At 33.0% G+C, this 527,035-nt stretch overlaps 39 protein-coding genes and 11 long non-coding RNA genes across 70 annotated transcripts; 22 read left to right on the forward strand and 28 right to left on the reverse strand.

The window, feature by feature from the left end:
* Positions 1 to 38,452: 38,452 nt before the first annotated feature.
* LOC139429217 (uncharacterized) lies at positions 38,453 to 40,170 on the forward strand. The gene is made up of 2 exons (XR_011639878.1): positions 38,453 to 39,080; positions 39,201 to 40,170. It is a non-coding gene; the product is annotated as an uncharacterized lncRNA (long non-coding RNA).
* A 16,918-nt stretch (positions 40,171 to 57,088) lies between these two features.
* LOC111424054 (uncharacterized) lies at positions 57,089 to 98,160 on the reverse strand. Of its 3 annotated transcripts, none has more exons than XM_071194717.1 (15): positions 97,670 to 98,160; positions 70,424 to 71,390; positions 69,618 to 70,373; positions 65,431 to 66,193; positions 65,215 to 65,379; positions 64,757 to 65,156; positions 64,539 to 64,706; positions 58,960 to 59,067; positions 58,785 to 58,893; positions 58,560 to 58,734; positions 58,299 to 58,514; positions 58,127 to 58,244; positions 57,757 to 58,077; positions 57,482 to 57,706; positions 57,089 to 57,392 (listed from the first exon to the last, which is right to left on the reverse strand). In XM_071194717.1, the coding sequence occupies exons 2-15, from the start codon at positions 71,334 to 71,336 to the stop codon at positions 57,147 to 57,149; spliced, it is 4,683 nt and encodes a 1,560-aa protein (XP_071050818.1). In that variant the 5' UTR covers positions 71,337 to 71,390; positions 97,670 to 98,160; the 3' UTR covers positions 57,089 to 57,146. The 3 variants fall into 3 exon arrangements, with proteins under 3 accessions (XP_071050818.1, XP_071050815.1, XP_071050817.1); XM_071194714.1 differs by lacking the exon at positions 97,670 to 98,160 and adding an exon at positions 76,771 to 78,243; XM_071194716.1 differs by lacking the exon at positions 97,670 to 98,160 and adding an exon at positions 76,771 to 78,243 and having other exon boundaries at positions 57,342 to 57,413.
* Positions 98,161 to 109,063: 10,903 nt separating this feature from the next.
* LOC139429218 (uncharacterized) lies at positions 109,064 to 110,496 on the reverse strand. Of its 2 annotated transcripts, XR_011639881.1 has the most exons (5): positions 110,389 to 110,496; positions 110,256 to 110,327; positions 109,766 to 109,913; positions 109,595 to 109,706; positions 109,064 to 109,533 (listed from the first exon to the last, which is right to left on the reverse strand). It is a non-coding gene; the product is annotated as an uncharacterized lncRNA (long non-coding RNA). The 2 variants fall into 2 exon arrangements; XR_011639880.1 differs by having other exon boundaries at positions 109,766 to 110,327.
* Positions 109,181 to 138,192, forward strand: LOC111424028 (pre-mRNA processing factor 18). 2 transcript variants are annotated; one of them, XM_071194718.1, is made up of 6 exons: positions 109,181 to 109,228; positions 109,322 to 109,354; positions 110,116 to 110,148; positions 127,224 to 127,375; positions 127,431 to 127,928; positions 133,221 to 138,192. In XM_071194718.1, the coding sequence occupies exons 4-6, from the start codon at positions 127,256 to 127,258 to the stop codon at positions 133,698 to 133,700; spliced, it is 1,098 nt and encodes a 365-aa protein (XP_071050819.1). In that variant the 5' UTR covers positions 109,181 to 109,228; positions 109,322 to 109,354; positions 110,116 to 110,148; positions 127,224 to 127,255; the 3' UTR covers positions 133,701 to 138,192. The 2 variants fall into 2 exon arrangements, with proteins under 2 accessions (XP_071050819.1, XP_022913192.2); XM_023057424.2 differs by lacking the exons at positions 109,181 to 109,228; positions 109,322 to 109,354 and adding an exon at positions 109,946 to 110,022.
* Positions 120,518 to 127,029, reverse strand: LOC111424031 (uncharacterized). The gene is made up of 4 exons (XR_011639879.1): positions 126,680 to 127,029; positions 124,215 to 126,609; positions 121,742 to 121,923; positions 120,518 to 121,687 (listed from the first exon to the last, which is right to left on the reverse strand). It is a non-coding gene; the product is annotated as an uncharacterized lncRNA (long non-coding RNA).
* Positions 131,476 to 132,208, reverse strand: LOC139428857 (uncharacterized). The gene is made up of 2 exons (XM_071194719.1): positions 131,944 to 132,208; positions 131,476 to 131,893 (listed from the first exon to the last, which is right to left on the reverse strand). Exons 1-2 carry the CDS (start codon positions 132,146 to 132,148, stop codon positions 131,691 to 131,693), a joined length of 408 nt encoding a protein of 135 aa, XP_071050820.1. The 5' UTR covers positions 132,149 to 132,208; the 3' UTR covers positions 131,476 to 131,690.
* LOC111424037 (uncharacterized) lies at positions 133,324 to 138,024 on the reverse strand. 2 transcript variants are annotated; one of them, XM_023057439.2, is made up of 4 exons: positions 137,932 to 138,024; positions 137,453 to 137,846; positions 136,724 to 136,942; positions 133,324 to 136,668 (listed from the first exon to the last, which is right to left on the reverse strand). In XM_023057439.2, the coding sequence occupies exons 1-4, from the start codon at positions 137,973 to 137,975 to the stop codon at positions 136,348 to 136,350; spliced, it is 978 nt and encodes a 325-aa protein (XP_022913207.2). In that variant the 5' UTR covers positions 137,976 to 138,024; the 3' UTR covers positions 133,324 to 136,347. The 2 variants fall into 2 exon arrangements, with proteins under 2 accessions (XP_022913207.2, XP_022913208.1); XM_023057440.2 differs by lacking the exon at positions 137,932 to 138,024 and having other exon boundaries at positions 133,324 to 136,400; positions 136,457 to 136,668; positions 137,453 to 137,896.
* Positions 138,193 to 138,640: 448 nt separating the features above from the next.
* On the reverse strand, positions 138,641 to 139,395 carry LOC111424043 (superoxide dismutase [Cu-Zn]-like). The gene is made up of 2 exons (XM_023057447.2): positions 139,233 to 139,395; positions 138,641 to 139,164 (listed from the first exon to the last, which is right to left on the reverse strand). The coding sequence occupies exons 1-2, from the start codon at positions 139,299 to 139,301 to the stop codon at positions 138,769 to 138,771; spliced, it is 465 nt and encodes a 154-aa protein (XP_022913215.1). The 5' UTR covers positions 139,302 to 139,395; the 3' UTR covers positions 138,641 to 138,768.
* Positions 139,396 to 139,754: 359 nt separating this feature from the next.
* Positions 139,755 to 148,776, forward strand: LOC111424021 (exportin-4-like). The gene is made up of 5 exons (XM_023057413.2): positions 139,755 to 139,904; positions 139,979 to 141,085; positions 141,139 to 141,449; positions 146,646 to 147,290; positions 147,343 to 148,776. Exons 1-5 carry the CDS (start codon positions 139,854 to 139,856, stop codon positions 148,622 to 148,624), a joined length of 3,396 nt encoding a protein of 1,131 aa, XP_022913181.1. The 5' UTR covers positions 139,755 to 139,853; the 3' UTR covers positions 148,625 to 148,776.
* A 3,640-nt stretch (positions 148,777 to 152,416) lies between these two features.
* On the reverse strand, positions 152,417 to 153,852 carry LOC111424033 (NADH-cytochrome b5 reductase 2). Of its 3 annotated transcripts, none has more exons than XM_023057429.2 (3): positions 153,716 to 153,852; positions 153,548 to 153,609; positions 152,417 to 153,419 (listed from the first exon to the last, which is right to left on the reverse strand). In XM_023057429.2, the coding sequence occupies exons 2-3, from the start codon at positions 153,572 to 153,574 to the stop codon at positions 152,490 to 152,492; spliced, it is 957 nt and encodes a 318-aa protein (XP_022913197.1). In that variant the 5' UTR covers positions 153,575 to 153,609; positions 153,716 to 153,852; the 3' UTR covers positions 152,417 to 152,489. The 3 variants fall into 3 exon arrangements, with proteins under 3 accessions (XP_022913197.1, XP_022913196.1, XP_022913199.1); XM_023057428.2 differs by having other exon boundaries at positions 153,548 to 153,647; XM_023057431.2 differs by lacking the exon at positions 153,548 to 153,609.
* Positions 153,853 to 157,319: 3,467 nt separating this feature from the next.
* On the reverse strand, positions 157,320 to 160,177 carry LOC111424020 (Strabismus domain-containing protein Vang). The gene has a single exon (XM_023057412.2). The coding sequence runs from the start codon at positions 159,644 to 159,646 to the stop codon at positions 157,973 to 157,975; it is 1,674 nt and encodes a 557-aa protein (XP_022913180.1). The 5' UTR covers positions 159,647 to 160,177; the 3' UTR covers positions 157,320 to 157,972.
* Positions 160,178 to 162,114: 1,937 nt separating this feature from the next.
* On the reverse strand, positions 162,115 to 163,445 carry LOC111424011 (transaldolase). The gene is made up of 2 exons (XM_023057397.2): positions 163,210 to 163,445; positions 162,115 to 163,150 (listed from the first exon to the last, which is right to left on the reverse strand). The coding sequence occupies exons 1-2, from the start codon at positions 163,322 to 163,324 to the stop codon at positions 162,249 to 162,251; spliced, it is 1,017 nt and encodes a 338-aa protein (XP_022913165.1). The 5' UTR covers positions 163,325 to 163,445; the 3' UTR covers positions 162,115 to 162,248.
* A 104-nt stretch (positions 163,446 to 163,549) lies between these two features.
* LOC111424010 (heterogeneous nuclear ribonucleoprotein glorund) lies at positions 163,550 to 172,338 on the forward strand. 2 transcript variants are annotated; one of them, XM_023057396.2, is made up of 7 exons: positions 163,550 to 163,727; positions 163,921 to 164,173; positions 170,125 to 170,265; positions 170,517 to 170,655; positions 171,352 to 171,551; positions 171,621 to 171,760; positions 171,816 to 172,338. In XM_023057396.2, exons 2-7 carry the CDS (start codon positions 163,921 to 163,923, stop codon positions 172,032 to 172,034), a joined length of 1,092 nt encoding a protein of 363 aa, XP_022913164.1. In that variant the 5' UTR covers positions 163,550 to 163,727; the 3' UTR covers positions 172,035 to 172,338. The 2 variants fall into 2 exon arrangements, with proteins under 2 accessions (XP_022913164.1, XP_022913163.1); XM_023057395.2 differs by having other exon boundaries at positions 163,553 to 163,727; positions 171,352 to 171,572.
* A 1,515-nt stretch (positions 172,339 to 173,853) lies between these two features.
* On the forward strand, positions 173,854 to 176,564 carry LOC111424049 (pyrroline-5-carboxylate reductase 3-like). Its single transcript, XM_023057452.2, has 3 exons — positions 173,854 to 174,522; positions 174,584 to 174,802; positions 176,203 to 176,564. The coding sequence occupies exons 1-3, from the start codon at positions 174,157 to 174,159 to the stop codon at positions 176,476 to 176,478; spliced, it is 861 nt and encodes a 286-aa protein (XP_022913220.1). The 5' UTR covers positions 173,854 to 174,156; the 3' UTR covers positions 176,479 to 176,564.
* On the reverse strand, positions 176,509 to 184,316 carry LOC111424048 (cysteine--tRNA ligase, cytoplasmic). Its single transcript, XM_023057451.2, has 5 exons — positions 184,221 to 184,316; positions 183,710 to 184,017; positions 183,477 to 183,663; positions 182,095 to 183,426; positions 176,509 to 177,031 (listed from the first exon to the last, which is right to left on the reverse strand). The coding sequence occupies exons 2-5, from the start codon at positions 183,886 to 183,888 to the stop codon at positions 176,534 to 176,536; spliced, it is 2,196 nt and encodes a 731-aa protein (XP_022913219.1). The 5' UTR covers positions 183,889 to 184,017; positions 184,221 to 184,316; the 3' UTR covers positions 176,509 to 176,533.
* Positions 184,317 to 184,827: 511 nt separating this feature from the next.
* LOC111424046 (probable ATP-dependent RNA helicase DDX10) lies at positions 184,828 to 187,189 on the forward strand. Its single transcript, XM_023057450.2, has one exon. It carries the CDS (start codon positions 184,886 to 184,888, stop codon positions 187,172 to 187,174), a length of 2,289 nt encoding a protein of 762 aa, XP_022913218.2. The 5' UTR covers positions 184,828 to 184,885; the 3' UTR covers positions 187,175 to 187,189.
* A 2,081-nt stretch (positions 187,190 to 189,270) lies between these two features.
* Positions 189,271 to 190,018, forward strand: LOC111424050 (prefoldin 2). The gene is made up of 2 exons (XM_023057453.2): positions 189,271 to 189,478; positions 189,544 to 190,018. The coding sequence occupies exons 1-2, from the start codon at positions 189,345 to 189,347 to the stop codon at positions 189,842 to 189,844; spliced, it is 435 nt and encodes a 144-aa protein (XP_022913221.1). The 5' UTR covers positions 189,271 to 189,344; the 3' UTR covers positions 189,845 to 190,018.
* A 1,231-nt stretch (positions 190,019 to 191,249) lies between these two features.
* LOC111424039 (tsukushi-A-like) lies at positions 191,250 to 192,887 on the reverse strand. Its single transcript, XM_023057442.2, has 2 exons — positions 191,600 to 192,887; positions 191,250 to 191,549 (listed from the first exon to the last, which is right to left on the reverse strand). Exons 1-2 carry the CDS (start codon positions 192,718 to 192,720, stop codon positions 191,297 to 191,299), a joined length of 1,374 nt encoding a protein of 457 aa, XP_022913210.2. The 5' UTR covers positions 192,721 to 192,887; the 3' UTR covers positions 191,250 to 191,296.
* A 62-nt stretch (positions 192,888 to 192,949) lies between these two features.
* Positions 192,950 to 293,891, reverse strand: LOC111424056 (uncharacterized). Of its 2 annotated transcripts, XR_011639882.1 has the most exons (6): positions 293,835 to 293,891; positions 278,082 to 279,445; positions 274,826 to 275,067; positions 255,643 to 256,397; positions 221,869 to 222,017; positions 192,950 to 193,115 (listed from the first exon to the last, which is right to left on the reverse strand). It is a non-coding gene; the product is annotated as an uncharacterized lncRNA (long non-coding RNA). The 2 variants fall into 2 exon arrangements; XR_002707569.2 differs by lacking the exon at positions 293,835 to 293,891 and having other exon boundaries at positions 278,082 to 280,638.
* On the forward strand, positions 210,116 to 430,030 carry LOC139429220 (uncharacterized). The gene is made up of 2 exons (XR_011639885.1): positions 210,116 to 210,307; positions 427,468 to 430,030. It is a non-coding gene; the product is annotated as an uncharacterized lncRNA (long non-coding RNA).
* LOC111424041 (homeobox protein SIX3) lies at positions 212,954 to 244,648 on the forward strand. The gene is made up of 2 exons (XM_023057445.2): positions 212,954 to 213,766; positions 237,296 to 244,648. Exons 1-2 carry the CDS (start codon positions 213,078 to 213,080, stop codon positions 238,059 to 238,061), a joined length of 1,455 nt encoding a protein of 484 aa, XP_022913213.1. The 5' UTR covers positions 212,954 to 213,077; the 3' UTR covers positions 238,062 to 244,648.
* On the reverse strand, positions 244,801 to 248,423 carry LOC139429219 (uncharacterized). 2 transcript variants are annotated; one of them, XR_011639884.1, is made up of 4 exons: positions 248,097 to 248,423; positions 246,960 to 248,037; positions 245,347 to 245,609; positions 244,801 to 245,287 (listed from the first exon to the last, which is right to left on the reverse strand). It is a non-coding gene; the product is annotated as an uncharacterized lncRNA (long non-coding RNA). The 2 variants fall into 2 exon arrangements; XR_011639883.1 differs by having other exon boundaries at positions 248,090 to 248,423.
* On the reverse strand, positions 248,846 to 249,849 carry LOC139429221 (uncharacterized). Its single transcript, XR_011639886.1, has 2 exons — positions 249,539 to 249,849; positions 248,846 to 249,486 (listed from the first exon to the last, which is right to left on the reverse strand). It is a non-coding gene; the product is annotated as an uncharacterized lncRNA (long non-coding RNA).
* LOC111424042 (sorcin-like) lies at positions 250,908 to 252,019 on the reverse strand. Its single transcript, XM_023057446.2, has one exon. It carries the CDS (start codon positions 251,842 to 251,844, stop codon positions 251,104 to 251,106), a length of 741 nt encoding a protein of 246 aa, XP_022913214.1. The 5' UTR covers positions 251,845 to 252,019; the 3' UTR covers positions 250,908 to 251,103.
* Positions 302,276 to 303,797, forward strand: LOC111424034 (epoxide hydrolase 4-like). The gene is made up of 2 exons (XM_023057432.2): positions 302,276 to 302,570; positions 302,620 to 303,797. Exons 1-2 carry the CDS (start codon positions 302,367 to 302,369, stop codon positions 303,613 to 303,615), a joined length of 1,200 nt encoding a protein of 399 aa, XP_022913200.1. The 5' UTR covers positions 302,276 to 302,366; the 3' UTR covers positions 303,616 to 303,797.
* Positions 307,902 to 352,143, reverse strand: LOC111424057 (Lost PHDs of trr). Of its 2 annotated transcripts, none has more exons than XM_071194720.1 (30): positions 352,044 to 352,143; positions 349,978 to 350,333; positions 349,806 to 349,926; positions 349,378 to 349,754; positions 340,105 to 340,326; positions 339,924 to 340,046; positions 339,658 to 339,824; positions 339,405 to 339,595; positions 335,638 to 335,780; positions 333,469 to 335,579; positions 333,182 to 333,414; positions 332,790 to 333,126; positions 328,846 to 328,989; positions 327,485 to 327,614; positions 323,712 to 324,475; positions 323,284 to 323,653; positions 323,081 to 323,228; positions 322,766 to 323,024; positions 322,554 to 322,713; positions 322,318 to 322,505; positions 321,756 to 321,965; positions 321,027 to 321,240; positions 320,627 to 320,937; positions 320,410 to 320,568; positions 319,786 to 320,215; positions 312,291 to 319,730; positions 311,944 to 312,241; positions 311,763 to 311,892; positions 309,021 to 309,203; positions 307,902 to 308,958 (listed from the first exon to the last, which is right to left on the reverse strand). In XM_071194720.1, the coding sequence occupies exons 2-30, from the start codon at positions 350,315 to 350,317 to the stop codon at positions 308,866 to 308,868; spliced, it is 15,996 nt and encodes a 5,331-aa protein (XP_071050821.1). In that variant the 5' UTR covers positions 350,318 to 350,333; positions 352,044 to 352,143; the 3' UTR covers positions 307,902 to 308,865. The 2 variants fall into 2 exon arrangements, with proteins under 2 accessions (XP_071050821.1, XP_071050822.1); XM_071194721.1 differs by having other exon boundaries at positions 351,687 to 352,124.
* On the reverse strand, positions 352,257 to 374,754 carry LOC111424012 (uncharacterized). Of its 4 annotated transcripts, XM_023057402.2 has the most exons (7): positions 374,506 to 374,754; positions 374,322 to 374,430; positions 364,511 to 364,701; positions 362,779 to 363,027; positions 358,643 to 358,832; positions 353,688 to 353,822; positions 352,257 to 353,632 (listed from the first exon to the last, which is right to left on the reverse strand). In XM_023057402.2, coding segments are annotated over exons 2-7 (900 nt in total). In that variant the 5' UTR covers positions 374,324 to 374,430; positions 374,506 to 374,754; the 3' UTR covers positions 352,257 to 353,499. The 4 variants fall into 4 exon arrangements, with proteins under 4 accessions (XP_022913170.1, XP_022913171.1, XP_022913168.1 ...); XM_023057403.2 differs by lacking the exons at positions 374,322 to 374,430; positions 374,506 to 374,754 and adding an exon at positions 368,767 to 368,903; XM_023057400.2 differs by lacking the exons at positions 374,322 to 374,430; positions 374,506 to 374,754 and adding an exon at positions 368,175 to 368,469.
* On the reverse strand, positions 371,280 to 373,382 carry LOC111424013 (uncharacterized). The gene is made up of 2 exons (XR_002707563.2): positions 371,734 to 373,382; positions 371,280 to 371,417 (listed from the first exon to the last, which is right to left on the reverse strand). It is a non-coding gene; the product is annotated as an uncharacterized lncRNA (long non-coding RNA).
* LOC111424044 (Ribosome production factor 2-like protein Non3) lies at positions 376,930 to 378,228 on the reverse strand. The gene is made up of 3 exons (XM_023057448.2): positions 378,099 to 378,228; positions 377,411 to 378,039; positions 376,930 to 377,362 (listed from the first exon to the last, which is right to left on the reverse strand). Exons 1-3 carry the CDS (start codon positions 378,119 to 378,121, stop codon positions 377,103 to 377,105), a joined length of 912 nt encoding a protein of 303 aa, XP_022913216.2. The 5' UTR covers positions 378,122 to 378,228; the 3' UTR covers positions 376,930 to 377,102.
* On the reverse strand, positions 381,734 to 393,926 carry LOC111424007 (Adenosine deaminase acting on RNA). Of its 3 annotated transcripts, none has more exons than XM_023057392.2 (6): positions 393,809 to 393,926; positions 392,428 to 392,940; positions 392,221 to 392,377; positions 382,845 to 383,430; positions 382,355 to 382,774; positions 381,734 to 382,296 (listed from the first exon to the last, which is right to left on the reverse strand). In XM_023057392.2, exons 1-6 carry the CDS (start codon positions 393,924 to 393,926, stop codon positions 382,138 to 382,140), a joined length of 1,953 nt encoding a protein of 650 aa, XP_022913160.1. In that variant the 3' UTR covers positions 381,734 to 382,137. The 3 variants fall into 3 exon arrangements, with proteins under 3 accessions (XP_022913160.1, XP_071050823.1, XP_022913161.1); XM_071194722.1 differs by lacking the exon at positions 393,809 to 393,926 and adding an exon at positions 393,053 to 393,356; XM_023057393.2 differs by lacking the exon at positions 393,809 to 393,926 and adding an exon at positions 393,168 to 393,348.
* LOC111424008 (pseudouridine-5'-phosphatase-like) lies at positions 393,938 to 399,254 on the forward strand. Its single transcript, XM_023057394.2, has 4 exons — positions 393,938 to 394,248; positions 398,378 to 398,457; positions 398,510 to 398,961; positions 399,019 to 399,254. The coding sequence occupies exons 1-4, from the start codon at positions 393,938 to 393,940 to the stop codon at positions 399,202 to 399,204; spliced, it is 1,029 nt and encodes a 342-aa protein (XP_022913162.2). The 3' UTR covers positions 399,205 to 399,254.
* LOC111424032 (Rac family small GTPase Mtl) lies at positions 400,609 to 402,688 on the forward strand. Its single transcript, XM_023057427.2, has 3 exons — positions 400,609 to 401,141; positions 401,203 to 401,435; positions 401,507 to 402,688. Exons 1-3 carry the CDS (start codon positions 401,026 to 401,028, stop codon positions 401,743 to 401,745), a joined length of 588 nt encoding a protein of 195 aa, XP_022913195.1. The 5' UTR covers positions 400,609 to 401,025; the 3' UTR covers positions 401,746 to 402,688.
* On the forward strand, positions 402,868 to 407,125 carry LOC111424027 (Biogenesis of lysosome-related organelles complex 1, subunit 3). The gene is made up of 4 exons (XM_023057420.2): positions 402,868 to 404,668; positions 404,719 to 406,572; positions 406,623 to 406,686; positions 406,736 to 407,125. The coding sequence occupies exons 2-4, from the start codon at positions 406,492 to 406,494 to the stop codon at positions 407,038 to 407,040; spliced, it is 450 nt and encodes a 149-aa protein (XP_022913188.2). The 5' UTR covers positions 402,868 to 404,668; positions 404,719 to 406,491; the 3' UTR covers positions 407,041 to 407,125.
* LOC111424024 (putative leucine-rich repeat-containing protein DDB_G0290503) lies at positions 407,048 to 410,302 on the reverse strand. Of its 2 annotated transcripts, XM_023057417.2 has the most exons (4): positions 407,484 to 410,302; positions 407,283 to 407,356; positions 407,154 to 407,228; positions 407,048 to 407,099 (listed from the first exon to the last, which is right to left on the reverse strand). In XM_023057417.2, exons 1-4 carry the CDS (start codon positions 410,297 to 410,299, stop codon positions 407,095 to 407,097), a joined length of 2,970 nt encoding a protein of 989 aa, XP_022913185.2. In that variant the 5' UTR covers positions 410,300 to 410,302; the 3' UTR covers positions 407,048 to 407,094. The 2 variants fall into 2 exon arrangements, with proteins under 2 accessions (XP_022913185.2, XP_022913184.2); XM_023057416.2 differs by having other exon boundaries at positions 407,048 to 407,228.
* Positions 410,362 to 416,814, forward strand: LOC111424025 (uncharacterized). Of its 2 annotated transcripts, none has more exons than XM_023057419.2 (3): positions 410,362 to 410,632; positions 415,729 to 415,890; positions 415,955 to 416,814. In XM_023057419.2, the coding sequence occupies exons 1-3, from the start codon at positions 410,474 to 410,476 to the stop codon at positions 416,762 to 416,764; spliced, it is 1,131 nt and encodes a 376-aa protein (XP_022913187.2). In that variant the 5' UTR covers positions 410,362 to 410,473; the 3' UTR covers positions 416,765 to 416,814. The 2 variants fall into 2 exon arrangements, with proteins under 2 accessions (XP_022913187.2, XP_022913186.2); XM_023057418.2 differs by lacking the exon at positions 410,362 to 410,632 and adding an exon at positions 415,353 to 415,670.
* Positions 418,155 to 419,488, forward strand: LOC111424053 (uncharacterized). Its single transcript, XM_023057457.2, has 2 exons — positions 418,155 to 418,416; positions 418,465 to 419,488. The coding sequence occupies exons 1-2, from the start codon at positions 418,288 to 418,290 to the stop codon at positions 419,437 to 419,439; spliced, it is 1,104 nt and encodes a 367-aa protein (XP_022913225.2). The 5' UTR covers positions 418,155 to 418,287; the 3' UTR covers positions 419,440 to 419,488.
* LOC139429222 (uncharacterized) lies at positions 419,696 to 424,726 on the forward strand. Its single transcript, XR_011639887.1, has 2 exons — positions 419,696 to 422,425; positions 422,524 to 424,726. It is a non-coding gene; the product is annotated as an uncharacterized lncRNA (long non-coding RNA).
* Positions 425,357 to 431,954, reverse strand: LOC111424022 (UFM1 specific ligase 1). Its single transcript, XM_023057414.2, has 3 exons — positions 431,766 to 431,954; positions 431,042 to 431,711; positions 425,357 to 426,951 (listed from the first exon to the last, which is right to left on the reverse strand). Exons 1-3 carry the CDS (start codon positions 431,837 to 431,839, stop codon positions 425,398 to 425,400), a joined length of 2,298 nt encoding a protein of 765 aa, XP_022913182.2. The 5' UTR covers positions 431,840 to 431,954; the 3' UTR covers positions 425,357 to 425,397.
* Positions 431,955 to 436,878: 4,924 nt separating this feature from the next.
* LOC111424019 (CHORD-like protein) lies at positions 436,879 to 438,200 on the reverse strand. Its single transcript, XM_023057410.2, has 3 exons — positions 438,034 to 438,200; positions 437,229 to 437,968; positions 436,879 to 437,177 (listed from the first exon to the last, which is right to left on the reverse strand). The coding sequence occupies exons 1-3, from the start codon at positions 438,104 to 438,106 to the stop codon at positions 436,992 to 436,994; spliced, it is 999 nt and encodes a 332-aa protein (XP_022913178.2). The 5' UTR covers positions 438,107 to 438,200; the 3' UTR covers positions 436,879 to 436,991.
* Positions 438,201 to 442,015: 3,815 nt separating this feature from the next.
* On the forward strand, positions 442,016 to 443,435 carry LOC111424052 (prion-like-(Q/N-rich) domain-bearing protein 25). Its single transcript, XM_023057456.2, has 5 exons — positions 442,016 to 442,319; positions 442,369 to 442,512; positions 442,566 to 442,712; positions 442,764 to 443,018; positions 443,083 to 443,435. The coding sequence occupies exons 1-5, from the start codon at positions 442,217 to 442,219 to the stop codon at positions 443,427 to 443,429; spliced, it is 996 nt and encodes a 331-aa protein (XP_022913224.2). The 5' UTR covers positions 442,016 to 442,216; the 3' UTR covers positions 443,430 to 443,435.
* Positions 443,436 to 443,464: 29 nt separating this feature from the next.
* LOC139429223 (uncharacterized) lies at positions 443,465 to 449,782 on the forward strand. The gene is made up of 4 exons (XM_071194728.1): positions 443,465 to 443,712; positions 443,775 to 443,903; positions 443,954 to 444,076; positions 449,657 to 449,782. Exons 1-4 carry the CDS (start codon positions 443,616 to 443,618, stop codon positions 449,725 to 449,727), a joined length of 420 nt encoding a protein of 139 aa, XP_071050829.1. The 5' UTR covers positions 443,465 to 443,615; the 3' UTR covers positions 449,728 to 449,782.
* Positions 448,484 to 451,531, reverse strand: LOC111424051 (uncharacterized). The gene is made up of 3 exons (XM_023057455.2): positions 450,875 to 451,531; positions 450,601 to 450,813; positions 448,484 to 450,544 (listed from the first exon to the last, which is right to left on the reverse strand). The coding sequence occupies exons 1-3, from the start codon at positions 450,957 to 450,959 to the stop codon at positions 449,808 to 449,810; spliced, it is 1,035 nt and encodes a 344-aa protein (XP_022913223.2). The 5' UTR covers positions 450,960 to 451,531; the 3' UTR covers positions 448,484 to 449,807.
* Positions 451,532 to 462,358: 10,827 nt separating this feature from the next.
* On the reverse strand, positions 462,359 to 464,421 carry LOC111424018 (lymphocyte cytosolic protein 2-like). 2 transcript variants are annotated; one of them, XM_071194730.1, is made up of 4 exons: positions 464,269 to 464,421; positions 463,863 to 463,925; positions 462,910 to 463,810; positions 462,359 to 462,857 (listed from the first exon to the last, which is right to left on the reverse strand). In XM_071194730.1, the coding sequence occupies exons 3-4, from the start codon at positions 463,790 to 463,792 to the stop codon at positions 462,535 to 462,537; spliced, it is 1,206 nt and encodes a 401-aa protein (XP_071050831.1). In that variant the 5' UTR covers positions 463,793 to 463,810; positions 463,863 to 463,925; positions 464,269 to 464,421; the 3' UTR covers positions 462,359 to 462,534. The 2 variants fall into 2 exon arrangements, with proteins under 2 accessions (XP_071050831.1, XP_022913176.2); XM_023057408.2 differs by having other exon boundaries at positions 463,988 to 464,272.
* A 34-nt stretch (positions 464,422 to 464,455) lies between these two features.
* On the forward strand, positions 464,456 to 502,254 carry LOC111424014 (rabconnectin-3 alpha). Of its 2 annotated transcripts, XM_071194729.1 has the most exons (21): positions 464,456 to 464,653; positions 464,712 to 465,135; positions 469,432 to 469,569; positions 469,624 to 469,741; positions 469,796 to 469,978; positions 470,029 to 470,159; positions 470,257 to 470,434; positions 470,488 to 470,511; positions 476,037 to 480,895; positions 480,953 to 481,189; positions 484,943 to 485,199; positions 485,260 to 485,397; positions 485,452 to 485,726; positions 486,930 to 487,344; positions 487,393 to 488,067; positions 488,158 to 488,241; positions 493,377 to 493,437; positions 493,500 to 493,708; positions 501,359 to 501,428; positions 501,479 to 501,771; positions 501,825 to 502,254. In XM_071194729.1, the coding sequence occupies exons 1-21, from the start codon at positions 464,567 to 464,569 to the stop codon at positions 502,023 to 502,025; spliced, it is 9,057 nt and encodes a 3,018-aa protein (XP_071050830.1). In that variant the 5' UTR covers positions 464,456 to 464,566; the 3' UTR covers positions 502,026 to 502,254. The 2 variants fall into 2 exon arrangements, with proteins under 2 accessions (XP_071050830.1, XP_022913173.2); XM_023057405.2 differs by lacking the exon at positions 470,488 to 470,511.
* Positions 474,891 to 476,041, reverse strand: LOC139429225 (uncharacterized). Its single transcript, XR_011639888.1, has 3 exons — positions 475,448 to 476,041; positions 475,205 to 475,389; positions 474,891 to 475,141 (listed from the first exon to the last, which is right to left on the reverse strand). It is a non-coding gene; the product is annotated as an uncharacterized lncRNA (long non-coding RNA).
* A 429-nt stretch (positions 502,255 to 502,683) lies between the features above and the next one.
* Positions 502,684 to 509,901, forward strand: LOC111424015 (Sorbitol dehydrogenase 1). The gene is made up of 6 exons (XM_023057406.2): positions 502,684 to 502,768; positions 503,052 to 503,085; positions 503,139 to 503,243; positions 508,845 to 509,064; positions 509,115 to 509,600; positions 509,649 to 509,901. The coding sequence occupies exons 1-6, from the start codon at positions 502,706 to 502,708 to the stop codon at positions 509,815 to 509,817; spliced, it is 1,077 nt and encodes a 358-aa protein (XP_022913174.1). The 5' UTR covers positions 502,684 to 502,705; the 3' UTR covers positions 509,818 to 509,901.
* LOC111424016 (luciferin sulfotransferase-like) lies at positions 509,820 to 511,931 on the reverse strand. The gene is made up of 5 exons (XM_023057407.2): positions 510,834 to 511,931; positions 510,687 to 510,783; positions 510,448 to 510,640; positions 510,272 to 510,395; positions 509,820 to 510,223 (listed from the first exon to the last, which is right to left on the reverse strand). Exons 1-5 carry the CDS (start codon positions 510,970 to 510,972, stop codon positions 509,853 to 509,855), a joined length of 924 nt encoding a protein of 307 aa, XP_022913175.1. The 5' UTR covers positions 510,973 to 511,931; the 3' UTR covers positions 509,820 to 509,852.
* Positions 511,932 to 512,351: 420 nt separating this feature from the next.
* On the forward strand, positions 512,352 to 515,922 carry LOC139429226 (uncharacterized). The gene is made up of 2 exons (XR_011639889.1): positions 512,352 to 515,152; positions 515,704 to 515,922. It is a non-coding gene; the product is annotated as an uncharacterized lncRNA (long non-coding RNA).
* Positions 515,923 to 516,120: 198 nt separating this feature from the next.
* On the reverse strand, positions 516,121 to 517,402 carry LOC139429224 (dim gamma-tubulin 6). Its single transcript, XM_071194731.1, has one exon. It carries the CDS (start codon positions 517,315 to 517,317, stop codon positions 516,178 to 516,180), a length of 1,140 nt encoding a protein of 379 aa, XP_071050832.1. The 5' UTR covers positions 517,318 to 517,402; the 3' UTR covers positions 516,121 to 516,177.
* A 5,097-nt stretch (positions 517,403 to 522,499) lies between these two features.
* Positions 522,500 to 523,760, forward strand: LOC111423493 (luciferin sulfotransferase-like). Its single transcript, XM_023056737.2, has 3 exons — positions 522,500 to 522,735; positions 522,794 to 522,890; positions 522,942 to 523,760. Exons 1-3 carry the CDS (start codon positions 522,600 to 522,602, stop codon positions 523,627 to 523,629), a joined length of 921 nt encoding a protein of 306 aa, XP_022912505.2. The 5' UTR covers positions 522,500 to 522,599; the 3' UTR covers positions 523,630 to 523,760.
* Positions 523,761 to 527,035: the final 3,275 nt, after the last annotated feature.

Here is a 527,035-nt window from a genome sequence, read left to right on the forward strand (position 1 = left end):
GGAACTTCAACGATAAACAACGAAAAGTGTGAACTTGTCCTCGCTTGCTCAATGCGGGAACGTAAAATAACGCCGACAGCTGATGCGAAATTCGTGCCGGACCGGTTTAAATTTTGACGAGGAAACCTAGTTTAACTACTTAACTACTAAAAATTCTAAATCAACTTTCATAATCAACTGTAATACAGTACAAAATATTTTTAAGTCGTAAAATTTATATTATCTGTTTAATCTTTTTAGTTTTAGTTGTTATTTAGTGTTAGATTGTTGTAAGTGATGGAAAAGATAATTGATCAATATGATTGATCAATGCTCTCTCCATGCTTTGACAAGCATTTTACCCTATGTGCTTTCATAGACATAGAGGGTGCTTTTAATAACACCTCCTACGAATCCATAAAGAAAGCTCTAAACATAAAAGACATACATCCGTCGACGACCAAATGGTGTATGATGAAGGCGAGTCGTTGACTATTAAGGATGCCACAAGGGAGAGTACTTTCATTTTTCCTATTGTGTCCTATGAATTGATGAACACCTTAACAAAAAATGAATTCATTATTCAGGGATATGCTGAAGAGCTGGTAATCACAATCCGAAGTAATCATAACCCAACTAATGCAGAAAGCCCTACTACTTACTAGCACTTGGTGCAGAAGCAATGGGTTCAGCATTAATCCAAACAAAGTCGAAATTGTCACTTTCACTCGGAGAAGGAAGCTACAATTGAGAGCACTTTTCATTAAAGGCAGAACTATTAACCTCAAAACAGAAGTCAAATATTTAGACAGTAAATCAAACTGGAATTCCCACATAGTCAAGTTAGGGTAAAAGGCCATCGTGGCTAATCAGATCTGCCGCAGGTTCCTTGCAAGTAAGTGGGGTCTTAAACCATGCAAGGGTCACTGGGCCTACGTAGCAATAATCAGATCCATGGTCGCCTATGCCTCACTAGTTTGGTGGCCAAAAACAAATCACAAAACAACCCTATGTGCTTTCATAGACATAGAGGGTGCTTTTGATAACACCTCCTACAAATCCACAGAGAAAGCTCCTATTAAGGATGCCCCCAAGAGGGAGTACTTTCATTTTTCCTATGGTGTCCTATGACACCTTAACAAAAAATGGATTCACTACTCAGGGATATCCTGATGACCTGATAATCACAATCAGAAGTAAATATGACACAATCATAACAGAACTAATGCAGAAAGCCCTACTACTTGCTACCACTTGGTGCAGAAGAAAGCATTAATCCAAACAATGTCGAAATAGTCCTTTTCACTCAGAGAAGAAAGCTACAAATCACAAAACAACACAACAACAGCAGTCACAAATCCAACGGTTAGCATGTCTTAAGATAATGGGTTGGGTTGGGTAAGATCTTGTGGGATCTTAGGTCTAACACCACTTCATTAATATATACAAAAGGAGGCAGCTTTTAGTGCCTAATCACTGAAAACATGTTCTTCACTCAAGTTGATACTGGGTAACCTCAGACAACACCTCGAAGTCTTCAAGGACCCATGTCTAAACCACTTATTTGGAATAAAAACGAACCTTATACCGACAGAATATAATTTCGACCAGTCATGTAAGGTCATATTTAGAAACAGGGATGATTGGGCGAAGTGTGAACCTAAACTCAAAAGAGGAGCCTTTCTCTAGTACACCGATGCTTCATCCTATGAATTGATGAACACCTAAACAAAAAATGACCGGTAATCACAATCCGAAGTAAATATGACACAATCATAACCCAACTAATGCAGAAAGCCCTACTACTTACTAGCACTTGGTGCAGAAGCAATGGGTTCAGCATTAATCCAAACAAAGTCGAAATTGTCACTTTCACTCGGAAAAGGAAGCTACAATTGAGAGCACCTTCCATTAAAGGCAGAACTATTAACCTCAAAACAGACAGTAAATCAAACTGGAATTCCCACATAGTCAAGTTGAGGAAAAAGACCATCGTGGCTAATCAGATCTGCCGCAGGTTCCTTGCAAGTAAGTGGGGTCTTAAACCATGCAAGGGTCACTGGGCCTACGTAGCAATAATCAGACCCATGGTCGCCTAGATGGTGCTTTTGATAGCACCTCCTACAAATCTAGAGAGAAAGCTCCTATTAAGGATGCCCCCAAGAGGGAGTACTTTTATTTTTCCTATGGTGTCCTATGACACCTTAACAAAAAATGGATTCACTATTCAGGGATATGCTGATGACCTGGTAATCACAATCCGAAGTAAATATGACACAATCATAACAGAACTAATGCAGAAAACCTTACTACTTACTACCACTTGGTGCAGAAGAAAGCATTAATCCAAACAAAGTCGAAATAGTCCTTTTCACTCAGAGAAGAAAGCTACAAATCACAAAACAACACAACAACAGCAGTCACAAATCCAACGGTTAGCATGTCTTAAGATAATGGGTTGGGTTGGGTAAGATCTTGTGGGATCTTAGGTCTAACACCACTTCATTAATATATACAAAAGGAGGCAACTTTTAGTGCCTAATCACTGAAAACATGTTCTTCACTCAAGTTGATACTGGGTAACCTCAGACAACACCTCGAAGTCTTCAAGAACCCATGTCTAAACCACTTATTTGGAATAAAAACGAACCTTATACCGATAGAATATAATTTCGACAACCCCGTGTAAGGTCATATATAGAAGCAGGGATAATTGTGCGAAGTGTGAACCTAAACTCAAAAGAGGAGCCCTTCTCTAGTACACCGATGCTTCAAATAAGATCTGGAATAGGTATAGATATTAGTGGACCAAATAGCTGCATTAAATTGCCCCTCAGCTCGGACATAACCATTTTCAAGCTGAAGTTCTTGCTATAAACTTCTGCACCGTTTCGAACCTAGAAAAAGGACTGAAATATGCATCGTTAAACATTCATGGACGGCCGGGATGCCCTAAAGGCAATTCAGGCCTACACGTGTGAATCCGATCAGAGAATACCAGCAACCTGAGAGAACTCGCTAGGAGCAATGATGTTATTGTATGGTGGGTTCCAGGTCACAAAGACGTTGAGGGAAATGAAAATGAGGACGCCCTTTATTAAACCCCAACCCGGCTGTAGACTAGAGCACTGCACTAGGTACTATTCAAAGGTAGCCTTACGCTGGAAAGAACTTCCAAGTCAGAGATAGGCGAAGAGTATGATAACTCTCGCAATACAAAACCAACGAGGTTTTATGCTTCAGCAAAGGGGATCTAAGGTCGTTCTAAGGCTTTCTGGTCGGCCATAAAATACCACTTCTTTCACATTGGACAACCTAAGAATCAAACTTGTGGACTTTGCAACGATGAGTCAGAGACTGCTGAATATATACTGTGTGAATGGGTCGCCTAAGAAACAAAACTGAAAGTTTTTGTCACTAGACCGAGAACTAGAAACATTCGGATTTAGTCTCACGTCTCTCAAGATGGCTAAACCCGAAACTTTCTAGTTCTAGGTCTAGTGTTAGTTCTAGTTTTAATGCAATAAAAATGCAACATAGTGATATCTTATGCTAACTAGCACTACCTACCGCTGTCGTTTGTAAAATGGATAAAATGAGAGATGTTAATCTATTTGTAAAGTCTCTGAAGATGGCCAAGGGTAGAAACTAGTTAAACTTAAATTCTATATAACATAAAAGACAAACATTTAATTTTATACTAACATGTAGAAAACGACACTGACCCGAAATTGTAGGTTCATCTATTTTTTCTATTGTAGAATTTCTTGGTGTATCTAAGACTCGTATGATGCAAAACGGACTTGAAATCGTATATCGTGATTGGCGCTTAGCTTTATCCTTTAAAACAAATGGTATTTTAGATCTTTCGGTATTCTGCATTTTTTCTAAGATAAGTTACACCTTATCTACCAGACAACATGTAAATCTCTAAAAACGATAAAATGTCGTCAAGTGATGTATAACGCGGTTCATTTTACCTACAGAAAAAATAAAGACGCGACGTCCTGTCTATATAGAACACACACCAGCACCATCTTTTGAGCAGAATCTTCCTCTCCCCACATAGCTTTGAACTTTGAAAATTGATAATGGATTTCGACATCTACACATTCAAAAGTAGTGTATTTATATGAAATTTTTGACTGATTTAAAACGAAATGAAAAATTTTATAAGAATAAAACGTTCGTTAAACGGAGTAAATTTGGTGTGTGAAATCATAGGAAAACTTTACGATCCAAAGGGTTTCATAACTTTATAACTGCAGGGGTGCTAAACTGTTTACTTCTCTCTTCCGGTTTGTAACAGAGAGAGAATCCCGCCGGGCGTACACCTACAGTTGGTGGAACTCGCCGAAAAATTTAATTAAAATTAATACGCCTAAGCAAACTTAATAAAACCCTGGTCTCATTTTTGGTGTAATACGAACAATAAAAGGTGCAAAAAAAAATAAATAAAAAATATGGTGAATGTTCCGAGAGAAGGTCTATTTTTAGGCCAATTATAAAGGTTTTGTAACCATCGGACCAAACATGAAAACCGAACAAACACGACCTATTTTTAACCTTTCCCATCAGGTGAAATTTCCAACGAATTTATCGGGTCATATTTGTTTTGGACGACTGCGATCTCGACCCCGTCCCTAATTGCTTTTGGTTGCCAGAATGAGTTGTACACTATATAAAAATTGACTTGTATGTTTGACAGATTTTTTCAATCAGTTTTTCATCTTTTTTTCTTCGGAATTTATTTAATTTACACAACACAATGCGAAATACGATTGATACAGAGTTGACAACGTTGTAACCGCTTTTGAACCAATCCTTTTAATCTCAAAATTCGAACTCGTCCTGTATTTCGCTCCCGATAATACTCTTTCTCGTTTCGATTCATTAGCAAATGTATACGAAAATGTAATACGATAAAGTGCTGATATCGAAACACGGGGAGTAAATCTGGAAATCCTGTGGATTTCTTTTCGTTTCAGTGAATGTTTTACATATTGACATGAATGGTACTTTGTTTTTAGCATCCAACCTTTAGATTTTTGTTTTTGGATTAAATCGTTAAACAACAATTTAACGCTTAATAACAATTGAGTAACAATGCTAGTGCAAAACTAGAATTAACCTAGAACTAGAATCATTATGAGTTTAGCCGTCTTTAGTGACGTGCGGCTAAACTCATAATGATTCTAGTTCTAGGTGTAGTGTTAGTTCTAGTTTTAATTGTTGTTCAGCGTTAAATTGTTGTATATTTTTATTGAACTAAATGTGGATCTAGTGTTAGTTCTAGTTTTACTTCAATGAATAATATATGTACAACAATCTAATGCTGCATAACAACTAAAACTAGAACTAACACTAGCATTTGATCTAGAACTACGAAACATTCTAGATGCATTATAGGTTTAGTGTTATCCCAAAATTTTAGGGCAAATGTAGGTTCTTGATGAAGCTTAGTATTGCTCCTAGGTCTTGTTCCTTTATGTCGGTAGGTGTCAGAAAATAATAACCAAAACAAAACACATTAATTTTTTATTGATAAATAATTATTAATTATATGTATAATATTTTAAAAGAAATTAATAATTTTTAACTATAACCCGTATAATTAACATAAACTAAGAAGAAAATATTTAAAACAATTCTGATTGTTCACGTTAACCTTTTGCTTATAAATAATTGTTAGTTTATTTTAAAAGAACTGAACATTCCCTAATAATAAACTTTACTTGAACTTTCTTTCATTCTTAGCATCCTTAGTTATTACCAGTAGAAGAACTTTCATTCTTCTACTGGTACGGTTTTGGAGTTCGAAGATTGTGAGGTTATAATTGTAGGTACAATAGAGACTTGAAACTCCCCCCACCACCACATACGCACTCTACGTTTGTTTCTGTGCTTGTGTTAGCTGTCATCAGTGTTCTGTGATAAAAATAGACAGGCACCAAACAATTTTCATTAGTTTAAGCCTGTCTATTCTGAGAAGTCTTATATTTTTAGAGAGATGAAAACGAAAATCTCGTTTCTCTCAACTTTGTTCATTTGTCGCTTAGTCAAGTGATGCATAACGCGATCCAAATAATTTAATTTCCGCATTAAAAATTACTCGACTTTCTCAGGTAACATTGTAGATCTTTTGATTTATTAAAATAAAAAGATGGTAAGTTGCGCAATTAATTACTTTGTTATTTCTGATTGTTTTTATAAATCTATTTAGCTGATTAGCAGAGTGGACATGGTTCCAATCAGGAGGTAAGCCATCCCAGATCACGTTAAACGCGTTCCGTGGAAAGCATCTTTGACATTGGTCGGAATTAGAAGGCAACGGGGTCTTGTATCCTAACCGCAACGTCTTTATCCCGTGAGCCCTTGGTTCCCTCATTCGCTTCCAACCCCCGAAAACCCGCCGTTCACATCCCGAACAGCCGTCAGAGTAGCCCGAAATTAATGATTATTGAAAGCCGTTTCAATTATAATTCTCGATCCCCTCGAGGATGGCGACGTGGTCGCCGTCGCGACGATATGAGTTATGGCAGGACGAAGGTAAAATGTACAAGGACCTCGCCGTCCAATTATCGCCCTCGTAAATCTCCACCGGGAGAATAATTCGTATGAAGGGGAAAAAGGAAATGAGCCAACAATAAAAATTTTTTTTAAACGATTCTATTTTTTGCAGATAGATTATTAAAGAAGTGGTGGTTTTCTTGAGATGTAACTGAGATGGTGCGTGTTTATCAATAGAAAGAGGAACGAACAAATTTATTCGGGCACGTGCTCGAAATGCACTATCGGGTTACAGGATGTTAGAGAAATTTATACGAGCGAGATAAAGACGATGTCGGCGGAAGAGGAATATTGTCCGCGCGTGGGGGCGCATGTAGAACGGGGGCCCTTCTTAAAACGGGCTTAAGGCTCGTCGCCCCGCGTATTATGCCAACGTTGCCGCAATTACGCTTCTACGATATGTTACTGTCTCCGCGTAGCTTAACCTTAATCTTACAAGACGTTACCACAACAAGCTTTCGTGTTATTTCAAGATACATAGCTTACTTGTTATATCTAGTAATTATAAAAAAATTTATGTATTTGAAAAAAAAAGTGTAATAATAACAGCATCGTGAAGATGAACCGTTTTACGATGCGAAGCGTAAAATTTAGTACGGTTTCCGTAGCCGGTTCTCTTTTCCCCAGACACACACGTATAATGCAGAAACCAATAAGAACGCCGCGACTGCGATGCACCCCATTTTCTAGCCAGCATGGAAAAAAACGCATCGTACAGAAAAGGAGTTCGGAATAAGGGTGGATATAAAACATCTTCGTGACTACATGGCCGCGAATAAAACTTTTACGTTTGAACGTCGCGTGCGCGCCCCCTTCTTCTCTATGCAAACGTTTTGCATAAATTTCGGAAGAAGAAGCCGCCCTCTCCACCAACTCTTTCCAGCTAGCTCCCTCGTTGTCGCATTAAGAGATTTATCTTGTCTCGTTCCAACGCGATTAACTTTTCTATCCATCTTCCAACTATTAATTACACTTATCTATCCTTTTCGCTATCTGTCCTCGCATTTGCGTTCATTTTTAAGTTAATACAGTTTAAAAAGTTTTTTAAGAAACTTTCTAGTTTTAGTTCATTAAAAATATACAACAATAGTAGAACTAAACGAAACGGAAAATAGAAAGGAGTAAGATTGATAATTGAAGGAATAGACTAAAAAGAGGTAGTGAAAGAGTTCAAAAAGAGAGCAAAAATATTGGGCAAAAGGTGAGAATCTGGAACGATGTTGGGAAGGTAAGAAGGGAAATAAAAGAGCAGGCAGAAGATTGAAAAGAGACTATTAATTAAGAGAGACTTATTAAGATGAAAGGGAATGAACAGGGCAAGAAAAGTGATCAAAATTGCTGGACGAAAGGAGAGAAACTAGGAGGTGGTTGGGAAGGCAAGTAGGAAATTAGCAATTTGGAAAGAGACTATTATTTACCATTTATTGACACAGATAAAAATACAAAATTACATAAGATACACTTAACTTAAACAGTAACCAGTATTAGCAAATGGATCATTTTATCGCACAAGCGATCTCTGCCAAATGACCCAACAGAACAAATAAAAATAATATTTACTGAATATGGCAAGCAGTGATAATTAGATATCATTAACATCACCAAATACGATTAAGCAAGAAAAAGAAAAACAAAGAGAAAAATAAAGAAAAGAGAGATAGAGAGCGGCTAAAAGAAACCAAAAGAATCTGCCGGATATCAGTTGCCAACAAGTGAGAGCAGTTGAAGAGAGGAGAAAAGAGAAAGACAAAGAACAAAGAATCAGGAAACAGCCAGTTGAAGGGCAAGCAAGTGGCTTTTTAAAACATGTCTAAAATTAGTAATTCTAGAAATATTACGAATTTCAGAAGGCAGTCCATTCCATAGCGCAATCGACTGTACAGGGTGTCCAAATTTCGATGGGTTTGCAGCGTATCTCAGTTATTATGAAAGATAGAAAGTTGTGGCTTTCGCGAACCTGAGCTACTTTTTTGTCAAACTTACAATGGCGCAATCCAAATTTTCATAGCCCTCTTCGTTTTTGATATACAGGGTGTGTTTCAGAATTTACGATTTTCAGACACCTCCTATATCTCGGCTATTCGGAAATGTAAAAACGGGTTCTAATAGATTTTTTCACGTAGAATCCAATGCTGCACGTAGAATTTTTCTAGTCATCACGGTTTTTGAGTTATAAAGAGTTAAGTATTTTAAAAGTTGAGTATTTAGTATTTGAGTTGTGTTTATAACTCAAAAACCGCGATGACTAGAAAAATTCTACGTGCACCATTGGATTCCACGTGAAAAAATCTATTAGAACCCGTTTTTACTTTTGTACTAAGTTTCCGGATAGCCGAGATACAGGAGGTGTCTGAAAATCGTAAATTTCAAACACTCCCTGATATATCAAAAACGAAAAGGGCTATGAAAATTTGGTTTGCGCCATTGTAAGTTTCACAAAAAAGTAGCTCAGGTTCGCGAAAGCCGCAACTTTCTATCTTTCATAATAACTGAGATACCCTGCAAACCCATCGAAATTTGGACACCCTGTACTGTAAATGATCTATGATAAATTTCAGTGCTATGAACGGGAAATGTAAGAATAGTATCAGAACGTGAACGAGTAGCAAGCTCATGAGTTGATAATTGCTGGAACCTATCTGATAAGTACTTTGGGGTGCAGTTATGAAGGATTTTAAATAAAATGGTTAATAAACGAAAGGATCTACGTCTCTCACAGGTTAACATCTGAATGTAATTGCGATTACATGCTCAAATCTATTTAGGTCAAATATGAACCGGATACAATGATTTTGTAGCCGTTGCAATTTGCTCAGAAGAGTCATCGAGAGATCGGGATAAATAAGGAAATATAAGTGAGTAACAAAGATTACGACGCACCACAGGAGGAAGAGAGCAGCGAAGTCTTTTTAAAGAGTGGAAGCAAGCATAGAGTTTTCTGCAAACATGTTGAATTTGCGGTTTCCAAGACAGTGCAGAATCCATAAGGATTTTTAACTGTGTTAGAAAATCGTATGACATTACCATCCAGCATCAGATCACTGCAGGTAGATGGATTAATCTTACCAAGTAATTGACAAGTTCCAAACACAATACCTTGCGTTTTAACTGAGTTCAACTTAAGTCCGTATCTCCGAGACCAGTTCAAGACGTTAGATAGATCGTTATTAAGTCGCACAATAGCTGCCGGAAATTCAGCAACAGTTGTAGTAGTATATATCTGGAGGTCGACAGCATACAAATGACAATTACACGAGATATAATTAGTAACACTATTAACGAACAAAGAAAAAAGTAATGGACCCAATACACTGCTCTGAGGAACACCACATTTGATTGCACAAGCAGAAGGTAGGATTGAAACCAAGAAACACTAATAAACATTAACTATTAATAGATGAAAGAGACTGAATAGGAGCAGAAAAGAGAACAAAGATACGAAATGAAAGAAAAGAAACTAGGAGGTGACTGAGAAGGTAAGTAAGGTACCTCGGAGAAAAAATTGTCTCGACAATCTATTTGTTTAATTAAAGGCAGCGAGGAAGATTATGTTTGAAGGTCTGGTTAGCATTGTGATGATGTATGGAGCAGAGGTATGGGGATGGAGAGAGCAGGCAATGCTGGAGGACGTGCAAGCTAGATACTGGAGATGGGTGCTTGGAGTGACGAGAGAAACACCGGGGTGTATAGTGAGGGAAGAGATAAAGGTGGATAAAGTCAGAGTGGAGGGGAGTGAAATATGAAGAAAGAATAGAAGGGAGGCCAAACTGCGGGATCTTGGGGGAGTGTTGGAGGGAAATTAGAGAGGGAAAGATCAGATATGGGAAAGGAGACAGAGACAACTATTATAGACGAGCGGGCTACTCGGTAACTGAGATAAATAGTAGATGAAGGGTGGGTAGGGAGATGTGGAGGGAGTTGAGAGATAGGGACCGAGATGTGCAGAGACAGGAAAGAAGGACACAAATAAAAGAGGGGAGGTATAACGAAAGGTACAGGGACATAATTACGGAGGGACTACCTAACTCTAGATACTTGTTATTGGAAGGAGATGAGGAAGGGAAGAAATTGGTGGCTAGGTTCCGTTGTGGAAACGAGGGGGGAGCTAACAGATACTGGATGGCCGATGGAGCCAAGGGTATGGAAATGGAGGAAGAGGGTAGAGGGTGAAAATAATATACTAATGATATATATTAGAATATATTAAGGGGAAAATTGTAATTATCAAAAACAATAAAATGCTTATTAATTATTTGTTAAATTAGAACAAGACGTAGATGTGTCTGGAGTCATCATAAATAATATCTCTGACCATCATAGTCAATTTGTGTCAGCAGTATTCCAGTCAAAAACTCCGGTTAGATACAGTACTAGCAGTGATAGGCCAATCAGTCTTCAGGGCAATATTGTTTTTTTTAACTCTTTCAACAATACTCCTGGGAACGCCTATCTGATGGCAGTTTTAGCGCTAATGCTAAATTTAATTACTTTTTTTGATAGATTTTTATCTACATTTTATAGAGCATATCGCATAGTCAGTGATGGAGGAATAAAGTGGTTTGACAGTACAAGTTCATCGCTAAGAGAAAACTATGACCTGGCTTCAAATCTTTTTAACCGTTTTAAATCAGATAATTTTAGAGAAATGAAAGATAAGGCCAGATTGTCATAACATGCACGGTTAGCTGAAGCTAAACGTAAAGCTGCAAACTACATTATCGAACAGTCAAGAAATAAATCTTGAGCAACTTGGTCGGTTATAAATTTTAATTGATCAAATGCAAACAAACAAAATCCGGTGGATATAAACCCTGATATCCTTAACAATTTCAACATTTTTGTGAATGAGGCCAATAACATTGTTTCTCGGATTGGTCCTCTGGCTGTTTCTTCTTCGGATGTGTGCCTTACAGACTTTAAAGATTTTCCTGCGTTTTCGATTTCGTCTCCTCCAGAGTTTAAAGTCTAGTGGGACTTGAGACGTTTACGCTGTTCCAACAAAGGCGATTAAATGCAATATAAGCCTATTTGTGAAACTTTTAACTACATTGGTCAAAAATACATTATTTTCTTGCATTCCTTCGACAGCGTATCTCATGATTTAATATTGTACAAACTTGAGCATGTCTTCCGATTTGCTCGAAATAGCGTTAATAAGATCATACTTTTCGGGTAGATCCCAACAAGTTAAATGCGGAGACTGCCTCTATGAGCGTCTTCCTATTACAAGGGGCGTCCCTTAGGGATCAATTTTGGGACCCCTTTTGTTTATTCTCTTTTTTAATGATAATTGATTTTTCCTGGCGAGGCGCTAGAATCTTCCAGAATAAACGATTTCGTGTTGCTATATTGATATAAAAATCATCAAATCCAGCGCCTCGCCCGCAAGCGACCTCGGCGAAGTGAAAGTAAAAGTCTTTTTATAGGAGACTACGCATCTTTACCAAGATATTAAGGAACGATTTCGCCTCAAATCGTCGAGGTCGCTTGCGGGCGAAGCGCTGGATTTGATATGGTAATACGAAATCGTTTGTTCTAGAAGATTCTAGCGCCTCGCCCGCAAGCGATCTCGACGAAGTGAGATCAAAAGTCTTCTTATAGGAAAATTTGCATATTTTGTAAGATATATAAGGAACGATTTCATTTCAAAACTAAAATTAGCAAAGCGGGTAGAAGATTGGAAAGAGACTGAATAGGGCCAGGAAAGAGAACAAAGATACTGGACAGAAAGGAGAGAATCTGGGAAGGCAAGTAAGAAATTAGAACAGCATACGGAGCAGCAAATGGAGATATAGAACTTGGTGTATACCGAAAGAAGACCCATACCAACAGGTATTTACAGGCATGTTCATATCATCATCCCCAACAGAAGAGGTCCGTGATCCGTACATTATTTCAGCGAGCAGCGAGACTATGTGAAGGAGAGAACTTAAAGAAGGAGCAACACTTTCTACGAGGCGTGCTGCAGAAGAATGGATACACTTCGAGGGACATCAACCAGGCCATCAAGCAGCGAAAGCAGAAAGAGGACACGGTAAGTACAAAACCACTTGGATTTATCTGTCTTCCCTATCGACTATCGTGTAGTTGTGGGAAGGTTTATGTTGGCCAAACTGGACGCAACGTCGAGTGCCGCATCAAGGAGCATGAGAGGGATGTAAGGCTGAAGAAGATCCAGCAATCGGCGGTTGCGGAACATTGCCGTGCAGAGGGGCACCGAATAGACTTCGAACAAACAAAGGTGCTGGCTAGGGACAACAGATACTACCAAAGACTGACAAGAGTAGCCATAGAGATCCACCGACATAAAAATAGCGTCAACAGAGAGGATGGCTGGGAGCTTAGCAGAAAATGGAAGATGGTGGTGAACACGAAGACCTCTTCCGCCTCACACCGGACGCGACGCAATTAGTTAATAATTAGCTTGTAATTAGTGTTAACTGATTATTAATTAGTATTTCCGACTTATATATAGTTACCGATTTTTGATCTCGTCACTTCGAACCAGTTTCTGAAGAAGGTTGCAACATGGCATCCAAAACGTCAAACCTTTTATTAAAAGACGCACGGCAAAACCCGAAAGTTTCTAGTTTTAGTTCTAATTTTAGTTTAAAGCATACAGAAAATTGGAAAGAGAGTGTTAATAGATGCAAGAGACTGAATAGGGCCAATAAGGAGAACAAAGATATTGGATAGAAAGCAAAGAAACTGGAAGGTAAACAAATAGGCACCAGATTGAAAGAGAACTTGTTATTCGGTGCTAGATTGTTATACAGGGTGAGTCAGAAAGAATGGGAAATCCGAATTGCTATAGTTACTTAATTATTAACTTTCAGAAAAAATCACTGAAACAATTAAAAGCAGATAACTTGGAAACCAGTAGATTTAGACAATTTAAGCAAGACTACCTTTTTTGTGCAAAATTGAAAGCTCTTTCAGATTTGTGGTTCTAATTCCTCATATCTTAACTGACAAAATAGTATCAAAATTTTAACTTATTAAAACTACCAAATTTTATGTTAATAATACAAAAGCCTCGAAAACCACCGACATCTAAGAGATTACATCATCATATTTTAGTGTCTCTGGTATTCGGATTTTCCATTCTTTCTGATTCACCCTGTATATTTTTGATTGAACTTAAACAAATACTAGATCTTTTGGCTATAACGGCCACCCCCTTCCTTGTATTTATGGAGATTTTTAATTTTATTTGGGGAATTTAAAAAAGTGATTAAGATTTTCTATCTCGTAGTGGCAACAAAACAAGAAATAAAATTCAAAAATAATATTTAATAAACGTAAAATTGTTGGTGAACTTGGAAGAGAGAGGCAGTGGAACGCGCAATTCCGTGCAACTTTCCGAATTAAAACTTGGCTCGTTAATTTCCATTTATTCCGGCGACGACGACGACGACGACGACGGTGGTCGCCCGGTTATTGGAGGGTCGCCGAAATAACCGGCTTAATGAAGTGTTCCTCGCGACCTTTGATTTACTTCTTGCGCTTCACGCTGAATTACGACCGGTAAATATACGAATTATAGATCGTTCATTGAGAAACACCGCCGACGCCGACGGTTACCCACCGTAACGAGGCAATTTTGCGATTTACGGTTGACTTTATGACAACGTTTTTTTTTGCTTTCGTTTTAAAACCTCACCTTGTTATGATACGAACTTTACTCACGAAGGTTTATTGAAAAATAATAAGTCGACGAAAATTATAGTTTGGTTTCAATTTGAAACATCATGATGATGGTGATGGTGGAGAGGGGGTGAATTAGAAATGGTACGGGGTGCAATTGACCGTGTCATGTGGAGCGGTGATTAAAACTAGATTTAATTAATTCCCCCGGTCAATAACTAATTGGGTTGTTTGGCGATTAATTACCGCGCTTAGAACAATCGTTCTGTTCTGTCATTCGCATGCGGCATGAACACGTCCAACATGAAAATATGGTGTTGTATTGTTGATGCTAGTTCATAAAATTAGAGTTGGCTATAAAAATTATCTTTATTAAGTTAGTTGTTTCAATTATTTTGCATTATTTTTTAATAAAAAGAATTTTGTACTATAACAATTGAAATAAAATCGAATAAAATAAAAACAGCAACATATAAATAAAAATATGTTTCCAACATTTTTAAATAAACAGAAATGGATTTAATTTAGTTTATACACTTTCAGTTATTTTAGTTATCGAAATTCATTCAATGGCACAAAATGTTCTGTATAATTCTATATATTAAAATGAAATTGACAGCTATAATGCAGAAAAACGTTGGTATGTACTACAGATATTATATCAGCCTTAGATTGAGAATTAGAAAAATTCTTAGGAAATTAGAAAAACTTAAAATTATAATTATATGTATATTAAAAATTAGTAAAGTAGCAAGATAGTGAATAGAAAGGTGAAAAACTGGATGGAGATTGAGAAAGCAATAGGGAATTAGTAAAAACAGACAGAAGATTAGAAAGAGAGTATTAATAGATGAAAGAGACTGAATAGAGCCAGGAAAGAGAACAAAGATACTAGCCAGAAAGGAGAGAATCTGGGAAGGCAAGTAGAGAATTACAAAAACAGGCAGAAGATTAGAAAGAGACTATTAATAGATGAAAGAGACTGAATAGGGCCAGAAAAGAGATCGAAGATACTGAACGAAAGGAGAAAAACTTGGAGGTAGCTGGGAAGGCAAGTAGAGAATTAGCAAAGCAGGCAGAAGATTGGAAAAAGACTATTAATAGATGAAAGAGACTGGATAGATCCAGGGAAGAAAACAAAGATACTAGACAGAAAGGAGAGAATCTGGGAAGGCAAATAGAGAATTACAAAAACGGGCAGAAGATTAGAAAGAGACTATTAATAGATGAAAGAGACTGAATAGGACCAGAAAAGAGATCAAAGATACTGAACGAAAGGAGAGAAACTTGGATGTGGCTGGGAAAATAGGTAGGGAATTATCAAAGCAGGCAGAAGATTGGAAAGAGACTATTAATAGATGAAAGAGACTGAATAGTAGGGTCAGGAAAGAGAACAAAGATAGTGGATAGAAAGGTGAAAGACTGGATGGAGATTGAGAAAGCAACAGGGAATTAGGAAAAATAGATAGAAGATTGGAAAGAGACTATTAATAGATGAAAGAGACTGAATACAGCCAGGAAAGAGAACAAAAATACTGAACGAAAGGAAAGAAACTTCCGAAAGCAGCCGATGCGATTATCGACTCCAAAAAAGTCGGCAGAAACGTTGTAATCTGTACTGATAGCAGACAGGCTATGCTGGCGGTTGGCAGGCATCATACTGCATCATCGTTGGTGAAGTCCTGTCGGCAATCACTCGAAGAGGCAAACGTATACAACAACGTCACGATAAAATGGCGAAAAGGACACATCGGAATTAAAGGACATGATCATGCGGACAGGTTGGTGAAACGGGCGGCTAACAAGTCACCGATCTCCCCTGAACCGTTTGTACCACTAGCTGTTAATACAGCATCAAAACTGATAAACTCCATCTCCCACCGAGCTTTTTGCGATAGATGGGATGGGACAGCAGTAGGTGCCTTTGCTAAGAAAACTCTGCTCTACCCTGACCGGAAGACATCCACTCAGTTTCTGGGAAAATCGAAAAGTGACTTGAGGCTTCTCACCCACTTCCTGACCGGACACTGCAGGTTACGTAAGCACATGTTTTACATGAAACTGGCGAATACACCCCTCTGTAGAGGGTGTGAAATGGAAGACGAGACGGTAAGTAATATTGTTTGTGACTGTCCAAACCTCGTGTACTTAAGGGAATCTATTTTCGGAGTACCATGGCTCCAAATTTCGGATATGAGGAACATACCTTTCTGTTCTATATTAACGTTCATGAAAAGATTGGGCTGGTTTTCTGACCCTTGAATGAACAGTAAATTGTGGGGACGTACAAAGGGTCCGCTGGGGCCTAAGTGCTGTGAGTAACTCACCCCCACGTGAAACTACATACATACATATCAAAACAGGCTGAAGATTGAAAAATGTTAAATTGTTATGATGAAAATATTTATTGATAGATTTCAGTGCTACAATATTGTTTCGAATCGAACGAACGAGTCGTCTTCGGGCACGACGTCGTAAATTTAGTGGCAAAACTTGCATAAGATGTACGTACATGGGAATGTTAACAAAAAACTTCAGTAAAAAAGCAAAATGTAGATAGAAAAAGAAGAAAAAATTCAAAAAATATAAGTGTTTCTAACAAAAATGAAAAAATTACAAGTTGAATATTAAAGGGTTAAATGTTACAATGAATTAAAATGAAAATGATATTGAAAATTTAAACGATATAATAAAAATTTGAGAAGTATTATTGAAAAATTTACAAAAAATTAAAATTAAATCAGAATGATAATTAACAAGAAAAGTTTAACTTTAAATGAAAAAGAACAAAACAACTGAACTAAAGATCTACTCAGTTTTAGTTCAGTTATTTTGTTCTTTTTCATTTAAAGTTCTATCTATCAATAAATATTTTCATCATAACAATTTAACATTTTTCAATTTTTAATATAATGATGAACCTGGAGAAATCATTGGCTATTTTAGGCTGAAGATTGGTCAGGAAAGAGAATAAATAGGGGAGAGTGGGGCAAGTGAATCTTGTTATGGTAAAACAGGCTACAATAAGGTCGTTAAGGTCAATCGATTAATAAGACCGTCTTTCTAAAAATCGATAATCTAAATTAAATTAGACGGATTGCTAACGTTTTCACGTTCGAAAATTGTTTAATTTTTGCAATAATTAATGTAAAAGTTTAAAATTCCCCACCTCCGACTCCAGATGACGTTTTCCAGGAATTTTATTGATTTTTATACGCTCCAATCGTACTCTCAAATCTAAGTGACGTACTTTGGAGTTCGCGCCCTGTAGTTTCACAGAATAGCCACAGAATCAAAAATTAATTCAGGGTCAATCAATTTTAAAAAACTTTTGAATAAGCCAATAAAAAAAAATACTTAACGGCCCTATTTGTAAGGATTTAATCATAAAACAAAATTATATCAAACAAGTTTAAATATAATTATTAACGAACGTATGTACACAAAAGTAGAAATAAAACAGGGCTTTTTTTGTAACAAAATGTTAAATTAGAAAACATTATTACCGACTTATTATAAAGGATTTAAATTGCTTGTATAATTTAGCAACAATTGTCGCAAATATAATTTTCTGATCCTACTTTGTTGTCGGAGTAGTTTTCATGGACTCAGAAATTACGCTTCATGCACTTTAATATATACAGGGTGTTTCATGACGAATGGTACGTTAATATGTTATAGATTTGTTCATTTTAAGCAGAAAAGTTCCGAAAAACGTGCTCAATTCTCAAAGGTAACTGAGATATAGCCAGTTAATGCATAAACTGATTTATTTAAATGTGTACAGGCGTCCAAATTTCGATGGGTTTGCAGGGTATCTCAGTTATTATGAAAGATAGAAAGTTGCGGCTTTCGCGAACCTGAGCTACTTTTTTGTGAAACTTACAATGGCGCAAACCAAATTTTCATAGCCCTTTTCGTTTTTGATATACAGGGAGTTTTTGAAATTTACGATTTTCAGACACCTGCTGTATCTCGGCTATCCGGAAACTTAGCTAAAAGTAAAAACGGGTTCTAATAGATTTTTTCACGTGGAATCCAATGGTGCACGTAGGATTTTTCTAGTCATCACGGTTTTTGAGTTATAAACACAACTCAAATACTAAATACTCAACTTCTAAAATACTTAACTCTTTATAACTCAAAAACCGTGATGACTAGAAAAATTCTACGTGCAGCATTGGATTCTACGTGAAAAAATCTATTAGAACCCGTTTTTACATTTCCGGATAGCCCAGATACAGTATACCCTGTATATCAAAAACGAAGAGGGCTATGAAAATTTGGTTTGCGCCATTGTAAGTTTCACAAAAAAGTAGCTCAGGTTCGCGAAAGCCGCAACTTTCTATGTTTCATAATAACTGAGATACCCTGCAAACCCATCGAAATTTGGACACCTGTACTTAAAATATAGAAATTCGGACTTTGCTAATATGGTGTTTTGATACGGTTTTTGCAATGGAAATGCAATCAATGCTAGCTACAAATGCTATCAAATTCAAGAGCATTTACTCGAACATTCAACAGATTCAAACCGGTTCTGTTCTAAGTACAAGTATTCATCTTCAACGTGCAGGTGTGCAAACTCTGAATGAAGTTGAACAAATTCTTCAGTCCATTTACCAGTACAAGAAGACTTTCTGGTCGTCTAGGTGTTCCTCATGTAAAAGTATGCAGAACATTGCGTACTCATGGCTTGTATCCATTCCATGTTCAACCGGTACAACATCTTGAACCAACAGACTTTGCCAGGAAATTGGAATTTTGTGGATGGGTAATATCGCACGTGATGAGCTAATCGTTCGTATTATGGCCATTGCAGCACAGTGCGTGATATCTTCAAGAGATCAGCCAAGTGCATCGAGTTAGGTGGTGGGATATTCGAAACAATTCTTTAAACTCCAGTTATCTTTGAGAAGGCAAGTAGAGAATTAGCAAAGCAGGCAGAAGTTTGGAAAGAGACTATTAATAGATGAAAGAGACCGAATAGTAGAGTCAGGAAAGAGAACAAAGATAGTGGATAGAAAGGTGAAAGACTGGAAGGAGATTGAGAAAGCAACAGGGAACTAGAAAAAATAGGCAGAAGTTTGGAAGAGACTATTAATAGATGAAAGAGACTGAATAGATCCAGGGAAGAAAACAAAGATACTAGACAGAAAGGAGGGAATCTGGGAAGGCAAGTAGAAAATTATAAAAACAGGCAGAAGATTAGGAAGAGACTATTAATAGATGAAAAAAACTGAATAGGGCCAGAAAATAGATCAAAGATACTGAACGAAAGGAGAGAAACTTGGAGGTGGCTGGGAAAGTAAGTAGGGAATTATCAAAGCAGGCAGAAGATTGGAAAGAGACTATTAATAGATGAAACAGACTGAATAGGGTTAGGAAAGAGAACAAAGATAGTGAATAGAAAGGTAAAAAACTAGCTAATAACCCGAAGGCATACATTCGTCAGTATAAATGGACTCAGAAATTACGCTTTATGCACTTTAACATATACAGGGTGTTTCTTGACGAATGGTACGTTAATATGTTATAGATTTGTTGATTTTAAGCAGAAAAGTTCCGATAAACGTGCTGAATTCTCAAAGGTAACTGAGATATAGCCAGTTAATGCATAAACTGATTTATTTAAATGTGTACATAAAATATAGAAATTCGGACTTTGCTGATATGGTGTTTTGATACGGTTTCTGCAATGGAAAAGCACGTCGTGACTATAGGACACGGTTTCCTAAGCATTTACTCGAACATTCACAGATTGCATCAAACCGGTTTTGTTTTAAGTATAAGTATCCATTCTCAACGTGCAGGTGTGCAAACTCTGAATTAAGTTGAACAAATTCTTCAGTACAAAAAAACTTTCTACTCGTCTAGGTGTTCCTCATGTAAAAGTATGGAGAACATTGCGTACTCATGGCTTGTATCCATTCCATGTTCAACAGACTTTGCCAGGAGATTGGAATTTTGTGGATGGGTAATATCGCACGTGATGAGCTAATCGCTCGTATTATGGCCATTGCAGCACAGTGCGTGATATCTTCAAGAGATCAGCCAAGCGCATCAAGTTAGGTGGTGGGATATTCGAACCCATTCTTTAAACTCCTGTTATCTTTGAGAATTGAGCACATGTTTTTAGGAACTTTTCTGCTTAAAATGAACAAATCTATAACATACTAACGTATGTACCATTCCTCATGAAACAACCTGGATAAGTTTCATTGCACAATATGCAGTAAACATTTTTGCTGTCTTCTACCAACCTTCCTTAGTCTTTTTATGTGGTGTACAGGATGCACTTTTTTTCCTTCCTTCTTTTCTGCACCTTTTCTTTTCAGAATTTTCTTCAATTTTATTATTTTTTCTCAGATTTTGCTTTGAGAATTATTTGGGATTCTTCTACATGTCGTTTCTTCCTTTGTCTTGTTCCACATGTCTTCGTGATTAATTGATGAGTCATTTATTGGAGATTCGTTTTTCTCCTGTAATATTTTAGTATCTGGGTCACCAGAAATTGTAGCACGTTGTATGTCTGGTGTTGGAAGGGGTTTAAATTTTGTTTATTTAAGAGACTTAAGGTTGATCCATTATCCGAATTATCATCAAGTCTAGGGCTACATGGTACAAGGTACTATGACAGGAAGAGCCCCAGCAGCTTCAATATATGATGACAATATATATGATGTATACTGAGATGTATAATTCCTAATGGATTAAAGTATGAAATGCACAGGATGATACAATATACCTTATTATCAGTTATTTCTAAACTTAATTAATTTAACCTAACTTATATCACTTCTAAATAAATGTATCTAAATAAAAACTTGTTTTGAAAGATGCACTTGCCCCGCAATATATATAGTGGATAGAAAGGAGAAAAACTGGAAGGAGATTAAGAAAGCAACAAAGAATTAAAACCAGGAAAAAGATTGGAAAGAGAGTATTAATAGATGAAAGAGACTTTTAATAAAAAAGATATTTGCACCATAAAAATTGAAATAAAATCGAATAAAATAAAAAAAAGCAACATATAAATAAAAATACATGTTTCCAATTTTTTTAAAAACATTTTTAAATAAATAGAAACGAATTTAATTTAGTTTATACACTTTCAGTTATTTTAGTTATCGAAATTCATTCAATGGCGGTGTGCATTTAGCAATTTCAAAGTTTATATTAAAACTAATTCCGTGTATTAAAATGAAATTGACAGGTATAATGCAGAGAAACGTTGGTATATACTTCTGTATACGTGCGGAAATGTTATTAATTTCATTTAATCTACAAATTTTATATCAGCCTTTGTCGTTTGAAACCACACAGAATGGTTTAATAAAACGTTAAATGTGATATGCATCGATTTTGTTTTTTTAATTTATTTATTTACTTTTTTTTTGTGATAAATTAAAATCTATTCTTGACGATACATGAAAGGTTGATGTCCCATAACTGAACCCAACCTGTTTTTCCGACCGTGAAAATTTCAACCCCCAACGAAATTTATCGCGAAATGGATATTTTACATCCAATTTTAGGCAAACTTTATTTCCTTTTTTTTGCAAATCGATAATTCCTAATTTATCCCTCGCAGGTTTAATTATTTGGCATCGATTAAAAAATTACTACCCCACCCATCGATTAAACATTCACGCATTTCCGTTCATCATTTATCACTCATCGCTGTGCAAACTTTTCTTTCCACCCCAACGCTCATAAAACCCTCCATAACGAGGTAGCTATTTTTTTTTGATGCCATCAGGTCATTAATATAATATTATTGACTGGCAGAATTTCCTTGGTACAATGACCTTATTCAATATTAACGTTATAATTATGCCTCATTAATCCAAAACAATGCTACTAAATACTCGATCCTATTGGTTATTATTATTAAAGGTAATCAATACTTCATGGTGATGAACCGCTCTCTATGGATACAGAGTTCACACCTACATAATAATAAAATGTTATAATGTTCGTTCAATAAAAATATCCCAATTTCATGTTGTCTGGAAATAATGAATACCGAAAGACCTATTTGTTTAAATCACATTGCATATTTTTATTGCATTAAAACTAGAACTAACACTAGAACTAGAGATATTCGGGTTTAGCCTTGACAAAAAGTTTCAGTTGTCAATGTCAACTTTAATTTTATTATTGTATTCGTAATCTTCATGAAATAACCTTTAAAGTGAGTCCAAACTTGACGCATTTATCCCAAAAAACCGAAAAGTTCGAACTTTCAACTTTTAATTTTGACATATTTGTCAACTTCATAAAAAATCCTTTAAAATGAGTCCAAACTCGACATATATAACGTTAATATTAGTGGAAATACAATCACTTCCGGTTTGAAACGTCAACGTCAATTTTGACATATTTGTCATCTTCATTAAAAAACCTTTAAAATGAGTCCAAACAAGACGCACTTATCTCAAAAAACAAAAAAGTTAGAATAAAAAACATTAAACCCGAAGTTAGCAACAATGAAGATAGCAATTTAATTTTTAAATATTAATACCAACCTTAATTTTTTATTTTTTTTTGTATTATATCTTTGTTTTTGTAACAAATATTAAGACATTTTATAAAAACTAAGAATATGTCAAAATGACATTGACACTTCAAATCGGAAGTTTTTATATCTCGAGTAATATTGGAATTAAACGTATCTTGTTTGGACTCATTTTAAAGGATTTTTCAAGTCGATTACAAATATGTCAAAATTGACGTTGACATTCTTAACCGGAAGTTGACCATAACTTCATTAATATTGAAGATAAATATGTCGTGTTTGTACTCATTTTAAAGGATTTTTAATGAAGATTACAAATATGTCAAAATTGAGGTTGACATTTTAAACCTAAAGTTAGTTATCATATAATAGACAAATGGACAACTTCATGGTGTTCTTTCATGACGTATTCTTTATTAAAAAACCTTTAAAATGAGTCCAAAGATGACGCACTTATCTCAAAAAACAAAAAAGTTAGAATAAAAAACATTAAACCTGAAGTTAGCAACAATGAAGATAGCAATTTAATTTTTAAATATTAATACCAACCTAATTTTTTTATTTTTTTTTATGATATTTTTGTTTTTGGACAAATATTAAAACATTTTATAAAAATTATGAATATGTCAAAATGACATTGACATTTCAAACCGGAAGCTCTTATATCTTGAGTAATATTGGAATTAAACGGATCTTGTTTGGACTTATTTTAAAGGATTTTTCAAGTCGATTACAAATATGTCAAAATTAACGTTGACATTCTTAACCGGAAGTTGACCATAACTTCATTTATATTGAAGATATATATGTCGTGTTTGTACTCATTTTAAAGGATTTTTAATGAAGATTACAAATAAGTCAAAATTGAGGTTGACATTTTAAACCAAAGTTAGTTACCATATAATAGACAAATGGACAACTTCATGGTGTTCTTTCATGACGTATTCTTTATTGAAAAAACCTTTAAAATGAGTCCAAAGATGACGCACTTATCTCAAAAAGCAAAAAAGTTAGAATAAAAAACATTAAACCTGAAGTTAGCAACAATGAAGATAGCAATTTAATTTTTAAATATTAATACCAACCTTAATTTTTTATTATATTTTTGTTTTTGTGATAAATATTACATTTTATAAAAATTAAGAATATGTCAAAATGACATTGACATTTCAAATCGGAAGCTCTTATATCTTGAGTAATATTGGAATTAAACGTATCATGTTTGGACTCATTTTAAAGGATTTTTCACGACGATTACAAATATGTTAAAATTGACATTGACATTATTAACCGGAAGTTGACCATAACTTCATTAATATTGAAGATAAATATGTCGTGTTTGTACTCATTTTAAAGGATTTTTAATGAAGATTACAAATATGTCAAAATTGAGGTTGACATTTTAAACCTAAAGTTAGTTACCATATAATAGACAAATGGACAACTTCATGGTGTTCTTTCATGACGTATTCTTTATTAAAAAAAACTTTAAAATGAGCCAAAGATGACGCACTTATCTCAAAAAGCAAAAAAGTTAGAATAAAAAACATTAAACCTGAAGTTAGCAACAATGAAGATAGCAATTTAATTTTTAAATATTAATACCAACCTTAATTTTTTATTTTTTTTTATTATATCTTTGTTTTTGTAACAAATATTAAGACATTTTATAAAAACTAAGAATATGTCAAAATGACATTAACATTTCAAATCGGAAGTTCTTATATCTTGAGTAATATTGGAATTAAACGTATCTTGTTTGGACTCATTTTAAAGGATTTTTCACGACGATTACAAATATGTCAAAATTGACATTGACATTCTTAACCGGAAGTTGACTATAACTTCATTAATATAGAAGATAAATATGTCGTGTTTGTACTCATTTTAAAGGATTTTTAATGAAGATTACAAATATGTCAAAATTGAGGTTGACATTTTAAACCTAAAGTTAGTTACCATATAATAGACAAATGGACAACTTCATGGTGTTCTTTCATGACGTATTCTTTATTAAAAAAACCTTTAAAATGAGTCCAAAGATGACGCACTTATCTCAAAAAAAAAAAAGTTTGAATAAAAAACATTAAACCCGAAGTTAGTAACAATGAAGATAGCAATTTAATTTTTAAATATTAATACCAACCTTAATTTCTGATTTTTTTTTATTATATTTGTGTTTTTGTGACAAATATTAAGAAATGTTATAAAAATTAAAAATATGTCAAAATGACATTGACATTTCAAATCGGAAGTTCTTATATCTTGAGTAATATTGGAATTAAACGTATCTTGTTTGGACTCATTTTAAAGGATTTTTCACGACGATTACAAATATGTCAAAATTGACATTGACATTCTTAACCGGAAGTTGACCATAACTTCATTAATATTGAAGATAAATATGTCGTGTTTGTACTCATTTTAAAGGATTTTTAATGAAGATTACAAATATGTCAAAATTGAGGTTGACATTTTAAACCTAAAGTTAGTTCCATATAATAGACAAATAGACAACTTCATGGTATTCTTTCATGACGTATTCTTTATTAAAAAACCTTTAAAATGAGTCCAAAGATGACGCACTTATCTCAAAAAACAAAAAAGTTAGAATAAAAAACATTAAACCTGAAGTTAGCAACAATGAAGATAGCAATTTAATTTTTAAATATTAATACCAACCTTAATTTTTTATTTTTTTTTGTATTATATCTTTGTTTTTGTAACAAATATTAAGACGTTTTATAAAAATTAAGAATATGTCAAAATGACATTGACATTTCAAATCGGAAGTTCTTATATCTCGAGTAATATTGGAATTAAACGTATCTTGTTTGGACTCATTTTAAAGGATTTTTCACGACGATTACAAATATGTCAAAATTGACATTGACATTCTTAACCGGAAGTTGACCATAACTTCATTAATATTGAAGATAAATATGTCGTGTTTGTACTCATTTTAAAGGATTTTTAATGAAGATTACAAATATGTCAAAATTGAGGTTGACATTTTAAACCTGAAGTTAGTTAATCTAGTGTTAGTCACTTTTCCGCACTTTCTTTTTATTTTAAACGTGTTTTTTGGGTCATTGATTAAAAAAAATCATCGGTTTTTAAGCCACGTTTCTTAATATTTCTTTTGTTAAAAAAGAGCGTTCTTAAATTTTAACCTGTAAACTTGTAACACTTCGTCCTTAATTTCATTTTACAACTTTTTAAACTTTAATTTTGTAAATTAGTAACTAATAATTTGATTTCGACTTTGATATGTGATCTTTTTTGACATATTAAGAAATTTGTTTGTAAAGTGGATAGGATGAGGGATCTTAATCTATTTGTAGAGTCTCTGAAGATGGCCAAGGGCCGAAACTAGTTAGACTTAAATTCTATATAAAATAAAAACCAGTTCAAAAGCATAAAATCAAACGCTAGATTATTTTATGGTGCATTGTCTAGAAGTAATAGAACTTTAAATTATAAACATTTTGCATTTATGTAGCGTTTAACTTCTGGGATGAAGTATTTCTGGAACCATTCTGTAAAGATTCCACTGGTAATTCAGTCCTTTTTGTTTGCTGTTCACTGAATTGGAAATTTATTGAAATCTACACCTTTCATCGAGCGGGGTCTTAAAGCACAATTTACTAGCAGTGGTTTTAACACACGTTCTCCTGAAGTATTCGAACAAAACAACAATGTTACACGGTCCTTTTCCACTTTAAAATCATCCAAAAAAGCCACTGTTCCAATCTCCTGATAAGCTATGTAGGAGTTATCTATCGGATACATTTATCAAGAGGTGGTAAAAGTGGGCCTTTGATAGATTTTTGTGACGATATTTCAGTTTTGGACAGTTAAAATGTCCGAATCCGGTGCTGGAAAATTGGTGGCGCACTCTCGTGAGTAACGCCGCGGTTTTCCAGGAATTTCGCTGCATACGCTCGTTCGGATTAATTCTAAATCTGAGTGAAGAGTGGAAGTACTCCTCTTTTCGAGTAACCTAAAAAATCATAATCTCATTTGATATACAGTCAGAAAATATAATTCTCCCAGTTTATTTTGCAGGAAAAAATCTATTTTAGTTTGGAGTATAATAAGTTAATTGTTGTGGAAAGTCGTTTAAAACGCTTTTATCTGTTTAGTTGTATTTACTCGACGTGAAAAAGGAATATTTTAAAAAAGTAATAAAAGAATAATAAAAATAAATAAAAGTAATAAAACTATGTCATTTAAATTTTAACCACGTGTAGTTTTTATTGATTCCAAACGACATTGCACGAAAGCTTTGGTATAAAATGCGCTTACGATACGTAAACATTTATAGGGGAACGGTCGTTTCTTGTACAATTAAGAGTTGCAGGGTCCGTGTTGTAGATAATCAATACCGCGTAATGCGGTATTATACACGACAGCTCAACCCTTCTTTGTCTATCTTCTTTTTTATTTATCTTTTCCACGAAGAAAAACATGGGTGAAAACCCTACGTTTAGTTTGTTAAGGATCGAGTGATTAAAGACTAGTGTTTAGAGCTTTGGGAGCTTTCTTCTAAAGTTTTTGTTTTCTTTTTTATCTCTTTTTTTTTTGGTAGGGGGCAAACAACAGTAGAATTGAAACACGATCGATCAGGTCACGTGCCACCGACAGTCAAGCGGAAATCGGTTAAGTGGATAGTTTAATATAGAGAGGATTCCGCGGAATCGTCGGTACGAATAAAAGTTCTCCAAGTAATCGATAGGGGGGAAAAGAGAAAAAGTTTCTATACTCGCCGTTGTCTTATCGTTGCAGTGTATCGAGAATCCGAGTTTGCAGATTTACAGAAAAGAACATTTTTACTTGCATATCTTTGTTTCAACTCGGTACATCCAATTTAAAATTTTTCAAGAAAAATAAATTCCCAACTTAATATAACTAACTTAGAAAAGGAACGAAATTAAAAAAAAATACTTAAATATATTTAATTTTTAATAATTAATAACATATTGTTCAAAATTATCAATTCTATTGATTAAAAACGCAAAATATATTTTATTGATCAATTAATTATTTAACGTGGCAATAAAACTAAACATGTCTGCAAATTATAACTTATTTTCGTTTGTTACGAGTAAAATTATTAGTTTTGTTAAACGAAATATTGATTTTATGATGTTATTTATATCATAAAATCAACTTTTTGAATTGATTTTGAAACATTTTTTTCTAACAATAATAATTGATTCCGAATGTTATGGAAAAGTTATTATCCTTATTTATTGCTGGAAAGAAGAAAAATGTATCTCGAATAACAACAAATAAAGAGCTAGAACCAAGAAGCCAAAATAATAAATAAAAAGGAAGAGAAAATAAAGAAACTTTTCATCCCTGATAAAAGTAGAGAGTTCTCAGGCAAGGCTAGCAATCTCCCAGAGACAAAAATGATCCAAATGCAATGTAAAATCACTAAGATTGGGGAGTACAAAGTTAAAAAGGGAGTCACTCCGTTGCAAAAAACAGGATGCAATAAGTCTATAGAAAAAGTGATGAGTTTTAAATGTTTTGTCATCAATATTATGAGCAGCAGGAAAATCCAAGAAGTTATAGAAGCACTTTCTTTTCTGAATTTTCCCAACTTTCTGACTAACTTCTTTGTTTCCTATACAGACTCTATTCAGTTTCTTTTTTCTATCCACTATCTTTATGCTCTTTCCTGAGCCTATTCAGTCTCATTCATCTATTAATAGTCTCTCTCCAATCTTCCGCTTGTTTTTCTAGATCCCTATTGCTTTCTCAAACTCCTTCCAGTTTTTTTTCCTTTCTATCCACTATCTTTGTTCTCTTTCCTGATCATACTCAGTCGTTTTCATCTATTAGTATTCTCTTTCCAATCTTCTGCATGCTTTTCTAATTCCTTATTCTCCTTCAAAACCACCTCAAAGTTTCTCTCCTTTCTATCTTTGATCACTTTTACGGTTCTATTCAGTCTCTTTCATCTATTAATAGCCTCTTTCCAATCTTCTGCATGCTCTTTTCATTTCTTTCTTACCTTCTCAACCTCGTTCCAAATTCTCTCCTTTTGTCCAATATTCTCTTTCTGGACTCTTTCACTACCTCTTTTTAGTGTATTTCTTCAATTATCAGTCCTTTCTTTATTTTTTCGATTCTATTCCAATTTTCTTCCTTGAATCTCTTCATTTTCCAGTCTCTTGTCAATCTCTTTCTTCTATTTTCTTAACGCTATCAAGTCCCTTTCTTGTTTTAGAACCTCACTTATTGCCTTTTCAGTTTTATTACTCTTCTGGTCAATCTCCTCCTCTTTATGCAGTTCCCATCTTGCCTTTTCAGTCTCCTACAAGTTTTTTTTTCTTTCTGTCCCATCTCTTTGTTTCATAATAATAAGCATTTTATTGTTTTTGATAATTACAATTTTCCCCTTAATACATCCTAATATATATCATTAGTATATCATTTTCACCCTCTACCCTCTTCCTCCATTTCCATACCCTCGGCTCCTCGGCCCAATCCTCCCCTCATCCATCCCTTTGTCTCCTCACCCCCACAACCATTCTCATCCATCGTTTCCCCTCTCTCCTAAGATCTGCCCTCGATCCAACCCCTCCTCCCTCAACTCACTGCACCCATTCAACATATGTTCCAACGTTTCCCATTCCTCCCTGCATAGCCTACACCACCTCTCCTCATCGGCCATCCAGTATCTGTTAGCTCTCTCCTCGTTTCCACAACGGAACCTAGCCACCAACTTCTTCCCTTCCTCATCTCCTTCCAATAACAAGTATCTAGGCAGCCCCTCCGTAATTATGTCCCTGTACCGTTCGTTATACCTCCCCTCTTTTATTTGTGTCCTTCTTTCCTGTCTCTGCACATCTCGGTCCCTATCTCTCAACTCCCTCCACATCTCCCTACCCATCCTCCGTCTACTATTTATCTCAGTTACCGAGTAGCCCGCTCGTCTATAATAGTTGTCTCTGTCTCCTTTCCTGCCCCCCTCCACTCTGACTTTATCCACCTTTACCTCTTCCCTCACTACATACCCCGGTGTTTCTCTCGCCACCTCAAGCACCCATCTGCAGTATCTAGCTTGCACGTCCTCCAGCATTGTCTGCTCTCTCCATCCCCATACCTCTGCTCCATCATCACACTGCTAACCAGACCTTCAAACACAATCTTCCTCGCTGCCACATTCCTTCCAAAGACTCTCTTCCCCCAACCCCATACTTGTTCCATCACCTTATTCGCCTTTTTTGCCATAGCTATCACATGCGACCCCTCCCTGTTGTCCTCCCTGAACACATACCCCAAGTAGGTATACTCCCTAACCTCCTCGATCTCTTTTCCCTCCCATCTCCAGTTTTCTGTTCTTTTTCTCCCCCCCTTACAAAACTTCATCATGCTTGTCTTCCCCACATTCACTCTCCAATATCTTTATCATATCTTTCATCTCCGCCGCTTCTCTCGCCATGACCACGATGTCATCCGCGTATGCTAACATATGCACCTTTCTACCTCCCACCACCAACCCTCCCATTTGCCCCTTCCCCAATCTATCCTCCAGGTCCGCCGTATATAGTGCAAATAGACTTGGGCTCAGCGGACATCCCTGCCTCAGTCCCTTCGCCGTCCAAAACACGTCGCTCAGCTTATCTTCCACGTTTATCCTAGCGATAGTCTCCATGTATATTTCCTTCACTCTCGCAATTAGGTGTTCCGTGATCCCCCTCCTCCCACAACTTTCCCCTATCCACCTTATCAAAAGCCGCCTTCAAATCTATAAACAGGGCGTACCATTTCCCTCCCTTCTTATCCAGCTCTCTATCTACCAGATGCTTCAACACGTACACGTTGTCGATTGCTCCCCTTCCCTTCTGAAAGCCTGCCTGCCCATCCGGCCAAATTCCCCCCAACTCCATCTCCTCCTCCAGTCTTCCCAGCAGTATCTTCGTGTATACCTTGTATGCCGAGTCTAGTAGGTTAATTCCTCTGTAGCTCTCTACCCTTCCCTTATTACCCTTTTTATATACTGGGCAAATTACCCCCACTTTCCATCCCTCCAGAATTCCACCCCCTCTCCATACGCTATTCATCCCCTCCAACAACTTCACTCTCACCACCCTTGATGCTTCCAACCATGCCTCGTTCTGGATGCCATCTTCCCCTAAGCACTGCTTCCATCTCCTCTTCTGCTATCTCTTCTCCGCCATCTCCCTCATAGCCTCCCAAACCCGTTAGCCTCGTTTCAACCTCTCCCAATAATCCCATAAAGTAACTCTTCCATTCTGTCATGTGTATTTCGGTGGTTATCCTCTCCCTACCCTTCTTTCTCTTTTTCAGATACCTCCAGACCTCCCCTTCCCTTGTTATCCCTCTAATCTCTGCCGCTTCCTTCTCCCTCTGTTTTCTTTCTACTGCATAACTCTCTGTATCCTCTCCTGGCCTCCCTATATCTATCCACCCCTATCTTCCCCCGTCTCCACTGCCTCAACCTCCTTCTAGCCTCCCTCTTCGCCTTCTTGCACTCGCCATCATACCAGTCGTTCCTCCCTACTCTGCCCCCCCCTACGTACACCCTCCCTTTTCAGTGTTGCCTCCCGCACTACCTGGATAAGTTCTTCCAAACCATTGATCTCTTGTATCTTCTGTAGCCATTCTTCCGACCAGTCTGTCCTGATGAACGTGCTCCCCATTTCCGCTCGCCTTCTGCCGTCCACCCTTTGTTTCATATTAAGTTCCTATTCAATCTCTTCTGTCTTTTAAGAGACACTGTTTAGTCTGCCGCCTCATCACCTAGTTTTTCCTTCTTTCCAGTCATTTACCTCCTTGTCTTGTGTCATCTTCCAGTCTCTGTCTTTTCTGCTCACACTCAAAATCGTGAGAGACACATTTTAGAGAAACTCTTCCCAACCTTATTCCATTCTGTTTTGGTGTTCTTCCTCTTTACTGTGTATAATACTTCAAAATGAGCAGGATACAATTAATGTTATTTTAAATCTATTTGTGGCAATAAATGAAGAGGATGTTTGTAAGTTGATATGGAAAATATGGAAAATCGATTGAAAATCAATGAATAATTTGTACTTTTCAATACATATGAGTGCCACCTCTCCTGGTTTATTTTACGTGGATAGAAAAACCAAACTGAATTCGCAAAATTATAAAAACATTGAAACAATTTTTTTAACCCGCTTTATTTTTGTATAAAATATAAATAGACAAAAATGTAGAAACGATGAATTGAATCTCGTGAACCTTTAATCTGGGTTATTTTGATTGTTTAATAAGCCTTTTATTTGAAATGAATGTTGGTCAACGTTTGAGTTGAACAAATTAACGACACAAAAGAAAACGAGTATTTTCGTTTTAAACGGTAGTCGAAACGTTCAGCAAACCCTCGGGGTTTGTGTCCCGGACCTTTTAAAAACGGAAACCAGGGAAAATACCTATGGGAAATTTAAATCTAGATCTCTCAGAAATTTCCACTAACCACTACACTAATAATTAAACCAATAATTATTCATAATTACAGTTTTTAATTAACTCAATCCAGTTTTAAATCTAGATCGAGGTTACGATGAATAATTAATATTTTATAAAGTTTAGATTTAGATGAATCTTAGTAGATTTGGAATGCACCATTTCTAGTGTACGCGAAATGGAGGTTAGGGTTGAGAGGTACCTAAGCCCTCGGATCGGCACTCCGTTAATCCCAGGACTCTCTCTCCTTCCGTGTCGTCTTCCCCCCACGTTTCATCCCCCACATTTCCCCCCAAACTCGTGAAGAGGTAATTATCAAATCATGTTGCGTATAATCTCAGCGTAATCTGCCCGGTTATGCGATATTGTAACTGTCGCGCCACCGTGAGAGGTCGGCACTACTACCATTTTCCCCCCTTTGGGGATCCCTCAACAACGACGTTGCCCTTCAATCTCGTGTGCGTCTTCCATAATTGAACGAACAGCACCAGGATCTGCATTGAGCAGTTTTCTTGATTCCCAGTAAACCAGACGGTGTGGGGAAGTCCCCTCGATCCCCCATCCATTAGCCCTCGCGACGCTAATGCCGTAAACTAAAATCCGTGCGCCTGCAGGATCGTCGACTCCACGAACTTTAAACAAACGTCTCACCTATACGGACGGGCGTTTGCGTTACGGATAATTTAAGCTCGCACTAATTCCCCTCCCCATCTCCGATGATAAACTGGGGTACTACCCTCGGAAGTAGATGGAAACGGGACTCCATTAATATTATTAATTAGTAAATTAGATTAATTAAATTATGTTTACGTTTTATTAACAACAAAAAAATTAACTTCCTAAATATTTAATTAGATTAACCTTCATGACAATCTTTGTTTTTGTAATATATCTCCTGATATTATGCATTTGAAAGGACTTAAAAGTATTAAACGCTAAAGTATTTATGTAACTATGTATTTTGAATATGATGAAAAAGAAATGCAAAAAAGTATTATAAAGGTGATTCAAAAAACCGCTGACAGACTTCTAGGGCAGGTAATACATCAAAAATTAAAATGAAAAGTCTTAATATACATGGGGTCCCAAATACCTCTTTAACGAGATATAGCGGGTCAAAGTTTCTTTAAAATTAAACATTATCTGTAATAAAAAGCTCTTTTTTAAAAATATATTCAACTCCTGGGCAGTATTTTCTCTTACAAAACTTTGATTAAAGCAACTTGTTTGTGCGTCTTTAGACGCACGGCTAAACCCGAATGTTTCTAGTTCTAGGTCTAGTGTTAGTTCTAGTTTTAATTGTTATTCACTCCTAGATTGTTATACAGGGTGTCTCAGCTAGACCGGTCATTAAACGTTTCTGGGGTTCTAGCGAAAATAAAAATTTGAGAATTCAAACTTAAGTATTATCAATTACGTCTCTTCGACTAAAATATTTTCAGATTTCTTGCACTTCCGGTTACACCGGAAGTCGCCACCTACTTTATTTTTTTAAATGGAACATCCTGTATATTTTTACATATTTGGATTTGTCTGTTTTCAGGGTTTATAAATAACTTTACTTTTTGCAATTTGATTCGGCGAGTTATTCGAATTTTTTTAGAAAAATCTGCTCCAGCAGACATCTGTTCAAAAAAATCAGAGAACACTCGATTTTTGGGATATCAATTTAGGATTCAGAATATGCTTAAACAACATGATGGAGTATGTTTTGGTGCCGAGAACGGCTATCTAGAACGTTTGGTCACTTTACTATGGCACGTTAACTTTTCAAAATTTGGAAGTACCATAACTTCATTTTTTTAAATGGCACCCCCCATATTTTATTACTTACAAGGGAAGTATCAGAACTGTCCCTCACCGATTTTGTTGAAATTTGGTACAGCAATAGTATGGCCAAAAATAAGGTTTACGTATTTTTTTATACGTGCTAATAAAGCCCCTGGGGCGAGTTATAAGGGTTGGAAATCGGGGCGAAATATATATATTTACACACATATATCTGAGGGCTTCAGGGGGTAAACTACCCCTAATTTTTTGGAATATTTTAAAAACTACCCTGTCGATTTTAGTGATATTATGTGTCCTTATAGTACGTTTAAAAATATTAATGACGTGTTTTTTCTTATTTGCCTCTGACCATCCCCTACAAAATTACCGGGTATGATAGATAACCCCTTTCCTTAAGAATAATGTGATAAACTGTTACACTTTTGTACAATATTTTGAAGAAAACCATAAATTAGTTGTAAATTAAGATTTACGCGGTAAAATAAACCCTATACGACATTAAGGGGTGGCTGGGGTTGGTACCCCTAACCACCCCAAAAATTAAATTATTTGCGAAAATTGTTTGTCGATTTTGGTGCAATTTACCACGATGATTTTTTTATACGTTAGGTAGTACTATTGTAAGAACTTACAAGGGTTAGAAGTTTGGGGTAGAAAATATACTTTCGCTAATAACTTTCATACTCCTACAGAAAAAGCTTTTTTATCCTTATTCTATTTAAATAACACAAAAGTTATATAATATTTATTAATAATGAGTTAAAAAGCAACTGAAAAAAATGCTTAAGTATCACAAATTGTATTCTACATTGTTAATTTAGTTTTTTTTTTAATTTATTTTTATTTAATTTATTTTAATCATTGTTTCTATCAGTTGTGTTAAATCTGAGGGTAATAAATACAATGTTCAAAGCAGATAACATATTCGTTTTGGTATCAAAGTCTGGTAAACTGACTTCTGCTCATATGAAAAATTGGCTACAAAATGTCTATTTCCCAAACACCGGACCCAAATCATTACTATTACTGGATTCTTGGAGTGACCACTGCCCTGAAATTATTAGTGAAGTAACTCCATCGGATGTTAAGTTTAAATATTTGTCTATACCTGCAGGGACATCAGGTCAAAGTCAACCCCTGGATGTATTTGGCTTTAGAATATGGAAAAATTTTATTAGAAGATTTTCTGATCAAGTTTTTCTCTACCAGTACGATGTCAATTTGCATCAGCGAGATAATATTTTAAAATTGCAATCCTTAACGCATAACCAGTTGTCTTCTCCACGATTTATTAATGTTTTTAAACACGCTTGGTTTGCATCTGGATATATAGAGGAGAGGAGAGACCAGAACAGTTTGAAAATCCCGTGGTGATTTGCTTTTCCAATGAAAAACCTACGTGCGATATCTGTGAAGATATAATTGTTATAACTTGTGCTACACCATGCACAAGTTATAACAATCGGTGTGTTTAAAACATTTTTTCCATGATTTCCATTATTGGCAACAATATATTGAATAAAAAAAGTAAAAAAAAAAGAAATTAAATTAATAACGTAGAATACAATTTGTGATAGTCAACCATTCTTTTGTCAGTTACTTTTTAACTCATTATTAATAAATATTTATATAATTATCCTAACTTTTGTGTTATTTAAATAGAATGGGGATAAAAAACATTTTTCTGTAAGAGTATGAAAGTTATTAGCGAAAATATATTTTCTACGCCAAACTTCTAACCCTTGTAAGTTCTTACAGTAGTACTACCTAACGTATAAAAAAATCATAGTAGGAAATTGAACCAAAATCGACAAACAATTTTCGCAAAAAAAATTAATTTTTGGGGTGGTTAGGGGTACCAACCCCAGCAGCTCTTAATGTCGTATAGGGTTTATTTTACTGCGTAAATCTTAATTTACAACTAGTTTATGGTTTTCTTCAAAATATTGTTCAAAAGTGTAACAGTTTATCACAGTTTATTCTTAAGGAAAGGGGTTATCTATCATACCCCGTAATTTTGCAGGGGATGGTCAGAGGCAAATAAGAAAAAACACGTCATTGGTATTTTTAAACGTACTATAAGGACACATAATATCGACAAAATCGACAGGGTAGTTTTTAAAATATTCCAAAAAACTAGGGGTAGTTTACCCCCTGAAGCCCTCAGATATATGTGTGATATATCAATGGAAAGCTCTTTGAAAATGAATATCAGTTTACATTTACTACATTTCGATAACTATTTTCGTTTTCAACCTATAAGCGAATATATATATTTCGCCCCGATTTCCAACCCTTATAACTCGCCCCAGGGGCTTTTTTAGGACGTATAAAAAAATACGTAAACCTTATTTTTGGCCATACTATCGCTGTACCAAATTTCAACAAAATCGGTGAGGGACAGTTCTGATACTTCCCTTGTTAGTCGTCTTCGGCGTCTTAATTTACATCTTTTATATCCGATATGTCCCATACCTAACATTAATAGTTTAGGAGATAATTAGGGTTTTTTTAAAAATGCACACATATCTGAGACACCTGTATATTTCTATTAAACTAATAGTAGATCTAACACTAGACCTAGAAACATTCTGGTTTAGCCGTCTTAAGAGACGTGAGGCTAAACCTGAATGTTTCTAGTTCTAGGTCTAATGCTAGATCAAATGCTAGTGGTAGTCCTAGTTTTAATTGTTATTCAGTGGTAGATCGTTGTATATTTTTATTAAACTAATAGTAGATTTAACACTAGACATAGAAATAGAAATATTCGGGTTAGGCGCACATCTCTTAAGAGGCCTACCTAGCTGGCGAAAAATTCGAAACGAGATTCCCTCGTGAACACGCTTAATGCGGCAACACCGCTCCATGTGTACTCGATCGGGCTGGCGTGCCAGGCCGATGGCGACTAGGACTGTCCGGTTGTCGGGTAATTTCTCGACAATCAGCGACGTTGATTTTATTCTTAGTTGAATGCATTTGAATACGAGTCGGGGCCGCTTTTTGGAACATAGCTGTTATTGCTAGTATTTCATTATTATCAATTGTTAGTTAAAATTATATATTTTCACGAAAAGGGATGTTGGTGGATGCCGATCTTATCAGATTCCTCATTATAAAATTACACAGTATACCAAATTTTATCTGTATATGACAAATCATTAAAATTATTACAGATAATCTATACCTTAGCCATTTATTGATTTATACAGGGTGATTTATCAGCTCACCATCAAACTTTGACATATGATAGCTAATCCAATTACAAAAAAAAATGTTAATGAACATATGTCCTATTTTAATTAATTACGAAATTATAACACTTTAAAGTTTTCACTTTTATATCATAATTAACTGCTACATTATTTTTAAAACACATAAATATTACAAATATTGTTCAAAATAGACTCCTTCTGAAGAAGGAGTTAGCCGAATTAAAATGTCTGGTTGATTTCTTGTTCCAGTAGCAGCCATTTGTATTCTGTTTAATGACTGTTTTCGTGTGTTAATTTCCACTTGATACACAATTTGTATCATATGACCCAATAAGTAGAAATCCAATGGATTAAGGTCGGGGGATCTAGGTGGCCAAGCAAATGGACCATTACCAATCCACTTGTTTGGAAAATATTGATTTAACCACTGAGGGGGGCATCATCGTGCTGGTACCACATATTTTGAATTACATACATTAAGAGGTATATCTTCAAGTAAATCGAAAAGTGTGTTGTTCAAAAAAATCTGTAGTTTACAGCGTTCAAACGTCCATCAAGTACATGCAAACCTAGTAAATTGTTGTTAAATAATCCACCCCAAACGTTGATGCTGAAACGTTGTTGAAATTTCCTTGGTCTAATCGCATGCAGATTTTGTAATGCCCAGATATGTTCATTATGGTAATTATTTATACCATCTCGTGTAAAACATGATTCATCTGTCCAGCGATCATTTGAAATGAAGTCATTATTTTGGGCATGTTACTACAATAACCATTCACAAAATGCTAACCGTTGCTGATTATCTCCTGGCTGTAGAGCTTGAACGTTCTGTTTACGATACGGATGAAGGACTTGTCGATTCAATACGCGCCATGCAAAATGTTGACTTACATGTATGTTGTGTGCTATTCTTCGAGTGCTGATGGAAGGATTATATTATCAATGACAGCATTAATTACAGCTTCTTCATCCGCTACATTAACTACATGCGGTCGAATAGGATTACCTGTTTCTCAAAATCTTCTGAAAGAATCGCTAAAAACTGAATAATATGGCAAATGACGCTGTGGAAATCTTTCTTGATATTCTGATACTGATTGTCGACCGTTTCAATTGCAAAAAAAATACACGAAAATTATATCAGCATACTCTTCAGTGCTATAAGCGTACATTTTGAGTTTCTTCTTGTATGTAATAATTAAACCTTACAGCAAACTGATATATTACAATGACAACTTTGTTTTTGTTGAATGTTTAATTTTACTGACTATTAATAAATTCGCTGCAGAAACCTTTAAAGTGTTATAATTTCGTAAATAATTGAAATAGGATATATGTTCATTAACATTTTTTTTTTGGTAATTGGATTAGCTATCATATGTCAAAGTTTGATGGTGAGCTAATAAATCAACCTGTATTTAAAGATTAAAAATGTTTAGACTAACTGTCATAATTTTTGCTCCTAGCAGTATATGTGGTTGAAATTATGCCACCACTTACAGAAACACCATATATTTTTATATAGGGTGCCCATTATTTATGGAATATAGTATACCGGGTGTCCCTCAAAAGTGGGTAGACAGTATAATTTCACATAACTTTTACTTGAAAAAATTTTCACGATCGCTTATAATTTTTGAAAAAAAAAATTATTTTCGTTATTTTTTAACATTTTAGTACCTTCGGAAAATGTATTGCAACTTTTGACGCATAGTAGCTAGGTTAATAGTACAAACTACGTTATGTCCCTCTTGATTTGCTATTCCTCGAGCAGTGATCACTGCTATGCTTTAGTTAGTGGTTTTTTTTTAATAATGGTGTAAATTAACAGTTGTATTAAATTAGTTTTAAAAGAAAAACGCTATCCAACAATTAAATTTAATTCAATTGTAAGTTCAAAAAAACTAATTTTCTAAAGTTTCAAAATGCTCCCGCCTCGATTTTGACATAATTGTATCTTGCGTATTGTCGATCTAACGACTCGACGTTATTCCTGCGGAGATATTTAGGTAATACAATTTCTAACTCGATTTATTTTCTAATACCTCACGAGACCTTACTGGTGTATTATACAGCTCATTTTTGATTTTGCCCCATACAAAGAATCTAAAGGTGTGAGTGAGGTCAGGTGATTTGAGAGGTTTTAACCAAAATAAAGTAAACAATCCAAATTATAATGTATAATGGACATTGTAAGTTACTATCAGCTACAGAACATTTAGTGTAAAAGAACAAAAAATAAAAAATCAAATATAATTGAATTAAACTTAATTGTTTGATCGCGTTTTTCTTTTAAAACTAATTTAATACAACCGTTAATTTACACCATTATTAAAAAAGAACCACTGACTAAAGCATAGCAGTGATCACTGCTCGAGAAATAGCAAGTCAAGAGGGACATAACGTAGTTTATACTATTAACCTAGCTACTATTTTTTCAAGTAAAAGTTATGTGAAATTATACTATCAACCCAACTGAAGAAAAAAAAATTGGATTTAAAAAAATAGCGAAATTAGTACTCACATCCGGTATAACCGGAAGTACAAAAAGAATGATTTCATGTCGTAATAATCCGTTTTAGCACCCTAACTATGCATTCCAAATGGTTTTCTTATATCACCAATAATAAAGAAAAATATGGGGGTGAGCCACTTTTGAGGGACACCCGGTATATCTCGGTAAATGTTGACTTTATAAAAAAACATTTTATACAAAAGTTGTTTAATATTTTATTTGCCATAATAAGATAGCATTCAATTGTTTATATTTCAGAAAACAAATGAGCAATGAATAACACTTGAATTTTTTTAAATGGCAATGTACCCTTTCATTAGGCTCATTTGATAGAGATTGTTTTTCTCTTTACGATGATGTAAAATTTTAGTACCCTTATATCAGAAAATATTTGAAAAAATTTAAAAATTGTTATTAAGAAAATTTTTAGTTTTTTATGAGTTAATATATTTTTTTATTATTTATATTGTATTATTTATTTTAAAATATACCTTTGGTGCTTCTTTATATTTTTATTTTGTATTTATTTTAATAATTAATCTAATAGTAGATGATCAGATAATTGTGCAAATATTCTCATTATTAAAAATGTATTGCCACATTTAGACATTGTTTTATATTCTACGTAAATTAAATATTTAAATTTAAATTAATGATATACAAATTTTTTGATCTATCCGAAAATATTAATCGCTTCAGGTTTGTTTTTCTTGGGAGACACTACGTCTACATAGTCTCTACACTATGTCTCGGGCAATGTTTCGGACGGAGCAATATTTGCGATGTTGCCGTATTTATACTCCACAAGCAATCAAATCGGACTACACGTTTTAAACCCATTTTATTTAAATTTGCTGCATTTAATAAAAAAATTGAACTCTTTAAATATGATTTACTTTACATTCCACTACCTCGTGATGCATTCCGTTTTTAAAAATTTTTTAAAACGTGATTTTAGAAACGTTACGCGACATTTTTTGAAAAAACTAAATGCATCACTAAAAACTATATAAAAAAAATAGAAATTTTGATGTAACAAACATACAAAAATTTTAAACGATGGCTGAATAAAATGGTATTCGTTGTTTTTGCTAATAGGTTATCCTCTTAAGCGGAATGTTTTTAGTTCTATGTCTAGTGTTAGTTCTAGTTTTTATTCAGCGTTAGATTATGACACTCCCTTTTCTTATGAATTCATTATATCGAGCTTTTACTCTATTCTATTTTAGAGATAAAATATATTTTATATTTAATGGTATATAATGGGAGTAGGTCGTTTTGAGTTAAAAAAAAACGGATAAGTGAATCGTTCGATTTGAATATTTAATGGTTACGAAGGCGTCGTCGTCGTCGTCGTCGTCGTCGCGGCGTCGATTGGCATTCTCTTTAGTATTCCAGACCGCGCGTCCCTCGCATTTGAATACATATTGCGCGACTCCATACTGCACCTATCATGTCGATACGCGAATGGCCGTTGAATGTAAATTTGGTATGCCGCGGAGCCGGCCCTGAATATCAAGTTGATCGAGAGGCGACCGATTGTTTCGTTTTCACTAATGCATTCATTAAATCTTAAATGTATTAAAAAAAGAAAAAAACAGTTCGCTCTAAATAATAAATAAGCAAAAAGAAATTTATTGATTGAGTTGGGTAAAATCTATCACCTTACTTTTGAGAGTATTTCTTTTGAAACACGAGCACGACCTCGCTTGGTAAAAGATAAATACGAGGGGTTTTCCCTCTGAAGTACATTATTTTTTAGGGGTGGTTTTATTTATTCAATTCTCCCTAAGGCAGAAAAGAACCATTTTTTCCCTTTACGATGTATCACCTAAGCATTAAATTTTGACTTTAACTCTAACGAAAAAAAAAAATAAATTATTACCATAAAATCTATTAATGTTCACGTAGATTCATTGCACACCGAATCCAAATTTTTTACCTCAACACAAATAGTGCAGTTTCAAGGATCGCACAAGAAACCGCTAATTGCTCGAGGATTAAATGCACCGTAGACCCAGTTCGTTGGGGTATTTATGGTCCAGGGATCGTTCGAGTGAACCGATCCCCGTAACTCGGCCGCTATCGTCCCTTAGAATATACACCGTGGGGCCGAAAATTCGGCACACAATTAGCTCTAAGCGGTCTGAAGATATGATCGCGCATAAATTGAGACCGATTCGAGCAGAATTATCGCGGATAATACGACGTGTCTTCGCTTACGAAACGTACGAACTCGTTTCGCGGTGAATCCTATTTATGCGCGGGAGTTCCGGTTTTCGTTGTTCCCGTGGGAGTGATGGCAGGATTTGCTAGTAAGAAATCGATCGGGAAGTTTTGTTTAAGTACTTTATAATGATGGATTTTCTCACAAGAATATATTTCGTTGGAAAAGATATTTTATAAAAATCTTTTTGCCTTCAAGTATTCTTAAAATTATATTCCAATTAATGTTTTGAATGCTTCACGTTCTTTTTAGTGATTGAGCACTATGTTATGGATTTAGGCAGAATTGGTTATTAAGTCTTAGCTAGGTTGCCTTATATACAGGTTGGTTGCATAATATTAGGCATTGGTCAATCACTGATTACCAAAATGATTCCATTAAATCATTGTTTCCCAATCACTCCAAAGTTAATACAGAAAAAGAAGAAGAAGAATTGCAGAAGAAGTTAGGAAAGAGTTTCCGAATGTTAATAAATTGATTTCATCGACAAAGAAAGTGTTTTTAAAAGCACCATTGCGTATACAAGCTTACAAAGAGCAACTGCCCAATCTAGCACTACCTCCCGAACCTGTAATAACGCGATGGGGTACTTGGTTGAAGGCTGTATTGTTTTATGCAGAGCATTTTGAGGCTATAAAAGAGGTAGTTGGTCAATTTGCTTGTTTAGAGTCCACAGAAATTTATTCAAGTCAGTTAGCATTTGAAGACGCTTCCATCAAACAAATTTAGCTCTAATTACAATTCATTTCAGCAACATACCCGACGCCATAGAAAAATTGGAAACTCGAAGTCTTCCTCTGTTCAAGTCTATAGAATTATTAGACAAAATTGTCAAACAGATAAATGCCACTATCGGAAAATGTGCGTGGTAAATTAAATGTTGTACCACATAAAAACCCAGACATCGAAGAAACCAAGAAAATTAATGCATTTATAAACGACACGGGTTAAAGTCTGCCGCAAGAGATAACTCCAGAGATGACGCCATATTTTAAATTCTGTCCAATGACTTCAGTAGATGTAGAAAGGTCATTTTCGGGTTACAAATTAATATTAGGGGACAAACGTCACAAGTTTGCTCTAGAGAACTTACAAAAATACGTGGTAGTGTATTGTAGCGAAAATTACACATTGTAGCATTACTCTAACTTTAATTGGTACTGATTTCTTGAAATAAATTCAAACAAGAAAAGTAATAATAATTTAGTAATAATTTATAAAAATCCTTATACAATTATTATAACTTATCATTATTATTCTTTTAACCAGCCATTCCCTGTGTCCCTCCATCTCCTCGCTGCTCTTTCTAAACCCTCTAAGTCACAAAAAAATGTAAAAGTTGGCATTTTTATAGTGCATATTTCGTGCATATTTGACCCTTTTTTAAAACATAATTGCCTGCATATTTTGTCATATTATTAGTGCATATAATGGGAGATGTCAGTTATGATTCTGAAAAATATCAGTTATAAGAGGATATGATAGGATGTTTGGATCTATGTTGACGATTTTGAAGCCAAACACGATATCGAAAGTCCAAAAATGATATTCGAGATATATATATTGCAGTTCTTTGTCCATAATTCTCAGTTTCTTTCGCATTTCTGTTCCATTCTTGTGTTATTTACTTTCTATGGTGAGCATCTCGTCTTTAAATGTTGTAATTGCCATTCTACAATAGATCAAGCAATATATACAGGAACATGATAAGGCTTCGTTAAGTACTTGGATAAAAAATATGCCTAAGTAAATTAAAACTAGAACTAACGGTAGAAAAGTGTTTGATGTTTCGGATTCCATATTGCAACCTTCTTCAGAAACAAGTTCGAAGTGACGAAGTCGGTAAAAATTTTGACAATAAATACATAAAAATGTCAAATCAGTATGGAAAAGGTTTCGTTGAGTTTACTAGCATCTTTATTCATGGTACTCCCATGGTATGAAGCCTGCAAGTACCTATTCGTATGCGTCTTCTTTCGATATATTCCCAGTACCATGCCCCCATCTGTCTTCCTAGTGACCAACACATCCAAGAATGGTAACTGTTTTGCAAGTTTCGTTTCGATGAGTAGTATAGTAATGAGAGTTTTATCGCTCATCAGGTAAACCACCCCTTTTTTAGTTTTCCCGCGCTATGACGTTCACCAGATTTAGTTACTTTTGCTACCAACCAAACTTTCCCCCCAAACTTTGGTTGGCAACCCTTCCTATACTTATAACATTGGCGCGTGACGTAGTTGGCGCCACCATCGCCGATCCTGCTATCCTTAAGGATCACTTCCGCTCCAGAACTCTCATTACTATACTACTTCCATGGTAAATTTTATCATGGGGTGTTGTGAGTTTGGGTGGTCTAGAAATATTTTTCCGTGTTTGCCAGATCATGAATGCGTCATCGACGTAACAAAGACATGTAAAAAGATGCAACTTTTGAAACATGTACAGGGTGTCCATATTTCGATGGGTTTGCAGGGTATCTCAGTTATTATGAAAGATAGAAAGTTGCGGCTTTCGCGAACCTGAGCTACTTTTTTGTGAAACTTACAATGACGCAAACCAAATTTTCATAGCCCTCTTCATTTTTGATATAGAGGGAGTGTTTGAAATTTACGATTTTCAGACACCTGCTTGAAACTTAGTAAAAAAGTAAAAACGGGTTCTAATAGATTTTTTCACGTGGAATCCAAGGGTGCGCGTAGGATTTTTCTAGTCATCACGGTTTTTGAGTTATAAACACAACTCAAATACTGAATATTCAACTTTTAAAATAGTTAACTCTTTATAACTCAAAAACCGTGATGACTAGAAAAATTCTACGTGCACCATTGGATTCTACGTGAAAAAATCTATTAGAACCCGTTTTTACGTTTCCGGATAGCCGAGATACGGGAGGTGTCTGAAAATCGTAAATTTTGAAACACTCCCTGTATATCAAAAACGAAGAGGGCTATGAAAATTTGGTTTGCGCCATTGTAAGTTTCACAAAAAAGTAGCTCAGGTTCGCGAAAGCCGCAACTTTCTATCTTTCATAATAACTGAGATACCCTGCAAACCCATCGAAATTTGGACACCCTGTACATGTAAAAATTGGCGATCACAGGCGACAGAGTGACTGTCCATTCGCATTGTTCGCAGAATTCTTGTTTCCAGCTAAAATATGTCGATGGTAGGCAGTACTCCACTAGTCCTGGCACATACTTCGACAAACCTTCCGGAATAAGTTTCCGGCGAAGGCATCTTTGACTGGTACTCTGGTGATTAAAAATTCCACGACGAAATTTACCAAGATATCCTAGGGGTCTAACTTCATACTCCTGCTTGATTCTACAAAATGTGTGGAATCTCTGGCATATGATTCTGTTTCACCTATAAAAAGAGATAGAATCTTGGCAAGGTGTTTTGCTAGTTGATAGGTGAGAGAATTTGTGGCACTAATAATAGGGCGTACTGGGACACCTCGTTTATGGATTTTGGGTAATCCATAATCCTGGGATTCCTGGAATATGTCTAAGTATTCTTAAAATACGCTGTAATTCTTAATATCGTTGAAATAATTTAAATCGTATGAATAAAACATTTCGTATCATTATCCTTTATTTTCCTGTAGTAATAAAATCGTTAATACAGTATAATTAAACTGTCTTTTAAACAGATAATGAGGTTCTCACGAAAGCCCACTGAAAGCTAAAGTGAAATAGTAAAGATGTTCAAGTTAGATACGCCGTGAACACAAAGAGATATCTTTATAAGAAAGCGCCCTCTCCAAAGTAAGCAGGTGGTCACGCGAGCCGATCGCGAACATGCCACGTTCCTCGCCATTTATTTATCTTCCTACGTATAGATTAGAACCCTTCACGTGACTGTTAATTGCTAAAAAGAGAGGGGTTTGAATTTCCTACACGACCCGACGTATTAAATAATGCAGCAATTGTCCTCACTTCATTCGACTAGGTTCAATTAAACGTTGCTATAGCGATCCGAAAAACCCCTTGGCCAATTTAAGTCGAAACGGGGAATTTTTGTCACGTTCTCCATTCGGATGGGAAGGGGATGGAATGATATCGTCGTTTTTCGCCACTTGGTTAGTATTTACTTTCGATGGACGAAAAAAAAGGAGTCGGAAATAAACATAACCGAGAACGGCGTCGATTCCTCTCTCAATTCGGTTTGTTTGTTCGCGGAAACGCAGTCGTTCTGTTTACGATACTTCTTTTCTAAGCGAGGGGAGAAGCTATCGAATGTCTTACAGTTCAAATATTTGATGTCCACTTCTTTCATATCAAACCCACTCAAATTTTTTAAAAATTCCCTTCAAGTATAAATATCAATACGATTTTTTTTTTGTTACGGCATAATTCTTGTTTAATGTTTTTTTTGAAGATAAAGGAAACTTTTTGTCGTTCCACGAAAAGTTTTATACCATTCGTGAGAGATAAGAGCCGATGATAATTTTTCGCCCTGGAAAGGATATAAATCAGAGACACATAGCGGGGCGCTTTGTTTACGTCGAGTTCGTTCCGGGGGTGGCACTAAACGGCGGTGACGGTGATGACGTCGCCAAACGTACCTCACCGAACGCGTTTTAATGGAAACGGATCGGCGTAATCAGTCGCCAACGATGGATTTGTATTCGGGGCGGCTTTCGCGGCACCGTATCTGCATACATATTGAATTCCGTTTATAAATTTGCATGCAACCGGCCGCTCGGACTAACCCAGAAAGGAGAAATCAACCCCAACCACCCATCACATAAAAGAAAAATCGTAAAAAAAATAGAGATAACGATTAATGTCTTTCGTTCCCTTTCCTTTCCTTATCAATGATGACTTTGAGTTTTTAGCCATCTTGAATTTCAAGATCAGCCCGTGTATATGCTTATTACTTGATGAGGAGAGCACGTGAGGTTCGAAAAGGGTCGTTCGAGGTTGCCTCTTGCTTGAATGGAACGGGGGGCTTTGATGGGGGGGTCATAGTAATCGACGTGCCGCGAACTGAAGGGCAATTAAGGGTCGGGGGGCGAGAAAACGGCCTGCGGGTGCGTGTGCCCCGACCTCGGCACGTCCGTCGTTAATCCGCCCCCCGCTCTACCAGACACAAAGGAGGCCCCCTCTCGTTATCCCCTTGTGCGTCGACGGCGCCGAGATTGTCGGAAACGGATGCCCGCTCGTGCGTAGACGGAATGTTTCCGGCCCCGAGCACCAATAACGCCCGCCACGAAGAATTCCTCAGATGGATCTTCGTACTCGAGTTCATAATCGAATTACGGGAAATGGGGAACAACCTTCTCTGATTACCACTCCAAGAGAAATCTTTCGATGAGATTTTTATTCGTTAATAATATAATACGTATTACAGTATTGTACAGTGTGTTAATTAATTATCGTACCCGACGTCTCATTGCAAGTATGCAACACAATACGCGATTTGCGTATTGCAATACCAATACTGTCATATTGGTTGCATACTTCCACATGACATCGGGTACGATAATTAATTAACACAGTGTATATTTATGTATTACGATATAATGGACTAATACGAGAAAGGGAGTGGTTGTTATAGTTAAAAGTCGAAAGTTTAGCCGTACGTCTGAAGAATTCTAGGTCTAGTGTTAGTTCTAGTTTAGTCTAGCACTATCTAGTGAAAGTGAATTCCTTGTCGGACATAGATAAACGTCATTCTGTTGCCTCTTAAGCGGCCCATACACGACATATACTCTAGCTTATTTGTTTTAAACCAAGCGGGCTTACTGAAAATATCTTTTAAAAGAGCATGAAATGCCCTTTCAAACAAGACCAAAAATATTCAAATCGGTTGAATAGATATTAAAATGTAAACATTTGAAAACGCATTGGCCTCCCTGTATATCCTACAACCGTATAATACTCTGATGCGAAAGATACGGGACATCCTGTAGATAGATCGTTGTTTTGTTTGAATTTGGTTATATATGTTGGGAAAGCTGGAGGGCTTTTACGAGGATGCACCGGAAATGGCGTCGTAAAGGCGATCGTCCTCGAAACGTTTCGGGTTCAAATATCGCAAATAGTCACGGACGCATTCTTGATCTGTATTTTTCGACGTTCTCCGATCGGATATAAATCCTCGGAACGGTCGATCCCGATGCCTTTAGTTGGCCGTAACGATAAATCACGACCGGGAAGAAGGGAAAATACTTTGATAAATCTATTGCCTTATAAACCGGAACATGACAATGCGGCCGTAGCGCACGTTCTCGTGAAATGTGGTCGCGGATTGCGGACTGCTGCTTTTAAATTTCGATTGAAATTTATCTTTGGCCGCGCGGGATCCGCCCGAATCCAGCTCTGTTCCATGCTCCCGAATGCATTTTTCACGGGATAATGCATCGACTGGTAAATATTTCACGTATTGTGTATTGAATTATTGGGCTGCCGGCATAAAACCTTATAAGACCAACGCCTCCACTACCGCGCCACCCGGCAGTATATTTTTATGATTTACACTTCCAGTTTTTCCCGAAAAATAAATTCGGATGGATTTATTGTCCTTTCATTGTGACAGAAAAGATTATTTGTTGAAACCTCGATGAATATATCCGAACGCGGTTTGTAGTTTCCGGTAATTAAACTGGCATCGTCATCACTGTTTTTTAAACTCCCGATTAATGGAAAACCCAGCATTTTTATGTCAAAATTTCGTTGGAAAATAATAGTTCAAAGCTGCAATTACCCTTTGCCAGCTTCCTACGGCCGGGGGCTGATTGATTTGCGATTGTTAATTGAAAATACCCCAATGACCCCGACTCTCCAATTTCCAATTTTTATTCTTCATTCGCGTTATGCAATGTTGTTGCTGTGACAATTTCATTTCACAAATAAAAATTGTCACATATTTAATCTCGGACTTTTATAACCAAATACTCCTATCAATTTGTGGCAAAAAGACATAATAACTCAGAGGGAAGGAATTGCAAAAAGAACTTGGCATAGAAGAAGAAGACGGTGTGGGGGTTGCTATTAATATGACGAAATTGAATAGAGAATTTGAACACTTGGAATACAGGAAAAATGCTGAAAATGCAAGTATGTTTGGTAATAGCAGGAAAAGGATGAACAGAGACTTAATAAGGAAGAACGAGACTGGGCAGAAAGATGCAAGGCTGGAAAGCGATATGTAATAGACAAAGAAACTGAATAGAGACTGGCAGTTACATAAGAGATTCAACAGAATAAGATTTGGAGGGGGAAAGAACTCATCAAAAATTGGAAAGACAAGGAACGATTGGGCAGAGAGAAGGGAAACTGTAAAAAGGCTGTACAGACAAAAAAAAGACTAGATATAAAAGTTAGAGAGTTGAAAAGTAGGTACAAAAGTAAGCAAAGACTACAGAGAATAGAATGAGTATGGCAGAAAGGGTTTAGAGTAGAATGTGACGTATAACTGATGAAGGAGAGTTTGAAAAGAGAAGAAAGAGACTGGACAGAAAGATGAGAGACTGGTAATAGAAAAAAAATGACAGAAATTACAATGAGAAGAAAAAACCAGGAAACCTTGTTTGTACAAGCACCATGGATCCTACACATCAGCCTTATTGTCACCCTTTACAGAAAACACGACCTCACACGTTAAGGATTTAACACATTTAGAATAAATTGGCAATATTTGGCGGTGTTAATCACTTAGGTTGGGTGAAGAACTTCTGAAATAACACAAATGGATAAGAAATAATAAGCGCAACAAGTAGGGAGGAAGCAGATGGGAGGGGTGGTGAAGAAACGAAGGAGCACGCGTTGGCGAATGCGGATGATTTAGTGGTCGTGGCAAGAGAGGCGGTGGAGATGAAGGAGATGATAAGGTTGTTACTGTTTTATTAAGATTTACTTTTGTTTACATATTTCTGGGGTTGGGTTGGGTTGATTATACGTTGGGTTGTTTGTTAGTTTTTCATATCAATTCATCCTTTCGATGGTAAGAAGACGTTGTTGCGCGAATAATCAGTAATTTTTATTCGATTTGATATGAGTTGGTATGAATAACTTGTGTTTGTATAAAAACATGTTTCTCCTTCGTCTCTGTCTCTATTATTGTTGTAACCTTGGTAGTGTAAATTGCGGATAAAAATTTTGGGGATTATCGAAAGCGTGCTATTTTGGGAGGTGAACGACGTGAAGATCGAAAACGCAATCATATATAAATTGAGAAGAAAATTATGAAGTCCTGCAAAGGGGGGAGAAGAAAGAGAATGAAAATGGCAGGGAAGAGAGATAGAGGAAGTGAAAGAGTATACGTACCTGGGATATGGGTTTTCGGAGAGTATTAAGGTCAGGTCGCACGTGAGGGCGATGTCAAAGAAAGCAAACGGGGTGATGGGACAGGTGTGGGGATGTGGGAAAAAGAAAGGTTATGTTTGAAGCCTTGGTAAGGAGTTCAATGATGTACGGCGCAGAAGTATGGGGATAGAGAGAACAAGGATTACTGGAAGATCTACAAACAGAGAGGAGATGGGTACTAGGATTGGCGAGGGAGATTCCAGGGTATATTGTGAGGGAAGAGGTTAAGGTAGACGCAGGAAAGATTGAGATCAGTAAAGTACGAGGAAAGGATAAAAAAAAGACCGAATTGCAGGATCCTGAGAAAGTGCTTCAGGTGAAATCAAGGAGAGAAGCTTGATATATAGGCAGGGAGCTAGGTTAGGATATTATAGGAGAGTGGGATATTCACTAAGTGAGATCGACAACAGAGGAGTGGATAGAACTGAGTGATAGGGACATACAGAGGCAGGAGAGAAGGTTACAGATACGGTAAGGGAGGTATAATGTAAGGTATGGGACGATAGTGATAGAGGAATTACCAAAGTATCTGTCGATGGAAAGGAATGAGGCCAAATTCCGCTGTGGCAATGAGGAGAAAGGGAACAAGTACTGGGCGGAAGATGCAGAGAGGTAGCGTAGGCTGTGTGGAGACATTGGACCACTTGCTGAGAGGATGTAGTGAGCGGAGGGAGGAGGCGATGGACAGGAGGTAGATTTTGGGAGAGGGAAGTAAGGGCAAGAGATGGACGAGGGAAGTGATTGAGGCGAGGAGCCGATGATGTGGAGATGGGGAAGGAGGATAGAGAGTATCAAAAATTGGAAAGACAAGGAAGGATTAAGCAGAGAGAAAGGAGACTGTAAAAAGGCTATACAGACAAAAAAAACTAGGTATTAATGATAGAGACTTTGAAAAGGTCTAATAATTGTCGTACAAAAGTAAGCAAAGACTACAGAGAAAAGAATGAGTATGGCAGAAAGGGTTTAAAGTAGAAAGTGACGTATAATTGATGAAGGAGAGTTTGAAAAGAGAAGAAAGAGAACTTTTGAGAGGGATGTTTGGGAGAGAACAAGGATTGCTGGAGGATGTACAAACAAGGTATTGGAGATGGGTACTAGGATTGGCGAGGGAGGCTCCAGGGTATATTATGAGGGAAGAGCTTAAGGTGGATGCAGTAACGGTGGAAGCTGGGTGAAGAGTAGTGAAGTACAAGGAAAGGATAGAAAGAAGACCGCATTGTAGGATCCTGGGAGAGTGCGGGAGTGAAATCAAGGTTGATATATGGGTAGGGAGATAGGGAAGGATATTATAGGAGAGTGGGATATTCACTAAGTGAGATCGACAATAGAAGAGTGGAGAGAGGTGAAATGTGAAGAGAACTCAAGGATAAGAATAGCGACATACAGAGGCAGGAGAGAAGGACACAGATACAGGAAGATAGATATAATGTAATGTATGGGTAGATAGTGACAGAGGAAGGCTGTGGCAATGAGGAGAAGTCGTATAGGATGTGTGGAGAGGATTGGGAGACACTGGAGTACTTGCTGAGAGGGTGTAGTGAGCTGAGGGAAGAGGCGATAGACAAGAGGCAGATTTTGACAGAGGGAAGATTGAGGCGAGGAGTCGAGTATAGACTGGATAGAATATTATAATGAAATTATAGACAATAAAACGCTTATTAATAAGCACAACGAGTGTAATAAAAAGATCCAGAAATTATATTAAAACCATAAAAAAGAGGAACAGCAAAAACGATGAATTGAACCCAACTACACAAAAGCACAGAAAACAATGGTAATACAAAGCTAACACAGAATATTAGTTAGGTAGTTAATTTTTTGATTTGGGGACTTTTTACATTTCGATTAGAATACCAAATGGAAGTGGAAATAACTAAATCAAAATATTCTCATTGCTTAGAGGTAATTTTCCATATTTTGTGTTTAATAAATCGTATTGAAAGAGGACATTTTTGGGATACGATCGCTACAGGATCCAGAATGGAAAATGCAAACACGTCGACGTACCAAAACTCGTAGAGAGAGAGTTATTGACATTGTCGGGGTTGGTGTCGTTCCAGGAGAGAGAGACGTGGACCCTTACTCACCGTCCGATTGGATCGACAGCACGCATTATTCATCCGTTGACGTCCGCCGCAATAGTTCCCTATAGTACCTGTCTTTGTCAATATACGAGTTCACCAAACTGCCGCTGCGCCATATTTAATTAATTCTTTTACCCTCTAAACTACCATATTCGGAGTACGTCGCTGCTACGAAAATATCAAATTCGCAATTTTGAAGCTACTCGAACAAAGAACAGATTTAAAGACAAAAAAAATAAAAAATACGAGTTGTACACAACGGGGAGGATTCAATCCTCTTTCACTTCCTTTCAATTTTTAGGTGCTCGTGTCATCTAATCCTGCTGTGGGTTCGCCTTCACCGCTAAGATGCTTGCTGCATCCTACATCTTTTCCGAGACGCTCTGGGTCAATAATGATAAAGCGAGTGCCGATATCTAATGCATTTTTATGGGATATCTCACATACCGAAAATGGTTTATTTGTAAATTATCCTTCTTTTCATAGATAAATTGCATCCAACGACAAAATCATATTTTAATTAAAAATTTGGACGTGAATTCAAAAGGAATTGATTTGTAAAAGACACATCCGATAAGATACGCGTCCTAATTAACGTTAATTATGATCCCGGGGATGAAAAGCCGAGAGTCTGTGGAGCGGTGAAGACGGGATTGGATATTAACTCCCGTTCGGCGGCAGCGAGAATTAAACGAACCGATTGCGAGATCGCTACCGAACCCGCGAACGACGTCAAACTTTGTGAAATTTATAAGCGGTTTAAATTCGACGATAACCGCTGTTCGAGCACGGGGATAATTCGGTTACTTTACACTATTCCGTATTCAAATTGTTCAGTTAACAAGCTTAATTCCAAAATCTCAAAATAAATTTTAACGAAAAGTTTTTAAAAAATGAAACAAATTTAAATTTAGTATCGCGCTGTGCTTGCCGGTCGATTTCGTTGGTGCGGTGTAATTTGTTCTTGTTAAATATATTATCAAAAGAAGCAACGCGAGTCTTGTTAAATGTGGTAAAGGTAATAAATAAAAATTTGCGAGGGATGCTGAAATACATAATTTCGTAATTAAGGCGCCACCCCCCAAGCTTTATTAACCTCCATTCGACGTAATTTTACGGACGGCAATTGCGTTCGGCGCGCGCCACATTAAATTGATAAAACGGCCACCGACGCGCTCGCGCATAAATAATTTATTACCCAAGCGGTCCTCCCCTAACACGATCCTACAAAATCCCATACAGTATATTCATTGAAACTCATACAATTTAAATTTTAATTCCAAAAAAATTTGTTTTATATTACAAATAGCCACTCTCAGTTCTTTGGTCTATATTCAGTCGAGTCCTATATTTTGTCTTTAAAGCAGCCACCGCAGAAAATCCGGCTTCACAATACTCTTGTTTTCAGTGGAGAAAATGCATCATCCACTCCCGCCCAAAATTCAAAGACAGTTTTATTACTAAATTCTCTCTATTACTAAATTTCGCCCCTTGCAGTAAAGTGTATGAAGATTTCTTCTTCTGCAGTTGAGAGACCTTCGTGAGTAGTTCGAACCCACTCGTAACTTGCTACCAATTTGTCGTCAGCAAGAAAATACTTTTCAAAATTCTGTGCCAACATGGCTAAATGACTTTCTATTGTTACAAAAACAACTTTCACATACTGTTCTTCTTCCTTGTATGTTTTGACACACTCATTCACATTTGCAAACATTTCTAGTTTTTTTTGTTTTACATTTCTGCTCCACAGCTCCAAATTTCTACAGAAAGTACTAACTTTATCACTGCTATCCAATATATGTGTCTTTGCTCGTTGGAGTTGTAGATTGCGGGTATTTAATTTCTCGAATATGTGACCAATTTCATCACAAATAAAGCATCTCGAAACTTTTTGGCTTCCAGGCGGTTTTCCTCTTCTAGAAAAGTGGCAATTTCCTCTTTTAACTCATAAACACGTTGTAGAAATTTCCCACGCGATGGCCTCACAATAAAATAGCAACGTCGAATGTTCTGCACCCATATCTTTGCAAAGTGCATTAAAGATTCTTGATTTTACGGGTCTCATTTTTATATAAGTTACTACAGTTACAACCGTCGTTAGTACAATGTTGAGACCAGGACTCATATCTTTGGAAACCAGAGCCTTTCTATTGATGGTCGGTGTCCAGACACATTGCGGAAATTTTTGTTTCACAAGTGCTTGTACGCTTTGGAATCTTCCAGATATTGTACAAGCACCATCGGTGCATATTCCAACGCATTTCTTCCACTCTATGTTTGCCTCATTAATAAAATCAATTAAAATATCAAACAAAGCAGTACTTGTGAAGTCAAGTACTTGGGCTTAATAATAGACAGTAAGCTAACGTGGAAATCCCACCTAGACAATAGAGTTAATAAAGCTTGTGTCGCCTTCGGCCAGTGAGGGCTGTCGGGAGGACTTGGGGCTGTCTCCCAAGATAGCCCTGTGGATCTACACCGCCGTTGTTCGACCAATGCTAACTTACGGTGCGGTGGTATGGTGGTCCACCACTGCGCTTAATAGAATACAGAGACTCGCGTGTCTGTATGTTACAGGTGCGCTGCGATCAACCCCCACAGCGGCCATGGAAATCATGTTAAATTTACCACCACTCAACCTACATATCCAGGAAGTGGCGTTGGTAACCATGAAACGACTACAATCAGTAGGAACTATGAAGGATGAGCAGCAGTTCAACACTCTGGAGGGAAGCAGTGCTAGACACACCCCTACTCGAGTGTAAGACTGATCACAGACCAGCAAAATATGTTTTCTCAAGGAAGTACCTCACCCACGTCAGTCCCACAGTTGTAGATGTACATAGAACTTTAAAGATCTACACTGACGGTTCAAAAGGACAAAATGGTGCAGGCGCGGGGGTATTCTCTCACGATCCCCTGATTCGCCTCTCAGAACCTTTAGGGTCCAGCACCACCGTCATACAAGCGGAACTAACTGCTATTAAACTTGCTGCTGACTGCATTGTTGAATCCAACAAGCGGGGTAAGTGTTTTCTATTTTTACAGACAGTAAACAATCTCTTTTAGCTTTAAGCAGAGTTATTATAACGTCTGCAGTAGTTATGGATTGTCACAAAGCACTGGTGGAGGCCGCGAAATACAATTCTGTCAGAATCCAGTGGATTAAAGGGCATTCCGGCTCCAAGGGTAACAACCACGCGGACAGGCTAGCCAAACGTGCTGCCGGTAGAGCACCCGAGCCGATAATTACCCCCTCCTTAGCCACTCATATCGAGTTAATAAAGCACATTACCCACAAAAAATTTTTAAACGGGTGGGACCGTACCCCGGGAATTGTTAAAATATCCTTCAGCCGCAATAGCCCAGTTTTTCGTAGGGCTCGGTAAAAGTGCCCTTCGCACTGCCACAGGTCTCCTCACGGGACACTGTAAAGTAAATAAGCACCTTCAAAACATGAAGCTTGCTGACTCTCCTCTCTGTCGAGCCTGTGAACAGGATGACGAGACGGTTAAACACATCTTGTGTGATTGCCAATCTCTGACCGACCTCAGAATGAGGACCTTCGGGGAGGAATGGCCAACCACAGATGACATCAGGAATGCACCTCTAGGAGCTGTCCTAGCCTTTGGTAAATCCTTAGGCTGGTTGATGTGACCAGAGCGTGTAATGGGAGGATGCACAAGGGGCCCAATGGGGCCTAAGTGTGGCGTGCGGTTTTGCACGCACTCCCCAATCCATACATACACATACATCAAACAAAGCGAGTGCTGTTGCTTTGAGTTCTATAGGTTTGCAGAAAAGTAATTCTTCTAGTGCCGATATGCGATCACAAAACCAGACATCGGCAATTAAATGAGCGTCTTCATTCCTATCTGTTGCGTCGTCAAGCTGAATCGAAAACAATTTGTCATAAAACTTTTCCATACATCTTCGGCTATATCACCAATTCGGCGGGCAACAGTATCATTTGAAAGACGTATGGATTGTAATTGTTTGGCAAAATTATCTCCAAACATAGTTTCTACAATCTCCATCGCAACTGGCAGAATAAGGTCTTCACCAATGGTGTGAGCCTTTTTATATCTGGCTATTTTATATGATACTTTGTAAGAGGCAAGTAAAACTTTTTCGTTCACAAACAAGTTTTCTCTTCATATGACTAATTTTAATTCAAAGAATTCTCGAGGCTTGTTAACGTACTCACTATGAAGTGTTTCCAAATGGTGTCTAAGTTTATTAGGTTTTATGCTGCCTGCTGCCAAAATTTGTAAACAAATGACGCAAAAGAAAGGTAGGGGGGCGCCATAAAAATACTGAAACGTTGAGAAACGCTGCTTTAAATAGTTTCCGTGCGGTTATTATAAACATTTCTGGTCTTATACAGGTGTCCCGTACCCTGTAACCTTACAAAACATACAAAATTATCTTTGATGGAATTAAGTATTGATAAAAAGTTTTGTGGATCATGTTTTCATCATAATAACATTATTTTCTTTCTTTCCACAAGGGCAAAATGCATACAAATATAAATTTCCGATGACCCGTGGGGGTGGCGAAGGTGCGAAAATATTGAGGTAAGCGCCATAAATCACAACCGCAGGAAGTGACGGTGGGGGTCCAAAACAATTTATCAATGCTATTATCGATCACGCCCCATCGTGGGTTGGCACACGTGCCGCGTACTCGACCCCCCTCTCACGTGATATATTATCGTCGATTAACTATCAATTTTTACAGCTTTTTAAAAATACAAAAATCAACCACAATTTCAATTAGTAATAATTTGACGAAATAAAGTACAAAAGTGAAATAAACTAAATTGTATAATAAATTTCTTCGACCCGCTGATAAATCACATCCTTACTTTTCGGAAAAAAATCTAAAAGGTACTCCCAATCTCCAAGTCGTAACACCGCAAGATCAACAACGGTTAAAGCACGGAATGAGAAATGATGCGGGATTTCTTTGAACAGGCCTTGGACGATTCCGAACACTTCGGACCTATGCAGCACTTCGTGAACAGTTTCACGCGAGTTTGAGTTTACAGTCAGGATTTCCACCTGGAAAGACAAACACTAGTACTAGTAGTACGACGTGGAAACGAGACTCTGTTTTAGCTCTTAAAAAGAAGATGTTGTGTGTCGCTTACGTCGCCGCGATGGATGAAATACATCGTGTTGTCGACATCGCCGTCTCGTACCACATAGTTTCCAGGGAAGAAGGTTCTATGGCTCAGGTGGAGGGACATTTGCCGTATAAAATCCCGTTCAGTTTGCGAGAAAATGTACGAATCCTTCAGAAGCGATCCGTATATCGATTCGGTCAGTTCCATTTGTATTGAACGTGGTAAGACGCTTATTATGTTGTGATAATCCTTAAAAGAAATGAATCAAGATCAAATTAATTTCGTTAGAAACATTTTACCTGCAATCCGTGATTTTTCTTCCATAACAATTTTAAATAATCAGTTATGTAGTTGATTTTCTTCGGCTTTATGCTTGTGTGAACGTAATAATTATGTATTTCTCTTACCATGAGTTCGAAATTAACTAACGATAAATTTTTGCTTTGGAAAACATTAATTAATTGCCCTATTAACATTCCTATAAGAATCTTCGAGATAATCATAAAGATTATTGCAATTATTAATTGTTTATAAGACTGAGATAAAATACTTCCAGTTCCAGTACTTGATAATACATCAACAGTAAGATAAAGAGCAGCGGCGTATAAATCTTGGGAGTTCTAAAATTATTTTTAATTATTTTTCAAAAATTTAAAACTGGGGGATTACATTTTTATTGATTGAAGGCATGAAATCGTCATCGTTGCATTTTTTAAACGGGCAAACCATCATGTACCATACACAAGTCAAAAGATGAATTATTAAAGTTGATAAAACCACCAAATTGCTTGATAAAAAAATAAAGATTAATCCAACACAATATTTTCAAGCGCAATCTTACCACAGCTCCAACAAAAATCGGTTGTACATCAATTTATGTCTGTAGTATTTAAAAAATTGAAAAATATACATCATCCTGAGTAAAGTAATCAATCTTAATGCGGAGAAATAGAAATGTGAGCTTGTATTGGAAACGAATGGCACAAATAATATTGAATAACTAAATGGGAGATTTGTAATAAAATCTAGGATTTTAGTCCATTTTGTGAAGAAACATCTACAAATTAAGTGTCAAAAATGTAATTAAAAAATAATTTTTAACCTATTTGCGTTCCCATCCGGTGAATAAGGATAATTTATCTCCAAACAAAATTTGAGTAAAAATATGATATCGATAAAAACGGTTGTTATTAATAAATGAGTTGAAAAATGTTGGAAACTAAATTGGTACGTTGTAATAATACAGTTGTAATAAGCCGTAGCCAAGACGAAAACGGCTAAAATAATAATATTTAGAATTAAATTGTTTTTGGTAAATAATACTTACTAAAAAAATTAAACAGTAAAGATCGATAACTGATTGATTGTTTACAAAATGTTAACAAAGTGTTTTTGCTGTTAACGCTAGTGGATGTTTTAGCAGTCCAAAACAAATTCTACAACAAGAAAAATAGTTTAAAAAGCATCTGTGTTTTGAATAATATAATCCGCGTTTTGTTTACCGGATTAACATACGTGCTTCCCTCGTCGACGAAACTACTCGGGATTGCGTAGTGCCTTTGTTCGGCTTGAGCGAAAACACCGATTTTCTTTTGAATAACGGGGTAATCCTGTAGGAAAAATGTTGCTATATATATTACACGAAAAGAAAAATTAACGATTATCTTGCATAAATATCTCATTTTCATATGAAATATACCACCCATTAAGATTTAGTAAAATAATGCTTTATTATCAACTAAGAAACGATGAAAGTTTAGTTGAAAAAAACAAAACAAAAATTAACATTTTTCGAGAAAAAGCTAATAGTGAGTTGCATCCCCACGCGCAGCTTTGCATGCATTAACTCTTCTACCCCATGCTCTCTATTAAGTGGTCGATGTCCTCCTGGGGTACCTCGTCCCATGCAACCTCTAGATGGTGTCGAAGTTTATCCAGATTAACAGGAGGCCTGGGTACTTGTCTTAGTCGTGCAGGCCGTGCAGGCCAGGGTAAAATCTGCAATCCAACCTGCTCCAGAAACCTTCTTGTAACCACAGCAGTATGGGGACTTACATTATCCTGTTGGAAAGTGGCATTCTGCAACATCTGCATGAAAGGTACTAACACCGGTTCCAGAACGTTGTCGAAAGCACATATCGCCCCCCAAACCCTTCTTCCCCTCGATGTCGCCGCACCCTTCTACGACCATCATTCACCCACTGAAGACGATGTCATTCCATTGATGAACCCACCCTTGCCGTTCTTGACACCATGCAAGTCTGGCTACTTTATGGGGAGGTGTTAATGGAAGCCGAAAGTAAGGACGGTATGAATGAAGCCCAAAGGAAGAAATTCTTCTGTAAACAGTTGCCATCGACAAGTGTCGGGTTTAAAGCTCTCGTTCAATCCACAGCAATCGACCTTGTTGTTTGAAATCGATCCCTGGTAGCCATCAGCCTAAGAAGTCGGTCTTCGCGTGCGTTGCTTCTTCGGGCGGGTCTTCCAGCAGGATGACGCCTCTGAATATCTTCTTCAGACCATAAAGACCATATCTGAGCAACTGTAGTGTGGTCCCGATTCAGTTTTCTCCCAATCTCTCGGAATAAGAGATCCGCCTGTTTCATACTGATTTGACTATCAAATAAACTGACATTTTATGGGCAGAAATTCATTAATTGCTAGGAAGGAAATATTGAAAGTTGGAGATAACAATGGTACAGAAAACATAACAGTTGAGTTTCTTCGGCGGAAACGTTTATAGTTTCTTAGTAATAATAATAAAGTATTATTTTGCCGAAGTTTCAAAATTGTAGTTTGAAATTTAGTGAGTGGTAGATTTCATATGAAAATGAGCATATGTAAGTTAATACATTATAGAGAATGGGGCGAAAATCGCTTTGGACATTCGTATTATGCTAGTATTGTTTAGACATGGATAGAAAATAAAGTTGAAGAAAAACACCATTCCAACTCCATGTCAACAGAAAAATGGCATCAAGCAATGTAGCGCCTGGCTAAATAGGCTGAAATACACGATGTCAACCAATTAAGCTGCAGTCGCTTATCAATTAATAGCACATCCACACAAAATACATTGTAGCGCCTCAGTAGCAAGCCAAGGTCACTTGCGGCCGAGGTATTACAGTTAAATCATAAAAGTGGCAAGCGACCTCGGCTTCATTGTCTGATTTAGTTTGTTTAGTCGAGGTCGCTTGCGGCCGAAGCGCTACAATGAATTTGTGTTGATAATAATAATCATAATAAGCAGTCTCTTAAGACTGCTAAACCCGAATGTTTCTAGTCTAGATCTTAGTTCTAGTTTTAGTTGTTATTCAATAATCTACTAGTTGTAGTATTGAACTACAACTAGAGCTAATACTAGACCTAGAACTTCGGGTCTAGTCGTCTTTAGAGACGTGCGGCTAAACCCAAATGATTCTAGTTCTGGGTATAGTGTTAGTTCTACATAGTAATAGTGCTAGTGTATGTAGCAAGTGACCTCGGCTAAATAGACTGAAACACACGATAGCATCCAATCAAACCGAGGTCGCCTGCAACCGAGGCATTTCAATTAAGGCTCCGTGTTCCTATAGCCTGTTCGTATTTTATCAACATTTTTATTATTTGTTAATGTATTAGGCTATTTTTTTTTGACGGTGCTATAAGACTACCACATCCGGCAAGTTTGAAAACAAAATTTAGAAGAATGTCACTTTATTCCGAATTTCTCAACATTTTCCCAAATTTTTTTAGCTTGACGCAGTTTACAATAAAAAATAGAAATATTATTGAAATAACTTTTTTACAAAATTTTAATAATAAAGCTTTGATTAGTAAAATACGTATTACGAAAAATTGTGAATATTTTAGAAGAACCCTCCCATCATATTTCCCACAAAAGGTGATTAGTCGGAAGATCGTCGATACCAGAAAGGACACTGACGTCGATTCGTTTGATATTGGCTACATTTAGTTTTATGACCCCGATTTAAAATCCGCCATTTTATTGCGAGGAACCGCGCGATGAACGCACAATGAATGAAAGAGACAACTTAATTTACCACCAATAGCAGCTATACCGTGCTTCCTCGCAACAATATGGCGTCAGATTTGGCGGGATACCGTCAGTGTCACTTCTGGTTATTCTGTGACACTACTGTGGAGGCGATCGAACCTCACTCAAAGGCGAAACCTAAGTGGAAGTACAAGTTTTGAGGTTGCTTGCGGCTAAGGCCTGCTATTTTTGGAATATTGTCTTGGTCAAGGAAGGATTGAACTAAAAGTAGAATTACCACTAGACCTAGAACTAGAAGCATTCGGATTTAACAACAATTTAGCGCTGAATAACAATTAAAATTAGAACTAACACTAGACCTAGAACTAGAAAGTTTTGGGTTTAGCCGTGCATCTTCAGACGCACGGCTAAACCCAAATGTTTCTCGTTTTAGGTCTAGTGTTAGTTCTAGTTTTACACTAGCAGTATTAGTATGTAGAACTAACACTATACCCAGAACTAGAATCATTTGGGTTTAGCCGCACGTCTCTAAAGACGGCTAAACCCGAATGATTCTAGTTCTGGGTATAGTGTTAGTTCTTGTTTTACACTAGCAGTTACTATGTAGAACTAACACTATAACTAGAAGTAGAATTATTTGGGTTTAGCCGCACGTCTCTAAAACCGGCGAAACCCGAATGATTCTAGTTCTAGGTATATTGCAGAGCTGGGACGGATACAGGAAAAAAGTATTCGAGTACCGGATACCGGATACTTACAATGTATCCGGATACTTTTTTAAAAAAGTTAAGATACTTTCTCCATAAAAGTATCCGGATACATGTATACTGCAGTTTTCGGATACTTTTAAAATGACCTAAATTATTGTTAAACTAATATATTGTCATCCATATTTTACTTATAGTGACTCCTAATCTTTTCTCCTATATTTTTTCCGAGTGGTCTCTCGGTGGGGAAATTTAGTACACACTTGCTAGGGAATGAGTTCTTTGAATTTTTTCTAAATTTAGAAAATGAATTTAGAAAGAATTTCGAATTTAGCATTCAAATTTTAGTCGGAGAGAAAGCCCTCGATTTTCCTACAATAATAAAAGAGGAGAACAACTAACTTCCAACATGTAACGCCACAATTATTGATGTAGTCACAAAAGATGTATAATAGTAGGAGAAACTGAAAAAATATGGGGCTTCAAACACGCTAGTGTGTATGTATGTGTGTAATAATAGAATATTAAATAAAAAAACTCAATTAAAAAGTATCCGAACACCGAAAAAAGTATCCGGATACCGGATACATTCAGATTTAGTCACGGATACCGGATACAAAATTTGAAAAGTATCCGGATACAGAGTATCGGATACTACCCAACTCTGGTATAGTGTTAGTTTCAATTTTACACTAACACTGTTACTATATAGAACTAACACTATACCTAGAACTAGAATCATTTGGGTTTAGCCGCACGTCTCTAAAGACGGCTAAACCCGAATGATTCTAGTTCTGAGTATAGTGTTAGTTCTTGTTTTACACTAGCAGTTACTATGTAGAACTAACACTATAACTAGAACTAGAATCATTTGGGTTTAGCCGCACGTCTCTAAAGACGGCTAAACCCAAATGATTCTAGTTCTGGGTATAGTGTTAGTTCTTGTTTTACACTAGCAGTTACTATGTAGATCTAACACTATAACTAGAACTAGAATCATTTGGGTTTAGCCGCACGTCTCTAAAGACGGCTAAACCCGAATGATTCTAGTTCTAGGTATAGTGTTAGTTTTAATTTTACACTAGCACTGTTACTATATAGAACTAACACTATACCTAGAACTAGAATCATTTGGGTTTAGCCGCACGTCTCTAAAGACGGCTAAACCCGAATGATTCTAGTTCTGAGTATAGTGTCAGTTCTTGTTTTACACTAGCAGTTACTATGTAGAACTAACACTATAACTAGAACTAGAATCATTTGGGTTTAGCCGCACGTCTCTAAAGACGGCTAAACCCGAATGATTCTAGTTCTAGGTATAGTGTTAGTTCTAGTTTTACACTAGCACTATTACTATATAGAACTAACACTGTACCCAGAACTAGCACCATTTGGGTTTAGCCGCACATCTCGAAAGACGGCTAAACTCGAATGTTTCCAGTTCTAGGTCTAGTGTTAGTTCTAGTTTTAGTTCAATGAAAATGTACAGCAATCTAGCGCTGAATAAACTAGAACTAACACCTAGAACTAGAAACATTCGGGTTTAGCAGTCTTAAGACATGTACAATCGGTCGATGACAAGGACAAGTTATTTTTTTTTCTCTTCATTTCTTTATTATTTGGTTACTGTTCAAGTATGTGCAAGTTTCTTGTGTTGAGTTTTTGAGCGCTGCTGTTTTCGTTTTGTTGTTGTTTTTTGCTTTTCATTTTCTTTTTTTGGCGTAATTGAAAAGCGGTTTTCTGCCGAATTGCGCCATTTTTCCAGAAAGAATGTTTTGTGATGGAAATTAAGTTTAGTTTTAAGTAAATTAGTTTAAATTGGTTTTTTAGTAAATTAAGATAAGTTTTGTGAATGTATTGATTTAATTTTTTTTTTTTTAATTCTTTCTGGAAAATAAATGCATTATTATTATTATTACTATTAAGAGACTGCTTATTATTATTATCAACACAAAATACATTGTAGCGCCTCGTCCGCAAGCGACCTCGGCTAAATAAACTAAATCAGCCAATTGAATTGTATTACAGAGGAACTTAACAAGTACCTCTCATAACGAGTATTTCGCATAACGAATAAAATAAATTGTCTCACTTAACGCGTGACACGCATAGGGGAAGTCCCTTATTTATATGTATAGGAAACATTATTTCGCTTAACGAGTATTTCTCATTACGTGTAAGATTCTAGAACGAATTATGCTCGTTATGCGAGGTTCCACTGTATTGTTATATGCAAAATAAATTCCTTTATTATTATTATTATTAATAAAGCCGAGGTTGTTTGCGGCCGATGCATTACAGTTAATATCATAAACCTGGTGTCAAACAATGTAGACCCTCGGCCGCAAGCGACCTCGGCTAAAAAAAAACTTTTAACCTTTAAAATTCTTCGAAAATGTTCCACATTTAAACACAAAGTATCCAAATTTTTTAACGCCCTCACCACAACCCCCGACAACGAAATATTTTTATCAAAAACGTTTCCAAAAATACCACCAATCCCCATAATAACCGGCACCATATTATGATGACCCGATATTTCAACCTAAAAAATTATAAATATAATAATAAAAATGATTTTATATGATTTCGCACCGCTCCTTTATGAATGATATGAATATCCTGTACAATATCGTTACTTCCAAGTACAATATCGCCCTCCATAAAATATTTCTCTTTTAATTCCTTCCCAAAAACCCTAAAAAAAGCGTGATCTAGATTTTCGAAAAGTGGAACGTGCCTTAATGTGCTTTCGTATAAACATAACATGGTGTCTTCGCGTAAACTGCTGTTTAATGGTGAAACTAAGTCGTAAATTTCATAGCCGTTCGTTCGTCTCCAATAATATTGGAGATGTTCAATTACATTAAAAGTAACGGCGCTATTTACTTTCTCGTTTTTTAGGTGATTAATTAGTCGTAAAAATTTCGATTCGTATAAAAGTAATCTTGTGTAATGTTTCACTTTTTTACCGACGATATCAATCAAAACGTAACTGAAAAAATTTTACAAATGAAAGAAAAATCGGTTTAAAATAACATCCAATATTTTACGTATAAAATACGATTCCTGTTGCAATTATAAAAATAACAAAGAGAGATTCACGTTTGGTTTTAGTTTGAATATCACCAAATCCGATTAAAGTCATTAATTGCGCCGTCCAGTACGCGGAGCTTATATAAACTTGCCAAACATCGGTGTAGTCTTTATAAAAAGAACTAAATAAAAAAATTTATTTTAATAAATTTAATTAGTTATGTAAAACTTACTTGTTTATGAAAGAGTTTTCGTTACAAAAATAATTATAATCTTGGATTTCCAAATGGATTTTTCCACGAAATTTAGTAACATTTTCATCAATTTCAGAAATATGCTTATATTCGCATGTATTCACCATTAAAATAACACTCCAAACATGAATAATTAATAGGGAATAAAAAAAATATTTGCAACAATGAAAAATGTTGCATTTTTGATATCGCTCACTTAAATATTTTATACCCCATACAACTTTATAAAAATCAAACATTTTTATTAAGTGAACCGAGCAGTGTAAAAAATGTGGACTCAACGAATGAGAAAATACACTGTGATCTTCGTTATGACTTCGAGCAACTCCTTGAATTATCCCTGAATAAGGAAACCAAATAAGAACATCAAGAATAAATGATCCCTTAATGTAATGTTCGGCTGTTGTCCAAGGATGAATAACGAGTTGATTTAATTGGTCGTAATAACTCAAATGCATCCTTATATAAGTATCGATGTAAGCAATTATATCGGTCGTTAGTAAAAAATAATATAAGTTCGGTTGATGTGGAGCGAGGGCGAATTCAATGGGGATGCAAATAAAAGTTACCAAACTGTTTATTGACCGTATTATTTGCCAAGTTATTATAAATAATCCGTTTGGAAGGATTGCGATTGGCATTAAAAGGTATTTTAAAAAACATATTTTTCCTGGTCCGTTTGAAAGTTTTACATAACTTTCTTTGTTATAGATACAATACTTATATGTATTTATAAAAGATTCTAAAACAATTAATAAATCATTATTAAATAATATTGAATAAATTAAAAAAGGTGTTGCTACTAAAAAAAGCTTAAGCAAAAATATGCATTCCTCAAACATATATTGTAGCGTATCGATCCCACGTGACCTTGAATTAGCCAGAATGGAGAAGCTGGTTGGCTTAATCATAAAAAAGTATATATTTTCGTTAATAAAAAACTTTGCTTTTCAGAAGGGTGGAATTTTTTTATTTTCGGCTCAACCGGTTTCGATTATTTTTTAGTCATCTTCGGGAACAATAGCCACGTCAGTTTCACTCTTAATTTTCATAATCTGAATTCATCTCTTCTTTTATATACGCTTTCTTGAATTCTTTGTTATTAAATGATGTTAAAATTGTTTCTAATTTTATGTTTTTTCGTATTTTCTAGATCACGTTAATCTTGTTAATCTTTACAATGGTTGTTTTATTATTATTTTGAAAATAAAAATAAAACAAACTGAAACTGACGTGGCTATTGTTCCTGAAGATGACCAAAAAATAGTCGAAACCGGTTGAGCCGAAAATAAAAAAATTCCACCCTTCTGACAAGCAAAGTTTTTTATTCACATAAATATTATATACTTTCGGTTTAAACCTAAGTCGAAGTCGATTGCGACCGAGGCTTCGACTTAATTATGCAAAAATATACTTTACTCGTTCAAATTTAAGTCGAGCTAGATTATATCACGACATTACAATATTAACAATGATATATTGCAGCATATCGATCCGACATGACCTTGGGTCAACACGAATGGAGAAGCTATGATCGGCTTAATCATACAAAAGCATATATTCTTGGTTTAAACTTAAGCCGAGGTCGCTTGCGGCCGAGGCATTATAGTTTATATCAAAACATTACAATATTAACAATGCTATATTGCGGCGTATCGATCCCACATGACCTTGGGTTAACTAGAATGGAGAAGCTATGGTCGGCTTAATCATACAAATGCATATACATATACATGGTCAAAATCTAAGCCGAGGTCGCTTGCGGCCGAGGCATTATCGTTTATATCAAAACATTACAATATTAACAATGCTATATTGCAGCGTATCGATCCCACATGACCTTGGGTTCGCTAGAATGGAGAAGCTATAGTCGGCTTAATCAAAGAAAAGCATATATTCTTGGTTCAAACCTAAGCCGAGGTCGCTTGCGGCCGAGGCATTATAGTTTATATCAAAACATTACAACATTAACAATGCTATATTGCAGCCTATCGATCCCACGTGACCTTGGGTTCGCTAGCATGGAGAAGCTATGGTCGGCTTAATCATAGAAAAGCATATATTCTTGGTTCAAACGTAAGCCGAGGTCGCTTGCGGCCGAGGCATTATAGTTTATATCAAAAAATTACAATATTAACAATGCTGTATTGCAGCGTATCGATTCCACATGATCTTGGATTAGCCAGAATAGGGAAGCTGGTTGGTTTAATCATAAAAAAGCATATATTCTCGGTTTAAACCTAAGTCGAGGTCGATTGCGACCGAGGCGCTACAATTGATAGAATAATACTAGCATATTCGACAAGATATATTGCAACGCTTCCGCTTAATTATGCAAAAATATCCTTTACTCGTTCAATTTTAAACCGAGCTTGATTATATCACAATATTAACAATGATATATTGCAGCGTATCGATCCCACGTGACCTTGGATCAACACGAATGGAGAAGCTATGGTCAGTTTTATCACATAAAAGCATATATTCTTGGTTTAAACCTAAGCCGAGATCGCTTGCGGCCGAGGCATTATAGTTTATATCACAACATTACAATATTAACAATGCTATATTGCAGCGTATCGATCCCACATGACCTTGGATTTGCTAGAATGGAAAAGCTATAGTCGGCTTAATCAAAGAAAAGCATATATTCTTGGTTTAAACCTAAGCCGAGGTCGCTTGCGGCCGAGGCATTATAGTTTATATCAAAACATTACAATATTAACAATGCTATATTGCAGCGTATCGATCCCACATGACCTTGGATTTGTTAGAATGGAGAAGCTATGGTCGGCTTAATCATACAAAAGCATATATTCTTGGTTCAAACGTAAGCCGAGGTCGCTTGCGACCGAGGCATTATAGTTTATATCAAAAAATTACAATATTAACAATGCTATATTGCAGCGTATCGATCCCACATGACCTTGGGTTCGCTAGAATGGAGAAGCTATAGTCGGCTTAATCAAAGAAAAGCATATATTTTTGGTTCAAACCTAAGCCGAGGTCGCTTGCGGCCGAGGCATTATAGTTTATATCACAACATTACAATATTAACAATGCTATATTGCAGCGTATCGATCCCACATGACTTTGGATTATCTAGAATGGAGAAGCTATGGTTGGCTTAATCAAAGAAAAGCATATATTCTTGATTCAAACTTAAGTCGAGGTTGCTTGCGGCCGAGGCATAATAGTTTATATCAAAACATTACAATATTAACAATGCTATATTGCAGCGCATCGATCCCACATGACCTTGGATTTGTTAGAATGGAGAAGCTATGGTCGGCTTAATCATACAAAAGCATATATTCTTGATTCAAACGTAAGCCGAGGTCGCTTGCGACCGAGGCATTATAGTTTATATCAAAACATTACAATATTAACAATGCTATATTGCAGCGTATCGATCACACATGACCTTGGATTTGCTAGAATGGAGAAGCTATGGTCGGCTTAATCATACAAATGCATACACATACACATGGTTAAAATCTAAGCCGAGATCGCATGCGACCGAGGCATTATAGTTTATATCAAAACATTACACTATTAACAATGCTATATTGCAGCGTATCGATCTCACATGACCTTGGATTTGCTAGAATGGAGTAGCTATGGTCGGCTTAATCATACAAATGCATATACATGGTTCAAACTACAAAATTGATACAACAATACTACAATATTAGCCAAGACATATTGCAACGCTTCGGCTTAATTATGCAAAAATATACTTTACCCGTTCAAATCTAAGCCGAGGTCGCTTGCGGCCGAGGCATTACAGTTTATACCACAACATTACATTAGTAATCCTGCTAATATTGTATTTATTATCGCTGTTGTATTAACTATAATGCCTCGACCGCAAGCGACTCGGTTTAAATTGGAACGAAAAATGTATGTTTTTACATAATCAATCCGAAGTCCATTTTAATTTAACCAAGGTCACGTGAGATCGATACGCTACAATTTATATTTGCTAATATTTATTTAGATTGCGACCTCAGATAAAGTTTACTCGAAGTCTAACAAGACGATGATTTTGCATAATAAAGTCGAGGCGTTGCAATTTAACTTGATTAACATTATATCATTGTTGTAGCACCTCGGCCGTGAGCGACCTTTATAAGCAATAGATGTGAGACATTATTATACTTAACTATTTGTAATAAATTTTTCATTAATTTTCTTATTTTTCATCTTAAAATCTCCCCTCATCTTAGTATAATGAGGATTTTCAATCATTCTAACTTCATAATTAGCGTTGTATTTCGCTAAAACTCTTTGCCTCGCTTTATAAACGATTTTGTACAAACCCACGGTGTGTCGTAAGGCGTTATTAAAAGTGGTAACGTCGATATAAATCAGCACACAATGCGTTGAGGTGTACGTATTATTCATTGAGGGTAATCCGAAAAGTAATGAAGAAAAGCCGATTGCCGTTCCGGGACTTAAATTTTTGTAAGTGTTACTTTCGGTTTGTTGTAGACAATAACCTTTACAAATAATATACATTTCTCGGTTAATGCTTCCGAAGTAAGTGACGATTTCGCTTGGTCCGAGTGTTATAATTCGAGCATTTTCCATTAAGTAGGTGATAAAATCGTCTCCTAAGTCGTTGAAAATTATAAAACGATTCATGTTTTGTCGGCATTCTTTTGATTTAATTTCTCTTTGTAATGTTGATGATACATCTATTGTTATGGGTTGATTTGTTAAATAAAAGTGGGCTTCATCTCTTTCCCATTGAACATCAAAAAAATTCCTGATCCTTTTTTCCAATTTTTTAGGAACATTTCGTTTTTTGCTGTGAAAGTTCAATGCTGAGAGGTGTTCTTGAAATTTCATTGATGAATTTGTTTTTAAGGTGATTAACGAAATTAATTCGGCGATATAATAACCCAAAACAAGCTTTCCTACAAATAAAATTAAAATTTATAAAATATAAATGTTGATAATTAATTACCTGAAATAATTCCAAACATAACAACAATTAAATCGGTTTGATTTTTCGGTAAAATATCACCAATACCGATGAAAAGAGACACTGATAAACTATAAATAAAGGAAATTAATAATTGGCCGTTTGTTGTTGATGACATAATCCTCGTTTCAATGCTGCTTTTTAATTTTTCAATGTACCATCCATTATGTGAACAAGATTGAAAGAAACAAGTTGTTGCGTATAAAAAATGAGCATTTAAATAAACAAATAAAAAAATCGTAACCATAAATTTAATACAACAAACTTTGACGGGATTTAAAATTTGTTTCCTTTCGAATTTATCGAAAAGATTAAAAAATCTGTATATTTTTAAAAGTCGATTTAGTTTAAAAATAGTTTCATATCTTGATTTGTTATTAGTTAGAGGTGCGTAAACTTCCAAATAAAACGCACTAACAACATCTAAAGTAAACCCAACTCGATCTAATTGATATGACAAGATCCCAGTTAAAGTTTTTATCTTTTTGTTGTCGATATAAACAACCGTTGTTAAAATAACCACTAAATCCAATATGAAAATAATGTGAATGGCTGTTGATATATTGTTGTACCAATCAGGATAAAATCGAGTAAAAATAGCAAAATACGGATGAAAAATAGTGGCTACTAATGCACAAATAACAACAAAGCAATCCCAAATAATCACAATATATGAATCATCATTTGTTATCCATGCTGAATTTAATTTCCGAATACCAAATTTCCTTTGTTTCACTTTTTGTATATTATACAAAGCTAAAAATTTCATTATCATCTCCGTACATTGTATCTGCTCATTTAAAACCCCCTTTAATGTTTTTAAAACGTTACTTCTCGTTTCGTCGACAGTTAATGATTTCACAAGGCGTTTTTGTATCGAGTTTCGTACCTCCATAAAAAAATCGGGGTGAGTTAAAGAACATTTAATAAAATCACGGGTGTAGATCGCCTAAAATAAAAAATAATCGAAATTAAAACTTTTGAATTTGAAGCTTGTATAGCAGACGTAGAGAGGTAAATATTGGCTTGGCAAAAGTACGACTTCGACCACGTTATTTGCGCAATTACATCAGATATTTACACGGGTCGTGCACTTTTATTGCGCACGATATTTCGCTTTTGTTCTTTTTTTTGTTTCACGTCGATTCTCGCCGTTTTGTTTTACAATCCTGCATACGGAAATATTGTTACCGCACGTGAATAAAAATTTTTTATAAATGCCCAATCGGGCCAATTCATTCGTAACCTCGCTTTCGAAATCAAATTTAATGTACCGGAAAAAATTGAAAATGTACATATGTCGACTTTTTTTTTTAACTATTATTTTTCCTCTATAATTTTAAATATATTTTCAAAATAAAAATTGTATGGTGTTGTTTTATATCCGCTGCACATCCACCGTTAATATTGTTTGGGTAGATTAAATAGAAACATAAAGCTATAAAAATAGTTAAAATTTCAATATTATCTAATCTAGTCTTCCATTAGCAGTGTTCGCTGTATTTACCTACTATTATTGGTGCCAAAAGTCAAGTACTCGATTTTTTAAATAAAAAATTTCAATTTTAAACAGGTGGTAGCCTGATGTGTTCTCAATGAGAGGCATATTTTATTTTGTCGATGTTCCATACATTTAGTTTCGCAGAAAATCGTGGTTTTTTCTAGTGTGTGTTCCAATGACAGGACGTCGCGCCTTAATTTCTTCATGTAAGTAAAATAAAGACGCGACGCACTGTCTAGAACGCACCATCTTTTCTGATAGGATGGAACCCCCCTCTCCCCGCAGAGCTTTCAGGACAGCTTTTCAGTACTTCTTCAAAAACAAATAACGCGTGTACAAGAACTTTTTCCAAATATATCTAGTCATTTGCAAGCAGTATCTAGTTTTAGAAAACAGTAAGTAGTCTTCTCCAAATGAAGCAATTAGTTAACAGTATCTAATGCCAGCAATATTTAGTCTTCTCACTGTAGTGCCTCATCTTGTGCAAGCAGTAAGTAGTCATTTGCAAAATAATAAGCTGTCTTCGCCAAGCAGAATTTAATCTTCCACTAGTAGTATTCAGTCCTCTAGCAAAGCTAGTCTTCTATATTTAGTCTTCTCCAAATAATAAGTACTCTTCTACAAGCAATGTTAAGTCTTCCACAAGCAATTCCATGTCTTCCACTAGCAACATCATTTGTAAGCAGTATCTAGTTTTAGAAAACAGTAAGTACTCTTCTGCAAGCAATATCTAGTCTCTCATTAATAGTATTCAGTCCTGTCGCAATATCCAATCTTCTAGAAACGGTGCCTAGTCGTTTGCAATTGGTATCAAGACTTCTATTAACATCAACATGGAACATGGACATTTATTAACAGTATCTAGTCTTCTGGAAGCAATATCTAGTCGTTTGCTGTTAGTATCAACGTTCCTGTAAGCACTATCTAATTAATCTCAGCAATATTTAGTCTTCTGGCAGTAAGCCTTATCTTTTGCAAACAGTCAGTAGTCGGAATACAAATTAGTGTATACAGGGTGATTCTCAACCTAAACGCATAAACTTGGGATTTATTCCTCATGACAAATAATGACTAATAGGTGAAAACATTGTAGTAATTGTGTTTTAAGATGGTATTAATAGTAGCTCGTCGGTCGCAAGCGACCTCTGGTTAATAATATGACAATACTTTCAGTTCCAGTTAAGGCGAGGTCGCTTGCGGCCGAGGCATTACAGTATATATTATTCAATACAGCATCAATTGTAGCGCCTCGGCCGTAAAAAACCTCGCCTTAATAAAATGACATCGTATTTTACGTCCGAACTAAACCGAGGTTGCTTGCGATCGAGGCATTAGAGTATATTATATCGTCCAAGATGGTATCAATTGTAGCGCCTCGGCTTAATAATATGACATAATCCTTTCAGGTTCTGTTAAGCTGAGGTTGCTTCCTTATAACAAATAATGACTAATAGGTGAAAAAAATGTAGTAAACGTTTTTCAGTCTCTTAGATATGCGATATAATCTGCGATATCTAGATAATGTATTTCCTAGAAGATGGTAATCGTCCAACCTCAATCCTCCTGATTTTTTGTTCAATATAGTATCAATTGTAGAGCCTCGGCCATGGGCAACCTCGGTTTAATAAAATGACATCGAATTATCTCCTATTAGTAGTATTCAGTTCTGTAGCAAAGCTAGTCTTCTACAAGCAATATCTAGTTTTCTCCAAATAATAAGTACTCTTCTACAAGCAATGTCAAGTCTTCCATTAACAATATCTAGTCTTCTAAAAACAGTTTTTAGTCATTTATTCTTAATTTTTCGCAACCGGTATTAATACTGTGTTTGATGTTGTCACCTTCTTCAAGAACAAATAACGCGTGTACAAAAACATTTGCTAATTGTATCTAGTCATTTGCAAGCAGTATCTAGATTTAGAAAACAGTAAGTAATCTTCTGCAAGCAATATTTAGTCTCCCATTAATAGTGTTCAGTCCTGTTGCAATATCTGGTTTTCTAGAAACGATGCCTAGTCGTTTGCAATTGGTATCAACGCTTCTATTAACAGTATCTATTCTTTTGGAAGCAATATCTAGTCGTTTACTGTTAGTATCAACGTTCCTGTAAGCAGTATCTTAATGTCAGCAGTATTTAATCTTCTGGCATCTTTTTCAAGCAATCTTTTAAAAACAATAAACAGTTTTTTTCAAATTCATGTCGTATAGATTGTTCAATACAGTATCAATTGTAGCGCCTCAGCCGCAACCGACCTCGGCTTAATAATATGACATAATCCTTTCAGTTCATGTTAAGCTGAGGTTGCTTCTTCATGATAAATAAAGACTAATAGATGAAAAAAATTGTAGTAGACGGTTTTGAATTTCCTAGATATCCGATATAATGGGCAACATCTAGATAATGTGTTTCCTGGAGGATGGTAATCGTCCAACCTCAATCCTCCTGATTTTTTGTTCAATATAGTATCAATTGTAGCGCCTCGGCCATGGGTAACCTCGGTTTAATAAAATGATATCGCATTATCTCCTATTAGTAGTACTCAATTCTGTAGCAAAGCTAGCCTTCTACAAGCAATGTCAAGTCTTCCACAAGTAATTCCAAGTCTTCCATTAACAATATCTAGTCTTCTAAAAACAGTTTTTAGTCATTTATTCTTAATTTTTCACAACCGGTATTAATATGGTGTTTGATGTTGTCACCTTCTTCAAGAACAAATAACGCGTGTACAAAAATATTTGCTAATTGTATCTAGTCATTTGCAAGCAGTATCTAGATTTAGAAAATAGTAAGTAATCTTCTGCAAACAATATTTAGTCTCCCATTAATAGTGTTCAGTCCTATTGCAATATCTGGTCTTCTAGAAACGATGCCTAGTCGTTTGCAATTGGCATCAACGCTTCTATTAACAGTATCTATTCTTTTGGAAGCAATATTTAGTCGTTTACTGTTAGTATCAACGTTCCTGTAAGCAGTATCTTAATGTCAGCAGTATTTAATCTTCTGGCATCTTTTTCAAGCAATCTTTTAAAAACAATAAACAGTTTTTTGCAAATTCATGTCGTATAGATTGTTCAATACAGTATCAATTGTAGCGCCTCAGCCGCAACCGACCTCGGCTTAATAATATGACATAATCCTTTCAGTTCATGTTAAGCTGAGGTTGCTTCTTCATGATAAATAATGACTAATAGGTGAAAAAAATTGTAGTAGACGGTTTTGAATTCCCTAGATATCCGATATAATGGGCAACATCTAGATAATGTGTTTCCTGGAGGATGGTAATCGTCCAACCTCAATCCTCCTGATTTTTTGTTCAATATAGTATCAATTGTAGCGCCTCGGCCATGGGTAACCTCGGTTTAATAAAATGACATCGCATTATCTCCTATTAGTAGTACTCAATTCTGTAGCAAAGGTAGCCTTCTACAAGCAATGTCAAGTCTTCCACAAGCAATTCCAAGTCTTCCATTAACAATATCTAGTCTTCTAAAAACAGTTTTTAGTCATTTATTCTTAATTTTTCGCAACCGATATTAATACGGTGTTTGATGTTGTCACCTTCTTCAAGAACAAATAACGCGTGTACAAAAATGTTTGCTAATTGTATCTAGTCATTTGCAAGCAGTATCTAGATTTAGAAAACAGTAAGTAATCTTCTGCAAGCAATATTTAGTCTCCCATTAATAGTGTTCAGTCCTATTGCAATATCTGGTCTTCTAGAAACGATGCTTAGTCGTTTGCAATTGGTATCAACGCTTCTATTAACAGTATCTATTCTTTTGGAAGCAATATCTAGTCGATTACTGTTAGTATCAACGTTCCTGTAAGCAGTATCTTAATGTCAGCAGTATTTAATCTTCTGGCAGTAATGCCTTATCTTTTTCAAGCAGCCAGTAATCTTTTGAAAACAATAAACAGTTTTTTGCAAATTCATGGAGTATAATATTGTTCAATACAGTATCAATTGTAGCGCCTCAGTCTCAACCAACCTCGGCTTAATAATATGACATAATCCTTTCAGTTCCTGTTAAGCTGAGGTTGCTTCCTCATAACAAATAATAACTAATAGGTAAAACCTAGGCTTAATAAAATGACATCGAATTATCTCCCATTAGTAGTATTCAGTCCATTCGCAAAGGTGGTCTTCTACAAGCAATATCTAGTCTTCCACAATTGGTAGTCTTATGTAGGCGGCATCTAGTCTTCCATCAACAACATCTAAAAAAGTATCCAGTTCTTTCAAAGCAGTATGCAGCTATTTAGCTTCGTAACGATTTTCGAACATAAACTTCTTAGGGTTCTTGGTTGGCGCAGTCGGCGACTAAATTGGTTGCAGTAGTTTTTTACAGTATATAATGTAATTTGTGTTGTATGTCTTCTTCTCAATTTAAGACATCATTACATCGTTTAATGCTTCATGGTGTACTTGATATACATTTTTTCTAAGGAAATGTGTTAGTCTTTTGCCAGCAGTATATAATCTTCTACAAACAGTACTTAGTGTTTTTCCAGAAATACCTAGTCTTTTGCAAGCAATAAGTAATCTTTGATCAACAGTATCTAATATTCTGCTAACAGTACCAAGCCTTCCATTAGCAGTATTTAGTCCTTTGGCAACAAGATTTAGTTCTCTGCAAGCAGTACATAGTCTTGGGTTGTGTTTGGGTTTAGTTGGGTTGGGTTGGGTTGGTTTAGATTAAGTTGGGTTTGGGTTGGATTGGATTTAGAATTTTCTAATATCACAAACGCGCGATAACAAACATCTTATTACATTTTACGCTTGTAGCTGAGTATACATAAAATATAAAAAAGTAATAATTGACTTACTTGAATTTCAACAAAACTAGCAGCTCTAACGGTAACATTTGAAGTTAGGCATAAAATGAGGGCACATTCACCTAAACAAGTACCCGGTCCGAACGATAAAACAGGACTTTCATGATCTTCTTCCGATAAAATGTTAACATTACCAGATTGGATGATAACCATTTTTTCTTTAACAATTTGCTCAGTGTAGATATCCTGCTCCGGCATATAAAATTCGTGCTTAACCATTCCGGAAACGTGCCTCAAGAATTGTTCCGGTTTCGTTTTAAAAACGACCGAGTTTCTAAGCAAAGAAACGCTCGCGAAATGATTTGTGGTCGTAACCAAATCTCCCGGAATATTTAAAAGACTTTCACAACAATTAATCCCCGATTTTTTATTAATCAAAATGTTGAAATACTCTTTAATTTTAAGGATTAATTCCGAAGACGCGTTTATAAACTTTAAATGTTTATTTACCAATTGATATTTTTTAAAGAGCTCGAAATTTCTTCTTTTATTTCGTAATTTTAGAACAGCCACATTGCTTATGTAATAAACCCAAAAAAACATACCCAAAAACATTATTATCGATGATATAATATTTTCTGATGCTGTTGTGGGGAAGATATCTCCAAATCCGCAATTAAAAAATGTTATTGTTGAATAATACAAAGAGATAAAATACCATTTTTCAATATTTTTCGGGTAATAAGTTTGATTTAGAATCGTATTTCTCCAACTTGGCCTATTTGAGTACTCAGAAGATAATAAATACCAGATATTCGCGCAAAAATGTAAACTTATTATCAAATAAATGATGAGTTTTACGCTGAAAATAATCCAGCGTACGTCACAAACGACGTTTTCGATTCTTTTAAAGAAATATAATAATTTATATAATCTTATCAATGTTATAAATCGAAAAATGAGGTACCACATAGTGATTTCTCGTGTTATAACAAGCGTAGCTACCGGTAAAGGTAATGATAAACTCAAATCAAATAAAATCCATTTTATGTTTCGTTCTTCTCCTATTGTATACACTAGAATTGCTGGATTGTATTTCAAAATAAATCCCAAAATAACATCGAAAATGTATATAATATCCATCACGAGTATTCCATAAAAATATCCGTTAAAAATCGTCGATGGTTTAACAAATATATAAGTTAAACTAACCAAAATACTATTTATAATAATCGATAAAATTACAATAATTTCCCACATCATTAGTTGTAGATTTACGTATGTTGTGACCGAACGGATATTTATCAAACTTTTCGGGTTTTGAACCACAACGTAATTCACTTTATTGTGAGTGTTTTGCGTCGGGAGAGAATCACAGTCTTCTTGTTTTATTGATACCCAACTTGTTGGGCTTTTTGATAAATTAAATGCTAAAGGATAAAGTTGCATTTCACTAATTTTACGAAACGCACTTCGTTTACTCATTTTGTATTAAATTTTTCTCGTTAATTTATGCTGAAATGTTCTATTTTGACGTTTTGTCAAAAAATTAACAAGATAACGAATAATTTTTGAATTAATGTACAGTGATACAATAAAGTCTACATACACCCCAGAAAATGATAATATCTCAGCTCATGAAATGTAATTCAATGAATTTTTTAAACGAAGGATATTAGAAGTCTATATTATTTTAATACAAAGTCGAAACAGTTCGACTTGTGCTATGAAGTGAAAGCTACAGCAGTAGATTTAGTCGCTTTTAGTCTCTCAAAACGGCTAAACCCGAATTATTCTAGGTCTTGTGTTAGTTCTAGTGATAGTGCAAAACTAGAACTAACATTAGATTTAGAACTAAAAACATTCGGATTTAGCAGCACGTCTCTCAAGACGGCTAAACCCGAATTATTCTAGTTCTAGGTTTAGTGTTAGTTCTAATTTTAGTTCAATAAAAATATACAACATAATGATATCTTATGCTAACTAGCAGCGCTACTTACCACTGTCTCTAGAACTAACATTAGACCTAGAACTAGAAACATTCGGGCTTAGCCGCACGTCTCTAAAGACGGCTAAACCCGAATTATTATTAGTTCTTGGTATAGTGTTAGTTCTACTTTTAGATTAATAAAAATATACAACAATATAGCGCTGAATTACAGTTAAAACTAGAACTAACACTAGACCTAGAACTAGAAACATTCGCTAAACCCGAAACTTTCTAGTTCTAGGTCTAGTGTTAGTTCTAGTTTTACACTAGCACTATTACTATATAGAAGTAACACTATACCAGAACTAGAATCATTTGGGTTTAGCCACACGTCTCTAAAGACGGCTAAACCCAAATTATTCTAGTTCTAGGTATAGTGTTAGTTCTAGTTTTACACTAGCACTGTTATCTATGTAGAACGTAGAACTAACACTATACCTAGAACTAGAATCATTTGGGTTTAGCTGCACGTCTCTAAAGACGGCTAAACCCGAATGATTCTAGTTCTAGGTATAGTGTTAGTTCTAGTTTTACACTAGCACTGTTATCTATGTAGAACGTAGAACTAACACTATACCTAGAACTAGAATCATTTGGGTTTAGCCGCGTGTCTGTAAAGACGGCTAAACCCGAATGATTCTAGTTCTAGGTCTAATGTTAGTTCTAGTTTTACACTAGCACTATTACTATGTAGAACTAACACTATACCAGAACTAGAATCATTTGGGTTAAGCCACACGTCTCTAAAGACGGCTAAAGCCAAATGATTCTAGTTCTAGGTATAGTGTTAGTTCTAGTTTTACGCTAGCACTGTTATTATGTAGAACTAACACTATACCTAGAACTAGAATCATTTGGGTTTAGCCGCACGTCTCTAAAGACGGCTAAACCTGAATGATTCTAGTTCTAGGTATAGTGTTAGTTCTAGTTTTACACTAGCACTGTTATCTATGTAGAACGTAGAACTAACACTATACCTAGAACTAGAATCATTTGGGTTTAGCCACACGTCTCTAAAGACGGCTAAACCCAAATGATTCTAGTTCTGGTATAGTGTTAGTTCTACATAGTAATAGTGCTAGTGTAAAACTAGAACTAACACTAGACCTAGAAGTAGTTCTAGTTTTACACTAGCACTATTACTATGTAGAACTAACACTATACCAGAACAAGAATCATTTGGGTTTAGCCACACGTCTCTAAAGGCGGCTAAACCCAAATGATTCTAGTTCTAGGTATGGTGTTAGTTCTAGTTTTACACTAGCACTGTTATCTATGTAGAACGTAAAACTAACACTATACCTAGAACTAGAATCATTTGGGTTTAGCCACACGTCTCTAAAGACGGCTAAACCCGAATCATTCTAGTTCTAGGTATAGTGTTAGTTCTAGTTTCACACTAGCACTGTTATCTATATAGAACTAACACTAGACTAAGAACTAGAATCATTTGGGTTTAGCCGCGCGTCTGTAAAGACGACTAAACCCGAATGATTCTAGTTCTAGGTCTAGTGTTAGTTCTAGTTTTACACTAGCACTGTTATCTATGTAGAACGTAGAACTAACACTATACCTAGAACTAGAATCATTTGGGTTAAGCCGCGTGTCTGTAAAGACGGCTAAACCCGAATGATTCTAGTTCTAGGTCTAATGTTAGTTCTAGTTTTACACTAGCACTATTACTATGTAGAACTAACACTATACCAGAACTAGAATCATTAGTAATTTGTGAATCTTTGGATAGGGGCGGTCAGGTAGATGTGGTATACACTGATTTTTCTAAAGCATTCGACATGATTCATCATGACGTCCTCTTGTATAAACTTAGTGCTTTTGGCTTATCTCCTAAGTTTATGAAACTATTTGCCTCTTACCTATCGGGTCGTATAAATTATGTGTACTACAACGGTTATGCGTCTATGGAGTTTACGGCTAGGTCTGGTGTTCCTCAAGGCTCAAATCTAGGCCCCCTACTATTTGTTATCTTCTTGAATGACCTTCTAGACAAATTTTCATCAAGCGTACTAGCTTATGCGGATGATCTGAAACTATTCCGACCTATTTTTGCGGACCGTGATGTTGTCAGTCTTCAGTCGGATTTGGACGTCTTGGTGGAATGGTGTAACCGTTATCAGCTAAAGATTAATGCCAATAAGTGCGGTGCAGTTAGTTTTACACGCAAGCTGTCTCCTCTTCCATCTTCTTATTATATAGAAGGTGTTCGTCTTGAGAAATTATCTACAATCAAGGATCTGAGAGTAACTTTTGACCGCAAATTGTCTTTTGTACCTCACATCGAAAATATTGCATCTTCTGCAGCGAGGATGCTTGGTTTCGTTTTGCGCACCTCGCGTGCTTTTTCTGATATCGGTGTGTACAAGACCCTATTTTCGACCTTTGTATTGTCCAAATTGGAATATGGCTCTGTAATTTGGTCGCCACATTATGTGTGTCATAGACTTATATTGGAGAGAATTCAGAGGAGATTTCTCAAATATTTGTCTCTACGCCTGGACGGATCATACCCGGATCGTGGAATGGATTACGCATCCCTGCTGCGGCGTCACAGTTTTTCTGCACTAGACGTAAGAAGAGATGACCAGTGCATCAAGTTTTTGCAGAAGTTAGTGCAAGGTGAATTGGATTGTGGTTGGTTGTTGTCGCGGATCATTTTCGCGGTGCCTACGCGTGCAACACGTAGTACAAATCAGTTTTATTTGAGGAATTGCAGATCCAATGTTTTAGCCAACTCCCCGGTGCAGAGGATGTGTAAACTAACTAACAATCAATAATAGTGTAAGAGTGTTTATGTGAATTATATTTGTTTTATGGCATGTGTTATTTCTTATTTTCTTTTTCTTGTAATATTGTCCTGTAATTGATCTTTGTTGGGCAATAAAGTGAATTATTATTATTATTATTATTACTAGCACTGTTATCCCATTATTCTACTTCTAGGTCTTGTGTTTGTTCTAGTGATAGTGCTAGTGTAAAACTAGAACTAACACTAGACCTAGAACTAGATACTTTCTAGTTCGAGGTCCAATGTTAATTGTAGTTTTAGTTCAATAAAAATATGCAACATAATGATATCTTATGCTACTTTCCACTGTCTCTAGAACTAACATTACACCTAAAAGTATGTAAGTATGTAAACGGAATATTTTTAGTTCTAGGTCTAGTGCTACAACAGTTTTTGATTGGATTAACAAATGTTCTAGAAACGTGTTTTTCTTAAAAACTATTGCTTTGATCAAAGTTTTGTAAGAGACCAATTGATAGATATTGATCACTTTACACGAAAATACTGCCCGTTTGACAAAATTAGCAATGGTGTAGACAATATTTTTAAAAAAGGACTTTTTATTGCAGATAATGTTTAATTTTAAAAAAACTTTGATCCGCTATATCTCGTTAAGGAGGATTTGTGACCCCATGTATATTAAGACTATTCATGTTAATGTTTCATGTATTATCTACTCTAGAAGTTTGTCAGCGGTTTTTTGAAGCACCCTGTATAGTTTTTTATATAAAATATGGAAATAATATGGGCTGCTTACATGTTTTGTTAAAAAATTTGATTGAATTACATTTTGGGAGCTGAAATATTATCATTTATTTTAAATATTATATTATTGTACTACTGTAACTAATTTGATTGAAATATGATTTTAGATTTTAATTTCAAGATTGCGGTTCTTTTCAGTATTCGTTTATAAATAAAAATCTATTTAATGTAGATTCGTAGAACGTTACTTTACAAGTTACCGTAGTGGAAATTGTGTAATAGTAACAAAAATGTTGAAGGTAAACCTCGACGAGGTCACATCCTCTGAACCCGAGAGAAAAATAGGATTTGCGCTCGGTTCAGTGCGCAAATTAAATGCACTCTCTATATAATTCACAATTTCTAGAGGGCGACCCATTGTGTGGCGGTCTTCCGCTACAGGGACGTAATTATTATCTGTTGTGCCGGGGATTGAATCGACGCGGATCCCGCAGCAATTAAGCGCGCCCCTCGCATTGTTGCCGGGAAAACTATTGAAAAGCGGTTGTATTTTCGACGGCATCTACGTTTTCAATGGGGGCCTCGGTATTCTACTCCGTAGTACCCCTTCTGTTCCATGTAAAGCACGTGCTAATTGTGTGCTCCACAGTTTGGCAAGTTTCGGTACGGAATTAATTAAAGGAGCGGTGTATGGAAGGGGACGTCGCGTTTTACCGAGGGTGGTGTTAACTTGATGGTGTAACAAAATGGTAAATAATCGATGTCATTAAAAAGATTAACCCTGCATTTGAAAATATTTACGGGAAAAGGGGGTGAATTCAATAAGCTAATGCACGGAGACCCACGGTTTCGTGCCCCCTTCATTCGCGGTGTGGTCGGTTTGGAATTTTTATGGTCGATTTGGCCATCGAGAAGCACGCGCCTGCTAATTCTAACGGCAAGGGGTGCCGGGTTTCTTTACGACGTCGTATTTTGACGTCGACGAAAACGGCAAAAGAGGGTTGGTTTACTTAAATTAAGACTAACAAAGAAATATCAAATTCTAAAAAATTTCAAATTTGTTAATTTCACTAAACACGAAACTTTCTAGTTCTAGGTTTAATCTTACTTCTAGTTTTAATTGCTATTCAGTGTTAGATTGTTGTATATTTTTCAATAACTTTTGAACGTATTGCTCGATTTGAATAAAGTTTTTTTTTATTTGAGAGGTCTACTCTGTGCCAATATTTCTGTACTTCCTCATTTTGGTATATCTTCAATTTCAGCAATGGTGAATAACGTTAATGCGTGTTTTCCTCCTACACCTTGAAGCTTGCTGTGACAAACAAAAGATATTAATTTTAAACATAAGGAGCTTGTAGTCTTCTTTGTTCTGATCACTTCTGTTTATTGTTCAAGTTTCTATTGTTGTTAACACCAAAGTTACAAGCTCTAAAACATAACGCAGCTTTTTCGGCAGCGACATCAGAAATTAAAGCAAGTCATAGATGTCGATGAAATGTACTGTAGTGTATTAAATTGTGACAAGTAAATCAATACAAATCAGGGATTAAATCAGGGCTACGTGCAGGCCACTCCATTCTGCTGATATCCAAATCATCCAGGTATTGGGACACTATGCGGGCTGTATGGGAGCGTGCATTATCGTGCATGAACAAGCAGTTGTCACCAATATGTGGGCCGAAGGAAACCACGTGTTCAGCCAAAATTTCATCAATATTCCGAGCCGCGTTTAGATTGCCTTTGATAAAACAAAGCTTCGTACCTGCTTCGAAGTAGATTCATCCTCAAACCATTACAGATCCTCCCTGGTATTGTACTCTTTCAAAGAAGTTGCACTGAGCATTGCGCTCTCCTGCTCTTCTCCAAACTCTTTCCCTACCATCTTGAGAGTACAAGCCGAACCTTGCCTCGTCTGAGAACAGTACGTTTTGCCACTTTGCATTGGTCCACTGAACAGGATCTCGTTCAAATTGTAATCGAGCAACACGATGTTCTCAACCCCGCTTCTCCAAATCTCCTTCTTACTGTGTTCGCGTTTACTCAGTTCGCCCGACGCACTTGCTCTAGACGAGTTCTTATCTCACCTGCTGTGGTATGTCGATTTCGTAACACGGTCTTTACAATATATCGATCATCACGGGGTTGTGTGGTGCGCCTTCTTCCTGACCCAGATCGCATGATTTACCAATTTATTAAATACATTTACATTGTTTTCCTTGATTTTCCATTTATTTTATTTCTCGTCTGCTTGTGCTATTAAATGTGGTGTACCCCAGGGTAGTGTGTTGGGTCCGTATTAATGCCGTCACCCACTGTATTTCTTGTAATTATCATGTGTATGCTGATGATCTCCAAATTTACACTACGACAACTATTGATGATTTTCCGGAAGCAATTGCACGTCTTAATCATGACCTTTCTAATATTTTGGATTGATCCAAACGTTATGGCCTTAAATTAAATACTGCTAAAACTCAAGCAATTGCGTTTGGCAGTCGACCTTTACTGGCAAAGCTGAATGATTTTTCATCCATTCACTTAATGCTTGACGGAGACATTATTCAGCTGTCAGACACGGTTAGAAACCTTGGGGTGGTTATGGATTCTACAATGTCCTGGAAACCTCAAATTCAATCCGTCTGCAGAAAGGTCTATCATTGTTTCCACTCACTGAAGAGTCTCCGTTGCTTCCTTCCTCCCATGATCCGTCGTAATCTTTGTTTTTCCCTGATTTTCCCCCATATTGATTATGCTGACACGGCATATCCTGATCTTTCGGTAACACTACGAAACAAACTGCAAAGACTTCAAAACAACTGCATACGGTATATCTTTGATCTCGAGAGATCTCAACACATAACCCCATACCGTAATTATTTGCAGATATTAAGCTGTCAGAACCGTAGATCCTTTCGTATATTAACTATGTTATATACTGTTCTTCACAATCAAACCCCAAGGTATCTGTATTGCATATTTCAACGCTTGTCGTCGCATGGTTTACCCACTAGATCTCAGTTAGATTCTGTGCTTATGTTCCCGATCCATAGTACCGAGATTTACCATAAATCGTTTGCTGTGCAGGCAGTAACCCTTTGGAATAGTCTGCCTGCTGAGATCCGTAATATTCCTCACCTTGTAACATTTAAAAACCACCTAAAACGTCATTTATTGGCTCTCCAAGTATCTTCCTGAGAACTTTCTTTCTCCCTTTTCTTCTCTTCTTCTACTTTTCTTCTCTTCTCTTCTTTTTTTATTCCAGCAACTATCATTATGCACCGTTTTTAGTGACCATAAGTTTAGCATAGCAGCTTGCCGTTTATTTTTTTCTTATATAACTTAGTATACTGCTGATTGATTGGGTTGTTTGGAAGATATCGCCTACGCGATAAATCGACCCTTTTGCCCGTATTTATGCATTAAGTTAAATGTATACATTTTCTTTAATTTGTATTTTTTTGTTTCTTATTATGGCAATAAATTTATTTATTATTATTTGCAGGTTTTTTCTATAGTTTACATTGCTTTGTGTAATTCATATTAAAAAAATGTAATATTTTGTAAATTTACTAATTTCCTGTAATTTTACTTGGTATTAACTGGATTTCGAAAATTACGTTGTTAATTCATGTATTATTTCATAAGTCAATCTTGTAGTTTAATGTAGTATAATGTATTTTTACATCCATTTTTTACCGTGTAATAGTGATAGTGTAAAATTAAAACTAACACTATACCTAGAACTAGAATCATTCGGGTTTAGCCGTCTTTAGAGATGTGCGGCTAAACCCGAAGGTTTCTAGGTCTAGTGTTAATTCTACTTTTAGTTCAATCTTTCCTTGAGCAAGACAAATTTCCAACGATAGCAGGGCCTTGGCCGCAAGCAACCACTGTGATGACTGCGAATGAGGTTCGGTCGCCTCCACAGTAGTGTTCTGTGTGATTATTAATTAAGAGGCAACAGAATGACGTTTGTCTATGTCCGATATACAATTAACTTTCACTTCGTCTTCAGATAGTGCTAGGTTGTGTATTATTATTGAACTAAACCTAGAACTAACACTAAACGTAGAACTAGAAACATTCGGGTTTAGCCGTACGTCTCTAAACGCGAATGTTTCTAGTTCTAAATCTAGTATTAGTTCTAGTTTTAGACTTTTCGTTATAACAAACACTCCTTTCCTCCTGTTAATCCGTTATATCGAGGTTTTACTGTATTCCAATACCTGATTCTATAACTAGAAGATCTTTTTCTTAGCGAACTTTTTTCACTTTCGTCACTGTTTAGATCTTAATAAAGACGCAAACAAGTATAGTCTCCGATATTTCTGGTGGTTTTTATGACCCTCAGAAACAGTAGTGGCAGTAATTATCACCCGGAAAAAGTACCTGGACATGATTTATGATAGGTCCTCCTAGGGAACTAGGTCCAGGGACGCACTTCTTTTTTATTTTATTTTAAATTCAACAAAATAAAACAGAAATGTAGTAAAGAATATAAATTTACTTATACTTAAATGATTTTACAAAAAAAAGCAAGTATTAATTTATAATATAAAAATTAAAACATATTTTTTATAATTATCTTAGAATTAGTGTGAAAAGATAATAAATTTTATAATAATAATCATAAATTATTTAAGCAAATGTACTTTTTAGATAGATTTAAATAATTGTAGTATTTTCACACAAAGTAATAAAAGTAAGTTTAAATACCCAGCAAGTACGAAATAATCAAAATAACAGAAACCAAAGAGCAATTTTAAACCTTTTTGATAATGACAGCACATTAAGCAGTCGCATAGCTGCTAGACTACTTCAAGCTCAAAATTTACGAGTCTCAAGAAGTACAATTTTACGAACTCTGAAGAAGGACCACAGGAAACCCTATCGTTTTCAACCTGTACAAAATTTAAGACCTGAAGATGGTCCTAAAAGAGTAACTTTCTGTAGGTGGTTTGTACAGTCTGTTGAACGTGACCAAAATTTTTGTAAGAAGATTTTGTGGACAGATGAAGCCACGTTTACAAGAAGGGGTGTCGTAAATTACCATAACTTACATAGTTGGGAGCATGAAAATCCCCATGCAATACGTCCAAAAACCTACCAAACAGAGTTTAGTTTTAATGTGTGGATGGGTGTCATTAATAATAACCTCTGTGGGCCTTATTTTTTGCCACCTCGTTTGAACGCAACGATGTTTTTAAATTTTTTGCAAAACGATTTGGCGGAATGTTTATCGGACGTTCCTCTAGGTGATCTGGAGCAACATTGGCTTCAGATGGATGGGGCACCATCGCATTACAGCGCTAACGTACGTGCATGGTGTAACGCACGTTATGGACATAGACGGATAGGACGACTAGGTCCTGTCAATTATCAAGAGGCAAACCGAGGTCCCGTTGCCTGGTCACCAAGGTCTCCTGATCTTAACGTTTTAGATTTTTTTGTGTGGGGCTATATGAAAAATCTATTTTACGCCGCTCCAATAAACACTCGGGAAGAACTGTTGGGAAAAATAAAAGACGCTGCTAACACTTTAAGGAACAATCCGTTTCAAATATTAGCAGCAGTTAATTCTGTTGTTACAAGATGCCAAAAATGCATTGATAACAATGGCATGCATTTTGAACAATTTTTAAATTAATTGTGTTTATTTTTGTAATGAGTTTTTTTGATAAATTTGTTTCATTTTGATTCTTAATTAGTTTTCTGTTTGTTTTTTAACATTTTTCTCTTGTAATTTCCATTTTTTTAGTATACTATTTAATTTATTATTAAATGTTACTTATCTTTTGAATGATTATTTTAACTTAAATTTAATTAAATTTTTTATTACTTTAATGAGAAAACAAGTCAAGAGATGAAATCGTAAATAATTTGTGTTATTGTGTTAGCCCAAAATCCTGGTAAGTTTACATCTTCCATAGCCAACTTAAAATTTTGTTTTTTATTTGTAGGTAGCGCTTTGCCGCGCAATGTAACATATTTTATTTTTTTACGCAAAAACTATCAATTTTAAGAGAAAAACTAAAGAGACAAAAAAGAACCACTAAAGAATGAGCTGTACAACCCATATTTTTCTATGTTAATATTGCATTGCGTTAAAAAGTTCTTCTAAAAAGAACCAAGGGGGTGGTGAATTTCATCCCCTTAGAGGGCGCTAGGGAAGCTTAAGGTATGCTAGAAAACAAGATGTTAACCAGTAGTAAATACATACCAAATTTCAAATTCTTCGGTTTACTTATAGCCGAAATAAATAATAAAATGTAAATTTTTAGCTCAACTTTGATCGCTCATAGCTCGAAAACAAAAGAGTTGCGACCCTATGTTTATATAAAAAACTTGTGTTATTTTGGCAAGTACTACGTCCTAGTAAAGTTTCCCGATTAAAAACTGAACCACCCTGTATATCTTGGTAGGTATCAACTTTATAAAAAAACATTTTATACAAAAGTTGTTTAATATTTTATTTGCCATAATAAGACAGCATTCAATTGTTCTTATTTCAGAAAACAAATGAGCAACGAATACACTTGAAGTTTTTTAAATGGCAATGTACCCTTTTGTTAGGCTCATTTGACAGAGATTTTTTTTCTCTTTACGATGACGTAAAATTTTAATATCCTTATATCAGAAAATTTTTGAAAAATTGTTTATTGAGAAAATTTAACTAATAACATTAATCTAGATATTTATCTAGATATCCGAGATAGTCAAGTACCTCGAAGAACCTCGAATTATTGGAGATGTACACTAATTTTTCGTTTATTTTGTATGTAAATTTATTTTACAGTAATAATTCGAAGTACTGGACGATCTCGGATATCTAGATTAACATTATTGATTATTTTTATTAATAAACAATTTTTCCATTTTTCTCAAAAATTTTCTGATGTAAGGATACAAAAATTTTACGCCATCGTAAAGAGAAAAGTAATCTCTATCAAATGAGCCTAAAGAAAGAATACATTGCCATTTAAAAAAATTTAATTATTATTCGTTACTCATTTGTTTTCTGAATTAAAAACAATTAAATGCAGTCTTATTATGGCAAATAAAATATTAAACAAGTTTTGTATAAAATGTTTTTTTATAAAGTTGATACCTACCAAGATATATACTATATTCCATACATAATGGGCACTCTGTATATACAAATATAAATGTTTAAATGTAATTACATAAGCGCCATCTAACGAATTCTATTAAAACTAAAATTTCTGTTTGTTTCGTGACAGCTGAATTTAAATGATAAACGAACTTGTGATGTTTTAAATAAAATGATTTTGCTTTTGACCGAAATCATAAATATGTCGTTTCGGGAAGTGGTAAAGGTCTTTTGTTCCCCTCCTCAGTGACTAGTAAACGCGATGGCAGGTAATAAAACATGGGTTCTAGGGTGACCGCTACATGACCGGCTCAGCTGATAAGTGGCCCCGATAAGAGGCCGCCGATAAGCATGCAAAGGGCCCTCGAACCGCGCCCATCGATCCTACCCAAGGACCTTTCTTTTGTATGGGGGGCGAATTCGTATAACCCTTTTGCAATTTGCTTACGAGAGCTACCCGCGACACTATCAGATGAGGATTTTGAAAAAAAAAAATTAATGGCTTTATTCCGTTCACATTTTTTTTTTTATTTAAATTTTTTTTTAGGTGAAAAATCAGAATTTATCACATTGAGATGAAGAAGCAGGGTGAGGGAAAAAAACGGTGTTGGGGGCACTTTGTTTATATAAAAGTCGGCTTGAACTTGTTCCGAGTCTCGTAACATAATTCATAAAGCCTGGGCCGGAAGTTTTTAAATAAAGAAGCGGAAACAAGACATTTGTTTCCCCCGCGCTCGTTTAAGGAGTTATCTATTCAACCGAATTTATGGATTACAACTTGTTACTCTCGCGTTTCTCCTTATCATCATTTTTTTTTCTTTTCTTTACGATTTTTTTTATAAATAAGCGCGATTACAATTTGACGCCTAACGTTTTTTGAAAAGCTGCCGAATCTAATCTGTTTCCGATAATGTTATCAAGTTCTTTCGACGCCCCGAGCTAAATCTTCGGGGATTTACTCTCAACAGAAGGTAAATTTCCTTTAGTCATCATTCTGTTTAGAGCGGTCGTGAGAATTTACCCCCAGAGGCTTTTTATCCCATCGTACTCTTTATTCGTTTCTTTTTTCTTTTTTTTTGGTTCGCTTTAATTGAGATTTCGTTAACAAGAAGTTAACGATCATCAATTTCATTATAAAAAATAAAAATAAGAGTCTAAATCGATCTTTGTAATCTTATCGGTTTTTTTTCTTTTTGTTAGAACCAGTGTAAAATGCTTTGGGATCTTTTGTCACGATCCCAAGGCGCTTACCCTAAAACGTCGTAAATTAATTAGATCTACGACACGAACGTAGGTCCAACAAAAGTCTATTACCGAACCTTCCGCCAAAATAGAATTGGATATACACGAGTTACTCACGCACCAAGTTACTCACACAGTTTGGTTTCATTAGGAATAGGAGGTTAATTTTCGCGGGTGAATTGGTATTATAGTTAATAAAGTTAAATGTATACAGTGGATATTAGAGAATTATAGGAATTTATGATGAAATTTATATTAATTAGAAATGATTGTAGTCATATTACTAAAGATATTAGACCTTTAAAAGGAAAATATTTAAAAAAGAAACCTGTTTGGCAACTAGAATTGCTGGTACATAAAAGCACAGGAGAGAAACCACTGATTGTAGACTAAAACAAAAATATATAAGGCATGCGTGAAGCTGATGACGGCATATACGGGAGAAACAAGGGCACAGATGACAGAAACAAAGCAGTATTATTCAAAATGAGTGTGATATCATCGATGTAGTGAGATGAGTGAGAGAGGATGGATCACAACAAAGTGATCAAGACCGCTAGAAATGGAAAATCACTATCAAGGCGACCACCAAGACGCTACTTATGCTAAGATGAGCTTATGAATTATACAATCGCAGTTCAAGCAGTTTTGAACACAGCTACTGCCTAGCAACATGTTTGGTATGGATAGACTCTTTTTTGAAACTTAGGCATTCCCGCCGAGTTAGCCAATGAATTCTGCCCTCAAAAAGTATAACTGAAATTATCTTATATACAGGGTGTCTCAGCTAGACCGGTCATTAGACGTTGCCATGGCACACTAGGTTAATATCGATATGATATGTGAGCATTTTTCAAAAAACCCTAATTATTTCTCAAACTATTAATGTTAGGCATAGGACATATAGAGTATAAAAGATGTAAAATGAGACGCCGAAGACGACTAACAAGGGAAGTATCAGAACTGTCCCTCACCGATTTTGTTGAAATTTGGTACAGCGATAGTATGGGCAAAAATAAGGTTTACGTATTTTTTTATACGTGCTAATAAAGCCCCTGGGGCGAGTTATAAGGGTTGGAAATCGGGGCGAAATATATATATTCACTTATAGGCTGAAAACGAAAATAGCTATCGAAATGTGGTAAATGTAAACTGATATTCATTTTCAAAGAGCTTTCCATTGATATATCTGAGGGCCAGATATCTGAGGGCCTGAAAGGCCATATCTGGCCTTTTCATGTTACTCCTCGTCAGTTACTGTACGACTTCCTTTTTTATATGCCCACTCGACGAACAAACGCATATCGTAACTCACCTATTCTGAGGATGGAAAGAACCACGGATCGGGTGAGTTGCGATCATTTTTCGAGTAACCCAGGAAATATTAAGTTTGCGGTCCGCGAGGCTGTGAAGACTGCGCACATCATGTGTAATTTAAATATTTAATAATGCTAATTTAAGATAATAACTTATTTGTAATCACATTAAATATTACTTTAAGGTTTTCGTATATAATAATTATGTGGAGCAACTTTATTGGGTTTGTCCTGTTGTTGCTCCCCGATATCAATAAATAAATAATATGATTTTCGATCGAGAACTGGGGAGCGTCCAGACTGAAGATCTTTGTCTTTTGAAAATTCATCATTACACCCACTTCTGCTGATATTTTATGGAGCTGCTCCAGGATATCCTTTAACGCCGCTGGGTCGCTGCTTATCAGTATGATGATGTCCGCGAATAACAAATGATTTAGGTAGGTGTAGTCGATGTTGATCCCTTTCTTCTCCTAAGATAGATTTCTTGAATGCCAAGGTGAATAGTTTGGGTGAACACCTGTCTCAACCGGGATCTTCTTTGTCAGCATGTCCTCAAGCAATTTAACACGTAGTGTTGACTTGGTGTAAATATGTTGGACAAGGTTAGAGCATGGTGAATCGATTCTCAGAACTTGATTGCACCTTCGTCTGGATGGTTGTCTAATATTCGCGTTGCCTTTGCTCTAGTTTTGCAGAAGTTGGATATGTATAACTCTTTACCAGTTTGCTAACTCTTTAGGTTAGTGTTGATACTGATTTTTCTCTTGCCAGCCTGTGGTCGCCAGTATTAAATCGCACGAAGATATTGACATTCATGCAAATCACTTTGCTATTAGCGAGGATGTAGTCGATGTCATATTTCACCTTCGCATTTCGCATTTACAGTTCCTTTCGAGTGATTTCTTGAAGTGAGTGTTCATTTAGAATATACATTTTATGCCGTACTTGTTCCGTTGGAATCTCGGAAACATGGTGGGATTTCATCGATTGTATGTTCTTACACTATATCCGTTTTGACAATTTTCCAGAACTTTTTCAAACACGTCCCGAATAGGAGCGACACGAGAAACCAAGTTCTCTATTTATGATCTTAAGAACGCAACCAACATCAAAATCATTGGCTAGGTATTAATGGATCACGATTACATAAGGCAACACTGATATTTTAAAACATCGAAAATAACTTACTTGGAAAATCAAAACGATTAAACTAATATCAAGCTAGGTACATCATAATATTGAAGAGAAATTAACGTTGGCACAAAAATTGCGGTTGAAATACCGTAACATAAAAGGAAGCGTAGCTGGTTGGTTGCATAACTATTACATTTAATCATATTTCTTATATATTTAAATCTGTTTTGAAATTTATCATTTCATTGTAATTGACTTTTTCTTACAATATTCGTATTCCTTCAAGTTCTGGCACATAATTTATCGAAACCAGTCGAGTTTGATTTTGAAAAGAATTGAGAAAAAATAAAATGACTTAAAACGTCCCCTGTTGCTTCATATTTTGTTGGAAAATCTGGTTTACATATATCTGAGGGCTTCAGGGGGTAAACTACCCCTAGTTTTTTGGAATATTTTAAAAACTACCCTGTCGATTTTGTCGATATTATGTGTCCTTATAGTACGTTTAAAAATATTAATGACGTGTTTTTTCTTATTTGCCTCTGACCATCCTCTGCAAAATTACGGGGTATGATAGATAACCCATTTCCTTAAGAATAATGTGATAAACTTTTACAGTTTTGAACAATATTTTGAAGAAAACCATAAATTAGTTGTAAATTAAGATTTACGCAGTAAAATAAACCCTATACGACATTAAGGGGTGCTGGGGTTGGTACCCCTAACCACCCCAAAAATTAATTTTTTTTGCGAAAATTGTTTGTCGATTTTGGTTCAATTTCCTACTATGATTTTTTTATACGTTAGGTAGTACTACTGTAAGAACTTACAAGGGTTAGAAGTTTGGGGTAGAAAATATATTTTCGCTAATAACTTTCATACTCCTACAGAAAAAGCTTCTTTTTTATCCTTATTCTATTTAAATAACACAAAAGTTAGGATAATTATATAAATATTTATTAATAATGAGTTAAAAAGTAACTGACAAAAGAATGGTTGACTATCACAAATTGTATTCTACGTTATTAATTTAATTTCTTTTTTTTTTTACTTTTTTTATTCAATATATTGTTGGCAATAATGAAAATCATGGAAAAACTGTTTTAAACACAACGATTGTTATAACTTGTGCATGGTGTAGCACAAGTTATAACAACTATATCTTCACAGATATCGCACGTAGGTTTTTCATTGAAAAAGCAAATCACCACGGGATTTTCAAACTGTTCTAGTCTCTCCTCTGTATATCCAGTCGATTGCAATTTTAAAATATTATCTCGCTGATGCAAATTGACATCGTACTGGTAGAGAATAACTTGATCAGAAAATCTTCTAATGAAATTTTTCCATATTCTAAAGCCAAATACATCCAGGGGTTGAATTTGACCTGTTGTCCCTGCAGGTATAGACAAATATTTAAACTTAACATCCGATGGAGTTACTTCACTAATAATTTCAGGGTAGTGGTCACTCCAAGAATCCAGTAATAGTAATGATTTGGGTTCGGTGTTTGGGAAATAGACATTTTGTAGCCAATTTTTCATATGAGCAGAAGTCAGTTTACCAGACTTTGATGCCAAAACGAATATGTTATCTGCTTTGAACATTGTATTTATTAGCCTCAGATTTAACACAACTGATAGAAACAATGATTAAAATAAATTAAATAAAAATAAATTAAAAAAAAAACTAAACCAACAATGTAGAATACAATTTGTGATACTTAAGCATTTTTTTCAGTTGCTTTTTAACTCATTATTAATATATATTATATAACTTTTGTGTTATTTAAATAGAATAAGGATAAAAAAGCTTTTTCTGTAGGAGTATGAAAGTTATTAGCGAAAGTATATTTTCTACCCCAAACTTCTAACCCTTGTAAGTTTTTACAATAGTACTACCTAACGTATAAAAAAATCATCGTGGTAAATTGCACCAAAATCGACAAACAATTTTCGCAAAAAAATTTAATTTTTGGGGTGGTTAGGGGTACCAACCCCAGCCACCCCTTAATGTCGTATAGGGTTTATTTTACTGCGTAAATCTTAATTTACAACTAATTTATGGTTTTCTTCAAAATATTGTACAAAAGTGTAACAGTTTATCACATTATTCTTAAGGAAAGGGGTTATCTATCATACCCCGTAATTTTGTAGGGGATGGTCAGAGGCAAATAAGAAAAAACACGTCATTAATATTTTTAAACGTACTATAAGGACACATAATATCGCCAAAATCGACAGGGTAGTTTTTAAAATATTCCAAAAAACTAGGGGTAGTTTACCCCCTAAAGCCCTCAGATATATGTGTGATATATCAATGGAAAGCTCTTTGAAAATGAATATCAGTTTACATTTACCACATTTCGATAGCTATTTTCGTTTTCAGCCTATAAGCGAATATATATATTTCGCCCCGATTTCCAACCCTTATAACTCGCCCCAGGGGCTTTATTAGCACGTATAAAGAAATACGTAAACCTTATTTTTGGCCATACTATCGTTGTACCAAATTTCAACAAAATCGGTGAGGGACAGTTCTGATACTTCCCTTGTAAGTAATAAAATATGGGGGGTGCCATTTAAAAAAATGAAATTATGGTGGTTCCAAATTTCGAAAAGTTAACGTGTCATAGTAAAGTGACCAAACGATCTAGACAGCCGTTCTTGGCACCAAAATATACTCCATCATGTTGTTTAAGCATGTTCTGAATCCTAAATTGATATCTCAAAAATCGAGTGTTCTAAGATTTTTTGAACAAATGTCCGCTGGAGCAGATTTTTCTAGAAAAAATCGAATAACTCGAGAACGGCCGAATCAAATTGCAAAAAGTAAAGTTATTTATAAACCTTCAAAACAGACAAATCCAAATATGTAAAAATATACAGGGTGTTCCATTTAAAAAAATAAAGTAGGTGGCGACTTCCGGTGTAACCGGAAGTGCTAGAAATTTGAAAATATTTTAGACGAAGAATTGATAATACTTAAGTCTGAATTCTCAATTTTTTATTTTGGCCAGAACCACAGAAACGTCTAATGACCGGTCTCGCTGAGACACCCTGTATAACATCTTCTTAGCCAAGACGTACCTTCCTATTCACAGGGAAAACATTTTAATAAAACTGCTTAAAAGCTATGTACTTATTATTAAATGTAAAAATCATCTTAAATATATTCAATTTAAGTTTCTAAATATATTCTAAGAAAAGCTGTGGTACAATGGTAGAACATGCTGCTGTTAATGTTGAGTGGAACGATGCTGAATAAAAATAAAGAGATAAAAACAACGCGGTCGAAAGAACGTCTCTATAATTGAAAACACAAACGCAATTGCCGGGATGCTATAACCCCAAGCTATGCGCAATACTTTGCCTGTATAAAGTGGCTGTATAACCGGTGGTTATTTTTGCTTTATAATCGTCAGCCTAGCTCGTCGATTATTCATGTGAAACGGTCGTAGTGCGGCTTTTAATGCAGAAAACTGGCTGCGTCCGACGGGATTTAATTATTAAACCGAACGTTCCGCGAATTCAATTCCCAATTTCTCCGAATTCCACCCGTCTCTATTCTAGAATTCAATTCTATTATATCCGTCTTTAAGTAACGGCTTTGTACTGTTTCATTCAAACTTGTCGGAATAAACAAATATTTCCGGGAACAACGTAACTCAATAAACAATTACTTATCGCGTATAGGTAATTCAAATTTCGTGACGTGATCTAAAAGATACGATGGAAGAGATTTTTTTCTAAAGAGGCGTCGGTGACTCACATCGGTAGTGGGTCATTAACATAAATTTCCATAGTTAATCTCCGACGTACGCTTTGTCGCCGAACGGTTTTTCATGTGCGCGGGTCCCAGGCCAGCAACGTTTTATTTCAGCACGCGACGGTTGCCAACATTGTAAAATCGGATCGCCAACGCGACATTAGGGGTAAGTGGCGGATCGCGTGATGACCGAGAGGCCTGAAATTCTCGATTTGGACGTACTCGGTCATTCCCTCTCTCTCAATCTATCTTCTTCTATCACCACCCCCCCTAAACCTCTTTGCCGCGTAATGCTACCAGCTCACTCTAAACCTGCTAAAGCATGAAGCCCTCAAACCACCCCATTGTCCATTAATGACTGCATCAGACAATTGTGGACACTAAATGTAACATGCGTATTGAAGTACTTTATAACTTCGATAAAACGGATTAATACGGGGAAGGGAGTTTCCGTTATAACCAAAAGTTCAATATAAATATACAATAATCTAACGCTGAATAACAATTAAAACTAGAAAGTTTCGGGTTTAGCCGTGCGTCTTCAGACAGTGGTTCGCGGACAGGTCTTTTTTTTATTATTAAGTTTTTTGGGTCCTATGCCCATTAGTCACAGAATAAATTCAACAAATTCTCAACTCACTGTAGTCTAATGTTTAATGGATTGTATTAATCAAAGAGGAACAGGATTAGAATCTAATTCCAGTGCTTGCGAGGAATCGTCCGATAATATAATAAATATCTTTTCTATTTAAATTTAGCAACTCAATATTGCATGTCGGTAGTCGCACGCCACTATCTAGAAGATTTTGCAAAAAACTCTCTCTTTGGCTATGGTATCTATTGCAGTTAAATAACAGGTAGTTGATGTCACCTACCTCATTACCACATGAACATCCAGGAGAGTCTACAATACCCAGTCTATAAAGCCAAATTTCAACTTCGCAATAGAGGTGTATAGAAATCTGGTCACTCGTCCATTCTTGAACCAAAAATCTTCAAATATATGCGGGTGGATTCGTGCATATTGGGTTGGTCCTCCAACAGTTGACCCAATATTTGGCCCACTCAGCTTCTAACACCTCTTGTCTCACCATGGTAATTAGATCTTCCACATATATTCTGCCCATATTCTGTATACCACTCACTACCGCATCCTTCGCTGGATGATCCACTATTTCGTTTACATGACCTTTAATCCAACAAAATTGAATTCTAAGTTTCGTCAAAACTTTCTGCACGAAAGAATGTTGGCTTGTATAATGTTTATACCGTGATAGGGCTTCCAACACACTCTTAGAGTCACTCATGATGTACACGTTTCCAATTTGGTTTTGTTTTACGTATTCCAATGCTTGCAAAATCGCCACCGCTTCTGCTGAAAATACAGAATAGAGACAGATAGAGATTTTACAGATATTTACTTTTTAATACATAATGTATAATGCAAGTAGTGTATTTTTGTTTGCTGATCGAATAATTGGATTATACATTTGTTGATTTATTATTTTTCTTGTTAAGTATGATTTTGCAAAATTAATGTCCGTGTAACCAGAAAAACCTTTTTTCCCTAGTTTAAACATAAAACACATCTAGAACAATTTGAATCAGCAAAGTTTGAGTTATTTTAGATTGTTCTATGTGTTTTAATTCTTATTGTGTAATTTAAAACCGCTGACGCAAGAATTATTGAGTGAAACTTCCAAAAATTTTAATTTTCAAAGAGTAAAATGTCCTTTATAGAGTTGTTCTAGTGAAAATAGCAGCTGTTCCAGATTGCTTTAGGTATTACATTACATTACATTACATAGAATACATATCGGGTAGGCGGACCAACCAACCTTGCACCGCGACCCTAAGGATCTATTGTACCCCGATAGATATCGTTATCAAATTTCACCGTGCAGTCCAATGCTTCTTTTGAGGAGATAAACTGCGACCCAAAAATCGAGAATCTGATACGGTTAACGGCAGGGCAGTGGCATAAAACATGCTCAACCGTCTCTGCTTCCTCCGCACATAGTCGGCATTCAACATCGTCGGCTAAACCCAACAAGTTGAGGTGTGCTTTTAATCGGCAGTGCCCAGTAAAAACACCCATTAGAACTTTTATGCTACTACGGGCAAGTCCTAAAATATTCCCGAGTTTGACAGTGGCGATGTTAATAAACACCTTAGCATGTCTCATTCCAGGAGAACTGGTCCACAGTAGGCGAAGTCTCTCTTCAGCCCACAGTCCAATCCTATATTTGGCCATCGCAAATGATACACCAACTGCTGGTTCCGGTCCCACAAACGTTTCAGCGCTGCCATCTCGTGCTAGCTTATCTGCCGCTTCATTGCCAGCAACACCAGAGTGACCCGGGTCCCAAATCAGAGAGACTCTGTTATCACAACTCAGTGTGTTTAATGTTCTCTTACAATCATTAACCAGAGCCGACACCGTTTTCACGGCTTGCAGCGCTTGGAGAGCGGCTTGACTGTCTGAGAAGATTCGTACTGTCATGTTCTTCACCCCTCTTTCAAGAAGGATTTTAGCACCCATGTCAATAGCAAATACTTCCGCCTGGAATACAGTACAGTACGTACCCAGGCTGTAGGCTTGCTTAATTCGAGGTGTCTGGCAGTATACTCCTGCTCCTACCCCTTCAGGCGTTTTTGATCCATCTGTGTACAAGCAAATGTCTGCCCGAACCAGAGAATTTTCATTTTCGATCCAGGACTGCCGCTCAGGCAGTACAATCTGGTATCGAGCATTAATCACTGATAGTGATACCGCCAAATCTGATGGCATTGATAGCACAGTATCAGTGCTTATAATGTCTTCCGCAGCCCATTGGTAGGACATGTCGGAACAGTTTTGAGCATATTGCTTAAATCTGTAAATGGTTGTTCTAGCCACTTTCTCTATATGCAAATGCAGAGGAGATAGGCCAAGCAGAACCTCCATTGCTAGAGTTGGCGTTGTGCCTATCGCACCAGAGATTGCCAATCCAGCTACTCGTTGAATTCGTGAAAGGTTACTGATAGCTGAAGTTTGTCGGTCTTTCCTATACCAGGCTGCTGCTCCGTATGTGATCATAGGTCTAACCACAGTCACATAGAGCCAGTACAGTCTTTCAGGGATAAGACCCCAATTTTTTCCACAAAGACTGCGACAAGTCCACAAGGATAGTCTAGCTTTGTGCAAAACTCCCTGCAAATGTCCATTCCATGACAGGGTTTTGTCTAGGATTACTCCTAGATATTTGACTTCCTTTGAGAAAGGAATTTCTTCACCTTGGATAGTTGGGCGGATTAGTCCATCCAACTTTCGCTTCCTGGTGAAGGGCACAACAATTGTCTTTTGCGGGTTTATTGAGAGGTTCTCTCCCTTACACCAAGCGCAAATGGTATCTAGGGTCACCTGGAGGACTTTAGATATCCTCGGCAAACAGGTTCCTTTGACCATAACGACAATGTCATCAGCATAAGCTTGTATTTCCACACCAACGGCTTCGACTATCGCAATCAGATCGTCAACTAGGAGGGACCAAAGCAGGGGAGATAACACCCCTCCCTGCGGGCAGCCACCTCCCGGCCTGAAGCGTATCGTATCACCGTGGAGTGAAGTAGAAACTATTCTACTATCTAGCATATCGCGGATCCAACCCGCTGTAGTTGCTTCCACTCCCCCGTCAAGAGCAGCTCTTTCAAGAGATTGTGGTATTGCGTTGTTGAACGCTCCCTCCATATCCAGAAACGCACAAACCAAGATTTCTTTATCCTGCAGCGTCCTGGATACTCTACCAATTAAGTTGTGTAGAGCCAATTCTGCTGATTTTTCCCGCTTGATAAGCATACTGGTGGCGACTCAGTGGACCAGATACCAATGGCACCGTACGGATATACCGTTCCAGAACTTTTTCAAGGGTTTTCAGCAGAAATGACGTTAGGCTGATGGGTCTGATGCTTTAGGTATAATAAGTATATATTTGTAATATGGAATTGAAAATAGAAAAACTATGGTCACAGCAATCAACTAGACATTTTGGCAGACAACCCTATTTTTAGTTATAACTTCGTAATGATGTATCCCATAATTTTGATTTTCTAGAACAATAACTAGAACAATGTAGAACAACTCTAGAATAATAATAATAATAATAAATGCTTTTATTGGTGACCCTTAATGTATTACAGAATAAATCAAATTAAATTACCCAAAATAAACTAATCCAAAAACTACATCACATTCAAAATTAAATCGTTCAAATTTAAAACTATTCAAAACTAAACTAAACTAAACTATATAAGTTACAATAAGGGCCCAAATTGTGCGATATCAGGCGCGGTGCCTGGTTTTCGTATCGAACCACGAGAAAAACAAAAATAAATGCTGAAATGATGATACACTTAATTTTTTAAATACTGATGGAATGTCATTATATACCTGCTGAACCGTATAGGAAAATGATCGCGTATATAGAGTTAACCTATGTTTCGGTATAACAAGAAGTGATTTCCTCCTAATGTTCACATTATGAACGTCCGTGCGATGCCTACTTCTGCTATGCAAGTAAGATGGCCTTCCGCTGCAGAGCAGTTTGTGTATTAAACAAGCCGTATGTAGTCGCCTCCTGTTAGCCATGTTCAACCAGTTAACCATAGAGAAGGTATGTGAGATCCTATCGTACTTCCTAACCCCATATATGTATCGCAGACATGAGTTTTGAATTAACTGAACTCTCCTCGATGTTGCTACAGTCAAGCTCACATTAAGCTTCACATAACATCTTTTTTAAAAGCTTTGAGCTTTGCGCTTTGAGTCCTCCCACAGACTTCCTAATCAGACCGCTGACGTGAGCATCAAATCGCAGAGCAGGATCAAGCACCACTCCCAGACTCTTAGCCTCAGATCCCATCTGGAGCACTGTACTGTTAATGGAGATTTTACCATGGAGGTTATTTGCAATAGCCTCTCTCCTGCCACTACGCCCGAACAACAAAATTTGAGATTTGCTAGGATTAAGGTTTAAACAATGCTTAAGGCCCTATCCGTAATTATACGTAGGTCATCATTGACCATGCCAACCACGCTTGAAATATCGTTGGGACTGAAAGTATGATATATTTGAGAGTCATCTGCATATAAATGGTAATTACCAGTTATATTCCGGAAAAGTTGAGATGTATACAGGGTGACATAGAAAAAAGTACATTGCATAGTGCCACACAATAGAGGACACTAAAATAAGAAAAAAAGTTCCTATGAACATGGGTCCGCAAGGCCTACGGTTAAAAGATACGGGGTGTTGAATTTAATTTTTTTTGGGGTTTTTTTTTGAATATCTTTAGCCAGAGACGCAAAAAATGGATAAAATGTGGTATACAGGGGTTTTTTATCATGCTACATTCAAATATGATCTTAGTTTTGTGATTACTGATGGATAGCGCTACATACATACAGGGTTCCATCTCTATTGAATCGGTCCTAACTTTTTCTTTTTTGCTATACACTGTATGTCATTTTCGACTGAAAAATTTTTTATCCATGCATCTGAAAGCCGACAATGCACGCTAATTATTCAAAAAGCGCCAAAGTGACCTTTGCAAAAACAATGATAAATAACAATTGAATAATGTGTCATAATTTAGTGTCCTCTATTGTGTGGCACTATGCAATGTACTTTTTTCTAGGTCATCCTGTATATGATAAAAAGAAGCGGTCCATTTATACTCCCCTGAGGTACTCCCCTAGAAACCCCCAAAGAACCAGAGCAACCTAGATTGTTGTTCTAGAACAATCTAGAACAACTATGAAAAATCAATTTAAAAATCAAAAAATGGGGGGCCAACTTCCCGCACTCTGATTTATACAATCGTATAGATCTACTCGGGGAATACCTTAAGGAATGACTTAAAAACATGTTGTTATATCCGAAGTCCGTTTTAACGAGGTTCGTTAGAGGTACGAGATTTGAAGACGATTTGAATATTAAATTTTTATTTTTTGAAATTATAATTGAAAAAGATAACATGATCCAACATGATGATAGTGTTGTAATTGTTAATTGAATCATTGCAATTTGAAAAAGTGGGGTTAAAACAAGAAGGGGAATGAGAGTGTTGTAACGTACGCGTCCAATATCGTCGGTTGATTGTTTGCAGAACGTGGGGGGAGCTCAGTTTCAATTTCGGTCGCGTCATATGGTGGCCCTGGATAAATTTCCGGAACAGGCCGTTGCAGCCGGGACGTTTACAGTTCTATTTTTTGCCTGTCCCGTACGGCTCATACGCACCGCAACGTAATTGGTTTCGATGGTTTCACGGCGAATGACCCCGAAGCGAATAATTATCATCATCGGCGCGTTCTGATTATTATGCGATATCCATTTTAGTGCTCCCCTTCGTTCCATGTCTGCTGTTATTGTATTTCGATGTTTGTTAAATAAATACATATTGGACTGTCATATGTATATTCTAAAAATAACTTTTAATACGATATTGATTTCGTGAGCGAGATGGTGATAGTTAAGAAGATGTCGGGTTCGTAGACTAAATACAAAGCCAAAGAGCGAATAGTATCATAATTAGATCAAACAAGCGAGTAAACGCAGAACAACGGTTCTCGGGGTTCCCCCGAAATACAAACTGGCTTCCCTTAAGAGTACAAGCATCGCGACTAATTATCAAAGTTTGCGAGCTGCTTAGGGTCTTGCGTAAACCCTAAGGCAAAACTGGGTCCATTCGGAAAGATCGTCCACCGCGTACAACTACTACTGTGCACTACTGTGTAGTTAAGCTTGAAAATAAAATATTAGTTGAACCTCATTGGTACGCATTTTTTGGTGTTTCCTGTGTGATTTTGATCATAAATACACGCGCGTAACAACACGCTGATAAAACACACCACCAACCTCTCTCTATCGCATTGATTTACTGACTCGTTGCAGTAGGAAAAAAATAGTGGTCGAAATGGTAAAAAATGCAATTTGTAAAGCTATGCCGCAAATCTACTACACTCGAATCGACGGGGAAATATTCAAATAATCCGTGGTATTTTCGACTTTTTTCTGACAACTTTTTTTGTTCGTTACCTTTGGATAACTAAACCCTCAAAAATAAAAGATTTAAAGCCGTTGTAGATTTAGTTTTTTTTTTAAAGCCCACTAAAATAATTAAGTGGTAGAGTAACATTTATACAAGCCGAAGAAAAGAGGAGAGAGAAGGTTCGCTTATTTAATTAAAATCTGATAAGGTCCCGGTTTCATCAAGGGAAAGGATGACTTTATCCCTTCGGCAATCCGCAAAAGACGTCTCGAAAGATTATTATCGCCCACGGCCTCGTTTAATTACTAAAACTCCACTTTGTTGTAAGTAGTTTGGATTTTTTTTTCATTCCTCACCACCAAATATATTACAACAGAGTTTACCAAAGAACAAAATCACTTTTAAGTTAAACCTGATGGTACAAACACGGTTTTTATCAGTTTCTAGAAATCTGCTTAAAACAACGAAACCTATTGAGTTTATTTACACATTTCTTTTGTGTTAAAAAAAGTTACAAACCGGGAAAGCCCAAATCTTTGTTAGACAACGAAACGTTTTAGTTTAGGCATAATAATTTTCTAGTGATAAAGAGAAAATTCCCAAAATGTCGAAATTAAGTACTTTTGGTTTTAAAATCGATCATACCTCAAGAATGAAAGGTGATGACGAAAAGTTTTTTAGGAATAAATTGTTTATTATGAACTAAAAAGATATTATTGATAAACAGATTTTGTTTAGATGTAATGATTTTCTAGTGATAAAGAGAAAATCCCCATAATGCCAAAATTGAGTACTTTTGTTATCAAAATCGATTATTACTCAAAAATTAATTGTGATGAAGATAAGTTTTTTTTGAAATAAATTGTTTATTATGAACTAAAAAGACATCATCCATAAACAGATTTGGTTTAGGTATAATGATTTTCTAGTGATAAAAAAAAATCACCAAAATGTCAAAATTAAGTACTTTCGGTATTAAAATTGATCATAACTCAAGGATGAAAGGTGATGGAGAAAAGTTTTTTAGGAGTAAATTGTTTATTATGAACTAAAAAAACATCATCCATAAACAAATTTAGTTTAGGTATAATGATTTTCTAGTGATAAAGAAAAAATCACCAAAATGTCAAAATTGAGTACTTTCGGTATTAAAATTGATCATAACTCAAGGATGAAAGGTGATGGAGAAAAGTTTTTTAGGAATAAATTGTTTATTATGAACTAAAAAAACATCATCCATAAATAAATTTAGTTTAGGTAAATTAATTTTCTAGTGATAAAAAAAAATCACCAAAATGTCAAAATTAAGTACTTTCGGTATTAAAATTGATCATAACTCAAGGATGAAAGGTGATGGAGAAAAGTTTTTTAGGAATAAATTGTTTATTATGAACTAAAAAAACATCATCCATAAAGAAATTTAGTTTAGGTATAATGATTTTCTAGTGATAAAGAAAAAATCACCAAAATGTCAAAATTGAGTACTTTCGGTATTAAAATTGATCATAACTCAAGGATGAAAGGTGATGGAGAAAAGTTTTTTAGGAATAAATTGTTTATTATGAACTAAAAAAACATCATCCATAAACAAATTTAGTTTAGGTAAATTAATTTTCTAGTGATAAAAAAAAATCACCAAAATGTCAAAATTAAGTACTTTCGGTATTAAAATTGATCATAACTCAAGGATGAAAGGTGATGGAGAAAAGTTTTTTAGGAATAAATTGTTTATTATGAACTAAAAAAACATCACCCATAAACAAATTTAGTTTAGGTATAATGATTTTCTAGTGATAAAGAAAAAATCACCAGAATGTCAAAATTGAGTACTTTTGGTATTAAAATTGATCATAACTCAAGGATGAAAGGTGATGGAGAAAAGTTTTTTAGGAATAAATTGTTTATTATGAACTAAAAAAACATCACCCATAAACAAATTTAGTTTAGGTATAATGATTTTCTAGTGATAAAGAAAAAATCACCAGAATGTCAAAATTGAGTACTTTTGGTATTAAAATAGATCATAACTCAAGGATGAAAGGTGATGGAGAAAAGTTTTTTAGGAATAAATTGTTTATTATGAACAAAAAAAACATCATCCATAAACAAATTTAGTTTAGGTATAATGATTTTCTAGTGATAAAGAAAAAATCACCAAAATGTCAAAATTGAGTACTTTTGGTATTAAAATAAATCATAACTCAAAAATTAAAGGTGATGGAGAAAAGTTTATTTGAAATAAATTGTTTATTATGAACTAAAAGGACATTACTCATAAACAGATTTGGTTTAGTTATAATGATTTTCTAATGATAAAAAGAGAAAATCACCGAAATATCAAAATTGAGTACTTTTGGTATTAAAATTGCTCATAACTCAAGGATGAAAGGTGATGGAGAAAATTTTTTTAGGAATAAGTTGTTTATTGTCAACTAAGAAGACATCATCCATAAACAAATTTAGTTTAGATGTAATGATTTTCAGGTGATAAAGAGAAAATCCCCAAAATGTCAAAATTGGCTACTTTTAGTGTTAAAATTGATCATAACTCAAGGATGAAAGGTGATGGAGAAAAGTTTTTTAGGAATAAATTGTTTATTATGAACTAAAAAAACATCATCCATAAACAAGTTTAGTTTAGGTATAATGATTTTCTAGTGATAAAGAAAAAATCACCAAAATGTCAAAATTGAGTACTTTTGGTATTAAAATAGATCATAACTCAAAAATTAAAGGTGATGGAGAAAAGTTTATTTGAAATAAATTGTTTATTATGAACTAAAAAAACATCATCCATAAACAAATTTAGTTTAGGTATAATGTTTTTCTTGTGATAAAGAAAAAATCACCAAAATGTCAAAATTGAGTACTTTTGGTATTAAAATAGATCATAACTCAAAAATTAAAGGTGATGGAGAAAAGTTTATTTGAAATAAATTGTTTATTATGAACTAAAAGGACATTACTCATAAACAGATTTAGTTTAGTTATAATGATTTTCTAATGATAAAAAGAGAAAATCACCGAAATATCAAAATTGAGTACTTTTGGTATTAAAATTGCTCATAACTCAAGGATGAAAGGTGATGGAGAAAATTTCTTTAGGAATAAGTTGTTTATTGTCAACTAAGAAGACATCATCCATAAACAAATTTAGTTTAGATGTAATGATTTTCAGGTGATAAAGAGAAAATCCCCAAAATGTCAAAATTGGGTACTTTTGGTGTTAAAATCGATCATAACTCAAAAATGAAAGGTGATGGAGAAAAGATGGAGAAAACCTTGTCGTCAAATATCTTTATACCCTATTCATAATGTATACCAAATTTGGTTTTTCTAGCTTAATGTATTACAAAGATATTGAACTTTTTAAAAATTTAAGAGCCAACTTTGAAGGCCTATAACTCCTGAAGTGTACAACTTAGTATAGAGATCTTAATTTATTGTCCTCTACATGTCCCTGCTCTGTGTCGGTTCTTATGTGAATCACCCTGTATATCATCAATATCATTAATATAAAAAAAATATTGATTAAATAAATTATTTACAAGTTTAGTAACTTGAAGATTAGATTATATTGACCTTTAGATTTTGTGAAAGAGGGGAAAGTTGAACTCTGAAAGAAAGAAGTAAACGTTAGGGGACAGCAACAGGACAACCAGAACAATGTCTCCTCGAGGGAAAGCTTGTCCATTTTCCGAGAGCGATCTAGTTGAATTATTTAGAAGCGAAGCCGATCCGACTGGGTAGAAGATGCAGTTCCCGATGCGAAAGATTGGCACTAACAATAATTTAACAACGTGACGGCGCCACTGCTTACCACCCTAGACTCTACCATCGAAGAATACGAACATCTTTTACATTATTAACACGGAAAATAAAAATACTAACGCCCGTCTTCATTAATCGTACCTTTTAAATAAATAAAAACCTATTAGTTTCTTGAAGTTACGATAAGTAAATATATTTGTTAAAAATGGAAAAGATAAAAGGAGGGTTAATTAATACAGGAACAGTACGATGTTATGCCCTCGGAGTTTCCTAAACAATTTCAGTGGAGCAAACTTAATTTACATAATATAGGAGACTTTGAGCAGATGCGAGTTGCGTTCAGCGCTGTATCTACACGCAAATTGGCCAATTTCTCTACACTATGGCAACGTTATTACGACGATAAGATCGGACTATCGGCCTTCATTCCGCATTATTTAAATTTCGATAAGGCTACGTAACCAAAATCAATTTTCTGCAACCTTTAATGCCATAGTAACAAGCAAAAAAATTTTAAAATACAATTTAACTGAAAATTTATCGTCCAAACCAACCGTTTACGAAGTTGCGTCATTATTATGTTCGTCATTACCGTATTAGTTCCACCAGTTACCACTTAGAGGTCCATTAAAGTGCCTTAAACTCAACGGTATTATAAAGTCTAAACTCCGCGCTTCCAGTTTCACCCTTCTATTAATATCGCTAAAAGCCGTCAAAATGAACCAATAGATTTCGAAAAATCCCATCTTATTAAGATATCAAATACAATTTTGAATATCGATTTTCAACGTTGTCGAATAGAATCGCCGTTTAACGTAAACACGTGATTTAGTAGTTTGATAATTAGACGGCAAATACGATTTTGGGTCGCAATCGGTGTGCGGAATCCGTGCAAACACCATTCGCAAGGACTATTGATAAGCCTTTGGATATAAATTATAAACGCATACTACTCTATCATCCAATAAACAATCCAATTTCAATATCGATGTGTTTCTGCACCAACACAGAGTTATTCTAGCAGATTATATCAAAAGAAACGTTATATAGCTCTTACCTTATTTGTTATAAAATCCAACACAAAATAATATTTATCCGGATTCTTTTTATATCTTTTCTAACCTTACTTTTTTGACAACACCAACCAGTTGCTAACAAAGTTTGTATTTTACCAAATCATGGTTACCATGGGAATAGATATAACCTTAAAAATTTATTAATAAAATGTAAATCCCATTAAAAAATAACAAATTACCTCTTACCACCTCTATTTTTGGTAAAGATTTAAAATTGATGGTTCAACAAAATTATTAGGTAATCCCTTGAATCAGAATAGAAATAGTATAGATTAGGATATTATAAGTACACAATAATATTTACCTTTTCAAAGTTCAGTATTTTTTTGTAATTATTCTTTAAAAACTTTTTTTATGTTCTTCCTAACTTTACTTTTTTTTGACAATTGTGTTGCTTGTATTGTTTGTATTTCAAATAGTGGTTGCCATGGTAGTAGATATAACATAACCTTAAAAAAATGTTGTTGAGTGTATTGTCACAGAATATTATTGTATTGTCATGTTATTCTGTGTTATTGTTTATTGTTAAGTGGAATAAAACATTTCCAATTACACCAGGTTAGTATAAAATCCTGTGAGAGGTGAAATTTTGAAACTTTGTAATTTTAAAGTTAAATTTCAGTTCTAATTCAATAAAATATTCACTTTCAGATTGATTCAACGCTACACAAGGTTATTCCAGAGGTAAGTAAAAATATTATTATTTAAATCTTTGTGTATCAATTATTGTTATAAAATCCAACACAAAATAATATTTATCCGGATTCTTTTTATATCTTTTCTAACCTTACTTTTTTGACAATTCCAACCAGTTGCTAACAAAGTTTGTATCAAATCATGGTTACCATGGGAATAGATATAACCTTAAAAATATATTAATAAAATTTAGAAAATCCCATTCAAAAATAACAAATTACCTCTTACCACCTCTATTTTTAGTAAAGCATTAATTATTACTTTAATATCTAATGCAAAATCGTCAAAAATTGATGATTCGTCTACTTTATTTCGGAATAACAAAATTATTAGGTAATCCCTTGAATAAGAATAGAAATAGTATAGATTTGGATATTATAAGTACACAATAATATTTACCTTTTGAAAGTTCAGCATTTTTTTGTAATTATTCTTTAAAAACTTTTTTTATGTTCTTCCTAACTTTACTTTTTTGACAATTTCCATGTGTTGTTTGTATTGTTTGTATTTCAAATAGTGGTTGCCATGGTAGTAGATATAACATAACCTTAAAAAAATGTTGTTGAGTGTATTGTCACAGAATATTATTGTGTTGTCATGTTATTCTGTGTTATTGTTTATTGTTAAGTGGAATAAAACATTTCCAATTACACCAGGTTAGTATAAAATCCTGTGAGAGGTGAAACTTTTAAACTTTGTAATTTTAAAGTTAGATTTTAGTTCTAATTCAATAAAATATTCGCTTTCAGATTGATTCAACGCTACACAAGGTTATTCCAGAGGTAAGTAAAAATATTATTATTTAAATCTTTGTGTATCAATTATTGTTATAAAATCCAACACAAAATAATATTTATCCGGATTCTTTTTATATCTTTTCTAACCTTACTTTTTTGACAATTCCAACCAGTTGCTAACAAAGTTTGTATCAAATCATGGTTACCATGGGAATAGATATAACCTTAAAAATATATTAATAAAATTTAGAAAATCCCATTAAAAAATAACAAATTACCTCTTACCACCTCTATTTTTAGTAAAGCATTAATTATTACTTTAATATCTAACGCAAAATCGTCAAAAATTGATGATTCGTCTACTTTATTTCGGAATAACAAAATTATTAGATAATCCCTCGAATAAGAATAGAAATAGTATAGATTTGGATATTATAAGTACACAATAATATTTACCTTTTGAAAGTTCACTATTTTTTGTAAATTATCCTTTAAAAACTTTTTTATGTTCCTACCTTTACTTTTTTGACAATTTCCATTTGTTGTTGCTTGTATTAATGTTTGTATTTCAAATAGTGGTTGCCATGGTAACCTTAGAAACATAACCTTAAAAAATGTTGTTGAGTGTATTGTTTACATTGTTAAGTCTAATAAGATTATTAATAGAGGAAGGATACACAAGGTTATTCCGGAGGTGAGTAAAAATATTATTATTTACCCTTTGTATGAAATATTTTGTAGTGCTAGGTCTAGTGTTAGTTCTAGTTTTACACTATCATTCGAGTTTAGCCATACTGAGAGACGTCAATTTGAAAACACTCCTCCGAATTAAAAAATAGATGATAATACGTTATAAATGTTCTTTTAGAATGAGAAAAAATTGATTGTATCAGATATTAACAAGTTAATCGGATTTGCATGATTGAATCTGACATCTCTTAATGAAAAATCTGTTTGATTCCAGTGAATTTTATCAAAACCAGAAGGAAAATCATCAAGTTTGAGTTGGCCCAACCCAATTCAAGGGATTCTTTCAGCGCCTTTCAAGTTTTTACTATCAGCTAATAATTTGCTGCAATGATAATCACCGTAGATTATCATTTTTGGAAGAAAATATCGGCATTAAAGCGAATTGGACCTTTTAGTACAATTAGTTCGGAATATCAATGATTGTTAGTGGTCATTTTGAGGATTCAGATCTTTAATTTCGCCAGTCGTGGGTATAGATATGGACTTTGGTAGGTTTATTGACTCATTATCTATTGTTACTAGGATATCAATGATGGTGCATGAGTCTCTACATAGTGTTTAGTGTCCTAGCTTTCCTAACGATTTCTAGTCCAGTAATGTTCATTGAGGTTGGTATCGTTTTAATTAATGATGGTGAGAATGAAGAGAAATGCCTAAATATCTATAGCACTACTGATATTCTAATAAATACTTCAACAACACAGATAAAAATGGAGCGTTGCATGTCGATACAATAAGGCAGTATTAAGTGATGATCTTCCATAGCCAAAGGTGTGGGAAATGAGTAGCACTTTGTTAGAGATATTGATCCCATGGTAGTAGAATCAAAAGTAACTTTGATGAGCAGCAGTGAAACTATGTGAAATCCCGAAATGGATACAACCACATGCTTCTTGGCTTCGGAGTACATTACATTACATAGAATACATATCGGGTAGGCGGACCAACCAACCTTGCACCGCGACCCTAAGGATCTATTGTACCCCGATAGATATCGTTATCAAATTTCACCGTGCAGTCCAATGCTCTTAACGAACATTAATACCTTGCTCGGCGAAAGGTCATTCAGATCTTTTGAGGAGATAAACTGCGACCCAAAAATCGAGAATCTGATACGGTTAACGGCAGGGCAGTGGCATAAAACATGCTCAACCGTCTCTGCTTCCTCCGCACATAGTCGGCTAAACCCAACAAGTTGAGGTGTGCTTTTAATCGGCAGTGCCCAGTAAAAACACCCATTAGAACTTTTATGCTACTACGGGCAAGTCCTAAAATATTCCCGGGTCTCATTCCAGGAGAACTGGTCCACAGTAGGCGAAGTCTCTCTTCAGCCTACAGTCCAATCCTATATTTGGCCATCGCAAATAATACACCAACTGCTGGTTCCGGTCCCACAAACGCTTCAGCGCTGCCATCTCGTGCTAGCTTATCTGCCGCTTTATTGCCAGCAACCCCAGAGTGACCCGGGACCCAGATCAGAAAGACTCTGTTATCACAACTCAGTGTGTTTAATGTTCTCTTACAATCATTAACCAGAGCCGACACCGTTTTCACGGCTTGCAGCGCCTGGAGAGCGGCTTGACTGTCTGAGAAAATTCGTACTGTCATGTTCTTCACCCCTCTTTCAAGAAGGATTTTAGTACCCATGTCAATAGCAAATACTTCCGCCTGGAATACAGTACAGTACGTACCCAGGTTGTAGGCTTGCTTAATTCGAGGTGTCTGGCAGTATACTCCTGCTCCTACCCCTTCAGGCGTTTTTGATCCATCTATGTACAAGCAAATGTCTGCCCGAACCAGAGAATTTTCATTTTCGATCCAGGACTGCCGCTCAGGCAGTACAATCTGGTATCGAGCATTAATCACTGATAGTGATACCCCCAAATCTGACGGCATTGATAGCACAGTATCAGTGCTTATAATGTCTTCCGCAGCCCATTGGTAGGACATGTCGGAACAGTTTTGAGCATATTGCTTAAATCTGTAAATGGTTGTTCTAGCCACTTTCTCTATATGCAAATGCAGAGGAGATAGGCCAAGCAGAACCTCCATTGCTAGAGTTGGCGTTGTGCCTATCGCACCAGAGATTGCCAATCCAGCTACTCGTTGAATTCGTGAAAGTTTACTGATAACTGAAGTCTGTCGGACTTTCCTATACCAGGCTGCTGCTCCGTATGTGATCATAGGTCTAACCACAGTCACATAGAGCCAGTACAGTCTTTCAGGGGTAAGACCCCAATTTTTTCCACAAAGACTGCGACAAGTCCACAAGGATAGTCTAGCTTTGTGCAAAACTCCCTGCAAATGTCCATTCCATGACAGGGTTTTATCTAGGATTACTCCTAGATATTTGACTTCCTTTGAGAAAGGAATTTCTTCACCTTGGATAGTTGGGCGGATTAGTCCATCCAACTTTCGCTTCCTGGTGAAGGGCACAACAATTGTCTTTTGCGGGTTTATTGAGAGGTTCTCTCCCTTACACCAAGCGCGAATGGTATCTAGGGTCACCTGGAGGACTTTAGATATCCTCGGCAAACAGGTTCCTTTGACCATAACGACAATGTCATCAGCATAAGCTTGTATTTCCGCACCAACGGCTTCGACTATCGCAATCAGATCGTCAACTAGGAGGGACCAAAGCAGGGGAGATAACACCCCTCCCTGCGGGCAGCCACCTCCCGGCCTGAAGCGTATCGTATCACCGTGGAGTGAAGTAGAAACTATTCTACTATCTAGCATATTGCGGATCCAACCCGCTATAGTAGCTTCCACTTCCCTGTCAAGAGCAGCTCTTTCAAGAGATTGTGGTATTGCGTTGTTGAACGCTCCCTCTATATCCAGAAACGCACAAACCAAGATTTCTTTATCCTGCAGCGTCCTGGATACTCTACCAACTAAGTTGTGTAGAGCCAATTCTGCTGATTTTCCCGCTTGATAAGCATACTTCAAATAATCAAGAGTCTCCGATTCCTGAATACCTGATTAAGTTGATAGCTAACCCAGCTCCTTATATATTGACTAGGCAGGAGTGGATTCTTAACCATCACATAACACCTCATCAGAATTTTCTCAACATGAAGATTTCACCAGTTCTTGATTTAAAGACATCAGAAGAGCTCTACTCCAATCCATGTAGTGGATATGATATGTTATAATAAATCAGGTGTTTTAAGAATCGTCCACTTCAATCTAGCAATCTTATAAGTCCCTTTTGATACTGATAAAAATGCAAAATAAGTGACATAAACCCTAATATTTAATGATAATCTCCCCTCCTTATACGAATATTTAGTTACTTTCTGCAAGATAATATGTCTCAATATTTATTTCTTTGTGGTTCATATTTGCTTCTATTCTGTATAAAATTTAAATACTTGTCGATAAAGTTGGCAAATTTCCAACAGACCTCCGCGATAAATAACGCAGAAAATCGTAGCAATTATTATTCCGCGTCATCGCTCTAATTCTTCTCTTCGGCTCCGGCTGGCCCTTTCGGCGCGTTTGCTCGTCCGCGAGATGGAGCCATTGTGAGCGACTGCCGCTTCCTTTGTGTCAAACGGCAATGATATATGGTAATTCGCCGTGGAAAGAGGCACGGGCCCATTGCTCTTCCCCCTTTCTCGCCGTTCCACTTTTCCGTAGCTCTCCGTTTTCCATTCGGGCGCCTCTTCTCGTCGCATACCGAGGAGCGGGGTACGATTAAGGGCTGGACTGGCGGCGCATCAAAGTAACACTTCGTCTCACAAAGAATTCCGGCTCGCGTTTGAAAGTAAAATGGGCCGCGCGCAATTAGTCCCTTACATCTTCTCGGCGTCTTCACGTGTACGTAAGAAAAGAAAGAAAAAAAAAGGAATGGGAATGGTGAGGCGATTTTCAGCTTTAAAAAGTGGGTAATCACGGCTTTTCCGAAATATCAACAACCCCGGTCTGGTACTTCTTTACGTGTCGGCAATCTCGAATGGCTGGCGGGGTAGTAGCAGGTAAGTGGGTCCATTATTCGCAGGGGCGTCCATAATTCACGTCCGCAAGAACAAGTGCGGCCCAGGCAATAATTAACCATAAAATTTTCACCCAATTACTTCTCCGCTTCGCCGGACGGTAACAGCAGCAGCGGTGTCGACGAGGGAAAACCCTCCCTTTGCACAATGTATCCCAGTTATTGCTATCATCATGCATAATGAACGGGGCCCTGCAGTATTCTAATTTCGGACCCCCGAGTATAATGCAATGTGAGAAAGTTACTGCTATGTTCAAGGGGGGTGGATGTGTGAAACCGAACATCGTCTTCAAGTTCCGTCTACACTTTACACATTAATACACCAAATAATTCTTAACACAATTTTTTTTTATTTTTGTGTGATATTAACGATTTTATACACCCCATCATTTTAATTTAAATAAAATTGCTTCGTCTTATTAATTTAAAAGGGATCTCTCAGTTTATCCGACCCTTTAATATCGTCTTAGAGTCATATAACGTTGCGGGTTGGAACACGATCTGCACGTTCGTGCAGTTATAGTAGAAATTTAACAGATTGCCACCGGTTTGTGTGCGCTGGAGGCGGCGGGTCGAGAACGAACCATTACCAACTCCCCCAAAGGATACGCCGAGGTGTGATCGATGAGGATACAAGAATTATCTTCGCGTGTTCAATTAGTCGAAATAACTTCATACCGTTCGGCAGCTACATCCATATCGAACTACTTCCCAAAAACGAATTTTCATCTATATTCACAAGGGAAACTGAAATATTAATTTAAAAAAATAAGAAGCCAAAAAAGAGATGAATTGAGAGCTTGAAGTTAGAATGCGATACAGGAATCGTGTGATTTATTTACGACTTTGGCAACATGATGACAGTTGGACGAAATTTTGAAAATGCATGATTGTGCTAAATTAAACTAAGGTTGCTTGCGGCCAAGGATAACCATTTGATACAATGTTAGACAACACATTTTGCAGCGTTTAATTAGACCTTGGCTAAACCCAGAAGGATAAATGTATGAATTTAGCTCCAGCAGACTAAACCAACACATCTACATCCAAACCACCACACTCAATCATGCCCAACCGAAATCAGCAATTTCATGTCAATGCGAAGAATCATGATGATAACCATTGAGGTCTTATATATAATCTAGAGTGCGTATGCTGTTGTCCCCACCACGCCTAAAATGAAGTCAGAAAGGTCGCCGTGTTAGATGTACAAACTTAGCGGGAAATTCGAAATTCTTATATATACTTATGCAAGAATTTACATTAATATAAACTGGAAAGACAGAAAATATAATAATTATACGATATTTTAAAAGAACTTAATAATTTTTAGCCATAACCCTTATAATTAACAAAAACTAAGAAGAAAATATTTAAAGCAATTCCGATTGATCACGTTAACCTTTGCTTATAAATAATTGTTAGTTTATTTAAAAAAAACTGAACAGTCCTTAATAATAAACTTTACTTGAACTTCAATTGAAGACCTTGGTGCAAGAAGGGAGTAGCTCCATTTATCAAGAGAAGGAGTTGTCCCCTTCTTATACCGAGGTCTTCAATTGTTAATTCCAAGTCAAGTAACCAGAAACATTTTATGGACTGTTGTAAATAATCGTCCAACGTATCAAATTATAAAAAACATATGTGAAACGAAAAGAATTCGAAAACTTTCAACAAAAATCAAATTTTAATAAAAATAACAATATGTTTATGAGAATTGTGAGGTTATAATTGTAGGTACAATAGAGACTTGAAACTATAGCTAAGTTCAGGTCGGTACATCCAACATGTCTGACTTTCTGATTACCCCCACCACCACCACATACGCTCTCTAGATTATATATAAGACCTCAATGATGATAACCTCTTAAAGGGGCAGCTACAAAAGGAAGAAAAATAAGCTCGACATAGTGAGAGGGGAGAAACAAAAGGAAGATCAGAGATAACATAAGCGATAACTCACATATCTTTCATCTTAGAGTGACTAATTTGTCCAACGTAGTATTTTCTGCTGATGAAGAAGAATTCTTGAATAAAAGACACAAATACGCCCATAAACTAAAACTTAAACTACCCTTAACAGCTATAGAATTACAATCCATTTTAGAAGGACACAAAGATAAAGAAAAACTAAGTAAAGATATCCAACAAATTCTTATAAAAGAAGAATTAAGAAGGACATTAGACACTTGAAGGTAACGCAAGATACAAAGACCATGCAAGAGAACATAATTCTCAAGCAGATTAAACAGAAGATTAAGGAGAACAATATTACAATTACAAACGGAGATAAAAATGCTGGAATTATTATCATATCTAGAGAAGAATACATCAGGAAAACAGAGGAATTTTTAAAAGGAAATAAATTTATTAATATCAAGAGGGATCCTACTAAGACATTCCATAGAGAAACAAATACACTGCTTAAAAATTGCGAAGCTACTGTTGATAAACTCACAGGTAACAAAAGAATAAATATTACAACGAACCCACAATTTCCAAAACTGTACTCGCTGATAAAATTGCATAAGAGGGAATATCCAATTAGACCTACAATTAGTAGCATTAATTCCAGCACATATAACCTTTCCAAAAAACTCGTAAACTTCTTGAAAAACTTTATAAATTTTAGGCCAGAACACACTATTAACAATCGTAACCAACTGATTAACAGGATAGAGAATCTAATTTTGCCCAAACACTATAAAATTCTATTAATATAACTAAAAGAAATACTCCAAAACACTACCATGAAGACCGAAGATATCACCAATGTTATGGCCCTATTCAAACAGTGCACACGACAAAACTTCTGCAAAATCAATAACACCATTACGACGGACTGCCTATGGGATCACCATTGATTGTGAGCGAAGTACTCGCTGATATTTTCCCTTAATAAAATTGAGAAAGAGCAAATAATAAATGACAGAAATCCATTATTATTATTATTATTGCTGCCGGGCTGAGGAGGGCGGCCCCTCTCGTTACCGCGACTTATAAGATCTATTGTAACTTTAGCCCTCCAAAGGTTTAGGGCAAATGTAGGTCCTTAATGAACCTTAGTATTGTCCTGAGGTCTTGAACCTTTATGTCGGTAGGTAACAGGGGAGTTTTACCGAAGACGTTGTGCCTTAGACGGCCTCTGGCGACGCAATTGCACAGTATATGTTCAGCAGTTTCTGACTCGTCGTTGCATAGTCGACAAGTTTGATCCTCAGCTTGTCCAATGTGGAAGAGGTGGTATTTTAGGGGCACATGGCCGGTTAGGTAGCCTGAGAGCGTTCTTAGATCCCCTTTGCTGAGGCATAAAACCTCTTTGGTTTTGTTTTGCAACGGAGTTATCATATTCTTCGCTTGTCTGTGACCTGGAAGTTCTTTCCAGCGTAATCTTTGAAGCCTCCCAGTTGTTGATTATTTGTTTTAGGTGGCTTTTTTGTAGTCCACATCCAGGTTGGGGTCCAATGAAGGGCGTGTTTGCTGCCTCTTTGGCCAGCTTGTCGGCCTTCTCATTGCCCTCAATGTTGCTGTGACCTGGAACCCACCATAGGGTAACATCATTGCCCCCAGCGAGTTCTCTCAGGTTGTTGGTGCACTCTCTGATCAGTGCGGAGCCACACGTGTAGGCCTGAATTGCCTTTAAGGCGGCCCGACTGTCTGTGAAAATGTTTATGGATGCACCTTTTTGTCCCTTCTGTAGGTTCAAAGCGGTGCAGAAGTTTATAGCAAGAACTTCTGCTTGGAAAATTGTTAAGTCCGAGCTGAGGGGCAATTTGATCTTACTGTCTTTGAAGCATCGGTGTACCAGGCTAGGGCTCCTCTTTTTAGTTGAGGCCCTCCTTTCGCCCAATCATCCCTGCTACTAAATATGACCTTATACGGTTGGTTGAAATTGTATTCCGTCGGTATAAGGTCCGTTTTAATTTCAATCAGGTGATTTAGACATGGGTCTTTGAGGATCTCGAGGTGTCCTCTGAGATTACCCTGCATCAACTTGAGTGAAGAAACTGTTTTCAGTGATAAGGCACTTAAGGCTGCCTCCTTTTGTATATATATGTGGAGCGGTGTGAGACCGAGTAGGGCTTCCAAAGCAGCCGTCGGACAGGATCTCATTGCACCCGTTATGTTAAAACTGGATTTGTGCCAGCTGTTGTTGAGCTGTCTTATGTTTTGTTTTTGGCCACCAAACCAATGAGGCGTAGGCGACCATGGGTCCGATTATTGCTACGTAGGCCCAATGAGCCATTCGTGGTTTGAGACCCCAGTTCCTTCCTAGGAGCCTGCGGCAGATCTGGTTTGCCATGGTGGCCTTTTTCCTCACCTTATCTAAGTGTGAGTTCCAGTTTAGTTTACTGTCAAGTATTACCCCTAGGTATTTAGTTTCTGTTTTGAGGTTAATAGTTCTGCTTTCAATGGAGGGTGCTTTTATTTGTAGCTTCCTTCTCCGAGTGAAAGGGACTATTTAAAGACAGAAATCCATACATGAACAACATAATTCTATGGACAAGATATGTGGACGATACCATAATACCCAAACCACATTAAGGGAAGTCCAGTTCGCCCAGACCCGAACCAGTCAAAAATCAAATAAAAGCTTTTTGGTACAGAAGATTTTTTTGACTTAAATTGCATGAGGATATAAGAATAATCTTCGCGTGTTCAATTAGTCGAAATAACTTGATACCGTTCGAAAGCTACATCCATATCGAACAACTTCTCAAAAACGAATTTTCATCTATATCCACAAGGGAAATTGAAATATTAATTTTACAAAATAAAAAGAAACTAAAAAAGAGACGAAACGATTGCTTGAAGTTAGAACGTAATACAGGAATCACAGGAATCGTCTGATTTATTTACGACTCTGGCAACATGACAGTTGACTCGGATATTGCACGTGGGGGAGTGAAAAATTACAGGCGACGTGACGGTTTCGGTTTCTCTTTGGAAACTTAAAAACTTTGTTGGAGTAAGGAAAACGTTTAATTCCATTTTTACGCATCACTATTTTTTTGTTTACGTTTATTTATCGATTTGTACAAATGGAGGGGACAAAAGCTGCCGGATCAATTATTTAAGGCATAAATGCGGCGGAGTTGTACACAAACGTGAATAAATCATGAACGTGAGCGGTGGCCACGCGCGGAAATTCGGAAACTCCCCAAACAATACCGAGGCTCCTCTCTTTTTTCCTTTTTTTATTCGTTGTTTTGCACCCCAAAACGATCGATGTTTTCGGCTATGAGGTTTATGATAATTAGGTAATTATTGAGTAATGGTGAATACTGATCAGATTCGGGTTTAGTATTCATGAAAACCTGTGTGTGTTTTTTTTTTCATTTTACTTTTTACTGATTGAATATTAATGTTTCCATTTTATTTAGAATTTATGCACTATTTTTCCATACAGTGTGATACAAACTACGAAATCAAACACCACGCTACGACAAACAAACGGGGTAAATCTAAATTAACAGTTACCGCGGCAATCGAATCAGTTACGGTTTAACTGTGGCCAAAGTCGTCGCTGGTGGGCTGTATTTGCTTTCTATCCATCCGCGTGATACATTTTATTGAATTACAATATCGCGTGGGTCTCTCACAAATACCACAACCAATCGAAAGGCGATTATTTGATTATCTAGGAGGCGACACGAAAACGTCACCTGCTGCTTATCGAAAAACTTTAATGAAATTATCGTTTTCTATACATATTATTTTATATTTATTATTTTTCAAATTTGATTATCAAATTTATGTCGTAATATTACTTGGAATACTTTTGACATTGGAATAGTTTTTGGAATAGTTCTGGATATATGGTGGGGTTTTGATGCTGATTGTGGATAAAGGTGGATATGGATTATCTCTTCTTTATCATTTCCCCTAGATGCCATCATAGCGTTGAGGTGTTGTTGGGTTCCTCTATCCATCTTTTAAAACTACTGTGGCGAACATCTGGACGCCAGAGAACTTTTTAAACCGTTCAAAAAAATCTCTCTCCGGTCATCTGGGCAGGACACCCTTTTGGTCCAGGCAAAGGGTTCCCGGAAAACTTTCACCGGAGATATTACTGGACGCTCTCCGTGGCGAACATCTGGACGCCAGAAAGCGTTCGAAACAATTCAGAAGAACTCTCTCCGTACATCTGGACAGCAGATCCTTTTGGTCCAGATAAGGACTCGAAGAGAACTTTCACCGGGGATGTTACTGGACTCGGGGATAAAAGGAACCAGGATCGGCCCGGAGAGTTCAGTTACCACCAGTTACCATCACTTATCAGTTAGCAGTTCCCATCGGCAGATCAGTCAGCAGTTACCCTTTTCGCGTCCGCACTTACATTATTGTTATTATTGTTGTAAATAAAATTTTGTTGTTGAAGACATTGGTTTTCCTAAAACTTCCTCTCGCTACTATCAAACCATTAGCCCCGCACTACGTATGTTTCATGCCATATTCTTCATTTCTTGCGCACCATCTCCTCCACTCCATTCTCCCATTTTATCCTTGGCCTCCCTCTTCTTCATTTTCCAACTATTTTGGAAATTCTCTCTTCTGCCATTCCGACTAGGTGTCGAGACCAGCTCAGTTGTTTGTTTCCTATTTCAGTTACTAGCAGTATTTATTCTAAATCGTCTCTTATAGTTTTGTTTCTAATTCGACCCATTTTGTTTTCATCTGCTGTTATTTATAGAGCTATTATAGGTATACAGCAACAGTCATTATTTTTAATTCTTTAAACAATGGTTTACACCTCTCCATTTGATTTGCATTCATCAACGCTCTAACTGCTCTTTTTTGTATTATAAATAGTCGTTCAACTCCTGAGAAATTTCCCTAGAACAACACACTATAAGACATGATGCTTTGGAAATTCGAGTAAATCACCACCATTGCTGTATGTTGATCTGTCAATCTCATCACTGTTCTTAACTGGAAAACTACTGAACTGAGTTTCTTTCCAACTTCATGTAGCTGTGCATTCCATTTCAGAGAAGTCTCTACGAGTACTCCCATTTGTTTAGCAGTTGTTGCATCAGTGGATTCATTGATACAATATTGAAGAAGACCTACTAAGAAGAGATACTAAATTAAACCAAGATTGCTTGCGGCCGACGTACTACATTTGATACAACATATTGCAGCGTTTAATTAGGCCTTGGCTAAATTCAGAAGGATAAATGTATGAATTTAGCTGACAATGACAAAACGACTTACAATGTACACCTTAATTGAATCGGTTATTTCGAAAAGGTCACTACTCCAAAAAAGTAAATTTTACAGGAGAACAAAAAAACGTTTCATTTTGGTATTAGTCAGAATATCGATTTCTTTTCAGAACAACGACCTAAATTACGATAAAAAAATTTATTAGATAAAAAAAATACTTAATGGTATTTAATAATCCTCTTCTGGCGGTTCATCACTATTAGTAGTAGGCCATAAAATCAGCTCATCATAAAAAAATTTTTTGTCTTCTGGTACATACTGCACAAGTTTCTTTAGATTGGCACACTTCTTTGGGTCCTTTCTTAGCCTCGCCCTCATGATAAGAGTAAAATTTAGCCTCTCCTGTTTTTAAGTTATGTATACTGTATTCAAAAACCCATAGTTGTCGATAGTAAAAAATTTTCTGTACAGGTATGTGTGGTATAGGTAAATTTTGCATGTAGTCAGTGTGATTCCCAATATTTCCTCTTTCTCTAAAGAGAGCTTCTTGATGTGTTGTAGTTTTTTATAGAATTTCTTAGCCCTGTTTTTGTGAACTAAGAGTTCTGCTGTAGCAACTCTTTTTGCATTGTCATTGAGAGTTGTACTTTTAACTTTCTGACCAAGTTCTTCACAGGCCGAACATACGTCAACTTGAGGGCGACCAAAAGTATAAGTAAAATTTTCATGGAAATATTTCAAGTATTTCACTTTTGAGTCAGGAAACTTTTTCATAAACATATTATGCATTTGTTGAACATCCAAAGTAGCAGGCAAGTCCTTTTTAATACATTGTTTGAATAATGTACTTCCTTAACATCAAACGATTCTATGTGTTCTTTTATTTGCAAGCATACCTCACCTGGTATTAAATTATGTCTAGATTTTACAGATTTACCTCTATTGTCTCTTGGAGTAGTTCCAGAAATTAGTAGATGACATAATCGTCTAACATGCTTTTCACCAACGCCATATAAACTCAAGAAAGCTTTTTTACATACCTGTTTACGAATTCCATTCAAATAAACATGAAACAGAACATTATTAGGTCTCTCAATATGTTTCTTGGCATTTTGAGATTTTCTACTTCTTTTAACAGGTTTTGCTTCTATCAAACTTTGTAAGTAGGAGTCTTGAGAGTTTTTATCATCAAACTGATGCAAAGATGTTAACAAAGCGATTCTATCTAATTCTAAATAATTTTCACAACATTGTTTACGACAAGTACAGTCGATTCCAGTTTGTCGTGCCATAACCTTTTTTCCAACATGATTAATATGTGCCTCACCTTTTACTTTAGCTTTCTTAATAACTTCACTTTTATACTCGGAACGGTTAATAATGCCCTTCTTTCTCTTCTTTTGTTTACTATTTTCAATATTGTCACTATTTTCACTGTCAGAGCTACTCATTTTTATATAAACAATGTAACATAAACTAAAAAATACGATCAACATCACAGAAAACTGCATCGATATGGCAGTCAGCTGTTCGGTCGGTACGCGTACATTTGATTAGAAAACGCCACTTGTCCGAAGATGTGGCCTTTTCAAAGTAAACAGACAAACAACACCGATATGGATTTTATTAACGAAGAGTGAAGTTTGCGGCGTTTTCGCATGTAACAATGCTTAAAGCATATTTTGAATCAATTTCTGTGTTTAACTATTTTTGGTAAAAACATGGAGATGTGGCCTTTTCGAAATAACCGATTCAATTCTAACTCAAATCAGGTTAAATCCTACTCATCCAAACCACCACACTTATATCGTGCCCAACCCAAATCACTTAACTAAAGCTCCTATACCCAAATCAGTATCAATCACCTGATTCACAGCCAAATCAAGTTCAACCTTTGCGTATACAAAGCAACCTCAATTAATCCATGACCAAATCTAACGCATCCAGACTCAAATCACCTAAGCGCAGCCTAGTTCAACTATAACCAAAGTCGCACACCATACAGAATCAATCTGATCCACAATTAAAACAAATCTAACTCTTCTACACCCAAACCAAACCGAACTGATTCACTACTCAACCCAAGCCAGACCAAAATACCCAAACCACCTAAGAAAAGTCCAGTTCACCCAGACCCAAGCCAGTCAAAAACCAAATAAAAGCTATCTGATACAGAAGATTCTTTTTGACTTACATTGGATATAGAGCTAATCCACTGAAGTAGTCTTTATATAGACTTATACTCTGCTACTCGGTGACAATACACCTAGATTTGACTGCATTCTAGCTATAAATTCTGAGTTCCAAATCACACATATTTTCTCGTAATCTTTTTCACTCTACTTTGCTCTCCCTTTATTTAACTTGGGTTCATATTTTAAAACATGACGTTTCATTAAATTGACAGTTAATTTTAACAAATTGTTGTGAAGTTGGTTACAGTTGGTAACATTGAATTTATGTCACATTGAAGTTTAAGCATTAGAATACCCAAACCACCTAAGAAAAGTCCAGTTCACCTAGACCCAAGCCAGTCAAAAACCAAATAAAAGCTATCTGATACAGAAGATTCTTTTTGACTTACATTGGATATAGAGCTAATCCACTGAAGTAGTCTTTATATAGACTTATACTCTGCTACTCGGTGACAATACACCTAGATTTGACTGTATTCTAGCTATTAATTCTGAGCTCCAAATCGCATATATTTTCTCATAGTCTTCCTTTTTCACTCTACTTTGCTCTGTCTTTATTTAACTTGGGTTCATATTTTAAAACATGACGTTTCATTAAATTGACAGTTAATTTTGACAAATTGTTGTGAAGTTGGTTACAGTTGGTAATATTGAATTTATGTCACATTGAAGTTTAAGCATTAGTTGTAGTGATAGTGTAAAACTAGAACTAACACTAGACCTAGAACTAGAAACTAGTCTAGCTTTTATTTTATTTAAAAAGGCACAACTCTTTGGAAAACTCTCCTTTTATTTAACTTGGGTTTTTATTTTCTGGTTTCATTGTTAGTTAAATCCCTGAATCTTGAATAACCTTGTTTTTTTTATCAAAAAAAATCTTAGAAACATTTCTTTTCAACTCCCTTAGAAAATTCATTTCTAGAAAAGGTCGAATACAATAAATTCGCGTCCTTACGCGTCAGTTGTTGGGCAGCTGTTGGACCGGAAGTCCGCTCTAGAGGCCGCAATTCGATTATGCGAGCGAAAGGCCGTCACAAAGTCCAAGTATCAATAGTTTATCGTGGACGGAACAGCCGAGCGTGTCGGACCGGCCGCTTTTTGAATAAAACAAATAAGAGAGCACCGGGGCAGCGATTTTACGAGCTTTGCAAGCTCCGGCATCGTCTAGTTTTACCTCATCCCCCCCAGTTTTAACCAGACGGGTTCGGCCTCGCAACAAAGTGATGGACAAACAGAAAATTATTTACAACTTTTTACTTCCATCGGTTTAACTTTTACGTGGAAGCGATTATTAAACATTTAAAATTGACACAACACATTTAAACGTGGAGAAATAAATTTTTAAGTTCGTATCAAACATATTACGGATCTTGGATTCCCCTGTCAAGAGCAGCTCTTTCAAGAGATTGTGGTATTGCGTTGTTTAACACCTCTTTATCCTGGAGCATCCAAACTGTGCAGAGCCAATTCTGTTGACTTTCCCGTTTGATAAGCGTACTGGTGGCGATTCAGTGGATGTCAATCTGATGGGGCGAAATGCATTATGTTAGGTACAATGTTTGTAGATAGTAATAACCGTTAGAATTTGTATAAATATACATAATGGAATATGTGTGGTTAATCAATATATACTTGTTAGCAATAATATTGTTATGAATAAAATATATCATCATTTTAATATAAATTGTCCTCGTTCGCTCAGCGACTCGGAAATTGTTCCATGCTATTGACAATTCATAACATTAATTATGTATTTTCCATGGAAAAAATAATCATAATTTATCTACCAATATGTACGCAATTCCATAAATCTTCATTTAAAGTTTTTCATGAAATTATTATCGCGTGTATGGTGTATTTATACATACATATGTAGAGGTGTTTTTTTAATATTTTTATTTCTTTTTTTGGACATTTTATGTCGAATAAATTGGCAGAAACAGAGACATGGGTTCCACGGCCTGTTCATAAATTGTTGATCACGGTCCGTAGTCCCGGGGCCAGCCGAGTATCCTGCAGGATCACCCGCGGGACCAGATGACCGTGCGGGCTGCGCTAAAATATTTACGACCGGCGCGACGGGAATACCACCTCATATCGACTTCATTAATTAAATTTGGTTTAATGACGATTTACCGGTTTTATTATATCTCCCATCCTACAAACCCACCAACCCTTTGTTGCTCATTCGCACCACCAGAATATTTTAAACTCAAAACTTCTCTAATCAAAATTTATAACTGTTATATTTATAACTTTTCTAAATTCCAATTTAAACTATGTAAATCCCATAAATTTTATTTGAATTTTATGATTAAATTGTTGAAACGTCAAATTTTGAAACGTCAAATTTCAAAACGTCAAATTATAAGATGTCAAATCTAAAATACCAATCTACAAAAATATTTAATTTTAAAAATTTATTTTTTAACGAGGTTTATTAGTAACGCCTCAATTTACTTACACCGTTAAATTGTACGTCGCAAATCCGTTCTGGTTGAGCAAATTCTAAACGGGAAACGCAATCCGAACGAGTCGAATACAACGGATAACTGACGCATTTTTTTGTGCTTTTTTTAAGGGCATAGTTTTTTTTGGGGGAAAGCGCGCGATCGTGACGCCCTTTTTGCTCTCGTTCTCTTTTCCATTATAAACGAAAGTCCATTACACATATTACATCAGGCATTAAAGTGCGATGGGCGTCGGGAAAATCTACAACTTCACTCTGTCAAAACTTTTTAACATCATTCAACTTGTCTATTTTATCAAATTAATTTCTCATATTTTCAAGTTTTAATGCAATTTTAATAACGTAATGTATTAACAATCTAAAAAACAGTTAAATAAAAAGAAAATCGTATTTTTTTTAACTTATTACCAACCTAAAATCACAACATTGTTTTTCGACATTTTTAATTAATTTGATTTAATTAATCTTTCCTAATTAATTAATCAAATTTGTATAAATAAATCGATTTAGTTTATTAAAAATTAAATAATATTTATAGAAAGAAAAATCAATAACTCCAACTTCACTTTGATGGTTGATAAAGTAGTAAACATAACCTCAACAATTGTATTGGAATGTTTTAAAGAAATGGATATTTTAAAAGCGGAAATCGCAAAAAAACGTAAATTATTAGAAGAAAAACAACTAATCGTAAGTAACAAAATAACCCCCAAACATGCTAGTTATATACATAACCTCATTTTAGGATTCAAATAAAAAATGTTTCAAAAGAGGTGATTTATTAGCAAAAGAAAATGAAGAGTACCAAGACAAATACGGTACAGCCCCCAAAGAAGAATTAACAACGAAAAAGAAACGTCCTGAAGAAAATTCCTACGAAAACACCCCCGATCATATCCCACCTCGTCACGAAGTCATATCGAAACTTCGAGATCGTGGTGAACCAATTTTATTGTTTGGAGAGTCTCAAATCGATTCGTTTAAACGATTAAGACACTGCGAAATATTAGAACCGGAAGTAAACCGAGGATTTAGAAATGATTTTCAAGAGGCGATGGAAAAAGTTGATCAAGCTTATTTAGATGAGCTCTTAATTTCGAGTGAGGGTAAAAACGAACGTAATAAGGACTCAAATGTTGATCAAGAACAAGAAGCGAATTATGAGGATATACAGGAGATGGCTAGGAAGATGGGTTGTGGTAATCGGGACCATGATATGACCGTTATTACAAAATTTATTGAGGTATGATTAAATATTATTTTTATCCACTACTACCTTATAAATGAGTTATTTGCGGGTAATAATCAACTTGACAAACTAAATATTTGATTTCAGAATAATAATTATTTGAAACATCAAAATTTCAAAAAACGTCAATTTAATTTAATTTTTTTAGGACTTTTTAAAGGTTTGACATTAAAAAAACGTAAACAAATTCCTTTTTTCATATGATTTATGCATAAATTAATTAATTTTTGTGAAAAAAAACATGATCTTTTATTAAGTTCACATTTAATTTTCACAAATTGTTGTGAAGTTAGTTACAGTTGGTTGAATTTATGTCACATTTCACATTGACGTTTAAACTTTATTCAAAAATTAAAAAAAAAATAAATTTATGGAATCATATTCCTTTTTTCGTATGATTTAAGCATAAATTAATTATTTTTTGTAAGAAAACATGACGTTTCATTAAATTGACATTTAATTTTGACAAATTGTTGTGAAGTTGGTAACATTGAATTTATGTCACATTGAAGTTTAAACGTTAGTTCTAGTTTTAATTCCTTTTTTCGTACAGTGATACAATAAAGTCTACATACAGCCCGGGAAATGATAATATCTCAGTTGCCGAAATGTAATTCAATGAAATTTTTTAACAAAACATGTAAGAAGTCCATATTATTTCCATATTTTACATAAAAACTATATAAGCTATTATTAATCAAGGGGAACACAAAACATAATCATATCTTCAACTCAAAAAGGTCTACATACAGTCCTAAAAAAAAAGTATATCAGTGTCCGTTATAGCTCAATAAAAATACCGGAAGTTGCTTATATCTCGAGTAATATTGGAATTAAACGTATCATGTTTGTGTTGCTCAAAATGACTGAAAACTGCACCAACATTGTCTAAAATTGGTTTATAAGGTAGCAAAATTGTTCTAAATGATTAGAAATAAGTTCATAGTCATCTCATGTTGTTCAAAATCATTAAGAACTTGTTGAGCATAATTTTATACTTGTCTAAATCGTTAACAACTACTTTTAAACAATTCATGTTGCTCTAAATGACTGAAAAGTAGTTGATAATCATTAAAAACTTCTCTACATGTATAAGGACTAGTTTATAGCAAGTTTAGGTTGCCCAGAATAACTGAAAACTGCACCAACATTGTCCAAAATTGCTTTATAAGGTAGCAAAATGTTTCGAACTAGGTTCATAGCTATCTCATATTATTCAAAATCATTGAAAATTGATTGAGCATAATTTTATACTTGTCTAAATGATTAACAACTAGTTTTTAAACAATCCATGTTGTTCAAAATGACTGAAAACTAGTTGATAATCATTAAAAACTTCTCTACATGTATAAGGACTAGTTTATAGCAAATTTAGGTTGCCCAGAATAACTGTAAACTGCACCAACATTGTCCAAAATTGGTTTATAAGGTAGCAAAATTGTTCAAAATGATTGGAAATAAGTTGATAGCCATCTCATGTTATTCCAAATCATTGAAAACTGGATGAGCATAATTTTATACTCGTCTAAATGATTAACAACTAGTTTTTAAACAATCCATGTTCCTCAAAATGACTGAAAACTAGTTGATAATCATTAAAAACTTGTCTAGATGTATAAGGACTAGTTTATAGCAAGTATGGTTGCCCAGAATAACTGAAAACTGCACCAACATTGTCCAAAATTGCTTTATAAGGTAGCAAAATGTTTCGAACTAGGTTCATAGCTATCTCATGTTATTCAAAATCATTGAAAATTGGTTGAGCAAAATTTTATACTTGTCTAAATGATTAACAACTAGTTTTTAAACAATTCATGTTGCTCAAAATGACTGAAAACTAGTTGATAATCATTAAAAACTTCTCTACATGTATAAGGACTAGTTTATAGCAAGTTTAGGTTGCCCAGAATAACTGAAAACTGCACCAACATTGTCCAAAATTGCTTTATAAGGCAGCAAAATGTTTCGAACTAGGTTCATAGCTATCTCATGTTATTCAAAATCATTGAAAATTGATTGAGCATAATTTTATACTTGTCTAAATGATTAACAACTAGTTTTTAAACAATCCATGTTGCTCAAAATGACTGAAAAGTAGTTGATAATCATTAAACACTTCTCTACATGTATAAGGACTAGTTTATAGCAAGTTTAGGTTGCCCAGAATAACTGAAAACTGCACCAACATTGTCCAAAATTGCTTTATAAGGCAGCAAAATGTTTCGAACTAGGTTCATAGCTATCTCATGTTATTCAAAATCATTGAAAATTGGTTGAGCATAATTTTATACTCGTCTAAATCATTAACAACTAGTTTTTAAACAATTCATGTTGCTCAAAATGACTGAAAACTAGTTGATAATCATTAAAAACTTGTCTACATGTATAAGGACTAGTTTATAGCAAGTTTAGGTTGCCCAGAATAACTAAAAACTGCACCAACATTGTCCAAAATTGCTTTATAAGGTAGCAAAATATTTCGAACTAGGTTCATAGCTGTCTCATGTTATTCAAAATCATTGAAAATTGGTTGAGCATAATTTTATACTTATCTAAATGATTAACAACTAGTTTTTAAACAATCCATGTTGCTCAAAATGACTGAAAACTAGTTGATAATCATTAAAAACTTGTCTATATGTATAAGGACTAGTTTATAGCAAGTTTAGGTTGCCCGGAATAACTGAAAACTGCACCAACATTGTCCAAAATTGCTTTATAAGGTAGCAAAACGTTTCGAACTAGGTTCATAGCTATCTCATGTTATTCAAAATCGTTGAAAATTGATTGAGCATAATTTTATACTTGTCTAAATGATTAACAACTAGTTTTTAAACAATCCATGTTGCTCAAAATGACTGAAAACTAGTTGATAATCATTAAAAACTTCTCTACATGTATAAGGACTAGTTTATAGCAAGTTTAGGTTGCCCAGAATAACTGAAAACTGCACCAACATTGTCCAAAATTGCTTTATAAGGCAGCAAAATGTTTCGAACTAGGTTCATAGCTATCTCATGTTATACAAAATCATTGAAAATTGGTTGAGCATAATTTTATACTTGTCTAAATGATTAACAACTAGTTTTTAAACAATCCATGTTGCTCAAAATGACTGAAAAGTAGTTGATAATCATTAAACACTTGTCTAAATGTATAAGGACTAGTTTATGGCAAGTCCAAGCTCACCTAGTTTAGCACTAGCACAATCACTAGAGCTAACATAAGACCTAGACCTAGAATAATTCGGGTTTAGCCGTCTTGAGAGACGTGCGACTAAGCCCGAATGTTTCTAGTTCTAGTTTTGCACTACCATTAGAACTAACACAGACCTAGAACTAGAATAATTCGGGTTTAGCCATATTAATGAGCTTTCATTTCGTAGCACAAGTCGAACTGTTTCGACTTTGTATTAAAATAATATAGACTTCCAATATCCTTCATTTAAAAAATTCATTGAATTACATTTGAGGAGGTGAGATATTATCATTTTCTGGGGTGTATGTAAACTTTATTGTATCACTGTATGATTTAAGCATAAATTAATTAAATTACGTTTCATAAAATTGACATTTAATTTTGACAAATTGTTGTGAAGTTGGTTACAGTTGGTAACATTAAATTTCTTTCACATTGACGTTTAAACTTTATTCAAAAATTTATTTAAAAATATAAATTTATCTCATGATATAAACTTAACCTTAGTGAATAATAGCCCTCATTATATGCTCGTATAATAATATACTATTATTTATTTTAATTTCTGCTGGGTAGTTCGTTAATTTGGATGGTTTGATGTTGAGTATCATCATAAGCAGGGGGATTTATCGGAACTCTAAATCCGGGATCGAGATTATTATTATATAAAGGAGGTGGTCCATTTGAATATGTCTCATTAATTTGTTGACGTTGATTAGTCGTTGGTTGATTCCTCGAGTACGGAGGTGGTGGAGGTAAACCTAACAAAAAAATTATTAATCAAACAAAATTAATTAATTAGTAATCTAACCTGTTATTGGAGAAATTAAAGGTGGTCTATTTTCCTCTCGTAAACCTCCAGTTACAAAAATCGGAACTGAATAAATAACTAAACCTTTTCGTTGAATTTCCTCTGAGAGCCTTTTTGCTTGTACTTTCATATAAATCGACGCTGAAATCATCGCGCCCAAAGTAAAAGGGCCCAAAACAATAATACAAATATAATAGGTATCCATGTTCTCAAATTATACTTAGCATTGAATTATTTATCGTCAAGTGAAAAATTTTCAATTGGCCCCTATCAACTTTATCTTATCACTTCATGGAGAGATAATCAGAACATATCAATAAAAACAAGTAATAAAAAATGAGGTTTTATTGTGCTTATAATTTAAATAGGTTTATCACAATACATCTTAAATAGATTAATTTATAATTTCCGATTCAATCAATATCTTTAGAATCTTACATTATTAGGTGTAATTTGTGCACCTAAAAAATTTGTTTGAGGTTATAATTTTATGAATGTAATAATAATTACCTGGAAGTGTTGTTATTGACGTTGGCCCATCGTTTGGGGGTATCGTCGCTATTATTCTTCCGTTTGGATTAACGAGGAATCTATAACCTAATTTTTTTTTGTTATTTACGTTGAAATGTTATTTTTTTTTACCTTTATTAACGAAATCTTGCATTTTTCGTCTTCTCACTTCAAAAATTGTTAACATTACACCCAAAACTAATAATATCGCTATAAAAGGAACCGTCACGGCAACATAGTTACTCGATTCCATTTTATTGGGATATGAACTCAAAAAATCTACTTTTTTCTCATCCTTTTAAAGATAACGTCTTATCTTTGTTATCTATCGTCAATTTGATGTGATTTTAACTCCGTCATCATCTTTTATTATCATTATCATAACTAATATAATAGTTTTTATTTTAACATTAAATTCTTATAGGTTATGTTCACAGCTTAGGTTATGTCTTTATTAACCACCAACTTTAAAAAAATTAATTTTTTTTTAATAAAAATTGATATTTAACAAAAATATAAATAAAAATAAAGTTTAAAACGAAGAAAAAGTTGTGTAAATAACAAAATTGGATTAAATTTTAATATTAAAAGAATTTACAATTAAATATGCGATTTAAAAATTAATACCAACTTAAAATTAGTAAACATAACCTCAATTTCTTTGAAATTATTTTAAAGAAACCAAACAAAGTTAAGTTGTATTAAATTATATTATCATAAAACTTTAAATAAACATAAAACTACAATTATTTCATTTATGTTTTCAGTTTATGTTAAAAATGTGGCAAGATCAATTACAAAATCGTCCCCCAGAAGAGAAAATGGGAACAAAAGGAAAATTGGCAGGCGCTATTTACGCTCAAACGAAAGTCTATTTAAAACCTTTATTAAAAAAATTAAAAACATTTACATTACCCGAAGATATCTCTGACAGTTTAACGGAAATTGTGGAACATTTATTGCACCGTAACTATTTAAAGGCAAGCGATGCGTATCTTCAAATGGCTATTGGAAATGCTCCTTGGCCAATCGGTGTGACGATGGTGGGTATTCACGCGAGAACAGGCCGAGAAAAAATCTTTTCAAAGAATGTTGCGCATGTAATGAACGATGAAACGCAAAGAAAATACATTCAAGCTTTAAAAAGGTTAATGACGAAATGCCAGGAATATTTTCCAACTGATCCATCGAGATGTGTTGAATATAACGCTTTTAATGGACCACAAGTGCCGGGGAAAAGTTCATAGATTAAAATAATTAATTTTGAAGTTTTTAATGATTATACCAGGAATTTCATTTTACTAGCAATATATGAATGTAGTAACCATAGTTACGAAATTACTTACATTGTCCCACGTAACATGAATGTTTCTAGTTCTAGATGTAATGTTAGTTCTAATTTTACACTAACACTGTTACTATGTAGAATAAACACTATACCTAGAACTAGAATCATTTGGGTTTAGCCACACGTCTCTAAAGACGGCTAAACCCGAATGATTTTAGTTCTAGGTATAGTGTTAGTTCTAGTTTTAGACTAGCACTATTACTATTTAGAACTAACACTATACTTAGAACTAGAATCATTTGGGTTTAGCCACACGTCTCTAAAGACGGCTAAACCCGAATGACTCTAGTTTTAGGTATGGTGTTAGTTCTAGTTTCACATCAGCACTGTTATTCTGTAGAACTAACACTATACCTAGAACTAGAATTATTTGGGTTTAGCCACACGTCTCTAAAGACGGCTAAACCCAATTGATTCTAGTTCTAGGTATAGTGTTAGTTCCAGTTTTTTACACTAACACTGTTACTATGTAGAACTAACACTATACCTAGAACTAGAATCATTTGGGTTTAGCCACACGTCTCTAAAGACGGCTAAACCCGAATGATTCTAGTTCTTGGTCTAGTGTTAGTTCTAGTTTTAGACTAGCATTATTACTATGTAGAACTAACACTATACCTAGAACTAGAATCATTTGGGTTTAGCCACACGTCTCTAAAGACGGCTAAACCCAAATGATTCTAGATCTAGGTACAGTGTTAGTTCTAGTTTCACACTAGCACTGTTACTATGTAGAACTAACACTATACCTAGAACTAGAATCATTTGGGTTTAGCCACACGTCTTTAAAGACGGCTAAACCCAATTAATTCTAGTTCTACGTGTAGTGTTAGCTCTAGTTTTTTACACTACCACTGTTACTGTCTAGAATTAACACTATACCTAGAACTAGAATCATTTGGGTTTAGCCACACGTCTCTGAAGACGGCTAAACCCGATTGATTCTAGTTCTAGGTATAGTGTTAGTTCTAGTTTTTTACACTAGCACTGTTACTGTCTAGAATTAACACTATACCTAGAACTAGAATCATTTGGGTTTAGCCACACGTCTCTAAAGACGGCTAAACCCGAATGACTCTAGTTTTAGGTATGGTGTTAGTTCTAGTTTCACATCAGCACTGTTATTCTGTAGAACTAACACTATACCTAGAACTAGAATTATTTGGGTTTAGCCACACGTCTCTAAAGACGGCTAAACCCAATTGATTCTAGTTCTAGGTATAGTGTTAGTTCTACATAGTAACAGTGTTAGTGTAAAAAACTAGATGAAAAACTATAGTTCTAGTTTTTTACACTAGCACTGTTACTGTCTAGAATTAACACTATACCTAGAACTAGAATCATTTGGGTTTAGCCACACGTCTCTAAAGACGGCTAAACCCGAATGACTCTAGTTTTAGGTATGGTGTTAGTTCTAGTTTCACATCAGCACTGTTATTCTGTAGAACTAACACTATACCTAGAACTAGAATCATTTGGGTTTAGCCACACGTCTCTAAAGACGGCTAAACCCAATTGATTCTAGTTCTAGGTTTAGTGTTAACTCTAGTTTTTTACACAAGCACTGTTACTATCTAGAATTAACACTATACCTAGAACTAGAAACATTTGGGTTTAGCCACACGTCTCTAAAGATGGCTTAACCCGAATGATTCTAGTTCTTGGTCTAGTGTTAGTTCTACTTTTAGTTCAATAAAAATATACTACAATCTACTGCTGCATAACAATTAAAACTAGAACTATTACTCTGTAGAACTAACACTATACCTAGATCTAGAATCATTTGGATTTAGCCCCACACGTCTCTAAAGACGGCTAAACCCAAATGATTCTAGTTCTAGGTATAGTGTTAGTTCTACATAGTAACAGTGCTAGTGTGAAACTAGCCACAAGTCTCTAAAGACGGCTAAACCCGAATGATTCTAGTTCTTGGTCTAGTGTTAGTTCTATTTTTAGTTCAATAAAAATACACTACAATCTAGCGCTGCATAACTATTAAAACTAGAACTAACACTAGACCTAGAACTAGAAAGTTTCGGGTTTTTCGGGTCTGAAGACGCACGGCTAAACCTGAACGTTTCTAGTTTTAGGTCTAGTGTTAGTTCTAGTTTTACACTAGCACTATTACTATGTAGAACTAACACTATATCTAGAACGTGGGTAAAACATGTTCAGACACATAGCTAAACCCGAAACTCTCTAGTTCTAGGACTAGTGTTAGTTCTAGTTTTACTTCAATACAAATATGCAACATAGTGCTATTTTATGCAACTAGCGCTACCTACAACGTCTTAAAAGAGGTACTACTAAACGGAATGTCTCTAATTCTAGGTCTATTGTTAGTTCTAGAGCTAGTATTAGTCTAGTTTTCATCTTGTCACTCATTATATCAAAATTTTACTGTAATGTCAAATTATATTAACATATTGCATTTTATGTGGGACAAAGTAACTAGGTTTCTATGGAAATATATTTTTATATATTGCATACTAATTGAAATTCACTGTATAAAAGAATTAAAAAGGATTTTCTTTATTTAATTGTCCCTAATTCCGCTGCTCGTTTAGCTGAAGCTTCGACTGCATCCATAATCGCTCCTCTAAAAAAATATTAGATTCCATTTTAAATATTTTTAAGTAAAAAGTTTTTACGAACCGGACTCCTCCGCGTTCCAAAGCATGCATCCCAGCTATCGTTGAACCCCCAGCGGAACAAACTTCATCTTTTAAAGCCCCCGTATGTTTACCAGTTTGCAAAACCATTTTTGCAGCCCCCAAAACGGTTTGTGCAGCGAATCTTGTTGCCACTTCTCTGTGAATTCCCATTCGAACACCTCCATCAGATAAAGCTTCAATCATTAAATAAACCTTAAAAGAATTGTAATTAAATTTGAGTTTAATTTAATAAAAATTAATTAGTTACAAAAGCTGGCCCTCCACCGGATAAGGCTCCAACTGCATTAATAATATTTTCAGGAACTTGATCACATAACCCGGAAACTTCTAACATTCTTCTTACGATAGCTATATCCTCTTTTTTGACGTTTTTTCCTGGGCAATAAACCGTGCAACCTTCTCCAACCATCATTGGGGTATTTGGCATTATTCGAATTACTCTAGAACCCGGAAATTTCTCTAACATCTAAAATTAATAAAAAGAAAATTTTAAATTTATATACAGGGTTTCCCAAAAGTAACGGATAAATTCGTTAAAACAATTAAAAATAGTTTATGGAAGAGACGGGTCTAAAGATTTAAATTTTTTGCAATTATTGTTTGGTATTGATTTTATTATAGAACTAGTTGTTTTAGATATTTTAATAAGACAATTTTTGATATCTGAAACAGTTGGTTGCCATGGTTACGCATAGCTAGTGCTATTTTTCTATCTTAAATGAATGGAAAATTATGAAACTTTAAGTTAATTTTTCTCTAAAATAAAACCAATATTAATATTGACCATACTAGATTCAAAAAGAGTCCTCTTTCATATTCCGTAATAGAAATGGGTCATTGCTATTAAAAAAAAAAATCGATGACGTCATTACTCCTTTAAAAATGGCGGAAAAAATTTAAAATCAAAAAATTTAAATCTTTAAATTGTTTAATGAATTTATCCGTTACTTTTGAGAATCACTGTATATGATATTACCATTTCTAGATTTTTTATGGTAAATCCGGCTAAAATTGATACAAATAATTTATCCTTTATCTTAGGGCACCTCTCACTTTTGTAAATAGTATCTAAAGCTTCCGTTAAAATGTGCGGTTTGACAGCTAAAAATATAATATCGGTTTTATCGGTTACTTCACTATTGTCGGTTGTAACATTGGCCCCAAATTTTTTCCATATATCCAAATTTTTTATGTAAGGGCTTGAAACGTAAACTTGGGAATAAGATATTAATCCTTTATCAACAATTCCTTTACAAATGGCCTTAGCCATATTCCCATCGCCAATAAATCCAATTAATTTATTAATTTTTTCCAATTTTTCATGTTCATTTTGAAACCAAACAGCGTTCAAATGAAATTGTCGCATTGATCTGTTTAAATGAAACTGTTTTAAGCTCAAAAACAATCCAACAGCTTGCATAATAATAATACTAATCGATTAAAATTATAACTTACTTGAGGACGTTAGGAAGTTGTATTATTCGTTTAAAAACAGTCATTTTGATTGAGGTAGATGATTTCTTTAGATATTAAATGTTTAGATGTCTTCGTATGAATGGAAATGTTTAATTCTTGACCTAGAACGATTTACTGTATTGCGCGCGCGCAAATTATGCGAAAATGTCACTTTAAAAATAGTTGGTGCGGAAATAGTTAATTTTTATTGGTAAATGTGTTGTAACTTTTTGATTGAGTGAATAAAGATTGTTAATAGTTTTTTAAATTAGTTACAAAAATGTTGTTTTGTGGTTGGAAAATTAAATTAATTAATTAAATAACGCAAAAATTTATTAATTAAAACACGTTTTGGTTTATTTTAATGAAAAAGTTTGATTTAAAAATTAATTTTCTTTGACTTTTATTGTAAATATGTCGACTTAACCTCTCTTTAATAGATGGCGCTACTTCAAAAATCGATAAATGTGATAATAAATATGTGTATTTTTTATACATATGTATATTATTAATATATAATAAACGATAAATAAAATTATTTATAATAAAATATAAATCCACGTCCAATAATCTTTTCCTTAATGTTTACTAAAAATTAACCTAAAATTTTGCGGAATCTGTTTTACCGGCACCAATTTAATTTCAAATCAATTTTTAAAAAAGTTAATGATTCATTATAACCTTGAACCTTACTCATTAAAAAAAACAATTTTTTAATCTTTAAACCGCTTTATTATAACCACATCCACGTTATTACAAACTCAACAAGTTAAAAATATTCAAAATAAAAAAAAGGACATAACCTATATCTTCCTTTTAACCGCTTTATGAGAAAATTTAAAGCTTAGCGATTCCAACAACACCACAAGCTAATCTAGCTCCTGCATTACCAGTAGTTTTGCTTAGCTCATGGCCCCCAACTCCTAAATCGTCAGGATCGGCATGGACGACCAAAGTACGTCCAATAATATTATTAGCCCCAAACAATGAAATCATTTTGTCGGTGATGTTTACTTTGGCCATTCCATCATCGCCAGCTTCGATGTTACCCAAATCACCTACATGGCGATCGGAAGCGTCCGGGGAACCATGATCTTTTCCGTAGGGGTTGAAGTGAGCCCCAGCTGAGATGCACCCATTGGTGTTATCCCCGAATTCGTGAATGTGGAAGCCGTGAAGACCTTTTCCTAAACCGCATACGTCCCCGGTGATTTTCACCGCAGAACTTTCATCCTGTCACGAAAAAGCCGGGATCGATTAATACATAACCTATAATATTTTATAGTATTTCAGGAACAAACCTGCTGTTCGAAAAAAAGGGTTCCCTTAACGATTTCGCCGTTTAATACGCAGACTGCTTTTGAGGGCATTTTCGGGCTTAGAATTCGATTGTAATCGACGTGACTTTGCAAAAGAATTATGCAAAACTAAAGTCCAAGTTAATTGATTAATGTCAAAATAGTTAGAAGAAAAAGACGATAGAGGGCATTTGAAAAGGTTGGTTTTAAAAAATAATTGTATTCAAGTAAATTAATAATTAACATTTCCTTTTTTTTTAATTAATATAAAATTATTTTTTTTTAATTATTTAAGAAATTAAGTTAAAAATTATATAAAAGAGAAGTAGCGCCATCTGTTAGCAAAATGAATTAAAAGTTTTATATTTATATTCTTTATAAAATAAACACTTTTTCATGAAATAAAATCATTTTAATACAATTTCAATTATTTAAGTTTTTTAATTAATTAATTAATATAAAAACAAATTCTTAAAATTAAATTTTTGAATTATATCAAATTATATATAGAGATCATTGTAGATGGCGCTGTTAACATTTCTTGCTGTCAGTAAATAAAATAACCTATAAATTCACAAAACAAAGTGCTAAATTTAATACGAGTTTTATGTGAAGAATGTAAAAATGTCATCGGAGGTGATAAAAGAATTAGAAAATGCTGCAGCGGTGGTAAATGTATGTTCTATTTAACTTGGACGATTCATAAAACTTAAGAGAAACCCATTTAATTTTTTTATTATAATTTTTAGGCTCCACCGCATTTAGTAACTGCAGAACAACGTCGAATTGCGGAAAATGTATTCATGGATTTCCGCCAATCAAAATCGCCCTATGTAATATGTCGAGAGATTTTAGAAAATTCAAAAATTCCTTTTGTTCTCTTCGAAGCTAGCGAGGTTTTAAAACGGGCTTTAATTCGCGAATGGTCATTTTTACAAGAATCGGACATAATCTCATTGAGACAATACTTAATGCAATACATTATAAGTAGGGATTTACCAGCTTTCGTTCAAGATAGACTCTTACAAGTTGTTTGTATAATGGTTAAACGAGCTAGCGTGGATGATTTTGGTCAAGAGCGTGGCGTTATCCTTTCAGAGGTCGAAAGTTTAATCGTATCTGCTGATCCTTCGAAACGTATTTTAGGTTGCAAATTGATTTTGAATTTAATGCAAGAATACGCGATAACCGTAAAGTCTTCCGACGTCGGTTTATCTTGGGAAATTCATTTTAAAGTTAAAAAACAATTTGAAGCAACCGATTTAAAACGTATTTTTAAATTTTCAATTCATATTTTATCTGAAATTATTCAATCGGATAACTTAAATGATCCACAAATTGTTATTTTAACAAAGTATTTGTTAAGTATTGTTGAAAAAATTCTTTGTTGGGGTTTTCGATCAAGTCCTCTTCCAAAAAAGATAATTGGAGTTTATGAAACTTTATTTGAATTGGATGAAGCTCCATGTTTACGATTGGGATATGAGTGGAAAGAGATTATGTTGGCACCTCAACTTTTACCAATTATTTTTCAATTATATTGGAAAGTTCGGGATAATGAAGAGTTGGCGCACCCCGCTTTAACCTCTTTGGTACAGTTAGCTTCTTTAAACGGAGGAATTTTTAAATCTGAAGAAGATAAAAATAAATATTTGTTAGGTTATATGGAAAATTTTTTGAAATTAATCAGTAGTACAAGTGTTAAAAACGAAGAAGCTTTGGGTTTAGCAAATTTAATTAAAAAATTGGAAGTTTTTTTTGGAAAAGATATTGTTCAACTTCCAAGAGCAATACATGAATCATATTTGGATGATTTAACAAGATTAACTTGCACCTTTTCAGAACGAATGTCAATGGTACTTTATTTATTTGCTTATTTTAAACAAATTAATCTTAATTTATTTTTTAGAATACATCAGAATTAGATAAATATTACTCAGAGTCTTTTGATAATATGTTGGAAGCTTGGACTGAAATAATTAAAGATTTTTCCGATGAAGGTTCAGATTTACTTGTTGTTTGCGCCCGGAGAATATTCGATACTTATTTGCAATGCCATCTAGCGCCTAACGATGGATTTAGAAACCGAAGTGATAACGAAAACGTTGAAGAAATCGAAGATAACGAGGATAATGACCGAATCAAATTCAAAGATCAATTACAAAGCGTTGGAATGTTGGGGAGACTCGTTTTAGATCATTCACTTCCACTTTTATATCAGTAAGTTTTATTTTAAATTACGAATATGAATGGTTGCATACCAAGTCGGTAAAGTAGTGTACTACTTTTATATAAAATTTTTTTTCCGAACCAAAGAAATTTTAGAAAAATTAAAAATAAACTTATAGCTAATTGAAAAATGTATGTGCAGGTAGATATATATTTTTTAAATTAAAATAATTTTTTATACGGCCACAAATTTTTAGGGTAAAATATTTTTTTAAAAAGGCTTAAAATTTAACATTAAAAAATTGACATAGCACTATTTGATCAGAATTTCTGAAAATAGCATTGAATATACAGGGTGATTCACATAACAACCGTCACAGAGTAGGGACATTATTTCTATACAAAGTTATACCCTGAGAAGTTATAGGCCTACAAAGTTAGGTCTTAAATTTTTAAAATATTCAATATTTTCGTAATACATTAAGCTAGAAGGATCAAATTTCGTATACATTATGAGTGTACCAAGGTTATTAATTGGTAGCAAGTTGAGAAAATTCCTTTTATTCTCTTCGAAGCTAGCGAGGTTTTAAAAGGGGCTTTAATTGTAGTAACTTGTCATTTACATAAATAGTAAGCAACAACTAAAAAATCAAATAACTTTATAACCTATTTGTCAAGTTTGACGTACAATTTCATAGCCGACTACTGAATTTTCGTTGATATTAAGCAAGATTAACGAAATACATGTCTTTAGTTATTTGAGTTTTTCAAGAAAGCAGTCTTTACGTCCATTTGTTCTATAATTAATTTCTCTATAATTAACTTCTACAGGGTGACTGGTACATAAACGTGAATATTGAAATACGTTGTTCTAGAGCTCACTTGTAATTGATTAAGCTAAATATGCCTTATAGAAAATGAATAATTTAGAAAATATTTCAATTTTTTGCTTTTTGTACAAGTTCAGTATATACTCTTACAAATCTTGAAATTTAGAGAGTAATAATAGTTTCTTTGGTAATGTATCGACTTCTCTGGATAGATTACATCCTAATACACATTTAAAGTCAAGAAATACTGTAAATATTTCGATGGTTTAAAAATACAGGAAGTGAAATATTCGGTTTTTAAGTTAATTTTCAAACAAAGTGTTAATTCATGAGCGTCTATTTCAAAATTTCGATGATACATTCAGCATACAAATTATTGTAAAAACTTCTCTGTTTTGTTACCCTTCGAATGAGGTATGAAGCATGGCAAAATGTCTTTCCAATTAGTCAATAATAAGATAACAATTGGTGCGAGCACAATTTTGACAACCTACCCAATGTGAATAAAATTCAAAATCGATTACACCTGCGGTTGAAATTCAATTCATTAATGGTTAACAACCATCGGTTAAACAATTTTTTTACGTTTTGGCAGTAAGGCATGGAATTTAGACAGTTTTTTCGTTAATATTGTTTATTTTTATTTGAATAAAATTTTGGTTAAAACGTCATCGTTTACAAATGCTGGGTATGCCGACATCCTATTTATTTACGGTTTCCGTGACGGAAACGCATCAGCCGCTCATCGAGAATATCAGCAACGCTATCCAAATCGACGAATTCCTCATATTAGTGTATTTGACGTCACTTATCGATGTCTAGCTGAGACGGGCAATTTAAGAAATGCCGAACGTGCTGGACTTAATGTGGAAGAAGACATTTTGGAAACATTCGAAGAAGCACCCACATCCAGTACAAGAAACGTCGCTGCTAATTTGGGGATATCACAATGGAAAGTCTGGTCAACTCTTCGACAAATGGGCAACCATCCTTATCATTACACACCTGTCCAGGCACTTGAAGACGGCGATCCTGAACGAAGCATTCAATTTTGCCGGTTTCTTTTACATGCTGACATTCAGGATGAATATTTCTTGAGAAGGATTTTATGGACCGACGAATCGAAGTTTAACAGAGAAGGTATAACAAATCTTCATAATTTACATTATTGGACTGACGAAAATCCTCATCTAACGAAGGAAACGAGCAACCAAAGAAAATTTAGTGTGAATGTTTGGATGGGTCCTCATTTTTTTCCCGATCATTTAAATGGCGCAACGTATGGTGATTTTTTACATAATAATTTAATAGAAATGCTGGACCGTGTACCTTTAGAAAACAGGAATAACATGGTTTTCCAACATGATGGATGCCCTGCGCACTATTCGCAAATTCATTAAATGAATTATTTCCTAACCGCTGGATTGGGAGAGGAGGTCCAATTCCATGGCCTGCAAGGAGTCCTGATTTGACGCCCCTAGATTTTTATGTATGGGGCCACATGAAGGAAAGAGTGTATGCAACACAAATCAATACTAGGGATGAATTAATAGAGAGAATCCAAAATGAAGCAAATGTTTTAAGAACTACAATTACAAATAAAATAACAAGGTCGGAAATAAGAAAAAGGGCTCGAGTATGTATTAGGAATAGAGGTGCAGTTTTTGAAGCAAACTTGTAATTGGACCCCCTCTTGTAATAAGGAACCAACTGATAATTTTTACTAATAGGTATGAGTTAAGTATTTATTCAGAATTAAAAAAGGTCGTTTTGCATATTACCAATAAGAAACCAACGGTAAGTCGGTTAGAGTTAGAAGTTATGTCACATGATTGTGTTAATTTTTTTTTAATGTTAGTTGCTTAATTTTTTATGGTTGTCTGAATTAACGTTATGTTTTAGTGCCAATAAGCAACAATAAATAGTAGGTGTAATCGATTTTGACTTTTATTAACCTTAGGTAAGTTGTCAAAATTGTATTCGCGCCACTTGTTATCTTATTATTGGGTAATTAGAAAGACATTTTGCCATGCTTAATACCTTATTCGAAATGTAAGAAAACAGAGAAGTTTTTACAATAATTGGTACGCTAAATGTATTATCAAAATTTTGAAATAAACGCTCGTAAATGAACACATTATTTAAAAATTAACTTAAAAATCGAATATTTCACACCCTATATTTTTAAAACATCGAAATATTTATAATGTTTTTCAACTTAAAATGTGTATTAGAGTGTAATCTATCCAGAGAAGTCAATACATTGCCAAAGAAACTATTATTACTCTCTAAATTTCAAGATTTGTAAGAGTATGTACTGAACTTGTACAAAAAACAAAAAATTGAAATAACTCCTAAACTAATCAGCTTTGCATAAGGCATATTTGGCTTAATCGATAACAAATGAGCTCTAGAACAACGTATTTCAATATTCACGTTTATGTACCAGTCACCCTGTATAATTAATCTCTTTTACAATTAATCTGTCTTTATAAATGTTATTTGACTTTCTTGTATAAACCCATTTAACATCTAAACTTTTTTGTTCTCTGTTTCTTTTTGACCAAAACAATTTCCAAGTTTTGTTTTTCTTTAAACATTTCATTTGCCTGATTCGACATTTTACTTTCTCTCTTTGATCTTCTCCATTCTTGAGACGTTCTTTGTTCTTGTTTAATTGTTTTATTTTCGAATTCAATTTCTGTACTTGTATTTCTGAATCACTATCAAATTCATTGTCATTTCTGTTTATATCTAAACCTATGCATTTAACATTTTCCTCCACAACATCAACATGTCTAGCTACAATGATTCTGTTATTTACTAAAACTCTTTACCCAACCTCAGTATAACCCAGTAAAACTCCCAAATCAACCTTTTTATCCAATTTAAACCTTCTTAACTGTTCTGGTCTTCGAACAAGAATTCTACTTCCATATAGACGTAAAAATTTAATAGTAGGCTTTCTTCCAAACATTACTTCGTAAGGCGTTTTCTTTTCTACAGTATTTGCTAATGTTCTATTTTTAAGATATGCAGAGATACGCATACTACCTCTGGCCAAAATTTTCGATCTATTTTTGCTTTTTCTAATAAAGATGATCTATTATATCTTTCTGCTGTACCATTTAATTCATGTACAGGGTGGTTCAAATTCGATGTCCGAATAGGCTATCTCAGAAACAATAAGAGTTAGAAAAAAAGTAGCTTATATGTCTCGGTCCCTTTTTTTAAATAAATTCCAATGTCGAAAACCTCAAAGCGCTATCATGTTTTGTTTTTCCCTTAGAGGTCAAAATTGAAAATATAAAACCAGCAAGTGCAATTATCTTGGTTATTATTATAGGTGGAGTATTATAACTAAGACGTTATATGGACACTTTTTTACAGACATTTTGATGACATAGTCAAAAAAATTTTTTAGGTTTTAGATTTTGAGATATTATGACAATTTTCGTTTTTTTAAATGGAAACAACCACTGCTTATTCGCTTATTAAATTCGTTATTTATTTCTGATTATAAAAATATAGGGTTCGACAGGTTTTTTAGAATAAAGCTAAAAATTAACTTTTTTTTATAAAATTCCGAAATCTAGTGTCGTCGAAGAAATGAAATTTACAGTTTCCTGTAGGTAAAATCTAAAAAGTTAACAATTAAATAAGAAGATAATTTCTGGTATTTAAAAACAAATAATTATATTTATTACACCAACTGTTATCCATTATTTTGGATTGGAAATATATATTTTTTTAATTATAATATCGTAATTTACAGGAAACTGTAAATTAAATTTTTTTGATTTGACACTAAAATAAAAGTTTATTTATTAAAAATAAATAAAAGTATAACCAATATAGACTACGCTGTCTGCCTCTATTATTACCTTCATTGGCTGAAATTTCCTAGGTTGTTTTGTTGCTGCAACATTCCACCTCGCTTCCATGAAACTCTGCCTTCACCAACCTGAAGACAATCTTCCCACATTTATAACGTACTTCGTGATTCCGTTACTTTGTAATAAAGGCATTTGACTATTGGTCACAATTTGTGGATTCTTCTTCATCTTTTAATTTGAACAAACTTATTTTACTTTTTAAATACTCAACGGTCTGATGCTCTCGTTTTAAAACATCAACCAAATCTCCAATATAACTCAATGAATCTCGTAGTGTTTGCAACCTTTTTTCCTTTTTGCGTTACTTTTGCACCCTCAGCTTTTAATGAATTTACTAGAAAATGTTGAAATATCTTTAAAATCTTTCATTCTCAGTTTTTGCAATTTATTTTTGCAAATTATCTGTAACGCCAAAAATAACCAAATGCCGCTTCTATTTCGCTCACAAATTCCAGAACTCTATTTTTCTCTTGAAACAGTTTCGTTTCATTTTCAAATACATAATTATTCTATTTTTACAGATTATTAGAATCTAGAATAACAAAATTAGGATTACATCTACAAACGATGCAATCTCGCCCAATGACAATAAATGAATCAACAAATTTAGATGATTTATTCGAAGATATCCATTGGATTATTTTAATATCGGGACATGTTTTATGTATGGAATCGGAAGGTGAAACCCCATTAATCCCCTCCGAATTAAATAAATTCTCAATAACCGAAAATGAACGGGGAATCACCACCGTTGAAGATACCTTAAAAACGATGGCTTCAATCCATCAAAATTTCACAAACGAAGACTTTATTGTACGATGTGACAAAACAATACGGATTTTTTGTAACGTTTTGAGATTGTGTCATATGGAAACGACGGCGGCTGAAGTAAAATTGGGGCATTTTATGAGCCCGGAAGTTGGGTGTACTTTAATGTGGTTTTTAAAACGGTTTTGCGTTCACTATTTGATGCCGGTCGAGGGATTTTACGACCAGATTAGTTCGGTGATTGTTGGGGCTTTGGGACGAGATACGGAAGGTTCTGCTTTCGTCCTAAATTTGGTTCTAACAAAAATTAGGGCTAACATAACCCATTTCAATTCCGAGCCGATTTTGTTGCAGGATACTGTTGATTTATTTACGGAAATCGTTGGTGTTCGATTAAAGTAAGTGAAAATATAAAATAAGATAAATTTATGTAAAATTTATGTTTCTTAGAACAACTGTAGTTGTTAAAAGTGAAGGTTTATGGAATTTATGGGCTGAACAATCTCGTTTAGATCCAGGTTCTTTACCAGTAAACATCAGAAGAAATCTTTTACGTGCTTTTGTATTAGCTGGTTGTTCGTTTACGGATAAAAATCATTCGTTGGAGTATTATCAGAGGATTTTATCGCCGATTCAGCACAGTTTTAAAATGTTGGTTACTCAAGAACGTTTTAACGTGACATATCAAGAGGAGAATGTTCGCGCGGAACTTCTTGACATTTTAGAATGTTTTATTGGAACTTGTCGAGCCGCTCAGATGTCAACATCGAAAATTCTTTTTGATTTTTTGTCACCGATTTTAAATGAATTACCTAAAATTGTAACTTTATATAAAAATTACCAGATCATTGTTCAAGCAGTTTTAGAACTTTTTGGGTACACTGGTAAGTTTATGTTGGTTTATTTGGAATACGAGGAAAGCAAATTATTTTATGAGAACGCTTTAAGTGTTGTTCAAGCTTACTCTAACGTAAACTTAAATAAACTAACAACGCAAAGTCAGAGTTTACAAGAAGAAGGAACTCTGCAAGATTTAGATTTAATTTTAAAATTACTAACTTATGTAGTTTCAAAAGACTGTCTTTGTTGTTATGAGATAAATCCAACTGATGGAACGTATGTTTCCGCTGTAGATGTAGTTTTGTATGGTTTAAGTTTCATAACTCCATTAATAACAATCGATTTACTCAAACATCCAACGTTATGCGTTCAATATTATAAATTAATTGTTTTTACAAATGACATTTATCCCGAAAAAATTTGTTCTACCTCCGAAGATTTTTTCGATAAACTCCTTTTATCTATCGAATTAGGTTTAACACAATTCGGTTCGGACGTCGTTCATTCGTGTTTCGATTTCTTAGAATCCCTAACAGTTTATTTAATTCGTACAAAACCTCAAGTGCCTCAAATTGTTTATGGAAAAGTGTCACGTTTCTTAAAAATTTTATTTGACTTAGCTTTAACACAACAATTCAATTCGGACGTTATTCCGAGCGCTAGCACGTGCATTTATTCGTTTATTTGTTGCTATGAGGGCGAGTACAAGGTATTCGTTAAAAATCTAATCGATTCATGTCTTGATACGTTAGTTGCCGAACGTTTAGCGGTTGCGTTTATGAAATTAACGGAAAATCTTCCTTTAAACGGTGAACGAGCGCCGAAATTAAAATTCAGGGATAATTTTGATAAATTTATAACGAATGTTCAAGGTTTTCTTCTTGTTAAATAGCATAAAAATATTGGGGAATGTGTTTCTTCCTTAGATTTTATGTGTTATGATAATGATTTTTTCTATATTTTCATTTATCATTATTTGTATTTAATTGAAGTTATTATTATAATAAATGTTGTAAATAATAAACTTTTTCAATTTAGAAGTTATGTTGGATATGTCAAATTTTACCTTTACAAAGTAATCCAATTTAATTCATTTAAAAATCTTTTTTTTTTAATTAAATTCCTTCCAATTATTAACACATTTAATAATTATTACATTTTAAATGAAATAATTTTGTATTATTAATATTTTTTCGTTATTGAGTGAGTGCAATAGAAATAAATCTTATAGTTGTTCTTAACTATCTTATAGGGTAAACTATTTATCATAGAAACATTGATAAAAGTATAGGTCTAACACCTCTTGGTGTTTAATTCACAAAAAGTCTTACAGTCCAGCAAATTCCGTGGAGGAAGATGATCTAGTAGCTAAAGAATCAGATTGGATTGGAATAGAAGAAATCAAAGAAAATCTGCTAGCACAAAGATTTAAAGTAGTCGATGTGGTCAATAAAATTAGGAAAGATATAATCACGGACCAACAAAGAAACTGCCTTAAATCTATTTATGATAAGCTTCCACAATACAGAAGATATAAAGAGAATATTTGGTATTAGACAAATACTAAATGCTGTGGTACAGATAGACACGCTGAGAAGCAATAATTTAATTGAACAAAAATATTGTAAACATGAAACGCGATGCGTCAGATGTGCTGGTAAACATCTTACTATTGAATGCAAAACAACTAAAACTGAAAAACCAAAGTGCATAAGTACATAAGATTGATACTTTACTCATTACAAAACCACATCTAACAAAACAACAAACTATTGATATAAAATTTTACAAAACATACCACGTCAACCACCTCAGCAATCAAGCAAGAGGTGGAAGCACAATGATTATAAGAAAAATATACACCATGAAGAAGTCCCCCTGCAAAAGGAGGAAATATAGATATGTGTAGTTGGGGTGAAAATCAATAATCAAAATATAATAGTCGCAGCAGCATATTTTCCGAGGCACAACAACAAGAAAGAAGATTATAAAAGCTATTTACACCATCTTGGAAACAAATTTCTTTCTTAATGCAAAAAAAACACAGAATGGGGATCAGAAGTCACAACTACAAAAGGGAACGAACTAATGAAAATCATTCAAAAGATTGGAGCCAATTATCATTCATCAGGAAACCCAACCTACTGGCCTACTGATGCGGATAAGAGACTTGATTTATTGGCTTTGTTTATATCAAAGAAATTTTCACCCAATTTTCTGGAAGTGCAAGATAACTACGACCTAATTTCGGATCATACAGCAGTGGTACTGACTTTAAGTGAAAAGATTATTGAAAAAGAAAGAAAACCAACCCTGACGAATGGTACAACGGATTGGGAAAGCTTTAGATTGAAACTTGAAGGAAAATGCGGTTGAGCGTTCAACTGAACACTAAAGAACAACTGGAAGATGAAGTGGAAAACTTTGTATGAGATATTCAGCGTGTAGCATGGAATAACACAAAAGAATTGAAACGTAAAACTGCTGGCAACAATTACCCTCAAGAAATTAGAAAATTAATTGCAGAACAATTAAAACCAAATATAAAGAAGTTAACCGCCAATAAGGGAAGTGATTATTCATTATGGAGAGCAACAAGAAAGCTCAAACGTCCTATTACTCAAAATCCACCTCTCAGAACTGATAATAGAACGTGGGCATGAACAAATAAACAAAAAGCAGAAATATTTGCAAACCATCTAGGAAAAGCTTTCCAGCCAAATGGTATAAACTCCGATTGTGAAGAGATCAAAGAATGTGTTAATACTAATGAACGTATAAAACATGTGATGCCAAATGAAGTTGCTAAAGAAATTCGAAGAATATAAGTAAAACAAAGAAAACACCAGGTTTTGACTTGATTATAGGAGAAATCTTAAAAAACCTCGATAAAGTATGGCATAAAGCCCTAATATATAAAATTAGTAAATTATTGCCAAAACAGTATGTCGAGTTAAATATGAAAACGAATTAACTGATTTAAAAGAGATAAAAGCTGGTGTTCCACAAGGTAATGTACTTGTGGCCAATTCTGTACCTGCTATACACAAACGATCTGCCAGAGGACAATGTGCCATGTCCATATGTTGTCCACATGGACGAGAAAATTAAAATTAATGAAGACAAGTCCGTTCATATTAACTTTACAAACAAAAAATTACTTGATTTACTACCAATCACAATTAATAATAACATCATTCCATATGCAGACTCAACAAAATATCTCGGTATACATCTAGATACAAAACTCACCTGGGGGTGCGAATAAGAAATATCAATACCCACATGGCTGTAGGGGTACAGCTATGGGAATGCGCCAAAAAATGCCATATTGAAACCATACAAAGATTACAAAATAAAATCTTGAGAATGCGCCATGGTATGTTTGGAACAGAGATATCATTAAGGATCTTGAGATCGTGGATGTATATAGCGAAATAAAGCGGTTTGCACAAAAACATAAATCTAGAGTTGACAACCACGTTAATGCTAGTGTCTCTTCTCTTTGAAAATGAAAACCTTCAACAAAAATTAAAGAGAACTAAGCCATTTGATTTTGCCTAGTGAGTAAACTAGTGCTAGCCAAACTTGCCTAGTGAACTAGAATGTTTCGGGGTTAGCCGTGCGTCTGGTTAGTTCTAGTTTTAATTATAATGCTGCGGTAGACCAAGAACTAGAATCATTCGGGTTTAGCCGCACGTCTTTAAAGACGGCTAAACACAAATGTTTCTAGTTCTAGGTCTAATGTTAGTTCTAGTGACAGTGCAAGTGTAAAATTAGCACTAACACTATATCTAGAACTAGAATCATTCGGGTTTAGCCGTCTTTAGAGACGTGCCGCTAAACCCAAATGATTCTAGTTCTATGTATAGTGTGAGTTCTACATAGTAGCAGTGCTAGTTTTATACTTGCACTGTCACTAGAACTAACATTAGACCTAGAACTAGAATCATTCGAGTTTAGCCGTCTTTAGAGACGTGCAGCTAAATCCAAATGATTCTAGTTCTATGTATAGTATTAGTTCTACATAGTAATAGTGCTAGTATTAGTTCTAGTTTTAATTATTATGCAGCGCTAGACCAAGAACTAGAATCATTCGGGTTTAGCCGCACGTGTCTAAAGACAGCTAAACACAAATGTTTCTAGTTCTAGGTCTAATGTTAGTTCTAATGTCAGTGTAAGTGTAAAACTAGCACTAACACTATACCTAGAACTAGAATCATTTGGGTTTAGCCGCACGTCTCTAAAGACGACTAAACCCAAATGATTCTAGTGCTAGGTATAGTGTTAGTGTAGATGGAATGGATTAGTGACAAGTTAGTGACATTTTAAGAAGAAATAAAGTTAGGCTTTAATAAATAGAATTTAATATAGATAAACTAATGGTTCTAGTAGTGATCAATAATGACCAGTTTTCGTGTTAAATAAATTTAAAAAAAAATTAATATTTAAAAAAAAAATTTTTTTGTTAAAAATTAAGTTGGTTATCCTGGTACAAATTTTAGGTGAGTTTGTAATTTTAAATATTTCCCTTTTATTATTTATATAATTAACTTAATTTATTTAAAAACAAAAAAAAATCCACAAATTTAATCAATAACATTGATTCAAAAAAAGGTTAAATAATTAAAACTAATATTTTTATAATTTTGAGGTTATCTTAGGTTATGTCATAAACGCAAACTTTTAGATATGATAATTTTAATTTATTGAACAACTTCGAACAATATTAACCGATTAATACATTAAGTAACATTTCAATAAGCGAAATATAAGTCTTTATCATAACCCAATTTATCCAAATTTGGAATACAAGCGTAATTAACCATCGGAGGTGGTCCGCACATTAAAACTAGCGAATCTTTTCCCGGTGGAAAAATGTGTTCTTTCAACATATTTTCATTAATAAATCCTGAACTGTATTTCCATCCTTCCGGTGGTGTATCTAAAGTGTACCACAACTTAAATTGTTGGGGATATTTTTCGGCGCATTCTTCCAATTCCTTTCGGACCAAAATATCTTTTTCAGTTTGATTTGCAAAAAGCAAACATAATTCGGTATTATCAGTAGGATCCTTAGCGATATGTCTAACTAATTGTAGCATTGGTGTAATTCCAGTGCCTCCGGCGATCATGGAAACTTTTTTAACTGTAACAATTTGTGCAGGATCTTTTCGAAGCTTTTTAATTGCAAATTGGCCGTTTCCTTGATAATTTAATCGACCGGAAGGACCGCGAAAATCAATCTTATCCCCTAATTTCATTGCTTCTAAATATTGGGTCATTTTTCCACCATCAGGGAATTTTGGGTGCACATTTTTCATATAAACTTTAATCACTAAATCAACATAACCTTTATCTTCATCAGAACTAACTGGAGTGTATGATCTAATTGTGAGTTCATCATTAATTTTTGCTGATAATTGGATGTGTTGTCCGATTGGTAACCCTAAAACATGGTTATTTGATGGTAAACCAAATCGAAATCTTCGTGTATCATGACTTATTTCTTCTTTTTCAATTAAAGGTAATTGATATTTATTTTGTGGGTCTTCTAAGGTGATTAATTGATTTCGTTGGGTTTTTTTGGTGGATTTTGATGATTTTGAAGGTTTTTCTGAGAAATATACTTTATAAATTATCACTGAAATTAATACAACTCCTACTCCAATCACAACAGGTACAACCTATAAGGAAATATGTATTTATTAATAACAAATTTATGATGTTAAGTGGTGAATATGTTAGTGAAAGCGTTTTTTAAGGACAAAATCGATTTTTAATGTTACATGGATGATTCAACACAAACGAATACCTGATTAGAATCTTCCTGTGAACTCATTCTCGAGCCAGAAAAGCGTAAATGCGGGAAACAAGCTGTTGAAAATCGCGTTTAGTTAAAAAGCGAGCGTTAGCTATTGAGATTATTGGAGATAATTATCTTGCCGATCCAAGGTTAACAACATATATAATTTCAACTCACCAATTGAGTATTACTCGGCATGACGATGATTATTTAGGATTTTTATTTATTTGCGATCACGAACTATTTACTCATCACTTAAAGATTTTTCTTTGGAATATCTTAACTGTTACGTATTGACCTCCATTCGGGGGCATGAACTTTTTTGAGGGTTAAAAATAAAATCCCTAGATTAAAAATCAATAATTTTTAAATAATTTGTTTTTAATTATTATTATAATTACATTATTATTAATATTAATAACAAAAGTAAAGGAATTTTTTATGTTAAATTAATTTTTTGGTTACTTTTTAGCTTAAAAATAATTAAGTTGGTAATAATGATTGTCAATTGTGACATTTAATTCGAAACTTAATTTTTTTAAACATTTTGAATTATTATAAATAATTATTAAAACTGTTAAGTTTGAGGTTTAGTGTAAACATTTAAATAACGTGGAGATATCGGAAGATTTTGTAAAATTAAAGAATATAAAAAGAAGAAAGTTTGCTTCAGAACAAAAGGACAAATATGGAATTTGCAAGAAGAACAATCACGCTGAAAAGGATTGTTCTTTAGAAACGGAAACAAAAACAGCTTTTCTTACAGAAGAAATAAAAATGGAAAGTATAGCATTCGTAATTGACTCAGGTGTAACAAGTCATATGTCAAACAATGAAGGATTATTTAAGGATTTTGAAAATAAATTGACAGATAGAGTAGCGAAAACGAATGTAAAGTTCTTATTTGACATTTGATGGAATAATAAATGGCTACAGGACTGAAGAGTTATTCAGTCCTGTAGCAAGTATGAGCTGTATTAGAGCAATATTAGCAACAGCAGCTGCAGAAGCATGTAAAATAACAAAATTTGATATAATAACTTCATTTTTGTATGGCGAACTGGAAGAAGATATCTACATGAAGATACCACAGGGATATAGCAATTTAGAAGGACAAGTCTGTAAATTGAAAAAACCAAACATATTTCTTGGACAAAACGTAAAATTAAATGAAGAAGCTTTATCAAAAGGACAATATAAACCAAGTTATTGAAAAATTTAAAATTGACAACAGTAAAAAACTAAAATACCATTAAGACTAAGGGCCGGTTGTACCACCTCCCGATAAACTATCTAGCGGATAATTACCATGGTTACAGCGGTTTTAAGCGCTCTCATTGGTTAAGGTCCATTACTACCATCTTTTAGATAAATTTATCTTATAGATAAACCCATCTACTAGCCAATCAGAAAGCGTAAAATAGCCGTAACTGTGGTAATAATCCCTTAGATAGCTTAACCAGAAGATGGTAGTAACGACCCTAAGGTCCACTTTTACCATCCTCTTGATAAACTATCTAGAGGATAGTTGCCATGGTTACCACGGTTTTAAGCGCTCTCATTGGCTAAGAACTGGATTTATCTATCGGATAAATTTATCAGGAGGTGGTAAAAGTGGGCCTAAGTGCGCCAATTTATCTATCGGATAAACTTATCGGGAGGTGGTACAACCGGCCCTTAGTGATGTAAAACGAAGTGATAATTAAGAGATAAATAAAGACTTTCCATATCAAGAAGCAGTAGGCAGTTTACTTAACTAACAAAACCAGACCAGACATAAGCTTCGCTGTAAATTTTGCTACTGGATATGTTAAAAATACAAAAAGATGTGACGTAACTAATTAATAAGAAATTTAAAACTGCAAGCATTTACAGATGCTGACTATGCAAATTGTACAGATACGCGCAATAGCGTTAGTGGTTATGTAATAATGTTAAACGAAGGACCGATCGGTTGGACAACGAGAAAACAGCTAATTGTTGCGTGATCAACCTCAGAAGCGGAGTATTGCGGCAGCCGAATGCTGTAAGGAGTTACTACATATCAAGAGTTTTATGGAAGAGTTGATTGGTGAAGAATGTAGGCGACCCCTACATGTTCGTAAAAAATGGCTGTATTTACTCGAATATAAGGCGAACCCTAGTTTTCCGCACGTCATTTTTACCAAATATCTAAAACGACATTGAAAATATGAAAAAGTCGCTGATATAAGCCTTATATACACAAATATATTATACTTACCTTAATGTCATTTACAAATATAATGTATGTGGCATACTATTAAGAAATCATAGGTAAGTTTTAGAATATGTACTTTATCAATAAAAGTATTTTCAAATATACTAAATAACAACACATATCTAGTCATCATTCATTTCACATGCGTCATCCACATCACTCTCTTCAGTACTCGATTCATCACTAGTAGCCCTAGTAGCTTGGTCCAAGCCTCTAACATCCACTCACATAGCATTGTAACTTGTGGTTTTTTATTTTTCCACTGGGAGAAAGTGGATGATCATTTGACTGAAGCCAATTTGAAAACAGTTTCTTTAAGTGATCCTTAAAGGGTTTATTGACTACAGCGTCTAAAACCTGGTGAACTCATACCACCAGGAATAATGACTAAATCTGTATTTTACATCTTAATTTCTTCCCGCACTTGTTATGCAAGGTGACCCCGAAAAGCATCCAATATAAGCATTGCTCTCTCCCCATCATTCCTTTGTTGATTTGCCCAAACACTTCTTATCCAATCTATAACCAGTGCTTGATCCATCCATCCTTCCTCTTGTACCCTAATTATAATTCCATCTGGAAATTTGTCCCTTGGCATGGTTTTTCTTTTAAGTACCACATAAAGAGGAAGTTTTGTTCCGTTAGGAAATACTGCTAACTTCCAACATTTGGGCTAATGTTGTACGAGTCGTAAACATAATCCACTCCCTAATCATCATTCTTCTGCACCATCCATAACTTGCCTTAAATATAGTTTGAGGAATATTTTTGCTTTTAGCTATTTCTTGAGCTTTTAATTGAATTGTTTCTCTTGTTAGTGGAAATCCTTGTCCACGCATTTCATTTACAAAATCAACAACAATTTCATCAATTTCTGAAAATCGATTTTTTTTGGATCCTCAAAAGGATTCTCGTGTTGAGTGAGCATTCAAAAGATTTTCTTTTTTGCAGTCGCCTACGTCTAATATTGTTTTCTGTTGTACTATACTTTTTAGCGGCTGCACAATTGTTTGTTTTTTCTGCTTCACGAATAACCATAATTTTAAAATTGGCATCATATCTTGTTCAGATATTTTTACCTATTCGCCGTACCCCGTTTTTCAACTCGATCACACATAACTGATGCGGCACTCTCAACAAGTCTAATCCGTACAAGAGTTTGCTAACGAATAACAAAAGCGCGCCTTATCTACCTAACTTCACATCGGCTGTAAGCATTTAGGGACTTCCCCTATTTACATAACTAGCAGGCTGGAAGCGAATGACACTCTTTGAGCCCGCTTACGCTTGCTTCTGCGCTAACACGCCATTTTTAATTTGTTGGTAAAATTCCGAATATAAGGCGAGTGGTAAAACCTCGCCTTATATTCGGGCAAATACGGTAGTTGTTAGAGTTTAAGTTATTGTTTTGTAAAACTTCATTTTTGTTTACTAGGGCGTGTTAAGTTTGAGTTTTAGTTGTAACAAAACACCACTCAGTTGTTATGTTCTATCAAAGCTACATCCCATTGAAAGCTTAATAATAACCCAACAAAAACAATATTGGTAATTATTACATTTATTATTCACACTCCTCGTATATGTATTTTTTTATTTATTTTTACATACATAAAAAAAAATCGCAGTATAAAAAGCTACATTTACAATTTTATTGTTAAAATAAAAGAAATACTGTTCTTTTTTTAGCTTATCTTAATAATAAGTACATTGTTGTTACGATTTCAAGTATAAAAAGTACGTTACATATTGGATTATTATTATTATATTTTGTAAAAAATATTTTTCCTTTTATCATGAAAATTTATTTGTAGATTAGTGTACTTTTTCACTCGTTGTGGGTTCGTATCGTCGTAAAATTATACTTAAACCGAATAAATAGAAAAAAAACGAAGAAAATAAAATAGAAATTTGAGCAGATCTTATCTTACAGATATAGTACGAACGAAATAATATCACAATAGAAAAGAATATAGAATTAATTAATAGATTACGATTATTATTCGAGAATGTGCGATTACTATTATTATTATTATTACAACTTTCCTTTAATACTCAATTTATTTTTAATTTAACGCACAAATTTTTTGTGATCAATCAAATTACTCAAAAAAATCCTTCTTATTTAACTTACATCTATTTAGATTTAAATAAAATCGATTAAACAATCAAATCAGTCGATCGTATTGCACAATAGGTCATACGGAAGTTTCTGAATTCAATCTCAAAACGAATTTATTACTTTTCGGATCCATAACCTCTTCGGTTACGTTAAAATGCGGTAATTTTTTAATTGTACACACCAAAGAAACATCGTTTTGTCTTAAATGAAACGTTACGTTATCTCCGATAGGTCGCGATAATAATTCTTCGCAAATCAACGCCCACGTTTGTACTTCTTTTTGTTCCTTATCGTTTTGAAGAACGGGTTCCGTGATTAAATAGGGTTCCAAAAACGCTCGCGGGGTCAAATCGTTACTCAAACAATTCGCTAAATGTATTAAAATCGATTCGACCGAGTGTCTCGGTTGTTGGCGAGTCACCCTTAAATATTTTTGTAAAGCGCGAGCCATCGATGGGAAAATTGCTTGAGCCGCTTCGTGCGGATCCATCGGAATCGCGGGGATTTGATCGTTATGTAATCGTTTTATGTGAGTAAAAGCTTCTTCCGCGGCTGTTATTAATCGAGCTTTCCGTTTTTTAACCCTCCTCTCATATTCATGCTCCTCGTAAAAACGTTCGTTATGAGATGAATCTCTTCTTCGAGCGTGAGCAGCTAACATAGCGCGAGATTGCGATTGTTGCATTGATGTGTTATTAACTCCATCGACTTCATAAAATTTAAAACTCGATGACGCTTTTTGACGCGATGATTTTGAAACGGGGATTCGCTCAAGATATGGATTATAAATCGGGAATTCCGTGTAATACTTCTCCAACACCCAAACTGCAGCTCTTTGAATACTAAATTGACCGATTGCGTACGCTTTTGATTCACCATCGGGTGATCGAACGATTTTAATATAATACGACGATTTTAAATGGCGAATTTCCATTAAAATTACAGATAAATAATGGATAAAAAGTAAAGTATCAGTTAATGTTGAAGCGTATGATACTAAAGCTTTATAATCGACCGATTCTTCAAGGGTTATTGCTGCTCGAGCTGCTTCTGTTACTTGAACGATATAAAACAACCAATAGGAAAAGGTGCAGATTAAAACGAAGCTTAAAATAGCCGCGCGAAATAAATAAATTCTCGGTAACGTTTGAGTTGGTTTTCTTAAGAAAACAGCCCAAGCGCCGACTGCTAAAATAACCAATTTAAATGCTAAAGCGATTAATTGTCCTTTACATTCCGCTGTACATGCTAATAACTTTTCGGAATTCTGCACTAAACTTGTTGATAAAGCTGGAAAAAATCCTATCTTAGGTAAAACAACCATCGCTAAAGGGCTTAAAAACGCGGCTATCGATAAAACATAGGTTAAACAACTTCCCACATATCGTTGACAAATAAAACTTAACCCTGTATCGGGTTCTCCAGGCCAATTACTCACATCTTCAGTTGATTCTGATTGTTCGGATGTATTTCCGGTAATCGCTGTGGTGTTTTCACCCCAATTATCATCTTGTGGTAAGATTTGGACTTCAATTACTTCTTGTCCGTCACGATTTTCGGGGGTTAAAGTAACCGCCGTTTGAAATGGGGCCATATCAGATTCGTTTTTGGTACGTTTTGTGCTTCGGGTACTTCGATGGGAGTGCTGCCTGTAGTTGTTTCGGTGTCCTCGAGACCTTCTCGACCTGGAACTATTCTCCGATTTCACTGATTCCGTCTCCATGTCACGGCCTCCGGTCTCGTAACCCATAAAAACGTCCGTTTTTCTTCGATTTTAGTGAACAGCATTTAAAGGGATCTTAATAATTTTTGTTGCACCTGCTATCTGTCCAAGTTCATTGACATTGAAATTTCTTGTTTCTTATTTCTGACATATTGTAAACACTTTACTAAAGTAGTTTTTATTGTGTTTAAGAATTCTTTTTGGGTTCTTTTTTAGTTCTGGTTTGTTGATGGATTTTAGGTTCTTTTTACCCGGATTTTTTTAACTTTTAATTTAATCAATCACCTTTTATCACTCATTTTGGTTGTTGTTTTAACGCAAATATGTTTCTCGTTTATTTAATATTAATGCTTTTATTTAAAAAACTTCAAGAACGGTTTTATGTAAAAGGTTGTGGTTTGATTTAATTGCTTCTATTACAAGAAGATGGCTGCTACTACATTATTTTCTGCTTTTTCTGACATGGTTTAATTAAACCGGGTGAAATTAAACTATTGTATATATTAGATTAAGTTTTTGAGGGGTTTTGAGTGTTATTTTAGTGAAATCGTTGCAATTTTCATTCAAAAATTGTTAAAATTATTGCAAAAAAATGACAACAAATGGGTTTTAAGTTTAGCGACATCTTGTAGGAAAAATTTGAAATATATTTCATGAATGGAATTAAATTTATTATTAAAAAAGATGCATAAATCAGATTTTTTTTTAAATCCTAATCTTTACATGAAAATGATAATAGAAAGTAAGATATTAATTTATTATTAATTATTAGATCTTAAAAAAAAAGTTTTTGCCCCACCTATTGAGAGAAATTTGAAATATAATAACATAAAATAAAGTTTAATAAGAAACTATTTAGAAATAAAACTATTTATATACATTAGATTGAGTATATGAGGGGTTTTGAATGTTATTTTATAAAAATCGTTGCACTTTTCAGTCAAAAATTGTTAAAATTATTGCAAAAAAATAACAACAAATGGGTTTTTAGCTTAGCGACATCTTGTAGGAAAAATTTTAAATACATTTAAGAATAGAATTAAATTTATTATTAAAAAAGCATACATCGGATTTTTTTAAAGAATCTTAATCTTTAGATAAAAATGATAATGCAAAGTAAGATATTAATTTATTATTAATTATTAGATCTTAAAAGAAATGTTTTTGCGCCACCAATTGAGAAAAATTTGAAATAGAATAAAATAAAATTCAATAAAAAACTATTTAGAAATAAAACTACTTATATATATTAGATTAAGTTTTTGATTGTTATTTTAGTAAAATCGTTGTATTTTTCATTCGAAAATTATTAAAATGACAATAAATGGGTTTTAAATTTAGCGACATCTTGTAGGAAAAATTTGAATTACATTAATGGATTTAAATTTATTATTAAAAAAAGTATGAAAAATCAGCTTTATTAAAGATTTATAATCTTTAGATACAAATGATTATAAAAAGTAAGGTATTATAATTTATTATTAATCATTACATCATAAAAAAAAGGAAAGTTTTTGCGCCATCTATTGAGAAAAATTTGAAATAAGTTTAATGAATGGAATTAAATTTATTTTTAAAAAATATGCATAAATCGGATTTATTAAAGAATCTTAATCTTTACATAAAAATGATAATAAAAAGTAAGATATTAATTTATTACTACTATTAATTATTAGATCTTAAAAAAAATAAAGATTTTGCGCCACCTTTTGAGAAAAATTGGAAATAGAATAAAATAAAATTTAATAAGAAACTATTTAGAAATAAAACTACTTATATATATTAGATTAAGTTTTTGATTGTTATTATAGTAAAATCGTTGTAATTTTCATTCAAGAATTGTTAAAATTAAGGCAAAAAAATAACAACAAATATGTTGTAAGCTTTGCGACATCTTGTAGGAAAAATTTGAAACATTTAATGAATGGATTTAAATTTATTATTAAAAAAATTTATTAAAAATCAGCTTTATTAAAGAATCATTATCTTTAGATACAAATGATAATAAAAAGTAAGGTATTATAATTTATTATTAATTATTAGATCATAAAAAAAACAAGTTTTTGCGCCACCTTTTGAGAAAAATTTGAAATAGAATAAAATAAAATTTAATAAGAAACTATTTAGAAATAAAGCGACTTATATATATCAAGCTTTTGATTGTTATTTTAGTAAAATTGTTGTAATTTTCATTCAAGAATTGTTAAAGTTATTGCAAAAACATGACTACAAATTAAGTTTATTAAGTTTAGCGACATCTTGTAGGAAAAATTTTAAATACATATAATGAATAGAATTATATTTATTATTAAACCAATTTATTAAAAATCATCTATATTTAAAGAATCATAATCTTTAAATAAAAATGATAATAGAAAATAAGATATTATAATTTATTATTAATTATTAGATTATAAAAAAAAATTTGCGCCACCTATTGAGAAAAATTTGAAATACATTAAAATAATAAATTTAAAAATAAAAGTTAATAAAAATAAAAAAAAATGATTTATTATTCACGTTATATAATATATTTTTATATCTTTTATTACAAAGAAAACTTAACTGATATTACAAAGTTTTTTTTACTTAAAGAAAAAACCTAACCTCAATTTCTACATAACCCAAATTATTTTTTCAACATATTTTTTAAAACGTTCTCTAATTTAACAGCATCAACAGCAAATTTTCTAATCCCATCAGATAGCTTATCAGTAGCCATACGATCCTCATTTAACATCCATCTAAATCCGCTTTCATCCAAAACAATCTTTTTCAATTCTTCATTTTTATCATCTTTATTTCCAAGTTTTCTTGGAACTGGAGCAGTGGAATTTTCTAATTCGCCCAATAATTTTGGACTTATGGTTAATAAATCACAACCAGCCAAAGCGATAACTTCACCAATGTTTCTGAAAGAAGCCCCCATAACGACAGTTTTATAACCAAATTGTTTGTAATATTTATAAATTTTTGTAACGGAAATAACCCCAGGATCTTCATCACCTTGGTAAGTCTTTTTATCTGTATTTTCAATGTACCAATCTAAAATGCGCCCAACGAATGGTGAAATAAGAGTAACTCCGGCTTCAGCACAAGCTACAGCTTGAGCCATACTAAATAACAGGGTCAAATTACAATGGATTCCATGTTCTTTTTCGAGAATTTGAGCAGCTCGAATTCCCTCCCAAGTTGAAGCGAGTTTAATCAAGATCCTATCTTTTTTGATACCATGCTCGGCATATAGCTCAATTAAATGTATAGCTTTCCGAACACTAGCATCTGTATTAAAAGATAAACGAGCGTCTACTTCTGTGGAAACTCGTCCTGGAATGATTTTTAATATTTCAACCCCAAATAAAACACAAATCGTATCCATTGCGGCTTCTAATTTTTCATCAAGAGTTGAACCGATTTTAGAACCACATCGAATGGCTTCATCAACAAGATGCTTGTATTGAGGCAAAGAAGCAGCTTGGAGAATTAATGACGGATTTGTCGTAGCATCCGTAGGTTTGTACTTTTCCATTGCTAAATAAATAAAAATTGTTTGATAAATTCGCTTACATAAAAGTTATTTACTTAATTACCCTCAAAATCACCGGTGTCCGCAACAACCGTGGTAAATTGTTTTAATTGATCTAAAGAAGACATCCCGCTTTTGCTTCTCTTACAAACTGGTTCAACAGAGTCAGCACAAGACATAATTTAAAGGATTGTAGAGCGCAGGAACAACGTGGAACGGAAAAGAACAAAAAAGAAGTGGAAGTGAGGTTATGGAAGGCGGGAGAAGTAAAAGGAAAATTTAAGGATTATGTTCAAGTAGAAATTACCGTTATCTATGTTTTGATAAGGATGGTATCGCGAAAGGATTTTTATGATCTTCGAAGATTTTTTATTTTGACAGATTCATTTTGAATTTGGCGCCAAATTTTTAACCAATTTATGACAGTTCTATTTCCGCCATTTCGCTTGTATCTAAATCGCGGTATTTATCATATTTGATCGAGTTATCATAAGAAAAAAAACGACATCGTTCGTTCTCTTTTCATTGGAAAACATTTGTTAAAGTTTTGTTACTTGTCCAGCTGTCATTCCATCAGAAAAGGTAAAAATATCATTATTTTAACCAAGTTCTATTTAATCTTTAATCATAAAACGAAAATACTCGATAAATCCTCTATTTTAACCGTTTTATCATCGGGATTTCCAGGTAATTCCTCCGTTGTAAATTAATGTTGCAAAAAGTATCATAACATAACCTCAATTTTTCAAATAATTCTTGTTTTGTTGTTGTTTAGATGTCTGGAGGTGGAGACCAAGATGAGGGTTACGTCGTTAAATTACGCGGATTGCCGTGGTCAGCAACCGTTGACGAAATCTTAAAATTTTTTAAAGACTCGAAGGTAAAAGGAGGAAAAAGTGGTGTACATATGACTACTTCACGTGAAGGTAGGCCTAGTGGAGAAGCATTTGTTGAATTTGAAGACTCGGAGGATGTTGAAAGAGCCTGTGAAAGAGATAGGGATCATATGGGAAATAGATATATAGAAGGTAATTATAAATAAATCAACTTGTTTATTATATTTCGAACAATAACTTTATTTAACATACAAACAATAACTACATTCTTTTACATAACCTTAACTTACTGACATGTTTACTGTTGTATTGTTAGATGGCGTTACATTGATTTTCGCCAAATCCAATTTTCTTTAATCTTTTTCTTGCTTCTTGGTTTCTTCAAACTTTATTTCTTGTTTTTCTATATCAAGTTTCCTGGTTTCTTGAATGTCCACACTTACTTTCAGGTATTTTAACTTCTTCTTTTTTGGAATTAAATATTTGTTGATTTTCTTGATCATTTTTTGTGCTAATTTCTTCTTGTCTTTCCTTTATATTTATTCTGTCTCTATGATAAGATCTTCCAACCACATCAATCATAAAGGCTTTTTTCTGATAATTTTTCTTCTATCTTTCTTTTTGTCCATTCTGAATCATGTCTTAATTGTACATAAACTCTTTGTCCTATCATCAAATCAGGTAGTTTTCTTGTTTTTCTATTGTAATACAATTTATTGTATTTCTTATTGTTTTCAATTTTCTTGGTCATACATCTTGTATGACAATAGGTTTATACTGATCTGTTTTTAGAAGTAAGCTACTAACTGGACTTGTATTAATTTTATTTGGTGTATTTCTCCAATGAATATCTTCACTGCTTTTCTTCATTAAATTGCCTTTGGTCGACAATTTGCTATTAAATATGTCTCAAATGATATATTCTCAATATGACGGAGCACCAACGCATAATTCCAGAATTGTTAGTGAATTCTCAAACTTTGGCAATTATTTGATACATTATTTAAAAAAATTCAAGTGTTATTCGTTACTCATTTCTTTTCTAACTTAAAAGCAATTGAATGCCGTCTTATTATGACAAATAAAATATTAAACAACTTTTTATAAAATGTTTTCTATATAGTCAACATTTATCGAGATATATACTATCTTCCATACATAATGGGCACCTGTATATGATATATGGACGATTTTTGATGTATTGGAAAGTAAACCAAACATACAGCATTTAAATTTATGCTCACTTCGCCGAGGTTGGTTTTCTTTTAAACCCTAATTATAGCGTGAAGGAATGTAGATTTGTTTTGATTCTCAATTATAGCGTGAAGGAATATCATTCCTATGATAGGTTAGTTTTGTTTTAAAACTCTAATTGTACCATGAAGGAATGTCGGTTTTCTTTTGAACCTCAATTATAGCGTGAAGGAATGTTAGGATAGGTTAGTTTTATTTTGAACCCCAAATTAAAGCGTGTAGGAATCTCCTCTTTCTTTTGAACCTCAATTATAGCGTGAAGGAATGTTAGGATAGGTCAGTTTTGTTTTGTACTCCCCCAATTATAGCGTGAAGGAATGTCGGTCTTTTTTGAACCGTAATTATACCGTGAAGAAACCGCAATTATAGCGTGAAGGAATGTTAGGATAGGTTAGTTTTATTTTGAACCCCAAATTATAGCGTGAAGAATGTTAGGATAGGTCAGTTCTGTTTTTTTCACAAGATACAAGACTTGGAACTAGAATCATTCGGGTTTAGCCGTCTTGAGAGACGTGCGGCTAAACTCGAATGTTTCTAGTTCTAGGTCTAATGTTAGTTCTAGTGACAGTGGTAGGTAGCGCTAGTTATATCACTATACAGGTGTTCTGTAACGATTGTACAATACTGCATCAGCATATTCTCTGATTGAAAATAAACAAAAAAAGCCTAATAAACATAGGTCCGAAAATGGACCATTTTCGGGATATTCAAAGATTTAATGTCATAAGCTTTTAAGAATTTTAATTTGTTTTTATAATAATTAAGTGGTTCGGAAATTTTATACAACGTTTTAAACAATCTTTATGAAATGCCTGATGTTTATTGCAAATTTCGATTCATCGCTGAATATTATCTAATATGTGAGCCTGGCTTTCTGTTGTTTTTCTGTTAACAGTGATTTTTGTTTTGCTTATAAAACAACACTTTTCTAAAATCTACATTTTTTAATTATTGCTTGTCAATAAACCTCATCAAACTTTAATCCACGTTTAAGAATCCATTTGCGACAGCATTCCCTTGATATAATTAACCCAGTTTCATTATTCCATTCCACGATAATTTGTCTTAAAATATTTCTTCGTCCTTTTTTGCAGATTTTTACAAGTATTCTTTTATATCTATCAGAAACTAACTTTGGACGACCTGAACTTTTACCCTTTTTTTCTAAAATTTGCCCAGTTTCTCCATAATGTTTAATTACTTTCCACGCTGTGCTTTTAGGAATATTAAGTTCGTCTGCTTTTTCACGTATTGTTTTATTGTGGCAATAATTTTTAATCATTAATTCACGGATTTTTGATACCACGCACCATTTTAATTGATAAATACAGATTTACTCAACAGCAACAATGTTACAAGCTTTAGAACAAACCGGTAATTTAACGTAATTCATTTTACGTTATTTCCACAGTTTACTTATCTTAATTTATTCCATTTTTATGGAAATTACTTTGTATTGTCCCAATATTAAGTTGTCAGGTAAAATATGCATTTTTCTAGTTTAATTAGAAGCAATAGGGTATGTATTTTGTTTTTTGTGTTGTTCATTAGACAAAATTGTTGTTAATTATATAATCAAATGATATTAATATGACAAAATTGTTAAAAGAAATTAAACTGTTTAATTATTCTTAATTATATACACATTTTATTTTGTCCCAATATACAGGGTGTACAAAAAGTATGGAATAATGGTTCTACAGCCTAAACTTCAACTTATATTAAAAAAAGTTTTAAATAAGAGTTACTTGAGACTATTTTCCGCATATCTTGATGTAGAGATAAAATAAAAATGATGTCGGCAGTTTGAGTTATGACATGGTGAGTGTGTTTTTTAAATGGAACTCCCTGTATATTTTCGATCAGAGAATACGCTGGTGAAGTATTGTACAATCGTTGCGGGACACCTGTATATCACTGTCACTATGATATCACTATGTTGCATATTTTTATTAAACTAAAACTAGAACTAACACTAGACCTAGAACTAGAAATATTCGGGAAATATTCAACCTGAAACTCTTGATGAATTCCTTGTTTTTTGCAAATTGTTGATGGTAGATACCACTGGGAAATCTAAGCATATTACAAAAAAATGTTTAGAACAAAAGATGTAGCAAATTTTGTTGTTAACAATATTGCTCTGTTGCACTTTTGCTCTTAGATGAATAGATATCGAGAAAAAGAGGAAAATATGTAAATTTGATGAATTCCTTGTTTTTTACAAGTTGTTGATGGTACCACTGGGGAATATAAGTATACTACAAAAAAACTTTTAGAACAAAAGTTATAGCAAATTTTATTCTTAACAATATTACTCTCTTGCACTTATACTCCTAGATGCATAGATATTGAGAAAACTATGCAGTTTAAAGCATTAAAACCTTATGGCATTTTGAAACACCTTGTCAAAAGGAATCCAAAAACCTTAAAGTATATAGGGTGTTCCATTTAAAAAACACACTCACCATGTCATAACTCAAACTGTCATCATTTTTATTTTATTTCTGCACCAACATATGCGGAAAATAGTCTCAAGTAACTTTTATTTAAAACTTTTTTTAATATAAGTTGAAGTTTAGGCTGTAGAACCATTATTCCATACTTCTTGTACACCCTGTATAGTTGTTAGGGCTCGTAAATCGTTACAATTAATGATGTTAACAATAGGTCAACTTATGAAACTAAAACTTTGAATATCGAGAATGGTCCATTTTCGGACCTATGTTTATTAGACTTTTTTTTTGTCTATTTTCGATCAGAGAATACGCTGGTGAAGTATTGTACAATCGTTGCGGGACACCTGTATATCACTGTCACTATGATATCACTATGTTGCATATTTTTATTAAACTAAAACTAGAACTAACACTAGACCTAGAACTAGAAATATTCGGGTTCTGAAGACGCACGGCTAAACCCGAAACTCTTGATGAAAATCATGAAAATTTGAGAATCCTTGTTTTTTGCAAGTTGCTGATGGTAGATACCACTGGGAAATCTAAGCATATTACAAAAAAATGTTTAGAAAAAAAGATGTAGCAAATTTTGTTGTTAACAATATTGCTCTGTTGCACTTTTGCTCTTAGATGAATAGATATCGAGAAAAAGAGGAAAATATGTAAATTTGATGAATTCCTTGTTTTCTACAAGTTGTTGATGGTACCACTGGGGAATATAAGTATACTACAAAAAACTTTTAGAACAAAAGTTATAGCAAATTTTATTCTTAACAATATTACTCTCTTGCACTTATACTCCTAGATGCATAGATATTGAGAAAAATATGAAAATTTGAGAATCCTTGTTTTTGCAAGTTGCTGATGGTAGGTACCACTGAGGAATCTAAGAATACTACAAAAAAACGTTTAGAACAAAAGATGTAGCAAATTTTATTCTTAATAATATTGCTCTCTTGCACTTTTACTCCTAGATGCATAGATATTGAGCAAAATACGAAAATATGGAAATTTGATGAATCCTTGTATTTTGCAAGTTGTTGATGGTACCACTGGGGAACCTAAGCATATTACAAAAAAACTTTTAGAATAAATGTTGTAGCAAATTGTATTCTTAACAATATTGCTCTCTTGCACTTTTACTCCTAGATGCATAGATATCGAGAAAATCATGAAAATTTGATAATCCTTGTTTTTTGTAAGTTGCTGATGGAAGGTACCACTGAGGAATCTAAGCATACTACAAAAAAACTTTTAGAACAAAAGTTATAGCAAATTTTATTCTTAACAATATTGCTCTCTTGCACTTTTACTCCTAGATGCATAGATATTGAGCAAAATACGAAAGTATGGAAATTTGATGTATCCTTGTATTTTGCAAGTTGTTGATGGTACCACTGGGGAACCTAAGCATATTACAAAAAAACTTTTAGAATAAATGTTGTAGCAAATTGTATTCTTAACAATATTGCTCTCTTGCACTTTTACTCCTAGATGCATAGATATCGAGAAAATCATGAAAATTTGATAATCCTTGTTTTTTGCAAGTTGCTGATGGAAGGTACCACTGAGGAATCTAAGCATACTACAAAAAAACTTTTAGAACAAAAGTTATAGCAAATTTTATTCTTAACAATATTGCTCTCTTGCACTTTTACTCCTAGATGCATAGATATTGAGCAAAATACGAAAATATGGAAATTTGATGTATCCTTGTATTTTGCAAGTTGTTGATGGTACCACTGGGGAACCTAAGCATATTACAAAAAAACTTTTAGAATAAATGTTGTAGCAAATTGTATTCTTAACAATATTGCTCTCTTGCACTTTTACTCCTAGATGCATAGATATCGAGAAAATCATGAAAATTTGAGAATCCTTGTTTTTTGCAAGTTGCTGATGGAAGGTACCACTGAGGAATCTAAGCATACTACAAAAAAACTTTTAGAACAAAAGTTATAGCAAATTTTATTCTTAACAATATTGCTCTCTTGCACTTTTACTCCTAGATGCATAGATATCGAGAAAAATACGAAAATATGAAAATTTGATGAATTTCATGTTTGTAGCAAGTTGTTAATGGGGAATCTAAACACGTTACAAAAAAACTTTTAGTCTGAAGACGCACGGCTAAACCCGAAACTTTCTAGTTCTAGGTCTAGTGTTAGTTCTAGTTTTACACTGTCACTAGCATTAATACAAGACCTAAAACTAGAATCACTCGACTTTAGCCGTCTTGAGAGACGTGCAGCTAAACTAGTTCTAGTTATAGATCGATAGATATAAAATATCGATAGATAATAATCGTACGCTGCTTTACATAACCTTAACATGTTTACTATTCTATTGTTAGATGGCGTTACATTGATAATTTCTTATAACAGTAATGATGGAATTTGATTGAATTTTTTAATAAAAAATTGCTTTTAGTATTTAAAGTAAATCGAGCTGAAATGGAATGGGTGATAAAACGTTGTGGACCAACGTGCGGCTCAAATGAGGACGGTTGTGTACGACTTCGAGGTTTACCGTTTGGGTGTTCGAAAGAAGAAATTGCCCAATTTTTTACGGGTAAGATTTGAAGTTAAATTTGTTGTATAAACCCTGTTGTTTGAGTGTTTTTTTTTTATTTTGGGGAAAAGGATTTTTCTATGATAGAAAAAAGTTAGGTTTTAAATGAAAAAATGAAATCGTAGAGAAGTCATTTAATTTTTTTAAGTGTTATCTAAAAATATAATAATTTTTTTAAGAGTTTTTTAAGGGATATGATTAACTGATGAGAGCGTTGTCTCTGGGTTTTGTTCTCTTTGTCTCTGGGTTAGGGTTGGAGCTTGTGCCGAATGGAATAACCCTACTGACTGACTACTCGGGGCGAAGTTCGGGGGAGGCTTACGTTCAGTTTGTTAGCAAAGAAGTGGCAGAGAAAGCTCTGCAGAAACATCGGGAAAAGATTGGACACAGGTGGGGAAAACGAATAAAAAAAGATAAAAATAAATAGATTCGATTCGCGTTTTCATATTTTCACTTTTTTATTCTTATTGCAAAAGGTTATTTATAAACCGGGAGGGTGGGTGATGTCACCTTCTACCTACCATATACCCATTTTTTCTTTCCATCCTGTAAAAATAATTAATCCTTACATTTTATCTGATTTACACCCCTTGTTCTGTAAATAAAAAAAATTTTTTTATATTCTCTAATTTTCTGACATTTTGACATTGACAACTTCAAATTTAATTTTCATTTCAGAAGCACCAACATAAAATGGTACTTTTTTTTAAATACTTTTACCTTAACTTTTATTTTAAAAATTTTATTTACAATAATTTTTATTATTAAAGATAAGTATTAATAAAAATTTTTAAATTAATAATTAAGTAATAATTATAATTTAATTTTTACATGGTTGGCTGTTCTAAACGTCAAATTTGTCAATTTAAAAAAACATAACCTCCAAAATATCAGATTTAAAAATAATTAGAGAATATGAGTGTTAATAACAAAAAAGATTTACTTCTTAATAAGAAAATTAACGGAGTAAAGATGTACCCGAAAATTAAAACTGTTTTTCTAAGTTTTTCTTTTTGGATTCTTTAATTGTCATTGTATCGTTTTTTTTTATAAATTGTTATTAATTATTTAATGTTAATAATACAGGTACATTGAGATCTTTCGAAGCAGCTTGTCAGAGGTGAACAGTGTCTTGGGTTACTCTTATCGGAGGATGGGTGGAAGTGGTGGTGGAGGAGGTGGTTCAATTGGTAGCTATTCAAGACCTGGACCATATGATCGTGGGGATCGCTATGGAAGTGGAGGTGGTGGTCGGTTCCAAGCGCGGGGATCGCGGAGTTTTAAAGGTGGCAATTCTTCAATGTCGGGTAAATAAAATAATTGATAATAATTAAAAATTAATTGTTTTGTTTTAGGCAATAATGGTGAGATGTTTATAAAAAGATCCCCGACGTTTGATATGAGTGATTGGAGTTCGGAAGATCGTGGAAATGGGGCTCATTGTGTACATATGAGAGGGTTACCATTTAAAGCAACCCAACTTGATATCTCAGATGCAAGTTTTTGTTGAAAAATTATTATTTACTAATTAATTAATTTTTTTATTTTAGTTTTTTAAACCGATAGTTCCAGTAAATATTCGACTACTTCAAGACCACACCGGAAGGGCGTCTGGGGAAGCTGACGTTGAGTTTGCGTCTCATGACGATGCAGTGAGGGCAATGTCGAAAGATAAAGGACACATGCAACACAGATATATAGAGTTATTTTTGAATTCTTCACCGTCCGGAGGTGGGGGATCATCTGGTAATAACAGAAGAAGAACTTGAAAATATTTAAAAAGGGTAAAGAGGGGTGTATAAGGATGGATTTGAGACAAACATGAAGAAAGAAAATGGGTGATTGTTTTTTTTTGTATAATTTCTAATTACTCTAGTTCTTTTAAAGGCTAAAGCGACTCTCGTATATAACTACTACTTATTATACACATAATATACATTTTGTACCTTGCGTTACGTTGACTGTTGTGTTTTCAAGAAAAATTTAAAATGAGGGACTTGTGTAAGGTTTTTTTTTGTATAGATTAGTTCGTTTATTTTGTATCTGAGTCAATAAAAGGTATGAGTATTATAATTAATATAATTTCAATAACTTTTTATAAAAAAAAGTTATAAATAAATAAGTTGATATAGTAGAAATCTTTTTTAATTTGACAAGTCAAATAATTTTATTTCGATAGGCTATAATACAGCATCAGAAATTGTCATTACATACTTAGAGACTAGGAAACTGATATTATATATACGTCATTTTATAACATACTGTAGTAATAAAGCTTCCAAGACAGGTTTTACCTGAGAGAAACATAACCTCAATTCAGTTGACAGTTTTTAGTTACTCATAATTTTCTTAAAAGTGTTAATATCCTTTCTAAACCATCCAAAACGGAAAGATTAGTGTCGGCTACATCTAATTTATTAGATTCCGGAAAATTTTGAACGATTTTGACTTTGAAAATAGGATTTAAATTTGTAAAATTCAAACTTCTTTTGTGGTTGGAGAATCTTGAAACTTCCAATGGACGGCTGAAATAACAGGATATATGCATCAAATACGAAGTTTCATCCAGGTTAGTGAAGAATTAAAAAAGATAAATATGAATAAAACAAGGACAGTAGAATCTAACAGGACTGCTACATCCATTGCACTCTACGTCACACTATTTGCCACGCCTGGTAACTGTCTGTGTTTTTAGAGGTTATATAATAGACATTAATACGTCTAAAAACATAAAACTTCAAAAATAATATGAATAAGTCTAGGATATAACCTCTAAAAACACAGCAAACGCATAGACCATAACAACAGCTGGGCGTGGAAAATAATGTGACGTAGTTTGCGGGCAGGTTGTCACAACAATGGATGTAGCAGTCCTGTTAGATTCTACTGTCCTTGTGAATAAAATAAGTTTTCGAATTTTGAGTAGTTCGAAAGAATTCCGTTAGATGGAGTTTTCGAAAATTAGAAGGATTTGACATCTGTCTTTATTTGCGTTATGATCTCTCTCTGGTAATGAATTTAAGAATAGAAATCTGTAATTACAACACTATTCAAATCCATCACAAACATACAATAAACAAAACCGTATAAACAATCACTAAAGTTTTAACAGTGTCGTGATCTTATTTCGTGAACAACAAATTTTCTCCACCGAATAGAAACAATTAAGTGCAATGTTATAGTTCTAATTCCACCCGAATATTTGTAGTTCTTGGTGTAGTGTTGGTTCTAATTCTACACTATCACTAGAACTAACACTAGATTTAGAACTAGAAACATTCGGATTTAGCCGCACGTCTCTCAAGACGGCTAAACCCGAATGATTCTAGTTCTAGGTCTAGTGTTAGTTCTAGTTTTAGACTAATATGATCACTAGAATTAACGCAGACCTAAAACTAGAATCATTGGACTTCACGGTAAAATTTGATAATGTAAGTATAATTAATATAATTTCAATAACTTTTTATGAAAAAAGTTATAAATAAATAAGTTGATATAGTAGAAATCTTTTTTAATGCGACAATAGATGGCGTTCAATTATCTATGTCAACAATATTTTTATTTTTACGAAAACTTCACATTTTGTTATCATAATTTATCATAAAGCATTATTATTATTTAAAACCCCGATTAAACCCTTTAAATAAACAAATTAACCACTTCCTTCATAAACGGAAAATAAAAAACAAATATTAACCGAACTACGTATCATTTTATGTTGTAACACGTATAAATACGTAATCATCATCAAGAATTAAAACTTTATTACTTTAACCACCAGTAACGTTTTAAATTCTAATCGAAAACTACGTATTTGAGTTAAAATCGCTTCGCTTTAAAATTATTTTTTAAAGTTTCATAACCTCAATTTAAAAAATAAATAAATAAAAGATGGGTGACTCCCTTAATAATTTAGCTGTGTTTAAAACGATGAAAATCGGTTTTATCGGTGGAGGAAATATGGCACGAGCTATTGCGGAAGGAATTGTGCAAAAAGGACTCGCCCCATACTCAAGCATGTACGTTTCGGGGCCCCACGAAGAAAATCTCAAAGAATGGAAAACGAAAGGTGTTCAAATCACCACCGAAAACGGGGTAGTCGTCGAGAAATCCTCCCTTATTTTTCTAGCGGTTAAACCACATATTTTACCCGCTGCTATCGCTAACGTTTACGATACAATCTCAGATTGGGAGTTGACTGACAATAAATTATTTGTTTCCGTTTTGGCTGGTGTCAAATTAGAAGCTTTAGAAAGTGTGAGGATCATCTTCATTTCAACACTAAGTATATTAAAGTATATATTTTAAATTTTTATAGATTTTAACAAGATTAGAAGGTAGCCGAGTTATTAGAGTAATGCCAAACACCCCAATGATGGTTGGCGCTGGTTGTAGTGTTTATTGCCCGGGTCAACATGCAACAGATCACGATTCTTTCGTCGTTAAAACAATTTTAGAAGTTTCTGGATTATGCCAATTAGTTCCTGAATCGATGATTGACGCAGTTGGTGCTTTAACCGGTTGTGGTCCGGCATTTGTAAGATTTTTTTGGTATAATTTAAGAATCATCATGTCGCTTAAAAAACGACAATTTTTTATTTTAATCGACGCTAAATCACTCAAAGACGTTACAAATTTAAAAAAATGGGGAAAGGTGTAAAATTTTGCAGAACTTGGGACCGATTGTATGTCGAAATCCCACCGTAAGATGGCATTAGCGTCTATACTGAAATAATTTAATTAAACTAACAATTTTATTATTAATAGTGGGAATGATGAGAGAGAGCAATAACAATTATTACCAGTATCATTCTTTTAATTTAAAAAGTATAGATCCCAATTCGTGTTATATTTTTAAATTTGCTGCTAACTTCAACTTTTAAAATTATAAAGTTGAAGTTTGTTCAAAATGACAGACGAAAACGTCATTTTAAAGTGATTTTTCGGTAAGAGTATAATAAAGTAATAATGGTATGATTAAATAATTAGATTATAATTGACATTATAGCTTTGTTTCAGTTAACATTATAACTGGTTGGAAGCCCATCAGATGCGATCTCACATGTCATTATTTGACAGGTGTAATTGCCATAGGTAATTGCATCTGAGGAATTTCCAACCAGTCGGAACGTTAATGGGGGCCACATAGCGGCTCCAAACACTTTCCAAACAATTATTCTGTGGTTGGAGCTTTTATATATAAACCAATTCCAACCTGTATTCTAGTGGTTCGGTTCTTAGCTGAATAATTCCAAAATATCCCCAACAGATGGCGCCACATGCGTTCAATTTTTAGAACATAGTTTTTGTTTAGAGAGTTACATTTCTACGAAGCTATTTTCTATGGTCAAAAATACAAAAATAGTTTGAATAATTTGCGCCCAAAGATAAATTACGTCACTAATTAGATAAATTCGTAAATTTTTAAAAACTGAATATCTGGAAGACGGTTAAGTTTACGTCTATGATGTGCTACATAAATTTTGTTTAGAATTTCGAGATGAACTGAAATATGGAGTAATACACAGGATGTTCCATTAAAGAAAGCGTAACTTTGTTTCGTCATAACTTTTTAACTGATCCTGTATACGTAAGTTGTCTTTATTGTAATAGATTTTAAAAAACATTAAAACTTTTGTATCTTAATTTAGTGATACTTTACTTTAAAGTTTATCAGATTAATTTTGTGCGTGGCTATAAAATAAACAATTTGTAGGTTAGGTGTTGACCGGTTTAATAGGAAAATGCATGGTTAACATTGCTTGTAACCTCACATTTTACACTTTACCGCACTTTCTTTTTATTTTTGGCGTGTTTTTTGAGTCATTTCACATTGATTAAAATAAAATCGTCGATTTTTAAGCCACATAATGATTCTTGAATTTTTCCGATTCTTTTAATCATAAATTATTTCAAAAATAAATTTAATCATTTTAGATTTACTTAATAATTGAAGCAATGTCTGATGGCGCCGTTATGATGGGAGTTCCCCGAAATATGGCAACCAATTTCGCTGCACAAACCGTTCTTGGCGCGGCTAAAATGGTTCAACAAACTGGAAAGTCCACGGGGGTTTTAAAAGAGGAAGTTTGTTCCCCGGGTGGGACAACAATCACTGGGATACATGCTTTGGAATCTGGGGGAGTTAGAGCTGCGATTATGAATGCAATAGAAGCTTCAACAAAGAAATCTGAGGAGTTGGGAAGGAAGTAAAGACAAATTTAGTTAAAAGAAACTCAATAATTAATGATGGAAACTTATTATATTATTATTTTTGAATAGAATCTAAATATTCTTTATATTTTTTTTCTTGTGCTGTTTGTAATTTTTGTAATTTCTTAATGAGACCTTTACTTAACTCATTTCCTTGCGCGTCGTGAGTGGGTAACCCCATTTCATCAAATTTCGAATACTTATCCTTCTCAGATTTAAACATGTCGATGGGATTAACACGTTTTAAAGCATCTTTGGCAGCTTGAGCTGCTAACATTTCAGCTTTTTTCTTCTCCTTCTCTTTTATTTTTTCTAATTCAGCTTGTTTTTTCGCTTCTTTTTCCTTCAACAACGTCTCTTTATCCACCAATTTAACCGCGCTTAATCCGCCTTCTTTATCTTCGAGTCTTACACCGACATTTGGGAGAATTTCATCTCGTAATTTATCGCATTGTATTAAAATGTCCGTTGCTTTTAAATTTTTTGCTTGGAGGCGAATGTTATCGCGAAATTCCGCTAGTATACTTAAATAAGGCATTATTATTGATTCAATCTAAAATAATCAAAACATTATTTTTTATTTTGAGGTTATGTTGGATAATTAGGAAGAGGATAGAGTTAAGGATATGATAAGGGAGGTGAAAAAGAAAAGTTGGGAAGAGTTCAAAACAAACTTAAGTGAAACATACTGATCGAATAACAAGAGATAATTGAAGGGAGATCAAAGAAAACATATAAAAGACAATTACAGGGGATATTCTAGACGTGTGGGCGGATTTTTATGCAGAAAATTTTAAGGATGGAAAACGGACACAAACAATGGAGGATGAGATAAGGGAAGACACTACAGACATAGCAACTGAAGAGATAACAATGCAAGAATTAGGAGAGGCAATGATGAAGATGAAAACTGACAAGGCATCAATTGGAAGCGTAAAAAATAATCGCGGAAGTGGTGATCAAAGGCTGTTATGAATAACAATAAAAGTTTAGATAAATATCTGCACATATCCTCACTCAGAACTGTATTGGTTGAGATAATCTCTATATCTCAATGTTCATTTACATACCTAAGGAACATATTATGGCAAAACAAATATGTCCTTAGAAAGCAAGATCTATATATTATTATATAAGATCTGTTGTGATATACGCGATAGAGGTAAGAACAGAAAATGTTACCCTATGTGTTATCATATGAGTACTTGGCCAGTATAATATCACAAGATGGGAGGATAGATTTAGACAGAAATGCATGAATAGGGAAAACAAACAACGTATATCATACTCTAAATAGAATCATTTTTGAGATAAGATTGAAACTGTAGTCCCAATATTAACATATGCCAAAATCACAGCAATGGAAATGAAATTTTTACGGAAAATAGTGAGGATAAGATAAGGAACACAATAGTAAAAAAAAAAATTTGTAGCAAAGAATAAGGATAAGAAAAAGAGGGGAAGACCTAGGAAGAAGTGGGAGGAAAGAATAGCAGAAGTTGGGAAGACTCTATAAAGCAATTAGGCAGGAACTGGAGGAGTGGAAGAAGTGGATGGAGAAATAGGAAAAGATTTATCCGACGCCATAAGGCATAAAGATCTTTGCCCACTACACCATATCATACCTATCTACCGAATTTATGTACAACCTTCAACAATACGTACCCAGGCTGTAAGAGAGCACAGAATAGAATCGAATGAAACAGAATAGGGGAGCTCTATGTAGCCTACATAGATAGCCTCCATAACCCCCATTTTCAAAAAGGGAGATCTGTAGTTGTTCTTCCGACAATTTCAAAGATTTTTGAAAGAGCATTTTTTACGCGACTAAATGAATTCGTTAACAAGTGTAATATAATTAATAATCATCAGTTTAGCTTTACGACTGATAAGTCAACTCAGGATGCTGTTTTGGAATTTTATGCATCTGTGGTGGAGTGTCTGGATGTTCGGTCTGTCTGTTGTGGCCTATTCTTTGACTTGTCTAGAGCGTTTGATACTCTACATCACCAACTACTCTTAGAAAAATTGAGTCGATATGGTATTCGAGGCCCAGCCTTAGCGTGGATTCAAAGTTTCCTGTCTGGTAGGCAGCAGCTGGTAAAGTTGTCAAAGAATAATAGTACTGTCTACTCGTCTCTCCTCCCAGTGCAACATGGAGTCCCTCAGGGGAGCATATTGGGGCCGTTGCTTTTCATTTTGTACATAAACGATGTCCCTTTATCTTGTACAGATTGTACATAGGTTTTATTTGCCGACGATCGTGCCGTCGCAATAACAGCTAAATCAGTTCCGCAGTTGTCAATAAGGATCACCGATGTTGCTCGCGAAATGCTACATTGGTGTAACACCAATGGTTTGATATTGAACTGTGGTAAAACGCAACTAACGCAGTTCACCTCAAAATACAATAAACCTGATTTCGGTTAAACATCGGTTAAATCTGCAGACAATGTGAAATTTCTTGGTATCCAGTTTGATGCACACTTTTCCTGGGATGAGCAGACACGAGTTGTGACCGAAATTGTCAAAACTATTTATTACGGTTTGGTTTATTCCCATCTAAATTATGGCATTGTGTGTTGGGGCAATTCTTCGATTTCACAATGGATGTTTGTGGCTTAGAAGAAAGTCATTAGGTCGATGTTTGATTTGTCTTATAATGAATCATGTAAGGAATCATTTCGAAAGAATCGCTTATTACCCATGCCTTGTGTTTATATTCTGCAATCACTCTTATATGTAAAGAAACACCTTATGAAATTTGCTAGGAGTGGTGATATAAATACTCAATACCCCACTAGGCAGGCTGGAAATCTGTACATACCCAAATGCCGACTGTCTCTCACCCAAAATAGCCCTCAACATATGATGATTCGCTTATACAATCATTTGCCGATAACATTTAAGAGGCTTGATTTCAACCGTTTCAAGTATAAATTGAAAATTTTTATTCCATCCAAATGCTTTTACTCAGTGGGGGAATATTTACTAACCACGGAATGGGACCACGACGATGACAGAGAATTGCAGTAATTTGTTTTGTTTCCTTTTGTGTTTGTTTTTTGTATTTTCACTGTGCATGTTCGCTGTGAGATGACGAAAGTACGTATTGTACCGACTATCTTTTGTAATCATTAGCGTAATGACAATTTCTGATTCTGTACAGCCTATGGAAATAAAGATATTATTATTATGTGCAACAATGGATACAGAGGGCTGCTTGATGATAATAATCATAATAACTTGATGTAATCTAAATTACGACAGATTCGTTTAATGATAATACGTCTTTGATTGTTGACAATTCCTCGTCTTCAACGTCCTCTTCATTTTTTTTTGAAGCGCAAATGGTATCACCTGAAGGACTTTGGATATCCTCGACAAACAGGTTCCTTTCACCATAACGACAATGTCATCAGCATACGCTTGTGTTTCTACACCAACGGTTTCGATTATTGCAATCAGATCATCAACCAGAAGGGACCAAAGCAAAGGCGTTATTATTATTACTATTACTGCCGGGCTGAAGGGGGCGGCCCCTCTCGTTACCGCGACCTATAAGATCTATTGTAACTTTAGCCATCCAAAAGTTTAGGGTAAATGTAGGTCCTTGATGAACCTTAGTATTGCCTTGAGGTCTTGAACCTTTATGTCGGTACAGTTTTACCGAAAATGTTGTGTCTTAGGTGGTCTCTGGCGACACAATTGCACAGTATATGTTCAGCTGTTTCTGACTTATCGCTTGTCTGTGACCTGGAAGTTCTTTCCAGCGTAAGGGTATCTTTGTGCCCTCCCAAATGTTAATTATTTGTTTTAGGTGGCTTTTTTGTAGTCCACAACCAGGTTGGGGTCCCTTTTCAGTGTCCTCAATGTTGCTGCGACCTGGAACCCACCATAGGGTAACACGGAGCCTACGATATTCCAGGCCATACTGTAATGGTGGGGAAACTCGAATCTCAGGGTACGATTCTTCATCTCGGGGTACCGCTCAGTCGTGTTTTAACTGTCGAGCTGAGAGGTAGTCGGAGCGTCCTCACAGTTTTAAACGTTAGATATTTTCAGGGTTTTTTCTATAGGTTTTCTGCGTCTTATTTAATTTTTCATTTTTGTTTTTCATCAGATTTTGCTCTTTTTATAAAGAAGATTGTGTTTTTAGTTAATATTTTCTCAGTTAAGCTTATATTCGTTGCCGTCTATTTTGTGGATGGGTTTTCCTTTGTTCTATTTAGCATTTCTTTGTAATTTTTTTACATCGGTTCTGTGCAATATAATTTTAAATAATTATACAAAAATCATAAATAATAAAATTTTGCAGAAAATAGTAGGAAAGTTAGAAAATTTAATGCCACATAAAAACAAATATTTTTTTCTATCCACGTAGAACGATGAACGTCTTTTTAAAACGGCAACACTGCTATAGTCCGTCTTTGTCATCGTAGTTTATACCCCGAACCCCCACCATCACAGTACGGCCTGGAATATCGTAGGCTCCGGGTAACATCATTGCCCCTAGCGAGTTCTCGCAGGTTGCTGGTGCACTCTCTGATCAGTGCGGAATCACACGTGTAGGCCTGAATTGCCTTTAAGGCAGCCCCCGACTGTCTGTGAAAATGTTTATGGATACACCTTTCTGTCTCTTCTGTAGATTCAAACCGGTGCAGAAGTTTATAGCAAGAACTTCTGCTTGGAAAATTGTTATGAAGGTCAGTTAAATGTGGCCATTTAGTCCATTGAAAGCACGGGAGTTAACACAACAATGTATGTAACAGATCTGGTGCTGCACTAAACGAGATCTGAATAGACAACCTAAGCCTTGACGTCACAGAGATGGGCGGAGCTTATACTGACTCCAAACTAATTTTCGTTGCTAACTGTGTTGCTAACGGTAAATCACCGTAATATATGTAATTTTCCATTAATGTTAAAAAAAATAAACTAAAGGTGAGTTTAGACATGCATGGGTTTAGTGGCGCCAGTAAAGGTTAACACTACATGTGAGAAAACAAAAATAAGTGACACGCCAGATTCATTTTTAAAGTGTACTGCACAGTGCTTTGTCGAGTGAACTTTCCGAAGCATGCAAAATCGTCGCTAAACTTTTAGTGGAAAAAAAGATAAAAGGAATACAGAAAAAGAAACGACGAAAAGATCGTGTCATAACATAACCTACATTTGACATTAAAAGATTTTGTGTTTTTGTGGATACTCATCTATGTTGTCATGGTTACATGTTTTTAGACTCATCACTGGGGCCAGTGATTTCAGAAGGATGCAGACTTTTCTGATCCATACATGCATGATTTCAACTTGCATGCCAGTTGATGTTTACACTACTAAATCCATGCATGTCTAAACTTACTATAAGTGATGACATTTCAAATGACATTTTTTGGCGATTTATCTTAGCAACTGTGGTTAGCAACGAAATTGTTTGAAGTCAGTATAAGCTCCGCCCACCTCTGTGACGTCAGACTTAGGCAGGCTGTAGACTGTTGATTCATTGCAGTGGGCATTGTAGTGTTTTCTTACGTGTTTGACACGCTCCTAGAACGGTATAGTGGGCAAAGACCTTAAGGATCTTAAGGAGAAGAGGTTATATTGAATTTTACTCACATTTCCGGTTGTTTGTTGTGAAATTGGGAACCCAACATCGTTATTTTCATTAATGGTGCCAAAAATTTTCAAAATTTTAGTGATATAAACCGCGATATCAAACAATAATAAATTATTAACGATTTTTTGATCCCTCAAATATAAATTAGTCGCCGTAACAAGATCTCGCATCGTCTCCAAAACGCTCCGCGTATCAACGTTATCACATAAAGCGTTATGAACCAAGTTTTTCGTGGACAAAAACTTCTCGTTTAGCTCCAATTCGTTTCGGTTCCATTTTAAGAATGTCGAATCGGTCGTCGTTTGATTAATAGTCCCTCTCGTAACGTCTTTGACGTTCAAAAAGAATTCGTTGAATAATTTTTCGTATTGAACTGCTATCTCCATCGTGTTTACGCTGTAATCTAAAGTGTCTTTCCACGAATGTAATAAAAACGCGAATCTTAATTGTCTTGATGTGTAATTTTTCAAGGCATCTTGAATGGTGACGAAATTTTTTAACGATTTCGACATTTTACAACCCGCGATTGTAAGATGTCCTGAATGTAGGAAATATTTAACCCATTCGGATGAATCAAAATACGCCTCGCTTTGAGCTATTTCGTTATCGTGATGGGGAAATTTTAAATCAACCCCTCCGGTGTGGATATCTAAATTTTCACCACAAATAGCTGTGGCCATCGCGGAACATTCGATGTGCCACCCTGGTCGTCCTTTACCCCATGGGGAATCCCAAGCGGGTTCACCAGCTTTACTTCGTTTCCACAACGCGAAATCATTCGGTGATTTTTTTTCTGATGTTTGTTCACTTGTGGTTAAATCTCCTTCACCTTCTTGAAGACTTTTAGTGTCTCCATAAGCTTCTGGGACTAATTTGGCATAGTGATGATGCTTTTTTGAGTCAAAAGTTGAAACATCAAAATAAACAGACCCATTTGCTTCATAACCAAGCTCATTCGAGATGATTTTTTGAATGTACGTGATAATTTCTGGGATATATTCACTAACTCTGGTTAAAACGTGGGGTTTTAAAACGTTTAAAGCATCCATATCTTTATGAAATTCTTTTTCCCAATGATTTGGGAGATCAAAAAATATCCTATTCTCTGTAACAGAAGATCCTAATAGAGAATCTAACCAATCTGATAAAGGATCTTTGCATTCTTTAAGAAATTGGGTTTTTGCTAAAATAATTTCGTTTTTATCCCCTTTTTTAATGGAATTTTGTAAATTTTCAACCGCTAACGTTAATCGTTCTAATAATTTATCATACATTAACTTTTTATCGCCATCCGTTGTCGCTTTCGCTGTTTCAGTAAACTTTTTCATAACCTTAAATGAAATCATTAAGATTTTAACCACAAAAATAAGAAAATACCAACTAATTCCGCATCGTTTAAAACATCCTTCAAGTCTTTTTCTTCATTTAAATACTGTTCGTAAAGATAATTTTGTCGAGCCCTTTTAATAATTTTATCATCGATATCAGTAATATTCATAACATACAAGATATCATAACCAAAATAATCACTCAAAACTCTTCGTAGTATATCAAAAGTTATATACGACCTGTAAATTTAACTTTAGCGCGTGAAATATCAATGGTAAAATTTACCTTGCGTGTCCCATATGGGAAGCATCATAAACGGTGGGTCCACAACTATACCAAGACACCTTTTTTCCATTTTTGGGCACAAAAACCTCTTTGCGCCGAGTTAAACTGTTGTAAAGTTTTAAAACCGGGGCGTCTTTTATTTCGTAAGGGGTCCATTCGGGTTGGGAACGCTTTGCCATGATTATTAAACGAAATTAGCCACGTTTGCACAATTTTTTTTAATGAGAATTCGAGTTTTGATTAGATTTATAACCTCAAAAACCGGTGACGTTTTTTTGACAATGATGTCTAAATGATCGTGGCGACATCTATGTAGAAAATTTAAAATGAATACTAATAAAAAATAATTAAGAATAAAATTAGATTATAATAAATTAAATATATTTAATTTAATTAAAATTGTTATTAAAAAGACAAACATTTTATTTTGCAAGATTAACAAATTATTTTATTCAATTTTATCTTTAAAGATGGTCACAAATAAGCTGTCAAAAGAAAGTTCTAACCTCACCTTAAAATTATTATATACTTTAAGTACGAAGGCTTTCACGGCCGGTGTGAATTACACTAAAATTCGAACTAAAACTAGAAACTTTCGGATTTTGCCTTGCATCTTTTAATAAAAGGTTTGACGTTTCGAATGCCATGTTGCAACCTTCTTCCGAAACTGGTTCTGAAGAAACTGGAGTTGGAACCAGTTTCTGAAGAAGGTCTTTCATTATATACTTAACGTTGTTTTTGTAGGTTATAAAATCAAAAAAGTGAAATAGTAAAATATGTCGAAAAAACTTAAAGAAACAATCACTGATGTTCCAAAAAAAAAGGAAACCCAACTACTGGTAATTCAGGAGCTAGATTAACTTGTGGTGTTGTTGGAATCGCTAAGTTTTAAATTTTTTCATAAAGTGGTTAAAAAAAAGATATAGGTTATGTCTTTTTCTATTTTGAATATTTTTAGGTTGTTGAGTTTGTAATAACTTAAATGTGGTTATAATAAAGCAGTTTAAAGATTAAAAAAATGTTTTTTAATGATTAAAATTGTAATGAATCGTTAATATTTTAAAAGTTGCTTTGAAATTAAATCAATGTCGATAAAACAGATTCCGCAAATAAAATTTTAGGTTAAAATGTCATTCACGTTGTTTTTGTAGGTTATAAAATCAAAAAGGTTAAAATATGTCGAAAAAACTTAAAGAAACTGCTGTTCCAAAGAAAATAAAGGTATTTACGAAGAAAAAAAATCGCAAAGCTGAACCGGAAGAAAAACAAATCGAGAAGCTTCAAGAAAATTATAAAAACATTGATTCTTCAAGTATAAAACAATTTTCTGATTTTCCATTTTCAACGAGTACACAAAAAGGATTGAAAGATTTCGGATTTGTAAAACCAACGGAAATTCAAAGAGAATGTATAGGATTGGGGCTTCAAGGTTATGATATTTTAGGTGCCGCTCATACAGGATCGGGGAAAACCTTAGCGTTTATTATTCCAATATTAGAAAAATTATACACTTTACGATGGACAAGATTAGATGGATTAGGTGCTTTGGTGATAACCCCAACGAGAGAACTTGCATATCAAATATTTGAAGCTCTCCGAAAAGTGGGAATTCACCACGATTTCTCAGCCGGATTAATTATTGGGGGAAAAGATTTAAAATTTGAACGAAACCGAATGGGGCAATGCAACATCGTTATTTGTACCCCCGGAAGGCTGCTACAACATATGGACGAAAATTCTTTGTTCGATTGCGTTAATTTAAAAATTTTGGTTTTGGATGAAGCCGATCGATGTCTTGATATGGGTTTTGAGAAAACTATGAATGCAATTATAGCAAATTTACCTTTTGAGAGACAAACTTTATTATTTTCAGCAACTCAAACAAAATCAGTTAAAGATTTAGCTCGTTTGAGCTTGAAGGATCCTAAATATGTTTCAGTACATGAACATGCAAAATATAGCACCCCATTAGGTTTGGAACAAAGTTATATGATTTGTGATTTGGACCAAAAAGTTTCTGTTTTGTGGAGTTTTATAAAAAATCATTTAAAGAAGAAAACAATTGTGTTTTTATCAACTTGCAAACAAGTTAAGTTTTTTAATGAAATGTTTTGCAAATTACGCCCAGGAGTGAGCCTTTTAGCACTTTATGGTACTTTGCATCAATTGAAACGAATGGAAATTTATGAAACTTTTTGTAAGAAACAAGCTGCAGTGTTGTTTGCAACTGATTTGGTTTCGAGGGGGTTAGATTTCCCTGAAGTACATTGGGTGGTCCAAGTTGATTGCCCAGAAGATTCTGATACTTATATTCACAGAGTTGGAAGGACGGCGCGTTATCATAAAGATGGGGAAAGTTTGCTTTTATTATTGCCATCAGAAATTAAAATGTTGGAGGAATTAGAAAGCAAAAAGATTCCCATCAAGAAAATTGAAGTTAATCCTGAGAAGTTGAAGAATCCAGTTCGAAAAATGGAGGCGTTTTTGGCTTCAACTCCATCACTTAAAGATACATCACAAAGGGCTTTTGTGTCTTATGTAAAATCGGTGTTTTTAATGAAAAATAAGAACATTTTTGATGTTGATAAATTAGATACGGTTGAGTATGCGAAATCTTTGGGGTTAAGCATTGCCCCAAGAGTTAGATTTATTGATAAAATGAAGAAAAATGAAAAATCGAATAAAATCATTAAATTTAATGATGAAAATGAATCAAGTGATTATGAAAATGAATTAGAAAACGAAACTAAGTCTGAATATGATAAGAAAGATTTTTCAAATTTTTATAATAATAATGATGATGATGATGACGAATTAGATTTATTTAATGTAACGAATCGCGATAAAGAAATCGCTCCATTAAAGCCAGAAGAATTATCTCAATTAGAATTCTTAAAAAATTCCAAATCGAAAAAGATAATCACAAAAATAGCAGCTGCTAAAAAAGTTTTAAAGAAAAACTTTGTTGCTAATAAAAAAGTAGTTTTTGACGACGAAGGTGAAATCGTACCCCAAACTACTAAAGAAAAGCAATCGGAAATAGCCCGAAATTACGAAAAAACCCAACCGGAAGTTTCAGGAATTGACATCGAAACTGCTAAAATCGTTTTAAAAGAGGAAGATCGTTTCGATAAACAATTATTTAAAGACAAAGTGAAGGCCAAGAAAAAGGAACAAAAGAAAAAATTAAAATTGAAAAGAAAAAGGGGTGACGACGACGAAGAGGTTGATGATTTTGATGAATCTGATGGTTATGAGCCTGATTTATCTTGGTTACCTGATCCAGATAAAATTTACGGGAAAGAAAATGCAGAAAAAGACGTTGAAAATGACAAAGATGAAGAAAAACAAAAAATTAGGAAAACCAAGAAGGAGAAGGTTAAAAAGAAAAAACAAAAACTTTCTGAAGATTTAACTGTTAATGAAGCTGAAGAACTTGCTATGTTACTTTTAAATAAAAAATAATTTTTTTAATCTAAATTTTGATTTTCTTTGTAACATTTCTTTTTTGATTTTTGACATTAACCCTTTGTGTCCCAAGAAGTCAAAATTTTTGAAACTTTGTGACAGAATTAAAACGCTATCAAAATACACTCAGTAAAGGCCTTTGGAATCAATTTTAGCAAAATATGACAATCCCCCCATTCCAGGGGGATAGTGGTATTTGAAAGTACTGTCAGGCATTGAAATATATTTTAGTGATGTTGCAGTATACAAAAACTTTTATTGCTAATATGAAAATAATACATTTTTTATGACGTTAAAAAATAAGTAACACTTGCTTTAGCTAAATCACATTATGATATTCAGAAAAACAGTTCTTTTTTTCATTACAACATAAATAAACATTGCGCGCAGTCCATTTTGAGTGGGGTCTGGACTCAATATAGCTTTGGCAGAACAATTTTCACACCTTCCTCTTTCTTTTCCAAAAGTAATCCATTGCGTACCACGGTTCCCAAGTTTTACGTCGTCAGTAACAGAATAGCCGTACTTTCGTCTTTTGGGTAACTGGGCTGGTGAACTTGCGCTACGACATTTTCGTGGACGCAGTAAGAAAAGCCCGTGCCACCACTTCTTGAAACGGCGGTCGATTGCATACACTTGTCCAAGTTGATCGGCATGATCTACCGAACCCATGTTTTTATTGTAATCATCAACGACTGAAGGACAGTACAAAGGTATGGCAAGTAGTACACCCAACCCTTCAGCATTACTTCAGAAAAGTTTATAGCTTGGCAAACTATGATAACTCATTAAGAAATTTATGCCAAAGAAACACAGCAACTTTTCTTCTTTCAAGTTTAGCGTTTTATTTCTTTGGGTGGCCTACAAATTACTTTGAAAGGTAATATCTTTCAGACAGTTATCCATCAGTGTTAGAAAATAATCTGTTTGATTATTGCAAGTTGCAAAAGTATCACCAATTATTCCTTCTGGATAATCGTATAATAACCTGTTTTTTCCGTTTTGTCAATTTTCTATCAATTTCTGCCTTGTTCTTCTTCTTGAGCCTTTTGCCACGTATTTCTACTACTTCAGTGTCACTTTCCTCATTTTGATTAGTTAGTTGTTCACCATTTTCTTCTTCATGTTCATCTTCCAGCATAGGTATCTCACTAGCACTAGTTATAACAATGTCATCTTCTATGTCTGTCTGTTCAGAATTATCCAACCGGATATTTTGTAATTCACACGAACTTTTTCAACCTCAACCAAAAGTTCTTCATCAGTCAAAGCTTTGTTCAAGTACCAAAACGTATCTGTATTCGCTTGGCTCATTTTTACGTCAATCTCAATATTGTACCTTAAAGTACCGTCGGGACACAAAGGGTTAATGGTAGTGATATAAGTACCTACCTACCGCTGTCACTAGAACTAACATTTGAACTAGAAACATTCGGGTTTAGAATCACGTCTCTCAAGACGGCTAAACCCGAATATTTCTAGTTCTAGGTCTAGTGTTAGTTCTAGTTTTATTTGTTATACAGCGCTAGATTGAAGCATATTTTTTTGAATTAAAAATAGAACTAACACTAGACCAAAAACTAAAATCATTCGGCTTTAGCCGTCTTATGAGACGCACGGCTAAACCCGAATATTTCTAGTTCTAGGTCTAGTGTTAGTTCAAGTTTTAGTTTAATTAAAAATATGCAACATAGTGAGAGAATTAACATTATCATTCGGGTTTAGCCGTCTTGAGAGAAGTAAACCTGAATGTTTCTCGTTTTAGGTCTTATGTTAGTTCTAGTCAGCGTTGCCAACTCAAAATATGTCTAGGAGGTAGATACGATTCTAAAAGTTGGTAGTTTCCAATTAATCACACTATGGAAAGTAGTAGTTTCACTACTTTTAGACGTTACTAAAGCAGAGCAATATAAGTAATATAAATATAATTGTCATATATAATTGTATAAATATTATAATAAAAATATAATTGTATAAATACCATTGTCTTTAAATAGTAATATTTAAAGATAATGGTATTGTAATTTCTATGATGTTAGCAACCAACATTACACAGACAATAAAGAATGAAATTAATCATGAAGTTAGCTTCCTTTCTAACTTCATGTTTAAGATCCCGGTTTCATTTTGTTTAGGCAGCACGCGTTGAGGTTATTTATCTCCAAAAATGGCAAGTGACACGAAAAAAGACAAAAAACTCCGCCCTGAAGAGATTCTTGCCAGTTTTAACCAACTAAGACGTGAACAAAGTGTAATTGGAAGTAAATTAGATGAATTAGAGTTTGATTTAAACGAACACAAGTAAAAAATTAACCCTTAAAATTTTTAACCTAACCTCACTTTATATTTTTTCGTTTTCCTTTTAGGCTCGTTATTGAATCTCTAAAAACCGTTGATGGTGGTCGGAAATGCTTCAGATTGGTCGGAGGTATCTTAACAGAACGAACGGTTAAGGAGGTTTTACCAGAAGTTGAAGAAAATAAGACAAAATTGGAGGAGTTGTCAAAGATATTTCACGAACATCTCATTGCAAAAGCACACGAAATTTACGATTTTAAAGTGAAGAATAATATTCGTATTCATGGACCAGAATCTTTGAAGGATGAAGTCGAACCGGAATCGTCTAGTGCACCTAAAGAAGCCCGAGGAAATGTTTTAGTCTCTTAAAAATATTTAATTCTTAAAGGACAACTAAAAAGGAAAATTAATAATAAACCTATTTAACTTTTACAGTAAATTTAAATTTTTAATTTTAAGGTTGTATTTGATTTTAATTTCGCTTTGTTAAACGCTTATAATATGGAAATTAACATGAAATAATAAAGTTATTTTCGAACGCTTTGTGACGTTGTTTATGAATTTATTTTTGGAAAATTTATAAATATAAAATGTAATTTTAAAAAATTTCTTTCAATTACAGATTCCTGTAATTTAATTTTAACATGATGAAGAAAAGTAAAACGAGATGGCGCTTATTTAAAAATTAAAATAATTATTGAATTAATTAATTTTATGACAGTGCTAGTGTAAAACTAGAACTAACACTCGACCAACAACTAGATACATTCGGGTTGGCTAAAAAAATCTAGTTTTAGGTCTTGTGTTAGTTCTAGTGACAGTGGTAGTTAGCGCTAGTTAGCATAAGATATTCCTATGTTGTACATTTTTATTGACCTAATTAATGATGGAGTTAATTAATGATTTTCAATTAATTACTTACCATTTTTTTCGTTTAATAAATCAAATCGATTTTATTTTCAATTAAGAAAGTTAGGTTATGTTTTCTGTCAAACTACATTCCCTAATTTAAGGGGAATATCGCTTACTGGAATCCACACTCACTTTAAACAGATACTTTGGGAGTCCAAAAACGTATTTTGATGTTTTTTTCGCTCCATTTGAACTTATTTTTTAATAAAACTCGATAATATTAGCATGAAGTATATCGATGGTTTTAAAATGTCAAATATGATTTAACGTAGGCGATTAACGCTAGACGGCGTTAGTGGAAAAAAAAGGGTTTTTAAGATTTAAATAAAATTAAATGTAAAAATTTGAAATTTTCTCCTAAACAAAGATTAATTCTCTTTCCTTTAATTTTCAAACAATATAATTTATTGAATCAAAGTTTTTTTAGAAGAAAAATAAAAAATAAATTAAAAAATTGACGGTAGATGGGGGTAAGCGAAATGTCAAAAATAACATTTAAATGTAAAATTTAAATTTTCGTCTAAATGAATGCATGATAAGTTGTGTGTCTAGTGTTAGTTCGAGTGCTAGTGATAGCTTGTTTTAGATGTTATACATCGTTAGATTGTTGTTTATTTGTATTGAAATAAAACTAGAACTAACACTAGACTAGGTCATGTGTTAGTTCTGGTGATAGTTCTAGTTCTAATTTAATAAAAATATGCAACATAGTGATATATTTTCGAACGCTTTGTGACGTTGTTTATGAATTTATTTTTGAAAAATTTATAAATAAAATATAATTTGAAAAAATTTCTTTCAATTACAGATTCCTGTAATTTAATTTTGACATGATGATGAAGAAAAGTAAAACGAGATGGCGCTTATTTAGAAATTAAAATAATTATTGAATTAATTAATTTTTATATTCTAATTCATATCTCTAAGCACGGTGTGTTGATAAGGTGAGTCTGGTCCAATTCCTCTATAATTTCTGTACATATAAGGACCCATATACAGTAAATAAACGATCAAACAAAGTAATAAAAGAATAGCTATTGCTAAAATGGGAATTAAAATCTTCTGGAGTTTAATACTTTGAGTTGACATAAGGCACATGGGTAAATGCCTCTCTTCTAAAAGCATTATTTTAACGTTCCTTATATTGGTTGGAGCCATACATCTATTAAAAAGAAAATTAGAATTACAAAATTCTTTATAAGACATTGTTACCTCATATTTTCTTGTTTATAATAAGATCCATTTAATAATTGCAGCCACAAAATATCACAATCACAAATAAAATTGTTATTTTGTAAATCAATAAAATCCAATTTTCTAAATAAGTGATAATAAGTTGAGTTAAGCTTTTGTATTCCACTCCTTGCCAAAACTAATTTCTTTAAATTTAATTTTTCATTCTCGCCCATTAATCCAAAAGCAATCGGGTTAAATTCTCTCAATTTCGGACAATTCTCCAAATACAATTCTTCCAATTTTTGTAAATTATAAAAACCATATTTATCGATTTCATTTAAATTAAACAAACGATTCAATTTTAAAACTTTTAATTGGTCGTAAGTGAGATGACTCACTGTAATTTTCGTCAAGTTGTTTCCGGAAAAATCCAGGTACTCCAAGTTACTTGGAAGCGATGGAATTACATCGAAATGATTATCAGCGGCGGTGAAATAAATTATTTTATCACCTCCATCAAAGAAATTATCTCCAACTTTATCTAAACCCAAATAATCCACATTTAAGTGAGTAATGTTTTTTGAAATCCCAAGATTTGGGTCAAAAAACAATTTTTTTTCCTCAAAAAATTGCCCCAAAGGATTATATCCCAAATTTAACGATTTCAATTGATTTAATTTAATAAATAAACCATCGGGTAATTGAGAAAATTGATTAAAACTTAAGTCGAGATATTTTAGTTGCTTTAAATCGGAGAAAGCATCTTGTTTTAGCGCCGTTAAAAGGTTATGACTTAAATTTAACGATTCCAAACTCGGAAAGTTTTGAAAAAAACCATACTCAATATAATTAATCTCGTTATAAGATACATCGAGAGTCTTTAATGCTTCCGTTGTGGTTGTATCATCAAGTTTTTTTATATTATTATGAAGCAAATCCAGTGTTGATAAATCATCGGGAAACGATGTCATATCTGGGAAACGATCCAATTCAATCCAGCGACAATTCGCACTTAATTCGGGAAAATTCGTTAATTTATTCGTTTTATATTCACACAAACACTTATTATCCGATTTTGTTAAACCGCACAGATTTAATAACCCATTTGCGGAATAAATTAATAAGAACAACACTGATAATAACAATAAATTAAACATTTTTTTCTTGTTTTGGGTTTAGCTTTAACAATATTTTTATCGATCACACCCAAAGTGTTAACGTTTTCATTCGCGTTTTCAACTGATAAATGTCGTTTGAGATCCCTCTCTTATCTTATCGTTAAACCAAAGTTAGTTAATAATAACTGATAGATAATAATAATAACCTGTTTGTCACCGGACTGAGTTTGTTCATGGTAAATAGATGAATCGCCCGTTTTTCAATTTTCAACCGTTTGCTTTTTGATAAGATTGAATCGATTAAAAAGAATCTTTGAAGTTTGTGTAAATATAATGAATGATTTTAACTTCCATGTAAAATTTGGTTTACTAATAAATAATAAGGTTAACTTACCGAAAGTCAATTTTGAGTGGTCATGGAGCGCACGGAATATCTGAAACAATATTATCTATATTAAAACATTGTAACTTGTCTCTGTAACTTCGTAATTTTCTTGGAGATACTAAATAATATTTTACACACACTTTGCAGAAAAATTTACTGTTTTTGGGTTGATGGTAGAATTAAGTATTAATAAAGTCATAGATTTTGCTCTTTAAGTTTAGGCTTGCGATTGAGGCCCTGCAATATATTGACCAATCTTGCGTGGATGTGATATTAATTTTAAACCTCGGCCGCAAATCTCATCTTAATCAGGAGATATCATAAATTTTGTGCTCTAACTTTAGCATACCCGCTACTATATATTGGCCAAGTTTGGGTAAGGTTACGGACTTTACACAACACTGGATAGATTGATAAAGGTTACTTTTGTTTATGAAAGTCAATCACTCTAAAGTTGTAAATGTTGGGCAAGGTTATGGACAATACATCGCCACCGCAGGTGCCATAAGTGAGCACTGCCACCACTTTGAAGGTAATACGTAAAGGAAAATAAACCTTGAATCGTATTAAGATATTGAACATAATCACCACCCCAACCCAACTTACAAGTTGTAACACTTGGAAATCAGAGAATGTCATAAAAAAAACTTTTAGAACAAAAGTTGTAGCAAATTCTATTCTTAACAATATTGCTCTCCTTCACTTTTGCTCTCAGATGCTTAAATATCGAGAAAAGCACGAAAATATGAATATTTGATGAGTTTCGTTGTTCTACTAGTTGCTAATGGCAACAGTAGGGAATCAAACCATGGTATAAAAAAAATTATATAACAAAAGTTGTAGCAAATTCTATTCTTGACAGTATTGCTCTGCTCCACTTTTGCTCTAAGATGCTTAAATATCGAGAAAAGTACGAAAATATGAAAATTTGATAAATTTCGTTGTTCTGCAAGTTGCTAATGGTAGCACTTGGGAATTGGAGCATGTAATAAAAAAAGTTTTAGAACAAAAGTTGTAGCAAATTTTATTTTTAACAGTATTGCTCTCCTTCACTTTTGCTCTAAGTTGCTTAAATATCGAGAAAAGTACGAAAATATGAAATTTTGATGAATTTCGTTGTTGTACAAGTTGCTAATGGTAGCACTTGGGAATCGGAGCACGTTATAAACAAACTTTCAGAACAAAAGTTGTAGCCAATTTTATTCTTAACAGTATTGCTCTCCTTCACTTTTGCTCTAAGATGCTTAAATATCGAGAAAAGTACGAAAATATGAAAATTTGATAAATTTCGTTGTTCTGCAAGTTGCTAATGGTAGCACTTGGGAATTGGAGCATGTAATAAAAAAAGTTTTAGAACAAAAGTTGTAGCAAATTTTATTTTTAACAGTATTGCTCTCCTTCACTTTTGCTCTAAGTTGCTTAAATATCGAGAAAAGTACGAAAATATGAAATTTTGATGAATTTCGTTGTTGTACAAGTTGCTAATGGTAGCACTTGGGAATCGGAGCACGTTATAAACAAACTTTCAGAACAAAAGTTGTAGCCAATTTTATTCTTAACAGTATTGCTCTCCTTCACTTTTGCTCTAAGATGCTTAAATATCGAGAAAAGTACGAAAATATGAAAATTTGATAAATTTCGTTGTTCTGCAAGTTGCTAATGGTAGCACTTGGAAATCGGAGCACGTTATAAACAAAGTTTCAGAACAAAAGTTGTAGCAAATTTTATTCTTAACAATATTGCTCTCCTTCACTTTTGCTCTAAGATGCTTAAATATCGAGAAAAGTACGAAAATGTGAAAATTTGATAAATTTCGTTGTTCTACTAGTTGCTAATGGTAGCACTTGGGAATCGAAGCGTGTTAAAAAAAAATTTATATAACAAAAGTTGTAGCAAATTCTATTCTTGACAGTATTGCTCTGCTTCTCTTTTGCTCTAAGATGCTTAAATATCGAGAAAAGTACGAAAATATGAAAATTTGATAAATTTCGTTGTTCTACAAGTTGCTAATGGTAGCACTTGGGAATCGGAGCACGTTATAAAAAAACTTTTAGAACAAAAGTTGTAGCAAATTTTATTCTTAACAATATTGTTCTCCTTCACTTTTGCTCTAAGATGCTTAAATATCGAGAAAAGTACGAAAATATGAAATTTTTATGAATTCCGTTGTTCTACAAGTTGCTAATGGTAGCACTTGGAAATCGGAGCACGTTATAAACAAAGTTTCAGAACAAAAGTTGTAGTACATTTTATTTTTAACAATATTGCTCTCCTTCACTTTTGCTCTAAGATGCTTAAATATCGAGAAAAGTACGAAAATATGAAAATTTGATAAATTTCGTTGTTCTACAAGTTGCTAATGGTAGCACTTGGGAATCGGAGCACGTTATAAAAAAACTTTTAGAACAAAAGTTGTAGCAAATTTTATTCTTAACAATATTGTTCTCCTTCACTTTTGCTCTAAGATGCTTAAATATCGAGAAAAGTACGAAAATATGAAATTTTTATGAATTCCGTTGTTCTGCAAGTTGCTAATGGTAGCACTTGGGAATTGGAGCATGTAATAAAAAAAGTTTTAGAACAAAAGTTGTAGCAAATTTTATTCTTAACAGTATTGCTCTCCTTTACTTTTGCTCTAAGATGCTTAAATATCGAAAAAAGTACGAAAATATGAAAATTTGATAAATTTCGTTGTTCTACAAGTTGCTAATGGTAGCACTTGGAAATCGGAGCACGTTATAAACAAACTTTCAGAACAAAAGTTGTAGCAAATTTTATTCTTAACAGTATTGCTCTCCTTCACTTTTGCTCTAAGTTGCTTAAATATCGAGAAAAGTACGAAAATATGAAAATTTTATAAATTTCGTTGTTCTACAAGTTGCTAATGGTAGCACTTGGGAATCGGAGCACGTTATAAACAAACTTTCAGAACAAAAGTTGTAGCAAATTTTATTCTTAACAGTATTGCTCTCCTTCACTTTTGCTCTAAGTTGCTTAAATATCGAGAAAAGTACGAAAATATGAAAATTTGATAAATTTCGTTGTTCTACAAGTTGCTAATGGTAGCACTTGGGAATTAGAGTATGTAATAAAAAAAGTTTTAGAACAAAAGTTGTAGCAAATTTTATTCTTAACAGTATTGCTCTCCTTCACTTTTGCTCTAAGATGTTTAAATATCGAGAAAAGTACGAAAATATGAAAATTTGATAAATTTCGTTGTTCTGCAAGTTGCTAATGGTAGCACTTGGGAATTGGAGCATGTAATAAAAAAAGTTTTAGAACAAAAGTTGTAGCAAATTTTATTCTTAACAGTATTGCTCTCCTTCACTTTTGCTCTAAGATGCTTAAATATCGAGAAAAGTACGAAAATATGAAAATTTGATAAATTTCGTTATTCTACAAGTTGCTAATGGTAGCACTTGGGAATTAGAGTATGTAATAAAAAAAGTTTTAGAACAAAAGTTGTAGCAAATTTTATTCTTAACAGTATTGCTCTCCTTCACTTTTGCTCTAAGATGCTTAAATATCGAGAAAAGTACGAAAATATGAAAATTTGATAAATTTCGTTGTTCTGCAAGTTGCTAATGGTAGCACTTGGGAATTGGAGCATGTAATAAAAAGTTTTAGAACAAAAGTTGTAGCAAATTTTATTCTTATCAGTATTGCTCTCCTTCACTTTTGCTCTAAGTTGCTTAAATATCGAGAAAAGTACGAAAATATGAAAATTTGATAAATTTCGTTGTTCTACAAGTTGCTAATGGGAGCACTTGGGAATTGGAGCATGTAATAAAAAAAGTTTTAGAACAAAAGTTGTAGCCAATTTTATTCTTAACAGTATTGCTCTCCTTCACTTTTGCTCTAAGATGCTTAAATATCGAGAAAAGTACGAAAATATGAAAATTTGATAAATTTCGTTGTTCTGCAAGTTGCTAATGGTAGCACTTGGAAATCGGAGCACGTTATAAACAAAGTTTCAGAACAAAAGTTGTAGCAAATTTTATTCTTAACAATATTGCTCTCCTTCACTTTTGCTCTAAGATGCTTAAATATCGAGAAAAGTACGAAAATGTGAAAATTTGATAAATTTCGTTGTTCTACTAGTTGCTAATGGTAGCACTTGGGAATCGAAGCGTGTTAAAAAAAAATTTATATAACAAAAGTTGTAGCAAATTCTATTCTTGACAGTATTGCTCTGCTTCTCTTTTGCTCTAAGATGCTTAAATATCGAGAAAAGTACGAAAATATGAAAATTTGATAAATTTCGTTGTTCTACAAGTTGCTAATGGTAGCACTTGGGAATCGGAGCACGTTATAAAAAAACTTTTAGAACAAAAGTTGTAGCAAATTTTATTCTTAACAATATTGTTCTCCTTCACTTTTGCTCTAAGATGCTTAAATATCGAGAAAAGTACGAAAATATGAAATTTTTATGAATTCCGTTGTTCTACAAGTTGCTAATGGTAGCACTTGGAAATCGGAGCACGTTATAAACAAAGTTTCAGAACAAAAGTTGTAGTACATTTTATTCTTAACAATATTGCTCTCCTTCACTTTTGCTCTAAGATGCTTAAATATCGAGAAAAGTACGAAAATATGAAAATTTGATAAATTTCGTTGTTCTACAAGTTGCTAATGGTAGCACTTGGGAATCGGAGCACGTTATAAAAAAACTTTTAGAACAAAAGTTGTAGCAAATTTTATTCTTAACAATATTGTTCTCCTTCACTTTTGCTCTAAGATGCTTAAATATCGAGAAAAGTACGAAAATATGAAATTTTTATGAATTCCGTTGTTCTGCAAGTTGCTAATGGTAGCACTTGGGAATTGGAGCATGTAATAAAAAAAGTTTTAGAACAAAAGTTGTAGCAAATTTTATTCTTAACAGTATTGCTCTCCTTTACTTTTGCTCTAAGATGCTTAAATATCGAAAAAAGTACGAAAATATGAAAATTTGATAAATTTCGTTGTTCTACAAGTTGCTAATGGTAGCACTTGGAAATCGGAGCACGTTATAAACAAACTTTCAGAACAAAAGTTGTAGCAAATTTTATTCTTAACAGTATTGCTCTCCTTCACTTTTGCTCTAAGTTGCTTAAATATCGAGAAAAGTACGAAAATATGAAAATTTTATAAATTTCGTTGTTCTACAAGTTGCTAATGGTAGCACTTGGGAATCGGAGCACGTTATAAACAAACTTTCAGAACAAAAGTTGTAGCAAATTTTATTCTTAACAGTATTGCTCTCCTTCACTTTTGCTCTAAGTTGCTTAAATATCGAGAAAAGTACGAAAATATGAAAATTTGATAAATTTCGTTGTTCTACAAGTTGCTAATGGTAGCACTTGGGAATTAGAGTATGTAATAAAAAAAGTTTTAGAACAAAAGTTGTAGCAAATTTTATTCTTAACAGTATTGCTCTCCTTCACTTTTGCTCTAAGATGTTTAAATATCGAGAAAAGTACGAAAATATGAAAATTTGATAAATTTCGTTGTTCTGCAAGTTGCTAATGGTAGCACTTGGGAATTGGAGCATGTAATAAAAAAAGTTTTAGAACAAAAGTTGTAGCAAATTTTATTCTTAACAGTATTGCTCTCCTTCACTTTTGCTCTAAGATGCTTAAATATCGAGAAAAGTACGAAAATATGAAAATTTGATAAATTTCGTTATTCTACAAGTTGCTAATGGTAGCACTTGGGAATTAGAGTATGTAATAAAAAAAGTTTTAGAACAAAAGTTGTAGCAAATTTTATTCTTAACAGTATTGCTCTCCTTCACTTTTGCTCTAAGATGCTTAAATATCGAGAAAAGTACGAAAATATGAAAATTTGATAAATTTCGTTGTTCTGCAAGTTGCTAATGGTAGCACTTGGGAATTGGAGCATGTAATAAAAAGTTTTAGAACAAAAGTTGTAGCAAATTTTATTCTTATCAGTATTGCTCTCCTTCACTTTTGCTCTAAGTTGCTTAAATATCGAGAAAAGTACGAAAATATGAAAATTTGATAAATTTCGTTGTTCTACAAGTTGCTAATGGGAGCACTTGGGAATTGGAGCATGTAATAAAAAAAGTTTTAGAACAAAAGTTGTAGCAAATTTTATTCTTAACAGTATTGCTCTCCTTCACTTTTGCTCTAAGTTGCTTAAATATCGAGAAAAGTACGAAAATATGAAAATTTGATAAATTTCGTTGTTCTACAAGTTGCTAATGGTAGCACTTGGGAATCGGAGCACGTAATAAACAAACTTTCAGAACAAAAGTTGTAGCCAATTTTATTCTTAACAATATTGCTCTCCTTCACTTTTGCTCTAAGATGCTTAAATATCGAGAAAAGTACGAAAATATGAAAATTTGATAAATTTCGTTGTTCTGCAAGTTGCTAATGGTAGCACTTGGGAATTGGAGCATGTAATAAAAAAAGTTTTAGAACAAAAGTTGTAGCAAATTTTATTCTTAACAGTATTGCTCTCCTTCACTTTTGCTCTAAGTTGCTTAAATATCGAGAAAAGTACGAAAATATGAAAATTTGATAAATTTCGTTGTTCTGCAAGTTGCTAATGGTAGCACTTGGGAATTGGAGCATGTAATAAAAAAAGTTTTAGAACAAAAGTTGTAGCAAATTTTATTCTTAACAATATTGTTCTCCTTCACTTTTGCTCTAAGTTGCTTAAATATCGAGAAAAGTACGAAAATATGAAATTTTGATGAATTTCGTTGTTGTACAAGTTGCTAATGGTAGCACTTGGGAATCGGAGCACGTTATAAACAAACTTTCAGAACAAAAGTTGTAGCAAATTTTATTCTTAACAGTATTGCTCTCCTTCACTTTTGCTCTAAGTTGCTTAAATATCGAGAAAAGTACGAAAATATGAAAATTTGATAAATTTCGTTGTTCTACAAGTTGCTAATGGTAGCACTTGGGAATCGGAGCACGTTATAAAAAAACTTTCAGAACAAAAGTTGTAGCAAATTTTATTCTTAACAGTATTGCTCTCCTTCACTTTTGTTCTTAGATGCTTAAGTATCGAGAAAAGTACGAAAATATGAAATTTTAATGAATTTCGTTGTTCTACAAGTTGTTAATGGTAATACTTGGGAATCGAAGCTTGTTATAAAAAAAATTATAGAACAAAAGTTGTTCAACACAACTCGAAGAACAAAGAATTCCCCAAGTTTATCTATGAACATGAACATTTTTATTTATTTATGAACATTTTAATATGATTTTTTCATCTTTATATTTGAAATATAACGACTAAAGTATAAAGCTTAAAGAAAATCGACCCCTACATCTAAACTTATCCACCCTTATTGTAGGCTAGTTGATTTTTTTATTTAGCTTTAATAGGATATAGTAGGAGGGGTTAGTATGCGTGTGTTTTGTTACAATTTGCGCTAAAGCGAAGGGGTCCGGATGTAAATAAACACGTTAAACCTAGATTACAGATGTAATCCTTCTCTCTTTTTTTAACCCGATGCTAATGCACCCGACATCACGCACATTGCTTCGTTTCGACGCGCTCAACAATCGGCAAATGCGATTATGTCCCGATTCCGCGTTATACCTTCCGAAACTGTTAGCGCAAATGTAGTATGTTCATTAACTAATCCCTAAATAGCAATAATGAAATACATTTTAATCCGGTTATTGAACTAAATTTTGAATATATAAAAATATTTTTGGTGTGGCACAACCTTTTGTATAATTTTTCTAGCACGATTTCAGATAGGATCTGTCCATAAACCGTGACGAGAAAGAAAACGACAAAGGTTTTGTCCCATTTACACTCGATCTTCTTGTCAGATAGGGGATATTAGCACCGCGGCGTTTTAATCTTAACAATCTGGACGCACACAAAGAGTTTTCTAACAAACAAGCAAAACCACCATCATCAGCAACAGCAGTTAATCGCGGAGGCGGTAACGGTTTCCCGAAAATTTCGTTCCCTCTCACATCATTAAAACATCATTAGAACACATTGAATTTCCGGTTTCCGCAAAACTTTTAAAACAAACCATTTAACAATAAGAAAGAGACTACTAAAGGATCGAGAAGGATCGTTCTTTTTTATATAAGTAATAAGAATGAATATAAAGGGGATAAAAATGAAAAAGAAGAGAGTATATTGAAAAGGGACGACGAGAGAAAGAACGCTAGAAATGAAATCAAATCTGTGCCGAGGAAAATAGGCGTAAGGGATTGACAGCGGGATGAAAATTGAAAAAGGAAATTTCTTTTCAGACTCAATTGTTACGGGCGGCCGGTCAACGACGGAGGCAGCGTCCGCGTTGGGGGCCGAGGGTCCTCCCCGGCAACCAGATTACGGCCCCATTGTGCCCTCGACGGCGGATGCAAACTAAACCCGGGGGACCTGATGTTATTCGAGAAGTTGGATGTTAACGTAAGCCCGAACCCCCTTTAACCACCCTCACTGTGAACACCCCCAAACGTTTTATTCTAAAATCAGAGTTCAAATCAAAAACTAATTAAGCTAAATTAGTTGAAATTACTTAAAAATATAATATATTTTATAACATTATCTAAATGAATAAAATGGAACTGATACAGATTAAAGATGTCTCCTGATGATGGTATAATCCGAAACCGGTTACTTCCCAGGGCTGGGTTGGTGCTCAGAGGACGCAACGGGGCTCGTTTTTGCTTTAAGGGCAAGTCCAACAATTTTGGACGTGCATTTTCAATTTCTCTTCTAATCCGAGCCATCAATACGTTTTCAGAATAGCCCTCGTTGTTTCTTCGGGTTTGGGGTGTCTCGCGATTGATAGAGCAGAACTTGTTGATGCATGTTCTGCGGTATAATCAGCTGATTACCATCGGAATATCGCTTCTATAGCAAACCCTCGTACACTAAGTATTGAGTTGAGTTGGGTTGGGACGTCAGAGAATGGCAACTAAAAGGGCCACAAGTAGATTACTACACAATAAAAGCCATAACGGGCAATGGAATTTTTGCAACATACTTAAAAAAATATAAATAAAATAAAGTTTGATGCCTGCTGGCTTGGATGTAAAAAGCAGGACACTCCAAACCACACGTTTCTTGAATGCCACAAGTTAGGCAAAGACTGGAAGAAGAATATGAATTACACAATTTGTGATCCAGTCTTCTATTATCCTGCTAATATTTGCTATCTAAGTTCCTTCTTCTTTTATTTGAGAGTCATTTAATTTTTCACTAATTTAAACACAATTATAACGTCGAAGAGTGAACAGAAGTGGTTTTGTTGTAGCACTATCAGCCTTGGTTCCTGGTACTAAGTAGCATCCTAACTAAAGCTTTTCTACAACTTTATCGAGCGTAGAAATAGTCCTACTTTGCATTTTACTTGTGTAATCTTGAAGGTTATTGGTGATATTCCTCATAATAAGTTAAGATTTTGGTTTTGAGTTTATTATGTTTATTAGTTTTTCACATAACTTCATCGCATTATTTCCATCATTTTCGCCATTCCTGCTGCAAATCATGAAGAAGAACGCCTAAAACTACGAAGGGTAGGGGAGACCGGGGCTAGTTGTCGCAGGGGCAAGTTGTCCTATTCCCTATATCTTAAAACGTATATACAGAACTTTTACATACCAAACCAGTACCTTGAGCTGGACTACAGTGGCCTTCTTTACCATTCTAAATTTAGATCTAGTTTGTAGAGATGGCAGCATCGTATGTTGAGAAACGTCAAGTTAGGCAGAAAAAGTAAATTTATTGGGTTAAAACTTTCGTGTGATTGTGAAAGAATTGCGTGTGCTCGTTGTTTTATTTAGTTTAATTTCACACCATTGTTCAGATTCCTCATCTGGTGTGCCCTTTTTGTTGCTGTAAAATGCTTGATAGTGTTTCGAATTCAAACCTGTATGTAGAAATACTGTCAGGGGCGGCCTATTTGCGACTGGAAATATGTTGTTATCGTCCATGGTAGGTATAGCTAAATGCTAAGGGCCGTATTATTTACATTACAGATGGTCAGAACATATAAGAGAAAGACTGATAGGACAGCCGCTAACACAAACGTTATGATGGCAGCTGCTAGGGTAGTAAAATTTAGAGTTCCTCCGGTTTCTATTAGAAAAGTTGCTGACGAGTTTGGTTCACTGTAAATCTCTAGAAATTCTGCTAGAAAATCATTGACAAAGAGCTTATCGACGGTCAAAGTCAAATCGTATTAGGATATAAAAGAACAAGAAAACCGCATAGAGGAATATTTTAAGAAGGCATCTGATATACAGTTCGGATCGAGTGCCATCAATCGGATCCAGTTACCTCATCGAGAAAAACAAATCACATTATCATGGTAACTGTAAACATGTCATTTACTAACGCAGAAGCGTATGATAGAGCGTATGATGATTTATTTTCAATGTTTCGAATACGATGCAACTGCTTGGCAAAAATGTGCAATGCAATTACGACAAAGAAAGACATTTTTCTCTAGAAGTGTTTTTAAGATTGACTTAGCAATTACGGAAAACTGGCAACGTGTAGCCCATTCAGACGTCTCTATGAATTCGTAAATCATATTGGTGCGCAATGTGATCCCACATAATCTGGGAACTCCGAAAACAATTGTCCACAAGAGTTCTCAAGAGAATAATATCTCCACCACGTTGTTTTACATCAGGCCTTAACAGATACCGATTATGATAACAGACTGAACTATTACCATTGACTTTTAAATATGATTTGGGCAAATCCAAACCTTTTATCACAAGCTGATGTAAACTTGCATAATATGCATTCTTGGTTCGAGCAAAACCCACATTGCTTTCAGCCCTTTATCTATTGGGTAGACTAAACGACCTGACTTTTCAAGAAAAACCAATAACCAGGGAAAATATGACAAAACACTAAATACCAGTAAAAACGTGTCCAGGGAAGAGACTTAGCAGCGCTTTTCTTTCGTCGAAACTAGATTAAATAAATGCATCGAGGTTTATGTAAGACATTTCGAACATTAGTGAGCTATTTTTGCCAAAAATTTAAGTTATTCTAAGTGTTTCGGTTTATTTTGTTTTATTATCATTGTTGATGTTTCATTGATCCGTTGGCTTTTCAACACGCCTCAAAAGTAGTTTTGAAGCGGTTCTAAGCTTGGATAAAGTGTGAAGGAAGGTTCTAGATAATAAAATTTTTGTTATCTCTTATTTGTTTCCTAAGGTAACTTGATCCGATTAAGATATACGAATTTTTAACATTTTCTTTTATAATTCGAGAATGGATGGAGATATCGAGATGCGGTTTTCACTAATATTTAGCAAATTTTATGGTGATTAACGGTCTGTGAAGTAAATAGTACCGTTCCATTTAACTTCTTTTCAAAAATCACAAAAATATGTAACCGCTGCAGATAACGCCCTCTAGCTTATTTGTTTTAAACCAAGCGGTCTTACTGAAAATATCTTTTAAAAGAGCATGAAATGCTCTTTCAAACAACACCGAAAACATTCAAATCGGTTGAATGGTCTAGGAGATATTAAAATGTAAACATTTGAAAACGCATTGGCCTCCCCCTCCCTTATTATGACAGATATGAAAAATATTGCAAAACAAAAGCGCTGCGGTATTATCCAAGCTACTAAATGATGTTGTCAAAGTTATAGCTCATCATCTAACTTTCTGAGATAGCGGGAATTTTATGTTTCTCTATGGCAGTTACGCCCCCTAGCGGTCGAATTACGAACTTCAAAATAATTTCCAGCAATTTCTCTTGCCCACTTTGCTTATAAAGATTTTTTTCCCAAACCTCTAGGCCTTACCGTTGTTGAGATACAGCCGCTCCGTACGCTTAACGGGACACCCTGTATACTTCGGACTTAGTCCAGAAAAGGAAATGACCGAATCGTGGAATGATAATTCAATGGCCGGTCCGGATTGGTTTGGAAGTTTCCTAAAAAGGCATCCACGATTGTCTCTTCGAGCACCACAGGCGACTAGTTTGTCTAAGGCCACTAGTTTTAATCAATCTAATATGGAACTCTTCTTCAACAATTTAGCTACTATTATGGACCTTTATCACTTCCGCCTAAACGACATATATAACATGGATGAGACAGGTGTTACCACGGTCCAGCGATCGGATCGAGTGATCGCAAGAGAAGGCGAGTAAAAAAAAGAGGCACGCTAGTAACCATGGCTATTGCCGTTTCTGCTACCGGAAATAGCGTACCACCGTTTTTCATCTTTCCGTGTGTCCATTATAAAGATCATTTTCTAAGAGACGATCCCCAAGGTAATGTGGATAACGCAAATTCTTCTGGGTGGATAAAGGAGGAAAACGTTTTACTATTATTGGACCATGAATCTCATTTCTCAGTTCCAGGATTAGATTTTGCCAAAGACAATAGGGTGGTAATGTTATCATTCTCTCCTCACTGCTCCCACAAACGGCAGCAACTAGACCGCAGTCTACCTCATCTCTATTCTAACGCTCTCTATCACCAGAGTAAATATAACTCATCCCGAATTCAATAATTATCATAACAACCTAATACTCCTGACAAAACCCTTTTTCTGATATTAAGACAGTCTTGTGTTTTCTGTTATAAATTATTAATCCTCTTGAGATGCTGATGTCCAGCTTTTATGCCATTTCTTAGGTATTCTATCAAGAAGGTATTCTATCTTAGGTATTCTATCAGTATCAGTTTCCCTCGCGTATGTTAGAACAGGTCTTATAATTAACTTCTTGATTTAATTTTTTTCTCCAGAACAGTCCAAATAACGTCTCTTAAGTTTATCATATGTTGCCAACTTACTTCTAATTGGATTCTTCGTTATTACCATTGATATGTTCTCCATTCTCAGATAACTTGAGTAGTTCTCCCGATAGTTAGTAGAGTGTTGGTAATATTGACATATAACAGTTGCGACATAGTCTAAATGATAAAATTTTAACTAAATTTTGAACTAATCAAATATTGGAGAAAGTTATTTAGATACAAAAGAATTGAAAAGAATTTTCGTTCAACAAACATATACCACAATCTAATGCTGAATAACAATTAAAACTAGAATTAACACTAGACCTAGATCTAGAATCATTTGGATTTAGCCGCACATCTCTCAAGGCGGCTAAACAATAATGATTCTAGTTCTAGGTCTTATGTTAAATCTAGTGATAGTGCAAAACTAGAACTAACACTAGACCTAGAACTAGAAAATTCGAAACGTTCTAGTTCTAGGGTTAGTTCTAGTTTTAATTCAATAAAAATATATAATACAGTGGTACTAACGCTAACTAGCACTACGTAGCACTGTCACTAGAACTAACATTTGACCTAGAACTAGAAACATTCAGGGTTATTCAGGATTAAGTTCTTGATTCCAATTTTTTCTCCAGAATTTTCCAAATAACGTCTCTTAAGTTTATCATATATTGCCAATTTACTTCTAATAGGATTCTTCGTTATTACCATTGATATGTTCTCCATTCTAAGATAACTAGTTAGTAGAGTGTTGGTAATATTGACATATGACAGTTGAGACATAGTCTAAATGATTAAATTTTCAAAAATTTATTTTGAACTAATCAAATATTAGAGAAAGTTGTTTAGATACAAAAGATTTGAAGAGAGTGTTGTTTTCGAATAATAATTTGTTACGGTTTTCGACACTGTAGGGTTATACTTGATCGTAATCCCTTTTGCATTAACAAGGATTAACCGTTGAGTTTCAAAGCAACTTCCTTCTTAGGGTCCACTCGTTGTGCTCTGGAAAGATTACCTGGCGTTGGTGGTTTAAAATTTTGTGTTTATTCCATTGTTGGGTGTCTTTTGTCTTAAGTGTTTTCTAAAGAAACATTACTTAATGATGCATTCTTTACAATTTTGAATGATTTTATTTTTTTAATACTCTTAATTGTAATCGTTTGGTATATATGTGATGTAGACCATGAAATGGGTCGGATAAAAAAGATGTGGGGTGGTAAATCAAAACAGCTTGCTCCCATTATTTAATTTTTTTTTTGGATCTCGTCTTTCTGTGTGTCTTTTCTTTAGGTCAAACGTTGCAGAAAACTGCTAACAATGGGTAACCCGATACAAGATAAATTCCCAATAAGTTAATAAAAGTCCCGCGAACCGCGGGGGGCGCGTCGTATCATCATCTCCGGTGGCTCTGGCGGTGGTTTGGATTACCACACGAATCGGCAGAGCCATTATAAAATCGGACAGGCGCTTCTGTAACCGTATACGAGGACTCCCCAAGAAATAAAAAGTTAAATTCTACAAAAAAAAAATTCGAGAACCCCAAAAAAGAATGTTACATATTTAAATTTTTTTTAATCATCTCTCATCGCGCCTATTGATCACATTCACACTCCCTTCTGTGTCAACCAAAACGATTTTTCGCTTGACGAAATCGTCGATTCTGGGGATCGTTTAACCCTCCGGGGGAGGTCTTCGATTTGTTGTCATCGTATTAAATTACAATATTCATGAAGTAAAAACGAAATTTTTTGCGGTTATTTTAAAATGTTTTGCAAACAAATCCAGTTTGGTTTTGGCAAATATCGGCACTAAAGTCACCAAAAGCGGCTGACTTAAAAACTTGGTACACAGTGGTTATTTTAAGAGTTTGTAGAACCGGATACCTTCCCTTTTTCAGGATGTTTTCATAAGCCAAAAAGGGGGTTAGGCGCCACCGAGGACCCCTCTTCACTTGACAAGTGACGTTCCACCATACTTTTAAAATGTTAAAACGTCACGATGGTTTGGGAAACAACAAATCGATGGACTAAAATTTGATATCTCATTTCGTCGTTGTTAATCTTAATGGTTTCACTCAAATTAGGTAATAAATTTTTTTGAATCTTTTGGGGTTTGATAATGGTGGTGGTATTAAAGATTTTCGGGGATGGAACGGAGATGATTTATTAAAGTATAATCTGACGAAACCCGGGTCGATATTAAATTACAACGGTGGCGCGGGGGCGATGGCGCTTTCCGTGAAGGCCACGGGTCCCGCGACACGGGGTGTCAATCATCGGTTTGCAAATCGGCTTTCAGCATTGTGGCCTGTCGGATTATACCCGGGGCACCCCCAACGCCACCGCACCTCTATTATTGACATAATCTCGGGTGCCACGTCTGTTTCCCATTATATATACTCACCACACAATAACAATTTCTAAATATTTTAACAAATTGAAATAAAACTAAAACTAGAAACTTATGAGAACTAGAAACATTCGGGATGTGTCTCTTAAAACGGCTAAAACCGAATGTTTTTAGTTCTTGGTCAGTGTTAGTTACACTTCTAGTTCAATAAATATATACAACAATCTAACGCTAAATAACAATTAAAACTAGTATTAACACTAGACCTAGATCTAGAAACATTCGGATTTACCCGCACGTCTATCAAGACGGCTAAAACCGAATGATTCTAGTTCTAGGTCTTGTGTTAGTTCTAGTGATAACGCTAGTGCTTAGCATTAGATGTCACTGTATTGCATATTTTTATTGAATTAAAACTAGAACTAACACTAGACCTAGATCTAGAAACATTCGGAGTTCAAGACGGCTTAACCCGAATAATTCTAGTTCTATAACATGATTCATTACTAAACACGCCACAACAACGAGAAGACCAAGAAGATATCGAAAGTTAAATAAATAATCGATAATCATCAATAATATCAAATAACGGAAACAGAACATGGTGAAGTGTTATTCATAAATTGACGATTTCTTCCTGATGATGAGGGCTCAGTTTCCTCGAAACATGTAGAAAAGAAAACAAAAATAAATAACATCGATATAGTACAAGGAAAATAATTTAACCTTCATATCCAATTCTAGTTCTAGGATTTGTGTTAGTGCTAGTGATAGTGCTGGTACAAAACTAGAACTAACACTAGACCTAGAACTAGAAACATTCGGATTTAGCCGCACGTCTATCAAGACGGCTAAAGCCGAATGATTCTAGTTCTAGGTCTTGTGTTAGTTCTAGTGATAACGCTAGTGCTTAGCATTAGATATCACTGTATTGCATATTTTTATTGAATTAAAACTAGAACTAATACCAGACCTATATCTAGAAACATTCGGAGTTCAAGACGGCTTAACCCGAATGATTCTAGTTCTAGGTTTTGTGTTAGTTCTAGTGATAGTGCTGGTGCAAAACTAGAACTAACACTAGACCTAGAACTAGAAACATTCGGATTTAGCCGCACGTCTATCAAGACGGCTAAAGCCGAATGATTCTAGTTCTAGGTCTTGTGTTAGTTCTAGTGATAACGCTAGTGCTTAGCATTAGATATCACTGTATTGCATATTTTTATTGAATTATAACTAGAACTAACACTAGACCTACATCTAGAAACATTCGGAGTTTAAGACGGCTTAACAGGAATGATTCTAGTTCTAGGTTTTGTGTTAGTTCTAGTGATAGTGCTGGTGTAAAACTAGAACTAACACTAGACCTAGAACTAGAAACATTCGGATTTAGCCGCACGTCTATCAAGACGGCTAAAGCCGAATGATTCTAGTTCTAGGTCTTGTGTTAGTTCTAGTAATAACGCTAGTGCTTAGCATTAGATATCACTGTATTGCATATTTTTATTGAATTATAACTAGAACTAACACTAGACCTAGATCTAGAAACATTCGGAGTTTAAGATGGCTTAACAGGAATGATTCTAGTTCTAGGTTTTGTGTTAGTTCTAGTGATAGTGCTGGTGTAAAACTAGAACTAACACTAGACCTAGAAACATTCGGATTTAGCCGCACGTCTATCAAGACGGCTAAAGCCGAATGTTTCTAGTTCTAGGTCTTGTGTTACTTCTAGTGATAACGCTGGTGCTTAGCATTAGATATCACTGTATTACATATTTCTATTGAATTAAAACTAGAAATAACACTAGACCTAGATCTAGAAACATTCGCATTTAGCCGCACGTCTATCAAGACGGCTAAAGCCGAATGATTTTAGTTCTAGGTCTTGTGTTAGTTCTAGTGATAACTCTAGTGCTTAGCATTAGATATCACTGTATTGCATATTTTTATTGCATTAAAATTAGAACTAATACTAGACCTATAGTTCGTTTTTTTTTTCTATAATACTTGTCAATGTAAATTTTTTAGGGTTTCTGTTGGTATTATCTAGGACCGTTATAAAATTTATGTTGTTTTCCTGATTTTTAGTAACATTTTCAGTAACTAAATAGTTGAGGTTAAAATACTAATACATTTTTAGATAAATACGATTTTAACGAAGTACATATTTGTTGTAAAAACGTGCTACAAAGTAATTAAATAGAACAAAATAACTTTTCTAGGTAAATAAATGGCAAATAAACACCCCACAACATTTTTTATGCACCTTTTCTTTTTGAATAACGAAAGCTCAAACGTCAGTGTGACATATTTATTTCAAAACATGATAAAACAAAACACCCTGTTAATTTTGCCAACATTACAACAATTTGGCAGGTATTATAGAAAAAAAATGAACTATAGATCTAGAAACATTCGAAGTTCAAGACGGCTTAAGCCGAATGACTCTAGTTCTAGGTTTTGTGTTAGTTCTAGTGATAGTGCTGGTACAAAACTAGAACTAACACTAGACCTAGAACTAGAAACATTCGGATTTAGCCGCACATCTATCATGACGGCTAAACCCGAATGATTCTAGTTCTAGGTCTTGTATTAGTTCTAGTGATAACGCTAGTGCTTAGCATTAGATATCACTGTATTGCATATTTTTATTGAATTAAAACTAGAACTAACACTAGACCTAGATCTAGAAACATTCGGAGTTCAAGACGGCTTAAGCCGAATGACTCTAGTTCTAGGTTTTGTGTTAGTTCTAGTGATAGTGCTGGTGCAAAACTAGAACTAACACTAGACCTAGAACTAGAAACATTCGGATTTAGCCGCATGTCTATCAAGACGGCTAAAACCGAATGATTCTAGTTCTAGGTCTTGTGTTAGTTCTAGTGATAACGCTGGTGCTTAGCATTAGATATCACTGTATTACATATTTCTATTGAATTAAAACTAGAAATAACACTAGACCTAGATCTAGAAACATTCGCATTTAGCCGCACGTCTATCAAGACGGCTAAAGCCGAATGATTCTAGTTCTAGGTCTTGATAGTGTAAAACTAGAACTAACACTAGATCTAGAACTAGAAATATTTCCAACTTTCTAGTTCTAGGTCTAGTGTTAGTTTTAGCTTTAATTCAATAAAAATATGCAATACAGTGATATCTACTGCTAACTAGCACTACCTAGCACTGTCACTTCAGGTTTAGTCGTCTTAAGAGACGCATAGTTAAACCCAAGTGGTTCTGGTTCTAGATCTAGTAGAGCGATGGAGTTTTAGACATTGCAACATGCTTTTATTTTTTCTCTCCAGAGTTTGAATTTTTTATATAAACTGATATTTTTCTCAATGATTTCAAAAGGTGCACACTTTTTCGGCATAAAAAATAAATTCTATATTGCCGCAATTCAAAGATATGCAGCAAATAACATTTTTGGGCATTTTAGGTTTCTCACTTCTGCTATAGTTTATCGTTATCATTATAAACTGTCTTTTTAGTGTTTATTAATATTTTTTTTGGAATATCATTACATTGAAATTTCTTGTTATTGGGATGTACACACTTTTTGTCAATCCACCTTTCTAAGTGTCGGTATTTTGGTTCGTACCTTAAATGAAATCCACAATCAAAACGCACAAAAAGGGGTTAGCAGTAAGATTTACCTCGCTTTCTTCTTGTATAACCTCGCTTTTCCTTTAATACGTTGCCGTTTAATACTGCCGCTATCAAACACTTTTCTCATTAATATTCCATTCATTATTCTAATACATATCGATGTTCTTTATGAACCAATTCGTCGTCTTATTACAAATTGTCAACAAGAACATGGACTCTGCTGTAACTTATTCAGCCGGAACTCATATTATATGGTCAAGTTGCATTTTGATTCAGTAAACACTGTGTATAAGTATGTTACGTTTTGAAACTAACATTAATTTGTCGTGTACAATATAAAGGGAGTTGTATCGCTTTGACCAGAATTGACGATGTACAACATTCTACTGCCGACATAGCTTGTAATACCATCTATAAGAGAATTTTTTTAAATGTGGACATGTTACGTTTTATAAAAAAGCTCCGTATATATCCGGTCTGGTTATAACAGAAATTTTTTTGACGTATTTCCTGTTAATGATGATGGCAGGAAACTGAAACCAGTAGAAACAAAATATACATATTGGTATTTTTTCTAATATATTGTATTTTTGCTACTGTTCTAATTCTTTTCTTTAGAGATATAACGTTAAATAAAAATCATCAATAACATAAATCGTTTTTAATTCTCCTCAAATTTTGTATTACAAAATTGAATAGAGAAAGACGATCATAATCTATGAAGTCGTAATCAAAACATTCCCTTGCATCCCAATACCCCGTGTATATATTCACTAGCAATCGATGCTTCCCCTCGCCTCCCTTCTCGTGGGTCAACCCCCGTTTCGATGCTCTTCCAGGACGATCAATGCGATACCTGGCGGCGGCGGCTGGTTTCGGAAAATCCATAGCGCCACGATCTCGGGGCCCACTTAAACCGTCATATCTACTTAGCCCCGCACGTAATCCCGCAGATACAAAAGTTACTCTTTTTGTTTTGTGCTCTCCTCCGGAGTAAGAGGGGGCTCCCTTCGGTGCCCCGTAAAACCCCGCCAGGTCTTCTCCTACCAACCATTCGGACCGCCTGTAAACGTTATGATCCTTGTTGATTGGTTGGGTTCGTTACGTGAGATTCCGGTGACGTAGAAACTCCGGGGCCAATGGTAACGCAAAAGCCCACCCGGAGCCAGCCTACTCGATCCGGGCGAGCGCGATCAGTCAGACGCGCGACCGCGAATAGATAGGGTGTTAAAAGAGAAATCGAGTATTATTATTATCCGAAAAAAAAATGTTTGTGTAAAAATTTTTAAAAAAAACCAAAAAAAAAAGAAAATAGAAAACTGGCATCAACTCATATGGCGCTTGGACTCAACTCCGGTCTTTGTTCCGGTAGTTCCGGGTCACATTCGGACGCGTCTTCAAGTCCGGGAGTTAGTGTGCCCATCCCTTTAGCTCCGGTGATACCAAACCCGATGTTTGCACTACCAACGTTAAATTTTACCGTGTCGCAGGTGGCGGCGGTTTGCGAAACTCTAGAAGAAAGTGGTGATATAGAAAGACTTGCAAGATTTCTTTGGTCATTACCGGTAGCGCATCCAAACATCACCGAATTAAATAAAAGCGAAGCCGTACTTCGAGCACGAGCAATCGTTTCATTTCACAGCGGTAATTTTCGCGAACTTTACAACATCTTAGAATCTCATAAATTTACGAAAAGTTCGCACGGAAAGTTACAAGCGATGTGGCTCGAAGCACATTATCAAGAAGCGGAAAAGTTACGCGGAAGGGCACTCGGACCCGTCGATAAATATAGGGTTAGAAAAAAATTTCCGTTACCTAGAACGATATGGGATGGGGAGCAAAAGACTCATTGTTTCAAAGAGAGAACGAGAAGCTTGTTACGGGAGTGGTACCTTCAAGATCCTTATCCAAATCCGACGAAAAAACGCGAACTTGCCCAAGCAACTGGATTGACACCGACGCAAGTTGGAAATTGGTTCAAGAATAGAAGGCAAAGGGATCGAGCTGCGGCTGCTAAAAATAGGTAGGTTTTTAAAAATTAAATTTCTAAATAATAACCTCCACTAGTAGATCTATACTAAATTAACGGACAACCAACAATTATCGTTACAACTTAACACCAGTTCGCAGTGACGTTGTTGGATTTATGTTTTAGGGCACAACCCATGGGGGTCTGTGCGGCCACTAATTAGGACCCTATCCGAATCGTTCCGCGCGCGAGAAAACTATAAATTTCAGCCACCGGATAAACGCCTAAATAGCACACGTTCAGATTTTCACTTTGATTTATTAGATACAAAAAGCACCATAATCGAGTATTCATCTTTAAGAAAACCATAACAGATTTTGTGTTACATGCATCTTTTCATATCTGTTTAATTAATATATCTCGTTTGGTTGTAACAGAAATTTTGTTGACGTATTTCGTGGTAATAATGATGGTAGAAAACCGAAACCGGTAAAAACAAAATATAATTGAAGATATTCCCGATCCAATGACAATAACTTCATATTACTATTTTTTCTGATATACAGGGTGTTCCGGTGACTCGGGGCATAAAATTAACCTCATATACTAGAGCAAAAATGATGACAATTCGTGAAAAAAAATTATTATAACAGTCTTCAAATGGCCAAAATATGGGCCATCAAAGAAATTTTAACACATTTTTCTAAATATTTTCAATACCATTTATGGTAGAGCGTTGAAATTTGGTAGAGGGTAAACAAATATCAAGCAAAATCATTGAACCAATTTTGACTTTGATCGGGCTGCGGCAACCATGCAATACAGGCTGTCCCTAAAATTTGTTTGCTCAGAACTTTTTTGTTCGCTCGTAACCCTACATTTATTTTTGTACTCTTTAATAGAAAATTTATTTTAGAAACTTTTATCACTCTTTGAAAATTTTGATAATATTGACGGTTTTCGAGTTATACGCGAAAATGTTAAGCTTTGATTTCAATCGTAACAAACAAAAAAAAGAAACATGTTTCGCAAGATCTCAGTTGGCGATGACAATTGCGATGACAAAAACGAACTGAGCTAATAACCATTAATTGCATAAATTTCTAAGTGCAGATTTAGTTAAATCCAGTGTTAATTTATTTTACTTGAATAAAAGAATGTAATCTCCAAAACGATAAATTTAATTTTCACGGTAACAATAAACAAGAACATAACAAAAATTTTAACAAGAACAATAAAATTATAAACAAATAGTAATAAATAAAAAAGAAGAAAAAAATACTAAAGCAGATGTTCAAAAACACTGCCTGATATCGCCGTCTTAAATTAAAGCGCACTCTGCGGAGAACATTGATCTCAGTTCCAAGTTGATCAAATGAATCAACAATTTGCAACCTCAGTTGATCAACTGAAGTTATTTCAACGCAGTAAGCTAGTGGTTTAACGCGTTCCCATAAATAAAAATCTACAGGTGTAAGATCCGGCGATCGGGGGGCCAACTTATGGGTGCACCTACTCCTCGTCCAATCCACCGTCCCGGAAAACGTTCCCTCAGAAATTCTTGGACAGCCTGTGTGCTATGCGCAGGAGCACCATCATGCATATACCACATTGCTTGCCTTGTGTTTAAAGGAACTTGATCTAAAAAATCAGACTGCATATTGCATATTGCAGTCGCAGTGAGTAATCAGCCAGTCGAACTTCCTGAACTTTGTAACAATGAAATGGATAAAGCTGTTGCTCGTGAAGAACACGCCAGACAGTTGTTTTTGAAGTTAAAAAATGCCTCGCCATATCTAAAGTACTAGCTGTAGTATTTTCTTCTACGTAGTCTAGAATATCTTCTTCTAGTTCGGGTGTTCGGGCTGATCTTACATTACCGTTGTTAGTAAATTTCGGCTTACACGTCCCATTTTCCCTTAAACGGGTTTCAATCCTTAAAAATGTTTTTCGATTGGGCGCTCTGCGGTTCGAAAATTTCTCCTGATAACGGTTAGCGGCTGCTTGACATTGCCCTAATGTCAAAATCATGTCAGTTTGTTCACTAAATGTGTAACTTTCCATTTTGAACACTTAAAATTAATAATAACTAACAGAACTGTCGTTTGTGTTTAAACGACATGAGCAAGTTGACAGCAAGTTGTTTTTTTTTAATTGCCATGGCCAACCTTGACTTTTTCGAAGACTTTGTTTTTTAGTGTTACCATTGAAATCGAAGCTTAATATTTTCGCGTATAACTCGGAAACTGTCAATGTTATCAAAATTTTCAAAGAGTGATAAAAGTTTCTAAAATAAATTTTCTATTAAAGAGTACAAAAATAAATGTAGGGTTACCAATGAATAAAAAAGTTCTGAGGTAACAAATTTTAGGGACAGCCTGTATAGCATGGTTGCCGCCGTCCGATCAAATTCAAAATTGGTTCAATGATTTTGCTTGATATTTGTTTACCCTCTACCAAATTTCAACGCTCTACCATAAATGGTATTGAAAATATTTAGAAAAATGTGTTAAAATTTTTGAACTTTGATGGCCCATATCTTGGCCATTTGAAGACTTTTATAATAATTTTATGCCCCGAGTCACCGGAACATCCTGTATAGTACACCATAATCGAGTATTCATCCTTAAGAAAACCATAACAAATTTTGGGACAATACCCATCATTATTAACCATAACCAATAATCCAAATAGCTTCCTATTCAGGTGAACAATAAGTCTTAAACACATTTTAAGTGTCGTTAAAACATAATTTGAGAAACCGCAAAATACAATAAAGAATAAGAGAAAGAGATTTTTACCTGGTTTTAACGTGATTTTTCTCGGAATATTAAAAAAAATGTATCGTAATAAATGAGTTGTTGGTTATAATCGAGGAAAACGATCTCTCGGATGGTAAATTCCGGTAGAATCCGGTAGTCGTCCGATGAATGGGGCCGTAGATCACCAAGTCCCGGAGTTGTAATTATTGCCGTCGGCGTACGGTATTACGCCATTATACCGACAGATACCGGTATCATGATACATTACCGACGCCAGAACGGGGGCTCTCTTTATGCATTTATGGCCCTTTTGCCAACTACCGCGAACAATGTAAACGGGGTTACCACCCATTGAGTTAACATTTCTATTTACCTATATTTACAATTTCTTATTAACACAATCGAAATAAGTTATACTACTAAGAAATCGATAACGAATTAAAAGGTGGTATGTTAAATACAATTTTCCTTTGAGTACTATTTAAACCCAGCTGTTTGCGCTTAGTCGTGTAGTTTACTTCTATATAATTATTATGAATAAAATTAGTACCTAATAATTTAACACGTGTTTAACACGTGTTTGAACACATGTATCAAGTTCGTTGTGCGTTGTTACTAAAAGTTCTTGAAGATGGAGAATTTTTCGAAATCAGTTGAGGTTAATTATTATTATTATTATAATTGTATCAGAATAATGTTATTTAATCCAAATATAAGATTAGCAATGTCCAAAATTTGGTTTCTATTTTAAAAATATATCAGCAACAAAGTCCATATTCTTCTGATTTCCCTATTTGGACTAACATTCTCAATGATTCTCTAAATATGTTGCAAATAGCTTATATACAGCGCGATTTATTATCAAACTTTGACATATGATAGCTAATTCATCAATCGTCCTATTTTAATTATTTATGAAATTATAACACTTTAAAGTTTTCTGCAGCGAATTTATTAAAAGCCAGTAAAATCAAATATTCAACAAAAACAAAGTTGTCATTGTAATATGTCAGTTTGCTGTAAAGTTTAATTACTACATACAATAAGAAATTCAAAATGTACGCTTATAGCACTAAAGAGTATGCTGATATAATTTTCGTGTAATGTTTTTGCAATGGAAATGCTCGACAATCAGTACGAGAATATCAAGAAAGATTTCCACAGCGTCATTTGCCATATTATTCAGTTTTTAGCGATTCTTTCAGAAGACTTCGAGAAACAGATCCTGCTTCAGCAAAAGCTATTCGACCGCATGTAATTAATTGATAATTCTTTCATCAGCACTCGAAGAATAGCACAAAACATATATGTAAGTCAAGTTCTTCATCCGTATCGTTCAAGATGAACAGAATGTTCAAGCTTTACAGCCAGGAGACAGCAACATGTCCAAAATAATGACTTCATTTCAAATGTTCTCTGAACAGATGAATCATGTTTTACACGAGATGGTATAAATAATTACCATAATGAAGATATCTGCATGCGATTTGACCAAGGAAATTTCCACAACGTTTCAGCATCAACGTTTGGGGTGGAATATTTAACAACAATTTGCTAGGTTTGCATGTAACAATACACTTTTTGATTTACTTGAAGATATACCTCTTAATGCAATTCAAAATATGTGGTACCAGTACGATGGTGCCCCACCTTATCGCGGAAGAGTACTATTAAATCAATATTTTCCAAACAAGTGGATTGGTAATAATGGTCCATTTGCTTGGCCACCTAGATCCCCCGACCTTAATCCATTGGATTTCTACTTATGGGGTCAAATGAAACAAATTGTGTATCAAGTGGAAATTAACACACGAGAACAGTTATTAAATAGAATACAAATAGCTGCTACTGAAATAAGAAATCAACCAGACATTTTAATTCGGCTGAAGAACTCTTTAATTCGTCGTTGTGAAGCATATATTCTAGCAGAAGGAGGCTGTTTGAATAATATTTGTAATATTTATGTGTTTTAAAAAAATGTAGCAGTTAATTATGATATAAAAATTAAAACTTTAAAGTGTTATAATTTCGTAAATAATTGAAATAGGGCATTATGTTCATTAACATTTTTTTTTGTAATTGGATTAGCTATCATATGTATCACCCTGTATAACAATGCAAATGAACACTGTGTATAAGGATTCTCTGTTGGGTGCCTAATAAATCTTTAGGAGATTCAAAACTAAACGATTTCAAAGATATTTGACATTTTGCATGATACCTTTTTGGTATATCGGGAATTTCATATAACTCGCAATATATGAATGCTGTAACCATATGTATACACTATTTCACATGAAATGCAATATAACTTAATAGTACAGGCATTGGGTAATTTTGCAAAGGAAAAGTTTTGCTTGGAAAAAGGTGACGTCGGTAGTGTTAGTTCTACTTTTCGTTCAATAAATATGTATCACAATCTAATGCTGAATAACAATTAAAACTAGAACTAACACTAGACCTAAAAACATTCGTGTTTAGCCGCACGTCTCTCAAGACGGCTAAACCCGAATGATTCTAGTTCTAGATTTTGTGTTAGTTCTAGTGGTAGTGCAAAACTAGAACTAACACGAGACCTAGAACTAGAAACATTCGAATTTAGCCGTCTTAAAAGACATTGGCTAAATCGAATGTTTCTAATTCTAGGCTTAGTGTTAGTTCTAGTTTTGCAATATCACTAAAACTAATACAAGACCTAAAACTAGAGGTTCTAGTTTTAGTTTAATAGCAATATACAACAATCTAGCCCTATCTAATGCCAACGTACTCTACTTAGCGCTGTCATTAGAACTAACACTAGACTAACTAGACAAACTACGTATAAAATGTGTACACAAGATGAGGAAATGAAGAAAATATTACATAAAAACTACGTTAAAAGTAAATAAAACTTACCACGAAAGAAATTATCACAAAAAGATACAAATTTATGTGTCAATTTGACGTTTATGCTATAACTTAACGCTCATTAAACGTCAAGTGTCATTGTTGCCAACATAAATTATGGGTTTTAAAAGAAATAAATTCTTTTTATTTTTATAAATAAAATTGTAAATTAACGTAATTTGTTGAGGTTAAAAAACAAAATTAATCTTTATATTCATAAATAATCACGTTTTTATTTTATTTCTGTGAAAAATATCTTAAACTCAACCTAACCTAAAATAACGGTAACTGTCAATTTTTAATACAAATATTTTTTAAGATTTTTTTTGAGGTTATAAGACCCGTATTCTTTTCGCTTTGTTATGAATTAGATTATAATGTATCTATATAAAATAAACTAGACTCCTTGCACATAGCAATCGAATCACAAAAGATAGTGATTTAAAAGAAACTTGTCAAACAAGAAACTGGAAAATCTAGGAAAACACCAGCAGAAAAGACATTGGCTAAATCGAATGTTTCTAATTCTAGGCTTAGTGTTAGTTCTAGTTTTGCAATATCACTAAAACTAATACAAGACCTAAAACTAGAGGTTCTAGTTTTAGTTTAATAGCAATATACAACAATCTAGCCCTATCTAATGCCAACGTACTCTACTTAGCGCTGTCATTAGAACTAACACTAGACCTAGAACTAACTATATGCGGGTTTAGCTGTCTTAAAGAAATAAAGCTCTTTAAGAAATCATTTTCATAACAAATTACTAAAATACACAATGATATGTCATTAGATGTGAGATCGTCTGCAACCATTTACACATTTAAATGGAAATACTCAAGGAACACTCATTTGTCTGGCCTAGGATGAGATGTCGTAGTCTATCACATTCACATTTTCATCTTGTCGATGACAAGGACGACAACCTTTCTTTTTCTCTCCATTTCTTTATCATTTGGTTAGTGTTGAAGTATGTGTAGATATCTTGTATTAAGTTTTTGAATGCTGCTGTTTTCTTTTTGTTGCTATTGTTTTTATTTTCTTTTTTTGGTGTAGTTGAAAACCGGTTTTTCACCGAACTGCGCCGTTTTTCCAGAAAGAATATGTTTTGTGATGAAAACTAATGTATCGATTTAATTTTTTTGTAGAATTTTTTCTTTCTCTTTCTGGAAAATAAATGCATTATTATTATAAAAAGACGTTCGGCTAAACACGAATGTTTCTAGTTCTAGTGATAGTGTGTCTTTAGACATGTATTAACATGTTGCATTTTATGTGAGACAAAGTAAGTAAGCCCTAGTTTCTATGGAAATATATTTTTGTATATTGCATCTGAAGTGAAATTCACTGTATATGATCTCTCATTCAAGTGATGTTAAATGCACGATAATGCTTGATTTAGCAGATAGCTTGCGGCCGCAGCTTGTGGTCGATACCATATTGTTACTTGGTGGTATTCTAATAAACTAGATCTTTATTAGAGTATTATACGTTTATCTTGCGAATAAGTTCACTTCATATTTGGATTCCAAACTCTCAACATTTTCATTACTATATCTACATATTCTTCTAGTTTCATCACCAACCTCAATATTTTATTATAAAAGATGTTCCATAACCTTAACTCACTTTTCAAAAATGCCTAAATCTTTTATTGAACTGCCAAAGATGGATTTTCCGTATTTATGGTATTCACTGTATGATTTAACACCAAATTGATCGTAATATACGCGATCTCAACTTTTGGAGAGTATTTTAAACTTTGTGATTTGAGAATACAAAACATTGACTGTCAAATTTGTCTCCATTAACTATAAAGTGTGCATCATATCTCCTTATTCTTGGATCTACCGGTTGCCGTCGCATACTTTTGCAGAAACTTAAAAAGAATTAAACTTAAAAATTAGTTCGTTAATTCAGATAGTTAAAATATCCCTTAAAATCTTCTTTGCTTTATATAGATAAAGCAAACTAAGTCCATCATCGGAAGTTGTTGAGGGTACATGATTGGTGTGTAGCGAACAAGCTGTTTAAATAACGTTTCGTTTCGTTTTGCTTGAGATAGGTTGACGTCCAACATTCAGGCGTGTTCAGATTTCTAAGAACACTCCCACATTGCGCTTCGAGGATAATGTATTGAAACAAAAATGAAAAAAGGGTACTTGCAGAATTGTACGTCATAAGTGCTGGATAAGAATACCTTTAATTATTCTATTTTTGTGCGTGGGGTATAGATTGTAGAGTTTATATTTTGCATATTAGTTTAAAATGTATAACAAATAATTATTTTATGTTTAAAAGCTTTCTGACAAGCTGTCGTAATGGATGCAGAAGATACTTGATGTTATTTATACTGATTTTATTAATGCAGCGAAACTAACTTTGATGAAATCGTACTCCACTGACAGAGTTTGCTCTGTTCTTTTATAACAGATAGCAGTATTGTGGTTATTCCCCTGCATTTAACGTCCCTAACATATCAAGTACTGCTTTCTTAAGTATTTATCTTACCTTCTGTATGGAGTTGAATATCCTTCGCAACTAGTTTTCTTCTAGGCGTTAATACAATTAAAACGGATCATTTTTTATTTGTTATATCATTGAGAATCCATTAAAAATCGTTTCGCTAAAGTAGCTCCATTTCCAAACTAACAATCAATCTAAAACAAAAAGAAAACAATACCGATTATAATCTACCAGAACGAATCTTATAATACAAAAGTTGAGAGAACAGAAAATGAGTGATATCAATCCCGAAACGATTGTAGTTCTCATATAAGAAAGAATCCAAGTCGGGTCATTAACGCTATGATTCCCATCAATCAGTTCTCCGGAGCTTTATTAATCATGGGATCCGCACGTGAGGACGTCAGGTGCGACCCCGGGCATTGTCCGCGGCACCCTCTCTGTCATTACGCTTTGTCTTTTGACAGATAGAGCTATCAGCGCCGACGAAGAGAAACCCCTCGAAAACAAAGTGAAAAAAAAAATACATGTACCATACGAAAACTAAAACCAAAAGCGAACTTCTGGGAATCGAAAATCCTCCGCCGTCGGATAATCACAACGTGTGCGATCGCAAAACTCGGCTCGCGTATCCGAAAACAAAACACCCAACGTCGCGACGTTCCCTTGTTATTTCAACCCCGGATTAAGTTCCAGGGGTGGATTCGAATTCGAACCCGATTACAAATTGAATGTTTCAAACAAATTGAACTTGCTATTTTTTTCCAAGTTAATGTTACCCGAAAAAAGATGATGATATCTGCGATTTCCGTCCGGAGCTTCACATTAGGTCCCCCAAATGATACCTTGTGGTTGTTTTTGTCTTCATTTCTTTTTTGTTTCTTTTCTTGAGGGCGATAACTCGATAACTCAACTTCCTCTTTGCGCCTTTTCGTCGTTTTTGAAATTAATTTCAATCCCCCCCTTTTCTTGAACAGGAGGGTTCTTGTAACCCGGTGTTATCACACGAAGCCCACCCTCTTTAAACCTCTTAATGGGTCGTGGCTTAGTAAGTTCGACAAGTCTTAGTGTGAGCTTATTGAAAACAAAGGGGGTACTACATCATAATGTAACTAGGTGTATTAAGTATTAAGGGGTATTTTTTTATTTTACTTGGTAAATAAAAATTTGTTCAATTTGAATTGAGGAGATGGAAAAGTTAAACGCGTTTATACGAAAGCATGGAGACCCTTTTGAAGGTCGTCGGAGCATGTAAAAGCGGGCCTAATAAAATAACAGTAATCGTGCATTATAGGGTTGCACAAAAGGGCTGAATCGTCGTCGTTGCCTTCGTTTCGTCGTAGTCGTTCTCCCCCTTTAGGGAGGTCTCATCACGTAGGGGAATCAAGAATCGTATTTCGGTGACACAATTTTCATCGTCCCTTTGAGCCGTGGGCGATTTTCTCTTCTATACGGTTTACACAAAATCTCCGTGTATCATCGGGACAAACAAACAACGCGATCCTCTTCGACGAAATTATTTTGTCATCGCATAAATTTTTAATTTTAATTTGTCCGACTACAATACACACAGAATGTTAAATAAAGGGTCAATTCGAAAATTTAATCGGAACGAAAGAGCAACACCAAAGCCGTCCTAAGCCAATTGCGCAGCGATACAATACAAGCCTTCGGATTTAAAATTTATACACTCCGACTTGCAACTTCCCTTTTCGAGTTTCCCCTCGCCCTCCATGATTAAGAATTTAAGGATTTTTGATGTTTGATTACTCGAGCAAATAAAATTCGTTTTAAAAAGGGAACTTGTGTTGTGACTCTCTTTCGTCGAGTCTTTTTCGAGGATATGTTTTAGAGGATGGATAGCGAAGTCGTCGTTTGGTAGGGCTTCGTGAATGGGAAAGACAGACGTCTTATCTCTTTCGCAGTGTTTGCAATCGTTTCGCGGGGATTTCATTGTTTCGACGGGACGATTGTTTCCGAAAGCAATCAAGTTTGAAGGAGTCTGGCAAACACTACTAAGACAAACTACGTATAAAATGTGTACACAAGATGAGGAAATGAAGAAAATATTACATAAAAACTACGTTAAAAGTAAATAAAACTTACCACGAAAGAAATTATCACAGAAAGATACAAATTTATGTGTCAATTTGACGTTTATGCTATAACTTAACGCTCATTAGACGTCAAGTGTCATTGTTGCCAACATAAATTATGGGTTTTAAAAGAAATAAATTCTTTTTATTTTTATAAATAAAATTGTAAATTAACGTAATTTGTTGAGATTAAAAAACAAAATTAATCTTTATATTTATAAATAATCACGTTTTTATTTTATTTCTGTGAAAAATATCTTAAACTCAACCTAACCTAAAATAACGGTAACTGTCAATTTTTAATACAAATATTTTTTAAGATTTTTTTTGAGGTTATAAGACCCGTATTCTTTTCGCTTTGTTATGAATTAGATTATAATGTATCTATATAAAATAAACTAGACTCCTTGCACATAGCAATCGAATCACGAAAGATAGTGATTTAAAAGAAACTTGTCAAACAAGAAACTGGAAAATCTAGGAAAACACCAGCAGAAAATCCAGCATCAAATGTCGAAAACTTAATCTTTTTCTTCTCTCAAATCGGGGCTGCATCGAAACACTCTTCGACTAATGTGTTGATGCAATCAGTTTGATCAACTCGGCAAGCTCGGCGATGGAGTCACTAGGTGAAGTAAGAGAAATACAATAAAGAGTTTAAAAGCAAAAAATACCAAAGATATATACGAACTGTCCAAAAAGCTAATAAAAGAAGTTGAGCCAATTATTAGCAAACACCTATGTTTTGTCATAAATAAATGTCTAAAGGAGGGAGTTTCTCCGAAAGAGCTCAAGTTGGCGAAGATAATACCTATTTATAAGAAAGGAGACAATTAGGAGACGAATTAATTGTTGGTTGTTGAATTTTGGATTCATCTTCAAAATTTATACACCTTAAGAAGTTATTTCACAATGACATTGAGCCATTAGGAGCAATTCGGAGCAATGGGAAGCCATTAAAAGCTTTAAAGCTTAAAACGCTTATTAAATTTTTCAAAAAACATCAAAAATAATTAGATTTTCGTAAAGATCAGAAAATTCTAACCTAATATGATATATCACACTCTATGTCTATCATAAAATTGATAATTACAGATGGCGCTAACTGATAAATTTAAATTTCGGCCATCTTGATTTTATAAAAATTGAAATATCTTGGAAATTATAATAGCTCCATATCTCGCGTTTCACACCGTTGGTGTTAAAAACTCAAAATCGATATAATAAAGAAAAAAAATTTTAAATATTTCGATTTCTTCAAAATAACATAATTTTTCGTGATAATCAGAAAATTTTAACCTAATTTGATGTATCGCACTCCATATCTCTCATAAAATTCACTTTTAAAAACATAGATGTCACAATAAATTAGTGTTTTGTTTTCGGCCATCTTGATTATATAAAAATTAAGATATCTTGGGTGTTATAACACCTAGATAGGTCGAGTTTGGACTCATTTAACGTGATTTTTAATTCTCTACTCAAATATTTACAATTCATTTGTTTTCGGCCATTTTGGATTTTCAAAAATATTAAAATATTAATATCTCGGGTACTTTAATAGCAAAATGGGTCGTGTTTGTATTCGTTTTAAAGGATTTTTCATAAAAATTAAGAATATCATAAAATTGAGGTTGAATTATAAATTTTAAATAATACAAATTTAAGATTTTTCCGAACGAGCTCAAGCTGGTGAAGATAACACCTATAAGTTTTTCAAAAAACATGAAAAATAATTAGATTTCCGTAAAGATCAGAAAATTCTAACCTAATATGATATATCACACTCTATGTCTACCATCAAATTCATAACTATAGATGGCGCTAACTGATAAATTTAAATTTCGGCCATCTTGATTTTATGAAAAATAAATATTTTGGAAATTATAATATCCCGTGTTTCACGAGCTTTGTGTTAAAAACTCAAAATCGATATAATAAAGAAAAAAAAATTAAAAATATTTCGATTTCTTCAAAATAACATAATTTTTCGTGATAATCAGAAAATTTTAACCTAATTTGATGTATCGCACTCCATATCTCTCATAAAATTCACTTTTAAAAACATAAATGTCACAATAAATTAGTGTTTTGTTTTCGGCCATCTTGATTATATAAAAATTAAGATATCTTGGGTATTATAACACTTAGATAGGTCGAGTTTGGACTCATTTAACGTGATTTTTAATTCTCTACTCAAATATTTACAATTCATTTGTTTTCGGCCATTTTGGATTTTCAAAAATATTAAAATATTAATATCTCGAGTACTTTAATAGCAAAGTGGGTCGTGTTTGTATTCGTTTTAAAGGATTTTTCATAAATATTAAGAATATCATAAAATTGAGGTTGAATTATAAATTTGAAATAATACAAATTTAAAATTTTTTCCGAAAGAGCTCAAAATGGTGAAGATAACACCTATAAATTTCTCAAAAATCATCAAAAATAATTCGATTTTCGTAAAGATCAGAAAATTCTAACCTAATATGACATATCACACTCTATGTCTATCATAAAATTGATAATTACATATGGGGCTAACTGATAAATTTAAATTTCGGCCATCTTGATTTTATAAAAATTGAAATATCTTGGAAATTATAATAGCTCCATATCTCGTGTTTCACACCCTTGATGTTAAAAGCTCAAAATCGATATAATAAAGAAAAAAAATTTAAAATATTTCGATTTCTTCAAAATAACATAATTTTTCGTGATAATCAGAAAATTTTAACCTAATTTGATGTATCGCACTCCATATCTCTCATAAAATTCACTTTTAAAAACATAGATGTCACAATAAATTAGTGTTTTGTTTTCGGCCATCTTGATTATATAAAAATTAAGATATCTTGGGTGTTATAAGACCTAGATAGGTCGAGTTTGGACTCATTTAACGTGATTTTTAATTCTCTACCCCAATATTTACGACTCATTTGTTTTCGGCCATTTTGGATTTTCAAAAATATTAAAATATAAATATCTCGTGTACTTTAATAGCAAAGTGGGTCGTGTTTGTATTCGTTTTAAAGGATTTTTCATAAAGATTAAGAATATCACAAAATTAAGGTTGAATTATAAATTTGAAATAATACAAATTTAAATTTTTTTTCTAACTTTACCGTTTTTAGAATAGCACCGTTCTCGTATACTAGATTAACATCTCTTTGCAGCAATGTACCGCCCTAATTGCACGGTATCGGTGCAAAGCCCTTTTATACTCATGTACGACCCATTCAGACTTTGCTATGGGATACCTCTATTTTTCTTTGTTCCCTTTGGTATACAAAACCCCCGGCATACATTGAATTTGCAAGTTTCTGTGTCAAACAAACGTTTTTTGTGCGTTATAATTTGCCCGAATAAGAATTGTCTTAGTTTAATCGCTTAAATAGGGTTAAAATCGTAACTGAGGAAAGTCAAATTCAAACCCCTTTTTTCGAATCGCTTTGACCACTGGCCGTGAAAATCGACCGTCAGAGACAACGAGAATGTAAGTCTATTATCGTTGTTAAGGGCGTTAGCGGGGTACGGAAAAATACCCTTCGGCGCCCCCTAGTTTTGAACTGTGTAACAGAATTAGGGGTGAAATTGTGTCACCAGTGACACACACTCACAGTGGTTTAAATTTTTAAGATGAATATATTTTTTCTTTTCGAAAAACAAAGAAGTTCCCTGAAAGTTCCCATGCATTTCTTTTAAAAGTTAACAATTTAAACGATTACAAGTGGTTTGCACCCTAATTTCTCAATTTAAACTTGGTAGTGCTCGGGAAAGTCGATAACTTCTCAAAAAGCTCATTGTTGCAAGGGGTTATGAATGAAGGGGTTCTTGAAAATGGAACTAAAGCCTTCTCGGCGTCGAAGTTAAACCATCATAATATCGAGTACACTTGAACGATATTGTATTAAATGAAAGCCGAAAACAACAGTTTCCCTTTCGCTAATATTCGATGAAAGAAAACGCTTCTCAGTTTCACTCGCCAAGAACCAGGATAACGACAATTTACAATTTAATCGTAATTGGTTTAATATGGAAATATTCGAAAAAGGAAACTGCGCAAAAAACGTGTGAATGTCGTCCGACAAAAGAGATCTATGGAGTTTTCTATGTGTTAAAAAATTGGCGACTTTCCACTCTACTCAAAGGAATTATTGCAATTAGTCTAGTAAATGTGTAGTTAGTCGAGAGATAACCATCGACAGTCTTAATGTAAATGATCTCGAACGAAACGAAACGGTTGGAGAGCTCACCTCGCCTGCGTATATGCTAATTGTGAGCTGTATAAATTGATACGGCGTCTTAATTACACCAGGATTACCAGGTCATTATTAAGCAAAAAAATTTTTTCTGTAAGATTCATGTCAATTATATCCTATACGATGCCTGTTAAACTTTACTATTTCTTTTTAATCATAAAAATTAATAAATACATACTTAATAAACAAAAATAAATTATTCAATACAACTTTTTGTATTTATACTGATTTGAAATTGCGAAGTATGGGGATTTTGCTTTTTCTCTTAGAGTGAGAATCCCCTTAGAGACTTACGAGGGTTACAAACACCCCATCCATCTCTTTGACGCCGTACCACTCTGAGTCGTCGACTGTATCAAGATTTTCCGACCATCTGCACTTGATCTCAAAGAGCAGCGAAAATAAGTAGGCGTGAGTTCACGGCTCGTTTGATCGCGACTACGACGGTAAGTTAGCACCCCCAACGTGGCGAGGACTTGGAAAGGGTGGAAACGACAACGCTAGGGGCGTCGGTTTTTCGCGTTCGGGAGAGAACGAGAGTTTCCGGAGCGCTTGTCCTGCGGCTAGACGGGGTTTAAACTGTACGAAGCCAGTAGTGTGTAAATAATTGGCGCTGACGACAATCGAATCGACCTAAACTGTATAGCCGGGGGATGACGGGGGAATCCCGTCGACGTTCGGTGGGAGCCTAACCGAATTACAACTCTATTATCTTCAGAATTCGGTTTGTGGATAATTTATTCATACACAATAAACCGATACTGAGCCGGCTACTAGGATCTCTATAAAACTAAATTTGCATTTTGATGATATGGTGTAGCTTCGTTTAACAATAAGAACAATCTAACTATGACGAAGAGTTAAATGGAGACTAATGAATATGTATACCGGAGATATCGTTGTAAGAAGCGATAAAATCTAGTTCACTTATTAAATTGTTATGTATAAAGATAAAGCTCTCTTTTCAACAGTAATATATTATTAGAAACCGAGGCAGCTTTGCTGCCGAGGCAGTGGCACGAGTACTATAAAGTTAACAATAAAGCTTTCTTTTCAACAGTAATATATTGTTAGAAACCGAGGCAGCTCTGCTGCCGAGGTAGTGGCAAGAGTATTATAAAGTTAACAATAAAGCTTTCTTTTTAACAGTAATATATTATTAGAACCGAGGCAGCTTTGCTGCCGAGGCAGTAGCACGAGTATTATAAAGTTAACAATAAAGCTTTCTTTTCAACAGTAACATATTGTTAGAAACCGAGGCAGCTGTGCTGCCGAGGTAGTAGCAAGAGTATTATAAAGTTAACAATAAAGCTTTCTTTTCAACAGTAATATATTGTTAGAAACCGAGGCAGCTCTGCTGCCGAGGCAGTGGCATGAGCATTATAAAGTTAACAATAAAGCTTTCTTTTCAACAGTAACTTATTGTTAGAAACCGAGGCAGCTCTGCTGCCGAGGCAGTGGCACTAGTTTATAATGCTAACAATAAAGGTTTCTTTTCAACAGTAATATATTGTTAGAAACCGACGCAGCTCTGCTGCAGAGGTAGTGGCAAGAGTATTATAAAGTTAACAATAAAGCTTTCTTTTTAACAGTAATATATTGTTAGAAACCGAGGCAGCTTTGCTGCCGAGGCAGTAGCATGAGTACTATAAAGTTAACAATACAGCTTTCTTTTTAACAGTAATATATTGTTAGAAACCGAGGCAGCTTTGCTGCCGAGGCAGTAGCATGAGTACTATAAAGTTAACAATAAAGCTTTCTTTTCAACAGTAACATATTGTTAGAAACCGAGGCAGCTGTGCTGCCGAGGTAGTAGCAAGAATATTATAAAGTTAACAATAAAGCTTTCTTTTCAACAGTAATATATTGTTAGAAACCGAGGCAGCTCTGCTACCGAGGCAGTGGCATGAGCATTATAAAGTTAACAATAAAGCTTTCTTTTCAACAGTAACTTATTGTTAGAAACCGAGGCAGCTCTGCTGCCGAGGCAGTGGCACTAGTTTATAATGCTAACAATAAAGGTTTCTTTGCAACAGTAATATATTGTTAGAAACCGACGCAGCTCTGCTTCCGAGGTAGTGGCAAGAGTATTATAAAGTTAACAATAAAGCTTTCTTTTTAACAGTAATATATTGTTAGAAACCGAGGCAGCTCTGCTGCCGAGGTAGTGGCAAGAGTATTATAAAGTTAACAATAAAGCTTTCTTTTTAACAGTAATATATTGTTAGAAACCGAGGCAGCTTTGCTGCCGAGGCAGTAGCATGAGTACTATAAAGTTAACAATAAAGCTTTCTTTTCAACAGTAATATATTGTTAGAAACCGAGGCAGCTCTGCTGCCGAGGCAGTGGCATGAGCATTATAAAGTTAACAATAAAGCTTTCTTTTCAACAGTAACTTATTGTTAGAAACCGAGGCAGCTCTGCTGCCGAGGCAGTGGCACTAGTTTATAATGCTAACAATAAAGGTTTCTTTTCAACAGTAATATATTGTTAGAAACCGACGCAGGTCTGCTACGGAGACATTAGCACAAGTATTATGATGTTATCAACAACGTTCTCCTTTTAGTAGTAATATATTAGAAGCCGAGGCTGCTCTGCTGCCGAGGTAGTAGCACTAGTTTATAAAGTTATCAATAAAGCTTTCTGTTCACTAGTAATATACTGTTAAAAATGGAGGCAGCTCTGCTGCCGAGGCTGTGGCATGAGAATTATAAAGTTAACAGTAAAGCTTTGTTTGCAACAGTAATATATTGTTAGAAACTGAGGCAGCTCTGCTGCCGAAGCATTAGCACAAGTGTGAAGGAGGTATCAATAACATTTTCCTTTCAGTAGTAATATACTATACGTCGAGGCAGTGTCACGAGTATTATAAAGTTAACAATAAAGCTTTTTTTTCAGTAGAACTGTATACGGTTAGAAACCGAGGCAGCTTTGCTGTCGAGGCGGTGGGATAAGTATTATGAAGTTAACAACAAAGCTTTCTTTTCAGTAGTAATATACTGTTAGAAAACGAGGCAGCTCTGCTGTCGAGGTAGAAGCACTAGTTCATAAAGTTATGAATAAAGCTTTCTTTTCAGTAGTAATATATTGTTAGAAAACGAGGCAGCTCTGCGTCGAGGTAGTAGCACTAGTTTATAAAGTTATGAATAAAGCTCTCTTTTCAGTAGTAATATACTGTTAGAAACGGAGGCAGCTCAGTTTCCGAGACAGTGGCACTAGTTTATAAAATTAACAATAAAGGTTTCTTTTCAACAGTAATATATTGTTAATTGGCACAAGTGTTATAAAGTTATCAATAAAGCTTTCTTTTCAGTAGTAATATACTGTTAGAAACCGAGGGAGAGGCTCGAGTATTATAAAGTTATAAATAAAAGTATCTTTTCAGTATTAACATATCATTAGAAGCCGAGGTAGTGAGGCCTTTGAGTGTAGCGCAACCAACCTCGGCGACTATTTTTATAGCTCATTAAATATTGAACTTTGTAACAAAAATCGATAAACAATACTTATAATATAAGATTTGACTCACGTCCGACAAATTATAACTGAGATTGTTTACAGTCGAAGTATTGGAATTGAGACCTTTGATTATAGCGTCTCGCTCGTAAGCGACCTCGACGACTATTTTTATAGATTATTAAAAATAGAACTTCGTAGCATCGATAAATAACACTCACAAGGTTTAATTCACATCCGACGGATTATAGCCGAGGTTGGTTGAGGCTTTCGGTTCTATCGCCCGACCCGTAAAATTAACTCAATAGTGTCCATTATAGCGAAATTCTTCTGAACTGTCTTTATTACTATTATTATTGGGATTATTGAATACTCGTTGTTATAACAAAAAGATAAACATAACTTTCCAAATGTTCCTACATTCATCCCCTACACTAAAATAACTATACTCTATAAAAACGGCGTTGAAGATTCTATATTTAAAAACACTTTGCTTATCCCACGATCGAACGTTTGTTGGTTTTCTAAAGCGGTCCCGTTGCTGTTTGGCGAGTAATTCGAGAATGGGGCCCTGGGAGTAGAGTTGCCAGACCTGAGATAGGTCCCATATGTTGGCAAGACTGCCCGAGAAGGAAGGTGGCGCCGTCTCGGGCCGATTGCTTTGTCACTCCATGCACTCCATCACATCACCTGCGCGATGTGTTGGGTTCCCCGCAACTTTTCAACAGACCGTCAATTAAATAATTTTTTACGTCATAATAACATCATTAAAAATCTGAAAAGGCTTAAAAACCGTTTGGTTTCAATAATATTTTTGTGAGATTTTGATACTGCTTTGAATCAATCGGAAAATATTGACCAATACGTCCTTATTTCTTTATTGATATCGTCCATAAAAGTCAAGGCGACAAAAAGGGGGGAAAATCCCGCAGGACTTCACCTCCCACCATCGATAATACGACGTCCGTCAAATGTCGCGCGATCGATTTAGCGTCGACACACCTGAAAACCGACGCTTTATTCACCTCGATTTTTCAACATTACCACGTCATTTACCATATCGAAAAACATGGCCGCGGCGAATACATTAGGACTCCTAATGCCTCATGCATATTGTATGGGATAATCCATTGTTTCGATCTTATCGCCATCGGACGTCACGTTGTAGAACTTGGTCTACGTGAAATTAGGAGCGGCACAAAAAAATATATAACCATTCTTTGTTCAAAATTCTCTATTTTATTTAAGCTTTATATTTCCCGTCAAAATAAAGAGATATTCTTTTCAGTTGAAGTTGTAGTACATAAAGCTTTGCTTTCGGTAGCGTGAAAGCGCAAATATTTTGACAACTCATTAAGCGGACTAATTAGTTAAAAGTGGCACTCGGGTAACCCCCCCAACTCTCTCGGCAACTTAGGGGCTGTCCTCCCCTTCGCCATTGTAAAGTCTATTTGTTAACGCAATTGTAGGGGAGGTTTATTTTGCTATGGGGCAACGGCCGAGGACGACGACGCGAGGTAAACACTCTCCCTATTGTGCCACCGTCGCTGCTTTCTTGCGAAATGCGTTTAGCGATTGAATCAAGCTTATGCAGTGTTAAATTATTATCCGAGAGGGGATAAAAGCGTTTGTAAAATTTTTTTAAGTAGCGACTCAAAAATATCTAAATACAGCGATCAATAAGTTGTGTTAAACAAAAAAAATATTATTACTGAACTTGAAATTTGTATACACAGTTTTTAAGAGTACTTAAGCCGAGGTCGCTTGCGGCCGAGGCATTATATTGATACAACATCGATACGAAATAGCACAGTTTTTAAAAAGGTATGAGTTAATTAAACCGAGGTCGCTTGCGGCCGAGGCATTACATTGATACTAAATCAAACAGTTTTTCAGAACGTATGAATCACCTAAGCCGAGGTCGCTTGCGGCTGAGGCATTTATTGGTACCACAACGATACGAAATCATCCACTTTTCCAAAGCGTATGAGTCACTTAAGCCGAGGTCGCTTGCGGCCGAGGCATTACACTGATACAAATCTATACAGTTTACAAGGAGGTACGACTTATTTAAGCCGAGGTCGCTTGCGGCCGAGGCATTACATTGATACCACATTGACATAAATCCATAGTATAGTTACAAAGAGGTACGACTTAAGCCGAGGTCGCTTGCGGCTGAGGCATTATATTGATACCACAACCATACGAAATCATCCACTTCTCCAAAGCGTATGAGTCACTTAAGCCGAGGTCGCTTGCGGCCGAGGCATTACACTGATACAAATCTATACAGTTTACAAGGAGGTACGACTTATTTAAGCCGAGGTCGCTTGCGGCTGAGGCATTATATTGATACCACAACGATAAGAAATCATCCACTTCTCTAGATCATATGAGTCACCTAAGCCGAGGTCGCTTGCGGCTGAGGCATTATATTGATACCACATTGATACAAAATCAAACAGTTTACAAGGAGGCACGACTTACTTAAGCCGAGGTCGCTTGCGGCTGAGGCATTATATTGATACCACAACGATACGAAATCATCCACTTCTCCAAAGCGTATGAGTCACTTAAGCCGAGGTCGCTTGCGGCCGAGGCATTACATTGATACAAATCTATACAGTTTACAAGGAGATACGACTTACTTAAGCCGAGGTCGCTTGCGGCTGAGGCATTATATTGATACCACAACGATACGAAATCATCCACTTCTCCAGAGTGTATGCGTCAACTAAGCCGAGGTCGCTTGCGGCCGAGGCATTATATTGATACCACATTGTTACAAAATCAAATAGTTTACAAGGAGGTACGACTTACTTAAGCCGAGGTCGCTTGCGGCTGAGGCATTATATTGATACCGCAACGATACGAAATCATCCACTTTTCCAAAGCGTATGAGTCACTTAAGCCGAGGTCGCTTGCGGCCGAGGCATTACATTGATACAAATCTATACAGTTTACAAGGAGGTACGACTTACTTAAGCCGAGATCGCTTGTGGCTGAGGCATTATATTGATACCACAACGATACAAAATCATCCACTTCTCCAGAGTGTATGCGTCAACTAAGCCGAGGTCGCTTGCGGCCGAGGCATTATATTGATACCACATAGATACAAAATCAAACAGTTTACAAGGAGGTACGACTTACTTAAGCCGAGGTCGCTTGCGGCTGAGGCATTATATTGATACCAGAACGATACGAAATCATCCACTTCTCCAAAGCGTATGAGTCGCTTAAGCCGAGGTCGCTTGCGGCCGAGGCATTACATTGATACAAATCTATACAGTTTACAAGGAGGTACGACTTACTTAAGCCGAGGTCGCTTGCGGCTGAGGTATTATATTGATACCACAACGATAAGAAATCATCCACTTCTCTAGATCGTATGAGTCACCTAAGCCGAGGTCGTTTGCGGGCGAGGCGCTAGATTGATTCCACATTGATACAAATCTGTACAGTTTACCAGGAAGTATGAATTACTTAAGCCGAGGTCGCTTCCACACCACAAAATCATCCACTTTTCCAGAACATATGAGTCACCTAAGCCGAGGTCGCTTGCGGCCGAGGCATTACTTTGATACTACATCGATACAAAATCATAGTTACGGCAGTGATACTGAGTAGACATGTTACAGTTAAAACATTCATTTCGTGAATGTACAGGGTGGTTCAAATTCGATGTCTGAATAGGCTATCTCGGAAACTATAAGAGTTAGAAAAAAAGTAGCTTACATGTCATGATCTCGTTTTTCGAGAAACTGCTAATGCCGAAAGCCTCAAAGCGGTATCGTCTTTTGTTTTTCCCCTAGGGGCCAAAATTGAAAATATCGTAAAACCAACAAGTGCAATTATCTTGGTTATTATTATAGGTGGAGTATTATAACTAAGACATTATATGGACACTTTTTTACAGAGAATTTGATGACGTAGTCAAAAAAAAATTTTCAGTTTTAGATTTTGAGATATTATGACAATTTTCGTTTTTTTAAATGGAAACAATCACTTATTCGCTTATTAAATTAGTTATTTTTTTCTGATTACAAAAATATGGGGTTAGATAGGTGTATTTCTCATTGTTTTACAATAAAGCTAAAAATAAACTTTTTTTTGGTGTTGTCAAAAAAATTAAATTTATAGTTTCCTGTAAATTATGGTACTATAACTAAAAATTATTCTACTAAAAATTTATATAAAATTTACTTTATTTTCTAATATGTAACATTCCATCTTAAAAAACAGGATTTTTAATTTGACACTTTAGAAAATTTTTTTATAAGTTTATTTGAATTAAAAAAATATATATGAGCGCCATCTATCAATAATTTATTAAGTCATTTAATAATAATATTAAATATTAATAAAAAATGTGAAATAATGCAATCTATTCCAACTTTTGTGTAAAACAAATATAAATTAAATAGTTCAACAAATGTATTTGTTTCAAATATCAGAAATATGTTTTTTTAATTTTTAGTTATAATTTACAGGAAACTGTAAATTTAATTTCTTTGACGACACTAAAAAAGGTTTATTTTTAGCTTTATTCTTTATAAAATTAGTAATATTTTATATATTACCTAAACGTTTTAGGTATTCTATAAATTGCCTAGGTATTGTATAGAATACCGGATATATACAGATTGCCGGTTACATATACCCTCTATGACTGATAAATACTTTCACTAAAACGTTACATTAATGTATACATTGACTATCTAATATGTACTTTAACTGAAATGCACGCTTTACCTGTGACAAACACCATATCGAAGAAAATTTATACTTAATTTTGAATTCCTGTCAAATTGTTGTAAAGTTGGTAACAATTGGCAGCATAAAAGCGAATTTGAATTCATTAGTTAACCATTTCCTTGAAGACAAAAATCGTGTTAGTAAGTTATGACATACTGCTTTGTTAAATTATAAGAAAAACCTCAATTATCTAGTCGAAAATGTTATTAGAACGATTTGATAGGGACCCTAGCTAATACCAACAGAAATTCTACATAAAACTTTGACATTGACAGATATTTTTTGACGTACAACCAAACTCTAAATAACCAGAATGTTTAATATTATCATAATGATTATTTAATATTGTTTTTTAAACTTGTCGTTTAATATTGTTTGTTAAACAGACCCTTTTATAATTCTTTGTATGAAAACCAGCATGAAAACGAGCCGTGAAATCGATCCCTGTATTCAGGCGTCTCTTTGTTTGGCGTGCATAATTGCATCGTTGAATGGAGGTTTGGTAAATGAGCCCCAAAATGTAGTACTTCGTCCGCCCCGAAAAAAAAAAGAATGATAATAAAAATAAGACTCAAAGAGGATATGGTCCCGTATCCGTTTCGACGAAGAATCGCGACGTTTTTGTGCGGGCGAACTAATTGATTATGACCAATAGGCGAGTTGGCCTTTTATTTTCCGAGAACCCGAGAACGAACGAACGAACGAACCTAACGAGGCATTAAGCGAACGTAATCCTATACTCGACAACGGATCGCATTACTCCAATCATGCGCCTCTTTAAGCAATTTCCAGGACACGCTTACAGGTGGCCTCCGCCTTCCAAATTGCAACGCGACACCGTACGAGAGATCGATTCCCGTGCAATAATAATCTCATCTTTTCTTCTCTTCTTTGTTCCAGAATTCAACAGCAGCAACTGGCGGCTCAGTTGGCGAACCACGGCGGATCGACGAGACAACCGCCGCTTAGTCCTAACCCTAATACCTCGGATTCCGATTCGGATATCTCCCTGGGTGCCCATTCGCCCCCTTTGAGCTCACCCGGACCCATATCATTTTCAAATTCCTCTCCATCACCGATAACGTCGTTTAGATTTGGTCCTCATTCCCCGGGACCAATGCCAACGCAATTTCGATTCAACCATACCCCACCAGCTTTTAGAAAAAATCTTAGTCCTTCGTCTCCGATAAATATCGAATCAAATCCATCATCAACAAACCTTTTAACAACCACTAATTCAAACAATAACTCTTATAACACCCCAATTAATACTAATAACAGATTATCCTCGACGATCCCCGAATTATTATCGCCTATTAATTTGGATTCATCCTCGGAGTTCCACCCGAGAAGAAGTATGGAAAAGGAGTATAAGGAAGGTATGTCGAGTCCTATTGTTCAAGTGGATAATAGTTCTTCACCCCCACCGATGAATCTAAGGTTGGGGGAGTTAAGGTTCCCGGAAACTCCAGTACCTTTAAGATTATCATCGCATGGACAATTAGCAACTCCTCTTCGAATACAAGTCGGTGGTAATGGACCTAATCATCAACAGACGAATATCCACGGGGGTAGTGGAGGTGGAATTGTAAGAATAGCCCAAAATAGCCCTACGAATACCCAACAGATCTTGCACAGGCCTTTCACTCCGGATCGTTTAACGTGATATTATCAGGAGGAAAATGAGTGGAGATAGAACTTTGAATGTGTATAAAGTTATTTTTTTAGTTTACATTATTTTCTTTGGTTAAAGAAGACGTCTTTTGATTTGGGGTGATAAATACGTTTATCACGCCAAGTTGGGTTTAAGTAAGATTCTAAAAAAAATATTTAAAATAAAATCTAGTCTTTAATGAAAGAATAAGAGAAAGGAAACGAGGCATATCAAATTGATTTTTTTGACGAAATCGTGCCTTTATCGCAATGTTAATGAATTAAAATCGAAAAAAAATTAAAAAAAAATTAGGATCTTACTAAAACGTTTAAAAGGCGAGACACCCCACCCACCCCCAAGATGCAATATAGAGTTCTTGTATTATAAAATTAGGGTTAAAACGAAAATTGGACATAGTGTATTATTATTAGGGATGAAAATGGATTAAAAAAACAATGTGAATACGTCGCACTAAACGAAACGTTGAAACGTTTTAGTTACAAATGTAGCGGGCGCAAAATTAATTTCGTTTCCTTTTTATATAAATAAATATATTATATTGTAACGCTTACACAATATACGACGATTATTAATTATTATTATTATTTTTACGATATTTAATTCGAATTATTTTTTAATGATTTAAAAAAAATAAAAATAAATGTCATTAATTTCGCTTTTTCTTTTTAATTAATCCAAATTCAGTTAAATCTCGATATAACGGACTAATACGGAAAAGGAGAACTTAAAAAGTTAAATTCAAGCTTTAATTTGATGTATAAACCCCTTTTTTAATTCAAATAATTAAGATCTGCGTGATTCTTAATTTTTAAAGATTAGATTCAATTTTAATGTCTTCGAAAAATTGAAAATCAACACATTATTTAAAAGATTGTAACTAATAAATTTATGGGTTCTCAAAAATGATTCTTATATCAAATTAAAGAAGATATTGTGGGGTTTAATTCGCAGTATAAGTCATTTTTGAATTCCCATAAATGCGATCTCCACGATTTTTTAAAGTTGGTGTGAGAGATTAATATATTTTGATTAATTCGCATTTCAGTACAATTTTAAAAACTTTGTAGCTACTTTATTTGTATTGACGAAGAAATGGTTTTTACACCAAATTGAAAAGGAGATTTCAAACTTTAATTTGATGTATGAACTAATTTTTAGTTTCAATAATTAAAGTCTGTGCGAACTTTGAAAGTTTGGGTTCGATTATTTAGGCGTACGACTAAACCTGAAGAGCGTTTTCCAACCCGAAAAATTTACAACAATCTAGTGCTCTATAACAATTAAAACTAGAACTAACACTAGACCTAGAACTAGAAAAATTTGGGTTTAAACCCAAATAAACCCGAAACTTTCTACTTCTAGTGTTAGTTCTAGTTTTAGGTTGAAATTGAAGTTAATATCCATTATACCAGTTTGTTTAACGTGGTAGAAAAAAATTTCGAATTTTGTTGTACTTTTACTGGTTTATTTATATTTTTGTTGTCTAACTAGTTTCGGCAAAAGCCATCATCAGAGACAAAGGTCATTGTATCTTACAGGAAATTAACATCGAAAATGTAAAGCGGTGAACGAATTAAAATTATTACTGTCACAAATTTACTTAAAATACATGTAAAAATTCTATTATAAAACTTTAAAGATTCAACTCCGCATGGACATCTTTTGTGGTAGATGTTACAAGATGGTTTCAAAAGAATTAATTTCCTGTAAGATACAATGACCTTTGTCTCTGATGATGGCTTTTGCCGAAACTAGTTAGACAACAAAAATATAAATAAACCAGTAAAAGTACAACAAAATTCGAAATTTTTTCTACCAAGTTCTAGTTTTAGTGTCAACTAGTGCTATTTATTTAGCACTGTCACAAGCACTAACACAAGACGTAAAACTAGAAACATACGGGTTTAGCCGAATGTCTCTCAAAACGGCTAAATCCGAATGTTTCTAGTTCTAGGTTTAGTGTTAGTTCTACTTTTAGTTCAATAAATACAACAACCTAGCGTAATCTGGTGCTAACTAGTGCCATCTAGCACTGTCACAAGCACTAACACAAGACCTAGAACTAGAAATATTCGAGTTTAGCCAAACGTCTCTCAAGACGGCTAAACCCGAATGTTTCTAGTTCTAGGTCTAGTGTTAGTTCTAGTTTTAGTTCAATAAATACTACAACTTAGCGTAATCTAGTGCTAACTAGTGCCACCCAGCATTGTCACTGAAACTAACACTAGACCTAGATCTAGAATCATTCGGGTTTAGCCGAACGTCTCTCAAGACGGCTAAACCCAAATGTTTCTAGTTCTAGGTCTTGTGTTAGTTCTACTTTTAGTTCAAGAAAAATTTACAACTACCTAGCGCTCTATAACAATTAAAACTAGAACTAGAAATATTCGGGTGACTAAGAAATGGTTTTGACAGCAAATTGAAAAAGAGATTTCAAACTTTAATTTGATGTATGAACCATTTTTTGGTTTCAATAATTAAGGTCTGTGCGAATTTTTAAAGTTTAGATCCAATTTTTAATGTCTTCGTAAAATTGAAAAAAATACATTCTTTAAAACATTATAACTAATAAATTTATGGGTTCTCAAAAACGATTCTTATATCAAATTAAAAAGCATATAATGGGATTTAATTTGCAGTATAAGTCATTTTTTAATTCCCATAAATGCGATCTCCACGATTTTTTAATGTTGGTGTTAGAGATTAATATTTTTTGATTAATTCGCATTTCAGTACAATTTTAAAAACTTTGTAGCTACATTATTTGTATTGACGAAGAAATGGTTTTTACACCAAATTGAAAAGGAAATTTCAAACGTTAATTTGATGTATGAACCATTTTTTGGTTCCAATAATTAAGGTCTGGGTGAATTTTTAAACTTTAGATTCAATTTTTAATGTTTTCGTAAAGTTGAAAAAAAACACATTCTTTAAAACATTGTAACTAATAAATTTATGGGTTCTCAAAAACGAATCTTATATCAAATTAAAGAAGATATTATGACGTTTAACTTGGATTATAACTCATTTTTGAGTTCCCATTAATGCGTTCTCCACGATTTTTTAAAGTTGGTGTGAGAGATTAATATATTTTGATTAATTCGCATTTCAGTACAATTTTAAAAACTTTGTAGCTACTTTATTTGTATTGACGAAGAAATGGTTTTTACACCAAATTGAAAAAGAGATTTCAAACTTTAATTTGATGTATAAACCATTTTTTAGTTTCAATAATTAAGGTCTGTGCGAATTTTTAAAGTTTAGATCCAATTTTTAATGTCTTCGTAAAGTTGAAAAAAACACATTCTTTAAAACATTGTAACTAATGAATTTATGAGTTCTCAAAAACGATTCTTATATCAAATTAAAAAGCATATAATGGGGTTTAATTTGCAGTATAAGTCATTTTTTAATTCCCATAAATGCAATCTCCACGATTTTTTAAAGTTGGTGTTAGAGATTAATATCTTTTAATTAATTCGCATTTCAGTATGATTTTAAAAACTCTGTGGCTACTTTATTTCTGTTGAGTAAGAAATGGTTTTTACACCAAATTGAAAAGGAGATTTCAAACTTTAATTTGATGTATGAACCATTTTTTGGTTTCAATAATTAAGGTCTGGGTGAATTTTTAAAGTTTAGATCCAATTTTTAATGTTTTCGTAAAGTTGAAAAAAACACATTCTTTAAAACATTGTAACTAATAAATTTATGGGTTCTCAAAAACGATTCTTATATCAAATTAAAAAGGATATAATGAGGTTTATTTTGCAGTATAAGTCATTTTTGAATTTCCATAAATGCGATCTCCACGAGTTTTTAAAGTTGGTGTTAGAGATTAATATATTTTGATTAATTCGCATTTCAGTACAATTTTAAAAACTGTGTAGCTACTTTATTTCTATTGACGAAGAAATGGTTTTTACACCAAATTGAAAAGGAGTTTTCAAACTATAATTTGATGTATGAACCATTTTTTGGTTTCAATAATTAAGGTCTGGGTGAACTTTTAAAGTTTGGTTTGATTATTTAAGCGTACGACTAAACTCGAATGAGCTTTTTATGAACCTTTTAGTTCATGAAAAATATACAACAATCTAGCGCTGAGTAACATTTAAAACTAGAACTAACATTAGACCTACAACTAGAAAGTTTCGGGTTGAGCCGTGCTTCTTCAGACGCACGGCTAAACCCGAATTTTTCTAGTTCTAGGTCTGGTGCTAATTCTACTATTAGTTCAATAAATACAACAACCTAGCACAATCTAGTGCTAACTAGTGCCATCTAGCACTGTCACAAGAACTAACACAAGACCTATAACCAGAAACATTCGGGTTTAGCCGTCTTGAGAGACGTTCGGCTAAACCCGAATGTTTCTAGTTCTAGGTCTAATGTTAGTTCTACTATTAGTTCAATAAATACAACAACCTAGCACAATCTAGTGCCACCTAGCACTGCCAGAATAACTAACACAAGACCTAGAACTCGAAAAATTCAGGTTTAGCCGTCTTGAAAGACGTTCGGCTAAACCCGAATGTTTCTAGTTCTAAGTCTAGTGCTAGTTCTACTATTAGTTCAATAAATACAACAACCTAGCACAATCTAATGCTAACTAGTGCCACCTAGCACTGTCACAAGCACTAACACAAAACCTAGAACTAGAAACATTCGGGTTTAGCCGTCTTTCGAGACGATCGGCTAAACCCGAATGTTTCTAGTTCAAATTCTAGTGCTAGTTCTACTATTAGTTCAATAAATACAACAACCTAGCACAATCTAGTGCCACCTAGCACTGTCAGAATAACTAACACAAGACCTAGAACTCGAAAAATTCAGGTTTAGCCGTCTTGAGAGACGTTCGGCTAAACCTGAATGTTTCTAGTTCTAGGTCTAGTGCTAGTTCTACTATTAGTTCAATAAATACAACAACCTAGAACAATCTAATGCTAACTAGTGCTACCTAGCACTGTCACAAGCACTAACACAAAACATAGAACTAGAAACATTCGGGTTTAGCCGTCTTTCGAGACGTTCGGCTAAACCCGAATGTTTCTAGTTCTAGGTCTAGTGTTAGTTCTACTATTAGTTCAATAAATACAACAACCTAGCACAATCTAGTGCTAACTAGCACTGTCACAAGAACTAACACAAGACCTATAACCAGAAACATTCGGGTTTAGCCGTCTTGAGAGACGTGCGGCTAACCCCGAATGTTTCTAGTTCTAGGTCTAATGTTAGTTCTACTATCAGTTCAATAAATACAACAACCTAACACAATCTAGTGCCACCTAGCACTGTCAGAATAATTAACACAAGACCTAGAACTCGAAAAATTCAGGTTTAGCCGTCTTGAGAGACGTTCGGCTAAACCTGAATGTTTCTAGTTCTAGGTCTAGTGCTAGTTCTACTATTAGTTCAATAAATACAACAACCTAGAACAATCTAATGCTAACTAGTGCCACCTAGCACTGTCACAAGCACTAACACAAAACCTAGAACTAGAAACATTCGGGTTTAGCCGTCTTTCGAGACGTTCGGCTAAATCCGAATGTTTCTAGTTCTAGGTCTAATGTTAGTTCTACTATTAGTTCAATATATACAACAACCTAGCACAATTTAGTGCCACCTAGCACTGTCAGAATAACTAACACAAGACCTAGAATTCGAAAAATTCAGGTTTAGCCGTCTTGAGAGACATTCGGCTAAACCCGAATGTTTCTAGTTCTAAATCTAGTGCTAGTTCTACTATTAGTTCAATAAATACAACAACCTAGCACAATCTAATGCTAACTAGTGCCACCTAGCACTGTCACAAGCACTAACACAAAACCTAGAACTAGAAACATTCGGGTTTAGCCGTCTTGAGAGACGTTCGGCTAAATCCGAATGTTTCTAGTTCTAGGTCTAATGTTAGTTCTACTATTAGTTCAATAAATACAACAACCTAGCACAATCTAGTGCCACCTAGCACTGTCAGAATAACTAACACAAGACCTAGAACTCGAAAAATTCAGGTTTAGCCGTTTTGAAAGACATTCGGCTAAACCCGAATGTTTCTAGTTCTAGGTCTAGTGCTAGTTCTACTATTAGTTCAATAAATACAACAATTTAGCACAATCTAATGCTAACTAGTGCCACCTAGCACTGTCACAAGAACTAACACAAAACCTAGAACTAGAAACATTCGGGTTTAGCCGTCTTTCGAGACGTTCGGCTAAATCCGAATGTTTCTAGTTCTAGGTCTAGTGTTAGTTCTATTTTTAGTTCAAGAAAAATATACAACAATCTAGCACTGAATAAAAATTAAAACTAGAACTAACACTTTAGCCGTGCGTCTAAATGAAACTTTCTAGTTCCAATTCTAGTTTTAGTTCATTGAAGATATACAACTCATATAGAAATCTCTGGAAATAGAAGAAGTCCATTCTAACGAGATCCGTTATATCGAGGTTTTACTATAACTGTATATATATAAACACAATATATATTGAAATGATATATTAAAATTAATTATATACGAATTAATTATATTGATTGAGAAAGATATATCACATAAATAATACACGAATTGATCAGGATGTCGTTTGTAGTTTGATTCCAGTCTCTTATTCGACCTATTATCCTTCAGGATCCGTGGGGTATCCATTTCATTGGACGCACTCCGCGGCTCCGGATTGGCTTTCGTCCTGTAAGCGATACGCCCTTTTGGACTCGGTGTAAAGAGAGATTTCACGCACCGCAACTTCTTTAAACATCATCATTTTGAAATCAAAAATACCCCACCTTATTCCAGGGGGTTCCAGGTGTTTGTTATCCATTGAGGCCATCACCGCAACATCTGCCGCAGAGAGGTTGCTCTCTTGTGTCCTTATTCAAGCGTGGATAAGCTCTCGCAGGTAAGTTTGTTGGGAAATATGGACACGAAAATATATAAAAAAAATGATCCTGCTGCGGGTCCCGGAAACAAAAGGAGGCGGAAGGAGTTGGTGGGGGGACGCAGCCGATTGGCTGTCCGCAGGGGATCCCGTTTTGGATCGATATCTCTGCGTCCCGGATCCAGGCCCCGGAAACGCCGCGTCCTGGATGTTCACAGGTTTCGATGAAAACTCGCTAATACCGTTTTCTCTTCTTCTCGTTTCTCCCCCACCGTTCTTTTCTTCTTTATACGGATTTGAAACCTTGTTGGATAAATCCTTGAATTTTCAACGACTTCGTCACTTCAAATAAACTTTATGAATCAAAAACAAAAATTATTTCTAAAAACAATATTTTATACTTTTATACAATTCTCCTTCTTCCGGTTCGACACAAAACAAACAATGACAACGAGCCCCACGACAAGAACCGGGTGCCCTATTCAAGTAAGCCTCTCATTGACACAACTGTAGGTGCGAAACGTTGCTTTAATCCGGGGCATTAGAGGCCAGATTAGGCACGCCACATCGAGCCCCAACAATTCTTGTTTACCTACACCACCAAACCCTACAACCCCTAACTGCCACATCAACTAAATTCTTTTCTAAATTGGGAACTTTCTCACTGAAGTGAAACGAAAAAATACATAAAAAAGCGAATCTTAATTTAATTTTAAATAAATATCTAGTTTAAGAAAACTATGTTTGTGAGGTTTACATCATTTGTCAGATTATAATCATCAAGATTTCAAATCTTTTTAAACCGTTACTCTTCGTCGTGTTATTTTAAGCCGATTAAATCGTCGAATTAACAACAAAACGTCGAGACTTAAGATATATTTACCTCCAGCTTATTTACTATTAAATATATTCATTTTTTAAAATAAAACATTTTAATACAGATGTTGAAGGAAAAATTTCCCGAAATGGTATTTATAGTTTTCAGTCATTTTCCATAACTTGGAATCATTATAAACCAATTTTTTATCAGATTGAATAATTTGACATCATTTTAAAACCGCTTTTCATCATTTAGACAAGTTTATAATAATTACAAACTAATTTTCAGTCATTTTGAACAATTTGAAATTATTATGAATTGGTTTACAATAATTTAAACAAGTTTTTGATGATAACAGCCAATTTTCAGTCATTTTGAGCAACTTGGAATAATCATGAATCATCTATGTATCATTTAGACAACTTTCTAATGATTAGCTATAATTTTTCAATCATTTTGACCAACTTATCATCATTATAAAACAGTTCTGTATCATTTAGACAACTTTCTAATGATTAGCTGTAATTTTTCAATCATTTTGAACAACCTGGCATCATAATGAAATCATTTTTCATCATATAGACACGTTTTTGGTGATTTTGAATAATTTGGAATAACGGTGGACCTCTTAACACTCATTTTGAACAATTTGAAATCGTTATGGATCAATTTACGATCATTTAGACAAGTTTCTAATGATTACCAGCCAATTTTCAATCATTTTCAACAACTTGGCATCATTATAAAACTCTTTTTTATTATTTAGACAAGTTTTTAATGATTATCAGCTAATTTTTGGTCATTTTGAACAACTTGGTATCATTACAAAACAGCTTTTTATTATTTAGGCAAGTTTTGAATGAATACCAACCAATTTTTAATCATTTTCAACAACTTAGCATCATTACAAAACAGTTCTTTATCATTTAGACAAGTTTCTAATGATTATCAGAAAGTTTTCAATCACTTTCAACAAATTAGCATAATTACAAAACAGTTCTTTATCATTTAGACAACTTTCTAATGATTAGCTGTAATTTTTCAATCATTTTGAACAACCTGGCATGATAATGAAATCATATTTCATCATATAGACACGTTTTTGGTGATTTTGAATAACTTGGAATAACGGTGGATCTCTTGTCACTCATTTTGAACAATTTACGATCATTTAGACAAGTTTTTAATAATTACCAGCTAATTTTCAATCATTTGGAACAACTTGGCATCATTATAATACAGTTCTTTATCATTTAGACAACTTTCTAATGATTATAAGCCAATTTTCAATCATTTTGAACAACTTGGCATCATTATAAAACAGTTCTTCATCGTTTAGACAAGGCTGTAATAATTACCAACTAATTTTATGTCATTTCGAAAAATTTGGAATCATTATGAATCAGTTCATAACCATTTAGACATATTTTTAATGATTATCAGCCAACTTTTAAACATGTTGAGCAACTTGGAATAATTATGAATCATTTCTTTGGTATTTAGACACATTTCCAGTGATTACCAGCTAATTTTCAATCATTTTGATCAACTTGGTAACATTACAAAACAGTTCTTTTTCATTTAGACAAGTTTCTAATGATTACCAATTAATTTTTAATCATTTTGAACCATTTTACAAGGTTGTAAATTTATTCTGAAGAATTTTACGCTTCATTTTCAATGAGTTTGGAGAGTTTATAATAACAGTTTCCAGATCCGAATCACTTTTTAATCGTTTAGACCAACTCTAAACATTGTTGAGACATTATTATCTACGTTTTCTTAATTTTGTTCAGAAAATGTTGGAGACCATGACTCTTAATATCAACTTATTTAACGAAATCAATTTGAGGCTAGTTAAACCCAAGTTAAAACTGCGAGAACCACGCGCCCAAAGAAGGATTAATATCTTCATAAGCTTTAAGAAAGTGGTTTTTCGAGTCTGAACGCGATGAGGATGATTTTTCGATGGGGGGCTTGGCTTCAAACAGCGACGAACTAATTTCTTGCGCGGGCCTGTCGAGGTCAAGGGGGTTAATTATCTTTATTTGTTGCGGCTGCCCACCGGGTCGGAGCATTATTGTCTCCGACCCCGCGGTAATGAAGGTTAAAACCGCGCCGTTAGGTTCCGTTTCGATTAGGGGCGTCATTTGTCACGCGGGGGGGACACACATCGTCGTCAGTCGGCAAAAGCAGCGCACGCTCTTGATTTATTATCGGCGCGCGTTTAATCACTTCTTCTCATACATTTCTTCTTATGCATCCCCACCGGCTAAAACACAAAGAATAAAACGAAGATTCTCATTTCCACTTTGAGATCTCACTTTAAACCTTATTCGACAACTAACATCTTTTTTCTTTTTAATGACACGTTTGACGTTTAAAAACTGTCAATTCGAAAATTAATGTCAACTGTGAAGTTGAAAATGTTACTAATAAAATTTTAGGTAATGTTTCTTCTTATACGTTTCTTCTTAAGTATTCTCACCGACTAAAACACAAAGAATAATACGAAGATTTTCATTTCCACTTTGAAATTTCCCTTTAAGCGTTATTCGACAATTAAATTTTTTTCCTTTTAATGACACGTTTGACGTTTAAAAACTGTCAGTTCGAAAATTAATGTCAACTGTGAAGTTGAAAATGTCACTAAAAAAAATTGAGCTAATACCAACATAAATTTAACATTGAAAGATAATTTTTTCAATTCGAAAATTAATGTCAACTGTGAAGTTGAAAATGTTACTAATAAAATTTTAGGTAATGTTTCTTCTTAAGTATTCTCACCGACTAAAACACAAAGAATAATACGAAGATTTTCATTTCCACTTTGAAATTTCACTTTAAGCGTTATTCGACAATTAAATTCTTTTAATGACACGTTTGACGTTTAAAGACTGTCAGTTCGAAAATTAATGTCAACTGTGAAGTTGAAAATGTTACTAATAAAATTTTAGGTAATGTTTCTTCTTATACGTTTCTTCTTAAGTATTCTCACCGACTAAAACACAAAGAATAATACGAAGATTTTCATTTCCACTTTGAAATTTCACTTTAAGCGTTATTCGACAATTAAATTCTTTTAATGACACGTTTGACGTTTAAAAACTGTCAATTCGAAAATTAATGTCAACTGTGAAGTTGAAAATGTTACTAATAAAATTTTAGGTAATGTTTCTTCTTATACGTTTCTTCTTAAGTATTCTCACCGACTAAAACACAAAGAATAATACGAAGATTTTCATTTCCACTTTGAAATTTCACTTTAAGCGTTATTCGACAATTAAATTTTTTTCCTTTATTGACACGTTTGACGTTTAAAAACTGTCAGTTCGAAAATTAAAGTCAACTGTGAAGTTGAAAATGTCACTAAAAAAATGTTTGCTATTACCAACATAAATTTAACATTGAAAGATAATTTTTTCAATTCGAAAATTAATGTCAACTGTGAAGTTGAAAATGTTACTAATAAAATTTTAGGTAATGTTTCTTCTTAAGTATTCTCACCGACTAAAACACAAAGAATAACACGAAGATTTTCATTTCCACTTTGAAATTTCACTTTAAGCGTTATTCGACAATTAAATTCTTTTAATGACACGTTTGACGTTTAAAAACTGTCAATTCGAAAATTAATGTCAACTGTGAAGTTGAAAATGTTACTAATAAAATTTTAGGTAATGTTTCTTCTTATACGTTTCTTCTTAAGTATTCTCACCGACTAAAACACAAAGAATAATACGAAGATTTTCATTTCCACTTTGAAATTTCACTTTAAGCGTTATTCGACAATTAAATTTTTTTCCTTTATTGACACGTTTGACGTTTAAAAACTGTCAGTTCGAAAATTAAAGTCAACTGTGAAGTTGAAAATGTCACTAAAAAAATGTTTGCTATTACCAACATAAATTTAACATTGAAAGATAATTTTTTCAATTCGAAAATTAATGTCAACTGTGAAGTTGAAAATGTTACTAATAAAATTTTAGGTAATGTTTCTTCTTAAGTATTCTCACCGACTAAAACACAAAGAATAACACGAAGATTTTCATTTCCACTTTGAAATTTCACTTTAAGCGTTATTCGACAATTAAATTCTTTTAATGACACGTCTGACGTTTAAAAACTGTCAATTCGAAAATTAATGTCAACTGTGAAGTTGAAAATGTTACTAATAAAATTTTAGGTAATGTTTCTTCTTATACGTTTCTTCTTAAGTATTCTCACCGACTAAAACACAAAGAATAATACGAAGATTTTCATTTCCACTTTGAAATCTCACTTTAAGCGTTATTCGACAATTAAATTCTTTTAATGACACGTTTGACGTTTAAAAACTGAGTTCGAAAATTAATGTCAACTGTGAAGTTGAAAATGTCACTAAAAAAAATTGAGCTAATACCAACATAAATTTAACATTGAAAGATAATTTTTTCAATTCGAAAATTAATGTCAACTGTGAAGTTGAAAATGTTACTAATAAAATTTTAGGTAATGTTTCTTCTTAAGTATTCTCACCGACTAAAACACAAAGAATAACACGAAGATTTTCATTTCCACTTTGAAATTTCACTTTAAGCGTTATTCGACAATTAAATTCTTTTAATGACACGTCTGACGTTTAAAAACTGTCAATTCGAAAATTAATGTCAACTGTGAAGTTGAAAATGTTACTAATAAAATTTTAGGTAATGTTTCTTCTTATACGTTTCTTCTTAAGTATTCTCACCGACTAAAACACAAAGAATAATACGAAGATTTTCATTTCCACTTTGAAATCTCACTTTAAGCGTTATTCGACAATTAAATTCTTTTAATGACACGTTTGACGTTTAAAAACTGAGTTCGAAAATTAATGTCAACTGTGAAGTTGAAAATGTCACTAAAAAAAATTGAGCTAATACCAACATAAATTTAACATTGAAAGATAATTTTTTTAAATTACAAATTTAATTAAAGGTAATATTTTCTAATTGATAAATAATCGCTGGTTAATAACGTTTTAAAACGAGTAATCAACACAACTGACGGTTGATGTTTCTTTTAACGAGGTGAAGAGTTGGTGAGTTTTCGATGGGCATCTGCCGTTTTTGCTTTGCGTAATAATAATAATGGTACTAATAACAACAACTGTAGGAAAAATTTTTAGAGCATTAACGGTATATTGTATTGGTCAGCTGAAATAACAAATATAATCGGACACAATCCTTTTGTACATCAGCATCCGCGCGCGCGCGATGAGATGAATCCGGTTCTTTTTGACAGTTATTAGGGGTTATTTTGGGGTAATAATCCGGTTTGAATTGACAAGGACGATACGAGAACGACAAATTCTCAGTCAAACCGTCTTCATTAAGAGTTCCAAAAAATCTTCGTATTTTAATTTGATGATTCCGTCCGATTTCTCATCCCTCGCCCTAAATTCTTCGGTGTACTTTTGCATTTGTACGCAGGTGACGATAAATTGGTCGAGGGACATTTTTTTGTTGACCGGATCGCACCGGTTAATCAAGAATGTTACAAAATCCGGGCTGAAATTTATCTCCATTTGTTTTAAAGCGAGATCTAATTCAGATTCGGCAAGAAATCCACATCTGCTGCGATCGCACGTGTTAAACGCGGAAACCCATTTTTTCACCGAGCTGTATAGTTGTTCAAATTCTCGAATGTCGATTCCACCGTTTTTATCTAAATCGAATAGACGCACAACGAATTTGCAAACATTATCCGAAAAGTGTTTGCCTTGGAATTGTTTGAATGCGGTTTGAAGTTCTTTAGCACTGATTTTGCCTTCACTTTTACCTTCGATGGAAGGGAACCACTTTTGGGTGTCGTACGATGAAGGTGTGATTTGTCTCGTTTTACTTAGATTTTGCGATTTTGGGGTATCGCTTGATGCGTATTCGTTATACATCTTGGTTTTAATCGAACCGCTCACAAACGTTGATGGGATTTTTGACGCTGCTATCACTGAGGAACCTTGACCCTTAGCCATGATTGTTTTACTTCGACCCTCGTCGGTGTCTGAGTCACATTTTCTGGTCATTGGTTCCATGATGTTCGTGTCGAACCCGTGCATTGTGGTTCGAAATAAATAAAAATCTTGGAACTATAAATTTTGACTGATTTCTTTGATTTTGGCAGCGACTTTGAGAGTGTCGTTTCCTTGGCTACGGTGCCCAAAAGCTCGTTGACTCCCGTGATGATCTTCCCAGTTATTAAATTACCCGTGGATCTAATAAGCGGCGCTGCCAACCGTCTCACCAGCATGATTTATGTTCTTAGTTTCGAAGTGGCCAGTCACGGAACCCATAATGAAAACATCTCGCCGACAGATCGCTAGTCACTGCGCGACGCCCGAATCGTGACTTTTAACGCTCCAAAATGTTACTTTTTCTTTCCACCCCGATTTCTAAATAAGGAAATTCTGTGATGATGATGTTTACTTAGGGTATTACAAATTTTAGCTAAAACTTTAAGGTGTATGTCGATGGGAAACCGCCGATTGTTGACGTGTTTCTTGTACACACGTGGAGAGTGGCGCCAGATGACCGACGGCTCAAGTGGATGACGATGCGGTTCAACCGAACCGAAGATGACCAAGCAGAAAAGTCGTATATTTAATATTATCCGGCGAGACGGCAAATTGATTCTTTTTGTTCTCAAAAATTAATTAGCTATAAAAACACATCTTCATTTTCCTCTATGACAACTTTTTAGAAGGAAAATATAACAATCTAACGCTAAATAACAACTAAAACCAGAATTAACACTAAACCTAGAACTAGTAACATTTGGGTTTAGAGAAAGATACGAAAATATGAAAATTTGATGAATTTCGTTGTTCTAAACGTTGTTAATAGTAACACTTGGAAATCAGAGCATGTTACAAAACAACTTTTACAACAATAGGTGTAGCAAATTTTATTATTAACAATATTGCAATCTTACACTTTTGCTCTAAGATGCATAGATATCGAGAAAACACGAAAATATAACACTAGGGAATTGGAGTGTGTTACAAAACAACTTTTAGAACAATAGTTGTAGCGAATTTTATGCTTAACAATATTGCTTTCTTGTATATTTGCTCTCAAATGCATAGATATCGAGATAAGGATGAAAATATGAAAATTTGGCGACTTCGTTGTTTTACTACTTGTTAATGCATGGTAACACTTGGGAATCGGAGCATGTTATAAAACAACTTCTAGAACAATAGTTGTAGCAAATTTTATTCTTAATAATATTGTTCTCTTGCATTTTTGCTCTCAGATGCGTAGCTATCGAGAAAAACACGAAAATATGAAAATTTGATGAATTTCGTTATTCCACAAGTTGTTAATGGTAACACTTGGGAATTGGAGCATGTTACAAAACAACTTCTAGAACAATAGTTGTAGCAAATTTTATTCTTAACAATATTGCTCTCCTTCACTTTTGCTCTCAGATGCTTAAATATCGAGAAAAGTTGGAAAATATGAAAATTTGACGAATTTCGTTATTCTACAAGTTGATAATGGTAGCACTCGGGAATCGGAGCATGTTATCAAAAAACTTTTAGAACAATAGTTGTAGCAAATTTTATTCTTAGCAATATTGCGTTCTTACTCTTTTGCTCTGAGATGCATAGATATCGAGAAAAACACGAAAATATGAAAATTTGATGAATTTCGTTATTCTACAAGTTGTTAATGGTAACACTTGGGAATTGGAGCATGTTACAAAACAACTTCTAGAACAATAGTTGTAGCAAATTTTATTCTTAACAATATTGCTCTCCTTCACTTTTGCTCTCAAATACTTAAATATCGAGAAAAGTTAGAAAATATGAAAATTTGATGAATTTCGTTATTCTACAAGTTGTTAATAGTAATACTTGGGAATCGGAGCATTTTACAAAACAACTTTTAGAACGATAGTTGTTGCAAATTTTATTCTTAACAATAGTGCTTTCTTGCATTTTTGCTCTCAGATGCGTAGATATCGAGAAAAACACGAAAATATCATAATTTGATGAGTTTCGTTCTTCTACAAGTTGATAATGGTAACACTCTGGAATGGAAGCATGTTACAAAACAACATTTAGAACAATAGTTGTAGCAAATTTTATTCTTAGCAATATTGCTTTCTTACACTTTTGCTCTCAGATGCATAGATATCGAGATAAACACGAAAATATGAAAATTTGATGAATTTCGTTATTCTAAAAGTTGTTAATGGTAACACTTGGGAATCGGAGATTGTTACAAAATAACTTTTAGAACAATAGTTGTAGCAAATTTTATTCTTAACAATATTGCTTTCTTGCATTTTTGCTCTCAGATGCATGAACATCGAGAAAAGTACGAAAATATGAAAATTTGATGAATTTCGTTCGTCTACTAGTTGATAATGGTAGCACTCGGGAATCGGAGCATGTTATCAAAAAACTTTTAGAACAATAGTTGTAACAAATTTTATTCTTAGCAATATTGCGTTCTTACTCTTTTGCTCTGAAATGCATAGATATCGAGATAAACACGAAAATATGGAAATTTGGCGAATTTTGTTGTTTTACTAGTTGTTGGTGTTAATACTCGGCAATCGCGCATGTTATGAAAGTTTATTATACAGCGTATAGACAACTCGGTGGAATACCCTTAGTTTATCTATAAACATGGAATAGAGCAACTAAGGGAATAACCCGAGTTGGATTCTATCTATAGATGATTTATCTAAGATGTGTTTCCGCACCCGAGAAACACCCGAGTTCAGAAATTTTTCTCTCATGATATAAGCAAGGTGTCTCTGAATACGCAGTTTCCACAGTTTGTTTAGTTTCAAAGAAACTTGCTAATGATAGTTTAAAATTTCCAAAACCTAGACCACTACCAGGACGAACTAAGACGTCTAAAACACGTGTATCAATGTTTCTTATTGTTTTAGAATAAAGTAAAAAAAAACTTCTTTTAGTGTCGTCAAAGAAATTAAATTTACAGTTTCCTGTAAATTATAACTAAAAATTAAGAAAACATATTTCTGATATTTGAAACAAATACATTTGTTGAACTATTTAATTTATATTTGTTTTACACAAAAGTTGGAAGAGATTGCATTATTTCACATTTTTTATTAATATTTAATATTATTATTAAATGACTTAATAAATTATTGATAGATGGCGCTATATTTTCTTAATTCAAATAAACATAGCAACATTTGTTTGTATTCAAAAATTTTGTGACGTGTCAAATTAAAAATCCTCTTTTTTAAGATGGATTACGAAAAGTTTAACATGTTAGAATGTTACATATTAGAAAATAAAGTAAATTTTATTATAGTACCGTAATTTACAGGAAACTGTAAATTTAATTTTTTTGACAACACTAAAAAAAAGTTTATTTTTAGCTTTATTCTAAAACAATAAGAAATAGACCTATCTAACTCCATATTTTTGTAATCAGAAAAAATAACCAATTTAATAAGCGAATAATCGTGGTTGCTTCCATTTAGAAAAACCAAAATTGTCATAATATCTCAAAATCTAAAACAGAAAAATTTTTTTTGACTACGTCATCAAATTCTCTGTAAAAAGTGTCCATATAATATCTTAGTTATAATACTCCACCTATAATAATAACCAAGATAATTGCACTTGCTTGTTTTACAATATTTTCAATTTTGGCCTCTAGGGGAAAAACAAAAGACGATACCGCTACAGCGAGATCATGACATGTAAACTACTTTTTTTCTAACTCTTATAGTTTCCGAGATAGCCTATTCGGGCATCGAATTTGAACCACCCTGTACAACTGACATTTAGACAATATTTCCACCATGAAGGAGAAGCTCCATGGCAATACAAATATATATAAAAAAATTATGATTAACTTACCAATGCATCCATTGTTGTTCCATTACCACATGTCGGTCCATCTATGAAGTCTAAAATTCCCATTTGACTTCAAAATTTTTTCCTGCTGCCTGGCTGCTTTTAGTGTGTTTTCGTTTCTTCACTTCTTCGTTTCTTCAATAGTTGATTTCCAAACCTTTCTATTTTTATAGTTTTTGGACGAGATGTCCCACAAGCTAGAATTGGATTCATATCATTCGATTAATTGCAGTATCATAGTTCTTGTCCATTTAACAGTACATGACACATCGTTTCAGGAGATTATCTCTAGTATATCATATATTTTAGTCAATTTTCCACAACGAAATTAAAGTTATGCTGCGATTTTTATATTATGAGACGAAAATCTTACGAGATATTCTCATTGTGGAATCGCATCTTACGAGCGCTAACATTTATATTTAAATATAGTGATGTATTAAATAGATATTGTTAATAGTATGACTTAAAAATATTTTGTGCGTGGTTTTACTGTATTTAGATCTCTTAGTAAGATCGACATATCCAATTCCTGTTAGATCACCATCGATCACGGTCTCGCAGTCTGCGGTACGTTCTTTACGGGGCGTCGCAGCGTGAAACCACGAGATGAATCTTGATGTATCGAACGTAGTCGTAACCCGTGGTCCAAAGGAGTACGCAGATGAAGACGTCTTCGTGTCATGGGATGACTAGCTCGCAGAATCGATTATGCCCGTATCTGATCGTGGCCGACGCCGTTCGGCCCCATTATAGGCCTGTCCAAACATGAGAAATCAATTAGAATGAGGCCCTACGTACACAATGGAATCGAAATAAACAAAAAAAAATTAAATATAAAAGACGTAACGTCAAGTTACGAACCAAAACGTATTTTCTTCATCTAAGTATTTATTAATCCATCCGGGCACATTATCATACACCCACTCTTTCCCATGATTGTATTTTCTTTTTTTTGATTTCATTCATTAGATAATTAACGAAGACCTAATTAAGGCAATTGAAGACGGGAATTTGTTCGTAATTCGTTCTTTTCACTTTATACAGATGACAACGATGTCGAAAACGTTCTTTGTTTGAAGACGTAAAAACTTAGGGTGCGAAATACAATGGCCCTCGGCTAATGACCGAAGGGCAAGATAACGGGGGGTCCCATCATCGAACTTGTCAACGTCGATGTGTTGTGGAAGATCGACAAATTGCGGTTATATCTGGGAGATTAATAAGTGTGCGAAATCTACAAGGAATCAATCATTATCGTGGCGTCGCAGCTGATGTAGCTAGCACGCGACCAAAAAAGTCTTTATTTGTGTGAATAAAAGCTGGTGTTGTTATACCTGGGGTGAGGTTAAAAAAATAATAACCCAAATTCGATCTTAATTTCCTCAAAAATTAATTAACTCAGAATTATTAATGACCCAAAAAAAGCATTAAGAGAGAATTATATTTTTTTTTTAATAAATTTATATTTTATTCAAAATTCTTCCTCATCCATTAAAATTCCAGCGAAAATCCTAACACTCGTTGCAATTTCCATGAGATTTTCATCGTAAAGTTAAATCCGCCGGAATCAGTTTTGAAGTAGCTAATGCACGAAGCGGGCTGCCGTTTTATGTATATAAATATTCAAATATCCCGCCACCCATTTCAGGGAGCGCAGCCGCCACCAAAATCAGATTATAAAAGTAGCTCGTTCCGGGTGCTGCGACCGTATGATGTTATGATTTTGTATTAGCTCGCAGCTTGCTCGTTTCCCAGCGCCCCCGGATTACGCCCGGATTCACGGATAATATAAGCGATCGACCCAAAACCCAAAACGGCGGAAAACGAAAGTTACAAACCCAATGGAAACGTTAAAAAATAAGGCATAACAAATTCCAAAGTGAGATGAGACGTTCAAGGCAAAAAAGACACTCTCGAATAAACGTCATAGCTGAACGTCCGCCGTTGTTTATTAATGATAAATTCCGGGCCGGTAACCGCAACGGGGCGATTCGGTTTCGCGTTTTAATTGAACCGGCCGAGAGGTGGCCCCTTAATGACGTCATAAAAACGTCATTACGGGGCTTGGATGATGATGGCGCGGCCGTCTGAGTTATTCACGACCATCTCAGGCCCATAATTTCCAGGTGATGTGTTCATCGTCGACGACGGTGACACATATTGTGTGCTTCGGAGACGGCTCTAACTGCAACGTAATTGCCTCTGTGGTGGACACGCTGTGGTGCTCATTGGGCATTTCTATACAAGACAAATTGGACATGACTTCAAAAATTTATCAAAATTAATTCGAAATTTTTAACGTTTTACTTACAATTAAAAAATAATTCAATTTAACCTCAAAATATTTTTTAAACTGACATTTCCAAGTCGGTAATGTCAAAAATAAATTTAAGTACCTAACTTCTCTGTGTTAATTAGCACCATCTCTTAACGTTCATTGACACTAAATAGTTTTATTTTTTTAGAAATACAGATAAATGATTTTTTTTATTTATATTCTTTTATATTGCCAAGTTCATTTTTTAATTATAAATCGTTTTAGAGAAAAAAATCATTTAAAATAGTCATTAAATTAAAAATTCGATTTGTAAAATTTTAGGAAACTTGACGTTTGGTAATATGACATAACCTAACGTCAAATTTTTTATAACCTCAAAAAAGATTCAGAATTCTCCAAATACATACTGTAACTCGTATTAATATGTTATTTGTTGTGTAATATGTTATGTTGGGGAATGAAGACATTTATTATTATTATTATTATTATTCATTGAATATGGTTTGTGGATACTAATGCCGAAACACGTGTAAGAAATAAAATCCACGGGACAGAAAGTTTTAAGAAGATGAAGCCAAGAATCCTTCTCTTTGAAAAGAGAAGAAAGTATACAATACAACAAGAGTCAATGGAAACTATGTAGCTGGAACATGATATGAACCACAGGATAACCAGAAATGACACTGACGTCGGTTCATTTGATGTTGGCGGCACCTCATTTTAAAATATGCCATTTTATCAGGAGTTACCAAAAGCACAGAATCAAGGTTCGTTGAGTAAACATACTGTATAAGGTTATCCAACGCCCTATGAACACTATTGTTATGAACGTATCCGTCTTTAGAGACGTGCGATTCTAGTTCTAGGTCTAACGTTAGTTCTAGTGACAGTGCAAGCGTAAAACTAGAACTAACACTATACCTAGAATTAGAATCATTCAGGTTTAGCCGTCTTTAAAGACGGGAGCTAAACCCAAATGATTCTAGTACTATGTATAGTGTTACTTTTAGTGATAGTACTAGTGTAAAACTAGAACTAACACTATACTTAGAACTAGAATCATTCGGGTTTAGCCGTCTTTAGAGACGTGCGGCTAAACCCAAATGATTCTAGTTCTAGCTATAGTGTTACTTTTAGTGATAGTACTACTCTAAAACTAGAACTAACACTATACTTAGAACTAGAATCATTCGGGTTTAGCCGTCTTTAGAGACGTGCGGCTAAACCCAAATGATTCTAGTTCTAGCTATAGTGTTACTTTTAGTGATAGTACTACTCTAAAACTAGAACTAACACTATACTTAGAACTAGAATCATTCGGGTTTAGCCGTCTTTAGAGACGTGCGGCTAAACCCAAATGATTCTAGTTCTAGCTACAGTGTTACTTTTAGTGATAGTACTACTCTAAAACTAGAACTAACACTATACTTAGAACTAGAATCATTCGGGTTTAGCCGTCTTTAGAGACGTGCGGCTAAACCCAAATGATTCTAGTTCTAGCTATAGTGTTACTTTTAGTGATAGTACTACTCTAAAACTAGAACTAACACTATACTTAGAACTAGAATCATTCGGGTTTAGCCGTCTTTAGAGACGTGCGGCTAAACCCAAATGATTCTAGTTCTAGCTATAGTGTTACTTTTAGTGATAGTACTACTCTAAAACTAGAACTAACACTATACTTAGAACTAGAATCATTCGGGTTTAGCCGTCTTTAGAGACGTGCGGCTAAACCCAAATGATTCTAGTTCTAGCTATAGTGTTAATTCTACATAGTAAGAGTGCTAGTGTAAAACTAGAACTAATACACATTCGCCTGAGGACGCACGGCTAAACCCGAAACTTTCTAGTTCTAGGTCTAGTGTTAGTTCTAGTTTTAATTGTTATGCAGTGCTAGACCTAGAACTAGAATCATTTGGGTTTAGCCGTCTTAAGAGACGTACGGCTAAACTCAAATGTTTCTAGTTTTAGGTCTAATGTTAGTTCTAGTGACAATGCAAGTGTAAAACTAGAACTAACACTATACCTAGAACTAGAATCATTCGGGTTTAGCCGTCTTTAAAGACGTGCGGCTAAACCCAAATAATTCTAGTTCTAGCTATAGTGTTAATTCTACATAGTAAGAGTGCTAAGTGTAAAACTAGAACTAACACTAGACCTAGAACTAGAAAGGTTCGGGTTTAGCCGTGCGTCCTCAGACGCACGGCTAAAGCCGAATGTTTCTAATTTTAGGTCTAGTGTTAGTTCTAGTTTTAATTGTTATGCAGTGCAATACCTAGAACTAGAATCATTCAGGTTTAGCCATCTTAAAAAACGTACGGCTAAATTCGAATGTTTCTAGTTCCATAATATTATAAGTTCCATATAACCAATACTCAACAGACCTTGGCACAGAATAACCAGAACTGACACTAGTGGTATTCCGCCAAATCTTTACCACCAATAGCAACACATCTTGGTAACTCGCTATAATACTGTGGATACTGCCACTGCCACTTCTGGTTATTCTGTGATATCAACGAAGAGTTCGAACTCCAAAACCCAACAGGATGTCATTGTATTAAAAAAAATATATACATCCAAGCAACTTTAAATCTTGTTGTATCAAGGTAATGTAAAATTTAATAAAGAACAAAAATTTAGTATAAAATTTTTAGAATTTCAAAATGATTGAAACAAAATTGGCAACGTTGTAATGGTTGAAATGAAGCAAAACGATTTTTCCTTTCACTTCCCCTCAAGTCTAAAGGGCAATTTATATTACTTACGCTAATTACAAGCTTCGAGAAGCCGATAAGAGATAGTGAAGGTGTCATTTATTAATATCCCACACGGACGGCATCTCCGAAACGCCCCAGAGAAAAATCTTAAATGTACAAGACCACTCAAAAAAGAAAATACGCCAATTTATACTTAAATTTATTTAATTTTTTTTTAATTAATTCGAATTAGTTCTTTGATAAGTTTTAATATGAGATGGGTTTATTTTTTTTTTTGTAATTAAATGAGTGTTGTAATCGTCGATTATTTTTGCGCGACATTGTAGACGTGGTGAACGGAGTCCGTTTAAAAAGCGCCTGCGGTAACAGAGATATCTGTCCCTAATTTCAGAGACACACGGTAGGCGAGTGGAGAGCTAACCCCCCGAACGGGGATCGCCGTTTATCTTTTGTAAATTTACAGTCCGTAATTGCCGGTGTACCGCGGCGGCGGCGGGGCCCCGGAGGTGCCAAACCGACCGGGACTCCGCCCCCCGAAATGATACATCGATATTTTAGGATAATTATTTCCACCGCGACACTCCCATTTAACGCGCCCAGGCTACGATCGCCACAACCAGATACACAACCATAAAAAAATTCCTCAACTTTAAAACTTTAAAATATAAACTATTTATATATATTATTTCTTGAACCCTTTTTGACCTAACGACGCGTTGAACCTAAACATAAAAGACTCGTGATGCGGCTATTAACGCCGAAGAAGTATGAGGCGGGTCCGAAAGTTTCGATGAGAAGAGCTTCTGGTGGTCACGATCAGCAACAAGCAGAATGCGCGGTAGCCGTAGACGTTTCTTCGTCGAATTTTTATTGTTGTAGATGCCAATAAAAACGTGCCGGTCCATTAGCGAAATTGACCGGACCGCGCCCGGATCGCTCCCGCAACGACTTTCCCACTCCTTACAAAGGGACTCCGAGAGATCCAGGAAGTGTTATTTGGTTTGGGCGAAAAGCTCCCGGTGTTAAGGGTAAGTGTTAGGATGGGGTGGTCTCGAGGGGAGATACGTCTCGGCAATATTGTCGGGATTGAAACGTTGCTCCCGGCGAAAACTTCAACTTCGCACATCTTTCAAGATTCACGAAGAAGACACTTGAAAAGAATAACTCCCCCACCTCGCGCGTGGGGAGTTATTCTTATCTAATTGTGTTAACATTTTCGAGAAATTTTCATCATTCAAGTTGAGATAATTTGGAATTTGCCACTCAACGACACCGTAATGATACACACCTCCCGTTATAAATGACAAAAGGAAATTGCACGTGCCGTGACAAATTCGCAGCCGCCGACTACAAAAAAAAAGGAAAGGTTGGCAAAAAAAGAATTCGCTAATGAATATCGCAGAAGATGGGGAAAACGACGCAATTCCTCAATTAACAATGCATCTGGTGGATTTCGTCACGCGTATTATAACAACCCGTTTCTTTCTTTTACCTTCTCGATGACCATACACTAGTCATAATAATAACGCAGGCGAAGACGTTAATGAATAAATTAAATTTGTCAAACATGTGCTAACAAAAAAAAATGATGATGAGGAATAAATAGTTAAAGATATAAAGAATTTTAAAGGTTAGGGTTACAATATAACGACACATCTTGACGTTTATTGCACATCAGAAGTCTGACACGTGTTCATCGAGTCGAAGAAGGTAAAGTAAACATCGGGGGCGATAGTTTGAAATTAATTAAGAAAAAGAAAAAAAGGGAGGTGTTTCATTCGCACCTGTAGGTTATAATATTGCATTATAGATCGTCGAAGCATAACTCCAAAGGAAGTACTTAACGTTAACTCAACCATTAAAAAAATGATCGGTTACAAAAAAAAAAAAACGGAGGAAATTGTTATTGAGAGGATAATTTGAATAATTACGAATAATTTGAATTAACTTGACGAAGATAATCAGTCGATGTTTTTTTTGCTAGTGTTAGTTGTAGTTTTGCACTATCACTAGAAGTAACACAAGACTTAGAACTAGAATCATTCGGGTTTAGCCATCTTGAAAGATGTGCGGCTAAATCCGAATGTTTCTAGATCTAGATCTAGTGTTAGTTCTAGTTTTACACTGTGACTAGAACTAACACTAGACCTAGATCTAGAATCATTCGGGTTTAGCCGTCTTGAGAGACGTGTGGCTAAATCCGAATGTTTCTAGATCTAGGTCTAGTGTTAGTTCTAATTTTGCGCTAGCACTATCACTAGAACTAACACAAGGCCTAGAACTAGAATCATTCGGGTTTAGTCATCTTGAAAGATGTGCGGCTAAATCCGAATGTTTCTAGACCTAGATCTAGAATCATTCGGGTTTAGCCGTCTTGAGAGACGTGTGGCTAAATCCGAATGTTTCTAGATCTAGGTCTAGTGTTAGTTCTAATTTTGCGCTAGCACTATCACTAGAACTAACACAAGGCCTAGAACTAGAATCATTCGGGTTTAGTCATCTTGAAAGATGTGCGGCTAAATCCGAATGTTTCTAGACCTAGATCTAGAATCATTCGGGTTTAGCCGTCTTGAGAGACGTGTGGCTAAATCCGAATGTTTCTAGATCTAGGTCTATACCTTTTACAGTATGATTTCACACTTATGAAATATGATTTCGCACTAGCGAAAACAGATTACATGCAAATGAAATTTGATTTCGCACTAGCGAAAACAGATTACATGCAAATGAAATTTGATTTCACACTAACGAAAACAGATTTCATACAAATGAAATTTGATTTCTCACTAACGAAAACAGATTTCATACAAATGAAATATGATTTCACACTAACGAAAACAGAATTCATACAAATGAAATTTTATTTCAAACCAATGAAAACAGATTTCACAGTATTTAAATATTTAATTAGAACATTATTTATAACAAAAAATTATTAAATTAAATTTAACAACCAATCTAGCAACCAATAAATTATTAATTATATTTCTTGAATGTTTTCTTGTTGTAGTGCTGCTGCATAATAACGTTCTACATGATTCGAATATCTTAGTAAGTGTTGTTGTTGAACTTCTTGAATTGCTCTATCTGAAATTTCTTCTAAGATGCGCATTCTATATTCATGAAGTGTTAACCCTTGATTATTAACGCGTCTGTAATTCAATATTTCTTGCATTCTTTCTTGCATTTGCACTTTTACGGAAGATTTGAAACTACTCCATAACAACTCAATCGGATTTAGTAAATAAGAATATGGAGCAAGGCGTACTATTTCTATATCTTCTTCGGGTTCAAGTTCAGATTCAAGATTTGAATGTACAGGAGCATTATCAATAATAAATGTTGGCTTCTCGATGCCATCCGCAGTGCAAGTTGCTATTAAGCGACGCAGCCATTGTTTACAGTCGTGAGCTTTGTAGGATCCTCTTCTATGTTCAAATGAGATAATTCGCATCGCACTCATTGCCCCAATGCAATGTAAATTGCTTCCTTTACAAGCCGGAAGAATTACGTGTGCTTTATGACCTATTTTGGATCTACCTTCTTTTCGCCGACAATATAAATTAAAATTTGTTTCATCGATCCAAATAAGAGTTCTACCATTTGCTCGACTTTGTAATATTTGGTTTACATACTCTTTACGCTTGACTTTGTTTTCCTCATTATTCATATTTACTATTTGTGGTCTTAGTGCCTTAAGTGAAAATAATTGCCCGTCCAACCAGTTTTTCATTGTGTTTTGGCAAACGTTAACTTGAAATTCATTGCTAACATGATCACATAAGCCTTTCAATGTTATTGTAGAATCTTCCTCAATCCATCTAACCAATGCATCGGAAATTGCGGCGGTCTTTTTGGAAGAAGCATTACCACCTTTCTTTTTTGGAAGTGATTGATCTTTTTTCAACCATTCATAAGCAGTACGAACGTTCACTCCTAAAGCTGTAGCTGTAGCTCGCCAATCTTTGCCTTCTTCGTGTGCTTTTATAATTCTTTCTCTATCACTAATTGATATTTTATTATATTTAACACGAGACATTGCAAATGTAAAATCAAAACTTATGATATATTTTTATGATTGTCACAAAATGTCAAATAATTTTCATTCAAAATTAAAAATGATATTTGCCAAATATTTATTTAAATATTAATGAAACCAATATCTAATTATTAATTATTAATTGTGAAATCTGTTTTCATTGGTTTGAAATCAAATTTCATTTGTATGAAATCTGTTTTCGCTAGTGTGAAATCAAATTTTATTTGTGTGAATTCTGTTTTCGTTAGTGTGAAATCAAATTTCATTTGTATGAAATCTGTTTTCGCTAGTGTGAAATCAAATTTCATTTGTGTGAATTCTGTTTTCGTTAGTGTGAAATCAAATTTCATTTGTATGAAATCTGTTTTCGCTAGTGTGAAATCATATTTCATAAGTGTGAAATCATACTGTAAAAGGTATAGTGTTAGTTCTAGTTTTGTGCTAGCGCTATCACCAGAACTAACACAAGACCTAGAACTAGAATCATTCGGGTTTAGCCGCTTTGAGAGACGTGTGGCTAAATCCGAATGTTTCTAGATCTAGGTCTAGTGTTAGTTCTAATTTTGCGCTAGCACTATCACTAGAACTAACACAAGGCCTAGAACTAGAATCATTCGGGTTTAGTCATCTTGAAAGATGTGCGGCTAAATCCGAATGTTTCTAGATCTAGGTCTAGTGTTAGTTCTAGTTTTACACTGTGACTAGAACTAACACTAGACCTAGATCTAGAATCATTCGGGTTTAGCCGTCTTGAGAGACGTGTGGCTAAATCCGAATGTTTCTAGATCTAGGTCTAGTGTTAGTTCTAGTTTTGTGCTAGCGCTATCACCAGAACTAACACAAGACCTAGAACTAGAATCATTCGGGTTTAGCCGCTTTGAGAGACGTGTGGCTAAATCCGAATGTTTCTAGATCTAGGTCTAGTGTTAGTTCTAATTTTGCGCTAGCACTATCACTAGAACTAACACAAGGCCTAGAACTAGAATCATTCGGGTTTAGTCATCTTGAAAGATGTGCGGCTAAATCCGAATGTTTCTAGACCTAGATCTAGAATCATTCGGGTTTAGCCGTCTTGAGAGACGTGTGGCTAAATCCGAATGTTTCTAGATCTAGGTCTAGTGTTAGTTCTAATTTTGCGCTAGCACTATCACTAGAACTAACACAAGGCCTAGAACTAGAATCATTCGGGTTTAGTCATCTTGAAAGATGTGCGGCTAAATCCGAATGTTTCTAGACCTAGATCTAGAATCATTCGGGTTTAGCCGTCTTGAGAGACGTGTGGCTAAATCCGAATGTTTCTAGATCTAGGTCTAGTGTTAGTTCTAATTTTGCGCTAGCACTATCACTAGAACTAACACAAGGCCTAGAACTAGAATCATTCGGGTTTAGTCATCTTGAAAGATGTGCGGCTAAATCCGAATGTTTCTAGACCTAGATCTAGAATCATTCGGGTTTAGCCGTCTTGAGAGACGTGTGGCTAAATCCGAATGTTTCTAGATCTAGGTCTAGTGTTAGTTCTAGTTTTGTGCTAGCGCTATCACCAGAACTAACACAAGACCTAGAACTAGAATCATTCGGGTTTAGCCGCTTTGAGAGACGTGTGGCTAAATCCGAATGTTTCTAGATCTAGGTCTAGTGTTAGTTCTAATTTTGCGCTAGCACTATCACTAGAACTAACACAAGGCCTAGAACTAGAATCATTCGGGTTTAGTCATCTTGAAAGATGTGCGGCTAAATCCGAATGTTTCTAGATCTAGGTCTAGTGTTAGTTCTAGTTTTACACTGTGACTAGAACTAACACTAGACCTAGATCTAGAATCATTCGGGTTTAGCCGTCTTGAGAGACGTGTGGCTAAATCCGAATGTTTCTAGATCTAGGTCTAGTGTTAGTTCTAATTTTGCGCTAGCACTATCACTAGAACTAACACAAGGCCTAGAACTAGAATCATTCGGGTTTAGCCATCTTGAAAGATGTGCGGCTAAATCCGAATGTTTCTAGATCTAGGTCTAGTGTTAGTTCTAATTTTACACTGTGACTAGAACTAACACTAGACCTAGATCTAGAATCATTCGGGTTTAGCCGTCTTGAGAGACGTGTGGCTAAATCCTAACGAACTACAATCATTCGGGTTAAGCCATCTTGAAAGATGTGCGGCTAAATCCGAATGTTTCTAGATCTAGTGTTAGTTCTAGTTTTACACTGTGACTAGAACTAACACTAGACCTAGATCTAGAATCATTCGGGTTTAGCCGTCTTGAGAGACGTGTGGCTAAATCCTAACGAACTACAATCATTCGGGTTAAGCCATCTTGAAAGATGTGCGGCTAAATCCGAATGTTTCTAGATCTAGTGTTAGTTCTAGTTTTACACTGTGACTAGAACTAACACTAGACCTAGATCTAGAATCATTCGGGTTTAGCCGTCTTGAGAGACGTGTGGCTAAATCCGAATGTTTCTAGATCTAGGTCTAGTGTTAATACTAATTTTGCGCTAGCACTATCACTAGAACTAACACAAGGCCTAGAACTAGAATCATTCGGATTTAGCCGTCTTGAGAGACGTGTGGCTAAATCCGAATGTTTCTAGATCTAGGTCTAGTGTTAGTTCTAGTTTTGCGCTAACACTATCACTAGAACTAACACAAGACCTAGAACTAGAATCATTCAGCTTTAGCCGTCTTAAGAGACGTGTGGCTAAATCCGAATGTTTCTAGATCTAGGTCTAGTGTTAGTTCTAGTTTTGCACTATCACTAGAACTAACAGAAGACCTAGATCTAGAAACATTCAGCTTTAGCCGTCTTAAGAGACGTGCGGCTAAATCCGAATGTTTCTAGATCTAGGTCTAGTGTTAGTTCTAGTTTGGCACTATCACTAGAACTAACACAAGACTTAGAAGTAACACAAGAATTAGAATCATTCGATTGTAGCCGTCTTGAGAGACATTCGGCTAAATTCGAATGTTTCTGTCACGAATGTATTTTTGGAAAAGAGACCAAAATGGACAGTGTGGCATAGGCAAGATGATGAGAGCACAAAAGAAACTAGCAACTCCTTTTACTACATTTTTCAGTCCAGTATAAAATATAACATTCCATTCTTTGTGCAATGCACTTTGAAGTCGAAAAGTGACAGTTGATTTCTTTTCCAAATAAGACAGCCATCACTCTTCAGTCTTTTATACCGGGAATTTCATATAACTCGCAATATATGAATGCAGTAACCATAATTACGCATAATTATTAATCTCCAAGTACTTATTTTAATTATATATAGAATTAACAAACTATGAATTGTTCCAGTTCTTATAAGATAAATTAATCTTGGTTCATTTTCATCTATATACAGTATATATTCTTCTGCAAGCAGAATTCAGTCTTCTGACAGCAGTACTTAGTTTATTAATAGCAGTATTTAGGCTTCTGAAAACATTATTTAACTTTCTCTGAGCAATATATGGTCTTATTTGAAAAGGATTTAGGTTTCTATAGGATCAGGTCTTCTTAACTCAAGATGTAAGTTTTTGCAAGCAGTATTTAGTTTTTTGGCAGCAATACTCAATCACTATTTCGACAAGATTTCTATAAGTTAAGCAAATTTCTGTAATGCTTATTTCTTAGTAATACCAAAAATGTAGAGTACATAATCTACATTGCATGAAAATTGTAATTGCAACTCCAAACATCTTCATGACGCTTTGAATATGTATTTCGTGGTGAGTGATTTGTAATTTTTAGACATCTTTTTGCAGTATGGACCATAATCGATGGAAGTATTAGCATCTTTTTAGAACTGTTTTTAAATCTGGTGTCTTCTAAAAAATGATTCTTTAGACTACTTTTTGCAGTGAAAAATTCTTCACAATATAGTTAAATAATTAACGTGAAGGTCATACACAAAAAAAAAGTTTTTTCAAGGAGCGTATTTACAGTGTGAAACTCTTCATGGTTGTAATATACGTTAAGGTCTAATGGTAAGGATTGACGGAGGTGTTCCAGCGTGGCTAATCGATTACTAAGAGGCCTTTCAGAGGTCCTGACCAGCTGATGGTATCGAATTCGCCGGTAATTGATGCGTGGCCGTGATAGGATCAATTAGGCAGCGTTCGTGTAGCAGAGCCTTCGTCCTCTTCCCGTTCTTTCGCGGACGTAATTGCACTCCCAATTACCCGCCGATATCCTAACGCTAAATATAATACTACTAAATCTAAATATCAACACACACAAGAGTCGTTAATGAATAAATTAAATTGGTCACCGCTCAGCAGACATATGGCGGATAAAATTATATGAAAAGGGGAAAAGGAAAATAGATTAGCGGCGAGAACTCGAGGCAGAAACCGGAAAGGAAGGGTTGTTGTATTAGTTGAATCGTGTCAACAAAGGGTACTCATACGAAATCCACAATGTTTGAATCGTCGTGATTCACACGTTTATTACGTTCTCAAGATCGGAAATGAGAGTGCATCGTAAGAGGAATTCCTTCGGGGCTCGTTGTTTGTTCAGGGTCGACTGGTTATCTTCGTCAAGTTAATTCAAACTATTCGTAATAATCCTCTCAATAACAATTTCTTCGTTTTTTTTTTGTAACCAATCATTTTTTTAATGGTTGAGTTAACGTTAAGTACTTCCTTTGGAGTTATGCTTCGACAATCTATAACGCAATAGTATAATCTACAAGTGCGATTAAATCGCGCAATATATGAATGCAGTAATCATAGTTACGAAACTAGTGTGTACTTGCACTGTCCCACATAAAATGTAACATAGCTTAATAGTACAGGCATTGAGTAGTTTCTTATCATCCTGCCTATGCCACACTGTCCATTTTGGTCTCTTCTCCAAAAATACATTCGTGGCAGAAACATTCAGATTTAGCCACACGTCTCTTAAGACGGCTAAAGCTGAATGATTCTAGTTCTAGATCTTGTGTTAGTTCCAGTGATAGTGCTAGTGCGAAACTAAAACTAACACTAGACCTAGAACTAGAAACATTCTAAACTGCTAAACTCTAATTGTCTGGGTAGTTGCCAAGTTTCGCAACCATACAGCGCCATTATCCTTTTGTAATCCCGCTGTAATCCATTTACATTCCGAGGTACATTATATTCTTTGATTAAGAAAAGATGCTATGTTTACAGTCTGTTTATGTCCAAGCCCCATCAATTAATTTTCTTGACATATACTCTCCTAACATGTTTGAAATTATATTAGTTATGTTCTATCATGCAAGAAGTAGTCTGGAATCGCAGTCCATTGATCGAGGAAACACACTACATCTTATACAAAAGTAAGACTGCAAGATTAAGTCATGTAACGCAGGCTTCAGATTGCGTGAAGAAGTCTGGAATTGTATTGGGTTTATGTTTTAGCCCACGATAATAAGTCAAGACTCGCACTATGCAGATCAAGAATTCCAGACTCCAAGTAATAATCAGGTTATAGGCCAAAATCTCCTAGTATTACATAGAATATATGTTCTAGGTTCTAAAAATATGTTTGGAATTGTTTGGGTTGGGTTCGATTTTGGAGGAAACAGTTTTGCATCGCAAAAATCAATAAATACATAGTATTGTTTAACTTTGTCCGTTTATTCAGACATCTATAGCCAAGTTATATCTTGGTGATTTTTGCTTATTAATTGGAGTTGTCTATGTACCGCCTGCCATTTCACATGATGAACTTGATAGATATTTTGATGCTTTGACAACACTGATAATTAATCATAACATACTTTTGATGGGGGATTTCAATGTTTTTGAATATGCTGACAATTATAACTGCCCAAGAGCACTGAGTGTGCGAAACTTTATTGATTTTTTAAATTTGAATCAAATCAACACAATCCGAAATGCCTATGGTAGAATTCTTGATTTAATTTTCACTAACTTGGATAGTCAAATTTGTATTGAGAAGGAGCTCTATCCTTTCGTTCCTGAGGATAAGCATCATCCGACGTTGTCGACTGCTCTATCAATTGAAATTACAAAATTTCCGACTGTTTTTCCAAACGCTGTTGTCTCTCGATTTAACTTTCGAAGAGCGAATTTTCCGACTTTATATGATGACATTGCTCTCATGGATTGGTCATTTTTAGAAGATGTAAACGACGTGGACGAAATGTTGGATTTGTTTTATACTTCTCTTTATAATTTAATAGAGAAATCGGTGCCTTGCACTCAACAGAAGCAAAACAATTATCCACAGTGGTTCTCTAAGGAAATAATTAAAAACCTTAAAACTAAAGAGTACTATAGACACAAGTACAGAACTACCAAACAAACGTTCTATCTCGATCACTTCATTAGAATGAGATCACTAGTAAAAGAACAAATCGACGCTGCTTACAATTCCTTTTGGCAACATGCCTCTGATAATTTAAAGCACGATCCTAGTGATTTCTGGAATTTCGTTCGACTAAAGCAAGGTACTAGCAGAATACCGTCGATCGTTAGAGATGATGTAGATAAATATAGTATTCCGATTGATATAGTCAATGCTTTCGATTCCTATTTTTCATCTGTTTATTCTGACAATTCCAGGGATTTTACTGACGCAGTTCCCACGTTGCCAATGTTTGATATCCATCAGGTAACCGAGGAGGAGATAATTGCTGTAATGAGGGGTTTTAGCTCCAAACTCACAGCGGGTGAAGACCAAATACCTAGTTTTCTGGTACGTGATGTACGATTTGCGTTAGCTAAACCGTTGATGTACATTATTAATCGCTCTATAACTGCTTCGATTTTCCCTCAGAGATGGAAGTCAGCTAGAATCACGCCCGTATTTAAGAAAGGTGACAAGTCCTTGGTAACCAACTATAGACCAATTGCTATTCTATCCAATTTTGCAAAGGTATATGAGCAGATAATTTTTAATACAATTTATCGTCACACACAATCATATGTATCGCCTCACCAACATGGTTTTGTGCCTAAACGCTCGACAATAACTAATTTATGTTGTCTTACCCAGTACGTCGCAGAGGTAATGGATGTTGGTGGACAAGTCGACGTAGTTTATACCGATTTTGAGAAGGCCTTTGATCGCATTGATCACAGTATGTTGCTACAGAAATTGAGCTATTTTGGTATGTCTTCTAATTCATTAAATTTGATGAAATCGTACCTTGCTGATAGAGTATGTCGTGTTTTTTACAATGGATTTTATTCCGACGGCTACTCGCCTACATCTGGAGTTCCTCAAGGATCCAATCTGGGACCGCTGCTATTTGTTCTATATATAAACGATTTATTAGACTCGCTTACCTGTCCAGTGCTTGCTTATGCTGATGATTTGAAAATTTTTGTGGAGGTCAGATCATTGGATGACTCTAGGATGCTGCAGAACAACCTGGACATTATTCAGAAGTGGTGCAATTTCAATGCCCTTTCTTTAAGTATCAGTAAATGTACTTATATATCATTTACAAAGAAGTTAAATAAAATCGACACAGTTTATATTGCGGCTTCCATACCTCTAACAAGGGTCTCTACGGTGAAGGATCTGGGAGTGCTGTTTGACTCAGAACTTTCTTTCTTGCCCTATATTGAGGAGATGTGCTCTCAGGCTTGGAGAACTTTGGGTTTCATACTGAGGATCATGGGTCGATTTGCTGATTTTGGTACCCTGAAAACGCTATTGGTGATCTCTCGCCTCCAGTATGCCTCTGTAATATGGTACCCTATTTACACGTCACAACAACTAATGGTTGAGAAAGTCCAGCGTCGATTTCTCAAATTTTTGTCATATCGTATGGATGATCAATATCCGCCTAAAGGAGTGAACTACTTAGATCTACTGCATCGCCACAAGCTTCCTTCTCTGCAGGATAGAAGAATGGTCCAAAGTGCCTCGTTCTTGCAAAAGTTGATGTGTGGTGAGATCGACTGTGCGTGGTTGTTGTCGCGAGTGAATATAGTGGTGCCGCGCATAAATTCTCGGTCCCATTTGTATTTTTATCCACCTTTATGCAGAACAAATGTCAAAAAAAGGGCGCCGATAACACATATGATCACGAACATGAACGATAAACATTGCATTTTCTGTCTCTTTTCTTGCCTCTTTTATTTGATTGTGTTATTATTTAGGTATGTATTATATGCATTTTAATTTCACTTGTAATTATATTGATGTACAATTTGTAATAATTTGTATATTTTTTGTATTTTGCCTTAATATGGTGCGCTGTTGGGCAATAAAGTTTATTATTATTAACTTTGGTATAGAGTACGTAAAGGATAGATATATGTCAAAAGATATTTGTGGTTTTAAATAAAATGTTGGAGTAGTAATAATAAAAATGTTTTTGTTTGATTATAATAATAAAATCTTGGTAGGAATCTGAAGTCGTCCCGAATTATTATTAACAGTAAAGAGCGGCGCGGAATGCAGTATAGGAATATGGCATTTCTGAAGGAGGGCGGACGCAGTATCATTAGCGGTCAATTATACGCGACATAAAGGCCATTCGGGAACGTCCCCGAATAGCCTTTTTTTTAATAAACCCTAATCTGGACATTACCGAGTTCCCCGCCGCCTAATTGCCGCCCATTCGAGGCCCCCATTCAAAAGCGAAGCGAACGCGTAATAAATTACCACGCGCAACATAATATGGTTATACGAAAAAAGAGAGAGGGAAAGAGTCGATTGAGACGTACCGCGTACCGTTTTTATTTAATTTGACTCAACTCAATAGAGAATCATCATTTAGTAAAATGGATGTGGGGCCAAACTGTCCAATAAAAAAATTAAAGCTCCCTCTATACATACATACAGAGTCTAACGAATTAAGTTTCGAATTGTGCGTTGCCCGTCGGCAATCGAAACAAACAGGAACAAAATAACGGTGGCGTCGCGGTGCTGAGCTGAACCGGGGTGAACGGATGGATGGATGGAGTCAATCACGACAGATGTCATAACGTCGACCGGAAATTGTCGTTCAAAAAAGCAGAGCGGGCACTTTGCCCGTGCTCGCGTTTATTTTACGTTTAAAATGTAACCGTTTGCACACAGCACCGCGGTAGTAGGGGGCGGTTCAAACCGAGGGGGGAAAACTCCGACGAGAAAGAGGGGCATACGAAATGGAGGGCGGAGTGCCGAGGGGGGGAAATCCGGCAGATTGAGTTAAATCTAGTTACGGTGGCTGCGGCGGGAGCCGGTCGCTTAATATTCATCCGCTGTCCATATGCAAAACGGTTCCGGAACTGCCGAGACCGTATCACACCGGGAAAGAAATATTTTTCGACAGAAAATCAAATTAAATCTTATATCTTATTAATAAAAATTATTTAACACATCTTATTGGTTATCCGATAAATTTTTAATTATTTATAATTACGACACAAATCATTCAAATTTGATGTCGTACACGGTTAATAAATCCCCAAAAAATTAGAATAAAAATTGAATTTTCACGGTTAATGCATAAATCAAACCGAAAAGATGAAAAGAGTACAAAGTGTTGCATTATTTATGACCGTTTCCGGTTGTTGGTGTGGTGTGATAGTGACTTTGGTTCGGGGATCACTTAATTCCGGCAGCGGACCGCTGTGTCAACCGTACGCCGCCCGCCGATTACTTATGTAAACATGATCCCGGGGGTGTAATTGGGCGTACAATCAGTGACGTTTGCCCGTTTTCCCCAACGCTTGGCGGGGGGAGTAGTTTCGCGCTTAGAATCGCAAATTATTAGGAAGTTGAAGACGCCGTTTCAAACTAACACAAAAAACATCAAGAAAATCTTAAAATACAACATCTTAAAATCAATTAGTTTTACTTTTTTAATACTTTTTTTTTTATTAATTAAGGTATTGTTTAGAAGTTGGTATTACGCAACTATCCTAAACAAAACCCTCTTATGGAATGGACATTTGCAGGGAGTTTTACATAAAACTAGATTATCCTTGTGAATAATGCAGAAGCAATATGCTCAAAACTGCTCCGACATCAATGTCGTCAGATTTGATGGGATCACTACCAGTGATTAATGCTCGATACCAGATTGTACCGCTTGAACGGCAGTCCTGGATCGAAAACGAAAATTTTCTGATTCAGGCAGATATTTGCATGTTTACAGATAGATTAAAAACGCTCCGAGTATCCTGCGCGACACTTTGGATTAAGCAAGCTTACAGGCTAGATACGTACTGTACGGTATTCCAGGCGGAAGTATTTGGGTGCTAAAATCCTTCTTGAGATAGTCAAGCCGCTCTCCAGGCGCTGCAGAGCATGAAAATCGTGTCGCTTCTGGTTAATGAGTTTTCTGATTCGAGTTTCTTTGATCTGGCTCCCAGGTCACTCTGGGGTTGCTGGTAATGAAGCGGCAGATGAACCAGCAGTTGGTATGATGTTGGCTGAAGAGAGACTTCGCTTACTGTGGACCAATTCTCCTATAATGAGATATGTTAAGTTATTTATTAACATCGCCACTTGGAACTATACAAGAAATTGTTTATGAAGGTTTCAAATTTAACGCTATAATACAAAAGAAAATATGTAAATACGTGCATTAATTAAAAATGTCATTAAGATTATTTTTGGTTTAATAAGGGCCGGTTTATCAATGTCGAGTAAAATCTGTTAGATACGCAACTCATGGATAAACTTGCCTAACAGATAACCGTTTATCCAGCAACTTTCTACCCGACAGGCAGCAACCTACGAGATAGAACATAGATGGTACCCCTGAGTGTTAACATTAGAAACGGAAATGAAACGTAATTGGTGAAACACAATTTTTTTGTCGATCTTGGTTAAAATTGAGACGAGTTTATACTGTATAAGATTATAGATTATATTATTATTTTTTTTTTAATTACTACATCATTATTTATTTTCTATAACATTTTTATATTCGTTTGCCAAATCCATCAGCAAGTTCTTTTCTGCTGTACTAAAATTATACCACAATTATACGCTTAAGGCTCGTTACTACCATCTTCTGGTTAAGCTATCTAAGGGATTATTACCACGGTTACGGCTATTTTACGCGCTCTGATTGGCTAGTAGATGGGTTTATCTATAAGATAAATTTATCTAAAAGATGGTAGTAATGGACCTAATTTATTTTTGACGTTATATTTTAATTTTATTCTCATTTACTTTCACCAAGCAACCAAACTTGTGCTCACATTTTTTTGACAATATCTAATAGGTAAACCCTTAACCAGTACTTCAATCTGGTGGGTATCCAAATGTCATATTTATCTATAAGATTACCCTAAACTAGGGATGGATAAACGATTCGTCGACGTTATCTATCAGCTACAATTTTAATTGACAGATAATTCGTCTTAACTAGATATTGATAAACCGGCCCTAAGGCATTGTTATTGTTTATGGGTTGGTATTATGCAACTAACTTCAGTTCATAACTAACCTATACTCTGTTTTTAAACCAGGAGGAGTAAACGCGAAAGTCAGATTTACACTAGGAAAAATCACCAGAAAATATCACTAGATATTTTGGCGGTAAATTTAAATTAATAATTATTATTATTTATTTATTTACTTATTATTGTATTTATTTTCGTTTGTTATCGTCAACACTAAACATACAAATTAACATTGAAGTTATGAGTGTATTTATAACAAAATATAATAAGAAGGGTTTAAGAACACAAAATTTACAATAATGACACGAAACTGTCGAATTGTCAATCCTTCAAATTCAAAATCAAAATTACCTGTGTGTGAACCTTCCTCGCATTCAACCAGTCACGTGCAAGGTCAATCTGGTGACAAATTTAAAATACTCCTCCTGGTTTAAAAACAGAGTATAATTGCCAAAGAAAACTTCAAGGTATAATTTATGTTTGTAAACAAAACTAACCTTACCGAACATTCCTTCACGCTATAATTGACATTACAAAAGAAAACTTTACGCTATAATTGCCATTACAAATTGCCAAAGAATACTTCATGGTATAATTAATGTTTGTAAACAGAACTAACCTTACCTAACATTCCTTCACGCTATAATTGACATTACAAAAGAAAACTTCACGCTATAATTGCCATTACTAATTGTCAAAGAAAACTTCATGGTATAATTAATGTTTGTAAACAAAACTAACCTTACCGAACATTCCTTCACGCTATAATTGACATTACAAAAGAAAACTTCACGCTATAATTGCCATTACTAATTGCCAAAGAATACTTCATGGTATAATTAATGTTTGTAAACAAAACTAACCTTACCTCACATTCCTTTACGCTATAATTGACATTACAAAAGAAAACTTCACGCTATAATTGCTATTACAAATTGCCAAAGAATACTTCATGGTATAATTAATGTTTGTAAACAAAACTAACCTTACCTAACATTCAGCGTCTGAAGACACAGAGCTAAACCCGAAACTTAAAAATATACAACTTAGCGCTAAATAACAATTAAAACTAGAACTAACACTTGCACTAGAGCTATACTCTGTTTTTAAACCAGGAGGAGTAAACGCGAAAGTCAGATTTACACTGGGAAAAATCACCAGAAAATATCACTAGATATTTTGGCGGTAAATTTAAATTAATAATTATTATTTATTTATTTACTTATTATTGTATTTATTTTCGTTTGTTATCGTAAACACCATACATACAAATTAACATTGAAGTTATGAGTGTATTTATTTCAAAATATAATAAAAAAGGGTTTAAGAACACAAAATATACAATAATGACACGAAACTGTCGAATTATCAATTACCTAACCTTCAAATTCAAAATCAAAATTGCCTGTGTGAACCTTCCTCGCATTCAACCAATCACGTGCAAGGTCAATCTGGTGACAAATTTAAAATACTCCTCCTGGTTTAAAAACAGAGTATAATCATTTAAAATGTCAAAAATCTAACAAATAATTTATTTTATAGTTAATTAAGTTTGATTCTTTTAAAACCTTTAATGGAATTAATTTCAACAACTTTAAATTTTAGTTTAGAATTCTTTTATAGAAAAAAAGAAAATTGCAAAACTAGTACCAAAAAGTTATTTATGAATGTTTCAAATTTAATACTATAATACAAAAAAAACATAGTTATTTACGTAATTCGTAAACGCGATAAGAAAATGTGTAAATATGTTTATTAATTATTAATTATTTTTCGTTTAATAAGGAATTGTTATTGTTTAAGGGGTTGGTATTATGCAACTAACTTCAATCTATAACTAACCTCACTCAAACACCCAAAATAATATGTCAAAATCAAATTGACGCTTTATCATTATTTAAAAACATTTAAAACATTCATTTTAGGATTCAAAGAAAGTGAAGAACAAGTTCTATATGTCAAGTAAGTTTCCAAACTAAAATAAAAAATAAGATAACCAACACAAAATTTGTTGTAGTAGATAAACGTTATGGGCATATTTCAAGAATCGAAAAAATCGTAGAACTTACCGAAAAATCACTTTATGTGACATCACCAGTAATGCTAACCATGCATTTTCGTATCAACCTAACCTATAAATCGTTTATTTCACAGCCACGCACAAAATCAATTTGATAAAATTAAAAATACAGTAATTTTCACTAAACTTGTTAACATTACAACGAATATTTTCGGGCGAAATACTCTTGTTTCTTAAGTTTTCGATGCACAACGACTGACTACCTGTCGCCAGACCACATTGTTATGATAATATTGCGCAATGTTATAAAAGAAGTCCTGCGCATTTTGAAATCAGATTTTGAGTTAGGTTAATTAACATTTAAACTCGGGGTGGGTTAAAAATGTTCCATAAAAAAAATGTTAAGATCCACACGAACATCGTATATGGTAAATAAAAACGTTTGGGTCGTTTTATCAGATTGATTTTATGCGTGTGGCTATAAAATAAACAATTTATAGGTTAGGTTGAACGTTTTTAGGCGACACTGCTATTCTTGAATAATTATGTTCCGTCGGTGGATGAACAACATTCAAGTGAATTTAAAGGATTGTGATCATCTCAAATGGGTTGAATGAACCAGGAGCTTCAAACAGGCGATTTTTACCACATCTACACCAACCGGTAAATAAATTCTTCCGGGATAATATGAGAGTCCCCAAGGATCAAGGTAAAACATTTTTTTATGTTTATAATAATCCTTTTAAAGACGATTCTTAAAGATCAATTTATATTGTGAGGGAGGTTCTAATATTCGAGCCCAATTTCGTAGAGTGCCATCAACACACGGCATCTGGTCCTTCAAGTTCTCCTCGAGGAGTTTCGGACGTTTCGATTTATTTTTGGTAAGTAATCGATGAAGGCAAGTTTGTTCGTCCGCTTTGGGGGTATGGAATGTAAATTTTTTTTGTGTCCCAGTATGAATCGAAAATTTGTTATGGTAATCGGGGTACCGGTATCAATTTTTGCGCCCCCGTGGGCGTAATTGAGGATGATTACGGCGCGTTAGTTAATCCGTCATCGTGATCATCGGGGTGATCCTTAGAAATTTGAAACTCCCCTAACCCGTTTTCTTGCGCGAGTCTGTAATTTCGACCGGTATCGGGGGGTAACGAGCTGTTTAACCCCGCGCGTTCCAATTTGTATCCGATGGTTGGGGGGTGAGCCCCGTTTATCGACGTTTGCCGTTGCCTCGTCGTCGACGGGAAATCGGTTCGAAAGGCGCCGTTTTCCTTTTTAAAGGTACCTCTCTCTACGGGGTGGGTCTCTGTTTGCGTATTTCCAAACGTAATTCGATTCGATCTGGGACGCTGCACCTTGTAACAAGGTTAATGTTGCAAATTCCCTTCGTTGTCTGCATCGAGAATCTTGATTCTAAAAAAAAATAAAATTATTTTAAATTTCTCTTCTCATAGCTTACTCCTGTCGCGATAACTATTGTAATCTCCGGTCGATAAAGACGCATTTTTTTAGGTTCACACTCAAAAAGTAAAAAAAGAGACAAATTGTATGTTCACGCTGTGCGTATCTTGAGATATGGTTCGAAACAATCGTGTCTCCGCGATTAATTCGTTTTTAATCTTCTTGGAAATAACACGGGCGCAATATCGGAGGTAATGAATCGTTGCAGCAATTACCACGGGGAAATCACGTTTGGCCGAACCGAGAATCTCCGTCTGTCAGCTGTCACTCCAGCTTGATTGAGTGATCCATCTCCAAGTTCTTAGTCGAATCTACTACTGTTCTTTGGTTCTCCTCGAGAAAATTACGGGGAAAACCGTAATTCAATATTCGAGAATTCTAGGCGAGGTTTTCTCTCTCTTGGGAAATGTTGGTTGATTTTTAAAAATTAGGGTGTGGTCTTAATATTCGGATTAATCCGTCTCTTTCTCCGTTTCTTTTTTTATTAAATTAAATTAAATTAAACTGCGGTTGGATTTGGACAAAGAATTAAAGACGGAGAGGACGACGAAGAAAGAGGATAACCCCACAAATGGATTACTTACAAAACTGTGAACACCTGCGTCTCAAAGACCGTCGCTCGATGAGATATGGCATAATGTAACAATAATTATTATTAATGGCGACATGGACAGACGTCTTTGTATGAAATTGTTAAAACCATTAGTCACACAAAATGAAGAAAATAAAAATTATTACAAAAAATTTTTTTTGATAACGATTTCAAATTACTGTAAAACCTCGATTAATACTTTGAATGTTTCTAGTCAAAACAAATAATATATTCAACAATTTAACACTTAATAAGAACTAACACTAGACCTAGAACTAGAAAGTTCTAATGTTTCTAGTTCCAGATCTAGTGTTAGTTCTAGTTTTGCACTAGCACTATCACTGGAACTAACACAAGACCTAGAACTAGAACCATTCGGCTTTAGCCGTCTTGAGAGACGTGCGGCTAAATCCGAATGTTTCTAGTTCTAGGTCTAGTGTTAGTTCTAGTTTTAGTCTGATAGAAATATATAACAACCCAGAGCTATCAATACCAACTAGCACTATATAGTATTGCTACTAGAACTAATACTAGACCTAGAACTAGAAACATTCGGGTTTAGCCGAACGTCTCTTAAGACGGCTAAACCCGAATGTTTCTAGTTTCAGGTCTAGTGTTAGTTCTAGTTTTGCACTAGCACTATCACTGGAACTAACACAAGACCTAGAACTAGAACCATTCGGCTTTAGCCGTCTTGAGAGACGTGCGGCTAAATCCGAATGTTTCTAGTTCTAGGTCTATCTAGTGTTAGTTCTAGTTTTAGTCCGATAGAAATATATAACAACCTAGAGCTATCAATACCAACTAGCACTATCTAGCATTGCTACTAGAACTAATACTAGACCTAGAACTAGAAACATTCGGGTTTAGCCGAACGTCTCTTAAGACAGCTAAACCCGAATGATTCTAGTTCTAAGTCTAGTGTTAGTTCTAGTTTTGCACTAGCACTATCATTGGAACTAACACAAGACCTAGAACTGGAATCATTCTGCTTGAGCCGTCTTGAGAGACGTGCGGCTAAATCGGAATGTTTCTAATTCTAGGTCTAGTGTTAGTTCTACTTTTGCACTAACACTATCACTGGAACTAACACAAGACCTAGAACTAACATAAGACCTAGAACTAACACAAGACCTAGAACAAGAAACATTCGGATTTAGCCGTCTTGAGAGACGTGCGGCTAAATCCGAATGTTTCTTGTTCTAGGTCTAGTGTTAGTTCTAGTTTTAGTCTGATAGAAATATATAATAACCTAGAGCTATCAATACCAACTAGCACTATCTAACATTGCTGCTAAAATTAATACTAGAACTAGAAACATTCGGGTTTAGCCCAATGATTCTAGTTCTAGATTTAGTGTGAGTTCTAATTTAACCCTAGAAAGATAACCTACGTCGAATCGACATGGTCGATTGGTTATCTTTAACGTACTATAAAATATGGTTATCTTTCTAGGGTTAAGTTCAATGACAATTACAATAATTACAACAATCTAACACTGAATAACAACTAAATTTAGAACTAACACTAACATTACAACTATAACACTAGAACATGAGATTACCCCGACTTAGGGCCGGTTGTACAATATACCGATAAACTTCCCGACAGCGTTATCTGGCAGATAAGTTAGTTTGTACTGTATTACAATGTACGGATATTTTTGTCGGTGAGATTATCGGCAGGATAACTTATCGGGTACTCAGCGGTGCCGATAAGACACTTATCCGCCAGATATTTATGGTTACCAAGTTTGTATGATTACTGCATAGGTTAACCTATAACATTAAACGTTAACCCTATATGTACGATGTGTCAGTTGTCTGTCGTGAACATTTTTTTAAACAATTTATATTGTCAAAATCATAATTCAAACTTCAAAGAAAGACGTTGGCGTTACCATTCTACGGCATAAATCACTAGATATGGGGAAAAACTACTACCAACCGACTCTTATTCCGCCGATAGCAATCCTACCGACAAAAACAGTTTGTACAACAGCGAATATCTTTATCCTCCTGATAAGTTTATCGGGCGGATAGATATCAGGTAGATTTATCGGTATATTGTACAACCGGCCCTTAATCTATGAACATGGAATAGAACAACTTGAACAACAACATTTATATTTAAATATACTAATGTATGAAATGAAATAGTAAATAAATGTAAAGAAAAAGTAGAGGAAATGATTATGAAAGAAAAAAAAAAAGTGGTTGAATGAAAAGGTTAAAAAAAAAAAACGTCGTCTGTTTAGAAACCCATTTAGCCAAAATTCAACCTCGTTCAACAAGAAGCAGTCGTAACGGCCGGTTTCGAAATGGAAGGGCAGAGAGACGTTGCCCGGTTTCTTCTTCGACGGCTACCGTCTAAGTAGCAGGTTGGGGCCATTTGCCCGGGTGACGGGCAACTTTTTAATAATGACACCGCGCGGGATCGTATCATGCCCCGGTCGGTCCCCCCGCCATACACCGCCCGTCATGGAAATTAATTTCTTATTCAAGCGCTGACACACTGTGTGCCTACAATTGCACAGCCACCGCTGCTTGCTATACCACAACGATGCCTCCTTTTCACCCCCCTTAAACCGTCATCCTTAATAGACCTTCGATTCGGACGCGTGATTGCGCTGTATTGGAGTTATGGTCGGGAAGAAATAGTCGTCGCAGAAGTCCGGATGAGGAAGATCCCTCTCTCTTCGTCTCTTGTATCCTATACTCGCGGAGAAACGTCGGATTATCGGACGCGACTCCACCGTTCTCGGCAATTAAGACGCCGCGTGTCACAATTGAAAGAGGAAGGTGTTGTGACGTGAACACAAAGAGGTGCGAAGTGATTGATCGACTCATCAGAAGGAAGGAGCCTATGACGAACGCGAGGAAACGTTTGTTGTTAACTCAAATTATCATTAATCTGATAAGAGGTTTCAAAATATTTTTGTTATAAAAGTTCATAAATAAATTGTGAGTAACTGTAACAATTCCTAATAATCTTCCTTTTCATTTTTAGACTTTTTTTTTGTCTGTTTTGGGATCATCCTAGTTCCTGCTTTACATGAAAGAATTACTCAATCATGAAGCCGAATCATATCAACATTCGTTGGAGTAATGACAATCTTTCCAACTTGATTAACAGTACAAAAAGCAACTGGAAAGCTGGTGATATAGTCCAACAGTGGACACAAATATAAAGTCAATGAGCTGAAGTAAATTTCGAGCATTAGATCTTCAATGCACATAAATGGTGTTGTATGCTAGCACTGCAATATATATAGGTATGACTTTGTATTCCAAATGTATTAGATCTTGGGGCAAGACTCCAAGATGCTCACTCAAAATTGTGTACAACCAGATCTGTAATCCAGATCCTTATACTCTGCTTGTATGGTATTTAACTATGGGGATTGGAGTAATCAGTATGAAAACGCAGAATACAAAGCATATAAGCGCAGTCCAGTGGTTTCATGGTTTAGACTTATTTAAGAACTGTAAATTTCAATTTTGTTCCAACTTGGTTTTAAATATCCATTTCTTACTGCATTATTCAATTGCTCCATTCATACATAATCTGAAATGATTCATATTAATAGTTTGAAACATAATATTTCTTCATTTCTCACCAAATAAAGCACCCGAGTCTTAAGCAATCCCAAGTTGTAACCTTCTTCATCGTTTGCATTCGCTAAATTGGCCGTTATGTTAATTCCACTCACAGCTTTTCTGTAATTAGTTCATTTGAAACAACCAAACTCAATCTTCTTAAAAGTTGCCCTCGTAGACATTAATTATAAACTCAACCTGTATGAGACTTACAGCAGACTTAGTGCTTGCTTTTGGGGCTAATCAGATTCCAAAAGGAAAAAAGGTATAAGTATTGTTATGTCAACTTAATTCGCCTAATCGTTCAAAATTGTGTCCAAGATGACACACAAGCAATATTAGCTACATTATAATAAAATTAAAATTATTTGACAAGTGACAGTTGCTGTATCAATAAAACTGCTTTACCGGCCAAAATGAAATTATAAAATTAATTTATTTGGAGTAAAAACTCTTTGACACAAAAAGTCCTCATATAACTTTTTTTACTCCGTCTAAATTCTAAATCAATATCTTATTTACTTTAAATCTATTTCTTATCCCCACAATAATCGATTAATAATATCAATAAGTATTTTTAAAATAAAACATGTAGTGCCATCTAGTCCCCAATAGCCGAACGAAAATGTACATTGAAAGAACAAATTTAAACACGCCCATTGTTGTAACCACGCCTTCAAATGAGGCGTGGTGACGACGAAACGGCTGCAGGAATCATGTTAAATTAGCAGGGTGGGGATGGTGTAATGGCCGACTTGATTCAGGAAGCGAACCTGGAGGGGATATGGTATATCTTATTATAGCGGTTTCTGGTAATTCCGTCTAATTTGATCCCGCGGGACGCGACCCGGCCGGGCCTTCTGAATCCGACCGCTTTCGTTACCCAGGGATTTTGCCGTCGCTGGATTTAATTTCGACGTCCAGAACGATGCGACGTGCCTATCTATTATAGCATCACCAATTATTTCGTTTGCCGATGGCGAAAATTACAAATCGATTGTGTTGTGTGCGCACACCGTTCCCGCCCAAACAGACAACAATTTCCGGTTTTTTGGACTGTTACCAACGGTCTTTAGATACTAAATAATCTCTTTTTTTTTGGAGTAACCGGTAGTTTCTTTTTTTCGGGTATTTTTGTTTTGCGCTCAGTCACCGGGTTTAATGGATCTGTTTGTGTGGTTGTGTCTCTTAAATATCTCTCTTCTAAGAAATGATAAACACAAAAACAATCCAAGACCCAATCCAATTTTAATTCCTAAAAATAATTTTAAAAGATAATAACAATAAAATACTGTAAAATTTTGATCTAAACACTAGTATTAGAAGTAACACTACAACTATAATGAATAATTCTAGTTTTAGGTTTTGTGTTAGCTCTAGTGATAGTGCTAGTGCGAAACTAGAACTAAAACTAGATCTAGAACTAGAATCATTCGGCTTTAGCCGTCTTAAGAGACGTACGGCTAAATCCGAATGTTTCTAGTTCTAGGTCTAGTATTAGTTCGAGTAGCAATGCTAGATAGTGCTAGTTGGTATTGATAGCTCTAGGTTGTTATATATTTCTATCAGACTAAAACTAGAACTAACACTAGACCCAGAACTAGAAACATTCGGGTTTAGCCGTGCATTTCAAAAGACGACTAAACCTGAATGTTTCTAGTTCTAGGTTTTGTGTTAGTTCTAGTGATAGTGCAAAACTAGAACTAACACTAGACCTAGAACTAGAAAAATTCGGATTTAGCCGCACGTCTCTCAAGACGGCTAAAGCCGAATGATTGTAGTTCTAGGTTTTGTGTTAGTTCCAGTGATAGTGATAGATACAGCCGGATTTAGCCCTCTTCAGACGCACGGCTAAACCCGAAACTTTCTAGTTGTAGGTCTAGTGTTAGTTCTAGTTTTAGTTCAATAGCAATATTAGGTACCTGGGTCAAATATGGTCACCATAAGGTTTGACATAAATTTTTTCGCCCTGTGTAATAGATGTGTTAATTAGTCTCTTTTTATTTTATCGCCTATCTATCTAAGTAACGTAATATAGGCATAAAGAAAACGAAGTGCAAGTAGAACTGCACTTATACATTTTGCTTTTTTAAAGTGGGAAAGCTATATTTCCGAAAGTGTAGTCTTTGGAGGTAAGCCCAACACTTTCTTCGTGCACATACGATCCACAACTCATGCAAAGCCTCATATCGGCGACTTTGTCTTCATCACAAACAAAATAATACCAATGATATACCATTTCTTTATCTTTTGTTGTGGTTAGCTCCATGGCTAGCCTTCTCTGGAGTTGCTAGGATGTCATGAATAGAAGTATTAATTTTACCAGTAACTGATTTTAATGCGCTTGATTCATTGAGCTCAATTCTTTGGCGCAGATTTGCCAAGGGAATATCATCTTCACTGCTATAGAAATCCTCTTCAGGAATACGAATGTATTGGATTGCTTGGTGCAATGGTGTCAATGGATTCTCTTCAGTGTGTTCATCAAACGCAGTAAAAAAAGGCCAATGCGTCGGAATGCTTGGCGCTAAAGCTTCTTCGGGAGTTTTTATGGGATCAAATGGATATTCGCCGCGATGATGGCTTTGTTCCGAATCTCTTTTTGGTGATTCTTCTATCTTGATGCTCAGTATTTCAATACTTCTTCGACCCAGTAGCACTCAAACGTTCTGAAAACTGATTTGCTCTGAAATTAGGCTGTAACTCATGGGTTCTGTTGCTTGGGAGGCAGAAAAGTTTTATATCGAATTTGTCCTCAGCTTCTACGATGGAATGATCCAATTTCATGGCATTTAGCGCTAGGAAGTACGGCCCAGGAAACTTATATTTTGGAAAATTGTGGATCCAGTTGACAAAAGCGTCCACTGTCATACTGCCTTTGGCAAACTTATTTGGCCAACTTTATAAGCTGGTAAAGAATCTATATAGCCACTCCAGCTTCATTTCTCCATGTTTGACAGCTGAAATAGCCGATTACTTGCTGGATTCACTCCAAGAACTTATGGATTTAGATATACAGTGTGTCCCCGGATAGGTGAAATGACTCTTATAAAATGTAAAATTTTTTCGATATTAAATGTCATCTTTTGGGGTTTAGCCTTGCTTGGTTAAAGACTAATTTTGAACATATTTTCAAGTTTTAAAAAACAAGTGAATGTTGACACTGAAGCGAAAACTTCTTATGTGTCAGATAAAGTACTAAGAAATTTTATTCAGAATGAAAAGTTATGGCCATATGCAAATTTTCGGAATCATCGGCCTACTTTGATAAAACCCATTGTTTATTATTTTCATCAATAGTACTTTATTACAATTTTTTGTTTTGAGATTCAGATTGTTTGGGAGAAATACACAAACTGTTCTTAAAATGATCACAAAAAATTAAGTGTGTATTTGCCCGCAAAAGAAAACAGTTAATCATAGTTAACTCAGTTTAACATTGTATTTAAAAAACACTTTAAGTTTACTAAATTACAGTTTGACAGATTAACATTGACAGGAAAGCAATTTTGTTTTTCATGAAGGTCATTCCGAAAATTTGCATATGGCCATAGTTTTTCATTCTGAACAAAACTTCTTAGTAACACTTTCACGTACTGTAAACAGAAAAGGTACTTTACCTGCCACCAAAAGAGTTTTTCCTTCACTGTCAAGGTTCACTTGTTTTTTAAAAATTGAAAATATGTTCAAAATTACTCTTTAATCAACCTCACAAGATGATATTTAATGTCAAAAAAAATTTACGTTTTATAAGAGTCGTTTCATCTATTCGGGGACACACTGTATAGCGTGGCGCCATGACAGTAAACTGCAAAATAGTTAAACATCAAAAACCCTATTGAAAATATGGCCATTTGGTGGCCATATACTTAGCACTGTTACTACAACTAACACTAGACCTAAAACTAGAAACATTCGGGTTCAGCCGTCGTAGGAGACGTTCGGCAAAACCCGAATGTTTTTAGTTCTAGATCTAATGTTTCTAGTTTCAGATCTAGTGGTTAGTTCTAGTTTTGCACTAGCACTATCACTGGAACTAACACAAGACCTAGAACTAGAATCATTCGGCTAAATCGAGACGTGCGGCTAAATCCGAATGTTTCTAGTCCTAGGTCTAGTGTTAGTTCTAGTTTTAGTCTGATAGAGATATATAACAACCTAGAGCTATCAATACCAACTAGTACTATCTAGTATTGCTACTAGAACTAATACTAGACCTAGAACTAGGAACATTCGGGTTTAGCCGAACGTATCTTAAGACGGCTAAACCCGAATGATTCTAGTTCTTAGTCTAGTGTTAGTTCAATAAAAATATACAACGATCTAGCGCTGAATAATAAGTAAAACTAGAACTAACACTAGACCTAGAACTAGAAACTTTCGGGTTTCGCCGTGCGTCTTCAGAAAATTTCTAGTGCTAGGTCTAGTGTTAGTTCTAGTTTTGCACTAACACTATCACTGCAACTAACACAAGACCTAGAACTAGAATCATTCGGCTTTAGCCGTCTTGAGAGACGTGCGGCTAAATCCGAATGTTTCTAGTTCTAGGCCTAGTGTTAGTTCTAGTTTTGCACTAACACTATCACTGGAACTAACACAAGACCTAGAACTAGAATCATTCGGGTTTAGCCGTCTTGAGAGACGTGCGACTAAACCCAAATATTTCTAGTTCTAGGTCTAGTGTTAGTTCTAGTTTTAGTTCAATAGCAATATACAACAACTTAGCGCTATCTAATACTAACTTGCTATACTTAGCACTGTCACTAGAACTAATACTAGACCTAGAACTAGAAACATTCGGGTTTAGCCGTCTTAAGAGACGTTCGGCAAAACCCGAATGTTTCTAGTTGTAGGTATAGTGTTAGTTCTAATGCTAGTGTCAATTCTTGTTTTAGTTGCTATTCAGATTGTTGTATATTTTGCGTTGAACTAAAACTATATACTTATATCGAGGTTTTACTATATAATAAGTAAATGGTTTATTTATTATTTAAAAATGGTGGATGCGCCGGAATAAAAGTAAAATCCTCCTTTCGCCACTTTAATTTAAAGCACAAGACCCACTTTTTTCGTCAGAAAATCTAATAAAACCACCTCCTCGGTTCGACTTCCATTAAATTCCAAGTCCTGAATTACGTAGAAACGCAAAGGGAGACAACAATACGAACCCTCCCTCTCTCCTTTCATTCAAAAGGACCAAAATGAACGAGATATTGCAATCCCACTTTTATTTGTATAATAAATTTAATGTAATGCATTTAATAAAAATTAAATGGTTTCAAAATTTTTTATAATCACATTTCATAATCCGCATCAGCATAAATAAGCCGCTAAAAATAATCCCTTTTAAAAAGGAACGTAAATAGTCATCCACAGTTCGATAACACAGAAGCAAAAATAACAGAAAAAAAGATTGAAGTGGGTTTTTAATTTTCACGGACACGTTATGGGACAGATTACGAGGGCCGACGTTTCGTTATCGCGGGTAGACATCTTCAGGACGACGCGACGCACAAAGGATCTAGAGAGTGAATCCGGACGGATTCCGCAGAGATAGCGTCCGGACGCCGTCCGCCACCACCTCCCGCCGGTGTCCTCTTACTCATCGCGGAACGAAACGTGTGTATCCTTTTAAAAACCTATTGTCACGCGGTTGTAAGCCCGTTTTGGCACCTTTGTACTCGGTAATATGCATTGTCAATAGGGTCTCGGTGAAATATTAATCCTAACAGCGGTAACACCCAGGTGGAACGCCACTGTTATACTACAATATGTATTTGAAATTTGAAACTTTTAAGATTTTCTGTTAAAATTTATATAACATCTATTATATTGTAATGAAAATGATGTAGAAGCAAATCCAAAAACGCAAAACATGAAGGCTATGTTTCACGCTGCTAGAAAATATCTATTAAAAAACTTAATGCCTCATTTCATCAATAATATCGATCTTGGTGTGTGTCAAAATGGTATTAATTTATTGGAAACACCTTTATAATACTCGATATATGTAACAGAAGCTACTAACATTAGTGAGGATGCTTTCCAGAAAATTCAAAGATTTTGGAATATGGAAAAACTTGAGTGGTGTGAATCAAAATGGTTCTAATTCATTAAGTACATCTCTAGGATACTTGACGTGGATGAAAAAAGTGAAAAAAATGATTTTGATGATTTTTGAAAGTGTTTCAGAGATTCCAAGAAACAGAAAAAGCTTATTGGTGTGGATCAAAATTGTATAAATTAATTCGAAACGCCTTAACATTGTTGAACAAAGGCAATAAAACTTAGTAACATTAATTGGAATGTTTTCCAGACAAAATCAAGGACTTCAGAATATTGGAAAACCTAAATGGTGTGAATCAAAATGGTTCTAATTAATTAAATACATCCCTAAAATACTTGACGTGGATGAAAAAATTAAAAAAAGTGATTTTGATGATTTTTGAAAGTGTTTCAGAGATTCTAAGAAACAGAAAAAGCTTATTAGTATGGGTCAAAATTATAGAAATTAATTTGAAACGCCTTAATATTGTTGAACAAAGGCAATAAAACTTAGTAACATTAATTGGAATGTTTTCCAGACAAAATCAAGGACTTTAGAATGTTGGAAAACCTAAATGGTGTGAATCAAAATGGTTCTAATTAAATAAATACATCCCTAAGATACTTGACGTGGATGAAAAAATTGATTTTGATGATTTTTGAGTGTTACAAAGATACCAAGACACAGAAAAAGCTTATTGGTATTGGTCAAAATTATAGAAATTAATTTGAAACGTCTTAATATTGTTTAACAAAGATAATAAAACTTAGTAACATTAATAAGAATATTTTCCAGACAAAATCAAGGACTTTAGAATATTGGAAAACCTAAATGGTGTGAATCAAAATGGTACTAATTAAATAAATACATCCCTAAAATACTTGACGTGGATGAAAAAATTAAAAAAAGTGATTTTGATGATTTTTGAAAGTGTTTCAGAGATTCTAAGAAACAGAAAAAGCTTATTGGTATGGGTCAAAATTGTATAAATTAATTCGAAACGCCTTAATATTGTTGAACAAAGGCAATAAAACTTAGTAACGTTAATTAGAATGTTTTCCAGACAAAATCAAGGACTTTAGAATGTTGGAAAACCTAAATGGTGTGAATCAAAATGGTTCTAATTAAATAAATACATCCCTAAGATACTTGACGTGGATGAAAAAATTGATTTTGATGATTTTTGAGTGTTACAAAGATACCAAGACACAGAAAAAGCTTATTGGTATTGGTCAAAATTGTAGAAATTAATTTGAAACGCCTTAATATTGTTGAACAAAGGTAATAAAACTTAGTAACATTAATTGGAATGTTTTCCAGACAAAATCAAGGACTTCAGAATATTGGAAAACTTAATTGGTGTGAATCAAAATGGTTCTAATTACTTAAATACATCCCTAAGATACTTGACGTGGATGAAAATATTGATTTTGATGATTTTTGAGTGTTACAAAGATACCAAGACACAGAAAAAGCTTATTGGTATTGGTCAAAATTGTAGAAATTAATTTGAAACGCCTTAATATTGTTGAACAAAGGCAATAAAACTTAGTAACATTAATTGGAATGTTTTCCAGACAAAATCAAGGACTTTAGAATGTTGGAAAACCTAAATGGTGTGAATCAAAATGGTTCTAATTAATTAAATACATCCCTAAAATACTTGACGTGGATGAAAAAATTAAAAAAAGTGATTTTGATGATTTTTGAAAGTGTTTCAAAGATACCAAGAAACAGAAAAAGCTTATTGGTATGGGTCAAAATTGTATAAATTAATTCGAAACGCCTTAATATTGTTTAACAAAGGCAATAAAACTTAGTAAGATTAATTGGAATGTTTTCCAGACAAAATCAAGGACTTTAGAATATTGGAAAACCTAAATGGTGTGAATCAAAATGGTTCTAATTAATTAAATACATCCCTAAAATACTTGACGTGGATGAAAAAATTAAAAAAAGTGATTTTGATGATTTTTGAAAGTGTTTCAGAGATTCTAAGAAACAGAAAAAGCTTATTGGTATGGGTCAAAATTGTATAAATTAATTCGAAACGCCTTAATATTGTTTAACAAAGGCAATAAAACTTAGTAACATTAATGGGAATTTTTTCCAGACAAAATCAAGGACTTTAGAATATTGGGAAACCTAATTGGTGTGAATCAAAATGGTTCTAATTAATTAAATACATCCCTAAGATACTTGACGTGGATGAAAAAATTGATTTTGATGATTTTTGAGTGTTACAAAGATACCAAGACACAGAAAAAGCTTATTGGTATGGGTCAAAATTGTAGAAATTAATTTGAAACGCCTTAATATTGTTGAACAAAGACAATAAAACTTAGTAACATTAATTGGAATGTTTTCCAGACAAAATCAAGGACTTTAGAATGTTGGAAAACCTAAATGGTGTGAATCAAAATGGTACTAATTAATTAAATACATCCCTAAAATATTTGACGTGGATGAAAAAAATAAAAAAAGTGATTTTGATGATTTTTGAAAGTGTTTCAGAGATTCTAAGAAACAGAAAAAGCTTATTGGTATGGGTCAAAATTGTATAAATTAATTCGAAACGCCTTAATATTGTTTAACAAAGGCAATAAAACTTAGTAACATTAATGGGAATGTTTTCCAGACAAAATCAAGGACTTTAGAATATTGGAAAACCTAAATGGTGTGAATCAAAATGGTTCTAATTAAATAAATACATCCCTAAGATACTTGACGTGGATGAAAAAATTGATTTTGATGATTTTTGAGTGTTACAAAGATACCAAGAAATAGAAAAAGCTTGTTGGTGATTCTCAAAATGACACAACTCGATTGGAAACACCTTGATATTATTTGATAATGGCAACTTAGGTTAATACCATTAAAATGGATGTTTCCAAGACTTTAAAATATGAGAAAAGTTGATTGTTATGGATAAAAATGATGTAAATAATCAATAACTTCATACGCATACCTTGAAATACTTTTGATATCTTATTAAACTAACAATAAGAGCGTACACAAAGCATATATTTTACCATACTATAGTGGATAGTGTCCACTTTTCCACAACTTTGATGAATAACCAAATTTAGACTACCATCAACCAAATAATAAAATACTTTTTGATGAACTTATAATGTATCTAAATACCAATGAATAAAAGTTTCTTGATTACAAAAATATATTTTACATCCATTCCTAACTCCCTTATGTATATTGGACAAAATGGCGTTCCCCCTTTTCTACACGTTGGAGGGTGGTAAATAAAAAAAAAGGTCGAGGGAGACGTCGAGGGGTCCTTTTGCGATCAGTCAATGGGGCTGGTTCGAATATTATGCAAACGGCGACGCGGGGCGTTTCCCCGTTGGCGTCGTCGACCGAAACACAAATCTGTCACGAGCAATCTAATCCTGATGTGGCAGGACTTCCGAAACGATCGTATAATGACCCTCTTCCCTTAGTGTAGACGTAATTCAATATTCGACAACACATCATCATCACCATCATCAACGAAATCGTCTTTAATATAACGACAATGTTTTAATTTCTTGATGGACTTTATAAAAAGATAAAAAAGGAAAAAAACTTTCTGTTATCTCATCGACGCGACGTTCGTTACTTAATTCCAGTTGTCTTAAAATTAGGTAAATCGGATGGAGAGGTGCTCTTAACGTGCGCTTAATTGACCGGAATCCGAAGATTTCAATCTATACGTTTCCACCGGGGGCCCTCATCCTTCGAAGAGAGGTGTCGCGTTATTGGTGGCAAACAGAAGAAAACAAGATCGTATCTCGGTTATTTCGGGATAATAGGGACCTGGTTGGCACCTGGGTGGGGCACCAGAAAGGATGGGACAAGACAACGAAGACGCAACGGCAGAAGCAGCAGTTTTAACCGGATAATGACACGTTGACCAAGAAAAAGTGGTAACTGACGCCAAGAATTTTTTTTAGATCATTTTGATTTATCAACAAAGAAAAAATTACAAGGAAATATCTGTATAACCTTGAGATAGATATTTTTTTCCATTATTAGAATTTTTTTTATGTCTTATTATATGTAGATAAAAGAAAAAAATTAAGTAGTTATAGATAAAGGAGTACTTACGAGATTGTCGCATCTTCATTAAAACATGCATTGTTGATGATGAATAGAGTTAATCAAATCAATGAGGTGGCTTGAAGATAAATTTAGATTCTTCTAAGAAGCTGTTGATTTTCATTAACCTAGAACAATTTTCTCTATTATAAAGTAACACAGATTAATTTCGTTAAAAATGAATACCTCTTTCTTAAATTCCGTCTATCATCTACGGAGGAAAGTTAAAATACAAGCTGTTAAAGTTGAATTGAAGCTAAACGTTTCCACCATAGACTCGTTTTGCAATTTTGAATGTTTCGATAATGCAAAAACATGGTAACTCATTGAAATCCGTAATGATTACTTGTTGGGATTTGATTCCTCTAAATAACCCAATCTAAGTGGATTTCTTGAACAGTTAAAATATCTTAGCTCTACATAGCACTGTTACTAGAACTAACACTAGATCTAGACCTAGAAACATTCGGGTTTAGCCGTCTTAACCCGGGAGGACGCGCGCCTCTGGCTCTCACGTTAAAACGCGCGTCGGGTATTTTTACCCGATATTTGATTTTTATAAATATTTTGGGTATAAGTATAGATATTTGAGTCTTCTTTCGGGAAATAAAACAATGGATTGTGTAACTGAACTTATAAACTCTATTTGTGACATATTTAAAATAAATGAACATAAAATTGTACTCAATAAAACCAAATCAACACATGATGAGACTGAACAAAAAAAAATAATAAAAAAATGATAAAATGACTTAGACATCCTCTTCTTCCAGTTCTTCATCTTCTTTCAGAACGGGGACAACCTTATTTGCGAAACAGCCTTGGCAAATTGGTATAGAATGTTCTCGGCATATGAGTTTATTACACGCACTACAGCATGTTTTAGTTTTTCTGTCTTTGCGGCCTGGGTAAACTTGACACCTTCCAGACAATAGTGGACCTATACTGTAAATGTTCTCTTACTAGTTCTTTTGCCATGTTTTTCAAGAACACTCTTCGGGCAATTTGTTCCTGCTTGTTGCTTTTATAAACAATGTAAGCATTTATCGCCGCAATATTCAGAAAACCAAAAAATATAGTTAGTGGCCACCTTTGCGACCTCCTGGATACAGAATATAATCCACATAATTCATCGACAGTATCGACTCCACCCTTAGTCAAATTGTAGAACTCTATTATTTCAGGTTTTTGCTTTTCAGATTCACTGTTGATACAGTCATCGTGATGCATAGTTGAACCAAAACTACTTTACCTTTCTTAGGGCAATATGAAACTACTGTTTTATTTTCCGAGAACGCAAATAAACTAGAATATTCAGACCGATTTTTTGGAGTGACAAATACAGTTGGTACTTCCCTTTTATTTTTTCGGATGGTTCCAACACAGGTCAAGCGATGATTTTTCAAAAGATCATTCATTAGCTTTATACTCATAAACCAATTGTCCATTGTTATGTTTCGGCCAGTTTTTTCAATTGGTTTGATGAGACGGCATACGACTGAGTAAGGATCATTTTGTAACTTATACTCACCTTCCGGTTGCTTACCAGCATATATTTCAAAGTTGTTCGTATAGTATGTACGACTGTCAGTCAAAAGAAAAATTTTTATGCCATATCTTGCTGGCTTACTCTTTATGTACTGCCTAAACGAGCATCTTCCCCTAAAAGGTTCCAATTTTTCGTCTATTGTGGCATACTCACTAATAACATAGGAGCTTTGAATGTTGTTTTTAAATAATTCAGAGAGTTCACGTATGGGAGCCAGTTTGTCACTTTGTCGTCTGGTATGCCTATCACGTATGTCGTCAAAACGTAAAGAAGTGAGTAAAAATAAAAAGCGTTTTCGAAAATTGCCTTCATCTTCTGATGGTTCGTCTGCGTCAGTGTCGGTAAGATGGTCGCTTACTGAAATGTGGTCAACTTCACTATCTGATTCAGTTGGTGGAATTTCATTGTCATCACTCTCCTCCTCCATTATTTTCCTTATTTCCTCTTCTAGATCTTTTTTAGTTAAAGGCCTTCTATCCACCCATTTACTGATATTTGATGGCCCTGGCTGAGAATTCATTATCTACTGCAATATTGATATGCCAATAAACTATAGTTACTTCATTTGTTATAATTTTAACTTACTGGAACTCGAACTGATAAAATTGAAATAATGCCAATGATGACAAATAATGATGACAACTGTTCAATAATAACCACAATTCACCAAAAACTAATAAAAGACACAAAACACAGAAATAAAATGGTAACAATTTAGTCACGTATCGACGCGAGCCGGGTAAAAAATGTCCACTTCGCATAAATCAGACCCTAGCACTGATCGAGAACGGTATAATAATATCGCCTGAGCATAGGTACTTCTGTTACACTCTACTCGAGAGGTATACAAGGGATTCCCCGATTTAATCGACATTTGGAGAATATACACATCATTTAATAAGCGCCGGGTATTTTCTACCCACGCGCGCGTCCTCCCAGGAGAGACGTTCGGCAAAACTCGAATGTTTCTAGTTATAGGTATAGTGTTAGTTCAATAAAAATATATAACAACCTAACTGTATAACAAATAAAACTAGAACTAACACATGTCTTCAGACGCACGGCTAAACCAGAATATTTCTAGTTCTAGGTCTAGTGTTAGTTCTAGTATTAATTTAATAGCAATACACAATAACCTAGCACTATCTACTGCTAACTAGCTCTACTTTGCACTGTCACCAGAACTAACACCAGATGTAGAACTAGAAACATTCAGGTTTAGCCGAATGCCTCTTAAGACGGCTAAACCTGAAATTTTCTTGTTCTAGGTCTAGTCTTAGTTCAACAGCAATTCACAATAACCTAGCATTATCTACTGCTAACTAGCTCTACTTAGCACTGTCACTAGAACTAACACTAGACCTAGAACTAGAAACATTCAGGTTTAGCCGAATGTCTTTTAAGACGGCTAAACCCGAATGTTTCTAGTTCTAGGTCTAGTGTTAGTTCAATAAAAATATACAACAATAATAAATAAAACTAGAACTAACACTAGACCTAGAACTAAAAAGTTTCTTAAGTTAAACAAACATCACAAGAATAAATAATAATGAGCTGTGCTTCATGTTAAGTACAAGATAAGGTAAATCATCTGAATTGCTGGTTAGATTATACACTGCAACAAGTCTTGTAAGAGTCTTCAGGACTCTGAAATTTGATTGAAATCGATTATGGTTATTTAACGTCTCATTCCTGGAGGATATTCTGGATCTTATTCACTCTTTAGATATTCATATTTGAGCTATGATAAATACTTCATCAGGTAAGCTGATTCATCATATCCATTTCTTAATCTGTGAACAAATTTCAAATAAAATAGTTTTAATTTAAAATAGAACTTTGTTGCTATTAATATTTTTAAGAAAAATGTCTCCCATAACAACCTAGAGGGTTTAATTTTTTTAGATTATGTGGTAAAGAGTTTCCTGCCAGCATCGTGTAAATATAAACCCGAATAAGCCCTAATTATCGGAACAAAAGGCCCACGATTTCGGAGACGGTCTCGTCTCGTTACAAAACCTGACTCAGCGCAAAACATCCAAGAAAGAATCCTTAATTGTACTCCCAGACGCGTATCCTCGGCTACTTAGCACAATATTTAGACAACCCAACGTCGCCCGAGCAATTGTGATCGGATCCCAACCTTTTAACTGCCGTTTACGTCCCAATTTACCAAGAAATCCAACCTTAAAAACACTCATTAAATGAATTAAAAGTTAAATTTGTTTTTTTTTTTTGAATTTTTGAAAAAAAATTTTCATCAATATGCAAACTGTTTCACTTCGAAAAAAGGGGGACCCAAAATCTACACGCAACGAGGGAAATCCCCTCGACGGTTATAAAACAATTTTCAGTCGGAGGCGTCGCGACGCCCCCTCGAACATACAGTCGGGTCACGTATACCGATGACATGTACGCAAAATTGAACCCGAGGGGGGCGTTCACGTCCCCCCTTGCCTTCTCGCCACCGAAACGACCGGTAATTGTCGCATATCGAGGGGGTCCAGGGTAGCGAACCCCAGGATTTATTATTATTCCCGAAGTGAGTGAGACATTGTACAATGGCTACGAGGGGGAACGGAGACCGTATTTTGTATTTCGGCGATAGAGGAGGGAGACTCTGTTAGAGCGTCGTGTTACGCGTTTTGTTCGGGGGGTATTGTAAAGGGGCCGAGATTCAATGTGACCGTATAATGGGATTAGGTCGTTACATAAATGTTAATATTTATTCTTTGGATTCACTTTGAAACATTAAAACTTACTTAAAAAAAACTTATTAAACGTTTTAGGTTAATTTTGAAGTTTATAAACTGTCAATTTTTGTTGTTACCAACATAAGAATAAAAAATGTTTATCAATCAATTTTGGCGTAAAATTAAATTAATTAATAATTTTATTTGTTATTATTAAATTAATTACATTTTATGAAATTATTGAGGAGTTATTTTTGAATGAGAAATTTAAATTAATCTAAAAAAATTGTCAAATAATTTGGCGGGAAATTTAAAATTTTAATTTGAAAACAACTATTTTTATGTTGGAATAACTTTTAAACAGTCTTTTTAAAACAATAAAATAAAGAAATTGACAGTTTATAAGTGATTAAACTTTAAATTAGCTTAAAAACTATCATATCAAATGAACTAATGTTAATTGTCAATGTCAAATAGTTTGGTGGGTAAATACATAAAATAAATCTTAAAATGGCTTTTTAAAATAGTCAAATCAACTTATTGACCGTTTATGATTGTAAAGTTAAGAGTAGAAGAGGGGTGTAACTGTGCGGAATGAATTTCCTATAACGTAGGGTTCCCCTAAGCCCTTTTTGGGGTGTCTCCCCTCGGTTTTATTAGCCAATGGGGGCACATCTATGGCTTGCGGCCATCTCAAACTCTCACAATACCAAACGAACAAAGCTTAAAATACTCAAAAGTGCTTAAAAAATGCTTTAAAATACTCAAAAATTTTACTTTTAACAAGTAATTTTTGTTTATACAGTACCTCGATATAAAGGACCTCGTTAAAATCCAATTTGGGTTATTCCTCAAGTTGTTGTATTCCATGTTCATAGATAAATTCGGGGTATTCCCCGAGTTGTCTATACGACGCATATAAATCATGGACGGTAGAGCTATTTTAATTGTTATTCAGTGATTGTTATATATTTTTATTGAACTAAAAGTGGAACTAACACTAGAACTAGAAAGTTTTGGGTTTAGTAGTACATCTCTCAACTTACTTTTTAAACAAAAAGCGTTTATATTTACTCCAACAATCAGTATTACCAACCCAACTTAAGAAAAATAGAAATTTTGACGTTTTTATCAATTTTCTTTTATAACTCATTAATTATATCTGATGGAAAAAAACTTTTCATACAAAAAAGGTTTAGAATGAACCCATAAAACATGTCCAATAAAGTTATTTTAATCCATCGATCAGTAGTACCAACCCAATTCAAAGATAAAACCAAATTTTGATGTTTTTGATCATTTTCGGTTATAACTTATTAATTGTGCATGGTGGAGAATTATTTTTTCGACAAAAAATGTTTAAAATGAACTCATAAGACGTATTGAATACAGATATTTACTCCATCAACCAGGATTGCCAACCCAACTTAAGAAAAAATAGAAATTTTGACGTTTTCATTAATTTTCTTTTATAACTCATTAATTATATCTGATGGAGAACAACTTTTCATACAAAAAAGATTTAAAATTAACTCATAAAACATAACCAATAAGTTATTTTATTCCATCGATCAGTAGTACCAACCCAATCCCAAAATAAAACCAAATTTTGATGCTTTTGATCATTTTTGGTTATAACTTGTTAATTGTGCATGATGGAGAATTATTTGTTAAACAAAAAGTGTTTAGAATGAACTCATAAGAGGTATTGAATATAGATATTTACTCCATCAATCAGGATTACCAACCCAACTTAAGAAAAATTGAAATTTTGACGTTTTCATCAATTTTCTTTTATAACTCATTAATTATATCTGATGGAAAACAACTTTTCATACAAAAAAGATTTAGAATTAACTCATAAACCATAACCAATAAGTTATTTCATTCCATCGATCAGTAGTACCAACCCAAACCTAAAATAAAACCAAATTTTGATGATTGTGATCATTTTCGGTTATAACTTATTAATTGTGCATGATGGAGAATTATTTTTTAAACAAAAAATGTTTAAAATGAACTCATAAGACGTATTGAATACAGATATTTACTCCATCAACCAGGATTGCCAACCCAACTTAAGAAAAAATAGAAATTTTGACGTTTTTATCAATTTTCTTTTATAACTCATTAATTATATCTGATGGAAAAAAACTTTTCATACAAAAAAGGTTTAGAATGAACCCATAAAACATGTCCAATAAAGTTATTTTAATCCATCGATCAGTAGTACCAACCCAATTCAAAGATAAAACCAAATTTTGATGTTTTTGATCATTTTCGGTTATAACTTATTAATTGTGCATGGTGGAGAATTATTTTTTCGACAAAAAATGTTTAAAATGAACTCATAAGACGTATTGAATACAGATATTTACTCCATCAACCAGGATTGCCAACCCAACTTAAGAAAAAATAGAAATTTTGACGTTTTCATTAATTTTCTTTTATAACTCATTAATTATATCTGATGGAGAACAACTTTTCATACAAAAAAGATTTAAAATTAACTCATAAAACATAACCAATAAGTTATTTTATTCCATCGATCAGTAGTACCAACCCAATTTCAAAATAAAACCAAATTTTGATGTTTTTGATCATTTTCGGTTATAACTTATTAATTGTGCATGATGGAGAATTATTTTTTAAACAAAAAATGTTTAAAATGAACTCATAAGACATATTGAATACAGATATTTACTCCATCAATCAGGATTGCCAACCCAACTTAAGAAAAAATAGAAATTTTGACGTTTTCATTAATTTTCTTTTATAACTCATTAATTATATCTGATGGAAAACAACTTTTTATACAAAAAAGATATAGAATTAACCCATAAAACATATCCAATAAGTTATTTTATTCCATCGATCACTAGTACCAACCCAACTTAAGAAAAAGAGAAATTTTGACGTTTTCATCAATTTTCTTCGATAACTCATTAATTATATCTGATGGAAAAAAAACTTTCCATACAAAAAGGATTTAGAATGAACCCATAAAACTTATCCAATAAGTTATTTTAATCCATCAATCAGTAACACCAACCCAATTTAAAGATAAAACCAAATTTTGATGTTTTTGATCATTTTCGGTTATAACTTATTAATTGTGTATGATGGAGAATTATTTTTTCAACAAAAAATGTTTAGAATTGACTCATAAGACGTATTGATTACAGATGTTTATTCCATCAATCAGCATTACCAACCTAACTTAAGAAAAAGAGAAATTTTGACGTTTTCATCAAATTTCTTCTATAACTCATTAATTATATCTGATAAAAAACGACTTTTCACACAAAAAAGATTTGAAATTAGTCCATAAAATATATCTAATAAGTTATTTTAATCCATCGATCAGTAGTATCAACCCAACCCAAAAGTAAAGGCAAATTTAGTCTCAAGACGCTGGATAACAATTAAAACTAAAATTAACACTTTTTTTGTTAGTTTTAGCACGGCTAAATGCGAAGCTTTCTAGTTCTAGGTCTAGTGTTGCTTCTAGTTTTCGTTTAATAAAAACATACAACAATATAGCATTGAATAACAAAACAATTAAAACTAGAACTAATACTGGACCTAGTACTAGATACACCGTTCTAATAACGTCCAGTCTAACGAGATGCGTTAATTAAGGTTTTACTGTAATAACTAAAAACAAAATTATTAATTTAAATAAATAATTTTTGTTTATAGTTATTTTTATATTAAATAGAGGTTAAAATTGAAGAAAAATTAAAAAAATAGAAAGTTGATGTGGAACGTGCAGAAGTCAAAGCTCGTCGTTGCTATTCGCCAAACAAATGATCGGAACGTTTCGAGTGGACTCTTCATGAGGAGTCGAGAGGCGACGACTCTGGAGTGCTCTCCAGGAAGTCCTCGTTATAGGGGGTTGTCAACGGGGACCCCTGGGTCTCTGATTCTCCTCGAATACCCGGAGTTCCTCCTTCTACATAGCCCCGAATGCGAACCTAACAACTTCTCCGCGCCGTCATATTTGATGGAGATGAGGATCCACTTCATCTTTTAACGTTAACATTTTAATAGACATGACTTTGACGATAACTCTGGAAAATAAAAAGAGAATTATTTTTAATCAAAAACATTAATTGTCGTTTTTATTATTGTTTAAAAATTTTCTCTATAAAAATAAAAATTGACTTCGTTATCGTCCGGTTTCGTTATCTTAGCGATGACCTTATAACGTAGTCTCTCGTCTCATTCGTACGTAAAATCCAATCCGGTTAGTTTTTTCGTATACAGAAACAGAAAATATCGTCAATAATTCAGAAAATGTCTAATATTATTCACGTGTCGAGATGGGAACATTTTTGTGCGTATTTTTTCGCAATAATCGTCGGCGTTTGGATAATTTTAAAACGATTTTTTACATACATTTGGAACCCAAATAATTTCTTTAACATTCGCAATAGAGATACAGCACCGATGTGGCTTGTAGATAACACTTTTGGTCAACACAAATACGTTAAATTAAAGGTAAGGAAATTTAATAAAATAATTTTAATTCGAAGAAAATTATTTTTAGAAAGTTAAAATCCATTATGTTGAAGCTGGTTTAAAACAAAACCACCCAATAATTCTTTTACACGGTTTCCCTGATTGCTGGATAAGCTGGAGACATCAAATTCATTTTTTATCGGAATATTTTCGTGTCATTGCAATTGATTTAAAAGGTTTTGGTGATTCAGATAAACCAATTTGGAGGGGAAGTTATAAAATTGATGTTTTATTAACTGAATTATCCCAATTTTTATCAGTTTTAAATATAAATAAATGCACAATAATCGGCCACGATATCGGTGGATTAATCGGATGGTTCTTATCGTACGAAAAGCCCGATTTAGTTGAGAAATTCGTTTCAATATCGTGCCCACATCCAAACGTTTACTGGAATAACCTCCCCCTAAACAAAATTATGAACAAAAATTGGATCAATTTCGCTCAACTTCCCTCATTACCCGAACTTGATTCGATGAAAGAAGATTTAAGAATCATCAGTGATTATCATTTACATCTACAAGAAAAGGATAATCGCCACCAAGAATTTATTGAAGCTTATAAATACGCATTTTCACGCAAAGAAGATTGGTCTGGACCTTTAAATTATTTTAGGAACCTTCCGTTTGTTCGAATTAACGAAAAATCAAATTTATTAAAAGTTCCTACTTTATTGGTAACGGGGAATAAGGATCAACACGTTAACTTGGAGGGGGTTGTTAAATCAACGGATTATTGTGATAAATTTTTTGTGAAAATTATTGAGAGTACCGGGCATTTTCCGCATCAAGAAAACCCGGACAATTTTAACAAAGCTTTAGCGAAATTTTTAAAAATTAAATCTGGTAATAATAATAAAATTAACGAAAGAAGATTTTCACCAACAACCGGGTTAATGAATCGAATGATTGGGGCGATGTCCACTACTGTTAAATATGGGAATTCTGTTTTAGATAGTGTTCAAAAAAAAACTAACGGTGTTGTTCATATACCTAGTTTTAGCTTTGGAGATAGTTCTACTTAGGATTTTTACAAGATTTCATTCTTTTTCTCTAACACAAATTTCAAAAATCTCAGCTTTATTTTTTACTTTTATATTGAGTTGTTAATTGTATTTATTTATTGTGAAATGTTTAAATTTGTTTAGGATTTGTAATTTTTCTAGAAATGAATGCAGCTTTTTTTGGAATAAATTTTTTATCTTCATGGTGAGATTAATTTCATTCGGGTTTAACCATTTTAAGAGATGTACGGCTAAATCCGAATGTTACTAGGTCTTGTATTAGTTGAATTAAAACTAGAACTAACACTAGACCTACCTTAGTGTTAGTTTTAGCTTCAGTTTAATATTAATATACAACTATCTAGCGTTATCTAATGCTAACTTGTTCTACTTAGCACTGTCATTAGAACTAACACTAGAGCTAGAACTAGAAAGTTTCGAAACTAGTTAGTTCTAATTTTATTTGCTATACATAGGGCCAGGTTGTTGTATATTTGTATTGAACTAATACTAGACCTAGAACTAGAAACATTCGGGTTTAGCCGAACGTCTCTTAAAACGGCTAAACCCGAACGTTTCTAGTTCTAGGTCTGTTAGCTCTAGTTTGAGTTATTATTCAGCACTAGATTGTGGTATAGTTTTATTGAACCAAAAGTCGAACTAGCCGTGCGTCTTCAGACACATCTAAATTTGACTTTATTATTGGGTTGGGTTGATACTACTGATCGATGGATTAAAATAACTTACTATATATATATTCTGGACTAATTTTAAATCTTTTTTATATGAAAAGTTGTTTTCCATCAGATATAATTAATGAGCTATAAAAGAAAATCGATAAAAACGTCAAAATTTCTATTTTGCTTAAGTTGGGTTGGTAATGCTGATTGATGGAATAACTATCTGTATTCAATACGTCTTATGAGTTAATTCTAAACATTTGTTGTTTAAAAAATTATTCTCCATCATGCACAATTAACAAGTTATAACCGAAAATAATCAAAAACATTAAAATTTGGTTTTATTTTGGAGTTGTGTTGGCACTACTGATCGATGGAATAAAATAGCTTATTGGATATGTTTTATGGACTAATTTTAAACCTTTTTTATATGAAAAGTTGTTTTCTATCAGATATAATTAATGAGCTATAAAAGAAAATCGATAAAAACGTCAAAATTTCTATTTTGCTTAAGTTGGGTTGGTAATGCTGATTGATGGAATAAATATCTGTATTCAATACGTCTTATGAGTTAATTCTAAACATTTGTTGTTTAAAAAATTATTCTCCATCATGCACAATTACCAAGCTATAACCGAAAATAATCAAAAAAATCAAAATTTGGTTTTATTTTGGAGTTCTGTTGGCACTACTGATCGATGGAATAAAATAGCTTATTGGATATGTTTTATGGACTAATTTTAAATCTTTTTTATATGAAAAGTTGTTTTCCATCAGACATAATTAATGAGTTATAAAAGAAAATTGATAAAAACGTCAAAATTTCTATTTTTCTTAAGTTATGTTGGTAATGCTGATTGATGGAATAAATATCTGTATTCAATACGTCTTATGAGTAAATTCTAAACATTTTTTGTTGACAGAATAATTCTCCGTCATGCACAATTAATAAATTATAACCGAAAATGATCACAGTCATCAAAATTTGATTTTATTTTTGGGTTGGGTTGATACTACTGATCGATGGAATAAAATAACTTATTGGTTATGTTTTATGAGTTAATTCAAAATCTTTTTTGTATGTAAAGTTGTTTTCCATCAGATATAATTAATGAATTATAAAAGAAAATTAATGAAAACGTCAAAATTTCTATTTTCTCTTAAGTTGGGTTGGCAATCCTGATTGATGGAGTAAATATCTGTATTCAATATGTCATATGAGTTCATTCTAAACATTTTTTGTTTAAAAAATAATTCTCCATCATGCACAATTAATAAATTATAACCGAAAATGATCACAATCATAAAAATTTGGTTTTATTTTAGGGTTGGGTTGGTACTACTGATCGATGGAATAAAATAACTTATTGGTTAAGTTTTATGAGTTAATTCTAAATCTTTTTTGTATGAAAAGTTGTTTTCCATCAGATATAATTAATGAATTATAAAAGAAAATTAATGAAAACGTCAAAATTTCTATTTTCTCTTAAGTTGGGTTGGCAATCCTGATTGATGGAGTAAATATCTGTATTCAATATGTCATATGAGTTCATTCTAAACATTTTTTGTTTAAAAAATAATTCTCCATCATGCACAATTAATAAGTTATAACCGAAAATGATCACAATCATAAAAATTTGGTTTTATTTTAGGGTTGGGTTGGTACTACTGATCGATGGAATAAAATAACTTATTGGTTATGTTTTATGAGTTAATTCTAAATCCTTTTTGTATGAAAAGTTGTTTTCCATCAGATATAATTAATGAGTTATAAAAGAAAATTGATAAAAACGTCAAAATTTCTATTTTTCTTAAGTTATGTTGGTAATGCTGATTGATGGAATAAATATCTGTATTCAATACGTCTTATGAGTGAATTCTAAACATTTTTTGTTGACAGAATAATTCTCCATCTTGCACAATTAATAAGTTATAACTGAGAAAATGATCAAAATTTGGTTTTATTTTTGGGTTGGGTTGGTACTACTGATACTGATCGATGAATTAAAATAAGTTAGATTCTATCTTTGAGCACTCTATATCTTTTCAGAATCAATCTCTAGGTGATAACATGTTCTCCATGTAATCATGTTTCATATTCAACGAATAAATTAGCGCTGAATTCGCACCATAATTCAATTAACAGCTTACTTCGAATAGAACGCAATGATCTCAACTCAACTTAATCAAATTTGGACTTAATTAGCAACATTTTGAATCTAAGTCAATTTTTAAAATTACCGGGAGAGCATATTTCTCCAATTGATGTTCAAGCAGCTAAAACAAACCAAAAATATTTGTATTAAATCTTCGTTTAAGTTAGAAATGAAAATTGGAGTCTTTTTTGAGCAATTTTTAAGTTTAAATGTTAAATGTGACAGTTTTAAATTTGTAATAGGTTATGTTAAAAAAATTTTTGACGTTTGAAACTCAACCTAACCTAAAAATTGAAACCGTTATTAAAGAAATATATAAATATTTCTAAATTAAGGAGTAACATTTTTTCAAGATATAAATAGAAATTAATCTTTGTTTTGTTGAATATATAAAGTATGAGTTATCGTATTCAAAAATGTTTCAACGGATTTGATGCAGCGCCATCTCGTATCAACCAGTTATTATTAAAAATGACTTACTTTTAAATAAAATTGGTAAAATTCCATTCCATTTCAAATTATTTACGACAACACCCATCCAATTTAATCAACTCATTATGCGTTTTCGTTTCTAATCCAACCTTTCTCTTAACTTTTAAAATACGTCCAAAACATTAGTAAAGCGCCATCTAGTGAAAAATAGCAAACACATAACGTAATTTTTTTTGTTGAAAACTTCCTATTATCTTTGTTTATAGATTATTATACAAGATTATAAAATCTATATACAAGGCTATTATTATAAAATTAATATACCAATCGTGCACTTGCACTGTCTCACATAAAATGTAACATAACTTAATGAATATGATTTGTTTTTGCCACGAAACCACTGAGGCATAGGCGACTATGGGTCTGATTATTGCTATATAGGCCCAATGAGCCATTCATGGTTTAAGACCCCAATTCCTTCCAAAGAGCCTGTGGCAGGTCTGGAGAGCCATAATGGGCTTTTTCCACACCCTGTCGATGTGGGAGTTCCAGTTTAATTAACTGTCTAGTACTACCCCTAGGTATTTAACTTCTGTTTTGAGGTTAATAGTTCTGCCTTCAATGGGGGGTGCTCCAAGAATCGGGTTTAGCCACACCATGCGTCTTCAGACATGTATTATTGACATGTTGCATTTTATGTGGGACAAAGTACATCTTAAGTGAAATTCACTGTATAAACAAATACAATTAATTGAAATTTAAAGGAAAATTAAATAAAAACGATAAGAATAAATTAATTAGTTTGAGTGGTATACTCATCTGGAGGTTATTTTGAACTGGACAGCGGGATTGTTGTAGATTTTCGAATCTTAGGACGATTTGCAGATACTGGTCAGGATCTTAGGATAATTTAGGTTCTTTTTTACAGCTTTAATTTTATTTTTAAACTTCGTCGTTTCAACACTTGTTTGTTTTGACCCTTTCATTAGTCACTGAAATCATAAAAAAATTATTTAAATTTTAAATCGATAGAAAAATGTTGGAATAAAAATGTTTATTTAACAAATTACAATTTCAGAATATTACCATATATTTATATCATTTGAAATATCCTAGGCATTTTTTTCCTAGGCGTGTCACTATATTATTATTTATATTTTACTTAAATATTGCACAACGACATTTCTTCTCTCAATTTTCTCCTTTTTTTTTTGATCTACTATTTACATAATAACTACATACAAGGAAAATTTTAATAATAATAATAATAAAAAATAATAACGCGAATCATAACGGTTCGCATTTTAAGGCGTATTACAAGGCTATGTTAGCTATCTAACATTGGTGTTGTCTCATGTGAGCGTGTTATAGGAATTATGATATAAATGTAATCTGCAAATAATTATGAAAATAACAATAAAAATTAATATATATATGTATAGATATACATCACTAGTAAATCATATGTAATATAAAGAAAATAAAATTAAATTACAATGTGCGACGTAATAAATTAATTATTTACATTTTAGGTGTACATTGAAACGTTTAACTTTTTCAATTACATTAATTAATTATTAATTGGTCCCTAATACTATATCAATTTCCACAATTAGCGGCATTTGATTGAAACTTAAAATCTTATGATAAATTTTTTACACACTTAGAAACACTCGTATTTATAGTTTATTTATAATTTTTTCGTATTTCTATACAACTTATTCCCTAATTCTTTTATGTATAAAGTTATTTCTATTGGAATGTTTAATACAAAAACTGTTTTAATTAATATTTTAATTAATTAATTACTTTTTTAGGTTATTAAGAATGGCACTGTGACAGTCTGCAAAAACTTTATTGTTATTTTTATTATTATTATTACTTTTTTAGTGATTTGTGTGTTATTTTTGTCGGTGTTAGTTATTGTATAAAAATCTTGGGGGTTACCTATAATTATATTGTAGTTTTTTTTGTACGAAAATATCCCGAGTCACTCGCGCTTCTTAATTCATCCATTTGCGACAATTTGGAGCACCACACATACAAGATATCTTGTGCTGATCGTCCTCTATATCAAATTTGTAATCATATGCCAACTAAAAAAAGGAAAAAGTTTATGCAAATAAATTAATAAAAATAAATAAATAATTGATTGTACCTCTTCTCCTCTTTGTATTCTTCGTTTTGCAAAAATAATTATTCTCAAATCTCGATCGACCTCAACAATTTCCGCCACACAATTTGGGTTACAAGAATGATTTATATAACGGGCTAATCCGCCGCAAAGAGTTGCGTCAACAACGCGTTCTTCATCCAAACGAAACATATAAATTCCTCGATTCTACAAAAAAATGTTTGTATTGAATTACGCGTTTTGTTCGAGGGAATTGTAAAGGGGATTCAATGTGGCCATATAATCGGATTAGGACGTTACATGAATGTTAATATTTATTCTTTGGATTCACTTTAAAACGTTAAAACTCACTTAAAAAAACTTGTTAAATTTTTTAGGTTGACTTTGATGTTTATAAACTGTCAATTTTATTAATACCAACTTAATAATAACAAATGTTTATAAATCAATTTTGGCGTAAAATTAAATTAATTAATAATTATATTTGTTATTATTAAATTAATTATATTTTATGTAATTATTGAGGAGTAATTTTTGAATGAGAATTATAAATTAACCTAAAAGAATTTAAATTAAGTGATGTCAGATAATTTGGCGGGAAATTTAAAATTAAAAATAACTTATTAGTGTTTTAAATAGTCTTTTTAAAACAATAAAATCAAAATATTGATAGTTTATAAATAATTAAACTTTAAATTAACTTAAAAAATATCGAATCAAATGAACTAATATTAATTGTCAATGTCAAATAGTTTGGTGGGTAAATAAATAAAGTATGCTAAAATAAATCTTAAAATGGCTTTTTAAACACTACAGACAGGAAATGTAGGATCCCATACTTTGCTGAAAAAATTCAGGACGGTACGAGAAAAAAAACTAAAAAGTTCGAACTAGTTTTTACAATATACAATAATTTAGCGCTATCTAATGCTAACTTGCTCTACTTAGCACTGTCATTAAAACTAACACTAGACTAATGTTTCTAATTCTAGATCTAGTGTTAGTTCTAGTTCTAATTGTTATTCAGCGCTAGACCAAGAACTAGAACCATTCGGGTCTGATTTTAGTTCAATAAAAATATACAACAATCTCTCATTAATTATATCTGATAGAAAAAAACTTTTCATATAAAAAAGATTTAGAATTAATCCATAAAATATATCCAATATGTTATTTTAATCCATCAATCAGTAGTACCAACCCAACGCAAAAATAATACCAAATTTTGATGTTTTTGATCATTTTCGGTTCTAACTTATTAATTGTGTATGATGGAGAATTATTTTTTCGACAAAAAATGTTTAGAATTAACTCATAAGATGTATTGATTACAAATGTTTGTTCCATCAATCAGAATTACCAACCCCACTTAAGAAAAAGGGAAATTTTGACGTTTTCATCAATTTTCTTCTATAATTCATTAGTTATATCTGATGGAAAAAACGTTTCATACAAAAAAGATTCAGAATTAACCCATAAAACATATCCAATAAGTTATTTTAATCCATCGATCAGTAGTACCAACCCAATCCAAAGATAAAACCAAATTTTGATGTTTTTGATCACTTTCGGTTATAACTTATTAATTGTGCATGATGGAGAATTATTTTTTCAACAAAAAATGTTTAGAATTGGTTCATAAGACGTATTGATTACAGATGTTTATTCCATCAATCAGCATTACCAACCTAACTTAAGAAAAAGAGAAATTTTGACGTTTTCATCAATTTTCTTCTATAACTCATTAATTATATCTGATGGAAAACAACTTTCCATACAAAAAAGATTTAGAATTAAACCATAAAACATATCCAATAAGTTATTTCAATCCATCGATCAATAGTACCAACCCAACCCAAAGATAAAACCAAATTTTGATGTTTTTCGGTTATAACTTATTAATTGTGCATGATGGAGAATTATTTTTTCGACAAAAAATGTTTAGAATTAACTCATAAGATGTATTGATTACAAATGTTTGTTCCATCAATCAGAATTACCAACCCCACTTAAGAAAAAGGGAAATTTTGACGTTTTCATCAATTTTCTTCTATAACTCATTAATTATATCTGATGGAAAAAAACTTTTCATACAAAAAAGATTCAGAATTAACCCATAAAACATATCCAATAAGTTATTTTAATTCATCGATCAGTAGTACCAACCCAATCCAAAGATAAAACCAAATTTTGATGTTTTTGATCATTTTCGGTTATAACTTATTAATTGTGCATGATGGAGAATTATTTTTTCAACAAAAAATGTTTAGAATTGGCTCATAAGACGTATTGATTACAGATGTTTATTCCATCAATCAGCATTACCAACCTAACTTAAAGAAAAGAGAAATTTTGACGTTTTCATCAATTTTCTTCTATAACTCATTAATTATATCTGATGGAAAACAACTTTTCACACAAAAAAGATTTAGAATTAGTCCATAAAATATATCTAATAAGTTATTTTAATCCATCGATCAGTAGTATCAACCTAACCCAAAAATAAAGCCAAATTTAGTCTCAAGACGCTGGATAACAATTAAAACTAAAATTAATACTGCTAGTTCTACATCTAGTTAGTACAATAAAAATATAGAACAACCTGGCGCTATATAATAAATAAAACTAGAACTAACACTAGAATGTTTCTAGTTCTAATGTTAGTTTAATTGATATTCTGCGTTAGATTATTGTATATTTTTATTGAACTAAAAGTAATTAATCGTTATATCGAAGTTTTTGATCGAAAATTTTTATGATACCAACCTTAGCTTCATATTTCTTTTCTCGTGTTTCGGCTAATTCGGTTCTTATAATCTCGCCGATATACTCAATAACCATCGTGTGTTTCTCCAAATCTCTCGCTGCATACAAACCTAATCCTTGTATTTTTGATCTAAAAGAAAAATCTTTAAAATGTTGTTAAAATTAATTATCGAATAATTACCGTGCCAAATAAACGTTATTTCTCCATTCTTGTTTCATTTTTTTGTATTGCGAACTTTTCGAGTGCACGAATTGTTTGCTATAAGGACAAGCAACCTCGCCGGTTGTGCCACTTGATGTTGTAGGAAATACGGGTCTTGCGGAAGATCCGGTTCTTTGGGTGTGAGCGCGTTTCCAATGCATTTGGTTGCGTAATCTCGGCTCGGTTCTAGCAGCCCCCGATGGATTAATCGCCAAAGGGAGTTCCAATAAAGGATTTCGGCCGTATTTAAATTTATAATCCGTTAAAGTTTCAATTCCTAAAAATGATTTTTTAATTAAAAATCAAATTTGTTGTTTAAAATTTACCTGGAAGACTCTCTAAAACTCTTACAACGGCCGGTTCGGTTAAACCAAATAAATCTTCCCCAGTTATATATTTCGAAAAAATCTGCACACACTTATTTTCCCTCCTCAAAATAGCAATTGAATCCAAAACTTTCGTCCAGACCCCTTTTGCGGTCATATCGCGAAATTCAACGTCTTCCTCGTTTAATTCTTGCACTAAAATTCGAAATTCCGGGCGTCCCAAAGTTTCGTGAATCGAGCAAACGTATCTACACCGCTTATTTAAGTGTCTCATACTCCAATAAAATCGAACTATTTTATAACCAATCGGGTAAATATAATTCGACGTGTGGAAATTATGTAATTGATGCGGTAATAATTGCCCGACACTTAAAAATATTAAACTTCCAACTCTCAATAAATTATTTTGATCTGAATGATGCATAACGGCGGCTACTTGGCGATTCTCATCGCGATTCACATAAACTCTCCGTGAAACCGATAAAGTTGTTAATTCGTTATCTTTTTCGCCTTTAGGGATATGAGCCGTACAATAAGTTGTTTTATTTTTATAAAAAACGCAACTATCTTTAATAGCGCAAGGTAAATGGTAATTATTTAAACAGCGCGTTTTAAAACATCGAATTGTTGCACCCGTTTGATTGCAATGAACGCACGTTGAAACTAAACTTTGTTGTAAAGCATTCTCTAAATGCATTAAAGCCCCATTAACGGTTTCATAAACCCCGTCCGACCATAAAGCGCAATTTAAATGAACCCATTTATCGACATCAAAATTTAATAATCTCGCTGGCCCATCAGCCACTCCATCACCGATGTTGTGGCAAAACATGCATTTTCGAGTTTCGTCAATAGCTTTATTAGGAACAACGGTGATCCCCATTTTATATAATAACTCTATCGTTTCTTTATCGGAAGGTTTTTTGAATTTATTTGCGGGTTGAAGACAACCTGGGGTGTATTTTTTGTATTTAAGTTCTTTTTTCGGTTTAAACTCGTCTAATCTCGATTTAAACGTGTTATTATAATCATCCAAGAAATCGTCTTTTTTTATGTGTAAATCTAAATCCATTTTATCAAGAAGCGATTTTTTATTGTTAAACGTTTCGTATTGGTAAACTTGAAGTTGTTTTTCTAAAATTTGCCGTTTACGTTGGTCTTCTGCTTTATCTTTTTGGCACAAATGGTCGACAATTGCGGCCGCTTTGTTTTCACATAAAGCGGGGGATCGATTTATTAGCGCAAATTGAGTGTAACAGTTTGTGCTGCAAAAATAAAGTTCATCGCCTTCGCCTAAGCTATCGGTATCTTTAAGGAGTTCTTTATTTAATAAAGGTATTTCTGATAGTTTTTTTCGAATCATGTTATTTAAAATTACGACATCGCAATGTTTACAAAATTTAGCAGCGCCGTTTAAAATACTTTGAATATCAATCGGGGCGCCTTCTTTGCCATCTTTTCCTTTTGTTCTGTATAAACCTAATTTTTGGCTGGGGGGTGTGCTTGTTCTCTCAACGATTTGATAACTCGTCGGTGCTGGGATGTGTAAAATGTTGGCTAAATCTCTTAAAACCCCCATAATATCTTCGGCGGCCGATGATGTTAATGTTAAAGTGACCGTAACATTTCCGCTTTCTTTTAGGGGCATCGCCGGGGGCGGTGGGGGGCCAAATTTCGATTTAACCCCCACTAATTCTTTTTCAACGCCAATATTTTCTTTATCGACATCACCATAATCTTTCAAATACGATCCTGCTAATGGTTTTAATCGAATCGGAATTGGAGTAACAATCGGAATTTTTGGACTTAAAACGCGTTTAGGGCGGTTTTCTTCATCGAATTCCTCATCTTCATCGATTAATTTTAACCCGGAGAATTTACAAATTGGTTCAAATTTGGTACATTCGGGCGAAGAACTGCTCATAATTGAATCTGGTGAATCATCCCGAGAATAAGCATCTAATCTCCGATATTCATCACAATCAAATTTAATTAATGAAAATTCTTGGTCGTAAAAACCTCTTTGGGTTGTCGCTGGTGGTTTTTCTGGTGATGGTTCATCATCGCCGTACGGTTTCGAGGTGTAATAATCGGCGTAACCAGGAATTATGGCGTTTCCGTAATTCCCCGTTAAATCTCCAACGCGGGAATCGTAATCTTTCATTCCTAATTTACATGATTCGCCGGAACCAAAACAAGGAACGACGCCAAAATTTTTATTCAAAACGGGCTCAGAAACAATCATCGGAGGGAGCGTCCTCAAATTGGATAACAAACTATCGATGAACGCATCGTAATCTTCATCCACTTTGGAACTCTTCCTCGGACGCTTTTTCGGCTGCCCTTCTTTATTCATTATCTGATTCATGCGTCGTTTTTGTTGATACATCCTCCGTTTCAACTTTTTTAATTCCTCCTTATCCATTTTTTCATCAACCTCCATCAACTCATCCTTAATCATTTGATCACCACGACTATGATCGGAAACTTCCGAATGTTGCGAAGTCTCATCCACAAATTCTTTTTCTTTCTTCACTTCTTGCGGTGTCAATAAAGGACTTTGTAATGTTTGTAACGTCGTTGGTATTAAAGAGGGTTCTTTTTTTGGAATCAATAACGGCGGGGTTGTTAAATTTGAATCTTGACTACACGTTGATCGAGGAGTTGGAGGCGATAACAACTCATCTCGACTTGGAGTGCGACTCGGGGGTAAACCCAAAATCTTTTTTGTGTTCATTATATCAATATGTAATTGTTGTTGTTGCAGCGACATAGTAACTGGGGTTAATGAAGTTAGTGAAGATGTAGTTGATGGAATAACCGGTTTTGATACAAACGATGTTTCTCTCGACATTAATGGTTGTTTGTGAGGTTGGGGTTTTTGTTGTGATTGAGATAATTGATTTTGGAATTGGGATTGTGACATTAATTGATTTTGATTTATTTGATTTTGATTTAATTGATTCTGATTTAACTGATTTTGTTGTTGTTGATGATTTTGAAGTTGATAATTTTGTTGCTGATTTCGTTCCAAATTCCGATCTTGAATACTCCTTTCTTGGATACCCCTTTCTTGAATACTCCTTTCTTGAACACTCCTTTCTTGAACACTCCTTTCTTGAACACTCCTTTCTTGAACATTCCTTTCTTGAATACTCCGCTCCTGAATACTTCGTTCTTGAATATTTCTTTCCTGATGTTGATTTTGATTCATCAACGAATCATTTTGTAAAATCGACGGAATTAACGAACTTGGAGTCGGTGGAACGGGTCGTGCTAATTGTGCCTCTAAATTCGGTACAATCGGTAAACTTGGGGCTGTTGTTGAAGCGGTTGTGGTCGAAACTGTCGCCGACGACGTGGTAATACTCGCGCACCCCGTATTTTGTAGTAATTGTTTCAACAAAACATTTTGGGAATCCTCCCCTCTTACATTTCCGCTTTGATTCCCAAATTTTTCTTTTTGCCCCAAAAAGTGTCCGTCTTTCAATAAACTCGATGCGGTTATCGGCAGAACGGATTCTTCCTTTTTCTTATTATCCAATAACATCTCATCTAAACTTTTCGCCCGATGGACCGGGCCGACACTTTTCGTCAATTGACTGTGTAATAAATTCGTTGTTGTTATGGTCGGCTTAAATTGTGTTGTTGTCGAAGAATTATTTTGGGATGTTGTGGTCGTTGTTACAACGTTTGTTTGAGCTTGAACCAAAGTCGGGCTGAATGAAGCACTCTTCAACGGCATCGAAGAACTTAAAATGCTCGCTGTTGTTATTGTACCGGGTGATGTTTGAGGTGTTGTTGCTGCAGGATGGGATTGCAACATCTCGTTTAAACTCAAAGAAGTTTTTCTTGTTGCAACATTTGAGGAACTCGTAACGTTTGTGTTATTTGTTGTGTTTAAAGTTTTTTGGATTGTTGTAGAAATATTTATTTGCGTATTACTCGTAGTTGTTGTGTTATTATTATTATTAATTATATTTGTTGTAATCGGCACTAATTTAGGATGATTCTCCGTATTAATTTCGACTTTATTATTCGATGTAATCAAATTATTTGATGTAGTAACTTGGTTATTTGGACTACTTTTTGGGGTGTTAACTTTAACATTTTTAATAACCCCAATCTTTTCTGTACCCCCACCTGGTTGTTGTTGTTGTTGCTGCTGCAAATGTTGGCGAGTCGTTGTAACAACATTAACCACAGTCGTTGTTACGTGAACTTTATCTCTTTCTTTGTTATTATTATAAACATTCCTCGCAACCGTACTAACATTAGACGATGTAGTTGCTGTCGTTGTGTTTAAAGAAGACAACAAACTTCTTAATTGTTGCGAAACGTTCGCAACGTTATTCGTTAATTCAGCGGGTTGTGATAAAGGTGATAATTGAGGCATGGTCGTCGCGCGGCTCGTTGCAATAACCGCCGCTAAAGACGGGTTTTCTTTAACTTCTTCTTTAACGTTTTTATTAATTTCTTTCTCCTTTTTCGATGTTTCATCGACGTTTATTTCGTTTTTCTTCATATCATTATCTAATTTGTATTTATCATCAATCAAATTCCCCTCGAACATTTCTAAAACATCAATCCAACCACCTTGACGTCTCGTTTCTAATTCTTGTAACGCGATGTGATCTAAAATTTGTTCTTGAGACGGCGTTGGAGATGGTATCGATATAACAACCGATTTATTATCTAATTCATTTGAGTTGTCGACCTCTTCGATGGTTTGTGAGATGTACGGCATACGTTCGATGGTGCCTGATGTGATGATCCCCTGGGATTCTTGTATTACCTGTGCCGTCATCTTTAATTCGGGTGGATTTCTCAAAATCAAGGACGACCCACTGGTAACTGGGGTCTTCACGTCAGCCGCAACATTCGAAACAACTTTTTTTTCTTTCATTTCTTTCTCGTCATTTTCTTCGGGCTTCTTTTCACCCTTATCAATCAAATCTTCATCTTTAACATTATTCTTTTCATTCTTTTTATTACCCTCCTCATAACTCTCTTTAACCCTGTTAAACTGTTGATCTAACTTAATTTTTTCCTCATCACAGTCCGACGATTTTGAGTCATCCTCAAAAATCTTTTTTGGCAAATCGTGAGTTGTTAACGATAAAGAAGTCGTTGGTTTCTCAATAACTTTTACATTAGGAAGTTTACTAACCGCGCTGGCGCTTATTACAGGTACAGAATAATGCGTTGGGACGATATTTACAAATTGTGACGTCATTAATTTAGGAACTGTAATAATATTGCTTCTAGATGGTTGTAAAATGATATTTGTTAGATTCTGTTTTTGATTCCCTACATCTTTCTTAACGTTTTTAGCGGTTGTCGTCACCAAACTTGCTGTTATTGGTGCAGAAATTAACGAAATTTTTTGAGTTGGTTTTATATTAATCGAATTCGATTGTTTATTATTTTTTTGTGAATAAATATTCGCTGCGTATTTATGAAATTCGTTAATATGTTTTGAATTGATTATATCGGGTTTAATTATTTTTTCGCTTCTCGAACCCTCATCGATTAATTCCTCGAAATCTTCTTTCGTCGATATTTGTTCTTCCGGCGATTTACTCGAATCGATAAAAATAATTTGGGATTTATCAAAAGTTTCAGCATCAGTTTCCATCGCTTCTTCGTGTTCATCATTAGTCAAAAGTTGATTTTCGATTCCCTCAACTAAATTTAACGTTAAATCTGACGTTAAATTTGTTTCTTTACATTTGGTGTCTTGTAAAATTAATTCTTCATCGCTCGTCGTTGGGCTTTGTATAACAATTTGCATGTTTTTATCGTTTAAGTGATACCCAACTTCCTCTTCATCTTCCTCTTCTTTTTCTGAATAATGCACCCCGCCGGAAATATCGAATAAAACAAAATCATCCGGGATTTGATCGGATTCTAATGGACTCGAAAACGTTTCGGGGAGTTCACTTTGACTGAATGATTCGATAACTGCGATATCATCATTATCGGCTTGTTGCGCAGCCGCACTTAATGAAACTTCGGCGCTAACTACGTTGTCATCATCATAATCCATTAACGAGATAGGTTCAGGGCTTTCTTCCATCAATATTTGAGATTGATCCGAATGTGGTTCTGGTGGTGGAGGTGGAATTTTTTTGCCGATACTTCTTGCGATGGCCCTTGGATTTCCGGACGATGAAGGTGGGGGTGTCACCGGTGGTGTCGACGAGCTATCATCAAACTCGCTATAATCGGAACTAACCAAACTAATTCGATGATTCGCCGTTAACGTTTGCAGGTTAGATTTAACGGGTGATGTGTTTTTCTTTAAAATCGAAACCCGATTAACATGGGATTCTTTTTTAAATTTGGGTGGGGCTGGAATTTCCCCGCTGGTATTCGAGTTTTTATCTTCTTTTCCATCGTTGGGCATTTTTTTCCCATAACCCCACATTGGAGATCCCCCTTTCAGACCTAACTTGCAATATTCAAATCCTGGTGGTGGACCAGGGATTGGATTCGCCGGGTTCATTGGGTTTCCCCCACCATGATCGTCCATGTGATAAACTGTTCGAGGTGTACCTGGGTTTTCGACGCTTGTTGGTCGATCGACAATTGGGCTACTTCCCGAACTTGGTGGTCTTCTCATCCCCATTGGTGATTGAATTGGGTTTATCATTGGACTACGAGGCATTGGGGAACTTGGAGGGTGAGAGAGTGGCATTGGGCTACTTGGAGGTTGATGGTGTAAAGCTGGGCTTCTTGGGATTGGACTCCCAGAAACAATCGGACTTCGAGGAGGCATTGGACTCGCTGGTTGCGAATGCATTGAATGAGGCGACATAATTTGTGGCTGATTTAGAAGTGGACTTGGAGGCATTGGACTATTTGGTGGTTGAACATGTTGTGGAACGTGTTGTTGGACATGTTGTTGAGAATGTTGTTGGACATGTTGTTGGGTATGTTGTTGAACATGTTGTTGGACATGTTGCTGCACATGTTGCATCCTATTTTGAGCTTGTTGCATAGCTATTTGTTGTTGTTGCTGTTTCGCTAAATGTTGTTGTTGTTGAACCATCATTTGATGTTGCTGAGGGGTGAGGGGTTGAGGTTGGTTTGAAGCTTGCTGTTGTGCAACCATTTGTTGCCTCATCGCCAATTGCCTTTGTTGATTTAACAACAATATCCTTTGCGTGTTCACCAAAACATTTTCAGCGTTATTTTCACCTCCTTGTTGCTGTTGTAAAAGTACTTGTTGTTGTAGTTGTCTTTGGAGAATTTGTTGATTTATCATATGTTGGGCTGGAGGGCTATTTAATGGAGATGGCGCGCCGGGTTTTTGTTGAAAACCCGGACTTGGGGATTGTATCCGTCTTTGTTGGAGATTTGCGTCAACGGGTGGTCGAACAAATCTTAATTGTCCCATTACTTGTGGTGTACCAGGTCTTAATTCGCCGGTGTAACCTAAATAAAATAAAATGATGCAAAAACTGAAAATAAATTGGTTCGAAAAACTCACCAATAGGGCTCGTAACAATTCTTCTATGTTGTGGAGAAGTCATTCGAGGCATTGGTGGTGGTAAACACATCGAAGGTGATTGCACAGGTCCAGGACTTCCTTCGCTTTGTGAATGGGGTGTTCCAATTCTGGGTGATGGTTGCATGGGGGACATGGTGGCTCCTCCATTATTTCCAGGACTTTGTAATACAACGTTGACTGATCCAGGTCCGGGTGAATGAGATAATAAAGGTGCTGGGCTATGCATTGGGGAGCTGTGTTGGGTCATTGGGGATGCTGTAGGCGACATCAACCCGGGTGATTGCGGCGTGTTCACCGTGTGGATTGGGGAAGCACCTGGTGGGCCAAGCGGAGATGGCGACATCAGTGGGGATTGGCCACCTGGGACTCCCACGGGGCGTTTATTCGCTTGCTGTTTGTTCCGGTATTCCTTCATATAGACCAGTAAGTGAAATGGAAATTTTAAAAAACGATATAGACAACTGCCGTAGATAAGATTTCTTTGCAATCATACTCTCTTTTTTTACAGGATTGGATAATATACAGTGTTGGATTCTACGTTGTTTTTAAAATTTCTAAGTGTGAGTGCAAGATCTACGAACACAGCAGTGCCTAGGTAGTTACCTGCATAAGCATAGCATGCTGCCGAACCTGTTTCCTACTCGATTCTAGGTGTTTTTGCAAAATAGCTTGTTCCTGAGATACCCTCTCGAGCTCAACTGCATCATTTTCGGTTAATTGATTCCCAGATTTTTTTAATTGCCTCTGTTTGCTATTCAATGACTGAAATTAAAAGATTAATTAATTAAAAATTATTATTAAAGCACAAAAATTTAGTTACTTTTCGTTGTTTTCGTAATTTTTGTACTTCGCCGTCATAAAAGCGTTGCTGCTGATTCAACGCCCCACTTTGGTGATGCAACCATTCCTCGTAAGCCATTTGTATTTGTTTATCTTGTTCCGTAACGACGTGTTCCGGGGGTAAAGGCGGGGCGGGTTGTAAATTGGCGTTAAAAGTGGGTACTTTTAATTGTGCGGGAGCCGGCGTTGGTGGGGGTTGTTGCCATTGATTATTTCCGGATGTTGTTCCTGCCGGGGCAGACACTTGTTTTTGGTAAGTTGGTCTATTTTGATCAAGTTCAGCTTTTGGTACTAAAGGAAAAATTAAAACAAAAAAAGAAAAGAAAAATAAAAAATAATTAAGGAAGGAAAAGGAACGAATTAATTAAAATTAAAGGTACCTGGTGAATTAGATGCGCTATTACTCCCAAAACTAATCGGGCCAGAACTAAAAACATCAGCTTTTAATTTTTCAAAATCGTGGTCGCTGAGTAATGCTTGGGCGGAAGATCCAGGGACGACTTCCGATGGTGTTTGTGGTGCTTGGGTTTGGAGCTGCTTTTCTTGTTCGCGTTTTTCTTGCTCAAGGAGGTCTTTGAGCAATAAAGGTTGCTCCTGAAAATTATTTAATCAAGTGATTAAAATAGTTTTTTAATTTTTTATCTGGATTCTTTATTTTTCTATGCACGCATATCTAATTAGTAATAAAAAATGATATTTCATCACCGCCACTAAAATTTATCCAAGGATAGGTTTAATTAATAAATAAAAAAAATTAAATTAAATATGTTGCAGTCTAATAATGCTCAAGATAATCAGAGTTGATTCATTAATGAGTAAATCACTAATGAAGACTCAAAATAAATTAATCATGCTCATTAAAACAGAAAAAAGGATTTTAATTTTTACTAACTTCAACAATAAAAATAATCTATCCAACATTTACAAATAATTACTTTCAATAACTTATTGTTGTTATAATCGTAGAGCGAACCATACTGGATTGCTTTAAGACTCAAAAACAAAAAGCAATTAAAGTAATATCTAAAAATACTTTGCAAGACATACAAAAAATAATAATAATAAAGACAAAGACAAACGTATCAATCCAGTACGTTTGGCGTAATTACCATAGGCGCACAGGGGCCTGGGTTATCTGCGTAGAAGGGAAATCTCACCTCGAGGAGCAGGGGACGTCGCGGGACGACCGCGTTGTACAATGGCGGCATAGCACAACCACCCTGAGGCCGGGGTGGCATTGGTGGACCGTTTGAAAGCCCCATCGGAAGACGATGCGGGCCCATCATAGCATGAACGGGACCGCCCATTCTCAACCCCATCTACCACACACGACATGCAAGCAACACCGTACCTCAACCACTGTTATGTTAGTACTACTTTAAACATTTTTTGTGTCCAGACGCAATTAAAAAAAATTCAGCGCTTTGCGTATAAACACAAAAAAAAATAAAGATATCAAATAAAAAATTATGCTCCTCACCCACTTTTAAATAAATAAAACGGCAAGTATGCATTTCATGACAATAAATTATTTTTAAAAAAATTAAATTAATTAAATCAGTAAAAATTGGAAAGTTACGGAAATAATTAAAAATTAAAAAAAAAGGTAGCCAAACCATAACCACATCGTAATCATGCTTTAAAAAAAAATATTTAAAAATATATCAATACCTGAGGTGTTGTTGATCCTGGATAAGGTGGTGGTGGACCTGGATATGGTGGCGGCGGGGGTGGGGGATTACCAACGGGCATCCTAGGTGGGGGAACAATCCCAGCGCATCCATGCATTACCGGTCCCGTCATTCTTGGGTTTTGAGCCAACGCGTTCTGCCTAAGTTTTTGCATATGCACTAAAAGCACTTCATTTAAATAGTTTAATCGACAATTTAACCCGTAAAGTTTCTTACATTGCTGTTGAAGCTGACTTCCGGTCAGTCTTTGTTGATACCCAGCTGGGAAACTTAACACAATGTTATTAGTTTGTGTAACCGTACCTATTATACCATCAGAAGACATGAGTTTTGTACCAGGAAGCATTGGTTTTCCTTGAGCAGCAGCTTGTTGCACCTAATTAACAAAAAGTTAAAAAAAATCAAACATTTTATGGGATAAAACAAACTTGAAACAACATCTGTTGATGTAATTGTTGTTGATGTGTGAGTTGAGAAGGCCCCCCTTGAAGTTGAGGTGGATGTTGAACCGTTTGCTGTATTGGTTGTTGTTGTTGTTGTGGGGGTGGTGGTGGGGGTTGAGTTTGCTGCAAAGATGGAGTTGGTGTTGGGATATTCCCAACGGAAGTATTAATGGGATGTTTAGATTCGGTTTTTATGATAGGTGAAGGTGAAGATGATGGGATTTGAGTTGGTGGTTTTTTCCCACTAAAAAAATAATTTCCATCAAAATCTCAAGAAATAATATCAACAATGAAACATACGTTGGTTTAGGAACCGCTTTTTTATCATCTTTAACCGGTTCTGGCTCCTCTAAATCCAAAGAATCCAAAATATTCGTTTTATCTCCAGTTAACGCATCTAATTCTGGATCGGCATATTCTAATATATTAAAATCATTTCCCATTTCAGCTAAAATTAAAAAAAAATTAATAAATTAAACACAATATTAAAATTTCTTTCTTACCCAGTAATTCATCATCATCATCAGGTAACCCTCCCAAAATATCCGCAACTTGTAACTCAGCCATCGTTCCATCTTGTTCTAATTTCTCCAATTCCGCCGTTACGTTATCAGGAATTTCTTGATCCGATGATTCCGTGGTTGTGGTAGTTGTTGTGGGTAAAGCGGGAGATCCTTGTTTATTCAACGCCGGGTTAAGAGGCAACCTTGGCCCAACCCCTTCTGGAGGTATTCTTGGTTGAAAAACTTGCCGTTGAATCTGCTCGTATTGTTCGACTCCAACGGGTCTAGTTGCAGGAAATCTTTGGTTTGTCTGCGGAAATTGGGGTTGAGGTTGTTGTGGCATAGGAGTTGCTGCTCTTTGTTGTTGCACCTATTAATAAATAATAAAATTAATCCTAATAAATAAATAAACAAGATAATATTCTTACTTGATGATGTTGAAGTAATAATCTCGTCCTTGGATCTAATCCTTGTAATCTTGGGTCAGATTGTTGCATTCTAATACCAACTATAGTTCCAGGTTGACGAACAGCAGCTGGAATTGGTAGCCGTGGTCGAACTCCAGGTGGAAGTGGATGTCGAAACGTTGGGTCTCCAGCCGAAACGGGGACGATAACTGGTTGTTCTTCACTTGTATCAGTGGGTGGCCAAACTCTTTGTTGCCCCTTCCCCAACAACAATTGCTCATCTAACTTTTTAAATTGTTGTCTTTGCAACAAATCCCTCAACTGGCGATTAATTTCAATTCCGGTCGATTCCCGAACACCTTGAACGCCAGTTGTAACTGGAAATTGAGGTGGGGGTCTTGGAGTTGTTGGTGGATGAGTGTAAGGATCCGCCGGGAGTGGTAATCGAGGTTGAGGTGTTCCCGGTTGTACAACAACGGGTTTTGGTGTAGCTGGAGCTTGAATGTTTGTAAAAAGATCTTGCGGAGCTCCATCTGTCGGTAAGAAATCAAACGGTCCAGATGAAGGGGGATGTTGTGGCACGGCCGGAGTTGGAACTTGTCGTGGGGGAACTAAATTCGTTAAGTTTGGACCAAACGATGGAGATTTTATCCCCATTTGGGTGAAAGGCCGCGAATTTGGTGGAGGTGGTGGACCCGCAATTTCTTGTTGAATCGGTTGTTGCTCCGGAGATAAGAATGTTGGTTGAGAAGGTTCCGATAATTGACGATGAACGCGCCCAATACCTAAATGAAAGAAAAAAAATTCAATAAATTAATTAAATAAATACAGGGTGTTTTAGGTTTTTGTAGCAGGACTTTAACAGTCGATAAATCTTAAAATTAGCACAAAAACTTCATATAAACATAGATCGACAAACGCTTTGTTTTGAAGATACAGGGTGTTTAAGTTAAATTTTGTAATTGATTTTTATTTAATATTATACGTGTATTTCAACCGATTCTATTCAAATTTGGTATAGGGAGGTTTTTTGGCAGTCCGTTTTACTATAGCCGGTAGAGGGCGCTCTGTAACGTATTCTTTACGGATTAAAATAATAATAACTTTTCTGACAGTATACTTTTTGGCTTTTTGAATAAAAATTCTTATTCGCGGTACTTTTTTAAGCAAAACGGTACTGTTATCAAATTGCGCTAAAGTTGATCGTTTTCAAGATAATCCGCTTTTTATTATTCGATACAGACCAATGTTTTTAGAGGATAGTTAAACATAGTTAGAACAATATGTGCCAAAATAATGTTAAAATAACGAATGTGAAAACAATCGGTTGAAATACACGTATAATATTAAATAAAAATCAATTTGAAAATTTAATTTGAACGCAGGGTGTTCAACACCTCCAAAACAAAGAGTTTGTGGACCTATGTTTATATGAAGCTTTTGTGTTAACCCTTTGTGTCCCGACGGTACTTTAAAGTACCGGTAATTTTAAACACTCATTTTAAACTGTAGTTATCTATTCGGCGCATTTAGAGCTGTCTGTACTTTCTACTATACAAGTGTATACAAGAAATAATCTGTATAAAAAACGTCGTAATCCGCACTGCAGGATTTTTAGGTACACTTTAAACTTATTCATCCAGATGTGAGGTTAGAAGTTTAGTGAAAAGTGGTGCTGTTGAATTTTGTTGTTCGAGAAGGTATGTATTTCTTTGATAAATGGTTATTAGGTGTGATTATTACAGATCATTTTAAAAAGAAAACATTGAGCTTAAATTGAAAATAAGTCTCATTCCTTAATTTCAATAAACATGGTTTCTAAGAATTTTTAAATTAGCATCTTTTTTGACTCTTTTAAATGTAAGTGTTGTTTCAACATTTTTTTTCTTAATATTTTTCCAATCCAACCCAACAATTATTATACATCATTTTAAAGAGAAAACTTTGAGCTTTAATTTAAAATAAGTTTCATTCCTTAACTTCAATAAATACAGCTTCCAGGAATTTTTAAAATAGCATCTTTTTTGACACTCTTAGGTTATACGAAAATGTAAGTTTTATTTCAACTTTTTTTTCTTTATATTTTTCCAATCCAACCCAACAATTATTATACATCATTTTAAAGAGAAAGCTTTGAGCTTTAATTTAAAATAAGTTTCATTCCTTAATTTCAATAAATACGGCTTCCAGGAATTTTTAAATTAGCATCTTTTTTGACACTTTTAGGTTATACGAAAATCTAAGTTTTGTTTCAACATTTTTTTTCTCTATATTTTTCCAATCCAACCCAACAATTATTATATATCATTTTAAAGAGAAAGCTTTGAGCTTTAATTTAAAATAAGTTTTATTCCTTAATTTCAATAAAAATGGCTTCCAGGAATTTTTAAATTAGCATCTTTTTTGGCACTTTTAGGTTATACGAAAATGTTAGTTTTGTTTCAACATGTTTTTTTTAATATTTTTCCAATCCAACCTAACAATTATTATACATCATTTTAAAGAGAAAGCTTTGATCTTTAATATAGAATAAGTCTCATTTCTTAATTTCAATAAATACGGCTTCCAGGAATTTTTAAATTAGCATCTTTTTTGGCACTCTTAGGTTATACGAAAATGTAAGTTTTGTTTCAACATGTTTTTTGTCAATATTTTTCCAATCCAACCTAACAATTTTTATACATCATTTTAAAAAGAAAGCTTTGAGCTTTAATTTAAAATAAGTCTCATTCTTTAATTTCAATAGATACGGCTTCCAGGAATTTTTAAATTAGCATCTTTTTTGACACTTTTAGGTTATACGAAAATGTTAGTTTTAACTCAATACTCTTTTTCTCAATATTTTTTTAATTCAACCCATCGATTGTTATACATCGATTTAAACAGAAAGCTTCAAGTTTCAATTTAAAATAAGTTTTATTTCTTAATTTCAATAAACACGGTTTCCAGGAATTTTTGAATTAGCATATTTTTTGACACTTAGACTATGCGAAAATAGGGGGATTGCATATTTTGCTAAAATTTTATTCCAAATGCCTTTACTGAGTGTATTTTGATAGCGTTTTAATTCTGTCTGATTCTGTCACAAAGTTTCAAAATGTTTGACTTCTTGGGACACAAAGGGTTAATTTTAAAAGATCTATCGACTGTTAAAGTCCTGCTACAAAAACTTGAAACACCCTGTATACGTATAATTTTATTAATATACAGGGTGATTCACATAAGAACCGACACAGAGCAGGGACATGTAAACTAAGATGATTTAACGCAACTTATCTCTATACTAAGTTATACCCCTGATTACTACTTCATTTCATGCGAAATTTAATTCTAAAACTTTTCTGACTCTTATTATTTTTTAAAAAACTTTGTCGTTTTCATAAAAAACGTAAATAACTAAAGACACGTATTTCGTAATGTTACTTAAATCATCGACAATTCAGTAGTCGCCTGTGAAATTGTACGTCAAACTTGACAAATAGGTTATAAAACCTTGTCGTCAAAATTAGAATTAAATTCCGCATGAAATGGCCACCACACTTAGTCAACCCTTTGAAATGCCTCAATTGAGTTCAATTTGCTACCAATTAATACTCTTGGCACACTCATAACTCATAACATATACCAAATTTGGTTTTTCTAGCTTAATGTATTATGAAGATACTGAACTTTTTAAAAACTCCTAGGCCTATAACTCCTCAGGTGTACAACTTAGTAGCTCTGTGTTCATTTCTTATATGAATCAGCCTGTATAATATAAATAATTTTATTAATTAAAATATTTAAATATTAACCTCTATCTTGCATCAATTGTTGCTGTTGTTGTTGTTGGTGCTGTTGTCTTAACGCTTGTAGTTGTTTCCATTGCCGTTCTTGTTCGGCTTCGCGCGCGGATTTTTGATGCAGGGCCGATTTTTCGGGGTCCTAAAGGAAACATTTTTTAAAATAAAATAAAATAAATAATGAATAGTTTGAAATTACGCTTTGCTCAATTCGATAAATAAGAAATTATAAACTGATCGTAATTAACAAAGACACCACAGCCCATTTTCCAACACAAAAACCGAAAAATTGTGAGTCCGAAAAATCAATCGAAATAAAGAGATTCAATCGATAATAACAAGCCATGCACACACTCAACAACAATAATACATAAAAAATAAACTAAGACATCAAATAAAAATTAAATCAAGTAAATAATGACGTAATTTTATTTGATATCGGAGTTTAACGAATAACACTAATTTTATTAAAATTAACCAACACCAAAGGATGACAGAACTATTCTGTTAATCGACAAGACAATATGGTGAAGGTTACAGAAGAGCTCTGAATCTGTTTTGAATGAATGGAAAAGATGGAATTGGAATTGAAGGATTTTTCGATGATCAAAATATTTTGATGTATTCAACATGCAATATTTAAAATTTATAAAACTAAAATGATCCATATTTTTTTTTTCAGCTCATGCGTAAGCATATTTAAAACGAAATTATTTAATAAATACAAATTTATCCAAATTAAAATAAAAATTTAAAGCTTTTAATTTAACATTAACTTATTGATACGAAAAAATAATAAAATAATAATAATAATAAAAAAAGTAAAAAACAAATTTAATTTTTGTTTATTAATGAGCCCTCACCGAGAGCTGACCCTGCTCGTAATTCTCCTGACACAACGAGGGTAGCGTCCTCATAATCTCCGAGGGTGTCAACACCCTAATTTGTTGATCCACAGCAGCGGCCGAAATGTTCGGCTGATAATGCGGATTAACAGTAACGTTCGGTGCGGGACCACAACGGTCCCCGGGCCCCATAAATTGCCCATGAACAGTAAATTGTTGTCTCGTCTGTACGGACGGTATCAGATTTGTCGATGGGGACAATGATAAGGACCTTAAAATGGGAACGACGGCGGCCGGGGTCGTCGTCGATGTCGTTGTTGTAATGGTCGGACAAACGACGGGGGCCGCGGTCGGAATGGAAATAGATACAGAGCCGCTAATACTGTTAATAATGTTAATGCTGTTAGTAGTAGCGTGATGGTGGGTCGGAAGATACTGTTGGTGGGTGGTGGTAACAACAACAACAGTGGTTGTGGTTGTGGTAGTGGTGACGGTTGCGGTTATTGCGACGGCGGTTGCGGTGCACACCTCGACAACAGCTGGTGACTGGGTGACAACGACGGCGGGGGCAGCCTGCGTCGGGTTCGCGGCGGCCTTCGCTGTTGTGGCACCGGGGGAAGAGCTCGAGGGGTCCTTGTTGATCTGCGGGCGGTACACACGGAGCATGACACACTAACGACACACAAACGGGACAAATATTTCGAAGGCGGTGGGGGCGGGAGAGGAAGATAAATCATTATAATAGCAACAACACGATCAATTTTTTTTTTTTTTAACTTTTTAAGTCGAACTTTTTTTTTGATTCGTTTTAAGTCGATTCCAACATAAAAAATTGTAGATGGGTTAGTGACAAAACCGATTCACCACCTATCACGATTCTTTTCTTTTTAAACACCCCACGAAAATTATCATCAGAATTAATTTTTGTCGGAAATCTTATTCAATTCATCAACAAAAACGCAATTCTGATTCATTCAAAATGATTTTTTATTAACGATTTTTTTATTTGAGTATTTTGACATTTGCATCCATTTTCTTTTATAACTCATTAATTATATGTGATAAAAAACAACTTTTCATACAAAAAAGATTTAGAATTAATCCATAAAATATATCTAATAAGTTATTTTAATCCATCGATTAGTAGTACCAACCCAACTCATAAATAAAACCAAATTTTGATGTTTTTGATCATTTTCGATTATAACTCATTAATTGTGCATGATGGAGAATTATTTTTTAAACAAAAAATGTTTAGAATTAACTCATAAGACGTATTGAATAAAAATATTTATTCCATCAATCAGCATTACCAACCCAACTTAAGAAAAATAGAAATTTTATAGTTTTCATCAATTTTCCTTTATAACTCATTAATTATATCTGATGGAAAACAACTTTTCATATAAAAAAGATTTAGAATTAATCCATAAAATATATCTAATAAGTTATTTTAATCCATCAATCAGTAGTACCAACCCAACCCTAAAATAAAACCAAATTTTGATGTTTTTGATCATTTTCGGTTATAACTCATTAATAGTGCATGATGGATAATTATTTTTTAAACAAAAAATGTTTAGAACTAACTCATAAGACATATTGAGTAACGATATTTACTCCATAAATCAGCATTACCAACCCAACTTTTAAAAATAGAAATTTTGACGTTTTCACAAATTTTCTTTTATAACTCATTAATTATATCTGATAGAAAACAACTTTTCATACAAAAAAGATTTAGAATTAATCCATAAAATATATCTAATAAGTTATTTTAATCCATCAATCAGTAGTACCAACCCAACCCTAAAATAAAACCAAATTTTGATGTTTTTGATCACTTTCGGTTATAACTCATTAATTGTGCATGATGGAGAATTATTTTTTAAACAAAAAATGTTTAGAATTAACTCATAAGACATTGAATAAAAATATTTACTCCATCAATCAGCATTACCAACTCAACTTAAGAAAAATAGAAATTTTGTAGTTTTCATCAATTTTCCTTTACAACTCATTAATTATATCTGATGGAAAACAATTTTTCATATAAAAAAGATTTAGAATTAATCCATAAAATATATCTAATAAGTTATTTTAATCCATCGATTAGTAGTACCAACCCAACTCATAAATAAAACCAAATTTTGATTGTTTTGATCATTTTCGGTTATAACTTATTAATCGTGCATGATGGATAATTATTTTTTAAACAAAAAATGTTTAGAATTAACTCATAAGACGTATTGAATAATAGTATATTATTCAACAAGCGTATAATGGCGGCTGTTACCCACGAAGAAGAAGTTGCAACACGAGCGAGCGAAGCGAGCGAGTGTTGTAATCTGAGTGGGTAACATCCATTATACGCAAGTTGAATACTATACTTTATCTACAACTATTTAATTTTGAAAAAAAAAATCAAAAAAACGAAAAAAAAATAAACTTGATAGACATTTCAGACATAACCTCAATATAAGAAAGCTGTCATTTCTGTTAATATTTTATTTTTTGATTAGTAGGCAGTGTCAGAAGTGTGGAATAATGGCCTCATTATTCAACACTTTGTCTGTCATGGGTAATGAGTGTCATTACCCGTCAAAAATCAATTGTATAACGAATAGATAATTCAATAGTTGTAGATAAAAATATTTATTCCATCAATCAGCATTACCAACCCAACTTAAAAAAATAGAAATTTTGACGTTTTCATCAATTTTCTTATATAAGTCATTAATTATATCTGATGGAAACCAACTTTTCATACTAAAAATATTTAAAATTAATCCATAAAACATATCCAATAAGTTATTTTATTCCATCGATCAGTGGTACCAATACAACTCAAAAATAAAAACCATATTTTGATGTTTTTGATCATTTTCGGTTATAACTTAGTAATTGTGCATGATATAGAATTATTTTTTAAACAAAAAATGTTTAGAACTAACTCATAAGACATATTGAGTAACGATATTTGCTCCATAAATCAGCATTACCAACCCAACTTTTAAAAATAGAAATTTTGACGTTTTCATCAATTTTCTTTCATAACTCATTAATTATATCTGATGGAAAACAACTTTTCATACAAAAAAGACTTAGAATTAATCCATAAAATATATCCAATAAATTATTTTAATCCATCTATGAGTAGTACCAACCCAACCCAAAAATAAAAACAAATTTTGATATTTTTGATCATTTTCGGTTATAACTCATTAATTATGCATGATGGAGAATTATTTTTTAAACAAAAAATGTTTAGAATTAACTCATAAGACGTATTGAATAAAAATATTTATTCCATCAATCAGCATTACCAACCCAACTTAAGAAAAATAGAAATTTTATAGTTTTCATCAATTTTCCTTTATAACTCATTAATTATATCTGATGGAAAACAACTTTTCATATAAAAAAGATTTAGAATTAATCCATAAAATATATCTAATAAGTTATTTTAATCCATCGATCAGTAGTACCAACCCAACCCTAAAATAAAACCAAATTTTGATGTTTTTGATCATTTTCGGTTATAACTCATTAATAGTGCATGATGGATAATTATTTTTTAAACAAAAAATGTTTAGAATGAACTCATATGACATATTGAATAAAAATATTTATTCCATCAATCAGCATTACCAACCCAACTTAAGAAAAATAGAAATTTTGACGTCTTCATCAATTTTCTTCTATAACGCATTAATTATATCTGATGGAAACCAACTTTTCATACTAAAAATATTTAAAATGAATCCATAAAACATATCCAATAAGTTATTTTATTCCATCGATCAGTAGTACCAACCCAACTCATAAATAAAAACAAATTTTGATATTTTTGATCATTTTCGGTTATAACTTATTAATTGTGCAAAATGGAGAATTATCTTTTAAACAAAAAATGTTTAGAATTGACTCAAAAGACATACTGACTAAAGATATTTACTCCATAAATCAGCATTACCAACCCAACTTTTAAAAATAGAAATTTTGACGTTTTCATCAATTTTCTTTCATAACTCATTAATTATATCTGATGGAAAACAACCTTTCATACAAAAAAGATTTAGAATTAATCCATAAAATATATCCAATAAGTTATTTTAATCCATCTATGAGTAGTACCAACCCAACCCAAAAATAAAAACAAATTCTGATATTTTTGATCATTTTCGGTTATAACTCATTAATTGCGCATGATGGAGAATTATTTTTTAAACAAAAAATGTTTAGAATTAACTCATAAGACATACTGAGTAAAGATATTTACTCCATCAATAAGCATTACCAACCCAACTTATAAAAATAGAAATTTTGACATTTGCAACAATTTTTTCTATAACTTATTAATTATATCCAATGGAAAAAACAACTCAGAATACAATGAAATAAATACTCAAATAAAAATTCGAATTCAAAATTAATTTAACCCAATTTTTTGACACAATTATCAAATTTACCTGTTGTTGTTTCTTCATTCTTAAAGCAGACCTGTTATCCTTCGCCTGTTGTAAAAACGGCGCTTTTTGCTCGTTGGTTAACGTACGCCATTTCTTTATAATTTGTTTGTAACGATCACTCCAAGCGGGATATTCAGATTTCCATTCGGGGTGGTTTGTATTCGCGTATAAAACTGCGGAAATCGTTGCTCCACCCCCCAAACCTTCATCAGCTTTCATTTTTTCCGACGATCTTTGATTATTAGATGGGGCTAACGCTCCATCCATATCCATGCCATCATTTACAGACACCCAAGGACTTGGTGGTTCGGAAAATGCTGGACTAAATTGGGGGCTACTATAATTAAAAAAAATTAAGTAAAAACAAAATTAAAAAACGCAATATTACTTACTTGCTATATTCAGAATGATATGGTGATTGTGGTGGAAAACTCATCGGTGAATTTAAAGTATTCTGATTAATATTAGATAAAGTTGATGGGCGAACTGCTGGGGTTGGGATTGGATGTGGAATAATTGGAGATTGCTGTTGTGGAGCTGGTGTAGCTGGATTAAAAACGGTGGTGGAATTTGTTGAGAAAACGCTACTTTCTTGGGATTCTTGTGATTCATCAGTTAAAACACCCTAAAAATTTTATTATAAATAATAAATAGTTCCAATGAATAATTAAACATTTACTTTTACCTTAAAAATGTCTTCAACGTCTTTACTATTAATATTCGGAAAATTGAAATGAGGTCCAAGAATATCACTGAATTCATCTTTGGTATCTTTAGAACTACTTCCGCCAGTTAAAGAATCCGCTAAATCATCAGCTAGGTTAGTATCAGCTAAATTTTCTAAAGTATCCGTATTCTTCGTCAACTCATCATCATCTTCGTTCATTATTGTATTAACCAATTCCGTATCGAGTAGTTCCCCGGGGATCGCCAAATTTAAATCGTCCGCGTCGCTTTCTTCATCGTCTCTTTGAGAAACCGATGATTGCTTCGACACGGACTTTTCAATATTTTTCATTTCAGAATGCTGCATTAATTCGGGCCCTCGATCATGTTTATTTGCAACGGCGGTAACCGCTTTGATTTCATCTTGGGATAAATGAATACTTTTTAATGTAGTTGGTTTAATTGTTGGTTCTTCTTCACTACCGCTTGAGCTACCTATATCTTTGCTTGTATCAAGGAGTTCTTTGCCGAAGAAAGCTTCTTGAAGATAAGGCGGGAACGTTTCGGCCAATTTGCTTTTAATTTTTCTCCGAATCGGTTTTCGTTTTGGTTTATCACCTTCTAAAGTTGGTAAAGCGAACGGATCGTTGGATTGACCAGGAAGCATATCAATATCATCGTTATCTTGACCGTTGCGAAGTCCACGAACTCGAACTAAAAATCCACCAATACCCAATTTTTGTAGATTTCTTTGTCGTTTCCTTCGTAACACGGTTACCCCATTTTCCATTGTGAATAACGTAAATCCCTCTGGTGGTGGACCATCTTCTTTGCCCCAAATCATCCCTTCTTTATACATATCTAACGGTTCATCTTTAATATCAACGGAATCTGGGGCGTTACTACTACTAGCGATGACACTTTCAATTGTGGCCATAATCCCGGCTTCTTTATCTTGAATAGTGGGTAACTTTTTACGTTTTTTTCTGGTACTGTGTTGTTCTAAACTCATTGATTTTATCATTGAATGTCCCATTTCGCTTAAATAAACACCGTCAACTAAATAATGTCCAGACCCGTTACTTTTTCCTTCAGGACTTTTAGTTGGTGTGGGTGGTTTTGTAACCATCGTCATTAACGGAAGTAAATGAGGGGGGGCGACGTCTCTGGGTCGACACATTAAACAATTATAACCTTCCTCCGAACATTTTTCAGCTTCAGCTTCAGTACGGATCGAATCACAAGCTCCGTGCAACCATCGTGAACACTGCACACATTGAACTATTAAATCTCCCTCTGAATATGGTTCAAGACAACTTCCACAACTTGTCAAAGAAGCGCACGGACCACACTCCGAGTAACTATTCATCCAGTGGCTGTTAAAACCGGGATCTGTAGCACCGCACGTTTGACACACAGCGCACCATTTACACTTCCACGTACCTTGAGGGACGTAATTCAACGGTGGATCCATACAATAAATATGATATGAAATGTCACAATCATCACATAAAAGTAATCGAGCTTCATCGTTCCTTTGCCCACAACCTTGACAAACAATACAATCTAAACAGTGCCATCCTTTCTGTAAAATCACTTTAGTCACTTTAACGTTTACGCAATATGGATGGTAACACTGCCCACATTGTACGCACGCGATCAAACAACCCTCTTGATCCGTACCTAACGCGCCACACATCACACAAATGTCTTGCGTTAAAACAAACTTATCTTTAGCTGAACACAAAATTAATTTGTTCTCAATACCACACTCCTCGTCATTTTTGCCATCCGCAACGGGGCGTTGAAGTCCCACCCCCGGTACCCCAAACACACCCCGCATTTTCGATTTTGGCCCGCGTTTCCGACCGAATTCCGGCACTTTTTGCCGTTTCATAAAACCGGCTTTACCAGGAATCCCCTTTCCGCCACCTTTCGGACGTCCGGGCATCCCCGTTGCCAAACCAAGACGTTTTTTAGCGATTTTACTCGCGCTGTACGGTTTCCCTCTGCCCAAACCCATCGGACGAAAATCTTCACTAATACAACGTTCGTCGTATTCGTAAATATCATCCGCTAACGATTCTTGAGACGCCGAAAGTGAATCGGGAGCGTCATCAATACCTATTTATTATTTTTATTATTAATTGGTTATAATTGAAATTAATTAAAATTATCTTACTATTTCTTTTGCTAAGAATTGGACGCCCTTGATGGGTAACGTTTTTACAAGTTGGACAAATATAATCGTATTCGGGATGAGCTTCTTTTCTTTGATGATATGTTGTAAGATCAGCCTCTGGATCACATGTTCCATGAACAAACCTAATAAAGGGAGAGTTTTAAATGTAAATTAACGTTTGAATTGAATCGTTCGTTTCAAAAACGACATAAGTCACTTTTTACCACGAAACGCCTCTACACTAGAAGGCACAAATCCCATTTAAACTAACAGAAATATCATTAATAGAAATATCGCAAGAACATAGGATACAATGTTCGTTGCAAAAATATCATAAGTCTTTGACTTATGTAGTTCTTGCTCCAAACGTTTTTATATACGAGTAGGCATGGAGGGGGATTGTGAGTCGATCATACAGGGTGATTTATAACATACGAAGCATATTAAAAGAGCAAGTACTAGGGGCCAATCTGAAGATATTTTCTTAATAATGTTTTGACTACAACGTAATAATCACAAAGATATAGAGCATTAAAGTTATTAGAGCATTTCTTACGATATACGGTATTACACTACGTTTAAATTCAAACTGCGAATATTTCGGGGTTACTTAAGCAATGCCTGATTAGCACCAATAATAAAATCTTTGTAATATGGCAGTTACGGCTATTTAAAAATTTGTTAAATCACTCAAAAACTGGTGTTTGTTTTTTGAGAACCGCTGATACCATGTTTTTATTGCTGTCAATCCAGTTGACTTGGTTACCTAGCAACGGACATGTCATTTAATTTTAATAATCAATGTCATTTAACGTCAAAATTTGAATTTTTACTAATCAAAAAATACAATGGTAATGTACCGTAACGAAGAATACGTAGATATGCTTATTATTTATGGAGCTGCTGGAGAAAACGCTGCACACGCAAGACGTCTGTATTTAGAACGATATCCAAATCGACAGATCCCTTCTGAAAACACTTTTCTTCGGTTAATCCAGCGGGGAAGAGAGACAGGAAATTTGCAACCTAAGAAAGGTTTTGGTGGCGGTAGACTAAACAGACATGGAGTTAATGTAAATTCTAGAAATTGTGGAAGCGGATCGAAGCACGAGTACTCGTCAAATTTCTCACCAACTCGAGGTATCCCAGAATTTTGTTTGGCGTACGTTGAAAAGTAACGGTTTACACCCTATCATTTTCAAAAAGTGCAAGGACTGACTCCCGCTGACTATCCTTTGCGGTTGCAATTTTGCGAGTGGCTACTAAATCGTACCAACAGAGAAGCAGATTTTGCGGACAGTATACTGGTAACGGATGAATGCTGTTTTACCAGAAATGGTGTTCTAAATGTTCACAATTCCCATGTGTGATCGGACGAAAATCCACACGTTATTCGTCAAGGCTCTTTTCAACAACGATTCAGAGTGAATCTATGGGCGGGAATTGTGAACAATACGTTAATAGGACCTTTCGAATTACCAGGAACTCTTAATGGAACTTCTTATTTACAGTTTTTACAAGAAAATCTACCAGTACTCCTGGAAGATATTCCGCTACTTATGCGACGTGAGATGTGGTTTATGCACGACGGTTGTCCTGCACATTTTAGTCGTAATGTACGAGATTTCCTCGATAATGCTTTTCGGCAACAATGGATTGGTCGAGGTGGACCTATTCCATGGCCACCACGTAGTCCCGATCTTAACCCATTGGACTTTTTTTTATGGGGATTCATGAAGGATAGAGTATATGCCACCGAGGTTAATACAATCGACGAACTACGACATCGCATCACTGCCGCTACAGAGGACATACATCCACGATTTCCACGATTATCGTTAAATTGGATTCGTCGTGCGCAGTTGTGCGTCGAAATGCAAGGACAACACTTTGAACATATGTTATAAAGAGATTATTATTATGTTATTTTCTTGTTTTAGAGATTTTGTAATTTTGCATTTAAAACATTATTATTATCCGTTTCATAAATTAACATCTATTATTTCTTTTCATAAATTACGTATTAAAACTAAACAATTAAATTGTCTACTTTGACAGCTCCTTCAAAAATGAGGATGGCGTTGACAAGTATTTTAATTGTTCTTTAGTGAATATCAGCGGTTCTCAAAAGATGACGCTAACTTATTTAAAAAAATCACATGCGATATCTATGTAACTATTAAGATTTTAACAAAACATTATTAAGAAAATCTCTTCAGTTTGACCTCAAGTACCTACCCATTTAGTCTCCTCCGTATGTTATAAATCACCCTGTATATATTCACAAATATGAGATTAACATGGCTGAGTGATAATCCTGAGCAATGAAAGAAGAGACAAAAAAATCCTGGTACTTATAAGAGAAATGTTATAGAATTTGCTAAAATGAAAGAACTTCATCGAAAGGAAGACTCAGTTTCAAGTTGTATGCAAAAAGGCATTTGTTTCCATTTATGGTATAAGTCAAGGACGGGTGAGACACTTAAGTATCTTACAATCACAGTCCCTTACACCACGTGATATGCGTAGTAAGCATCCAAAGGCAAATACGCCTTCGAAGGTGCTAAAAAAATCCACGACCACATTTTGTCTTTTCCAAAAAAGCAAACGCATTATTCTGGGCAAAATATTCAATATCTTGATGCAAGATTAGATATAAAAACAATGTTTTTGCTATTTAAGTCCAAATGTCCAAACCTAAACGTAAAATACCAATTTTTGGTAGACTGCAAGTTAATATTTGTATTACATATGAAGAGTTATATGAGAGCTAAGAAGTTCCACAACAAGATATCAGAAATACGAAAAGTATGTGAAACTCGAGATGACGTTTCAGCACTTACTTTGGATTTTATGCAAAACTTGAAGGAAATATACAGGAATTATGTTTGTTCTCTGATAACTGCACCGGACAAAAAAAAAACTATACTGTCATAAGATTTTTAATGGCATTAACAGATAACCAACATTTTTGTAAAATTAAGCATTACTTTCCAGTTTCAGGCCACTCTTTTTTACCAAACGACCTGCACTTTGGTGTCACAAAAAGGAAAATAAAAAAATATGATCTACTACATATCTACATATCTAATACTTGCCCAAATTTTAAGGTATTCATCATTCAGACATAGATTTATAATTTCAGTAGGTGGTGGTCCCTTCATTATAACAGAAACTGCTTGTTCAATGAACCGTTTGGGAAGAACACATTCATGTCCTTAAAATATAATCAAAATAAAAGAGGAATAGTTGTACCACATCAGTTTATTGATGGTTTAATCTATCACACGTTTAGTTTATTAAGAAATAAATGGAATTACGTCATTGCATTACCACCAACAAAAAAGGCGTTTCCAAATGAGTGTGGAACACAAACCCAAAGAAAATAGAAAATATTCGACAAGTTCAGTCTAGCATTCTTGACGAGTATAAGCCATTTTATCAAGAAATCTTGCCATGGCCAACAACAGATATTGTAGAAGAGGGGAGAAGATTATTGTAGATCATTAATAAAAGTTTTCTTATATTCTATTGACTTTGTTTCATTTGTTGCACCTAATTGGTAAGAAAGTAAGTCAGGATTACCAAAATTTGTTTCAAAAACATGGTTGGCAAAGAAACTATTCTCTTTTTGTCACATCAATTTAAAATAGTTTAGCGATTTATCCATTTTATTTAAATTATCTAATTTTTTGTCTCCCCTGTAAAATTGCGTTTTAGTGACTTAAGTGTAATTTTTGAAACGACCATTTCAATTGATTACTTACTTCCTGCAAAAAACACATTGCACCATTTCTCTATGAGCATGAGCCCTATAAGCTCTTCCACATAACGGACACGAACACCCTTTATTTCTTTGTTGATAACACGAATCGCAAACGGTGTAATGGGCGTGCCATCGAGAAGAAAGGCCGGCCCCGGGAGTTCGTGAACCGCAATCACCGCAAACACGACAACACTATTAAAAAATTAAATTTATTAAAGGTTCCTAATAATATGTATTATTATTAGGAATCTTACGCGACATTTCCATCCATATTTTGGTATGGAAGTAACAACCGGCCTTTGGCACATTGCGTGATACACCTTATCGCATGTTTCGCAGGCCATTAATTTACTCTCATCACCCACCATTCTACACACTTGGCAAACCTTGCATTTACGACATTGCCAACCGGCTCGAACACCTAAAATTTTCATTTAAAATATGTTAACTTAATATGAAATTGACGAGTTTGGTTAAAAAATTTTAAAATAATATAAGAAAAATAAAATAAGAAACAAACGTTTTATCTCACCGGGTACTTGGGATAGACCCACACAGGTACCATGGTAATGTTCGCCACACATTGAACAATACATTAAATTTGCTACATCGCCAAGCATTTTGCATGTGTAACACACAGAAGCTGAAAAAAAATTAAATAAAAAAACATTTTACAGAGATTAATAAAACTTTAAATTTACCTTCACAAAATAAAGAAACTTGCGTAATATGATTTATACAGAATACAAGCAATGAAGATAAATCTTGAAACGCTTGGGAAGCGGTCGTACAAGGAAAATGATATAATTTAATACAACCATCTTTTTTGCACGAAACGCTCGCCCCAAAATGGGTACAGTGTGAACACTTTTTGGAAGCACTGAGTAGTACCGCTTGATCAACATTAACCAAAGCGGTATTTTCTGTAAAAAAATATTTATTAATATCCATATCTAACCTCAAAATAAATAATTGTAGGAATTCATGTTATAAGCTTATTATACAGGGTGATTCATAAGTAATGGGCCAAATTGTAAATGTACGTTCAGGAGGCCAAAATAATAATATTTTCATTAACAATAATGGGTCTTAGTCTGCTCCTTACTGAGATACAGGATGTTAAAGCGAAAAAAATAAAATAGATTTTTGTTAATAGATCAGCTACTTTTCTACATAATGACTCATAGTTGACTTATAGTTTTTGTAAGGGTAAACAATAATGTGTGAGAGGATTTGAGTTAACTCGTAGATGTCGCCACATGCGCCATATGAATTATGAAACGTCAATGAGCTTTTACGTTTAATGAATAGTTTAAAACATTTTATTGTTAAGTAAACTGATTCATTCTTATCCTAACATAAATCAAAATGCCGAGACATAATCACTTTTCAAACGAAGAAATGAGAGACATGTTATGCGTTTACGCACAAGAACGTTTTTCTGGGCAAGCAGCATCCAGAAAATATCGTGAAATGTACCCTTACAGAAGGCAGCCAAACCGGAAGATATTTCAAAATATTTATAATCGATTGGGTGAAACAGGTTCATTTCGTCCAAAATATCATACAGGACGTCCTAAGATTATCACTCCGCAGCAAGAAGATGAAATTTTAGTAAGAATTGCGCAAAATTCTGAAATAAGCACTCGTTGATTGTCTGCAGCAACTGGAATAAGCCAACCATCCGTGACTAGAATTTTACACAAGGAAAATTTATATCCCTATCATTTTATACCTGTGCAAAATTTACTTCCAACAGATTATCGAATCAGAGTTCAATTTTATCAGTGGCTAAAAGGAAAATTGAATAATAATCCAACATTCCTAAATAACATTCTTTTCACGGATGAAGCAACCTTTACCAGACGCGGAGTTTTTAATTGGCGAAATAGTCATGCCTGGGAAACCGAAAACCCTCGTTTAAAAAAAGATAGACATTTCCAGCACGAGTTTAAAATAAATGTGTAGTGCAGTTGAATTACCTCCTAATTTAAATGGAGAGTCATATTTAATTTTTTTAAATAATGACTTAGTCGACCTCTTGGGAGATCTTCCATTACAACTAAGAATAAATATGTGGTTCATGCAAGACGGTGCTCCTCCACATTTTTCACGTGCTGTGCGCGAACATCTGAATGAAACATTCCCTCACCGTTGGATTGGACGTGGTAGTGAATTTCAGTGGCCACCATGTGTGGGGTTACATGAAATCAATGGTCTATGCTGAACCTACTATAAATACACGAGACGAGTTATGGAATAGAATTCAAGATGCAGCCAATTCAATACGAAATAATCCTGCTACATTTTTTAAAGTCAGACAATCCTTAACCAAACGGTTAAATGCGTGTATAAATGCTGGTGGTGGTCATGTTGAAAACCTTTTGCAGTAGCTCATAATTAAGCTTAAATTTAATTTAACTTCGCACAACATTAACATGTAGGTTTTGATAACAGTTGTCGTAAGTGGTCTTAGTTCAAGTCTGTTCTAATGTTGTATTTCGTTTTATTAACTGGCGTACAATAAATTGTTTTATTACGTAATTTTTTTATGGTTTCAGTTTAATATTGTTATCAATTATCAATTACGGTTAGGTAAATGTCAACATTCCATGCCATGCTTGTGTCTTAACAGATTAATGCTACGTCGACCACCGTGAAATGTAGTGTAGTGAATTAGTAAAATTCAAATATCTCGAAAATCGTTAATATTTTCAAGATCAAAGAAGTATAGCTTTTTTCTACAGAAATGATGGGGCTATCCAAATTAAACAAGTATGTTGTAAAATAATGAGCGATAAAAAATTTGTAGCTGATTTCATCTAATTCATATGGCGCATGTGGCGACATCTACGAGTTAACTCAAATCCTCTCACACATTATTGTTTACCCTTACAAAAACTATAAGTCAACTATGAGTCATTATGTAGAAAAGTAGCTGATCTATTAACAAAAATCTATTTTATTTTTTTCGCTTTAACATCCTGTATCTCAGTAAGGAGCAGACTAAGACCCATTATTGTTAATGAAAATATTATTATTTTGGCCTCCTGAACGTACATTTACAATTTGGCCCATTACTTATGAATCACCCTGTATACAGGTGTCTCAGCGAGACCATTTATGGGGTTCTGGCCAAAATATTTGAAATATTATGAAAAATATTTTGAAATTTGGCTTCTGAAGATTCTTCTACATCCTTGTAACACAATATACAGGGTGTCAGATAAAAAACGCCCCAACTGTAACATTTACATTCGGATTTTCATAAGCGAGGTATCAAATGAAATGGTTTGATGAATACTACAAATAAATTTTTTCCATCTTCAATTTTAAGCTTCAATTTAAAAAATAAAAACTAATAATCGTTTTTATTTTTTAAATTACTCCACATATTTTGCTTCACGTCATTGAATACAAATTCCTTTTCTGAATCCATTGATGTACAATACATCCATTTTGGGTGTAATTTTAGCAGAGAAAAGACACCTGTATATACAGGTTGTCAAACAAGAACGCCACAAGCTGTAACTCTGTCATTTACTTTCTTTTTTTTATGAGCGAGGTATCAAATGAAATGGTTTTTTGCAAGGACGCTAGAATCTAACAGGACTGCTACATCTATTGTTGTGACAACGCGCAAGCACTCTACGTCACACCATATGCCATGCCTAATCAGCTGTTATGATGTTCTATGCGTTTGCTGTGTATTTTTAGAGGTTACATCGTAGACGTATTCATATGAACTTCAAAAGTCTAAATAAATATCTAGAGTGCAGGCAACCAACCCGTACAGGCCTACAAAGATACAATGGATGTAGCAGTCCTGTTAGATTCTACTGTCCTTGGTTTGATGAATACTATGATTCATGCTACAAATAAACTTTTTCCAACGCTATCTTCAATTTCAAGCGATTATCAACTTTTGATTTTCAAATTGCTCGGTATGTTTTTCTTCACGTTATTAGATAGAGATTTTTTTCTAGCATGAATCATAGTATTCATTAAACCTTTTCATTTGATACCTCGCTCATGAAAATGGGAATGTAAATGACAAGTTAGATGTACTCTTTATTCTGTTACTGACGTCAAAAAGTAGAAGTAGCGTCAACTTTATTGGCGCTATGATTACAGGCACTAATTTATTGGCGCCAGTGGTTTTCTGCTATTTCCACATGCAAATGAACCGGCGCCAGTAATCCCTGCATGTGGAAACTTAGCTTAATGTTTATACAAATGAAGAAATCCTTAATTGTTTTTATGCACGGAAAGTGCGACAAAGTTCTTAGTAGAACTTACAGATTGTTTAATGAAAACTATCCATATTTACCTCCGATGACAAAAGGTAAATTTAGAAGAATAGAAGCAAATTTTTTGCATTTTGCAAGAATTAATCACGTGTTACACTGAACAAAAAATGTAGTAGATAATACACGAGGTTATTTCGAGCCAAGTCCCAATGCCTCAATTCGAGCTGCCAAAGAAGATCTAGGAATCATACTACGAACTTTGTCACGCTTTTCATGTATAAAAAATAAATTAAGAATTCCTTGATTTGTGTAAATATTATTTTGGTTATTGTTATCGATTTTAACTCTTTTTAACACTAATATTAAGGGACCTAACAGATAATTATTAGCTCACATGCATCAAGTGACATAAACAAGTGAGACTTTGACAAGAACTCATTGAGAAAGATTGTTTTCCATGGCACACTAGGTTAAATATCGATATACAGGGTGTATCTGAATGACTGCAACAAACTTCAAGGGGTGATTCTTTAGTGAATTTTAAGGGTACTTTGATATATGAACCATGGGCGACTTCGGCTCCCCTGAAGAGCTACACCCCTTCAAAAATGGCGGAAAATTTTGGTTTAATTTTTTTTTTTTTCAAAAACCATAAACGCTAGGAAAATGAAATTTGGGGAATATGTTTAACTCATAATAGAGCATGTTTTGACCCTATTTGTATTTTCAACCTACCCTTCTAAACTACTAAACGTAACCAACCCCTTTGCATTTTTGCGAAAATTTTTTTATGCAGATGATAAATACATTAGAAAAATTTTACATAGATAGATGAAAGTATCCTAAAACTTTTTTGTCTCTCTAAAATTTTTCCAAAAACGATTAATTTTTGAGAAAAAAAATATTTAAGCAAACACTGCCCGTAAACAACGGGGTTGTCGGTCAAAAGTTGTAATGAATTTTGAATGAAAAAATCTTAGTAGGCTTTGCAATCTTTGTCAGAAATATTTTTGACGTTTAAATGTCAGTTTTTCTTACTATTATTATTGTTTTTCAAATTAATTTTTGAATAAAGTTCTATCGCATTTACGTTTCAAAATTTTAAATAAAACAATAATAAAGTATGAAAACCACTGATATTTAAACGTCAAAAATATTTCTGACAAAGATTGCAAAGCCTACTTAGATTTTTTCATTAAAAATTCATTCCAACTTTCGATTAACAACCCTACAGCTTAACAGTTAGTGTTCGCTTAATTATTTTTTTTCTCAGAAATTATTAATTTTTAGAAGAATATCAGAGAGACAAAAAAGTTTTAGAATATTTTTATCTATCTAACTGAAATTTTTCCAATGTATTTATAATCTTCATAAAAAAAATCTAGGCATAAAATGAATGCGGGTTGTTACGTTTAGTAGTTTAGAAGGGTAGATTGAAAGTACAAATAGGGTCAAAACGTGCCCTATTATGAGTTAAACATATTCCCCAAATTTCATTTTCCTAGCGTTTATGGTTTTTGAGAAAAAGAAATTAAACCAAAATTTTCCGCTATTTTTGGAGGGGTGTAGCTCCTTAGGGGAGCCGAAGTCGCCCATGGTTCATATATCAAAGTACCCTTAAAATTCACTAAAAAATCACCCCTTAAAGTTTGTTGCAGTCATTCAGATACACCCTGTACAGCTGTCTCAGCAAGACCGTTCATTAGACGTTTATGGGGTTCAAAAATTTATATTTAGTATAATCAATTGCGCTCTCTTATTGTTAGACTAAAATATTTTCAGATTTTTAGCACTTCCGGTTATACCGGAAATCGCCAACTACATTATTTTTTTAAATGGAACACCCTATATATTTTTACATATTTGTATTTCTCTATTTTCAAGGTTTATGAATAACTTTACTTTTTCCAGTTTGATTCGGCCCTTCTCGAGTTATTCGATTTTTTCTAAAAAGTTCTGCTCTAGCAGACATGTTTTGTTCAAAAAATCAGAAAACACTCGATTTTTGGGATATCAATTTATGATTCAAAACATGATTAAGCAACATGATGAAGTATGTTTTGCAGCCGAGCTGTTTTACTATGGCACGTTAACTTTTCGGAATTTGGAAGTACCATAATTCTATATACAGAGTGTGTCTAAATTGATGCGAAAGATTTTAAAGGTGATTTTTCAGGGAAAATTAAGGGGGTCTTTCATATAACTTTTTGGTCAAAACCACTTCTCCTCCAAGTTACAGCCCTCTAAAATTAGGGGGGAAAAATTGTTTTTCTTTAATAAATTCGCTATGGAGGAATTTGGAAGGATGAAATTTTTAAAATAACTATTACTAATAAGGTGACACTTTTTGACGATTTTTATAACTTATTTAATTGAAATGGAGGGATTTAATATGCGACTTTTTTGTCTCTTAACATTTTCCCCTAAAATTGTTAGGTTGTCCATAAAAAAATAAAATAGTACTCAGACCTATTTGACACAAATTCACAGTATGGTTATTATTTATGTAAAAATTATGAGGTTGATGTAATAATGACAAATTTTTAAATATTAAGAACAGTTTCCCCCAAAATTGTTAATTTATATTGAACACAGGTATTTTCAGATATTTTCAACAGGAGTTGAATAAACCAGGGTAATAAACCATGGTGGCCTATCCAACGATTTGTATAAACTTCGTGTAATTGTAAGTAGCGACGAGCGTTAATACCAAAATGCGCGTCATGCATGTACCATAATTGTCGTCTGATTTCTATCGAAACATCATCAAAAAGCAGGGGCAACTCCTCTTCGAGGAAACTACAGTATGCGTCTTCATTTAATCTCATTGGAAGAAAATATGGTCCAATAAAATAATTGTCAATGACACCAAGCCACACATTTAATAAAAATTGGTGTTGAAAATTGGATTCAACAATTTTATGTGGATTTTCTTCAGCCCATATGTGATTATTATGAAAATTTTTGATGGATTCTTTTGAAAAATTCGCCTCATCAGTAAACAAAATACGACATAAAAACTGTGGGGTTTGTGTAACTATTTGAAGAATCCATTGGCAAAAAATTGATCGAGGTAGAAAATCTCGCGGTAAGAGCGCTTGAACACGTTGCAGATGATAAGGATACAAAATGTTCTTTAAAATCCTAAACACGCTGGAACGGCTTACGTTTAATTGTTGAGCAATTTTTCTTGTACTGGTTCCGGGAGAGTTCTCAATTAAATTAAGAACTTCTTCCTCTAGTGCTACATTACGTACTTCTTGTGAACGTCCGCAATCGACAATTCTTCTTGAAAAATGTCCATCTTCTCGAAGACGTTGATTAGGTAGTGTACGTTCTGGATATAATTCAGCGTAAAGGCGAAGGCTTCTAACCCATTTCCATTAGCACGACCATACACAAAATGCATGTCTGCCATTTCGGCATTTGTGTAGTTTGCCATTGCGTTATTACTTAAGCAATAATTGTTTTAGTTTGCGAAAATACAACAATATCACAACAATGAAAATATTTGTCATTATGACACCTAATATAATTGAAATAAAACTATGTGTATTTATAGATGGATGGTTTTTTAATTTTCGGCTCTACCGGTTTCGATTGCTACATTCAATCATCTTCAGGAGTCAGCCACGTCATTAAACATATTTTTAAAAAACATATCTTGTTTATCATTGATTCTAATTATTATTTATTTCTTCTTCTCTTTGTTACCTTGTTAATTTATACAAAAAGCTTTGTTTGCACCACTACACGCCATGTGTTTCTTTTCGTTTAAAATTGAGATGGAAAGAAATAACCAATTAAATATTATGACACCTGCCTACTTGATATTTTCAAACAAGTAATTATAGTAGACGCCACGAGAGCTGGCAGTAAATCATCGTTTTTCGCTCTTACAAATGCCATACGTAGTTCACAAACCGCTAGAGAGTAATGTGTGTTAGAAAGAGATAGCATTAGTTTAATATGTCTGCTGTACAATTCAAATGGCCACGTCGAAAAAGTACGTCTGTTCTTCTAAGGGATGTAACTCTATAATTATAACCTCAAATCGAAACGTCATGTGAGCGTTGTCATGAATCTGTTAGTGTTTTCACAAGTCGAAAATGTTTTCTTTGTAAGGAAAATCATTAAATAATATCATTGACAATGTTTGACAAATAACCTCCATTACTAACATAACCTAAATTTAAATGTATGTGGTGAAATAATCTAAGTCATACGTCCATATCTTGATTCATACCTTTGATTATATATAATATGGATTGAGCCAACGAGAGAGATAGCTTGCGCAAGGTGATCGAACCGAGATAGACATAGAAGCGTACTGCCATATAATGGGTGTACTGATAGAAGTGAGATAGATATAGAAGCGTACTGACATATAATATATCTATCTTTGTTACACTTTCACATTATCGCTTTCCATCTGCATCTATTCACCTTGAGCAACATTTTTGTTAGTAGATATATTCAGTTAGCTCAATCCATATTATATATAATCAAAGATTCATACCATTTTTAAGCGATCTGTCACTGCCAGCTCTCGTGGTTTCTACTATACCAATCTCTGAATTTATGTCAAATAAGTTTAAGTATTTTTTATGGACAAACTAACGATTTTAGAAGAAAATGTTAAGAGACAAAAAAGTTGCGTATTGAATGCTTCTATTTAAATTAAGTTTCTAAATAAAAAAAATGTGGACGCATTAAAAAGTTCTGATGCAAAGTATTATAGGGGTGAGTTGGGTTGGGTTTTATTAGTAATAGTTATCTGCCAAATTTCATCCTTCCAAATTCCTCCATAGTGGATTTATTAAAGATTAATAAAGATTATTTATTAAACATTTTTTTTCCCTTAATGTTAGAGGGCTATAACTTGGAGGAGAAGTGGTTTTAACCAAAAAGTTATATGAGACCTCCCATAATTTTCGTTGAAAAATCACCCCTTAAAATCTTTCGTATCAATTTAGATACATCCTGTATATTTAGCAGACATTTGCTCAAAAAATCGATTTTTGGGATATCAATTTAGGATTCAGAACATGATTAAGTAACATGATGTCTACATCTACATCGTTTGGTTACTTTACTATGGTACATTAACTTTTCGAAATTTGGAAGTACCAGAACTTCATTTTTCTAAATGGCAACCCCCATATTTTATTACTTAGTCGTCTTCAGCGTCTCATTTTACATCTTTTATATCCCATATGTCCTATACCTAACAATAATAGTTTGGGAAATAATTAGGGTTTTTTGGAAAATGCACATACATCATATCGATATTTAACCTAGTGTGCCATGGAAAACAAATGTTTAATGACTTATTGACAAACGTCAATGTCTGATTTACGTTGTTTGATGCTGATTTTTCTAGAAAAATTCGAATAACTCGAGAACGGCCGAATCAAATTGCAAAAAGTAAAGTTATTCCTAAACCTTGGAAACAGACAAATCCAAATATGTAAAAATATACAGGGTGTTCATTTAAAAAAATAAAGTAGGTGGCGACTTCCGGTATAACCGGAAGTGTTAGAAATTTGAGAATATTTTAGTCGAAGAGAACGCAATTGGTAATATTTAAATCTGAGTTCTCAAATTTTAATTTTGTTTCAGGGTTCAGAACCCCAGAAACGTCTAATGAACGGTCTCGCTGAGACACCCTGTATGTAATGGACACCTGTATGTAAAATTTACATCAAAATGAATATTATTTACCTGCTCTACTAACGCCATTGGACCAAAGAGCACAACTACGGTGAACATAAAAATGCCCGGTCGTTTCAAATAGTGTTGTAACATCTGGTTGTTCAACATAACCAATGATAGTAAGTTCGTCAACATATTCACTGGTCATGGAAGGATGTCGGCATTTATTAAAACTTTTTTGTCGTCGACATGTAACCGGACCACCTCGCGGACTTTTATCACCTAATTCACGTTCGGGAATTTGTTCGACGACTTGGGCGGAATCTTGGGTGTCGAGTATTATTCTTTGAGGGGTAAATCCTTCCGAACAAATTAACCGTAACAATTCACCTTGTCCCAATTGGCTACGTTCGCCTAAATTACAGAATGCACAAACTTTTCCAGGCCTAAAATTGAATGATTAAAACAAAAAAATAAAAATATATTGATGAATTTACCATTGTTCCGGTGCATAAGGAAGTTCTTCTATTATAGGACAAGGTCTCTCCCGATCACTTAAAATTAACGATCCCGTTTCAGGATCATAAGTTGATGTTTCTTCACCTGGTGATGGTGTAACTAAAATTAAACCATTAAAACAAACTCACCAAAAAAGAAATTACTTTTTACCCCTTAAATAACCAAGTTGAGGCTTCCATTTCTTCCTATTCGTTAAATTCTGCTTCTTTGGTGCAGGTTTTCCACCTTCCCTTCTTGGTCGTCCTCGACCTCTTTTAATATTTAAAGGTTTCCCGCTAAAATTGAATACCGGCGGATTGTCGTCGTTTGTAGGCGGCGAAGACGCGGCTGATGTAGCGGTCGATGCGGGCCCCGACGATGGCAATTGAAGAGGCGACGGTAACGCATCTTCGATGACGTCCTCGTCATCTTCTTCTAAATCGGAACCTTCCGCGTCGTCCAGTTCCATCAGATCGTCTGGATCGACACCGGATGTCAATTCATCCATCATTTAAATGGAATATTAACTTTAAAAAGAAATAGAAAATTATTTAATCAAAATATCATATTATAACCTCAAAAAATTTAATTTTAAACATAACCTCACTTTTAATAAACGTCAAATTATTGAGAAATTTTAAATTATTATTTTATTAAGAATAAAAATTGTATAAATGAAAACACATGTTTGTATTTTGTATATTAAACGTTTCCTTTTCCTCTTCTTTTTGATTCATTAAAGTTCTGCTTTGTTTATAGCTTCACCTTTTCGACTTTGATTAGATTTATTCTTTTTTTAAGTTTTTAGCTTGTATCTGCCTTGGTAAGTATCTTAATCTGGCTAATTCTGGCATGTCTCCAGCGTCCTTCCTTATAAATTAATTTGGGTTCCTTTGTCTTTAACTTATTCCAGGAAATTTGACATAATGGATTCTTAGCTGAATGAAAAAAACACACAAGAACTGTTTGTATTTTGTATATTAAACGTTTCCTTTTCCTCTTCTTTTTGATTTATTAAAGTTCTGCTTTGTTTATAGCTTCACCTTTTCGATTTTGATTAGATTTATCCTTTTTAAGCTTCTAGCTTGTATCTGCCTTGGTCAGTATCTTGATCTGGCTAATTCTGGCGTGTCTCCAGTGCTAGATGTCTCCTCTAGTGTTAATTCTAGTTTTACACTATCACTAGAACTAACACAAGACCTAGAACTAGAATCATTCGGGTTTTAGCCGTTTTGAGAGACGTGCGGCTAAATCCGAATGTTTCTAGTTCTCAGTCTAGTGTTAATTCTAGTGGCAGTGGTAAATAGCAACACCTCGAATTTTCTTAGTGTAGTTTTTGCTTAAAACTGACCAATAGCAATCCTTTTTTTGGCGCTTTAATTTGAAAACATTCCTCCGAATTAAAAAATAGAGTATAAAAGATAACTACGAGGTATAGGGATTTAGGAACACCTTTATACATAAATTTAATATCCACTCGGAAATTATTTATTACTGTCTATATCTACAGAGTATTAAAATCTATCAAAATTCTTTATAAAACACCTTAAATCAATTAATAAATTCGACTTTGTTGTTAATAAAATATAAAGTCATAAATTTTGGAACACCTGTATAACGTAACGAAAAAGGTGAACCAAAACGACTAAAACGATCAAAATTAGATTCAAAAAAGTGATTAACCACAATTTTTCGTGTTAGAATAATTAATTAAGATATATCGTGAAAATGCTACAATTGAATAGATAATTGAAAAGTGAGGTTGGAATTTATGTAGGGTTATTTTTAAGACAAAACTTAATGTAACCAAATATGAATAATAACTTAAATTTAGGTGTAATATTTGCCGTAAAATCCGAAAAAAGCTCAATTTTACATACCAAAAAGTTAAATGCCATTTTAACTTAACCACACACACATACACATAATCCACTAAACGAAAAGATGAACAATACAAAATTTCGCGATTTCATTAAAAATTTAATGGTAAATCGAATTATAGCGTTAAATAAAGCGATTTTGTAAAAGAAAAATTGTTGATTAAATTATTGCAAGGGATAAATTCGCACTGTTTAAGGCCCGCCATGTCAGTTGTGTACGAATGAGTGGAGCTTCGGAACATGGCCGTGAGGACCGCCGGAATCGCTTATTATTTTAACTTACACCGTGGCGTATTACGTACGAACGGCACCCTCGGGAGGGTACATGCTCGTTACGAAAATTGTTCTTCAACTTACATTCAACTTATTTGTTACATTTTACGTTTGTATACATGTTGTAACACAAAAAAATGTCACTATAGCTACGGGAAGTGGGAGAGACTGACAGCACCATCGGGTGGTGTCGGGTTAAACCCGAATATAGACGGTAGTTGTTAGTACCAACCGTAAAAAATTAAAAACTACTATAAAATAAATTAAACAAGGATAACAAGAGGATTATTAAAAAAATTAATTTTTAATCCATTTATTATTAGCATAAAATGGATTATAAATAAACTTGTAACACTAACATTAAGATTTTCTATTTCAGTGCTTTAGAGTGTTCCTATTACAAAAATTCTTAATCAAAAACATTGCGAATAATGAGAATTTGTAAATAGAACATCTCTCATGAATATCAATTGGTAATTCTGAGCTTTCTTTGTAAAACACTTTAAAACCCTTTAATTATAAAATGGATATTAACAAAGAACAGAAAAAAAGTTCTTTTATCAATTAAAATCTGAGCAATATATTTTTATACTTCTTACATACAGCGTGTTCTTTTTTAAATTCACTTAAAGCTACATAACGTTTTGAATGTTTTTTTTTGCTAAAAAAAGAAATAATAAGTTTATTTACGTCCTACAGCTATATTTTAGCCTCATTTAATGCTAAACTTAACTCGTAGATATCACTTTTTTATGCCCAAATCCTACAATAATATGTACACACACTAACAATATCAAGGTATAAAGTATTTTTTTTCTTTTTTGATAAACTGAGCTTTTTTTATTAGTTTATGATAAAATGTTTGTAATAACTAATATTAGTAAGATAAAAAACTAAGATATAAATAAACTTAACAAAATAATTGCTTTCATAATTCGATTAATGATAAATAATATATTAGATATGATGAGATTGTATTACTTTTTATAATGAAATGTCTTTTTCTATAAATTTACTATTAATAGGACCATAATTTTTAATTATTAACTTAATTAATTGTGGGGTTTCTAAAAAATCGTTAAAAAACTAAATACCTACGTAAACTAATTAAATGTATGTTTAAATCGTTTTAATATCTAGATATGGAGCTAGATAGTAGGGTTTTGAGTAGATACAGCCAACGAAAATCGAATTAAATCAGTCTTTGTAGACAACGTACGAAACAAAAATATTATAAAATCACAACCACACTTTTACAAATTAGATTATAAATAAAATTACATTAAAATCGAAACAAATTTGTACAGAGATTGGAACAATACAGGGAGATTTTTAAAATTAAATATTAAAAGGTTATTAAAAAGTACATTCACTCATCTATTAATTACAATAGTTTTAAAAAACAAAACTAATTTATAATCTCATTCTTCTTTCATTCAACTAATTGTTTATTATCTTTTTATCGCGCACCTAAGCTGAAGTGAGTCTTGTCCTTTTCATCATCATTGTCCTCTAATTATAATTTATTTCTTATCTAATTCTAAACGTCTTGATTATTTTCAGAAGGTAATACTATTGAAACGGATTTCCGGGGAACTGTTTTATGTAGATTCAAATCTTCGCTATCCGGAGATACCAATTTTTCCTCATCCGGAACTTGAATCAAACTTGGACTAAAAATTAAATTATTTATTTATTCAAATTTATAATTGAAAAATGATTTTGTACCTTTCAAACGTCGAAGGAGGTGGAGTTGGTGTCCGAGACATTGGAAAACTCGCAACTTCTCTACTAACAGCCAACGAACGGATTGAACCGAAAGGTTGATCTGGTGATAGTTGAGCTACAGTTGGAACTAAACCACTGTAAAAAAATAATTAAAAATATTAAAATAATTTAATTATTAACACATTTTTAAGGTTAATTTAAATTTATTATAGGTTATAACTGTCAAGTAATACCAACCTAATTTAACTAAGATATTTTTTTAGATATTTTTGTATCGGTTCAAATAAATGAATTAAAATTAATAATTTAATTTATATGACTTAATTAATTTAGTATTTATTAAAGAAATTATAATAAAATTAAATTATTTAAAATTAAAAAAAAATTTATTAATACACGTTCCGCCCTCTATTAGCATAAAACAAAAACGCACTAAATTTTTGACATTTTAATTGTCAATGTCACTTTTGATTGTAGAAATAATTTATTTATTTTCAACAAATAAATCTAAAGCTTGCAAACACGCAACAGTGTATCTTATTGGAGAATACTACAAATGGTTAAGAAACATGCACCTTGTAACATTGAATTTTAAATCCATACCATAGGATGCAACTAAACAAAGATCTTGAGTGGTGATAACCTTTAACTTGAAAAACGGGGTTCTCTAACTGGGTGAAAATCGACTTTTTATTTATTGTTTTCTTGTTAAAACGACTTTAAAACACGACTAATTCTAAACACGACTGCGGAGATACTTAAAATTCAATCCTCATCAAGAAGACGAGTTACCGGATCGATTACGAGATTTTGCAAGATGTAATTATCGTTATGCGGACGTTTTAAACGGTTTACGACGATGTTTACACGCGAAAATCTCGTTTAATTGTAATTTTAACGGTTTTAAATTGTATTATATCATTAAACCTCCTCTTGTCATTGATTTTTCTGTTATTTCTCTTGTTGGAAAATAAGAATTTTTCTCTTTTACCAAGGTCGTCCTTATCGTTCGCATTTTTCGAGCATTTTTAGATTACTGCAGTGCGTCCTTTCGATCGTAAAACGTAAAAGAGGGCCTTTTACGTCAAATAGCTTCTTCGGTTTTCGCCTCCGTATCCGTTCCATTTCCATAAAAAAAATATCGAAGAAACTTTCGAGTTATATTTGTGTTAACTTGTAGACAATTTTATGTCGGCTTTAACTGTTTTCAGCGAAATTTGGTGTTAAATAAATAAACTCGGAATTTGATGCACGATGAATGGTGCAAGAAAAAGCTTTGTTGCTTCTTTTTTAAGATTGATAGTTTGCGTTATTGGGTCTTAAAACGGCTACGGTGTTTAATAAATAAATCTACGGCCCTTGTTCTATGTAAATCTTTGTTAATTTATGATTCCACTTTGTGTAGTTTCAGAATAAACAAGTTTAGTTTGAAATCTTTGAAATCATTTTTCTTCAAATACCCAATTTTCGGGGTTGGCAAATTATAAATTCGAAATGATTCCAGTTCTAGGTCTAGTTCTATAAAAATAATCAACGATGTAGTGCTGAATAACAAGTAAAACTAGAACTAACACTAGACCTACAACTAGAAAGTTTCTACTTAGAACTGTCACTAGAACTAACTCCAGATCTAAAACTAGAGTCATTCGGATTTAGCCCTCTTTAGAGACGTATGGCTAAACCCGAATGATTCTAGTTTTAGATCTAGAGTTACTTCTAGTAACAGTTCTAGTGACAGTTCTAAGTAGCGCGAGATAGCGCGAGGTTGTGTATTGTTATTGAACTGAAACTAGAACTAACTCTAGACCTAGAACTAGAATCGTTCGGGTTTAGCCGTCTTTAGAGAAGTGTGGCTAAACCCGAATAATTCTAGTTTTAGATCTGGAGTTAGTTCTAATGACAGTTCTAAGTAGCGCTAGTTAGCACTAGATAGCGCTAAGTTCTGTATTGTTATTGAACTAAAACTAGAACTAACTATAGACCTAGAACTAGAATCATTCGGGTTTAGCCGTTTTAAAAGACGCACGGCTAAACCCGAATCTTTCTAGTTCTAGGTCTAGTGTTAGTTCTAGTTTAAGTACAACAGCAATAAACAACAATCTAGCGCTCTCTAATGCTAACTTGCTCTACTTAGCACTGTCATTAGAACTAACACTAGACCTAGAACTAGACACATTCGGGTTTAGCCGTCTTAAAGACATTCGGCTAAACCCGAATGTTTCTAATTCTAGGTTTATTATTATTATTATTATTATTGCTGCCGGGCTGAGGAGGGCGGCCCCTCTCGTTACCGCAACCTATAAGATCTATTGTAACTTTAGCCCTCCAAAGGTTTAGGACAAATGTAGGTCCTTAATGAACCTTAGTATTGTCCTGAAGTCTTAAACCTTTATGTCGGTAGGTAACAGGGGAGTTTTACCGAAGACGTTGTGCGGTTAGGTAGCCTGAGAGCGTTCTTAGATCCCCTTTGCTGAGGCATAAAACCTCTTTGGTTTTGTTTTGCGACGGAGTTATCATACTTTTCGCTTGTCTGTGACCTGGAAGTTCTTTCCAGCGTAAGGCTATCTGTGAAGCCTCCCAGTTGTTGATTATTTGTTTTAGGTGGCTTTTTTGTAGTCCACATCCAGGTTGGGGTCCAATGAAGGGCGTGTTTGCTGCCTCTTTGGCCAGCTTGTCGGCCTTCTCATTGCCCTCAATGTTGCTGTGACCTGGAACCCACCATAGGGTAACATCATTGCCCCTAGCGAGTTCTCTCAGGTTGTTGGTGCACTCTCTGATCAGTGCGGAGCCACACGTGTAGGCCTAAATTGCCTTTAAGGCGGCCCGACTGTCTGTCAAAATGTTTATAGATGCACCTTTTTGTCCCTTCTGTAGGTTCAAAGCGGTGCAGAAGTTTATAGCAAGAACTTCTGCTTGGAAAATTGTTAAGTCCGAGCTGAGGGGCAATTTTATGTGGCTATTTGGTCCACTGATGCCCATGCCTACTCCAGATCTTACTGTCTTTGAAGCATCGGTGTACCAGGCTAGGGCTCCTCTTTTTAGTTGAGGCCCTCCTTTCGCCCAGTCATCCCTGCTACTAAATATGACCTTATACAGTTGGTTGAAATTGTATTCCGTCGGTATAAGGTCCGTTTTAATTTCAATCAGGTGATTTAGACATGGGTCTTTGAGGATCTCGAGGTGTCCTCTGAGGTTACCCTGCATCAACTTGAGTGAAGAAACTGTTTTCAGTGATAAGGCACTTAAGGCTGCCTCCTTTTGTATATATATGTGGAGCGGTGTGAGGCCGAGTAGGGCTTCCAAAGCAGCCGTCGGACAGGATCTCATTGCACCCGTTATGTTAAGACTGGATTTGTGCCAGCTGTTGTTGAGCTGTCTTATGTTTTGTTTTTGGTCACCAAACCAATGAGGCGTAGGCGACCATGGGTCTGATTATTGCTACATAGGCCCAATGAGCCATTCGTGGTTTGAGACCCCAGTTCCTTCCTAGGAGCCTGCGGCAGATCTGGTTTGCCATGATGGCCTTTTTCCTCACCTTATCTAAGTGTGAGTTCCAGTTTAGTTTACTGTCAAGTATTACCCCTAGGTATTTAGGTTTAGTGTTAGTTCTAATGACAGTGTTAAGTAGAGCAAGAAAATACAGTAAAGACCAGCTCTCTTCACTGTATTTCTTTTTTATTTCTTTTATAGAAGTAGACATTTTAATTGCAGCATTTAAATTAGCTGAAGCGGTCTCCTCATGTAATATTCATTCCGTTTTGATGTACAAAGGAAGGTATACCAGGATTAGGTCGTTATTCACCGGATGTGTATTTGATTTTATATCCGGTACGTTTTATATTAAATCCTATCGTGATGAATCTTATTAAAAATACAATTATTGTTGTCCCAATTCTGCTTTTAGAAGCCTTTTTATTTTGTGGTCCGACGAAATTTATTACCGTTACGTTCTTGTCCTAGTTCAAAAAAGTCTTGAATCTTCGACGTCAACCCAAAAACCGAGAGCATATTTTAGACGAGTTTTCTCGAGACCGTTGCCAGAAAGAGTATAAATTCGGAACACTTTTCTCGCTTACTTTTTCCGTTTTTCAAGCTTCCACCTCCAGAGGAACTCTAACAAATCGTTTTCTGGATGACGTGGACTAAATCGATAAACCTCTTCCTTTTTTTCCCCAATTTAAGATCATTTTTTATCCCTCACTAACGAAAAATAGATTAATTAAATAAATTTGAGGTTATAACGTTTTTTTTTCGAACAGATTTTCCAAACAAGACCCAATCTTAAGTAATTTGCATGATAGGAACGAGTTCTATTCGAAGATTCTACATTAATTTAGTGATTAAAATGCAACTTCCCGTATTTTTCTTATTATTAGTGATTACCCGCTTTAACTTATCGTTTATTTACATTTAAATCTTTATTCATAAACATATTATGTAAAATTTCTTAAAGAAATAAATTTTCGTTTAAAATACTATTTTTAGTACCCAATCCATTTACGTCGACTACTTAACGTTTTGGGGTGGATCTGTTTATTATTATTTCTTTTTTCCATTATTATTATTAGTACTAAAAACATTGTTAAGATGGTCAGTTTGTCTTTGTCGTGTATCGTTACTTTTCGTAATAAACAAAAGTGGTTTGCCGCAAAAATGCGGATAAAAAAATAAATCGATATCCAAAAATACAACACGTTTCATAACAATCCCAAAAAAATAACGTGTTTTAGAGGAAAAATTTCCTTCAAAATATTCCAACTTTTTTATTTATTGTTTTGTTCGAAACGTGTAAGACTTCCCGGTAATTTTCCGATAGCTTTAAATTGGATCATAGAAAAAAGAGATTTTAGGAGATTACGACAAGTTAACGGGATTTAAAATAAATCAGTTTTTTGTATTTATGTGTAATTTTAGAGAAACACAAAAAAAATTAAAATAAAATCAAGGAAACTTACCTAACTGATCCGGAATTAACAAGAAAAGGTAATGGAGTAGGACACTGACTGTGAGGTGAACTTTGTAGCGAACTTCTAGTACTCGATACTTGACTGTGAGGACATTGTGGTGGACCAACTGCTATTGCACCTGGACCACGTTTTCTTGACCAGCAAAGTAATGTGTTTCTTGTACCATTCTCTAATGTTGCTGTAACAAAACATAAATGAAAGTTTAAAATAGAAAATTTTAATGTTTAATCTTAAGGAACGTTGTAATCTGCACTGACAGCAGACAAGCTATGCTGGCGGTTCTAGTTTTACACTAGCACTATCACTAGAACTAACACAAGACCTAGAACTAGAATCATTCGGATTTAGCCGTCTTGAAAGACGTGCGGCTAAACACGAATATTTCTAGTTCTAGTTCTAATGTTTGTTCTAGTGACAGTGGTAGGTAGCACTAGTTAGGTAGCACTATGTTGCATACTTTTATTACACTAAAACTAGAACTAACACTAGACCTAGAACTAGAAACATAATGAAGACGCACGGCTAAACCCGAATGTATACAGGTGTCCCACCTAAGTTGCCTCGGTTCATAGCCGAATTATGATTGAGTTTTTCAAAAAATGTTTCAAATAAAAGTTGAATCGAATCATATTGTACATATTTTAAAATTAGTTTCAGTAATGGCGGACTTCCGCTTCTACCGGAAATGGATATCAACTTTGTTATTTTAAATGGAACATCCTGTATATTATTGCATTTTTGGATTTGTGAAATTTCAATGGTACTTTGTTAATGATACCTTAGGTCTAACTGGTATCGTTTTTGAATTATATGACGATTTTCGAAAAAAATGACATTTGCAGCGTCTTATAAATTTGGCAATATTGCCGAAACTGTGAAAGCTAGAAAGATTTGGTTTTTTGTTTTGGATTAACAGTAAAACAGCACACGTTTGCTAATAGAAAATTATGCATTTATATTACGGAGTTCTTAAGTAGGGATCTGTAATTTTCGAACTTTTTAATCATAGATAACTTAATTTTTTTAAATGGAACAATATACGAGTTTTTGCATAACTGGATGTAAAATTTAATTTCCTTTTAGTTTTATACAGTTATCATGGTGTCTATCTTCAACGGTTTTGGAGATATTCCCGATTTTTCAGTTTTTTACGATAGATATGTATTGCGAAGTAGGCTTAGGACTGGTAAAATGGAAGGTGGTCGACGCTTTGCAATACTATTAAAAATTGAAGTAGGCTTGGAAAACAAACTAGGTAAACTGTCATTACTGTTCCACGCATTAGAACTGTCGTTAGTGTTCTACGCATTAGAACTGGTTTTCAAAGTATTATTTGTTAACATAATAATTAAAAATGTCACATACGCGGAAAGAAATCCAAAAATGCAATAATATACAGGCTGTTCCATTTAAAATAACAAAGTTGATATCCATTTCCGGTAGAAGCGGAAGTCCGCCATTACTGAAACTAATTTTAAAATATGTACAATATGATTCGATTCAACTTTTATCTGGAACATTTTTTGAAAAACTCAATCATAATTCGGCTATGGACCGAGGCAACTTAGGTGGGACACCCTGTATGTATATGACATAGTTAATATGTCACTTTATTTTAAATGTCATTGAGACATATCCAACTTCATTGTAATCTTTGAAATGTCACATAACCTTTTTCAATTTCATTTTTATCATTAACAAACAAATAATTTCAACGTTTTTAAAAATTAATCGCTTTCAGATATTAAATGACCCTTTTAGCATATTTAAATTGAGATTCCATTAATTAAGTGAGTAGCCAAAATTAACTAAACAATGCAAACGTCATTTTCAACGTCAAACTGACATAACCTCAATATTTATTACTTTAATTTATTAATAAAATTTAATTTATAATTCAGGTTTTTTTCCTTTTTTATTTTTATTTGTTGTATTTCAAAACGTGAACCTTTGTGGTTTTGAAAATAACTCAACACCTGAGATTATTATCCGATTTAAAATAACCATGCCGAAGGTTTTAAATTATTTCTAGAATCAAGGACCAATTTGACCTGCACTGATCGTTTAAAAATTAACCTAGTTTCTCATTTTTTATTTTAGACGTTTTTTTAGCAGAACTAATATCTTATAATCTTACGGTTTAAACTCGTTGCCAATTTGGCTTCAGATTCAACTTAGTTATTTGTTCTAAGTTTTTAATGTAATGCTTTTATGTGCTTGTAGTTAACTTTTTACGTCACAACTTTTTTTTGTAGCTTTTCCATAAAAAGATTTCATTGATTTTTTTTACTTTTAGTTATTTTTAGGATGAAACTAAAATTAAACTATCAATGAAAAAAGAATTATGAATGAAATTCGAAACTAAAAACAATTTTAAAACCTTCATAACGAATTATTCTAGTTAAAGTGCAAGTTAATAATAATTCGGGTTTTTTAATAATAAATTCGGGTTTAGCCGTCTTGAGCGACGTGTGGTTTTTTGACCCTTGAATGAACTGTAAATAGTAGAGATGTACAAAGGGTCCGCTTTAACCCACATAAAACTACATACATACATATTTAATCGTTTATTAAAAGAATAATTTTCAATACGAGGAGCTTCATATAAAGAATAAACGTTAAGTTTATTATCCTCAATCTATAGGCGATTTCGTAGTTTCAATAGGCAATGAATTTTAAATGTTTATTGTCGAGTATGGTTTATGGGTTCGTATTATTTTATGTTTGTGCCGTTAAAAATACGTTTGTGAGATGGTTTCTTTATTGAAAAGGTATCCATTACCTTAAACAATGCATCATTTATATCGTTAAATATAAATGTAATCATAATTATTTATTTCGAGTTGAAAAAAATTAACTCACTTCACTAAATGCCAACTGTTGACAAGATTCTAAATGATCGCACTTCAACCAATTCAACCAGCCAAGTGAAAACAAACCTTGTGATAAATTTAAATGACTTTTACACATGGCTAATTTATTTGTTGATTAAAAATTGTATTATTACATAGTTTTTGGCGGTTTATCAGATCAATTTTCGAAATGAAACCAGAACAATCGAAATTGTTTATAAAATCAATCGAGATGTTGTTTGAAGTCGGTGCCAAGGTATTTGTGGTGAAACAGTAAAAAAAAATTATAGTGTTTTGTTCAGGAATGTTGTGTTATTGGCTCACTTTCTTTTACATCATTCCAACCTAAATCGGCTAAATAAACAATTTAGAAAATAAAAAGAAATCCAATTTCCGGGAGATTTAAAACAAAGTCTTTTACTTCCCCGTCACGTCTCTTCCTCAACGGAAAATCTCTACGCCGTTGATTGTAGAAACCTAGAAGACGATTAATTTGAACGTGCACGTGCCACTTGACAAGGTTGCTCCCGTTTTTCCTTGCAGCACGTGAACCACTCTTTGACATCATGTCTCGAGGGGTTTCTCTAAATTGAACGAGAAATAACCCTCCATGGAAAACGGCAAACTAATTTATCTTAAATAGGAAATTTAATACAGAAAATCAATTTATATAGAAGTCAAAATCAATTCAGTAACTATTTTTTAACAACATAGTGAAAGTTCAACGAACAGTTTTTGTCGTTTCGAGTTTGTTAAACTGTATTAACGGTTTTAATTGCGGTTGGCGAGGTCAGTTATACGTTCATTTTTAAGTTTTACAAAATTAAAGTCTATTAACGTTAATAAAGACCGCGAAAAGGTGACTAAGGAATGAAAATGAGAACTATTTTCATCCTTGAAATTGTTTGGGAAATCGTGACAGTTAAAGTTATAATGAGTTTTGTTGCCGGGTATCATCCTGTGCCGTTGTATTGATTATTTAGAGAATTATTTCCTTCGAAAATGAATAAAACACGTTTTAATAATTATATTTAATCGTACGCAATCAGAACAATAAGAAATACCACAAAGGTGATAAACCGCAACCGCGACAAAAGCCATTCTCATCCTCAAATAATTCGTCATCAATGACAAAAATCCTTTGTTAAGAAATTTCTTTGTCCTCAACAACTTATTATTTTTTTTTGATTAATTATTTTCTAATCTTATAATCGCTTTCTATTCCCATCCACTAAGTTTTATAAAAATATAAAACTATAAAATATTACTTACCAAGAGTTTTTGAACTTGTAACGGGACTAAGCGGATAAAAATCTCCGTGTAACGGACAATGAAAACCAATTGTCTGTTCACGTTTTCGAACCCTCCTCGTAAGCACACACAATCCGACTCCAGCGGCTGTCATAAGGAACCCGACCACGATACAAGCGGGCCCCAAGATCCTCGAATTCCCGGTGAAAGCGATTCGTGCCGCGTAATGATCCGGTTCTTCGCCTTCTCCTGGTCCTCTGTACGATGCAGCTGCAAAATAAAAATGGAAATATTAATCAAAATTAAAATTTTATAACCTAAAAATTAAAAAAAAACATCTGACATTGACAAGAATTTGTATTGACAATTGAAATAAATAAAATTGACGCTAGATGGCCAAAATTATTCTTGTCTAATATTGATACAAGCAAAAATTAATTTATACAATTTGTTGATTACTCACTTTTATAACCGGTTATACAAAAAAAAAGTGAGAACTCGCCTCTAATTTATCACCAATTTATTCCTCATCGAAGCACAAATTCGACGATTGAAAAACTGTCAATTACTAAATGTCAATTAACCGAAATTAAAGTGAAGTTAGCTAATATATAATTTTTATTATTCTAATTTATTTTTAAATATACAAACAAAATTGTAATTAATATATTGTAATAATTAATTAAATTTATCTCTTATTATAAATAAATTTATGTAAAACTATCAAAAAATTAATTCATTTCATAATAGGGATTACTAACTTCATGACGAAATTTAGGTTAGAATTAAAATCAATAGATGGCGATAAAAATGTTGTAAAGAATTCGAGATTTTATTAATGTTCTTTTAAAAGGATTTCAGTTATCAGTAAACTTTCACGAATTCAACGAGTAGCTGAATTGGCAATCTTTGGCGCGATAAGCACAACACCTAGAATTGCCATTTACAGATTTAAGGAATATGCTCAAAACTGCTCCGTAATGTCACTCCTGGGTAATGACTGTAAAAAAACTTTAAACACACTGAGTTGTGATAATAGAGTTTCTTTGATTTGCAGATGAGGTAGCACGAGAGAGCAGCGCTAAAGTGTTTGTGGGGTCAGAGCAATTGGTATATCATGGGCTTTTCATGGGCTGAAAAGAGACTTCGAATACTGTGGATCAGTTCTCCTGGAATGAGGTTCATTAAAAGCATTGGATTGCACGGTGAAATTTGATAATGTTATCTATCGGTGTACAATACATCTTTGAGGTCGTGGTGCAAAGTTGGTAATTTATGTAATGTATTAATTTGAATGACGATTTCAGGAAGTTGAATTGAAATAAGCCAGAAACCCGGGAATATGTTACGTTATACATAGCGAAGAAGGAGAGTATTTATTACCTGCTGAAGGAGTTTGTGGTGCGTGGAGAATGTCTATTTATATGTGTCTTAAAATATGTGAAACGTTTCCGGTTTATTATCTAATTGTAAGATTCTAAAGTTTATTTCATAACAATCTATCCACGTTTTAACCAAAGTTATTTATCCCATGCGGACTGTTTTCACTAACACCAATGTTTCTCGAGTTCTAAGTGTCGTCTGGCGTCTTGATAAATATAGATACGTACTTGAGCGGTTTTTCATCGCGTCCAAAACGTCCAGAGATATTTTCGACAATTTTTCCACGCGGTATCCAAATGTAAACACGCATATTTTTCGACTGATTCAACGATAACCGCAAAAAATGTTTGTAGAAATGTTATAAAATTACCTGTGAGTACGCATCCTACTAAAAGGAACAGAAAACCGAATATCGGAAGGATTATTTGACAATTTGCGGCCACGACGACGCCGGCCACCATCAAACCGCCCTCGATTTTTTCAACCCGAAGCCGGGAAATCGGCGCCGGACAACGAATTTTCGCAGAATCCGCTAAACCTTCTGATGAGGAGTTCTTAGGCCTGAAACAAAAACATTTGGTTAGAACGAGTCGTTTAGAATGGTTTCGTAATGGTGTAATTTAGCATAATAAAGTGGAAAATTGTCGCTATACTGAAAATTGAGGATGAAATTAATTAAAGCCAATTCTACAAAATATGATGATCATTAAGTTGCACTTTAACTAGAACAATTCGTTATGAAGGTTTTAACAGTTTCTTTTTTTAGTTTCGAATTTCATTCATAATTCTTTTTTCATTGACAGTTTTTTATGGAAAAGTTATGACGTTTAAAATTAAGTTCCTAAAACTAGAAGCACATAAAAGCATTATATTAAAAACTTAAAACAAATAACTAAGTTGAATCTGAAGCCAAATTGGCAACGAGTTTTAACCGTAAGATTATAAGATATTAGTTCTGCTAAGAAAACGTCTAAAATAAAAAATGAGAAACTAGGTTAATTTTTAAACGATCGGTGCAGGTCAAATTGGTCCTTGAATCTAGAAATAATTTAAAACCTTCGGCATGTTTATTTTAAATCGGCTAATAATCTCAGGTGTTGAGTTATTTTCAAAACCACAAAGATTCACGTTTTGAAACACAACAAATAAAAATAAAAAGCAAAAAAACCTGAATTATAAATTAAATCTTATTAATAAATTAAAGTAATAAATATTGAGGTTATGTCAGTTTGACGTTTGAATTTTGAAAATGACGTTTGCATTGCTTAGTTATATTTTGGCTACTCACTTAATTAATGGAATCTCCATTTAAATATGCTAAAAGGGCCATTTAATATCCGAAAGCGATTAATTTTTAAAAACGTTGTAATTATTTGTTTGTTAATGATAAAAATGAAATTGAAAAAGCGTATTTGACATTTCAAAGATTACAATGAAGTTGGATATGTCTTAATGACATTTAAAATAAAGTGACATATTAACTATAGTTAGTTCTAGTTTTAGTGCAATAAAAATATGCAACATAGTGATATCTTATGCTAACTAACGCTACTGTCACTAAAACTAACATTAAACCTAGAACTAGAAACATTCGGGTTTAGCCGCACATCTCTAAAGACGGCTAAACCCAGCTAAACCCGAATGATTTTAGTTCTAGGTCTGGTGTTAGTTTTAGTACTAGAAAATGTTCTTCTAATATTGAAACTATTAAAAAAAAATAACGATGAATCAATTAAAAGAATGAATCAACATCGCTATTTTAGAAAAATATGAGATAATTTTTGAAGGAAAACTCCACGAATCACCAAATTATATTTGGAACGCTTCTCCTTTCAAATTTGACGCCCCAAGTGTTACGCAGAAACAACCCAAGTAACAGATAATTTTGATGACGCCATTGCTATTAATACCATCAAGGCATTTAAATCCTGGCTGGTAATCATAAACCATGATTAATAACCAACAGATGTAAAGAAATTGCATTTTACATCTCCACATAACCTCAAATATCCTAAAATTTCTAGAATAATTTCATCTCTGTTTTTCCTTTATGAAATGTTAAAAATAGTTAATACAAGATATGAATTGGATAAAGGCCGCAACATTGCGTTGAGGTGAAGGTGTGTTTGAGAACAATGGTCTTTGAATACGTTGCAAAAACTTTTGCAATATCGTTTAGAAAGTTTGATTAAACAATTTTTGAAATGTTAAAAACAATTTAGAAATAGATCCAAAGTATTAAAAAGCGATTTATTATTAAAAGACGATTCCTACAAAACTCAAAAGACGTCATAACACATCAAAAATTATATTTATAGATGCGTTATGTAAATCAATCCGAAAATGTATTTACTTTTTTCTTCTTCGCCGATGGCGTCGAAATAATAAACGATTTATATTCGGATGAGTTTTGATGTATATTCGATGGTAAATAAATGGATTTTCAATTTTAGTCACAAGAACTATAAAAAGGAGTATAAGGAAGTTATTTTAATAACTTCAAAATTAATTGCAAAATGATTATTCGTGTTGAGGATGAATCTTACTACTTTTTAAAGGAAATTTTTGAAGGTCGTGCGATTATAATCAATTTAAAACGTATGACTAAACAGTAAATATTTTTAATTTAAAGTCGATTTCTACAAAAAAAAACGTACTTTGTATTCGTTTTATTCGTCATCTAAGTTAAAACGAGTTTCTTTTTATCACATCTTTTAAAAACTTACATAAGGTTGACAATTTAACCAATTCTCAAAGTTGCTTTCAAAATTTATTGAACATCTGGCGATTACGATTATCAACTTTGTAATGCGGTTCTTTGTTATTAACACATTTTTTTAATCAACAAACATTGATTATAAATTATCGTAGTCCCAAGTTGCAAATATTTCAATATAAATTGTTTTTTTATAAAGGAAAAATACAATGTAACGATAACGGAAATAATTAGGTTATCAAACAAAGAATCAAATTACATAATCTTCAGTGTAAATTAGCTTCAATTACGTTCTAAAAAATCTATTTTGAGGTTATGTTCTTAAAAATTCTAAAGTCTAATGTTAACGAGTTTCTCAACGAGTTTTATCACTTCTTATTGATTTTCACTGTATACTTATCTTTGCATTCTTGTTAGTTAAGTTGTTTTTGAAGGAATTTGAGTAATTTTTGAAATATTATCGCAAAAAGATTTTAAAGCTGTCAATAACCCAAAAGTGACACAATAACAAAGTGAAGTTAACTACGAAATATATGTCAAAAAGATGATAATTTTATTAATTTTATAATAAAATTAACTAAAAATACAATGTAACGATAACTGAAATAATTAGGTTATCAAATAAAGAATCAAATTACATAATCTTCAGTTAATTTACACTGAAGATTTAATTACGTTCTAAAAAAATCGATTTTGAGGTTATGTTCTTAAAAATTCAAATCACATATTTTAACGACTTTTATCACTTTTTATGGAATTCCACTATATACTTATCTTTGCATCCTTGTTAGTTAAGTCATTTTTGAAGGAACTTGAGTTTAAAGAAGCAATTTTTGAAATATTATCGTAAAAAGATTTTAAAGCTGTCAATAACCCAAAAATTGACACAATAATAAAGCGAAATTAGCTACGAATTATATCCCAATAAGATGATACATTTTATTATCATTATTATTAATTTTATAATAATAATAAATTAATCAAATTTATTTATAAGTTTCCCCGAATAAATTAATGTAAGATAAATCGAAAATTAATAAAATAATTAAGTTGGAATCAATGACGATAGATGGCGGTAATAATTTTTTGATTAATTTTCAATAAATTTTTGAAGGAAAAGTAGAAAATAGAAAGTAACACATTAACTAACTCTCCACGCAAGATTTAACTAAGAAGCAAAGAAAATGTACCTCTTACAACTGATTTACTAGAGAGAAAGTGTTACGAGACATTGAATTAATTAATAATAAATATTCAAAAATACAAAAAATGTAATAAAATAATAATAAGTTTTTTCTCAACATACATTTTAACATACCAAGCCTGTTTTCCATGACACCCCATTTCCAAATTATGAAAAGCAACTTTAGTTTTCGTACATTTCTGCTTAAAAGTCATCCTCTAACACTTTCCCCCAAATAAATGTTTAATCCCCCCAATAAATAAATAATCACTTAACCCAAAACTGTTAAAAATTAAAAAGAAATTCCTTTACATCACCATACATTCTCACCAAAAACTTTTTATCTCTTTATTTTTCCGATTTTATTAAACGATTATTGTTTTTAGAAGTACAACGAATCCACGTCCGTTTGAAATCGCGCCTAGAAAGCCACTGAACAGCCACAAAACTGAGCATGTTCGTTGTTGGTGGGATTCGAGAAATCGTGAACGCGGCGCGCCGACGAGTTTTAGCTCGTTCTTTCTCGGTCGCGTTAGGCACAACGGGATTCCGAGAAAGAAAAAGGAAATGGGTTTGGTTCGTTGGTTGCCGGCAGAATAATTTTACCATTGTCTTTTTTTCTTCAACAGGTCCAAGTCTTATGGTCGAACAGTGAACTCTACAGCTGTAGAGTTTCTTAGAAGAAAATTGCTTTTTAAGTGAAATTCGATTTGAAAAGAAATCTTACCTTGACGACCTTAAAGAACTGTAACTAAATCCACTTCGTTTTAGCTCTATTTTAGATTAAAAAGATAAATTCAATAAATTTCCAAAAATATCTTGATAATAACAAGCACACACACAGATCTTGTTAACAACTTGAGAATACTGAAAATGTTATTAATAAGACTCCTCTGACGATATCACAAAGTTAAACATAGTAAATTAATTCTATTTATGCACAAAGATAACGACCAGCTACAGTTTACAGTTAGATAGCAGTAAAATAATATGGACTTGCAATTTTAAATGATATTTACCAAAGTTTATATAATAATTAATAATTAAATTTACGTTAATAATGAATTTCTTCTCATTTTTACTGTATTGACGTTTCTTGAAAAAGTGACATTTAAACGTCAAAATGACATTTCCACTTCAAATCCTATTTATAAATATTAATTTTAATATTAACTTATTTCTTGCTTGTAATAATATATTATATAACATAAATAAAAAAATAATGTTATAATTTTGCTTTCTTTGATTATGTGATAGTCAACGCAAACTCTAGCAATGGATGTTCTGCTTGGCCTATCTCTCCTTTGCATTTGCATATACCGGGAGTTTCATATAACTATATTCTGGTTCTAGGTCCAGTGATAGTGATGACACAACAATCTAGGGATGCATAATAATTAAAACTAGAACTAACACTAGACCTAGAACTAGAAATGTACGAAAACTAAAGTTACTTTTCATAATTTGAAAATGGGTTGTCATGGAAACCAGGCTTGGTATGTTAAAATGTACGTTGAGAAAAAATTTATTTATTATTTTATTACATTTTTTGTATTTTTGAATATTCATTATTTTAACTCAATGTCTCGTAACACTTTCTCTCTGGTAAATCAATTGTAAGAGGTACTTACATTTTCTTTGCTTCTTAGTTTAACCTTGCATGGAGAGTTAGTTAATGTGTTACTTTCTATTTTCTACTTTTCTTTCAAAAATTTATTGAAAATAAATTAAAACTTAATCAAAAAATTATTACCGCCATCTATCGTCATTGATTCCAACTTAATTATTTTATTAATTTTCGATTTATCTTACATAAATTTATTTGGGGAAATTTATAAATAAATTTGATTAATTTATTATTACTACAAAATTAATAATAATGATAATAAAATGTATCATCTTATTAGCATATAATTCGTAGCTAACTTCGCTTTATTATTGTGTCAATTCTTGGGTTATTGACAGCTTTAAAATCATTTTACGATAATATTTCAAAAATTGCTTCTTTAAACTCAAATTCCTTCAAAAATAACTGAACTAACAAGTATACAAAGATAAGTATATAGTGGAAGTCCATAAAAAGTGATAAAACTCGTTAAAATAAGAGTTTTGAATTTTTAAGAACATAACCTCAAAATCGATTTTTTTAGAACGTAATTAAAGCTAATTTACACTGAAGATTATGTAATTTGATAACCTAATTATTTCAGTTATCGTTACGTTGTATTTTTAATTAATTTTATTATAAAATTAATCTTAAAAAATTATCTTTAAAAAGTGACATTTAAACGTCAAAATGACATTTCCACTTCAAATCATATTTCTAAATATTAATTTTAATATTAACTTATTTCTTGCTTGTAACAATACATTATATAATATACATAAATTAAAAAATAATATTATAATTTAGCTTTCTTTGGTTATGTGGTAGTCATTAGCACAATGCCAACTCTAGCAAAGGATGTTCTGCTTAGCCTATCTCCTTTCCATTTGCATATACCGGAAGTTTCATACAACTACATCTGGTTCAAGGTCTAGTGTTAGTTCTACTTTTAGTACAATAAAAATATACAACAATCTAGGGATGCATAACAATTAAAACTAGAAGTAACACTAGACCTAGAACTAGAAAGTTTCGGGTTTTACTGATACTTTTAGTTCTAGGTCTAGCGTTAGTTCTAGTACTGCACTAGCACTATCACTAGAACTAACACAAGACTTAGAACTAGAATCATTCGGGTTTAGCCGTCTTGAGAGACGTGCGGCTAAACCCGAATGTTTCTAGTTCTAGGTCTTGTGTTAGTTCTAGTGCAAAACTAGAACTAACACTGATTTTTCACCGAGCAAGAGATTAAGGTTCGTGAAGAGCATTGGGTTGCACGGTGAAATTTGATAATGTTATCTATCAGTGCAGATCTTTGAGGTCGCACTGCAAGGTTGGTATTGAAATAATAAAAAGAAATGCGGTTTCGTTAACCCGACTGCAACGCATTCTTCGAAGTAAACTTTGTAACTTTTTTGTACTCATTATAAATATGGAATATGTCCAATTCTATGGGGCAATTTAAAAATGTTAAAAACAGCAGGAAATTAACCGAGTTAACTAATTTTAAAACATAACCTTACTATGACATGTAAAGTTTTTTTTGTAATTCAATAGATGGCGTTAGATTCCCTTTTTATCACAACTTGTCAGTTAAACGTCAAAGTGACATTTCAGAACTCAATAAAAAACACTTAAAATTGAATTTGTATTTTAATTAATTAACTTAAAAACTAATTCTATTCACATTATTTTTAATAAAGATAAATTATTTCGTTCGTTTTCGACATCGTTTCCATCATAATCCCAATTGATAATCGTCTCGTTTCAGGCTAAAAACATCAACTCATCAATTTTGAATCGTTTTAAGTAAAAAAGTTAAAAACAAATACGTTAGTTTTAATTATAATTTATTAAGGCATAAATTAGACGATTGTTCTATTTTTGGAAGCAATGGAATATAAAAGGGGACTGATTATTTACGTAAATTGATTGTTAAATTATTAAAGAAACAAACCGGTGACGTTCGAATATTAAATGCGTTAACGTGGAAATTCGATAATATTATTTTTAGAGCTTCTACATATTCATAAACTAAAATTGATACGACACAAAGAAAAAACGTACACAATTGTTTAATTTCAATACCTTTTCTTTATTGAAACCTTGCGAAGAAATCCCCAATTTGATGTGCAACAACAAAAAGACACGTGACTTTATTGATTTCGATTAAAGTCGAAATCAATCCAGGTTTTTTTAACGTCGTAATCGGAATTCTCGTTGGTCTAATGTATTTAATAAGCAACATTTTTTATGGGTCTTTCAAAAAGAATAAAATCAAAAACGATTCCGAGTGGATTGAACTGATTCTAGTTGACCACTACTGGTAAGTAAAATGTGATTTTATTTTTGAGAGGAACGAGAATCGACAAGTGTATTATGCAAAAGGGTCCCGGCTCGTTGACGCCTTCTAAAACTAAACTAAACTGAAATCTAATGGGCCAAATGCCAAATTCGCTTCTGAACAAGTCTTATTTTGGGATAACCATTTTCAATGTAATTTTTTTTTGACAGGTTTATGTTACAAAATTAATGAAAATAACATAATCGTGCACGTGCTCGCGTGTTATTACAAACTAAACTTGTCATAAAATAAACAATAAACGAAATTTAATCGATTATAATAACGTGAAAAGTAAACACATTATCCTAAAATAAATAGCGAGCGAATTATATATTTAAGAGAAAATTACTTCCTTTATTTTTAAGCGATAATAATTAGTTTACGTTTAAACGTAAATATTTAAGGCGAAACAAAACATCCTTTTTTGCAATCACCACTAAAACTTACCAACTAAAGTCTCAATGACTTTCATTATGATTCTTTTCGCATACGTTTTAATGAAACTGTTTGTAAATAAAAGATTGTGCGCCACAAATACAAGACGACACAAAAGTTCGGGATCTTAACTTTAGGTTGTAACTTTGTTCGTTTTTGTTGTACTCAAAATGTCAATTCTAATTAGTCAATATTGCTCTATATAGAGACTCCAAGGATTTAATTTGGTTAATTACAGGCCTTAACTATTGTATTGACTCGTTCTTTCCAACTTAGTTTCCCATTGATATGAAATCCCAAGTACTTGAAGCTCTCCATATACCCCACAGGGCTACCATCATATTCAATGATGTATATTTCTTTTTCTAGGGTAAAGAACTGCTTTCGTCGTTTGTCTAGAAAGGATTTTACAACCTCTAGTGCTCGATTCTTAACCGTGTTAACTAATTTTAAAACATAACCTTACATTCTTCTCATTTTTACTGTAATGACGTTTCTTTAAGAAGTGACATTTAAACGTCAAAATGACATTTCTAGTTCAAATCCTATTTCAAAATATTAATTTATTTCTTGCTTGTAATAATATATTATACAGGTGTTTCTGTAAGTCGTATCAAATTCTTGTTTATCAAAAATTTATTATTTCAGATATTTTATTGCTACAGTCTGTAATTTACAGATAAGTTTATCGAAGTTAGACAGCAACGCATTCTTCGACGTAAACTTTGTAATTTTCATATTTCTTATCCCCATTATAAATATGGAATGCCCAATTTTATCAGACAATTTAAACATTTTTATGCACTATAACTGAAAATGTTAAAAACAGTAGGAAATTAACCGAGTTAACTAATTTTAAAACATAACCTTACTATGACATGTAGGGTTTTTTTTGTATTTCCATAGATGGCGTTAGATTATTATTCTCTATAAACAAAGATGAATCACACATTCATTTCGCATACGTTTAAATGAAACTATTTAATAAATAAAACATTGAGTAGTGCCTTAAATGTGAGATTAAGGAATTCGCATAATTACTAATTAAGGAAATTAACCAATTTTAAAACATAACTTTACATTGACATGTAGAGCTTTTTTGTATTTCCATAGATGGCGTTAGATTCCCCTTTTATTAGAACTTGTCAATTAAACGTCAAAGTGACATTTCAGAACTCAATAAAAAACACTTAAATTTGAAATCTTCGTCGAAATATTGTTTCTCTGTACTTCCGTTCTGTTTTTATCAACAAAAATACCGTGCGACCCGACTTTTGTTTCACCTGTATAAACTACAACAATCACAAAGACATCTTTGTGTAAGAACCGATTAAGAAAATAATTAGGTCATCAAAAACTTTATTTTCATTTAATCTTATTGATGTTTTTTTATAACCAACTCAACAAAAAACATATTGATCCATATATTAATGAATCATACATTCATTTCGCATACGTTTAAATGAAACTATTTAATAAATAAAACATTAAGTGCCTTAAATGTGAGCTTAAGGAATTCGCATAATTACAACCTACCAGAAATCCACTTTAAATGTTAATGTAAAAGGTGTCTGTTTGAATGATGTTTAGAGACACTTATAAAAATAAAAAAATAGTAAATAAACCTAAAAACGACTTTTTAAGTTTGAATTCTAAGGCGTAGATAAACACCCAGTTGGTTTAACTCTCATAATGAATAATTTAGAGAATAATCGAACGTCAAAATGGTTTAAACTGGAAACTAGGGGGTTATTAATAGAGAATGGGACAATTGCAATAATGATTCCATCAAATTATTCATCGAGGTCTTCAAATCTATAACGGTTTTGTTTAAAAAAAACTTTTGTATAATCAAAAGCTTTATCAATGAATATATAAATTTGAAAAGGTTACTTACATTAGTTTTCTAATTTTACTCGAATTATCAGCGAATTCGTCTCCGTTTCTGTCCTATTGCACTAAATCCTCAAAAACCGGGTCATTGACACCTCTTCCTACTTTAACCTCTTCAAAATCAAAGAACATGAATGAAAATGATCCTTATCCTTTCAGTCACTTTTATCTATTTAAAAATATCTCACCATAGTTTAAAATTAACGTTCCGAAATTAATTTTGTGACGAGTTTTTCAACGCGAGGGAGGCCGATGAAGTTGGAGGCGAAAATTCTTTGTCACATTTATTTTTTTAACCTCTTCTCTTTATTGTGTTTATTTTTAAAAATTTCCGGGAATTTTTTACAGTTTGTTTTACTTTAATTTCTTGTTATTTACCAACAAGCTGAGGTGCACTTTCGTTTTGACAGGTTTAACTAACCCCACTACTACCGTTTCTTCCGTGTGTTTATATAAAGAGCGGTCGATATTCGGACTATTAACCCGTTGGTCTAAATTTACCCTAAAAATAAGGGTGTAAAACATTTATTAAGAAATCTTTTTTAAAAAAAAACTAACCTTTAATAATAATAATTAATAAGATTAAAATAATTTGACAGTTTTGACAGAAGATTAAAAACTTTTAAAAAATTTAAAACTTCAAAGCGCCATCTACACAAATAGTTTCTTAATTGTAATTTGGGTTGTCTAACATCCAATTATTTCATATCTTTTTTCTTATATTATGGCGAATTATGAAATTTCGCAATATATGAATGCAATTATCATAGTTACGATTTGTTACCAATTTATCTACAGAAATGTTTTTCTTGAGTTTTTCTTTTAATTCTTCTGGTTTTTTGGAAGCTTGTTTCATGAGATCTTCTAATTGTAAAGTCTATTCTCGGTCCTAAAAGTTAAATTAGTCCCGTAATAACTTGATTTCAAATTGACTTACCAATTTCATCGAGTTGTTTTACCAGATTTTTTTAATACCATCCTATAAGATCTATTAAAAACCGTTTTCGTTAGTAGCAGTGAAACCAATTGCATGTTCTAATTCTTGTAATCCTTTTTTAAAAAACTCATCTTTAATAATAATTAATAAGATTAAAATAATTTGACAGTTTTGACAGAGGATTAAAAAATTTAAAACTTCAAAGCGCCATCTATTCGAGAAGGTTTTTAATTGTAATTTGGGTTGTCTAACATCTAATTATGCTTTTATATCTTTTTTCTTATATGGCGAATTTCATATAATTCGCAATATATGAATGCAATTATCATAGTTACGAAACTACTATGCACTTGCACTGTCTCACATAAAATGCAACATAGCTTAATAGCACACGCATTGGGTAGTTTTGTAAAGTAAACGTTTTGACGTCTTGAGAGACAGTATTAGTGTAAAACTAGAACTAACACTAGACCGAGAACTAGAAACATTCGGGTTTAGCCGCACGTCTCTCAAGACTTTGACGTTTAATTGACAAGTTCTAATAAAAGGAGAATCTAACGCCATCTATGGAAATACAAAAAAAAATTCTACATGTCAATGTAAAGTTATGTTTTAAAATTGGTTAATTTCCTTATTTAGTAACTATGGGAATTTCTTAATCTCACATTTAAGGCACTACTCAATGTTTTGTGTATTAAATAGTTTCATTTAAACGTATGCGAAATGAATGTGTGATTCATTAATATATGGATCAATATGTTTTTTGTTGACTTGGTTATAAAGAAACATAAATAAGATTAAATGAAAATAAAATCTTTTTGGATGACTTAATTATTTTCTTATTCGGTTCTTACACAAAAGATGTCTTTCTGAAATGTCATTTTGACGTTTAATTGACAAGTTCTAATAAAAGGGGAATCTAACGCCATCTATGAAAATACAAAAAAAACTCTACATGTCATAGTAAGGTTATGTTTTAAAATTAATTAACTCGGTTAATTTCCTACTGTTTATAACATTTTCAGTTATAGTGCATAAAAATGTTTGATAAAATTGGGCATATTCCATATTTATAATGGGGATAAGAAATATGAAAGTTACAAAGTTTACGTCGAAGAATGCGTTGCTGTCTAACTTCGATAAACTTATCTGTAAATTACAGACTGTAGCAATAAAATATCTGAAATAATAAATTTTTGATAAACAAGAATTTGATACGACTTACAGAAACACCTGTATAATATATTATTATAAGCAAGAAATAAATTAATATTTTGAAATAGGATTTGAACTGGAAATGTCATTTTGACGTTTAAATGTCACTTCTGAATGATTCTAGTCTTAGATCTTGTGTTAATTCTAGTTATAGTGTAAAACTAGAATATTTCTAGTTCTAGTTCAATAAAAATTTGCAACACAGTGATATCTAAACTAACACTATCGCTAGAACTAACATTAGATCTAGAAACATTCAGGTTTAGTCGTTTTAAGGGGCGCACTGCTAAATGGAATGTTTCTAATTCTAGTGTTAGTTTAGTTTTATTTGTTATTTAGCGCTAGATTGTTGTATATTTTTATTAAGCTATAATATATCAAGGTTTTACTACAATATCAAATTATATTGACATGTTGCAATTTATGTGGGACCTTTTTTTAATAAATTTTTTGTAAATCATCACTAATAATTATTTATTCAGACATACAAAATAAATTGTAAATTAAACCATAATTAAAACTAATTTACAATAATTAATCCTAGTTATTCTTGATTCTAAAAAATACAAAAGAAACAGTATTTACAAAACTTAATGAAAATATACCTTAAAATAAATTATGGCACAATTTTCCTCAATTATTCCGATTGCGTTTCACCGGGGGGCCCATTTCTTTATCAGCTGCGGTTTTTTTCAATCCTTTCATTTTTCTCACTTGAATTTTAGCAATTTCTTGTTTTCCAACATGAATACGACCATGTTTTGTACCCAATTTATCTATGGAAATGTTTTTCTTGGGTTTTTCTTTTAATTCTTTTGGTTTTTTGGAAGCTTGTTTCATGAGATCTTCTGTTGGGAGTTTACTACGTCTAATTGTAAAGTCCATTCTCGGTCCTAAAAGTTAAATTAGTCCCAAAATAACTTAATTTCAAATTGACTTACCAATTTCATCGAGTTCAATTCTAGGTGTTTTACAACCAGATTTTTTTAATACTATCCTATAAGATCTAATAAAAACCTTTTCATTAGTGGCATTAAAACTAATTGCATGTTCTAATCCTTGTAATCGAACTGAATCTGTGGTTTCTCTTCGAAACATGTCAACAAAAATTGATTTTAAATGTTTTAAATCTTCTTGTTTATCCCAAATTTCACCATTAAATATTAAGCAAGGTTTTGTGCCAAGTGTAATTTTTGGGCCAGGAAATTCATTTAAACCCATGTAATGCTCAATACCCAATTCAATCATATCTAATAAATTATAATCAAACATCCTTCCAAATGTTATGTTATCGGGACGTTTTTTATTATGAGATCCAAAAACGAAAAGAGAAGCTTCATGTTTTTTACATAATTGTTCTAAAGGGTTGATATTCTCAAATACGGTGACGTCATTTTTCTTACTGAGTTTTAAAGCATCCGGCTTTTTAATATTGTACATATCTTTTAATAGGTCGCGAACCATATCCGAAGTCTTCCTTCCTTGTAAGAAGAGGGTCCGTTTCGGTCCTTCAACCAGTTGAGGCTCGCGCGATAACAAAACTTTCTTACCTTTGCGTGAGACCGATTTTCTATATGGAAAATAATTAATTAGGGGATCTAATCACCGGAAAATTCATCGTTTACTTACACAACCCGTTTCATCACACTCATTTTGACGATTTTTTAGTGATTTTGTTCACTTTTTCTTAGTTTTATTTGATATTATACACGTGCAAAGACCAAACAACACTAACCTAAAATGTCGTACAGGTGGTAGTGCCAACTTAAAAAAATTGCTAAGAAAATAAAGTTACCAGATTTAAACTTTTTTAAACGGCAATAATTTTTAGTTGTTATGAAATTTTGAGATATTGATAGTAATAATAAAATTTTATCAACAAAGTACTAATTACAGGAGAATATTATACTATACAGAAACACAAACTTACATTAACACAAGAATCTTACAAGTCTGCACATTCTCTGTAGCGGAGCACATTGGATCTACTATTCTTCAAATAGAAGACACAGCTGTATCGGATAACGTGGCTGGGTACACCACAGAACAGTAGGTAGCAATTATCTTTAATAGACATCCTCTTTGTACGGTATAAACGATAGTCTGCCATCAAAAGTTATTCCCAGATCTCTGACAGAAGTCAACTTAAGCAAGGAGATTCCACCTATACAGCAGGATGAAGGGATCTGTGGAAGATCTAATTGAATGGAAGCGACGTCATCATCCGAGGTCATAGGGCGAAATATCTTAAGATCATCAGCATAGGCCAATACACCAAACTTAAATCTGTTTAATAAGTCGTTAATAAATATTACAAACAGTAGTGGACCCAAGTTGAGACACCAGATCGTGCAATAAACTCCACCGAAGCAAAGCCATTATAAAAATGCATATACATCTTTGATAAATACGATGAAAGAAGACACATAAGCCCAAAGGGAAAAGTCAAACAAACTAAGCTTCTGGAGGAGAAGGTCGTGACTGATACTCCCGAAATGTAATCGGCAAAAGCATTAACTATATTATAGGGAGTATAGTAGATGCACTTATCCATAGCAATTTCACCAGAGAATCGTGTAGTCATAGTTTTATACCTTATATAATTCCAAAAGCTACGAGTATCAGAGCGCATACGAATCAGAGATCTTTTGCTTAGTCAACTGTCTCAATCTTCCAAACTCCTCATGATAAAAATCACATTTAGTTCTCTTGCACTTTCTTCTATAGAAGTCTTTTAACTTTAAAAGATTTTTAACTTCAGGAGTGTACCAAACAGGGTATTTAGAAATATGATACGCTCTTTTTGGAATAGACCAATCCAAAGTTCATGGATCTTCATGTAAAATAGCCGCACAGCATCATCAACATCCACGCACTGACCAAGAAAGGATCAATTTGTTTCACCATACAAGCCATAAAAGTTGGCTCTGTGAAAATCATAACGACTGCAACAAACTGGAATGATTTATTGATTTTTGTATCAATGTATCATGGGATTTCAAGTTACGCATATTACGAAACGTAATTTTAATGGAACCCCGGTTAAATAACTTTGCACGAATAGGTCTGCATCTAGAACTATTAGAAAGATCAAACTATCCGCAATAAAAAGGGATGTTCTATGGCTGCTTGATCTCTAAACGCGCAAAGAGGTCACAATCAACCTAAACCTGTCCCCTGCGAGACAAATCATTAGATTCTGGTACGTTGAAAATCATCAGGTTGTTCTTTCTGTGATCACGCTCCAAAATCTCCTGGATAACTTTCTCCGTATCAAAATCCGAGATGGAGTGAGTCGGAACAGAATTCAAATTCGACTTGACGGCGGTAATATCCTGCTGGAGAGAAATTATTACCGCCTTTAGACTGTTCAAGTCATTACCTAGTGCGGTAATAAATTTATTAATATACCGGCTGTCTCACGTAACTGGTTCGTTAGAACTTTTTCAGGGTCCACTATTCGTAGAGATTTGAAATTTTGGTATAGCATGGGTTGTTCATTCGGTTCGATTTAAAATATTTTCAAGATGGCCGCCACTTCCGGTTTACCGGAAGGAGATCATAACTTCGTAAAATGCTATAGTTTTTATTACACCGTTTAATAATTCACTTAACACTTTTACGTTCATTCAAAAAAGATCTACATTGACCTACATCCTGGCAGATTATTCCAACGGCGATATTTGAAATTTATTTTATATTGATGGCGAATGTAATAAACTTTTGGATAGGATGTGTCGAACACTTAATGAGAGATGCTTCACAAACCTAACGCCCATCAAGACGAAATTTTCCAAAAACTGATAAAGATTTTCTTAGTTCTGGACGTATAGAGACCAAAAGAAACCGCATATTTCCGGTCACCAGTGATGAAGACAACCAAATAAATATTTTATCGTATTTTATTGTATTTCTAAATTCAATTTAATAAGAAATTTCTATTTTTATCCAAATCTAATTTTTGTCATTAATTTTTTGTTTCATTTATTTGATGTTCTGTTTGTTATTTCTGGTAAGTAAAAGTTAGTAAACTAAAAGATTATCAATCGTAGGCCCACTTTTACCACCTCCTGATAAATTTATCCGATAGATAAATCCAGTTCTTAGCCAATGAGAGCGCTTAAAACCGCCGTAACCATGGCAACTATCCTCTAGATAGTTTATCAGGAGGATGGTAAAAGTGGGCCTAAATAGTACAAATAATAACAGAAATAAATTAAACGAAAAACTGTCAAAATGTCATGGCCTTCTAATAAAAATACAAATGATTTCTGCATTTTCTGCATGTTTTGATAAATTTCGCAATATGAGAGAAGCTATAATAAATAGGTATAGGAATGTTTATAGATAATTTGTAGACAATTAAATTCCCTTTCGGGAAGACTAATAAAATATTTCATTTCAAATTTTCGACTTTCTTGCGGTTGAACATGGAGAAACGGTAATTCAATTCTTGACCACCTGTATAAGATACTCTGATACATTAAATGACAATCTATTTCACAGCACCTGAAGAGTAATCGTGCCAATTTAGAGCTTTTTTTTAAGTGAACGTTGGCTGGGATATAGGGTTTTATAAAGCATGGTGAAATTTTCAAAAAAAGAACTTAAACTCAAAATAACTCGAAAACGAAAGATCATCAAGTCATCAATAATTTTTATGAAAGTCAACATATTTTTTTAAGTACAATTAAAACGTGTAACAAAAACTATAGCATTCCATTTAAAATAACGGAATTATGGTCTACTTCCGGTAGATCGGAAGTGGCAGCCATCTTGAGTTCAATGAACAACCTATGTTACCAAAATTTCAAAACTATAGTGGAATCTAAAAAAGTTCTAACGATCCAGTTACGTGAGAAAAATTTAAATAAAATTGAATTAAATTGTATTTTTAATTTTCAAGGTCATTGTCAAAGATTACTTAAGATTTCCAAATTAAGAATATTTAGGAATAACTAAACATTATTATAGATGAGAAATCTACGTTTTTCATCAGATTTCTAGAGCTGAGATTAGGATTTATGATTTCTCTTTTAATTCGATTTTTAAATTAAATAAAATAAAACAAATTACATTTTTCTTATTATAATTATTATTACCAGTATTAATGAAATATTTACACTATTAAATCAAATTGTTTTTATTCGTGTTTTCGTTAAATGCAATAGATTCGTTTATAATTTTGTTTAGATTTTTATGGCGTTTGAGGGTAACTAAACTAAATGTTTATCTTAAAAATTAAATAGGTACCTTACCGGTGGAGCTAAATGCGATTAGATCGCTTCGTTCTTAAAACGAACGTGAAAGACGCAGTAATAAATAAATTATTACCTAACGATTTGTTAATTAACACTCGAGCTTCATGGGATTACATAGGGCTGGATTAAACCGGTAATCACATGGCGCTCAATGCGTTAAATACTAACCACAGTTTTTTTTTAATACTAAACAATAAAGTAAATTAAAATTTAAAGTATCCTGACAAGTTAATACCTTCCTTCACACAATAATAATAACAGATGACCTATCTTTGTACTTTACTTCAGATTTTTTACGCGATAGTGTGAGATGTACGACTTATTTTAACTTTTTTTAACATAATTTTGTTGTTGTAAAGAAAACGCTTCTAATTGGAGGTTGTTTAAGTCACGAGGACTTAAAATACTTATGTACTGAGCAAAGTTTGATCCATAAAATCCACATTAACACTGAATGGTTCATCATCATCATAATGTAACTCAAATTGGTCCTGTTCCATCGGTTTTTGTATCCATTTACCAAGACCCGCTTTTAAAAATCCTTCCAAAAGACGTTCTTTGGCAGACTAAAAATAAATTAAATTTAATTAAACAAAAACAAATAAATAAATCATTTTTTAGTACCACGTAAGTTGCTGAAGAATCTTTAGCATCACAGTAACAATTAAACCTTTGGTTATGCACCCCCGTAATAGAAGTAAGGCCGCTACGACACAATTCAACAAATTTTTGCGCAAATATTTGTTTACAAACTCGTGACGTTCCGTGATCTGTTCTACCCGAAGTTGTGTTAACCACTTCGACGGCGTCTTGCCCGATCGTCCAATTGGTTGAGAAACTAGGTGCTTTAGTTGGATGTCGCGTTTCGAACGACGTCACCAGACACATTGTTGGCCTGTTTAACCGGAACGGCGGAGGTAAACCCTGCAGGGTGTTTGCAACTCTTCCGCACAACGCCCTGTACAAGTGCGACTCGTGGAATAAGCTACCCAAAACCACTGTCTTGATGTAGATCGGTTCGATGAAATGTGAAAGGAGAGCTCCCTAAATAAATAAATAAATAAAAAAACAATTTAATTTTATCCTTTTTATTAAAATTAATAAAATTATTAACCTGCACACCCAAAATGTTCCACCGAGCTATCTTGTCCGAACAGGACATTGTGAGCAATCGTTCCCCTTGAATAATTGCATCCCAAGCTTGATAACTAGTATGGGATTTAACGGGAATTGTACCCTCGCCACTTTCAATTTTAGTCCTCAATTGACCTCTCGAATTTCTATTGGGATGTCTATCAACAGCGTTAGCATCTTCGTGGGGGCTAAAAATTCTCGCATCACCACACGGAGCGGTGTTTATATACAAATGAAAATCTACACCATCTTTTAACCGGTAGCCACCACCTTCGCCGGGATTTGGTTCAAAAATCGATTCATCGCGGCGTTTCTCATCCCCCAAAAGCAATAATTGATTGAAAAGGTATACCTTGAAACACCGTCTGGAGATTATTTCGGCGTGCATATCGTTTAAAGCGGCTCCGCTGAGACTCATTCGCGCACCTGAGATGCATTTTGTACCCGTTGCTACCGAAATTACGGTTAATTCTTTATCACGACTCAAAACGATACCGGCCAGGACTTTTCTTTTGATGTGAATTGGATCGGAAACCATTAACGATGTAAATTTTTCTGTTACTAACCTAAACATAAACAAAAATTATTTAAAATAAATTTAAATAATACTCCCTCTGTCCAGAAATAAATCGATTTTATTTCAAAAATTAAGAAAAGTCGGTTGTAAACGTCAGTTGTCGTTTTGAAATAGTATATTATTATGTGGACCGCGTTATTTTACGACATTTTATCGTTTCTAGAGATTTTCATGCTGTCTGGTAGGTGGAGGTGTAACGTATCTTAGAAAAAATGTAGATACCGAAAGACCTAAAATACTATTTTATTTAAAGGATAAAGCTAAGCGGCAATCACGTTATACGATGATTTCAAGTCTGATTGGCATCTAAGAACCGACTTAGATACACTAAGAAATTCTACAATAGAAAAAATATATCAACCTACAATTTCGGGCCAGTGTCGTTTTCTAGATGTTAGTATAAAATTAAAAGTTTATGTCCTTTATTTTATATAGAACTTAAGTCTAACTAATTTTGACCCTTGGCCATCTTCAGAGACTCTACAAATAGATTAACATCACTTATCCTATCCATTGCAAAGGAAGCACATTCCTATTTTATAAAACAATTAAAGTTATTGGACAATTATTACAAATTGTGAAACTAGATATTAAGTACTCATTAATTATTGTTCAGTCAACATGTAAACGTCTAATCAAATTAATAAAATATAATAAAATATTACTATTTAAGTGTCATATAAAACATATAATTCATAAATAAAGAGGGTTTATTACACCATTTTACAAACAAGTTTCTTAATATTTCTTTTATAATCTTAATTATCTTATTTTCTTTTTTTTTTGTTAAAGAAGATAACATATCAAAGTCAAAATGAGATTATTAGTTACTAATTTACAAAATTAAAGTTTAAAAAGTTGTAAAATGAAATTAAGGACGAAGTGTTACAAGTTTACAGGTTAAAATTTAAGAACGCTCTTTTTTTAACAAAAGAAATATTAAGAAAAATTCAAGAATCATCATGAGGCTTAAAAATCGACGATTTTTTTTAATCAATATGAATTTATCCGAAAAACACGTTAAAAATAAAAGGAAAGTGCTGAAAAGTGACTAACACTAGATTAACTTCAGTTATAAAACTTCTATTATATGATAATTAACTTCAAGGTTAAAGTGTCAACCTCAATTTTGACACATTTGTAATCTTCATTAAAAATCCTTTAAAATGAGTACAAACACGACATATTTATCTTCAATATTAACAAAGTTATTGTCAACTTCCGGTTAAGAATGTCAACGTCAATTTTAACATATTTGTCATCTGCATTAAAAAAACCTTTAAAATGAGTCCAAACAAGACGCACTTATCTCAAAAAACAAAAAAGTTTGAATAAAAATTAATTAAACCCGAAGTTAGCAACAATGAAGATAATAATTTAATTTTTAAACATTAATACCAACCTTAATTTTTAATTTTTTTTTGCTTTTGTGACAAATATTAAGACATTTTATAACAATTAAGAATATGTCAAAATGACATTGACATTTCAATCCGGAAGTTGCTTATATCTCGAGTAATATTGGAATTAAACGTATCATATATTTAAAAAGTTGTAAAATGAAATTAAGGACGAAGTGTTACAAGTTTACAGGTTAAAATTTAATAACGCTCTTTTTTAACAAAAGAAGAGGCTTAAAAAATCGACGATTTTTTTTAATCAATATAAAATTATTCGAAAAGCACGTTAAAAATAAAAGGAAAGTGCTGAAAAGTGACTAACACTAGATTAACTTCAGTTATAAAACTTCTATTATATGATAATTAACTTCAAGTTTAAAGTGTCAACCTCAATTTTGACACATTTGTAATCTTCATTAAAAATCCTTTAAAATGAGTACAAACACGACATATTTATCTTCAATATTAATGAAGTTATGGTCAACTTCCGGTTAGAACTGTCAACGTCAATTTTGACATATTTGTAATTGTCGTGAAAAATCCTTTAAATTGAGTCCAAACAAAATACGTTTAATTCCAATATTACTGGAGATATAAGCAATTTCTGATTTGAAGTGTCAATGTCATATGACATATTCATAATTTTTATAAAATGTCTTAATATTTGTCACAAAAACAAAAATATAAGAAAAAAAATCAAAAATTAAGGTTGGTTCGAACTTTCAACTTTTAATTTTGACATATTTGTCAACTTCGTAAAAAATTCAAACTCGACATATTTAACTTTAATATTAATAGAAATACAATCACTTCCGGTTTGAAACGTCAACGTCAATTTGACAAATTTGTCATCTGCATTAAAAAACCTTTAAAATGAGTCCAAAGATGACGCACTTATCTCAAAAAACAAAAAAGTTTGAATAAAAATTAATTAAACCCGAAGTTAGCAACAATGAAGATAATAATTTAATTTTTAAACATTAATACCAACCTTAATTTTTAATTTTTTTTTGTTATATTTTTGTTGTTGTGATAAATATTAAGACATTTTATAACAATTAAGAATATGTCAAATTGACATTGACATTTCAATCCGGAAGTTGCTTATATCTCGAGTAATATTGGAATTAAACGTATCATGTTTGGACTCATTTTAAAGGATTTTTCACGACGATTACAAATATGTCAAAATTGACGTTGACATTCTTAACCGGAAGTTGACCATAATTTCATTAATATTGAAGATAAATATGTCGTGTTTGTACTCATTTTAAAGGATTTTTAATGAAGATTACAAATATGTCAAAATTGAGGTTGACATTTTAAACCTGAAGTTAGTTATCATATAATAGAAGTTTTATAACTGCAGTTAATCTAGTGTTAGTCACTTTTGCGCTGTTTCTTTTTATTTTTAACGTGTTTTTTGGGTCAGTGATTAATAACACACATGATGATTCTTGAATTTTTCCCAACTTTCTTAATATTTTTTTTGTTAAAAAAGAGCGCTCTTAAATTTTAACCTGTAAACTTGTAACACTTCGTTCTTAATTTCATTTTACAACTTTTTAAATTTTAATTTTGTAAATTGGTAACTAATAATCTGATTTCGACTTTGATACGTGATCTTTTTTAACAAAACAAAAAGAAATAAGTCAGTACTAATAAAAGGCATTTAGCGTTTTGGGAACCTGCTAAACAGAGCAGTAAAAATCGAACAGCTGGGACCATTGAAACGAAAGTGGTTTCTAATGTCACTAGAGAAGAGTATAAGGACCAACAAGCCGATCTAAATCTTAAAGAAACTACTGATATTCTCAGTGAAAAATAAAAATAATAATTAATTAATTTAATTAATTAAATTAATTAATTTTCGTAAAGAAAACGACGTTTTATAAAACTGACATTTAATTTTGACAAATTGTTGTGAAGTTGGTTACAGTTACTAACATTGAATTTGTCACATTTGACGTTTAAACTTTATTCAAAAATTTATTTAAAAAATAGATTTATAATAATATACTATTATCCTTAAATCATACGAAAATAGAAATTTGTTTACGTTTTTTAAATGCCAAACCTTTAGAAAGTCTTAAAAAAATTAAATTAAATTGACGTTTCAAATAATTATTAGTCTGTCAAGTTGATTACCCGTGAATAATGATTATTCACCGCTATTATTCACTCTGTGAAAAATGACTACCCATTTGATTTAGAAAACTCATTCATAAGGTATATATTATAAGGTAGTTGTGGACAAATTAAATTTTTAAATAAGTTTTTGAATAAAGGTTAAACGTCAATGTGACCCAAATTCAATGTTACCAACTGTAACCAACTTCACAACAATTTTTCAATATTAAATGTCAATTTTATGAAACGTCGTTTTTTCTACGAAAATTAATTAATTTGTCCACAACTATATACCTTATCTTCTTATAATATATACCTTATGAATTAGTTTTCTAAAACAAAATGGTAGTCATTTTTCACGGAGTGAATAATAATCATTATCACGGGTAGCCATCTTGACCAGACTAATAATAATTATTTAAAATTTCAAAAAACGTCAATTTAATTCCATTTTTTAGGAGTTTCTAAAGGTTTGACATTAAAAAACCCTAAACAAATTTCTTTTTTCGTATGATTTAAGCATAAATTAACTTTAGTAAAAAAAAACGTTTTATAAAATTGACATTTAATTTTGACAAATTGTTGTGAAGTTGGTGACAGTTACTAACATTGAATTTGTCACATTTGACGTTTAAACTTTATTTAAAAAATAGATTTATAATAATATACTATTATCCTTAAATCATACGAAAATAGAAATTTGTTTACGTTTTTTAAATGCCAAACCTTTAGAAAGTCTTAAAAAAATTAAATTAAATTGACGTTTCAAATAATTATTAGTCTGTCAAGTTGATTACCCGTGAATAATGATTATTCACCGCTATTATTCACTCTGTGAAAACTGACTACCCTTTTGATTTAGAAAACTCATTCATAAGGTATATATTATAAGGTAGTTGTGGACAAATTAATTTTTTAAATAAATTTTTGAATAAAGGTTAAACGTCAATGTGACACAAATTCAATGTTACCGACTGTAACCAACTTCACAACAATTTTTCAATATTAAATGTCAATTTTATGAAACGTCGTTTTTTTTTACGAAAATTAATTAATTTGTCCACAACTATATACCTTATCTTCTTATAATATATACCTCATGAATTAGTTTTCTAAAACAAAATGGTAGTCATTTTTCACGGAGTGAATAATAATCATTATCACGGGTAGCCATCTTGACCAGACTAATAATAATTATTTAAAATTTCAAAAAACGTCAATTTAATTCCATTTTTTAGGAGTTTCTAAAGGTTTGACATTAAAAAACCCTAAACAAATTTCTTTTTTCGTATGATTTAAGCATAAATTAACTTTAGTAAAAAAAAAAACGTTTTATAAAATTGACATTTAATTTTGACAAATTGTTGTGAAGTTGGTTACAGTTACAAACATTGAATTTGTCACATTTGACGTTTAAACTTTATTCAAAAATTTATTTAAAAAATAGATTTATAATAATATACTATTATCCTTAAATCATACGAAAATAGAAATTTGTTTACGTTTTTTAAATGCCAAATCTTTAGAAAGTCTTAAAAAAATTAAATTAAATTGACGTTTCAAATAATTATTAGTCTGTCAAGTTGATTACCCGTGAATAATGATTATTCACCGCTATTATTCACTCTGTGAAAAATGACTACCCTTTTGATTTAGAAAACTCATTCATAAGGTATATATTATAAGGTAGTTGTGGACAAATTAAATTTTTAAATAAATTTTTGAATAAAGGTTAAACGTCACTGTGACACAAATTCAATGTTACCAACTGTAACCAACTTCACAACAATTTTTCAATATTAAATGTCAATTTTATGAAACGTCGTTTTTTTACGAAAATTAATTAATTTATGCTTAAATCATACGAAAAAAGGAATTTGTTTAGGTTTTTTAATGTCAAACATTTGGAAACTCCTAAAAAATTGAATTAAATTGACGTTTTTTGAACTTTTAACGTTTCAAATAATTATTATTAGTCTGATCAAGATGGCTACCCCTGGATAATGATTATTATTCACCGCTATTATTCACTCCGTGAAAAATGACTACCATTTTGTTCTAGAAAACTCATTCATAAGGTATACAGGGTGTCCCGTTAAGCGTACGGAGCGGCTGTATCTCTAGAACTGTAAGGCCTAGAGGTTTGGGAAAAAAATCCTTATAAGCAAAGTGACCAAGAGAAATAGCTGGAAATTATTTTGAAGTTCGTAATTCGACCGCTAGGGGGCGTAACTGCCATTGAGAAACATAAAGTTCCCGCTATCTCAGAAACTTAGACGATGAGCTATAACTTTGACAACATCATTTAATAGCTTGGATAATACCGCATCACTTTTGTTTTGCGATATTTCTCATATCTGTCATAATAAGGGAGGGGGAGGCCAATGCGTTTTCATATGTTTACATTTTAATATCTCCTAGACCATTCAACCGATTTGAATATTTACGGTGTTGTTTGAAAGAGCATTTTATGCTCTTTTTAAAGATATTTTCAGTAACGCTGTCTGCTTTAAAACAAATGAGCTAGAGGACGTTATCTGCAGCGATTACATATTTTTGTGATTTTTGAAGAAAAGTTAAATGGAACGATACTATTTACTTCACAGACCCTTAGTCACCTTAAAATTTGCTAAATTTTAGTGAAAACCGCATCTCGATATCGCCACCCGTTCTCGAGTTATAGAAGAAAATGTTAAAAACTCGAGTGCCATCAATCGGATCCAGTTACCTCATCGAGAAAAACAAATCACATAACCATGGTAACTGTAAACATGTCATTTACTAACGCAGAAGCGTATGATAGAGCGTATGATGATTTATTTTCAATGTTTCGAATACGATGCAACTGCATGGCAAAAATGTGCAATGCAATTACGACAAAGAAAGACATTTTTCTCTAGAAGTGTTTTTAAGATTGTCTTTGCGATTACGGAAAACTGGCAACGTGTAGCCCATTCAGACATCTCTATGAATTCGTAAATCATATTGGTGCGCAATGTGATCCCACATAATCTGGGAACTCCGAAAACAATTGTCCACAAGAGTTCTCAAGAGAATAATATCTCCACCACGTTGTTTTACATCAGGCCTTAACAGATACCGATTATGATAACAGACTGAACTATTACCATTGACTTTTAAATATGATTTGGGCAAATCCAAACCTTTTATCACAAATGCTATGGATGCATGAAGCATCTGTCCACAAGCTGATGTAAACTTGCATAATATGCATTCTTGGTTCGAGCAAAACCCACTTTGCTTTCATCCCTTTATCTATTGGGTAGACTAAACGACCTGACTTTTCAAGAAAAACCAATAACTAGGGAAAATATGGCAAAACACTAAATACCAGTAGAAACGTGTCCAGGGCCGAGACTTAAGCAGCGCTTTTTTTTCGTCGAAACTAGATTAAATAAATGCATCGAGGTTTATGGAAGGCATTTCGCACATTAGTGAGTTATTTTTGCCAAAAATTTAAGTTATTCTAAGTGTTTTGGTTTATTTTGTTTTATTATCATTGATGTTTCATTGATCCGTTGGCTTTTCAATACGCCTCAAAAGTAGTTTTGAAGCAGTTCTAAGCTTGGATAAAGTGTGAAGGAAGGTTCTAGATAATAAAATTTTTGTTCTCTCTTATTTGTTTCCTAAGGTAACTTGATCCGATTAAGATATACGAATTTTTAACATTTTCTTTTATAATTCGAAAATGGATGGAGATATCGAGATGCAGTTTTCACTAATATTTAGCAAATTTTATGGTGATTAACGGTCTGTGAAGTAAATAGTACCGTTCCATTTAACTTTTTTTCAAAAATCACAAAAACATGTAACCGTTGCAGATAACGCCCTCTAGCTTGTTTTAAACCAAGCGGGCTTACTGAAAATATCTTTTAAAAGAGCATAAAATGCTCTTTCAAACAAGACCAAAAATATTCAAATCGGTTGATTAGTCCAGGAGATATTAAAATGTAAACATTTGAAAACGCATTGGCCTCCCCCTCCCTTATCATGAGAGATATGAGAAATATCGCAAAACAAAAACGATGCGGTATTATCCAAGCTACTAAATGATGTTGTCAACGTTATAGCTCATCGTCTAACTTTCTGAGATAGCGGGAATTTTATGTTTTTCAATGGCAGTTACGCCCCCTGGCGGTCGAATTACGAACTTCAAAATAATTTCCAGCTATTTCTCTTGGTCACTTTGCTTATAAGGATTTTTTTCCCAAACCTCTAGGCTTTACCGTTCTAGAGATACAGCCGCTCCGTACGCTTAACGGGACACCCTGTATATTATTAGGTAGTCGTGGACAAAGCCATTTATAAGGTACATGATATATATTATAAAGTAATCGTGAATAAAGAAATTAATAAAATGTCACCAACTTGAACTGGTTTCATACAATGCTTAGATCAAACTTAGATTTACGCTTTTTTAACCCTAGAATAATAACCCAAGTAAAATTTACGTATTAATATTCCCATAATATATTAGGTTCTAAAGTTATTTGATTTTTTAGTTGTTGCTTACTATTTATGTAAATGACAAGGCTTTATAACCTATTTGTCAAATTTGACGTACAATTTCACAGCCGACTACTGAATTTTCAATGATTTTAACCCCCTCACTACCAGAATAAAATTTTATAAAAGTAGAAACCACGAGAGCTGGCAGTGACTTGACGTTTAAAAATGGTATGAATCAAGATATGGACTTACAACTTAGATTATTTCACCACATAATACATTTAAATGTATGTTAGGTTAGTAATGGAGGTTATATGTCAAATTGTCAAACATTGTCAAATTTGGAAGAGGTTAAGCGCGAAAAATCGTTAATATTAATTTAATATTTTAATGCAGTTCAGTCATTGCAGCAACAATCTTGGTTTGCAAAGCTGTAGACGAATTAATTTTTGCTGTTGAAAAAGCCATTTCCAAATTGAATTTGGATACTTTGAATAAGGTTTTCCTTTCACACCAACAGTAAAAACCATAAAAGTAGATGGAGGTAATAATTACAAAGTGAGGCATATAAATAAAGATCATTTGCAGAGAATGGGTAGGTTTCCAGTTTCTATAAATTTTGATTTTGGGCTTTCTCAACATGCAAAAGACATCAATTAACTACTTAAATGACTGTCAAAAGTTTCTTAGAAACGATATTTGTAATTAAGTTTCATTAAATCAATTTTTAAGTAAATCTGACACTTATTTCTGGACAAAGGGAGTAAAAGGAATTGTACCTTCCAATACGATCCGCCCATTCTTGTTGTTCGCTACTTATTTTTGATGGTCTAAATTGTGTGTTACCGAAAATTGGGACGTCTCCTTCTTTAGTGCATAATAATTTTGTTAACGCCGCCGTTGCAGCTGCACTTTTAGCCATTTTTTTACTAGAACCTAAAAAAATTAATTAATTTTAAAAAATCTATTAAATTATTAAATCTCACCGGTTCCAACAAAAGTTTCCCCTTCCAAATTAATAATAATCTTGAACCTAGCAAATAAATCTGAATTATTCTCCGTACATTCGTATTTGATATTCGGATAAAGTTCATTAATGAGCATAACAGCCCCTTTTGGGACACTTTGTTTCATCGTCTCCGTTTTGTTGACCGCTTGTTGGTGGTTATTTTCAAAAGCATCACTTGTAAAATCAACTTTAGCATTAGCACTAACTGGAGCGACGATTTTACAGCTATTTGGAAATTGGATGAACGACTTCAAAGCCTCCTCGGCTGCTTTACAACGAGCCACACGTTTGGAACGACCTGTACCCAAATATTGTTGTCCATCGACGACGACGGAAACGGTGAAGAGAGGGGCGTGAGGGGGGCCAGATTGCTCCAATACTTCATATTTAAGTCCCATGCGAAGTTCGTTCAAGGTGGCCACTGGGTTCTTATCAGTGATTGCCACTGATGTTTTAAGCTTTTTCTTCTTGACTTGTTTCGCATTATCTCCTATTTGGAAATGAGATATGGTGATTAATATTTTGATAATAAAGGAAAACAATAAAAAAACAAAGATTAGGAGAACGATTAATTAAAGAGAAACTATGGGATTTTTACTCACCTAATAATAAAAACGATAACCATAAAAAGAAACCAACAGAAAACAAATTTTGTGAAAAAATATTATGTATAAGGAAATTGCGGTTTCTGGAAAAGGGATTGTTTATTGGTCGTACCTTCATAGGGTCGTTTATCGTTCCTGTGGGACAATGACTCCAGGTCATTTGCCATGTTACGAATGAAACGAATTCAACACACAACTACGTTGTTAAGATTTAATTTAATAAACACTGAAAAAAGTTAATTTTATTCTAATTTTAATGGTTTTCGTACATAAGAAACACGCTAACGGTCGACAGTTGTCTGAATTATCGACAAATTAGACACCAAAACGTAGTGCCAACCTTCAATATGACAAGGAACCAAAAATTTTTCGCAAAACAAACCAGTTTTTTATAAAATAATTTTAATTTAATTATAAAGGAAATTGTTAAATAATGATTTTTTTGAATAATTGATGAATGTTCACGTATAAATTGTTCGATTTGGAACCGATTAGAAATTGTGTTTTCGTTTGTATAGGTTATGTACCAACTTAATTTTTGAATCGACAAAAAAATACTACAAAACTAAACAAAACTTAATTCAAAATCAACTTTTTTCTTTGATAAGAACTTAAATAAGAGTTAAAAATGATAAAAAACAATTAAAACCTTCAAGATGTAATCTCCAATTTCCGCTAAAAACCGATTGTAACATTAAAATAATAGGTAAAAACATTCTCAATTAAAGTTAAAAGAGAATAACGAAAACTTACCGTTAATAATCGGTGGCTCGTATTCTTCTTTAACACCGCCCGTTTCTAACTTAACTTTGTCTAAATTCATCACTTTCTCACCAGACTTTCTGTAGAACACCTTCGTACCGAATCCCATGTGCGAAAGAGATGAAGACTCTTGTGAAATGCACAGCGGGTCGCGTAAACGAACAACACAGAATTATTTCCCTTCTATCCTATCCTTGTCCGTTCTCAAGCCACGTGGTTTCTCCGTGCCATGCGTGCGACTTTGCGCTGCTGGTTCGCAAAGAACAACAACAACGGACTGTTCGAACTGTTGCAATACGAAATGAAACGACAACGACCGTAGTTATAGTGGTGGGTATAAACGAGGGTTGGAGGAACGGTTCGCAAAACCCTCTTATTCATTTTTCGGAAGGGATGGGTCGGGAACACGAGGACGATTTCTCCGAATACAGGTAAAAAAAAAGGAGAAGATGGTGAAGGGATTAGGGGGGGTTTCGGAGGGAAACTACCGGCAGAAAGATGTAGGGCTGAGGGGTTTTGTGGGTTCACATACTACGCGGAAACCCGTAAACAATGGGGACACTTCCATTGAAACGAATTTCGTCTCTTTACCTAAAAACCTTCTGTGCGTGTAAAGGTCTTTTATTTTTACTTTGTACTTTCTTTACCTACTTAAGGTACTGTTACCTTTACGGAAATTTTAGTTACAAATATTAAAATTATTCAAGTATAAGTTTAAATTTTTACTTATTTCGCGAAAAAAGATTACAAAATTCTTATTAAAAAACAGCATTTTATGAAGAACAATGAATTGAGGTTATGAATAATGTTAAAAAATTACAAATCATCCGCTATCTGTCATTTAAATGTCATTTCTAATGTCACTTTTACATTTACTGATTTTATTAATATTAATGAAATTTAAAGTAACATCAATCCCAAAACTATAATTTGTGAAGGTTTTTAAGCGTTGTTTAAGCCTTACTTCCAGCGTTGTTCAACGTAATTGAGAAAGAGATTCCTTGTAATCACTTTTGGTCATTTGACAACTAAATGTCAATTCTAATGTCACTTTACAGAGAGAAAGAATATATCTTTATTCGGCCATGGACCTACATTTGCAGGTTTTTTTGCCGTAGAACATTGTTACAAATTATTTATAATTTATAGATACACATTAAGTACTTTTCATGTTATGTCACCAAGTTGTTCTAATAGTGTGACTTTAAGTCTGAGATTTTCATCGTTGTTTCGAGATAAGCACATATAATTCAATATATGGAGGCAACTCCGCTTTTTGTCAAAAATGAGTCAATCATCAAAAATAAAATACATTGTTGCATCCAATAATATAGTAGCTATTGGTGCAACAACGAGGCACCAACCGAATGGAATCCTGGTAGTGCAATGTTGAACGGAGCTGCCTCCACCTTTAAATTATAGCAACAACAAGGCAGCTCCTGTATGAGTTATACTTGACGACATATGAACCTGCAGTATATAGTAACATGAAAACTAAACAGAAAAACAAACAAGGCATCTTGAGTATTAAACCTGTGCTCTCTTACGATAACTAAAGACTATTCTTTAAAAACTATTCTTTTGGCCACCCTAGAAGTGACACATGTCAAACTTGTGATAGATTAGAAAATAAGAAATTAACCGACGATACCTACCACTGTCACTAGAACTAACATTAGACCTAGAACTAGAAACATTCGGATTTAGCCGCACTCTCTCAAGACGGCTAAATCCGAATGATTCTAGTTCTAGGTCTTGTGTTAGTTCTAGTAATAGTTCTAGTTTTAGTGCAATAAAAATATACCACGTAATGATATCTTATGCTAACTAACGCTACCTACCACTGTCACTAGAACTAACATTAGACCTAGAACTAGAAACATTCGGATTTAGCCACACGTCTCTCAAGACGGCTAAATCCGAATGATTCTAGTTCTAGGTCTTGTGTTAGTTCTAGTAATAGTGCTAGTGTGAAACTAGAACTAACACTAGACCTAGAGCTAGAAACATTCGGGTTGGGTTGGGTTGGGTTAGGTTGGGTTGGGTTAAAAAGCTCACCTTTCGTTAAATACTTGGGAGTGGTTTTGGACAAAGATCTAAGAATGACGAAGCATATAGAAAAAATCAAAGAGAAAGCTGGTGTGGTCCAAAAAAACTTGTCCAGAATAATGCCCAAGAAAGGAGGCCCGAGCCAAGAAAGACGAAACCTTTTAGCAACAGTTATAAGATCTATAACATTATATGCAGCACCGGTATGGGAAAGTGTCTTACGACACAAAAAATATGCCAATATGCTAAGATCGATTGGCAGAAAAATATCGATAAATGTGACGTCTGCATATAGAACCGTATCCACAGAAGCAGTAGAAGTACTGGCGAAATGCCCGCCTATGGATCTCTTGGCAAAAGAGAGAAGTGAAAACTGGAGAACTAAAGGCCAAGAAAAAGAAAAGAACAGAGAAGAAATGTTTACAGCTTGGCAGAAAAGATGGGATCAATATAGTGGATGGGCTAAGATCTTCATTAAGAGTGTAAAGGAGTGGTATAAAAACGGAACCCACACTGATTATTATATCACGCAAGCAGTTACCGGGCATGGCGTCTTCGCGTCCTATTTAAAAACCATAAATAAACAAGAATCAGATTTATGCTGGTTTGAGTGCGGAAAGATAGACTCCCCAAGACACACAATTTTTGAATGCGCCAGGTTTGATACGAAGCGACAAGAATTAGAAATCAGAATCGAAATGAAATTTGAAGAAAGTATCGCAGCTAGCCTTCTACTGAAAAATAAAGAAAGCGCAGAAGAGGTCCTGAGGTATTTGGAAGATGTCATGAGAGTGAAAGAAATGGAGGAGATGAGAAGAGAAAGAAGTTAAATGAGAGGTAGAGGGGATCACCCCCCTCACGCGGCCCGAAGGAACGACGAAGAAGACGATCGTGATGGGTGGAGAGGGGGACCTCCCCTCTCAACCAGGGGAAGATTGGAAGAAGACCGGAGATAAAACCGAGTAAGAAAGGAGAAGAAGTAACAATATATTAGTTTTTATTTTACTCTGATGTCATGCCTGTATGGCGATTCCGGAGTAGGAAGAGAGGGGGGGTTTTTAGTGGGTACGTCTGGTGACAGAAAAGTCCCACACTGTTACCATTTAATAATAAGAGAGAAAGAGAATATATCTTTATTCGGCTATGAACGCCGTACGACATTATCACAAACTATTTATCATTTTTATATACATACATAATGCATTATTTTTCATTATATGTCACTAAATTTTTCTAATAGTGTAGTCTTCTGTCCGGGATTTTTGTCGTTGTTTCTAGATAAGCACATATAATTCAATAAAATAAATGTCTGTTCAATATCCTGTTGATAAATTTTTGTCGTAGCAATCCGTGTCTTTCTATTATTGTCTTTTTAAAATATTCATTTATAATCTATTCTTTGCTTTAAATAGCTCATCCTGTCATTTTTATGACCATGATACCCAACAATTTGAAGCTTCCTTCCCCATGAGTTATCTAACATGTGAAGTAGAGTCAGAATCAGCGAAATAGAAGCAAAGATTCATTACATATCACCTAATTTGGTCTATTTACTGTTATAGTACGCGAATTCTCCATCAAACATCAAATTAAAGCATCATTTCTGTGGTACCATTCCTGGATACAAATCAAAAATTAAACCAAACTATAAAAATAATTATTCTAGTTATTAATGTTATTATAATTACACTTTAAGATTAAAAAAATACATTTCAAACTTGACAGATGACATTTAAAACAGAAATGACATTTCTACATTGACACATGAGATTTAAAGATTAAAGTATAAAAATTACATTTCCAACTTGTTATATGACACTCAAAATATAAAAGTGCTTCTATGTTTCTAATATAACATATTATGACACTTCTAGAATAAAAAGAGACATTTCTAACTTGACACATGACATTTAATATGACATTTCTACTTTGAAAATTGACCTATAACAATTAAACTATTAAAATGCCGTTTCTAGCTTTAATAGGACTTCTTTATCTTTATAAATAAAGTCGGGGCGATTTTTTGTAATAATTCTCAAATTTTATTTTCACAATCTAAATAATTTATAACATAATTATTACAATAAAATTGCATATATTTACATATTAAAATTAGTAAACCACGTTTTTCGTGTTACAAAGCGTTTAATATTTACAAAAATCTCACAATTTAAACACATTTAATGCAATTAACTCCCATTAATGCCGTCTTCGTTAAGTAATAATTCCAGAGTGGAAGTTTTTCGATTTTGATTCGATCGGAAACTTTCCGATATTGATTAATATTAGTTAAGTATCTCTTTTTGTTCCACGTCGATTCCCGTTTGGAATATTTCCATCGTGCTTTTATCCCACGGGATGCACGCATGAAAATCCCCCTCTTTTCAAATTCCAAATTACACCCATTACGTATATAAACAAAAACGCGCTCTCACTAAAATCATGCAGTTTTCAAACTCTTATTTAACCTGAGTGTGTATTTTTCGGGCGGTGATTTAACTTTTCAAATAGGGAATTTTGCCAAAATCGAAGGAAAATGCTCTACAAAAGTGTCAGTCACGTTATTTTCGATTTAGATGGAACAATTTTGGGTAAAACATCACTTTTTAATTATTTTAACTTAATTTTGGTGTTATTTTTTAGATTCTGAAGTGGGTTTAGACAAAATAATAAGTGATATAGCTGAAATGTTTGATAAAACGTACACTCATGAAGCCAGAATGAAAATTTTGGGTACCCCGGAGAAAGATACCGCTAAAATAGCTATAAAAGAACTCAAACTTCCAATTACAATCGAGGAATTTGTGAAAATCTATCGAGAAAAAGTAGCAAAAGAAATGGGAAACCCCCCGTTAATACCGGGCGTTGAAAAATTAATAAATCATCTTTATTCAAATAACGTCCCGATTGCTTTGGCCACATCTTCTTCGGATTTTACAAAAGAAATTAAAACGAGGAATTATCCCAATCTTTTCAACAAGTTTAATCACGAAGTTATGGGAAGTACTGATTTAGAAGTTAAACAAGGAAAACCGAATCCTGATATTTTCTTAGTTTGTGCTTCAAGATTTCCAGACAACCCAAAACCATCTAAGGTAAAATTATAAAACTATTAAAACTGTATATATTATAAATTAGTTTTAATTTTGTAGTGTTTAGTGTTTGAGGATGCCCCAAATGGTGTTTTAGCAGCCACCAAAGCTGGAATGCAAAGTGTTATGATCGCAAGTAAAGAAATTCCACAAGAATTACGTAAATTAGCCACCATTGTAGTGGATTCTTTTGATAATTTTAAGCCCGAGTTATTCGGATTACCACCATACAATAAAATTAATTAAAACGACTTATATAATGATTAAAATCTAATAAATTAGTTGAAAAATTCAAATTTTTTTAATTTCCCGCTATTTAAACCCCATCTATCGTACAGAACCGGAACTACCAGAAATATAACCTCTTCGTTTTGATACTTAAAAGTTTATACTTTTCCTTCTGGATAAGTTATCTAATATGTGAAGTGGAGTTAGAATAAGCGAAATAGAAGGAAATAGAATTACATATCACCTCAATTTGGTCTATTCACTGTTACAGTACGCGAATCCTCCATCAAACATCAAATTAAGACATCGTTTTTGTGGCATCATTCTTGGTTACAAATCAAAAATTAAACCAAACTATAAAAATGATTATTCTAGTTATTATAATAAAATTACACTTTAATGTTAAAAAAAGACATTTCAAGTTTGACAGATGACATTTAAAACATAGAAATGACATTTGAGATTGACACATGAGATTTAAAGTATAAAAATTACATTTCCAACTTTGTTATATACACTATAAATATAAAAGTAGTACTTATAGTTTCAATTTGATGTTTTTAATATAATATATGACACTCTTACAATCAAAAGAGACATTTCTAGCTTGACACTTGTATATCTATAAACAAGGTTTTTATTTTTTCTTCCGGATGAGTTATCTGACATGTGAAGTAGAGTTAGAATAAGCGAAAAGAAGCAAAGATTCATTAAATATCACCTCAATTTGGGCTATTTCGTCTATTTACTGTTACAGTACGCGAATCCTCCATCAAACATCAAATTAAGACATCGTTTTTGTGGCATCATTCTTGGTTACAAATCAAAAATTAAACCAAACTATAAAAATGATTATTTTAGTTATTATAATAAAATTACATTTTAATATTAAAAAAAGACATTTCAAGTTTGACAGATGACATTTAAAACATAGAAATGACATTTGAGATTGACATATGAGATTTGAAGTATAAAAATTACATTTCCAACTTGTTATATGATACTCAAAATATAAAACTGTTATTTATAGTTTTAATATGATGTTTCTAATATAATATATGACACTTTTAGAATAAAAAAAGACATTTCTATCTTGACACATGACATTTCTACTTTGAACATTGACATATAACACTTAAACTATTAAAGTGATGTTTCTAGGTTTAATTTAAGTTATATAGGACTTCTTTATCTTTATAAATAAAGTCTGGGCGTTTTATTGTAATAATTCTCAAATTTTATTTTTACAATCTTTAAGGTGGAATGCAAAGAAATTCGACAAGAATTACGTAAATTAGCCACCAATAGTGGATTTCTTTTATTTATTATAATTTTTGATTTATTATAATGATTAAAATCTAATAAATTAGTTGAAAAATTCAAATTTCTTTAATTTCCCGCAATTATAACTCCATCTATCGTACAGAACCGGAACTACGAGAAATATAACCTCTTTGTTTTGATACTAAAAGTTTTTACATCACAATCACAAAATAACCGCATAATTTTAATGCTAAACCAATCCAAACAAACCCTATAACTAAAAATCATCCCTTCGAAACTAATTAATCCCAAATAAACCTTGTCGAAATCCGATTGAAATCCCAAACCATCTTAAACTAAAACCTCCAAGTTTTATAAAATAATCACTTTTACTTAAATATTTACAAAAATAACGGTTAAATCCTAATCGGTGGTTAAAAGTGATTAATTCGTGAGGTGTTTTGTGTATTATTAAGGCGGGGAAGTGTTATTTCTTTTGTGGTCGCGAGGCCAAGCCCACAAGCTTTTTTTAGGTTAGGTGTATTAAAGTGAAAATAATTAGTAAATCAGTTAATTATGTCTTCTGGGCGCCCTATTAAGTGTGTCGTCGTCGGCGATGGCACCGTAGGAAAGACTTGTATGCTTATTTCATATACAACCGATAGTTTTCCTGGTGAATATGTTCCAACTGTGTAAGAAACTAAATAAATAAACAAATAGCTGTGTTTACCCACGTAATTTTTTAATTTATAGATTCGATAATTATTCAGCACCCATGGTTGTAGATGGAATCTCGGTTAGTTTGGGTCTTTGGGATACTGCAGGTCAAGAAGATTATGATCGACTTAGACCATTATCGTATCCCCAAACCGACGTCTTTTTAATCTGTTTTTCAGTAGCTTCACCATCTAGTTTTGAAAATGTCACATCTAAATGGTATCCAGAAATTAAGCATCATTGTCCGGATGCTCCCATGATCTTAGTTGGTAATAACCTCAAAAAATTTTAAAATTTTAACCTAACTTTTTTTAATTAACCAAATTAATTTTATATTTAGGAACAAAAATAGATCTTCGTGATGATAGAGAAACGTTAAGCATTTTAGCCGATCAAGGTTTAAGCCCTATAAAGCGTGAGCAAGGTCAAAAATTAGCAAATAAAATACGCGCTGTAAAATATATGGAATGTTCGGCTTTGACTCAACGTGGACTTAAACAGGTTTTCGATGAAGCCGTGAGGGCTGTTTTGAGGCCGGAACCCCAAAAACGTCGTCAACGCAAGTGTCTCATTATGTAAAAGAAAAAAATAATGTTTTAAGTTTACATCAGGGGCATTTTTACTCGAAATCTGATTGTTGAACTGAATTGATTTTAATTTTAATACTCATTTTAAGTGCATTTAAAAGTTTGCTTAAAAATAAACGACGATATTTTTATATGTCAATTATAAATGAGAAACGAATGATTTTCTTTAAAAATAATTATTAATTATGTGTTGTGCCATTTTTATGTTTTATATTTTTATATACAGGATGATCGCTTTGAATTCACCTTGTATATTTAAAAGAAAATCCAGCCAATTAACCTTAAAGCAAAAAAAAAAGGAGAAAAAGAATCCCTTTTTATATTATAAGATATTTTTGCACTATAAAAATGAACTTATCCACTTTTTATCAAACAACAAAGAGATTATTTTGTATACTACTTTTAATTTAGTGGCTAAAAAGATTTTCAACGAAACGATAATGTTAAAAAAGTAAAAAAAGCAGCTTATTCGATTAATTTACAACACTTATTAGTAATGTTAATTAATAAGTATACTCTTTATTAATAATCAAAAAAAAAATGAAAAAAGAGAAACGTTAAAAACGAAGAAAATATATGTAAACCTAAATATATACATATAATTAAAACTAATAACGAAAAATTAAAAAAAAAAGAGTTAGAGATCAACTTATAAGGTAGTTTTTTTTATAATAAGATTGATATGTAACCAAAGTATAGGGATATAACAAGTTTGTTTCTAGTCATCACACTTAAAAGAATAAAAAGAACGATTGGAACTTTTCGATATGCACATTTATTCGATCGTATATCTCAGTATTTCTTTATACATACGGTTCTTTCCTAATGTCTCTTTTTATAATAATCTTTTTGTCACACCATGAATAATAATAATCTCAACGAATTGTACTATACACACTAATAATTATGTAATAAATGTTTTTTTGCCTTTTTAATTTGATTTTTTATTTTTCCAAGAAATCTTACATAACCTCATTTTTAATTTATTCCTTTTTTTATAGTGCTTATTATTTATATACAGGTGTATCAAAAAAATTTATTCACATTTCAAATCATGAGAAAAACATTTATGAACATAGAGTGAAATGGAATGGCTTCAGAAGACAAATGTAATTGAAGAATCATGTTCAAATTATTATTGTCCAGACAACGCAACAGATCATTAGAAATGGTTTGGTGCGATAAATTTTTACTGAAAAGAGAGATATAGTTAATTTCTCTATTGAAAGAGATATCGAATTGACAGTTCTTGAAACTTCTAAGGGGTCAATTATGATATCATGTTATAGATCACCAATGGAAAACTGAGACAGAAAAATATATGTATCATATACGAAGTTTCATCCAGATTAGTGAAGAATTAAAGAAGATATGAATAGAATAAGTTTCGGAATTTTGAAAAGTTCGAAAGAAATTATTAGTAGTGTGACATCTGTCATTATTGACATTACACTTTCTCTCAGTTAACGAATTTAAAATAGAATTCTGTAATATCAACTTTCTTTTTGAATAACTTTTCGCTCAATTATTATTTTGTATAAAGAACCCTGAGATAAGAGAACTCAAAAAACAAATTTAAACAAATAAGTGTTTTTCAATACAGTATTTTAGTTCATTCAACGCTATTTTTAAGTCGATTTATCATCATTATCATTGGCACCACATATAGTTAATTTCTCTATTGAAAGAGATATCGAATTGGCAGTTCTTGAAACTTTTAAGGGGTCAATTATGATATCATGTTATAGATCACCAATGGAAAACTGAGACAGAAAAATATATGTATCATATACGAAGATTCATCCAGATTAGTGAAGAATTAAAGAAGATATGAATAGAATAAGTTTCGGAATTTTGAAAAGTTCGAAAGTAATTATTAGTAGTGTGACATCTGTCATTATTGACGTTACACTTTCTCTCAGTTAACGAATTTAAAATAGAATTCTGTAATATCAACTTTCTTTTTGAATAACTTTTCGCTAAATTATTATTTTGTATAAAGAACCCTAAGATAAGAGAACTCAAAAAACAAATTTAAACAAATAAGTGTTTTTCAATACAGTATTTTAGTTCATTCAACGCTATTTTTAAGTCGATTTATCATCATTATCATTGGCACCACAATCCCTGGTGGATCTTGGCCTATTCTAGAATCAGCTTGAACTCTCTTCTATCTCGTGCCTTAGGCTTCCAGTTTCTAACTCCCAGCATTTTTAGACTTTCTTCCACCTGGTTCCTATATTTGCCTCTCTTGCAGGTTCCAAAAACTGTTTGGCGGAACATTTACTTTGGGGGTTCGATTTTGATGGTTTGTACAATATTCGGTTATTCATAGAGCCGGTACAACTCAAAATTGTAACTCCTTCTCCATGTTCTGTTTTCCTCAACACCCTGTATATGTGGCAGAGTATCTTTCACAGGTATATCTTTCTTTCAAAGCATCCCAACAAGTTTTCGTTATTTTTTGTAATCGTCTATGTTTCTGCCGCATACTCGTCCGAAAACGGCGCGATTTCGTTTTATATGAAATTTTATTATTATTTTACTTTGTTCATTTGAAAGTACAGTTGACTTTCCACCCACTTCGAATTTTCCGCAATTTTTTAATAATTCAATTGACTTCGAAGTTTTTTGAAAAAAACCGGTACTTAATAATCAAAATTAGGACAAAACACGATTAAAAATCTCGTATAACAGCTAAATAAAAAAAACACACTGTATATTATTGTTGTCAAGTTGTCACTTTTGACAGATAAAGTTTGAGGTTAATTCTTTTAATAAAAACACTTATTTTTACTTTTTAATCAAGATAAATTTAATTATTTAGTTTAATAATGAGTAATAAAGCTGTAATTGTTAGCGGGGAAGCTTCAGAAACCGATAGTGATGATGATATCGTCCGTGGTGTTTTGGAGGTTATGTTTACAATTTTTGTTTAATCAAATTATAAATTTTCTTGTTTTAGTACTCCGATGTAAACACATTTCAAGCTTCAGTAGACAAATGTAATTGAAGAATCATGTTTGCAAATGTTCAAATTATTATTGTCCAGACAACGCAACAGATCATTAGAAATGGTTTGATGCGATAAATTTTTACTGAAAAGAGAGATATAGTAAATTTCTCTATTGAAAGAGATATCGAATTGACAGTTCTTGAAACTTCTAAGGGGTCAATTATGATATCATGTTATAGATCACCAATGGAAAACTGAGACAGAAAAATATATGTATCATATACGAAGTTTCATCCAGATTAGTGAAGAATTAAAGAAGATATGAATAGAATAAGTTTCGGAATTTTGAAAAGTTCGAAAGTAATTATTAGTAGTGTGACATCTGTCATTATTGACATTACACTTTCTCTCAGTTAACGAATTTAAAATAGAATTCTGTAATATCAACTTTCTTTTTGAATAACTTTTCGCTCAATTATTATTTTGTATAAAGAACCTTGAGATAAGAGAACTCAAAAAACAAATTTAAACAAATAAGTGTTTTTCAATACAGTATTTTAGTTCATACAACGCTATTTTTAAGTCGATTTATCATCATTATCATTGGCACCACATATAGTTAATTTCTCTATTGAAAGAGATATCGAATTGGCAGTTCTTGCAACTTCTAAGGGGTCAATTATGATATCATGTTATAGATCACCAATGGAAAACTGAGACAGAAAAATATATGTATCGTATACGAAGTTTCATCCAGATTAGTGAAGAATTAAAGAAGATATGAATAGAATAAGTTTCGGAATTTTGAAAAGTTCGAAAGTAATTATTAGTAGTGTGACATCTGTCATTATTGACGTTACACTTTCTCTCAGTTAACGAATTTAAAATAGAATTCTGTAATATCAACTTTCTTTTTGAATAACTTTTCGCTCAATTATTAGTTTGTATAAAGAACCCTGAGATAAGAGAACTCAAAAAACAAATTTAAACAAATAAGTGTTTTTCAATACAGTATTTTAGTTCATTCAACGCTATTTTAAGTCGATTTATCATCATTATCATTGACACCACAATCCCTGGTGGGTCTTGGCTTGTTCTAGAATCAGCTTGAACTCTCTTCTATCTCGTGCCTTAACTTCCAGTTTCTACTCCCAGCATTTTTAGACTTTCTTCCACCTGGTTCCTATATTTGTCTCTCTTGCAGGTTCCAAAAACTGTTTAGCGGAACATTTACTTTGGGGGTTCCCTTTCATCTATCGATTTTGATGGTTCCTACAATATTCGGTTATTCATAGAGCCGGTACAAATCAAAATTTTAACTCCTTTTCCATGTTGTGTTTTCCTGAACATGCTGTATATGTGGCAGAGTATCTTTCACAAGTATATCTTTTTTTCAAAGCATCCCAACAAGTTTTCGTTATTTTTCGTAATCGTCCATGTTTCTGCCGCATACTCGTCAAAATATGGCGCGATTTCGTTTTATATGAAATTTTATTATTATTTTACTTTGTTCATTTGAAAGTACATTTGACTTCGAATTTTCCGCAATTTTTTAATAATTCAACTGACTTTAAAGTTTTTTGAAAAAAAACGGTACTTAATAATCAAAATTAGGACAAAACACGATTAAAAATCTCATATAACAGCTAAACAAAAAAAACATACTGTATATTATTGTTGTCAAGTTGTCACTTTTGACAGATAAAGTTTGAGGTTAATTTTTTAATAAAAACACTTATTTTTACTTTTTAATCAAGATAAATTTAATTATTTAGTTTAATAATGAGTAATAAAGCTGTAATTGTTAGCGGGGAAGCTTCAGAAACCGATAGTGATGATGATATCGTCCGTGGTGCTTTGGAGGTTATGTTTACAATTTTTGTTTAAACAAATTATAAATTTTCTTGTTTTAGTACTCCGATGTAAACACATTTCAAGCTTCAGTAATTCAAGGTGAAGATTCAGAATCAGATCAAGGTATATTCAAAAAAATTAGATAATATATAATTAAAAAAAAAAATTGTAGAAATTGCAACTCCGAAACCAAATATGATTGTTATTAAAGATGAATATACAGATTCTTTGTTACATAAAAAATTAAGAGAATCTAATTTAAAGTTATGTGGAAACATAAATAATTTAGCGAATGGTGTTTTGGGGCAATGCCACAAGACTTTATCAAACGTTGAACAAGATTTGGTGAAATGCCAATTAACAATGCAATCGGCTGTGAGTTCTTTGCAACATCTTACCGGAAATTCTAATAAAATCAAGAATAATTTAGATGGGATTTTATCATCGTCTTTTTTATCAAGCATAAAAACAAATTAAAAAAATGTTACAATTTTACATTTTATTTTCTTATTTTACTTTGTTATGGTCATTTTAAACTGAAAATAAATATTGGTTAATATTATTAATGTTATTAAAACGTTACCAAATACCATGTGGACATTTTGAACAAACTCTAACCGGAATTTTTCCCATTTTATTCAATTTTGGATTCTTATTTATTGGAACTAAAACAAAATTTTATTAAGAATTGTTTGATTTACTTTTTTTTGATTGTTTACTTTTACAAGGTTTTGAAGAAGATTTTAGGACAGATTTCTTTAAATCTTGAATTTTTCCTTTACTTTCTATAACTCTAAAAAGAATTTTAATTTAAAAAATTTACTTTGACATCTAAAATGACATTAATATGTCATTGATGTCGATAAGTTAGAAATCGTAAATATAAAATTCATCAAATTATTTAAATAATTCTTTATAACCTGTTATTTTTAACTAAAAACTCATCCCGTTCCCTCGATCCTTTCGAAGAAACATCCGAATTCTCTTTAAATTTGAAATTATCAAACAATTTTCTCACTTCTTTTTTCACTTCTTGTTTCACCTCGAAATCTAAACGTTCTTCGTTAATAGGCACTAAAGGTTTTAACCCCCCAGTATTCGAAATCGTAGCTTTTTCCTTTTTCAATTCCTTCTCCAAAACATCCACTTTCCTTTTTAATCTCTCGTTAGAATACTTTAACTCAACACAACTTTTTCTCGCATCAATCAATTCGATTAATCGTCGATTCAACACGGTCAATTTATTCTTTAACTTCCCATTTTCCACTTTTAAATTCGCGTTATTTTTTCGATTCTCTTTTAAACATTTCAATTCGGCCATACACATTTTTAATTTATCCTGTAAATCCTCGTAGTTACTTTTCCATCGTAATACTTCTTGATTTTCTTCGTTTGTAATTTTAATTAATTTCTCTTTCAATTCGATTAATTGATCTTCAAGCGATTGCTTTTCAACGTGGAGGTGTTTTAGGTTGTTTAAAATTGTTTCTTGTTCATTTTTAAAGGAAGATCTTTCTGTTTTTAGTTGTTGTTGAAGAAAGAAATTGTTGGTTATTAACTTTTTCTTCTCAACTTGGAATGATGAAAGAATCGAATTAATATTGTTGAATTGTTGTTGAATTTGTTTGTTAGAGTTGATTATTTTTTGTAGATTCTGGTTGTTATTTTTGGTTGTTTTATCTAAGTTATTTTCTTGTAGCTCTTCGTCTAAGTGACTCATTATTTCTAAAAGTTTTTCTTCAAGATCTTTCATTTCTTTCGTTTGGTTTGAAATGAATCCGTCTTTTTCGTCCAAATTTTTTGATAATTCATCATTTTTTTGTTTTAAATCGACAATTTCATGATTTAAAGCTTTTAATTTTTCAATTTCTTCCTCTTTTTCGATTAATTTCATATCAGCATTTTCTAATAAAGAAGTTATTTCTTGGATTTTCTCCGACGACTTTCTCGATTCAATCCCTAAAATCGTTGATTGTTCCTGGTGATGAATCAAACAGTTTTGAAGGTTTTTAACTTTATTTTGCAAACTTTTATTGCCATCCATTACAACATCTAAGTCTTCCATAGCTTTTGTATACTTTTTATTGATTGCATCGATTTCATTCTCATATTGTTGAAGCAACATTGCATTCTTTGCTAAATTTTCACGGTCGTTTATGACAGATTCGTGAAAAGTGCGACTTTTTTCTTCAATATCTTTTTTTAAACAATCAATTTCAACCTTTTGTACATCGATAATTCTATTTAAATCATTATTTTCTAAATTAATTTGATGTTGTTGATCTTTTTTGTTCGATTCAATTTCTGAAACGTTAAAATCGCCAAATTCTTCTAAAAGACGTTGTAAGTTTAATGTTGTGTTGGTTGCGTAATTTTCATTATATTTTAATAATTGAGTTAATAAATCATGAACTGTAATGGGATTTATTATGTTCGAAACAATATCTTTCCCAGAACTCTTTTTTTCAGGTACATAAGCACTGAACGTTTTAATTTCTTCATTTAAAAATGTTTCAGTTTGCAAAAACCCAACTCTTTTCTTAACTGAAGAAACCAAATCATTTAATTGAATCATTTTGATGTCTGTTTGAGTGACTTTTTGTTCCAAAAAAGATTCAATTTTTCTTTTTTGAGTCGAACCTCTTAAAACATCAGATTCTTCATCTACACAATCCTTTGTAGATAAAGAAACCATCTTATTTAGAGGTATCGTAGACTCCGAGCAGATTTCTCCTTTCCCATCGTTATTATTTATCCCCGTTAAAGATCTTTCTTCTATTTGGGAACAATCAAAATCTTCGTACCAACTAAAAAATCCATCCGGAGAAGATTTTTCTCTTAAACCTTCATTTCGTCCCCCATCCTTAATTATTAAAGATGTCTTTTTAAGTTCATCCTTTAATTCGACGTTGTCATTCAAAAAGATTAATTCATCTAGTTCGCAATTAGAACGGAGCTTCTTCGGGGCATCAAAACTTAACTTATTGCTTGATTTTCGTTTAATTGGCACAGATTTATTTCTAATCGGCTCAATGTTAACACCAAGAAGTGAAGATTGCATCAATTTCGGGGATTCAAACGTTGGTTTTGGAATTGATTCGCCTTTAATTGAAGTTGTGGAGTGAAACACGGTTTCAGAAAATTCCGGATTTTTGAATTCAATTAAAGGAACACTTCCATCGTTATCATTTCTAAATTTTCTTTTTGATGTGTCCAACACAATCATAAATCCATCAATTTTTTTATTTTGCTCTTTCAACAATCCCTCAATTCTCCGAAAATGCACCATTAAATTCAACAATTGATTTTCGTGTCTTTCAAGGTGTGAGTTTTCTAAATCTAAAACTTTCTTCATCATCACCTCATATTTTTCTTTGCAAATTTCTGGTTCATTAAACTCGTCTTTTTGATCTGAATTTCGATTCAATTTTTTATTATCAGCCTCCAATTTGTTGGTAATAATCTTTAATGTCCCCAATTCTTGCACAACTCTTCCATATTTATGCCGAATTTCTTGCTGCTCATCCAAACTCTTTTTATACAAATCCTCCATTTTTTTCAACTGACCTTGAAGCATCCCAATAAGAATGTCTCGACTCGAAGATGTTTCTTTCATTTTAACCATCCTCATTTGCTTCTCGTCCAATATCATTTGATCCCCCGAATTGGACGCTTTTTTCGTTTTAGAAATCTTTAAATCTTCCAAATCCGAATCGATCTTTTCACCTGGATTCATTTTCGATTTAAAACATAAATATGGGGAAGATTACTTTTAATTTTTATTGAGGTTGACTGATGATGAAAGTAATTATGACAAATCAATCATAATTTAATGTTTAATTAATTTATTAATGATTTTTTTGGGGGTTTAGGGGTTGTATAGAAATTGGCAGTGAAAATCTTTATTAAGATGGTTATAAAAACTGCTGAAGCGTACATGTTTTTTAAAAGAAAAAGGAAAGATGGCAAAATATTTCGTCCGCACGAAAAAATTCGATTTCTTCCTAATTCAGTTACGAATTGGGTTTCAAAACCGGATTTATTAATGTACAATAGAATGCGATATAACGTAAGATTCATTATTTAATAATAATTTTGTTTATCTTTTAATTCGTATCATATCATAAGCTGTTTTTAATTACGTTTGAGAGTACTTGTCAAAATGACAGCTAACTTTTTAAGGTTATTTGATTGATTGACATCTGGTTGAAGTTGAGGTTATAAAAGATTTGTAACAAATTTTAAGTTTCTATAATAAACAATGTTTTTGCATTAAAATATTTTAAATTAATTTTGATATTTATCGAAAATAAGTTTGAAGAAAAAAAAAACTCACCGAAATAGGTTAAAATTGACATTGTTGAGGTTATAAACGCTTTTTTAAGGTTAGGTTGTATTTAAATTATTAGTTTATTTGTTATTATTAATTTTTATAGATTCTTTTAGACGTTTTGGAATAATTCAAGATTAGGAGTCTCTCTTAAAAATCGATGATTTTTTTTTTAATCGATAGGAAATGAGTCAAAAGAGGCGTAAATGATAAAAAAAAGGTGCGGAAAAGTGTAGTACTTACCGAAAAATCACTTTAAAGTTGTGATTTGACGTTTCTTTTTGGAAGTTCAAAGCAATGTTAAAATTGCATTTTCGTATTAAATCCTAACCTGAAATTGTTTAATTTATACCCACGCACAAAATAAAAAGTTATTTTCACTAAATTTGTTGAGATTACAACATATTTTCGGATGAAAATCTTGTTTCTTAGGCTATCGATGCAGAACGACAATTAAATGTCGTTAGATAGAATTGTTTCTACCAAATGTGTATTAATAGACTTTGTGTTAATAGATTGTGTATCAATTGATCTGTCAAATGACTGAAAGCTGAAATATCTTTATGTTGTAAATATAAATGATAAATAAGTATAGTAGCTTATTTAATAGTAGTTTAGTTAAATTAAAATAGTTATTAAAGAAGACATGCTTACAAAATAAAAATAAATAAATAATCCGTGTGACGATAGCAACAAACTGTGTATTTAACCAAATGACAATTACAACTGACAACACAAGCAATGTTAACCATGTATTTTCTCGTATTAAATCCTAACCTCAAATTGTTTAATTTATACCCACGCACTAAATAAAAAGTTATTTTCACTAAACTTGTTGATATTGCAACATAATTATTCATAATGATACCTATGTGAAGTTAGCCCCCAATTAAACAGAATTTTACATGTATAGTATTTTAATTATAACATGAGAACCAGTGAACCGATTTCGATAAACAATGTCTCATTCGAAAGCTTGAACCGATTGACGATAGCAACAAACTTTTATCCGCAATTTCCTATCTATTTTATTAGCTGATATCTTTCGTATTATTAGATATAGCAGAACACTAAATGCACCATATGAAAGCTTGATTCTTTCTTTATGAAATCGTCGATCCTCGTTTGCCGATATGTTAACATTAAAATCAATAAAATATGAAGAACACCGCTCTGTACGTAAAATAGCTTAATATTACCAAACTTCAAGCCCTTGTGCAATTGTTATCAAACCGAATTTTAAAAAACTGTGTTCACAATCAGAAAGAACGCTTCTTCAAATATCTTAATCCGGGTTTTTGTCGGTCAATATCTATTAGCACCATGGTTAAATCACCTTTAATATACATCTCTATATACAGAAACGTTTAATTGCTCTACCTCTAAACAACTTTCTTATTTGATATGAGGAAAACTATAGAAGTATATCATGAAGTTATAGACTTACACAAGGACGTTTTTGGTCATAAAATTACCAAATTCACACGTTTTAGCTACTTTTAAACATTGTTGGGATCAATAACTTTCTTATATCACCAGGAAACAACTCTATAACCAAGCAGCGATAGCCGCGTGTTATACACCATTAGAAAGAGCAGAAAATTGTAGATAAGATAGATCTATACTTCTATAGTTTTCCCCCTATCAAATAAGACATTTGTTTAAAGGAATAGTAATTAAGCGTTTTTGCGTGTAGGGATGTATATTAAGGGCGATTTAAGCATGTCGCCGATAGACGTTTACCAACGAAAACCCGGGTTAAGATAATTTAAAGAGCGCTCTTTCCGAGTGTGATAATAGTTTTTTAAAATTCGGTTTGATAACAATTGCACAAAGGCTTGAAGTTTGGTAATTTTAAGCTATTTAATCTAAGTACAGAGCCACCGATTTGTAGTTTAAGTACAGATTGATCTTAGTATTAACTTATCGACAGACAAAGACCGGTTTTAGATAGAGAAAGAATCTCTAATTATTATCTCGAATTATCTCTAATAATAAGAAAGATATCAGCTAAGAAAGTAGATAAAAAATTACAGATACAAGTTTGTTGCTGGAAAGTTTGTTGCTATCGGACAAATGTGGAGGAGGCTGTAAACTAGAATTCGTAAACATAAAACTAAAGCAAATTCCAATATTTCTAAGCACCACATAAAGAATGAACATAATATAAATTATGGAGGAGTTGAGCTTTTACATTCGTGTAACAAATTATAAAAATAATAATAACTATCTACTTATGAATGAACAAGTTCAACTTTTCCATAAACCCATCTTCGTATAATTTTACAATATACATGTTGCTTAAAAATCGTCAATCTTGCTTTTATCGATGTAATATCGCCCAAATAAGAATTTTGTGTAGAAATTAGATTTTGAGTTAGAACATACAAAAAAAAACAAACATTATAAACATTTCAAATAGATTTTTAGAATCTATTTGTATCTTATATTCCAATCAATTTCTTTTTTCGAATCTATCTTTGCTCCTAGCTGGCGACGCTCTTGTACATAGTTAATAGACACACAGTCTATGTAACGACAGGCACTTAATCATTATGACCTATGCGAAGTTAGCTCCAAATTTTTCTAGCTCCCAATTATATAGGATTTTACATGTATAGTATTTTGATTATAACAAGAAAACCAGTCAACCGATTTCGATAATCAAAATCTCATTCGAAAGCTTAATCTTTGGCCAATACGAAAGTGGAAATGCCCGACTCGAAATCTCTCGCGGGGTCATTTCAATGGCTGTACGCACATAATTAGTAAATTTTGAAATCGGGCATTTCCACCTTCGCATTCATTGCAGATCATACTTTCGACCGAGATTTTGATGACTAAAATTGGTCAATTAGTTACGAAGATAATTGATGTGTTTAATTAATTCGTTTGTTGTATTTTAATCAAAATCCTTAAATATTTCGAATCGGGCATTTCGACAACAGCATTCAGCCAGACACAAACTTTCGATTGAGATATAAAACATTAAAATCCGTCAAACTGTTCTCTAATTATAGTCGATTTAGTTTAAATTAAAAATTAATTAATAGCACGAGCGTTCACACGTGCATAAACAACGAGCCGAAGACGGTGTCATTCCGAGGGCTGTATAAACTTAGCGGGAGAGAATTGAAATCGAGCATTTTGTGATTTCGATAGAAGACACTATGACGAATCGAGTGACGTATAGATTTTGATCATCGGGTACATCGTTTACGAGTTATCACCACTTAAAGAAGGTCAATTTTGTGTTATTTTCGTGTATCTTCGCATTATTTTGACGTATTAGCGAAATTCGAAAGAGTTTTCAAATCGGGCATTTCCACTTTCGTATTGGCCAAGGATTAAGCTTTCGAATGAGACATTATTTATCGAAATCGGTTCACTGGTTTTCATGTTATAATCAAAATACTATACATGTAAAATGCTATTTAATTGGGGGCTAACTTCACATAGGTGTCATTATGAATAATTATGTTGTAATCTCAACAAGTTTAGTGTAAATAACTTTTTATTTAGTGCGTGGGTATAAATTAAACAATTTGAGGTTAGGATTTAATACGAAAATACATGGTTAACATTGCTTGTGTTGTCAGTTGTAATTGTCATTTGGTTAAATGCACAGTTTGTTGCTATCGTCACACGGGTTATTTATTTATTTTTATTTTGTAACCATGTATACACATGTCTTTTTTAATAACTATTTTAATTTAAGCAAACTATTATTAAATAAGCTACTATACTTATTTATCATTGATATTTACAATTTAAAGATATTTTAGTCGTTTGACAGATCAATTGATAAACAATCTATTAACATAAAGTCTATTAACACACATTTGGTAGAAACAATTCTATCTAACGACAGGTAATTGTCGTTATGCATTGATAGCCTAAGAAATAAGGTTTTCATCCGTAAATATGTTGTAATCTCAATAAGTTTAGTGAAAATAACTTTTTATTTTGTGCGCGGGTATAAATTAAACAGTTTCAGGTTAGGATTTAATACGAAAATGCAATTTTAACATTGCTTTGAACTTCCAAAAAGAAACGTCAAATCGCAACTTTAAAGTGATTTTTCGGCTTACCGAAAACTACACTTTTCCGCACTTTTTTTTTATCATTAACACATCTTTTGAGTCATTTCCTACCGATTAAAAAAAAATTCATCGATTTTTAAGAGGGACAGCTAATCTTAATATATGCCGGAAGATTTGACAGCTAACTTATTGAGGTTATTTGATTGATTGATTGACATCTGGTTGAAATTGAGGTTATAAAAGAATTTACAAGAATTATAACAAATTTTAAGTTTCTACAATAAACAATGTTTTTGCATTAAAATATTTTAAATTCATTTTGATATTTATCGAAAATAAGTTTGAAAAAAAAAACTCACCGAAATAGGTTAAAATTGACATGGTTGAGCTTATAAAAGCTTTTTTAAGGTTAGGTTGTATCTAAATTATTAGTTTATTTGTCATTATTAATTTTCATAGATTTTTTTAGACGTTTTGTGTTATTATTCTTTTTAAATATTGTAATCCATTCGTTTTTCAATCACATTTTAATTTTCGTCGCTATTTTTGTGTGATTTTTTTTTCACTAAAAGAAAATGGTGTTGGGAAGATTTGAAAAAATGGAAAAACGGGCTCGGGCTATCAGAAGACGAAAAGTTTTCATACCAACAAAAATACCGAGATATTTGCCCGGGGAAGTCCCCGATAACGACTTAAAGCGCGATCTCACTATTTACAATCAACACAAAGCTCGAGTTGGTGGTTTCGTTAAAAATATTTATATTAGTAACGAAATTTGTCTCCTTTCCGTAGTGTTTTTACATCGACGCCGTTGTTGATAATAAACCACCACTTATGAACCCAAATAAATACATAAAAGTAAGTAGACTTAGAGGGGATGTTGACCGGTTGCAACAAATCGATGAGCAAAATAAAGCGTTGATTAAAAGAATTAATTGGGTAAATCGAAATGGTGTAAGTAAAATCCTTTTTTTAATTACATGAATACTTTCCTAAAACGCATTTTCTTTATAAACAGGGTAAAGTTGATTCGTATAATCCGTTGGCTTATGCGTCATGTTCAAAATGGGACGCTTATCTAACTAAGATGAGTTATATGACAAAACAAAATCTCTTCATTTACAAAAGATTACAAAATGTTGAGTCAAAGTACCCAAAATCTGTGTTAGATGAAGAATGGAAATATAATCTCAACAAATTAAAACACATGGCTAAGTATACATTACAAATGTTTCTAACGAAAAGTGTGGATCAAACGGTTAACGAAATGCCCTCTATAAGCAACTTAGAACAGGTCGATCAAGATTCGAAAAGGAAACGACCCCGTTGTTATTTCGACTTTAAAATTAAAGACGGAATATCAATGGGAAGGATAATTATTGAACTTTACAACGATGTTTGTCCAAAAACTTGCGAAAACTTTTTAAGTATTTGTAAAGGAAACAAAGGTCTTCATTACAAATCTTGTAAAGTTTACAACGTTGTGAAAGGTCAATATTTAGAAATGGGAGATATTACTTTAAATAACGGCAGAGGGGGTTGTAGCATTTACGGAGACCGTTTTCTTGAAGAGGAGCACCGTTTAAAACACTCGAAACCGGGTGTTGTTTCGATGGTTCCCATTGACACAATGTACAACAATTCCAAGTTTTCTATAACCTTCGAAGCCCAAGAACGATTAGATTCGAAGAGAGTCGCTTTTGGACGAGTCATTAAAGGAATGAAAACGATTTATCATATTCAGGATCTCAGAAAAAAGGTTGGGTCACCGATCGTACCAATTTTTATCGAAAAATGTGGCCAAATCAAAAAGAGGAATATTAAGTAATTTTTTTTGTATTAAAAAATAATGGAAATAAAATAATTATTGACATTGTAGACATTGCTATATATCACTATGTTGCATATTTTTATTGCACTAAAACTAGAACTAACACAATTTTTTTTACTAAGGTTTTATGTATAAAAAATATTTCCCCATCGCTTTTAGTTTATGAGTTATGATTGAGTTAATTTTCGAAAATCAACAATTTTAATGTTTAATCGATTTAGAGCGTATAAATAAAAAATGGTAATAATTGGGTTCAATCTTTTTATGGATCTAGTCTTTATGGTCCATTACTAAGGTTTTATGTATAAAAAATATTTCCCCATCGCTTTTAGTTTATGAGTTATGATTGAGTTAATTTTCGAAAATCAACAATTTTAATGTTTAATCGGTTTAGAGCTTATAAATAAAAAATGGTAATAATTGGGTTCAATCTTTTTATGGACCTAGTCTTTATGGTCCATTACTAAGGTTTTATGTACAAAAAGTATTTCCCCATCGCTTTTAGTTTTTGAGTTATGATTGAGTTAATTTTCGAAAATCAACAATTTTGATGTTTTATCGATTTAGAGCTCATAAATAAAAAATGGTAATAATTGGGTTCAATCTTTTTATGGATCTAATCTTTATGGTCCATTACTAAGGTTTTATGTATAAAAAGTATTTCCCCATCGCTTTTAGTTTTTGAGTTATGATTGAGTTAATTTTCGAAAATCAACAATTTTGATATTTAATCGGTTTAGAGCTTATAAATAAAAAATGGTAATAATTGGGTTCAATCTTTTTATGGATCTAGTCTTTATGGTCCATTACTAAGGTTTTATGTATAAAAAATATTTCCCCATCCTTTTAGTTTATGAGTTATGATTGAGTTAATTTTCGAAAATCAACAATTTTGATATTTAATCGGTTTAGAGCTTATAAATAAAAAATGGTAATAATTGGGTTCAATCTTTTTATGGATCTAGTCTTTATGGTCCATTACTAAGGTTTTATGTATAAAAAATATTTCCCCATCCTTTTAGTTTATGAGTTATGATTGAGTTAATTTTCGAAAATCAACAATTTTAATGTTTAATCGGTTTAGAGCTTATAAATAAAAAATGGTAATAATTGGGTTCAATCTTTTTATGGACCTAGTCTTTATGGTCCATTACTAAGGTTTTATGTACAAAAAGTATTTCCCCATCGCTTTTAGTTTTTGAGTTATGATTGAGTTAATTTTCGAAAATCAACAATTTTGATGTTTTATCGATTTAGAGCTTATAAATAAAAAATGGTAATAATTGGGTTCAATCTTTTTATGGATCATTTTATCGAGAAATGTGGCCAAATCAAAAAGAGGCATATTAATTAATTTTGTTGTATAAAAAAATAATGGAAATAAAATAATTATTGACATTATAGACATTTCGAATTAATCATTTTATTAATCATTTAATTTGCGTTTACCGTTATTCTTTTACAATGTCAATAATAATACTTTAATTACATTTTATTTTAATTTTCCTCAACAAGCAGAAATGGATCTTCCACCACTAAAAAAACCAAAGGTTTTTAAACTCGCAAAAATGCCGAGATTTTTACCTGGCGAAGTTCCCGATAATGAAATGATACGTGATCTTAAAACCTTTAACCAACACAGACATCGAGTTAGTTTACATTATTGTATCTAATATTAATAACAATAATTTTTTTAGTGCTTTTTTTGTGAATCTGTCGTCGATAATAAACCACCGCCAATGAACCCAAATAAATATATAAGAGTGAGCAGAATTAGGGCTGATGCTGCAAGACTGGAACAAATCAATGTAGAGAATAAAGCGTTGGTTCGAAAAATTAATATTATAAATCGAATGGGCGGAAAACTTGATACATTCAATCCGTTAGCTTATGCACAATGCTCGAGATGGGGTGCTCATGTAACAAACATGCATTACATTGCAACAGAAAACAAAAAAATTTACAAAAGATTATCATCCGTTGAATCCAATTATCCAAATTCAGATCTCGAAAAAGAATGGCAAAATAACCTTAATAAATTAAAACATATGGCCCGATACACTTTACAAATGTTTATTACAAAGACTTTAGATCAAACTATAAATGCAATGCCTTCTATAAGTAATTTACAATTATTCGGGATAAAACCAAAGAAGAAAAAACGACCTCATTGTTTCATCGATTTTAGAATCAAAGACGGTATTCCAATGGGTAGAATAATCATAGAACTTTATAACGATGTTTGTCCGAGAACTTGTGAAAACTTTATAAGTATTTGCAATGGAAACAAAGGGCTTCACTACAAATGTTGCAAAGTTTACAACGTCGTAAAGGGACAATACTTCGAAACCGGAGATGTTACACTAAATAACGGCAGAGGAGGTTGTAGTATTTACGGGTTTCGTTTTCCCGAGGAGACACACCTTTTAAGTCATACAAAACCCGGTGTTGTTTCGATGGTTCCCGTTGAAAGAACTTTCAACGATTCGAGATTTTCGATAACATTCGAAGCCCAGGATCATTTAGATCGGAAAAGAGTGGTTTTCGGGAAAGTTGTTCAAGGAATGAAAACGATTTATCACATTCAAGATCTTGGAAGGAAAGTTGGGGCTCCTATCGTACCGATTATAATCGCTGCATGTGGTAATATCAAACGTAAGAGACGTAAATGATATGTTTTTCATTGTGTGTTTTTAAAAATAAAATAATTAGGAATAAAAATTCACTGAATTTACTTTTTTAAACATAATGGGGTCATACACGATTTTTTTTTATTATATTTTCTAAAAGTTTATATAAAAATATAGTTACCGTTATTTTTTTAAAAGTCATTGTTAAAAAAATTATTGAAAATTTATATACCCATTTGCGCTTTTAAAATTCCCGCGTTGAGACGTACGATTCTCACTTTTACGTTCCCTTCTCCCCGCTCAAATGCGAGAAAGAGATGAACGTCATTTAGGTTGTATTGAAAAGAGATAGAGTGTTTGTAGGTTATGTTTATTATGTTTTGTTCATGGATGTAATAGAGACACTCTATTACATCCATGGTTTTATTTTGACACTGTCACACCGCAAGCGCTATCTAACGGACAATTTAACTTGTTTTAGGCAGTGCGGTTCTACGTCACAGAAAAGCCGCGAAATTATTTCGTTTGAATATTTGCTATTTTTCACTTCAAATTACGCAAAATATAAAATTGATCAAAATATTTCTTTTACTTTGTGTTCATGCATATACTTGCATATATCGTTTGACATAAAAATTTTCTCTAAATTTAATAAGTGTGTATGACCCCATTATAAAAATTAATGGAAATCTACTTTATCGGCTTAATTTGACAATTAAATGTCAAGCAAACGGTCTTAAATGTCAAGTTTTAATGTGACGTCACAAGCAATGTTAACCATGCATTTTCCTATTATAGCTACTTTGTGCGTGTTTTAAGTTTATCAATATGATAAACTTAAAAGTAAAGTTATTTTCACTAAACTAGGTAAGATTTCAACGTATATTTACCGATGAAACACCTTGTTTTTCTTAGGCTTTTGATGTATAAAGACTGACTACCTGTTGTTAGATAGACTGTGTGTCAATAGACTATGTTAATACTAGAACTAACACTAGACCGCAAACTAGAACCATTGGATTTAGTCGCACGTCTCTTAAAACGCCTAAACCCGAATGATTCTAGTTCTAGGTTTTGTGTTAGTTGTAGTGATAGTGTAAAACTAGAAATAACACTAGACCTAGAACTAAAAAGTCTTCAAACGCACGGCTAAACATGTAGCGCTATACTCTGTTTTTAAACCAGGAGGAGTAAACGCGAAAGTCAGATTTACACTAGGAAAAATCACCAGAAAATATCACTAGATATTTTGGCGGTAAATTTAAATTAATAATTATTATTATTTATTTATGTACTTGTTATTGTATTTATTTTCGTTTGTTATCGTCAACACTAAACATACAAATTAACATTGAAGTTATGAGTGTATTTATTTCAAAATGACACGAACTGTCGAATTGTCAATACCTAACCTTCAAATTCAAAATTGCCTGTGTGTGAACCTTCCTCGCATTCAACCAATCACGTGCAAGGTCAATCTGGTGACAAATTTAAAATACTCCTCCTGGTTTAAAAACAGAGTTTAATTGCCAAAGAAAACTTCAAGGTATAATTAATGTTTGTAAACAAAACTAACCTTACCTAACATTCCTTCACGCTATAATTGATATTACAAAAGAAAACTTCACGCTATAATTGCCATTACTAATTGCCAAAGAAAACTTCATGGTATAATTAATGTTTGTAAACAAAACTAACCTTACCTCACATTCCTTCACGCTATAATTGACATTACAAAAGAAAACTTCACGCTATAATTGCCATTACAAATTGCCAAAGAATACTTCATGGTATAATTAATGTTTGTAAACAAAACTAACCTTACCGAACATTCCTTCACGCTATAATTGACATTACAAAAGAAAACTTCACGCTATAATTGCCAAAGAAAACTTCATGGTATAATTAATGTTTGTAAATAAAACTAACCTTACCGAACATTCCTTCACGCTATAATTGACATTACAAAAGAAAACTTCACGCTATAATAATAATATAAGTTTATTGCTACCAAATCAGCAATACATTCCACAAACAATTAAATTTTAACCATACTACAATTACATATATCACATTACAATACAATACATTTTATTTCCTATCCTACCCCTCCCCATCTCCTCTCCGCATCTCCCTACGCTGCCTTGTCGCCACCACCTCCCTCATCCATTCTCTTCCCTCTGCCCCCTCCCCCAGCACCTGCTTCCAGCCGATCACCTCCTCTCTTAGCTCGTCACACTCCCTCAGTAGATGCTCCAACGACTCCCACTCCCCCCCACATAGCCTACAACCCCTCTCATCATCTCTCATCCAATACCTATTCGCTCTCTCCTCATTGCCGCATCTGAATCTTGCCACCATCCTCTTCCCCTCCTCATCCCCCTCCACCGACAGGTACTTCGGCAATCCCTCCGTTATTATTTCCTCGTACTTAGGGTTGTACCTGCTCTCCCTTATCTGCCCCCTTCTTTCTTGCCTCTGTACATCTCTGTCCCTGCTCTCCAGCTCTTTCCATATCTCAATTCCTTCCCTCCTTCTATCATCTACCGCTTTCACTGAGTACCCCACCCTTCTGAAATATTCCTCCCTCCCTCGTTGCCCGTAACCCCCTTTCCCTGCCTTAATCTCTTTCCAGCACTCCCCCAAAATTTTACATTGAGACCTCCCTTCAACCCTCTCCCCAAAACGTACCGCCCTTTTACCCGCCTCCACTCTTAACTTATCAACCTTCACCTCTTCTCTGACTATGTACTCCGGCGTCTCTTTTGCCAACCCCAAAACCCATCTCCAATACCTAGCCTGTACGCCTTCCAACAGCCCTTGCTCTTTCCACCCCCAAAGCTCCGCCCCGTACATCATAACTAGAGCTCGGATTCTTCGGTACCTAAGTCCAGTCGACCAGTTCACGAATGTTGCGTTATTGACGAGCGACGCATAGCCAAGGTCCCGAGTTCTCAGGTCTGCAGCGTTGTCATGGTAATCCATAGGCGCGCGTTAGCAAGGATCTGTATTAACGCTAAATAAGCAAGTAATTATATACTTTATTATAATTTTTCTCGACTCCCAGTTCTTATTTGGTGAAATTTAATAATTGAATAAGAATGACTTTTTCTAAATTTACTTCAGAAAATGACGACCTAACTCGACGTCACAACTGGTAACTGGCACAAATGTAACTGCTAGAACTAACAGGCCATATTTAGAAGATATTTCTTGGTTGCAAAATGCTACATTGTTGTCAATTAATGTGAACGTATCGCCAAAAATCGCTATTAAGTGTGCCATTGGAATAAATAATAAAAACTAAAACAATAGGGTAATTCAGTTAATAAATATCAAAATATTAACTCTTAATAGAAGTAGTTTTAAATTATAAAACCTAAAACAACAATGCACTTCTAATTAAAACAAATCAATAAAATATTCGATGATAATTAAATAAAATATTCAACACACTCCGTTTGAAATTATAAAAACTGAAACAATAGTACAATTCTAATTCAGAAAATGATGGATTTAACAATAAATAAAAAGGATATTAAATGAATTGGTACTGAATTCTCTGAACGGAACACAGATAAATGCAGGCCTGGCATGCTTATAGATGTGTGAGCGATCGGAACGGTAGATCGCGTGGTGGGAGTGCATTTATGATCGCGCCCCATAGGTTCTGCGCTGTCGACGCTACTGAGACGGTACCGAAATATCCGAGCTTTGATCATAACACTTCTAATCAAGCACTCGAATATCATCTTCCTTTTTCCCATATCCCTTCCAAATAATCTCTCTCCCCACCCCCAGACCTGTCCCATCACCTTATTCGTCTTCTTTGCCATTGCCCTCACATGCGCGCCTTCCTTGTTGTCCTCTCTAAATCTGTACCCCAAATATGTGTACTCCCTCACCTCCTCTATCTCCTTCCCTTCCCACCTCCAGTCCTCGCTCTTCCTTCTACCCCCTTTACAGAACTTCATAACATTTGTCTTTCCTACATTCACCTCCAGAGCCTTCCCCCTAAAATAACTCTCCAAACTCCGCATCATCGCCTTCATCTCCTTCGCCTCTCTCGCCACTACCACCAAATCGTCCGCGTAAGCCAGTGAATGCACCTTCCTCCTCCCTACAACCACACCTCCCATCTGCCCACCGGTCAATCTGTCTTCCATGTCTGCGGTATACAAGGCAAACAGAGCGGGACTAAGTGGACATCCCTGCCTCAAACCCCTCGTTGTCCAGAACCTATCCGTTAACTCGTCCCCCACCTTTACCCTAGCTATCGTCTCTGCGTATATCTCCCTCACCCTGTTTATTGTCCCACCAGTAATCCCTCTCCTCCTCATCTACTCCCATAACTTAACTTCACGCTATAATTGCCATTACTAATTGCCAAAGAATACTTCATGGTATAATTAATGTTTGTAAACAAAACTAACCTTACCTAACATTCAGCGTCTGAAGACACAGGGCTAAACCCGAAACTTAAAAATATACAGCTTAGCGCCGAATAACAATTAAAACTAGAACTAACACTTGCACTAGAACTATACTCTGTTTTTAAACCAGGAGGAGTAAACGCGAAAGTCAGATTTACACTGGGAAAATCACCAGAAAATATCACTAGATATTTTGGCGGTAAATTTAAATTAATAATTATTATTTACTTATTATTGTATTTATTTTCGTTTGTTATCGTCAACACTATACATACAAATTAACATTGAAGTTATGAGTGTATTTATTTCAAAATATAATAAAAAAAGGGTTTAAGAACACAAAATATACAATAATGACACGAAACTGTCGAATTATCAATTACCTAACCTTCAAATTCAAAATCATTGCCTGTGTGTGAACCTTCCTCGCATTCAACCAATCACGTGCAAGGTCAATCTGGTGACAAATTTAAAATACTCCTCCTGGTTTAAAAAGAGAGTATAGTTAGCATTAGATATTAAAATCCCTAGATTTACAAAGTGCCGCGGTTTGACGCCATTTTGGCTCGAAAGTCAAGCGGGAAATTTAAAACTACAAACCAAAACATTACGCCAAATTTCCTTTCTTTTTTTCTCGTGGTACTCTGAAGAGTCGAAAGTCCTTCTTACTGCCATTTTTGCAACTCCAAAGGCAACAAGACGGCAATATTTGTGTAAATAAGTGGTGAGATGTCGTGACAAGCTGTCAAACCGCCATTTTGGCTCGAAAACAGGCTTCATGAACCGCGGTACTTTGTAAATCTAGGGACTTTATTAGATATCACAGTGTTGCATATTTTTATTGAATTAAAACTAGAACTAACACTTGACCTTGAAATATTCGGATTTAGCCGTGCGCTTAAAAATAATTTTGATGTTTCTTGAAAGAGTTTCGACGTGAGGCAAAGAAAAAAACTTTCAGGTGTTAATGTCAACCTTAATTTTATTGTTATATTGGAAATCTTTATAAAATAACCTTTAAAATGAGTCCAAAGATGACGCACTTATCTCAAAAAACAAAAAAAGTTAGAACAAAAAACATTAAATCCGAAGTTAGCAACATTAAAAACAGCAATTTAGTTTTTAAATATTAATACCAACCTTAATTTTTGATTTTTTTTATTATATTTTTGCTTTTGTGACAAATTTTAAGACATTTTATAAAAATTAAGTATATCATTGACATTTCAAACCGGAAATTGCTTATATCTCGAGGTATTTTTCACGAAGATTACAAATATGTCAAAATTGGCGTTGACATTGCTAACCGGAAGTTGACCATAAGTTCATTAATATTGAAGATAAATAAGATAATAAAAGGCTTTGTAACGAAGATTACAAATATGTCAAAACTGAGGTTGACATTTTAAACCTGAAGTTAGTTATCATATAAAAGAGAAATGGACAACTTCATGGTCCAAACATTTAACACTTTTAATGAATAAATAGTCTTTTTTCGTTTCAGGAATAAAGGTAAAGTATTAACCCAATTCATAAAATTTATTAATTCAATATAAATTGTAACAATCTAATTTTTATCTTTATCAGCCGTTCCAATTTTTTTAAATTCACTTGCGATCTTCTTAATCCCGTCAATTTCTTCTTGAAGAATAGCTTTAGCTTTATCCACATCATCCCCGTTATTTAGAACGACGCTAACTAAATCATAATATTTGCTTAATTTTTTATTTTGTTCATCGTTTAAATGAGGTTTTAAATAGGCATAAATAGCAGAAACGTGTCTTCCGCTGGTGTGGATAATATTTTGGGTGATTGTCACAAAAAGGATTAAAAGAGTTAGGTGAAGAACTATCGCGGGATCATCCGTTACTTGTAATTGTTCTAATAAGCTGTGTTTGCAGTTTAAGATAACGATACGATCCTTTTTCTTATCGATTTTCTTTAAGATCATGCTGCAACTTGTTAACGCATCTTCGACGGAGTTTAAAAATTCCTCGATTCCTTGTGCTGATAATGATTTTAGTAGAGTAAGCATAGGGTTTCGGTAATCATTTGGAAGTTCGTTAACAAATTTTAATCTTTGCTCGTTGGTACAATTATCTGGAAGTAAACTCAAGTTTTCTTCCATAGAAATATATTTTAAAAGTTTCATAACAACGTCGGTGCAATGAGTTTTTAATAAATACTTCGTTAGATTTGCTTGAACATCAACTGGAAATAATTTTAATCCTTTGTCGAATAATCTCACGTCTCCAACTAAAGCATTCATTCTATTTTGTAGATCATTATGGGTGTCTCTTCTATTCGCAGTGCGATCAGATATTGTGACTTTATAAATATTTCTGGCGGTTTCTAATCCTTTTTGATTCAAAGTCGGATATAAGTATTCGACTAAATGAGGTGTTAACTCATCTAAACCATCTTCTTCGAGTTTACTTTGTACCAAACCGTTTATATCATCCATAGAAACAATTTCCAAAAATTTCTTCTTCCCTGTTACTTCATCCTCAACATCTTCATTAACAGCACTTTTACCCCTTACGTATTTTTTAGTCGATTTAGTTTTAGTTTCTCTCCCTTGAGTCCCCCCGCCACTTTTACCACCAGCCGCTTTCTTCCTTCTTTCCTCCCGTTTATCGACTTTAACATCTTCAACATCATCACCTTTCGTACCTTTCGAAACTTGTAAATCGGTAAAATATTGTTGATAAGCCCCGCTTTCAACAGCACATCTCGCGTTTACTTCAACAACTTGTTCGCAATCGGCCGATAACGAATCGATGAATGCTTTGCTTAAGATGTAACCGTTTAAAAAGATAACTTCTTTACTTTTCTGCGGCGTTAAAACCATATCTAAAAGTACTTGGACGTCTTGGTCGTTAAAAACTGAAGGTACGTTATTTAAAACATCCAAGTGTGATTTGCTATTGATGCATTCGTCGATATCGGCTTCAAGGCGATCCAAAATCGTTTTCGAAACAACGCATGATTTTAAATATCTTACATCGTCTTGTCCAAGGAATTTCTTTAAGTAAGTTTTATAATCGGAAATTCCCAATTTTGTTAAAAGGTCATATTCCAGGTAATTATTTTGTTTGTAAAAATTGGAGATGTATTCGTTCTAAAAACAATCAAAGAAAAAAATAATATAAATTTTTTTATAATTATTACCAACGGATAAGCTGTTACTAAGCCCATGATCAAAACAATTTTGAAGACTCAAAGATATTACAGTACAAAATTACTGTAATAAGATATTACAGTAATTTAAAAAACTTACTGTAATATCTTTGATTCAGATGTATTTAAATGTTATTGACACAAATGACAATAAACGTCATAACCAGTGTTGCCACACAGAGGACGTTGTAGTACCGTACTTGAAAACGAAAATTATATGTATAAAATACGGAACTTGTACTAAAAATTGTAGTGACACAAAAGGTTTTGCGAAATAACTGCTATAAAATAAACTGTCCACCCAAACTTTTCATCATCATTGTTGAAACCACATTTCTCCGTAAGTATTGAGTGGAACATTTTCTAACAAAGTTGGTAAATTATTTTGGAGGAAATACAAGTAGCATACGAGACTATGAATTTTTTAAATAACGTGTTTTTTGCAAAAAAAAAACAGGTATAGTAGACGCCACGAGAGCTGGCAGTAAATCATCGTTTTCCGCTCTTAGAAATGCCATACGTAGTTCACAAACCGCTAGAGAGCAATATGCGTTAGAAAAAGATAGCATTAGTTTAATATGTCTGCTGTACAATTCAAATGGCCACGTCGAAAAAGTACGTCTGTTCTTCGAAGGGATATAACTCTATAATTATAACCTCAAATCGAAACGTCTTGTGAACGTTGTCATGAATCTGTTAGTGTTTTCACAAGCCGAAAATGTTTTCTTTGAAAGGAAAATCATTAAATAATATCTTTGACAATGTTTGACATATAACCTCCATTACTAACATAACCTACATTTAAATATATGTGGTGAAATAATCTAAGTCGTACGTCCATATCTTGATTCTTACCATTTTTAAGCGACCTGTCACTGCCAGCTCTCGTGGTTTCTACTATAGCATGGGTTGTTCATTCGAAACTTTCGATCTAAAATAACTTCGTTATTTTAAATGGAATGCTATAGTTTTTATTTCTGTCTTCCCACTAAACAAGTAAATCCTAATCAACACGCTTACACTCAGGGCAAGTCCACACTAACGGCTCTTCACTCGGTGGCCAGCTTTGTTGGTGGAGCGCTGCACCTAAAGAAGTCCGTCCTGGGTGTTTTCATTGATATAGAGCGAGCTTTTGATAAAACAACTTTCTCTGGTATTCAAGATGCCTTGTTAGACTCTCTGTAGTTGGATTGAGAACACTCTTAAACATAGAATAGTTAAGATTAGGGCTGGCGATGTCAATCTCTAAGGAGGAGTTACTCGAGGCTGTCCACAAGGGGGTGTGCTATCCCTACTTTTGTGGAATCTCACCCTGGATAGCCTCTTGAAACGCCTCACTGAAGCCAACTTTACTACAGTTCTCGGCAAAGGCAATTACATAAACGTGCTTTTTGATAGGATGCAAGTAGCTCTCAAATTGATAGAGTCTTGGTGTGACGAACAAAGACTCTCCTAAGAAGACAGAGTTGATTCTTTTCACACGGATGAGGAAGTTTGGCAAGCCTAGAATGCCATCCCTTGCTAATACTTCATTGGTTTTGTCAAAAGAAATCAAATATCTGGGCATCACACTTGATAATAAAATGACATGGAGAGTTCACCTAGATAATAGAGTAAAAAAAAAGCGTACGTTGTATTCGGTCAATGCCGGAGAGCTATAGGTAAGACATGGGGTTTGTCACCTAAAAATGTCCTCTGGATTTATACGGCTGTAATCCGTCCTATGCTTACATATGGTGCAGTAGTATGGTGGTCAAAGACCTTACAGTCTACATCCACTGCTGCATATAATAAAGTACAGAGACTTGAGTGTTTGTATGTTACAGGACAACCCCCACTGCAGCCATGGAGAACATATTGAACCTAACGCCACTTCATTTGTTCATTCAAGATGGCACTGGTGATTATGATTCGACTGCGAGCAGCAGGAATTTTAATGGTTGAGAGAGATAGTAAAAATGCCATTCTCTGGAATGAAATGGTGGATTACTCACCAATTATGGAATGTAAAACGTACTTCACACCCTTACAACACATTTTTACGAAGAATTATCTTACCCACCCAAGTTCCACAGAAGTAGAGGTATAAAACAGCCTTAAAATCTACTACACTGATGGTTCAAGTAGACGGGAAGGAGCTGGAGCCGGAGTCTTCTCGTACGATCTCCAACTCCACGTATCTGAACCTATAGGTAAAAGTACCGCCGTCATACAGGCGGAGTTAATCGCCATACAAGACAAACTATTTTAGCCCTGAGTAGAATAAGTACCTCCGGACTTGTTATGGGTTGTCATCTGACATTGGAGAAGGCCGCAGTGCATAACTGTGTTGTACTTCAATGGACTAAAGGACACTCGACTTGTTCAGGTACCGTCCTCCGTCCTTATCAACTCAGAATGAGATTATTATAGATTTTACCCACAAAAAGTGTATGAACTGGTGGCACAGGGTTAAGGGCTGTCATCTGTCTAAGGAAGTATTACGTTATCCCTCAGCAGAGGCAGCCTTGTCTTTCGTAAGGCTGTAATGGGACCCGTCACGGGTCATTATAAGGTAAACAAGCATCTTGTGACACATTGTTGACACATCTTGTGTGCTGCCTCACTCTGCAAGACCTCAGAATGAGAGACTTCAGAGAGGAATGGCCGAGCACGGATGGCATAAGGAACACACCTCTGAGCTGTATGCTAGCCTTCGGAAATTCCTTAGGCTGATTGATGTAGCCGAAGAGAGTGCAGGAGGATGTACAACGGGCCCGTTGGGGCCTAGGTGCTGTATGCGAAAGCATACCCTCCCTTCTCCTACATACACACATACAAGCTTAAGACCAAAATAACTCGAAAACGAAAAACGCTAGGTACCAATAACTTTTATCAAAGTCAACCTATTTTTTTACGTACAATTAAATAGTATAATAAAAACTATAGCATTCGATTTAAAATAACGAAGTTATGGTCTACTTCCGGTAGCCCGGAAGTGGCGGTCATCTTGAAAATATTTTAGACCGACAGTTCTGAATTCAACCCATGTTACCAAAATTTCAAATCTCTGGGAATGGTGGAACCTGAAAAAGTTCTAAGGAACCAGTTACGTGAGACACCTGTATAGCATGGTTAATAAGGATTACATTATTTGACAGTTCATAAAGATATGATCTACAGGAATGATTTTTACCATTTTCAAAAATATGTCTGTTATCACATCACTTAACTAAGAGACATGGAAATTGTATATTTGATTCGAACTATTCGAGTCAAAATGGCGGTTTGACAGCTTGTCAGTGCATGTCACCACTTATTTACAAAAATTATGCCGTCTTGCCTTTGGACTTGCAAAAATAGTAGTAAGAAGGGCTTTTAACTCTTCAGAGTACCACGAGAAATAAAGAGAAAGGAAATTTGGCGTAATTTTATCAACAGAATGACATAGTTCTAAATTTCCCGCTTGACATTCGAGCCAAAATGGCGGCAAACCGCGGTACTTTGATAATCTAGGGACTTCATGATTGAATAGCATTTAACACCATCCCAAGGTTTTTTATATTAAAGGTTGTCTAAGTTCCTACAATTCTTTGATTTTAGTTTGTTGGCGAGCGGCAAGAATTTGCGCGCGCAACCTCAAGGTCATGTTTAGCGAGAGTTGAAGTGTCTTCTCTAGTGATAACATAAATCTATTACTACTTTAGTTTCCCGCAATTATTTAATGATAAGTGAATTTTATCAAAAATTAAGTTGAATTATTTTCCGTTTTACTACCGCTGTTAATTATATACCATACTAAAATATATTAAACTAATTCAATTACATTATTTTAAAAATTTGAATTATTTTCCCGGTATTATTTGTAGCCAATGATGTAATGCGCAGAAAGGTTGCATATAAACCTAGGCAACCTCTTATACACAAACCTTGACGCCATCCTGCGTACGTATTTTTAAATTAAATTACAGATTTCTAAATTACCGTAAATTTTCGACTGTACATTTAGTGGAATTACCGTATGTATGGCAACACTGGTCATAATAACTTACTTGTGACCTTGAATAAACATTCGGAATATACTGAGCCCCCGTTAATCGACTTGTTAAGTGTCCATACGAACAACTCTGCTCAAATAACGAGAAAAATAATCGTTCAGAAATCTCCAAATGATTCAAAATGGCATGAACGGCAGTGGGTCGTGTTAACCCAACTAAAGCCCCGCGAATTTTCGCTTTACTCCTGGCAATAAACGATTCTGTAAAGAATACTTTCGGATCATTTTTATCTTGCCGGCCAAAAATTAATTTTCCCAAATTCTTCTCAAGCACATGATTTTGCAAAAAATCCGTTGGTAAATCGTATTGGATCGTTAAATCGCTAAGATTAATTTGCCCTTGTTGTTGTAATTTTTCGTTAATTTCCCCGGCAATTTTCGAAATGTACGTAACATCGATAAGTTGGCCCAAAACGAAATGAATGTCTTTGTGGCCTTTTAAAACTTCGTTAATATGATTCGAGACGTGGTTGTAATCGACTCCAATCACTTTCGATAGTTGGGTTAAATTAACTCGTCCTCCGTTTATGTACAGTTCGTTTTTTATATCTGTAACTAATTGAGTTGGCGTCATGTATTCTTTTCCATCGCTTGTAAATATTAAATCGATCATTTTTCTTTGGAGTAACCATGATACAATTTCTATACAGTTTCTTTCCGACAACCTAATTGCGATTTCATCATTATTAAATTGAATAATCTAATTAAAATTTTATTACCTTTGAGCTGTGGAGGTTAATTGAACTTTTTGGAAATCAGCTGCTAAACGTTTTATTTCTTCCCAATCAGCCATTTTCGCTGTTAGTTTAATTAATTAATATTACTTAACTGGTTTAAAAAGTAAAATTCTTTAATCTTAAGCGATATTAAGCATATGTTATTATTTTTGACGTGACATTTGCCTGTCAAATTAAGCCGATAAAGTAGATTCCATTAATTTTTATAATAATGTTTAAATAATCATAATAAATAGATTCAGTAAATTTTTATTCCTAATTGTTTTATTTTTAAAAACACACAATGAAAAAGATGTTAATTACGTCTCTTAATATTCAGGATTAGCTGTCTTAAGCAGTTTTGGGCGGAATGTGGCGCCCAAAATGCCATGCGGGGGAAAAATTAAAAATTCATTTTAATTTAAAAAAGTTAAGAAATGCATTTTAATTAAAAATATATATATTATATAATCAAAGAAATATAAATAAACTTAAAAAAAGACTGGAATAATCATAATCCATACTTCAGCAAAAATTTAAGAATTATACTGGTGAACAACCAAATTTAAGGGAATACTCGGGAATACTCTGGTCAGAAGGTTAATTTGCAAGAAAAAATCTGAAATTGCAATAGTTATAAACTAGACTTCAGCAAAAAACAGGAATTACATTGTTCAAAGTCCACATGAAGTCTGAAATTACTGTTCGGAGAAAACAAAAAATTGATTATAAACCAAACATGATTTTTCATGGCAATACTTATGTGTTCAATAAAAGAATGCGAAGAATATGAACAAGAAACCAATGGACTTGTCTTGATATTGCACAGGATAGGAAATCACCAATACGGAAACTTTGCCAATGCAGGATAAGCACAAAAGCAAAGTAACAGCTGCAGAAATGAGGTACCGGGTGGTGTATAGATAATAAGAGGCTCCCAAAAAGATGATGATAGACACCCAGAAAGAAGTAGCTGTCAGTATCAAGAACAAAATATACATAACGTTGGCAGAAGACTAGATACTGCTTCTAAAAAACTAAATACTGCTTTCTGAAGACTAGATACTGCTCTGGACGATTAAATACTGCTTTCTGAAGACTAGATACTGCCGACAGGTCTAAATACAACATCTGGAACACTAAATACTGCTTTCTAAAAACTAAAATTGCTTTGTGGAGACTAAATACTGCTTTCTGAAGACTAGATACTGCTGACAGGTCTAAGTACTGCAAAAGAAAGATAAGATATTGTTGGAGAAAACATACATAACGTTGGCAGAAGATTAGATACTGCTTCTAGAAGACTAAATACTGCTTTCTGAAGACTAGATGCTTCCGACAGGTCTAAATACAGCGTCTGGAACACTAAACACTGCCTTCCAAGACTGAAATTGCTTTGTGGAGACTAAATACTGCTTTCTGAAGACTAGATACTGCTAACAGGTCTAAATACTGCAAAAGAAAGATAAAATATTTTGGAGAAAACATACATAACTTTGGTAGAAGACTATATACTGCTTCTAGAAGACTAAATACTGCTTTCTGAAGACTAGATACTGCCGACAGGTCTAAATACAGCGTCTGGAACACTAACTATTGTAGTACATTTTGAATGGGGTCTACCTTTGGCAGAATAATTTTCACAACTTCCTCTTTCTTTTGAACTTGCGCTACGATATTTTCGTGGATGCAGTAAATTTGAATATTTATTTATCAGACCTGTAGCTACAGGACGACGAATATGTGATAGAATATTGAGAAGAAACATATCGAGCAAAAACTAACATTTTCGCATCTCTTATCAATATAAGTGTTAAAAAAGATGCTAATTCAAAAATTTCTGGAAGCCGTGTTTATTAAAATTAAGAAATGAAACTTATTTTAAATTGAAGCTTAATGCTTTCTCTTTAAAATGATGTATAATAAGTGTTGGGTTGGATTGGAAAAATATTGAGAAAAGAAATGTTGAAACAAAACTTACATTTTCGTATAACCTAAGTGTCAAAAACGATGCTAATTTAAAAATTTCTGGAAGCCGTATTTATTGAAATTAAGGAATGAAACTTATTCTAAATTAAAGCTCAAAGCTTTCTCTTTAAAATGATGTATAATAATTGTTGGGTTCGATTGGAAAAATATTGAGAAAAGAAATGTTGAAATAAAACTTACATTTTCGTATAACCTAAAAGTGTCAAAAAAGATGCTAATTTAAAAATTCCTGGAAGTTGTGTTTATTGAAATTAAGGAATGAAACTTATTCTAAATTAAAGCTCAAAGCTTTCTCTTTAAAATGATGTATAATAATTGTTGGGTTGGATTGGAAAAATATTGAGAAAAGAAATGTTGAAATAAAATTTACATTTTCGTATAACCTAAATGTGTCAAAAAAGATGCTAATTTAAAAATTCCTGGAAGCTGTGTTTATTGAAATTAAGAAATGAAACTTATTCTAAATTAAAGCTCAAAGCTTTCTCTTTAAGATGATGTATAATAAGTGTTGGGTTGGATTGGAAAAATATTGAGAAAAGAAATGTTGAAATAAAACTTACATTTTCGTATAACCTAAAAGTGTCAAAAACGATGCTAATTTAAAAATTTCTGGAAGCCGTATTTATTGAAATTAAGGAATGAAACTTATTCTAAATTAAAGCTCAAAGCTTTCTCTTTAAAATGATGTATAATAATTGTTGGGTTGGATTGGAAAAATATTGAGAAAAGAAATGTTGAAACAAAACTTACATTTTCGTATAACCTAAAAGTGTTAAAAACGATGCTAATTTAAAAATTTCTGGAAGCCGTATTTATTGAAATTAAGGAATGAAACTTATTCTAAATTAAAGCTCAAAGCTTTCTCTTTAAAATGATGTATAATAATTGTTGGGTTGGATTGGAAAAATATTGAGAAAACAAATGTTGAAACAAAACTTACATTTTCGTATAACCTAAAAGTGTCAAAAACGATGCTAATTTAAAAATTTGTGGAAGCCGTATTTATTGAAATTAAGGAATGAAACTTATTCTAAATTAAAGCTCAAAGCTTTCTCTTTAAAATGATGTATAATAATTGTTGGGTTGGATTGGAAAAATATTGAGAAAAGAAATGTTGAAACAAAACTTACATTTTCGTATAACCTAAAAGTGTTAAAAACGATGCTAATTTAAAAATTTCTGGAAGCCGTATTTATTGAAATTAAGGAATGAAACTTATTCTAAATTAAAGCTCAAAGCTTTCTCTTTAAAATGATGTATAATAATTGTTGGGTTGGATTGGAAAAATATTGAGAAAAGAAATGTTGAAACAAAACTTACATTTTCGTATAACCTAAAAGTGTCAAAAACGATGCTAATTTAAAAATTTCTGGAAGCCGTATTTATTGAAATTAAGGAATGAAACTTATTCTAAATTAAAGCTCAAAGCTTTCTCTTTAAAATGATGTATAATAATTGTTGGGTTGGATTGGAAAAATATTGAGAAAAGAAATGTTGAAATAAAATTTACATTTTCGTATAACCTAAATGTGTCAAAAAAGATGCTAATTTAAAAATTCCTGGAAGCTGTGTTTATTGAAATTAAGGAATGAAAGTTATTCTAAATTAAAGCTCAAAGCTTTCTCTTTAAAATGATGTATAATAATTGTTGGGTTGGATTGGAAAAATATTGAGAAAAGAAATGTTGAAATAAAACTTACATTTTCGTATAACCTAAATGTGTCAAAAAAGATGCTAATTTAAAAATTCCTGGAAGCTGTGTTTATTGAAATTAAGGAATGAAACTTATTCTAAATTAAAGCTCAAAGCTTTCTCTTTAAAATGATGTATAATAATTGTTGGGTTGGATTGGAAAAATATTGAGAAAAGAAATGTTGAAACAAAACTTACATTTTCGTATAACCTAAAAGTGTCAAAAACGATGCTAATTTAAAAATTTCTGGAAGCCGTATTTATTGAAATTAAGGAATGAAACTTATTCTAAATGGGGTCATACACACTTATTAAATTTAGAGAAAATTTTTATGTCACACGATATATGCAAGTATATGCATGAACACAAAGTAAAAGAAATATTTTGATCAATTTTATATTTTGCGTAATTTGAAGTGAAAAATAGCAAATATTCAAACGAAATAATTTCGCGGCTTTTCTGTGACGTAGGAACCGCACTGCCTAAAACAAGTTAAATTGTCCGTTAGATAGCGCTTGCGGTGTGACAGTGTCAAAATAAAACCATGGATGTAATACAGTGTCTCTATTACATCCATGAACAAAACATAATAAACATAACCTACAAACACTCTATCTCTTTTCAATACAACCTAAATGACGTTCATCTCTTTCTCGCATTTGAGCGGGGAGCAGGGGACGCAAAAGTGAGAATCGTACGTCATCAACGCGGGAATTTTAAAAGCGCAAATGGGTATATAAATTTTCAATAATTTTTTTAACAATGACTTTGTTCGAAAATATTAAAAAAAAAAATAACGGTAACTATATTTTTATATAAACTTTCAGAAAATATAATAAAAAAAAAATCGTGTATGACCCCATTAAAGCTCAAAGCTTTCTCTTTAAAATGATGTATAATAATTGTTGGATTGGATTGGAAAAATATTGAGAAAAGAAATGTTGAAACAAAACTTACATTTTCGTATAACCTAAAAGTGTCAAAAACGATGCTAATTTAAAAATTTCTGGAAGCCGTATTTATTGAAATTAAGGAATGAAACTTATTCTAAATTAAAGCTCAAAGCTTTCTCTTTAAAATGATGTATAATAATTGTTGGGTTGGATTGGAAAAATATAGAGAAAAGAAATGTTGAAACAAAACTTACATTTTCACATAACCTAAAAGTGTCAAAAAAGATGCTAATTAAAAAATTCCTGGAAGTCCTATTTATTGAAATTAAGGACTGAGACTTATTTTAAATTAAAGCTCAATGCTTTCTTTTTAAAATGAGTGTTTAAAACTACCGGTACTTTAAAGTACCGTCGGGACACAAAGGGTTAACATTGCTTGTGACGTCACATCGAAACTTTAATGTTATTTCTACACTTTCTTTTCATTATTAACGTGTTTTTTTGGGTCATTTCACATTGATTATATTTTTAAGCCACATGATTCTTGAATTTTTTAAAAATTTATTAAAAAAAAAAAATAATTTATTGAAAAATTCTACAAAATTACATTCACAAATTAATAAAAGACCAAAACAGAATCTTATTTAATAAATTTTATAAATCAGATAAATCAATACCTTCTACTTTTGGTCCAAGCTCCTCTCCAGACTCTTTATCTTTCAAACTATCAAGTTTGTTATTAATTTCAAGTTTAGACCAACTAAAAGCTTCTGCTTTTCTCATATTGATCTCAACTTTAGTCCCAAACATACTCACTTTACTTTGAGAAACATCAATAATCTAAAAAAAAATAGAATAAAATTAAATATTTAACCTAAAATATTTTTTTACCCCGCAAAGTTCCACATCTAAATTAAAAGTAGCTCCGTTTTGGTTTGGAAAAATAAGATTTGCATATAAACGTATTGGATTTAATTTAATTTCACTTTTATCGGGACAATATTGTTTTGCATAAATCGAAACGACAACGTGCGTCCCTGTTTGGTGATAATCCCATCTACATTGTACTTTTGTTGAATCCTCATCTTTTTTAACCCAAAGATGAGAACCTGATTCGCACCCGGCTTGGTTTAAAAATGCATTAAAATCGCTAGTTTTTCTTTGACAACAAGACCAATATTTCATTCCTTCATGAAATATTGGTACTCCAGGGTGATAAGTACATGTTTGATCATTAGAAATAGGTCCTTGATAAGTTGAAGTACAACCTCCATTTTTACATGAAGTACCAATAACGATTTCATCAGAATTTTCCTTTTTTTCAACAAAAACCTCTTCAAATTGTTTTCTTAGCGTGGGGGCTACGAGAGGTTTCATTAAAACCAATTCCGTTCGTAACGACGGTCTTTTTAAACGACTTTTTTCGATCGGTTTAACTTCAATGACATCACCATCAGGAACGGGTTTTTGCGTCTTTTCAGGTTCGATGGGTTTTACGTTGGAGTGCTGCGAAAATGTGCATCCTTTAATGTTTAAGAATTCGGTAAAATCAGTGCATTTTTTGTTACAACACGACCATCCCTTATAAGCATCGTGAAAGAAAGGCTCTCCAGGATGATGTTGACACGATTCTGAAAGAGAGGAATCGAACGTGGAATTAATTTTCTTGGCGATTTAAAAGTGAACATAACCTTACTATCCGTGTTGGTGGTTACATCGTATTTTTTACCACAACCTCGGTTGTAACATTGTAATAAATCGCTTGACATTCTTGGTTTATAAAGAGGGGTTTTGGAATAAGAAAATTAATAAAAAAGGGGTTGATGGGTTTTCGATGCAACACGAGTGACAGGTATAATTGAGGTTAGGTTTTGTTTGATTTTTAAAACGATTTATTTATATATTAGTTTTAAAAAAATTAATGTTAATTATTTAGTAATAATTAGATTAGAATTTAAAATAAATTAAAATGATACGATTATTTTTATAATTTAATTGTTATAATTAATTTCTACTAGATGGCGCTAATTTTGTTCATATCCAAAAACACAAAGACATAATTAAAAAATATTTGTTTGATTTTTAAAACGATTTATTTATATATTAGTTTTAAAAGAATTAATGTTAATTATTTAGTAATAATTAGATTAGAATTTAAAATAATTTAAAATGATACGATTATTTTTATAATTTAATTGTTATAATTAATTTCTACTAGATGGCGCTAATTTTGTTCACATCCAAAAACACAAAGCATACTTAAAAAATATTTGATTTTTAAAACGATTTATTTATATATTACTTTTAAAAGAATAAATGTTAATTATTTAGTAATAATTAGATTAGAATTTAAAATAAATTAAAATGATACGATTATTTTTATAATTGAATTGTTATAATTAATTTCTACTAGATGGCGCTAATTTTGTTCACATCCAAAAACCCAATAATTAAAAAATATGTAAAAAATATTTGTTTGATTTTTAAAACGATTTATTTATACATTAGTTTTAAAAGAATTAATGTTAATTATTTAGTAATAATTAGATTAGAATTTAAAATAAATTAAAATGATACGATTATTTTTATAATTTAATTGTTATAATTAATTTCTACTAGATGGCGCTAATTTTGTTCACATCCAAAAACACAAAAAGACATAATAATTAAAAAATATGTGCTTGTAAGATCGGCTATTTTTAAAAACCAGGTAAAATCGATCTCAAAGAATCCTCCAGCGTTATAACAATCCATCCCCAATTTAGATTGTTTAATAAAACTCCTTAAATTTCCTCTAAACTTCTTTGAATTAAAATCCTCTTGTGTTCTTTCCAATTTTAGCATCAATTTATAGGAGATTGATGGTGTTTTTTGTATTTCTCTATTCGATGAGGTCGCTGCTGAAGCTATTAATGAACTGTACGTCTAAAAAGATGGATAAATTTCACAATTATATAGTAAAAAAAAATATTTACCATATTTGTTACAAACCACCAAAGTCTCGTGAAGATATACGGTATACTTCGGTTGTATAAAAAGTTAAGTAAGAATAAAAGATTCGTTGCGACCGTATTTAGAGTTTCAAAGAATAAAATTAGCCCATAAACTTCATTGATTTCTTCCATTTCTTGAATAAGACATTGAAAAACGCGTAATAACTCATCTAATTCGAAATTATCTTGATTTGTGATATTGGAATGGTTTAAATTAAAAAATCTTTTCGCTAAAATCCTATTTAACACTTCAAATCTGTTCGTAACACATCTTATTGTAGCCCCAATACACATCAATGTCGATTGGATCATTAATTTTTGGACCATTTCGAGAAAATATCCTCTTTTGATTATTTCCAAAGGTAATTGGAAATATTCCAAAAGAGATAAAAAAAATTGCAGGAATATCATTAAATAAATAACCCCCAATTTAATTGAATACCACAAAAATTTCTTTTCTTCATAAAAATCGTTATAATTTAAAAATTTCTTATCAATTTTTATGATTATGTTTAATAATTGAGTTAATTTAAGCGATTTTTTCGTAAAATTCATTGAAATTAGAATAGTTACATAAACGGTTATCATTAAAATCGTGCTTAAAGTAAAAACAACGATGCTGGTTGGCGAAGAAAATTCAAAACTCTTCATCCTAATTTGATAAACTAAGCCGTAAGATATCAAAAATGTCGTTAAAACGATGAGAATTATTAATTTCCGTTTTTTTGACGGTTTTTCAACGGTATTTTTGATTTTATTGTAAAATGGAGCAACTCCAAAAGTGTTTCCAATTTTGAAACATACTAATAAATACTTAAAATCATTTCTTAAAGGTATTTTTTGATACATATTTCTTGATACACTAAAATTCTTGAAATGAATCATTTTTTGAAGGGAAATATTAATGGGTATTGTAATAAATGGGTTGTTAATGGTTGAAATACTCTATTAAATGACCAATTTAATAAAAAGGAGGTTCTATTTAGCAATAGATGGTGTTATGTAACATAATTATTAAGATGTCCTCCATTATGTCCATTTATGACTTTATTTCCATGAAATTCATGGAAATTAAAGTCTTGTTTGTGTACTCCATTAATTTGGCTCTTTATGTTAACTCCTCCTATGTATTGCTGCATTAAACATCATTTTAAGGTCTTTGACTTAAAGTTATCAACTTTTTGGGGGCGGCATTTAGAGCGAAAAACTTCTTTAATAATAATTTCCTAACCATTCGACTCAAATTATTTTCAATTACCATTCCGAATCGATTTACCAACCCATTATTTACAGTACTTATAAAACTGCTTTTATTGTTACATTAAACGTTTCGTCTTCTATGATTTCACCAGGAAATATCTCATAGTTTTTATCCATTCCTTATATAAGGTTATATGAACAGTTTTCTATCATAAGCTTGATTTGTTTGTAATGCTCTAACACCGACGTTTTTATCTTCATTTTCGTTTTCTTTATTGATTCGTTAGTTGTTTACAAAGATAACCTCACATTTCTTTTTTTTGACACAATCATATTCTTATTTCCTGTTTTACCGACCATTACCAACCTTGTTTTCATTAGATTTTGAGTTTAAAATTAAAACACACTATCTGAATGTAAGTTCCACAAAAACCCATTTTTATCATTTAACCCTTGTTTATATATATACCATATATATGTATATCTATAAACAAAGATTTAAGTTTGTGCAATTATAAATAATTTTCTTTGATGCGCCATCTATTAGAACTCAATGGAACTTTCGTCATTTTAAACGTCAAATTTGACACTCAAAATATGTGAAAAATATTTGTTTGATTTTTAAAACGATTTATTTATATATTACTTTTAAAAAAATTAATGTTAATTATTTAGTAATAATTAGATTAGAATTTAAAATAAATTAAAATGATACGATTATTTTATAATTTAATTGTTATAATTAATTTCTACTAGATGGCGCTAATTTTGTTCACATCCAAAAACACAAAGACATACTTAAAAAATATGTAAAAAATATTTATTTGATTTTTAAAACGATTTTTATCATTTAACCCTTGTTTATATATATACCATATATATGTATATCTATAAACAAAGATTTAAGTTTGTGCAATTATAAATAATTTTCTTTGATGCGCCATCTATTAGAACTCAATGGAAATTTTGTCATTTTAAACGTCAAATTTGACACTCCAAGAAGTTTTTAAATTTAATTTCGTAATTTTGAGGTTCATCGATGAAAATGTTATTTAATATTGATAATAATGTTGATTGGGTATGTACGTAGATGCACGTGGAAGCGATAATAATCGATTTTATGCTATCGGAAACATTTCTTCTAACATGTATGTAGTTGTTCACAATATGAGTTAACCAAGGGGGCAATAAAAATACAATTACAACAAAATTTATATAATCAAGTTGGAAGATAGTGAGAGCTAAAGACCGTTGGAAAGTCTTGGGAGTAAACAGAAATTATTTGGAGTGATTTGGGAGCTATTCATTGGAATCAGATTTATACAGTGTAGTCACAAGTTGATCTTTTTTGATTAACCCGAATGTTATCATGAAAAATTCTGTATTACTTTTAATTTTTCCGGAAAATGAAAATAAATTTGCAGCAACAAACACTTATTACAATCTAGTAAGTACATTTACTCAGTATCCTAATTTTAAGTACAATAATTTATATTTAAAACCAAAATATAAACAAATACTTTACGATCAATCCCTGTAGATTACAAAACTAAACCACACCTTTACCCACTTTCCCTTATCATACGATAAGATAACAAAAACTGTATTAAATAGAATTATTTTGTGAATCATTTCTAATACTATCCTTACACTTGTTTTTTGAGTAAATAACAAATAATTTTAACGATGTTAACTAAAAACATGTTTAGTACAATAATTTTATGCGTTTTCTTTTGTGTATTTACCAAAATTTGTTTAGGTAACGAAGAATTACCACGATCCGGAGGCAGTAAGTTTGTTTTCCTTTTTAAATTAATTATTCATTATTATATTTTTAGTATCAAACACCCCGTGCTCATTAGATAGAGATTGCAACGAAAATAGTTTTTGCTTTGGAAACGATCAAGTTAATCGAGGTTTTTGTCGATGCAAAGATGGATTTATTATTTTCAGAAATAGAACTTTTTATGAATGTTTACCACGTAAGATTTAATTAAATGACTTTATAAATATGTTAAATCAAATTTATTTTTAGCCGCCGAAAGCGTTGGATCATCTTGTACAAGAAACAATCAATGCACTTTAGTTTTAGGAAATCCTTCACTATGTCTCAACAATACTTGCCAATGCTTGGAAAATTCGCATTTTGTTGAACCTCAAAATCAGTGTTATTTAACATCAAGTAAAAAAACGAAATTGATTCGATTCTTTTTATGAATTAAGTTTCTTTTAGGACCTGGTGAATTATGTCAGTCGGATTTTAATTGTTTATTATCCGATAATAGCATTGGAAATTGCTTTATGGGAAGATGTAAATGTCCAATTCTTCATCATCACACAGATGATGGTAGATGCGTCCCATCTGCGTATTTAGGTGATGTTTGTACGGAAGACGATGCTTGTAGACACACCTTTGCTGCGTGTTACGACGTTTGTAGATGCATTGGAGGTTATGCACCTTCATCTGATGGAAGAACTTGTTTATTGGGTAATAAAAACGGTTAAATAAGTCTGGAACACATCCTCATTAAAGAAATTAATTTTAATTTTAGCTGCAAATAGTTTCGGAGATAACTGCACTGAAGTATCTCAGTGTACAGAATATTTAAGTAGTTCCATCTGTCAAGATGGAACTTGCCAATGTCGCACGGGTTTTCACGGAATTGGACCTCATTGTTGGAGAGATGTAACTGCAGGGGGGATGTGCGAGGATAGACGAGAATGTTTTATAAGAAATAATACAATGGAAAACGTTGGTTGTTTGGATGGGGTTTGTACATGTTTGGAAAAGTTTGAAAATATAAGGGGGCATTGTATACCATCGAAAGGAACAATTTTAACATCATTTAGGTTAATAATTGCGTTTACGTTTAGTTTTCTTATAATAAAGTTATCTTAAGTATCATTATTTAAAATTATAAAATTCTTTAACGTTTTATTCCCCAAACAAATCGATAATTGGTAATTTGAAGATGCTCTTTCTTTTCCAAGGCTTCACTCCTTTTGTGAACCTTTCACCACCTTATTCCTGGTAGAAATAAATAATCGATCTAACAAAACCCGTACAAACGGGGTTCATTACGCGATGGATTGCGTGATTGTAATGTTCTTTGCGTGTTTTAACTTTTTACCCATCATTAAAAGTCAAGACGATTATTATTCGAGACCTTTACAAGCATACTGTAAGTGATTTAGTCAATTAATTAGTCTTAATTTTCTTGTTTTAATAAAAAAAAATTCTTAGCTTCATACAATGAGCATTGTATCTCTAATAAAGATTGTCGACCGTTCGGATATATTTGCAAAAACAATAAAACTTGCGATTGCGATCGAATGTATTCTTTGGATGTTTATAAAACTCAATGCGTTGGAGGTAAAAAACAACTTTAAGTGAAAAAAAAAAACCTTTTTAAATCATTTTAGGTGTTGATCAAAAATGTATTTACGATGAACATTGTATAATCGGGGCGTTTTGTATGAACCAGGCTATTTGTAAATGCAAAGAAACGACTCCGGTTATTCTTGAAAATGGAATGGTTTGTGCAAGTAAGATTTAATTTAAATTTTTGTTGGTAGTATTGTTTCTGTCACAAAAATGAGCACGTTTTTATTTAAAATACAAAAGAAATGAAATTAATATTAAAAAAACATGATCAATAAAGAAAAAATTAAAAATTTTAACATATTTGAGTTAAATTATCTAAATAAAAATAAATGGTTATAAAAGACACTAAATTTAAGTTGGTAGTTGAATGACGTGAAGTTTAAATTTCAAAAAAATTAATTTTACTTTTATCTTAAAGTATATAATTTACTTTGAGACATAATTCATTAATTAATTACGATTTTTCCAAAATTATTAAAAATGGTTAGGCAATTTAATATACATAAAACAGAATGAAGTGTGTTAAGGTTCTCGAACAAATTGACGTAGACGGGGTGAGGTAGGAAACGTGACGTCATTGGAAGAAAATTATAATATAATATACAGGGGTGTCCATTATGTATGGAATATAGTATATATCTTGGTATCAACTTTATAAAAAAACAATTTATACAAAAGTTGTTTAATATTTTGTTTGCCATAATAATGCATTCAATTGTTTTTATTTCAGAAAACAAATGAGTAACGAATAACACTTGAAGTTTTTTAAATGGCAATGTATCCTTTCGTTAGGCTCATTTGATAGAGATTTGTTTTCTCTTTATGATGACGTAAAATTTTAGTACTCTTATATCAGAAAATCTTTGAAAAAAATTTTAAAATTGTTTATTAAGAAAATTTAACTAATAACATGAATCTAGATATCCGAGATCGTCAAGTACCTCGAATTCCGAATACATGTTAGTTCTATTTCAGTAAAAATAGACAACAATTTAACAATTTTCAAAGTTTCGGGTTTAGTTAAACCTGAATTTTTCTAGTTCTAGGTTTAGTGTTAGTTCTACTTTTAGTGCAATAAAAATATACAACATAGTGATATCTAGCAACATCATGTTTGGACTCATTTTAATAGTTTTTTTTATAAAGAATACATCATGAAAGAACACCATGAAGTTGTGCATTTGTTTATTATATGATAACTAATTTCAGATTTAAAATGTCAACCTCAATTTTGACATATTTGTAATCTTCATTAAAAATCCTTTAAAATGAGTACAAACACGACATATTTATCTTCAATATTAATGAAGTTATGGTCAACTTCCGGTTAGAACTGTCAACGTCAATTTTGACATATTTGTAATTGTCGTGAAAAATCCTTTGAAATGAGCCCAAACATGATACGTTTAATTCCAATATTACTCGAGATATAAGCAACTTCCGATTTGAAATGTCAATGTCATTTTGACATATTCTTAATTTTTATAAAATATCATAATATTTGTCACAAAAACAAAAGTATAATAAAAATAAAAAATTAAGGTTGGTATTAATATTTAATAATTAAATTGCTATCTTCATTGTTGCTAACTTCGGGTTTAATGTTTTTTATTCTAACTTTTTCGTTTTTTGAGATAAGTGCGTCAACTTTGGACTCATATTAAAAGTTTTTTAATGAAGATGACAAATACATATGTCAAAATTGACGTTGACGTTTCAAACCGGAAGTGATTGTATTTCCATTAATATTAAAGTTAAATATGTCGAGTTTGGCCTCATTTTAAAGGATTTTTTATGAAGTTGACAAATATGTCAAAATTAAAAGTTGAAAGTTTGAACTTTTTGCTTTTTTGAGATAAATGCGTCAAGTTTGGACTCACATTAAAGGTTATTTTATGAAGATTACGAATATAATAATAAAATTAAAGTTAACATTGACAACTGAAAGTTTTTTTCACGACTAAACCCGACTGTTTCTAGTTCTAGGTCTTGTGTTAGTTCTAGTGATAGTGCTAGTGTAAAACTAGAACTAACACTAGACCTAGAACTAGAAATATTCGGTTTGGGTTCAAGCTCTTGTCTAAGACGCTCGGCTAAACCTAAAAGTGTTAGTTCTAGTTTTAATTGTTATTTAACCCTAAATTCTTGTACATTTTAATTGATCTAAAAATTTTTTTTTTTGATTTAATCCACTTACCTTACTTATAATTTCATCCATTCACCCATTTTGAATTAAATACACCTTTTAAATCCAACTAATTATATGTTTTTCATTAAAAAAACTTAAATTCAACGTCAATTTTGACAAGCAACTGCAATATGTAGATCTTAATCACCATGGTAACCGAGTCAAGTTGGATAACCTTAAAATAATAAAATTTTATTCCGATTTTTTTATCAATTCTAACCTAATTTTTATTAATTTTAAAACAATTCGAATTCTTTACGACTATCTCGCATTCATAACAAATTCGTTAATTGTAGTTCATTTAAATCGATTCTAATTAAGAGAAATAAATTAAAAATATCTTTTTTTGATTTAATCCACTTACCTTGCTTATAATACCCTAGGTAAACCAATTTTGAGTTATATGTATACAGCCTTTTAAACCAATTAAATAAGACTTTTTCCTTAAAAAAACGTAAATTCAATATCAATTTTGACAAGCAACTGCAATATGTAGATCTTAATCACCATGGTAACCGAGTCAAGTTGGATAACCTTAAAATAATAAAATTTTATTCCGATTTTTTTATCAATTCTAACCTAATTTTTATTAATATTAAAACAATTCGAATTCATTACGATTATCTCGCATTCATAACAAATTAGTTAATTGTAGTTAATTTAAATCGATTCTAATTAAGAGAAATAAATTAAAAATTTTTTTTTGATTTAATCCACTTACCTTGTTTATAATACCCTAGGTAAACCAATTTCGAGTTAAATACAGCCTTTTAAACCAATTAAATAAGACTTTTTCCTTAAAAAAACTTTGAAAACAATTTTGACAAGCACCTGCAATATTTGGATCTTAATCACCATGGTAACCGAGTCATGTTGGATAACCTAACAATAATAAAATTATAACTTAATATTTCGCTTTATATTTTAGTATTTTTTTAATTTTATTTTATCTTTTCTTTTTATATTTTTGTATATTGCTTCTTAAGTGAAATACACTGTATAAATAAAAACATAGAAATGTCAATTCTTCCAATGACGTCACAGCAAAGCCTTTGCGGGGGATACGTTCATAAATACAGCGTTCATCATATATATACTATCTCCTATATTACTCACTCCCTATTCAAGCAATGAGAGGAACGTGCGGAAGATAAAGGGAGACGGAATGATGGATTGTTTGCTCGTGTCTACGAGTACTCGCCAAGGCGCTTGCGTGAATTTTAAATATTGAAGGTATTGCGCGCATTTTCTCTAACCTGAAAATCTTATTATGTCAACAAGATACCAAATTATATACAGGATGATTTATAACATACGGAGCAGACTAAAAGGGTAGGTACTAGAGGTAAAACTGAAAAGATTTTCTTAATAATGTTTTGTTAGAAGCTTAATAGTTACATAGGCGATTAATTATTGAGATAATTAATCGCATTTTAATATACGAGTTAGTTACAATATTTTTCCGTTGACCGTCTTTTCAACAAAATAAAGAAAATCCATCGTTGAAAAATCTCCCAATTCTGTCACTGGTAAAATAACCTCACTTTTAATGTGTCATAATTTATTTTTGTAGTCTTACCGAATAGATATAGTGGTCGGTATTACAAATTTCATTGGACAATATTTATTAAATTGACTACTATTTAGTTCGGTCGGACTTTCTTAAAATCGTTTATTAATAGAAAATCGTTTATTAATAGGTGTCATTAATGAATGATTTTGTATACATTTATAAATCATATAAATACACGGTCGACGGAAAAATAATTTAACGTCCATTTTTGAAAACCGCTGATATTCAGTAAAGAATAATTAAAATACTTGTCCGTTGCTAAGTAACCAAATCAATTGGGTTGGCAGCAATAAAAACATGGTATCAGCAGTTCTCAATAAACAAACATCACCGTTTGAGCGTTTTAACAAATTTTTAAATAACCGTAACTGCTATATTATAAGGATTTTATTATTTTTGTTAATTATGCATTGTTTAAGTAACCCCGAAATATTCGCAGTTTGAATTTAAACGTAGTGTAATACCGTATATGGTAAGCAATGCTCGGCCATTACTTCAACTTTAACGTTCTATATCTTTGTGATTATTAAGTTGTGGTCAAAATTTTATTAGGAAAACATCTTCAATTTGGCTCCTAGTACATACCTATCCTTTTAGTGTGCTCCGTATGTTATAAATCCTGTATATATGTATATAATTTCATGTTTGTTTTTCCATTTACATTTGATTTATTTATTTATAATTTGCTACTTGTGTATTTATAATTTTATTACATGTACTTACCAGACTAGTGGGAAAGATAAATGATTTTTAATTAGAATATTCGAGGGGTAATAGAATAAAAATAGGAACTAATAAGAAAACTAGTCATTTTGAATTTATTTATTGATTCTTAAAAAGAATTAATCTATGATATTTTGAGCGAACATACTCATTTTTTGAAGAGTTTAATTTACACTCATGAAAGAGTCGAATAACGTAATATTTTTCAACAATTATTTTAATTAATTGTGATATGTGATTATATCTAAATAATCCTGGCTTTGTACATGCGTTATTAAATCTTGATTACTGAATACTAAACGATAACACCTCCGGACAACATCGTTTATCATAACACTCTTAATATTGGTGCCGAATATTTTAGTTATGTTCTCTCTATAAACCCTTTCGGCAATTTGACAAATTGTAGTAACATCTTTTGAGGGATAAATTAGCTTTCCCTCATTTTTTAAATTAATCAATAAACAATTTTTTTCACAAGATACTAAATACCTTTTACAGAAAGTGCACATATTTGACGCTAAAATTTTTTTAACAACAAATCCGTTGATGTATTCTATCACATTTTCTACATAGTTATTAAATTTTCACATTGTATTTACATTATCGTGATCGAACACATCAGCGGAAATGTTTTCACAACTTTCTTGTAATGGATATACATATTGGCTTCGTTTTGATGATATGTGTAAAATATCTAATCCGTCTGCCAAGCAATTCGAATTATCAAAAATTTTTATTTCGCTTCTAATTAATAAGCGTCTGAAGGCACTTTCAAATTGCTTGGCATTCGGATTATTATTGAAGCCACCACGACTTCTAATAGCGCTAAAATACGTTTCGATAAAATCTTTGAAAATAGTCAATAACAAACACTTGAAACAATAATAACACCAGGCTGAACACCCCAAAAACAAACCAAAAGAGAAATGGCGGAAATGGCAGCATAAATGGCAACAAATGTTTACGCTAGGTGGCGCTTACGTAGCAGTTGATACTCACGCATGCGTACGGAGTAGAGATCAAAGACAAGTGCAGATATATATGTTTGCACTCTAATATAGGCTTGTAATCGGTCTCCTAGTCAGCAATATAGGAGATAGTATATATATGGCGTTCATATATCATACGTTCTAAAATAAAGATTCCTGTTAAAAACTGGTTTTATTCATGATTTATAAATAAAAATAGTAATTTATGTACATTTTTATTCTTAAACAGTGTTAATTGAATCATAACAATTTTATTCGTTTTTAGAAAGCAACAAAATGAAGAATTGTGAAAAGTCCTGGGTTTTATTACCCTTTATAATCGCATTCTTAAAATAAATTTGTTTTAATAAAGTGCACCATTAGAAGATAAAAATAAAGTAGATAACAAACGATCAAATTGTTTCATTTAATTTATTTTAACATTCAAAATCAACAGGTCGATCAACAATTCCATTTGGAGCATCGGATAATTCACAAAGTCCCCATAAACAACCATCCCTGGGATTTCCCCACTTCCCAATAAATTGCATCCAATCGGGTTGTTTCGAATACTTCAAATGATAAATTTGAATGTCCTCCCAAGTTCTCCACACAACCCCGTAACCTGTGTAATCATATAAATTGGGAAGTTTATAATATCGTTGTCTTCCACGATCACCCCATAATCCATGGGATCCTCTTGCAGCATACAAAACCGGTCTGTTTCTATCCAACCGCACCTCCGCAGGAAAATTAATGTGTTTTAAAAGTGTTTTTCTCCTCCTTTGGTCTTTATATCGAAAAACTCTACCTCTTAAATCGTAGGAATAATAAGCACCGATATCATGGGTTGAAGCAAAAAGCTCGATTGGTTCATAATTGGAATTAAATGAAATCGTTATGTGTTCAAAATCACCAACGTGATTCCCAATTTTTTTTGTTACACCTAAACATTTATTTAAAACTGGAATGAAAGGAACTGGAATACGCGAACCAAGAAAACAAACTTTTTTTCCTTCATTATATGGAAAGAAAAACCAATAAGATGCTATAAAAGTAAAATTTCCTCGGGATCTTTTTTTCATCCCACATTCATTTACAATTACGTAAGAGGGAACTGAAAATTTATCCGGATTTCTGCCGTTTAAAAAGGATAAACTCGATTTTAAATCGTCTAAAAAAATTTGGTTATAATTTTATTTTAATAAAATTTATTTGTTTTGATTAAACCTAAATTCATTCTGGTTGTTAAATGAACACCATGCGATGATCTTCCAATTGGTAAGTTATTATTTAAATCATTCTTGAAATCGTTTTTAATGGGAGTCCCATCTGAATTAGCAGGATAAACATGTTCCAAATACTCCTCAACGCTTAACGGAAAGAATTTCTCTTCTGGATGAAAAATAATTAAAGGTGCCCATTTTTTTATAGTCGAATCGACTAAAAAACTCTAATTTCCCATATTTCGGCGACCGCTTAAGAAAATTAACCTTAATCTTACCCATTTCGTGATTAATTCTAAAACACCCAATAAATTTAATATTTAATAAAGTGACTATTATAATCTTGGTCACGATGTCAAACATTTCTTTGGTATCCTTTTAAAAGATTAACGATAGTGATGTTGACCGAGAAACTAAAACGTTTCTTTCACCACAAACTCGGTTAACTACTGGGAATTTGGAACGAAGAGCAAGCGAATTTTATTTAAACTTGGCGTCCCTACTTCTTCTTTCACTTTAATTGAATTAGAACTCGAGATGTTTTTTAAACTTTCTTTTTGTATTTTGAAGTGTTTTGATGATGATTTCGTAATGAATTTTTATTCATTTTGGTAACGAATGTTTTCCTTTTTTTCTCTTTTTGGTATCGTTATGGAACGTTGTGAAAGCAATAACAATGCGAATGCAATGTCATGGTTTTTCTGTTATGCAAGAAATGAATTGATGAATTAATAGAGTTAAATAATAATTTTTATTTCCTTCAACATAAATTGTATTTAGTCGAAATCGACTTACGCTCACTCAATATGATTTTACATTAAAACAACTTGTTTCATGATGATTATATGTAATACAATGAACAAGAATTGATTTTTTTAATGATACAAATAATTATAAAATAGAATAAATTACTTAAAATAATAAATCTTCTTAGAAGACAACTTTAGTTTCTTGTTTAATGTGAGCTGGGGCTTGATTGCTTTTCCCCATATTAAAAGTTTTCGCTACTTTAATAAATTTTGCATCGGGCGAAGACCTCCAATAAACGGTTTGGACGGCGTTTCTTCCGGCAATATATCTTGTAGCGGCACTGACCAACACTTTAGGTTGCATTTTTTCTTTTTACTTCGAAAAAATTAAACAAAAAATTCTTCTTATAAGAAGATTTGAAGTTTCCTTTAGAAAGGAACTTGAGTAACTGTTCTTATTTTAGAAAGGAACTGATTGTAAACAGTAGGAAATTTCGTATTTATACCCAAGGCGTTCTGCTTATCAGCAATTGTGACGTCCTAATCGCATTTTTAAAATTTCTGTTCTCGGGGTATTGCACGGTTAGACACGATGTCTAAACGTGATTAAAAACGATATGATTGTAGTAAATTCCTTGGAAATTTTGGTAAACACAATCGGTGAACACGTGAGAACTAAATGTTTTACACGATTCGCGCAGCACAAATCATTTTTAATACTTAAACTATCTTATTTGAGCTTATCTTGTTTAGTCAATATGGGAAGATCGATTTTTTTGGGACTACTTTTTAAAGATTTTAATCATTTTATTACTACTTGTGTTTTGTATAAAATGATCTCATTTTTTATTAACCATTGTTACTATTGTTTAACAACATTTTTTTTAAATACTTACAATTGAGACAATCACTTTTTGTTACTATCTAGACAAATTTAGTTGGAACTGGTTAGTTATAGTAAATTAATCATTCCATTTTTTGTGGTTTCTCTGTTTGGGTTTTGGGGTTTGGTCTTTATCGACATTTAATGATCTATAAAACAGAATTGTTTTAGTTTTTAGATTTCTTAATACATATAATTTACGTTTAAGTGTGTACTTTTGACATCAAAATCTCTTTCAAAATAAATCAAATTATACAAAAATATTTATTAAGTTTTAAAATGTGATCTTGTAGCTTTAATTTCGTACATAAATTGTTTCTTAATTTCAATAAATTCAATTTTAAATTATTTGGAATAATTTTGACATTTTTTTAGGTTATGTTGTCATTCTTTGACATTCAAACGTCACAACAACAATTTTAGGTTATGTTTCGTTATGAAAATCAATAATCTTTTATTTGAGACAATAAAACTAGATTAAATTGACTTTATAATGCTGTTTATTTCATCACCATATCTTAATTAGTTCACGAGGTACGTTTTTTCTTCAGTTTGACTTCATTTCTACAACTGTCAAAAATGCATGGTTCGAGTTAAAACGCCGTTGCATCCAAATTCGGGAAGAATAAGAATTTATATTTAGCAAATTAAAACTAGATTAAATTTGCTTTAAAATGCACTTTATTTCACTATGATATCTCAATTAGTTCTCGAGATACGATTATTTTAAATTGACATTCACTCAAACATAACCTCTTTAATTGCTGATTATGCAGAGTTGAATTCAAGAAATCTTAGCACCGGAACTATGAAAAATTAAGAACTTACATTTGAGTCATCGAAATTAGATTAAATTTGGTTCATAATGTCGTTTATTTCAACACCATATCTTAATTACTTTACGAAGGACGATTTTTTTAAGTTACCATTCATTTCTATAACTGTCAAAATGCACAGTTTGAGTTAGAACGTCGTTGCATCCAAATTCAGGAAGAATAAGAATTTATATTTCGCAAATTAAAACTAGATTAAATTTACTTTAAAATGCACTTTATTTCATTATGATATCTCAATTAGTTCTCGAGATACGATTATTTTAAATTGACATTCACTCAAACATAACCTCTTTAATTGCTGATTATGCAGAGTTGAATTCAAGAAATCTTAGCACCGGAACTATGAAAAATTAAGAACTTACATGTGAGTCATCAAAATTAGATTAAATTTGGTTTATAATGTCGTTTATTTCAACACCATATCTTAATTACTTTACGAAGGACGATTTTTTTAAGTTACCATTCATTTCTATAACTGTCAAAATGCACAGTTTGAATTAAAACGCCGTTGCATCCAAATTCTGGAAGAATAAGAATTTATATTTCGCATATTAAAAGTAGATTAAATTTGCTTTAAAATTCACTTTATTTCATTATGATATCTCAATTAGTTCTCGAGATACGATTATTTTAAATTGACATTCACTCAAACATAACCTCTTTAATTACTGATTATGCAGAGTTGAATTCAAGAAATCTTAGCACCGGAACTATGAAAAATTAAGAATTTACATTTGAGTCATCAAAATTAGATTAAATTTGGTTTATAATGTCGTTTATTTCAAGACCATATCTTAATTACTTTACGAAGGACGATTTTCTTAAGTTATCATTCATTTCTATAACTGTCAAAATGCACAGTTTGAGATAAAACGCCGTTGCATCCAAATTCGGGAAGAATAAGAATTTATATTTAGCAAATTAAAACTAGATTAAATTTGCTTTAAAACGCACTTTATTTCATTATGATATCTCAATTAGTTCTCGAGATACGATTATTTTAAATTGCCATTCACTCAATCATAACCTCTTTAATTACTGATTATGCAGAGTTGAATTCAAGAAATCTTAGCACCGGAACTATGAAAAATTAAGAACTTACATTTGAGTCATTAAAATTAGATTAAATTTGGTTTATAATGTCGTTTATTTCAACACCATATCTTAATTAGTTTACGAAGGACGATTTTTTTAAGTTACCATTCATTTCTATAACTGTCAAAATGCACAATTTGAGTTAAAACGCCGTTGTATCCAAATTCAGGAAGAATAAGAATTTATATTTCGCAAATTAAAACTAGATTAAATTTGCTTTAAAATGCACTTTATTTCATTATGATATCTCAATTAGTTCTCGAGATACGATTATTTTAAATTGACATTCACTCAAACATAACCTCTTTAATTACTGATTATGCAGAGTTGAATTCAAGAAATCTTAGCACCGGAACTATGAAAAATTAAGAACTTACATTTGAGTTATCGAAATTAGATTAAATTTGGTTTATAATGTCGTTTATTTCAAGACCATATCTTAATTACTTTACGAAGGACGATTATTTTAAGTTACCATTCATTTCTATAACTGTCAAAATGCACAGTTTGAGTTAAAACGCCGTTGCATCCAAATTCAGGAAGAATAAGAATTTATATTTCGCAAATTAAAACTAGATTAAATTTGCTTTAAAATGCACTTTACTTCATTATGATATCTCAATTAGTTCTCGAGATACGATTATTTTAAATTGCCATTCACTCAACATAACCTCTTTAATTATTGATTCTGCAGAGTTGAATTCAAGAAATCTTAGCACCGGAACTATGAAAAATTAGGAACTTACATTTGAGTCATCAAAATTAGATTAAATTTGGTTTATAATGTCGTTTATTTCAACACCATATCGTAATTCATTCACGAAAGACGATTTTTTTAATTTACCATTCATTTCTATAACTGTCAAAATGCACAGTTTGAGTTAAAACGTCGTTGCATCCAAATTCAGGAAGAATAAGAATTTATATTTCGCAAATTAAAACTGGATTAAATTTGCTTTAAAATACACTTTATTTCATTATGATATCTCAATTAGTTCTCGAGATACGATTATTTTAAATTGACATTCACTCAAACATAACCTCTTTAATTACTGATTATGCAGAGTTGAATTCAAGAAATCTTAGCACCGGAACTATGAAAAATAAAGAACTAACATTTGAGTCATCGAAATTAGATTAAATTTGGTTTATAATGTCGTTTATTTCAACACCATATCTTAATTCGTTCACGAAGGACGATTTTTTTAAGTTACCATTCATTTCTAGAATTGTCAAAAATGCACGGTTCGAGTTAAAACGCCGTTGCATCCAAATTCGAGAAGAATAAGAATTTATATTTAGCAAATTAAAACTAGATTAAATTTGCTTTAAAATGCACTTTACTTCATTAGGATATCTCAATTAGTTCTCGAGATACGATTATTTTAAATTGACATTCACTCAAACATAATCTCTTTAATTACTGATTATGCAGAGTTGAATTCAAGAAATCTTAGCACCGGAACTATGAAAAATTAAGAACTTACATTTGAGTCATCGAAATTAGATTAAATTTGGTTTATAATGTCGTTTATTTCAAGACCATATCTTAATTACTTTACGAAGGACGATTTTTTTAAGTTACCATTCATTTCTATAACTGTCAAAATGCACAGTTTGAGTTAAAACGTCGTTGCATCCAAATTCAGGAAGAATAAGAATTTATATTTCGCAAATTAAAACTAGATTAAATTTGCTTTAAAATGTACTTTATTTCATTATGATATCTCAATTAGTTCTCGAGATACGATTATTTTAAATTGACATTCACTCAAACATAACCTCTTTAATTACTGATTATGCAGAGTTGAATTCAAGAAATCTTAGCACTGGAACTATGAAAAATTAAGAACTTACATTTGAGTCATCGAAATTAGATTAAATTTGGTTTATAATGTCGTTTATTTCAACACCATATCTTAATTACTTTACGAAGGACGATTTTTTTAAGTTACCATTCATTTCTATAACTGTCAAAATGCACAGTTTGAGTTAAAACGCCGTTTCATCGAAATTCGAGAAGAATAAGAATTTATATTTCGCAAATTAAAACTAGATTAAATTTGCTTTAAAATGCACTTTACTTCATTATGATATCTCAATTAGTTCTCGAGATATGATTATTTTAAATTGACATTCACTCAAACATAACCTCTTTAATTATTGATTATGCAGAGTTGAATTCAAGAAATCTTAGCACCGGAACTATGAAAAATTAAGAACTTACATTTGAGTCATCGAAATTAGATTAAATTTGGTTTATAATGTCGTTTATTTCAACACCATGTCTTAATTACTTTACGAAGGACGATTTTTTAAGTTACCATTCATTTCTATAACTGTCAAAATGCACAGTTTGAGTTAAAACGCCGTTGCATCCAAATTCTGGAAGAATAAGAATTTATATTTCGCATATTAAAAGTAGATTAAATTTGCTTTAAAATTCACTTTATTTCATTATGATATCTCAATTAGTTCTCGAGATACGATTATTTTAAATTGACATTCACTCAAACATAACCTCTTTAATTACTGATTATGCAGAGTTGAATTCAAGAAATCTTAGCACCGGAACTATGAAAAATTAAGAATTTACATTTGAGTCATCAAAATTAGATTAAATTTGGTTTATAATGTCGTTTATTTCAAGACCATATCTTAATTACTTTACGAAGGACGATTTTTTTAAGTTACCATTCATTTCTATAACTGTCAAAATGCACAGTTTGAGTTAAAACGTCGTTGCATCCAAATTCAGGAAGAATAAGAATTTATATTTCGCAAATTAAAACTAGATTAAATTTGCTTTAAAATGCACTTTACTTCATTATGATATCTCAATTAGTTCTCGAGATACGATTATTTTAAATTAACATTCACTCAAACATAACCTCTTTAATATTGATTATGCAGAGTTGAATTCAAGAAATCTTAGTACTGGAACTACGGGAAATCAATAACTTACATTTGAGTCATCAAAATTAGATTAAATTTGCTTTATAATGTCGTGTATTTCACCACTATATCTTAATTAATTCTCGAGTTACGATTTATTTAAGTTTTCGTTCAAGTAAGTACAACTGTTAAACATGTAGTGTTTGAAATATCAATAAATTTCTTCCAGTTAATGTGGAAATTTAATAATCTAAACTTATTAATAACACAGTTTTGAACAAGTTTTGTTCTTTAAACAATTTCTATTAATGTTGAAGGGAGAAAAATGAAGAAGTCTTCAAATATGTATAACCACATTTCTTCTCAGTTACTCCATTCAAAGATTGTTTTTAAGGGAAATCATAAATAAGAATATTTTAGCTTTAATTTAAAACATTAATCGTTGCTTTAAATTTCAAAATAAAGTTGAAATGATTTTTTTAACATAAATATAGTATTTTTTATTTGATTTATTGCAAATCGGATGATACAGATAAAACAATCAATTAAATTTAGCCCGAAAACGAACTAGATAAAACTAGATCACCTTAAAAATATAAATATCGATTTAATTAATTTAAAATAATAATCATAAAAAGAGAAGTAAAGCCACAAAGTCTGCGGATTTGTTTCACAATCTTTGTTTTACTTTATTAAACCTTTATCATCTTCTTCGAAGTGACGTCAATAATATTTCAATAAATTCTATTTTGAACTCTGTTTACTAACATAAACTATATACAAACCCGACAATTATTATATTAAGTCACACATAATTATTTTATTGTTTAATTTATAATGGGACAACATTTTATAATGTAATAACATTTATTGTAATGAAATCACTTCAAAAAATACTTTTTTAATTATCAGCAGACGAAAGGGGAATCTTTGTAATCGGTGTCGTTGAAATTCGAACTTTGTTTATTTACGTTTCTGGGTGGAATTTTTTTGTAAAAATCAACTGATTACTGATTAAAACCCTATGTATAGAAAAAAATCTTCCGTAGGATGTTACATAAAAGCAAAATAACACACTTGAGATTGATTTTTATCAACGGTGATGTAAAAATACACAACAGAAATGGAAAAATTTCGCTTTTTTTTTTAAAACGCTTAGTAATGATTTTTTTATTTTAAACCTTTCAAAACAACATTTTTCGTGGTAACTTTTCATCAAATTGATCACGGTTTGATAACGTGCCGATTTTTATAGACGTCATGAATATGATAACGCATCCCTTAATTTAGTATAAATACAAGATGTTGTATTAAAAATGTTTAGTCTCGTTTTAACCACAACGTGTAATAAAGTAATAGAGTTTAATTAAAAAGTTAAATCAAGATGCAACATAAAGCTTTAATTGGTGCTGCTACAAGATACATCGCAGGTAGAAACGCTTTACAAACAGTTTATTGGAGATCATCACCCGATGCGAAATTTTTAAAAGTCTCCAAAACTTTTAATATGGGCAAACAAAGTCAAAAAGGAATTCCAGCACATATTAAACAAGAAATTAGAACCGCTTTTTAATTAATATAAATCTGTTTATATTTATTTTACTTTATTTATTAAGATTATTTGTTAGTAATTATTTTTTACGTTAATTGTTGTGGTAAATCATAGGTTAAATAAATCCCTCCGTTTTACTCGGTACAATATAAAGCATCTTTTTTTCTTTAAACTATTATATGTATTCCATATCCGCTTGATGATTTTTGTACCTTTTCCTTCATGTAGCGCTTAATTTGCTTAAAAATACACTTTATTTCATTATGATATCTCAATTAGTTCTCGAGATACGATTATTTTAAATTGACATTCACTCAAACATAACATTATTGATTATGCAGAGTTGAATTCAAGAAATCTTAGTACCGGAGCTACGAAAAATCACGAACTTGCATTTGAATCATCAAAACTAGATTAAATTTGCTTTATAATGTCGTTTATTTCAACACCATATCTTAATTAGTTCAAGAAGGAGAATTTTTTTAAGTTACCATTCATTTCTACAACTGTCAAAAGTGCACGGTTTGAGTTAAAACGTGGTTGCGTCAAAATTCGGGAAAATTAAGAATTTATATTGCGCACAATAAAACTAGATTAAATTTGCTTTAAAATGCACTTTATTTCATTATGATATCTCAATTAGTTCTCGAGATACGATTATTTTAAATTGCCATTCACTCAAACATAACCTCTTTAATTAACGATTATGCAGAGTTGAATTCAAAAAATCTTATCACCGGAACTATGAAAAATTAAGAACTTACATTTGAGTCATCGAAATTAGATTAAATTTGGTTTATAATGTCGTTTATTTCAACACCATATCTTAATTAGTTCAAGAAGGAGAATTTTTTTAAGTTACCATTCATTTCTACAACTGTCAAAAGTGCACGGTTCGAGTTAAAACGTGGTTGCGTCAAAATTCGGGAAAATTAAAAATTTATATTGCGCACAATAAAACTAGATTAAATTTGCTTTAAAATGCGCTTTATCTCATTATTATATCTCAATTAGTTCTTGAGATACGATTATTTTAAATTACCATTCACTCAAACATAACCTCTTTAATTAACGATTATGCAGAGTTGAATTCAAGAAATCTTAGCACCAGAACTACGAAAAATCAAGAACTTGCATTTGTGTCTTCAAAACTAGATTAAATTTGATTTATAATATCGTTTATTTCAACACCATATCTTAATTAGTTCACGAAGGACGATTTTTTTAAGTTACCATTCATTTCTATAACTGTCAAAATGCACAGTTTGAGTTAAAACGCCGTTGCATCAAAGTTCGAGAAGAATAAGAATTTATATTTCGCAAATTAAAACTGGATTAAATTTGCTTTAAAATGCACTTTATTTCATTATGATATCTCAATTAGTTCTAGAGATACGATTATTTTAAATTGCCATTCACTCAAACATAACCTCTTTAATTATTGATTATGCAGAGTTGAATTCAAGAAATATTAGTACCGGAACTACGCAAAATCAATAACTTACATTTGAGTCATCAAAATTAGATTAAATTTATTTTATAATGTCGTTTATTTCAACACTATATCTTAATTAGTTCAAGAAGGAGGATTTTTTTAAGTTACCATTCATTTCTACAACTGTCAAAAGTGCACGGTTCGAATTAAAACGTGGTTGCGTCAAAATTCGGGAAAATTAAGAATTTATATTGCGCACAATAAAACTAGATTAAATTTGCTTTAAAATGCACTTTATCTCATTATGATATCTCAATTAGTTCTCGAGATACGATTATTTTAAATTGCCATTCACTCAAACATAACCTCTTTCATTATTGATTATGCAGAATTGAATTCAAGAAATCTTAGTACCGGAGCTACGAAAAATCAAGAACTTGCATTTGAGTCATCAAAACTAGATTAAATTTGCTTTATAATGTCGTCTATTTCAACACCATATCTTAATTAGTTCAAGAAGGAGAATTTTTTTAAGTTACCATTCATTTCTACAACTGTCAAAAATGCACGGTTCGAGTTAAACCGTGGTTGCGTCTAAATTCGGGAAAATTAAGAATTTATATTGCGCACAATAAAACTAGATCAAATTTGCTTTAAAATGCACTTTATCTCATTATGATATCTCAATTAGTTCTCAAGATACGATTATTTTAAATTGCCATTCACTCAAACATAACCTCTTTAATTATTGATTATGCAGAGTTGAATTCAAGAAATCTTAGTACCGGAGCTACGAAAAATCAAGAACTTGCATTTGAGTCCTCAAAACTAGATTAAATTTGCTTTATAATGTCGTTTATTTAAACACCATATCTTAATTAGTTCACGAAAGACGATTTTTTAAGTTACCATTCATTTCCATAACTGTCAAAATGCACAGTTTGAGTTAAAACGTCGTTGCATCCAAATTCAGGAAGAATAAGAATTTATATTTCGCAAATTAAAACTAGATTAAATTTGCTTTAAAATGCACTTTATCTCATTATTATATCTCAATTAGTTTTCGAGATACGATTATTTTAAATTGCCATTCACTTAAACATAACCTCTTTAATTACTGATTATGCAGCGTTGAATTCAAAAAATCTTAGCACCGGAACTATGAAAAATCAAGAACTTACATTTGAGTCATCAAAACTAGATTAAATTTGCTTTATAATGTCGTTTATTTCAACACCATATCTTAATTAGTTTACGAAGGACGATTTTTTTAAGTTACCATTCATTTCCATAACTGTCAAAATGCACAGTTTGAGTTAAAACGTCGTTGCATCCAAATTCAGGAAGAATAAGAATTTATATTTCGCAAATTAAAACTAGATTAAATTTGCTTTAAAATGCACTTTATCTCATTATTATATCTCAATTAGTTTTCGAGATACGATTATTTTAAATTGCCATTCACTTAAACATAACCTCTTTAATTACTGATTATGCAGCGTTGAATTCAAAAAATCTTAGCACCGGAACTATGAAAAATTAAGAACTTACATTTGAGTCATCGAAATTAGATTAAATTTGGTTTATAATGTCGTTTATTTCAACACCATATGTTAATTAGTTTACGAAGGACGATTTTTTTAAGTTACCATTTATTTCCATAACTGTCAAAATGCACAGTTTGAGTTAAAACGCCGTTTCATCGAAATTCAGGAAGAATAAGGATTTATATTTCGCAAATTAAAACTAGATTAAATTTGCTTTAAAATGCACTTTATTTCATTATGATATCTCAATTAGTTCTCGAGATACGATTATTTTAAATTACCATTCACTCAAACATAACCTCTTTAATTAACGATTATGCAGAGTTGAATTCAAAAAATCTTTGCACCAGAACTACGAAAAATCAAGAACTTACATTTGAGTCATCGAAATTAGATTAAATTTGGTTTATAATGTCGTTTATTTCAACACCATATCTTAATTAGTTTAAGAAGGACGATTTTTTTAAGTTACCATTCATTTCTATAACTGTCAAAATGCACAGTTTGAGTTAATACGTCGTTGCATCCAAATTCAGGAAGAATAAGAATTTATATTTCGCAAATTAAAACTAGATTAAATTTGCTTTAAAATGCACTTTATCTCATTATTATATCTCAATTAGTTCTTGAGATACGATTATTTTAAATTGCCATTCACTCAAACATAACCTCTTTAATTACTGATTATGCAGAGTTGAATTCAAAAAATCTTAGCACCAGAACTACGAAAAATCAAGAACTTGCATTTGAGTCATCAAAACTAGATTAAATTTGCTTTATAATGTCGTTTATTTCATCACCATATCTTAATTAGTTTACGAAGTACGATATTTTTAAATTACTATTCATTTCTATAACTCTCATTTATTTAATATAAATCTGTTTATATTTTATATTATTTTATATTTTACTCTATTTATTAAGATTATTTGTTATTAATTATTTTTTACGTAAATTGTGGTGGTAAAGCACCCGTTAAATAAACATTTACAAATCCCTCAGTTTTATGCGGTAAACATAAAGCTTCTTTTTTATAATAATCCAAATAATCCTCTAAGCTGTTATATTCCACATCCGCTTGAATAACTTTTGTGCCTTTTCCTTTATGAAGAGCCAATTGATAAATCCTTTCGTTGTACTTAACGGAGATTGTACAATAATGATTGTCACTTGGTCGAACCAAAAAAGTGCCGTTTTTGATATTGGGTTGCTGAAGGAGACGTTCAGAGCCTTTTCGGTCAGTATAACGATAAAACTCAGCTTTAGAATCTAAACAAAAAATGAAATGAATAAGAAATTAAATAAATGAAATAGTTAGTACATTTTGAAACGAAACTTTGTTCAAAATTAAAGTCTTCTACATCATCTATCGGTATTTTGTTAATAGAACCGAAATCAACGAGCATTTTTGGTGGTCGAGGTAAAGTATTTTGGTTGTTTGGTACTGGTGGTAAAGGTACTTTTTGGATTTTTTTGGTTGGAGATGGTGGAGGAAGCGGTGGAAGAGGTCTTTGTTTAATTTGTGTCATTGAAACATCCATTTCTTTAACTACGTCTTTATCCTCATCTTCTCTCGCTTTTTCCTCATCGATATCTAAATATTCAGGAAGTTCTTCATCTTCATCTTCTTTATTAACCATCTTTATTTCTTCAACATCATTTATTGGTAATATTGGTAAAGGCTTTAAAGTTTTCGTTGTAGTTGGGACGTTTAATTGAGTGTTATCATCTTTTTTTCCAACAATTTCAACACTTTTCCTATCTTTCTGCAAGCATTTCTCGAGTTCGTTAAAAACATTCATTGGTATTGATGATTTTTTTATTTTAATTGGTGATTTAATCAATGCTTCTTTTGGTAATTTCGGCTTAGGCATAATACTTGGTTTAGGAGGCATTTTCGGTGATGGTTCGTTTCTATAAATTTGGTCATCATCCTCTGAATCAAAACTATCGCTACTAACGATATCTTTTTCTTTTTGTTTTAAGGCGGTTTTAAATTTATCAATAATTGCATCATCCTCAATTAATTTTTCAACGTTTTTCTTAAAAATTTCCGCTTTATTGTGACGTTCTTCAGCATGGTTTTCGTAAATCTCATCATTTTCTTGCTCGAAATACTTGTCTGGGTGTAGTTTTAAATCGGTTAAAAAGTTTAAGAAGTTTTTTCTTTCTTGGGCTGTTTTCCTTGGAATCCATAATTGCATTTCAAACTCGGTTAAATTCTTCAAAAAATAACAAATTAATCTTAAATTAATCACTATAAAGTATACTCACTAATAACTTATTTCCATCGTACACCTTTGCTGCTATAATATCACAAAAGTCATCAAACCCATTCTGTAATTAAAGAAAACGAATGATTTATTTCATTTTAACCATTTTATTTTATGATAATAAACCTTTTTTAAAAAATTAATTAGTTCATCGTTATTGAACGATCGTAATTCGTTTATAAAATGGTTCATTATACGAATATAAATTTTCTTTTGATACTGAAACGTTCCAACAGGAAAGAAGAAATAAAAGTTTCGCTCTGCTTTATCTAATCAGTTTCCGTGCGTAGTATTATGGGAAAAGGAGGAAAACCCCGTTTATACGATATAAATACGCGAGTTTATTCAGTTATCAATTTCCACGAATAATTTATGAATAATTTAATAATAATTAATTCATCACTCACAATTCAAATTTATCAATTTTCCCTCCAAAATCTCAACTTTAATATTCATTCTTATTTATTGCAAAAATCGATTACATTCGTTTTAGAACCATAAACTAATTAATTTAGAATCAAAAACTTAATAAATTAGAAATAAATTTAAAAAATTGTTATTGATTAAAATTGTAATGTCAAAATCAGCTGATCATGTATACTTGACATTTGACATAATAATAACGATCCAAGTTTTTTGCGTTTTAAGCAATTCTTCGTCAAAAAACATGATTACATAGGCGATTAAATCGTTTTATTCATTAAAATGAATCTACATCAAATTGTAAGCGGTGCGTGTAACGCTGGGGATAAATGTTTCGCCGTTGGAAGCGTCGAAGGTGTTCCCTTCACGGTAATCACTTTATTTTTTACTTCACTTTAATAACATTTAATTTAACACATCTTTTTAGGCATACGCGGCTGGTTGTAACATCGTTATCCTTGCATCGACGTTTGAAAGGGTTCAAATTATACCTGGGGCAGTTCACGATTACATTCGAATTAGTTCGATTGATTGTTCTTGCGACACGGGAAAAATTGCTGCTGCTTATGATACTACCGTGTGTATTTACGAACCTACACCTTTAATTAATAGTAATTTAACGCATGGGTTGGATTATCGATGGGTTCAAACGGGTGCTTTAACCACTGATTCTCCCGTACGTGCTCTTAGTTGGAATTTGGAAGGGACTCGATTGTTAACCGCTGGCAGTCTTGTGCAATTATGGCATTTGATGTCTCAACCGGTCGAACTTCCTGAACCTCAAGTTAAATTTACTTTGGGTGGAGGAGAAACTAATCCGGATGGGGGTGATGATCGTGACAGACAACCTGGTAAATTTGAAATAAATTATTTTATTTGAAATCTAAAAAAGAATTAAAATAAGCTAAAAATCGACGATTTTTTTTAATCAATGTGAAATGACACAAAAAACTTGTGTAGAACGTATTAAAGAATCACATTAAACTTTTGATGATAAAAAAATCAAAAATTAAGGTTGGTATTAATATTTAAAAATTAATTTGCTATCTTCATTGTTGCTAACTTTGGGTTTAATGTTTTTTATTCTATCTTTTATGTTTTTTGAGATAAATAAAATTAAGAATACATCATCAAAGAACACCATGAAGTTGTTCATTTCTCTGTTATATGATAACTAACTTCAGGTTTAAAATGTCAACCTCAATTTTGACATATTTGTAATCTTCATTAAAAATCCTTTTCGACTGTGTATTTATATGATTTATAAATGTATACAAAATCATTCATTAATGACACCTATTAATAAATGATTTTCTATTAATAAACGATTTTAAGAAAGTCCGACCCAACTAATATAGTAGTCAATAAAAAAAAAATAATAAACGTCGCGCCATCTCGCGTTTTTTTTGGATATTTTGTTTTCTAATACTAACAGAAACAGGCCGCCTGTAATACCGACCCAACCGACCACTATATCTATTGGGTAAGACTACAATAAGTTTTGACTTTTGACACATTAAGAGTGAGGTTTTTATTTTGCCAGTGATAGAATTGGAAAAATATTGTAAGTAACTCGTATATTAAAATGCGATTAATTATCTCAATAATTAACGCGTTCGTTAAAATATCTCGATAATTAATCGCCTTCATTAATAGACTTGTTGGTTAAATAACTATTAAAATGAGTGCAAACACGACATATTTATCTTCAATATTAATGACGTTATGGTCAACTTCCGGTTAGGAACATCAACGTCAATTTTGACATATTTATAATCGCCGTGAAAAAAATGCTTTAAAATCAGCCCAAACATGATACGTTTAATTCCAATATCTCTCGAGATATAAGCAACTTCCGGTTTAAAATGTCAATATCATTTTGATATATTCTTAATTTTTATAAAAGTCTAAAAATTTGTCACAAAAACAAAAATTTAATAAAAAATCAAAAATTAAGGTTGGTATTAATATTTAAAAATTAGTTGCTAACTTCGCGTTTAATGTTTTTTATTCTAACTTTTTTGGTTTTTTGAGATAAGTGCGTCATGTTTGGACTCATTTTAAAGGTTATTTTACGAAGATTACGAATATAACAATAAAATTAGACCTAGAATCATTTGGGTTTAGCCGTCTTGAGACGTGGTGCTAAATCCGAATGTTTCTAGTTCTAGGTCTAGTGAAAAAACTAGAAAGTATGGGGTTTAATGTAATCTCTGTCTGAAGACGCACGGCTAACCCAACCCGGAATTTACAACTCACCCTCTTCTCCATGCCCAACCCGACATTTGAGAAATTCGCACTGCTTTAATGCTAATTAACCTAAGTCAAAGTGGAATTTCTACACAAAACTCTGAAATTAATCAGTAAATTAGGTGGATACCCTATCCCCCTCTAAAAAGTGTTGTAGAAGCAATTTTTAAATCTGTAATGGAAGGGACACAGAAAGATATCACTCAACTGAAGAATAGTTTCAGTAAATAGTTTTTAGCCAGTAGTATTATAATCTCGAAGCACTTAGTAGTGTTTTGGCAGCAGTATATAGTCTTCTGAAAGCATTAAATTGTCTTTGCCAACAATATCTAGCTTTCTCCAAGCAATTAGTAGTCTTTCCAACAATATTTAACATTCTGAAAGTAGTTAATAGTCTTTTGAAAACAGTATCTTGTTTTTCTAAGCAAATAATAGTTTCTCCCAGCAGTATTTAGTCTTCTCCAAGCAGGTTGTAATCTTTTCTAGTAGTATATAGCGCGCTGAAAGCAGTAAGTAGTCTTATGGAAGCAGTATCTCGTCTTTCCAATCAGTTTGTAGTTTGCTAGCACTATCTACTCTTCTCCAAGCAGATTGTAATCTCTTCCACCAGTATTCCACCATTTTGGAAGTAGTAGGTACCTTTTTTGGAGATCATATCTCTTCTTTCCAAGTAGTTATTAGTCGTTTCCAGTAGTATTTAGCATTCTGGCAGCATTATATGCCGAATGTTTCTAAATCCGAATGTTTCTAGTGCTAGGTCTAGTGAAAAAACTAGAAAGTATGGGGTTTAATGTAATCTCTGTCTGAAGACGCACGGCTAACTCAACCCGGAATTTACAACTCACCCTCTTCTCCATGCCAAACCCGACATTTGAGAAATTCGCACTGCTTTAAATGTTAATTAACCTAAGTTAAAGTGGAATTTCTACACAAAACTCTGAAATTAATCAGTAAATTAGGTGGATACCCTATCCCTCTCTAAAAAGATGTTGCACCTGGGTGACAAAGAATGGAGTGTTGTAGAAGCAATTTTTAAATCTGTAATGGAAGGGACACAGAAAGATATCACTCAACCGAAGAATAGTTTCAGTAAATAGTTTTCAGCCAGTAGTATTGTAATCTCAAAGCACTTAGTAGTGTTTTGGCAGCAGTATATAGTCTTCTGAAAGCATTAAATTGTCTTTGCCAACAATATCTAGCTTTCTCCAAGCAATTAGTAGTCTTTCCAAGAATATTTAACATTCTGAAAGTAGTTAATAGTCTTTTGAAAACAGTATCTTATCTTTCTAAGCAAATAATAGTTTCTCCCAGCAGTATTTAGTCTTCTCCAAGCAGGTTGTAATCTTTTCTAGTAGTATATAGCGCGCTGAAAGCAGTAAGTAGTCTTATGGAAGCAGTATCTCGTCTTTCCAATCAGTTTGTAGTTTGCTAGCACTATCTACTCTTCTCCAAGCAGATTGTAATCTCTTCCACCAGTATTCCACCATTTTGGAAGTAGTAGGTACCTTTTTTTGGAGATCATATCTCTTCTTTCGAAGTAGTTATTAGTCGTTTCCAGTAGTATTTAGCATTCTGGCAGCATTATACGCCGAATGTTTCTAAATCCGAATGTTTCTAGTGCTAGGTCTAGTGAAAAAACTAGAAAGTATGGGGTTTAATGTAATCTCTGTCTGAAGACGCACGGCTAGCCCAACCCGGAATTTACAACTCACCCTCTTTTCCATGCCCAACCTGACATTTGAGAAATTCGCACTGCTTTAATGTTAATTAACCTAAGTCAAAGTGGAATTTCTACACAAAACTCTAAAAGTAATCAGTAAATTAGGTGGATACCCTATCCCCCTCTAAAAAGATGTTGCACCTGGGTGACAAAGAATCGAGTGTTGTAGAAGCAATTTTTAAATCTGTAATGGAAGGGACACAGAAAGATATCACTCAACTGAAGAATAGTTTCAGTAAATAGTTTTCAGCCAGTAGTATTGTAATCTCGAAGCACTTAGTAGTGTTTTGGCAGCAGTATATAGTCTTCTGAAAGCATTAAATTGTCTTTGCCAACAATATCTAGCTTTCTCCAAGCAATTAGTAGTCTTTCCAAGAATATTTAACATTCTGAAAGTAGTTAATAGTCTTTTGAAAACAGTATCTTATCTTTCTAAGCAAATAATAGTTTCTCCCAGCAGTATTTAGTCTTCTCCAAGCAGATTGTAACCTTTTCCACCAGTATTCCACCATTTTGGAAGCAGTAGGTACCTTTTTTTGGAGATTATATCTCTTCTTTCCAAGTAGTTATTAGTCGTTTCCAGTAGTATTTAGCATTCTGGCAGCATTAGGTACCTTTTTGGGAAGGATATCTCTTCTTTCCAAGCAACTATTAGCCTTTTCCAGTAGTATCTAACATTCTGGAAGCGGTAGGTAGCTTTTTAGAAAGCATATCTCTTTTCCAAACAATTATTAAAGTCTTTTTCTGCAGTATCTAGCATTTTAGAAGCAGTAGGTAACTTTTTGAAATAGTATTTCCTCTTTCCAAGCAGTTTTTAGTCTTTTACTAGCAGTATTTAATCTTCTGATAGCAATAATCAGTCTTTTGCTAACAATATCTAGCATTTGGGAACCAATAAGTTGAAGATTTAGGGCATCAGGTGTACTAAATTTTAGTCGTTGTGCGTTGCAAACCTAAGAAACAACCGTATTTCAACCGAAAATATGCATTTTAACCAAATGTGCTGCGAAAATATTTGTATGGTTCGGTGACGTCACGTCAAAACTTTAAAGTGATTTTTCTGCAAGTTTTACACTTTTCCGCACTTTTTTTATTTGTAACGGCTTACTTGAGTAAATTTTTTAAGCGCTATGATGATTCTTGAATTATGCCAAAATAATTTATATTTTTTTATTAGAAGCTTTATGGCAGTGTGTTTGGAAAGCGGCAACAGCAACTCCAGTTCAACACTTAGCTTTTAGTCCTGATGGGACTCTTTTCGCTACATCCGGTGAAAATGATCGATTGGTTAAGATTTGGTATGAAAATAAACACAGTAAGCTCTCCAGGTCGTTTTGTATAAATAAGATATTAATTTAAAATTTTGTAGTATTTTTCACGAAAAATACGGAAGTCCCGAGTGAATTAGAATATGGATTTGTATACATCGCTCATCCAAGAACTGTTACACATTTATCTTGGAGAACAACAAGCAAATATATGCCAAAGTAATTTATTTAAAATATTTTAATTAAATAAATTTGATTTTAATTTTTTTTTAGGGGGGCGGTTTCTAATATGCTTGTAACTTCGTGTAAAGATAACATTTGTCGATTATGGGTTGAAACGGTTCTTCCTGAAGATGGTTTGGTAAATCTTTCTCAGTTGGATCCTCAAGCTCACCATCCAAAATACAGAACACATCGGCATAAACACAGATTTATGCAACGTTTAAAACATATGAAGTAAAAAATTTGTTTAATTATGATGTTCCGAATTAATTCGAAATTTTTAGAACTTGTTTCCATATTAGAAGACATGCGAAACATTCCGCTCAAGGTGCTTTTGGGCCATCTCCACCAATTCCAACGTTACCATCAACATACAGCGTTCATGATTTCCATTCTTATGGTTATCATGGTACAGGTAATAGTAGTAATTCATTTAATAATCGAGTAATTAGTAGGGATTGGTTAATAAAAAGCTGCAAGATATGCCAAAAAATGTGGTGTGTTAATTTTAGGTGTGACTCCAGGTCTTCATTTCCACCTGGCGGCTTCCGTTAACGCTGAAACCGACATACCTTTGGTTCCGCGAATGTCTTATTGTAGTCCAAGACCGGCTTTCGTTCTTCATTGGTTGGATAATAAAGAGATGCATTTCACCATGCAAGCCGAATCACTTATTGAGGAATTAACAAGGTTGGTATAATCGAATTTGATTTAAATTATTTCAAAAAGTATCAAATTTTCAGTATTGATAAAACTTCCCCTCAAAAGTAAGTTTTTTTTGGGTGTGATGTTTTATTTAATTGTTTTGAATTTTTTTAAAATTTTATTAAAACAATCTCAACATACATTGTAATATGTTAAATCATGGTTGAGTTTATATTTACATTAACATAAAGCCTAAATTCATTAAGGAAACAAAATAACTTTCTGAAGGAATCTAATTTAAACTTAATTTACAATAAATCTTGAGGCGTTTTCGTTTTAAATTACTGATGCAAGATCTTATTAAACCTATATTGTGAATAACACAATATAAAGTTCTCTTTGTTGGATCTTGGAAAGTATTCAATTCAAGTTTTTTTTTCTCTATAATACTTAGTTAAAGTTCTATAATCGTTTATAGACGTAAGGTTGATTTTTAGTGAATTATTTTTGACCATAATTGTAAATTTTGTAGTGGTTAACGCTTTGATGTCATTGATAATTTCTTTATAGTTTGAAGTGTTATGTAGAAAGATAGGAGGAGGTACTTTAGGCCCTTTTTGGGAATTATTTTCCAAAGAGTGGTCATTAATATCATCACTGTGTTGTCTTCACTAGCAAGAACATGGAACCTATTTTGCTAACTTGACAGTCTAATAATAATTATTTGAAACGTCAAAATTTCCAAAAACGTCAATTTAATTTAATTTTTTTAGGACTTTCTAAAGGTTTAACATTAAAAAAGCGTAAACAAATTCCTTTTTCGTATGATTTAAGCATAAATTAATTAATTTTCGAAAAAAAAAGATAACGCTTCATAAAATTAATATTTTATGAAATGATTGAATTTTGACAAATTGCTGTGAACAGAGACAAGGAAGGATAGAGATGGCCAACTCTACCTTATTAAATTGTACCTTGCGTACAGCGCCATCCGATGTCACCGCAGAGTACTAATCATAGATTAAAACCAACTTCCACTAGGATAATGGTGTAAAACTGGGCTAACCAACGATCTGGCAACATTGTTCGCTGCGCATCGATCGTTGGGGCTAACTTTAACCGCAAAATTTAAAAATAACACAATTAATATTGCTTTGAAAAAAGGAAACAAATATATTTTAAATGAAAGATCTAATTTCAACATAATAATTTATTATTCACAAAACTAATAAAATTTGGTAACATAAATAGAATATAAGTATGAAGGCTTTCACGGCCGGTGTAATTAAACTAGAACTAATAGTAGCACTATCGAAGACGACTCGAAATCACTTCGAAAATTTCTAGTTAGTGTTAGTTCTAGTGATAGTGTTACTATTAGTTCTAGTTTTAGTTCAATAAATAGAATAATGTTACATTTTGTTTACCCTAACAGTTTTTGTAGCGTCTTCCTGGATGGTAATGAAAAGAAATTTGATAAGAACCGGTATCCTTTACCACTTTGTTTGTAAATGTAAAGAGCACTTCTTTTTTCTGATTTCGGGACTGGCTGCTAAAGAAATTTCTAGTTTCTTTATTCAAATATTTGAGGTTCACCAATACCTGAGGATTTTTCCTCAATTGTATTAGCTTTTGCCTTATTATTGTGGCATTTTTCTTAGCGCGACACAACGCTTTCTTTACTCCAGTTAGGTTGCAATTGCTGCAGTTCTTTGTAAAAGGTAATTTCCTCCGTTTCTTATCTACAAAAATAAAGATAATTTTAAATAAGAATGATTATTCAGTTTTTATGGTATTTACCAATTATTTCTTTTTCATCACTTAGGTGGAACCGTTTCCAATTCATTTCTAATGAAATGACAGAATTTTCCTCACAAAATGAGGTTGAAGCAATTTCGCAACCTTGTTGTTTACTACATCCAGGATAGACTTGCATAATTGAACTAGTTACACCAGGAAGTTTGTCGGGACATACATATGTGGGGGTATAAATATATATATATATATGGCATGTCGGGGTATAAACATATATAATATAGTATATAATGAATTATATAATTATGAATTATGAAACTAAATAATTAACTAAAGTAGTTTATTGGGATACACGACCAACACGACAAAGGCTAGATAATGCTTTTAGCAGATGTAGAGTCTATAATTAAAGTTTTGCCTAGTAATTTACAAAACATAAAAAGAGCTCAAGTTACAAACATTATGACTAATTTTCTTAATGGACACCAACACTTGAATAGTACCCAGCTGTTTTTGAAGAGGAGTTTGATCTCTACAAAAAGGTTTTTGAGGCTCGAAAGAGAGGACCCGATTCTTATATTAAGAGCAGATAAAGGACAGGTTATAGTAGCTATGTTTAAATCAGAATATATATCTAAGTCTTTAGACTTATTTAACGATCAGTCCACTTATTGTATTTTGGATAGGGACCCCACTTCAAAGATACAAAACAGAAACAATAAATTTTCAAAAATTTTATTAGAAAGGGAATACATTGATAAGAGATTGTATAACAGCCTTAGATGTCACAATGGTGTCATTCCCAAATATTATGGGTTGGCGAAGATCCACAAGGTGAACTGCCCTTTGAGACCCATCATATCTTTTGTAGGTTCCCCCACATACCACTTGTCAGAGTTCCTGTCAGGTATTCTGAAACTTTCTTTTAGTGAGAGAACTTCCTACAATATCAAGGATACTTTCTCTTTTGTAGAGAAAATTAGGGATATAAAACTCCCCCTAACTTTATGCTTATCTCACTTGATGTGGTGTCTCTCTTCACCAACATACCTCTCAACTTGGTGAGAGATATATTGTTACAAAATTGGGACCTAGTAAGTTCTGTCACTCCTATTGATATGGATTTGTTTTTACAACTGATAGTGTTCTTGTTTGAGTCTTCGGTATTTACTTTCAATGATGTTATTTACAGTCAAAAATTTGGCACTCCAATGGGAAGTCCTTTGAGCCCCATCTTGGCCACTATGGTGATGGATCATCTTCTCGATCAATGTATTCCTTTGTTGGGTTTTTCTCTTCCTTTTATCTACAAGTATGTGGACGATATAATTTGCGCTGTACCTGTCGACCGTATCGACGATGTTATGGATGTGTTCAACAACTTTGATAGTCATTTACAGTTCACGGTTGAAACTGAATCTAACTCTAGTGTTCCTTTTCTCGATACTATTGTTATAAGAAATTTAGATCAGACTATTAGTTTAAATTGGTATACTAAGCCAACATATTCGGGGAGATATATCAACTTTCATTCAAACCATCCTCTCAATCAGAAATTGAACACTGTGGTTGCTATGGTGAACCGTGTCAGATCCATCTCTGATGTCCGCTTTCTTGACTCTAACCTAAAAAAGCTCCGGGATACATTCGTCAACAACGGGTATCCGATAGTTCTAGTTAATAGAATTCTTTATCACAATGGTACTTACCATCGTAATATTAGTCAACCTTCTGAGGGTGACGACCAGCACGACATATCTAGCCTCCCTGGCCTCCGGACCCACTTTGTTAAGATTCCCTTCGTCCCCAGGCTGACTGATAAACTTGTTTCAGTTCTGAGGTGTGACTCGGTTAAGTTTGCTAAATGCAATTCCTTTCCTTTATCCACCTGTTTTTCTAGGACTAAGGATTTGGTTCCTAAAGGTTTACAATCTAATGTTATTTATAGGGTTCCTTGCAATAATTGCGAAAAAACCTATATAGGCACTACCAGTCAGTATTTTGATGCTAGGATCAAACAACATAAACGTGATTGTCAATCTAGAGATGAAAACAAGAGTGCGTTGGTTCATCACCATGTTCTCAGTGGTCACCATTTTAATTTTGAGAATTCTCAGATTGTTGATAAAGAATCAATTTATTCAAAGAGATTGTTCTTAGAGATGTTTTACATCAATAAAGAGGTTAACTCCTTAAACTTCAGAACTGACACCCAAAACCTTAGCTCTATTTACAGTTACCTTGTTATGAAGGACTGGGGTAGAAGGGATCAAACATCAATTGTGGGTGATTCGTTGGTTTTCTAGTTCTTTTTCGGTTTTTGTTTCCTTTTTCATAATTTCAATTTTATTCCCCCTCTCAACGCCACCTAGTGGTCACTTTTGGTGTATTTGGTGTTTCGCCGTGATGACGGTTGGCCAGCCTTGTTTCTTTTCCAGTTTTTGTGGTATAAAAAACTTACGTGACTTATTGCCTCTTAACTTTTAACGAAAAATTTTAACGTGTTCTCTTTGTAAGTAATAATTTTTTAATAGTTTCAAAATTAACTTTGTAATGATTTTTAGTATCTTTTGATCTTTAATTGCTCACCTTTAGTGAATTATTAGAAGTATAAGATATGTTTAGTGCTCAAAGTTTGCGACCTCATGTTTAGCTTTGGTTCGGTTCCTTTATGCAATCCATTTTTGTAAGTTGTTCAATTGTTTTGCTTGTTAACTATTGTAACTTTTGTTCTTCAATATTGTAGTTACCTATGAAGAAGGAAAAATAAAATTTCCGAAAGCTCGGTAAAGATAAAAGGAAGCCTCTTTTCAATTATCTAGCCTTTGTCGTGTTGGTCGTGTATCCCAATAAACTACTTTAGTTCCTAACAGTAACGACCGTTACTACTCCTAAACTAAATAATTAATTTCATACCATGCAGCATACCTGAAGTATCTTCTGTTGGTTGATCTTGTGGAGACAAAAAGCAATTATTTATAGTTTCTTCTTACAAATCTAAATGATTTAAAAAACATATATAGATTAAAAAACAAACTTTTTATCCAAAATTTCATTTACCTAGTAAGCATAATGTAGCTAGCTTTTTCAATTTTTTCTCAACATATTTGCACATTGTTGCAAAATGGTTGGGGCAAACACAATAGTTACTTAGACGCTTATTATTAATTAATTCAAATAATTTTGAATTGTGTATTCCAGAGAGCCAAGCCATTCGAATAATAGGGTCGGTCGGAAAATAATATCTAGAAATACAGAATGAAAGTAATTATGCTGTATTAATTAATAATTTTTATAATTTACCTTTTAATGTCTATCATCACAAGATGGTACACAGCAAGGATTAATAACCGACATTTTTATCATTTAAAAAATTTTAAATGTTTTTTACACTTTTTTACACTTAATTACAAAATTACACTCATAAATTACACTTATTAAAAAAATTAACTGATTTATCAATATCATTTATATTTGACATCCTTAAAGGTTGTTTAAATTTGAATTTGTGTAGAATTAGTTATCGACGGTGACATCGGATGGCGTTGACGACGGTTACAATTTTCATTCATTTGAGATCCCCCCCCCATGGCTGTGAAGTTGGTTACAGTTGGTAACATTGAATTGGTGTCACATTGACGTTTAAATTTTATTCAAAAATTAATTTAATTTATTTATTTATTTCTTTCGATGATTTATTATTTTTGTTAGATTAATAATATATGAAATTGTAAGCACGGTTGATTTTGTCAATTGAGACTCACAATACTTGTTTGGAACTCACTTTGACCGTCTGCATTCAACTAAAAATTTTTTTTTTGATTACATAACTTAAAAAAGAATAAATTTTTGTGTATCCGATTTTTGATTACATTTTATTAAATGTTTATAGGCGTTTTTGTGAAAATCCCGATGCGGAATGTGTCTCAGAAGAACCTCTTATGGAATCAGGTGGACACGATGGTTTAGATGTTCGCATAGAAACCCTCCTTCGAGATTGGCACCACAGCCCCGATTTATTATTTAGTATACACCCCGTTGATGGTAGCTTTTTAATTTGGGTGGTTGAGTGGCTTGATGAGTACCATCCCGGATCATTTAGACAAGCTCAAGTTTCGTTTTCAACCCGAATCCCTTCCGCGTTCCCCCTTGGGGATAGTTTGAGCATGTCGACAACTGTCAGCCTTTATAGTACAGCTCATTTTATAAAACATGTCGTTAAAAATGCTTTGAGGGATTATTCAGGGTTGAGTATAGTTAGGGAGGAGGATGAAACGAATCCTGGCGATGAAACGAGTATTCCAAAACCGGAGGAGGATAGTAAAGAAACGTCCCCCGTGGTTTATTTAGTAACTAAACACGATAATGGGACCTTGAATTTGTGGCAATTAACTTTTGCCGATAAAAGTAAATACACTCAAGTTTTGAGTATTGGTCATAATAGTAGAGCTTCAGGGCATCGGTTTCGTGTTAACGATATTACATGCCACCCTGTACTCCCATTATTATTAACTACGAGTCATCATAACATCGTTGAACAAAATAAAACAACTTCGAAAGGAAATATCGGTTTTTGTAGTGAGTTGATTTTATGGAAAGTTGATGCTGTGGGGCCTTTATCGAAATCGGGGGGAATTTGTGAGTTGGCTAGGATATCTTCCCCGGAACCTTCAGCTTTTAGTAACGTTGCATGGATTCCAACTTTACTACCGAGCAGTACTTTAGGAAATTTATCTAATTCGCCCAGCGCTTGTTTTGTGGCTTCCGACGGGCAATGTTTAAGAGTTTATCAAGCCGTTATCGACGCAAGGACTTTACTCGCTGATATTTCCTTCAAAGAATCGAGAATGAATAATATTAATGGATCTGAATCAACAGAAACTTCATCAACGAACGAAGAAAGTTTGTTAGAAAAAATTAACATCGTTTCTCAACAAAGTACTTCAAGACCGGGGTGCATAATCCAATTGGAAACTATTTCACCGGCTATTGAGTGGCAAAACACCACGTTTTTACACGTTTATCAAGAACAATTAATAACGGGGCAAAGAGCAGCTAAAGATATCCCTTCAAACGATGCTATGGTTGATTTACAACATAATATCGTGTTTGAGCAACCTTTCTTTATCGTTTTATTAGATTGTACAGATCAAAACACGATCATCCATACTTGGAAATTAACGATTTCTTCGAACGAACCTGAATTATCCTTAACGGGAAGTCAAATGTACGTTCCAGATTGTAATTTAGTACAAGACGAAAATGATTTATCCCGCCGAAACAGCATCGAGTCTTTACATCTAAAACAAGCTAAAGTTAGTCCTCATATAAGTATAACAACCAAACGGGAAATAAAACAAGTTTTAAAGCTTCCGGATGGTGTTGAAATAATTCATGCAGCCCCAGCAGCGGGTCATTTAAGCTCGGCTTCGATTTATCCAGCTTGTTTGGCTCCTTATTGTTTTGCGACTGCTTGTAGCGATGGAATGATCCGATTTTGGACGGTTTCTGAGGCGGTTAATCAAGTGAGAGAGATGAGGGATTATATGTTGGAGGAGGATGGGGATATTGTTAATAACGGGAAAGTTTGGTGCGAATGGAATATGGTTAAAGAATCTGCGATTGATATTGATGGGCAAGTTTTAAATATAAGCGTTGCTTATTCGGGGAGATTAGCTTGCGCTTATAAATACGGGCGAAGTTTTACACGTCCGAATAAAGATCAAGATCACGATTCGAGATACATTAATTTATGCGTTGCGATTTATGAATGCGAATCAACCGGGGGAACCGAGTGGATTTTAGAGGATGTTATCCACTTAAAAAACATTCATTTACCAAGGATTAGTATCGATAAACACCTTGATTTGCGCTATTTATACGACCACAAAACCTTGCAAAAGAAGCAAAGAATTAACGAGGTTCTACATACATTTTCGAACGATGAGCGCCAAAATTTAGCGACCGAACCCAACATAAAACCCACGTTATTAGCAGTCCCAAGTTTTAGCACGCTCCAATCTTTAAGAAAAAGCATAACGGAAATGGGCAACATTTGCCCGTTAACTCAAAAACACATCGTCCAATTAGATTGGGTCTCGAACGAAGATGGTTCTCATATATTAACGGTTGCTTGTGGAAGCAAAATCATGTTATACACTCCTTTATCGTCCGATTTAGCCCAAGCTAACGTAAAAGCAATGAAAGAATCGATAACAACAAATCGTCCCATATTAAGAAAGGCGAGTTCTTTAGCTCAACCCCTTTTTGTGGACGATTTTAAATGGATGACGTTACGAAAAATCGAACTTCAAACGGCGGATGGTCTCCCCCCGCTTCCAATGCAAATATCTTGGGTGCGAGATGGAATTTTAGTCGTTGGAATGGATTCGGAGATGCATGTTTATTCCCAATGGAAACCTCAAAATTCAAATCAACAGATAACCTCGAACGAAACCGAATTGAAGAATGCTAGAGATGTCGATTTTAGAACGTTAACTCAAGAGAATCAGCGGAAATTAGCCGCGGTTCCAACGTTGGGTCGAATTAGCTCGGTGAATCTTCAATTATTAGATCGAAAACGCATCGCTGCTAAAGATAGCACGATTGATTATATGCCCGATTATGGGTTGTTTGAAGCTTCGAGGATAGCATGCCCAGTTTTACCTCAATATCACCCAAAACAATTAATGGAGTTATTAAATTCCGGGAAAATCCGATGGGTTAAAGCGATTTTATCTCATTTGGTGAGGTGTATTGGAGGAAATATGGACTCAGTTGAAGATATTCAAGGATGGGCTAGAACTAGGACTTTATCGGTGAGTTATCCAGCGGGAAGTCCCGAGCATAGGGCGAGTATTGGAGAAATTGTCTTGGATTATAAAGAAATCGATAGTATCCCACCCGTTCCTTTATGGACTTTATTAGCCGCCGATAAAGAACAACCATTAACCCAAGAAGAAAAAAAAGATTACAACGAATTATTCGACACAACCTTATCAATGGATGAACCTTTAGACATTTCGTTAGAAGACCAAGACACAACGCGTTTGGAAAGACGCCCATCCGAACGTAATTTAGGGGTGGGTCATTTCACCCCGCGTCAAGGTCGAATTCTTTCAAGATTATTAACACACACTCACCTCCCAGGGCTTTCAAGTCTCGATCAAATGCATCTTTTAGCCCTCGCGGATACAGTTTCAACTTGCAACACAGATTTAGCGGAAAGATTCGCAATAGATGCTGCGAAATCAGCTATGGCGAAAGAAAACATAATTGGGCAATCAGAAAATGTGATTACTGATTCATTAGATGATTGCGGTTTAAGATTTTTGCTCGCAATGAAACATTATAATTATCTGTTGAGGTGTTTACCTTTAGCGCAACGTGCCCAATTTCAAAAACAAGGTGTTGGAACTAATAATTTAGCTTGGGCTTATCACTCCGAGAGTCAAGAGGAGTTGTTGAATTTGATTCCAAGTTACGCGAAGGGCGAACCAACTTGGCCAATTCTTCGGGAGTTAGGAGTTGGGTGGTGGGTTAGAAATATTAATTTATTAAGACAATGTATGCAAGTTTTAGCGAAAGCTTCTTACCAAAGTAAACAAGATCCCATGGATGCCGCCTTGTATTATTTAGCTATGAATAAGAAAAGTCTTTTATGGGGGCTTTATCGCTCAAAGAAAGACCAAAAAATGACGCAGTTTTTCGCGAATAACTTCACGGAGGATCGCTGGAGGAAAGCTGCCTTAAAAAATGCGTATGCTTTGTTAGGGAAGCAAAGATTTGAGCATGCCGCTGGGTTCTTTTTACTCGCCGGTAGTTTAAAGGATGCCGTTGAAGTCTGTTTATACAAACTCCAAGATATTCAATTAGCCATAATCATAATTCGCCTCTACGAAAGTGATGGCACCTCATTAAAAAAACTCCTTTACCAAGAAATTTTAGGATGCGACACCGAAGGTAACAACCAAGACATGTCAAAAGCCCACCCAGATCCTTTCCTACGCTCAATGGCTTTATGGACCTTAAAAGAACACCAAAACGCTTTAAGCACGCTATTAGTTGGAAACGCGGGAAATCAACACCCCGCTCACGAAGACGACGAACGCCGAGAATGCAAAGAAACCGACCCAAACGTTTTTAATTTCTACGTTTATTTAAGGACGCACCCCCTCCTTGTTATGCAACACAAAGCTAAATCTGGACAAAAAAAAGTTTGGTTACCCGGAGGGAAACAAGTTGTGGTTGAAGAAACGATAACCCCGTTAGAAAGACAATTATATTTTACAACAGCTCATGGTCATTTTAGAGCTGGATGTCCCGCTTTAGCTCTTGAGGTCCTCTCAAAATTACCTTACGTAGTTACCGATTACACAAAACAAACTCCCGTGACTTCACCAAAAGATAAAACAGATAATGAAATCTCAACTGGAATTTTATCTTGGGATTCTAAACCGCAATTATCTCAAAAAACAACCGATTTTGATTGGGGAGGAACCTCCGATTTTGGCACAAAAACCGATGATTTAGTTTTGGAATGGGATGAACCCAATGAAGAGGATTCCGACGATTCAGACGGAGGAATCAGCATGAACATAGGCAAGAATAAAAACGATGAAGAGGAAGATGATAACGGCGAAGATGGTGATGAACAAATTGATATTATGGCGCAACAATTAAAGTTTGTGGCTTGTTTGAAAATTTTAATGGAAGAATTATCTACTTTAGCAACCGGATTCGAAGTCGATGGTGAATTTTTTTTTATTAATTAAAATTAAATTAATTCAAATTGAATTAAAATTTAAGGTGGTCAACTCCGCTATCAACTTTATATTTGGTTGGAGAAGGAAGTGGAAGCTTTGCGTGAATTGTGTAATTACGCGCCGACTGAAGTGATCGAAACGACTGATTTGGATCAACTCCCTGAAGTTGATACCGTTGAAACCAAAGAGCGACCTACTTTGCATGAAATTCTCGTTCAGGAGAAGTTAGATTTTGAGGCGAAAGTTCAACGAGCTGCTAAAAGAAGAAAATGGCTCAAATGTATTTTTATTAATTTATTTTAATTACAGTAATACCTCGATATAATGGACAAAATATTTTTAAGTCATACTATTAGTATTATCTATTTAATACATCAGTATATTTAAATATCAATATTAGCACTCAAAGATAGAATCCAACTCGGGTTATTCCGCAAGTTGCTCTATTTTATTGTCATAGATAAATTCAGGGACGGCAGTTTGGTAGTATATCCCTTGAAGTGGCTAAACCCGAATGTTTCTAGTGGTAGTGTTAGTTCTATTTTAGCTTGTTATACAGGGTTGCTGATATACAGGGTGTCTCAGCGAGACCGGTCATTAGACGTTTCTGGGGTTCTGGCCAAACAAAAAATTTGAGAATGCAGACTTAAGTATTATCAATTACGTTCTCTTCATCTAAAATATTTTCAGATTTCTAGCACTTCCGGTTATACCGGAAGTCGCCACCTACTTTATTTTTTTAAATGGAACACCCTGTATATTTTTATATATTTGGATTTGTCTGTTTTGAAGGTTTATAAATAACTTTACTTTTTGCAATTTGATTCTTCCGTTCTCGAGTTATTCGATTTTTTCTAGAAAAATCTGCTCCAGCGGACATTTGTTAAAAAAATCATAAAACACTCAATTTTTTAGATATCAATTTAGGATTCAGAACATGCTTAAACAACATGATGGAGTATGTTTTGGTGCCGAGAACGGCTGTCTAGATCGTTTGGTCACCTTACTGGCACACTAGGCTAAATATCCATATGATATGTGTGCATTTTTCAAAAAACCCTAATTATCTCCCAAACTATTAATATTAGGTATGGGACATATCGGATATAAAAGATGTAGAATAAGACACCGAAGACGACTAAGAAATAAAATATGGGGGGTGCCATTTAAAAAAATGAAGTTATGGTACTTCCAAATTTTGAAAAGTTAACGTGCCATAGTAAAGTGACTAAACGTTCTAGACAGCAGTTCTCGGCACCAAAACATACTCCATCATGTTGCTTAAGCATGTTCTCAATCCTAAATTGATATCCCAAAAATCGAGTGTTCTCTGATTTTTTGAACAAATGTCTGCTGGAGCAGATTTTTCTGGAAAAATTCGAATAACTCGAGAACGGCTGAATCAAATTGCAAAAAGTAAAGTTATTTATAAACCTTGAAAACATACAAATCCAAATATGTACAAATATACAGGGTGTTCTATTTAAAAAATAAAGTTGGTGGCGACTTGAAGTGCAAGAAATCTGAAAATATTTTAGACGAAGAGATCGTAATTGATAATACTTAAGTCTGAATTCTCAAATTTTTATTTTCTCCAGAACCCCAGAAACGTCTAATGACCGGTCTCGCTGAGACACCCTGTATATGGAACCAGTCGATTATCTCCTAAAGTAAGATAGCTAGCGAAAAATGTTAAGATACAAAAGTTTTAGTGTTTTTTTAAATCTATTACAATAAAGACAAATTAAATGTACAGGGTCAGTCAAAAAGATAAGACGAAACAAAGTTACGTTTTCTTTAATGGAACACCTGTATATTATTCCATATTTCGATTCATCTTGAAATTCTAAACAAAATTCATGTAGCTCATTATAAACCTAAACTCAACTGTTTTCGAGATATTGAACTTTGAAGATCACTCTTTTAAATTATACAAAAATATTTTAGGCGTTTATGTTCACAATTCATCAAGTTACCTTTGAAAGTTTTTCATCTCCATAGCAACGCAGTGACATAACACAACATCAAAAATATAAAAATAGTTTGAATAATTTGCCCCCAAAAATAAATTACGTCACTAATTAGATAAATTCGTAAATTTTGAAAAGCACGATATCTGGAAGACGGTAAAGTTTAGGTCTATGATGTGCTACATGAATTTTGTTATGAACTGAAATATGGAATAATATACAGGGTGTTCATTAAAGAAAACGTAACTTTGTTTCGTCATAACTTTTTGACCAATCCTGTGTACAGGGTGGTTCAAATTCGATGCCGAATAGGCTAACTCGAAAACTATAAGAGTTAGAAGAAAAATAGCTGACATGTCATGATCTCGTTTTTCGAGAAACTGCTAATGCCGAAAACCTCGTACCGCTATCGTCTTTTGTTTTTCCGCTAGAGGCCAAAATTGAAAATATCGTAAAACCCGCAAATGTAATTATCTTGGTTATTATTATGAGTGGAGTATTATAACTAAGACATTATATGGACACTTTTTTACAGAGAATTTGATGACGTAGTCAAAAAAATTTTGTCGGTTTTAGATTTTGAGATATTATCACAATTTTCGTTTTTTTTAATGGAAACAACCACTGATTATTCGCTTAATAAATTCGTTATTTTTTTCTGATTATAAAAATATAGGGTTTGACAGGTCTATTTCTTATTGTTTTAGAATGAAACTAAAAATAAACTTTTCTTTTAGTGTCGTCGAAAAAATTAAATTTACAGTTTCCTGTAAATTACAGTTCTATAACTAAAAATTAAAAAAACATATTTCTGATATTTGAAACAAATATATTTGTTGAACTGTTTAATTTATATATGTTTTACACAAAAGTTGGAATTGATTGCATTATTTCACATTTTTTATTATGATTTAATATTATTTTTAAATGACTTAATAAATTATCGATAGATGGCGCTCATATATATATTTTTTTTAATTCAAATAAACAGCAACATTTGTTTGTATTCAAAAATTTTCTGAAGTGTCACTTTAAAAATCCTGTTTTTAAGATCAATTACGAAAATTTTGAAAAGTTTGACATGTTAGAATGTTACATATTAAAAAATTATTTGTTTTTAAATACCAGAAGTTATTTTCTTATTTAATTGTTAACTTTTTAGATTGTACCTATCGCCCCATAACTTACAGGAAACTGTAAATTTAATTTCCTCGACGACACTAAATGGAAATTTTATAAAAAAAGTTTATTTTTAGCTTTATTCTAAAACAATAAGAAATAGACCTGTCGAACCCTATATTTTTGTAATCAAAAAAGAATAACGAATTTAATAAGCGAATAATCAGTGGTTGTTTCCATTTAAAAAAACGAAAATTCTCATGATATCTCAAAATCTAAAACCGAAAATTTTTTTTTGGCTATGTCATGAAATTCTCTGTAAAAAAGTGTCCATATAATGTCGTAGTTATAATACTCCACCTATAATAATAACCAAGATAATTGCACTTATTGGTTTTACGATATTTTCAATTTTTTCCTCTAGGGGAAAAACAAAAGACGATAGCGCTATGAGGTTTTCGGCATTAGCAGTTTCTCGAAAAACGAGATCATGACATGTAAGCTACTTTTTTTCTAACTCTTATAGTTTCCGAGTTAGCGTATTCGGACATCGAATTTGAACCACCCTGTACGTAATTTGTCCTTATTGTAATAGATTTTAAAAAACACTAAAACTTTTGTATCTTGATATTTTTTGTTAGCTGTCTTACTGAGAGAGATAACTGACCGTTTCCATACATATCAGCGACCCTGTATATTTCTATTGAACTAACACTAGATCTAGAACTAGAAAGGTTCTAGATCTAGTGTTAGTTTTAGTGACAATGCTAAGTAGGGCTAGTTAGCACTAGATCGCTATGTTGTATATTTATATTGAACTAAAACTAGACCTTGGGAGTTTCTGGTTAAGCCATGAATTAATAACAAATACTCATATTAATCCATTATATCGATGTTTTTATAATTTATTTTTATTAATTACTTTTTTAATTTAATTTTTTTAGCAAATGAAACTTTATTACGAACTTTATTAAGTTATTGTTCCCTTCATGGAGCAACCGGATGTTTAGCTTCGGTCCGAATGGAATTAGTTTTATTATTACAAGAGTTACAACAAGAAAAAACTCACCAACAACTTTTAAGTCCATTACCGTTCCCCACGAGTTTACCATTATTAGCTGCCAGTGTTGCTAGTAGCAAAACAGTCGTTGCTGATCCAATAAGATATTTACAAAGTTTAACACACGATATGTTACAAACGGTAAATCATTTTAATTTAAATAAATCGTTAATTAATTTATTTTTAAATTAATTATTTTAGATGGTAGAATTATCTCAACCAAGTGTAAGCCAAAGTCAACTTTTAGTGCTAAGAGATTTAGCCATCGCTTTATCAGCGTGTATTTATCAATCATTGTGCGATTCAGACACATTTAAAAATGCAATTCAAGATTCACAGGTGAATATATTTTAATTGTCAAATTAATTAATAAAATTATTTCAATTCTTTTAGGAATGCTCCACCCATTTAGTTGGACGACGTAGAAGAATGTCAACGAATGAAATCCAACAAATATCAAATCTTCCATCAAAATGGCCGGGCGTAACTTCTTTAAGAGCCCTCCTCGCGCAAGAAAAAGACGAAGACACCCCAAGATTAACCGTTTTATTATGCGAATCTTTCGTGGCAACCTATCTCGCTTTGTTACTTTATGGATTGGTGACTTGCGATTGCGTAATTTTATTTTATTTGGCTGCACAAAAGTTTGATACTAATGCATGGGGGTCGTAAGTATTTAAAATAGATTGTTTTAATTTTTAATCAAAATCACGTTATCAAGTAATCAACTTGATAGACTTGCATAATTATTTGAAACGCCAAAATTCCAAAAAACGTCAATTTAATTTAATTTTTTAAGGTTTGACTTTAAAAAACGTAAACAAATTCCTTTTTTCGTATGATTTAAGCATAAATTAATAAATTTTTATAAAAAACATGACGTTTCATAAAATGACGTTTAATTTTGACAAATTGTTGTGAAGTTAGTTACAGTTGGTAGCAATGAATTTATGTCACATTGACGTTTAAACTTTATTAAAAAAAATAAATTTACTTAATTAATTTCAATAGTAGTCGTGGACAAAGTATAGTATTCTACTCATATATAAAGAGCTATTATTCAGTAAGAAGGGCTTTCGACTCTTCAGGGTACCACGAGAAAAAAAAAGAAAGAAAATTTGGTATAATTTTATCAACAGAACGACATAGTTTTAAATTTCCCGCTTGAGTTTCGAGCCAAAATGGCGGCAAGCCGCAGTAATATTTGTTTGTATTAAAAAAATTTCTGAAGTGTCAAATTAAAAATCCTATTTTTTAAGATGCATTATGAAAATTACAAAACGTTTAACATGTTAGAATGTTTCATATTAGAAAATAAAGTAAATTTTATATAAATTTTTAGTAGGATAATTTTTATAGTATCGTAATTTACAGGAAACTGTAAATTTAATTTCTTTGACGACACTAAAAAAAAGTTTATTTTTTTTAACTAAAACCTTATAAATTTAAATTTATAAGTTAAAACTCATTTACCTTATAAATTGAGATGAATAATCATCATTCACGGGTAATCAACTTGATAGACTTGAATAATTATTTGAAACGTCAAAATTTCAAAGAAACTTCAATTTAATTTAATTGATTTAGGACTTTCTAAAGGTTAGATATTAAAAAAACCTAAACAAATTCATTTTTTTCATATGATTTAAGCATAAATTAATTAATTTTCGTAAAAAAACGACGTTTTATAAAATTGACATTTAATTTTGACAAATTGTTGTGAAGTTGGTTACAGTTGGTGACATTGAATTTGTGTCACATTGACGTTTAACTTTATTCAAAAAATTATTTTAAAAAGTAATCAATTTCAATATTAGTTGTGGACAAAGTATAGTATTCTACTCAGCTATTAATAATTTATTATTTTTTAGCCTCTTCGGTGGAAGTATGAAAAAGTTATTACGAACAGCAACCGCATCGACACCAACCCCAAGAACTTCAACACCAACCGACGACAACATAAGTTGGTTAAATAAACACCGATCAAAATGGAACGCGAAAATCTTAGGGCATCAACAATCCGTTATGAAAGAGGATAAACCAACTTATCGCGAACAATTCGTCCCCCCCGAAATGAGTATAATGGCGTTTTTATTAACAAAACCCGACGTGGGGGCGGAATTCGATATTGACGATGAAGAATCGGAAAGCGAAGATGAAGAAGTTTTTAATAGCCCAGCCCCTGTTAATAATAACGAGCATTCAGATCCCAATTCGTATTCTTGGTTAGTTTTAAGATTGGCAACGTTAAAAATAGCTTTAGCAAGAATTAACGACTTTTTAGGAGTAAGTATTTTTTTACCTTACCAAAAATCAACTCAATAATTAAAATAGGTTGCAGGAATTGAATCAAGCGAACTCCCCGTTGCAAGTCCCTTAATCCACAGTATGCAAAGACGTTTAAATAAATGGCTTGATAATTTACGAGCGGAATTCGATTGTAGACAAACCCCACCTGAATACATTCCGGGTTGTTTCGTCGAAAACACCCCCGGTCCATTAATCCATAAATACCGTCAATTACTCGAACCCCACAATACCCCATTTTGCAATCAAACCGCTGCGGCGACGGCAAGACGTCTTTGGACTTACCTAGTTCACCAAGAATCCGTACGCGATATTTTTATTCGAGCCGTTTTCGGAAAACGTCGCTCAATGAGCGCTTTAGACGAGGTTCTTCCGCACCCAGAACCCGCATCAGAAGCGGTCCGAATTATCCATAAAGAACAAGATTCCATCGCTGCCTTCAGTATTAACCAAGTCAATTCCGGGCAGATCGTAATCGCGACTCCACGCGAACTCCAAGAAATGGATATCTCGTTATTGTTGGAACTCCCCGTTTGGTTGGAGGACGAATGCGAATTGGACATTTTAAGTATTTCACGGCAAGATCCCGAAGGGTTTATTACACCGTTTTTGGTTGTTAATACCGCGGGGGATAAAGCGAAAAGTACCCCGGGAAGTCCACCACCTCAACAAGCTAGCCAAAGTGGGAGGGGAACCACAGTGGTGAGTATATTTAGGATTTATTTTGGATTAGGATGAAAGAAAGATTAAATTGTGGGGGCTGGGCTTTTTTTATTTTGTGGTGTCTGTTAGATAAAAGGTCTGAACTTTCCGGGATGTCACGATGCTGCGTTCGTTCATCTTGTGCTGCAACGTTCGGCGCATATGATGCGTTCGGTCTGTCTCTACCTGACTTCATATCTATATTAGATAAATTTAAAACAATTTGCTTGTGAATTCCCCTTATTTATGTTCGCAGATTTTTAATATTTTTTGATGATATAATTGCATCCTACGATTGTTTTTTTTTTAGATTTATATCATTTTATTCACTTTTACCTGCTTAAACTAGAACTGATTTTTGATAATTTGAAACTGGTTTAATAATTTTTATTTTTAATTTAAAAAAATTCTTAAATGTCAAAATGACATTATTAGGTTGGTTAAATAAAAAATCACTGTTAGTGTCAAAATAATTGTGGCGGTTTATGTTGGTAACAATTATCTTTTGACGTTTAAAATTGGTTATGTTTTGATTCTATTGTCATTAATCAATCAGGAATTCAAAGAGATTTTTACTGTTCACAAACGAAAAGCAGGAAATAATATGCAAGTATTGCAAAGGGCTACTAATATATTTTTGTGTACAGGGTGTCCCAATTTCGATGTCCGCATAGGCTATCTCCGAAACTAAAAGAGATAGAAAAAAAGTAGCTTGCATGTCATGATCTCGTTTTTCGAGAAAATGCTAATGCCGAAAACTCCGAACAGCTATCGTCTTTTGTTTTCGCTCTATCGGCAAAAACTGAAAATTTTGCAAAAACGACAATCGCGAATATCTCACTTATTATCAAAGATGGAGTATTATAAATAAAACATTATATGGGTAATTTTTTACGAAGAATTCAGTGGCGTAGGTAGAATTTTTTTCCCATCTTTTATTTTCGAGATTTTAGACGTAACTTTATTTTTTTAAATGGAAACCATAGTTGGCTATGACTTAAAATAATTTGTTATTTTCTTCTGATAACTAATATATATAGTTTGTGGGGTATATTTCTTATAGTTATTGAATAATTAACAAAAATTCATTTTGTTCCATCTAAATCTAATGTATGTATTTAAAAGTTAATGTTGCTATGGTGATAACTAAGGCGCGGAACTTTTGTGACAAAAGAATACGATTTCCCCCCTCCACTCGTTCTCAGTGGCTTCCTAGAAAACTAGCCAATAAGAACAAGTGGAGGGGGGAAATCGTATCGTTTTGTTACAAAAGTTTCGTGCCCTAGTGATAACCATACATACTATGATGGAATATAATGTATCAATTTTTTTTGTTCTTTCTAAAACCATTGTATGTATTTAAAACTTAATGTTGTTATGGTGATAACCATACCATGAGGGAAAGTATTGTTTCCAATTAGGTATTGTCAAAGTTAGTAGCAAGGAGTTTGTAGTAGTATTTAAAAATTCACTAACAACTCTGGCATTATGTGCTGGTGCTCCGTCATATTGAAAATATATCATTTGAGACATATTTAGTGCCAAATTGTCGACCAAAGGCTCAAGTGCTGCCTTAATATATTGAGGTATTTCTCTGAGTTTAAGTTTTTATGTTAGATACTATATGGCAAAATTCTATTATCTAAAAGGGCACACCATACATTGAACCCCAAGCTTCTTTGAACACTCAGAGACTTCTTCGGTCCAGATAACATTTTGAACAAACAGCAGACTATTTAATTTTTCTAAATATCATCTACAAAATTCTAATCTTCGATTGACGTCTCCGGCACGTAAATAAGGAGTTAGCCCCGCTTTGTATGGTTTATACTTATTTTTCTTTCATATTCGGGAGCAACGGCTTTTGGGTCAGACGTCTTGTTGCAATTTCTCTTGCAGGTCATTTTGGTATGTTTTTGTATGTGGTTTATTAAATTTTCTGCTAACCGGCTGAAGGTTCTTACGTGCGGTTGTCTTCTTTCTGGATATCTTGTGAAATAAAATTCCGCGGCTAACGTCGCATTCTTATCTGATAACATATAGCATTCCATCATGCTATATTTTTCATAATTTTCGAAATTCATTGTAAAGTTTTACTCAGTTTTGTTATATTTTGACACTTAACATGCTGATGCATCGTACCAGCACATAATGCCAGAGTTGTTATCGAATTTTTAAATACAAACTTTGGCAATTATTTGATACATTATGTTGCATCATAGTATGTATGATTATCACCATAGCAACATTAACTTTTAAATACATACATTAGTTTTAGATAGAACAAATTGAATTTTTGTAAATTATTCAATAACTATAAGAAATATACCCCACAAACTATATATATTTATTATCAGAAGAAAATAACAAATTATTTTAAGCCATAGCCAACTATGATTTCCATTTAAAAAAATAAAGTTACGTCTAAAATCTTGAAAATAAAAGATGGGAAAAAAATTCTACCTACGCCACTGAATTCTTCGTAAAAAGTTGCCCATATAATGTTTTATTTATAATACTCCAACTTTGATAATAAGTGAGATATTCGCGAATGTCGTTTTCGCAAAATTTTCAGTTTTTGCCGATAGGGCGAAAACAAAAGACGATAGCTGTTCGGAGTTTTCGGCATTAACATTTTCTCAAAAAACGAGATCATGACATGTAAGCTACTTTTTTTCTATCTCTTTTAGTTTCGGAGATAGCCTATGCGGACATCGAAATTGGGACACCCTGTACATTCGAAAAACTTCGTTCCACTTCCACTGAAGTTATAGGTGCAAACTTAAATGCTAGTATTTCACTAACAGTGTATTTATTGTTTTTTATTTCTGTAGATCCTGTACTTAAACATGTATATAGAAATTTCTTTCAAAATAGAAAAACCATGATTTTTTTAAATACACATATCCATTTTTTTCTTTACTGGCTTAGCAGTTTCACTGTTTATTCCATTAATTAAGTCCTGAGCTTTTGTCACTATATCAACCTGTGCAGAAAGCGAAAGCCCAGTTGTTTCCAATGTTTTTATTGACGCACAAAGAAAGCCATAATTTGATGTAATGAAAATCAAATCTGATTTTATTGTATTGTCATTTAGTAAGGCCTTTGAAATTTTGATTGACGCAGCGTCCTCTTCGTCTAATGCATCAAACACATTCCTAATTATTTCGAAATTAGTTGCTTTGCGAAATTAGTACTTTGCCGCTTCAATCCATGTTCCCCAGCGAGTAGTTACCGGTTGTGGAGGAAGAACAACCTAAATACTAGTCGCTATTTCCTTAAAAATTGCTACTCTTGATGGCGCTTTTAAAAATACTTTTTTCACATTGGCGATAAGCCGGTGGATGTTAGTGTATGTACCTCGAATTTGCTCACAAACACGATGAAGTCCGTGTGCAGCACAAGTCAAGTATGTCACTTTTGGATAAAACGTTTGTATCGCCTAGCATCTGATACAAAGAGTAAAATCATATCTCTGTTGAAAGTCTCACCCAAAATCTTAACAGAATCATCGAAATGTCTTGCAATAGTGCTATGATTCGCTTTATCAAGCACTGCTGTATTTAACAAAAATTTTTGTTTCGCAATCGACTCATCATTATCCAAAATACCAATGATGACATTTGCCACATATCGTCAATTGAGAGCCACAAGAAGCGACCGTTGATACATTTTCGTGTGTGTTCTATGGGATTTTGGTAAAGTTCCTTAACATACTTTGTGCGAAGAGTAGTTTCAGATGGTACTTTATACTCTGTGTATGACTCTAGGAACGATACTAATTTTTTGTTACGCATTTTATATAGAGGTATATCAGCTGAAATTAGTGCGCTACATAGATCTTCTGCAAATTGAATATCTTTTGATTTGGATGTGGAACATTCAGCAAAAAAAGGCTGAGTAGTTTTCTTCTCATTATTTTTTTTCTCTAATTCTATGTGTTTTAAACTTGCTAGATGCTAGTTTTGAATACAGGATATTCACGCACATATTGGGATAACTTTCCTGAACTTTTCGAATGTCGATAATTTAGTATTCTTTAAAGAATTGAATAACTTTATGGTAACTTTATATCAAATTGCAAAATAAAATTTTGAAAATATGCATTAAAAATATTCATTTATTTCCAAAAATGTTATATAATTTAAAAATATGCAATGTATGCTCGTATAGATAAAATAAGCAAAAATATGCTCTAACAAATACGGCTCTAAATTCATAGATTGATTTGAAACAAATTTCTATCTAGTCCATTTTATTCTGGAGGGTATAAAAAAAAATATACGTTTGCATATTTTTGGTTGCCCTATTAATCAATCAGGAATTCAAAGAGATTTTTACTGTTGCAAAGGGCAAAGGGCTACTAATATATTTTTGTGTACCTGTTTACCCTATCATAACCTCAAAACCAATTTTTCGCCTTACATTGGTTGTAAACATCAATTTGCGGCCGCTCGAATGTTGGATTGAAGTTTTCCTTAAAGTAACTATAATAAAAACTATATTTTACTCATTTTTCTCTTATCCTTATCTCAGGATGTTCGGTTTGGAACACTTAGTATTGGTTTTTCCTAGAACCAGAATGTGTTTCTCTTAGCTCATGCCATCAATCGTATTTCCACTGCGATTTTTGCCTCTCATATCAACAGGTGTTGTATTCTGCACTAATAGGATACAAAACCTAGCAACTCTATCTCAAGAAACTCCATGTATTTGTACTGGAGTAAACTCGCCATTGATTTTAATATTGTATAGAAAAGATTTACTTTTTGTCTGTGGGATTCGAGTTGAAAATGAAGCAGTACTACAATCATCATTATCTGAGTTTTTCTTCTTTCTACGTTTTAATTAATGTTTACAAATGTAAATCTTGTTGGTTTTTAGTTTGAAAAGAATATAATTTGTTCCAGATCGCACTTTTCGTGTCGTTATCAATAAACAAACTACATTTTCTAGGGCAGACAAGTTCATTAGGATTAATTTTTCCAGAAACAAGGTTACCTTTGTAGTTTGTGTACTCTTCACCTTTCAGTCTTGCTTTCCTTATGACTTATTACGTTTATATTTATTTTCATTTACAACACCTCGTTTTTATAGGAATAATGCTAAAATTCGTTTCAATATATTTTTGTTTAAACTAACTTTTAAAGATGCAATTATATTATCAGTTAAATTCATTTAGTTATCATAAAAACAACCTTATTCTCCAGTAGTTAACCCCCGATCTTTACGAAAGCATGTTTAGGTTGCTGTTAACTTAGATTTCAAATTAAATAAATCTTAAATTATGAGACAAATTTGTTTAACAGACTTTCAAGCATAAAATCGATGGAATCCGAAGGATAACTTCGCATCCTACGATGCCCCTTTGTAAGTTCTCCAATTAAGTTAATAAAAATTATACCAAATTAATTTTTTTAATTAAAATTTAGATTTAACTGGTGGTCAAGATGGATCTGTTCAATTATGGGAGTGGGGTCATAGTCAAGCTGTCGCGTGCCCAAGAGAATCGGGGACTTACGCTAAAGTTACAAGATTGAGATTTTCCCAACAGGGTAATAAGTTTGGGGTTGCCGATTCAGATGGAAATTTAAGCCTTTTCCAATGTGGTTTAAAAGCAAATTCAACCAGACCCTTCTTTGTAAGAATTATTTACAGTGAATTTCACTTAAGATGCAATACTAATTTTGTCCCACATAAAATACAACATGTCAATATAATTTGACATTACAGTAAAAGTCGATAAAACGGATCAATACGCAGAGTTCGTTATAGCGCAATAAAAATATACAACTATTTAGCGCTGAATAACAAATTATTTCAGATGTCTTTAGATGCACAGCTTAACCTAAATGTTTTCAGTTCTAGATAAGTGTTAGTTCTAATTTTAATTGTTGTGCAGCGCTAGATCTAACACTATACCTAGAACTAGAAACATTCGGGTTTAGCCGTCTTAAGATACGTTTACAAATTGTGAGTTCTAGGCTCATCTTTTGATTATTTTTAAAATTAAAAGCAATGATAATTTATTTTACTATTTAATTCGGTGGTATTTTCGAAAATTTCGAACGACTAGCGTTCTTCATCAGGCACGACTATGGGAAATGAACCCAAGGAATGTTTACACACAGGGTGAGTCAGAAAGAATGGGAACTCCGAATACCGGAGATACTAGATACCAAAATATGATGATTTAACGTAACATCTCTTATACAAATGTAAGTGGTTTTCGAGGCATAGGGTGTTGAAAGTTAAATTCTTATTTCGAAATTTCTTCATAATTTTCAAGGTTTTTGTACTATTAACATAAAATTTGGTAGTTTTATGTTTTCGAGCATGAGAAATACGAATTTGAAACTTGTTTTGTTATTGCTCGTAGAGGGCACTAGATACTAGGGATGCAACATCGCTCATAAAAACATCGATATTAGAACATCGATGTTTTCCAAAAGTGAAACATCGATGTCGAAAACATCGACTTATTATACCGATACATCGATGTTTAAAAAAAATATTCAGTGGCTGAATTTTTATTATAAGAATTATCACAATAATCAATAATATTTGGACAGCGTTCTGCATCACTTGACTAAGCGACAAATAATAATAATAATAACTTTATTATCATAAATTTAATCACTAAAACTAGACACAAAATGATGACGATTTGTGTAAAAATTTTTGAAGAAAATAATCTAGAGTTTGATTTTGTACTTTTAAACTGGTTTTTATTTTATATAGAATTTAAGTCTAACCAGTTTCGGCCCTTGGCCATCTTCAGAGACTCTACAAATAGATTAACATCTCTCATCTTATCCATTTTACAAACAAGTTTCTTAATATTTCTTTTTGTTTTGTTAAAAAAGATCACATATCAATGTCGAAATCAGATTATTTATTAGTTACTAATTTCCAAAATTAAAGTTTAAAAAGTTGTAAAATGAAACTAAGGACGAAGTATTACAAGTTTGCAGATTAAAATTTAAGAACGCTCTTTTTTAACGAAAGAAATATTAAGAAACTTGGGAAAAATTCAAGAATCATCATGTGGCTTAAAAATCGACGACTTTTTTTAATCAATGTGAAATGTCCCAAAAAACATGTTAAAAATATAAAGAAAGTGCGGAAAAGTGACTAAGTCTAGATTAACTTCAGTTATAAAACTTCTATTACATGATAATTAACTTCAGGTTTAAAATGTCAACCTCACTTTTGACATATTTGTAATATTCATTAAAAATCCATTAAAATGAGTGCAAACACAACATATTTATCTTCAATATTAATGAAGTAATGCTCAACTTCCGGTTAAGAATGTCAATTTTGACATATTTGTAATCGTCGTGAAAAATTCTTTAAAATAAGTCCAAACATGTTATATTTAATTCCAATATTAATCGAGATATATACTTCCGCTTGGAAATGTCAATGTCATTTTGATAATATATTCATAATTTTTATAAAATGTCTTAATATTTGTCACAAAAACAAAAGTATAATAAAAAAAATAAAAAATTAAGGTTGGTATTAATATTTAAAAATTAAATTGCTATCTTCATTGTTGCTAACTTAGGGTTTAATGTTTTTTATTCTAACTTTTTTGTTTTTTGAGATAAGTGCGTCATCTTTGGACTCATTTTAAAGGTTTTTTAATGAAGATGACAAATATCTCAAAATTGACGTTGACGTATAATAATACACTTATAGGTACTTAAGTACACTTTTAGGTTATACGAAGATGTAAGTTTTGTTTCAACATTTTTTTTCTCAATATTTTTCCAATCCAACCCAACAATTATTATACATCATTGTAAAGAAAAAGCTTTGAGCTTTAATTTAGAATAAGTCTCATTCCTTAATTTCAATAAATACGGCTCCCAGAAATTTTTAAATTAGCATCTTTTTTGACACATTTAGGATATACGAAAATATAAGCTTTGTTTCAACATTTTTTTTCTCAATATTTTTCCAATCCAACCCAACAATTATTATACATCATTTTAAAGAGAAAGCTTTGATCTTTAATTTAGAATAAGTCTCATTCCTTAATTTCAATCAATACGGCTTCCAGGAATTTTTAAATTAGCATCTTTTTTGACACTTTTAGGTTATACGAAAATGTAAGTTTTGTTTCAACATTTTTTTTCTCAATATTTTTCCAATCCAACCCAACAATTATTATACATCATTGTAAAGAGAAAGCTTTGAGTTTTAATTTAGTATAAGTCTCATTCCTTAATTTCAATAAATACGGCTCCCAGGAATTTTTAAAGCTTTTTAGCTTAGAATTTATAGCTTTTTTTTGACATTTTTAGGTTATTCGAAAATGTAAGTTTTGTTTCAAAATTTTTTTTCCTAATATTTTTCCAATCCAACCCAACAATTATTATACACCATTTTAAAGAGAAAACTTTAAGCTTTAATTTAGACAACTCTTATTCCTTAATTTCAATAAATCCGTGATTGGCGCTTAGCTTTATCTTTTAAAACAAATAGTATTTTAGGTCTTTCGGTATTCTGCATTTTTTCTAAGATGTACTTACCAGACAGCATGAAAATCTCCAAAAACGATAAAATGTCGATTAGTCAAGTGATGTATAACACGGTCCATTTATTATAATATGATAAAACACATAGATAATGTTATTTAAATTTATTTTTAAGTATGGCATTCAAAAACCTTAACTTTGACAACTTGGTGCCTAATAAGCGATTCCTTTCCTGATTAATTGTTGCGCCAACTTCTGTGAATAATCGTTCGTTAGACACTGAAGTTGCTAACAGTGGCAAATATTTCATTGTTCTTTTATACAAACATGGTAATTATGGTCGATTATTTTATCAAACATCGAAGATAAAATATCGTTCATAATGAACGATGTATCGATATTTTATGGACTTCAACATCGCTATTAAAACATTGATGTTTATGAACGATACATCGATGTTTTCGAAAAATCGATGTATCGTTTGCATCCCTACTAGATACACGCTGCTCGTTTCATAAATCGAATCATAAGTTTTTTGGCTCGACAGCTACGACCAATAAGACCTGCAAATCACAAAGAGCATTCAATTTTACATAAAAAAGGTACTCTTATTGAAATTGTCTAAGTCTATCGGTTTTCGAATTATTTACTTTTAAATGTTTAAATGTATTTTTTCTTCTAAAATATTTATTTTTTAACATAAGCAAAGTTGGGTTATTTTTCTGCTTATGTTTCGACAACTGCATGTTAATTGTTAACATTGATCTAATTTTCGTGTGCAATAATCATTTTTACCAACAATAAAGTTATTACCAATTTGAAAATGCCACGACATAATGAGTTTTTTAATAGTTAAAAATCCAGATTTAAGTCCACTGGATTTTTGAAAATGGTCACAATATTCTATTGTTATTATTATCTATTATTATCGTTACTAATTGCTATAGTTAGTATGTTATTGATTTTAAATGTTAACCTTAAAATTACTTTGAAACAATTAAAAGGACTTAGACAATGTAAGCAAGAGTACCTTTTTTGTGCAGAATTGTAAACTCCTTCAGATTTCTGGTTCTAATTCACCATACCTCAACTGACAAAATAGTTATGACTTGATATTTCAAACGTACAGTGTGTATCTAGCGAGTAATCACAAAACAAATATCAAACTCGTGTTTCTCATGCTCGAAAATATCTAACTACCAAATTTTATGTAAATAGTACAAAAACCTTCAAAATTATCAAGAAATTTCGAAATAAAAATTTAACTTTCAACACCCTGTGTATTAAAAACCACCGATATTTTTATAAGACATGGTAGGTTAAATCGTCATATTTTGGTGTCTAGTGTCTCCGGTATTCGGATTTCCCATTCTTTTTGACTCACCCTGTATAATAACAAACAGAAATAAAACATAATTACTAGAAAAACGTCTGTTTCCCGTTCTTAAAGTATAATTAGTAAAAACCGGAAGTGCAAATTTAAAAAATAAAACGAAATAAAATCTCTGAAAAAACTCTCTCCGAATAAATTGAGAAAAATTATTTAAAATTTAAATGGGGTCCCTCCATTCATGGTTTCTTGTTTTCAAAGTATTATACAGGGTGTGTCAAATGTCTGGAATATAGCCAATAACTTCGCTATTTGTGGTTTTAAAGAAAAATGTTTCAAATAAAAGTTTCTTTATTAATTGTGGCGCATTTTTTGGCGATATTTGCTTAAACAAGCAATTTACATTATTTGTTGTTTCGTTACTATGGCAACCAACATTGTTATTTGAAATGGGATACATATGTTTTTTTTTGCATATTTTGATAGAAGATAAATCCCTCCACGCGATGAACATATCAAATCATATGGTTATATAAGAAAAAAATCGGGAAAAAATGCGTTTTCTGAAAATATTAAATTACAGCAAATTAAATCAAAGTAGGCGCCGAAATAGCGCCGTTGACTTTAAGCTTTAAATGTCAAAAAATTGACAATTTAAACAAATATGGCGCAATTAAGCGAACAGCAAAGAATCCAAATATTAATGCTGTATGGGTATGGTGATAGAAAATGCACTCAAAGTGTTCAATAATGTTCAATACTAGTACGAAGGCTTTCACGGCCGGTGTGAATTAAACTAAAATTAGAACTAAATACTTCGAACCAGTTTCTGAAGAAGGTTGCAACATGACATCCGAAACGTCAAACCTTTTATTAAAAGACGCACGGCAAAACCCGAAAGTTTCTAGTGTTAGTTCTAATTTTGGTTTAATGTTCAATACTGTTCAATAATATTTACCCGGATACACAATCCACAGTATCCAAAATATTAAAAAAATTCCTTAACACCGAAATTGTTAAAAACCTTCCAAAAAGTGGACGGCTGAAGACAGCTACCAATGACGAAACTACATTAAATGTGTGTCACCGTACCCATACATTATTAATTATTCATAATTGTTGAAACTGTCATTTTTTGACATTTAAAGCTGTCAACGGCGTTATTTCGGTGCCTACTTTGATTGTAAATTACCGATTTAATATTTTCAGAAAACGTATTTTTCTCGATTTTTTCCTTATACAACTATATGATTTGATATGTTCATCGTAAAGAGGGTTTTATCCTTTATTAAAATGTGCAAAAAAAAAACATATGCATCCCATTTAAAATAACAATGTTGGTTGCCATAGCAACGAAACAAAAAACAATACAAACAAGTAAATACCGACAAAAAATACGCCACGATTAATAATGATACTTGTATTTGAAACATTTTTCTTTAAAACCACAAATGGCGAAGTTATTGGATATATTCCAGACGTTTGACGCAGCCTGTATAAAAATATGTTAAAATTAAAAACAGAAAACAATTCCAAACCTGTAGAGACAAACAAAATGATTTAATATATGAAATTTAGAAAACGAAAGTTTAAACTTACATTAAAACATAAAATTTAAAACAACTTGAGTCTGCATAATCAGGCGCAAAAGAGACGTACGGCTAAACCTAAATGTTTCAAATTCTAGGTCTAACGTTAGTTCTAATGACCATGCAGGTGTAAAACTAGAACTGACACTATACCTAGAACTAGAATCATTTGGGTTTAGCCGTCTTTAGAGACGTGCTGCTAAACTCAAATGAGCAATAAATAATAGCAATATACAAAACCTAATGCTAACTAGCTGTATTTAGCACTGTCAGTAGAACTAACACTAGAACTAGAATCATTCGGATTTAGCCGTCTTAAAAGATGTGCGGCTAAACCCGAAGGTTTCTAGTTCTAGGTCTAGTGTTAGTTCTACTTTTATACTAGCACTATCACTAGAACTAGCACAAGACCTAGAACTAGAAACATTCGGCTTTCGCCGTCTTAAAAGATGTGCGGCTAAATCCGAATGTTTCTAGTTCTAGGTCTAGTGTTAGTTCTAGTTTGAGTCTGATAGAAATATATAACAACCTAGAGCTATCAATACCAACTAGCACTATGTAGTATTGCTACTAGAACTAATACTAGACCTAGAACTAGAAACATTCGGGTTTAGCCGTCTTGAGAGACTTGCGGCTAAATCCGAATGTTTCTAGTTCTAGGTCTAGTGTTAGTTCTAGTTTTGCACTATTACTGGAACTAACACAAGACCTAGAACTAACATAAGACCTGGAACTAACATAAGACCTAGAACTAACACAAGACCTAGAACTAGACTCATTCGGCTTTAGTCGTTTTGAGAGACGTGCGGCTAAATCCGAATGTTTCTAGTTCTAGGTCTAGTGTTAGTTCTAGTTTTGCACTAGCACTATCACTGGAACTAACACAAGAGGTAGAACTAAAACCATTCGGCTTTAGCCGTCTTGAGAGACGTGCGGCTAAATCCGAATGTTTCTAGTTCTCGGTCTAATGTTAGTTCTAGTGTTACACTGGCACTATCACTAGAACTAACACAAGACCTAGAACTAGAATCATTCGGGTTTAGCCGTTTTGAAAGACGTGCGGCTAAACCCGAATGTTTCTAGTTCTACTGTTAATTCTAGTTTTACACTACCACTATCACTACAACTAACACAAGACCTAGAACTGGAATCATTCGGGTTTAGCTGTCTTGAGAGACGTGCGGCTAAACCTGAATGATTCTAGTTCTAGGTCTTGTGTTAGTTCTAGTTCAATAGAAGTAAAAATCAATAAAGCGGTGTCTAATGCTAACTAGTTCTACTTAGCATTATCATTGGAACTAACACTAGTAGTTTTTCAAATTTGTCCAGGAATTAAACTAAACTCCTAAAGGAATACGCCTAAATGTTGACGAAAGTAGAAATGAATTTTAATTATAAAAAGGAGTTCCTCTGAGATCTGACGGTGAGCTATTTCTTTTGATATCTTTTAATCCCTTTGTTTCCCTAAATGTTAGTTTTTGCTCCTTAATTGTTTTTACTCATTAGTTAATTTGTTAAATTAATCTGATAATTTCATGGTAATTTCAGTCGTGCCTGAAGAAGGAAAGAAATTTCCGAAACATATATTTATATTTATATTTTACTTTATTATATATTTTACGATGAACACCGAATCTACTATATCTAAATAACACTAGTAGACCTAGGACTAGAACCAGAAACTTCGTCTCTTAAGACGGAAACTCGGAGTTATCATAAAAACGTCACTTTCTCCAAGCAAAACTTTTCCTTTCCAAAACTACCCTATCCCTGTACTATTAAGCTATGTTGCATTTTATGCGGGACAATGCATTCATATATTGCAAGTTATATGAAATTCTCGGTATAAATCAATCACAAAAAATACATTGATTTATTTTTAGACTCATCAATGTCACAATAAAGGAATCACCGATTTCGTCTTTTTAAATTCATGCAGTTTATTAGCAACGGGTAAAAATAAAAAATTGATTTATTTACTTTTTTAATAATTATTTTTGTAGCTGGGCATAGTTCTGAAAGTAAAAACGTTTGTATTTGGGATACGATCCTTCCGAAAGGAAAGTGTTTAACGGTGGCTTTAACCTGTCACGAACAAGGCGCTAGCAGCATGGTTTACGCCCCTCAACACCAAATTTTAATAACCGCGGGTAAAAAGGGCGATATCTGCCTCATTGATACGCGTTCAAAAACGATTCATCATCGATTCCAAGCACACGAAACAGCCGTTAAATGCCTCGCGATTGATCCGCATGAAGAATTTTTCGCCACCGGGTCTGCCGATGGAGATATTAAGGTTAAATTTTTAATTTTATTTAAATTTTTTAATTTATTTCTTTTGTATTAAAGATTTGGGGTGTTTCCGTGCCAACTCTATTAATGTCCTTCACTGCGGAACATGCCAAAAGTAATTTCTTTAAAAATATCGGGCCTGGAGTTACTCAATTACACATTGATGCCCATGCAAGATTATTTTCTTGCGGAGCTGATGGTAGTATGAAAATAAGGCAATTACCTGATCGGGAAACGCTTTCTAATAATCACCATTAGTAAGAAAAATTAAGCTTCAAAATCTAACCTTCAAATGTTAATCGTTAAAGATTTAATCGTCAAAGTATTTATGATATATCGATAAAGTTGTTTAAAGTAAGCTAAATGATGTGTAGATTTAGAGATTAAAAAACGTTTAATTAAGTTAAAACTTGCTTATTAGTTATTGTTTTTTGTTGTTGTTAATTTGCTGTGAATTAATTAAGAATTAAAACAAGATAAACGAAAATTAATCATTTTTTTTAGCAAGAAAGAAAATGTACAACTAAATTTTGGCGGTAAGAAATTTAAAAATTGTTCCTTTATGTCATTAAATTCCTTCCTTAACATTAAAACGATTTTAGAACAAATTCATCAATTAAATGAGTATTGAGATAAAATAAATGTTAATTAATAAAAAAAAAGACTTTTATTTAATCATTTTAATATATTTTTTGAAGCGTAAATAAAACATGCTAATTTTAAACTTATGTTTATCCAAGATAGAAAGAGAGCAAAAAATCGTTGATAACTTCACATCAAAAAAGTCGTTTGATTCTTTTCGCTTGGTCGATTTTTTAACTCATTTACAAGAGTTTATCTTAATATTCTTCGATTGCATAACTTTTACGTTTATCTAGGTCGTATTTAATACGGTACAACGATGAAAATGTGTTAGTTCGCAAAGAAAACGTGAAACCATGGCACCTATTAAAGAGGATAACCTCACAGCCGTTTTATACGGTATCAACGATATTCGTTTGGTGAGTAACAAAATATTGATACGTTTATTTTGATAAACTATTAAATTGTGTCTTTGTTTTTTTAATAAATGTTCTCTTTTTGTTGGTTATATTGATTTAAATTTATTGATTTTTAAGTTTTTATTTTTAATGATTTGTTTCGTGTAAACGAAGTTATAAACTCGTTTAAAAATAGAAAAAGCGATAAAATTATCGTTAACGTTTTAAACTTTTGCAATGTTATAGAATGTTATAAACTTTTATCCTTGAAAATGTTTGTTTATAAAAATTAAAATTTTAATAGGAACAACGACCAATTCCAGTACCCGGAGATAATGGTAAGATTATTTAAAATTGTTTAAATAATATTATTTAATAATTAATTTTGAAGATGTTTTATTACGGATGGAATCTGTTGGAATTTGCGGTTCGGATGTTCATTATTTAACAAGAGGCGAAATTGGACCGTTTGTTGTAAAACAACCCATGATAATTGGTAAATTTATTAATTAATAATTCTTAAAATTATCTTAAAGCACTAAAACGTTATCTTCAAAAAAGTTTACGTCATTAGTATTAGCGCCATCTATTAAAATTTATTCAAACTAAATTTTCTCTTCTACAGAGTAAGTTGTGAAATGTCAAAATTAACCGTCAAAATCAATATTTACTCATTTTTTTCTATAATACTTTTCAAATTGTTGTAAAGTTGATAAAATTAATAGAGAATCATGTTTTGAAATGAAGTTATGTCTCAATGATATTTAAACTTTAGATATTCAAAGACATTTTCAAAAAGTTTACATCACTAACGCCATCTATTAAAATTTATTTAAACTAAATTCCTCTTCTACAGAGTAAGTTGTGAAATGTCAAAATTAACCTTCAAAATCAATATTTACTCATTTTTTTCTATAATACCTTTCAAATTGTTGTAAAGTTGGTAAAATTAATAGAGAATCATGTTTTGAAATAAAGTTGTGTTAATGACACTTGAACTTTAGATATTCAAAAACATTTTCAAAAGGTTTACATCATTAACGCCATCTATTAAAATTTATTTAAACTAAATTTCTTCTTCTACAGAGTAAGTTGTGAAATGTCAAAATTATCCGTCAAAATCAATATTTACTCATTTTTTTCTATAATACCTTTCAAATTGTTGTAAAGTTGGTAAAATTAATAGAGAATCATGTTTTGAAATAAAGTTGTGTCAATGACATTTGAACTTTAGATATTCAAAAACATTTTCAAAAGGTTTACATCATTAACGCCATCTATTAAAATTTATTTAAACTAAATTTTCTCTTCTACAGAGTAAGTTGTGAAATGTCAAAATTATCCGTCAAAATCAATATTTACTCATTTTTTTCTATAATACCTTTCAAATTGTTGTAAAGTTGGTAAAATTCATAGAGAATCATGTTTTGAAATAAAGTTGTGTCAATGACATTTGAACTTTAGATATTCAAAAACATTTTCAAAAGGTTTACATCATTAACGCCATCTATTAAAATTTATTTAAACTAAATTTTCTCTTCTACAGAGTAAGTTGTGAAATGTCAAAATTAACCTTCAAAATCAATATTTACTCATTTTTTTCTATAATACCTTTCAAATTGTTGTAAAATTGGTAAAATTAATAGAGAATCATGTTTTGAAATAAAGTTGTGTCAATGACATTTGAACTTTAGATATTCAAAAACATTTTCAAAAGGTTTACATCATTAACGCCATCTATTAAAATTTATTTAAACTAAATTTTCTCTTCTACAGAGTAAGTTGTGAAATGTCAAAATTAACCTCTGAAATCAATATTTACACCTTTTTTCTATAATACCTGTGAAATTGTTGTAAAGTTAGGAAGATTAATAGAGAATCATGGTTTGAGATAAAGTTATGTTTCAATGACGTTTGAAGTGTTCAGAAAATCAGATTTTTCCCATTTTTTTCTATAATACCTGTCAAGTTATTGTAAAGTTGGTAAGATTAATAGAAAATCATGTTTTGAAATAAAGTTATGTCTCAATGACGTTTGAACTTTAGATTTAGATATTCAAAAAGTTTACATTATTAACACCATCTATTAAAATTTATTCAAACTAAATTTCCTCTACAGAGTAAGTTGTGAAATGTTAAAATTAACCACCAAAATCAGATTTTTCCCATTTTTTTTCTATAATACCAGTCATATTGTTGTAAAGTTGGTAAGATTAATAGAGAATCACAGAATCATGTTTTGAAATAAAGTTATGCCTCAATGACATTTGAACTTTAGATATTCAAAAAGACATTTTCAAAAAGTTTACATCACTAACGCCATCTATTAACATTTATTTAAACTAAATTCCTCTTCTACAGAGTAAGTTGTGAAATGTCAAAATTAACCTCTGAAATCAATATTTACACGTTTTTTTCTATAATACCTGTGAAATTGTTGTAAAGTTAGGAAGATTAATAGAGAATCATGGTTTGAGATAAAGTTATGTCTCAATGACGTTTGAAGTGTTCAGAAAATCAGATTTTTCCCATTTTTTTCTATAATACCTGTCAAGTTATTGTAAAGTTGGTAAGATTAATAGAGAATCATGTTTTGAAATAAAGTTATGTCTCAATGACGTTTGAACTTTAGATTTAGATATTCAAAAAGGTTACATTATTAACACCATCTATTAAAATTTATTCAAACTAAATTTCCTCTACAGAGTAAGTTGTGAAATGTCAAAATTAACCACCAAAATCAGATTTTTCCCATTTTATTTCTATAATACCTGTCAAATTGTTGTAAAGTTGGTAAGGTTAATAAAGAATCATGTTTTGAAATAAAATTGTCTCAATGACGTTTGAACTTTAGATATTCAAAAAGACCTTTTCAAAAAGTTCACGTCATTAACGCCATCTATTAAAATTTATTTCAACTAAATTTCCTCTTCTACAGAGTAAGTTGTGAAATGTCAAAATTAACCTCCAAAATCAATATTTACACATTTTTTTCTTAATACCTTTCAAATTGTTGTAAAGTTGGTAAAATTAATAGAGAATCATGTTTTGAAATAAAGTTATAGTTCATTTTTTTTCTATAATACCTGTCAAATTGTTGTAAAGTTGGCAAAATTAACAGGGAGTTTTGTTTTATCATGTTTTGAAGTAAATATGTCACATTGACGTTTGAGCTTTCGTTATTCAAAAAGAAAAGGTGCATAAAAAGTGTTGTGGAGTGTTTATTTGCCATTTACTTACCTAGAAAAGGTATTTTATTCTATTTAATTACTTTGTAGCATGTTTTTATAACAAATATGTACTTCGTCAAAATCGTATTTATCTAAAAATTTATTAGTATTTTAACCTCAACTAATTAGTTACTGACAATGTTACTAAAAATCATGAAAACAACATAAATTTTATAAGTGTCCTAGATAATACCAACAGAAACCCTAAATAATTTACATTGACAAGTATTATAGAAAAAAAACGAACTATATGTCTCAATGACATTTGAACTTTAGATATTCAAAGACATTTTCAAAAAGTTTACATCACTAACGCCATCTATTAAAATTTAATTTAAACTAAATTCCTCTTCTACAGAGTAAGTTGTGAAATGTCAAAATTAACCTCTGAAATCAATATTTACACGTTTTTTTCTATAATACCTGTGAAATTGTTGTAAAGTTAGGAAGATTAATAGAGAATCATGGTTTGAGATAAAGTTATATCTCAATAACGTTTGAAGTTTTCAGAAAATCAGATTTTTCCCATTTTTTTCTATAATACCTGTCAAATTATTGTAAAGTTGGTAAGATTAATAGAGAATCATGTTTTGAAATAAAGTTATGTCTCAATGACGTTTGAACTTTAGATTTAGATATTCAAAAAGTTTACATTATTAACACCATCTATTAAAATTTATTCAAACTAAATTTCCTCTACAGAGTAAGTTATGAAATGTCAAAATTAACCACCAAAATCAGATTTTTCCCATTTTTTTTCTATAATATTTGTCAAATTGTTGTAAAGTTGGTAAGGTTAATAAAGAATCATGTTTTGAAATAAAATTGTCTCAATGACGTTTGAACTTTAGATATTCAAAAAGACCTTTTCAAAAAGTTCACGTCATTAGCGCCATCTATTAAAATTTATTCAAACTAAATTTCCCCTTTTACAGAGTAAGTTATGAAATGTCAAAATTAACATCCAAAATCAATATTTACACTTTTTTTTTATAATACCTGTCAAATTGTTGTAAAGTTGGTAAGATTAATAGAGATTAATCATGTTTTGAGATACAGTTGTGTTTCACTGACTGTTGAAGTTTAGATATTCAAAAAAGTTTACGTCATTAATGCCATATATTAAAATTTGTTTAAACTAAATTTTCGCTTCCGCAGAGTAAGTTGATAAATGTCAAATTTAACCTCCAAACTCACATTTTACACATTTTTTTTTTTTTAATACCTTTCAAATTGTTGTAAAGTTGGTAAAATTAATAATCATGTTTTGAAATAAAGTTATATCTCAATGACGTTTGAACTTTAGATATTCAAAAAGACAATTTCAAAAAGTTTACATCATTAACGCCATCTATTAAAATTTATTTAAACTAAATTTTCCCTTCTACAGAGTAAATTGTGAAGTGTCAAAATTAACCTCCGAAATCAATATTTACACTTTTTTTTTCTACAATACCTGTCAAATTGTTATAAAGTTAGGAAAATTAATAGAGAATCATGGTTTGAGATAAAGTTATGTCTCAATGACGTTTGAAGTTTAAATATTCAAAAAGACATCTTCAAAAAAGTTTACGTCTTTAATATTAACGCCATCTATTAAAATGTGTTTAAACTAAATTTCCTCTTTTACAGACTAATTGTAAGTTGTGCAATGTCAAAATTAACCGCCAAAATTTGATCTTTCCCATTTTTTTTTTCTATAATACCTGTCAAATTGTTGTAAAGTTGGTAAGATTAATAGAGAATCATGTTTTTAAATAAAGTTATGTCTCAATGACGTTTGAACTTTAGATATTCAAAAAGTTTACATCATTAACGCCATCTATTAAAATTTATTCAAATTAAATTTCCTCTACAGAGTAAGTTGTGAAATGTCAAAATTAACCACCAAAATCAGATTTTTCCCATTTTTTTTTTATAATACCTGTCAAATTGTTGTAAAGTTGGTAAGATTAATAGAGAATCATGTTTTTAAATAAAGTTATGTCTCAATGACGTTTGAACTTTAGATATTCAAAAAGTTTACATTATTAACGCCATCTATTAAAATTTATTTAAACTAAATTTTTCCTTCTACAGAGTAAATTGTGAAATGTCAAAATTAACCTCCGAAATCAATATTTACACATTTTTTTTTCTACAATACCTGTCAAATTGTTATAAAGTTAGGAAAAATAATAGAGAATCATGGTTTGAGATAAAGTTGTCTCAATGACGTTTGAAGTTTAGATATTCAAAAAGACACCTTCAAAAAAATTTACGTCATTAATATTAACGCCATCTATTAAAATGTGTTTAAACTAAATTTCCTCTTTTACAGCTAAGTTGTGCAATGTCAAAATTAACCGCCAAAATTAGATCTTTCCCATTTTTTTTTCTATAATACCTGTCAAATTGTTGTAAAGTTGGTAAGATTAATAGAGAATCATGTTTTAAGATACAGTTATGTTACGTTTGAAGTTTAGATAGTCAAAGAGACATCTTCAAAAAGTTTACGTCATTAACGCCATCTATTAAAATTTGTTTAAACTAAATTTTCTCTTCCACAGAGTAAGTTAAAATGTCAAAGTTAACCTCCAAACTCACATTTTACACTTTTTTTTTGTATAATACTTGTCAAATTGGTAAGTTTCAGTCAAATATTTTGAAATCATGTCTCAATGACGTTTGAACTTTCGATATTCAAAAAGACAATTATCTAGTTAACGAAAATGACATAAATTTCCTAGGGACCCTACAAATTTGACTTTGACAGGCAATTAATGTCAAATATTTAACAAGTTTTATTATTTATTCTATTAAAACTTGAATAATATACTTAAAAAACCATTTTTACAAACCCCTATAATAATTGTTTTAATTTTTAGGTCATGAAGCTTCTGGAACAGTTGCTAAAATTGGTAAAAATGTGAAACACTTAAAACCAGGTGATAGAGTTGCTATAGAACCGGGAGTTCCTTGCAGAATATGTTCATTTTGTAAAGAAGGTCGCTACAATTTATGCCCAGATGTAATTTTTTGCGCAACACCTCCAGTTCATGGAAACTTGGGTCGATACTATGTTCACGCAGCCGATTTTTGCTTCAAGTAAAAACACACCCTTTAATTTTTAATTTATTCCCCAAACCCTTTTTTAGACTCCCAGACAACGTATCTTTAGATGAAGGCGCATTATTAGAACCACTTTCAGTTGGAGTCCACGGTTGTAAAAGAGCTGGCATAACAGTGGGATCAATCGTCTTAGTATTAGGCGCAGGCCCCATCGGTTTAGTCACGATGATGTGCGCAAAAGCTTTCGGAGCTTCAAAAGTTTTAATCACCGACGTTTTCGATCATCGCTTAAAACTAGCTAAAGAACTCGGCGCCGATTACACTTTACAAATTAATGTGGACGCATCCACCGATGATTTAGCCAAAAAAGTAATCGAAACTCTCGGTTCCGAACCGAACGTAAGTATGGATTGTTGCGGGGCCCAACAAATGGTTCAATTGGCAATGAAAGCAACGAAAAGCGGCGGTGTTGCCGTATTAATTGGAATGGGGCAGAACGAAGTGACTTTACCATTAACGAGTGCGTTAATTCGCGAGGTTGATATCAAAGGAATTTTTAGATACGCAAATGAGTAAATGAAGATTATTAATTTAATTAAATAATTCCGATTAATTTTTAGTTATCAAACTGCGTTGGATTTGGTTGCTAGTGGAAAAGTGAATGTAAAACCGTTAGTTACGCATCATTTTAAAATTGAGGAAACCGTGGATGCTTTTGAAACGGCTGTTAAATCATTGGGGAATCCCGTAAAAATTATGATTCACGCAAATCCCGAATGGAAAGATTAAAATTATGAAGCTGCATTTATTTTTTTATAATTAAATCAGTTTTTATAAAGAAAATCGACTCCTTTAGTTGATTTTTCAATCCAATCGTCTAACTTTTTAATCATTTCCTCATCTAATTCCGATTTATAACTATCGGATTTTCCTTTCCTAATAAACTTAACTGATTCATTCTTGACGAAATCGGATTTATTAACCGCTCTGTTTTCTTTCATTTGATCGAAACTCAAATGTTTCGCAAGCTCTTTAATCGCTTCATCGCTGTAAGATTTGTTCATAAACTTTGAAACTTTATTAATAACTCCGATTAAGTCGGAACTCATCTCTTCGTAAGTGATTATTAAGAGATTTTCGCGATGTTTTTGTTCTAAATAAGGCAAAACTGTTGTGAAATAATCACCGTAAAGAACTAGAATTAAAATAATTAATTTTTAATCGATTCAAAATAAATGGTTACCTTCTCCTTTTATATAAGCATCAACGAATTGATTTAAACTTCCTTTAAATACGGGAAAGATATTCGTTGCGTGATGATAATAAGAAAGCACAACTTGTTTTGGGTTTCTAATTACGTGGATTATCTAAAATTATTTAATTAAGTTTTTAGAATCGAAGCTTTAAAAGTTTGATTACTTTAGGTGTTTTAATTCCGTTTACGATTTGCTTTGGTAAAAAATTCCATGGTAAATGGCTCTTAATGTATCGTACTTTTTCATCATCTTCCAATAATTTTATCGGATTAGGAAACGTTTTATGATCGGAATAATCCGATTTAATGTTGTTATCTTCAATAAATTGGCCAACTGCTAAAGCTACACTTGAATATCTAAAGAAAGAATTTATTTAATTTGATTTATTATTTTTAATCTCACTCTATAAATGGAAATCGAATTTCTAAATGTTTTTTAGCCCCCTCGTAATCCATGTTATTACAAACCAACCAAACTAATTCTTGACACCATGTTGTACCTTAAAGTTATACTTTAACAAATTTTAATGATTAATAATTTAATTTTTACCGCATTTCGAATAAGATGTCACCCAAACATCGTTTTGCCTCACTTCGAAATCTTCAATTTCTTTTCTAACTTGTTTAAATGATTCCGGAAGTTTAACTCCATCGAAATCTATACAATTTGCGATTACATAATTCGACATTTTTTGATGTATGGTTAATAACTGAGTGTTTAAATATGATAATGCTATATATATAACTTGTTTTCGGATTTTCTAATGTTTATTATTTTATAAACCAATTGATAAGATAAAATATGATTTAAAACTTAATTGATTATATTAAGCCAGCGTTTCTCAACATGTGGGGCACTATCACTACAACTAACACAAGTTCTAGAACTAGAATTATTCGGGTTAAATGCGGCTAAATCTATTTTCCAGACATGTTGGCTGCATTGTCATAGCTCTGTCCGCGAGAGTTTTTAATGTTGAGGTTTATTTGTTCTAATCAACTGTCTTTTGTAAACAATCCGCAGTGTGATTTTCTAGTTTAATGAATCCTATGAATCATTGTGTTATTTGTGTGTGTGATCACAATGGCTTACGTCTGGTGTTGAATCGACGATAATGCTAAAGTATTTGGCTACTTTAATTTCACCACTGAATGTACTTAACGTTCTATCTCTAATTATTTCAATAAATTCATCACATATGTAATGAGACAAATAACTAACAGAAGCTCTTCCCTGATTTCCAAATCGACGTAAATGTTTTGCCAAAAAAATCGGCGAAGTTTATTTATTTATTTATGTACAGGGTGGTTCAAATTCGATGTCCGAATAGGCTAACTCGGAAACTATAAGAGTTAGAAAAAAAGTAGCTTACATGTCATGATCTCGTTTTTCGAGAAATTGCTAATGCCGAAAACCTCATAGCGCTATCGTCTTTTGTTTTTCCGCTAGAGGCTAAAATTGAAAATATCGTAAAACCAGCAAGCGCAATTATCTTGGTTATTATTATAGCTGGAGTATTATAACTAAGACATTATATGGACACTTTTTTACAGAGAATTTGATGACGTAGTCAAAAAAATTTTTTTGGTTTTAGATTTTGAGATATTATCACAATGTTCGTTTTTTTAAATGGAAACAACCACTGATTATTCGCTTATTAAATTCGTTATTTTTTTCTGATTACAAAAATATAGGGTTCGAAAGGTCTATTTCTTATTGTTTTAGAATAAAGCTAAAAATTTACTTTTCTTTTAGTGTCTTCCAAAAAATTAAATTTACAGTTTCCTGTAAATTACGGTACTATAATTAAAAATGAAAAAAAAAAACATATTTCTGATATTTGAAACAAATATATTTGTTGAACTATTTAATTTATATATGTAATTATGCAAAAGTTGAAATAGATTGCATTATTTCACATTTTTTATTAATATTTAATATTATTCTTAAATGACTTAATAAATTATTGATAGATGGCGCCATATGTTTTTTTTTAATTCAAATAAACAGCAACATTTGTATTCAAAAATTTTCTGAAGTGTCACTTTAAAAATCCTGTTTTTTTAAGATGGATTACGAAAATTACGAAAAGTTTAACATATTAGAATGTTACATATTAGAAAATAAAGTAAATTTTATATAAATTTTTAGTAGAATAATTTTTAGTTATAATACCGTAATTTACAGGAAACTGTAAATTTAATTTCGTCGACGACACTAGATGGAAATTTTATAAAAAAAGTTTATTTTTAGCTTTATTCTAAAACAATCAGAAATAGACCTATCTAACCCCATATTTTTGTAATCAGAAAAAAATAAAGAATTTAATAAACGAATAATCAGTGGTTGTTTCCATTTAAAAAAATGAAAATTGTCATATCTCAAAATCTAAAACCGAAAAAATTTTTTTGTCTACATCATCAAATTCTCTGTAAAAAAGTGTCCATATAATGTCTTAGTTATAATACTCCACCTAGAATAATAACGAAGATAATTGCACTTGCTGATTTTACGATATTTTCAATTTTGGCCTCTAGCGGAAAAACAAAAGACGATAGCGCTATGAGGTTTTCGGCATTAGCAGTTTCTCGAAAAACGAGATCATGACATGGAAGCTACTTTTTTTCTAACTGTTATAGTTTCCGAGTTAGCCTATTCGGACATCGAATTTGAACCACCCTGTACATTGGACACAGCACAGGACGAACCCAATAAAAGCTGTGTCACTAAAAAGAATACGAACAAAACAAAATAATAAAGACACAAAATAACATCAGTAGTGAACAGTAGTAAAAAAGTAAAATAATGATCTAATGATATAAATCAATAAATGATCAAAAATTCAGATTGAAATTAAGGAAACATTCTATAAACAAGTAAAAAATAACAACAATAAGGAATTGCTGATTGTAATGTTAACAATGATGATACGGCATGCTCCCAACAGCAGCTAAGGTCGATTTTTTAAACGAGATAATGGATTCATAAGCAAATATATCGATGGACAGACGATCGGCTGATCGAGCGGCACGCAGCAATGGGGAATGTTGATAAGCATTAGTGCGGGTTGTAGGAGTGAAAAAGAGAAAATCATATCTCAGCGTTCTGGGCGGAACATGCAAATTCACTAGAGACGTAAGCGAAGTCGAATTATAGATGTTATGAATTAATTTGTAGAATAGCAATACGTCACTACAAAACGTCGCTGAGTCAGTCGCAGAAACTGAAAGGATTGGCACGCCGAGTCGTAGTCAACATAGGTGATATGAGACTTCCGACATAAAAATCGACTATACTAACTCTTTTGGACTAGTTCCAATCTTTTCACGTACATGTCATATTTAGGATTCCAGACGACAGAACAATAATTTAGAACGCTGAATACATACGCAAAATAAAGAGTTTTTATGGAATTGATATCAGTGAAATCAGTCGCTGATCTCATGACAAATCCAAGAATGCGAGAAGCCTTGTTGACCACCGAGTCGACGTGCTCATTAAATAAAAGTTTACTATCAAAGGTCACCCCCAGATCTTTTATAGACGTGACTCTCTGCAACAATTCCCCACCAATAAAGTAATCAAAACGTATGGGATTAGCTTTCTTTGTAAATGTGATGGTAACACATTTACTAAAATTTAGGCTAATAAAATTTGTCAGACAATATTGAGCAAGGTCGAGGAGATCGCAGAACAATCCTTAGGGCCAGATACACGGCAAAAAATTTTTAAATCGTCTGCATACATTAAACAGTTTGAATGTTTAAAACAATGAAAAATATCATTAATGTAAATATTGAAGAGCAAGGGGCCAAGGATGCTTCCCTAAGGGACACCGGACGAGACGGCCACCGCCTGTGAGGAGAAACCTCTAATTCTGACACACTGCGTTCTATCAACCACATAGGAAGCGAGCCACTGTTGTATGTTGCTGGGCAAACCAACTTGTTCTATTTTATTTAATAATAGCAGATGATCAACCTTATCAAATGCTTTGCTAAAATCAGTGTATACGGAATCAACCTGGCAGTTATCGTCAAAAGAATGCAAAATGTAATTAGTGTATTCAAGAAGATTAGTCTCTACTGAGCGACCAGCAAAAAAACCATGCTGTCGTTGGTCTAAAACATTCTTAACAATGTAAAAAATTGGTTTATAAATTAAGCTCTCGAGAACTTTACCGAATATAGGCAGTAAAGAAATGGGCCTGTAATTTTTGACGGAACTTCTACTGCCAGATTTGAATATAGGCACAACTGTGGCACGCTTTCATATTTGCGGAAAGACGCACTCTCTTAAAGATCTATTGTACAAAATTGTTAAAGGCTCACTAAGAGATTCACAGCAGTTTTTTATGAGAACAGGAGGTACACCGTCGCCGCCGGGCCCCCCAGTAGAGTTAACCGCTCCCAGAGCTCTCAAGACCTCAGCCTGTTCAAACTGTAGGGACTGGTCGCAAAAGCGCGAATTTACAGGGAGAAAACCATTGCTGCCACCCGTAACCCGCGATGAGCGAAATACCGAACCGAAATAATTGGAGAACAGATCGCAGATGTGCGTTGGCAAGGTAAACTCAAATAATAACTCTAATAATTTAATCTGATAATTGAAATAATCAAAGTGATCTGAAATAATTGATTTTGATTCGCTCTGGATTACACACGAGGTAAGTGAGTTATTTTTTTAGAAATGGTATATCGAAAATAAAAAAAAAATCTTAACTTCTTTGGTTTTACAGATGTTGGTGGAATTGATTGAAATCTTGATTCCTCCCTGATTTGAACTGCTCCTTTTTTCCCCTTGGTGGAATGTGCTGGTACCCCCTTGGTGGCTTTCAGAAAAAACTATTCCGATGTCTTCTTTCCCAGGTTGGTTATCGTACTCTTCTTAATTAATTTTAGCTTCTTTTCTTCTCCCTCAATTGTGAATTTCTTTGGTTATGTTTTTTCTTCAGAAATTTATCTTCGTAGGATTTCACGAGCGTTTTCAAATAGATGTTTACTCAATGATGATCAGGAAGCGAATCTTAGCGTCCTCGTTATTCATTTTTCACCCTTTTTTCGGCAAACTCGACAAAAACTTCTCTTTTTTGTCCGTCACCCTCTTTGATATCACAAGAAAAGTGTAAAAAAATTTGTATTTCTGAGCGCCATCTCTTATTGACATTTGGTTTTTCTTCCAAATTTTCAAAAATTACTTTTTAAATAAACTATATTTATTGAAATCCTTCAATGTCTGAATACTCCGAATTATTTCATTCCCTTTTGACACAATTTTTCACATTAATTCTTCTTTAATTCCAAAATTTATATTCCGTTTCTTTCAAAATCTTCACATTTTTAATTTTCAACATTTCGGTTTTAAACTGATTAAAATCACTTGAATCTGATGTAATTCATTATAAGCTTTATGTTTTTAGGTATTTCAAGAAGTTTTTTGGCTGTAATCACCCATAAATTGAATACTTTAGATTTGGAGGTTATGTTTCGTTTTTTTTTGTGGCCTCTTTTTTTAACTAAATACAAGAATATTTCTTAATCTACGACGGAAATACCATTATTTCCTCTTTATTGTAATTATTTCTTATAACAAAACTATTGTTTATTAATTAATTAATAAAATTATGAGTGGAACCCAATATTTTTACAAACATTCCTTGCAAATTATTTCTTCAGACCATTCCGATATTTTCAATATTGTTGCTGAATTAAAAATTGTTATTGAAAATTGGGCCCCAAATACTGAAAGGTTGAGAAACGCTGTATTAAGCATATTAATAAATAATGTTAGAGGTTATTGAGTATTTGAGTTAGGATCATTTTTAAGTAAACTTAGATTAGATACTTAATATTTATATTTAAATAATAATAATATAATTAAAATAAATAGCAATTTAATCATCATTAAAACTTAGTATTCCTAAACTAGAAGAATCAGAATTAACAACATTAACAGGGACTTCAGGTTCTTGAAGCGTATTCATGTTTTGAAGAACATATTCCAATTCTGTTAAATTTTGATAGTGTTTTTCTAACCCAGAAATGAAAGTTTTCTGCATCTTGTTGATTGTTTGTACTTTTGCTATGTTATGTTCCCAATCTTGATTGACCAATCGATGCATTTCCAAAGATTTTTCTGTTAACAACTTGTTGACATTTCTTAATAAATCGTTTAATTTTATGTTTTCTTGAGAATTAACACATCCTGGTTTATAATCGAACATAAAATCTTTTGATAATAATTTTGCGACAATTTCAACTATTTTATTACTATTTTCCATTGCTTTTTTAATACGATTTAACTCCTTTAAAATTGAAGCTTCATCAAAATCATCAATTATATCAGATTTAAGTTGTTTTAATTCTTTTTGCTTCAACGATATGTTTTTTTGATTTAGCTTTATTTGTTCTGAAATCCAATTATCTTCTTTTTGAGATTCAACAATTTGTTTTTCCATGTTAATTAGTTCTTGAAGATTATTTGCTTCCATTTCTTTAGCCACTTTTGTGATATTCTCAATGTATTTTTCGATCAACTTTTTCTTAAACTTATTTGTTCTTTCCAACTTAAGGTCATTATTTCCATTCTTCATTAAATATGTAAAAACGCACAGTTGAGAAAATCTTAACATAAACACCCCAAACTGGTATCGTTTCGGTGAGATTAAATGAGACATCGTAAGAGCAGGAAGATTAAAGTTCTCATATATGTCTTTAAGTTCGTTAAAATACTTCAATAAATCAATTCGGAAATTACCTTCGTCCCTTTTTTCATGAACAGGCCATACGGTTATTTTTTGTTTTAAACTTACAGGATCTAAAGTACTTAATAAGAAGTAGCTAACGTAGATTACGGCGAGAGCATTGTTTTTAACAAACATGTTTTCTTCAAAAACTTCTTGAAATTTCTCCGGCGTAGGGTGATACCTCGTTAAAAACAGAATGTTTGAATAAATTTTTTTATACAGCTCTGGATGTATTGTTCCCTTTTGTTGGGACGTAATCGTCATATTTTGAAAATGTGTTTGCTTCATTTTAAATGATTTAATATAAACTCAATGAAAAGATTGACAATTTTAACTGGAACTTAACCTCCAAATTTTTAAATGAAGTTGTCACTTGACAGCATAGCGCCATCTATTGAGTGTAAAACACTTTTTATGAAAAAATTTAATTATTTAAACTAAATTGTTGTTTTCTTTAAACATTATTATTAATTTATAACGCTATTCAAATGAGGATGATGAAAATTATAATTAAAAACTTGAGAATTAAAATTTAAAATATTGTATGACCTTGTAGTACTAAAGAGGTTATGTCACGAATATTGTGTTTAATAAAGAGAATTTTAAGAAAAAGTTGTTGATAAGGTGAATCACAAAAAAGATGCTCTATATGCTCGGAACATCATGATATACAAACTCATAGAAAATAGCTTCGTAGAAATGCAACTTTCTAAACAAAAACTTCGTACTAAAAATTGAATGCATGTGGCGCCATCTGTTGGGGATATTTCGGAATTATACAGCTAAGAACCGAACCACTAGAATACAGGTTGGATTGGGTTTATATATAAAACCTCCAACCATAGAATAACTGTTTGGAAAGTGTTTGGAGTCACTATGGGACTCCAATTAACGTTCCGACTAGTTGGGAATTCCTCAGATGCAATTACCTATGGCAATTACACCTGTCAAATAATGCCGCCACATTTGAATATCACACTGCATCATATTATGACATGTGAGATTGCATCTGACGAGCTTCCAACCAATTATAATGTTAGCTGCAACAAAGCTATAATGTTAATTATAATCTAATTATTTAATCATACCATTATTACTTTATTATATGTACTCTTACCGAAAAATCACTTTAAAATGACGTTTTCATCTGTCATTCTGAACAACTTTTAAAATTTGAATTTTTTTCTCAATATTTTTCCAATCAAACCCAACAATTATTATACATCATTTTAAAGAGAAAGCTTTGAGCTTTAATTTAGAATAAGTCTCTTTCCTTAATTTCAATCAATACGGCTTCCAGCTATTTTTAAATTAGCATCTTTTTTTGATATTTTTAGGTTATTTGAAAATGTAAGTTTTATTTCAATATTTTTTTTCTCTATATTTTTTCAATCCAACCCATCAATTATTATACATCAATTTAAAGAGAAAGCTTTGAGCTTTAATTTAGAATAAGTCTCATTCCTTAATTTCAATAAACACGGCTTCCAGGAATTTTTAAATTAGCATCTTTTTTGATATTTTTAGGTTATTCGAAAATGTAAGTTTTATTTCAAAATTCCTTTTCTCTATATTTTTCCAATCTAACCCATCATATATTATACATCATTTTAAAGAGAAAGCTTTGAGCTTTAATTTGAAACAAGTTTCATTCCTTAATTTCAATAAACACGGCTTCCAGGAATTTTTAAATTAGCATCTTTTTTAACACTTTTAGGTTATTCGAAAATGTGAGTTTTATTTCAACATTTTTTTTCTTTATATTTTTCCAATCCAACCCAACAATTATTATACATCATTTTAAAGAGAAAGCTTTAAGCTTTAACTTAAAATAAGTTTCATTTCTTAATTTCAATAAATACGGTTTCCAGGAATTTTTAAATTAGCATCCTTTTTGACACTTTTAGGTTATAGGAAAATGTAAGTTTTATTTCAACAATTTTTTTCTCAATATTTTCCAATCCAACCCAACAATTATTATACATCATTTTAAAGAGAAAGCTTTGAACTTTAATTTAGAATAAGTTTCATTTCTTAATTTCAATAAATACGGCTTCCAGGAATTTTTAAAGTAGCATCTTTTTTGACACTTTTAGGTTATACGAAAATGTAAGTTTTATTTCAACATTCTTTTTCTTATTATTTTTCCAATCCAACCCATCAATTATTATACATCATTTTAAAGAGAAAACTTTGAGCTTTAATTTAAAATAAGTTTCATTCCTTAATTTCAATAAATACGGCTTCCAGGAATTTTTAAATTAGCATCTTTTTTGACACTTTTAGGTTATACGAAAATGTAAGTTTTGTTTCAACAATTTTTTTCTCAATATTTTTCCAATCCAACCCAACAATTATTATACATCACTTTAAAGAGAAAGCTTTGAGCTTTAATTTAGAATAAGTCTCATTCCTTAATTTCAATAAATACGGCTTCCAGGAATTTTTAAATTAGCATCTTTTTTGACACTTTTAGGTTATACGAAAATGTAAGTTTTATTTCAACATTCTTTTTCTCATTATTTTTCCAATCCAACCCATCAATTATTATACATCATTTTAAAGAGAAAGCTTTGAGCTTTAATTTAGAATAAGTCTCATTCCTTAATTTCAATAAATACGACTTCCAGAAATTTTTAAATTAGCATCTTTTTTGACACTTTTAGGTTGTACGAAAATGTAAGTGTTGTTTCAACATTTTTTTTCTCAATAATTTTCCAATCCAACCTAACAATTATTATACATCATTTTAAAGAGAAAGCTTTGAGCTTTAATTTGAAATAAGTTTCATTCCTTAATTTCAATAAACACGGCTTCCAGGAATTTTTAAATTAGCATCTTTTTTGACACTTTTAGGTTATTCGAAAATGTAAGTTTTATTTCAACATTTTTTTTCTCAATATTTTTCCAATCCAACCCAACAATTATTATACATCATTTTAAAGAGAAAGCTTTGAGCTTTAATTTAGAATAAGTCTCATTCCTTAATTTCAATAAATACGGCTTCCAGGAATTTTTAAATTAGCATCTTTTTTGACACTTTTAGGTTATACGAAAATGTAAGTTTTATTTCAACATTCTTTTTCTCATTATTTTTCCAATCCAACCCATCAATTATTATACATCATTTTAAAGAGAAAGCTTTGAGCTTTAATTTAGAATAAGTCTCATTCCTTAATTTCAATAAATACGGCTTCCAGGAATTTTTAAATTAGCATCTTTTTTGACACTTTTAGGTTATACGAAAATGTAAGTTTTATTTCAATATTCTTTTTCTCATTATTTTTCCAATCCAACCCATCAATTATTATACATCATTTTAAAGAGCAAGCTTTGAGCTTTAATTTAGAATAAGTCTCATTCCTTAATTTCAATAAATACAGCTTCCAGGAATTTTTAAATTAGCATCTTTTTTGATATTTTTAGGTTATTCGAAAATGTAAGTTTTATTTCAACATTCTTTTTCTCATTATTTTTCCAATCCAACCCATCAATTATTATACATCATTTTAAAGAGAAAGCTTTGAGCTTTAATTTAAAATAAGTTTCATTTCTTAATTTCAATAAATACGGTTTCCAGGAATTTTTAAAATAGCATCTTTTTTGACACTTTTAGGTTATACGAAAATGTAAGTTTTGTTTCAACATTTTTTTTCTCTATATTTTTCCAATCCAACCCAACAATTATTATACATCATCTTAAAGAGAAATCTTTAAGCTTTAATTTAGAATAAGTTTCATTCCTTAATTTCAATAAATACGGCTTCCAGGAATTTTTAAATTAGCATCTTTTTTGACACTTTTAGGTTATTCGAAAATGTAAGTTTTATTTCAACATTTTTTTTCTCAATATTTTTCCAATCCAACCCAACAATTATTATACATCATTTTAAAGAGAAAGCTTTGAGCTTTAATTTAGAATAAGTCTCATTCCTTAATTTCAATAAATACGGCTTCCAGGAATTTTTAAATTAGCATCTTTTTTGACACTTTTAGGTTATACGAAAACGTAAGTTTTATTTCAACATTCTTTTTCTCATTATTTTTCCAATCCAACCCATCAATTATTATACATCATTTTAAAGAGAAAGCTTTGAGCTTTAATTTAAAATAAGTTTCATTCCTTAATTTCAATAAATACGGCTTCCAGGAATTTTTAAATTAGCATCTTTTTTGATATTTTTAGGTTATTCGAAAATGTAAGTTTTGTTTCAACAATTTTTTTCTCAATATTTTTCCAATCCAACCCATCAATTATTATACATCATTTTAAAGAGAAAGCTTTGAGCTTTAATTTAAAATAAGTTTCATTTCTTAATTTCAATAAATATGGTTTCCAGGAATTTTTAAAGTATCATCTTTTTTGACACTTTTAGGTTATACGAAAATGTAAGTTTTATTTCAAAATTTTTTTTCTCATTATTTTTCCAATCCAACCCATCAATTATTATACATCATTTTAAAGAGAAAACTTTGAGCTTTAATTTAAAATAAGTTTCATTCCTTAATTTCAATAAATACGGCTTCCAGGAATTTTTAAATTAGCATCTTTTTTGACACTTTTAGGTTATACGAAAATGTAAGTTTTGTTTCAACATTTTTTTTCTCAATATTTTTCCAATCCAACCCAACAATCATTATACATCATTTTAAAGAGAAAGCTTTAAGCTTTATTTTAGAATAAGTCTCATTCCTTACTTTCAATAAATACGGTTTCCAGGAATTTTTAAAGTAGCATCTTTTTTAACACTTTTAGGTTGTACGAAAATGTAAGTTTTGTTTCAACATTTTTTTTCTCAATATTTTTCCAATCCAACCCAACAATTATTACACATCATTTTAAAGAGAAAGCTTTGAGCTTTAATTTAGAATAAGTTTCATTCCTTAATTTCAATAAACACGGCTTCCAGGAGTTTTTAAATTAGCATGTTTTTTGACACTTTTAGGTTATACGAAAACGTAAGTTTTGTTTCAATAATTTTTTTCTCAATATTTTTCCAATCCAACCCATCAATTATTATACATCATTTTAAAGAGAAAGCTTTAAGCTTTATTTTAGAATAAGTCACATTCCTTAATTTCAATAAATACGGCTTCCAGGAATTTTTAAATTAGTATCTTTTTTGACACTTTTAGGTTATACAAAAATATTGTTTGATTGTCTTTTAATGTAGTGAATAATAATAGCTACTAGAATAATAATCGGTAATTTAAACCCAATGACTGGCAAATAATGACAAGTTTCCAAATCCCATTGCCAAGCCTTATCATTGTGAAGAAGACGAAGAAAAAAAGTTGTTAAAATGTTATCTTTAGTTGATTGTAAAAATGGAAAAAATAATAAAGTAAGATACAAAATCGATAAAAATGTTTTACATCAATAAATTGAGGATTAGTATCTAAAATTAAGCTCGAACGTAATAAATTATCGTGTAGAAACAGTTTTATCTCTAATTTATTAGATAATAGCAGATGAAGTACAAGATAGCATTTAATCATTAAATTTGTTATATTTGAGTTGATTCGTTAAAATTACTAAATTTCGATTATTAAAGCAATTTTAAAATAACATGGGTGAAGTAATGAAAGATTTGAAAGATTTCGATGGTTGTATTTTACCGAATGAGTTTTTCTTAACGAAAGAAAAAATCGAACATTTCGAAGTGAAAGATGACGATGTTTGGGTTACATCTTATCCAAAAGCTGGTAAATTAATTTTTTACATTTAATATAAATCTATATTTGTAAGCATTAATTATTTAAGGAACAACTTGGACTCAAGAAATGGTTTGGTTAATCGGAAATGATTTAGATTACGAAGGTGCGAAAGTCAGCGTGGATCAAAGATTCCCATTTATTGAGTAATTTATTATTAATTAGTTTATTTTTAATAATGAGAAAAAATTTTTTAGAGTTAACTCTTTAACTAAGGCAATGATGAAATTTGGCAAAAAACGTAATCCCGAAAAATTTTCTAAAGAATTTGTCGTAACGGATAATATCAAAAAGTTGAATGAAACCGAAGGAAAACGATTCATTAAAAGTCATTTACCTTGGTATCTTTTACCAAGACAAATAACCGATGGATTAAAAAAACCAAAAATAATCCATGTTATGAGAGATCCAAAACAAGTCTCCGTGTCTTATTATCATCATAATAATCTTGTTATTCCGTTATTCGATGAAAATTTAAGCAACTTCATCGATATTTACGTACAAGGAAAAGTTTTATACGGAGATTATTTTAACGTGGTTAAAAGTTATTTAAAACAAAGTCATCTACCAAATCTTTTAATCATAACGTATGAGGATATGATTCGGGACATTAAAAGCGTTATTAAGAAAGTATCGGAATTTTTAAATAAAAATTTTACTGATGAAGACATCGATAAACTGGCGGAACATTTGAGTTTTAATCAAATGAAAAATAATCAGGCGGTTAATAGAGAATATATAAGTGGAAATGATGATGAAAAGTTTATGAGGAAAGGTACCGTCGATAGCTATAAAGAAGAGCTTTCCGATGAGGATATTGATAAATTAAATAAATGGTTTGCGGAGAATATTAAAGGAAGCGGGCTTCCATATGAAACAAATTAAAAAAAATATAAAACAACATTTAATCATAAATTTTAAAATTAATAATTTAAATGATCAAGATAATAAAATTGCGTGTATATAAAGAAATTTTATTCATTAAAGAGAAAGCTTTGAGCTTTAATTTAAAATAAGTTTCATTCCTTAATTTCAATAAATACGGCTTCCAGGAATTTTTAAATTAGCATCTTTTTTAATATTTTTAGGTTATACGAAAATGTTAGTTTAATTTCAACATTTTTTTTCTCTATATTTTTCCAATCCAACCCATCAATTATTATACATCATTTTAAAGAGAAAGCTTTGAGCTTTAATTTAAAATAAGTTTCATTCCTTAATTTCAATAAATACGGCTTCCAGGAATTTTTAAATTAGCATCTTTTTTAATATTTTTAGGTTATACGAAAATGTTAGTTTTATTTCAACATTTTTTTTCTCTATATTTTTCCAATCCAACCCATCAATTATTATACATCATTTTAAAGAGAAAGCTTTGAGCTTTAATTTAAAATAAGTTTCATTCCTTAAATTCAATAAATATGGCTTCCAGGAATTTTTAAATTAGCATCTTTTTTGACACTTTTAGGTTATACGAAAATGTAAATTTTGTTTCAACATTTTTTTTCTCAATATTTTTCCAATCCAACCCAACAATTATTATACATCATTTTAAAGAGAAAGCTTTGAGCTTCAATTTAGAATAAGTCTCATTCCTTAATTTCAATAAATACGGCTTCCAGGAATTTTTAAATTAGCATCTTTTTTAATATTTTTAGGTTATACGAAAATGTTAGTTTTATTTCAACATTTTTTTTCTCTATATTTTTCCAATCCAACCCATCAATTATTATACATCATTTTAAAGAGAAAGCTTTGAGCTTTAATTTAAAATAAGTTTCATTCCTTAATTTCAATAAATACGGCTTCCAGGAATTTTTAAATTAGCATCTTTTTTGATATTTTTGGGTTATTCGAAAATGTAAGTTTTATTTCAACATTTTTTTTCTGTATATTTTTCCAATCCAACCCATCAATTATTATACATCATTTTAAAGAGAAAGCTTTAAGCTTTAATTTAGAATAAGTCTCATTCCTTAATTTCAATAAATACGGCTTCCAGGAATTTTTAAATTCGCATCTTTTTTGATATTTTTAGGTTATTCGAAAATGTAAGTTTTATTTCAACATTCTTTTTCTCATTACTTTTCCTATCCAACCCATCAATTATTATACATCATTTTAAAGAGAAAACTTTGAGCTTTAATTTAAAATAAGTTTCATTCCTTAATTTCAATAAATACGGCTTCCAGGAATTTTTAAATTAGCATCTTTTTTAATATTTTTAGGTTATACGAAAATGTTAGTTTTATTTCAACATTTTTTTTCTCTGTATTTTTCCAATCCAACCCATCAATTATTATACATCATTTTAAAGAGAAAGTTTTAAGCTTTAATTTAAAATAAGTCTCATTCCTTAATTTCAATAAATACGGCTTCCAGGAATTTTTAAATTAGCATCTTTTTTGATATTTTTGGGTTATTCGAAAATGTAAGTTTTATTTCAACATTTTTTTTCTGTATATTTTTCCAATCCAACCCATCAATTATTATACATCATTTTAAAGAGAAAGCTTTAAGCTTTAATTTAGAATAAGTCTCATTCCTTAATTTCAATAAATACGGCTTCCAGGAATTTTTAAATTAGCATCTTTTTTGATATTTTTGGGTTATTCGAAAATGTAAGTTTTATTTCAACATTTTTTTTCTGTATATTTTTCCAATCCAACCCATCAATTATTATACATCATTTTAAAGAGAAAGCTTTAAGCTTTAATTTAGAATAAGTCTCATTCCTTAATTTCAATAAATACGGCTTCCAGGAATTTTTAAATTCGCATCTTTTTTGATATTTTTAGGTTATTCGAAAATGTAAGTTTTATTTCAACATTCTTTTTCTCATTACTTTTCCTATCCAACCCATCAATTATTATACATCATTTTAAAGAGAAAACTTTGAGCTTTAATTTAAAATAAGTTTCATTCCTTAATTTCAATAAATACGGCTTCCAGGAATTTTTAAATTAGCATCTTTTTTAATATTTTTAGGTTATACGAAAATGTTAGTTTTATTTCAACATTTTTTTTCTCTGTATTTTTCCAATCCAACCCATCAATTATTATACATCATTTTAAAGAGAAAGTTTTAAGCTTTAATTTAAAATAAGTCTCATTCCTTAATTTCAATAAATACGGCTTCCAGGAATTTTTAAATTAGCATCTTTTTTGATATTTTTGGGTTATTCGAAAATGTAAGTTTTATTTCAACATTTTTTTTCTGTATATTTTTCCAATCCAACCCATCAATTATTATACATCATTTTAAAGAGAAAGCTTTAAGCTTTAATTTAGAATAAGTCTCATTCCTTAATTTCAATAAATACGGCTTCCAGGAATTTTTAAATTCGCATCTTTTTTAATATTTTTAGGTTATACGAAAATGTTAGTTTTATTTCAACATTTTTTTTCTCTATATTTTTCCAATCCAACCCATCAATTATTATACATCATTTTAAAGAGAAAGCTTTGAGCTTTAATTTAAAATAAGTTTCATTCCTTAATTTCAATAAATACGGCTTCCAGGAATTTTTAAATTAGCATCTTTTTTGACACTTTTAGGTTATACGAAAATGTTAGTTTTATTTCAACATTTTTTTTCTCTATATTTTTCCAATCCAACCCATCAATTATTATACATCATTTTAAAGAGAAAGCTTTGAGCTTTAATTTAAAATAAGTTTCATTAATTAATTTCAATAAATACGGCTTCCAGGAATTTTTAAATTAGCATCTTTTTTAATATTTTTAGGTTATACGAAAATGTTAGTTTTATTTCAACATTTTTTTTCTCTATATTTTTCCAATCCAACCCATCAATTATTATACATCATTTTAAAGAGAAAGCTTTGAGCTTTAATTTAAAATAAGTTTCATTCCTTAATTTCAATAAATACGGCTTCCAGGAATTTTTAAAGTAGCATCTTTTTTGACACTTTTAGGTTATTCGAAAATGTAAGTTTTATTTCAACATTTTCTTTCTCTATATTTTTCCAATCCAACCCATCAATTATTATACATTATTTTAAAGAGAAAGCTTTGAGCTTTAATTTGAAATAAGTTTCATTCCTTAATTTCAATAAATACGGCTTCCAGGAATTTTTAAATTAGCATCTTTTTTGACACTTTTAGGTTATACGAAAATGTAAGTTTTATTTCAAAATTTTTTTTCTCTATATTTTTCCAATCCAACCCATCAATTATTATACATTATTTTAAAGAGAAAGCTTTGAGCTTTAATTTGAAATAAGTTTCATTCCTTAATTTCAATAAATACGGCTTCCAGGAATTTTTA

This window comes from Onthophagus taurus, chromosome 3 (assembly GCF_036711975.1).
Source record: "Onthophagus taurus isolate NC chromosome 3, IU_Otau_3.0, whole genome shotgun sequence".
Classification (NCBI taxonomy): Eukaryota; Metazoa; Arthropoda; class Insecta; order Coleoptera; family Scarabaeidae; genus Onthophagus; species Onthophagus taurus.

Bases quoted from the DNA above. Each gene is read 5' to 3' on its own strand.
- LOC111424054 (XM_071194714.1), bottom strand. From the start codon at position 78,204: ATGAGTAAACGAAGTGCGTTTCGTAAAATTAGTGAAATGCAACTTTAT. The intron at 71,391-76,770 runs GTAAGTCAATTA...TTTTTATTTTAG, and splicing joins CTAGTTTTGTTGAAATTCAA to GCGATCTACACCCGTGATTT. The intron at 58,894-58,959 runs GTAAACAAAACG...TTCTTGTTGTAG, and splicing joins GAAGCACGTATGTTAATCCG to AATTTGTTTTGGACTGCTAA.
- LOC111424028 (XM_071194718.1), top strand. From the start codon at position 127,256: ATGGTTGATAAAGTAGTAAACATAACCTCAACAATTGTATTGGAATGT. The intron at 127,376-127,430 runs GTAAGTAACAAA...ACCTCATTTTAG, and splicing joins TAGAAGAAAAACAACTAATC to GATTCAAATAAAAAATGTTT. The intron at 127,929-133,220 runs GTATGATTAAAT...TTATGTTTTCAG, and splicing joins TTATTACAAAATTTATTGAG to TTTATGTTAAAAATGTGGCA.
- LOC139428857 (XM_071194719.1), bottom strand. From the start codon at position 132,148: ATGGATACCTATTATATTTGTATTATTGTTTTGGGCCCTTTTACTTTG. The intron at 131,894-131,943 runs GTTAGATTACTA...TTTTTTTGTTAG, and splicing joins TTTAATTTCTCCAATAACAG to GTTTACCTCCACCACCTCCG.
- LOC111424037 (XM_023057439.2), bottom strand. From the start codon at position 137,975: ATGACTGTTTTTAAACGAATAATACAACTTCCTAACGTCCTCAA. The intron at 137,847-137,931 runs GTAAGTTATAAT...TCATTTAAACAG, and splicing joins CAACTTCCTAACGTCCTCAA to ATCAATGCGACAATTTCATT. The intron at 136,943-137,452 runs GTAATATCATAT...TATTAATTTTAG, and splicing joins CCATAAAAAATCTAGAAATG to ATGTTAGAGAAATTTCCGGG.
- LOC111424043 (XM_023057447.2), bottom strand. From the start codon at position 139,301: ATGCCCTCAAAAGCAGTCTGCGTATTAAACGGCGAAATCGTTAAGGGA. The intron at 139,165-139,232 runs GTTTGTTCCTGA...TTTTCGTGACAG, and splicing joins CCCTTTTTTTCGAACAGCAG to GATGAAAGTTCTGCGGTGAA.
- LOC111424021 (XM_023057413.2), top strand. From the start codon at position 139,854: ATGTCATCGGAGGTGATAAAAGAATTAGAAAATGCTGCAGCGGTGGTA. The intron at 141,086-141,138 runs GTACTTTATTTA...TTTATTTTTTAG, and splicing joins TTTCAGAACGAATGTCAATG to AATACATCAGAATTAGATAA. The intron at 147,291-147,342 runs GTAAGTGAAAAT...TATGTTTCTTAG, and splicing joins ATCGTTGGTGTTCGATTAAA to AACAACTGTAGTTGTTAAAA.
- LOC111424033 (XM_023057429.2), bottom strand. From the start codon at position 153,574: ATGAGTTCACAGGAAGATTCTAATCAG. The intron at 153,420-153,547 runs GTATTCGTTTGT...ATTTCCTTATAG, and splicing joins CACAGGAAGATTCTAATCAG to GTTGTACCTGTTGTGATTGG.
- LOC111424020 (XM_023057412.2), bottom strand. From the start codon at position 159,646: ATGGGTTACGAGACCGGAGGCCGTGACATGGAGACGGAATCAGTGAAA.
- LOC111424011 (XM_023057397.2), bottom strand. From the start codon at position 163,324: ATGTCTTGTGCTGACTCTGTTGAACCAGTTTGTAAGAGAAGCAAAAGC. The intron at 163,151-163,209 runs GTAATTAAGTAA...TTATTTATTTAG, and splicing joins GGACACCGGTGATTTTGAGG to CAATGGAAAAGTACAAACCT.
- LOC111424010 (XM_023057395.2), top strand. From the start codon at position 163,921: ATGTCTGGAGGTGGAGACCAAGATGAGGGTTACGTCGTTAAATTACGC. The intron at 170,656-171,351 runs GTGGGGAAAACG...TTAATAATACAG, and splicing joins CGGGAAAAGATTGGACACAG to GTACATTGAGATCTTTCGAA. The intron at 171,761-171,815 runs GCAAGTTTTTGT...TTTTTATTTTAG, and splicing joins CCCAACTTGATATCTCAGAT to TTTTTTAAACCGATAGTTCC.
- LOC111424049 (XM_023057452.2), top strand. From the start codon at position 174,157: ATGGGTGACTCCCTTAATAATTTAGCTGTGTTTAAAACGATGAAAATC. The intron at 174,523-174,583 runs GTGAGGATCATC...AAATTTTTATAG, and splicing joins AATTAGAAGCTTTAGAAAGT to ATTTTAACAAGATTAGAAGG. The intron at 174,803-176,202 runs GTAAGATTTTTT...TAATCATTTTAG, and splicing joins CCGGTTGTGGTCCGGCATTT to ATTTACTTAATAATTGAAGC.
- LOC111424048 (XM_023057451.2), bottom strand. From the start codon at position 183,888: ATGGCAAAGCGTTCCCAACCCGAATGGACCCCTTACGAAATAAAAGAC. The intron at 183,427-183,476 runs GTTGGTATTTTC...ATTTCATTTAAG, and splicing joins TTTTAAACGATGCGGAATTA to GTTATGAAAAAGTTTACTGA. The intron at 177,032-182,094 runs GTGAGTAAAATT...TGATTATTTTAG, and splicing joins CACAACAAACAACCGGAAAT to ATTGAATCAATAATAATGCC.
- LOC111424046 (XM_023057450.2), top strand. From the start codon at position 184,886: ATGTCGAAAAAACTTAAAGAAACTGCTGTTCCAAAGAAAATAAAGGTA.
- LOC111424050 (XM_023057453.2), top strand. From the start codon at position 189,345: ATGGCAAGTGACACGAAAAAAGACAAAAAACTCCGCCCTGAAGAGATT. The intron at 189,479-189,543 runs GTAAAAAATTAA...TTTTCCTTTTAG, and splicing joins TTTGATTTAAACGAACACAA to GCTCGTTATTGAATCTCTAA.
- LOC111424039 (XM_023057442.2), bottom strand. From the start codon at position 192,720: ATGTTTAATTTATTGTTATTATCAGTGTTGTTCTTATTAATTTATTCC. The intron at 191,550-191,599 runs GTAACAATGTCT...TCTTTTTAATAG, and splicing joins TATAAACAAGAAAATATGAG to ATGTATGGCTCCAACCAATA.
- LOC111424041 (XM_023057445.2), top strand. From the start codon at position 213,078: ATGGCGCTTGGACTCAACTCCGGTCTTTGTTCCGGTAGTTCCGGGTCA. The intron at 213,767-237,295 runs GTAGGTTTTTAA...TCTTTGTTCCAG, and splicing joins GCTGCGGCTGCTAAAAATAG to AATTCAACAGCAGCAACTGG.
- LOC111424042 (XM_023057446.2), bottom strand. From the start codon at position 251,844: ATGCACGGGTTCGACACGAACATCATGGAACCAATGACCAGAAAATGT.
- LOC111424034 (XM_023057432.2), top strand. From the start codon at position 302,367: ATGTCTAATATTATTCACGTGTCGAGATGGGAACATTTTTGTGCGTAT. The intron at 302,571-302,619 runs GTAAGGAAATTT...AATTATTTTTAG, and splicing joins ACAAATACGTTAAATTAAAG to AAAGTTAAAATCCATTATGT.
- LOC111424057 (XM_071194720.1), bottom strand. From the start codon at position 350,317: ATGATGGATGAATTGACATCCGGTGTCGATCCAGACGATCTGATGGAA. The intron at 323,654-323,711 runs GTAAGAATATTA...ATTTATTAATAG, and splicing joins TATTACTTCAACATCATCAA to GTGCAACAACAAAGAGCAGC. The intron at 322,714-322,765 runs GTTTGTTTTATC...TTTGTTAATTAG, and splicing joins ATCAACAGATGTTGTTTCAA to GTGCAACAAGCTGCTGCTCA.
- LOC111424012 (XM_023057399.2), bottom strand. From the start codon at position 368,254: ATGACTTTTAAGCAGAAATGTACGAAAACTAAAGTTGCTTTTCATAAT. The intron at 363,028-364,510 runs GTAATTTTATAA...TTTATTTTGCAG, and splicing joins AGTAGGATGCGTACTCACAG to CTGCATCGTACAGAGGACCA. The intron at 358,833-362,778 runs GTAAGTAATATT...GTTTTGTTACAG, and splicing joins TACAAGTTCAAAAACTCTTG to CAACATTAGAGAATGGTACA.
- LOC111424044 (XM_023057448.2), bottom strand. From the start codon at position 378,121: ATGAGTGTGATGAAACGGGTTGT. The intron at 378,040-378,098 runs GTAAGTAAACGA...TTTTCCATATAG, and splicing joins AGTGTGATGAAACGGGTTGT to AAAATCGGTCTCACGCAAAG. The intron at 377,363-377,410 runs GTAAGTCAATTT...TTTAACTTTTAG, and splicing joins AATTGAACTCGATGAAATTG to GACCGAGAATGGACTTTACA.
- LOC111424007 (XM_071194722.1), bottom strand. From the start codon at position 393,215: ATGACCTGGAGTCATTGTCCCACAGGAACGATAAACGACCCTATGAAG. The intron at 392,378-392,427 runs GTGAGATTTAAT...TAATTTTTTTAG, and splicing joins GGAAACTTTTGTTGGAACCG to GTTCTAGTAAAAAAATGGCT. The intron at 382,297-382,354 runs GTACTAAAAAAT...ATTTATTTTTAG, and splicing joins ATTCTTCAGCAACTTACGTG to TCTGCCAAAGAACGTCTTTT.
- LOC111424008 (XM_023057394.2), top strand. From the start codon at position 393,938: ATGAAGACTCTTGTGAAATGCACAGCGGGTCGCGTAAACGAACAACAC. The intron at 394,249-398,377 runs GTAAAAAAAAAG...CTTTTCAAATAG, and splicing joins GACGATTTCTCCGAATACAG to GGAATTTTGCCAAAATCGAA. The intron at 398,458-398,509 runs GTAAAACATCAC...GTTATTTTTTAG, and splicing joins TTTAGATGGAACAATTTTGG to ATTCTGAAGTGGGTTTAGAC.
- LOC111424032 (XM_023057427.2), top strand. From the start codon at position 401,026: ATGTCTTCTGGGCGCCCTATTAAGTGTGTCGTCGTCGGCGATGGCACC. The intron at 401,142-401,202 runs GTAAGAAACTAA...TTTAATTTATAG, and splicing joins GGTGAATATGTTCCAACTGT to ATTCGATAATTATTCAGCAC. The intron at 401,436-401,506 runs GTAATAACCTCA...TTTTATATTTAG, and splicing joins TGCTCCCATGATCTTAGTTG to GAACAAAAATAGATCTTCGT.
- LOC111424027 (XM_023057420.2), top strand. From the start codon at position 406,492: ATGAGTAATAAAGCTGTAATTGTTAGCGGGGAAGCTTCAGAAACCGAT. The intron at 406,573-406,622 runs GTTATGTTTACA...TTCTTGTTTTAG, and splicing joins TCGTCCGTGGTGCTTTGGAG to TACTCCGATGTAAACACATT. The intron at 406,687-406,735 runs GTATATTCAAAA...AAAAAATTGTAG, and splicing joins AGATTCAGAATCAGATCAAG to AAATTGCAACTCCGAAACCA.
- LOC111424024 (XM_023057416.2), bottom strand. From the start codon at position 410,299: ATGAATCCAGGTGAAAAGATCGATTCGGATTTGGAAGATTTAAAGATT. The intron at 407,357-407,483 runs GTTATAAAGAAT...AATTCTTTTTAG, and splicing joins TTTTTAGTTAAAAATAACAG to AGTTATAGAAAGTAAAGGAA. The intron at 407,229-407,282 runs GTAAACAATCAA...ATTTTGTTTTAG, and splicing joins TTCTTCAAAACCTTGTAAAA to TTCCAATAAATAAGAATCCA.
- LOC111424025 (XM_023057419.2), top strand. From the start codon at position 410,474: ATGGTTATAAAAACTGCTGAAGCGTACATGTTTTTTAAAAGAAAAAGG. The intron at 410,633-415,728 runs GTAAGATTCATT...TCCTTTCCGTAG, and splicing joins ACAATAGAATGCGATATAAC to TGTTTTTACATCGACGCCGT. The intron at 415,891-415,954 runs GTAAGTAAAATC...CTTTATAAACAG, and splicing joins ATTGGGTAAATCGAAATGGT to GGTAAAGTTGATTCGTATAA.
- LOC111424053 (XM_023057457.2), top strand. From the start codon at position 418,288: ATGGATCTTCCACCACTAAAAAAACCAAAGGTTTTTAAACTCGCAAAA. The intron at 418,417-418,464 runs GTTAGTTTACAT...TAATTTTTTTAG, and splicing joins TTAACCAACACAGACATCGA to TGCTTTTTTTGTGAATCTGT.
- LOC111424022 (XM_023057414.2), bottom strand. From the start codon at position 431,839: ATGGCTGATTGGGAAGAAATAAAACGTTTAGCAGCTGATTTCCAAAAA. The intron at 431,712-431,765 runs GTAATAAAATTT...AATCGCAATTAG, and splicing joins TTAACCTCCACAGCTCAAAG to GTTGTCGGAAAGAAACTGTA. The intron at 426,952-431,041 runs GTAAGTTATTAT...GATTGTTTTTAG, and splicing joins ATGTTTATTCAAGGTCACAA to AACGAATACATCTCCAATTT.
- LOC111424019 (XM_023057410.2), bottom strand. From the start codon at position 438,106: ATGTCAAGCGATTTATTACAATGTTACAACCGAGGTTGTGGTAAAAAA. The intron at 437,969-438,033 runs GTAAGGTTATGT...CCTCTCTTTCAG, and splicing joins TGTAACCACCAACACGGATA to AATCGTGTCAACATCATCCT. The intron at 437,178-437,228 runs GTAAAAAAATAT...ATTTTTTTTTAG, and splicing joins TAGATGTGGAACTTTGCGGG to ATTATTGATGTTTCTCAAAG.
- LOC111424052 (XM_023057456.2), top strand. From the start codon at position 442,217: ATGTTAACTAAAAACATGTTTAGTACAATAATTTTATGCGTTTTCTTT. The intron at 442,513-442,565 runs GTAAGATTTAAT...ATTTATTTTTAG, and splicing joins TTTTTATGAATGTTTACCAC to CCGCCGAAAGCGTTGGATCA. The intron at 442,713-442,763 runs GTAAAAAAACGA...AGTTTCTTTTAG, and splicing joins TCAGTGTTATTTAACATCAA to GACCTGGTGAATTATGTCAG.
- LOC139429223 (XM_071194728.1), top strand. From the start codon at position 443,616: ATGGATTGCGTGATTGTAATGTTCTTTGCGTGTTTTAACTTTTTACCC. The intron at 443,713-443,774 runs GTAAGTGATTTA...AAAAATTCTTAG, and splicing joins GAGACCTTTACAAGCATACT to CTTCATACAATGAGCATTGT. The intron at 444,077-449,656 runs GTAAGATTTAAT...ATTCGTTTTTAG, and splicing joins AAATGGAATGGTTTGTGCAA to AAAGCAACAAAATGAAGAAT.
- LOC111424051 (XM_023057455.2), bottom strand. From the start codon at position 450,959: ATGTTTGACATCGTGACCAAGATTATAATAGTCACTTTATTAAATATT. The intron at 450,814-450,874 runs GTAAGATTAAGG...AGAGTTTTTTAG, and splicing joins TAGAATTAATCACGAAATGG to TCGATTCGACTATAAAAAAA. The intron at 450,545-450,600 runs GTTTAATCAAAA...AAATTTTTTTAG, and splicing joins AACAACCAGAATGAATTTAG to ACGATTTAAAATCGAGTTTA.
- LOC111424018 (XM_023057408.2), bottom strand. From the start codon at position 464,053: ATGAACCATTTTATAAACGAATTACGATCGTTCAATAACGATGAACTA. The intron at 463,926-463,987 runs GTTTATTATCAT...CTTTAATTACAG, and splicing joins TAATTAATTTTTTAAAAAAG to AATGGGTTTGATGACTTTTG. The intron at 463,811-463,862 runs GTGAGTATACTT...TATTTTTTGAAG, and splicing joins ACGATGGAAATAAGTTATTA to AATTTAACCGAGTTTGAAAT.
- LOC111424014 (XM_071194729.1), top strand. From the start codon at position 464,567: ATGAATCTACATCAAATTGTAAGCGGTGCGTGTAACGCTGGGGATAAA. The intron at 469,979-470,028 runs GTAAAAAATTTG...CGAAATTTTTAG, and splicing joins CAACGTTTAAAACATATGAA to AACTTGTTTCCATATTAGAA. The intron at 488,068-488,157 runs GTGAGTATATTT...GGTGTCTGTTAG, and splicing joins GTGGGAGGGGAACCACAGTG to ATAAAAGGTCTGAACTTTCC.
- LOC111424015 (XM_023057406.2), top strand. From the start codon at position 502,706: ATGGCACCTATTAAAGAGGATAACCTCACAGCCGTTTTATACGGTATC. The intron at 503,086-503,138 runs GTAAGATTATTT...TTAATTTTGAAG, and splicing joins TCCAGTACCCGGAGATAATG to ATGTTTTATTACGGATGGAA. The intron at 509,601-509,648 runs GTAAATGAAGAT...ATTAATTTTTAG, and splicing joins ATTTTTAGATACGCAAATGA to TTATCAAACTGCGTTGGATT.
- LOC111424016 (XM_023057407.2), bottom strand. From the start codon at position 510,972: ATGTCGAATTATGTAATCGCAAATTGTATAGATTTCGATGGAGTTAAA. The intron at 510,784-510,833 runs GTAAAAATTAAA...TATAACTTTAAG, and splicing joins GACATCTTATTCGAAATGCG to GTACAACATGGTGTCAAGAA. The intron at 510,224-510,271 runs GTAACCATTTAT...TTTTAATTCTAG, and splicing joins TGCTTATATAAAAGGAGAAG to TTCTTTACGGTGATTATTTC.
- LOC139429224 (XM_071194731.1), bottom strand. From the start codon at position 517,317: ATGAAGCAAACACATTTTCAAAATATGACGATTACGTCCCAACAAAAG.
- LOC111423493 (XM_023056737.2), top strand. From the start codon at position 522,600: ATGGGTGAAGTAATGAAAGATTTGAAAGATTTCGATGGTTGTATTTTA. The intron at 522,736-522,793 runs GTAAATTAATTT...TAATTATTTAAG, and splicing joins TACATCTTATCCAAAAGCTG to GAACAACTTGGACTCAAGAA. The intron at 522,891-522,941 runs GTAATTTATTAT...AAAATTTTTTAG, and splicing joins CAAAGATTCCCATTTATTGA to AGTTAACTCTTTAACTAAGG.